This window comes from Rhineura floridana, chromosome 20, assembly GCF_030035675.1.
Source record: "Rhineura floridana isolate rRhiFlo1 chromosome 20, rRhiFlo1.hap2, whole genome shotgun sequence".
Classification (NCBI taxonomy): Eukaryota; Metazoa; Chordata; class Lepidosauria; order Squamata; family Rhineuridae; genus Rhineura; species Rhineura floridana.
The window spans coordinates 1,637,994-2,214,709 of NC_084499.1; the positions used below are offsets into that span (position 1 = coordinate 1,637,994).

Genomic DNA, 576,716 nt, shown 5'->3' on the forward strand with positions numbered 1-576,716 from the left:
TTTTATGTTGAGGAAAATGAATTAATGGAAACTTCATTTTTTAAACAGGGTGACCTGGCACTAGATGAGGGAAGGCTGTGGAGGTGGGGAAGAGAGGGACCCCCTCTGCAGCTTTCAGCTCTCCCTGGGCATGACCCTTCCCTGGCTTGATGCAGAGGCCACAGGGCTCCCCCCCCCCCAGATGGTGTCTTGAATCCTCATTGTTGCTCCAAAAGGTTCCTGCCAGAGCCAGCCCAGGGATGTCTGGGAGGAAGTCCCAGTGGTGCCCAGGCCCGTGTGGGTCGACTTGCAGCTGGAGAGTGTGTGGGGCAGGGTTTTTCTGTGACTGAGGCACCTTCTGCCCCACCCCCCTTTGGATCAACACTGAAGCCTCAGCTCTGTCCATTGCTGCACGACTGCAGCGGGCAGGTCCTGGGTTTCCTGTGGGGGCTCCCCAGCTCAGCGCTTGTGGCCCACCTGACTCCTGAGTGCTGTTCAGGTGGCTATAGAATACGGAGGCCTTCCTGAGGTAGCTAATTGGTATTTTAGCTGCTCATTTGGAAGGTCATTGGTAGGTTTTTCTTGCAGCATGGATCAAGTCTTTCATCTTGAAGCCCAAAGACACACATTAAAATGGGAGTCTAGGCTTTGAAGTACTTGTTCACCAGCTAGTCCCACCCAGTGCAGTCAGCTGATGGACCGAGACAGAATGCAAGGGGAAGGCCCCTCTCCTTGATAAATCTAGGGTGGCTACTCCGTGGCCCCAGCCAGGCTCGACTGCATGCACGGGATGGGAAAGTGGCTTGTTCAGAGACCCCAGCCGTCTGTCCGTCCATCCTCAGGACCTCCCCTTGGCTGGGTCCTTCTTTTCCAATAGATGCTGCTGCTCTGCCACTTCCTCTCCATGTGCTGCTGTTGCAGCCTGCTACTCTAGAGGAAGCCCCCACACTTCACTGTGATGAGTAAGTAGCCCCACTCCTCCAGCCCATGCTATAGCCCGCTCCCTCTTCAGTCCAAATGGAATGGATGCTGTGGCTCTCCACGAGCGGCTTGCAATGAGACAATTTAGTAGCAGGTGCTTAAGGAAGCTTTTTAAAAATTTATTGAACCCACACTGTGCTGCTCAGTGAGTATTGGTGCATTTCACAAAGAACCTCCCCAGGTGTGCTCTGGGGCAGGGTCATATTGTGCAAGGATCGGCTAGCTTTGTGCCTGTGGCCCCCACCTCCTGAGAGACAAATGTTTTTGAGGAGCTTGACCTGGAGAAGTGCACAGAGACGCCTCTGCTGCAAGAGGAAAAGGCGGCTGGGAGGCTGGCCTTGGCCTAGCCCTCCCACGACTTCCTGCCCTTTCCCAAGCTCTTCATTGCTTCTGGCTCTGCAAGGATTGTGGGGATACAAACATTGGTCTGACGACGTTGGCAGCATGTGGTGCAGCTGCAGAACAGCACGTGAACTATGAGGGGGAGAGGTACGCTGTGTGTGTCTGTTTGCCCTCTTTCTTTTAACAGCAGATGCCTTTAAAGTGGGGTGGGGGGCATTAACAAAGAGTAGGGGGCCTGGGCACCTTTGCTGGGCTGGGCTGAGGGCAGGGACAGGCCCAGCTGCAACCTTCCTCCACTCGCTTGGCTTCATCACATGCTAGAGCTCCTGTCGACGTCTTTCTCCTTGGCAGAGTGCCGTTCCAAGGCTCTTGGATGGATTGGGGGGGGGAGTGTTCCATCCCTGCCAAAGCATGGGACCAGCAACAGTATCTATAAATGGAGCAGGAATCGTAGAATCCAGTTTGGCTGTAAATAAAAATCAATCAACTGGAAGGGACTTCTAAGGCCATCAAGTCCAACCCCCTGCTCAATGCAGGAATCCAAGTTAAAGCATCCCTGACAGGTGGCTGTCCAGCTGCCTCTTGAATGCCTCCAGTGCTGGAGAGCCCACCACCTCCCTAGGTCATTGCTTCCATGGTGTACCACTATAACAGTTAGGAAAGTTTTCCTGATGTTCAGTCAAAATCTGGCTTCCTGTAGTTTGAGCCTATTATTCAGTGTCTTGCACTCTAGGACGATTGAGAAGAGATCCCCACCCTCCTCTGTGTGACAACCTTTCATGTACTTGAAGAGTGCTATCATATCTCCCCTCAGTCTTCTCCAGGCTAAACATGCCTAGTTCTTTCAGTCTCTCTTCTCAAGGCTTTGTTTCCAGTCCCCTGATCATCCTTGTTGCCCTCCTCTGAACCTGTTCCAGTTGGTCACTTGGTTTCTTTTTCCTAGGTGTACTACTTTTGCCCTTATCCCTGTTAAATTTCATTTTGTTGTTTTCAGTCCAATGCTCCAACCTATCAAGACCACTTTGAATTTTGTTTCTGTCTTCCAGGGTATTAGCTATCCCTCCCAACTGTGTATCATCTGCAAATTTGACAAGTGTTCCCTGCACCTCCTCAGCCAACTGACATTCCATTAGCAACACAAAAGAGGCGAGTGCAACTTAATCCAGTGGAACAGCTGCAAGCCAGGCTCAGCTGGCCTTCTTTGTGCAGTTAGAGGCTTGCCCTTTCTTCCCACTGCCACCAGTGAGCTCCTGTGACTTTACCAAGCACAAATTCAGGAAGGGAAGCTCTGGGTCAAGGAAAGCTTCCTTGGCTCAATTTCTGCTTGTTCCATGGCTGTTAAGTGCACAGGAGCTCTGCTAGAAAGAGTTGGCAGCCCCGACTGGTGGTGTGTAGCATTCTAGCCAGGAGGGAGATGGTCTCAGAGCCTCTTTAATAGCAAGAGGCCTCTGCTGCCCCCTGCAGGCAGAGGAAAGTGTCACCTGCACATTTATTTGAACAAAAAATGGAAATGGACTGCCTTCAAGTCGATCCCGACTTACGGTGACCCTATGAATGGGGTTTTCATGGTAAGCGGTATTCAGAGGGGGTTTACCATTGCCTCCCTCTGAGGCTAGTCCTCCCCAGCTGGCTAGGGCCTGCTTAGCTTGCCACAGCCGCACAAGCCAGCCCCGTCCTTGTCCGCAACTGCCAGCTGGGGGGCAACTGGGCTCCTTGGGACTACGCAGCTTGCCCACGGCTGCACAGGTGGCAGGGCATGTAACCCCTGAGCCACTCCCTGTGGGGGTGATCTTTAGCTGGCCCTTGACACCCAGGAGACACAAGCAGGGATTTGAACTCGCAGACTCTGGACTCCCAGCCAGGCTCTCCTCCCCACTGTGCTATACCAGCTGTTTGAACAAACCTGTATTAAAAACAATAAACCCTGTGGCAGGCAGTGATCACAACCTGGTTTGGGGTGGAGGACAGGACAGCTAAGGGAAGGCAGAGCCAAGGGGAACACACACAAAGTCTTGTACAAAGGGCTGTGATTTGCCTGCCATGACATTACCACTGGTTTCATAGCAGGCAAAGCTTGCAGACCCCGATACAAAATTGGGGAAAACAGGGTTAAGAGGGCAATCCCTTGTAACACCTTTACTCCAAGATTAGTGCATAAAGGATTTCAACCTTAGCATAAAGTACAGAAGAATATTCTGAAGAAAGAGGGTTGAACATTTGGATTAAATTTGAATTTCTAATCTTACAGTTGACATGTGAACTTGTGCTTCTAACCCACCCACCCCCCAAAAAAAACCCCCTCTCAAGCGTGTTCCAAATACTGGAATGTTTCCTAATATAAAGACCTTTGCAGCTAATTAATACATCGCTTTAAAAGCAGCATGCATAATATTGCCTACAGAGAAATGCTACCAGTATGTGAAAGCAAGCCATGTCAACCATATAACCAGGTGCATTGTATTAACCCTACCGGAAGCTCATCCAATGTACCTTCAAACTCTTTAAGCATGCAGACGCTTTGTGCAGTCTTCCCAAGTTCTTATGTGTTTTCATTGTCCGAAAGCTTGTAATCTAACCCTCACACTTAGCCATTTCCTTCTTTTATTAAAACATAATGCTACTACCAAGACAAGCAGAAATTGCTAAAAATTTGTAGTTTTGTAACCTGAAGTCCTGACAGGACAGTCTGTATTTAGAGTCACACTGAACATATTTAAAATGCCTGCCACTTGAGCTTGCTAAATGAAACGCGCTCTTACCCCAAACACTTAAAACTGAATACTTGACATTTTTGAGATACACAAACTTGTATTAGAATCTCCTTTCCACACCACGCATTAAATATCCTTTTCATATCTATCCAGCAGAAACGGGCATTATTCACAATTATTATGGCAGATTTCAGGTAGATTTTATCCTTACAAAACTTTTGGATGGATTTTTAAAAGCATAACATTTACCAACATGTATTTCATTACAGAAAAATATTTCCCCCTTTTTTAAAAAGGGAGATGGTCCAATATTATATTAGAGAGACTGATTTCTGTGTGTTCACCCCAAAAAGTGCCTGTGGCTTCAGCAGGATTTACCCTGAGGGAGGGTGATTTTTACATTTTTCAGATAAGAACCAGCCAACAGTTGTCATTTCTGTTCTTCCTTTATAGCTTCTCTTTCTATTCCACACACCCCTCCCAAGTTCCCCGTTTTCTAAAATCTACTTGAAACTGTTAAATTGCTCTCTGCTAATTAACTGCTTAGCAGCCCGGATGCTTACTGGAACTTCAGAAACGAAAGCACACATTTCCACAGACATTTGGAGGACAGGGCCCAGAAGGGTCAGTCTATACAGTTCTCAGCTCTGATGATGCATCCTGGGGAGTGTCTGTGGAAATCCTTTGTTTCCATAAAAACTTAACAAGCTTGAGCAGCTAGGAGGAGCCAGATATGCATTTTGAGATGTATTTTACTAGCAAGCAGGAAAAAATCTAAGCAACAAATTTCCTCCCCATATTGGCACTGTGCTTAGAAGGATACAAACGGTAGAAAGCCAGAAAACAACCCAATAAATAAATTACAAAGGAAATATTTAAAGAGACTCACTGATTACTCTGGGGCCAAGGGCTCCAATAACAAGGCCAGCAGCAAGCGCGCTCCCTTTCCCTCAAACACACGCACCATAATAACAACTCTCTCTCCCCGTCTTAGTGAGAAGGCCAAAGCGGAGGCGGTAGACTACATGGAGGGGGTGCTAAGAACAAAAGCAAGATCTCCTCTAACCTGGAGCTCAAAATGTGCTACTGCAACCAGAGGGAACCATCAATACGTGCAAGCACAGCAACAGCCAAATGCATGTTTTTGATTGGCCAACTGGGTGACCATAGCTCCTGCCCTATTCTCTGTTGAGTGTATGGCATTCCAGTATGCTAGTTCATGCATCCTGACTGGCTAAAACACAAACCTGCCACATCATAGGGTCTAGACTTCCAGGGAAAATTCTAATAAAAAAAAAAAAGTGGGAGGAACCTGGCCGTAGCAGTAGGCATCTGCAAGAGTCTCTGCCGGTGGAAATAGAAGGATATTGGTGTGTGTGTGACAGGAGAGTATGTGGCTTTATGATTTTTGGTAAAACTTGTAATATTTCCCCCCTTGCAATTCTCCTAGGGCTCTGCCCTACTTGCCCTAACAAAGAAGTCTCCTATGCAGCGAATCCTGTTAGAAGGAAGATGGAGGAGTCCCTGTTGCGTGGCCAGTGAGCCAACCCCTGAACGTGGTACAGTTCTCACCAATCGCGGCTGGGTCTGGCTACGTGGCAGTGAGTAGGTGGGGGCGAGCAAAACCACAAAAAAGGCTACAGCCGCTCACTAGCACTGCAATCTGAAATGACCTTGGAGGTCGAGGTGAACCAGCCAAGGTGCAAGACCTGCCTGGCTCACTTTCTCTGGTCTGGGGCCCAAGAGAATGGAGGCTTACGAGGCCTGACCTTCTCAATCTGAAGGAGCCTCAAGGCGCGGGGAGAGCGCCACACTTTGATGGTGCTGTCGTCGCTGGCTGTCACTAAGAGTTCCTGCTCCACAGGGCTGAAGACCACTGAGTTGACCACATCGTTATGCTGCAGTTTCGCCAAGCAGATGTTGTAGTGCCGGTCCCAGATGTACCCGTGACGATCCTCAGCTCCGCTGTGTGTGACATGAGAGAGAGAAACTGTAAAACCCGGGGGGGGGGGGAGAGTGGTGAATTTCCTTTCCTTGGAGCGGCTGTTGCAGGGACTGTTGCACTCAAGCAACTGTAGAACACATAAAGCTTTTAGCTCTCACTACAGGCAACACTTGCAAAGGGCCTTTCATTGCAAGGCAGGGAAACTTGGCTTGCAATAATCCTGAACTCCAGCAACTGGAATTATAGCTCCCTGGTATACACCACGCCTCCGGGGTCTGAGACAGGAGGTGAGACGACTAGAGCGCTGGTGGCGGAAATCTCGCTCTGAAGATGATCGGACACTGGTTAGAGCAGCAATAGCCGCCTACCAAGTGGCAACAAAGGCAACAAAGAAGGAATTCTTTGCTGCCTCTATTGCGTCCGCAGAGTGCTGACCCAGGAGGTTGTTCCAAGTGGTCCGGAATCTGGTCGGTCCAGTTGTTCAGGAACCCATGGAGCAGGCTACAGCCTCTGTGACATGTTTGCTAAGCACTTTGCCGATAAAATTGAACGCCTGAAAAGCTTGATTCCGTACGCTGTGGATACAGGAAGTGAGCCAGAGCCGGCCAGTTGCATTCCGGTCCGGTGGGATCGGTTTCAGCCTCTTCCCTCTGAGGAAGCGGACAAGGTGCTCTCTACTGTGAAGCCAACCACCTGTCTACTGGATCCTTGCCCCTTGTGGCTCATTATGAGATGCAAAGAGAGACTGGGTGAAGGGATCAAGGCAATAGTAAATGCATCCTTGGAAGAGGGTGCACTACCATTAGCCCTCAAGGAGGCAGTAATAAAGCCCATCTTGAAAAAGTCCTCCTTGGATCCCCAAGAGTTAAATAACTTTCTCCCAGTCTCTAATTTACCATTCTTGGGCAAGGTGATTGAGCGAGTGGTGGCCAAACAGTTACAGGCACACTTGGATGAAGCAGATTATCTAGATCCATTCCAATCGGGCTTCCGGACTGGACATGGAACTGAAACAGCCTTGGTCGCTCTGGTGGATGATATGAGGAGGGCGTTGGATAGGGGAGAATTCACCTTCCTCGTCATCCTGGATCTCTCAGCGGCTTTCGATACCATTAACCACGGTATCCTTTTAGATCGCCTGGAGGGATTGGGAATGGGGGGCACTGTTTTACGGTGGTTCCGTTCCTATCTCTCGGACAGGCAACAACGGGTGGTATTGGGGGATGAGGTATCAGACCCTTGGCCTCTCACTTGTGGAGTGCCACAGGGTTCTGTCCTCTCCCCCATGCTATTTAACATCTATGTGAAGCCGCTGGGGGCTATCATCAGGAGTTTTGGGCTGCAGTGTCACCAATATGCGGATGACACTCAGCTCTATCTCTCATTTAAGTCCTCACCAGAGTTGGCTGTGGAGACCGTGTCCAAGTGCCTGGAATCTGTAAGTAAGTGGATGGGAGGGAATAGGCTGAAACTAAACCCCGATAAGACCGAGGTGTTGCTCGTGGGAGATAAGAGAAAGCTGGGAGATATAGACCTGGTGTTAAATGGGGTAAGATTACCCCGAAGGAGCAGGTTCGCAGCCTTGGGGTCATTCTTGACTCCCAGCTGTCCATGGAGGCTCAGGTTTCAGCAGTGAGCCAGGCGGCTTGGTATCAATTACATCTGATACGAAGGCTGCAACCCTACCTTCCTGTCCATCTGCTCCCATGGGTGATACATGCCCTGGTCTCCTCTCGCTTAGACTACTGTAATGCGCTCTACGTGGGGTTACCGTGGGGTTACCCTTGAAAACGGCACGTTTGATTCAGAACAGCTGTCGCTGTGATCATATCACTCTGGTGTTAGTAGACCTACACTGGCTACCAGTTGTTTACCGGGCCCAATTCAAGGTGTTGGTGTTGACCTTTAAAGCCCTATACGGTTTCGGCCCAGTTTATCTGAAGGAGCGCCTCCAGCATCATCAATTATGCCGCCTGACGAGATCAGCCACACAGGACCTCCTCTCGATCCCACCGGCCAGAACTGCTAGACTGGCCCGGACCAGAGAGAGGGCTTTTTCGATCGTGGCTCCCACCCTCTGGAATTCCCTGCCTTTTGACCTTCGTCATGCCCCTTCCCTGACGGGGTTCCGCCGAGCCTTGAAGACCTGGCTATTCAGGCGGGCCTATAGTATCTCTAGATTGGATTAATTTTTATGTTTTTATTAATTGGAAGCTGGTTTTAGATGATTTATTGAATCGTGACCTTTTGGTCTATATATTGTAATTGCTTATATTAACGTACGTCGCCTAGAGTGGCCGTTCATTCGGCCAGATAGGCGACTCACAAATAAAATTTTATTATTATTATTATTAAATATTTATCCCAGATTGTAGGGAAGCTCCCACCTTTGCCCATCTATAAACATAAGCAAGAAAAAACACCACCCCTTTCAATTCTTCATCTTCAAATCTTGTGATGGTGAGGACCAGATTCATGATTTCTTTTCCCACTTTTTAAGGCATCCACACCAGCTTCCAAATTCAACTCTGCTCAGACAGAGGCTGTCCAGATTTACCTGCCTACAACATACAAACTGTACCTTTTGGAAAGGTGGAAGCTGCAGTCTGCCCTGAGAGAGAGACAAAGGTCAGTCTAAAGACCATACAGACACCTTGCGGTGCTTATGGTAAAGCTGACCGGCTGGGCTGGATCTCAGAAGGCACTTTCCCACTGGTGAGTGAGAACACTTGTTCCTTCTGTCAGCAAACTGCCACAGTCAGGAATGCTCTGGTTAAATGAACTGCAGCCAGTTGCTGGGGAAGGAAGGGAAGGAAGATAATGGCCCGGAATGGCTGGGCCCGGGCCTGGACACTGGCCAGCTCCTTACCTGGCCACAAAGTCTCTGCTGACATCCAGGAAAACGAAGAAGAAGTTGTTGTTGGGTGTATAGGCCCGGTGGCCTCGCAGGGCTCGCCTTGCCTCCTGCATTGTCTTGAGGTCCAGCACACGCAGGTCAATCTCCTCGGCGATGGGGGGCGGCTGCAAAGGGTTGGAGATGACGCAGTCCTGGGGCCAGGCCCGGCTGTTCACATACAAGTACCTGGAGGCAGGGGAGGGGAGGAGAATGCTGCTGGCTCATGTGCCGCCTGGCGTGCCTCGAGGGTGACCCAGGAAAGGCGGCTACAGGCCTGAGGGAGGAGCAAGCTGCACCAGTCCCTCGTCCTGGGTTAGCAAGCAGGAAGTGCTGCTGGTCAGAGCAGGCGCTCCTGGGCTAGAGGGACACCCAGGGGTAAGGGTGGAACTAGGGAGCCTTTCAGAGTTCCTCGTCTGAGGAGCTTTTGGGGAAGCTGTGCATGCCCAGGCGGCCTGCCTTTTCTGCTTGCGCTGCCCGCTCTGGCAAGAGGCTTCTCCAAAAGATTGTCCTCAATCATTAAGGCAATATTAACTATCGAGTTAAGAAACGAGGCACGTTTTCCCACCAGGCTGGACTCTCCTTTGTTCACCTAGCCCAGTATGGTCTATTCTGGCCTTCCCCAACCCGGTGCCCTCTTCACATGGCCAGACCACAACTCCCATCAGCCCCAGCCAGCATGGCTGATGGCTGGGCATTCTGGGAGTTGTGCCCTCCAGGCCTTTTGGACTACCAGGTTGAGGAAGACTGGCCTCAAGCAGAGAAGGTTCCTTCCCAGCCCCACCTGGAGATGCCGCAGGGGACTGAATTGGGACCTTCTCCATAAAAAGCCGGTGCTCTGGGTCCATCCCCATAATCTACGTGCATGCAGCAGCCTCGTACAGAGTCAGACCACTGGTCCATTTGGCCATTCAGTCTGGGCTGTCCAGGGTCTTGGGTGGAAAATGGTCTTTTTCACACCTGGTACCCAATTCTCCTCTGACAGGAGATGGCAGGGATAAAACTTGGGATTTTCTGCATGCAAAAGGGCCGTTGTCATCTTCTCGCAACATTCAGCAAAGGCCCACCCCTTCCTCCTGTTTCCATCTGGCTGGCAGTACCTGTGGTCGGGGGAGAGGCCCATGCCAATAATATGCCCGTGGAAATCGATGACGTGGTCCAACGAATCGAAGAACTTCTCCGAATGCCTCTCTTCTCCCAGGACGGGCCCTGCCGTTGTCATCTGGTGAGGCAGGATCTGCTTAATCCCTGCGAGAGAACAGAGTCGGAAGAGGGGCGGGGAAGAGCTGCAAGTGACCTATTGCCCAGGATGCGCTGCTGGGCTGCAGGCCGTCTCTGAGTGCCCCTAAGAACTGCCTCGTTGGGTCAGACCAAAAGGTCTGTGAGCAGCCCAGAGGCCTGGAGAAGGATCCCCCCTCTTGGTCCCTAGAATGTAATGCTCAGAGATAGACTGCCCCTGAATTGTGAGGTTCCACTTTAGCTTTCACAGCTAGCAGTCGTTTTCAGACTTGCCAAATCCCCTACCTAAGCCACCCTTACCAATCTGGTGTGGCGAAAAGGCCAGGCACCCGGTGGTGAAGATCAAGTATTTCTTGTTGCCCCCCTCCGTGGACAGCAGGTTGGGCTCGGGAGGCTTCATCCTGTTCTGCGCCAGCAGCTGGGCCACCTTTGTCTCCATCTGCAACTCTGTCATGACTGGCCGGACTCGTCCCTCGAGGATGTCAGTCAGGAAACGCCCCAGCCCATCCGCAGCAGCCCCTCCCTCACTCGCTGCTCCCAGGGAACTCTCCGGGGCTGCCGCTGCTTTCTGCTTGGCCTGCTCTTCCTCTTTCTGCTCCTCTTCCTCCTCCTCAATGACCTCGCAGGGGCCGCTGGTCCCGCCCTCCAAACATTCTCCTCGGTTCAGGAGGAGGCTGGGAGAATCGTAGCGGCTGCAGTCCGCCACAGTCACCATCCGGATTCTGCTGGCGTTCAGGTTCTGGATTTTGAAGAGCCTCTTCATGACATTCATGTTCTCAGACTCGACCCCCTGCAAGCCCAAAAGCGGGAGAGGTAAGGAAGCGGATTTCCCTCCCCAGAAACGATGACGTGGCCACCTGCGCCAGGGAAGCCCTCGCTTACCTGGAAGGCGTTGCTCAGCCACAGCACGGAGCAGGAGGTGAAGTTGCCAATGCGGTGCAAGTTCCCGGAGATCAGGTGGGTCTCATTCAGCCAGCAGCCAAACACATCGTAGGGCTTGTTGCGCACCCGGGACAGGAGGGTGAAGTCTTCTGGAAGGAGAAAAAAGGGGGGAGGCCTAAGAAGACTTCCCAGCGACCAGGTGCAGGACACCCACCCCCAGAATAAGCAACTAAGGTTTGCTGGGCACAAGATCTTGGCTGGGGTTGGTGAGCCAGAGGGCCAAGGTTTGCAGGAGCATGTCTAGTCCTGTTGCAGGAGGATCAAGGCAGAGGCCCTCCTAGCAGCTGACAAGCATCCCCAAGGACATCCCCCGGAACTGCCAGGGCCCAGCAGGAGGGGGTTGGGGGCCAGCCTGGTTTAGCCCGCTTTCTGGAGGCTTCAACAGCTGCCCTCACTCGGCTCCACTGCCACCCCTTAGCTGCCTGCCGGGGGGCCTTAAGGGGCGGCTGCCTCTTGGGGCTTCTATGAACAGCAGTGAGAGAAAGGAAGAGCAGAACCGCCGAACGACGCAAGGCATGGAACTAGTACCCCCTCCCCCCGCGACAGTCCTGGTTCTGCTTTTGAGAACCTGCGAAAAAGTCCCTAAGTGAGCCTCTGAACCTGTCTCTGTTTGGCACTTCTATAGGGCAGAGTGCCCCTGCTGTGTGTCGGGACAGCTGCCTTCCTCTGGCCAAGCTCAGCCTTACTTTTCCCTGGAGTTGAGACAGCTGTTCTCACTGCTAGAAAAAAGGACAAGTTGTAGTGCCTCCTGCCCCAAATCCTGCCCTGCAACACATGGGATAAAGGCAGGTGGGGATGCAGCTGCTTAGCCCACTGCCCTGATTGGCTCCTACGTCTTCCCCAGCAGCCCTTGCTAAAGGAACCAGGAAGCGGCTTCTCAGAGGCTCATTCTTAGAGCTTTAAGCTGTGCCTTGTGGGGCGATGTTTCTGCCCCCACCGCCCTCCTGCTGCGGTCTGAGAGAGGCATGGTGGCTCGGAGGGTCAGTTCTCTTTTTACCCAGGCTGATGACTGCGATCTCTCCTGACGAAGTGGTCCGGGGCCCCACGAAAACCCCGGAGACAAGGAGGAGCGAATTGTCCGCGTTGAACTGCGAGAATTGTGTGTACTTCCAGTTGTACTTCTTCATGCTGGCGCTGTGCAGCAGGGCAATTGGGAGGCTGTTGTTCCAGATCTGCCAGGGGAGAGGAGGGCCTGTCAAGATGCGCCGGCTGCAGAATGGCAGGTCTTGGGGACTAGCCCTGGTCACTGTGGAGACGTGCTGGCCAGTGGATGGGCAACGCCTGGGGGAACTTCTGAAGCCAGAGAGGAGGGGGTGGACAGCACGCCTCTCCTCAGAATTACGTTTCAGTGTGCTCAAAGGGGCTTACTCCCAGGTAAGTGGGTATAAGACTGCACCCTGATTAAGATTCTCAGTGGTGGGACCGAGGTGTTTGGCCCCTCCCATGACCAAAAAGGAAAATAATGCAGTATAGAAGAGATCATGAAAAGTTGCAGGATTTAGTATTTTGGTTGTAAAATTTAGGGTGTGTGTGTGTGTACAGAACACACAATCCTGCTCTAGAGGTTTTTTTAAACAAATATTCTCATACCCTGCCTTTCTTCCAGGAAGGTTTCGGCAGCATTCATGATGCTCCTGCCACTCCTTACGTTATCCTCACAAAAGCCCTGTGAGGTAGGTGAAGCAGAAATGAAGACTGGCCCCAAGTCACCCAGTTAGCTTTATGGCTGAGGCAGGGATTTGAACCTGGGTGTCTCTGCTCTCGATCCATCATTTTAACTACCACACTGGCTCTAAGTAAACCTCTCCATCTCTCTTCCCACTCATCCCTGCCCCCTGTATTATTATCCTCAGGGTTGCTGTAAGGATTACTGAGATGAAAACCTTTGGACACTTGAAATGCTACCAGTATTATGATTAGGGTTAGTCATTCCCCCCGGCCCCCCTTCACCTTAACGGTACAGTCCTTGGAGCAGGAGGCAAGCAGGTAGCCATTGTGGGAGAAGCTGAGGTGGAGGACCTGGTCGCTGTGCTCCTCCAAGGTCTGCACTTCAATGCAAGGGATGGTGTCGTACAGCCGCTGGAACTCACCGTACCAGGAAATGGCAGCTGGAGGAGAAAGAGGAGGAGGAACACAACCCCGGCTGCAGATCTGAAGGTAAGACAAGTAGCTCTGTGCTTAACAGCACTTATACCCTGTGTAATCCCACTTGACCGCTCTTCCTTTTGTTTCCGTTAATACTAATTTTCACCCAGAAAGTGTTTCAAGACTGAAAAATAAATTGAAGCAATAAATAGGGCTACAACACCCAGACAAAGACATAAAAAACAGCAGAAAGGCAAGTGAAAGTGTCTCAAATATTGTCAGAAGCCACTGAAGGCACAGGACAGAAAAGGCCTGTTGCCTGGAACCTAAAAGTTAGCAAGAAAGGTGCCAGGTGCACTTATTTAGGGAGTGCATTCTGCAATTTGGGGCCCACCATTGAGAAGGCCCTTCTCCAGCACCCTCCTGCGTAACCTCCAATGGTCGGGGCAGCACCTGGAGAAGACCTCCAAAGGCAATCTTAACCGATTGGGCAGGCTTGCGCAAGATTTTTTTCCCCAAGCATTATCCTGTGATTTCCTGAAGGCCAGAGGGCTGAACCTGCTCTTACAAGATGACCACCCCGTTGCTTGTAGTTTCAGTGGCAAGGGAAGCCCCTTGCCTTATTTGGAACCACCGCAGACCCCACGCTGAAGCCAGCAGCAGCAGCAGCTTCTACAAGATTTCTGCCCCTCTTAAATCCAGTGTGATGACAGCTGGGGTGTGTGTGTGAACCACAGCTAATCTTTTGTACCCAATGGCCCAATTTAATGCCTTTTGCTGGAGCAACTCTCCAGCACCCCAACAACCTAGAACATCTACCCATGTTGTTTCCCGCTTCCTCATTCTGCCTTGAATTCCAGACTTGCCCTCCAATCTGTTCCCAATTTTCCTCCAAGTGAGCTGAGTCCAGCACAGGGCGAGACCCTCTGGATTAAGCTAGCCCCACCACACCAGTTAGGGAGCGAGGGAGGACTTACCTGGGTGTCGCGGGATATCCCGAGCTACCCTGTAGTACTTGTAGAAAAGTTCCTTCCACAGGACCTCGTCCTGTGCCACTGCATGCCACTGCCGGCACGCCAGGCCTGCAGAAAGCACATCTGTGTAGTCCAAGTACAGGAAGATTCCAAAGAGGATGCTGTCGGGGAGAGAGGGGGGAACCCCAGCATCCATTGTGTCATTCTGTCCCTGCCAGGCTCTCTGGAAGACCAAAGGAAAGAGAAGGAAACAGGGTTGGGCAGTGGAAGAGGTTAAGACAAAAAGAACCAACTTTTCTAAAAAAAATTTTTTAAATTAAAAAATAGAGAAAATTCACAGGATTTCACTAGAAAAAACAATTTTCTATTATAGATACAGCAAATTTTAAATGAGTTTAGTAATAATAAACAAATTAGAAAAAAAGTTAACTGGATTGGGCCCAGGGATCATGTTCATTTGCTGTTTCCAGACTGATCTTAGCATGGAGCAGTATGCCTATGTCTAGATGGCTATGTCTAGTAGGAATGGGAGAGAATTTCGCTGGTTTCGAAGTCGGTACAGGATGTTCACACATTTGCTACCTGTCGGATTGACCTTTTATGCTGCGAGTTTCCACATCTGTTCCTGACACCAGATTAAAAACAACAACAAAACTCAGGGAATATAACATTAAGCTGCTTTGCTTTGTGTGTGTGTGTGCGCACAAGTGCGCTCAGTCAAAGGAGGAGGAAGAGGCGGCGGTTGGGAAGGCGGTACGCAGCCACTTTCCTTTTGGGGGTGGGGGGAATCCCAAACCGGGAACCAGCACAAGATTGCAATACACAAACAAATATAGAAAGAAACCAGCTGTCAGTTTCAACGGAATACAATCTAAATGAAAACAACACACAGATCCCAACCCTAATGTATAAACATGTAGAGTAGAAACAAAGACAAATGATTGTACATTGTTCTGAAATCTGTGGTTCCAGTAATTTACAAATAAAGATCATTTCTCAAACTTACTGTCTTGTGACTCTTGTATTAAGATTGCTTGGAGCTATCTCCCAAACTTTGCTTAACCATTCTGTGATACTTGGTACTTGATGTTTTCCAATATCATCTGATACTCAGTCTTGTTAATAATAAAATTAACCCGTTGCAGATCAACTTCTTCAAGTTTGGATTTTAAATAATATATGCCAAATCTTGAAGTGGTTTTTCTAAGATAACCTGTAATTGCTGTGTAATAATAATATATTGAGTCCAAAAGTTTGTAAAAGGGGGCATATCCAACAACCATGAATGGAATTCACTTTTATTGTAGCATAACCCTGAGACTGAATAGTAAATGTTCACTTTATGTGGAGGTGCCACCGACAAATGATTTTTTAAAAAACAATTAGGTTTGTATTTATTAATGCCAAACGGACATTATTAAACAACCAGTTTTTTCCCCATATAAATAAACTCCTTGGGTCTCTTCCCATTTTTTCTTAAACAACAGGATCTTAGCCAAACATAATTTATCAGACATTCAATCATACTCTCAAATTGATCAGTATAATCTATTAGGCTTGATAATCCAGTCCTTGAACGTTGTCTTTTCAAAAGAATGGTCATAAAACGGGTACCAATATGAAGGAAGAACAGTCTTGGAAACATTGGAAGCTGCCCACTAAGACCATTGTCAGCATCGTCCACACTCTTACTAGGAGGAGTCTAGGATTGAACCTGGGACCTTCTGCAAGCAAAGCAGGTGCTCCACCACTCAGCCATGGCCCCTCCTTGCCTGGCCACTTGGAGCCGTTTCTCAGTCACCAAAGGTGATCAGGTGACTGATAATACCAGGGGGAGCCTATGTGGTGCCCCCCACCCCCCACATTTTGAGCAACAATGCCGATCAGTCCCAGCCAGCAGGGCCAACGTCCTGGAATGATGAGAAATGTAATCCATAACATCTGGAGGGTACATTAGCAACCCCAGGACTGCGCGCCTGTATTTAACCCTGTGTCTTCCAAGGCAACAGGAAGGCAGCATCAGGCAGATTCCACCTGGCACCACTCAAAGCTCGCTCTCCTCACCAGTTGTGATAGCCTCTCTTGGAAGATGGCCTTTCTCCTTTTACAGTGGCATCTTATCTGACATATTTGCCCAGGCGGTGCCACATCTGCTGGGTGTCAGAGAAAATAACAGCTCACCGTCACTTCTTTGCCCTCTTTGCCATTTTTATCCTACTTTTCCATTAAAGAGGTCTGGGCAATGTACATGCACGGTCTGTTTTCAACCTTTAACCTCACAACCTACCTGCGAGGTAGATTTGGACTGGGAGATGGTGCCTGGCCCCAAAGTCTGTCTGTTTTGTGCCTGAGAGGAGATTTGGATTTGGGCTGAAGTCCAGCACCCAACTGTTATGCCTTGCCGGCTTCTTGCCTCCTTTTCCCTGTTTGACTTCCACCATACAGTAAGGTGGGCTTCAGGCTGCAGGTCTCTGTATTTGTGGTTTCCCTTAGAACTCCAAAGTCCACCAACAGGAGCAGAAACAAAACAAAGGGCTGCAATCCAGTGCCAGTCCTCAGTGGAGTAGGACCCATTGAAATTGACAGGCATGACTAATGCGGGCCTATTGATGCCGGTGGGTCTACTCTGAGTAAAACTTAGCTGGATACAACAAAAAAAACCCCACAATCTCCAGAGCTCAAGAGTTTGTTCTGGGAACCAGAACCGAGCTCCACTTACAGACCGTACAAACCTACCTCCTGGTTACTTCATTTCACAGGAATAATCTGTTGTTGCTTCTGCACCTGTTGAAGATCTTCCTCTTTCAACAAGTCTTTTAACCAGATGCCTTATCCCAGATGTCTGTGTCTGAGCTGCAATTGCTTGTTTTGAAAGTTTATTTGTTTTTAAGACGTTTCTCGTGCTTTTATCATATCTTCGTCGCCTTGGCTCCCTTTGGGAGGAAGGGGGGCTAGAAACTGTTATTATTATTGGCTCTGTGTGCAGGTGCCATTTCCTTGTTGCTGAATAACTTGGGGGCCCATCGACTTCAACCCAGTATAGCTTCCTTCTGCCTCCCATATACAAGCCCCCCTTCCCTCTCCTACCTGCCCCCCACTTCACAGCCCCCCTCTGATCAGCCCCCGCAGGCTTCCTCCCCCCATGGACCCCCCTTCCCCCGCCTGCATCCAAACAGACCCCCATTTTGGGGGGGCTCCCCGTCAGACGCTCCTTCCCAAGCAACCCTCCCCCTTTTTATTTGCGGCCGACGCCCCCTTCCCAAAATGTCAGACAACCCCTCTTCCCCTCCAACAGACCTCTCACCAGCTGCTCCGCATATTATTTCCGGGGCGGCCTCGCCCACTTCCGCTTCTGGCCCCTGGGGCCGATCTTTCGTGCCATGCTTTGTTTTGTCCGCTCTAGACATTCTCTCTACGGTTCCCACCCTTGCCTCTCCTCGCGCAGGCGCACCAGCCGCCCGCCGCCGCCCGTTCCTGGCTCAGACGGGAGAAGACGAGCCCAGAGCGAGATCGAGGAGAGGGGGAGTTCCCTTTTCCACCACAAGAGGACGCTCGGCTCCTCCTTCTCTTTTTATTTCTTTGCGAAGTTTTAATTTTCTTTCTGCAGCAGAATAGAAGTTGGGGCTGTTACTATATATACATATACATACATACATACACAGAGAGAGAGTTTTGAAAGCAACAAACAGAACTTCACCCAAGCATGCTCTGGATCCTTATAAGGTCCCGTTAATCGCCTAAAAATACATGCACGTAACTTATATGTGAGCAGCTGATGAAGACGGAAGCCGAAACATCTATCTGTCTGTCTGTCTTGTTTGGCCTTCCTCTTTTTCTATTCCCTTCTATTTCCCTCAGCATTATTGTCTTTTCTAGTGAATCATGTCTTCTCATGATGTGTCCAAAGTATGATAGCCTCAGTTTCATCATTTTAGCTTCTAGTGATAGTTCTGGTTTAATTTGTTCTAACACCCAATTATTTGTCTTTTTTACAGTCCATGGTATGCGCAAAGCTCTCCTCCAGCGCCACATTTCAAATGAGTGGATTTTTCTCGTATCCATTTTCCACTTAACTCATTTAAGATAAATGCTATTTATTTAAGTCATAGTGTTATTTATTTTTAAGATGTTTTAGAGCGTTTTTGTTTGCCGCTCTGGGCTCCTACTGGAACATTTTGTTTGGTGTTTATGGGATGCTTCCATAAAAAGACAACAGTCCTCTGGCACCTGCTGTTCTGATTTTTCAATGCCTGCTGAAAACGTCTCCATGTCACCAGGCTGATGCAGGCAATTGAGACATCTTTCTCGAGTGGCTTGTTAATTGATTCCTGATTTGAAATGTCTGTGTTGTTTTATTCTGTGTTTATATATGTAGCAAACTGCTTTGTTTTGTTTTGTTTTTGAAAAAAGAATAGTGGTATATAAATATTTAATTGTTTTAATTGTGGGAGGGTCTCCTCCAGCTTAAGCAAATTCATGCATGATGGGTCTCCATTAAGGCCTACCAGTTCTAATGTTATTTAGTTAACAGAGAAATGTAAACTGCTTTGTGAGGTCCTCCTGGAAAGCAGTACATAAATACCATAAATAAATAAATAAATAAATAAACAACACATTTAAATATAGGTGTGTAGTTTTTGGAGGAGGAGGGATTGTAAATAGTGAGGTCAGAAGGAAAGGAAAGGGATAAAGGTGCAGAGATCATCACGTTACTAAACCTGGCCATTTTCTCACACACATACACAGGCACAGGTGTTAATAGCATAGATATCCTGGTATTGGGAACCTAATTAACACTCATTGTGCTGTTTAAACAAAACACCATGATTCTGATTCAGTATTGATCCTGAATTGTTATTCAGCCGACTCGCATTGCAATCTCCCCTTTGAAATTCTTTTGTTCCATTATGGCCACATCAAGATCAATCACAAAAGTGTTCACGCAATAAATTATCTAGACGTTGGACAAAAAGAAAGAAAATAATAACTAAGAAATAATTATGAAAAGGATAAGCTAAATGGACCCTCCAATGGAGACCGGTGCCTGGGGGTCAAAAGTGGCCACCGCTATTGTGGATTCAATAATAATGGATTCCTTTCAATTTGTACAGCCCGAGGATGTGGACAAGATCCTTGGAGAGGCGAGAACCACCACATGTCTGCTGGATCCTTGCCCTTCCTGGCTCATTAAAAGTGCCAGAGGGGGACTGGCCGAGTGGGTGAGGAGAGTAGTTAATGCCTCTTTACAACAAGGCAGAATTCCATCGTGCCTAAAAGAGGCAGTTGTACAGCCTTTGTTGAAAAAGCCCTCCCTGGATCCCTCCATAATGGGAAATTATCGGCCAGTCTCCAACATTCCATTTTTGGGCAAGGTAATAGAACATGTGGTGGCCGCGCAGCTCCAGAGATTCTTGAATGAAATGGATTTTCATGAAATGGCTAGAAACGGCTAGATAGACTAAAGAAAAAAGGAGCCCAAGAAGCGTGGGAGTTCATGAAGAATGTATTACAAAAAGTGCAATCGCAAACAATTCCAAAGAGGAAGAAAAATGGAAGACATCGGAAAAAGCCAATGTGGCTACACGGAAGACTGGTGGAGGAGGTAAAAGTAAAAAAGAGCATGTATAAAGAATGGAAGGAAGGACGCATCACCAAGGAAGAGTACCGACGAGCGGCTCGGGCTTGCAGGAAAGCGTAAGGAAAGCTAAAACCCAGAATGAGCTGAGGCTGGCGAGGGAAGCGAGGAACAACAAAAAGGGGTTTTTCAGATATGTTCGAAGCAAGAGAAAGACCAAGGAAATGGTGGGACTGCTGCTCAATGAGGATGGCAAAATGTTGACAGATAACAAGGAAAAAGCAGAACTGCTCAATGCCTATTTTGCCTCCGTTTTCTCCCAAAAAGGGAACAGTGTGCAACCTTGCATCGGTAGCAATCTCAGGAAGGGGTCGGGATTGCAGTTCGAGATTGAGAAGGAGATAGTCAGGAAATACCTAGTTAACCTAAATGAGTTCAAATCTCCAGGGCCTGATGAACTGCATCCCAGAGTATTGAAGGAACTTCCTGATGTACTCTCGGAACCTCTTGCCATCATCTTTGAGAAATCCTGGAGAACGGGAGAGGTGCCGGAGGATTGGAGACGGGCAAACGTCGTCCCGCTCTTTAAAAAGGGTAAAAAAGAAGATCCGGGGAATTACAGGCCGGTCAGTCTGACTTCAATACCGGGAAAGAGATCGGGAAAGATATTAGAACAGATAATAAAAGAGTCCATTGGCAACTATCTAGATGACAATGCTGTGATTAGTAGGAGCCAGCATGGGTTTGTCAAGAAAAAATCCTGTCAAACTAAATCTCATCTCTTTTTTTGATCGGGTCACTAGCTTAGTAGATGGTGGAAATGCTGTAGATGTCATCTATCTAGATTTCAGCAAAGCGTTTGACAAAGTCCCCCACGACCTTTTGATTAGCAAACTGGTCAAATGCGGACTACATGGAAATACTGTCAGGTGGATTCACAACTGGTTGGAAAACCGTACTCAAAGAGTGGTCGTCGGTGGCTCTGCTTCGGACTGGAAGGAGGTTTCGAGTGGAGTGCCACAGGGTTCTGTCCTGGGGCCGATACTCTTCAACATTTTTATCAATGACTTAGATGATGGGGTGGAGGGAAGCCTTATGAAGTTTGCGGATGATACGAAACTGGGAGGGATAGCTAACACAATGGAAGACAGGAATAAAATCCAAAGGGACCTGGATAGACTAGAAAATTGGGCTGAAATTAATAAGATGACATTTAATAAAGACAAATGCAGGATTCTGCATTTAGGCCACAAAAACAAAATGCACGGGTACAGGATGGGAAATACCCGGCTTAGCAGTAGTGCGTGTGAGAAGGACCTTGGAATTGTAGTGGATCACAAGTTGAACATGACCTAGCAGTGTGATGCTGCGGCAAAAAAGGCAAACGAGGTTTTGGGCTGCATAAACAGAGCTATAGTTTCCAGGTCGAGGGAAGTAATAGTCCCACTATATTCTGCATTGGTCAGGCCTCATCTGGAATACTGTGTTCAGTTCTGGGCACCTCATTTTAAGAAAGATATAGACAAGTTAGAGCGGGTCCAGAAGAGGGTGACGAGGATGATAGCCGGTATGGAGAACAAGTTTTATGAGGAAAGGTTGAAGGAACTTGGCATGTTCAGTCTGGTGAAGAGAAGGCTGAGGGGTGACATGATTGCACTCTTTAAGTACCTGAAGGGCTGTCACATAGAGGAGGGTACAGATTTGTTCACTGCTGCCCCAGAGGGTAGGACTAGGTCTAATGGTTTTAAGTTGCAGGAGCGTAGATTCAGATTGGACATTAGAAGGAACTTCTTGACAGTAAGGGCAGTTCGGCAATGGAACCGACTGCCTAGGGAGGTGGTGGGATCCCCTTCGCTGGATGTCTTCAAGCAGAGGCTGGACAGCTATCTGCAGGAGATGCTCTAGCTCTGGATTTCCTGCTGTGAGCAGGGGGTTGGACTCGATGGCCTACAAGGCCCCTTCCAACTCTATGATTCTATGATTATCTGGATCCATTTCAGTCTGGTTTCAGGCCTGGTTACGGGACAGAGACAGCTTTGGTCGCCTTGGTGGATGACCTTCGCAGAGAGCTGGACAGGGGGAGTGTGTCCCTGTTAGTTCTACTGGACCTCTCAGCGGCTTTCGATACCATCGACCATGGTATCCTTCTGGACCGCCTTGCTGGGATGGGACTTGGGGGCACCGTGTTACGATGGCTCCATTCCTTTCTGGAGGGACGAACTCAGAAGGTGGTGCTGGGGGACTCCTGTTCGACTCCTTGGCCGTTGACCTATGGGGTCCCTCAGGGTTCAGTTTTGTCCCCCATGTTATTTAACATCTATATGAAACCGCTGGGAGAGGTTGTGTGGGGGTTTGGGGTTTGGTGCCATCAGTATGCGGACAACACCCAACTCTATTTCTGCTTTCCACCTAAAGCCAAGGAAGCTGTCCTGGTCCTGGACTGGATGAGGGCGAGCAAATTGAAACTAGATCCAGACAAGACAGAGGTGCTCCTGGTCAGTCGAAGGGCAGATCAGGGAATAGGGATTCAGCCTGTGCTGGATGGGGTTACACTCCCCCTGAAGACACAGGTTCGCAGTTTGGGTGTGCTCCTGGACTCAGCTCTGAACTTGGAGGCCCAGGTCTCGGCCGTGGCTGCGCCCGTTCCTGGAAATGCCTGATTTGACTATGGTGATGCATGCCTTAGTTACATCCCGTTTAGACTACTGTAACGTGCTCTACGTGGGGCTGCCTTTGAAGACTGTTCGGAAACTTAAACTGGTACAAAGAGCTGCAGCCAGAGTATTAACAGGGGCTGGTTACAGGGACCATACAACTCCCTTGTTACAACAGCTGCACTGGCTGCCAGTTTGTTTCCGGTCACAATTCAAAGTGCTGGTTTTGACCTTTAAAGCCCTATACGGCCCGGGCCCTGAGATCTTCAGGAGAGGCCCATCTCTCAGTCCCAACACCCTCGCAAGTGCGATTGGTGGGGACGCGAGACAGGGCCTTCTCGGTGGCTGCTCCTAGGTTCTGGAACTCCATTCCTAGGGAGGCATGAATGGCCCCCTCCTTGGCAAGTAAAGACTTTTTTATTCCGACAGGCTTTTGGGATAGAAGGTGTTTAGGATTGGGCTTTACAAGGCTTGTTTTATTGTTTTATATTATTATTTGTATTATTTTAAATTGTTTTTAGTTTTTTAAGTGCCTTTTACGGTTTTAAGGTTGTGCATAGTTTAATTGTATTTTAATTGTATGTTTTCTATGTTTTTAACTATTTGTAAGCCGCCCTGAGTTCCAGTTTGGAAAAAGGGCGGGGTAAAAATAAAGTTTCCATTCAATTCAAGTTTCAATTGTCTTCAAGGCAGCAGTGCCCCTCTGGCTGGCCATTGTGTGAAATGAAAAGTGGCATTAAATGAACCCATAATAGTCTCATCCAGTTAAGAACATAAGAAGAGCCTTCTGGATCAGCCCAGTGGCCCATCTAGTCCAGCATCCTGTTGTCTCAGTGGCCATTATGGGAAGATGCCCACAAGCAGGATGTGAGTGCAACAACACTGTCCTCGCTTTGGAGTCCTAGCAGCTGCTATTCAGAAGCCTACTGCCTCCGACTGATATTTAGCAACAGAAGCTCAGACTAACGGGCGCTGGAGGCATTAAACTGAGGAGAGCTGCTGCCATCACACCTTGCTTGTGGGCTTCCCATTTGAGTAGCCATTGCCAACCTGGTGCCCTCCATCCGTGCTGGTTGGGGCTGATGGGAGTTGTAGTCCAACTGGACGGCACCAGCTTGGTAGAGGCTGCATTGGGGCATCTGGCTTGACACGGTGGGAACGCAAGAGGCTGCATTAGATGGACCCAGCTGGGCCTGATGCCAGCAGCGCTGTTCTTAGCTTCTTATGAAAGGAGGTGAATCATCATCACACAATGCCTAATTGCATTTACGGAATTCACTGCCACTGGCAAGAGTAAGCGCTGTTAACAGAAGGCAGTGTGGAACCTCTATGTCCAGAGAGGGAATCTTGGGGTGAAGATCCTGGGACGTGTGTGTGTGTGTGTGCTAACCTTCATGATCTGTGCATACTTCACCGGTGTGTGTTATTTAAAGCAGATTCAGACAGATGCATGCCCCCCCTTTTCAAAAGCACGCTGTCTGCTGGTTTTATGGTCCCCCTTTTTTTTCCTGGTGATGCCACAAAACCCTCTCTAGCCTGGGATTTCAGGGAGCCTGAGGGTGCTCCTGGCTTTGCAGGCTGCAGCTTCAAAAGCTGTTGGGACTTTGCTCCCTTTGGGTCAGCCTTTGCCTCTGACTTCCGGTCTCTTCCGGGAAGGGCCATCGGCCTGATTAATGACTGACCAGCTATCGTGAGCCCACCCACCTGCCCGCAAGCGCTTCCTAGGCCACTGCAGCCTGGCCATGGCACCCACTGCCTTCCTCCTCCTCTCTGGCCTGCTGCTTGTTTCACTCTCCTGCGCCCAGCATCGGAAGAAGCCCCCAAGGCTGGAGAATCCCATTGACAAGATCAGTGTCCAGGCAAACTTTGACCCTGGCCAGGTGAGGGCTTGGGGGATGCACACTGTAGTTTGAAGGGGGAGGGAAACTGCCCCAGCCAGCGGGGCAGCAGATAGATAGCTTATTAGAGCTGTCAAAAATTGCTTGGTAACCACGTCCTCCCAATCGTTGGCTGAGATGTTGTGATGTCATGGAATGTCATCCCTCCAGAAGTTCTCATGGGTGTAGCAAATCCTGAGGCAAAGGTTGCTGTAACGTTTGAATGCCAGCCTTCCCCCATGCAGGTGCTTCCCAATAGAAGACTTTTCATTTGCACGCTGTTAACAAATCCTGACTTAGACCTGTCCCAGAGCATTGAAGATGTGCCTGCCTTCACATGCCCCAAGCAATCTGGGAGCTGGCCTGGGGCATGAACCTATAATGATGATCCTCTCACACTGTGGCATTTGTTCCAGCCTTGCCCTTTACTGTTCCTTATCTGTTCTATTCATTTGGCAGGAACCTCCCTGCCAAAACCACTGACAAAGGCACCTTCAAGTCTTCATTTCCCCCACCCTCTCTTAAAAAAAAGACTTGTGCATTGTACGATACTTAAGATTCCTTGGTTCTCAATCAAATTCTAAATTCTGTTCAATTTATTTTAAAAAACGAATACATCAAATTTTTGAACGTCGAATTTTCTACTCCCAGATGGATTGTTGTACTAGCCATGCAGCACAGCAAACATAGGCTGGGTGGGGTGGGGTAGGCCTGTTACGGTAAGTTTCTGCATACAATAGCAAAAGTCTGCCTTACGGGGTCACCAGACTTGTTGCTTTTGCTGGTTTTCTATGCTTTTCAGTAAGCTTTGAAGCAGCGACGGGCAATGGGATGCATTCAAGGTGGTACTGGACTCCAATTTCTGTCATCCTTTTGCTGTTGATGGCTGGAGGTATTGATGGAGTCCAGCCACATCGAGAGGGTGCCATGTGGGGCACCCCTGGTTTGGAGGAAGGGACACTCACTTCTGAATCTTCTTCTCTTAAACAGTTAAACAACATCACTGGCATTGTCTACAGACTCAAATTCAGTGGATTGTATATCCAGTTGTTTTGTTGTTATATGCCTTCAAGTCGATTACAACTTATGGCAACCCTATGAATCAGCGACCTCCATTCATAAACTACTATAAACCACTCTGTTCAGATCTTGTAAGTTCAGGTCTGTGGCTTCCTTTGTGGAATCAATCCATCTCTTGTTGGGCCTTCCTCTTTTTCTACTCTGAACAAATCTGTCAATTTCGGTTCTCTCAGTTTCTTGTTTTCCCAATCTTAAATTCAGTTCTCTATATTTTAGTTAAAATAATCCTCATGAAAATTCATCAGCATTTTAATGTGGATGTCTCCTAATGCACAATTTTCTGTGCAGTTTGGACTAATGTACACCTTTTTGCAAGCAAATTTCCCCTAATATAACACACTTTGTTATTTTTTACTATTCATTTATATGCATGCTTTAGACTAGTGTATGATTTTTTATACACTTTACTTGGCTGGTGAGCTGCACCGAAAAATTCTGCAAAATGCAAATTTCAAAGGCTGTGTTCAGGAAAGTGCAAATTTGATAGATTCAGCTTTTAATGTGAACTGAATCGAAATTCTTGCCCATCCCTAATATCCAGCTAAGTTCTATTCAGAGTAGATCCATTGAAGTTAACAGATCCAAGCTAATCATATAACCATTAAGTTCAATGGGTCTACTCTGAGTAAGCAAGCTGGATAGATCCCAATGCTTGTACATTGTAGTTTTTCTGTAGACGGTTATACCCAGCTAGAGGTATTTAGGAATCAGAACCATTTTTTTAAAGAAACAAGAACTAAGAAATGGTCCACTTCAGTTTCTGCTCTCCACTCTTGAGTGAACGGAGACACTCGCTCCTTCCTCTCGCTGGAGTTGCCAAGTCTTGATTCAAAAGGTGCAAGCGCATTGCGCAGGACCAAGAGGAGGGCCCTAGATGGAACTTGGCTGGAAAGGGGGGGGCTATGACAATTGGCTGGCCAAAGGTGGAGCCAGACCAGAAATGGGTGGGGCCGGTGAGAACCTGCACAGTTGTAGGCGGAGCCTGGCAGAATCTGGAATTGACTCACTCCATGCACCTGGATGCGGCTTCCCTGAAAAAACACAATTTTGCTGGTTGGCCATCTAATCCGCCGGTTCACTTTAACTTCTTGTTTAAATTCTCTCCGGGAAGAGACGTTGATGCAAGAGGTGCATGACACTACAGCAGTGCGTCCATCTCAGTGGCAGAACCCCCATTTTGCATGCAGTAGGTCCCAGGCTCATCTCCACTTTACAAGGGCCGGGTAGGAGGGGATGATGGAAAAGGCCTCTTCTCTGCCGGAACCCCTGGGGAACTGTTGCTGCCAGTCAAAGCACAGCAGCCTCCCGTGGTGTCTTCCTGCTCTCTGGAGCTGATGGGAGTTGTTGTCTTAAACAGCTGGAGCACCCCAGGTGACTGAAGAAGGCTAGTCCTGGGCCAGGTGGACCGTCTGACCGGACAGAATGCAGCTTCCTATAATGTTGTGCATGTTGTTCAGAGTCTCCTCTCTCTCTCATTCTCTCTCCTGCAGTTTGCCGGGAAATGGTTCCTTGTCGGGGTGGCCTCACGGTGCAGCTACCTGAGCGAGAACAGCCACCGGCTTGAGGCAACGAATGTGGTGATCTCTGCGACTGGTGCAAGTCCTCAAGGATCGTTATTGATTAGCACCTTCCGCCTGCTGTGAGTATCCCAGGAAGCCGGTGTGATCCACTGTGCCTAAAGCGGGGTGCAAAGGAGGAGGTCACTCCTCCTTGAGTTGTCCTGAACTCTAAGAACCTAGGGAGAGTCCTGCTGGATCACAGCAAAGGTTCACAGGATGTGGTTTCCCACTGTGGTCACTAGCCTCACAAGCAGGGCCTGAAGGCAGCTGCAGCAGTGCACGCTCTTCCTTTGTTGACAGGAGCTGGTATTTGGAGTTAGTATTTGGAGGTGGACTGCCACTAAACATGGAGTTTTCATTGTTATCTAGCCACCGTGCCGCCCTGGGCTCCTGCTGGGAGGAAGGGCGGGATAGAAATCAAATAATAAATAAATAAATAAATAAATAAATAAATAAATAGTGGGGCCCTTTTTCATTTCGCCCTTTTTAAAAAGACATCTAAACTAAGTAGTCCTTGCCACACCCTGTGCCAGCAAGTTCCATAAGTGAATTATGTGACAGGTGACAGACTTGCATTTTTTCTTTCCTGAACCTACTGCCCAAAGGAATGCTATTTCTCACATGTGTACACACACACATATGTACAACCAGTGCCATTTGTTTTTTTTGGGGGGGTAGGCAGAAATGTCTCTTTGTGAGGGTGGCTGTTCCTAGGCAGGGCAAATGGCTCAGGATCCAGCCTGATTTGGTCCTGCTGGTGGAATACTCTCCTGAATGTTTGATCCTCTCTGCAGGGACGGCATCTGCTGGAACATCAAGCAAATCTACTTCCCCACCAAGATTCCTGGCAGGTTCCTCTTGAAAGGTGCGCTTCAGGAAGGGTGAAGACTGGGGTGGTCTTCCTGATGAGAATTCTAGAGGAACCAAAATAGAAGGGGGGCTTCCCCCAACACTCCTCCCAATTCCTTTTAAAAAAGTAGGCAGATCAATGGCCAAAGCTTTCCCCATGACACTATCTTCAGTAATAATCCTCAGCATTTCTATCATGTGTTTCAAGGACTCAGCTAACATCTCTATGATCCACAGAACAACCCTGGAAGATAGGCCACAGCCATCATTGCCATCTTATAGTGGAAGAGTAGCTGGTCCAGGCCTGCCAAGTGGGTCTTTAGGATGAGCAGAAGGGTTCCCATCTTAACGCTCATATGTCCATGTCCACGCAGAATTAAGACCCACTGAGTTCTGTGGGACCATCTCCCATCCCATGTTAAGTGCCTATAGGACAGCAGCCCTACCCATGTGGACTTTAAAAAAAAATCTACCCAACTTTCAATTAGTGACCTGCTATTTCCTTGGCATCTTAGTACAGCTGTTTCTTGATATTTTCATCGTTGTTTATTGTTTTTAATGGCTGTCTTACTATGTCGAAAGAGCACGTATTGTGGCGAAAACCTTACTGCACATGAAAGAACCTAGAGGAGGTAGGGATTCTCATTAGAAACTCCCCCTGCCTGGCTGGGGTTTGGACGTGAGGGTCCTGGGTTTCTGAGTTTGGGAAGGCAGCAAAATGAAGTCACACCTTTTCATGCAGTCACCTTCTGTGGAACTCCCTGCCTCAGCTTTTATGGGTGTTCTTGGGTGGTTTTAATCCTCTGAGTGGAATGATTTTGACAAAGTATAGTTGCTCTTTTAAATGCCTTAAGTGCCAATGGGAGGAACTAACTAAATTTTGAATTGTGCTTTAATTGTTTTTAGGATGCTCTTTGTGTTGTTAACCTGTTTTGTTGATGTGTTGTTTGTGCCACCCTGGGCTTCTTTGGAAGGAAGGGTGGGATATAAATCCAATAAATAAATGTTGTTGTCTTGCTGCTCTGTTGATGTGGTGGGGAGTACCTGTGGCCCTCCCAAGAGTGCTGGACTCCATCAGTCCCAGCAGGAGCCAGCATGGCCAGTGGTCAGAGTCAGAGCTGATGGGCGTCCAGCCACGTCAGGAGGGCGGCAGGTGCTCAGTCCCCTGCGAGGCTGTGTTATCTTTTCATTGTAAGCTGTTTTTGTTTCATTAAAAAGTGGGTTATAAACATTAAATAAACCAAGCTAAGCTAAACTCTGCTGCACCAGGTCTTCATTACCTGATGGATTTCTGCCTCTTGCGCTGCTCTTTAAAAACACAGATGCAAAAGCCTATAAGCAAGGGCGAGGGGCAGCCGCTTTGCTCACAGCTGGGGACCGAACTGGGCTGGAAAAGAGCTGCTCCTCCATGCTCTGCTTCCCTTTGACTCTTTATGGTTCTTTTCCAGGCCGTGGCAGCCCTGTGGACGTGGCGGTAGGGGAAACAGATTACAGCAGCTACACCATCGTGTACTACCAGAAGGCCCGGAAGATCTCAGCAAAGCTTTATGGTGGGAACTCGGACAGCAAATTTCTTGATGCGCATGAACGCATGACTGGAAAAATCCCTGGAGGAGGGGAAGTCTATCTAAGCTTAGCCTTGATAGATAAAGAGAACCTCCAGGTTCAGAGGCAGTGTACCTCTGAGTATCAGTGGTGTAGCAACAGCGAGGAAAGGCTTGGGAGCCTCCTGGATCCATCTAGTTGGCCACTGTGGGGAGCAGAATGCTGGACCAGATGAACCAACAGATGCCAAAGTTATGTTTGGGACCCAGGTACCTGGCAGCCCCATCAGCCATCCAACAGAGTTTATTCCAAATTTCGTTTAAAGCATTTTTTTGTTCAAATTAATGATGTGTTGCTTTACGACAAGAGAAGGAAACTAGCTGAAGGGCTCCTGTGCGCATACAGAGTATATCCACTTCTCGCTGTGTCTCTGCAAAATACCTTGGAAGGAGGCCAGGAGAGACCAATTTTCCTTTGCTGGCTGGGTGGTGGTAGCGATTTAGTTTTGTCTCTTTGGGGTTGAGTCACTTTGATTCCTCCCAAATGCAGAGATGGATCAGGCTGCATTGCCTGACCTCTGAGGAGGTTGCCTTGTTGCCTCTCCGTGTGAGTTGCTACTCTGACATGCCTTATGTCTATCAGTGTGGGACAGGTGCGGTCTTACCTTTGCATGGTTGCAGTATTCAGCCACTCACCCTGCAAAGGTACAAGAGAACTGCACCCTTAGGTGAGGTTACCCATTACATCTCTGTTTGAGTCATTGTCCTGAGCTACTCTCCGCCCACCCAAGAGGTATTCCCAAAGCAATGACATATGAAAAGACACTGTGATGGGGCAGGACAGTCTTGCCTTGTACACTAAAAACATGAACCTTTTCACGGGGAAAAAGTGTGGTTTGGCTATTGACTGCTTAGGGAGCATGTATGGCACTAACATCTCACTTAAACTTCTGAAAGGACGAACCGCCCGAGTCAGTGATGCCATCATGGCTAAATTTGAGCAGCGTGTGGCTGGTGTAGGCCTGAATGAGGATCTTACCTACTTCTTCCCTGTCTATGGTGAGTTGAGGACCGCTCTCCATGCCCCATAATTCCACGTGATGGCTTTGAAGGTGGGGCCAAGGAGACCCCTGGTAGGGCACGCGGGAGGTCCCCAGCTCCTCCAGTTAGAAGAATCAGCTCAGCTGAAAGGTGGTGGGCAGGAGCATTCTCTGCCGAGATGGCCAGGGTGAGGTGGACTTAGAGATGTGAAGGCCAAGGGGGAAAAAACAGAAAAATTTAAATGAAAAAATCCATCCTCTTGCCTTTTAAAACAATTTTTTCTGTTTTTTTCCCTGGGCCTTTGCATCTGTCACATGAATCAGTGGTCTGAACTGGGATAAGTCCCCTTCATATGCTCTGTAAAACCTGTCTCCTGATTTGGTGTCCTGGCTGGTCTTTGCCCACCCGCCACCCAAAGGTCCCACAACAGTTTTAAAATGCTTCATTAAAAACCTAAAATTGCATCATAAACAATAAGGTGGGTCCTAAAAATATACGTCTCAGGTGTCGAAGGCCAGGTAAAGAGGTGCGCCTTCAGCATTTGCCGAAAACTGCACAGCAAAGTTGCCAGGTGCACCTCTGTGAGGAGGGAGCTCCACAACTCAGGGGCTGCCATAGAGAAGGCCCTCACCGGGGCTGCAACCAAGACAATGGCCAAGTTTATTTCATTTGATCTTTCTCTGCAGGGTTTTGTGACTCAGCTGACCAGTTCCACATCCTTGATGGTGAGTTGCAAATTTTGGAGTACCACCCTTTCTACCAACTCTCCTCCCCCACCCCCACCCCCACCCCCACCCCCAAGCAAGAGTGTGTGTGAATTTGGCATGATGTTTTTGGTATCAGGTCAGGTGCAGGTTTGATCATCCAGAGAATAATTCTCATTATCTTTTCTTAAATGAAATAAGAATTAAATAATTCTCTTAAACATACACGCATGTTGCCTAATGCCCTTGTAGCAGGGAGAATAGGTTTGAAAGCATATGGAGTTTGACTTCTGGGGGAGGTCTCTACAAAGGATTTGTTTGCAGTTGTTGGAGAGAGTGGGCGGTTATTGAATTTTTGTATGTACCCCATCCAGCTCCTTGCTCTATCACATGATTAGCAGAAGCAGACTTAACATTCTGCCAATTGCACAAATGCATGCAAATTAAGAATGTATATATACACACACATACATATCCATGCAACTTATGCAACCCCCCCCCCAAATTCAGCTTTGCTTGGTGTTGGGTCCAGGCTACCCTGCCTGGAGTCAAGTCGAGAGTGTGCAATTGACACGGCCTCAAAAACAGCCCTGTGTTGCTTTCCACCCCAACCTGAAAGGGGATTGGCTTTGTTCTGTCAATTTGAGGCTATAAAAAAACAACCACCACCAGACAGTGGGCAGAGCCATGGTGTGCAATTGGACAGAGGCATGGCAGGTTCAGCTGTTCAGGGTGGAGCCTAGTGAATTTTTTTTGTCAGATGAGAGGGTGTGGCCTAATGGGTTTTGACATGACAGAGCACAGAGAGATTAACCAATGTGTGTGTGTTTGTGTGTGTGGGTAATAGGGGGAAAAGATTAACCCAAATATTTTGAACCCAGGTTCAACAAGAGATGTAAACAACTAAACTGAAATAACTTATTGATTGGCCATCCTGGATGTAGAGCCTAGCTTTGTGCACCAGGTCCTGATGGGTTAGGAAACATACAGAGCAGGTTGAGCGGCCTCAAGGAGCTGGAGTTTCCCCCGTCCCAACCAAACCCTCCTTTTTGCTTTCCAGAGACCAAATATGTAAGGGGTCCCTGAAGTCCAATCAACTGAGCCTGCCTGCAGGGGCCCGAATGACCTCAGTCCCATATCCACGCGCCCAGCAACCTTTGTGAAAACTCCCAGGAGGGAGCCATAGAATCCTCCCCACGTTTCCGTGCCTTTGCCATTTTAATCCTTTGTTCCCAATGCCTTGACCTATTAATAAAGTGAATCCAAGAAAACCAAACTGTATATATTTGTTTGCTTTAAAAAAATTTTTTTAAAAGCCAATGGTTCATATTGCCACGCTTTAAGGAGGAACAGTCGATGCTGCTGCCCTGCTTTAAGGAGGAACAGTTGCTACCCACCCAGCTTGCAAATTCTGAGCTAAGGATTTCTCTGAAAAGTCTCCTTCCAAGACTTTAGGGCTCAGCTATCTGGGCACTCTGGATTTTAGCAGAATTTGGCTTTGTTTGCAAGCAGAGACTTTCTTTGACAAACCTCTTATTTGACCCAGAAGTTCACATCCTGCAGGGCTTCTTAAGGTCCAAGAAGCGAGCTTGAAACACTATTTATATTTTATTTACTGAAATATTTATATGCCACATTTTCATATAAAATATCACAAAGCGGTATGCAACCTAAAAAACACAGCAAAAATGACTATATGTAATTCTGGAGGATGTGAGTTCTCTCGCACAGGACCTTGCGTCTGCTGCAGATGGAATGCAAATAAGCATCCAAAGTGCTGGGCTTTTGATTTACAAACTGATTCACACAGCATATAATATTAAAAGTATGCTATTTAGGCTATGAAGGCAAAACTGAATGGAACAAGGAGGATGCCAAGAGGTGAAGAGGATCCCCTGCACAATTCCAACAGTGGTAAAACTGACTCACTGCCCCCACCCCAACAAGCAGGATGGGCTCCATGCCCATCCAATGGGTGCAGGATGCGCACTTCATAGAAGGAGTTCCTCCATATACTTCAGTTCCTTATTTGCCAGGACAGTCACTGTGTTTGGGTCACTTTTCCCTGGTAAATTGATGCCCCTATTTTCCCAGTAGAAAATGCTGCCAGGATTGCCACTCTATTGGGCGGCTTTTGCCAACACAGGGAGTTGTAGTCTGAAACACATGGAGGGCACCGGATTGGCAAAGGCTGCTTTAGGGTTTATCTTTGTCTGGGAGCTGAGTGGAGGGGGTGGGACATTGGTCTCTACCTTGGTCCTGAGCATTAAGGCACCAGGTGGCATGCGCAAACCAGGCAGTGCATGAATCTATCAATGCCTATCAGTCCATGATGGCGAAATGGAGCCTCAATGCTCAGTGGAAGTGTACCTCAGAAGTGAGCTTCACAACCTGTGTGAGCATTCTGGAGATATCCAGCTAGCCGCTGTGGGAAGCAAGATGATGGACTAGATGGACCTTTGGCCTGACCCAACACGACTCCTCTTACACTAGAGACATTGAGGATTATTTTTTTAATTGTTGACAATTTATGATAGGATAAATACATGTTTCCAATTATTTAAAAGCAGCGGAGGGTGTTTGTTATTTCAGTTAAAGATATATTCGGTCCTTATAACAAATGCCCTGCCTTGCTTTTAAATTTGTGCCTATATTGGTGCTCAGCGGGCTGGGCAGACCTGAACAGTGCAATTGTGCGCAGGGTTGGGATGAGGCAAGTAGTGTGTGTGTGTGTGTGTGTGTGTGTGCGGGAGGCTGGCACAGTGATCCTTCACGTGAGCATGGGGATGGAAGATCCATTTTGCCTTGTATTCATTGCAGGCATCACTGTTTCTGTGCCTCTGCAGATCATCTTCGGCCAAAAACTTGTCATTTGTCTCACTGTCCACTGTGGCAAAATTATGTAATTTACGCCATTCATTTTGTCATTTATGTTCCCATCAGGGTTATTCCACTCTATTCATTTCAATGCAAACTCAATGCAAATGGAGAAAAATATCAATTAGGTATTGTTTGTGGTCTGAAAGCAATAACCACGGTGAATTCTGATCACATTTGCTGGATTGATTTCACGGGATGAATAAGCGAGCGCTGGGAATTTCCACTCCCATGCCTGTTTTGTTGTTGTAATTCTCTGACTTCCCTGCACGAGTGTAATGGTGGAGACGGATCTTCATAACAGCTGTTTTCTATGTATTGATTGGAATTCAGGGAACTGTTAGTGATTCCCCATCTCGCCACCGCCAGACGACACACAACAGTCCCTCCGGGCAACTTGAAGTCTGTGTCCCAAACGCAAACCGCCCAGTTGAATGAAGTCTGCCCAGGCACCCTGGGTGCAAAGTGCAGGCTGTTGGCCTTTTCCCGCTGGACACAGCTGCCAAGGTTGTCCATGAGCTGTCTCTGGGCTGGCCTGTCTCTGCCCTGCATGCAAGCAAGCAAGCATTGTTTTGGTTTTGGAATCTCTACACAGGAAATGCTGTTTGTAAAATGTGGCCTCTGTTCCCACCACCTGTGTGGCTCTGCCGTCTGTTGCTCTGGGGCTGGAATGTGCTCAGAAGGCAGATTTGGAGCCGCAGATGGGCCTTCCCTATAGAGCATGTGAGCTAGCAAAGCCTGGAGGGGGGTTTATTGTTGTTGTTCCTGTTGCACGTGTTGTTTACCCATGGAATCATCACAGGCTCTTCCCGTACCTCCCATGGTTTGTTTTGTGCCTGTAATGTGCTGAGCCGAAATTTGTCCCCCTCTGCAAAATAGGAAGCCTGACTCTCCTGCCCTTTGCTCAGCCGCTCTTAGGACTCAAATTTGCATGCATAACCTTTTAAAAACGGTTACCATCCCTGCACTTCAACAACACCTGTTGAATTCCTCCCTGTCATGTTGCTCTTAACAAGGTTACACCACCATACAGCAGACTGATAGGAAAGAAATTACACAGGTTTTCCCAGCACAGGTATAAAGCGATTGGCAGAGACTTTTCCCTGTTTAATTTCTTCATATCACGTTGCTACTAAAGGCCACTGGCTCAGTAAAAAGGTGCACGGAAGGCAGGAATCTAACAGGTGCAGTCCCCCTCAGCAGTCAAGAGGGACACTGTTGCATTTCTGGACTCTCTCTTGCGTGTTTTAGAAACCAAGAGTCCCTGTTAGAGGAGAAGGCGGTGGCAACTCTGTTAAGAGTGCTGTGCTCAAGCTGGTCCTCTGATTTCTAGGAGAATTCTGTTTTTCTGCCTCATTTGCAGGAAGCTCTAAAAATTTGGGGGGGGGCAGGGTTGAGTTTACCTTATAATTGTACTGTGGATTGTGGGTAGGGATGGTTGAGAACTTCAAATCAGTTAGCATGTCAAGCCGAATCTATCAAATCCACACTTTTCGAAACAAATATGAGAACCGAATCGCAGCCGTCCTTTGAAATCGGCACTTCTTCGAATTACGCAATGCAGTTTGCCAACCAAACAATGTTTTTAAAAAGCATATATTAGGGGAAGTGTGCATAAAAATGAATATATGAGTGAAAATAACATACAAAAATACATTATATGATGAGAAATTGTTTGCAAAAATGTGTTCATTAGGAGAAATTCTCACGAAAGTGCTAGGAAATTTTCATGCGGATTTTTTTCTAAATAAATAAATAAATCACAAATTGCTGCAGAAACCCAGAGAACCGAATTTAAGACTGGAAAACTGAGAAATGGAGAGGACTGAACTTTCCATCCCTAGTTGTGGGGAAAAGCCTCAGGAGAAGAGTTGCCACCTGAGCTCTCCCTAGGCTTCCATTGAAGAGGGGGACCTTGGGTGAGGAGTCTGGCTGCTGAGTGCCTGAGCCTGGTGCACTGGCTAGCCTTGTTTTGAGGGAAGCCCTTCTGATTACCTTAAAAAAATAATCTACACCCCCACCACAAATACACACACACAAACATATATATGTATTATGATGACTAATAAGGACCACCTGCCAGGCCCTTGGAAGGCGATCTTGCTGGGTCCCTGCACTAGGGTTGCCAGATCGCTTGTTTTTTGCCCGGAGACTCCTGACTGAGTCTACAGGTGAGTCACTTCAATCTCCGGACTCTTAGATTTCATTTTTTAAAAAATTAAGTTTCTAGGTGGTCTGGTTCAAAAGATATAAACCAAAATGTCAGCTGCAGCCCCCCACAACTTCTGTTAGTACCGGCTGCTCCAATCCCTGCCCTTTCAGGTTTTTAGCCAATAAGTGAAGTCAGGGTTGTGATCGACAAGATATGTTGACAGCCCACCTCAGGCAATAGCTAAACCCCATTTCAAATTCTGAGAACAGTTTCCTTTTCCTGCTTGTCTCACATCAGGAATTCAGTAGCTATATAGCTTTTGGCAGCATAAAGAGTGTTTTCTCTGTATAGGATTGAGACTTGCTTCTGCGTAAACATGCATAGGATTGCACTACAACAGAAAATCACAGCAGGATCTTGGTAGGCATAAAAGTGTACAGGTAGGGTTTTTTAAATTGCTTGCAAAATGGCATATTATATATTTTATCTTTCAAATAATTTTTGAATAGAAGTTTTAGAAAGTCTACATGCTGCCGTGTTATACTTTTCTAATTAAGGAGTCAAACAAGTTTAAATGTTACTGGACTGTTAAAGAGGGCAGTTTATTTGTTGTATTTATAACCTGTTTTGAAAACCCTCCCAATATGAAGCTTTTCTGGGAGTAAAGCTGCAGTCCTAATTCCATATACCTGGGAGTTAACCCCATTGAGTTCAGTAGGACTTACTTTTGAGTAGATGTGGTTAGGATTGTGCTGAAAATCAATGGGACTTTTGAGTGAACATAGAAAAAGACTGTGTTGTAAATCTCTCTTCCCCCTCTAATCCTTTTATTTTTTAAGCAATTAGGCAGGACTTAGGTGTCACTGCTTTTATTTGGCAGGAAATGAATACCTATTTTTTTTAAAGAAATGTTCTGCAATGGCCAACTGGTTTTGACAATAAATTATTATATGGGGTGTATGTATTTTTACATCTCCAGTGTGTGTGTATATGGAATATTTCCAACAACCCTGTGAGGTAGGGTTGGAAACCAAGGCAGCTCAGAACAAGAAATAAAGCCATTTAAAATCCAATAACCATAAAACAAGTATAAAACAGTTGCAAAACAGCTTAACATGGCATGCTTCTGGATTTTGGAGTGAAGTTCCTTATCACTGAATTGCAGTCCTGTGCTTGCTTCCCTGTCTGAGTCAGCCCCATTGAATACATTGGGACTTGCTTCTGAGTAAATATGGATAGGATTACATTATAAACATCTTTGGAAATGGACTGCCTTCAAGTCGATCCCGAGAGCTATGCTAGTCGGGCGGTATATAAATTTAATAAATAATAAATAATTATGGCAATCATACGAATACGGTTTTCATGGTAAGTGGTATTCAGAGGTGATTTACCTTCCTCTGGGGCTGAGAGGCAGTGACTGGCCCAAGGTCACCCAGAGGGCTTCATGGCTCTGGGGGGATTCAAACTCATACTGTGTCTTGATATGTTGTTGTAAATTATTGTTTACAAATTATTAGTTCTTCTACATTTTAAGTGTGCCCTTCTTCCTTGGGGTGGTCATGGTTCCCCTGTGTTATTTTCACCCTGAGGGGCAGATTAGGCTAAAAGATGGTGTATAGCCCATGGTCACCCAGGAAAGGTTGTAGCTTATTTCCATTTTAAATTTTAATTAAAATTATTTATAGGCAGGCAAACTTTATGAAGTAATGCAGATCTACATAACACATTTAAAGCACATCCAACTCACATTTAAAGCACATGACTTCCCCAAAGAATCCTGGGAAGTGTAGGTTCCCCCTCACAGTTATAGCCCCCATCACCCTTAACAAACTACAGCTCCAAGGATTCTGTGGTGGGATTCATGTGCTTCAAATGTATGTTGAATATGCTTTAAATGCATGGTGTGGATCTGCCCTAGTATGCTGTGCATTCATTATTGAATTGAAAGGAATTTTCTTTTCAGTTCACTAATGAATGCACAGATATTCATGTGATACATCTTTAAATAGGGCTGTAGCTCAGTGGTAAGGCGCATGCTTTGCATGCAAAGATCCAAAATTCAATTTCTGGAAGAGACTATTGCCTGAAATAATGGAGAGCCAATGCTAGTCCATGTCATCAGTACTGAGCTAGATGGTACCAAATGGCCTGAGTCGGTATAAGGCAGATTCCTTTGTGAGGAAAGAGGCCCAAGGGCCACAGTGACTCCAACATTTATTTATGCATTTTATTTACAACATTTATATACTGCTTTATTGTAAAAAACCTCAAAGCAGTTTACAGAAGGAATTAAAACAATAACATTATTGGCGAAAACAAAGACAGGTATTTAGAAACATTCAGAATAATAAAACCAACAATGAGTTAAAAGCTGATAAAAAACACAATAGCTTCTACATGCCAGTGCAGACTTGCCTAAACAAAAATGTTTTTAACAGGTGCCAAAATGAGTACAATGAAGGCGTCTGCAAATCGGCAACCAGTGCAAATTTCAGAGCAGAGGTATTATGTGCTGATAGGGTCTCACTCATGTCAGCAATTGTGACGCAGCATTCTGCACTAACTGTAGCCCCGAGGTCAGGTTGTGGTCTGTGGGGATTTCTGTGACCTTGGCTGACTGGCTGCCAGGAATTTTTTAAGTTTTGGTTAGAAATCCTGACAGGTTGTGGGATGCTGAGTTTTCTGTGTTACTCTAGGAATCTTGTTGTGGTTGGTATGGTATTGCATTTAGGAAATCATCACTGCCTTTTGTTTTTCTGTTTCTATTTGCATTTCATTTACCTCTGACATTACTGAGGATGGCCATGGTTTTCCCCCCAAGAAGCACGGGGCTGGGGGGCTGAGACACCCCCAGAGAGCTGATTTCTAGAAATGAAAAAGATTAGCTTACCCAGCTCAAAAGTAAGGGAAGTACACCAAAAACCCCAAACCCTATCCTGATAATTTCACCAAAAATTTCTCTTTGCTTTGATAATTTTTGAATGCAATTTATTTTCTCATTAATTAATGAATATTTTTTTAAAAACAACAACACCACATACACAGAAGGGATTTTCAGCTCAGCACTAATTAACAGTGACCTAAAGGAGAAAAAAAAACCCTGCCCCTTTTGTGTGAGTAAAAATGCCAAATCTGTGTCTGTCTGACCCTTTCCTCTGAATCTGGGCATATGCTCTGCCCCTTAACAAGTGTGTGTGTGTGTGTGTGTGGATTTTTGGAGCGGCAGCTTCTCCCCCATGAGGGAATTTGCAGTGCTTGACAGATGACCTTTGATCCCGCTGCTCACTGCTCTGACTCTGAATTTCCTGCTGTTGCCATTCTCTCTCTCTCTCTCTCTCTCTGTGTGTGTGTGTGTGTGTGTTGTGTGATGGTAAAGCTGGGGCTGAAGAATGTGCCACCCACTTCACTCTGCAAATCAGCTACTGGAAGGAGTCATGGAAAGAAACAAAAATCCCTTCTGCAAACAGGAGGTCCTTACATAAAACTGCATTTGGGCAAGGCTGAGCAGGATGGAGTTTTAAGTGGGGGTGGGGATGGGATTATAGAATAGCTCCTGCCGGGAAGCAAACGCTTGCACAACCCCAGCTCAGCCACACCGGCACCACTCTCCAAATGTAAACTGGGCCACAAATGGAAAACTATGAACTTGTGACATTCATTGTTTCCATACCACCTTCCCCTGAATATGCCCTGGGACTTTTCTTATTACTAAAAAGAAACCTCATTTCAGTCTCATTAAATAGTTATCCTTTACTCTTTCAATTCATATTCACATTTGGTGTGCAAAGGAAGGAGTGAGTGGCTGAAGCGACAGGGCCCCCAAACACCGGTAGGATCCCAGTTCTTCAAATCTCTCTTCCCACTCCCTCACCCCTGTGCTCACCTTTTCAATGAGACATATGGCTCTTCCCTGTCACCTCTCCCTCCTGCTGTCGCCTTCTCCAGAGGTTTTGGGCTCTAGCTCCCATCGGCCTCAGGGTCATCTGGCTGTGCTGGCTGGGAGTGGAGGGAGCTTTAAGTCCAAAATAGCTGCAGGGCACCGGGCCGGGGAAAGCTGCCTTACTGTAACGGAAATAAACCTGTATTCTCTCCTGATTTTTACGTTGTAAGACTTCAAATCTTGGGAGTTTCTAAAGGGCCCTGCACAAATTGACGGCCCTTCGTAAAGAATTGTCATAGTTTCAGCCCTGGCTTGCAGGGGGGATGCATGTATTTCTTTTGTAATATTTTGTGGATTATTTGTTTTGTAGTAATGAATTTATTTTATGTTTGCTAAATCGTTTATTTTTGTCATTCGAATGTATTGCTATGTTTTGTACACTGACTTCTCTCCCCTCCCCCAGTGCTTTTATTTTGAGTGCTTGTTGCAAGCCACTTTGGGCACAGGTCACTGTGAAAAGGTGGCATATAAATAAACCCAATCAATCAATCAATCAATCAATCAATCAATCAATCAATCAATCAATGTATCCGTTGGCAAGACAGCAACATAACCTGGGACAGTTGCAAAGTGTGAATTCTCTGGCACTGACCCTCTTGACTGCTTGTGCAAGTGAGACAAATGGAACTGTGTGGGCACCCAGCAAAAGCCTAACCTCACCAGCCTCTGGAGGTCTGAGAACAGAGGTGCAGGTCCATATAAAATGCCCATTGAAACTTGGTAGTTTTCCAAAACCAAGTTTTAAAAAAGCAGCAGATCAACCTGTGTTGCTGAAGGCTCAAGGAGTCATAGATTTTTGCACCATCTGCCGGTCAGGTGATGCTGCCACCCCAGTCACCATCGCTGGAGAGAGAGGTTGGGCAGTTGTTCAGTCTTAAAGAAATCTTAGCTGATTGAGCATAGCAATGAATGAAATTAACTTCCCTTTCCCTGGTGAAAATAAAAAATATTGTTTTTGAATTCAGATTTATTGTTTTTGAATGCAAAGACAAGCTTACTTTGTTCTGAGGTGATGCACCCAGAAGACAACAATGCAGAAGGCATCCTCCTTTCTGCATATGAGAGAGGAGAAATATATTTTGTAAAATGGAAGCTGCTGCCCACCATCATTTTATTTAATCATTTATTTAATATATTCCACAAGGAGCCCAGAGTGGCAAACCGCAAGTGATAAAACAATAAAGGCTCTTTAAAACAGCTCCAGTACCGATGCAGACTGAATTAAAGGTCTCTGCTTAAAAGAGGAAAGTCTTCAGTAGGAGCCAAAAAGATGATGCCTAATATTTAAGGGGAGGGAATACCAAAAGAGTAAAGGGACCACAGCGCTTCCATGTAACTTTTTTTCAAAAGTGTAGCTCATTTCAAGGGGGCATGTTTAAAAATCTGTTACTTAATTAAACATGCTGTCTTGCAATGTTGGTGCCACCATCGACAAGGCTGAACAGCACCTGTGGGTGTGTCTTCTAGAGGGTCCCCCTCACCACCACCACAGAGGCCACTGCTTTGTGATGGGGAAAAGGGGCCCTTCTGCCCTGCCAGTAGTAAGTCTGTGTGAACACTTGCAGGCCTCCTGTGTGAATTCATCCCCACCACAGATGAAGGATGGGGAAATTCCTCAACTTTGGTTTGCTCATAGTTCCTGTTTTTTCAGTCTTAAGTTTTAAAAAAAGTCTGCACAAAAATCCACATACATTTCTACTATATATGTATACCCTTTTTGCAATCAGTTTTTGCTATTAAAACACATTTTTGAATGATATTTTTCAGTAATATGTGCATTTTTGTGTACGCTTCCCCCTAACAATGGTCCTTTTTTGTACACCTTTTGGTTGGTGACTGAAAAATTTGGAAAAGTCTGAGGATTGAAGGGCAGCTGTGATTCGGTTCATGGATTGGTTCCGGAGGAGTGAATGAGGCAAGCTTGCATTAAAATGTGAACCAAATCAATTTCGCTCCCTCTCCCCACGCCTCCCTACCACCGATGTGGCTGGATCTCAAGGTAGCAAATAGTCTGTGAGTTTTTAATGAAAAGAGTTGTTTGCTTCAAGGTTTAGTTCCAACTTCTCACAGGAAATTTTTGCTGCTGCTTCAGCACTCTCCTTGAGTCTTGCAAAACACAAGCAAATCTCGGGGCTTCTTACAAAGGAAAAGATTGATTGCATGGTGCAAGTTTTCAGAGGCTGAAGCCCACAGGGACACTGCCTCCATTGAACTTCTGCTTGCCACACCATGGGATTGGGAACCCTGCCCGAAAGAAAAGGTGAGCCGGATAACACAAGGAGGAGGGCGGATCCCTTCCTGCCTCTTTCTCCTAGCCTGACAAAGGTCATCTTTTTCCAAACAAGATCTTGAATGGCCTTTTATCTGGATTCAATTGTTTCCTTCAAAAGCTGCTTAAATCTCTAACTCTCAGTGGAGATCTCTGCCCTGGTCACCTAGTCTTGATCACAGGCTAGGCTGAAGTTGTTGTTGTTTTCTCCTGTCGTAGGTGAATTATTTTATCCCATGTTGTGCCTTATGCCCAGCAGCATAACAAAAATGCACCCATAAAACTGATCAGAAAGTGCAGCAGCACCTTCTATAATTAACCGGAACAGTTTTCTTTAAGGGCCTTGGGCTTAGATGGCTTTCAGAGGGATCTCCTCTTGTTCCATGGATTTGTCTCTCAGTGGCTATTACTCGCGATGGCTATATGAAACCTCCAAGTTGTAAGGCAGTCTACCTCTTGGGTACCAGGCGCGGGTGGGAGGGGGCGCTGTCAGGAGCGGGCTCTTGCCTTCATGTCCTGCTAGTGGGTTTCCCAATGCAGCATCTGCTTTGCCCGTGAAGGTGCCAGGATGCTGGATTAGATGGACCTTTGGTCCGATCCAGGTGCCAGGCTCTTCTCACATGCTCATGTCAACACCAAAGTACCATGAGTCCGATACTTCAGCGGAAAGGTGACTTCTAGCTGAACGTCTAGCAAATACCACCAGCAACAAAGCAGCTGTAAGCTCCCAGCAGAGGTGGGAGTGGGGAACCTGTGGGGGGCCCCCTTCCAGATGTTGTTGGCCTCCACCTCCCATCATCCCTGAGCGTTGGCCAAGCTGGCCTGGGGCTAATGGGAGTCGAAGACCAACAACTTTGGGAAGGTCACAGGTTACCTGCCTCCTTCCCCCTGCATGTTAAATGTTGGAAGTGGCAACAGTGATCTTTGCACATGGGGGAGGGTGCACACGCAGCTCTGCATGCAATTCTTTTGCAGCTGTGGGTGTTGCGTGCCCCCAAGCTCTTCCCCCTTTGCCCTCCAGGTTTGGCCCACGACTTCCTCCCTCACAGGGGGCTGGCTTTGGCTTGCAGGGTTTCAAAGCCTTTCCCCGCTCCAGGCAGCCATGGTAGGGCACAGTTCTTTGGGAGGGGAGGGCAGCAGGGGGGCATCTCAGTGGCTGTTGTCCTGTTTTTCCCTGTCTGGCTCTTGTTCTCTCTCTTTCTGTCTTGCATAATCCAGCTCAGCGGGGAGACCAGGGGCCGGCGCAGTCCCACCCTGCTCGGTTGCACAACCAGCCAATAAATAGCCGACTGGCCTGGGTTTCTGGCTCACGCTCGCAGTGCCTCTGTTTCTACCGGACAGCCGCAGAGAGAGGCCAGCATCAGCAGAGCATCAGACATGCAGGCCTGGCTTGTCAGCACTTTGGCTCTGGCCCTGGGCTGCCTGCTCCAGGCAGAGGCCGAGGTGCCGGTACAGCCCGACTTCCAGCAAGACCAGGTAACGGAGCAGGACCCCCACCCAGAGTTCAGGGGCCTGCCCTTGGGAAGGAGCTGAGCAGGGCTGCTGGCAAGGTGCTTTGCTGTGTGTTTTGGCCTCGCCAGCTCCGTCCCTGGGTACCTTGCAGAACCTCCTGGGTGGAAAAGCAGAGCTCTCTGCAGGCTGGCTCACATGCGCTTTGAGCTGCCGGACAGCTCTGGTCTTGCAAAGGGCCCTTTGCAGGAGAGACAGAGCTCGCAATGTGCAGAGCAGAATGAGAGCTCTGGCAGTAGCGTTCCAGGAGGGGAACTTTCCTAGCCCTATTTGGAAGTGCCGGGATTGCACCGGGGACCTTCTACTTGCAAAGTGGGGGCTCTGCCGCGGAGCTGCAGCTTTTCATGGCCCAGGTGCTCTGGGTGCTCTGAAAACCCTTTTGGTTGAAAAGGGTTCAGTTAGGGTAGGGACAGCACAGAGATGGGGGAGTATTAGGACTGCCATCATCATGTGGTTCATCATGTGGCTTCTCTGCTCTCACCAATTCCTTAACTCATCATGGCTGGAGGGCGGAGGGGTGGAACCTGCAGAGGGTGTTTCTACCTCCTTGGTGACACTGCTCCAAAGGAAGGCTCTGACATGCCTCCCTCCGGCATTTAATTCCAGGCTGAGGAAGGTTTCTGTGTGACGCTGAAGCTTGCACCTGGTTTTGAAGTGCTCGTGAGAGAGGGAGAGAGAGTGGCAGGCCAGAGATCAGGGAGGGTTTCAGAATCCAGGAACTGGGGGGATCGATCAGGCCAGAAGGCCTTGTGCGCCTCTGCGTGGCCTGGCCAGGCAGCCGGTTCCAGGCTGAAGGGATTGGACGTTCATGCTCAAAGGGTCTCTCTCTCCCTCTCTCTCTAGTTTACCGGGAGATGGTTCAGCATTGGCCTGGCCTCCAACTCCCGCTGGTTCAAGGACAAGAAGTCGGTGATGAAGATGTGCACCACAGTGGTCACGCCCACGGAAGATGGCAACCTGGATGTCACCTCCACCTATCCCAAGTAAGGAGGCACTGGTCATCCACAATGCGGTGACCGGCTTTGCCCCCTGATTGGCTGAATTAGTATCGCAGGAGGTTGCGAAGGCTGCTGGCAAAGAGGACTTCAAACTGAGGATGGGAGAAATTCATGGAGGGTGGGTCTTTGGGTGGCTGTCAGAACAGCAGGCTAGGAGCGGAGCCTGCATGTTCAGGTGCAGTGTACCAGATGTGATGGGAGACCGCTGCTGCCTTGCTAGTGAGCTTTCCTGGAATCAGACCCAGCGAGAGAAAACCTAAGAAGACCCATATGGGATCAGGCCAAAGATCCACCAAGCCCAGTATCTGGCTTCTGAAAGTGGCAAGTCCAGATGACGTTGGGAAGCCCACAAGCAAGGCATGAAGGCAATAGCTCTTGGGTGTCTTTTGCCCCCAGCAACTGGCGCTCAGAGGTACACTACTCTTGCACATGGAAGTTCTATAGGGCTGTCCTGACTAATCACTATTGATGGTGATTGAGCCTCCTCCTTGCATCCATGATTCATCCAGCTCCCGCCCCCTCTTTTAAAAAAAGCCTTATAAGTCAGTGGCCATCATCTTACACCAACGTGGCAGTGAGTTCCATGGGTTAACGATGCACTGTGTGAAGCTATGCTTCCCCCCCCCCCCGATGGCCCAGCAAGGGCAATGGAGGGATTCTATGGTATGGTTGAAATCCCTTTTTGCCCCCCCGACAGAGATAGACACAGGTAGGCAGACTGGCATCTCCCAGGACATCTCTGGTTGATTTGCAGGAGATCAGCGCAAGGGTGCAGGCTCCCAATATTTCAACAACAGCAAGAACATAATTATTTTCTACCATGGCTAGCCTCGTGCCGGTCGCTCATCTCTCAGCCTCTGTGTTCCTCACCTGTGAAATGGGGGTTTGAACTGGTTGCCTTTGGCCAGGACTGTGTGCAGTTCTGCGGGTTTGTGTTCAGACCCTTCAGCTACAGCAACTCAGATATTCAGCTGATCCGAGTGCACGGCCCTTGAGCTGCCTGGCTGTGTTTGGCTGGCCTCAGAGCCCTGACTCAAAAACCAAAAGTAGATCCCCCCCACTGCCCCACATAGGCCTGAAGTCTGCCTGCCTCAGGTGCGTGCCCGTCTCTTAGCTCCATGTCACCTGCCTGACGCCCTGTTCTCTGCTCCAGGCTTGACCAGTGTGAGACGAGGAACATCCTTTTCATCCAGACTGAGCAGCCCGGCCGATTCCACTACACCAGCCCACGTAAGTGAGAGCCGCGTCAGCGCTGCCCTTGGCAGCGGCCAGGCTGGCCGAGAAGAGCAGGGTTGTTGTTTGGGTGAGAGTGGGTGGTGGTGGCTTGGGCAACTGACAGGCACCTTTCTGCCCTCACCCCCCTTTGTTGTTTCCAAACGGGAGACAGAAGAGCCTGTCAGCTGGAGAGGGGTGGTTCTGGAAGCTGGCCATGCCAAGCCACGGCATCCTGCCGGGGGCCAGCGCAGTGGGGTCCGCGTACGGTTTAGCTGAGCCAGGGGGCATCCAGGGAGCACTGCCTGCCTGACCCAGCATAAGGCAGCTTCCTTTTCGCCAACTTGCCCAACATAATCCGCGCAGCTCTCTGGGTCCCCAGTAGAGGGATCCTTTTCCCACCCCACCCAAGATCCCTTTTCCTGGAGATGGCAGAGATCACTCGAACCCTGCTGGGACCTTCAGCGGGCAAAGAGCGGTGGCTGCTTTGCAAGTGGAGCTGTGTGGCGGCTGGCCCACTAGGCGCCCCTGCGGGTCACTCTGGAAGAGACCATCTGCGTTGCCTGCTGACAGGGCCAGGTTCCGTCCCCACCCTGTAGGGTGCCCCTCTGCCCCATTTTACAGAAGCAGTCCTCTGTTGCATGTGTTCTCTATTTGAAGGTGTGTCTGGTTTGAAAATAAAGAGCACCGAGAAGGGAGAGCACGGGCAGGATGGGGCGCAGTGGGCGACTGGGCAGCCAACTGTGCAGGCAGGCACAGGTCACCTGCTCATAGGGCCTTCCCCATTCTGGGGAATGCACTGGATTCTCCATGCACCGGATTTCTGTTTAAATTACAGCCATTATTTCTAAATATGCAGCTATACAAACAAATATGGAAATCTGTGCTTGCTTTTTCCTCTCCTTCACACCCCCCCCCCGTGATGCATCAGTGGCCAGGATACTGCCATGTCCAGTTAAAATAGCAGGGCTGGCTGGGCACAGGTCTTAAAGAGCCCATGCCAGTCAGAATGATTAGTATTTGCATTAGATTTATGATCTGCTCTTCACCAGAGGTCCCAGGGCAGGTCTCAACACTGTAAACACAGTTTAAAATATATTACAATTGCACCTAGAGCCGGTCCTAAAAGTCTCGGGTCTCAAATGACCAGTGCTGAGCCAGTGAGTCTAAGAGGCTGACTCTGGCTATGGGGGCTTCTTGGGTTCATGAGAAGGGGCCCTGCTGGGTGGGATGTAGCAGCCATGCAGCCCCATGTCCTGTTTCTAAGAGTGGCCCCCAGGAAGGCCATGCAGAGAGGACAGTGGCAGTCTCTCATATTCCAGAGGTATACTGTCTCTGGGCATGGAGGCTCTGTGCCATGCCCCAGGCCCTTGGCAGGCCAAGCTGCCCCTCCTTCACAAGCCCCTTCCCTCTTGTAAAGCCTTGTTCAGTTTCTCAGTCAGTCTGGCCATATGCAAATTGGTTTCTCGGTCTGATCCGTTTCGGTTAAAAGGCAGGTGACTGATCAGCTGGGCATTCTTTATAAAAGTATGGTGGGCAGGCCTGTTCCACCCTGTTCCAGAGGCAGAATGCCCGCCTGGTTGGGCAGATGCGATGTGCAAAGCAACTTCCTGGTGTGGGTGTGAGTCCTGCTGGCTCTGGTTCAATTCTGCCCTTCTCTGCCTCAACACCAGGCTCAGGAAGCCAACATGATGTCCGCGTAGTGGAGACCAACTACAGCGAGTACGCTTTGCTATGTGCCAAGATGAGGAAAGGCGCAGAGACGTTCACCATGGTGACGCTGTACGGTACGTATGCCCCTCACCATCACTAGGTGGCGGCCTTCCTCCCCTACTCTTCCACCCTGCCCAGCGGATAAGCTTCTCACCTTGGTGACTGAGGACTGGGGAGCCAGCCTGCAACACTGAGATTGGACAGAGGGAGAGGTGGAGGCTTCAGTGTTCCCAATAAGAGTGGTCTGGTTGCATTTGTGTTAAAACAAATAAATGCCCCTGCCCCAAGTCTCATGGCATGACTGTTGATAGGGGATACGGTGCCATCAGTAGCTCTGTGTGTGCGTGCATGTGTGGAAGGACAGCTCTGGAACTGCCCCCTGGTCACTTAAAGAATGTTTGTGGGCCTTCATTTCTGCTGAAATTAATTCCATGCTCTTCCTTACCAGATAGACTGTTCTTGTTCAGAGCTGTTTTTCAAAAACCGCTTTCCTGCGTCACGTGTCCACCCTGCCCCCCATGACTGAATGTGCTCGACTGTGTTAGGCTGCAGGTACAGGGCCAATGAGAATCTGCCACTTAGCTGCCCGCATGAATCCTCTGCACACACTCATATCTGACTTTTCTCTACCGCCCCGCAAAATCATGCTCAGTTGTTTTCCACACTGAAAAGGAGGAAAAAATAACAACATTAATTTTAACATTACCTGATGAACTGCCAAAATGTAACATGACCTGTTTTCCTTTTGTGCCCCTTGTCCAGATGGCATCAAGGGCTGAGAGGGCACCCCAATTGTGCCACCCTAGTTAAATGATTGGCCATCAAAAGGTAGTTTTCTGTCCCAGGCACCTGGAATGTGAATCACACACTTTTATTTATTTTATTTATTTTATTACATTTCTAGACCGCCCTATAGCAATAAGCTCCCAGGGCGGTGAACAGCATTTTTGTCAAGTTGGGGGGTCTATAAATTAGCCAGCTAAAAATTATTGAAAGAGCAGTTTTGAGGTTTGGCTAATACGCATTTTGCTAACAGCCAGGACTGATGTTGCGTTTGAGCTTCCATCCTGCCATCCCGTTTGCTTGCTTCTGCACCTCTGCAATGCGCGCTTGGCCTGTATATTTGTAAAAAGCCAGGTTCTTATAAGACCCCAAACTCCAATGAGTTCGCCGCAGTCCTGGAAAGGCTCCTCTGAATTTCCCATTCCTCGGGGAAAGCTGAGCGTGGGAAGCAGTCCAAAACGCAGCATAGATTTGCTTATAGCGGCAGATCAGCTGTCACCAATCTTATGTTTGGGACTCCAGCACCCACCAGCCCCAGCATCACACAGCTGACTGGGGATGAAGGGGTTTGGCATCCCAAACATCTGGAGGGTGCCAGGTTGGCAGAGGCTGTGGGAGACTGATGCTGCTAGCTTTAGTGGTCTGGAGTTTCTGCGGCGATTGGAGGCAGCTCAGGTGGACTCTCGTCACACCAAGAGTGTGCCTGGTTTTGGCTTGGCCGAGGCTCATCCCAGCCTCCCTGTTCCCTGTTCCGGTTGCGAGGTGCCTCCTCCCTCTTTCTCCTTCTCGCTCAGCAACGCTTTGGGTTTCTGCCTGCAGGGAGAAGCAAGGAACTGAGGTCTGACCTGCTGGAGAAGTTCACCCAGTTGGCCTTGGCACAGGGACTCAGCCAGGAGAACGTTCTCCTCCTGCCCAGGACTGGTGAGTGGGGGAACTGGGACCAGGGCAAGCACCCAGTTTCTTCCAGGGCTTGTAATGTGGGGCTGGCTCCCTGCTGGAACCACAGGGAGAAAGTTGGGGGGGGGATTGAAAGACTCCACAACAAACGCCATCCCCGACTCCTCCCAAATGAGCCTTTCATCCGAGAGAGAGCTGCAGATAAAACAGAGGGCCTTTTCAGCTGTTCCCCCCCCCCAATTTTGGAATGCTCTCCCTAGGGAGGCCCGCCTGGCACCGACTTCAGCCTCCCTTTGGCATCTGCCTTGTTTGCTTATTTGTTTTCCTCCAAGGAGCTCAAGGTGGCATACAAGCATGGTTCTCCCCCTCCGTATTTTACTCTCACAGCAACCCTGCAAGGTAGGTTAGGCTGAGAGGTTAGACTGAGAGTGACTGGCCCAAGGTCACCCAGTGAACTTCATGGCCGAGTGGGGATTTGAACCTGGGTCTCTCAGGTCCTAGTCTGACAGTTTAAACACTACTCCCAAGCATTTGATGGGTTGTGACAGGCCAGTTATATTATCTTTTGGCTACTATTTATAAATTGGCTTCTATGCTGCTGATACCTTTTAGGAAGTGGTATTTTAATTAATGAGAGCCAGTGTGGTATAGCGGTTAAGGTGTTGGACTATGACCTGGGAGACCAGGGTTCAAATCCCCACAAAGCCATGAAGCTCACTGAGTGACCTTGGGCCAGTCACTGCCTCTCATCCTCATGAAAACCCTATTCATAGGGTCGCCATATCGGAATCGACTTGAAGGCAGTACATTTACATTTAATTTTTTTTTTAATTAATCAATTAATTACTCTCCTTTTACATGTGTCTCAAGGCGATTTACAAACATACCATAAAAATAGTTCTATCAAGAGTACAGTCCCCTTCCCCTGGATGGGATGTTGTGTATTTTATTGTTTATTTTTTTTAACAGTTGTGGTTTAATTTCTTTTGTATCATTTGCACTTTTGTAAGTCGCCTTGGAACTATTTTTATGTAAGGCATCTGCCAAATTAATTAATGAATGGATTAAATAGCATTATAAAAACCAGTAGCCGATGAGGTAGCAGGCTGGGTCCAGGCCCCATCCTGCCTCTCTGTAATTTGAATGCTGCGCCCCTACTGAGACACAAAACATTCCTTCCTTCTTAAACTGTCCACAATGAACATAATCACAGATTATCCTTATTTATTCTTATCCCACCCTTCCTCCCAGAAGGAGCCCAGATGCAGCAGTAGGACCATCTGTGGCCACCAAAACCTACAATCTAAATGTCTTTGTTTTTCTTCCTTATTTAATACATGTGTCACCTGCTTTTTAAAAACAGAACTCTTCATGAAGCTTAATAACCATCCTCCAAATAATACATAATACAATCTTAACTTTAAAAATAAAAATAAAATATTTGTAGTAATCTTAAAGAGCTGGCACGAAAACAAGTGCCCCCCCCAAAAAAACTAAAACATGCAACAAGAAATCAAATAGCAAAACCATTTTTTTGAAGCCCTGATTTAATTCAGATTCTAAAGGTGACGGAGAAGAGATGAGTCTGCAGATAACTTCTGAAAATATCAAGGGGTGGAGGCTTGCCTGATCTCACAGGGAATTGCCTTCACAGATGCATGTGGGCCAGGACCACCACCTGCTTCCTAGACTCCCCAAAAAGCGTACAGTTCAAAAACCTCATCATCATTGCCATGCTGTAGCCCAAGAACATACCATATTGTTGCTTTTCAGCTGATGCTTCAGTGTCCACAATGCTTTGAACATTGCTCTGTCTGCTTATCTTATTTTTAAGTTTTTAAAGGTAAAGGTGTCCCCGCTCTTGTAGTGCGAGTCGTTTCCAACTCTTAGGGTGACGTCTTGTGACGTTTACTAGGCAGACCGTATATATGGGGTGGGATTGCCAGTTCCTTCCCCGGCCTTTCTTTACCCTCCAGCATATGCTGGGTACTCCTTTTACCGACCACGGATGGATGGAAGGCTGAGTGGACCTCGACCCCTTTTACCGGCGATTCGACTTCCTCCTTCCGTTGGAATCGAACTCCGGCCGTGAGCAGAGCTTTCGGCTGCGTTACCGCCGCTTACCACTCTGCGCCACAGAGGATCTTTTAAGTTTTTAGGGTGGTGTTTTTTTAAAAAAAAAGGAGATTGGAGTTAAAAACCCAGATAGAGAGGAGAAACAGGCATAAATGTGTGCCCTGTGTTTCAGGCTGGGATTAAAGGTTAATGATGTCTGGTCTAGTGTGTTGTACATCCTATAATCCCAGTCTGAGCAGCAAAGTGGCAGCGGTTTCCCTCTGTGCATAGATTAATTGAAGTTGAGCACCTTTTGATGTATTGTAGCTCCCATGGTCTGGAGTGCGTGATGGGAGGAGTAGGGAATGTGGGAGAGCAATGGACACGCCTAGCGTTGGGGGGTGGACTAGAGGACCTTTGGGTGATCTTGTTCCAGAGCTGTGATTTGAGGGTGTGCCCCAGGGAGCAGAGTCTCCTTTGCTGGCCAGCATTCAGCCTCCCTCAAATGCCTTTGGACCCCTTCCTGACACCTTTCCTTGCCTTCTCTCTCAACAGATCTTTGCATGACAGACTCTGTGTAGGTGAGTCATCTTTATATGTAGCTTTTGTGCAAGGCAGGTGGTTGGCAGTGCTACATACCTAGACATTTGAAAGGTGGGTCTGCCTAGGAAAGCCCCCACCTGCCATGGTGGAGGCCTTTCCCCATAATTCCTCATTCATTTGCTGGGGAAGGAACGTGGAGGGCCCTCTGCACCTGCTCGGGAGCACTTTTGTGTGTGAGAGTAATGGTCCCAGGACAAATAAAGCTTTCCTGTTCTAACTTTGCTCTGCACCTGCATGCAGGCTGCAGCATCTTACCTGCACTATGCATGGAAAGGCAACTCTGGGCCAGCCCAGTGAAGCCGATTGATGGGAGATTGGTTCATGACAGATGCAATGGGAAGCATAATGAGTTTCTGGAACACACCAACCTGCTTTAACAAACCACTTATTTAATAAGCCATGAGTTAATCAAACAAACCATGGCTTACATCTCCAAAGTTTGGTTTGTCTTCATCTGCTTTTGCCTTGTAGCTTGGTGAGTGTCTGGGGGTGGGTGGCAAAGCAAACCATGGTTAAGCATAGGTGCTGGGTTCACATGTAATGGCAAGTGATAATTAAAACAAACCAAGGTTTGTAAGCCAACAACAAGCCATGGCTGCAGGTCATGGCTTGTTGGCAGCACACAAACCACAGTTAAGTAGCTGGGCATGGTTTGGATGATCAAATCAACCATGGTATACATTAACCTGAATGTTATGTGCAAACACGGCTGCTCTCAACAAGGGCTGATGAAAGAGATAGACAGACAGATTGAAATAAAGGAGCAAGAGAGCTTCATCATTTGTGAGCCTTTGTGGGGCTGCAGGTTGGTGTCTGGCTGGCCAAAGGAACATTGGCCTGATGATCAACCAGGGAATTCTTGAGCATGCAAGAACTGCCCTGCTGCTGGTTTCAGACCAAGCCGGGCATGAAGGCGATAGCTGCACCCAGTTCCTTGTCCTCAGCATGGGCTGCTCAGAGGTAGGGTGCCTCTGTACATGAGTGTTCTCCTTAGCGAGTAGCTCTCGATAGACCTATGGATGTGTCTTGTCCCCTTTCTAAGCCATCTAGGCCAGGGGCCATCCCCCACGCCATCTGGTGGCAGTGAGTCCCACAGAAATGATGTGCTATGTGTTGTTTGCATCCTGAGGCAGGAGGGCTGGGCTGCTTGGACACCGGCGTGCACTGAATCTAGCGTGGGATGGTGGCTTGGATTATATCCAGGATGCAGAAACCTCTAGCCCCATTTCCCCACCCCGCAACTCTCTTTCCTTTTCAGACAACCAGGCTGAAAACCCAGCTTCTCTCTCGAGGAAGGAAGCCCCGTTTTCTGACTGATCTGCCAGCCCTGGACTTCTCCATGATCGAAGGTGCGCCTGTTTCCTGTTGCTCAGCCCAGGGCACCTTCCGTCTCCAACCCCTTCCCTGGAAAAGCTGTTCCTTCATTAAAAATAAAAAGTAAAAATTGTCTCCCAAAGCGGTGGTGTCCCTGCCTCGGTTTTATCCTTGCAGAATCCCCAGGACCACACTCTCCTTACCTGGAACCCTCAGGAACATTGTTTACTAATATTTGCTACTCCTGCTGTAATGATCATAACAACGGCATAACAACAAATATGGCTTTTCCATTTTTTTAAGTGCTCAAAGCGGCTGGCAGGGTTTGTCGAAAGCAATAGGACACTTCCTTATACCACACCAGACTATCGTCTGTTTAGCCCAACATTGTCTGGTCTGACTGGTAGCAGCTCCCCAGGGTCTCCGGTCAAGAAGGGGACTTTCCCATCACCTGTTCCCAGCCCCTTTTAACTGGAAGTGCCACAGGGATCGGCCGTGGGGACATTCTACATGCAAAACGGCTCACCCATCTATTGGGGCTTTATGCCTGTCAATACAATTTTTAAATTTTATTTTAAGAACATCAACTATCGGAATCCAATCATGCCCATTGGCAGAATTAATTGCCCCCCAGTAGTTGTAAAGCCAGAATGCTGATGCTGGGGGCATCCTTAAAGGGTGGGCACTTTAGACACAATTCAAAGGAGCATTTTTAAAAAGCCATTTCTTGTGTTCTGTCACTGGTGCCTTAGGAAATGTCGGCCTATGCTGCTGAAATTCCCTGTTTAATACTGCATAGTCTCCCATTATTTCAGTCTTGTTGCTGTCTCTCACCCGTCCCTCCGACTAGGGTAGCCAACTCCTTTCCTGAGCAAGGCTCCTCTGCTACTGCTGTCCTTGCTGTGGGCCTACAGCGATTAGGAACAGCTGTGCTCATTCAGGCTTTCTCTGTTGCATGTCTGTTTAAAGAAGCCAGTGACTGGGGCGACGGATTTATTTATTTATTTAATTTATTTACTATTTGATTTATATCCCGCCCTTCCTCCCAGCAGGAGCCCAGGGCTGCAATATATAAATGCATATATTGTGTGCATTTTCTCTTCAGGCTGGCCCAGCAGGAAGGCTTTTGCACAACAGGATTTAGAAAGCTTAAGGGAGGATTTAGATAAAGACAGCGTCAGTTTGCAGTCGCTTCCTCCCTTGAGTCCTGGATGGATGGACGGTTCCACCCACTGGCACGAGGATAGTGGCTCCTGTCCTGAGTCCTCCTGGCACAGTTTCCAGTTCCTCTCCATTGGCTGCCTTGCTCGTGGATCCGCAGCAGTCTTCCTTGCCACCAAAATGCAAAGATGCTTTTGGCCTAGGCCAATCTGCCAGTCCTTTGTGGAATCGGGCCTGGCCCAACCTAACAGACAGACAGAGGCTCCAGCCAATTGGGAAATCTCACAAGAGGAAAATACAGCCTCTTGGGTGACAGAGTTGATAATGGGACTATTTGTGACCATCATAAGAACATAAGAACGTAAGAAGAGCCTGCTGGATCAGGCCAGTGGCCCATCTAGTCCAGCATCCTGTTCTCACAGTGGCCAACCAGGTGCCTGGGGGAAGCCCGCAAGCAGGACCCGAGTGCAAGAACACTCTCCCCTCCTGAGGCTTCCGGCAACTGGTTTTCAGAAGCATGCTGCCTCGGACTAGGGTGGCACAGCACAGCCATCACGGCTAGTAGCCATTGATAGCCCTGTCCTCCATGAATTTGTCTAATCTTCTTTTAAAGCCGTCCAAGCTGGTGGCCATTACTGCATCTTGTGGGAGCAAATTCCATAGTTTAACTATGCGCTGAGTAAAGAAGTACTTCCTTTTGTCTGTCCTGAATCTTCCAACATTCAGCTTCTTTGAATGTCCACGAGTTCTAGTATTATGAGAGAGGGAGAAGAACTTTTCTCTATCCACTTTCTCAATGCCATGCATCATTTTATACACTTCTATCATGTCTCCTCTGACCTGCCTTTTCTCTGAACTAAAAAGCCCCAAATGCTGCAACCTTTCCTCGTAAGGGAGTCGCTCCATCCCCTTGATCATTCTGGTTGCCCTCCTCTGAACCTTCTCCAACTCTATAATACCCTTTTTGAGATGAGGCGACCAGAACTGTGCACAGTATTCCAAATGCGGCCGCACCATAGATTTATACAACGGCATTATGATATCTGCTGTTTTATTTTCAATACCTTTCCTAATTATCGCTAGCATGGAATTTGCCTTTTTCACAGCTGCCGCACACTGGGTCGACATTTTCATCGTGCTGTCCACTATAACCCCGAGGTCTCTCTCCTGGTCGGTCACCGCCAGTTCAGACCCCATGAGCGTATATGTGAAATTAAGATTTTTTGCTCCAATATGCATAATTTTACACTTGTTTGTACTGAATTGCATTTGCCATTTTTCCACCCATTCACTCAGTTTGGAGAGGTCTTTTTGGAGCTCTTCGCAATCCCTTTTTGTTTTAACAACCCTGAACAATTTAGTGTCGTCAGCAAACTTGGCCACTTCACTGCTCACTCCTAATTCTAGATCATTAATGAACAAGTTGAAAAGTACAGGTCCCAATACCGATCCTTGAGGGACTCCACTTTCCAAAGCCCTCCATTGGGAGAACTGTCCGTTTATTCCTACTCTCTGCTTTCTGCTTCTTAACCAATTCCTTATCCACAAGAGGACCTCTCCTCTTATTCCATGACTGCTAAGCTTCCTCAGAAGTCTTTGGTGAGGTACCTTGTCAAACGCTTTTTGAAAGTCTAAGTACACTATGTCCACTGGATCACCTCTCTCTATATGCTCTTTTCTTGTGGGGAGGAGGGCATTGTAGTTTGGGAAGGGGGCATAGCTCAGTGAGAGAGCATCTGCTCTGCATGCCAGTCCAATCCCCAACAGCTCCAGATAAGGCTGGCCGTGTCCCTTGTCTGAAACTGGAGGGAGCTGCTGCTGCCACTCAGCCCAGTGGGGAGGAGAGCCTGGCTGAGAGTTCAGAGGCTGTGAGTTCAAATCCCCACTCGTGTATAAAGGGCAGTAAGGTGTTGGACTACAACCTGGGAGACCAGGGTTCGAATCCCCACACAGCCATGAAGCTCCCTGGGTGACCTTGGGCCAGTCACTGCCCCTCAGCCTCATGAAAACCCTCTTCAGAGGGTCGCCATAAGTCGGGATCGACTTGAAGGCAGCACATTTACATTTATTTTCTGTTTATAATTGTGGTCCCATTTCCATCCATGAAAACAAATGGACCTAAAGTGCGCATTCACTTGTGTGGGGTCGGAAAAAGGAGTCTCAGGAACATCCTCAAGGGCAGGCTACAAAATGCAGAAGGTAGGGGCAGCTTCTTGGCTCGTAGTGAACAATTTCATCCAAGCTGTCGGCTGTCCTTTTGTTCATGCCCTTGGATCAGGCCAAGGGTCTGTCATCCAGTGGCAGCCCAGCAATTATCACTTCATTAGGTGTTACCCAACCCCACCCATCCAGATAGCAGATGCCCGCTCAGGCCAAAGTGTTACCTAAGAGGTAGGATGGGATGGGGCGGCGGGGTGAATGGGGAGGGATATTGCCAGCCACCCTGCCTGCTGTGACGCCCCTGTGGAGAGGTATAAAGTCAGGGTGCCTCCGAGGAGCCAGTACCTTCCTCTGCCCAGCTAGTTCTCTGCCGGTGGCGCACAAGGAGCAAGAATGGGGCCCATGATGCGGAGCTGTTTGATGGTCCTGCTTTGCGCATTCTGCATTCACGCTGATGTTGATGTGCAACCAGATTTTGATTTGGCGAAGGTACTGTGCTGCGGGGAAGAAGAGGGTGTGGTCCCTGTGGCATGGAAGTGACACCTCTGCTGTTGCTTCCAGAACTCACCAAGTGCTGTGACACCACAGCCTTCCACCGGCAGATGCCCTCCAGCTGTGGCTGGACTTACAATCAGTCCCAGCTAGCTTAGGAGCTGGAGTCCAAACAGCTGCAGGGCATCAAATACTGCCAAGTTTAGATTTGATTCAATGCTGATCATTCATTCTGCATCTCACAACTGTAAAATGTTATGATGCTTTAAGGATTTTATTATACGCTACCATGTTGTTTTTTTAAAATGAGTTGTTTGTTCAGTATTTATATAATGCCCTCTTACAAAACTGCACTGCAGTGTATAGCAACATTTAAAAACAACAACTTTAAAAGCAGTGCAGACCAATTATAAAATGACTGGCTCCTTAAGAAAATTTTAAACAGCTGCATTAGGGATGCTTTCTGAGAGTAAGATGACTCCAAGGCGAGCTATTTTAAACAAACTCTGTGAGATGGAGAACTCTGCCCCGATGAGGCTACAAATGCAATTCCAGCAGCAGGGGAGACGAGGAAAAGAGAGAGGAAATGGGGTGGGGAGGGGGTGGGATGCACGCTTGCCACTTTGGATTGTCTCCTGGAGAGGCATCTTGAAGGGTGGAGAGTTTGCCTTCTTTCTCATCACCCTAAAATTCAAGGTTGCCCAGTGAAGCAGATTGACACAGGAGACTCAAGGCGGACACAAGGAGAGAGGAGTCCTTCATGCAGTGCAGAATTAATCCAGGGAATTCACCAGTGGTGCCGCAGTGCTACATCTTGATGAGCACGAGCTCATCTTGACAGTCCCTGCCACCTTGCAGAGCCCCAAAATGCAGGCAGCTCTGTTGGTCCGTGATCTGTGTGTGTGTGTGTGTGTGTGTGTGTGTGAGAGAGAGAGAGAGAGAGAGAGAGTGCCATTGGTGTTACTTCTGACTGTATAGGTTCAACTTGTCAAACACCTTGGCCTCTGTTAAACGACCTTCAGCCAGCTGAAATGCACACTTATAGCTTTTGATGCAATGCAAGCAATCTTGCAATGAAATGTTGCTGTTTAAACTGCAAGCATGAAGCAGGAACCCCATCAAAGAAAAAGAAACCAGCATCCAAGCCTCTGCTGGCTGGTTTCCCTCCTTCTTTGACTCTTTCTCTGCCAGCCTTCCACAATTTGGTACCGTCTGGATGTTTTGGACTGCAACAGCCACACAGGCTGGGGCTGATAGCAGCTGTGGTCCAAAATGTCTGGCAGGTGTCAAGTGGGAAGGGTGGCCTATGTGAATCTGTCACAAACAACCTCAAAGGTCTTATCACCGCTTCATTCACTCACCAGAGCAAGGAAGCCACTTGTCCCACCAGATGGCATCATCACTCCTGCTCTGAAAAAAAAAGAAAAAATCCTGGTGCTGCACTCCCTGGATTTCCCCCATATCTACCACATCACTGGAATTCTCTGCCACAAAATGTGGTGCGGGGGCCACAAGACTAGATGACTTTTCAAAAGGCTCAGAGAAAATAATGGAGGATAAACCTGTAGGCTACAACAACTAACTGAAACCTCCACAGGCTCCGGAGGTATATCTCTCACTTCCTCCAGATGTTGAGGGGTGGGCAGGAAAGAGCAACAAGGCAGTCCTCCTTGCGGGCTTCCCAGAGGATGCTGGAACAGATGGTCCCTTTAATCTGATCTGGCAGAGACTCTCTGCAAAAAGTCCATGCACTGATGACCTTGAGGCTGGATTACTACAACATGCTCTGCGTGGGGCTGACCTTGGGCCCGGCCCAGAAGCACCAGCTGGTGCAGCATGCAGCAGCCAGACCCTAATGGGGATGCATGGCTGACAACCTGTGACACCATTGTTAAAACATCGTCAGCGGCCGATGTTTTAGGTTCAAGGTCCTTGTCTTAATTTTCAAAGCCCTGAACAACTTTGCTCCAGGGTGCCTGTATATCCCAACAGGATCGCTGAGATCATCTTCAGGAGCATCACTGATCTTCCTGAGTTGGCAAGGCTCATGACAGCAACAAAAAATCGAGCCTTCCGTGGCATCGGCCCAGTCCTGCGGGAATGGAGATTCAGCAGGCGTCTTCTGTTTTGACTTTTAAACGTCTGCTGAAAACATTTCTGCTCCAAGTTTATGCAGCAATTAAGACAACATATTTCTGTAATAGTTGATCTCTGATTTTAAATGTTTATGTGGTTTTAGTGTGTGCGTGTGTGTATGTATATGTGTGTGTATATGTGTGTGTATATGTATTTTATTTATTTATTTATTGCACTTGTATACCGCCCCATAGCTGAAGCTCTCTGGGCGGTTTACAGCAATCAAATACATTAAAACAAATATACAATTTAAAAACATATTTTAAAAACAATTTAAAACACAATTTTAAAATTCAAAACAATATAAAAACAATTTAAAAACACATGCTAAAATGCCTGGGAGAAGAGGAAAGTCTTGATCTGTCGCCGAAATGATAACAGTCTTGGCACCAGGCGCACCTTGTCAAAAACATAATTCCATAATTTGGGGGCCACCACTGAGAAGGCCCTCTCCCTTGTTGCCACCCTCTGAGCTTCCCTTGGTGTAGGCACCCGGAGGAGGGACTTTGATCTTGAACGTAGTGTATGGGTGGGTTCGTATCGGGAGAGACGTTCCATCAGGTATTGTGGTCCCAAGCCGTGTAAGGCTTTATAGGTCAAAACCAGCACCTTGAATCGAGCTCGGAAACATACAGGCAGCCAATGCAAGCGGTCCAGAATCGGTTTTATATGTTTGAATCGTCTGGTCCCTGTTACCAATCTGGCTGCTGCATTTTGCACAAGCTGCAGTCTCCAAAACGTCTTCAAAGGCAGCCCCACGCAGAGTGCATTGCAGTAATCTAATTTGGAGGTTACCAGAGCATGGACAGCTGAAGCCAGGTTATCCCTGTCCAGATAGGGACGTAGTTGGGCCACCAACCAAAGCTGGTAGAAGGCACTCCGTGCCACTGAGGCTACCTGAGCCTCAAGTGACAGAGATGGTTCTAGGAGAACCCCCAAGCTACGAACCTGCTCCTTCGGGAGGAGTGCAACTCCATCCAGGACAGGTTGGACATCCACCATCTGGTCAGAAGAACCACCCACTAGCAGCATCTCAGTCTTGTCTGGATTGAGCCTCAGTTGATTAGCCCTCATCCAGTCCATTGTCGCAGCCAGGCACTGGTTCAGCACATTGACAGCCTCACCTGAAGAAGATGAAAAGGAGAAATAGAGCTGCGTGTCATCAGCATACTGATGGTAACGCACTCCAAAGCTCCGGATGACTGCACCCAATGGTTTCATGTAGATGTTGAACAGCATGGGGGACAGAACTGACCCCTGCGGAACCCCATACTGGAGAGTCCAGGGTGCCGAGTAATGTTCCCCAAGCATCACCTTCTGGAGGCGACCTGCCAAGTAGGCAGTGTGGAACCACTGCAATGCAGTACCTCCCACTCCCAACTCAGCCAGTCTCCCCAGAAGGATACCATGGTCGATGGTATCGAAAGCCGCTGAGAGATCAAGGAGAATCAACAGAGTCACACTCCCCCTGTCTCTCTCCCGACAAAGGTCATCAAATAGGGTGACCAAGGCTGTTTCCGTGCCAAAACCAGGTCTGAAACCCGACTGAAATGGATCCAGATAATCGGTCTCATCCAAGAGTGTATGGAGCTGGCCCGCAACCACTCGTTCCAGGACTTTGCCCAAGAATGGAACATTTGCTACCAGCCTATAGTTATTAAGATTTTCTGGGTCCAGGGAGGGCCCCTTCAGGAGTGGTCTCACTACTGCCTCTTTCAGGCAGCCAGGGACCACCTCCTCTCGCAGAGAGGCATTAATCACTTCCCTGGCCCAGCCGGCTGTTCCATCCCTGCTAGCTTTTATTAGCCAAGAAGGGCAAGGATCCAGCACAGAAGTGGTTGCACGAACCTGTCCAAGCACCTTGTCAACGTCCTCAAGCTGCACCAACTGAAACTCATCCAAGAAATTGGGACAAGGCTGTGCTCTGGATACCTCGCTTGATTCACCTGCTATAACACTGGTGTCTAAGTCCTGGAGGATGCTAAAGATTTTATCCTGGAAGTGCCTAGCAAATAGCGGGCCTCAGATGGTTCTACCATGTTCCTGGGGCCAGAGTGTAATAGCCCCGGACAATTCTGAAGAGCTCCACTGGGCGGCAGAGTGATGATTTGATAGTGGCAGCAAAATATTGTTTTTTTGCTGCCCTCACTGCCCCTAAATACAGCTTACCCTAGGCACTTACCAGTATATAATTGCATCCACTAGGAGCTGGTCTCCATCTGCACTCAAGCTGTCTCCTATATTGTTTCATCGCTCTCAGCTCTGGAGTATACCATGGAGCCGTACGAGCTCTACACAGGAGAGGGTGCTCAGGAGCAATCATGTCAACCGCCCAGGTCATTTCTGTATGCCACAGTTCAACCAGGGTCTCGACAGGAGGGCCAGCCCTATCAGCCGGAAAACTCCCCAGAGCCCTTTGGAAACCATCCGGATCCATTAGTCTCTGGGGGGGACCAACTTAATAGGTCCCCCACCCTTGCAGAGGGGAAAAGCCTCTGTAAGTCTAAACTTCAGCAAGCAGTGATCTGTCCATGACAGAGGGACTGAGGTAAGGCCCCCCACATTCAGATCACCAACTCCATGTCCAGATGCAAAAACCAAATCTAGAGTATGCCCTGTTGGGCCAGTGGCATATTAGGATAGTCCCATGGTTGTCATGAAGACCATGAAATCCTGAGCCACCCCAGATAAAGTGGCCTCAGCATGGATGTTGACATCCCCCAGAGCCAACAGTCTGGGGGATCTCAACAGTACACCCGAGACCACCTCCGTCAGCTCAGCTAGGGAGTCTGTTGGGCAGCGGGGTGGGCGTTACACCAACAGAATCCCCAGTCTGTCCTGCTGACCCAACATAAGGTGCAAACACTCCAGACCAGTAGTCACATGGACAGGGTGCTTGCAGAGGGAGATGGAGCTCCTATAGACCACAGCAATCTCCCTCCCCGACCCTCAGGTCTACCCTGATGCTGGACCAGGTACCCTGGTGGACATAGCTGGGAGAGACTGACTCCTCCCTGCTCACCCACCCAGGTCTCGGTTTTACATGCCAGATCAGCTGCCTCATCCACAATTAAATCGTGAATGAGGGAGATCTTATTATGCACCGATCTGGCCTTTAGCAGCAGCATCCGGAGGCCTGAGAGCTGGCTGATAGGGCAACCAACAAACCTGCGGGTGTGGGGAGGACTGGAACAAGGCACAGCCATTAACTGCCTGGGCCGCGTTCCCCTTACCTGGCAAGTCCTCCTCACAACGCCATATCTCCCTCTACCCGTCACTACACTAATTGTATGTATGCGTATGGTTGTTCTAAACCATTTTGATATTTTTTATGAAAGAGCATTATACAAATATTTTTACAAATAAACTAAATAAGTTTATCAATGGTTTCTCGCCATAAGTTATTAGCTTAACTGATCTTCCATGTTCAGAGGCAGACTGTTTCTGAATACCAGCTACTGGGAATATGTGAGCTTCTCACTGGGGCATCTGGTTGGCCACTTTGAAAACAGGCCATTGGCCCTTTGGGCTGATCCAGGCTTTTCTTAGGGCTTTTCTTAGGTTCTTACATTTTTAGGATTGTTGCTTTTCATGCTTCTAGGCTTCCCAGTGGCACCTGCTTAGGTTGCTGGGTTAGACGGGTCTTCAGTCTGACTCTGTGGGCTCTTCTTGAGATATTTATGTCTGGCTGTATTTTCATTTTCCTTGGAGAGTTTTCTGTGCTCCACTCTGAGCCTCCACAATGGCATAAATAATGGAAATTAATTGAAATGCACATAGACATTTTTAAAAAGCCTGGTGCCAGAGGGCAGCCAAGTTGGGCCCTGGCTGAGGGTCCCGGCAGCCAGGAGGTGGGAGGGTGGTGCTCCCATTCTGTGATCGGCAGCAGCATCGGGTTCTGCAATCTCACCGTGCAACGGATTATGGAGAGGGAGCTCTCAGGCAGCCCCCCAATACAGACAGCGATGGCTTCAATAAGCCTTCACTCAGGCTCCACCTACCTCTCCTGTCAGTGTGAATGCCATGATCGCTGTCCATGCATTCCTGCCATCACCCAAGATGGCAGCGGGGTCTTCTCTAAGGAGCTAATGCCCCCCCATCTTGATTGATGGCAGGCATGCATGCTATGTGCACACATAATTCACGTGGCACAAGAGGTAGGTAGGGCACATGGGCAGGCTTATTAGCCCTGTGTCGTCTGTATGGGGGAGCTTTGGGGTATGGCACTGCAGGCCTGGGGCAGGCTGGTGACCAAGAGCCCAGTCATGCCTGGTGCCGGCCCTGCCCACTTCAGGATGGTGGAAGGGGACTTCCAGCATGTGCTGACATCTGGATTGATGGAAATGAACTCCAGTTTTCAGGGAAATGGCACGTCATGGCAGCTGTGTCCGACTGCGACTTGTTCCAGAAGATGAAGCCTATCATGACCACATCCGCTACCATTGTTAAACCCCTTCCAAATGGTGACACGGAACTAGTGACTGGCTTCCCTCTGTAAGTAACTGCTGATACTCCCTTTGCTGGCCTTGGGTGCCCCTTACATACTAGCACTGATCAGAATTGGGAGAAGGGCACGTTTTGTGAAAAAAGTCGCCCCCTCCCTGTTTTGGTGAAAATGTTGGTCCTCAATGAAAATATTCCTTTACCAGAGCAAGGGCAGGAAGCATTCCCCTCACTCTGGTTTGGCTTGTGATGCCATGTCTGATTGGTGACATCATCATGGTGGCTCTGTGATTCCTGATTGGCTGGATCATGTAGCCAGCAAGGAGAAGTAACCTCTTTAAAAACAAAAGTAGCCAAAAGCTAACCAAAATTTGCCATGTGGTTCGATAATTTTCCCTGTGAGGAAAGGCTAATGCTCTCCACCCCTGCTCATTTTAAAAATTAGCATTAATGTGTTATGGTGTTCTAACACTCAGTTAATCAAGATTTTCCTAACATTATAAGACTTCAAAAAACTATATTGGAAAAGTGTCCTAGTGCTAATTAAAACACTGATTAAAATTCATCAATGTGGTGGTAAAACGAAACCCATTGCAAATGTTATTATGCACCCTTCCCCAACCTGGTGCTCTCCGGGTATTTTGGAGAATAATTCCGATCATCCCTGACCATTGGCCATGGTGTAGCTGATGGGAGCTGTAGTCCAAAAGAGTCTGGAAGGTACCGGGTTGGCTGTTACGGTGAATATGTTTGGCGGCAGAGTCTTTCACAGGCCAATATGCTCCTGGCCAGGAGGAGAAGTCTGTGTCACTAAGGGCGCCTGCACCTGTGCTTGTTGTGCCCCCTTCCCCACTCTTCTCTCTGGGTAAATATGTGAGGAGCAGAAATGGCTAATGATGCTATGTGTCCCCCCTCCCCAAAAATATAAGTGAATGAGACAAAGCGGCTCCACCTGAAAAGTCTTGTGTGGAAGCAGCCTCCCTGTCTAAGGGTAGAAACGCACTCCCTGTTCTGCCAGTTCTGGTGCGTCTCCACCTCCCTCTTCTGAAAACGGGGGCTCAAGATGCTAGTCAACCCCTCCTTTTTATTGTAAAACATGGTGGGAGCAGCTTGAGGGGTTTTTTTGTTTTAATTCAGCTTCAAAGAGATCTTGCGGCTGATCGGTAGATCAACCCGTTCCCCATCCAGGTGTGGTCAATGGAAACGCTTTGCTGTAGGCAACTAGTGTGTTTACAGCTAAATCCAGAATGTTCTACCCCCTTTCCCTTTCTGTTTTCAGCCCTAAAGAATGCAAGAAGATGAAAATGCTCTTGAAGAAGACAGACCAGCCTGGGCACTTCACAAGTGATGGTACATATTTCATGTGGAGGGCAGGCTCATGTAGGGGGAGGAGCAAGGCTGGGCTTTAAGCCTTGCCACCCTGAAATGCACCCCTCCCACAATGAGTTGTTATCTGCAGGGGTGCTTTCCATAGAGGAGAGGTGATCAGTGGCAGCTGGTGGATGGATGCATATCAGTGGGGCAGCAGAATCCACTCTGGGTTTTAGTCCAAATTTTCACCCTTGAAAGTTCAGACTAAAACCCGGAGCAGATTCCACTGCCCCACTGACCTGTAGCCACCAGCTCCCACTGGAGGTGATGGCTCAAGCAAGGGGAGGTCAGTCGTTCCAGGCAGGATGCTGAGGCAAAGGTCCCCACCTTGAGAGGTATAGCGAAGGGTACAGAACCAGGGACGGTACCCTTGCAGCTCAGATCAAACATCCACATTGTCTCAGAAATGTCTTGGGGGCTGCTGGCTTCTATAGCAGGGCTAGGTAGGCATCAAGTGGAGACCCCTCCTGACCCTGAATGCTGCCTACGATCCAGTTAAAGGGCTGATGCCTTCTGCTGCAGGCTCCCTTGGGGCAATGGGCTGTGGGGGGTCTCTCTTCCGGGCTGTCGTGAACCCCCAAGGAGTGTCCACTCAGGGAAGGGGAGTGTCCAGGCCATGGCACAACCACATGTCGTGAGAAGGAAGTATAGCACATGTGAGCTCCTGCTTCTGCGTAGAGGTTCACACAGCTGAGTCACCTAAAGCTAACTCTACGTGAGTAACACACAAACAGGAATAGTTTTGCCTCATTTTTGTGCTTTAAAAGAAAATCCTGTGAGCCTCTCAGCCTGTGCAGAGTCCTCCCCCCTCCTTAACAGAAACAGGGTTTTTATGAAATAGCCAGGGTCAAAGTGATCCTGACCATGTACAGGTCTAAACACACAGTGTTGGGGATATATTTCCTTGCATGCTAAGGGTAAAAACACTGAACACATACTTTTCTAAAAAAAATAAAATCCTAGCAATGGCTGAAAGAATTCTGGTTTCTTGGCAGCCCAGCTTGTAGAGGAATTCACCATTTACTCTGGTATCCAATTTCCTCCTCCCCCATCTAGGAAAGTTGCCATAAAGTCTTACAGTGGAGACTCTACCAGATGGCAATAACAACTTGGCACTTGGGATACTGTGCTGACGACTGTCTGACTTCACAGCAGGCAAAAGGCAGACTGCAGTGGCAACTGGTGGCTCTGATGTCAGGGGCCAGTGGAATCCACTCCTGGTTTTAGTCTGAACTTTCAAGAAGCTCTCCAAAGTGCTGAACCTATTTTGTGTATAAGTTTCAGCACCTCGGACAGCTCTTTGAAAGTTTGAATTAAAACCTGGCGTGGATTCCATTGCCCTGCCATCTGCCACTGGCAGACTGTATTTGGGGTGGGGCAAGATAGGTCCTGGGATGGTGGGGGTGTCAATTATCAAGATGATACAGATCTGAAAGGATGGGGCAAGGGGGGGGAAGGTTGGGGGGACAGAGGAGCAGCTCACTCCAATGGCCTGCGTGTCTCTGGGACTGGAGCTAAATGGCGGCTCTGTTTGCTTCCTCAAGATGAGACTGGCAAGAAAGATGTGCGGGTGATGGCAACGGACTACGACAACTTTGCCTTCCTCTACATTTTCAAGGAGGCTGAAGGGGAGCCCAGTAGCACCAGTGTCCAGCTGTACAGTACGTGCAACAATGACCCCCCCCTTGTGCAAGAGAGTGATGGACAAGAGATTGCACACCCACTCAGGTTTCACCAGCCAAGCCAGGGCCCCCCTTGCCACCCCCTAACCCACACAACGAGGAGCACTCGCTAAAATGTAGAAGCCGCTTCTCTTCTCAGCCTCCTTTATGCCCCCTCTTCTGCCGGTTCCAGTGCGGCATCTCCACCTCTCTCTTCTGAAAGCGGGGGCACACGACGCTAGTCTAACCCTGCCCCTTTTTACTCCAAAACCTGGTGGGAGCAGCTTGTTTTTTTAAAATTCAGCTTCAAAGAGATTTTGCAGCTGATCAGCAGATCAACCCATTCCCCCTCCAGGTGTGGCGAATGGAAACCCTTTGCTCTGGTGACTCATGTGTTCACAGCCTAACTCTGCAATTGCCTGTCTTCCACTGATATGAAAATAATAATTAAAAAATAAGCACCATTTTTGGAGAAAAGGGTAATACATTTTTAAATAATGAAATAACTATCTGTAACCGTGTCTGTGTCTGGCCACCTGTCCCCTGATTATAGAATGTTTTTAGAAATAAGAAACAAACACAAGATGCTATGGTGATGAGAATTAGTCCCAGCAGGTCCCAACATGCCCGTGCTGGCCCAGGGGCTGAGGCCAGGCCTGTTTGCTGTGCCTCTGTTATGCTGCCCTCTGAGTTGATCGCCAATGAATGAATGGTCCTTTGGGGAACCCCAGGGCTACAAAGCCCTGGACTTTGGAGGTTGTTGAACGTACTGTCTACTGCCTCAAACGCTGGTGTGTGTGCATATGGCACCTCACTCTGATCTTCTTTGGATGCAGCCCGACTGCCTAAGATCACCAAAGAAGTGATGGAGATCTTCAAGCAGCTTTATCACAAGGTGGGACTCACAGATGACCTGATGGTAGAATTTCCCTGGTCTGGTGAGTATAACGTCTGTTATTTGTTTTCATGTTATTGTTAAATTGATTACCCGCCCTTCACCACCAGGTCTCTGGGCAGGTTACAGCAGTTTAACATTCGATGTTAAAAACAAATTCCAGTCACAGGAACAGCGTGGGTCCTGAAAACATAGATCTCAGGTGTCAAAGGCCAGCGTCAAGAGGTGCATCTTTAGCATTTGCCAAAAACTGTGCAGCAAAGGGGCTGTCACAGAGAAGGCCGGCTCTCAGGCCACCATCTCCCAAACTACCAAAAAGGCCCCCTCTGCTTATTGTAACACCGGAGAGGGTCTGTAGGGAAGGGGACAGTCTTCTTAGATATTTGGGGCCTGAGTTGTTTAGGGCTAGAAATGAACTGGCAGCCAATGCAACTGTTTTAACAGGGGTTATATGAGTTCAGAAAGCAACCCCAGCCAGTACGCTTGCAGACTCGGAGCAAACTACATCTGACACTGGAACTGGCACACAGCCATCATACTACCAACTGATATCCTTATCCTTGATGTTGAATCTCATTGTCTGTGCTAAACCTGAGAGTCAGGAAGGCTTGAGAGGCTGAAAGAACAAAGAAATTGGGTGATAAAAGTCCTGAGCAGCGATAGGTTTTCTTTCTTGGTACATCACTGCTGCCCATCCCAAAACCAGCTCCTGTAAAACGCCAGAAGAGCTGGGCTAAGGGTATCTTCACCTGTGTCGATCATGCTGGTCTCCCGTTCTGAAAAAAGTCAGACTTCTGCAATCTCAGAAAAGGCAGAAGAACCAGAGGGAGTAAATACAGGAGGGCAATGATTGGTTGATGGCCTCAAGCGGGTTCCCCATAAAAAGTGATGAGTGAAACCTGGCAATTCCAAATGAAACATCTAGTGTGGAAGCATTCTAAATGCTAAAAATACCATATTGAAAATACACACTGACCACTAATGGGGAGGAGTACTTAGAGAGTGTGTGACCCAAGTTCAAATCCTTGCTCAGCTGATGAGCTTGGACCAGTCACTCTCTTAACCTAAGCTACCTCATAGGGGTGTTGTGAGGATAATATTGATTCCCACTAGTCAATCCAGAGTCTAGGCTGTGAGTGAAGTGAAATCTGAGATATCTTGGGAAATGGCAGAGTAAAATGGGCTGGGAGAGATTTTCCAATATGGCTTATCCATTGGGTATAGATCCATTATCGCCAGACTTCCCAAAGACGCTTATATTGCCTAGTGCAGGGGTTCCCAAACTTTGGTCCGTGGACCACCAGTGGTCCATGGTCTTCATTCATGTGGTCCACGGAGTGTCAGTAAAAGTACAATTTAAAAAATCTTACAGCATCTAAGACAGTGCATTACAATTGCTACAGCAGGCTGAAAAATCATTAAGTGGTCCGCCAAGACCCTCAGCAATTTTCAAGTGGCCCATGGGGGAAAAAGTTGGGGAGCCACTGGCCTAGTGGGATCCAATGCTTGCCATTAAGGCCTCCCATGCTTGCTTGACAATGATGCTTCCTAAAGACACACCTCTGTGCTCTGGTCTTCATAAATTTCTTTCCTTTTTCCCATTGCAGATCTTTGCTCCAATCTCCTCAGGTAAGTGAGATGTTTGGCTAAACAGGTGGGAGGGCAGAGGGCTTCATATATCTGCAAAACAGGAGGTTGGAAGGTAGAGAGTTACTCCTTCTTATAGAGCAGCAACGGGCAGCTGGTGACCCAGATTGATCAGGTCCTTTGGGTGCAGAGACAGGTTGATGATTAGAAACCAGGTAGGGGGCTTTCTAACAGCCTATAGCCGGGAGAGGAAACATCAATGGCCCACCAGATGCTGTTCGACTATAACTCCCATCAGCCTCAGCAAACACAGTTTTGACAGCCAATGGTCAGGGATGGTGATGGGAGTTGAAGTCCAACCACAGCAGGATGCTCCCCACTCCTGGTCTGTAGTCAATTCTTTTCCTTGGACACTGGTTCATTGTAATGAGGGCTTGCTCTTTGGGTTTGCATATGCCTCCTAACACTTTTGGAGGAGTCAGCTTAACCCTCCTCAAACAGGGCTGGAAGCTTTGTTATGGGCAGTTCTGGGCTTTTCTCTTCCAAGGTGGAGAAGGGGATGGAGGTGAATGTTCAACACAATCCTGGGTGTGTATGTGCGGAAATCATAACGGCCCAAGCCCTACAAGAAAGGCATGCCAGCATCTGTCCCAAGGAAACAGTTTTGCAGGTGCCATTCTGGGGCTTTGCTGCTTGCACTGCCGCATAAGAGCTTTGCCTGCAGATTGTGTGGGTGGAGCTGCGCAGTTTGGTGAGTGGCAACCCTTGTAGAAGAAGAAGGAGTCTTGGTGAGGTTTTGATCCAGTCCCAGTTGCACATTTCAGTGCTTCCTCACACACCATCCCTCCTGTTGTTTTGCAGAGACTGAAGAGGACCCGATTAGCCAGCAGCAGCCAAGGCTTGATCTCAGCCCCACTGCAAATGCCTCCCCTGATCTGGAAATCCTTGCTGCTGATTGCATCTCGCACTCGCCTATTCCCGCCATGACCTTTCCCCCCTTTCTCCCTCTGCCTCATCCATATCCTCTCCCTGTCTGCTGAATAAACAGATTTACAAACGAAAAAAATTATTTAGCAATGTGTGTTTGTTTGTGAGGGATGGTGGAAGCCCCCAATCTTTCTAACAAGAGAACAGAACTGCAGTACTTGGAGAGATCCATGAGCAAGATCTAGTTGGCCAAAGGTCTAAAAAAATTAATTTGCTCCTGAAACCTTGTAAATAATGAATAAACATAAATAAATAATCCACAGCAAAACAGGATGAGAGGTTTCCATATGGGAATGTTAGATATATTGTAGCTAGCACATGATTTCCTTCTAAAGGCTTCTTCATATTGTTATGTGCTCACCCATTTCTCTTCATTGTTTTTGCTGCCTACAACAGACTTACAAAGGAGAGATACTTGCCAACTTTCCCAGGACTATCTATGGGGCCGTCTCCAGCCCTTTCGAGCCTCTCCTGCCAAGCCTTCAGTCTCATAACAATACATCACAATAGCATCTGCCTAATGATAGGGCTGGCCCTGCAAACAGGGACGGACAGATCTGTCAGTTTTGGTTCCTCTTAGCTTCTCCTTTCAGTTTGCAAATTAGTTTGCAAATTTCATTAGTTTGCAAATTTCATTTTGAAAACGTCCCCGCAGAAATCCATCACCATTTTTGTGCAAATTCCTTCGAATACACACAGCTTTGTATGCAATTTTTCCATATATATACATTTTTGCAAAACAATTTTTCTTAATATAATACACTTTTGCATGCTATTTTCACAAATATATGCATTTTAATGCACACTTTATCATATATGCATTTTTGTACACATTGCCTGGCTGAAGAACTGCATTTCTTTATATGTCCTCATCAGTAGATACCAAGGCTTGCCCCTCCCTAGAAGAGCTATCCACGCCCCAATGGCCCCCTGTAACGGCCACGCAAATTAAATCACTTATAACTACCCTTCGATCGGGCAAAGCTCCAGGTGAGGATATGTTACCCTCGGAAGTATTTAAAAACTTCCCGGATTGGTGGGCTCCTATTTTGGCCAAGCTGTTTACTCAAATTAACAGCTCTGGCATATTGCCGGAGGGCTGGAACCAGAGTATTGTTTTTCCAATCCTTAAAAAAGGGGAGAGGCAGGATCCTAATAACTACCGGCCAATCAGTCTCCTTGATATAGGCGGGAAACTTTACAGCAAATATCTCTTGCTTAAGATTGAAGACTGGGAAGCCGATAATCAAATCATTTTTCCTGAACAAGGCGGCTTCAGGAAAGGGCAAAGTACCATTGACCATTGTCTAACATTAGCTAGACAGAGTGTGCTTGGCCCCACGAAACATCTTTACGTAGCGTTTGCTAATTTGGCAGCTGCTTTTGATTCTATAGATAGGCCTATGTTGTGGGCCAAGCTGGCCAAAACTAATATGGATAGGTGGCTCTTGTTTCTTATAAGAACATTGTACTCTAATACTAGCGCAAGAGTAAGGGTAGGAATCTCTGGCTCATTAACAGACCCTATCGTAGTTAATAAGGGGGTAAAGCAGGGGTGCCTTTTAGCTCCTTTTCTTTTTAACCTATATCTAAATAATATAGTTACAGAATTATCGGGCCCAGAATTTTCACCCCCTTCTCTTGGAAGACGGAAAGTTTCGATGCTCCTTTATGCAGATGACATGATTTTATTATCCATCACTCGCAAAGGTCTAAGGAGACTACTTTCGAGCCTTGATGTCTACTGCACAAAGGAAAAACTGGCGATCAACTACTCGAAAACCAAGGTGATGGTGTTCGGCAAAAGGCACCTTAACCTCAAGTGGTCAATTGGTGGGCACCAAGTAGAGCAATGCAGAGTTTTTAAGTATTTGGGGATACACTTTGCAGACAATCTTTCTTGGAAAAAGCATATTGATTTCTCCAAAGTTGCCGCACTAAGATCATGTGGAGCCATACTCAAATTCTGTCATACTGCTGGTGGCAATCTTATTATCCCTGCTTTGAAAATTTTCCAAAGCAAAGTTCTTGCACAGATTCTGTACGGAGCAGCGGTTTGGGGCTGGGAGGAATCCTATCTGTCCGCCATAGAGGTTATTCAAAATAGCTTCTTGAAAAAACTTTTCTTACTACCTGCTGGTACCCCAGCCGTGCTACTTCGTGCAGAGTCAAGTTTACCCCCAATTAGAGCCCGAATTCATTGTGCCCTGATTAATTATTGGAGATCTATAAAGGACGCACCGACCAAGATATTAATGAAATCTTGTTTTGAAGTGGCTGCTGTGGATAAGTTTTAGTCTTCCGGATGAAATAGTTTCTATCATTTATATCATATCCCTCCACAGGAACAGTTAAATTCCTCCAACAGAATAAGGCTCCGAGAGGCAATTTTTGGGCACTGTGCCTGGATAGACAGACTGGCAATTAATAATTCCAAATTTTCCATATGGTACGGAGTCTTTAAGCATGACCATTGTAGAGCGAGATATTTGGCTCAGCCCTTTTTGATAAATCTTAGGCAGGCATTTACGGCGTTACGATTCCAAATGATGCCAAATGCGGTCCTGGACGGCCGTTACAATTGGGTTCCACGGTGCCAGCGACTGTGCATCTGTGGTGCTGAGGTAGTCGAAGACCTGCCCCATTATTTACTGGCATGCCCTTTGTATCTACATCCCCGAGCTAAATATTTGACTGGTCTGTTGCCCCGGTCGTGTTTGGCCCTGGAACATCATGTAATTCCCCTTCTTTTGTCTGATAAGGATCCCTCAGTCACTTATAGGGTTGCCCTTTTCGCCCTTGCGGTGCAAAAGCTTCAGGCGAAATATATTGCAGAGCAAATGACTAAGTGTCCGGGAGATACGCTTTAATAAAGTTGTGTTTTACAGCCCGCTGATTGGTAAGTGGTGAACTAGGTTTTTTAACCGAGGCTTTTTCAGTACGTCCATATTTTATAAATATTTTATGTATTCTATTTCGTATTTTAAAATTGAGCTGTGTTGTAGTGTGTGATATGCGATGGCTTATGGCTAGGCAATAAAGGTTTTACTACTACTAAATAATGCTGTAGGTTTTCATTGTGATACAAAAAAAAAACCCTCACAGAGAATCCACAGGTTAAAATGAAAAATAGGAGCAAAAAGTTTAAGAAGCCTGGTGGTCTTTCTTCTGGAGATGTTCTCATAATTTGCAGAAATTCATTTTAAAAAATCAGACATCTTCCTAGTATCTATGCACCTATCAGTGACCTTGCCCACACTCAGATTAATCTTCCAGAGTTTCAAAGTTTAAAAATGCTTTATTTTATATACATTTAAGTACATTAACACTGGAGACTATGACTAAGCACAGCATGTGCTGTAAAAAGCAACAGCCAGGATCCCAAAATCCAATGAACAGCTGTTAGAGTCAATGTAGTCCGTTTGCTAAGCAAGTCTTGCTTGTGTTTGCATTTGGATGGGTGACTAAGTGCTGCCTGTTGCAGAATATTTTATTGCCTCTTGTTATTTATCATTTTGTGCTATCATCTCCTCCTCCTTTCAAATTAATCAAGTGCTACAGTGAACGATCCTTCGCTTCCACAGTAATTTTTCTGTATTCAACATGTCACTTTCCCTCATTGTTTCTTAATATCCCTCACAGCTTCCATCGAAGATTATCACTTTCTTTGCTGCTACACTTTCACTCACCCGACTGAATTATTCACTGAAGCAGAACCTTCAGGTATCAGGCTAGAAAGGCCTTGATTAAGGCAGGAAGTGAACTGTCGAAACCTTTTTTCTTGAAAGGAAAAGTTATTTGTTTAACTGCAAGGCTTGAGCGTCCACTTTCAAAGATGAGGCGAAACTCCACTGACCACACCCCTAGACATCTCAGCAGCCGCACCAGCTCTAGTGGGCAGCAGCGGAGTGATGTTAGAGGCATGGAAAGTCCCTGCTCTAATTGCTGAGCAATGATCCCTCTCAATGGGTTTAAAAGGGGTCCTGGGAAGCAGCATCAGGAAGGCATCCCCTGCTTGTGTGCTTCCCAAAGGCACTTGCTTCTCTACTGGGAGAAAAAAGTGTATTCTGTTAGATACAGCTTTGTGCCGATTCAACAGGGCTCTGCTGATGTTCTGAATTGCCAGAGCAGGCTTGGTTCTTTGTCCTGGGTAACTAGGGGGGAGTTCCTTCCTGTGGCCCACCTGGCCTCTCAAGTAAGAGGCAGTGCCTTAACGTCATCCCTGCTGGTGTGGCAGTAACCCAGTCTCATGGTAGAGTAAGTGATGGTGAAAGCAGCTGATGTTATGTTTATTGTTTTGTTTTCTGAGGAACGCAGTGACCTTGTCTCCCCCTCTCCTAAACTCTTCTTCCCCTGCTTTAGATAAGAGGAGCGAGACCTTTGCTGGCTGATTCCAGGCCAAATGCCCACTGGGTCCTGGGCCAATGCAAATGGCAACCTGCAATGGCTCTTTGTGTTATATGAAGTTATCCAAAAAGTGACCTTGTGGGGCAACCCTCCTCATGCCAACAATAATCTTACATCTGCTGCTGGAAACGTGGCTTGTGGGCCAGGGAATCTGGAGATGTATCTGATGGAAGCCTTTAGGAGCTGGAAGGTCAGGCGAGAGGAGCACAGCAAGGCTCTATAAAAGCAGGGGACCCCAGAAAACGTGGGCCAGCCTTTTTCCAGTCTTCCAGAATATTCTCTTGCTAGGAACGGACAAGAAGCTGAAGATGAAGGTCTGGCTGATTGGGCTGGGTCTTGCCCTCTGCTGTGCTGCACATTCTGGGGTTTATGAATTTGAAAAGTGCAAACCGGGTCAGGTAAGTGCAGAGTGGAGAAAGGGCACAGCAATGGGCAGGTTTTCTCTGGGTTACTCTGGATTCAACCCCCCATCCCTGTTTCAATGGGTCTCCAAAGCACTGACATGCCAGTGACCAGGTTCAGAAATTGTTCTGGGTCATTAGGGTTCATTGGAGGGTATGTACTGGGATGTATATCCTGACCAAGGCCACTCTGGTGATCCTGCCTACCAGGGCGAGACCTTGGCATAGGCAAGGACTTCATATATTCCACAAATAAGCTCTCAGTTTTGGATAGAAACACTCTTGAACCAAATGGGCAGCCATGAATCATAACTGGCAACCCCAGAGTTTTCCTACCTCTTCTGAATGGGCCACCCTTGGCTGCTAACCTTTTTTGTCTTTATCAGCTTCTAGGGAACTGGTACTCAATTGCCTTTGCAACTAACTGCACGTGGCTTTCAAAGTATTTAGATGACACAGCAATGATGGTGGCCACCATAAGTAACACAGAGGATGGAGAGGTCAAATTCTCTTCCAGTGTGCCAACGTAAGCATGCCAATCATTTGCCAATTCTTCACTTGGCTATTGTTATCCCAAAATATCAGAGGGTGGCCTACACATCTGCGCTGTGGTTGCCTAGGTTGTTGTGGGTCTCCCATCTGGTAGAAATTTTGAATTTAAAAGGTTGAATTTGGAGAGATACTTAATAAAAATAGAATACATCTTTAGACATGTTGGTAACAATGACAAGGCAATAATGTCACATATCAGGTGACCGTATTCAATGCATTGTAGCCTGTTTGTTCTGAAACGTCCACATGCAACAGTACCCATACTTGGAGAATGTGGCAAAAATGCTTTAATTAGAAAAGTAGAGTTTTGAGAGGGGGGTTGCTATCAGATTGGAGCTAGCAGGGGTTTCCTTTTCCCCCAAATGCAAAGATGGTGTTTGTTCTATCACTGAAAGATACACCAGAAAAACACCACCATCAATAATATCTCCATGCTCTTAAGAGTGCACAGCAAACATCACCAGAGCATGACAGCCAACTCTGTGCGGAGAGAATCTAGCAAGATTTAAGGCCTCTCTGTAACTTGTGGGGCTCCTTCTCCTTCTGATGTGCCACCTGGCCAACTGTGCCATGGGAGCAGGATTTGGGGGCCGAAGGAGCCTGTAAATGCGGCAGGGCTGGATGGATTAACACATTTTGAAGTGAAACATGTGAACATCTAGAGAGGGGGTCCCTCCCGTGAGACTGCGGAGTCCAGAGCCTCAATGGCCTAAACTGTGCCATTGCTCCTCCTTGTGGCATAATAACGTTCCTCTTCATCTCATTTCCAGGCCTTACGGCTGCTTTAACATGGAAGTCGCCTTTCCGAAAGGCGAAGATGGATTGTATTCCTGCAATACCGGTCTGTATGAGTGAAATCTTGCTCAGTTTTAACCTGTTACACCCACGCGCCCCACTTCCCCGCGCAGTGTGAGAAGTTCCAGGGGCACAGCCAGGTTTGGCTCCCTTTGGAAGGAGAGAGGACTGGAAACGTAAGGCGTTGCTGTAATATTTGAGTTTATTTACGCATCTACAAGTTGAGTGTAGGTGGGGCGTGCAGCAGCTCAACTCTCCACTGCCCTCCCCCATGCAGGATCCCCAGAGAATAGAGTGGCCAGTTAGAACTGCCAAAAGGTAGGGCACGGATTTGCATGGACTAATTTAAATGTGTAGATGCAAATTTAGGAATGATTTCTCTATCTTAACTAGAAATACAAAACATCTCAGTAGAGCGAGGAGACCGTGGCCCCCATGCCTGTTTTGTCTGGTGGATAGGAGCTGCCACTGCTGGTGGGAAACCTTCAAGCCCCCTGCTGCTCTCCCCCCTCTCTTATTTTTCAGCCAGAGTTTGATCAAACAGCCCTTCAGACATAAGACTGCATCTGTGACATGGGACACATGTTCCCCTCCCCACCAGAGAGGCCCCTGGCAGCCCCCCAATTCCCGCTGGTCTTTAGAGGATAAGAAACAGCCTTGCAGCAGCTAGATCATGCCAGAGGGGGCCCATTTGCCCAGCATCCTGGTCTCACAGCGGCCAACCAGATGCCCCAGTGGGAAACCCAAAAGTAGGACCTGAGCACAATAGCCTCCCCCTGGTATAGAGCCATCATTACTATGGGGTAGCCACTGGTCGCCTCACTCTTTACGGTGAATCTGTCTGCTCCCCTTTGAAGCAGCACACGTTGGTGGCCATAGGAGCCATAATGGATTGCAGAGTTTAATTCTGCACTGTGCAAAGAAGTCCTTCCTTTCCTCTGTCTGGAGTCTCCCCACATTTACCTTCCTTGGATGACCTCATTGACTTCTGGTGTTATCATGATGAGATGGAGAAAAGCTCCTTTTTTCTCCACACCATGCATAATTTTATATATACTTTTTGCTAAATGAAAAAGCCACAGATACTGCAACCTTTCCTCACAGGGGAGTTACTCCATCCCCTTGATCATCTTGGTTGCCCTTTTCTGCTAGCCTTTTTGAGGTGAGGTGGCCAGAACTGCACACAGTATTCCAAATGCAGCTGCACCACAGATTTGTATAGTGACGGTTTTATTTTTAGTCTTTTTCCTAATGATCCTTGGTATGGGCTTTGCCTTTTTTGCAGCTGCAGCACCACAGCTGCTGGTAGTGAAGGACTACCAGGCACCCCTTACTCAGAAGCAGAGCTGTGACTCTGGGTCCGGAGATGCATACTGTGTTGTCGCTGTTCGGCCTGCACCCGAAATGTCTGGTGTTGGTGCTCTTGAGGATTGGGGGCAGGGGTGGCCCCACCTCTTCCTCCTACATTTCCAGTTCTACATCAGGCGTCAGCTTGGGGGCTCCTCCACATTGGACTCAGGGGCCCTGCTTGGTCCTCAAAGTCCTTGACCTGTGGGGTGTCTTTTTCATCCTCTGAGGACTCAGGGTGTGGCTCCAGGTCAGGGCTAGGCATGCATAACACACTATTTACCCCTCTGCCTCTATGCCGTCCCCTTATTTACGGTGCCAGATTATAGGCTGTGACGTTGCTATGGGCAGGGACCTTTTCTCTTATGCTCAGTAAAGTGTCTCACACACACAGATGCAGACATCCTCATAATCAGCCACCACACCTGTGCAAGGGCACCATTTAGCCAACATGCTACCATGATTAAGTTGCAGCCCATTCAGGGGATGGGCTGTAGCTCAGTGGTGGAGCATCTGCCATGGGTGCAGAAGGTCCCAGGTTCCATCCCTGATGCCATCTCGAGGTAGAGCTTGGAGACCCTTGTGTCTGAAACCTAGAGACCTGCTGCCAGTCATTGTTGACAGTAATGAGCTCGATGGGCCAGTGGTCTGACTCGGTATAAGAACTTCCTGTGTTGTTCCTTCTTGGCAAACTGGCTTCCCCCCGTCCTCCTGAGCTGCCACACCAAATGTCTACCACACCCTCCTTGTAATCACACAGAAGAGGTGCCCAAAGAGTGTCACAAGTGACTGGAGGTACACAGTGTCAGTTGTGTGAGTGTACAGGGAGGAGGCACTTTGAGTCCTACAATGTATTTACTGTTTTAGGAGCGTACAGAATATTTTGAGAGAGCCTGACTGGGTGGGTTTTCCCCCATGTCTTGCATGTAGCTTTAGAATTAGAGGCCAGCAGCCATCACTGACTCTGGTCCATCCAAATGCATGCAGCCACCTTCCAACCCCAGCTTCCCAATCAGTAACTGATGGTAAGATAGCTCTCCGCCCCCACCCTCTTAATCTCTTTCCAAAAAATTCACTGAACTGTGGAACTCCTATCCACTGGAAACCCCTCCAGGTCTGAGTATTCTCTTGCTGAAAATCGAGCTGGGGCAGTTAAGCATACAATTTAACATTTTGGGTGGTGGCCCCCGAATTGTGGAATAGTCTCCCCGATGAGGTACGCCTGGAATTTTAAAATGTATCTTAATAATTGTTTTTATCGTGTATTTTAAACAGTATCTTATTATTGTTATATTTTGATGTTGCTTGGTTGTTGTTGTTTGTTGTTTTGACTTTTGATTCTGTTATATTTACTGTATTTATATATTTTGCTTGTTTTATCTTTTATGTACACCGCCCAGAGAGCCTTTTTGGCTTAGGGCGGTATATAAATAAAATAAATAAATAAATAAATAAATAAATAAATAAATAAATAAACATTTACCCTCTTTCTCTTTTGTCTGGAGTTTGGAATTTGATGGGTGGGTGTATTTTCCCAGCTATTATACTTTTTCAGATCAGTCCCATGTTGATTAACTTTACATGATTTGTCACTGTATTCCCTCTCCCCCTTCCTGCCTGCACTGTAATCTGATTTAACAAGTGGTGTAAAACTACTTAACACAAACACACACACACACACACACACACACACACACACACACACACACATTTATGTAACAAGTATAAAAAATGTTAAAAAATTGATTTGATAATGCAATGTGCTTTTAACAGCCATCAGGGATACAGTGATATAAGTTTGTTTATTTTATTTTTTAAGGAAAACTTCCCCACTTGTGCCAACTTTTGCATTGGTAGCAAAGCAAGAGAGCACACCCACCATCCACTCGCATTAATTCTGGGCGCCCTCCTCTGTTCTTTTCTCTAGAATTGGGTAAGGGAACCTTAATAAGCATCAAGACAGACTGTGACACCTACAGCATTAACACTTTTAAGAAGGAAAGGGATGACATGATCTTCATATATGTCACGCTTTACGGTAGGTACCCACCCACTCACACCTTGAGAACATTTAGTGAGTTGCTACATTTATATATAGCAACATTCTGCCTATGCAATCAAGGTGGTTTCCAATTCAAACTAATGGTTTACAACAGCCTTTGTCAACTTGGTGCACTCCAGATGTTTCATACTACAACTCCCATCAGCCTTGGTCAATATGGCTGATGGGAGCCGTAGTCCAAAATGTCTAATAATAATAAAATAATAATAAATGTTTATTTATGAGTCGCCTATCTGGCTGAATTAACGGCCACTCTAGGCGACGTACATTAATACCATAAAATAAATACAGTCTAGAGGGCACCAGGTTGACGATGGCCTATATGGAGACATCCGGAGGGGAGGAGCTAAATGGCCAGTGAGAGGGGCTTTGAGTGTATTATATATTTTACTGTACGTCACCCAGAGTGGCAGGACAACCTGCCAGATGGGCATCTAATAAATCCAATAAATAAATAAATAAATAAATAAATATAGGTCCCCTCTCCCTTAGATGCCAACAGGTGACATGGACACTGCTAGAGACTCTTCTGGGCGGGGAAGAGGAACATGGCAGTTGGTGCAATGTGTAGTAGAAACATACCCACCACGTGTGAAAAATGGTGCAGCCCGCCCTCTAGGAGTGGTGGTGGAAGAGCTCCATGTGCTTTCACAGTGCACAGGCTCCATTGCACACTCATGTGCACCAAAGGCAGATGCCACCTGAGACACCTTCCTGCACAGGCCAGTGATGTGACGGCATGAGTGTGCAGACTGAAAGGAGAGTGGCTCTGTTGGAATTATATTCCTGGCTTTGCATCTGCCAGTTCTTGCAACTGGCCAGACCACTAAAGACCTGAATGAGTGGCTACCTTCCTTCCAAATTCTTTGCAGATCCACTCAACAGGCCCAGCGGGTCATAATTTAACACACCCATTTATCATGATTTTCTTTGGAACCACCAGAAACTGCGCCCTCAACACCACATTCTTTTTACGGAAGTGTTGGGCAAAGGTTTGATTTGCACTTTGTCCCCCCATCCCCATATTTTAAAATAGATTTTGCACAGAAAGCTGCCCTCTAGTGATGGGAATTATGAAAAGCTGTAGGACTCAGGTGTGTCTCTGTTGTATCTTTTCCAGCCAGGCAGAAAGTGGTATTGCCAGAGGTAACGCAGATATATATGAACGAGGTCAAGAAAATAGGTCTGAAGGAAAATCATATGGTGTTATTTAACGCAGATGAAGGTAAGACCCAAGAGAAGCTACTATTGTACGTCCACTAAGGCAGAGAACATCAAACTGTAATATATCAAGAAACAGATAGCCCAATGTGTTTAGAAGTTTGCAAAGCTTTTTTTTAGGGGGAACCTTAGTTTGGGCGACCAAGAAGACACTGAATTCAAGAACATATCTGTAGAAGTGGAGACTGGCATAAGTATGTGGGGTTTTGTGTGTGTATGTAGAATTTGTGTATTTTCTGCATCCTCGTGTTGCAACACACTCGCCACTTCACTCGCACTCACATAGTAGGAGTCCCAATTGGTGCCCTCCAGATGTTGCTGAACTTCAACTCCCATCAGCCTGGCCAGTGCTCAGGGATGATGATGGGAGTTGGGAGTTGGAGTCCAGCCACATCTGAAGGGCACCAGGTTGGGGAAGGCTGCCCCAGTAGTCACCCATGTCATCTCACATTCATGCACACCCCAACGGTTGACTAATACTTCAATAGTCTTGCCTCCCTCCCCTGCCTCCCCCGAATTTGGCACAGAAAGAGACAACAGAGGATGGGGGAAATGGAAGGTCGGGAGAAATTGGGGGAAGAATATTAATGTTGTTCTCGTTATCCAGACTTAGAGCCAGGGCATACACACCCTGTGCAGCAATGTGTGTTCAGTGCTTGATGCAAGCGCCTTTGCGGGAATTGCATCCCCATGTCATCCCTGTCCCACACTACTGATTGATCTAAAATGCACTCTGCTGGAATGGATATAATCAATTTTGTGCTGAGAATGCAGTTTTCAAGCGCGTGCTGCATACATGCTTACACAGACAGCACTTTTCCAGGTCGCCTCCTCTTGGGACAGACCTACCGACACTGCAGGGCTGTGCCACGCCCCCTCACCATGTTCAATTTGTCTAGGAATGTAATAGGCAAAATAGGAAGGATGACAGTCATTTAGCTGCCTCTGTACGCCAATATATATCGCTGTATATCCGGATATTAACATATCAGTTTCCAGCCCTTTCCTTGGAAAGATTGTGAAAATAAAGCAAAAAGGTTTGTGGAAAGACTAATGGAGGGGAAGGGAGTTTGAAAACACACTCACTTGTGTGTATGGACAACGTGGGTAGTAGCTGCAGCTTTAGATGTGCAAAAGTGTGTACAATTATAAACTGGAAAAGCGCACTGTGAAAATGCACCCTGTGCCTTTAAAAGGCGATCTGTATAGCAGGGATGCGATCCATTGGCTGGAGCTGGTTCAAAAGTATCCCATCAACCTAACAGGCTGGCATCTATTCGAGTTCATTCTTTATTGGCTACCTGCTGCTTTTATTGCTTTGCATTTTTTCGCTCAGAAAAATATCAATATTGAGATCAACATTTTTAAAGGAAATATTAATTTGTTTAAAATATTGACACTTTGAAGAAAATACCCATATTTTAAAAAGAAATATTGATAAATTATCGTTCCTAAAATCAATGTTTTAGAGGTGGATTTTGTTTTTAAAAAGTCCATTTTCAGAAATAGCTGTGGAAATCTGACCCTCAACAATTGAACATAAAAGAATTAATGGAAAATTGGGTACCAAATCCAAATTGGCCAGAATTCTGGTACATCCTTAGTGTGTACACAGCCTAAAGCCCAATCTGCACTATACATTTAAAGCAGCATATGCCACTTTAAACAGGCGTGGCTTCCCCCAAAGAAATTTGTTAAGGATGCTGAGAGATGTTAGGAGACCCCCTGTTCCCCTCATAGGACTACAATTCCCAGAGGTTCCTCAGAAGAGGAATTTCCTGTTGGACCACTCTGGGAACTGTAGCTCAGAGGGAAACAAGGGTCTCCTAACAACTCTCAGCACCCTTAATAATGTACAGGTCCCAGGATTCCCTGGGGGAAGCCAATGCTGCTTAAAATGGCACAGACTTCATAGAAAAGGTGGAAAGGATTTGGAGGAAGCCCAGTAGTGTCTTGTGGGTGTTTGGGGAGGAAAGGGCAGCCAGGGAAAAGGATGGGGTCTTTGGAGGGAGCAGGAGCCCATTAGATGGCTGGGGGTGCTGGAACACCAGGAGCTCAGGTGATGGGCATGAGGGAGGCAGCTGGACATAAGATCAGAGGGTGCAGAAAGACTGGAGGGCAGGCAGGGGATGCAAAGCCATGGAAGGCTTAGAAAACAAGGCTGAAGAGGATCTGGGAGCATGCAGGAAGGAGGGATGGAGAAGTAATCCTATTCAGCTTGCATTTAAAGCCCAGTTTCTCAAATCCACACTTTCCGAAACAAAATGTGAAACAAACCACAGCCATCCTTCAAAATTCGCATTTATCTGAATTTTGCAGTGCAATTGTCCAACCGACCAGCGTTTATAAAAATGCAAATATTCAAGGGAAATGTGCATGAAAACAGCATACAGAAATGCATTATATTAGGATAAACTGCTTGCAAAAATGTTTACATTAGTCAAAACTGCACACAAAAATGTGTTTTCTAGGAGAAATTCACACCAAAATTCTGAAGAACTTTTATTGGATTTTTTTAAAAAATTGCAAATTGGTGTAGAAATGTGGAGAACTGAATTTAAGATTAGAAAAAGAAGAAATCAAGAGAAGCAAAACTGAGAGAACATTCCATCCCTAGCAGGAAGCCACCTTCCCCACCAACAGACTGACAATGTTCAAAACTCTTCCAGCTGTTGGAATGTTCATAAACATCCCACCACATTTCAGCAGCTGAGCCAAGGGCTTGGGAGGCCAACTTCTGCGGAGGCTTTGAACCCTGCAGCCCACTTTTTAAACCACTTTCATAGTTTGTCTGATTTGATGGGGCATGTGCAGTTTGAAAATGAAGCATCATGCAAAGGCCTTTCCCCCGCTTTTTACCTTGGCATTAAATTGCCATTAATTTTTTTGTTTTGTTTTCACAGTGGAATGCACAGACGGAATGAAGTAGGTGAGTTTTTCTTAAGGTGTTGATTCAATTTAGGGCAAAGGCCTAAAGTAACATCTTTAAAGCACTGGGGATGGTTTGGGGACACCTCCCTAACTGAACCTTCTGGTGCCTTGTGCTGAACTCTGCAAGACTGCCCCCACAAAATTCAAATGTGATCATCTGTAGCAGCAGCCTATTGGCTTGTAGCTGTGACATCACCAAGATGTTCATAACCCATTGAGTGGAACACAGTTGGAATTTATTGTGATTTTTTGGGGAAGGAGGATGCATGATGAAGATTATAAAAATAAACAAATGTGCATGTGTTACTTTGATAAAACTCATCTTCTGCATCAGGAGCGGAGCCAGAATGAGGGTTGATCCAACCTGCTGCTGGGATTCATTTTATGAACGTTTGGGTTGTAAACGGCATTCCTCTGCCAGCAAAGCCAGCGGATGTGCTTTCTTTGACCAAGGCATGGCACTTTGACCAGAGCATGGCACTGATACCTTCCCGCTAGGTATGGCCATAGCTCAGTGGGAGAGCATACACTTTGCAATGCAAAAGATCCCGGGTTCAAGTCCCAGCATTTCCAGTTAAGCAACCTCAAGCAGACGGGCTGGCAATGGGCAGCTTCCTGTTGAGGGCAGACAGTACTGGGCTGGGTGGATCAGTGGTTTGGCTTGCAATAAAGTTACCCCATAAGTTGGATGGGGCCCACAACTCAGTGTACTTAAGGGGAATCTTTGGCCTTGCAGAGTGGTTGCCCCAGCTCCTGTAATTTTTGCCCACTGGCCGTACATGCAGGTTGTTGATGGAAGTTGGAGCCCAACAACACCTGATGGGCCACAGGTCTCCCATTCCTCATGTTACAGGCTTTCCCCATTGTTTTTATTATTTTACCACCACAAGACCTCTTTGGTAACATAAATATATATAGCATGTATCATGTAAACCATTAAAATGCAGTCTAGGGTTAATTCACCTAGAGAAGCCTTGGGCATTTGTCCTCTCTCTGTTCCTTGGCCTGAAGGTCGAGTTCTAGGCAGTCTGCCAAGCTTAAATATAAAATAGACAAGACTATTGGGAACAGCGCCAACCACAGCTGGGTGAAGCAAAACTAGTTTAGCTACACTAGTTAGTGAGTTGGTGTAGTTAGTTAGTTCTCTCCTGCCATCTCTCACAGAAGGCATCTGGGCTGATGACCCTCATAAGCCAGGTCAGGGGCACTGATAATAACTCCTATAAAAGTAGGGGAATTTGCACAGCAAGCTACAAGTGTGTCGAAGACACAGCTGCTGCTGCCAAGGACTGCCTTACATAGGGTGAGATAATTCTTCTGGATAATATATAGAAATGTATTGATACAGAAATGTACTAAGATAGGGATGTACCGAGATGCACTGATATAGGTGATGTCATATATCTACACACATTGTAACATACTTTGATTCTGACTGAACGGCTAAGGCCACTGTATGCATTATTGGTAAAGATGTTTAATGTTTAAAGAATAAATATTATCATAATGATAAAGACAATCCGCTGTTGAACTCCTAGTTATTCCCCTGATATCTCCAAATCTGAAGAATTCAAGGGGGAAGATCCCCAACCATTAGGCGGCCTGTTCAGATAACTGCTATTAGAAACCATGTCAGCTTAGGTGAGCACAATGTCTGACATATGATACATACACTATACATACAGCGTATAGCCAACAAGCAAAGGGGAGAACCTGAGAACCCTCGATTCTGTACATTCACACGAAAGAGGCTGTCTTGCTGGTTTCACTGACTTAGTTGAAGAGTATATGCAGGAGGCTCCACTGTTAGCCAAAAGGTGTTCAGGTGGTCATGCTGGAGAGAGAGAGAGAGAGAGAGACTGCCACCAGTCAGAGTAGAAGATGCTAGGTCTGATGAAGGCAACTTAATCTGCTTGTTTCACAACCTTCTTATCTTATAGGTGACAAATCCAATTCAGCAAAAGGTCAGATGATCCGATCCACCTCTGCTTCCTTTTTCCTAAGCTCCTCGGGTGGGAGCCCCCTCACACTCTTAATAAATAGACTGAGAAACTGCAGCTCCTGTTTTTGTCTATATGTGTCAGGAAAGAGAGGAGGGGACCTGGGTTACAAGCCCAATCCTGGTCCTACTTAGAGTAGTGGCTAACTTTGGTCCCTTAATTTCAATGGGTCTACTCTGAGTAGGACTAGCATTGGTGACAACCCATTGTTTGGCGTTTGGTTTGTGACACTTTATTACAGAGAAATTGGACATTCCAAAAATACAAAACGGTTGCCAAAACTGCAACTCCTAAAACTGAAAAATGTCCATCAGTTTGCAATCAGAACAGCAATGACAGGTTAGCACAGCCTTTCCCATCCAAGTGCCCTCCAGATGTTGTTGGCATTTAAAGCCAAAGCTATTAAATTCACACTTTCTGAAACAATTGAGAACCAAAACACAGCCATCCTTTGAAATTTGCACTTATATGAATTTTGTGATGCAGTTCTCCAACCAAGCAATGTTTAAAAAATGCATATATTAGGGGAAAGTGTGCATAAAATGAATATATTTGTGAAAATAACATACAAAAATGCATTGTATTAGGATAAATTGCTTGCAAAAATGTGCATTATTGGTCAAAACTAAATACAAAGTTTTTGATTGGGTTGAATGGCCCTACCTATTTGAAATCGTAAATGAGTTTAATGCAGGACCTAATTGGAATAGGAATTGGATTACACTAATACATTATCAATCTATAGCACAAGTATCAATGGTGAACTTTCAAGTCAATATAAATTACAGCAGGGAATGAAGCAAGGGTGCCTATTACTCCCACTTCTATTCACTCTTCCTATAGAACCACTAGTTATCTTAATTAGAGGAAACCCAGGAATCTGGGGAATGAAATACGGACGAAACCAGGTGAAAATCTTGTTATATACAGATGACATAGCTTTAATGTTAACAAATCTCCAAACAGCTTGCAGCAATCTAAAAAGGATACTGAGAGAATGTGGGCAAATATCAGGCTATAAGATCACAAATAAATCTGAATGGATAGGAATTGGTTTAGGCCAACAGGAGAAAGGAGATGTAGTCTTACAGATGGATATACCATGTCTAAGTTAAACATCTAGGAATTAAGATCACACAAGATTTATCACAGTTTGTTAAAATTAACTTTGATGGGCTACTCCGAGAAACTGAGACCGAGTCTTGGTCTCAATTGCCACTTTCATGGATGGGACGAATCATAGTTGCAGAGATGAACATCTACCAAAACTGCTGTTCCTACTTGTCAATATACCATTCCAAGTCCCAAGAAATATTTTAAAATTATGGAGTAAAAGTATATTGGATTTTGTGTGAAATAACCCATGTATATAGCAGCTGAGGTTCTGTACAAACCCACTGAATAAGGAGGAACGGAATTACTTAACACAATGGATTATTATTATGCAGCAAATATTGGCTATGATTAAAGAATGGGTGAGTCAAGATCTTTGTGCAGAGTGTGAAAGCCTGGCACAATTAAGACATTTAAAAGAAATGCTATGGTATCAAGAATAACATTGGGCTGAAATAATAGAGAAAATCCCGTCCATTTACACAGTGTTATCTATTTGCATCAACATAAAAAAACTTTCACCAGGGTTGTCACCATTTACATCCCCATTTCATAATGCATTAGTATCTCATACACAATTTATGCTTGCAGATTTAGCTCAATGACATTTTTCAAATTTGGACACAGTATAAGATCTATTATCAGAAACAGGAGTTATGTCTTATAACAAAATTGCAAATAGGCTAAACTATCAACCACAACTATTCTGATACTCCCAAGTCTGGGAAGCTTTTTTAAGTCTCTTAAGAAAATATGGTTCACTAAGGGAAACAATAAAATTTGAATATTTGATATTTATTGGTACAAATAAAAGTCTGATAGGTAAGATTTATAAATTGATTACAGAAACCAAAAAAGCTAAGAAAACTTTTATTAAAAAATGGAATAAAGATTTACAACAGGAGATGGAAATGGATAAATGGACATGTATATAGACAAAAAACCTTCAAAGGTTAATATCTACAGACCTAAGAGCAAAACCAATGTAAACTTCAATACCAATGGTATCTTATACCATACAGAATCTCTAAAATATATCAGACAGGCATTGATAAATGTTGGGGATGTAATCATAATAAAGCTGATTGTCTACACATATTTTGGAAATGCTGAAAAATGAAAAAGTACTGGGACAACGTGTTGAAATATATACATATAAAATAACAGGATGCAGATTACTGCATGAGCCACACGTCAGTCTCTTAAACTATCTAAAAGATATAGCGATAGACATGGATCTAGAAATGATAGCAGCTTTATTAACATTAGCAAAAACTGAAATTTCAAAACACTGGAAGCAGCCTAAGCCACTATTGGTTTTTGTTTAACAGAATGTGGGACACCATCAATCTGATAAAAGTAACATGCTATCTATGGGTGCAGTCCAACTTGTATTTACGCTGTGCTGGCGGAAGTTGGATGTGGCGGACCCCCAGCTAAGCCAGCAGGCTTTCAGTGCTGCCAGACTCAGATGGCTCAGCCAGAGATCCCCCAGGGATGGCCAGCCAGGTGGACAGAGAACCAGCGGAAGGCCCCCAAATGGGGTATTTGCAAGAGCCAGCTTTTACCTTCTGGGCGCCACGCTCAGTTCAGTTCAGTTTTATTACGGTCATAGACCCATATAGGTATTGGATAAAATACAAAGAGCAACATTGTACAAAGGTAAAATGAATAAAAATATAAAACAAGTAAAGATTGGTTAATTAATAAGCATGAAAGTAAAACATAGGGATGAGAGACTCTCATTATGTGTCAAACTTGTTTTGACGCTTATATTGAGCAACATAGAGAAATTTGGCCACCAACTCGGTTTGAGATCTGTTAGAACCACTCAGGAGGTAGATTATCAAACGTTCAGGGGGTAAATTGGGAAATTTCGTTATAAGTGGGGTGATATATTGGTATCGTTCCTGTTGATAAAAGGGACAGGCAAACAAGACATGGGCGAGGGTTTCCAGAGCATTCGTTTTACACGGGCAAAAACGTTGATCGTGTGGAATACCGTAGTATCTACCATCCATAAGTGCCGAGTCCAGACAATTAAATCTGGCTTTTGAGAAGGCGTGTCGGAATTTGGGTGTTGCTAGGTATTCAAGATATAAAGGATATTTTGACGGATTTAAAGGCAGTTTGTGATGTAGGGGAGAGCAAGTTTTGAGGGCTGCAGTAGTAGAAATTTGTCGGTCTAAATCTTTGAGTCTGGTACGAATGGAGAGACTGGCTGACTTAGAATCTAATAGGGTTAACTGTTCTAAGGAGAAGCCTAATCGGGGAAGTTTTTCGTGATAGGATTTCATCCATGAGGAGAAATAAGGATCATCCCAAAGGGAAGTTAAGTACCCAGGGGGACAGTTATAGGAGAGTTTAATCCAATAGTTAAAGGCAATTGTCCAAGCTTGGCATTCAATCGATGGTACACATGCTTCCAATCTAAGGGCTGCATTCGGAACAGATCTTGGCAACCCAAAGATTTGCCTGAGAAAAATTGATAGAACAGCCTCTATGTGGGGTTTGTAAGCCAAGATCCATAAAGGGGCACCAAACAGTAATTGAGGGATAATCTTGGATTGAAAGACTTGCATTGCTGCAGGGATGTAGTGCCCACCTTTGATGTAAAAATAACGTAAGATGTTCTTGGATGTGGTACGAGCAGTACACACCGCCCCATGAATATGTGGGGCCCAGGAGAGGGTAGAATGGAAGAGAATGCCTAAGTATTTATAGGAGGAGACTTGAGCAATTTCTTGCCCTTTAATTGTCCAATGAGAAAGTTTACGGCTCTTGGAAAAAGCTACAATTTTAGTTTTGTTATAATTGATAACTAAGTGATTTTCCAAACAGTAGGACATAAACACTTTCAGCAATCGTTTGAGGCCTACTTTGGAGTAGGATAGAAGGGCTGCGTCGTCCGCATAAAGCAGGACAGGGCATCTGTGCAGACCGATTCTGGGTGAGTGAAAATCTGGAGAAAGACAGTTGGATCTTAGATCATTCAGGAATAAGTTAAAGAGAAGGGGAGCCAGTACACAGCCTTGCCTAACCCCTTTCGTTGTGAAGATGGTATTGGTCAGTTCCCCGTTTCGGCCACAACGGACCCAAAGGGAAGTGTTCAGATGTAAGTTGTAAATAAGGAGCAATAGTCTTTTGTCTATTGTAGTATTTGCCATTTTTGACCATAGGAATTCCCTGGAGATGGAATCAAAGGCGGATTTTAGATCTACAAAGGCTGTGTATAATCCGCTTCCCACCTGATTCCTGTATTTTTCTGCTAGGTGATATAAAACAATGCAGTGATCTAAGACAGAGCGTCCGCGTCTAAATCCTGTTTGTTCCCATCCTAGAATGTTCTCATCCTCAATCCAGGATGAGAGTTTATTTTTTAAGTAGCTGGTGTATAATTTCCCTGTAACTGAAAGGAGACTAATTGGGCGGTAGTTATTAGGGTCGTCTCTGGGACCTTTTTTATGGATAGGAATGATTATGGCTTCCCTCCAAGCTTGGGGAATTAAGCCCGTGTTGTTGATAAGGGTAAATAGGTTGGCCAAAATAGGAGCCCACCAATCCTTGTGGTTCTTCAATAACTCAGGAGGTATATTGTCGATTCCTGGTGCTTTGGCAGATTTTAATTTAATAATTAAATCGGCTATTTCTTCCTGAGAAACAGGGGGCCATAATATTGTGTTTGAGAGGTCAAAGGTGAAAGGGTAATATGAAGAAGAATGCAAAGTATCATGTTGTATAATAGTATAATAATGTTCCCATATATGGGCAGGGATATTACATGGCGCAAAATAGGCAGGTCTCGTTATGCCTGAAATAATAGACCAGAAACCTTTAGAGTTTTTGGTTTTGGAGGCCAGCACTAGGGCTTTCCAGCCCTCCATTTGAGCTTGTCGTTTTTTGGTGGCTAGAATCGTCTTATATTTCTTTTTTGCTATGTAGTATTCCGGGGGGAGGTTGCTACTATTACGTTGTTGGTAGCATGTATATACCAGATTTAGTTCCTTTTTAGCGGTTCTGCACTCTTGATCAAACCAGATAGGCAAGCCAGCTCTGGGGTTTGCCCTGTTGTTATTCGAATTGGGAGCTAATATCAGATTTAGTGACTCTATCAAGGATTCATATGTGATTAGGGCTGTTGGGATATTTGAGGTATTTTTTAAGTGCTGCTGGATGAGTTTAGCAGGAGGTGAAGCGATAAATGCAGCTATCTTAGAAGCTATTAGTGGGGTCCAAGTTTGTCTTTTGTGTGTGAGTTGGGCTGTATTGGATCCCGGTTGATGTTTCATCGGTAATCTAGTTCTCTCATTTAGCTGGATTGAAAAAGTTAGCGGGAGGTGATCGCTGTCAAATCTCGTTCCCACGGAAAAGTTAACAATAGCATATAATAGATGGTGAGGGATGATAACATAATCTATGACACTGCCACCTCTGCTGGATAAGAAGGTATATTCAGCACATGCATCCCATGGTTTTAGACCGTTAAGAATGTTAAGACTACGGTTTCCTAATAGACGAGTTAAGCATATGCCCGGGTAGTTTACCTTGTGGTCTTTAGAAGCCCTGTCAGGTAAATGAGCATATTGATCGTTATCCTCCCCACCCCACAATTTCGAGGCCATAAGGGTGTCATTATTAGGGCCCATTCTAGCATTGAAATCACCCATTATGATTAGGAAGGCTTTAGGATGACTTGCCTCCAACTTTGTTATATAAGCCTCTAATTCGTCCCATTTTTTATCAACTTCAGCCCTTGAGGTTAATGGAGGCATATAAACGTTAATTAATAACAATTCTAAAGTAGGCAAGGACAACAGAAGAGACACAGCAATGTTCGTACAAGGGGAGATATTGTACAGGTGTGCAGTCAAGGCGGTAGATATTAAGATTGCCAATCCGCCTTTGGCTCTGCCTTTACTGTCCCCATCAGGGGGATTAGCTGGAAGATCAACCGTATAGTAGCCATCGATGAGTAAAGAGTGTGTGTACCATGTCTCCTGTAAAAATATTATGTCATAATGGTGTAAATAAACAAGTAGTTCAGAATTGTTAAGCTTGTTGTTCCACCCTGCTATATTCCATGATATAATTTGCAGAGGCAGCTGGGTTAATGAAGGATTTCGATTACAACCAGGAGGGGATGGTGAAGGAGCAGTTGTGGGACCGCAAAGTAGCGATATTTTGTGGGTAGGGTGTCACTGTATTTCTTCTATGCGGTTTAGAGAGCCAGAAGGGTCTGCAAAAATTGCTCCGGATTTCTTGATGGGGATAGAATTCGATTTCTTCGTATTGAAAGGATTGGCTTTAGAATGTTCCTTAGCTGTGCAGGGAGAATTTGGCCGGAGTTCCGGAGGGCTCTCTGTGTCGTTCATAACTTTCAGTCGGAGGATTAGATTATGAAGATTATTGATTATCTGCGTACGTTCTGAGTTTGGAAGTTGAAAGTATAGATCCTTGAGTTGTTGCTCCTCCGGATCCAGTTCATTCGTCAACATCGCTGGGGTGTGTGGCCGGGAAGAGGGGGCTTGTGTATTAACTTCCGATTGAGGGCTGCACTGTATAGAAGACACCGAGTTGTCATATGATGGAGTTGTCTGGATTTGCAAGATGGGCTCCTTGGAAGGTTGATGGAAGGATGTAACTAAAGGTATGGGGGGGCAGAATTAACATAATATCTTTGAATTGTTAAGCCTAGGTCCATAAAATCCTCCCTTCTGTGATAGATCTGGTTGGCAAGTATTGACGAGTGCAAAGTGACTATCAGACGAGTATATTTAGTATCTATAGATATATTGATCAAGGACTTAATGTAGCTTGTGTTGTATAAAGGATGAAGCAGGCAGGCAAAACATTTGTCAAGAAAAGGGATACTTGGAAATGGAGGACATCTATCCAAATACCTTTGGTTATATGACAATACTAATTTGTCTGTTTGCAGAGCAAGGTTCCAGGGATGTCTCTAGGTATTGATAGTAAGAGTCTTTGTATTCTTATGTGGTGACATTCTCAGTTTGCTGAAATGTATATCGCAATTTGAAGGGTCTGGAATATCATTGTTTCCCCCAGGTTTTGAGTGGGCATCATTCTTTTGTAGACTGTTTGTATTGGTGAATTTAGAGTTGATCTGATATTGTTTCTTAAGAGTTGAGTTAGTAGTCTGAGAGTCGAGGAGCTTAAATAATGGCTTGAAATTAAGTTTATTGCTTGGGGAAATTTTGGTGGCTTTGAGATTTTTTGATTTCTTAGATTTGGTCTTTTGTTTTTGTTTCTTGGCCGTTAAAGGTTTTTTAGTTGATTTGTTGTTGTTATTCTTCACTTCAGATGTATCGCTTAAGTTTGAGTCCTTTTGCACCTTAGCATCTAACAGGGTTACCGGGGCTCTTTGCTCTGCCGACTCCTGGGAGAGGTGAGTGCAAAATGATTTCACCAGGGTGGTGAGTAGGCTGTTTGTTTCTGCAAGGAATCCTTTCACCAAAGTCAATTCCTCAAGCAGTTCTACTGGCCAACCGGAGTTGGAAATCATAGGTACCGAAGGGGGAGTAAAGGTTTGGATGTAAGGTGTTGGAGACAGTTCTGATAACGTAAATGATTGTCTTGGTGAATCATGAACTGAGTCAATGGTTATCATTTCAGTGTATGCGCTCTCAAGGTCTGTGTTTGACATACAATTAAAACCAGCGTCTCTTAGTTCATCTGCCAGGGATTTTGCAGCTACGGTTGCAGCATAAGCTTTGACTGAAAAAGGGTGTTCTAAAGTCCATTCATACGTCTGTAGGGAAGGAGGGTTAAGTGCCGGGTTGTTGGAAGAGCCTGTTGAAGTGTGCAGTGAATCCTGTGCATAAGGGAAGTAGTTCGTAATTTTTGTTTGCATTTTGCTCTTTGGACTAGCTCCCTCCATTGCCCCACTCACTGCTTATGCTAGTAATCACTTGTGGGCAGAAGCCGAAGAGCTTAGAGTGATTTATAGAGTCGTTTACAGTAACTAGTTCAAAGAACTGTTGAGGGATTGATGGGAGTTAAATGTCAGTGATCAAATTACACAGCATTCACAGCTTCGGCATTTTTTATGTAGAGACTGCTTCATTAGAGCCTTCGGCTGACGTTCGTGAGTAATGGCGATTTCTCCTCCACTTTAAAGCTTTCTTATCTTATCAAACGGAATGGAATAAAACTCACAAAGAGTGTACGACAGTTATAGATATTTCCTTTAAATCAACATGTATGATGGATCTCCAGAGTCAAGATAGTTTGTAAATCCCTTTGGCAAAAAGCTAAGCGAGCAAGGAATAGTTCTTACCGGAAGAAGATCTCACCGGGAGCCCTACAATTCTGCAGTTCCCAGGATTATTCCTGGGCGCCACGCATGGTTCCCAACTGAGCTGACGCCCAGCCAGCCTGGTGGCTCCAGAACTGTGAGTGGATGCCACAAAGATTTCCGCTGGCACCACCTCCTCTGGTCCCCCTCTCCCTCCAGCTTCACCTGACTTGGATGGCTCTGCCTAAGAAAAAATGCTCAACCAAAGAAACCAAATTGGGCCATTTTTATTATAGTTTAGAATACACATCCTTACATATTATTTTCTCTGCTTTGATTTATTTCATGTATGTAAATATGTTTATACAGTTATGTATTTCTCTATTATTTTTGTTTTTATTTTATTTTTTATACAAATATGATGACCATGATGCATCTTTGCTTCATTGTAATCTTCTCATTTTTCAATAAAGATTATTTTAAAAAAGACTTCTTTAGTAAAGTACAAAAAATAGACTTCCTTGCCTTATTCTGCTACACGGTGTTAGGGTGGAGGTGGGCTGGCCAATTGCTCATTCCATTTTGCCAATTTTACTATGCTAGAGATAGAACCACAAAAGTGTTTTATCCCATAAACCCCAACAACATCTCCGCACGCCACACATTGCAGCAATCCAGTCTGGAGGTTACCAGTGCATGGGAGACAGGGCCAGGCTGCCCCAGAGCAGAAATGACCATAGTCAGAGCTTGGAAAGGTTACTTTTTTGAACTACAACCCCCATCAGCCCAATCCAGTGGCCATGCTGGCTGGGGCTGATGGGAGTTGTAGTTCAAAAAAGTAACTTTTCCAAACTCTGCCATAGATACCTTACCAGCTGAAGCTGGCAAAAGGCATTCCTAGCTCCTGAGGTTACCTGGGCCTCTAGCGACAGAGGTGGATCTAGGAGCACCCCCAGAATATGAACCTGCTCCTTCAGGGAGAGTATGACCCCATCCAAAGCAGGCGATTGACCAATTATCTGAACTCAGGAACAGTTCACCCGTAATGCCTCTGTCTTGTCAGGATTCAGACTCAGTTTGTTGGCCCTTATCCAGCCCACCACAGAATCCAGGAATCAGTCCAGGGCTTGCATGGCCTCTCCCAATCCAGATGTTACAGAGAAATAGAGCTGGGTATCACCAGCGTACTTTCGCTCTACATCTCCTTATGACCATTCCCAATGGAGTCATGTAGATTTTAAATATCATACTGGTGATGAGACACTTTCCTCCACTCCACCTGAGGGCAACAGTCTAGCTGAGGGGACTCTGAGCACATATAGCTCTATCTTCCTCCGCTTCAATTCCATTGTGCCCCCTCCCCCTCCAGCATCTGCCGCCTCTCTCCACCTGAGTACACAACATGCTTTTGCCCCCTGACAATCTCTCTGGCTGCATCCCAAATCCTCCCCCAAGTCTCCTGCGTCTTCCCCTGGACCAGAAAGGAACAGGTGACAGGAAGTGTATACACTACGGATGTGCTAGAATTCGCTTATTCTCAGTATCTGAGGACCGGATTTTAATGCAGTGAATTTCCGTGGCTATTTTTGAAAGTGGACTTTCAGAAAATAAATCTGCTTCTAACACATTGATTGTTAAGAATGATAATTTATCAATATTTTCTTTTAAAAGGGAGGCAGGGCTAGGAGAGCCCTACAGATTTGAGATGGGGTTCGCTGTCTAGTTCCGATCCACTTGTTTTCCCTTTTTTTGTTTGCCCTTGCTTTGGCACGTGGCGATCCGATCCGCTGGGGGGGTGGTTTGGTTGCTAAAGAAATTGTGTAGTTTTTAACATAAATGCTTATGTAAATTATCACGGTGTTCCACGTGGTTTATTTTTTCTTGTTTATCACACCTACACACTCTCAAGGATGCATCAACAGAGGAAATTATGAAGATAATTGCATGAGATTGGGGGGAAAATGAAAACAAAAATCCATGCTAATTACTGCTGCGGCCGGCCGCATGAAATCAGTGTCAGTCTGAAAAGATATCGGACTGTTGAATTCAGTCAGAATCCGGTGCTAAGTCTGATTTAGTGGATATTCTCCCCCATCTCTGCTACAGACTGGAGGTTCCCAGTCCTGAACAAGTAACGACCCGCTCACAAACAAAATTGGCTTGATCCTGATTTGTTTTCCATGATCCTCTTTGGAATAATCCTGTTATTGTTAACACCAATTTGTCCGTCGTGGCATTCATGTCTTAAGGGTTTGAACCCAAAGCAAAGTATTCCTGCTGAGGCCATGACAGAGGGCTCCACTGATGTTCTGAGTTGCCGGAGCAAGCTTGGTTCTTTGTCCTGGACAACTAGGGAGAAGTTCCTTCCTGTCGTCCACCTGTAAGAGGCAGTGCCTCGTTGTCATCCCTGCTGATGTGGCAGCATGCAACCCAGGCTCATAATTACGATTTGGGTGGAGAGTAAGTGATGGTGAAAGCAGCTGAGGTTATGTTTATTGTTTTGCTTTCCAAGGAATGCAGTGACCTTGTCTCCCCCTCTCCTAAACTCTTCTTCCCCTGCTTTAGATAAGAGGAGTGAGACCTTTGCTAACTGATTCCAGGCCAAATGCCCACTGGGTCCTGGGCCAACGCAAATGGCAACCTGCAATGGCTCTTTGTGTTGTATGAAGTTATCCAAAAAGTGACCTTGTGGGGCAACCCTCCTCATGCCAACAATAATCTTACATCTGCTGCTGGAAACGTGGCTTGTGGGCCAGGGAATCTGGAGATGTATCTGATGCAAGCCTTTAGGAGCTGGAAGGTCAGGCGAGAGGAGCACAGCAAGGCTCTATAAAAGCAGGAGACCCCAGAAAACGTGGGCCAGCCTTTTTCCAGTCTTCCAGAATATTCTCTTGCTGGGAACGGACAAGAAGCTGAAGATGAAGGTCTGGCTGATTGGGCTGGGTCTTGCCCTCTGCTGCGCTGCACATTCCGAGGTCTATGAATTTGAAAAGTGCAAACCGGGTCAGGTAAGTGCAGAGTGGAGAAAGGGCACAGCAATGGGCAGGTTTTCTCTGGGTTACTCTGGATTCAACCCCCCATCCCTGTTTCAGTGGGTCTCCAAAGCACTTGGCTTCCATTCTGAAGGGCTCCAGCTTTTGTAACCGTTATGCTTTTTAACCAGCGTTTGGAACATTTTGATGACTGCTGCAATCCTGTACACACTTCCCAGGCAGTAAGGCTCACTAAACTCAATAGGACTTACTTCTGAGTAGACATGTATGCAATTATAAGGCATTAGCTCTGGTCTTCCATTGAGCCCCAACCTGACACCATAGTGAAACAATCCCAGGGAAGGGAGACATTATTTTGGGAAGAATTTCTCAGTGTGGGGCTGTCCATCCCTTTAAGTGCAAGGAAGCCTTAATGGATGCTTGTATCTGTGCAAACTGAAACTGCGCATTAGGGGTGTGATGTGGAATCTACTGGTTACTCAGCCAAAAGTTTAGTCAGTGACTTAGTGGGCCTCAGTTTTAGCGGCTGAGAGTATTTAGAGTTTAGTTATTGAGGCTGATCATATGAACATGTTTTCCTTTAGTACAGAGGTCACTAACCTTTTTTGACTAGAGGGCACATTTCAGATTTGAACAGAGTGCTGGGGACACCAGTCACAAAATGACTGCTATTGGGAATGGCATAATGCAAAATGGCTGCCATGGAGGTGTGTGGCATAACAGAAAATTAGAGAGGAGTCATGGTGAATTTTTCCCCATAATTGTATTTCATACTAGCAAAGGCTTGATCAGTTGCATTTCTGCCTGCCAGACAGATGTTAAAGGCACAAGAACCCTGTTTTTCCCCAATGCCAACCCTAAACCAAAGCCTAGGCTGCCATCCTGCACCGGTCTACTTGAAAATAAGTCTCATTAAAACCAGGACTTACTTCTATGTATATGTATACCATTGTACTGTAAGTTATCTAATCAGTGCATGCTTAATGAGTCCCTGATCTTTAGCTCCTGCAAAGCAGCAGACATGCCTAAGCCTCTTTGTAGGGTTTTCACATTTGTCTTTTGCAAGGACAGGGATTCTTTACCCACATGAGTATTATGCAGCAGTATTTGCAGAAAATAATTTCTAGGCACTACCTGATTTCAGTACAGGAAAGATGCATCCTAGTTGCTAGGAAAGAAGAAAGGGCAAACTAGGGGGATTCCAAAGACTAGGAAAGAAGGCAGAAGCAGGTAAAGCACATTAAAAGGGAGGGGGAAAGACCCACTTTTTAGGACCCCTGGGGATTCTTTTTGCCAGGTGTCTAAGCAACTCCCTTACCAATCTCAGCTCTGACTTCACTCATTGGCTAATAACATTTGACAGGCAGGAGCAGTCAGGCTGGCTCATTTCACAGAAATCATTTAGAAGGGAGTCTGCACATTTTGCTTCGTAACTTTCTTTCTAGCAGGGCTAGAGATGTACTTCTTTGTTTAAAATAAAATCTCAAATTCTGGTCTACCTGCTGGAGGCGCCACTGAAAGGCCTTCCTGGGTGCCATGGCACCTGTGGGCGACAGGTTTAGGCAGGCAATGGCCAGCTTTAATGCAAGCTAGCCTTGGGTAGAGACACACTTACTGTTGTGCCAGTTCCAGTTCATCTCCTCCTCTCTTTTCTGAAAACAGGGGCACATGACGCTATCTGTTTACTCAAAAACCTGGTTGGATCAGCTCCATTGCATTTCCCCCCCTTCAAATCAGCTTCAGATTGCCGATTGGCTGGTTATGGTGTACAAAGCCCTATACAGCTTGGGACCGGTAGACCTGAAAGACTGTCTCATCCCAGATGAGGGCCTTCTGCAGATACCATCTTATCAGGAGGTCCATTCCGCACAACATAGGAAATGGACCTTTAGAGTGGCATCTACCCTTTGAAATTCCCTCCTGTTAAATATTAGGCAGGCACCATCTCTGTTATCTTTTTGGTGCCTACTGAAGACCTTCCTCTTTCGACAAGCCTTTTAAGTAGAGACCTTTTCCCAGTCTGCTTCTGTGTTGGAATTGCTTTTTAATGTTTTAAAATCTTTTTTTAAATGATGTTTTAAAAGATGTTTTGTTTTAATACATTTTAAAGTCTTTTGTTTTTAATATGTTTTAGAGTGCTTTTAGGGTTCTTGTTTGCCTCCCTGGGCTTCTTCTGGGAGGAAGGGTAGGATATAAATTTAATAAATAAATAATTATTTATTTATTAGATGCCCCCCTCATCTATGAGTGGATGTAGGAACTTAACCTTATTCTTTCTATATTATTCCTACTTCTGGTACCAAAGTTTCTGTTAAACGAGTCATGTCCAGGGACGCATCTACTTTTGTTAACTGAGATATTGTTGTTATGTGCCTTCAAGTAGATTAGGACTTATGGCGAGCCTATGAATCTTTTTTTAAAAAATATGTTCATAGGGTTTTCATGGTAAGAGGTATTCAGAGGTGGTTTACCATTGCCTTCTGGCTGAGGTATTACTGTACTGACAATAATATACACAGATGCATTATATTAGGGGAAAATACCTGCCAAAATGTGTGTATTCGGCTAAATTGCATACAAAAATGGATACCTTTGTGGAAATGCACATGAAAATGCAGAATAACTTTTGTGTGAGCAATTGTTTTAAATCCAAGAGTGATGCAGACATGGGGTGACCTTATGTTAAGACTGGAAAATGAGGAACTGCACAGAACCCCAGGATTCATCCACCCCTAGCATCTACCTCCTGTTGTGCTAGGGAACATGGGAAGGTTAAAGAAAGGCATTGCGAGCGCCTCAGGCCCACACTAACAAGGTACAGCAGGGACTGACATGCCAGTGACTAGGGGCAGAAATTGTTCTGGGTCAATAGGGGTCACTGGAGGGTGTGCTGTGGGATGTGTATTCTGACTGAGGCCACAAGGCCAGGGCCTTGGTATAGGGCAGAGACTTCACATGATCTGCAAATAAGCTCCCAGTTTTGGATAGAAACACTCTTGAACCAGATGGGCAGCCATGAATTTCAATCTGGAACCCCCAGAGTTTTCCTACCTCTTCTGAATGGGCCACCCTTGGCTGCTAACCTTTTTTGTCTTTATCAGCTCCTAGGGAACTGGTACACAATCGCCTTTGCAACTAACTGCACGTGGCTTTCAAACTATTTAGATGACATGCTAATGGTGATGGCCACCGTAAGTGCAACGGACGATGGAGGTATCAAAATCTCTTCCAGAGTGCCAACGTAAGTGTGCCAGACATTTGCCCATCCTTTGTTTGGCTATTATTATCCCAAAATATCAGAGGGAGGCCTACACATCTGCAATAAAATTTCACACACCGTCTGGTAGAAATTTTGAATTTAAAAGTTTGAATTTGAGAGAGATGCTTAACAAAAAATAGAATCTTTAGACGTGTTGGTAACAATGACAAGGCAATAATGTCACATATCAGGTGACCGTATCCAATGCATTGTAGCCTGTTTGTTCTGAAACGTCCACATGCAACAGTACCTATACTTGGAGAATGTGGCAAAAATGCTTTAATTAGAAAAGTAGAGTTTTGAGAGGGGGGTTGCTATCAGATTGGAGCTAGCAGGGGTTTCCTTTTCCCCCAAATGCAAAGATGGTGTTTGTTCTATCACTGAAAGATACACCAGAAAAACACCACCATCAATAATATCTCCATGCTCTTAAGAGTGCACAGCAAACATCACCAGAGCATGACAGCCAACTCTGTGCGGAGAGAATCTAGCAAGATTTTAGGCCTCTCTGTAACTTGTGGGGCTCCTTCTCCTTCTGATGTGCCACCTGGCCAACTGTGCCATGGGAGCAGGATTTGGGGGCCGAAGGAGCCTGTAAATGCGGCAGGGCTGGATGGATTAACACATTTTGAAGTGAAACATGTGAACATCTAGAGAGGGGGTCCCTCCCGTGAGACTGCGGAGTCCAGAGCCTCAATGGCCTAAACTGTGCCATTGCTCCTCCTTGTGGCATAATAACGTTCCTCTTCATCTCATTTCCAGGCCTTACGGCTGCTTTAACATGGAAGTCGCCTTTCCGAAAGGCGAAGATGGATTGTATTCCTGCAATACCGGTCTGTATGAGTGAAATCTTGCTCAGTTTTAACCTGTTACACCCACGCACCCCACTTCCCCGCGCAGTGTGAGAAGTTCCAGGGGCACAGCCAGGTTTGGCTCCCTTTGGAAGGAGAGAGGACTGGAAATGTAAGGCGTTGCTGTAATATTTGAGTTTATTTACGCATCTACAAGTTGAGTGTAGGTGGGGCGTGCAGCAGCTCAACTCTCCACTGCCCTCCCCCATGCAGGATCCCCAGAGAATAGAGTGGCCAGTTAGAACTGCCAAAAGGTAGGGCACGGATTTGCATGGACTAATTTAAATGTGTAGATGCAAATTTAGGAATGATTTCTCTATCTTAACTAGAAATACAAAATATCTCAGTAGAGCGAGGAGACCGTGGCCTCCATGCCTGTTTTGTCTGGTGGATAGGAGCTGCCACTGCTGGTGGGAAACCTTCAAGCCCCCTGCTGCTCTCCCCCCTCTCTTATTTTTCAGCCAGAGTTTGATCAAACAGCCCTTCAGACATAAGACTGCATCTGTGACATGGGACACATGTTCCCCTCCCCACCAGAGAGGCCCCTGGCAGCCCCCCAATTCCCGCTGGTCTTTAGAGCATAAGAAACAGCCTTGCAGCAGCTAGATCATGCCAGAGGGGGCCCATTTGCCCAGCATCCTGGTCTCACAGCGGCCAACCAGATGCCCCAGTGGGAAACCCAAAAGTAGGACCTGAGCACAATAGCCTCCCCCTGGTATAGAGCCATCATTACTATGGGGTAGCCACTGGTCGCCTCACTCTTTACGGTGAATCTGTCTGCTCCCCTTTGAAGCAGCACACGTTGGTGGCCATAGGAGCCATAATGGATTGCAGAGTTTAATTCTGCACTGTGGAAAGAAGTCCTTCCTTTCCTCTGTCTGGAGTCTCCCCACATTTACCTTCCTTGGATGACCTCATTGACTTCTGGTGTTATCATGATGAAATGGAGAAAAGCTCCTCATCCTCCAGGGCTGGAAAGTTCTCTCCATTTCTCACTTTTCCCATCTGAAATTCAGTTCTCCACATTTCTGTAGCAATTTGTGATTTTTAAAAGAAATTCTTTAACGTTTTAGTGCAAATTTCTCCCAATAAACACATTTTTGCAAGCAGCTTTGACTAATGTACATATTTTGCAAGCAATTTCTTGTCATATAATGCATTTTTATATGTTATTTTCACTCGTATATTCATTTTTATGCACACGTTCCTCTAATATATGCATTTTGGTAAGCATGGGTAGGTTGGCGAACTGCACTGTAGAATTCAGATGTGTGAATTTTGAAGGCTGGCTGTATTTCGGTTCTCATATTGTTCTGGAAAGTGCGAATTTGATCGATTCAGCTTCAAATTCAAAGCAGAAGACCATCTAGGGAGGCGATTGGACCCTTGGATGATAAGGGAGTCAAAGGTGTACTAAAGAACGATAAGGAGATTGCAGAGAAGCTAAATGAATTCTTTGCATCTGTCTTCACAGTGGAAGATATAGGGCAGATCCCTGAACCTGAACTAACATTTGCAGGAAGGGATCTGAGGAACTGAGACAAATAGTGGTAACGAGAGAGGAAGTTCTAAGCTTAATGGACAATATAAAAACTGACAAATCACTGGGCCCGGATGGCATCCACCCGAGAGTTCTCAAAGAACTCAAAGGTGAAATTGCTGATCTGGTAACTAAAATATGTAACTTGTCCCTCGGGTCCTCCTCCGTGCCTGAGGACTGGAAAGTGGCAAATGTAACGCCAATCTTCAAAAAGGGATCCAGAGGGGATCCTGGAAATTACAGGCCAGTTAGCTTAACTTCTGTCCCTGGAAAACTGGTAGAAAGTATGATTAAAGCTAGATTAACTAAGCACATAGAAGAACAAGCCTTGCTGAAGCAGAGCCAGCATGGCTTCTGCAAGGGAAAGTCCTGTCTCAGTAACCTATTAGAATTCTTTGAGAGTGTCAACAAGCATATAGATAGAGGTGATCCAGTGGACATAGTGTACTTAGACTTTCAAAAAGCGTTTGACAAGGTACCTCACCAAAGGCTTCTGAGGAAGCTTAGCAGTTATGGAATAAGAGGAGAGGTCCTCTTGTGGATAAGGAATTGGTTAAGAAGCAGAAAGCAGAGAGTAGGAATAAACGGACAGTTCTCCCAATGGAGGGCTGTAGAAAGTGGAGTCCCTCAAGGATCGGTATTGGGACCTGTATTTTTCAACTTGTTCATTAATGACCTAGAATTAGGAGTGAGCAGTGAAGTGGCCAAGTTTGCTGGCGACACTAAATTGTTCAGGTTTGTTAAAACAAAAAGGGATTGCGAAGAGCTCCAAAAAGACCTCTCCAAACTGAGTGAATGGGCGGAAAAATGGCAAATGCAATTCAATATAAACAAGTGTAAAATTATGCATATTGGAGCAAAAAATCTTAATTTCACATATACGCTCATGGGGTCTGAACTGGCGGTGACCGACCAGGAGAGAGACCTCGGGGTTGTAGTGGACAGCACGATGAAAATGTCGACCCAGTGTGCGGCAGCTGTGAAAAAGGCAAATTCCATGCTAGCAATAATTAGGAAAGGTATTGAAAATAAAACAGCCGATATCATAATGCCGTTGTATAAATCTATGGTGCGGCCGCATTTGGAATACTGTGTACAGTTCTGGTCACCTCATCTCAAAAAGGATATTCTAGAGTTGGAAAAGGTTCAGAAGAGGGCAACCAGAATGATCAAGGGGATGGAGCGACTCCCTTACGAGGAAAGGTTGCAGCATTTGGGGCTTTTTAGTTTAGAGAAAAGGCGGGTCAGAGGAGACATGATAGAAGTGTATAAAATTATGCATGGCATTGAGAAAGTGGATAGAGAAAAGTTCTTCTCCCTCTCTCATAATACTAGAACTCGTGGACATTCAAAGAAGCTGAATGTTGGAAGATTCAGGACAGACAAAAGGAAGTACTTCTTTACTCAGCGCATAGTTAAACTATGGAATTTGCTCCCACAAGATGCAGTAATGGCCACCAGCTTGGACGGCTTTAAAAGAAGATTAGACAAATTCATGGAGGACAGGGCTATCAATGGCTACTAGCCATGATGGCTGTGCTCTGCCACCCTAGTCAGAGGCAGCATGCTTCTGAAAATCAGTTGCCGGAAGCCTCAGGAGGGGAGAGTGTTCTTGCACTCGGGTCCTGCTTGCGGGCTTCCCCCAGGCACCTGGTTGGCCACTGTGAGAACAGGATGCTGGACTAGATGGGCCACTGGCCTGATCCAGCAGGCTCTTCTTATGTTCTTATGTTCTTAAATACAAACTGAATTGAATTTATTGACCATTCCTGTTGCTCTCTACTTTCTCTGGACCATGCATAGTTTTATACACCTTTTACTCACTTTTTTTTGTAAACTAAAAAGCCCCAGAGGCTGCAACCTTTCCTCACACGGGAGTTGCTCCATCCATTTTGGTCGCCCCTTGCCATCTGTACAATATCCTTTTTGAGGTGAGGCAACCAGAACTATACACAGTATTCCAAATGCAGCTGCACCATAGATTTGTATAGATCGGCAGTTTAATTTTCAGTCCCTTTCCGAACTATCCCTAGCATAGAATCCATTTTTCCCCAGCTGCCACATCCTGGGTCGATGTCTTCATCAAGCTGTCCATGACGACCTCAAGGTCTTGATGCTGATCAGTCACTACCACCTTGGACCTCATTTTTTGCTCCCCTTTACACTTTCACTGAATCACGTTTGCCATTTTATTGCCCATTCGCCCAGTTTGGAGAGATCGTTTTGGAGCTCTTCACAATCCCTTTTTGTTTTAAACATCCTGAACAAACGTGGCTACACCACACGTTCATGAGCCTCTCAGAGCTCAAACGTCCACCCTCTGCTTCTTTCTCACTCCCCAGAGTGGCCGTGTTTCCTTTTGTTGCTTTTCATAGCTGCACAGACACAGTGATATGTCTTCGTGGGGTGGGGAGTTAGTGACAGAGGAACAGCAGCTTTTGCCAAACCATTTCTCAACTGCCAGATACACTATCTCTGAGTAGAGATGGAAAGATCTGGCAGTTTTGGTTCTCTCAGTTACTCATTTTGCCAATCTTAAATTCAGTTCACCGCATTTCTGCAGCAATTTGCGAATTTGTTTTTTTTTAAATCCTCATGAAAATTAATGAGCATTTTAGTGCTCCTAATAAACACATTTTGTAGGAACTTTTGAACGCATGGACACATTTTTGCAAACAATTTCTTCTAATATAGAAATGTTTATATGCTATTACACTAATATAGTCATTTTTACCTAATGCACATTATTACCTAATAAATGCATTTTTGTAAACATCGGCTGGAGAACTGCATCGTAAAATATGGATACGTGCGAATTTTGGATCTATTTTGGTTCTCATATTGCTTGGAAAGTGTGAACTTTCCACCTTTACATTCAAGCTGAATCGAATTTCATCCTTGTCCCTGCGTAACCTGTTCAAATCATGCCTAGCCCTGGCAGTGAAGTAATATCAAGGAATCAGATTACTCACAAGTAGACTCCTTACTCATGAATAGGCCAAGGACTCTGGGTACATACATACTGTGCATTGTCAGTATTTGGCCTAGACCCGGTGCTTTTGAGGACTGGGGGGGCAGTGGCTCCTCCTCTGATTTTTCCAGGGGTTCTTCATCAGTTGTCAACCTGGAGGCCCCTCTAGAGAATCCTCAGCATTAGATTGAGGGGTCTCTGCCTGCTCTTCGAGGTCCCTGACCTGTGGGGTGTTTGATTCATCCCATGAGGACTCCATGTGTAATACCAGGTCAGGGATAGACTAGGCATGATGCACTCTTCCCCCGCCCCCGCCTCCTTATTTCCCTGTGCCTAATTTTAGGTTGTAAACTTCTTAGGGGATAGGGACTTTTTTCCTTTTACTTTGTAAAATGCCACACACACAGATGCATTTATTTATTTATTAAATTTATATCCCACCGTTCTTCTCAGTAGGAACCCAGGGTGGCAAACAAAAATGCTAAAGCCCTCTAAAACATCTTAAAAACAAAAGACTTTAAAACAAATTAAAACATCTTTAAAAACATATTAAAACAAAACATCTTTTTTTAAAAAGCTTTAAAAACATCTTAAAAAGCAATTCCAACACAGATGCAGACTGGGATAAGGTCTCTACTTAAAAGGCTTGTTGAAAGAGGAAGATCTTCAATAGGTGCCAAAAAGATAACAGAGATGGTGCCTGTCTGTTATTTACGGGGAGGGAATTCCAAAGAGTCGGTGCCACTACACTAAAGGTCTGCTTCCTATGTTGTGTGGAATGGACCTCCTGATGAGATGGTATCTGCAGGAGGCTTTCATCTGCAGAGCACAGTGACTGACAGGGTATATAAGGGGTAAGGCGATCTTTATTGGCCACCACACCTATGGAAGGTCAGCAATTGATGGCGTCACAGATCAGCGACATGTTACCATCATTCAGTTGGAGAAGCCCACTCCTTTTGGCAAACTGGCTCCCTACTCACCCACCCCACACAAACAACCACACAAAATATCTACCACATCCTGCTTGGAGTCCCAGAGAACTAGTGTTCAAAGTGTGTCACAACGAGTGACTGTGAGGGAGGTACACACTGTTGTGTACAGGGAGGAGGCACTTTGAATCCTACAATGTACTTACTGTTTTAGGAGCGTACAGAATATTTTGAGAGAGCCTGACTGGGTGGGTTTTCCCCCACATCTTGCATGTACCTTTAAAATTAGAGGCCAACAGCCATAACTGACTCTGGTCCATCCGAATGCATGCAGCCACCTTCCAACCTCAGCTTCCCAATAGCTCTCCACCCCCACCCTCTTAATCTCTTTCCAAAAAATTCACTGAACTGTGGAACTCCTATCCACTGGAAACTCTCCAGGTCTGAGTATTCTCTTGCTGAAAATCGAGCTGGGGGAGTTAAGCATACAATTTAACATTTACCCTCTTTCTCTTTTGTCTGGAGTTTGGAATTTGATGGGTGGGTGTATTTTCCCAGCTATTATACTTTTTCAAATCGGTCCCATGTTGATTAACTTTACATGATTTGTCACTGTATTCCCTTCCCCCCTGCACTGTAGTCCGATTTAACAAGTGGTGTAAAACTACTTAACACACACACACACACATTTATATAACAAGTACAGTCTGCGTCTGTGTTGGAATTGCTTTTAAAGATGTTTTTAAACCTTGTTTTTAAACAATATGTTTTTCAACTTTTTTTAAAAGATACCTTCAAAGCTTTTTAAAATATGTTTTTAAAGTTGTTTTGTTTTAATGTATTTTAAAGTCTGTTTTTATGATGTTTTAAAGTGTTTTTAGTGCTTTTGTTTGCTGCCCTGGGCTCCTGCTGGGAGGAAGGGTGGGATGTAAATCAATAAAGACAAATGCAGGATTCTGCATTTAGGCCACAAAAACAAAATGCACGGGTACAGGAAGGGAAATACCCGGCTTAGCAGTAGTGCGTGTGAGAAGGACCTTGGAATTGTAGTGGATCGCAAGTTGAACATGACCCAGCAGTGTGATGCTGCGGCAAAAAAGGCAAATGCGGTTTTGGGCTCCATAAACAGAGCTATAGTTTCCAGGTCGAGGGAAGTAATAGTCCCACTATATTCTGCATTAGTCAGGCCTCATCTGGAATACTGCGTTCAGTTCTGGCCGCCTCATTTTAAGAAAGATATAGACAAGTTGGAGCGGGTTCAGAAGAGGGCGACAAGGATGATAGCTGGTTTTCCTGCTGTGAGCAGGGGGTTGGACTCAATGGCCTACAAGGTCCCTTCCAACTCTATGATTCTATGATTCTATGAAATAACAATCAAATAAATAAATATAAACAATTGATTTGGTAATATAATGTGCTTTAACAGTTTAGAGCTATCAGGAAAGGAGTGAGTTCAATTTGTTTTTTTTTTGTTTTTTAAGGAAAACTTCCCCACTTCCGCTAGCTTTTGCATTGGTAGCAGAGCAGGAGACCCCCCCACCCCCCACTCCCATTAATTCTGGGCGCCCTCCTCTGTTCTTTTCTCTAGAATTGGGTATGGGAACCATAATAAGCATCAAGACAGACTGTGACACCTACAGCATTAACACTTTTAAGAAGGAAAGGGACGACATGATCTTCATATATGTCACGCTTTACGGTAGGTACCCACCCACTCACACCTTGAGAACGTTTAGTGAGTTGCTACATTTAAATATAGCAACATTCTGCCTATGCAATCAAGGTGGTTTCCAATCCAAACGAATGGTTTACAACAGCCTTTGTCAACTTGGTGCACTCCAGATGTTTCATACTACAACTCCCATCAGCCTTGGTCAATATGGCTGATGGGAGCCGTAGTCCAAAATGTCTAATAATAATAAATAATAATAAAATAATAATATTTTTTTATTTATGAGTCGCCTATCTGGCCGAATTAACGGCCACTCTAGGCGACGTACATTAATACCATAAAATAAATACAGTCTAGAGGGCACCAGGTTGACGATGGCCTATATGGAGACATCCGGAGGGGAGGAGCTAAATGACCAGTGGGAGGGGCTTTGCTAGGTCCCCTCTCCCTTAGATGCCAACAGGTGACATGGACACTGCTAGAGACTCTTCTGGGCAGGGAAGAGCAACATGGCAGTTGGTGCAATGTGTAGTAGAAACATACCCACCACGTGTGAAAAATGGTGCAGCCCGCCCTCTAGGAGTGATGGTGGAAGAGCTCCATGTGCTTTCACAGTGCACAGGCTCCATTGCACACTCATGTGCACCAAAGGCAGATGCCACCTGAGACACCTTCCTGCACAGGCCAGTGATGTGACGGCATGTGTGTGCAGACTGAAAGGAGAGTGGCTCTGTTGGAATTATATTCCTGGCTTTGCATCTGCCAGTTCTTGCAACTGGCCAGACCACTAAAGACCTGAATGAGTGGCTACCTTCCTTCCAAATTCTTTGCAGATCCACTCAACAGGCCCAACGGGTCATAATTTAACACACCCATTTATCATGATTTTCTTTGGAACCACCAGAAACTGCGCCCTCAACACCACATTCTTTTTACGGAAGTGTTGGGCAAAGGTTTGATTTGCACTTTGTCCCCCCCTCCCCATATTTTAAAATAGATTTTGCACAGAAAGCTGCCCTCTAGTGATGGGAATTATGAAAAGCTGTAGGACTCAGGTCTGTCTCTGTTGTATCTTTTCCAGCCAGGCAGAAAGTGGTATTGCCAGAGGTAACGCAGATATATATGAACGAGGTCAAGAAAATAGGTCTGAAGGAAAATGAGATCGCATTCTTGCCCCTGCATGATGGTAAGACCTAAGAGAAGCTGCTGTTGTATGTCCACTAAGGCAGAGAACATCAAACTTTAGTATTTTATTTATTTCTTTATTATTTCATTTATATCCCACCTTTCCTACCACCATACTACCCTGAACTCACCCAATCTCATCTGATCTCAGAAGCTAAGCAGGGTCAGGCCTGGTTACTACTTGGATGGGAGACCGCCTGGGAACACCGGGTGCCGTAGGCTTAGAGGAAGGCAATGGTAAACCACCTCCAAATACTTTTTACCATGAAAACCCCATGGATACATCCAAAAAAGATCCATAGGGTTGCCATAATTTGTAATTGTAATAACTTATTGGCCATAAGTTGTAATTAGAATTGTTGTAAATGAAGGCGTATAACAACAATCCCACCTTTCCTCCAAGATGCTGAAGGTGGCATGCAAACATGGTTCTCCCCCTTCCGATTGGTCCAAGGTCACCCAGCGAGCTTCATGGGGACTTGAATCTGGGTCTGTCAGGTCCTAGTCTGACACTCTAACCACTACACCACAAACTGACTCTATATTCTGTGTTAAGAAACAGATAATCCAATGCGTTTAGAGGTTTGCCAAGCTTTTTTTTTTTTTAGGGCCCATCAAGAAGACATTGAATTCAAGAATGTATCTGTAGAAGTGGAGACTGGCATAAATATGTGGGGTTTTGTGTTTGGATGGAATTCTTGTGTCTTTTTGCACATCCTCATGTTTCATCACACTCACCAATTTACTCACAATCACAAAGTAGGAGTCTAGTTTGGTGCCTTCCAGATGTTGCCTGGCCAGTGCTCAGGGATGATGATGATGACGGGAGTTGGAGTCCAGCCACATCTGGAGGGCACCAGGTTGGGGAAGGCTGCCCCAGTAGTCACCCATGCCACCTTCCCACATTCATGCACACCCCAACGGTTGACTAATACTTCAATAGTCTTGCCTCCCTCCCCTGCCTCCCCCGAATTTGGCACAGAAAGAGACAACAGAGGATGGGGGGAAATAGAGGGTCGGGATAAGCTGGGGAAAGAATATTAATGTTGTTCTCGTTATCCAGACTTAGAGCCAGGGCATACACACCCTGTGCAGCAATGTGTGTTCAGTGCTTGATGCAAGCACCTTTGCAGGCATTGCATCCCCATGTCGTCCCTGTCCCACACTGTTTGCCAATATAAAGCACTATCTGCTGTGGTTGATGGGGCCTGTAGTCCAAAACATCTGGAGGGCACCAGGTTGGGGAAAGCTGCTTTAAAGGACAGGAAATAGTTGTATATAAAGCTGGGCTATGATCTTGTTGGGAAAATGAGCGAACGTCTTGGTTAGCATCAGCCATCTAGCAGAAAAATAAGTAGTTGTGATTGTGACAATTGAGCTGTAGGGTCCAGATGAGCCCTGTAGCTCAGCATCCTGTGCAGACACAGTTTTGACCCTGACCAGGTCTGATCCTTCACCTAGTTTTCAGTGCCAAGGTCTGCAAGAGCTAACTGAAAATGGAGAAGCAAGCCCCTGGGCATAAGCAGAGTGCCTCTCTTTCACTGAAAACACATCCATCTGGGACTGGCTGGGGAGGCCATTCTGGAGCTGAGTGTATAAATTCTGCCTTCTGGGCAGGATTAAGCCTCGGATGCACCTGACATATTCAAAAATGAAGCAATATGCATAGGCCATTGCCTCCGCCCTTTGTACCTTGTGACTGAATTGCCAGCAGTTTGACAGACATAATAATCATGTTTTATTTTCACAGTGGCCTGCACAGATGAAATGGAGTAGGTGAGTTTTCAATTTGCCATTCAATTTAGGGCAAAGGCCTGAAGTAACAGCTTTAGAGCAGTGTGGCTGGTTTGGGAATACCTCCCTTGTTGCCTTCACTCCTACAGTGTACCTTCTGGTGTCTTGGGCTGAACTCGGCAAAACTGCTCCCGCAAAATGCAAATGTTGTCATCTGTAGTAGGAGCCTATTGGCTTGTAGCTGTGACATCACCAAGATGTTCGTAACCCATTGCATGCAGCACAGTTGGAATTTATTGTGATTTTGGGGGGAAGGAGGAAGCATGATCAAGATTATAAAAATAAACAAATGTGCATGTGTTACTTTGATAAAACTCATCTTCTGCATCAGGAGCGGAGCCAGAATGAGGGTTGATCCAACCTGCTGCTGGGATTCATTTTATGAACGTTTGGGTTGTAAACAGCATTCCTCTACCAGCAAAGCCAGCGGATGTGCTTTCTTTGACCAAGGCATGGCACTTTGACCAGAGCATGGCACTGATACCTTCCAGCTAGGCATGGCCATAGCTTAGTGGGAGAGCACACACTTTGCAATGCAAAAGATCCCGGGTTCAAGTCCCAGCATTTCCAGTTAAGCAACCTCAAGCAGACAGGCTGGCAACGACTCCTCTTTCCCTGGGCCTATGGGGAACAGCTGCCTGTCAAGGGTAGACAATGCTGGGCTGGGTGGATCAGTGGTTTGGCTTGCAATAAAGTTACCCCATAAGTTGGATGGGGCCCACAACTCAGTGTACCACGAGCTAGAGGCTGCTTCACGAGCGAGAGGGAGCCCCCAGCTGACGAAGCGTCAAGGCCCCAGCTGACAAAGCGTCAAGGTGAGTTAAGCAGCAGAGTGAGTTCGGCAGCAGGGCGAGGAGGCCAGGCCCCCCCACTTTGCCCGTCTGTTCTGTAACCTCAACTAAACCGCAGTCTCCAACCTATTGACGTAATAAACCTTAAACAAAACTATGCAGGTAAGAAGCCAGCAGGGGTGTGGGGGCTTTCCAGTGTTTTGCACCGCCTGCAGCATGTACGACTATCTGCCTGCTGGACAGCAGTCGTGGGTGTGCTCTCGGTGCAATGAGCTCCTGGCTCTCCAGGAACGACTTCATTTCCTTGAGACCAAGGTGGCTAACCTGGAAAAGCTGAGAGAGGCAGAGAGGTGTGTGGAGGAGGCCTTCAGGCACACTATAGCTGTGTCCCACTCCAAGGATGATAGCTCTCCTGCTATCATGGAGAACGATGGTCTCAGGGAAGCAGAGCATCCAGCTGAGGAAGGGGGAAATGATCCCTTAGAAGGGACCCATTCCTTGGGGGATGAGCAGCTATCCTCTCGTGCCGAGGATATATCTCCAGGGGGTGGAGGGATCCTTGTAGTGGGTGATTCGATCATTAGGAACATAGACAGTGGGGTGTGTGATGGGAGTGTAGACCGCAAGGTGTTTTGCCTGCCTGGTGCGAAGGTTGCGGATATCGCCCGTCGTTTAGATAGTTTGGTAGACAGTGCTGGGGAGGAGTCAGTGGTCGTGGTGCACGTTGGCACCAATGAGATGGGGAAATGCAGCCGTGAGGTCCTGGAAGCAAAATTTAGGTTGCTAGAGACCCAGTGCCTGCAGGAGGAAGGGGAACACCACCATCCCTTCCAGGGAAAGAGAGCCGTTTGCTGCTGCCTGCCTGCTTGCTGCTGCTGCTCGGCCACCACCACCACCACCACCACCACCACCACCTTTTCCCGGTTGGACTTCTGCTCTTCAGGGGCTACGCCTTGCAGGACCAGGCCCCGGTACTCAGCCAGCTGTGGCTGATTTTTTCCACCTGTCCCTTCTCTGGAGGGGATACATAAGCCGGCTGGCTGAGGTGGCTCCTGCTTCGTCTGCCTTTTTCTGGGTCTTCAGTTATGCGCCTGGGAGAGAGGACTCAGAGCCAAGTGGGGAGATTTGAGGGGGCCCCAATTAGCGTAGTGACGGGTAGAGGGAGATATGGCGTTGTGAGGAGGACTTGCCAGGTAAGGGGAACGCGGCCCAGGCAGTTAATGGCTGTGCCTTGTTCCGGTCCTCCCCACACCCGCAGGTTTGTTGGTTGCCCTATCAGCCAGCTCTCAGGCCTCCGGATGCTGCTGCTAAAGGCCAGATCGGTGCATAATAAGATCTCCCTCATTCACGATTTAATTGTGGATGAGGCAGCTGATCTGGCATGTATAACCGAGACCTGGGTGGGTGAGCAGGGAGGAGTCAGTCTCTCCCAGCTATGTCCACCAGGGTACCTGGTTCAGCATCAGGGTAGACCTGAGGGTCGGGGAGGGAGATTGCTGTGGTCTATAGGAGCTCCATCTCCCTCTGCAAGCACCCTGTCCATGTGACTACTGGTCTGGAGTGTTTGCACCTTATGTTGGGTCAGTGGGACAGACTGGGGATTCTGTTGGTGTAACGCCCACCCCGCTGCCCAACAGACTCCCTAGCTGAGCTGACGGAGGTGGTCTCGGGTGTACTGTTGAGATCCCCCAGACTGTTGGCTCTGGGGGATGTCAACATCCATGCTGAGGCCACTTTATCTGGGGTGGCTCAGGATTTCATGGTCTTCATGACAACCATGGGACTATCCTAATATGCCATTGGCCCAACAGGGCATACTCTAGATTTGGTTTTTGCATCTGGACATGGAGTTGGTGATCTGAATGTGGGGGGCCTTACCTCAGTCCCTCTGTCATGGACAGATCACTGCTTGCTGAAGTTTAGACTTACAGAGGCTTTTCCCCTCTGCAAGGGTGGGGGACCTATTAAGTTGGTCCGCCCCCAGAGACTAATGGATCCGGATGGTTTCCAAAGGGCTCTGAGGAGTTTTCCAGTTGATAGGGCTGGCCCTCCTGTCGAGACCCTGGTTGAACTGTGGCATACAGAAATGACCCGGGCGGTTGACATGATTGCTCCTGAGCACCCTCTCCTGTGTAGAGCTCATACGGCTCCATGGTATACGCCAGAGCTGAGAGCGATGAAACAATATAGGAGACGGCTTGAGTGCAGATGGAGACCAGCTCCTAGTGGATGCAATTATATACTGGTAAGTGCCTAGGGTAAGCTGTATTTAGGGGCAGTGAGGGCAGCAAAAAACAATATTTTGCTGCCACTATCAAATCATCACTCTGCCGCCCAGCGGAGCTCTTCAGAATTGTCTGGGGGCTATTACACTCTGGCCCCAGGAACATGGTAGAACCATCTGAGGCCCGCTATTTGCTAGGCACTTCCAGGATAAAATCTTTAGCATCCGCCAGGACTTAGACTCCAGTGTTACAACAGGTGAATCAAGCAAGGTATCCAGAGCACAGCCTTCTCCCGATTTCTTGGATGACTTTCAATTGGTGCAGCTTGAGGACGTTGACAAGGTGCTTGGACAGGTTCGTGCAACCACTTCTGTGCTGGATCCTTGCCCTTCTTGGCTAATAAAAGCTAGCAGGGATGGAACAGCCGGCTAGGCCAGGGAAGTGATTAATGCTTCTCTGCGAGAGGGGGTGGTCCCTGGCTGCCTGAAAGAGGCAGTAGTGAGACCACTCCTGAAGAGACCCTCTCTGGACCCAGAGAACCTTAATAACTATAGGCCGGTAGCAAATGTTCCATTCATGGACAAGGTCCTTGAACGAGTGGTTGTGGGCCAGCTCCAGACACTCTTGGATGAGACTGATTATCTGGATCCATTTCAGTCGGGTTTCAGGCCTGGTTTTGGCACAGAAATAGCCTTGGTCGCCCTGTATGATGACCTTTGTCGGGAGAGAGACAGGGGGAGTGTGACTCTGTTGATTCTCCTTGATCTCTCAGCAGCTTTTGATACCATCGACCATGGTATCCTTCTGGGGAGACTGGCTGCGTTGGGAGTGGGAGGTACTGCATTGCGGTGGTTCCACTCCTACTTGGCAGGTCGCCTCCAGAAGGTGATGCTTGGGGAACATTACTCGGCACCCTGGACTCTCCAGTATGGGGTTCCACAGGGGTCAGTTCTGTCCCCCATGCTGTTCAACATCTACATGAAACCATTGGGTGCAGTCATCCGGAGCTTTGGAGTGCATTGCCACCAGTATGCTGATGACACGCAGCTCTATTTCTCCTTTTCATCTTCTTCAGGTGAGGCTCTCAATGTGCTGAACCGGTCCCTGGCTGTAACGGTGGACTGGATGAGGGCTAATAAACAGGCTCAATCCAGACAAGACTGAGATGCTGCTAGTGGGTGGTTCTTCTGACCAGATGGTGGATGTCCAACCTGTCCTGGATGGGGTTGCACTCCCTCTTGTCAGGCCCAGGATGTGACTCAGGAACCAGACCAACGATTGTAGTTAATTCGTGTTTTATTAGGGTAATGTCCAAACAAAGACTGCGTTTTCTCATGAATCAATACAGGGATACAGGTCCGGCGGCATTGGGAGAAAGTTGACAGAGCAAGGGACTTCTTCCCGCCTGTTCTTTAAGAAGGGGCCAAATGGGCGCGCAATCTTTTGCTCCTCCTTAACTGCCCCTCAGGTACTGCCCGCCTTCCCCCCTTCTCTCCTGTCTTTTCAGCTGTCTGCGTGTGCGCGGTGAGGGGGGAAGCATCACCCCCTCCTCTTCTGAAGTTTCCGATTCCAGGATGGGGGATAGGGGAGGGGCTGATGGTAAACTGCCTCCCCGCTTTTTGGCTGTGAGCAGCCCTCCCTCTTCCCCCTCTTGCTCTGAGCCTGAAAGAGGGGGAGGCGTGAGAATGTCCAGGGAGGGCTCAGGCTCCCCGTTGCTAAGCGACCTTATCACTGGCAGTTCCTCTGTTTCGTCTTCGCTCCAAAGGGGGGAAGTTCCTCCCCCTTCCCTCTGCCATCCATCCGAATACTCTTCTCCCAACTCTCCGGGATCCAGCTCCCCGGGATTGGGACCCCAGCTCTGCCTTCCGACACCATCCCCCCTCCCAGGCTGTGCCCCCCTCCCCTTGTCTGGCTTGGGACGGTGGGGAAAACGTTGATGGAAAAGTTTTACCAATTCTGGAGCATGCACATCAGCTGCATCTTCCCATGATCTGTCAGCCACCCCATAGCCTTTCCAGTGAATCAAGTACTGCAGCTTGTGGCGTCTGATCCTGGAATCTAAGATCTCCTCAACTTCAAACTCAAGCTGCTTATTTACCAGGAGTGGAGCTCCGGGAGGTTCCTCCGGCCGTAACTCACTGGGAGGGGCGGCTTTCATTAAGAGGGATCGATGGAACACAGGATGTATTTTAAACGTGTCAGGCAGCTTCAGTCGGTACGCCACGGGATTGATTTGAGTTTCTATTTTGAAAGGACCCACCCTCTTGTCTTGTAATTTTCTACATTTGCCCGGCATCTGGAGGAAGCGGGTGGACAGCCATACCTGGTTTCCCGGTTGAAGGGGGGGGCCCTCCTTCCTGTGCAGGTCAGCAACTTGCTTGTACTCCGTTTTGGCTTCGTTTAACTGCTGTTTCAGTGTCTGTTGCGCCGCTTGCAATTCCTTAAGGAAGTTCTCAGCTGCCGGTACCAGCATTCCTTCTGAGCTGCTTGGAAAGACTTTAGGATGGAATCCATAATTAGCGAAGAACGGGGTTTGTTGAGTGCTGGAGTGCAGAGAATTGTTGTAGGCGAACTCTGCAAAATGCAAATATGATACCCAGTCAGTCTGTTGATAGGACACATAACTTCGTAAATATCTTTCCAAAACGGCGTTCAAGCGTTCTGTCTGCCCATCTGTCTGGGGGTGATGGGCGGAGGAGAGTTTTAATTCCGTCTGCAACTGTTTCCACATTGCTCTCCAAAATTTGGCTGTGAACTGAGTTCCTCGGTCTGAGACTACGCTGTTTGGCAATCCATGCAGCCGGTAGACTTCTTTTATGAATAACTTGGCCATTTCTTTAGCCTCTAAGGCCCCTGCACAAGGAAGAAAGTGTGCCATTTTGGTAAGTAGATCCACCACTACTAAGATGGCTGTCATTCCTTGGGACTTGGGTAGATCAGTTATAAAATCCATGGAGAGGTCCTTCCAGGGTTCGTGTGGGACAGGCAACGGTTGTAACAGTCCTGCTGGTGTCCCTGTTTGTGTTTTTGTCCGCAGACAGACAGAGCAGGACTTTACATAACTCTCAATATCCCGACGCATTTTAGGCCACCAGAAGTCCTTGGCCACGTTCTGAATGGTCTTGTAAATCCCAAAGTGTCCCACTGTGATGGAATCATGACACTGGCGTAGGATTCTGAGCCTTAATTCCCCTTCTGGCACATATCTGGCGGTTTTGAACCATAACAGTCCATTTCTCCAGTGAAAGGTTACTTCTGAGTCTTGACCTTGTCCCGTCTCCTGGTGATATTTTAGCATGTCTGCATCTTCTTGTTGTGCCTTTTTGAGTTCCTCTTCCCATGAAGGCTGGCATACTCCCAACGTTAATTTCTCTGGCGGGATTACGTACTGAGGCTGGTCCTCGGATTCACTTTCTTTGTATTGTGGCTGTCTGGATAAGGCATCCGCTCTCTGGTTTTTGGCTTGGGCATGGTAAGTAATCTGGAAGTTAAACCTAGTGAAGAACTGGGACCATCTTATCTGTCTCTGGTTCAGCTTTCTGGCTGTTTGGAGGCTTTCAAGATTCTTGTGGTCGGAGCGCAGTTCAACTCGATGAGAGGTCCCCTCTAGGTATTGTCTCCAGTTTTCAAAAGAGTCCTTGATGGCCAGCAGCTCCTTCTCCCAAACTGTGTAGTTCTTCTCTGCAGGCTTTAACTTCCGAGAGAAGTACGCACAGGGGTGCAGCTCCTTCCCTTCTTGGTCTAATTGTAGCAGGACCCCCCCGATGGCAAAATCTGAAGCATCTGCTTCCACTACGAAAGGGCGATTCGGATCAGCAAAGCGCAGAATGGGCTCAGTAGCAAACCTTCTCTTCAGCTCCTCAAAGGCCTCGGTGGCGTTCTCTGTCCATTGAAACTTCTTCTTCCCCCTTAAACAGTCAGTCAGAGGAGCTGTTAATTTGAAAAACCCTGGAATGAACTTTCTGTAATAATTGGCAAACCCCAAAAACCGTTGTACATCCTTTTTGGTGACAGGTTGGCCCCAGTCCAATATGCAGCTTACTTTCCCTGGGTCCATCTCCACGCCTTCCGCTGAGATTCGATATCCAAGGAAGTCTAGAGACTTGAGGTCAAATCCACATTTCTCTAATTTAGCATACAGGTGATTTTCTCTCAGTCTCTTCAACACCGTCTTCACATGCTGGTCGTGGTCTTCCTGGTTCTTTGAGAACACTAGGATATCATCTAAGTAACAGATTACATACGTGTCCAACAAGTCTCTAAACACGTTGTTCATGAAATTTTGAAAAATTCCTGGACTTCCACAAAGCCCGAACGGCATGACCAGGTATTCATACTGTCCGTAAGCGGTCAAGAATCCTGTTTTCCATTCATCTCCCTCCTTCATTCTGATCAGATTGTACGCTCCTCTCAAATCCAACTTCGTGAAGATTTTTGCAGAGCGCAGTCGGTCCAGCAACTCTGAGATCGGGGGCAGCGGGTAGCTGTTGGGGATGGTGATCTGGTTCAATGCGCGATAGTTGTTACAGGGTCTGAGTTCCCCCCCTTCTTTTTCACAAACAATAGTGGCACTCCAGCAGGGGATTGTGAGGGGCGTATGAATCCTCGCCTCAGGTTTTTATCCAGGAATTCCTCCAGGGCCTCCCTCTCATTCTCTGTGAGAGAGTAGATTCTCCCTGATGGGATGCTGGCTCCTGGCACTAGGTCAATCGCACAGTCGTAAGGGTGGTGGTGGGGTAAAGTCTCTGCCTCTTTTTCATCAAACACATCTTTGAATTCTTCATACTTTGGCGGCAGGGTCACTTGCTCGATCTCTTGCACTGCTCCCGCTAAGGTGTTCTTGATTCCTTCAGGTTGACAGTTCTCCTGGCAATACTGTGAGGTGAACCACACCACCGCCTCCTTCCAACTTATTTTGGGTTCATGCTTTGCTAGCCAGGGCATTCCCAGAATCACCTCAAAGTTTGAGAGATCTGACACGTATAGCGAAATGAACTCTTCGTGCCCAGGGATTTGAAGTTTCACTTCCTCCATGGATTGTGCCACCCCTCCTGACTTCAGGGGTCTCCCATCGATAGTCTCCACAGCTAGGGGAGTGTCCAGTTTCCACCGGGAAATTCCATGACGCTTGACTAACTTTGCATCAATAAAATTTGTGGAGGCTCCACTGTCAATTAAGGCAGTGGAATTAAACACCACTCCTCTGGAAGTTGTAATCCGAATAGGCAAGACTAACACCCCCTTTGAGGGAGGTTGGATCATTGGGGGGCCTTTATACAACGCTTCCCCCAGTCCACCGGCCTGCACGTGGACTGGGTGTTCTAGTTTCCCGACGGCTCGGCTTTCCCCCCTTTCAGTCCACAGTCTCTGGCCACATGGCCCGGCTTTGAACAATAAAAGCATAAACGTTCCCGGCGTCGTCTTTCCTTTTCTTCTTCTGACAGTCTTGGCCTAGCCCCTCCCTGTCCCTCAGTTGCATTACCTGCCATCCCTGTAGTGGGAAGGGTCTTGTTGCGGGATGCCGAGGCTGAGTATCTCAGGACCTCCTGCTTCCTTTCCAGGCGCCTTCCTTCCATCCGGTGATCTATCTGTAGGCATAGCCGGATGAGCCCTGGTAGGTCAGCGGGGGGGGAGGTCCTGGCCAACTCATCCAGGATTTCAGCATTTAATCCACTCCGGTACATAAACATCAGGGCGGCGTCATTGTAACCAGTTTCCTGGGACAGAATTTTAAAAACGTTAGTGTACTCGGAAACAGTCCCTTTAGCTTGCTTCAGAGCGCCTAGTTGCCGCGCTACTGTTTCAGCCCTTTGCGGGTCTTGAAACATCTCGGTCATCTCCTGTATAAATCCTCTGTACCTTCCTAAGACAGTATCCTTTCTCACGAGATACGGAGTCACCCATTTTGCAGCTTCTCCCTCCAGGAGGCTAATCACGAAAGCTACTTTAGCCCCATCGTCTGGAAATTCCGTGTGCCTGACATCCAGATATAACTCACATTGAGCCACGAAGGTTGCCAACTGATCACTTTGTCCTGCGTATTTTGGGGGCAATCCAATGGGAACCTTTACTACGGCAGCTGGAGGGGCTGTTCGCATCTGGTCTATCGTGGCCTTCAAGGTTTGATTATCCGTCTTCAGTGCCTTGACTGCTGCTAGCAGGGCTTGAACATCCGTCTGTAAATCAGCTACCTTAGTCCTCAGGAGTTCCACTTCTTCCGTCTCAGAAGTGGGGTTCGTCCCCCCCGCTGCTCCCTTTGACATCTTGTCCAGTCAAGTGAAGAGAGCGTTGAGGGTGATTTAGGTGGCTCTGTCAAGCTGTCAGGCCCAGGATGTGACTCAGGAACCAGACCAACGATTGTAGTTAATTCATGTTTTATTAGGGTAATGTCCAAACAAAGACTGCGTTTTCTCATGAATCAATACAGGGATACAGGTCCGGCGGCATTGGGAGAAAGTTGACAGAGCAAGGGACTTCTTCCCGCCTGTTCTTTAAGAAGGGGCAAACGGGCACGCAATCTTTCGCTCCTCCTTAACTGCCCCTCAGGTACTGCCCGCCTTCCCCCCTTCTCTCCTGTCTTTTCAGCTGTCTGCGTGTGCGCAGTGAGGGGGGAAGCATCACCCCCTCCTCTTCTGAAGTTTCCGATTCCAGGATGGGGGATAGAGGAGGGGCTGATGGTAAACTGCCTCCCCGCTTTTTGGCTGTGAGCAGCCCTCCCTCTTCCCCCTCTTGCTCTGAGCCTGAAAGAGGGGGAGGCGTGAGAATGTCCAGGGAGGGCTCAGGCTCCCCGTTGCTAAGCGACCTTATCACTGGCAGTTCCTCTGTTTCGTCTTCGCTCCAAAGGGGGGAAGTTCCTCCCCCTTCCCTCTGCCATCCATCCGAATACTCTTCTCCCAACTCTCCGGGATCCAGCTCCCCGGGATTGGGACCCCAGCTCTGCCTTCCGACACCTCTGAAGGAGCAGGTTCGTAGCTTGGGGGTTCTCCTAGAACCATCTCTGTCACTTGAGGCTCGGGTAGCCTCGGTGGCACGGAGTGCCTTCTACCAACTTTGGTTGGTGGCCCAACTACATCCCTAACTGGACAGGGATAACCTGGCTTCAGTTGTCCATGCTCTGGTAACCTCCAAATTAGATTACTGCAATGCACTCTGCGTGGGGCTGCCTTTGAAGATGGTTCGGAGACTGCAGCTTGTGCAAAATGCAGTGGCCAGATTGGTAACAGGGACCAGACGGTCCGAACATATAAAACCGATTCTGGCCCGCTTGCATTGGTTGCCTGTATGTTTCCGAGCTCGATTCAAGGTGCTGGTTTTGACCTATAAAGCCTTACACGGCTTGGGACCACAATACCTGATGGAACGCCTCTCCCGATATGAACCTACCCGTACACTACGTTCAAGATCAAAGTCCCTCCTCCGGGTGCCTACTCCAAGGGAAGCTCAGAGGGTGGCAACAAGGGAGAGGGCCTTCTCAGTGGTGGCCCCAAAATTTTGGAATGATGATTTTGATGAGGTGTGCCTGGCGCCAAGACTGTTATCTTTTCGGCGCCAGATCAAGACTTTCCTCTTCTCCCAGGCATTTTAGCATGTGTTTTAAATTGTTTTTATATTATTTTAAATTTTAAAATTGTGTTTTAAATTGTTTTTAAAATATGTTTTTAAATTGTATATTTGTTTTGATGTTTTTGATTGCTGTGAACCGCCCAGAGAGCTTCGGCTATGGGGCGGTATACAAGTGCAATAAATAAATAAATAAATAAATAGGTGGGATGCTGAAAGCCAGGACCTCCAAGGTGGCTTTTTCTGAAATGCTACCGGTTCCACGCGCAGGACCAGCCAGACAGGCACAGCTTTGTAGTCTCAATGCGTGCATGAGACAATGGTGTCGGGAGGAGGGGTTTGGATTTGTTAGGCACTGGGGAACATTTTGGGACAAGCCGGGCCTGTACAAAAGGGACGGGCTCCACTTGAACCAGAATGAAACCAGACTGCTGGCACTTAAAATTAAAAAGGTGGTAGAGCAGCTTTTAAACTGACTGAGGAGGGAAACTCGACATGAGCTGAGGAAGGTCCGGTTCGGAATAAACCTTCCCCCTGGGATAAAGACCAAAGAGATGATGAATTTTTAAAAGGGATGGGCCTAGAAGTAGGCATTGTGAGAGCAGGGGCACAGGATATAAATTCAGAAGGGCAAAATTAGCACAGGCCAAACAACAAGTGCCAAAGACACTTGAAGAGAGACACTGCTTACAAGTGCCTGTACGCTAATGCTAGGAGCCTCCAAACCAAGATGGGAGAACTGGAGTGCTTGGTCTTAGAGAAGAGCATTGATATAGTGAGCATAACTGAGACCTGGTGGAATGGAGAAAACCAGTGGGATACGGTTATCCCTGGATATAAACTATATCGGAAGGACAGGGAAGGACGTATTGGTGGCGGAGTCGCTCTATACGTGAAAGAAGGCATTGAATCCAGCAAGCTCGAAACCCCAAAAGAGGCGGACTCCTCCACAGAATCATTGTGGGTGGTGATACCATGCCCCAGGAGGGATTTAATACTGGGAACGATCTATCGTCCCCCTGATCAAAATGCTCAGGGAGACCTTGAGATGAGATATGAAATTGAGGAAGCATCCAAACTAGGAAATGTGGTAGTAATGGGTGACTTCAACTACCCGGACATAGACTGGCCGCATATGTGTTCCAGTCATGACAAAGAAGCAAAATTTCTAGATATTCTAAATGACTATTCCCTAGACCAGTTGGTCATGAAACCGACCAGAGGGACGGCAACCCTGGACTTAATCCTCAGTGGGGACCGGGACCTGGTGCGAGATGTAAGTGTTGTCGAACCAATTGGGAGCAGTGACCATAGTGCTATTAAATTAAACACACATGTAAATGGCCAATTGCCAAGAAAATCCAACACGGTCACATTTGACTTCAAAAGAGGAAACTTCACAAAAATGAGGGGACTGGTAAAAAGAAAGCTGAAAAACAAAGTCCAGAGGGTCACATCACTCGAAAATGCTTGGATGTTGTTTAAAAAAACCCACTATATTAGAAGCTCAACTGGAGTGCATGCCGCAGATCAGAAAAGGTACCGCCAGGGCCAAGAAGATGCCAGCATGGTTAACGAGCAAAGTCAAGGAAGCTCTTAGAGGCAAAAAGTCTTCCTTCAGAAAATGGAAGTCTTGTCCGAATGAGGAAAATAAAAAAGAACACAAACTCTGGCAAAAGAAATGCAAGAAGACAATAAGGGGTGCTAAAAAGAGTTTGAGGAGCACATTGCTAAGAACATAAAAACCAACAACAAAAAATTCTATAAATACATTCAAGCAGGAGACCATCTAGGGAGGCGATTGGACCCTTGGATGATAAAGTAAAAGTAAGTAAAGTAAAATTTAATTTTTGTGTCGCCTATCTGGCCGAAGCCACTCTAGGCGACGTACATATTAAAATTAATAAAATACAATATAAATACAGAATAAAATACAATGCAGTCAACCATAACCATTTTAAATAGCAGCAGTATAAAACAATGTAGGGCAATCAATAAACAATTTAAAACAATCCACCCTGGAGATCCCGAAGGCCTGTCCAAAGAGCCAAGTTTTTAAGGCTCGGTGAAATGTATCCAGGGAAGGGGCATGGCGGAGATCGAACAGGAGGGAGTTCCGGAGAGTGGGGGCCGCCACTGAGAATGCCCTCTCTCTAGTCCCCACCAACCTAGCTGTTTTCGTTGGTGGGACTGAGAGAAGGCCCTGTGTGGCTGATCTAGTCGGGCAGCTTAATTGGTGGTACTGGAGGTGCTCCTTCAGATAAGGGAGTCAAAGGTGTACTAAAGAATGATAAGGAGTTTGCAGAGAAGCTAAATGATTTTTTTGCATCTGTCTTCACAGTGGAAGATATAGGGCAGATCCCTGAACCTGAACTAACATTTGCAGGAAGGGATTCTGAGGAACTGAGACAAATAGTGGTAACAAGAGAGGAAGTTCTAGGCTTAATGGACAATATAAAAACTGACAGATCACCAGGCCCGGATGGCATCCACCCGAGAGTTCTCAAAGAACTCAAATGTGAAATTGCTAATCTGCTAACTAAAATATGTAACTTGTCCCTCGGGTCCTCCTCCGTGTCTGAGGACTGGAAAGTGGCAAATCTAACGCCAATATTCAAAAAGAGATCCGGGGGGATCCTGGAAATTACAGGCCAGTTAGCTTAACTTCTGTCCCTGGAAAACAGGTAGAAAGTATTATTAAAGCTAGATTAACTAAGCACATAGAAGAACAAGCCTTGCTGAAGCAGAGCCAGCATGGCTTCTGCAAGGGAAAGTCCTGTCTCAGTAACCTATTAGAATTCTTTGAGAGTGTCAACAAGCATATAGATAGAGGTGATCCAGTGGACATAGTGTACTTAGACTTTCAAAAAGCTTTTGACAAGGTACCTGACCAAAGACTTCTGAGGAAGCTTAGCAGTCATGGAATAAGAGGAGAGGTCCTCTTGTGGATAAGGAATTGGTTGAGAAGCAGAAAGCAGAGAGTAGGAATAAACGGACAGTTCTCCCAATGGAGGGCTGTAGAAAGTGGAGTCCCTCAAGGATCGGTATTGGGACCTGTACTTTTCAACTTGTTCATTAATGACCTAGAATTAGCAGTGAGCAGTGAAGTGGCCAAGTTTGCTGATGACACTAAATTGTTCAGGGTTGTTAAAACAAAAAGGGATTACGAAGAGCTCCAAAAAGACCTCTCCAAACTGAGTGAATGGGCGGAAAAATGGCAAATGCAATTCAATATAAACAAGTGTAAAATTATGCATATTGGAGCAAAAAATCTTAATTTCACATATACGCTCATGGGGTCTGAACTGGCGGTGACCGACCAGGAGAGAGACCTCGGGGTTGTAGTGGACAGCACGATGAAAATGTCGACCCAGTGTGCGGCAGCTGTGAAAAAGGCAAATTCCATGCTAGCGATAGTTAGGAAAGGAATTGAAAATAGAACAGCCGATATCATAATGCCGTTGTATAAATCTATTGTGCGGCCGCATTTGGAATACTGTGCACAGTTCTGGTCGCCTCATCTCAAAAAGGATATTATAGAGTTGGAAAAGGTTCAGAAGAGGGCAACCAGAATGATCAAGGGGATGGAGCGACTCCCTTATGAGGAAAGTTTGCAGCATTTGGGGCTTTTTAGTTTAGAGAAAAGGCGGGTCAGAGGAGACATGATAGAAGTGTATAAAATTATGCATGGCATTGAGAAAGTGGATAGAGAAAAGTTCTTCTCCCTCTCTCATAATACTAGAACTCGTGGACATTCAAAGAAGCTGAATGTTGGAAGATTCAGGACAGACAAAAGGAAGTACTTCTTTACTCTGCGCATAGTTAAACTATGGAATTTGCTCCCACAAGATGCAGTAATGGCCACCAGCTTGGATGGTTTTAAAAGAAGATTAGACAAATTCATGGAGGACAGGGCTATCAATGGCTACTAGCCGTGATGGCTGTGCTGTGCCACCCTAGTCAGAGGCAGCATGCTTCTGAAAACCAGTTGCCGGAAGCCTCAGGAGGGGAGAGTGTTCTTGCACTCGGGTCCTGCTTGCGGGCTTCCCCCAGGCACCTGGTTGGCCACTGTGAGAACAGGATGCTGGACTAGATGGGCCACTGGCCTGATCCAGCAGGCTTTTCTTATGTTCTTATATTCTTACTTATGGGGAATCTTATGGCCTTGCAGATGTGGTTGCCCCAGCTCCTGTAATTCTTGTCCACTGGCCGTACACGCTGGTTGTTGATGGGAGTTGGAGCCCAACAACACCTCGAGGGCCACAGGTTTCCCATTCCTGGCATAGCGGTAGAGCACATGCAGGAGTCTCCACTGTTAGCCAAAAGGTGTTCAGGTGGTCATGCTGGAGAGAGAGAGAGAGAGAGAAACTGCCACCAGTCAGAGTAGAAGATGCTAGGTCTGATGAAGGCAACTTAATCTGCTTGTTATCTTATAGGCTTGTTATCTTCTTATCTTATAGGTGACAAATCCAATTCAGCAAAAGGTCAGATGATCCGATCCACCTCTGCTTCCTTTTTCCTAAGCTCCTCGGGTGGGAGCCCCCTCACACTCTTAATAAATAGACTGAGAAACTGCAGCTCCTGTTTTTGTCTATATGTGTCAGGAAAGAGAGGAGGGGACCTGGGTTACAAGCCCAGGGTTGTATCCAATTCTGGTCCTATTCAGAGTAGACCCATTGAAATTAATGAATATGAATAATTTAGGTTTATTAATTTCAGTGGGTTTACTCTGAGTAGGATTAACATTGGAATATAACTCATGTTTTGGTGTACAAACCAGGTGTGACACTGAATTGCTGAGAAGTGAAACATTTGAAAAATACAAAATGGCTGCCAAAATAGCAACATCTCAATTAAATTGAAAAGTAGGAATCATTTTGCAATCAGAACAGCAATGAAAGCCTTCCCCAACCAGGTGCCCTCCAGAAGTTGTTGGACTGCAATTCCCATCAGCCCCAGCCACTATGGCCACATGATGCTGATGTGTATGGGGGTTCTAGTCCAAACTATCTGGTGGGCCCCAGGCCTGGGAAAGCTGGTTGAGAACCACAGAAATAGCACCTGACATTACCTTGAACTACTTATGAATCCCAGATGTCTTTATATCAGCTTTCTTTATCTGCTTGTAATGTTAACTATTTCTTTTGACAATGTAGCAGAAATGAAATAATAGAAGTTTTGATATAAACTAGATTGGCAATATGAAAATCCAGGGGAGGGTGGGTATGTTACAGGTGTGCAAAAAATGAAAACAGTACTTTGAGATGAAACCTTTGAACTGATGTATGTCAGCCATTTCTTAGCCAACTTTTACAACATTCAGTTATCTCGTAGCCCAGCATGGAAGGATTTGATCACTTTGATTCTCTTGCTTTCTAATTTTTCCAATTTTAAATTCAATTCTCCACATTTCTGTAGCAATTTTCAATTTTTTTAAAAAAAATCCCCATGAAAATTATTCAGAAACACATTTTTGTATTGCTTTTGACTAATGTATATATTTTGGCAAGCAGTTTCCCCTAATGCACTTCTGTTTGTTATTTTCTCTAATATATTCATTTTTACGCACATTTCCCCCAAATATATGTATTTTTGTGAACATTGTTTGGCTGGAGAACTGCATCACAAGATTTGGATAAGTGGGAATTTCATAATTCACCAATATCATCTGCTTGGAACTTCACTTCAGCAACCAAATGGAGTTTGGATTACTGTAAACTCTCTTTTCATGAAGGAGTGTAGTGTAAATGCAGTCAGTAGCCATTTTGCAATACTTTTCGAAGCCAGACATTTTTCTCTCTTAATTTGCAGCTGACAATAACATTTCATGTCCTATCATTCAGTATTTTTTCACATTTGCAATGGACTTGAGCAGTGGACCACTTTCCCAGCCAGTGAAACCTCTGCTAATGGACGTCTGGTGAGGATGACTTTCTGAGAGCCTTGCATCTTCTCACATTTTGTTTAGTACATATGACTGTGACGGAGCTCTTCTACTCTTTGTTTGTTGAAAGATGCTAGCTTGGCAATAAAGAAATCTTGGATATAAATGAAAAGGGGGGGCAGCTGCTCATAGTACCTTTCCAAAGTATTATTTGTTTGTTACACTCCTATCCAACCTTTCCTCTAAGGGCAGCGCATGTTGCCCTTCCTATTTTACCCTGTGAGGAAGGTTAGGCGGCCGCATAATAACTGGCTCACAATCACCCATGGAGGTTCATGGCTGAGTGGAGATTTGGAAGGGTTTTCCCCAATTCTCTGTCTACGGGCTACCCACCATGTTACAGTGCTCTTCAAAATCTCTCCCTTGAAGTAGCCCAAAGATGTAAAGTGTAGTGCCCTCCCTCATTTCAGTTCAAATGAATAGTCTTCACCATTTTAATATATTTATTTAATTCCATTCATAAACTGCTTCCTATGAAACATCTCCAAGTGATTTAACAATAAAAACATCATCAACAAAAACATATATAAGACACTGTCATATATAAAAACAATGTTAAATCTAATGCAGACAGACTAGGATGAAAATCTCCACTTAAAAGGCTCATTGGAAAAGGATGGCCTTCAACAGGTGCTGAAAAGACAATAAAGGTGCCTGTCTGAAGTAGATATGGGCTTTGCTATTTGGTTACATTTTAATTTTCAGTCTGCTGAATTGGCTGTTGGTTACTATTTGCCATATATTGTATTTCATTTGTTATTGCAATGGTTGATTTTTTCCCCTGAAAAATGACCTAATTTTTACGTTATTCCTTATGCCATTATTATTCTCTCTACTGATGTCTGTTTGGTTTTGATATTAAAATGTAAATTAGGGACATAATCACGCATTAAGCCTGGCTGTTGCCTGAGGCTTACTGCTTTCTGAAGATGGTCAATAAACCGCCCCCTCCTCCGAGGTTCCTAATACTATTCTTGTTGTTTAGAAATCTGAACAACTGCTGCTTAATTAAGCTATTTATCAAAAACAAACTTTCAGTTTAATTGGTTTCTTTAAAGGATAAATTATTTTTGCTTTAAAAATTTTCATTTGTTTATTATACCTTCAAATGTTTAATTATTTTTCTTTAATAAAAAGTTCTTAATTAAATACATTTTAAAATACATTTTCAACTTCTGTGTGCTTGTATGGTTTTTTTTGTGATAATTTTACATGCATTTCAAAATTATTTTTTCTCTTTTTTTGCTGAGGGAAAGTCAAGCCATAGAGCTTTGGTATTTTGCACCAATGAAGACACCTCTTAAGAGGTTATTTGACAAAGCAGGTTTTGAGGCAACATTCCCCCTTTTGTTAGTCTCTCAAAGTCTAGCAAATTCAGACTTAGACTGCAAATTCAGACTCTACATGGTAATAAACTGACAGATAAAAACAGCAGCTGCTAGCTTCATCCAAACAGCACTGATCTTCAGAACGTGCTTTCCTGTGTGCAGGGTCCAAAACTGTGCAGGGACTCATAACGTGAATGTACAATACAATAAATATATATTATTGCTCATAGCCATTGTCTATTGCACATAAAACATGTAAAATGTATAGCTTCATGTGTGAATACCATCACAGTCAGACCATCACTGGATTGTTAATCCTATTTCATGCCCACTCATGAGAAGGGGACAGGCCATGCTTCATTTGAAATTGTGGTAACACCAGAGCTTAGAGTTTTCCTTCTCCAACACAGTGCATTTTCCTTTTAGGTCATGTCAGATTGGATGTAATCCTGCCTGCGTGCTTACTACTCTGAAATAAATCCCCCTGACTGGACTGGGAATTAATCCAGGGTAAGCAGGAAATGGGAATAGCATCATACAGCCCCATATTGAAGTTGCCTATGGCTCAACAGAATGAGAGCCACACAGTTAGGGTGATTACCTTGGATGAGATTAGGCAAGGCATGCCATCCTAGGGGGCCAAATATCAGGAGAAAAGCATTTGGGCAAAGTTTATGTTGAGCATTAAAGTGAAATAAATGTTATTTCCTGAATGGGGGGGTCAGGTCAGGGGCAGGTTATGCTGATTTGTAGTGTCCTGCCCTGTCTGGCTGCTGTGCTCTGGTGATGACTATATTGGTTACTGTCTGCTGGTCATGGTCATTTTCACACAAAATCTCAGCATATCTCCATCCCCAGTCCCCATGGATTCTTTGTGAGTGTGTGAATGACTAAGTGTTACTGTCAAGCCGGGTGAGCATTATGTTAAATGATAATGCCTGAATTCAGGAGTGGGTGCTCAGGCCAGGGGCAAATAAACAACAGAAAAACACGATTGCCCCTTTTCCTTAATGTAATTTGAAGTTGGTAAATACATGCTATCTGCTGCCATGATTATGCTGGTAAATCATTGAGGAGATCCCTTTCTGCAATAGTCTGTTAATGCATTCTAATTTTTAATTTTTTTACATGGTTTTACTGTGTCTGTATATGTAAACCTTTTTGGACCCATTCTTATGAACAGTGGGATATAAATATATTTTTATAAAGATTTATTGATTATTTATTCATATTTGTACAGTTTTGGGCACTATTCTGGGCACACCTTTTACACAAAGCAGGTTTTTTTGAGGACCAAAAAAAGCCCTTTCCCCCTTAAGTCTCTGAAACTGTAGCATATTCAGAGGTAGACTGCTTCTGTTCCTGTGGGCTCTATATAGCAATAAACTTACAGATACCTTTCCTGCTTGAGGTTCAGAGGCCAGAGGCAGTCTAATTTGGAATAAGGTAAAGTAGACAAACATCAGAGAAGCCTGACTGAGTTACCTTTAGGAAAATAAATATCCCGGATTTTGCCATGCATGTGAATTAGGTGGGAACGTATTGTCTGTCAAGAGGGTGAGTTGAAACACACACATACACACACACACACACACAAAGAAAGGGAGCGCAATAGTAGCAGCACAGCCTTCAATCAAAAGGGGGGTGGGAAAGTACACCAGTCAAAATGGACACTTTTGCTTTGACGTTTATGTTTGGTGGAGGTAGGAACTGGGTCAGAGCCAGGAGAATTTCGTCTGATGAAAAGGTGTGCTTGCCATTGCCATATAACAATGGAAAGTGCTGCACGCACCATACACCACAAATCAGCCCCAACCTTCCCCCCTTGGAGATTTCTGCCATCTTTTTCTTTTATGTGCTCCCTGCAGCAATGCAATAAAGAAAGGAAACTGTTTCTTTCTTAGGTGTAGCTTGATTTTCACGTAATAAAATAAAGGATTCTTCTTAGCAGGAAGGTGTTCTGCATGCTTGCAAAATTAAAAGCATTTTCAGCTTCTCTGGGGAACTAGTAGCATTCATGGAAACAAGGGAAACTGCATTCAGGGGCATATTTATATAACTAAAAATAGCAAGCTAAACATTAACAGGGAAATTGGTGGGAGAAGGGAGGAGACCTAAGTCAAGCTGTTATGTTTGTTGACAGGAATAAATTGAATGCTTCCATTTAATAGAAAAGTTAAGCTTCCCAAACAGGGTGGGTTGGACTGCAATAAAATGCATTACTTGTGGGATAATAAATAGTCCATATTTTGTAATGATTGCAAACTGTTGATTAATGTATTAAAACAAAATCAACTCCTCAGCACAAAAAAGAATATAATTTAAAGAGCAGATGTAATAGAAAACAGGTTAAGACATAAATTAACATTAACGACAATGACCATTACAGTGAATTAACAAAACAAAGAACATGAAGGCAGGTTACTTGATGTTGACAGCACCTCACTGACAAACGAATACACACAGTATAGAGGAAAGCTGGTTACAAAGATAATTACATAATTCTTGGTGCAGGTTTTGTTTTAAAAGACAGTATCACTGACATCTGTGAACACACGCAGAGTCGCAGCCTTTTTGAAGACAAAGCAAGCTTGAGGATTCTCTCAAAATTTGATAATAAATCCCATTTTGCAAATATTCTACCCCATCTCTAGTCTGAGGGAGTCCCAAAGAGTAGGGGCCACTAAAGTCCCGATTCTGACATTGTATGGAACGGACGTTCTGATGAGATGAGCTGGAGGTAGTCTTCTGCAGAGAGAAGTGATCAACTGGGTATATAGGGAGGGATGAGACAATCTTTTATGCATTCTGGTCCCAAAATGTATAGGACTTTATACACCAGTGCCAGCACCTTGAACCTAGCCCAGTAGCTACTTGGCAGACAGTGCAATTCTTCCGTCAGTGGCATAACATGGCAGATAGTCTGCTGCAGTGAGCAGCTGAGTGACTGCATTTTGCATTAGATGCAGCTTCTTGGCCAACCTCAGGGGCAGCCCCGGATGGAGCACATTGTGGCCATCCAATCTGGAGGTTACCAGTGCATGGAAGACAGTGGTCAGGCTGTCCCGATGCAGAAGGTGGTAAGCAAAACACATTCCTAGCTCCTGCGGTCACCTGGGCCTCTAGGGACAGAGATGGAACCAAGAGCACCCTCAGGTTATGAACCTGCTCCTTCAGGGAGAGTATGACCCCATCCAAAGCAGGCAATTGACCAATCGTTCAAACTTGGGAACTGTTCTCCCATAGTGCCTCTGTCTTGTCAGGAATCAGACTCAGTTTGTTGGCCCTCATTCAGCCCACCTTTGAGTCCAGGCACCAGTCCAGGGCTTGCATGGCCTCTCCCAATCCAGATGTTACAGAGAAATAGAGCTGGTTATCACCAGCGTACTGATTACTCTCCTTATGACCACTCTCAATGGCTTCATGTAGATGCTACATAGCATTGGGGACAGGATATTACCTTGTGGTACCCCACAGGTGACCATGGCCAATTTAGTCTCATAACCAGGCCTGAATCCAGATTGAAATGGGTGGAGATAATCTGTTACATTCAAGAGTAGAGTGACCAAAGCAGTTTTTGTACCAAAACAAGGCCTAAATCCCAATTGAAATGGATCTAGAAAATCTGTCTCCCCCATGAGTACCTGGATCTGGAATCTTGTCCAGAAAGATGACAATGCCTGCTAGTCTAAAAATATTAAGATCTTCTGAGTCTAGGGAAATGCTTTTTCAGGAACTACCACCTCCTTCAGGCAGTCTGGGAGTTCTTATGCAACAAAATACAGTAAAGATTTCTTATGAAGCAGCTATGTAAGGCAAATTCCATTCTATGGATCATTAGGAAAGGAACTGAATTTTTTCCCTAATATTGTAATGCCATATCTGTGGTTGCAAGCACACTGAGAACTCTGTATACTGTTCCAGTTGCTGCATTGAAAAGAGGATATTGCAGACCTGGAAAGGTGCCGAAGAGGGCAACCAAAATGATTGAAGGGCTGAAGGAAAGATGAGAATTTGGGCACTAAGGGGGAGGATATAGCAGAGGGTGGAGAAAGTGGATAGAGAGAAGTTTTTCTCCCAGTCTCATAATACTGGAACCTAGTGGGATCACCCAGTGAAGCTGAACTTGGGTGGTTTTAAAAGAGTTTAGAGGATAAGACTATCAATGGCCTTCTTAAGAATGTTACAATCAAGTGCCTGGGAAGGGGGCTGGTCTGGGATTTCACTCCTCACAAATCTCCTAACACAGTGGAGAAAGACATAGTTCTAGCTTTTCTTCTTCTTCATCATCATCATCGTGATCATCATGGCTGCTGGTTATAATTATACACGCACGGCTCTGTGATGTGAAAAAACGGCATTCTACCATGTTAATTGACATTACCCCCCAGGCCCTTCTTGCGGTTCTGATAAGGAGAATTGAGAACGGAAAGTTTTCATGGTGATATGCAAAGAAAATTCACAGAGAAACCACAGGGTAAAGTAAAAAAAAAAACTGTTTAAAAACCCCGGAAGTGGTTTGGACTTTTTTTTTAGATGTTCTCATGATTTTTTACTCTCACATTTTAAAAAACAGACATAAGCTACACCATTTGTGGAAGTCTCATTTGATAGCCCCATTATGGGAGGAGGGCCTTTTAGTGTTTTTAAGTTAAGAATGCCACAGTAATTTTTAATAAATATTTAAAAATTAACATTAGAGTCAATGACTCTGCACCATATGAGCAGAGAGGACCTGTAGTCCTGCCCCATTGTAGCTGTGTTCTAAAAGCACAGACAAAATAGCCACCATTTCCAGGGTTTTGACTTGTGGATTCTCCATGAGTTTTTCGAATACCACCATGAAAACTGGCAGGCTTGTAAAGGAGCATTTCTGAGTCTAACACTAGAAGGTTTCTGCTAGGGCTGTGCACACACACCCTGATCAGACTTACGGCTCTGTTTTGTAAATACAGATCAGATCATGCCCAATTTGGTCTGGACAGATTCATACCTGATCTGACCTGTTTTGGATCCAAATCTGGATATTACAAATTTCCACAAATTTCATTGACTTACATTGCAAAACTGAATTGCTTTCTTGTTTTTTAAGCTAAAGTCATGAAATCTGGAGACATGGCCAGGGGATTAAACCTGTCAAGTTTCAGGAGGATCGCTCCAGGGGATTTCATGCAAGACACCTTTAATTTTTTTTTAAAAAAAAAGACAGTGAGTGCTCAGTCATGCCATACTCCTGTGTTTCTCCTGTTCCTTCCTTCAAGATTTTGAAAAAATCTGAGCATTTTTAAAAATTAGGTTTGCAATACTAGACATGTGTAGGTAGCATCAGGCAGCACGGGCTGGCAGCACCATGGAGATAATATGCACATAGGGACATGAAATGTGGGGACATGGTAGCCTCTATAGAAGGGATTAACTCTACCAAATTTCAGGTTAGTAGCTCCATGGGTTTTCATTTTTTTTCTTTTTCCAAGAAAGATTTTTTTTAAAAAGACCCTGTCATATTGGGGGCATATTGCGAACAGCAATAGTAAGGGAAAAATAAAAATACTATTTAATATTAATAATATTCACTGTAGTTACCAATTGGAAACAGTAACAATAATACCAACAACAATAATAATTCTTAATTCAGAATGCTGGCTAATATGCCCACAAAGTTTGGCTGACTTTAATAAATAATAATAATAATAGTAGTAATAAAAGTGTAACCACACAATCTGTGTGCTTCTTATTGTTTGTGGGTAGCAACTAGAAAACAACAACAACAACAATACTGAATTCAGAAAGCTGTGGCTAAATATGCCCACAAGATTTAATAATAATTCTTAGCAATCAGAATTGAACAAACTAAAAAACAGACAACAAACATTTGTTTTAAAAAACATGTAATTAAGGATGGGACTGGGATTGATTTGGAAAGAACAGAAAACATATACAAGGTGAACAAATGCCCCCCAACCCCCGCCAAACATTTCTAAGAGACAGAACTTACAAAACAATTCTGAATTTTAAGACTTTACCCCTTCCAGGCACTGTGATTGGAGAATATTGGGTGGGGTGATAGCATTCTAGCCTTTTCCCCTCTCTCCCCGCCCTGGTGTTCTCCTCATATGGTGTTGTAATTGCTCCATTTCAGAGGCCCTTTGTCTGGGTTCATTAGAGACTGTTTTGAGCTATAGATCTGTCCAAATCTCTACAAATCAGTTCAGGACTAGCCGATCCACTCTGCAGAGATTTGTAGTTGATTCAACCCAATTTGGACAGATTTATTATTTGTGATTTGTACAAACACAGTGCACAGCCCTAATTTCTATGTTTCCATTATAAATTGTGCTTATGTGAACCACCAGAATGGCATGGGCGGGGGATAATTGCAGTTTTAAACTGACTAGCAAGGAGGTGGGGAGGGAGGGATTAGAAAGAATGATAAACTCAGTGTCAGCCTGTTCACTTTGCTACAGAGGAGGTGGGGGGTTAGAATGCATTCCTAACTATGTATACTCAGAAGCAAATTCTATTGAATGTAATGTGGCTTACTCCCAGGTAATTGGGGTTAAGAAGTCTGATTGAATCCAGTGGGACCTTCTCCTGAGTAAGCAAATGGCACGTATTGGTGTGCATTGCATAAGTTTAATAATTTTTAGATACAACATTTTTGAGTGTATTTTCTTGATGCATTTTTCTTAAACGTTTGTAAGCTTTTTGTATTTTATGGAACTGTAAGTTGCTCTGTGTGTGTGTGTAAAGTGATAAAGAATAAGTGAAAGAAATAATAATACAAAATAATGTTATTATAGCATAGCTTTCTTAGCCTTGAAGTCCAGCTTTGTCAGATGCATAAAGCAGTCTGGAAGTTTGGTAGGCATTCGGGGTGGGGAGCAAGTGGGATAACAGCGAGGGAATATTAGGGTGACCAGATGCAAAAAGAGGACAGGGCTTCTGCACCTTTAATATTTTAGAAAAGAGAATACCAGCAAGTGCAGCTGGGCTCCTTTGGAGGAAGGGCGGGACATAAATGGAATAAATAAATAATATTACCCCATCTACACAATTGTTAAAGATGCAAAATCCTCTGCCCCCTTTTGGGGGCAGCATGCTTCTGAATACGTTGCTGGAAACCGCAGGAGGGGAGAGTTGCTGTTGCACTCAGGTCCTGCTTGTGGGCTTCCCATAATGGGCCTCTGGTTGGCCACCGTGAGAAGAACAGGATGCTGGACTAGGTGGGCCACTGGCCTGATCCAGCTGCGGGGTATCTTTTATGTTCTTATGTCTTCTTTTTGATCTGGCCACCTCTAGTTTATTTATTTATTTAGAATATTTCTATCCCGCCCTTCTACCCTACAATAGGGCACTCAGCGCGGCTACAATAAAAACGAATACATACATAATAAAACGCACAATTAAAACACAAAACATTACAGTAGATTAAAATGCATAAAATACTATTAAAATACATGAAATGCATTATGCACATACATACATAGAATGCAATTATGCATACGCATACAAACATGCACGTATGTATGTGCATGCACATATAAAAAAGTGAGACTAAAAGAACTTATGATTTAAAAATGAAGAATAAAAAGCTTAAAACAGTGTCAGGCTGACCCGTCAGTCCCAACCGAAGGCTCTCCGGAACAAAATAGTTTTGACAAGTTTCCAGAAGGCCATCAGGGAGGGAGCAAAACGGGTTTCTTTGGGATAATCTTTGTAATATTGTTTCCACTTGATTTTTTCATTAAAAAAATCAGGTTCAGTCGGGGCGGGGTGGGAGAATTTTATTTTGTTTAAATGCACAAATGTGACTGAGTTAATAAGTTTTTTTATAAGAAGAAAACCAGTGATACACAATGAGACAGAAAGTAGACTGTAGCAACCCAGCCAATCCAAATTGTGTTTGGCTTTGCACATCTACTGTGGTTGTCTTTATATTGTTGCGTCCTTTGTGCCATATGTAACCAGCACAACACATGGCTTGATTCTGTTATTTGGTCTGATTGCAGGTGTTGCCAGCACTCACCATATGCTCAGAGACATATGCTACCAAATTCTTCCAAGCTGCATAGGAAGTGCATTGGACTGTGAAAGACCAACCCAAATTGTGTTCGCGTTTTCACTAATTTTTAGGCCAGTACAATATCTCAGAGAGGAGGTCAGGTCTCCTGCATCCCTGGCAGATTCACTATAGCTGGTCAATTTGGACTTCCGGGAAGGGTTGCTTTGCCTGTGCTGCCTCTGAGTCGAGCTCTCGTCTCAGAAGAAGCTTTTTCAGCATTAAAATCAGTCAGAACATTCTTTTTGACTGGTAAAGATTTTCTCCCGGGCAGTGAGAAACGTAGAGATTAACCACAAAGCCTGTTTTTGTGGGGAGGACTGGATTTCATTTATTTATGAGAGAAAGTTCAACCTGCAATGCCGGACGGACTTTCATCAAGCTCTAGCTGATTACAGCTACACGTTTATCTTTTCTTCAAAGAAAAACGGAATTTAACAGGCAAGCATCCTTCTTTCTATTTTCTTTTTTCACTTGGTTTAAATAGTTGCAGCAAAAAGAGATTTGTCAATGAATCAGCTGTGAAGAACTTCTGGGTGAGTTATGGCTTTTCTCTTTTACTCACGAAATTAAGGAGGAAAGAAATCGAAAAAGCTTATATTTGTTTTTATTGCAAAAAGCTGTCCTGGAGGTGCATTCTAAAGATACCAATGGAAGAGGGATTTCTATTTCGAGGAGGGGAAAAAAATAAACAAATTTGATTTATGAACTTTGGAGTATTATATGTCCGGGACTATTTTTTTTTTTTTGGTCTATTTCATTTTGACGAATCTGCTTGTTCACGACGCCACTAATTGTTTTGATGTTGGGAACTAAGTTTGTTTTGTATTCCTGAACACATAGAGATAAGGCAGGCTGTACTGTCTACACTGATGTCAGCAAGCCTGGAATATTAACCCAATTGTGGCTGAAATAATTTTTGTTTTTGTGGTTTTAAGAATGGCAACCAGGAAAGTGACTGAGACCATGGAAGAAATTATGTTTCAGAAAATAATGGATGAGATTGAGATAACGAAACAAACCCTGAGACAGGGTAGACAGGAGATGAAAATTGAATTTAACAAAATGACGCAGGAGCTTAAAGAAATAGGGGATTCTGTGAGAGAGGAGTTTGATGGGATTAGAGATGAGAAAAGAAAAATTAAAGGGAAGCTACAAGCCCTGGAGATTGGAACAAATGTGAAATTGGAAAAAGATTTGGAGTTTATGGATGTTAGAAATAAAGTTTACTGTTTGGAATTCAACGTTGTCTCTGAAGAAACTAATGAAGATTTTGGTGGTAAAGTTATCAATGTCTTGGATAATTTTCTGGACTGGAATGATGTGATGGAGCTTGACATAGAAAAAATCTATGGAGTTGGCTACAGATATGTGACAGTGGAGAAACTCTTAAGAGATGAGCCAGTGCATTTTGTAAAAAAGAAGAACAGAGATATGACTTTGCAGCAATATTTCAGCAACATATTCAGAATTGATGGCAAGAAAATATTTGTGATAAAAGAAATTCCCATCAGACTCTTGTTATATGACTATGGCTAAGATAGCAAGATTATCATGGGATATTGATAATGGATGAATGGATACTGAAACTACTGGATTTAACAGGACTATTGAAGATGGAAGATGGAATTAATATTGATAATGGAAGAATGGCTATTGAAATTATTGGACCTAACAGATTTGATGAGATGGATTAAGCGGCATGTTTATTTGGACTATGGCTATGACAACCTGTTCCTTTAGGGGGAGTGTAACCCCGTCCAGGACAGGATATGTATCCACCATCTGATTGGAGAAACCATCCACGAACAGCATCTCAGTCTTATCAGGATTGAGTCTCAGTTTGTTAGTTCTCATCCAGTCCATTGTCGCGTCCAGGCAACGGTTCAGCACATTGACCGCCTCACCTGAAGAGGATGAAAAGGAGAAGTAGAGCTGTGTGTCATCAGCGTACTGGTGACAACGCACTCCAAAACTCCTGATGACCGCACCCAACGGCTTCATATAGATGTTAAAAAGCATGGGAGACAAAACCGAATCCTGCGGGACCCCACATTGGAGTGCCCACGGTGTCGAGCAATGTTCCCCAAGCACTATCTTCTGGAGACGGCCTGCCAAGTAGGAGTGGAACCACTGCCAAGCAGTGCCTCCAACTCCCAACTCCGCAAGCCTCTCCAGAAGGATACCATGGTCGATGGTATCAAAAGCCGCTGAGAGATCAAGGAGAATCAACAGTTACACTCCCTCTGTCTCTTTCCTGGCATAGGTCATCAAACAGGGCGACCAAGGCCATCTCAGTGCCAAAACCAGGCCTGAAACCCTATTGAAATGGATCTAGATAATCGGTTTCATCCAATAGCACCTGGAGCTGGTCAGCAAAATGCCTTTATTAGGAGAAAATGCACCCTAAAATGCTGAAGGTTTTTTAAATATCTAGGAGAAAGGAGGAATATGTAAATCTGGGCAGTCTCTGGGAGGGGAGGAGTCACATGGCTGTTGCTTCCAGGCTGGCCGATGGAGGGGGCCTCGCTGTCTCGCCTCTTCCTCTGAGGCAGCCAGCTGCAGGACCTATGAGAGAGGCAGCAAGGGGGGAGGAGCCAAACGGCCGATGGAGGGGGCCTCACTGTCTCGCCGCTCCCTCTGATGCGGCCGGTGGAACGGCCCCTGATAGAGGCAGTTCTAGGCAGGGTAGATAGGGAATAGAAAAATGGCAGCCAGGCCAATGTGCAGATTGTTCCAACATTACTCAGGGATTTGGTGGGCAGCACTCCTGGCTGTCCTGCTCTCCTGATTCTTCAAATTATTCCAAAGAAGCAGAGCTCATTCGCCCTCCGTTTGCATAGCCTGCTTTGGGTGGGAGCACCAACCCACAGATAAGGATGGAAGGATCTGTTCACTGTGGTTCTGTCAGGTTCACATTTTCCCAATCTTAAATTCATTTCTCCACAGTTCTGCAGGAACTTACTTAAAAAAAAACCTTCAGCATTTGAGGGTGCATTTTCTCCTAATAAAGGCATTTTTCTATGGAGTTTTGACTAATGTACACATTTTTGTAAGCATTTCCTCATAATGTATTTCTGGATGTCATTTTCACTAATATATCCATTTGCAATCACAATTTTCCTAATATGCATTTTTGTAAACATTCGTTGAAGAACTGCATTGCAATATATGGATAAGTGCAAATTTTGAAGGATGTCTGGGTTTTATTTATTTTATTTATTTATTTCATTCCATTTCTATACCGCCCCTAGCCAATGGCTCTCTGGGCGGTTCACAGCAAGGAATAGAATACAATACAATAAAATAGACATCAGATAAAATCCCTAAAAAAAGACAGCTTAAGCATTTAACAACTTGATATAAAATTAACTTAACATTAAGCAATTAAAATGCCTGGGAGAATAAAAAGGTTTTAACCTGGCGCCGAAAAGATAGAAGAGTAGGCGCCAGGCGCACCTCATCGGAGAGACTGTTCCATAATTCGGGGGCCACTACTGAAAAGGCCCTGGATCTAGTAACAGCCCTCCGAGCTTCCCTATGGGACGGGACTCGGAGGAGGGCCTTAGATGTCGAACGTAGTGAGCGGGTAGGTTCATAGCGGGAGAGGCGTTCCGCAAGGTATTGTGGTCCCACACCGTGTAAGGCTTTATAAGTCAAAACTAGCACTTTGAATCTGGCCTGGAAACAAATAGGTAGCCAGTGCAAACGCGCCAGAACAGGTGTTATATGTGCGGACCGCCTGGTCCTCGTCAGCAGTCTGGCTGCTGCGTTTTGCACTAGCTGTAGTTTCTGAATTGTCTTCAAAGGCAGCCCCACGTAGAGTGCATTGCAGTAGTCCAATCTCGAGGTTACCAGCGCATGGACGACTGAGGCGAGGTCATCATTATCCAGATAGGGGCGCAGCTGGGCTACCAACTGAAGATGGTAGAACGCATTCTGTGCCACCGAGGCCACTTGAGCCTCAAGAGACAGGAATGGATCGAAAAGAACCCCCAAGCTACGACCCTGTTCCTTCAAGGGGAGTGTAACCCCATCCAGAACAGGTTGAACATCCACCGTCTGGGCCGAGAAGGCACCCACCAACAGCGTCTCAGTCTTGTCAGGATTGAGCTTCAGTTTGTTAGCTCTCATCCAGTCCATTATCGCAACGGTTCAGCACGTTAACAGCCTCACCTGAAGAAGATGAAAAGGAGAAATAGAGTTGCGTGTCATCAGCATACTGGTGACAACGCACTCCAAAGCTCCTGATGACCGCTGCCAGCGGCTTCATATAGATGTTAAAGAGCATAGGGGACAGGACCGATCCCTGCGGAACTCCACAATGGAGAGTCCAGGGCATCGAGTAATGTTCCCCAAGCCCTACCTTCTGGAGACGATCCACCAAGTAGGAGCGGAGCCACCGCCAAGCGGTACCTCCAACTCCCAATTCCGTGAGTCTCTCCAGAAGGATACCATGGTCGATGGTATCAAAAGCAGCTGAGAGGTCAAGCAGAATCAACAGGGTTACACTTCCCCCGTCTCTCTCCCGTCATAGGTCATCATACAGGGCAACCAAGGCTGTTTCGGTGCCGAAACCGAGTCTAAAACCGGATTGAAATGGATCCAGATAATCGGTTTCATCCAAGAGTACCTGGAGCTGGTTGGCAACCACACGCTCTAGAACCTTGCCCAAAAATGGGATGTTCGCGACCGGTCTATAGTTGTTCAGATTATCTGGGTCCAGGGAAGACTTCTTCAGGAGTGGTCTCACCACCGCCTCTTTCAGACAGCAGGGGACCACTCCCTCTCTCAAGGAGGCGTTTATCACTTCCCTGGCCCAGCCGGCTGTTCCAACCCTGGCAGCTTTCACTAGCCAAGAGGGGCAAGGATCAAGTACAGAGATGGTTGCACGCACCAGTCCAAGTACCTTGTCAACGTTCTCAAGCTGTACCAACTGAAATTCATCCAATAAGTGAGGACAAGACCGTGCTCCGGATACCTCATTAGGTTCAACTGCCATAATATTGGAGTCTAAGTCCCGGCAGATGCATGAGATTTTATCTTGGAAGTGCCCAGCAAACTCATTGCAGCGGGTTTGAGATGGTTCTAAGATATCCGGAGGGCTAGAGTGAAGAAGCCCTCGGACAACTTTAAAGAGCTCCGCTGGGCGGTTGAGAGATGATTTAATAATGGCAGCAAAATATTGCTTTTTTGCTGCCCTCACTGCTTCTATATACCGTTTAGTGGAAGCACTTACCAAGGCATGATTGCATCCGTCGGGAGTCCGCCTCCATCTGCACTCGAGCCTCCTCCTCTCTTGCTTCATCACTCTCAGCTCCGGGGTATACCACGGAGCTGCATGAGCTCTGCAAGGGAGAGGGCACGCAGGAGCGATCGTGTCCACGGCCCGGGTCATTTCGGTGTTCCATAGTTCGACCAGGGCTTCGACAGGAGCACCAGTCTTATCAGCCGGAAAAACCCCCAGAGCCCTCTGGAAACCCTGTGGATCCATTAGTCTCCGGGGTCGGACCAACTTAATAGGTCCCCCACCCTTGGTTCTCATATTGTTTTGGAATGTGCAAATTTGATTGATTCAGCTTTAAATGTGAATAGAATCTAATCCCTTCCTGTCCCTTACCCACAGATGTGTTGAAATGGCTCACAGGAAGTGGGCAGATGGAGAGAGGCTTAGAGGCAGTTCTCAGCTGATTGGTTTGGCTGTGCCATAGCAAAGAGATCAAAGCGTGTGTGTGTACACTTTGTGAAATGGTGCTGCCTGGCCTCTAGGAATAGTGCCCCATGTGCTTTCACAGTGCACAGTCTCCATTGCACACTTACATGCACTAGATGCCTTTGTGCACAGGCCAGTGCTACAATAGCATGTGTGTGCAGGCTGACAAAGAGAGTGGCTCTGCTGGAGTTTTATTTCTGGCTTTGCAGCTGCTAGTTCTCACAAGAAATGAATATTCCGGATGCAGACCTCTTGCCATAGCCTGCATCCCAAACTCTTCATGGATCCCACTCAGCACATCAGTTTGGTTCTAATTGAGCATACTAATTTATCACACTTTCCTTTGCAACTACAAAAGCAGACATACTCCCAATGTGTGGTCTCTGTCATTCCCAGGAGATTAACCTCAGACCAGGGACCTAGTTGATGGGAAATGACCTGCCTCATTTACATTTGAATACAAAAACAAACAGACCATTGGTAGAAAAAATGTTAACAATAATGTTTTCCGGAGGAAAAAAAAATCAAAACAGTAAAAGCAAAAGATAATGGAAAACAAACAAACCGTAGCCACCTGCAAGTGAACTCCATCCCTACCTCAGTCACTGTCATGCACAGACCAGCGCTATGACAGCACGTGGGTACAGAGGGTGAATGAGAGTGGCTCTGCTGGGATTATGCTTCAGCTTTTGCACTCACAATTTCTCAAAAGAAATGAACATTCCTACTGGAGGATCTTCTTCATACCAATCACTTCATGGACCCAATCAGCACATCAATTTGCTTCTAATTTAACATGCTAATTTATCACACTTTCCTTTTGCAATTTTAAAACTAGACACGGTCCAAATATGTGCCCCTATCATCCCCTTTTGGAGGCTTGGTCAAAGGCTTTGGTTCACCTTTGTGATGCCCAAGTTTTGAACTGCCTTTTTCTTCTTGCACTGAATCCTGCCTTCTAGTGGTGGACTCAGGTCTGTACCTGTTGATTGTTTTTTCCAGGTAGGGATCGCTTTGTGGCACCAGAGAGTCAGCAGAAATTTATAGAGACTGCTAAGGAACAGGCCATAACTGTGGATAAAATAAGCCTGCCCAAAGAAGGTAAGACATAAGAGAAGCTACTGTTGCATGCCCAGGTTAAGGCAAAGAAAGTTAAGCTGAACTGATAATGGAGAAGCAAGCCCCTGGGCATAAGCAGAGTGCCTCTCCTTCACTGCAGACAGATCCATCTGGACTGGCTGGGGAGGTTCTTCTGGACCTGAGTGTACAAATTCTGCCTTCTTGACAGGATTAAGCCCTGGAAGCACATGGCATATTTGAAAATGAAGCCTCCCTTTTATATCTCATTACTGAATTGCCACTAATTTGACAGGTGCAATAATCATGTTTGTTTTGTTTTCACAGTGGCCTGCACAGACGAAACAGAGTAGGTGAGGTTTTTTTAAAGGCATCGATTCAATTTAGGGCGAAGGCCTGAAGTAACAGCTTCAGAAGCGTGGCTGGTTTGGGCACACCTCCTTCACTACCTTCTCTACAGCGTACCCTTTTCTCTCCTGGGCTGAATTCTGCAAAACTGGCCCCACAAAATTCAAATGTGGACATCTGTAGTGCTGGATGCCTATTGGCTTATAGCTGTGACATCACCAGGACATTTTCTCCCAGACCAATACCTGGAGCACTTTTGCAAGTCATTGCGATTTTTTGGGAGGGGGGCAAGGTAAAGGATGCACACAGAAACAAGTGTACTTACGGTACTTCGACAAAACACCACTGAAGGATGAGATGGTGAGATGGTGTGTGTATCGGGGGGAAGGGAGCATAGGGTTGGTGGGTGAGGGGAGCAAGCTGTAAATCAATTTCTGATTGTCCCAAATCCCTCTTGTACCTCAGAGAAGAAGGTGGATTGAGGGCTTTTATATTTCCCCTCTTTGCGTCCCCTCAGCTGCTGGGGCATGTTCTGGAGCTATAGTTTCTTAAGGGTGCTGGGAATTGTAGCTCTATGAGGGGTACATTACACTTCCCAGGATTCTTTGGGGGGGATGTCCTTTGAATGTGCTTTAAATCTATGGGGTGTGTGTGCAGTACCAGAGCTTTGCTGGTGGAAGTGGGGATTGAATCAGTTTGCCGGTGGAATGCATGTCTGGTGCAAACTCTTACAGCAAAGAAGTAGGAGGTGCTTTCTTTGACAAAGCCAGGGATCTAGAGCATGGCACTGCTGCCTCTCAGCTGGGCATGGCCATAGTTCAAAGGGAGATAGGGATAGGGGAGAAATGGAAGTCAGTTTGCATTTCAAGCTGAAGCTATCAAATTTGCCCTTTCCAAAACAAAACAGAAACGGAAACACAGGCATCGTTTGAAATTTGCACTTAATTCCAATTTTTCAGTGTAGTTCTCTAACCAATGTTTACAAAAAGTGTGTATAAAAGTGACTATTTCAGTGAAAATTACATGCAAACATGCATTATATTAGGGAAAATTGCTTGCAAAATGTGTACATTAGTAAAAACTGTATAAAATGTGTAAATTAGGAGCAAACTGCACTTAAATGCTGAAACATTTTCATGAGGTTTTTAAGAAAGTAGCAAATTGCTGTAGAAATGTAGTGAATTGAATTTAAGTTTGGAAAAAATGAGAAACCAAGAAAGCCACCATCAAGAGAATCTTCCATTCCTAGTGGTAGAGCACACACTTTGTGATGCCAAAGATCCTGGGTTTAAGTCCTGGTACCTTCCAGGTAAGAAACCTTAGGCATAAGGGCTGAGGAAGACTTCCCTCTGCCTGGGCCTATGGAGACCAGCTGCCTGTTGAGCGTAGACAGTACTGGGCTGGATGCATCAGTGGTTTGGCTTGTCATAAAATTGTGGGATGGGGCCCACAACCTAGTGTCACTTATGGAGAACCTGTGGCCCTTCAGATGTGGTTGCCCCAGCTCCCGTAATGCTTGCCCACTGGCCATGCTAGCAGGTTGTTGATGGGAGTTGGAGCCCAACAACACCAGCCAGGCCACAAATCTCCCATTCCTCACTTAGCGACACAGCACATGCAGGCAGCTCCAAATTCAGCCCCAAGGAGAGAGGGAGGGAGACTGCAGCCAGTCAGAGTAGATGATCCTAGGTCTGAGGAAGGCAACCAAATATGCTCTTCTCACAACCTTCTTTTCTTGTAGGTGACAAAAGCCAATTCAGGGGAAGATCAGACAGTGCCACTTGCCACTGCTTCCTTTTGCCCTCCCGCCCTGTGCCAAGCTTGTGGAGAGGAAGCCCTCTCACGCTCTTAATAAATAGATTGAGCAACTGCAGCTCCTGTTTTTGTCTATATTTTACGGGAGGGAGGGAAGGGCGCCTGAATTAAATGCCCAGGTTGTATCCACTGCTGCTGCTTCTCAGAGTAGACCCATTGAAATTAATGAATGGTCTTACTACCACCTCTACCATGAACTCCCAGAGTTCTTATGCAGCAGCTATATAAGGCAAATTCCATTCTATGGATCATTATGAAAGGAAAATAAATTTGCCAATATTGCAATGCCATATCTGTAGTTGCAGCTTTAAAAGAAATGGGGGTGCCACAGCATCTGATTGTCCTGATGCGCAACCTATACTCTGCACAAGAGGCTACTGTAAGGACAGAATATGGAGAACGACTGGTTCCCAATCAGAAAGGGTGTGAGACAGGGGTGTATTTTATCACCCTATTTGTTTAATCTGTACGCAGAACGTATCATATGGAAAGCGGGATTGGACCAAGATGAAAGAGGTGTAAAAATTGGAGGGAGAAATATCAATAATTTAAGATATGCAGATGATACCATACTACTAGCAGAAACCAGTAATGATTTAAAACGAATGCTGATGAAAGTTGAGAAAAGCACAAAAGCAGGACTACAACTGAAGAAGACTAAAGTAATGACAACAGAAGATTTATGTAACTTTAAAGTTGACAATGAGGATATTGAACTTGTCAAGGATTATCAATACCTCGGCACAGTCATTAACCAAAATGGAGACAATAGACAATAAATCAGAAGGCGGCTAGGTCTGGGGAGGACAGCTATGAGAGAACTAGAAAAGGTCCTCAAATGCAAACATGTATCACTGAACACTAAAGTCAGAATCATTCAGACCATGATATTCCCAATCTCTGTGTATGGATGTGAAAGTTGAATGGTGAAAAAATCGGATAAGGGAAAAATCAATTCATTTGAAATGTGATGTTGGAGGAGACTTCCGGGAAGGGTGACTTAGCCTGTGCCTGCTTTTGAGACGGGCTCCTGCCTCAAAAGAAGCTTATTCAGATATATCAGTCAGTTTTTTCTTTTTTTTTGACTGATTAAACTTCTCCCGGGTAGGGAGAAACGAAGAGATTAACCTCAAAGCCTATTTTTGTTGGGACGACCAGATCTCATTAATTTATGGGACGAGGTCCAGCCGACGAAGGTGGGACGGATTTTCAACAGCAAGCTCTATCTGATAAAGCGAACGTTCACCTTATCTTCTAAGAGAGAACGCACTAACAGGCAAGCACCCTTCTTTCTATATTTTTCTTTTACTTGACTTAAATTGTTGCTGTTTAAAAGAGATTTGCCAGATTGATCGGTTTTTGACATCTCACTGGGGAGCCATAACTTCTCTCTGCTACGCACTAATTAATAGCTTATCTCTGTTTTTGTTGCAAAAAGCTGTCCTGGATTTGCATTCTAAAGATACACACAGAAGAGGGATTTCTATTCCAGATTTTTATTTTGAAAAATATTATACTGTTTTGAGACTACTCTCTTTTTGGTCTATTTTATTTTGACGAATCTGTTTCTTGACGATTGCCATTAATTGTTTCGATCCTGGGAACTGCATTTTGTTTACTTAACTATTGGAGAGATAAGGCTGTCTGCTCTGTTTATACTGTGATGTCACCAAGTCTGGAGTATTAACCCAATTGTTGCTGAAATAAGAAGTGGTTTCCCTATATTTTTCTTTTAAAATGGCAATTAAGAAAGTGGCTGAGAATCTGGAAATAACTATGTTTCAGAAAATAATGGATGAGATTGAGATAACGAAAATTGAATTGAGTAAAATGAAGCAGGAGATTAAAGATATAAGGGTCCCTGTGAGAGAGGTGACCCTGGAAGGGGTCCCTGTGAGAGAGGAGACCCCGGAGATTGGAACAGGGGTCCCTGTGAGAGAGGAGACCCTGGAGACTGGAATAGGGGTCCCTGTGAGAGAGGAGATCCCGGAGATTGGAACAAACGTGGAACAGGAACAAGATTTGGAGTCTATGGACTTTAGAAATAAAATCTATTGTTTGGAACTCAATGTTATCTCTGAAGAAATTAATGAAGATTCTAGAGATAAAGTTATCAATGGCATGGATTATCTTTTGGACTGGAATGATGTGATGGAGCCCAATATAGAGAAAATCTATGGAATTAACTGCAGCCATGTGACAATGGAAAAACTTTTAAGAGATGACCCAGTGTATTTTGAAAAAAAGAACAGAGATATGATTTTACAGCAGTATTTCAGCAACCTATTCAGAATGGATGGCAAGAAAATATTTGGGATAGAGGTAATTCCCATCAGACTCTTACTATATGACTATGGCTTTGACAGCAAGATTATTATGGAATACTGATAATGGAAGATTGGATATTGAAATTACTGGACTTAACAAGACTACTGAAGATGGAAGATGGAAAATGGAACTAATAGAGATAATAGAACAATGGCTACTGAAATTACTGAACCTAACAGATTCTGATGTGATGGATTAATTGAAATGTTTATTTTGACTATGGTTATGACAATAAGATTATCATAATTAGTAATGAGATGGATTAATCGATATGCTTATCTGGAAAAAAAAAATTGATAGATATATTTCTTAAAGAATTGAAATCTCTCTTTGACTTTTTGTGGAAAGAATAAAGTAATGTTTATGAGATTTGATGATTAAGTAAGATAACTACTGGAGGAAAGTGATTTTATAATATGACTTAAGAGACAGGATTGCTATATATTATAGACTTATAACTGATTTGATCTTTGACAAATGGGAAGTCAATATTTTACTTTTTATTTTTTATTTTTGTTTTTTTTTTTTTTCTTTTTTTCTTTTTGTTTAACTATTTTTGATTTTGTTTTTTGTCTTTGAATGTTTTATGATTTTGTCTTGTATGTTTTATGAAAATTTGAATAAAAATTATTGAAAAAAAAAAAAAAAGAAATGTGATGTTGGAGGAGAGCTTTGCAGATTCCATGGACTGCAAAAAAGACAAATAATTGGGTGTTAGAACAAATTAAAAGAGGACTATCACTAGAAGCTAAAATGATGAAACTGAGGTCATCATACTTTGGACACATAATGAGAAGACTTATAGCTACAAGGAGGTTTTCACAGCATTCTGAGTGAATTGGTGGGAGTGGACAATGAAAGAAGCACAAATACTTCCGCTTGTGATTATACAAGTGAGGCTGAGGGGAGTGGCGTCCTTGACATGATGTCTGTGGGGCTGCCCTTGAAGACAATCTAGAGGCTGCAGAATACGCTGCTAGGATGGGGACAGCCTGATGAGGCCATGAGGCACCAGTCCCAAAAGCTCTGCACTGGCTGCTAGTGAGCTACTGAGCCCAATGTAAGGTGTTAGTACCAGCATATAGAAAAGACAACAATGTTGGGGAAAACAGAAGGGAGTAGAAAAAGAGGAAGGCCAAACAAGAGATGGATTGATTCCATCAAGGAAGCCACAGACCTGACGTTACAAGACCTGAACAGGGTGGTTCATGACAGATGCTCTTGGAGGTCGCTGATTCATAGGGTCGCCATAAGTCGTAATCGACTTGAAGGCACATAACAACAACAACAACTGCTTTAAAAATAGCATCATGGAATGTGCAATACTTGGGGATTGCAATTAAAAGGACAGCATGGAATACACTAAAGAAAACTAAGTTCAGTATTGCCTGTATACAAGAAACACACTGAAAGAAAAGCCAACGCTATCCTGCTATGAGCTCTAAAGGTGGGGCTTCGTATTTCAGAGTCCCGGGGATTCCCATATGGATTGGTGACAAGATAGGATTTAGAGTAAAAATGGAAATGGCCTGCCTTCAAGTTGATCCCTACTTATGGCGACCCTATGAATAGGGATTTCACGGTAAGTGGTATTCAGAGGGGGTTGACCATTGCCTCCCTCTGAGGCTAGTCCTCCCCAGCTGGCTAGGGCCTGCTCAGCTTGCCACAGCTAAACAAGCCAGCCCCTTCCTTGTCCGCAACTGACAGCTAGGGGGCAACTGGGCTCCTTGGGACTCTGCAGCTTGCCCATGGCTGCACAGGTGGCAGGGCACGAAACCCCTGAGCCACTCCCTGTGGGGGTGATCTTTAGCCGGCCCTTGACACCCAAGAACATTAGGAGATGAAAAATAAACTTTTAGAAACATATACACACCAAGTAACAATCAATTGGTCTTTTTAGAAGCTGTCTTGATGGAACTGAAGGTAATATTGTAGGGATGGGCAAGAAAGTCGATTCAGTTCGCATTTCAGGCAGAATCTATCAAATTTGCACTTTCCAAAACAATATGAGAACTGAAACACAGCCATCCTTTGACATTCAAACTTATTTGAGTTTTGCAGTGCAGTTTGTCAGCCAAACAATGCTTACAAAAATGCACATGGTAGGGGAAAGTGTGCATAAAATGATTATGTGTGCATATGAAGTGAAAATGAATATGTGTGCAAATGAATATGTGTGCATAAGAAAGAATAAGTCTTGAAAAGATATCTGCAAGTCAAAAGCGAGGATGCCTGCTGAACCTCTCCTGGAAGATGTTCCATAGCAGGGAACGGCAACACTGCATCCACTTTCTAATCCACTGCATCCACTTTCTAAAGACTACTCAAGTAGAAGTAATATTTGTATGAGGAAATCACATTTTAATCTCCAAACCATTAACTTCTAAACGAAACAGTTCTAATATTGGGATGTTCTTTGTATCTGACCACACACTTGTTACAGGTACTTTAGAATGAAGTCATAAGAACGTTAGCAGAGCCTGCTGGATCAGGCCAGTGGCCCATCTAGTCCAGCATGCTGTTCTCACAGTGGCCAACCAGGTGCCCATTATGGAAAGTGCACAAGCAGGACCTGAGTGCAAGAAGCACTCTCAATTCCTGTGGTTTCCAGCAACTGGTATTATTTGGAAGCATCCTGACTCTGACAGTGGAGGCAGAGCAGAGCCATTGTGGCTAGTAGCCACTGTAGCCTTATCCTCCATGAATTTGTCTAATCCTCTTTTAGTTCACTCCACCCAAACTCATTATTACTAGAAAAATCTGCAACTAGAGAAATTTCTTTGAAATCCATAGCTTAGAACATCATCACCCATCATTATTACGGGATACACTGAAGGCGGCAGAGCCTGGCATCAGCCGTTCATGCTCTGGTAACCTCCTCTCTGGACTACCGCAATGCACTGTGTGGAGAAATGCTGTCTAGATGTCTGCTTATGTTTGTGTTTTGACTTGGGTGATTGACAAAAGTCCGAGGCCTGGCTCTGTTACTCTGCTGCAAGCCTGTTTAGTGGAAGTGCCTTGAGGACGGATTCTGAGAAGGGAAAGAGAGAGAGAGAGAGAGAGAGAGAGAGAGGTACAACAATGGAACCAATGACCTACGGAGGTGGTGGGCTCTTCAACACTGAAGGCATACAGGAGGCAGCCAGCTGTTGGGGTTGCTTTAAGTTGGATGGCAGCACTGAGCAGGGGGTTGGACTTGATGGCCTTACAGACCCCTTCCACTAGTCTATGATTCTATGATTGCTTTGAGAATGTATTGGGCGGGGCCTGGATCAGGTAAATTCATTCTGATTGGTCTGGGTAACTGGCAGCAGACTCTGATTGGCTCTACAGACATTACCAAAAATATCCCAGAAAACAGACAGGGTTCCTAAACATATGCATCTGAGATGTCCAAGGCCAGGGTCACTTGGGAGTGAACTGTCAGTTCAAGACAGCCAGTAGAGATTTGACTTGAAGGGAGAAAGGAATTGATGAGGGTGGTGTGAGGAAAAAGACCAGAGAGACAAGCTGAGGGAAATGCATAGTGTGTTACTAATATTTGTCAGGTGAAGATCCGGAGGAGGAGCCAGTGGCTGAGTTAGGCTGCCCTGTGCAAAGGTCTTACCAGAGGAAGGCTACCAAAAGGGTTTTTTAAGTTGGCTAAACTGTGTCTAAGCAGCCAGAAGTGCAACTGGAGGAGTTTTGGGAGTCAGAGGTGGAATGTCCCCAGTAGTTGTATCAGGTTGTGGGTGTATTTGGCTGGGGTGGAGATACAGGAGATTTGCCCGGAGATGAAAGCCACTTCCAGTGTCTATTGGGACTTCAGAAACTGTCATCAAGCACCTTTAAGACCCCAATGTAAATATAGGTTCCTTTTAACAAACCCACAACCTTATTTAAAAGTTCATCCTCTCTAGGTGTCCATCTCGCTCCTAACCCTACTTATGTTTTAACGATTTTGTGCATCACCTAGAGTGGCCATTGGCCAGATAGGCGACACAGAAATTAAATTTATTATTAATTATTATACCAGCTACAAGGAGGTTTTCACAGCATTCTGAGTGAATTGGTGGGAGTGGACAATGAAAGAAGCACAAATACTTCCGCTTGTGATTATACAAGTGAGGCTGAGGGGAGTGGCGTCCTTGACATAATAATAATAATAATAATAATATTTAATTTGTTTGTCGCCTATCTGGCAATTAGCCACTCTAGGAGACGTACATTAAAAGAGATAAAATACAATAATAACAGATGTAATCACATTAATAACAATAGATAGAAATACTGGACAGTCATCAATACATATAAAAGCAATTATAATAACAACATACGATAAATGACAGAATCATGGCGATTTACCCAATGACCTCAAAGGCTTGCTGGAATAGCCACGTCTTCAGGGCCTTGAGGAATACATCTAGGGAAGGGGCATGTCGGAGATCACATGGGAGGGAGTTCCAGAGAGTGGGGGCCACCACAGAAAAGGCCTTCTCCCTAGTACCCACCAACCTAATTGTTTTGGTTGGAGGGATTGAGCGAAGGCCTTGTGTGGCTGATCTAGTTGGGCGGCATAGTTGGTGGCAGTGGAGACGCTCTTTCAGGTAAGCTGGGCCAAAACCATACAGGGTTTTAAAGGTTAAAACCAACACCTTGAATCGGGCCCGGAAAACAACCGGCAGCCAGTGTAGGTCAAACAACACTGGCGTGATGTGATCCCATCGGCGGCTGTTAGTAAGTAAGCGTGCCGCCGCATTCTGTATAAGCTGTAATTTCCGGGTCGTTTTCAAGGGTAACCCCACGTAGAGCGCATTACAGTAGTCCAATCGAGAGGTGACCAGGGCATGCACTACGAGCGGGAGCTGTTGAACAGGGAGGTAGGGTTGCAGCCTACGTATAAGGTGTAATTGATACCAAGCTGCCCGGCTCACAGCCGAAATCTGAGCCTCCATGGACAGCTTGGAATCAAGAACAACCCCAAGGCTGCGGACCTGGTCCTGTAGGGGCAACTTCACCCCACCAAACACCAGGTCAACATCTCCTAACCCTCCCTTGTCTCCCACAAGTAGTACCTCGGTCTTATCAGGGTTCAGCTTCAACCTGTTCCTGCCCATCCATCCACTCACGGATTCCAGGCACTTGGACATGGTCTCCACAGCCCTCTCTGGTGAAGATTTAAATGAGAGATAGAGCTGAGTGTCATCCGCATATTGGTGACACTGCAGCCCAAATCTCCTGATGATCTCTCCCAACGGCTTTACATAGATGTTAAATAGCATGGGAGAGAGGATAGAACCCTGTGGCATACCACAATTGAGAGGCCAAGGGTCTGAAACCTCGTCACCCAATGCTACCTGTTGGCGCCTATCAGAGAGAAAGGACTGGAACCACATGATGTGCGTGGGGCTGCCCTTGAAGACAATCTAGAGGCTGCAGAATACGCTGCTAGGATGGGAAGTGGGACAGCCTGATGAGGCCATGAGGCACCAGTCCCAAAAGCTCTGCACTGGCTGCTAGTGAGCTACTGAGCACAATGTAAGGTGTTAGTACCAGCATATAGAAAAGACAACAATGTTGGGGAAAACAGAAGGGAGTAGAAAAAGAGGAAGGCCAAAGAAGAGATGGATTGATTCCATAATGGAAGCTACAGACCTGAACGTACAAGATCTGAACAGGGTGGTTTGTAACAGATGCTCTTGGAGGTCGCTGATTCATGAGGTCGCCATAAGTTGCAATTGACTTGAAGACACATAACAACAAACCAACATATAAAGCTCTAAATGGCTTGTGACCCAAATACCTAAAAGAGAGCCTTCCCCAAAATCAACCACCTCAGTCCCTACGATGAGCCATGCTGGTGGTGCTGCCACTGTGGGCTGCCTAGTTGGTGCTGAACAATGACAGGGCAGTTCCCCATTTGTGGAATGCCCTCCCTGGTGAGGTGTGTTTGTCTCTGTTGGAAGTGAGGCAAGAGCAACTCCTGTTTGTTCTTTTGTTTATGTTCCAAAACAGCGGTGTCACTAGCCGGGTGCGGGGAGTGCGGACCACACCAGGGTGACACCATGAGAGGGGGGTGTCACCCAGAGTAGGGTTGCCATATTGCACGGTTAGCTGGGTTTTACTCGGATTCTTTGCATGCCACCCAGCGCCCGTTTAGCCCCTTAGCTGGCCCGGATTCTCAGCTTTCATTTTTTAAAAAATTAAGTTTCTAGGTGGTCCGGTTCTCGAGATATACATAAAAACGTCAGCCCCCCCCGTTAAATCTTTTTTTAAACTACTGTATAGCACTTCATAGCTTTAACCCCGCCCATTCAGGATTGCAGCCAATCAGTGAAGTGTTTGGTTGACCTGTGGCGGTGTCTAGTAAACCTCATTGCAAGGCCAGAAAATGGTGGTTTCCCCCCCTGTTTATCTGAAAATCTCATAAATTGGGTAAGTATATACATTTCAGTTTTCCCCCCTCTTGTGTGTAGGAGTCAGATCCTGGGCAGTGTTTTGAAAACCTTCCCAATACTTGCTTTTGTGGGGGTAAAAGCATTGCTAATCCCATATGTCCAGAGTAAATCCCATTGAATTCAATAGGAATTACTTTTGAGTAGACATGATTATGAATGTGCTGAAAATCAATGGGACTTTGGAGTGAATGTAAAAAAGAATTGTGTTTGTGTTCTCTTTCTGTCCCCCTCCCTCCAGTCCTATTTTAAAGCAAGTAGGCAGGGCTTACTTAGGTATTACAGTTTTTATTCTGTAGGAAACTAATACTGATTTTTCTGCAATGACCAACTGGTTTGACAATAAACTATTATATGGGCTGTATGTATTTATACATCTGCAGTGTGTGTGTGTGTGTGTGTGTAGTCTTTCCAACAACCCTGTGAGGTAGGGTTGGAAACCAAGGCAGCTCACAACAAGAAATAAAGCCATTTAAAATCCAATAACCATAAAAACAAGTATAAACAATTGCAAAACAGCATAAAGTGGCATGATTCAGAATTTTGGGTTGTGTGAATGAAGTTGCTTATCACTTGAGGTTGCAGTTCTGTCCCTGTTTGAGTAAGTTCCACTGAATACACTGGGACTTGCTTCTGAATAAATAAACTTAGGATTGCACTATAAATATCTTTACAGTTTGTGTAAATAATAAATATATTTGATAGTCATGCTTATATAAATATTTCTTCATTTATCATATTTTTGGTTTTTGGTTAGGAATCCTGACTGGTTGTGAGATGCTTAGTTTTCTGCCTTACTCATAGGAATCTTGTTGTGGTTGGTATGGTATTACATTTAGGAAAGTGTTACTGCCTTTTGTGTTTTTTTTTCCTATTTGCATTTCACTTATCTTTAACCTCACTCCGTTACAGCCATAGAAGCAACAGCAGCATATGCAAGATAATTAACTCCCATTAGTGATAAGAGCAAGACCTTATAATTATTATTTTAATTAAAACAAAAGGCTTATCAGTACTTTGAAGAGGACCAGATATTTATTTTCTTTCTGAGCCCAGCACTGGGTCTTTCATGATGCCTGGTGGGGGGGGGACAGGAGAGTAGTTGATAAGACAGACATCCTGGCATTGGTAATCTAATTAGCAAGGTATGTGTGGGGTTGTTGCACACTTCCAGGCCCAGTTTCATTTTGAGTAGGGAGGTGGAACCTGTGTAGATGTGGTTGATCAAAGGGAGAAGACATTTTGAGTTAAGCAAAGCTCTGCTTTTATAAAACCTAAGAAACATACAGATACTTTGAATGTCTGAGTGCCTGCACCAGTGGAATACTGGAGGAACTTGTAAAACTTGCTGCAACAGTATTTCGAACTGAGTATGTGGCGTGAAAGACTCCTTTTCCTAACATTTTGGCTTGTTTTTCTTACCCACCACGTCTCTGAAATATATCGTATATGTAATGGTTAACCGTACTGCTGCCCTGACTTACTTTATGTTTGTTGCTATTTTGTGTTTTTATTATGTTTTTATATTGATTGTGTATTTTTATTGTTTTTATTATATTTGTAAGCTGTGCTGAGCTCTGTTTTTAACAGCAGAAGGGTAGGATATAAATCCTCTTAATCAATCAATCAACATCCCATAGTGTTGGAAACTAGAGTCTAGGCATTTAAGGCTGAAAATGTTGTTTTTTTAAAAAAGATTTCTCACATCTTTCCCCAGTTTTTGGTGATAATTCCTAGGCACAAAAACAAAACAACTGGACAATCCAAATATTAATATGCAAATATTTGCATAATATGCAAATAATATGCAAATATGTTGCATAATATGCAAATTAGCCTGCCTGGATTTGTGGAACTGCAATATGGCAACCCTAACCCAGAGCAGCCCTGCCCCTAGGCACCCTAGGTCTGGTACGGGAGGAGGCCCATGGGGGGTGACACCATGAGTTACCGCACGGGGTGACACCAACCCTAGTGATGCCACTGTTCCAAAAGGGAGATAAAGTTAGGGTCCTCCAGATGGCTAGGCTTGAGTACCTTTACCTGTGATGTTCTGACTGACTTCCTTCTGTCGTTAGACTGATATGCTCAGGGAAGCTTATCTGCCCCTTCTCCTTCCGCCCTTTCCTTCTTCTCTTCTTTGACTGTCCAAGAGAAAGGAGACACCTTTGTCTCTGCTCTCTCTCTCTCTCCTGAGCCATGAAGGCAATTCCTAAACTTGGGCGTTATGCCTCCAACTTAGTTAGTTAGAACTATATATGCCTTTCCTATCTCCTATGTATTTCTATAAATAAAGTAGCTTTTCTTATTTTACTAAGTCTTAAGTCTCAGTGATCTCAATGCAGGGCAAAAGCCTGCTTTCTTAGGTAAACGCAAACACTGGCACACATGCATCTCAGACTGTTGACAGTCTCTGCTAATATGAATACAAATTTACATAAGAATTATGGAGTACCCTTCTAATGTCAGTCTTTGCCAGCTGCACAGTGGTGAATGATGGTGCAGTAAATCAATTAGCCAGCAGCTGGCCAGGCAGGGGTGGGTTGTAAATTGTCAGGGCTTGGGGATAATGAGGGAGAGGGGGAGAGGAGCTGGGGACTTTTTCTGAGCAACAATACAAGTTGGGTTTTAGGAAGTGAAGTCTGGCAAGGCAGTCCAGAGTCCAAAATACTCAACAGGGTCCAACTCACGGGCAAGGCTGGCGAAGGCCCAGCACCGGGGTCCGACACGGCATCCAGTGTGTGGGGGAAAAGGCCTCTCATGGCCTTTTGAACTCCACTCCCAAGTACAGGTGCTTGCAATCTTAAACGTCCAGAATGCCTGCGTTGCTGTGCTATTCACAGGTGTCTTCGCTCTGCAGGGGACAGAGGGGCCTCCTGTTCACTCTCTGAGTCTGACTGAGGGGCGCCAGCTGTGTCCTGAACATATTCCAGTGGCAGGAGGTCTGGAGCTACATCTTTGGGGAGTCTACTTGCTCCCTCTCTTGGGTCTGCTGTGGCACTCCTCCTGCAGGAACTCATCCGATGGAGGCATGGCATCTAACTGTAACTGTAAAATTAGGGTCTTCCCTCTCTTGTTAACCTCTTAAAAGGTGTTAGATAACCCTTTTCTCCCGCAGACTTAGCAGTATGGAAAGGATGGACAAAATGTTCCATATTCAATGTTTCCCCAAAGACTTCTTTTCTAAATCATCCTTCTTTATATATAATAAGGATAATTTTGCACAATTAAAAGATTAGGAGGAACAAGGACTTTATTCTTTAAATTATTTGTATTCTGGTCAATCCCATGTCTTACACTGAAATAAAGACAAACTGGCTACTGTTGGACATACATGACTGCAACTATATCAGGTTCAACATCTTATTTCTATGCCAATAATTATGCAATAAGCATGCTTTGAACGTTTTATTTCCCCCATATCATTTATAGATAAAGGCCTATTGTCTGAGCTTTTCAAAATTTTATTATCAGACATGATAGGATCCTTGGATGGTCTCAGACAAACCTGGGAAATACATCTGTTGACCCAATCAAATGGAACAATGTGAGACAATATGACATCATTCTATTCAGTTTTGGCTCGACTGAAGGAAAACTCCTTTATCTATTTATTTATTTTATTTATTATTTGATTTATATCCCACCCTTCCTCCCAGCAGGAGCCCAGGACAGCAAACAGAAATGCTAAAAACACTTTAAAACATCATAAAAAACCTTAAAATACATCAAAACAAAACAACATTAAAAACATTTTTTTAAAAAGCTTTAAAAACATATTTTTTTAAAAAAGGGTTAAACATCTTTTTTTTAAAAAAAGGGTTAAAAACATATTATTAAAGAAAATATATTAAAAGCAATTCTAACACAGACACAGACTGTGATAGGTCTCAACCTAAAAGGCTTGTTGAAAGAGGAAGGTCTTCAAAAGACGCTGAAAAGATAGCAGAGATGGCACCTGCCTAATATTTAAGGGGAGGGAATTCCACAGGGTAGGTGCCGCCACACTAAAGCTTCGTTTCCTACATTGTGCAGCATGAACCTCCTGATAAGATGGTATCTGCAGGAGGCCCTCATCTGCAGAGCGCAGTGAACAACTGGGTATATAAGGGGTAAGACGGTCTTTCAGGTATCCTGGTCCTGAGCTGTATAGGGCTTTGTACACCAAAACGAGAACCTTGAACTTCGCGCAGTAGCAAATGGGCAGCCAGTGCAGTTTTTTCAGCAGTGGGGTGACTGTTGGTGATACCCTGCCCCAGTGGGCAGTCTTGCCGCCGCATTTTGCACCAGCTGCAGCTTCCGGACCAGCCACAAGGGCAGCTCCACATAGAGCGCATTGCAGTAATCCAGCCTGGAGGTTACCAGTGCATGGACAACAGTGGTCAGGCTATCCCGGTCCAGATAGGCTATCTCTCCACTCCATTCTTCACCAATGCCATCCATTTTTTAAAACAATTGTTTTCTCCACTCCACCCTGTCTCACTCTCCACCTCCTCCCTCATTGCCTCCTACCCACCCACAGAGCACAAGGGAAGAGCGAGGCTGCACATAAACCCAGTTTGAAGCATGTGATTTTCATCCACAATTCAGAGGAGCAGAAGACTTTCCCAGCTTCTCCCCCCCCCAAGTAATGCCCCAAAGTAATGCTGGAAACATTACAATTACTCCACAAAAGTAATAATTACCCACTTGTTCCTCAAAAAAGTAATGAATTACAAGTAATTTGTTACTTGCAACGAATTACTTCCAAGCTCTGAGGCAGACGCATCTCTCTACCAAATGGTAGGACCAATCCTTGGATTAAAAAGGGATTAGACACATCCATGGGGAAGAATTTCATGGCTGCTGGTTAGAACAACAGCTCTACAGACTGCATGATGTCTTTTAATGCCAGTTACTGGGAAATCAAGAGCTGCAAAGAACGATAGCAACGCTCCCACGGCTGGGGCCAAAAGTGAGTGGGACCACAAATCTCAGTCTGTCTGTCTTTCTCTCTCTCACATACAATTATTCCCCCCCACCAGCAATGAGGCTTTTAAAAAAGCTCCCATTAGCATCAATGGAAGCTTTAAAAAATCTAATTGCTGCAAGGATGTTGGAGGTGATTCTTTTGGGTTGCAGTGCGTGGCGAGGGGAGAATTAATCCTTTCCTTCCCGGCTGTAGCCCTCTGAACATCATCCCACATAACAGCAATCAGGCTCCTAAAAAGCTCCCATGGGCACCAATGGGAGCTTTCAAAAAGTCTAGTTGCTGAGTGGGAGGCAGGGCTAGGAGAGAGCACCCTACAGATTTGAGGTTCCCAGCCCTGAACAAGTAACACCCCGCTCACAAACAAAATTAGCATGATCTTGATTTCTTTCCCATGATTCTCTTTGGAATAAAACCTGTTATTGTTAATACCAATCTGTCCCTCATGGTATTCATGTTTTAAGGGTTCGAACCCAAAGCAAAGTATTCCTGCTGAGGCCATGACAGAGGGCTCCTCTGATGTTCTGTGTTTCCGGAGCAGGCTTGGTTCTTTGTCCTGGGCAACTAGGGAGAAGTTCCTTCCTGTGGTCCACCTGGTCTCTCAGACCCTGTAAGAGGCTGTGCCTTGTCGTCATCCCTGCTGATGTGGCAGTAACCCAGTCTCAGTCTCATGACTCTGTCTTTGCGATTTTCTCTTGTGCCCCTTTGCAAATGGGTGGGGAGTAAATAATAGCGAAAGCAGCTGATGTTATCAGTATTGTTTTGCTTTCCAAGGAACACAGTGAGCTTGTCTCTTCCTCTCCCAAACTCTTCTTCCCCTGCTTTAGATAAGAGGAGCGAGACCTTTGCTGGCTGATTCCAGGCCAAATGCCCATTGGGTCCTGGGCCAATGCAAATGGCAACCTGCAATGGCTCTTTGTGCTATGTGAGGTCAACCATCAAATGGTCCTTTGAGGCAACCCTCCTCATGCCAATAATAATCTTGTTATCTCTGCAGCTGGAAACGTGGCTTGTGGGCCAGAGAGGCCTTTAGAAGCTGGAGGGTGGGGCAAAGGGGGTATGGCAAAGCTCTATAAAAGCAGGGCCCCCATGAAGCCCGAACCAACCTTCTTCCAGAGTCTCCAAATAGTCTCTTGTTGAGAAGGAAGAAAGCAAAACCTCAAGATGAAGGTCTGGCTGATTGGGCTGGGTCTTGCCCTCCTCTGTGCTGTCCATGCTTTATATGATAATGTGGACCATGAAAAGGTAAGAAATCTAGGCTGGATGTAGAAAGGGATTTGGTGCTCTTAATTTGCTACCTACCCCCCCATGCCAGTGGGTTTCCGAAATACTTGTCTTCTCTTCTGAAGGTTTCTCACTTTCCTTTCATTAAGTGCAATAGTGTTTCTGGTTGCTAATTTAATCTGAAATATCAACTCCATTCTTCTCTTGCTGCCCAATTTGGTGAGTAATGAGAGGCAATCTCTCATTTGGGGTCCGTTTCTTAATTGTGCAAGTCATCCAGTTTTGCTTTCATATTGTGATCACCTTTCTCTACAGAAACTAAAAATGCAATGCACCCACACCCACACCGAAGGGTATAAGGTGCTGGGGGCCCAATTCAAGGAGGTAACTTCAGCACGGAGAATTTAGGGCCCTGGTACTTGACAGAATGCCTCTCCTCCTCCTCCCGTATCTGCCAAGCCTCGAGTTCTGCAGGGGAGGACCTTCTTGCGATCCTGCAAAGAGGCAATGCCTCTTGTGTGGTGGCTCAGGGCCCTGGCTGTGGAAATCTCTCCATGGGGAGATGTGGATGTCTCCTTCACTGGTGGATTTTCTGACCTCAGCTAAGGACGCGTCTGTTCACACAGGTAATTAGAAAGGAAGGTGAATTGGGGCTGTAGAAAGTGGAGTCCCCCAAATGTCGATATTGGTACCTGTGCTTTTTAACTTGTTCATAAATGGTTTAGAGTTAGGGCTGTGCAATGAGGTGGCCAAGTTTGCTGTAGGTATTAAATTGTTCAGCGTTGTTAAAATAAAAAAAGAATTGTAAAGAGCTCCAAAAAGGACCTCTGCAAACTGTGTGAGTGGGTAGTAAAATGACAAATGCAATTCAATGTAAACAAGTGTAAAGTGCATGATGGAGCAAAAAACCCTTAATTTAACATATATGCTCATGTGTGCTGACCAGGAATGAGACATTGGGGTTGTAGTGGATATCTCAATGAAGATGTTTGACCCAGTATGCAGCAGCTGTGAAAAAAGGAAATTCCATGCTAGGGATCATTAGGAAAAGTGTCAAAAATAAAACCGCCAATACTATAATGCCATTATATAAATCTACGGTGTGGCTGCATTTGGGACACTGTGTACAGTTCTGGTCACTTCACCTCAAAAAGGATATTATAGAGTTGGAAAAGGTTCAGAAGAGGGCAACCAGAATGATCATGGGGATGGAGCGACTCCCTTATGAGGAAAGGTTGCAGCATTTGGGGCTTTTTAGTTTAGAGAAAAGGCGAGTCAGAGGAGACATGATAGAAGTGTATACAATTATGTATGGCATGAAAAAATGGATAGAGAAGTTTTTTTTACTCTCTCTCTCATAACACTAGCATTTGTGGACATCGGAGGCAGCTGAATGCTACTAGACAGATGAAAGAAAGGATTTCTTCATACAGCATATGGTTAAGCTATGGAACTCACTCTCACAAGAGGCAGTTATGGCCACCAGCTTGGATGGGTTTAAAAGAGGATTGGATTTATTCATGGAGGATAACTGTATCAAAGGCTACTAGCCATGATGGCCATGCTATGCCTCCATGGTTGCCTCTGAACGCCAGTTGCTGGAAACCACAGGAGGGGAGAGTGCTGCTCTTGCACTCAGGTCCTGCTTGTGGGTTTCCCATAATGGGCATCTGGTTGGCCCCTGTGAGAACAGGACACTGGGCTAGATGGGCCACTGGCCTGATCCAGCAGGCTTTTCTTATGTTCTTGTGGTATTTTACCACCTGCTGTTGAAGTGCTTTATTTTTTTGGTATTCCGTTTTAGCTGTGTTCTAAGTGTTGCTATGTTTTACTCATCCTGGGGTCCCATGGGAAGGAAGGGTGCTTGAGAAGTATAATAATGAATATTGTTGGGTGCACCTCAGTCACCGAGCGGTGAGAGACTTCCGGGGTTTCTACACTTACTCAGGGTTTGGTTTCCTTAGAATGAAGGTCAGCGGAGCCTGTGATGTCTTTAGTAGATATGGTTTATTTACACATATACACACCCTGAGCATAAGATGGAGGGGTTCTCAGTGTTAATAGTCCAACAGATCTTGGTTCCCCCAGAGACCAGGCAAGCCTCTTTGTGTTTTCCCCACTTCCTAGCTTTACCTCAGACTAACTCAAAATCTACCTTCTGCCCCAGCCAGGTGAGGGGGGAAAGATGCCCTAGTTACTATGGCAACACATTGCTCTCTTGGCCAAATCCTTTCACATGTTACAGACCTGGCTAGTCCCATCAGTTTATTAAAGGAACTGGTTCAACTAGTTTAGCAGATCTTTCCAACATAAACTGCCTGTATGTTTTACAGGGACAGGATTATCATTCATCCCATCCCCACAATCCTATAACAATATGTTTTTGAAACACGCAGATTATTAGGATCAGCTGGCTGTTTACTTATTTATTACATTTATACTCCACCTTTCCTCCAAGGAGCTCAAGGTGCCATGCAAACATGGTCCTCCCCTTTGAATTTTAACCTGACAACAGCCCTGTGAGGTAGATTAGGCAGAGAGACAGTGACTGGCCTAAGACTGGCCTAAGTGAGTTTCATGGCTGAGCAGGGCTTTGAACCCTGGCCTGCCAGGTCCCAGTCCAATACTCTAACCTCTACACCACACTGCCTATCACTGTATACTAGGGATGTAAGGATCTGTGAATTTCAGTTCTCTCTGCTTCTCATCTTTCCAATCTTAAATTTGGTTTTCCACAGTTTGTAATTTTTTTAAAAAGTCCTCATGAAAATTCTGCAGCATTTTAGTGAGAATTTCTCCTACTAAACACATTTTTGTATGCAGTTTTGACTAACATAAATATTTTTGCAAGCAATGTTTCCTGATGTCATTTCTTTTTGTGATATATTTATGAGTGAAAATAATATATAATATATTACTAATATATTTTATGCACACTTTCCCCTGACATACGCATTTTTGCAAATATTGCTTAGTTGGAGAACTGCATTATAAAATTTAGCTAAGTGCAAATTTTGAAGGATGACTGTGCTTTGGTTCTCAAGTTGTTTCAGATATGTGAATTTGATATATTTGGCTTTAAATGTAACTGAATTGAATGTTTTACTCATCCCTACTGTATACTGAGTTGGGAAAGGGTGGTGCAGTGGCTGGGTTTTGGACTCTATTTCTAAGTCACTGTGGCAAGCAATTAATTTAAAAAAAGAGGCTTGAGTGGCCCTGTCTCTTTGGAGAAATAAACAAATTTAATATAGCACCAAATTTCAAGCAGAGGATTCAACTGCTTTATGGTAAACATCAGCCCAAGTGTCTGTGAATGGCATACTTTCAAATAGATTTCAGCTGCAAAGGGAGAAAAGTCAAAGCTTTCAATTGTCGCCAATTTTATTTCCTCTTGCTATAGAACTTTTTGCCATTTCAGTGTTAATGTTATTATTTAAATCTATATCCCACCCTTTCTCCCAGAAGGAGTCCAGGACAGCAAACACAAACATTAAAAATGCCCGAAAACATCATAAAACAGATTTTAAAATATATTAAAACAAAATATCTTTAAAAACATCTTTTTTAAAAGCTTTAAAAACATCTTAAAAAGCAATTCCAACACAAACACAGACTTGGATAAAGTCTCAACTTAAAAGGCCTGTTGAAAGAGGAAGGTCTTCAATAGGCGCCGAAAAGATAACAGAGATGCCACCTGTCTAATATTTAAGGGGAGGGAGTTCCACAGGGTAGGTGCCACCACACTAAAGGTCTGCTTCCTATGTTGTGTGGAACGGACCTCCTGATAAGATGGTATCTGCAGGAGGCCCTCACCTGCAGAGAGCAGTAAACTGGGTATATAAGGGGTAAGATGGTCTTTCAGGTATCCTGGTCCCAGGCTGCACAGGGCTTCTTTGTACACCAAAAATCAGAACCTTGAACTTGGCCTGGTAAGGCAAAATCCAGGAATGAATGGAATTCAATATGGATTACATCAGTTAAAAATCTGCAGATGATGTGGCCTTGGTGTTAACAGACCTTTCTATATCTTGTAAAAACTTAAAAATAATATTAAGAGAATATAGTTGAATTTCTGGATACAAAATAAATATAAATCTCATAGGAGTAGATATAGAAGAGGGGCTTCCTATGAGCATCTTGTTGGCCACTGACTTGATCCAGCAGGATCTTCTTATGTTCTTAATGTTGTCAGGAGACTAAGTACCTGTACAAATTATTTTCACCAGTCTGATAACTGAATGACCAGTGACCCTGACGCAAGTCCCAGTGTTGGAACCCTCTTGTATCAGTTGGGACGTTGTGTTGGTGAATTTCAGCCTGGACCCCCAGTTTCTCCTGCCCTTCCCCCCAAAATGCTGGCCTCAGTCCCTAACACTTCATTTTTTCTTCAGGTCCTTGGAACCTGGCATGTTCATGGTATAGCAACTAACTGCCAGAGAATGTTGAAACATAAGGACAATATGAAGATTATGGTCGCCAATGTGAGTAAAACAGAAGCTGGAGATATCAAAATAGCTACCAGTTTTCCCACGTAAGTAGCCCAGTTTGTTCTGTCCATCCATTCATGGTTCACTTTGAAAGTGTGACCTTTGGATGCCCGAAGTGTGTCCTACGGGAGGCCTGGGGTGTGGTTGAAATTCTATGAAACTGTATGGAGAAGCTGGTAGAAATACTGAATCAAAACTTCCAAACGTGGAGTTTTTCCTATTTTAATTTTAGAGAGGCTTATGAAAAAGTAAAATCATTGGGTTGTATGTTCTTATGTTCTTATCCAATGCTGTTCCTACTCAGAGTAGACCTGTTGAAATTGACTAACTTGGGTCTATTAATTTCAATGAGTCTACTCTGAGTAGGAACAACATTGGAAGCAACCCTACATCTTCAGATCTGTTACATTAGGTTGTTTTATTCACAGTAGACTCATTTAAATAAATGAATCGAAGTTAGTCATGTCCATTAATTTCAATGGGTCTACTATTTGAGTAGGACTAAGACTGAATATAACCCAGGGCTCATCTACATGGGAGCATTTCTTCATAGCAAATACACTGCTTTTACCTTCGTTATTGATTTGCGCTATCCAAAGTTCCTGCTCAATGTTAGCTGCCAATTGTTTTTTCCCATTCACACAAATAGGTGTTCCTCTGGGAAGGATTAGTCTCACTGTTTCCTTGTGGCCCCACCCTCTAATTATACATTTCCATTCTCTCTGGTTGCTAGGTGACTGAGCATGCTCAGTCTTTTCTACCAGCTGCAGTAGGTTCCTTTAAAAAAACAAAACAGAAGTGCGAATATCTGTGTTTTCCCTGCCTATGGTTGGTAGGATAGATGAAATACAAATCTTTGTTCGAGCAGTGTTACACTTTTGTGCACAAGTTACGGGAAAAAAATAAAGGCACAAAAAATAAAAGCAACATAAAAAAGGCCAGAAGAATTGATGAGAGCAGCTGGAAGTTGCTTGTCAGCCCACAGGAAACAAAATGAAAGAAGGGAGGATGAGATAGTGAGTGTGGAGAGGTGAATGATTAACACACCCACCTAAAAACAGTGAAGCAAACCTCCTATATGGAGGAGGGAAGCAAAGCCGACAAGGATTCCCTCCCCCCCTTTTGTATTATCAGTGGATTGGGTTAATATGGATTTACAGGGGGGAAACTGCATGATAGCTTCTGTTTGCTGGTAACTTAATGTGAACCATACTAATTTAAAGGAGATGTGAGTAGCATCAAACACACAGTAAGCCACCGTGTAGACGAGCCCCCAGTGTCATGGCAATGCTGTTAATGTATCAACCAGCAAAGTTCAATGCATTGTACCACTTATTCTGAAATGCCTTAATCTAACAGCACCCATATTTGAGGAATGTTGCAAAATGTCTGAATTAGGGAAATAGAGATTTGATTACCCTCACCCCAATCAAATCTGAGCTAGCAGAATTTCCTTATCTCTAATCAATTTTAGGCAGACAAGTTTCATCTATAGCCAAGGCCTGACCGCCTACACAGTGAGGCAAAAATAGGCCCCCAAACATACCAACTTCCACTTTGAATGGATCTTCCAATTTTAAGGTTGCCCTCTAATTTTGCTAAATTAGGGGCCCAGTGTGCATACTTGTAGCGCCCCTTCCTCATCCCTTGGAATACCATCCTGACCTCCCACAATTGTGCATTGTGGAAATTTGTGCTCCATCAGTTTTTCACTGTATTCTTTCAACCTGCAGGAGTCCGTATTGCACTGACTCAAAAAGCAAAGAGGGCAATTGTTCTGCCAGTTAAAGATGTACCATAAAATACCTTCCAGAGAGGTACCAGCTGCATGAGTCCCTTTTGCAGCAAAACCCACAGAAAACCTTGTGGCTCCTTAAAGACAGACGTTTTTTATCAAGGCAAAAGCTTTTGTGGTCTACAGTTGATGTAGTCCATGAAAGCTTAATGCTAGCCCATGTGCTGGCGGGGGCTGATGGGAGCTATAGTTCAAAACATCTGGAGAGCCCTTGGCTGGGGAAGGCTGGCCTATACCATAATAAATTAGTTAGCCTGAAGGTGCCACAAGACTTCATTGGTTTTTTTTCAGAAAAGCCACATTGTCCTCATTCTCAACAGTTCAAAGGGAACCTCAATAGAATCTGGGGCTTGATGCCTCTCATCAGAGGAGTTAAGTGCACACTGTCAGGGCCTCATTTTACTTGAGATGCATCCTGGCCTGAAGCTGGCCTCCTTGTGACCTAGTGATGTTTGTCCTCCTCTCATTTGGCAGGCCCCACGGCTGCAAGAAGATGGAGCTGGTCTTTACAAAACAGGAAGATGGAAAATTCGCCCACAAATGTGGTCTGTATGAGTAGACCCCCTTTTTAACTGTTTGACCCTTCTGTCTGGCTGGACAAGCTGGCCCCCTGGTGCACAACAGTGTGTTGGGGGGCTTTGCTCAGTGGTTCAGCATCTGCTTTGCATGCAGAAGGCCCCATGTACAATCACCACTATAATCTCCAGTTCAAAAGGTACTCTAGGGATGGGAGCCTGTGAGGGCCATCCAGATGCTGTTGGGCTCCCAACTCCCATCATCCCTGGCAACTGGCCATGCTGACTGAGGCTCATGGGAGTTGGAGTCCAACAGTATGTGGAGGGCCACAGGTTCCCTCCCCCTGAGTGACACTAAAAAATCAGAAAGCCTTAAAAATTGTGATTTCATTGTCAATGTTCTGGCATCTGTCCATGAAAGACAAAGTTTGTCTGGAAAAGCTCCAATCTAGTTACAGGTTTTTCTTGCCTCTTCCTGGCTCACCATCTATTCCAAAAGCTTTCCCAGAAATTGATAAGGTATAATTTCATCGAGAGCCAGTGTGGTGTAGTGGTTAGAGTGTTGGACTATGACCTGGGAGACCAGAGTTCGAATCCTCTTGACAAAATGGCCACTACACCTACTATGAGGGCCTTCTTGGTGGTGGTGGAATTCCATCCCCTCTGAAATGTGGCACCACTGTCTGAGTCTGTTGTCATTATGTTTTACCCTGCTGGTTGTCAAATGAGAAATAGACATTGTACGTATATCTGTATCTATCTATTTATGCACCCTGCTCTGATATTGCTTGCAATGGAGACCATACATATTTTAAATAAGAAGAAATAAATGCAATCATCACGTAATGCTGTTCAATAAGTGTAACAAAGACTACACTGTCACTGTGTGGGTGCTGAGCACGGGTGCCTAACTACTGGGCTTCCTGATGCTGTTAAGAAGACTACCTCTCCCATCATCACCCTTGAGGCATTGGTGGGTGCTGGCGTCCAACAACTTCCGTAGCGCCACCATAGGCCAACCTCCCCTGGCATAGAGCAGGGCAGTTCCAGTGCCTTGAGCACTTAAAAAATATCCAGATGTCTTCAGAGTGAAGACTGTCCTCTGGTCCCCTTGAACACAAACCTCTCGCCGAGCTTCCCAGTGTGACTGGGCAATCTCTCCCTACCACCTTCCCCGAACATGTTTGGAAGGAAAAGCCTCCCCGCTTGTGCTACGATAGCCAGGTGGAAGAGAGGAGGGCCAACCAGCCGATGGAGGGGCCCTGCCTATCTCACCTCTCTCTCAGAGGGAGAACGGCCCCTGAGAGGGACAATTCTGCTTTGGTGCCAGTCTGCTCTGCAGTGACAAAAATATCCACAATTAATTCTGGTTGGCTTTCTTTGCTCTTTTCTCCAGAGTGGGGTGAGAAAGTTGTAGAGACGGTGGAAACGGATTCTGAAAACTATGCCATCGTCAACATCATAGTAAAAAAGAACGGAAAAGAAAAAGCCAAGGTGTTGACGATGTATGGTAGGTATCAACGAGGCCTTCCAGGAGGAAAGGGGGGGACAGGCTGGGGGGGGAGACAATGTTTGATTATTTGCTCCATTTATATATCACTTTTCAGCGAATGCACTTAAGGTCATTTATACAATCCAAAATGAGTGGCTTACCCAGTCTCATCAATGTGCCAGTCCCAGGTCCAAGGACACATAATGAAGCCTCTCAGTTGAAATGAATCAGGTTTGGGTCTGTTCAGTACCTGCATGGGAGACCACCTGGGGATTCCGAGTGCACTTCCCATGAAGGAAGAAAGGCAGGATATAAAGGCCCTAAATGTCTAAATAATATCTAGGAGAGAGGAGGAATATAAGTAAATCTGGGCAGTCTCTGGGAGGGGAGGAGTCACATGGCTGTTGCTTCCAGGCTGGCCGATGGAGGAGACCTCGCTATCTCGCCTCTCCCTCAGATGCAGACAGGTGGAACCGCCCCCATAGAGGCAGTTCCAGGCAGGCAAGATAGGGAATAGAAAAATGGCAGCCAGGCCAATGTGCAGATTGTTCCAACATTACTCAGGGATTTGGTGGGCAGCACTCCTGGCTGTCCTGCTCTCCTGATTCTTCAAATTATTCCAAAGAAGCAGAGCTCATTCACCCTCCGTTTGCGTAGCCTGCTTTGGGTGGGAGCACCAACCCACAGATAAGGATGGAAGGATCTGTTCATTGTGGTTCTCTCAGGTTCACATTTTCCCAATCTTAAATTCAGTTCTGCAGAAACGTCCTTTAAAAAAACAACACTTCAGCATTTTAGGGTGCATTTCTCCTAATAAAGACTCTATGGAGTTTTGACTAATGCACACATTTTTGCAAGCATTTTCTCCTAACACAATGCATTCTTGGATGTTATGTTCACTAATCTATTCATTTTTATGCATACAGTCACTGCCAGTCTCTCTCTCTCTCTGCCACCCTCCCAAAGTGAGGAGGGAGTGAAAGAGGCAGAAGGCAGACAAGAGGCATTGAACTCAGTGGGACTTACTTCTGAGTATGCATTGCTCAGGAGTTCATGGTGAGCCCTTGAAGGGAAGGAGCAAAGAGGCAGCAGTGCAAAGTGTGAAGCACCAAGTTCTCTCCCACTGCTTAATGATATTAATGTATGATGATTTGAGATACAAGAACACTACATGAAACTTGCATTATTCAGAATGACTTCAGTTTTCTTTATAAAGCTCCTAAGTTAGAACCAATACACTTTACTACCTCCCCACAATTTTGGGTCGGTTAACTTCAAACAGGCTAAATGTAAAGATAAGAACTCAGCAATTGGTTCAGTTTTCAAATTTCAAGATTACATCACATAGTTAAAAAAAATGATTTGCACAAGCCTTAATTACGGGGGGAGGGTGGGGCGATTAGCCTGTGACCAGGGACCTAGTTGATGGGAAATGACCTGCCTCGTTTACATTTGAATACAAAAACAAACAGACCATTGGTAGAAAAAATGTTAACAATAATGTTTTCCGGAGGAAAAAAAAATCAAAACAGTAAAAGCAAAAGATAATGGAAAACGAACAAACCGTAGCCACCTGCAAGTGAACTCCATCCCTACCTCAGTCACTGTCATGCACAGACCAGCGCTATGACAGCACGTGGGTACAGAGGGTGAATGAGAGTGGCTCTGCTGGGATTATGCTTCAGCCTTTGCACTCACAATTTCTCAAAAGAAATGAACATTCCTACTGGAGGATCTTCTTCATACCAATCACTTCATGGACCCAATCAGCACATCAATTTGCTTCTAATTTAACATGCTAATTTATCACACTTTCCTTTGCAATTTTAAAACTAGACATGTTCCAAATATGTGCCCCTATCATTCCCTTTCGGCAGAGCTTGGAAAAGTTACTTTTTTGAACTACAACTCCCATCAGCCCATCCAGTAGCCATGCTGGCTGGGGATGATGGGAGTTGTAGTTCAAAAAAGTAACTTTTCCAAGCTCTGCTTTTGAAGGCTTGGTCAAAAGCTTTGGTTCACATTTGTGATGCCCAAGTTTTGAACTTTTTCTTCTTGCACAAAATCCTGCCCTCTAGTGGTGGGAAGTATGAAAAGCACAAAGGACTCAGGTCCATACCTGTTAATTATTTTTTTACAGGCAGGGCTCGCTCTGTGGCACCAGAGACTGTGGAGAGATTTAACGCTGCTGTGAAGGAACAGGGATTGACGGAGGAGCAGACAATAATCCTGCCAAACGAAGGTAAGACATAAGAGAAGCTACTATTGCATGCCCAGGTTAAAGAAGGTTAAAGAAAGTTACACTGAAATATATTAAATAATAGACCTGCCTTCTCCAATTTGGCACCTTCCAGATGTTGCTGGACTGCAGCTCCTTTCGTCCTTGACCATTGGCCATGCTGCCTGGTCTGATGGGAGTTGTAGTCCCAAACGTTTGGAGGGCATCTGGTTGGCCAAGGCTCTAATAGCTCATCTAAGGTGTGTGTGGGGGAACCTCAAGCCCAAGGGCCAAACCCAGCCCTGCAGACTTGTCTGTCTGGCCCTCAGGACTCTTCCTCGGCTGCACCACTCCCACGTCCTCCTCTGCACCCCCCTCAAGTGGTTTTGTACTTGAATGGTGTTAATTCATCGTGCTTGCCTGGATGGCGCTTGGAGATCTGTGTGTGTGTGTTTGTGTGTGTGTACAAACCCCTGACTTATGCATGACTGGAATGTAGGCCTATGGTACACAAGTAAGGAGTCCCGCCCTCTGACCTGTCTACTTTTGCCTCTGGCCCTTCCCGCCACAGAAGGAACAGCATTACTCTTACCAAAACTAAAGTTTTGGCAGGCGATCTTCTGAGTTTTGACACAATTTTGACCCCACCCAGGTCTGATCCTTCACACAGTTTTCAGTGTCAAGCGCTGTGAGAGCTGAACTGATAATGGAGAAGCAAGTCCCTGGGGATAAGCAGAGTGCCTCTCCTTCACTGCAGACAGATCCATCTGGACTGGCTGGGCACCGCCAGCCTCTGGGCTTGAGATGCGTGAGATGCATATGTTGCAACCCGAAGAACTGGGAACCCCAAATAGCTCATGGAGGAAAGAAGTCACTTCTCCCTGCAAGCCAACTCATACATTTAGAGTCATTTCGAATGTTAGTGTACTTACCCCAGAAATCAATGTTATCACCCTATATTCTTGACTTCAGTTTAATTCACCAGTTAACTTACTGAGCTCCATTAACAATACTAGATGTGTAGAAGGATATAAAACTTTAAACATCCCTGGGGCGAACTCCTCCTTATGAATAATTTCCTGGAATATTGCAGGATGGAAGAGCAAGACAGCTGACAGCGCCCTATTACAGTTTCTACACTCATTTGATATCATCCTCTTACAAGAAACTTGGCTTACATCTGAGGACTCCTTTTCGTTCGAGGGTTATAAATCATGGCTAAAACCTGCCACTAAAACTGCTCTGAAAGGCCGAGGAAGAGGTGGTTTGGCCACATTAATAGATACCCAGCTTCCGGTCCAAATAATAGATTTAAAAGTGATGACTCCGGAGACATCTTTAGCCTTGGGAATGAGAATTCCTGGCTTGCCAAACTTTATCTGTGTCAATAACTACATTTTGCCATATAATGCAGTACCCCAGGATCCCCCTTGGCGGAACTTGGAACTATTTTTTGATGAACTTCTATCCAGATACCCATCATATGAACTCCTCTTAGGAGGGGACTTTAATGCTAGGATGGGAAAAAATAACTCACTGGTTGATGACTCAACCAATGAACTCCCAGGGCATCTACCATTATTGAATACATCTGTTCAGGACCCTGTAATCAACAAACATGGTATAGCATTTTTGCAACTAATTCAAAAATTTGATTTGATTTGTCTAAATGGTTCTCCTTTAGACACATCCAAAGGATCATTTACTTACCTAGCAAGTCAAGGGGCCAGTTTAGTTGATTACTTTTTAGGTACACATAACATAATAAATAGAGTAAAAGATCTTAATATACTATCGAGACCTGAAAGTGATCATCTCCCACTAAGCCTAACTCTAATACCTTACTCTAAAAATAGTGCTAACTTTAAAAAAACTGCAGCTATAGAATCTATGCATAGGTATAGACGACGTAAATGGACACAATCGGTTGGGAATAAGCCCCATTCCATACTACTAACATATCCATTTCCTTATTTACAACAGCTAGCCATAACAAATTCCCAGAATCCTATTAGAATTTATGATAAATTAATTGATGAACTTTGCCCCAGAATTACAGCCATAACTATGACATCGGATACATTTCAACCCAAATCGTGGTTTGATGATGAGTGCAGGAGGTCAAAGAAACAATTAATCAGGCAAATTAAAATCTTCAGAGCTAACAATCAATCTGATAATTTCCAACAGCTCACACTTCAGAGGAGAGCTTATAAATCCCTTCTAAAGGCCAAAAAACTCGCTTTTTATCAAGCAAATTGGAGGTCTTTGGATAAAGCTGCACGTTTGGGACACGAGAAAGAATTTTGGAGCCTTTTACAGGGGCAGTTCAAACCAAAGAACTATACAGCCTTGCCCCCAATTATGCAAGAGGAATGGATAGCACATTTTAGTTTAATTTTTGGTAGCTCCTTTTCCATACAAACTGTGGACATATCGAATGAGCTTGAAAACCTCACATTATGGCCTAAAATTACCACTGACGAGATCGAGAGGCTAGTGCATTCCATGAAAACTGGAAAAGCTCCTGGGGAGGATATGCCACCTCTTGATTTCCTGCTTCAGGATATCGCCTGGTGGGCTCCCCTCCTTGCGGCCCTCTTTACCAATATCAATAATACAGGATGCATCCCGAAGGGATGGCATACAAGCATAGTGGTTCTGATTTTTAAAAAAGGGGACCCCACTAACCCATCAAACTATCGTCCGATAAGTCTTCTAGACGTAACAGCAAAGATATACAGTCGCTTCCTCCTAAATAAATTAAATGATTGGGAGCAAGCAGACTCAATTATACATGAGGCCCAAGCAGGCTTCAGAACAAAACGGAACACAATTGACCAGGCCTTTATTTTGTATCATTTATTAAAAAAAACAAAGAAAAAAATCTGCCCATCTCTATACATAGCATTTGTCGATTTTTCTTTGGCATTTGATACAGTGGACAGAGGCCTTTTATGGCAAACATTAGCCCAATCGAATATTGACCGCAGATTGCTCTGGCTGATTAGGGCTTTATATCAATCAAATAACATTCAAGTACAACTTGGTTTCAATGGCGCCCTATCAAACAAAATTCCAGTATCCAGGGGAGTTAAACAAGGGTGCCTACTGGCCCCCTTTCTATTTAACTTCTTTATAAATGACCTTGCTGAGGCAGTATCTTCGACCTCCTTTTTTCCTCCCTCAGTAGGCAATAAAAAGGTTCCTATCCTTTTATATGCGGACGACGTGGCCATGTGCTCCTTGAATGAAATCGGTCTTAAACGAATGCTCAATAAATTAGATGAATATTGCCGAGTACAGAAATTAAAGATCAACCACACAAAATCTAAGATTATGGTTTGCGGCAAATTCTCTAAAGCTAAGAATATCTGGTTATTAAATGGGTCCCCAATTGAACAGGTCGCATCATTTAAATATCTTGGAATACACCTGTCCAACAACCTCTCCTGGGCAGCGCAAATTAAAGCCATGTCACTTGCTGGAACTCAAATCCTAGGCCTGACCAGAAGGTTTTCTGTTTCGCAGGGAGGCCAATTAGTTCTTCCTATGGTTAAAATACTCAAATCTAAAGTAATACCAAAGATCTTGTATGGTTCAGAACTGTGGGGCCTCTCAGCTAGTAGCCAACTAGAGTCAACTCAAAATGCATTTATGAGACTAGTATTAGCTTTACCAATGGGGACGCCAGCAGCTCATTTAAGAGCTGAAATGGGACTACCATCGATTGCAGCTCGTATTGACCTGGCCAATTTAAGATATTGGCAGAGAATCCTTAAAATGGAGGATTCAGCTCTGGTGAAACAATGCTGGTTGGAACAAATGCAAATCGAGGGTTTGGCCTCTGAATATCTAAAGTTACTGGCAAAATACGATCTCTCCCAGCCTGATGTACTGAATTTAAACAGATTAGCCCTTCGTAACTTAATTTTTGAGAATGATGCTAGCCAAGATCGAGCTTATATCATGACGGCCCCCTACTCTCGTTGGTACCCACGCTTTAAACTAAACCACTTTATGTCCAACTATCTTGATACTCTGGATAGAGTTAAAATCAGAAGAGCTTTTACAGCTCTCCGATTCCAAGCTATGCCCTCGGCCTTTCTAGATGGCAGGTATAAAGGCATCCCTCTGGCTTCACGTCAATGTTCATACGGCTGTACTGCTGTAGACGAAATTGATCATTATTTACTACACTGTCCTCTCTATGAACAACCTAGAAAAAAATTCTTAAAAACACTTTTAGAACCAATAGTATCTTACCCTGACGAGGTTAAGGTAATTATACTTCTATCGGACTACTCTAGATCAGTTTCCCTCGCGGTCGCTAATTTTGCGATTGCCGCACAAAAACTGAGGGAGCTTTTTATCCTTGGTTAACAGTTTTATAGGCGTATCCTGCCTTTTCTGTTTTAATATATTGCTGACATACTCTTAATATATTGTTTATATCTGTATATGTATTTGCATAAGGCTTATGGCTTGGATTGCAATAAAGTTTGTGTGACTGGCTGGGGAGGTTCTTCTGGACCTGAGTGTACAAATTCTGCCTTCTGGGCAGGATTAAGCTCTGGAAGCACCTGGCATATTTGAAAATGAAGCAATATGCAAAGGTCTTTTCACCGCTTTGTATCTCGTCATTGAATTGCCTGTAATTTGACAGGTGCAATAATCATGTTTGTTTTGTTTTCACAGTGGCCTGCATAGAGACAACGGAGTAGGTGAGTTTTTTTTAAGCACTGATTCAGTTTAGGGTAAAGGCCTAAAGTAACAGCTTCAGAAGCGGGACTGGTTTGGGAACACCTTTGTCACTGCATTCGCTAGTCCAATGTACCTTCTGCGGTCCTGGGCTGGGCTGGGGGAGACATTAGATTCAATTCACATTTAAAGCTGAATTTATCAAATTCATACTTTCAGAAATAACATGAGAACTGAAACACAGCCAGTCTTCAAAATCCGCAGTTATCTGAATTCTGTGATGCAGTCCAAGCAATGTTTACAAGAATGCATGTATTAGGGGAAAGTGTGCACAAAATGAGTATCTTGTGAAAATTTATTTATTATTTGTTTATTACATTTATACCCCGCCTTTCTTTCCATGCTAGAAACCCAAGGTGACTTACATATGGTTCCCAGGCGGTCTCCCATCCAGGCACTGGCCAGACCTGGAGCTGGCCTTATGTGCCTTCAGACCACAGCCTGGGACCGATAACATACAAAAAAGCATTATATTAGGATAAATTTCTTGCCAAAAATGTGTACATTTTCAGCTTTCACCAACCTCTGTTGCTCTTCAGATGCTTTGGACTATAGCTCCCACAACTCCTTATCGTTGGCCAATGCGGCTGAGGCTGATGGTAGTTGTAGCCCAAAAGGTCTGGAGAGCTCCAGGTTAGGATGAACACGTGATCTGATGAAGGCAACTTGATATGTTCATTTCAGAACCTGCTTGTCTCACAGGTGACCAAAGGAGATTCATCAGAAGAGCAAGTGATGGTTGACAGCATCTACCTTATCACTTTGGGCTTTGCTCAGTGCCCAAGGCTAGGAATCTTCTCATCCTCTTAATAAATAGATTCAGAAACTGCAGCTGATGCTTTTGTCTCTGTTTCTCAGGAGGGAGGGGAAGGAATCTTGGTTTAAAGTTCATAACAGGTGAACCTATTTATTTATTTATTACATTTATATACCGCCCCATAGCCGAAGCTCTCTGGGCAGTTTACAGCAATTAAAAACATTAAAAACAAATATATAAATTTAAAAACACATTTTTTTTTTTAAAAAAATTAAAACACAATTTAAAAAGCAATTTAAAAACACATGCTAAAATGCCTGAGAGAAGAGGCAAATCTTGACCTGGCGCTGAAAAGATAACAGTGTTGGTGCCAGGCACACCTCGTCAAGAAGATCATTCCATAATTTGGGGGCCACCACTGCTAGTAATTTTTAAACATTTTAAAATACTGTATATAAAAGGGGGGGCTTGGGGGAACAACAATATTTTGGCATCATGACGTTGCAGGAGGGGATCCATAGGCCCAGTCTATTTTTTTTTTAGGGACGGCTGCTCTTGGTGACCCCCACTGATTTCCCCCCCATACGATTCTCTCTGGGAGTGATGGAATATCATCCAGTCCTGCCGCTCTTGTGGGAAGCCTGCAAGACCCTTCTCTGCCTGAGTCCCAGGACAGCCTCTGTCAGCCAGAGTTGACAGCATAGGGTGGGCGGGTGAGTGGGGCAATGAGATGGCCTTATGATTAGGGTAGTCACCAAAAAAACAAGGCAGAAAAGGACACAGGTCTGCATTAAATGTGGAGGCAGATTTTTATCGTTTATAGCAAACGGTCATTACAATTTAACTCACAAAAAACAAGACAATAAAAAGAATGAGGTAAACATACACATTTTTAGAAAACACAAGTTGTCAAAACTTAAAACTGTCAAGTTCCCCAAATAATTTAGATTTAAAAAAAAAATCCTCTTGGCACTTGACATTGTGTTGGGTCAAATAAGCAGCCTATAAACTTTCTCGCTGCTGCGTGCAGAAGCCTACCCTCTAAGTCAGCATTCTTCAGCCTTGGGGCCCCAGATTTTTTTCTTACTACAAGTCCCATCATCCTCAGCCAGTTTAGCCAATATCAGGGGTGACAGGAGTTCTAGTCCATCAACATTGGGGACCCAAGGTTGAAGAAAGTTGCTGTAAGTAACCTACTTGCCTGCATTGGCCAGCAACCACCTAATTCTGAAATCGATTGATCTTCAAGGATATTCTGAAATGAATAGAGGAATCTATCCTCAGGTGAGTCGTATAAAAGGAGCCAGTGTGGTGTAGTGGTTAGAGTGTTGGACTATGACCTGGGAGACCAGGGTTTGAATCCCCACACAACCTTGAAGCGCACCCGGTGACCTTGGGCCAGTCACTGCCTCTCAGCCTCAGAGGAAGGCAATGGTAAACCACCTCTGAATACCACTTACCATGAAAACCCTATTCACAGGATCGCCATAAGTCAGGAAAGACTTGAAGGCGGTCCATTTCCATTTCAAGACAGAGCCTTTAATCTAGCTTGATCTGGATTCACAAAGGTGGTCATTCGTTGGCCAATGAAAGAGTTTCCAGTCAACTTTTCTGTAGCTATTTTCTGAAATCTAAGCTGAGTAAACACATGTCTAAGAGGAAGAAACAGTTCATTCCCACAGATAAATAGCCCCTTTATGGTTAGATGGTTAATATCAACCCAGAGTTCTTCATATTATAATCCTTGGGAGAGCAGCAGCCTGGGCCAGGTTCAGCATCTGGGATTATTTTTCTTTGGTTATGGTTTGAGCCCCAATCCCAGGAAACCTGGTACCGCAATTGTCTGGGTAGCAATCTTCACACATATATATAACTAAACAACAGTATTTATTCAAGTTTACAAACAATCGCAGCAACAAGAAGACACTGATCAACACAGACAAAACCACAGTTATCTTAAGGTGGTAGGAACATTGGAAGGTACCTTATACTGAATGTGACCATTGGTCCATCTATCTCAGTATTGTCTATGCTGGCTGGCAGTGCCTCTCCAGTGTTTGCCTGAGATCTTCTTCATGTAAAGCAGTTGCTGCGCCACTGATCTGTGGCCCTTCCTGCAAAACAGCCCACCACCTCCCAAGGCCTAGATGGGCCAATGGAAGACTTTAAATTCATTAAATTGGGATAAATTGCTTGCAAAATTGCCGCCCTGGGCTCCTTCTGGGAGGAAGGGCGGGATACAAATTAAATAAATAAATAAATAAAATGTGTACATTAGTCAAAACTGCACAAAAAGTGTTTATTAGGAGAGATTCAGACTAAACTGTTGTAGAATTCAATGAAGATTTTTTAAAAAAAGTGCTGTAGAAATGGGGAGAATTACATTTAAAGTTGGAAAAATTAGAAACTTAAAGAACCGAAATTAACAGATTTTTCAATCCGTACTCCTAAGATTAGGTTCTTTCCCCCACGCTAACTGAGTTCAGACTTCACATTAACCCCTTTTTTTAATTTTGCCAGGCATTCGGTGATCTGACAAAGTCTGAGGCAGCTTCTTCTGCAGAGAGGCCCAGACCCCGAGGCCTTGCTCTGCACACAAATGGTCCCAGGTTCAACATCCCTCCCAGCAGCATCTTTTGTTAAAGGAATCTGAGGCAGCTGGGATAGGGGAGAGCCAACCTGGGCCAAGGTTATTGGGCCAGAATAATGATGAGCGATCTGATGGAGGGGGAAGGGAAGGATCTGCATCCCCATTGTGATTTCACTCCTCAGCCCAGCCCTGATGAGGATGTCAGTCTCCCACTGCTCATCAGACAGCCAATCTGATGAGTGGGAGGAGGGGGAGAGTGTCAGAGCATCACCACATCGGTACTGGGCTGGGCAGAGAGGTTTCAAGCCATGGGGAGGGTAACTGCTCTGCCCCTCTGGGGCTCTGAGCACTCTTTTCCCTTCCTCTTGTGTGATGGTGCTGCCATTGCTGCTGAAAAACTTGGTTGTGGGATTGCCTGGCCAGGCCTATGAGGTGGCAGTTCCCCTCTCCTAGGCTAAAGGGCCTGAATGGGCTGATATCCTGGATAAGGTGAAGCATTTCATTCTGTACTAGGTTTTCCTCTTTTGATTGAGAGGTCTTTAAGCTCCGGGAGAATGTGGGAAGGGTGATGCCACTTAGTTGCTGCGGTCTCCGCCCCTGCCCAGGAAGGGAACATGCCAGTCTTGACTGCCCATTCCTTCAAAGGACAGGCAGGTATGTTCCCCTCCTCTGAAGCACAAGGGCATCTCCGCACTCTTTGATCAAGCAGCAAATGGCCAGTGGGGCTGGAAGCCAAGAAGAATCTCCACCCACCTCATTTTAGGGGGGAGGAATCTAACGAGACTATTCATTCATTCATTCATTGGCGATCATCATGGCTGAGTAAGATTGTCTTCCAAGATAAGGTCTTTAACAGTGGTAATGGGGAATTTTATATATCCACACATATATAATCATAGATATTAAGAAGGTATATGTTTTATAATCATAAGGAGTTAAGCATAGGCTTGTTGGCTTATTAAGACCTGAGATTCAGGCTCACAGAGAACCCTAAATTTCCATAAGCCTCAAACAGATCTGTGAGAAAGCAGGCAAAGTAAACTTAGTTTGAACTCTTGTGTTCTTGCCAAAGCGGCCGGTGCATGATTGACAGATATTAATTAGCCTATTGTTCAGAATTAGAAGAGCATTTAACCTGGGAAAGGCTGTGATTAATGAGAATAAATAGAAATCTGTTTGCTAGTCGGGCAGGATATAAGCTGAATAAAATAAATAAATAAATAAATAATAAATCGCTGATATTTGATTCTTGGGTAAAGCAATAATGCCATCTAGGGGAAAAATTTGTAACAAGTATTAGATGTTTTAATGAAGAGAAACAGTGAGATTTTACAATAATTTTAAAATAACCCAGTGTGTTATATTATATTTATAACTTTATAAGTGTGTTTTCATTAAGAAAAAGGTACTCTGGGGTGGCCTGACTCCTCTATATCTCTGAGGCTGAAAGATACTAGTTAGCCAGAGTCACCCAGTCTTTTCCTTAGTCTGTGTGGCTTCAAAATGAAGCTCAAGTGTTTTAAATATAATCCCCTGTCTTGAGCTATGTATTTTATGACTTCCCAGGAGGATCCCTCCGCCTGTGCAGCTCTGAGACGGGCCCCCGTCTTGGATGAAACTTTTTCAGTAATAAATCCAGTCAGAAGGTTTTTCTTTTGACTGGGGATAATTTCTTCCGGATAAGGAAGAAACGTGAGATTTCCCACACAGCTTTGTTGTGATTGTTGGAGACTGGAATTCATCAGAATTGTCTGTGAAAGAAGGTCTTCCAGCAGCTCGGACGGAGCTAGGATTTCTAGCTAGCTCAGCTGAAAAAGTGACCCTTTTTTTTTCTTTAAAAAACAACGGATTAACAGGCAAGAATTCTCCTGTCTATGCTTATCACTTTCTTATCTATACAGCTAAAGAGATTTGTCAAAGACTCAGCAATTAAGATAACCTGGGTGAGCCAAAACTTTCCTTCTTTTTTACTCACAGAATTAAGGGGGAGGAAAATAAAAATAGCCTATCTTTTTGTTATTGCAAAAAGCTGACATGGAAAAAAGCTTTATAAAGATTTCAACGGATGAGGGGTTTCTGATTGGAAGAGATTTTTGATTTATAAGACTTTGGTGTGATATATGTCTGGGACTACTTTTTGATCTACTTGGTTTTTTTTTTTGGTTTTTTTTTGACGAATCTGCTCATTCTTTCTGCTACTAGTTATTTGTACGCTGTGAACTAAAGCTGTTTTTGCACTTCTGGGCATATAAGAGATAAGAGCTGTCTAGAGTGTGATGTAAGTTGGTTTGAAAGATTAACTCCTTTGTAACTGGATAAAGAAATAAACTGCTTTTTGCTTGGGACATTGAAAATTGAAGGAGTTTTGTTCCTTTGGCTCTAAGAATGACAATTAAGAAGATTATGGATGTACAAGAAGGAACTTTATCTTTAGACATGTTTCAGAAAATAATGAATGGAATTAAGTCAATAAAACAAGAACTGAGAAATAATAGACAAGGGTTGAAAATTGAATTTGAAGAAATGAGACAGGAGCTGAAAGAAATTCAGGATTCTATGAAAAAGGAGAATAAAGATAGATCTGGAAAATCAAAAAAGGATGAAAGAGAAATTAAAGGCAAGGTTCAAACTATGGAGATTGGATTAAATATGGACATGGAAAAAGATTTGGATTTCCTGGCTGTGATGGATCCTGGAGACAAATATTATGGTTTGGAACTCAGCGCTGTGCCTGAAGGAATTGAAGAGATTGGAGATAAAGATATTATCGGTTCAAAAAAATTCCTGGACTGGAAGGATTTGATGGAACTTGAAATGGAGAAAGTTAACAGAATTAATCCCTGCTTTGTGTCAATGGAAAAATCTTCAAGAGATGTGCTAGTGTATCATGTAAAAAAGAGGAACAGAGATGTGGCTTTGCAACAATACTTCAGTAATACATTCGGAATTGATGGCAAGAAAATATCTATGATAAAGGAAATTCCTATCAGACTCTTATTATATGACTATGACAGCAAGATTATTGGGTGCGTAAAGTTGGAAGATGGAAGATGGAACTAATACGGATAATGGAAGAAGAGCGATTTGAAATTACTGGACTTAGTAGACTTGATGAGTTGGATTAATTGACATGTTTATCTAGAAAAAAAATTGATGGACATATATCTCAAGGATTGGAAACTTCTCTTTGACTTTTTGTGGAAGAATAAAATGATATGATGTTAATGAGATTTGAAACCAATTAAGATAACCGCTGGAGGAAGGTGATTTTATAATCTATTTAGAGTCAGGCTTGTTATATATTATAGATTTATAGCTGAACTACGACAAATCGGAAGTCAATATTTTTATATATTTTTTTCTTTTTTTATTGTGTTAGTTGTTGATTTGTGTTTTTCCTTTTTGTATTGTTTTGGTTTTTGAAATTTAATAAAAATTAATTGAAAAAAAAAGAGCTATGTATTTTATACGGAAATAGGATTTCTGAGAAAGTATGACATAAGAACCCCTATGGCAAAGGAATAGAACTGGGGGTGCTCATACATTCCCAAACACCCTAAGTTGAGGCAAACTTAACTCAAGGAATCTGTTCAATTATCTCCAGGTGTACCTGGGTCAGCGTGGCCGATCAGAACAATGAGAACAATGAAAGTACAGGGATGCATGAAAGAACATTCACAATAGCAGAATGTAAATGTATGGCAGAAACTGGTCTCACAAAGCCCCAAAATTCATTAATCTTGAAAAGACAGCAGAACAATGGTGACATTAATGAGATGGACAGAATCTTGGAATTAGCACTGCAGTTAGCTAATGCGTTCTAATTGGTTTGGAACGATTGTAGAGAGGAGGAACTGTGATGTTATGTGGGCAGAAACTCATGAGATTGTAATGGGGAATTTTATATATCCATACATATATGATCATAGCTATTAAGAGGGTATATGTTTTATAATCATAAGGAGTTAAGCATAGGCTTGTAGGCCTATAAAGACCTGAGATTCAGGCTCAGAGAGCACCCTAAATTTCCATAGGCCTCAATCAGATCTGTAAGCAAAATCTGTTGCAATGGCAGCTGTCACAGGGACCTTCTGTTTCTCTGCCAAGACCCGGCCAATGCTTGACTGACAGATAATTGATTACTCTATTGTTTGGAATCAAGGAGCGTTTACATTGTGAGAGAAGCTGTGGTTGATGTAATAAGTAGGAATTGCCAAAATTTGATTCTTATTTATTTATTCAATTCAATTTTTATTTATTTTATTCAATTTTTATACCGTCCAAAGCCAAAGGCTCTCTGGGCGGTGCACAACATAAAGAAATACAATACAATAAAATACAATAAAATGACAATAGAAACACTGAAAGCATACATTTTAAATATTTAACAGCCTGGTATATATTAACAACAATAAAATATATTAAAATGACTGGGAAAATAAAAAGGTCTTAACCTGGCGCTGAAAAGACAGAAGTGTAGGCACCAGGCGCACCTCGTCGTGGAGACTATTCCATAGTTCGGGGGCCACCACTGAAAAGGCCCTAGATCTTGTTACAACCCTCCGAGCTTCTCTGTGAGTCGGAACTCGGACGAGGGCCTTTGATGTTGAACGTAGTGAGCGGGTAGGTTCATATCGGGAGAGGCGTTCCGCCAGGTATTGTGGGGCCACACCATGTAAGACTTTATAAGTCAAAACTAGCACTTTGAATTTGGCCCGGAAACAAATAGGTAGCCAGTGTAAACGCGCCAGAACAGGTGTTATATGTGCGGACTGTCTGGTCCTTGTCAACAGTCTGGCTGCTGCGTTCTGCACTAGCTGCAGTTTCTGAACTGTTTTCAGAGGCAGCCCCACATAGAGTGCATTGCAGTAATCCAATCTTGAGGTTACCAGAGCATGCACAACTGAGGCGAGGTCGTCGCTGTCCAGATAGGGACGTAGCTGGGCTACCAACTGGAGGTGGTAGAACGCATTCCGTGCCACCGAGGCTACCTGAGCCTCAAGAGACAGGAATGGATCGAAAAGAACCCCCAAGCTACGACCCTGTTCCTTCAAGGGGAGTGTAACCCCATCCAGAACAGGTTGAACATCCACCGTCTGGGCCGAGAAGGCACCCACCAATAGCGTCTCAGTCTTGTCAGGATTGAGCCTCAGTTTATTAGCTCTCATCCAGTCCATTATCGTGGCCAGGCAACGGTTCAGCACATTAATAGCCTCACCTGAGGAGGATGAAAAGGAGAAATAGAGTTGCGTGTCATCAGCATACTGGTGACAACGCACTCCAAAACTCCTGATGACCGCTCCCAGCGGCTTCATGTAGATGTTAAAAAGCATGGGGGACAGAACCGATCCCTGCGGGACTCCACAATGGAGAGTCCAGGGTATCGAACAATGCTCCCCAAACCCTACCTTCTGGAGACGGTCCACCAAGTAGACCCGGAGCCACTGCCAAGCAGTACCTCCAACTCCCAACTCCGTGAGTCTCTCCAGAAGGATACCATGGTCGATGGTATCAAAAGCCACTGAGAGATCAAGGAGAATCAACAGGGTTACACTCACCCTGTCTCTCTCCCGACATAGGTCATCATACAGGGCAACCAAGGCCGTTTCAGTGCCGAAACCGGGCCTAAAACCGGATTGAAATGGATCAAGATAATCGGTTTCATCCAAGAGCACCTGGAGCTGGCTGGCAACCACCCGTTCCAAGACCTTGCCCAAGAATGGAACGTTCGCTACCAGTCTGTAGTTGTTCAAATTATCTGGGTCCAAGGAAGGTTTCTTCAGGAGTGGTCTCACTACCACCTCTTTCAAACAACTAGGGACCACTCCCTCTCTCAAGGAGGCATTTATCACTTCCCTGGCCCAGCTGGCTGTTTCAACCCTGGCAGCTTTCACTAGCCAAGAGGGGCAAGGATCAAGTACAGAGGTGGTTGCACGCACCAGTCCAAGTACCTTGTCAACTTCCTCAAGCTGTACCAACTGAAACTCATCCAATAAATGAGGACAAGACCGTGCTCCGGATACCTCATTAGGTTCAACTGCCATAATATTGGAGTCTAAGTCCCGGCGGATGCATGTGATTTTATCTTGAAAGTGCCCAGCGAACTCATTACAGCGGGTTACTGATGGTTCTCTGATATCCTGAGGGCTGGAATGTAAAAACAACAATGCTCGCCCAAGCAGCAACAGCAACAGCAGCCGCCCAGACAAACGGCGGCGGCACAGGGGCAGGATGCCCAGGTGGCGGCAACAGCAGCGCCCACGTCCCAGTCATGCAGCAACGGTCCGACCCGGCCCGCCACGCCACGGCAGCAGATCGCGGCAGCAGCCGTGCACAGATTGACAACAGCGGCGGCAGCCAAAATCCAAGACCGCGGCGCCACAGCGGCCAAAACCGCAAACGACGTAGCTGCATGACGTAGCTGCACCAGGCACCGGCAGCGGGAGCAACACCGGTCCAGCCCAGCCTGAACACGGTGACAACAGGCAGCAGCGACAGGCAGCAGCAACAAACCACGACGGCAGCACACAGAGTAAGTCATTGAAGGGCAGAGCATAGCAGAGCTCCGAACTAAGCGTGCTTCCCGGTCGCCATCTTGGCTTGAGTCTATATTGAATATAGCAATAATGCCATCTAACGAAAAAAAGCTTTACAGCATAATCAAAGGGTTTAATGAAGAGAAATAGTGAGATTTTATAATGATTTTACTTTATGTGTGTTTTCATTAAGAAAAAGGTGGTGTTTTCATTAAGAAAAAGGGGGTGGCCTGCCTCCTCTATATCCCTGAGGCTGAAAGATACTAGTTAACCAGAGGTACTCAGTCTTTTCCTTAGTCTGTGTGGCTTCAAAATTAAGCTCAAGTGTTTTAAATAATCCCCTCTCTTGAGCTATGTATTTTATGGGTAAGGAAATGGGATTTCTGAGAACGTATAAGGATATAAGAACCCCTATGGCAAAGGAATAGAACTGGGGGCGCTCATACATTCCCAAACACCCTGAGTTGAGGCAAACCTAACTCAGGGAACTTGTCCAAATATTTCCAGGTGTACCTGGGTCAGCCTGACTGATCAGGAACAATGCAACAATGGATATTCACAATACTAACTGTTCCAACTAGCCCCAAAATTCATTAGTCTTGAAGGACAGTAGGACAATGGAGATATTAACTAGATGGACAGAATTTTGGATTCCTAATGTTTCCTAATGCTTTCTGATTGGTTTGGAACGATTATAGTGAGTAGGAACTGGGTGGGCAGGAACTCATGAGATTGGTGAGATTGGTGAAATCATTGTCACATTCTGTAACTGTACTCTATAAAAGAGCTTGCACACAGTGCCTCAGTGCAGTCCCTCCTGGATGTTGCTGGGAGGCTGACCATGCATATGCTTGTAAGAATAAAGGCCTATCTTTTTGTTTAAGCCTGTGTCTTTAAATTACTTCAAGGACCCCCAGCAAAAGATCCCATGGAGAAAAATTCTCCATCAGGGGTCTGTAAGTGACTGTGGAGGCCAATTCTGGATCCACACAGCCTCCCACAGTGAGGACATAGGTTTCCAGATGGAAGATGGTCACAATGAGGATTTGTTTGATGTGCCTTCCGCTTAGCTCGTTTGTCCCATTCAGCCTGCATTTGTGCTTCTTCGAAGTTCACAGCACCTTTGATAATAGCCAACCTCCATTTGGGACGTTCATGGGCCAAGGCTTCCCAGTTGTTGATGTTCATGTTACATTTTTTAAGATTCGCTTTAAGAACATCTTTAAACCTCTTTTGCTGTCCACCGACATTCCATTTTCCATCCTTAAATTTATTTATTTATTTATTTATTTATTAAACTTGTATACCACCCCATAGCCGAAGCTCTCTGGGTGGTTTACAATAACTAAAAACAAATACAATTTAAAAGTTGGGAGTAAAGTAGCTGCTTTGGAAGATGGTGATTAGGCATTCGAACAGCATGGCCAGTCCAGCAAAGTTGATGTTGAAGGATCATTGTTTCAGCACTGGTAGTCTTTGCTTCTTCCAAAACACTAACATTAGTTCATCTGTCTTCCCAAGTAATTTGCAGAATTTTCCAGAGGCAGCATTGGTGGAATCTTTCAAGAAGTTGGGAGTGGAGTTTATAAATGGTCCATGTTTCACAGGCATACAGTAAGGTCGGTAGTACAATGGCTTTATAAATGAGCATTTTGGTATCCCTGCGAATATCCTGATCCTCAAACACACTACGTGTCATTCGGGAGAATGCAGCACTTACAGAGCTCAGACAATGTTGAATTTCAGCATTGATGTCAGCTTTTACAGAGAGATGGCTGCCGAGATAGGGGAAGTGATCAACGTTCTCCAATGTTACACCATTAAGCTGGATTGATGGTGCTACAGATGGACTAGTTTGCACCTGTTGATGGAGCACTTTGGTTTTTTTAATATTAAGTGAGAGGCCAAGCTTTCCATATGCTTCTGCGAAGGCATTTAGGATAGTTTGAAGATCTTTCTCTGAATGTGCAGAGACTACATTACCATTGGCATATTGAAGTTCTATGACAGAGGTTGACATTACCTTACTTGTTGCTTTCAGCCTACTGAGGTTAAAAAGCTTTCCATCTGTTCGGTATATGATTTCCACACCAGTGGGAAGTTTCTCCTCAAGAAGGTGTAGAATCATAGCAATGAAGATAGCAAATAAGGTAGGAGCAATGACACATCCCTGTTTTAAGCCTGATCCGACTCTGAATGGATCGCTCTGAAAGCCATTGTTGTCCAAAATTGTTGCTGTCATGTTGTCATGAAGGAGTCGCAAAATATTCACAAATTTATCAGGGCATCCAGTTTTCAGAAGGATGGTCCATACAGAGGTTTGATTCACAGTATCAAAGGCCTTAGTCAGATCAATAAATGCCATATATAAAGGTCGATTCTGCTCCCGGCATTTTTCTTGAAGCTGTCATGCACTGAAGACCATGTCCACTGTCCCCCTGGAAGGGCGGAAACCATTTTGAGATTCGGGGTGGACATCCTCTGAGATCAGCAGGAGGCGATTTGCGAGGATCCTTGCAAGGATTTTACCTGCGGTAGCAAGAAGAGATATACCTCGATAGTTCCCGCAATCTGTTCTATCACCCTTCTTTAAAAGGGTGATAATTATGGCATCCCTAAAGTCTTCTGGGATCTCCTCCCTCATCCAGATTTTTTCGATGAGCTTATGAAGTTGTTGTGTAAGTTCAGGCCAACCTTCTTTAAAGACTTCAGCAGGAATCCCATCAGGTCCACTAGCTTTGTTCTTCATTTGATTGATGGCTTTACTGACTTCATCCAAATTAGGGGATACTGCAAGCTCATCTCTAGTTTGTTGTATAGAGTTACGATTAAGGAGGTCTTGGTAATGCTCTTTCCAGCGCAGTGCAATAAACTCTTTATCCTTAAGAAGTTTGCTACCATCCATTGAATGTAAGGGATTTGTACTGTAATTTGTTGGTCCATAGATGGCCTTTGTGGCATTAAAAAAGCCCTGTGCATTGTGAGCATCTGCAAAGTGCTGGATTTCTTGAGCTTTCTTTATCTACCAGGTGTTCTTAAGTTCTCTAGTTCTTCTTTGGACCTCAGCCTTTGCACTGGCATAGATTTTTTTCTTAGCAGCACAGTTAATATCTTTCTGCCATATCTGGAAGGCTTTCCTTTTCTTGTTGATGATATGTTCAATCTCACTATCATTCTGATCAAACCAATCCTGATGTTTCTTAGTTTGGTTTCCAGTAGTTTGTTCACATGCTGCAATAATGGATGTCTTCAGTTTAATCCAGTGTTCCTTGACATTTTCAGGGAGTTCCATCGGTAGATGTTTCTTGAGAGTTGTTTGAAAGCAGGCTTGCTTAATAGGATCTTGAAGGACATGGATGTTCATTTTATGCCTTCATTTTCTTCCTTGGAGCCTACGTTGAGGAACAATATTAATGGCCATAGTGAATTGAATTAATCGGTGATCTGTCCAGCAGTCATCAGCACTAGTGAGGAGTACATCACAAAGATCTCTGGCACGAACAATTACGTAACCCAGGAGATGCCAGTGTTTTGACCGAGGGTGCTTCCATGATGTTTTAAATGTATTTTTCTGATGAAAGAGTGTGTTTGTATGCTCTGCACATTTAGTCAGAAGTAGAATGCCATTTAGGTTGCTATTGCCAACTCCTTTCCCCCCAGTGGTTTCTGGCCATAACTCAAAATCACAGATTATTATTCCCTTTGAAGGTTACCTCTTCCAGTTACATGGAAAAAACGGACTGTGGTGTACTTGGTTGCACATAGAGATGTGAAGGCCTGGAAAAAAAACACTCCTTGAAAGGTTGGAAAAAGGTTGGATTATTTTTAGTTGTACCCATCAGATAAGCTCATTCCCTCTAAAGATATCCCTGTTGCTGTCCATCTGTTCTTTTGCATTTGTTGATGGGTGGATTTGCTTGGAAGGTGTTTGGAGGCAGATATAAAACTGGGTTCTTGCAACCCTGCACCATTATTTCCCCCCAGCCATTCCTGGTTCACATTAGACACTCTTAATGGTTCACATTAAGAGTGTCTGAGAGAACCTCTGCCAGGATAATTGCTGCACTGCTGTTAGTGCTCGGACTGTCTCCTGACATCCCTGTGCAGTCAGACTTTGACCCCAAAAAGGTAAGAGATTTTCAAATAGCCTCTCAGCCAATTGGACAGGATGGGGAAGCCCAACTGAGACTTCTTTAGACCCCAAAAGCTTTGTAAGAGGCACTGTTGACACCCCCAGCTCTTTCTGCCAACTCCTCTTATGTTCAGCATCATCAGACAGGTTGAAACTCAAGAGCGTCATTGTCTTCTGGGGAAATTGGTGACACTTTCTCTCTCCCCCCTCCCGGCCTTCCTGTTCATGAGACTCTAGACTGCCTTCAACTTCTGGGTAGCCTTGCTTTTGAGTAAAGGCCCCATTGTGTCTGGGTTCCCCCTCTCTTCTCTCCCCCGCAGGTCCACCAACCTGGTGACCTCGAGATTTCTGCCTGCCTGACTTGGACCTTCATTCTCCGCCCTGGCAAGAGAAAACAGAGATGAGTTTGGCTGCTTTATGGAGTGGACAGTGCCAACTCTCTCTGCCCCACAGCATGCCAAACATAATCCTTCTTCTGTTTCAGGCTGCTGGACTCTGGCACCCCATCGCAATGGTTGCCAATACACCAGAGTTAATTACACATGAGAAGAGGGCAGGGATGGAATCCACAGTGACAGCTTTAGATGGTGGAGATTTGAAAGTCGCCATTAAATTTATGTTGTTAGTATCCTTCAGTTGATGCTGCTTCCCTTTTTAGGACTTACTCCCTCTTGTGGTGACTTCCTCTAGCACAGGGGAGGGGATTTTTTCCCAGCCAGCGGGCTGCACACAGACAGGAGACTCTCTCAGCCCTACATGGAGATGTCATTGTCACTGTAGAGAGTACGGAGCTAGACAGAGCAATGGTCTGGCTCAATGTTCCTACGGAAACATGCAACCGCACAACAGCCAAGAAAGGTAGGTTGAAGCAAGGGAATGGTGGGACTCAGAAGCTCTTGCTGTGTGATCCGTGGCAGCAGTCCTGCCGCAAATCGTGGAAGGGGAGCGCCGGGCCCCAGGGCAGGCTTGTGCCCAAGGGCCCCGGCATGTCTGGGGCCAGCCCTGACTATAAGAGCAGCTGTGCTGGATCAAGCCAAAGGTCCATCTAGTCCAGTGTTTTGCTTCCTACAATGGAAAGTAATGAAGCCAACAAGCCAGGTTCAAGGCCAATAACACATTTTTTTTTGTCTCCTTCAGCATATTCAAAAGTACACTGCCTCTGAACCTGTGGAAGGAAAGGTAATGCATTGCTATATGGAACCTCCAGGTTCAGAGGCAGTTACCTCTGAATATGCTGAAGTTGGGGAGACTGACAAAACAAAAGGGTGTTTGGCCTCAAAACCTCCTTTGGAATCGAACTCCGGCTGTGAGCAGAGCTTTGGCTGCGAGGTAGAAGCAGGGTGGGTTGTGCAGTTGGGAAGGCTTTCCATTTTGCAGTTCACCTACTAAACAATATTTATAAAAATGCATATGTTAGGGGAAAGTGTGCATAACAACAAATATATATATAGCCTGAATAATGAATATATATATAGCATGTGTTTTTAAATTGTTTTAAATTTTTTTAAATTGTGTTTTAAAATTTGTATATTTCTTTTTAATGTTTTTAATTGCTATAAACTGCCCAGAGAGCATGGCTATGGGGCGATATATAAATGTAATAAATAAATAAATAATTTTAAATTAATAAATAAATGAGTGAAAATTACTTGCAAAGAGGCATAATGTGATGGGGAAGGGCTTGCCAAAATGTGTACCTTCATCAAAATTGCCTACAAAAATCGCTGCTCTTTGCCAGACCTCCCCTTCATGGGACTAGCTTCGTTGATTGTATGTACTGGAGGTTGGGCTCTAAGGGCAGTTTAGGGATCCTGCTCGTGTACCGCCCGCCCCGCTGCACGGCAGACCCCCTGGCCGAGGTGCTCGAGGTGATCTCGGACGTGCGAGACCACTCTCATGGGAGCTCCTCGGGATTTCCTGGAAACCATGACTTCCTGGGAACTGCGCCTTAGTAACACTGAGCCCACCCATGTAGCCGGTCATACTCTTGACCTTGTATTTGTCCCAGGGGGGGAGGGTAGTGTGCTGAAGTTGGGGGCTAATTCTTTTACCCCTGTGTCATGCTCAGACCACTATCTGGTAAAGATGGATCTCTCGATGCCACACGCGCTCTGCAGGGGTAAAGGTCCTATTAGAATGGTCCGCCCCAGGCGCATGATGGATCCAGATGGTTTCCTGACGGCGCTTGGGGAATTGGAACCTGCTGAAGGTCGCCTGGTCCAAGCCATGGTGATGGAGTGGAACGAGAGGATCGCCGGGGCGTTAGACCGAGTGGCTCCGAAACGTCCTCTCCCCCTGAACAGAACTCAAGTAGCACCATGGTACACACCACGGTTGCGTACATTGAGACAGGAGGTGAGACGACTAGAGCGCCGGTGGCGGAAGTCGCGCTCCAAAGATGCCCGAACACAGGTTAGAGCATCAATAGCTGCCTACCAGGTGGCGGTAAGGGCAGCAAAGAGGGAATTCTTTGCTGCCTCTATTGCGTCAGCAGAGTGCTGTCCCAGGAGGTTGTTCCAAGTGGTCCGAAGCCTGGTCGGTCCAGTTACTCAGGAACCCCTGGAACAGTCCAAGGCCTCCTGTGACAATTTGGCAAAGCACTTCGCTGATAAAATCGAGCACCTGAGGAGCTCGATTCCATACGCTGTGGATACAGTGAGTGAACTAGAGTTGACCAGTTGCAAACCGGTCAAATGGGATCGATTTCGGCCTCTTTCTTCTGAGGATGTGGACAAGGTGCTCTCATCTGTAAAGCCTACCACTTGTCTAAATGACCCTTGCCCAGCATGGCTCCTTATGAGATGTAAAGAGAAATTGGGTGAGGGGATCAAGGCAGTGGTTAATGCATCCTTGCAAGAGGGTGTTATGCCACTAGCCTTCAAGGAGGCTATTATAAAACCCATCTTAAAGAAGTCCTCCTTGGATCCCCAGATCTTAAACAACTTCCGCCCAATTTCAAACTTACCATTCTTGGGCAAGGTCATTGAGAGAGTGGTGGCAAATCAGTTGCAGACACACTTGGATGAAACGGATTATCTTGATCCATACCAATCAGGTTTCAGGACTGGACATGGAACTGAAACAGCCTTGGTCGCTCTGGCTGATGATATGAGGAGGGCATTGGATAGGGGAGAATTCACCTTCCTTGTCCTCCTGGATCTCTCAGCGGCTTTTGATACCGTAGACCACGGTATCCTTTTAGATCGCCTGGAGAGTTTGGGATTGGGAGGCACGGTCTTACAGTGGTTCCACTCCTTTCTCTCTGACAGGCGCCAACAGGTAGCATTGGGTGAGGAGGTTTCAGACCCTTGGCCTCTCAATTGTGGTGTGCCACAGGGTTCTATCCTCTCTCCCATGCTATTTAACATCTATGTAAAGCCGTTGGGAGAGATCATCAGGAGATTTGGGCTGCAGTGTCACCAATATGCGGATGACACTCAGCTCTATCTCTCATTTAAATCTTCACCGGAGAGGGCTGTGGAGACCATGTCCAAGTGCCTGGAATCCGTGAGTGGATGGATGGGCAGGAACAGGTTGAAGTTGAACCCGGATAAGACCGAGGTACTACTTGTGGGAGACAAGGGAGGGTTAGGAGATGTTGACCTGGTGTTTGATGGGGTGAAATTGCCCCTACAGGGCCATTCAGCGATATAGTTTTGGACCTGGGAGGCGGTCAGTTTGCTGATCCTGTTGTTACACTACTGGGAGTCATAAGAACATAAGAAATCTTGCTGGATCAGGCCAGTGGCCCATCTAGTCCAGCATCGGTGCTCACAGCTTCCAACTGGATGCCCCAATGGGTAGCCTACAAGCAGGACCTGAGCCCAAGAGCATCCCCTCCTACCGTTTCAGACAACTGGGCTTCAGAAGCTCACCACCTCCGACTATGGAGGCACAGCATAGAAACTGGACAGCTTTCTGCTATCAGCTGGACTCAACCCCCATTTGTTGTTACCTTGTGGGCATCTACGGTTTTCTGAAAGTCGCTGTCGGCTGCAGCCTGAGGCAAGTATAAGCAGGTCAACACAAAACTCAAGAGGACTCCTTTCATCCTTGCAGTGGTCCCTTCTCTGCACAAGCTGGGAAAGTTCTGCAAGGCCTGTAGAGATCTTGGTTTATTTATTTTAGCGATGGCTCTTTATAACCATTTGTGTTCATCTAAGCGTATCCACCCCATCTCTATGCAGCTAATTCTGCACAAGAAAATGAGATAAGTGGGTTATTTTCAGAAGCAATTGTTTTATTGTCTGGCATATTCTGAAGCTCTAGAACACTATGCTCATCACATCTTGCTCCACTGGGAATCTGAAGAGTAACTATGTGACCAGATTCTTCCCGTCCGCAGGTGGATAGGGGCTCAAAAATGAGCATTAGCACTAGGACATGTTTGTATAGTAGGAAAAGCTGCTGAGCTCTTTGGATGTGGGAATCAAGGCGCCCCTCCCAAGATGTTCCGCAGGATCCAACACTTCAGTCCATCCTGGTTTCATGGACACATCCAGTGCTCCAAGCAGTAATGGACTGAAGGGCTGTAGCATAGCGGTTCCCAAACTGAGGTCTGTAGATCACCAGTGGCCCACAAGCTTCACTCAAGTGGCCCATGACATGTCTGCATTAAATATTCATATTTAATTGAATTGTATTACAATTCTAATTTTTAAATTTTCAGATTGTATTTAATGGTATTACAATTCTAATTTTTAAGGTAAAAAGGTAAAGGTGTCCCCGCACTTGTAGTGTGAGTCGTTTCCGACTCTTAGGGTGACGTCTTGCGACGTTTACTAGGCAGACCGTATATATGGGGTGGGATTGCCAGTTCCGTCCCCGGCCTTTCTTTACCCCCCAGCATATGCCGGGTACTCATTTTACCAACCACGGATGGATGGAGGGCTGAGTGGACCTCGACCCCTTTTACCGGCGATTCGACTTCCTCCTTTCGTTGGAATCGAACTCTGGCCGTGAGCAGAGCTTTGGCTGCGTTACCGCCGCTTACCACTCTGCGCCACGGAGGATCTTAATTTTTAAGGTACTTGGGCCCAAAGTACCTTAAGGACTGCCTGACTCCCTATGTCCCATCTCGATCACTGAGATCTTCTGATAGGGCACTTTTGGTAGTTTGCTACATGACCCCTGAGGTTTGGTTGGACTCCACCAAGGTCCAAGCCTTCAGTGTGGCAGGCCATGGCCTGTGGAACTCCCTGCCAATAGAGGTTCAGCAGGAACCATCCCTACTTTCTTTCAGGCATCTTTTGCAAACTGAACTTTTTAGACAGGCCTTTTAATATGATTTCCCCCTGCTCCCAGCCAATACAGTATTATTGATGCTTTTAATATTGTTTTTAATGATATTTTTGTTGGGGTTTTTTATGCCTTTATATGTTGTAGCCCGCCTTGGTGTACTTTTATGAGAAGTGAGGCTTATAAATAATTAATTAATAAATAAAAATACTGCATTTATTTTTTAAATGGTATGATTCTGTATTACACTTTGAATTCTATGGATTGCAAATTGTAGTACAATAAAATATAAGAAAAAAGCAATAAAATACAATTAAGAAAACATCTAGCACAGCTCACTACAATGGCTACAACAGGCAGAAAAATCATTCGGCGGTTCACCAAACTATCAGTAATTTTCACGTGGTCCATGGGGGAAAAGGTTTGCAGTATTTACTCACATGGATGGAGGAATATGTAAGTTTACACTTTTCTCAGCTTCTAATTTTTCCCAAACTAAAGGTCAAGCTTGCTACATTTCAGTATCAGTTTGCAATTTCAGAAAAAAGGTTTCATGGAAATTTCTCTGCATGTTGGTGCATGTTTCTCCTAATATACATATTTCCGAAAGCAATTTTCCTAAATAGAATGTATCTTTGTAACATTTTAATGGACACTTTCTTCTAGTACACATCGCCCGACTTTCAGTGTGTGTGGGGGGAAACACTCAGAGCTTTCAGGTGGCAGTGGGCTAACATTTAGAGATGAGGTGGCCAAGAGTTTGCTACCAGTGCAGAGGTGCCTAAGCTGTCCTCAGCAGCCTGGTGATGTTCCCTTCCAATCCGAGACAGAACGTTCCATTTTAATGATGCTTCAGAATGGCCAGCATGTTCTGCCTCACATGTTTGCCCAGTGTCCCCTCCCCTCATGGATCCTGAGGCAGAGACAGACAAACTCAGGGGCAGAGGTGCTCATCCCTCCAGCTAGACCATGGCAGGGGCCTCCAACAGCACCTTGTTGCTGCTGCTGTCTTCTGGTGCAGCTTGGCTTCCATGGGAGAAAGCATGTTTCCTTCCTTCCCTCCTCCCCCCCCCCCCCAGGAAAAGGGGGTGGCATTTTCCTGCACACAGGGAGGTTTGGGAGAGAAACACTCAATACATTGTGAATTTTTATTCATTTATTTATTTCATTTGTATCCCGCCCTTCCTCCCAGCAGGAGCCCAGGATGGCAAACAAAGTGCTAAGAACACTTTAAAACATCATAAAAACAGATCTTAAAATACATTAAGACAAAACAGCGTTAAAAACATTTTTTTAAAAACCAACTTTAAAAAAGGGTTAAAAACATTATTAAAAAACATATTAAGCAATTCTAACACAGACACAGACTGGGATAGGTCTCAACCTAAAAGGCTTGTTGTGAATGGGGGGGGCCCTTGCATTCTTCTCACTTTGAGAACAATATGGATGACCCTAGTTATCTAACTTGGGAAATTCCACCCCAAAGTCATACCCAGGGGAGAGCAAAAAAGAACACAAGTTTGGCACAAGAATTGGAAGTAATAAATAAGAGATGCAAAATATATTAACCTCACCCCAAATATTAAATCTGACTGATGCCCATCTATCCAAATCACTAGAAATCTCCATTATCAATCTATTGAAATTCATTTTAATCATTGGGGAGATATACCTCAAAATCAAAATGCCTAGATAAGTTATGACTGCTGGGCATCACCAAAGTCACCAATTAGTGCGCAAAGTGTAAGATTTGTAATTATTCACTGGCATTAATTCAAAGTTTAACCAGTTAATCATATACCCTGGAATATTACCAAAACTATTAGTTATCTTTATTAGTTCTGGTACAGAACCGGAACTTACAAGATCTGAACAGGGTGGTTCATGATAGATGCTCTCGGAGGTCACTGATTCATAGGGTCGCCATAAGTCGTAGTCGACTTGGAGGCACATAACAACAACAATGAATAAGAGTAAACCATGCATGCACAAAGCTAATCTGAATTCAGCTTGCTCGTGTACAAAACCAGAAATCTCCTTGTTGTATCTAATTGAACATCCCAATGGTTCCACACATTAATTAAATATCAGTGAAGAAAGAGGGCAGCCTTGACTTGTACTTCTCTTCAAGCCAAATGGATCTGAAAAGGATATCATTTGTCCTCACTTGCGACTTAGGAGTGAGGTATAATATTCTAAACCACTTTGTAGATTCTTGAAAAAATCCAGTTTTTTCCAAAGTAACAAACATAAATTGCCGATATATTTTGTCAAATGCTTTTTCAGTGTCCAGCAAAATAGGTGCAGTTGCATCGATTCTATTGCAATTTAAGGCCACCATATTGGTTACCAATTTTAAATGGTCCAGTCGCTATCTATGCCGAATGAAAGCCACTTGATCAGAGTATACACCTGTTGTTATGAATTCTATTTGCCAATATCACTGTTGGCATCTTAATGTCTGTGTTAAAGAAAATAGCCTATATTTGCACACTTGGTATGGTCTTTTATTTATTTTATTTATCCTACCCTTCCTCCAAAAGGGAGCCCAGGGTTTTGCCAAGCTTACAAACATCAAAGGCATACACGTCATACATTGAAGTTGACAGGGTGCCCAATTCAAAAGCCTTTCAATAAACACAGAGATGCTTGATCTTCTAACAAAAAAGCATAACTTGTCCTTAAGATTGGTTTCCATACCCAAGGACTGGAAACTAACCAATGTGACACCATTTTTTACAAAAGCGATCCAAGCAGAATCTTGGAAATTAGTCTACTTAGCTTTAAGTTTGGAAAAATGGGGAACAGTAATCAAAGTTTCCAAACTTATAGAAGAACAAGTCTTGCTAAAGAAGAACCAGCATGACTCCCACAAAAATAAGCTTTTAGAGTTCTTTGAGAGTTTAATGAGCATGTTCATAGGGATGATTTAATAGTACTTGGACTTTCAAGAAGCTTTTGACAAAGTCCCTCACCTAAGGCTCCTGAGTAAGCTTCGATGTCTCACAACAAGAGAACACATCCATGTATGGATCAGCAACTGGTTAAATAACAGGAAGCACATTGTAGGAATAATGGGAAAATGGAAGAAAGGATGCCTCCTCCCTGAGGATCTGTACGGCCAATGTGTTTTAAACTGTTCATAAATTATCTGGAGTTAGGGGTGAACAGTGAGTTTCCCTTCAGATACAGAGGACTCAACCACATCCTCTGAAGAAAGGAAAACTTCTGCATCCATGGCCATGATGCACATCACCTGATGGGGCTTTGAACTGGCAGTGACTGACCAGCAAAGAGATTTTGGGGTCAAAGTAGATAGCTCAATGAAGATGTTGACTTAGTGTGCGACAGCTGTGGAAAAGGCAAATTCCATGTTAAGGATCATTAGGGAAACGATTGAAATAAAACTGTCAATATCATAATACAGATCTATAGTATGGTCACACTTGGAGTACTGTGTACAGGTCTGGTCGCCCCATTTCAACAAGGATATTGTGGAGCTGGAAAAGGTTCAGAAAAGGGCAACCAGAATGATCGAGGGGATGGAGCAACTCCCCTCTGAGGAAAGGCTGCAACATTCAGAGCTTTTCAGTTTAGAAAAAAGATGAGTAAGGGGGGACATAATGGAAGAGTGTAAAATTATGTATAGCGCAGAGAAAGTGACTAGGGAGACGTTTTTCCTTCCCCCCTCATAATACTAGAACGCAGAACCATGCAATAAAGTTGAATGATGGAAGATTCAGGACAGACAAAAGGAAATATTTAACCTATGGAATGCGATGCCGCAAGGTGACAGCACCACCTTGGAGGACTTTAAAAGGGGTTTGGAAAAATTCATGGAGGATAAGGCTCTCAATGGCTTCCAGTATTCCACCTCAATGCCAAGAGGTGGCGTGCCTTTGAAGAGCATTCGCTGGGGGAGAGTCATGTTCTCATGCTCTATTTGTGGGCTTCCCATAGGTGTTGGGCTGGTCATGGTGAGAACCTGAAGCCAGATTAGTCGGGACTTTGGTCTGGTTCCGCAGGGCTCTTATGATCCCATGGCACAGCTGCAGGTGGGTGACAGGAGCGGGTGATGCTAGGTTCCCTGAGGGCCTCCTGTCTTCCTTTCTCTCACAGATTGGCATCTTCTGGGCATAGGGGTGTGTCCTCTTAGGCCATCAGGAGATCTGGGCAGTGCTTTGTTGAATGGGCTCCTGCAGAACAACAGCCTAGCCCAGAAGGCACAGGTGCAAAAGGACCTCTGTGGCATTGTGGGCAATCCGAGGGAGATTGTCATAGAATCATAGAGTTGGAAGGGGCCTATAAGGCCATCAAGTCCAACCCCCTGCTCAATGCAGGAATCCAAATTAAAGCATACCCAACAGGTGGCTGTCCGCTACCTCCCTAGGTCATTGGTGCCATTGTCATACCACTCATACAGTTAGGACTTTTTTCAGATTTTCAGTCGAAATCTGGCTTCCTGCAACTTGAGCCCATTATTCCGGGTCCTGCACTCTGGGATGATTGAGAAGAGATCCTGGCCCTCCTCTGTGTGACAACCTTTCAAGTACTTGAAGAGTGCTACCTGTCTTCTCCAGGCTAAACATGCCCAGTTCTTTCCGTCTCTCCTCACAGGGCTTTGTTTCCATCTTTAAAACATAAGAACATAAGAAGAGCCTGCTGGATCAGGCCAGTGGCCTATCTAGTCCAGCATCCTGTTCTCACAGTGGCCAACCAGGTGCCTGGGGGAAGCCCGCAAGCAGGACCCGAGTGCAAGAACACTCTCCCCTCCTGAGGCTTCCGGCAACTGGTTTTCAGAAGCATGCTGCCTCTGACTAGGGTGGCAGAGCACCCTAGTCAGATCTTTCCATGTGTCCCCATCTTTCATGGATCTAACATACCTTCCATCAGGGTGGGCCATGCTGGGCGCAGTGGCTTCTGTTGCACCCTAGGAGCCAACCCCTTGCAAGACGGGACAGTGTTGGCACAGGTGGCCATCCTGGCTTCAGTAGGTGGGGTGAGACCTTTGTCCTCCTGAGCCCCTTCTCATCCTGCTGCCTCCTTCGTTTTGTATGTATGATGTAGCTTTCATAATTTATATAATTACGTAAATCACAGCAGTTATGATGTCATTATGATATTCCACCCCATTCATTTCAGTGCAAAGGAAATGCAGTAGAAAGGGGGGGATGTAATGCATTACGTAATGCTTGCTGACTGAAAGCAGCAGCAGCAGCAACAATTCGCTGGATTGATTCCCAATCTGGACATGGGATAGATAAACACATTTTTTTTTAAGTTTGCAGAATTTAAAATAAACTTGGTGAGAAGCCTGGGGGGTGAATTTAAAGTCCATTATGAGGCAACAACAAGTCCGATAAGGGCACACCAAGATGAGGGTGGGGAAAATGTGTAAGGGGAGGGAAGCCATAACGACTTTTCTAAATTTAAAAGATTTAAATTTAATTCCAGTTTAAAAATTGAGAGACATAATATTATCAGACAGGGAAACTACCCAGTGACAGAGCAGAGGGTTCATCCAGTTTAGCGGGTTTATCAACAGGAGAGCAACATCTTCTGTGACGCCACCCTTCCAAAAAAAGGTGGGAACAGGGCTGAGGGAGATTGTGAGGGACTCCGAGTTCACTCCAGCAAACGGCACTAAAGGGACAGTTGAACCCATTAACAGCAGCAATAATAACAGTCCAAAGCAGGGAGAGATAAAGAAATCATAGCTAAATAACTAAAAGGATATCAACTCAGGTAAAAAAAGAAAGAATTGTATTTTAAGAACATAAAATCATAAGAAGAGCCTGCTGGATCAGGCCAGTGGCCCATCTAGTCCAGCATCCTGTTCTCACAGTGGCCAACCAGGTGCCTGGGGGAAGCCCGCAAGCAGGACCCGAGTGCAAGAACACTCTCCCCTCCTGAGGCTTCCGGCAACTGGTTTTCAGAAGCATGCTGCCTCTGACTAGGGTGGCAGAGCACAGCCATCATGGCTAGTAGCCATTGATTGCCCTGTCCTCCATGAATTTGTCTAATCTTCTTTTAAAGCCGTCCAAGCTGGTGGCCATTACTGCATCTTGTGGGAGCAAATTCCATTGTTTAACTATGCGCTGAGTAAAGAAGTACTTCCTTTTGTCTGTCCTGAATCTTCCAACATTCAGCTTCTTTGAATGTCCACGAGTTCTAGTATTATGAGAGAGGGAGAAGAACTTTTCTCTATCCACTTTCTCAATGCCATGCATAATTTTATACACTTCTATCATGTCTCCTCTGACCCGCCTTTTCTCTAAACTAAAAAGTCCCAAATGCTGCAACCTTTCCTCGTAAGGGAGTTGCTCCATCCCCTTGATCAATCTGGTTGCTCTCTTCTGAACCTTTTCCAACTCTATAATATCCTTTTTGAGATGAGGCGACCAGAACTTTACACAGTATTCCAAATGCGGCCACACCATAGATCTATACAACGGCATTATGATAGGTCCCAATACAGATCCTTGAGGAACTCCACTTTCTACAGCCCTCCATTGGGAGAACTGTGCATTTATTCCGACTCTCTGCTTTCTGCTTCTTAACCAATTCCTTATCCACAAGAGGACCTCTCCTCTTATTCCATGACTGCTAAGTTTCCTCAGAAGCCTTTGGTGAGGTACCTTGTCAAACGCTTTTTGAAAGTCTAAGTACACTATGTCCACTGGATCACCTCTATCTATATGTTTGTTGACACTCTCAAAGAATTCTAATAGGTTACTGAGACAGGACTTTCCCTTGCAGAAGCCATGCTGGCTCTGCTTCAGCAAGTCTTGTTCTTCTATGTGCTTAGTTAATCTAGCTTTAATAATACTTTCTACCAGTTTTCCAGGGACAGAAGTTAAGCTAACTGGCCTGTAATTTCTGGGATCCCCTCTGGATCCCTTTTTGAAGATTGGCGTTACATTTGCCACTTTCCAGTCCTCAGGCATGGAGGAGGACCCGAGGGACAAGTTACATATTTTAGTTAGCAGATCAGCAATTTCACATTTGAGTTCATTGAGAACTCTCGGGTGGATGCCATCCGGGCCCGGTGATTTGTCAGTTTTTATATTGTCCATTAAGCCTAGAACTTCCTCTCTCGTTACCACTATTTGTCTCTGTTCCTCAGAATCCCTTCCTGCAAATGTTAGTTCAGGTTCAGGGATCTGCCCTATATCTTCCACTGTGAAGACAGATGCAAAGAATTCATTTAGCTTCTCTGCAATCTCCTTATTGTTCTTTAGTACACCTTTGACTCCCTTATCATCCAAGGGTCCAATTGTCTCCCTAGATGGTCTCCTGCTTTGAATGTATTTATAGAATTTTTTGTTGTTGGTTTTTATGTTCTTAGCAATGTGCTCCTCAAATTCTTTTTTAGCATCCCTTATTGTCTTCTTGCATTTCTTTTGCCAGAGTTTGTGTTCTTTTTTATTTTCTTCATTTGGACAAGACTTCCATTTTCTGAAGGAAGACTTTTTGCCTCTAAGAGCTTCCTTGACTTTGCTCGTTAACCATGCTGGCATCTTCTTGGCCCTGGTGGTACCTTTTCTGATCTGCGGTATGCACTCCAGTTGAGCTTCTAATATAGTGTTTTTAAACAACTTCCAAGCATTTTCGAGTGACGTGACCCTCTGGACTTTGTTTTTCAGCTTTCTTTTGACCAATCCCCTCATTTTTGTGAAGTTTCCTCTTTTGAAGTCAAATGTGACCGTGTTGGATTTTCTTGGCAATTGGTCATTTACATCTATGTTTAATTTAATAGCACTGTGGTCACTGCTCCCAATTGGTTCAACAACACTTACATCTCGCACCAGGTCCAGGTCCCCACTGAGGATTAAGTCCAGGGTTGCCGTCCCTCTGGTCGGTTCCATGACCAACTGGTCTAGAGAATAGTCATTTAGAATATCTAGAAACTTTGCTTCTTTGTCATGACTGGAACACATATGCGACCAGTCTATGTCCGGGTAGTTGAAGTCACCCATTACTACCACATTTCCTAGTTTGGATGCTTTCTCAATTTCATATCTCATCTCCAGGTCTCCCTGAGCATTTTGATCAGGGGGATGATAGATTGTTCCCAGTATTAAGTCCCTCCTGGGGCATGGTATCACCACCCACAATGATTCTGTGGAGGAGTCTGCCTCTTTTGGGGTTTCCAGCTTGCTGGATTCAATGCCTTCTTTCACATATAGAGCGACTCCACCACCAATACGTCCTTCCCTGTCCTTTTGATATAGTTTATATCCAGAGCTTGGAAAAGTTACTATTTTGAACTACAACTCCCATCAGCCCCAGCCAGCATGGCCACTGGATTGGGCTGATGGGAGTTGTAGTTCAAAAAAGTAACTTTTCCAAGCTCTGTTTATATCCAGGGATAACCGTATCCCACTGGTTTTCTCCATTCCACCAGGTCCAAGCACTCCAGTTCTCCTATCTTGGTTCGGAGGCTCCTAGCATTAGCGTACAGGCACTTGTAAGCAGTGTCTCTCTTCAAGTGTCTTTGGCACTTGTGGTTTGGCCTGTGCTAATTTTGCCCTTCTGAATTTATATCCTGTGCCCCTGCTCTCACAATGCCTACTTCTAGGCCTACCCCTTTTAAAATTTCATCATTTTTTTGGTTATCCCAGGGGGGAGGTTTATTCCAAACCGGACCTTCCTCAGCTCCTGTCGGGTTCCCCCCCTCAGTCAGTTTAAAAGCTGCTCTGCTACCTTTTTAATGTTAAGTGCCAGCAGTCTGGTTCCATTCTGGTTCAAGTGGAGCCCGTCCCTTTTGTACAGGCCCGGCTTGTCCCAAAATGTTCCCCAGTGCCTGACAAATCTAAACCCTTCCACCCGACACCATCGTCTCATCCACGCATTGAGACTGCGAAGCTGGGCCTGTCTGGCTGGTCCTGCGCGTGGAACCGGTAGCATTTCAGAGAAAGCCACCTTGGAGGTCCTGGCTATCAGCATCCTACCTAGCAACCTAAATTTTGCTTCCAGGACCTCACGGCTGCATTTCCCCACGTCGTTGGTGCCAACGTGCACCACGACCACTGACTCCTCCCCAGCACTGTCTACCAAACTATCTAAACAACGGGCGATATCCACAACCTTCGCACCAGGCAGGCAAAACACCTTGCGGTCTACACGCCCATCACACATCCCACTGTCTATGTTCCTAATGATCGAATCACCCACTACAAGGATCCCTCCACCCCCTGGAGATATATCCTTGGCACGAGAGGATAGCTGCTCATCCCCCAAGGAATGGGTCCTTTCTAAGGGATCGTTTCCCTCTTCCTCAGCTGGATGCTCTCCTTCCCCGAGACCATTGTTCTCCATGATAGCAGGAGAGGTATTATCGTTGGAGTGGGACACAGCTATAACATCCCTGAAAGCCTCATCCACACACCTCTCTGCCTCTCTCAGCTTTTCCAGGTCTGCCACCTTGGCTTCAAGGAAATGAAGTCGTTTCCGGAGAGCCAGGAGCTCATTGCACCGAGAGCACACCCACGACCAACAGGCAGATAGTCGTACATGCTGCAGGCGGTGCAAAACACTGGAAAGCCCCCACACCCCTGCTGGCTTCTTACCTGCATAGTTTTGTTTAAGGTTTATTACGTCAATGGGTTGGAGACTGCGGTTTAGTTGAGGTTACAGAACAGACGGGCAGAGTGGGGGGCCCTTACCTCCTTGCCCTGCTGCCGAACTGCTGCTTAACTCGCCTTGACGCTTCGTCAGCTGGGGCCTTGACGCTTCATCAGCTGGGGCTCCCTCTAGCTCGTGGAGCCATTTTGAAAACGTGTACAAGGTGTCTTTTCATGTAACCCCCTCACCTTCCGAAAAGGCAGCAACACAAATAGCAATTAGCAAGTGCCAGTGATAAGGCAGAAGAGAGTTCAGTTTAAGTTCAGTTGCAAGAAAAGTGGGAAAGTAGGTGGAAAACCTCATCCATGTTTCTAGAAGAATGGGGCAGTGAATGCACTCTGGGTTTTAGTCTGAACTTTCGAGGAGCTGTGCATGCTGAGACCTTTGGGGGCTTGCACTGGCTTCCAATACGCTTCCGGGCCAAATTCAAAGTGTTGGTATTAACCTATAAAGCCTTATACGGCGCGGGACCACGATACTTGTCGGAACGCCTCTCCTGATACGAACCGGCCCGTACTCTACGTTCTACTACGAAGGCCCTCCTCCGGGTTCCGACTCACAGGGAAGCCCGGAGGGTGGTGACAAGATCTATGGCCTTCTCAGTGGTGGCCCCCGAACTGTGGAATAGTCTCCCCGAGGAGGTTTGCCTGGCGCCGACACTATCATCCTTTCAGCGCCAGGTTAAAACCTTTCTCTACTCCGAGGCATTTTAATTTTTTGTTAATGATTGTAATGTTTGTAATTTGATTTTAGCCTTTGCTGTTTTTAGATTGTGAAATTTGATTTTAGACTGATGTTTTGTATTATATTGTATTTTATTGTATCTATGTTCACCGCCCAGAGAGCTATTGCTAGTCGGGCGGTATATAAGTTTTAAAAATAAATAAATAAATAAATAAATAAATAAAGCTGGTCACTGCAGTGGCCTTCCATTGGCCCAGGAATTTGTTCTTAAGGCCAAATTTGAACTAAGGCAATCCTGTCAAAGAAAAATCCACTCATGGATTTCCTCCAAAGCTTTCCTCATATCAATAGCCAAATTTAGATGGGGCGGCGGGGAATCTAACCCCACTCATTATTGTCAAAAGAGTTGGGAGACAGAATCCTTGCTGACCTGCTGCAAATCACTTGGAGATCTAACACTGTCTCCCGATCCGACATCTACCCACCCCAATCTATGCAGAAGAAGTCAAGAAGCCAGGCAGGCTGCTTTGTGGTGAGGTAGCTGTGATGTTCCTGTAAGTTAGCATCTGTAAATATGGTAAGTGCGGGTCTATTGGGTGATGTATGGTAATTGACTGAGAGAGAAAGGGGGAGTACATGGCTGAGAAGCTGAAGTATGCTGGATGATGATTGGCTGAGTGGCTGGCTGGCTGAAGGTATAAATGGAGGTTTGTGAGTGATGAAGGGGGAAGAGAGAGTCAGAGAGAGAGAGTGTCAGTTAGAGAGGCGGTTGGAGAGAGGTTGTTGAGTTGGTTGGCAGAGTTCTGAGGGAAGTTTGGATTGGATTTGGCTGATATTGAAAGAGGATATATTTGAACAGAAACATAAAGAGTGACCATATATGAAACCATACGCTTGTGAAACATCCCTAAAGTAATCTTGTTATTTCCTGTTATTAGTAAATAATTACATTTTTGGTTTACCAAAGGCCTGATCCTTGGCTGGGGATATACATACCAGAAGGGAGGGCAAGGTAATTACCAAGGCTGAACAGAAACAGTATCTAATGGTGGCAGCGGTGAAGGGAGGAATAATAACAATTCAAGTATCCAGAGCAACCCAGAGTTGTATGCGTTCTCTATAAAGATACAAGGGGGTTCGGAACAGCATAAGCACGCAGTCACAAAAGTAACCAGCTAGAGAGAGACTCAGGCAAAGTCTCTGGGAGTATTGGTTATAGGACGTGACTGGTGGTGCTGCCTAGCAGGGGGATCTAGTGCGATCTGTGCTAGAGCGAAGTGAGAAACCATAAAAAGGACAGTCCGGACTGGTGGTATCCCTGGTGGTGCCTAGTGAAAGGCAGTAGCCACAAGCAGGTGGGAACCTGACAGGGAGAACCAGGGAAGGGCATCACATGTGGTGGAGCCACTATGATTTCCGGGGCAACCACTTCGCACTGGAGTTTCCTTGTGAAATGCTGCTGCTGGCATATCGAGGAAGATTTCAAACCTCCCTGTACTGTTTTGTGACCATTAAATGTCTGGTGTCTAATTTGTGTCTGTTTGTCTCATTTTGTCAGTGTAAAAAACAATAAAAGAACTGCAGATGAAATAATCAACACAGAAGTACAAAAACAGAGCAGCCCAGATAGCGAAATTTAGCCCCTCCCTAAAGAAAAAGTTTTCATATGTGGGCAAAATTTCTGATGTCTCACATTCACACCATCCTAGTCAAAGGGGATGGAAACAAATCCTCTCCCCCATCACAGAGCCAGCTCAAAATTGTCTGCTGACCTCAGCAAATTAAACCTCTCTCTCTCTCTCTCTCTCTCTCCCTCCCTCTCCCTCTCCCTCTCCCTCTCTCACACACACACACACACTCTCCCTCTCACACACACACACACTCTCCCTCACACTCTCCCTCTCTCACACACACACACTCTCCCTCACACTCTCCCTCTCTCACACACACACTCTCCCTCACACTCTCCCTCTCTCACACACACACACTCTCCCTCTCCCCCCCTCTCCCCCACTCCCCCTCTCCCCCTCTCCCCCTCTCCCCCTCTCCCCTTCTCCCCCCCCCACAGATCTTGATAATTTAAGCTGCTGTTTTTGACCTCCTCAGCCTTGTGCCTAACCATATATGCCAAGCTAAACAATGATAGAAACTTTATTTAGTCAGTATTGGTCAGGACACAGTTTATTAATTGTCAAGCTTAAGGCCAGTTATTTCACTATCGCAGTGCTGTAATGCAGATTAGTGGATCTGTCTGGGAATAAATACAACTCCTTAGATTATCTCTGTCAACAGACAGACACACTCCCCTCTCCAATAAAAACTTGAGACCAGGTTGTCTTACCCGTATTCTATATTTTAATCAGGAAATCTGTGAGCCATGCAAGGTGCCTGAAATTGTTTTAAGTATTTTTATTGATATGCAAAGAAAGAATGAAGCTTTTAAACAAAGATGACAGAAATAGTAAAATAGAACCAATTATCAGTAGTTTTGGGGTATAACTACAATAGTATATAAGTGTCTCTTTTGTCCTTGTTGCAGAGTTAATCATCATTTTCCGGTTCCATGTGGGCACTCTGTGGAGATAACCGTAAAAAGCAGAAGGTTGACATTAAGATTACAGGGATGGACCAAGACAGAAATCATTTTCACTAAATGATTTGTGTGATTTCTGTATTTTCAGAGATGCTGAGGATGGGGTATGCCACATGCCATTTTGATTTGCGTGTGAACTAAAAGTGTGCCATGTTGCGTAAAAGTCACTTGGTTTTCCCAGGCCCCTCATTAATTTTGCTTCATGTGTTTTCAGGAACTGCTATCTTCCAGGCGTTTGTGTATCACGCTGTTTAATTTTTCTGGAGATTTTCATTTGTGTTCTATGAATAATTGTGCTGCTTTGATGGGGGAAAAATGAGTGCCTCGACAGACTGCTCCACCATAGATGGTAATAGGCGCCTCATTGTCCACAGGTGCACCAGAAAACTACAAAAAACCTATTTGCAAGGTATGCTAATTGCACTGGAGTCTTGTACTGCTACCTATGTCATTATTTAAAAGGGGTTTTCCTTTTAAAATGCTGAAATTGACCACAGAGTTTGATTAGCCTGATAAATTTTCAGTCACATTCCTCTATGGCTTGTTCCACATCAATATTACCCATATTATCTTTCTACCACTCATAGAGCCTGTTGTGATTTTTACTAGTACTGTATATAGTTTTCATACCAGGACTTGTTCAGAGACATCAATAGATTGCACAACATTTTCAAGCTCTGTGAGTGGGCGATTTGCCTGTAGTTGGATGTCATCCTTAGGGCTATGGTTTAATTGATGTATTTGTAACCCAGTCCAGTTCAAGTTGTCCAATGTTTGTTCTTCAAGGGTGGCAGAGTGCTTTAATCCACTTTAACTGCATAAAAGTTAATTTTTGGTATGCACTTTAATCCCCTCCCCTCTTCAAAATACTCACAGTCTGGAGGTGGCCTTACCAGCTTTCTCATAGTATCTGATGCTGTTCTCAGGAAATCCCTGACTCACAACATGTTCCTTGAATTTCTGTTTGATGTCATCTCCAACTTCAACTCCCCTACCTTTAGACACAAGCAAAGGCTGAATTCTCAGAAAGGTTTAAATCTCTGAACACCCAGAACTCCCTTGTTCCTGTCACATTCACTGGATTACCCACTGGACGGTCAGGAACAGATCCCCAATAAATAGATCCCCAATAAAACCAGAGTATTGCTTTGCTGGAGAATCTACAAGATTTACAAGAATTGGAAACTTACAAAGACATTGGCTGTCCCCATTTACCAGTAACAGTCTCTGTTTTCTGATAACCTCCGTCTCTGGTAAATCACAGTTGTTATTCTGTCCTCCTATTCCAGCCTTTTGTTTTAGGGCTGCCTTGTTAAAATGTTGTTAATGTGGGCAGTTAAAGTGGCCATTCTTTAGGGTCCAGTTCCCTCCTAGGAGCAACATAAACTAATCCTGCACAGGGCCACTTACAGGGGGGTACAGGCAGTACTGACAGGGCCTGGACTCTTAGATTTCATTTTAAAGAAATATAAGTAAGTCAATCAGACACCTGTCTAAAGGAAGTTAGAAAGCAAAACATGGAGGTGACCTTCTAAGGCTTATTAGGCAACTACAAAGCAGCTGCTGTTGCTAAGGGTGCTTAATCACTTCATCACTGCTGCTAAGCAATCAGAGAGAGGAATGTGAGGCACCTCCTGTATCTTCCCTGCTGAAGAGATTCGCTCTCTTCCAACAAAAACATCTTGCAGTGAAATGCTCCTGATCAGGTAGAGGAACAGAGCGAATGATATGGAAATTAATGAGGCATGGGGGAGACGGGAGCAGTAATACTACTATTAAATGCATTAATGGAGGCTCATGATCACCAGCTGGCAGACCACCCTGACCCTGGAGGGGATCCTCCCAGAGCACTGGAAAAAACAGGAGAAGCTCATTGTTGCTGCTAGCTTGACACAGGATGTAGGGTAAGTCTATTTAAGCACTTTTCTCTGTGTCTCTACATTCACTCCCCAAGTATGCTGACTTTACAGTATAAATTAGAATTAGCTGCTATCTTTGCCACTATAAGTGCAAGTGGAATGCAGGAGGCCACATATAATGTACCAGGCCCAGAAAATCCTGTTGACATCCCTAATCCTCAATCCTAAACACACATAGTAGAGAGTCAGTCCCATTGGATTCAGTGGAGCTCGCTTCCAACTAGGGATGGAAGGATCTGTTGATTTCTGTTCTCTCGGTTTCCCATTTTTCCAATATTAAATTCAGTCCTCCAGCAGCAATTTACAATTTAAAAAAAATTCTGATAAAAATGCTTCAGCATTTTAGTGCTAACACATTCTTATGCAATTTTAACTAATGTACACATTTTTGCAAGCAGTTTCTCCTAATATGAAGTATTTTGTACGTTATTTTCATTAATATATCCATTTTATGCACGCTTTCCCCTAATATATGCATTTTTTAAAATATGATTTTGGTTGGAGAACTGCTTTGCAAAATTTGGATAAGTGCAAATTTGAAAGGGTGGGTAAGTATTGGTTCTCATAATGCTTTGGAAAGTGCACATTTGACTGATTCGGATTTAAATGTGAACTAAACTGAATTTCTCCCCCCCATCCCTACTTCCGAGGGATCCCACTGTAAGATGTGTGTGTGTGTGTGTGTGTGAGAGAGAGAGAGAGAGTGAGAGTGTGTGTGTGTGTGAGAGAGAGAGAGAGAGAGCTCTGCATGAATACTACAACAATTTTGTGGGTTGCTAACCCTGCTGTTCAGCAGATGCCCTTCCCTAATGAAGACAGCTGAACCAGTCAAGAAAGACCTGCTAAATGAAGGGTGGGGAACCACAGGCATCCCAAGAAGGATGGAAATGTGGCAGTGTCTTCTCCAGCCTTTACTGAAATCTCTAGAAAGGACTGATTGCTGCATGAATTGCTTTGTATCCTAGAAGATCATCTAAATAAATACTGTTTCCTTATTCATTCCAATACAAAGTTTATTACAGAAACTGTAGCTAGATTTCTGTGGACAGCAGTGAAGATACATGTACAATGTTTAGCCAAAGAATCAGGATCAAGTTTCCCTATCTGTTCCTAATGTTATTCAACAATGCCGTATCCTAGTTTTGTATGTTAGCTGGATCAATAAAATCATTTAGGACATCCTTCCCTAATCTGGAGCCCTCCAGATGCTTTGAGCCACAACATCCGTCAGCCCCAGCCAGCACTGCTGGGTGATGGCAGGCTCCTTCCTCCATCAACTGTCACCCAGAAACGGCCGTTCATCCCATCAGGCTGCAGTTGAGGAGGGAAGGAGACGGAAGGGATGGAGGTCCACTCCACTGGCACAGAGAAGAGGCAAGCAAGACTGGCTATGCCTCCTTCCCTTGAACTTTCTCTGCTCTGACTGGCCTTTGGGAAAGCTTGTAATGCAGAAGCTGAACCCGAGTGTCCTTATTTCCTCTTCCCTCCCAATCCATTCTCCTTTTGTGTGGTGTCTTTTTAGATTGTGAGCCTGACGACAGAGACAATCTTTTTAGTTGTTTGTAAGCTGCACTGGGAGCCTTTTTTGGCTAAAGAGTAGATTTAAAAGCAAACAAACCCTTAGTTTCAGTTTAGTTTTTATTACGGCCAAAGGCCAGAATACAAAGATAAAATAGAACATCAAAACTACAATTATTATTAGAATGATATCTTATTCAATTAAAATTAATTAAAATCAATTTCCAGACCGTATGGAATATTCATTAATAATTCACACCATTTTAGACCAATTATTATTATAATAATGCAGAATGCATTTTAAAATTGATTAAACTAATTAGACATTGGATAAACTCTAACCTGCTTTTAAGACCATATAAAATAAATCAATAAAATTCATTTTCCAGTGACTTTTACCTGATTTCTCCTGCAGAGAATAGCGGCTGTGCAAAATTTTGCAACTTTCTCTGTGATTAATTGCTGGTGATCTCCAAGTAAATGATCCAAAAGTTTTTCTTCGTTTCTACCAGGTACAAGATCAAGAATAGGTATAATTATTTGATTTCTAAGGTCTAGGTAGTAAGGACATCGTAAAAGGACATGAGCAATTGTTTCAATCTCATCCGCACTGCAAGGGCATTTCCTCTCGTAGTATGGAATTTTATTGAATCTACCCTCTAAAAGTTTAGAAGGTAAGGTATTCATTCTTGCAAGTGAAAAAGCCCTGTGGTAGTTAGGAATAGTAAGAAAGGATAAATAGGGCATTGGGGTTAAAATTTTTGGATTATATCTATGCTTCCTAACCTGTAATAAGTGATGTTGAAAGTCTATATCCTTAATTCTTTGTAGTATGCTCAACTTGGCTTTTAAGTAACCCATTTCCTGAATCACAGAAATAGAAAAGCCCAAGGACAGTAATTTATCCGTTATCAATTTAACCCAGGGAGATTGAAAATTATCTCTTAAGATGTTAGAAGAGAGCCCAGTAGCAATTTGTGCCAAGTAGAAATTCTCAAGGCCCAAATCTTAGATTCTATGGTGGGTAAACCAGCCTCAAGTCTAAGGATAAAACTAGGAATGCATTTGGGAACCGCAAAAATAGCTCTTAGAAAGGAAATTTGAATCGATTCCAAAACAGAAAAATTCTCAAAAGTGGTAACCTGGACCCCATAAAGTAGCTGAGAGACTACCTTTGCAGAAAAAACTCTGATTACTGGGACAATAAGCTGACCACCCTTATTGTAAAAATATGACAGAAGGGCTTTCAATGTTTTTTTTGCATTCCAGACCATTGTTTTAATCTGCATCTGCCATGATCCTGACGGGTAAACAGTGTGAAGATGTTTTTTTTTCCTACAGAATTAGGGCTTCTTTTTTCAGTACTGGAATAACAGAGTACAGGACTCGGCAAATCCATATATACTTTGATGGGGGAATTGTAAGTAATTAAGGAACATGAATTTTATACTAAATAAATAAATTGGCATAATGATTATTGCTATTTATACTTCTTTTACAAGATTGTGAAGGACTGTGGAAGTGGTGAACATATTTGATTACTGCTTGTAATTTTTTTGTATTTACGTTATTCGCTTGAGTGTATATTATAAATAATAAACAAATTGTCTATATTAAAAAGGGTTCCCTGCACCTGCTCTAATATATGCATGTTGTACACATTTCATCCAAATTTCCCTTTAAAATAGGCATATTTGTATGCTTTTCTATGCATTTCCTCCTAAAATATGCATTTTGTATGCATTTTTAAAGCTAACCTGCACAGCAAAATTCAGAGTGCACAATCCCATTGTTAGCTGCATTACGATCTGCATATTAGTCTGGGAACTGTGAATTAGAATAGGCCTGGCAACCAAGAGGTCTTCTGTATCTTTAAAAGTTGTGCAGAGGGAAGGGAGAATTCCAGCTTGTGGTTTTTCCCATTACAGTGTTGCAAGAACACCTGCACTTGGCTGACTTTCTCTTCTCCTAAAGATACAGGATCAGTCTCAGGCCCCGAACCTAGCAACCCTACTCCAAATGGAACCTAAGCCAAAGCTGGGTCCAAGCCTGGAGCCTCCTGATCTTCCTTTGATGAAGACTCTGCTGATGAGGACTTCCCCCGCTGGGACCTGACACTGGTCTGCAGGTGCAATGTTTCAGTGGCAGGAGTGTTGAACCAGCTCTGCCACTGCACCCTCCCTGCACTGAGCTCCCTGCACCCCTTCCTCTTTCCCTTTTGGTAAGTGGCAGCAACCCTTGACATCTGGGTGCCAGGTACACCCCCCCCCACATTCACTGCCTCCCCAACCACTACTGTGGTCCAGTATAAATCCACCAGCCATGCACTATTGTTGCATCAATGACGTGTTGCTGATTGCACCTGCAGTTATTTTATTATATATGTAAAAAGTTTCCATTCTGCCCTTAAGTTAACAAACACTTCTAGCTCCTTCGGTACTACTTTTTCACTAAGCTCTAGGAAAACATGGAGCGGAAGTGCATAATTTGACTCAGAATAACGGCTTAGTTTAGGGAGAAAAAACAGCCTTGCTTTCCTCCAATAACCTGTGCAACACGTGTACTTTTATATGCTGTCTTCTAAGTGGTTGACCTCATTGTGTCTTGCATAGTCCAGCAATCACTGCAATTAAAGCGCATTGCAGGATTCACCGGCGGTAGGTTTGTGGCTCAGTTCTAGGAGACACATTGGCATGAGGGGGGAAAAAGGAAATGGCTGCATTGAATGGGGTCCTGAAGATGCTGCAACTAGTCTGTCTTTTCCCAAGGCATAAGGTTTGATTCTTCAATTAACACCATGTTCTGAATGCACCCCGGTTCCTTGGCAAACTTAAGAAAAACTACATGTTTTATCAGGATATAAATATGAGGGCAGTGCATGCCCCTCCACCAATCTGATTGGGGCCTGATCCAGCACTTTGTCTGCCCCAACCTGACCAGGAAAATCCAGGGCTGAACCAACCCAGATCCTGGCCCCTAACTGATCCAAGAGCCAACCCTAATAGGCAGTGGAAGAAGAAGCGTGTTCAATCCTGCTGGGATTCACTAGTGTGATCCCTGCAGAGAGCAGGATTGAACCCTACACTCGCCAGCTGATAAGCAGAGAGTTCAGCCATGCTGAGTACTATCTCACCAGTGCATTTCCCAATGGGAAGTGTTGGCAAAGCAGCCCCTGAAAAGTCTGCCTATCTCTCCTTCTCCCACCCACCCTCACCACCTGATCGCCCCACTGTGAGACAGCTCCAGAATGCTCCAGGTGGACTTGAACCCCAGATCTTTCTGAGTTGAGGCAATTCAGTTCAGGATCCAGGCTTTGGCCAGATCCAGTGTGCAGTTTTAATATTCATGCATGCATGCATGCATTAACCAACCAACCCTCCACCTGGCTTTCCATCTGACATGTGCCAAGTTGCCCTTCACCACTGCAGAGGTGAAGGGCAGCATACTCTACCTTCTACCAGTTGCCAAGTGACCCAGGACCATTTGTAGCTGTACCTTCTGTCTTCAGGGAAAAACATCACGGAAAAGGGGAAGACCAGCGTGGCCCCGTCCATCGGCCAGAGAATGCACAGCAGAAGCAAGCAAGGGGAAAGGGCGCTCAGGTCACATCCACACTATACATTTAAAGCACAAGGATTTCCACCACCCAAGAATCCTGGGAACTGTAGTTTACCCCTCACAGAGTTACTCTTCCCAACATCCTTAACAAACGACAATACCCAGGATCTGGGGGGACGGGTTGCACCACGTGCTTTAAATATGTGTTATATGTGCTTTGAATGTATGGTGTGGATGTGACCTGTGGATCCCTCCATTGGCCCAATGAACAAGAGCCACCGGTCGCTATTCATGCAAGAAGGCAAGTGAGTAACATCAGCCTGGCCCGGCCTGGATAAAAATGCCCACTTATTGCACACCGCCTTGAAGAACTCTACAAAGCTTCAGACTCTTTAGCCTTTCCTCTTAGGGATGGTTATCTGAGCACAAGATGGGTTTGATTGCTGTTTCCTGCACAAAGCAGGTGGGGCTGCAACAGGCATGGGAAACCAAGGGTCACATTCTCACAGGGGAAACCTTGTGGCGTGGGTGTGGGGCAGTGGATGAGGCCAGAGGCAAAAGTAGGCAGAGCAACAGATGTGACTCTTGCAAATGTCAGAGGTTTCTACAAATATACATCTCCATCCAGACAGGCAAGAGGCATTATTACATTCAAGGACTCATTCTAGCCAGGCAAAAACACCCAACGAAGCTGGCGAGGGGTGTGGCCTAAGATGGCATGGCCTGAAGAGATTCTCAGGGGCCGGACAGAGAGATCTGGAGGCCCTCGTTCAGCTCGTGGGTCTATAACGATGTAATAAAAAGACTTTGCAAAAGAATTGACAGATTTATGCTGAAAGAGTGTGATTAAAACCATAAATTAGTCTGTGCTACCATAGTTGCAGCTGAACTCAAAAGGAACCGGTACAGAAAAAGAGAGCAATTTTGTCCTGAAGTGTTTGTTAGCGGCTGGATGTCTTCTGCTGCAGAGAGAAGGCTGGCGAAAACCACATAGTAGGCCTGCATTGCAATCAGCATCCATATTCGGCACAAGTTAATGAGCTCGGTGGGGGATGCTTTCATCTCCTTTGGTCTGAATCACAGGTGTGGTCTGTTTTGTGTTGACTCTATGTTAACACCATAAAAAAAAACATTCCAAAATCACTCTTTGCTGTCTAGCAAGTTCCCAGGAAGGAAAAAAGAGGAAAGCATAATGGCAATAAAAAGGAAATCCTTGCCCAGATGAAGTTGCAGTTTGGAGAGGGGTTGGGAAGGCAAGGCTAACAAGGGATGGATGTTAGCAAATGCAGGTCCATGTCACATGCTAGTGATGTGTGCCTGAGACTTGAGCCTCAGGGCTCAGAGTGCATACCTTAAATACAAGGTAAGCACAATGACCCCCAATTCTTTTCTTTTGGTTCAGATTTTCATCTGCATCAAAGAATCCCCATCCTATCCCTCGCAACCACTACACCAAGTCCAGTTATTCCCAGTTATACGGGTAGCAGGGCTAGCCAATATGGCACCCACAGGCACCAATCTGTCTGCCAGTATCTCCTATGGCACCCATGAAAGGTCCTGGTAAATATCCCCTCAAAAATCCACAATGTGTAAGAGAGTCTGCTCTTCCAGCTCACCTCCTGTTTGTGCCTGCTCAGCCTCTCCTACATTGAGCACGCCCGTTTAAACATGCCCACATTTCATTGGATGCTCAGATTAGACACTGACCCCCCTCCCATCCAATCTGAACAGATCTTCTCTCTGTGAGTGTGTGGTGGGAAAAGGAGAGTAAGGCAGCCCCTACAGGGGCCTGTTTCTCCAGTGCAATCTCCATAGGATTGAAGGCAGCATCTTCCTATTCCCCCCGTCCCCTCCTGAGTACATGTTTAATTAGGGTTTAAAACCCTGATTAAAGATTAGGGTTAGCCCCTGAAATCAAGTCCAGGCCCAGTGCTGGATCGCCCCCTGAATGGATCAGAGAGGGGGCATGCATAGCCCCACTGAACCCCACTGAGTGGGATGTAATTCCAAGTAGATATAGATAGAATTGTACTTCACACATTTGATATCAGATTTCTAGGAAATCTAGAACATCAAACTAGAGATATCGGGGGAAATGCATGCTTCTCATCTTTTTCCTGATCTACGCACAGTTATCTGTTTCCAATATGCAAATCAATAAATCTCACTAAACTATTTTTTCCCAGTCATAAAGCTTATCAGGCCACTGATTGGCTGTCATCTTAATTAGTGTTCCCTTCTCGCATTTCCACTTTAGCAATGCAATAAATACTTGTGTTTCTATCTTAGTAAGCCTTCATGCTGGTTCAAATCATCCTCTGAAAAATTATAATTTTACTTTGTTGCTTTTTATATATATATAAAAAATTGCTTCCATCAATGCAAAGATGATTCTTGACACTGAAGAATAAGTAATGGTTTGGTGCAATGTGGGTAGATATGCTGAGGGCAGTGCATTGTTTTCAGAGAGTTTCCATAAATATTTCAGGCTGCAAAAACCATAAGAGCCACCCTGCTCAGATCTTGCAAGTTTAGGTCGGTGGCTTCTTTTATGGAGTCAATCCATCTCTTGTTTGGCCTTCCTCTTTTTCTGCTCCCTGCTGTTTTTCCCAGCATTATTCTCTTTTCTAGTGAATCATGTCTTCTCATGATGTGTCCAAAGTATGATAACCTCAGTTTCATCATTTTAGCTTCTAGTGAGAGTTCTGGTTTAATTTGTTCTAACACCCAATTATTTGTCTTTTTTACAGTCCATGGTATGCGCAAAGCTCTCCTCCAGCACCACATTTCAAATGAGTTGATTTTTCTCTTATCCACCTTTTTCACTGTCCAACTTTCACATCCATACATAGAGATTGGGAATACCATGGTCTGAATGATCCTGACTTTGGTGTTCAGTGATACATGTTTGCATTTGAGGACCTTTTCTAGTTCTCTCACAGCTGCCTTCCCTAGTCCTAGCCTCCTTCTGATTTCTTGACTATTGTCTCCATTTTGGTTAATGACTGTGCCGAGGTATTGATAATCCTTGACAAGTTCAATGTCCTCATTGTCAACTGTAAAGTTACATAAATCTTCTGTTGTCATTACTTTAGTCTTCTTGATGTTCAGCTGTAGTCCTGCTTTTGTGATTTCCTCTTAGAGGCAAAAAGTCTTCCTTCAGAAAATGGAAGTCTTGTCCGAATGAAGAAAATAAAAAAGAACACAAACTCTGGCAAAAGAAATGCAAGAAGACAATAAGGGATGCTAAAAAAGAATTTGAGGAGCACATTGCTAAGAACATAAAAACCAACAACAAAAAATTCTATAAATACATTCAAAGCAGGAGGCCATCTAGGGAGACAATTGGACCCTTGGATAAGGGAGTCAAAGGTGTACTAAAGAACGATAAGGAGATTGCAGAGAAGCTAAATGAATTCTTTGCATCTGTCTTCACAGTGAAATAGGGCAGATCCCTGAACCTGAACTAACATTTGCAGGAAGGGATTCTGAGGAACTGAGACAAATAGTGGTAACGAGAGAGGAAGTTCTAAGCTTAATGGACAATATAAAAACTGACAAATCACCGGGCCCGGATGGCATCCACCCGAGAGTTCTCAATGAACTCAAATGTGAAATTGCTGATCTGCTAACTAAAATATGTAACTTGTCCCTCGGGTCCTCCTCCATGCCTGAGGACTGGAAAGTGGCAAATGTAACGCCAATCTTCAAAAAGGGATCCAGAGGGGATCCCGGAAATTACAGGCCAGTTAGCTTAACTTCTGTCCCTGGGAAACTGGTAGAAAGTATTATTAAAGCTAGATTAACTAAGCACATAGAAGAACAAGCCTTGCTGAAGCAGAGCCAGCATGGCTTCTGCAAGGGAAAGTCCTGTCTCAGTAACCTATTAGAATTCTTTGAGAGTGTCAACAAACATATAAATAGAGGTGATCCAGTGGACATAGTGTATTTAGACTTTCAAAAAGCGTTTGACAAGGTATATCACCAAAGGCTTCTGAGGAAGCTTAGCAGTCATGGAATAAGAGGAGAGGTCCTCTTGTGGATAAGGAATTGGTTAAGAAGCAGAAAGCAGAGAGTAGGAATAAATGGACAGTTCTCCCAATGGAGGGCTGTAGAAAGTGGAGTCCCTCAAGGATCGGTATTGGGACCTGTACTTTTCAACTTGTTCATTAATGACCTAGAATTAGGAGTGAGCAGTGAAGTGGCCAAGTTTGCTGACGACACTAAATTGTTCAGGGTTGTTAAAACAAAAAGGGATTGCGAAGAGCTCCAAAAAGACCTCTCCAAACTGAGTGAATGGGCGGAAAAATGGCAAATGCAATTCAATATAAACAAGTGTAAAATTATGCATATTGGAGCAAAAAATCTGAATTTCACATATACGCTCATGGGGTCTGAACTGGCGGTGACCGACCAGGAGAGAGACCTCGGGGTTGTAGTGGACAGCACGATGAAAATGTCGACCCAGTGTGCGGCAGCTGTGAAAAAGGCAAATTCCATGCTAGCGATAATTAGGAAAGGTATTGAAAATAAAACAGCCGATATCATAATGCCGTTGTATAAATCTATGGTGTGGCCGCATTTGGAATACTGTGTACAGTTCTGGTCGCCTCATCTCAAAAAGGATATTATAGAGTTGGAAAAGGTTCAAAAGAGGGCAACCAGATTGATCAAGGGGATGGAGCGACTCCCTTACGAGGAAAGGTTGCAGCATTTGGGGCTTTTTAGTTTAGAGAAAAGGCGGGTCAGAGGAGACATGATAGAAGTGTATAAAATGATGCATGGCATTGAGAAAGTGGATAGAGAAAAGTTCTTCTCCCTCTCTCATAATACTAGAACTCGTGGACATTCAAAGAAGCTGAATGTTGGAAGATTCAGGACAGACAAAAGGAAGTACTTCTTTACTCAGCGCATAGTTAAACTATGGAATTTGCTCCCACAAGACGCAGTAATGGCCACCAGCTTGGATGGTTTTAAAAGAAGATTAGACAAATTCATGGAGGACAGGGCTATCAATGGCTACTAGCCATGATGGCTGTGCTCTGCCACCCTAGTGAGAGGCAGCATGCTTCTGAAAACCAGTTGCTGGAAGCCTCAGGAGGGGAGAGTGTTCTTGCACTCGGGTCCTGCTTGTGGGCTTCCCCCAGGCACCTGGTTGGCCACTGTGAGAACAGGATGCTGGACTAGATGGGCGACTGGCCTGATCCAGCAGGCTCTTCTTATGTTCTTATGTTCTTATGTTCTTTAACTTTCATCAGCATTCGTTTCAAATCATTACTGGTTTCTGCTAAGAGTATGGTATCATCGCATATCTTAAATTATTGATGTTTCTCCCTCCAATTTTCACACCTCCATCTTGGTCCAATCCCACTTTCCGTATATGTTCTGCATATAGATTAAACAGATAGGGTGATAAAATACACCCCTGTCTCACACTCTTTCCGATGGGGAATCAATTGGTTTCTCCATATTCTGTCCTTACAGTAGCCTCTTGTGCAGAGTATAGGTTGCGCATCTGGACAATCAGATGTTGTGGCACCCCATTTCTTTTAAAGCATTCCATAGTTTTTCATGATCTACACAGTCAAAGGTTTGTTGTAGTCTATAAAGACAAGGTGATTTTCTGCTGAAATCCCTTGGTCCATTCCATTATCCAACGTATGTTTATGATATGATCTCTGGTGCCTCTTCCCTTTCTAAATCCAGTTTGGACGTCTGGCATTTCTCACTCCATATATGGTAAGAGCCTTTGTTGTAGAATCTTGAGCATTACTCTACTTGCATGGGATATTAAGGCAATAGTTCAGTAATTACTGCATTCTTTGGGATCCCCTTTCTTTGAAAGTGGGATATATATTGAACACTTCCAGTTTGTGTTTAGTTTTCCATATTTCTTGATGAATTTTTGTCAAATTTTGGAAAGATTCAGCCTCAGTAGCTTGTAGCATCTCTATTGGTATGCCATCTATTCCTGGTGATTTGTTTCTTCCAAGAATTTTAAGAGCAGCTCTCTGTTGAGAACATAATACACAATTACACCGACTGCACTAGCTTACAGATTAGTTTCTGGGCTCAGTTGGAAGTGCTGTTTTTTATCTATATGGCCTTATGTGGCACAGAACCCTAATACCTCAGGGAGTCTGACTCCAGCAGCCCTGGCCATCACAGCCAATGTGAAGGGATGATGGGAACTAGAGCCCAACAACATCTAGAGGGTACCACATTGTCAGCCTCTGGAGCACACAGTCATGGAGCAGATGGACCAATCGTCTGGCACACTGGGCAGTTTGATTTGCTCATATATGTTCATCCCTGTTCTGACATCACATGCTCAGATGGGTGGAACCACACAAAGAATTTATCTGTTTTTATTGTAGCAATAGCTGTTGACATACAGAAAGGCAGTTACAGGATACCGAGGGAGGTTTAAGACACTCCTCTGCTGCTATCTGAGTGTTAAATTCTGATGTCTAATTTGTTTCCATCTTTTTTTCATTTGGGTGATGTAAATGAGTGAAAGACATTCCTCCAGACTCTTCACAATCATCTGCATACTGTAAAAATTACTGATAGTTCTGATTATGCACCAGCTTTTGTTTTTAAAAAAATAGAATGCTAAAAAAATGCCATTTCTATGTATTCGAAATTAATCAGCTCACGGAGTGCATTGTTCTGTGGAAGAAAAGAGAGAAGTGCGTCAAGAAAATTGTTAAGGAGGAAGAGAATAGATCCATATCTTTCTTATTTATTAGGCAGATATATGGACGCTTGGAAAAAATCAGAAGATTTGGGGTGGGAAACTGGATTTCCCCCCATTTTTTCCTGTTATTTCCCCCCCATTATTTCATTCTTCTCTGTCTTGGACTCCCCACATTAGAGGTGCAATTGCTACCGCCAGAAATTCAGCCAATGGCATCCGAAGGTTTTTCTTTACTAAAGGAGGACAGTACATCCCGGCAGCCATCAAGGTTTTCAGATCCAAAACTATTTCCCAACTTCTTTACAGGGCTCCCTTATGGATTGGCGCCTTCAACCCTTCAATGGAGGCAGTTCTATCTTTATTTCTAAGACAAATTCTAGGTGTTCCCAGATGTGTACCTTTGGCTGCCCTCAGGTTGGAAACTGGTCTGGCCTCACTAAAGTCCCAAGCATGGATGACTGCCCTAAATTTTTGGGTTAAAATGTCTTATGAATACTCTTCTGGCTATCTCCCATTACTCTGGGAAGATCTTTTTATTTCAAAATGGGCCCAAACATTTATAAACTATCTTGCAAATATTGGCCTTTCAAATGAACATCTGATGACTCAGGATCCAAAGTCAGTTAAGCTTTCAATCCTGACTCGTATCAGTGATATGGACCTTCAACGTTCCATCACTGCAGCCACTTTGACTTGTTCCCCCACTCATTTTGGTTTGAGCTTTGCGCCATCATCTAGCGCCTCTTATCTGGAATACCTTACGATCCCCCAATACCGTCTAGCCTTCATGAAGGCTAGATTTAATTGTCTCTATTCCGCCTTATTAGAAGGGAGATTTCAGCGCATTCCTTACGCAAATCGTTTATGCCCATGTGGTGTCAGCGCCATAGAAACCCTATTCCACGTCGTCTTTGAGTGTTCCTTATATGCTGCATTTCGCTCTAAGTTTATAATTCCTATTATAAATAAATTCCCCAATAAACCGCTTGACCGCTTACGCTGCGACCTTCTGTCTGCGGCTAACAGGGATACTACCTTGCTTGTAGCCAAATATATTTCTGCGGCTCAATCAGTCCGGAGGGCACTTACCCCTTCAGATGTTTCCCTTTCCATATAACTGTTTTATTGTTTTTATACTTCTCTATGTTTTCTATATGATTGTATTGATGTATTTTTGTTATAAATGTACATAGCTTTATTTATATAAATGTTTTGGTCTATGACTGTAACAATAAAGAATTTGATTTGATTTTTTCCTGTTGTTTTCTGGGCCTTCATGTCTCATTTATTTATTTATTACATTTATACCCCGCCTTTCTGTCCATGCTAGAAACCCAAGGTGGCTCACATATGGTTCCCAGGCGGTCTCCCATCCAGGCACTGGCCAGACCTGACGCTGCTTGGCTTCAGCAGGGGGCTGGCCTCATGTGCCTTCAGACCTTAGCCTGGGACCTATTATTAGGATTATTTATATCTTGCCATTTCAGTTTAAGACTGAGCCACTCAGCATAGCTAATGAATTCAGAGATTTAGAAACAGCAGCACAAAAAGAAATAATTACACCCAGTGAAAGAATGGCAGGCAAAATAATCAACACAGAAGTGCACAAAATCAACCAGTGGAACCAGCCGAATTTATCGGCAGCAGCAAGAAGGTCTGAACTCCCTCCCTGAAGAAAAAGGTTGTCATATGCAGGCATGAAGGGGGATCTTTATCATGGTCTTGGGGGGATTTGAAGTTTCAAGTACCACAGCCCCCCAGGCTGGTTTTCCATCCCTAACTTTTGGATTCAGTTTCCCCATTTCTAGCCAAGTGGAAGCTGAACATAGGGCAAGTGACTTTGTTGTGCATGGGAAGGGGTGGGGATCTTTTGGCCCATGCATTAGACTTTGGCTTGCCATTTAACTTATTTACCCCACCCCACACCTGACATCATAAATGTAGATAAGGGTGGCGCTTCAAAGGAACAATTGGGAGCTTAAAGTGAGCCCCCAATTGTTCCACTGCTGGAGCAAGGGGCACTCCCACCCACTCATCACCTGATGGACAGTGGGCACTCGCCTTGCTCAAGGAAGAGGGAGTTGTTTCCATTCCATTCTCCCTCCTAGGGCTGCTCTTTAAGCCTCTGACTTTTGAAGGCTAGAGGAGTTGCATGGGATAAGAACGTAAGAACATAAGAAGAGCCTGCTGGATCAGGCCAGTGGCCCATCTAGTCCAGCATCCTGTTCTCACAGTGGCCAACCAGGTGCCTGGGGGAAGCCCGCAACCAGGACCCGAGTGCAAGGACACTCTCCCCTCCTGAGGCTTCCGGCAACTGGTTTTCAGAAGCATGCTACCTCTGACTAGGGTGGCAAAGCACAGCCATCATGGCTGGTAGCCATTGATAGCCCTGTCCTCCATGAATTTGTCTAATCTTCTTTTAAAGCCGTCCAAGCTGGTGGCCATTACTGCATCTTGTGGGAGCAAATTCCATAGTTTAACTATGCACTGAGTAAAGAAGTTTACGAAGGGGTATTTCAAACCCCTGTTCTGTGCTTTGAAGTCATGACTATTGGGGCTTCAAAGCGCAGCATCACCGGACGTCACTATGATGGCAGGTGATCACATTTGGCCCACTAGTGTTCAGGGAGATTACGATATGGCCCACCAGCCAGAAAAGGTTCCTTTCCCTCCCCCCCACATTCATTAGGATGACAGAGCGTTTTAATCCTCTTTTCTTGCACAATGCTAAATGTCTGGTATGTGCATGTATTACCCCCCTCCCTGCCCCTCGCAAAACACTCAGAGTCTGGAGGTGATCTTACCAATGCTTCTAAAGTATCTGATATGTTCCTCAGGAAGGTTTAGACTCAAAGCAAGTTCCCTGAATTTTTGTTTAATGTCATCTCCCACGTGACGGCCTCTACCTTTAGATACAAGCAAAAAAGCTGAGTAAGTCTTTGTTCCCTGCATGTAAGAACACCCAGAATTCTCTTGCTCCTGCTAACTTCCCTGGATTACCTATTGGGGGGCAGGAACAGATCCCCAATAAAATAAAAGAGTATTGCTTTGCTGGATGATGCCTGGCTCCTTCCTTCACTGTCACCTGGAAATGACCATGCATCCCACTCGGCTGCAGCTGAGGAGGGCAGGGGAGGGACAGAGGTCCACTTCATCAGCATAGCAGAGAGATGAGCTACCTTGGCTATCCCTCCTTCCCTTGAAATTTCCCGGCGCCCTCTGGCCATTAGAAGAAGTTGCATCACATACCAGACAGATACATTGCTATATGAGTTTCTATCTCTGCATGTACAATGATGTAGTCCTCATAATCAACAGCCATAACGCGAAGTTGGTTCCCGTCTGGACAGGAAACAAAAGCATAAGACAACAGCTGAAGGAGGACATTTCCCCACATGTGGCTGTGAGTTCCTGGGGCAGGGGAGGGAAGCAGGGAATTGTCACTCTTGGCCACCTTGCATATTCACTCTGTCCCCCTCATTTAATATAACATATATAATATATAGATCTCATAAAGTATAATGTAATGTTTCAAAGGGGCTGAAACTCCCGGCCTGAATGCGAGTCCCTCGCAGGTCCAAAATAATCTTCTCCCCTCTTCTCTCTCCCCCTGCCTTGGCTTACTTTCCCCCCCTATTCGCTGCTGAGTTAGCAGCAGTTGGTTCTGCCCCCCTCCCCTCTGCCTCAGTCTGAGAAAAAGGGGGCCAAGGGGGTCCCTTCTGCAGAAAGAGGCATTCTGGGTGAGTCTTGCCATGGTGATTACAAGTCCTTTTTAAACGTAGCTTTAAAAGGCAAAGTAGCTGTAATGTTTTAACAGAACGTCTAGTTCTCAGGCCGCTCATCTTGCTTCCCCCATCTGGACAGGAGTGTTTTTTAGGCAGCAGCAAAGCAAGGAAGTGGGGCAGGAGAGGGTCCAGAGGTGTGCCAATTCACCAGCCCCCTGCTGCTGCCACCTGAGACCACTGCCCCATTCTGCCTCATGTTTGGGTCGCCTCTGGCTGGAGCAGAGCTTTTTTCAGTTGGATCCCAATGGCTGTGGAGCGTCTTTCTAGAGAAGCAGAAGTAGTTGTGTTGGTCCATTCAAAAAAATATAAAAACCCTACACTTGGTCAACCTGTAGTGGCAAACTGTCAAGTTCTCTGGAAATCATCAGGCATGATGTCACTCAAAGGAATTTTTTTTAAAAAAATTGTTTTTGCTTTTAAAAAACAAAAAAGTACAGCTGTTGGGGCGGATGTTGTAGTCATGAGGGCAGCTTGTAGACTCCATTCCACAAGGGAGATTGCAAGCTGACTGAGTCCCTTCCAAGCGCTACCAGATCAGCTTATGCGCCTGAGATTCTGGGATAAGGAAGCGACCGCTGCTCCCCACCTCTGAGAACATAAAGCCCACCTCTTCCCCAGATCTTCCCCACACAGCCTTGAGAGAACATTCCAGTTCCTCCTGGTTAGGCAGAGGGGGCAAGTAATGAGAAAAGAGCAGTCTTGCATTCAGAAAAGCCCAAGATTAATTTTTGGTGGTACACAAGGTGAAAAGGGTCAGGCGAAGGAGACAAATCATATCCTCTTAAACAGGCTGGCTGGGTTGGGAACAGGAGGCAATCTTTTATTTATCAGTCAGGAGTCTAACAGCCTGCCCTTCTCAGGCGTAAAAAGCCTGCTTTGCTTGCAGAATGTCCCCAGTTCGATTCCCGACGTACCAGTTAAAAGGATTATGTAACTGGGAAGTGACGTCAAACTCCAGAGACCACTGTCAGAGTGGACAAAACCCAAAGAAGTGGACACAGAGTCTGGCCTGGTATAAGGCGGTCCGTATCACTCTGACAACTGTCTTCCCTTCCCCTGTGGACTTTTCTTTTGCCCTCAAATGAAAGCATGCAAATTGGAGCAAGGGGGGAAACCCATGTGCTTGACCACTTGCCCTGATTACAGCATCTGGATCTTCTGATCACACAATGTATGTTAGAGGCATTCATACTTACGCTGGCTGGTGAATACCCCGGGTTTCTCAGTGCGTCTCAACAAACGGTTATAAGGCCTGCAGTCACCAGCCCTGGGAAAGAAAGCAAAATAGAAAGCCTTCCCCACTGCACAACCCAGCCTGCTTCTACCTCGCAGCCGAAGCTCTGCTCACGGCTGGAGTTCAATTCCAACGGAAGGAGGAAGTTGCATCTCCGGTAAAAGGGGTCAAGGTCCACTCAGCCAGCCAGCCATCCGTGGTCGGTAAAATGAGTCCCCGACATATGCTGGGGGGTAAAGAAAGGCCAGGGACGGAACTGGCAATCCCACCCCATATATACGGTCTGCCTTGTAAATGTTGCAAGACGTCACCCTAAGAGTCGGAAACGACTCGCACTACAAGTGCGGGGACACCTTTACCTTTTTAGCAATAAGAGAGCCCAACAGCTGTGACTTATAATGGCGATGCATCCAGTAGGGATGGGAAGATCTGTCTGTTTCGGTTCTCTCAGTTTCTCATTTTTCCAATGTTAAATTCAGTTCACTACATTTTTACAGCAGTCTGCGGGTTTTTTTAAAAAAATCCTCATGAAAATTCTCCACCATTTTAGTGCGAATTTCTCCAAAAAAACACATTTTTTTAGGCAGTTTTGATGAAGGTACACATTTTGGCAAGCCCTTCCCCATCACATCATGCCTCTTTGCATGTAATTTTCACTCATTTATTTATTAATTTAAAATTATTTATTTATTTATTTATTACATTTCTATATTGCCCCATAGCCATGCTCTCTGGGCAGTTTACAGCAATTAAAAACATTAAAAAGAAATATACAAATTTTAAAACACAATTTAAAAAAATTTAAAACAATTTAAAAACACATGCTATATATATATTCATTATTCAGGCTATATATATATTCGTTGTTATGCACACTTTCCCCTAACATATGCATTTTTATAAATATTGTTTAGTAGGTGAACTACATCCCAAAATTCTAAAAAATGCGAATTTTGAAGGATGGCTGTCCTGTTTGGGTTCTCATTTTGTTTCAGAAAGTGCGGGTTTGATAAATTCTGCTTGAAATGCAAACTGAATCGAAATTCTCCCCGATCCCTAGCATCCAGTTCCACTCAATCTCTTACACTCCAACAAAGGGAAGCGTTGTGGAGGCCAGAAGCAGCTGCGCTCCTTTGAAAAATGACAGGCCATCTCTGAGTCCTCTGCATTATCAAAGGGCCCTTTCAACTCCTACAGGATGGGGATGAGGGAGAAATCTGATTCTGTTCAAGCCAAATCTATCACATATGCACGTCCTGAAACAATACGAGATACAAAACACTGCCATCTTTCAAAACTTGCACTCATCTCAATTTGGCAATGCAGTTCTCCAAAAAAACAAGGTTTACAAAACTGCATATATTAGGGGAAGGAGGAATTTTGCATAAAAATGAGTATATCTGTGAAAATAACATACAAAATGCATTATATTGGGAGAAATTGCTTGCAAAGATGTGCATTTCAGTCAAAACTACATGCAAAAATGTGTTTTTTTTTAAATTTTGAACTAAAATGATAAATAATTTTCATGAGGATTTAAAAAAAAACCCATCTCAGATTGCTGTAGAAATGTGGAGCACTGAATTTAAGACTGGGGAAATGAGGACCTGCATTGATAGATCCTCCATCCCTGCTGCAGGGCAACTCCATGTTTGCATTGGCTTCTCATTAATGTCTATCCCAACTTTCTAAGGATGCGCACTCCACTTGGCCTATTCTATCTTATGATATAACCAGTCAACAAAGCGTGATGAAGTAGATTCAAGCATACATGAGGGCTGGGGGACATGTGGCCCTGCATCGGAACAGAGATTCAGAGATTTGCTCCAACTAGCTCAGTATTGTCTGCACTGAGTGGCAGCAGCTCTCCACGGTTTGAGGCAGGGGCCTTTCCCAGCTGTCCCTGCAGATTCCTTGGACTGAGCCTGGGACCTTCTGTTTGCAAAGGAGATGCTCTACCACCAAGCTACAACCCTCCAAGGTGTTGTTGGACTCAAATTCCCACGATTCCTAACCATTAGGAAGCTGGCTGGAGTTCAACAACAGTGGATCCCTGCCCCTGCAGTAAACCAAGAGCAATAAAAAGTTCAGAAGTACTACTGCAATGTAATATGATGGCACCGCATTTCAGATTATGTCTGCCCACCCATGCAGATGGCAGTCCTCGCTCAACTGTCAATGAACTCTCCCCCATGGCTTGTGCAAGCCATCTCAAAATGATCCAACATTTCTGGGCAAATTCTTTTCTTTCTTTCTTTGTGTCCAGGAAGGGTTGTGGTTTCAGTTTTTGACTCACTGCTGGGAAGGTCACAACAGAGCCCACAAAGGAAACAGCATCAACTTACACCTTGATATAAGAGTTGAGTTTGAAATCTCCATCAGATACAGGTATCAACTTGGAGTCCGTCTGCACTCTCACCTCCTCTATCTCAGGTACCTGATCTATATCAGTAACCATTGCGATGGGGTGCCAGAGCCCTGCAGCCTATAACAGAAGGAGAATTCTGATTGGTATGTTAGGGGGCAGAAGGAGCTAGCACGGTTCATTGCATGAAGCATCCAAATCCATCTGTTTGTTTCCTGCAAGGAGTGAGAGCAAAGGTCCAAGTCAGGCAGGCAAAATCTGGTGGTCACCAGGCTGAAAGACCAGGGGTGAAACGGAAGAGATGGGGAACCCAAACTGTACTCAAGAGCAAGGCTGCCCAGACACCAAAGACAGTCAGAAGTCTCGTGACAGCAAGGCCAGAGGGGCAAGCAAAAGGCTCCCCGAAGTCTTCATTACCACAGCCTTATGAGAGGAGAAGCTGAGGCTCCTGGGTTTCAGCGTCTCTGCAGACTTTGGCTGTAAGAACTGGGAAGGCCCAGGACATCCCTTACCAAGAGGTCTTTGTGCTTCCCCGTCCTGTCAATTTGGCTGGAAAGCCCAAGTGGAAATCTCTTACCTTCCAGGGGTCAAAGTCTGACTGCACAGGGATGTGTCCAGCAACTGTGAACATGTAGGCAGAGGACAGTCCAAGCATCAACAGCAGCACGACAATCATCCTAGTGGTGGTTTTCTCATATGCTCTTAGCATGAATCTGGAAGGGGGGAAATGATGGTCCAGAGTTGTTCAGGTTCTTTCTGGCCCTTCACATCTCTATGTACAACAAAGTACAGCATAGCTGGGGATGGAATCTTCTCCTTTTTTACATTTCGTTTTTAAGTGTGGCCCCCTAGTGGTCATTAATGATCAGATTCCTTTTTCCTCCAATATCTTTTCATTTTTCCGATCTCCTCCAATTTTATTTTTTTGCTTTGCAGAGAATTATTGGTATTATAATAGCTATTTATTCAAGAGTCTCCCCTGGTATCAATCTTTACTCTGTAATTATTGCCTGTTAACATTCCTTTTCAAGTGCACTGCAAAGCAGATTAAGGCAGATAATCAAGTCACTGTCTTTCCCCCTGCTGCTTATAAACAATACCTCGTTCCCCCGCTCCTTTGTCTGTCAGTTACAATCAACACTTCATTGACATCAGGGAAAGGGAATATACATTTGAAGAGCTCACACAGAAAGTAGATCTATAAAAGTACCACTCACACTATCAATGATTTCAAAGCAAAATTTTAAAAATCACATCCGAAAGAAAGAAGAATGAATAAGAAACCCGGAGCAGAGAATTGCTACTTCAGAGTTCTCTCTGCAAAGATAGAGAATATCAGAAATAATAATTAATCCAATGACAAATTCTGTTATTGCAGAAACGGAGCCCATCACTAATCACAGCCCATTCTTCCCAAGTAACTAAGAGGGGCAACCTTCACGAAAAATAAATGATAATGATAGCAATCTCAGGATCTCTTTAGAATCTGCCCTCCTAACAATATGTGGGTAGAGATGCTTCATGGCCTCCAGCCCCATGGTGCATTGAGCATTTGATTAAGGGCTGTGTTTAAGAGGAAGGGAGAATATATCTTTGTCCTGTGAAGGAACTTGTTCGATGGGGAAAAAGATGGCCGCAGTGAGCAGTCTGTAGTAAGTCTACTCCTCTGATTATTTTGATTCTAGTCCTAATTTTACCCCTATTTTTAATATATATAAACTCCTTTGGCTGTTTATGTATATGAACAGAAGAAGAAGATCAATCTGAAGAAAATAAGGATTTTATCAATTTTTTCCTCTCTAACGTATCAAAATACTAAACGTTAAATAAGACTGCTGACTTTTGCTGATAGAGACTTCCATTGACCCCCATGGAGTCCTTAAAACTAAACCTGAGGAGATATAAGTGATAAAGCATAACCTTGAAAGAAAGAAACAGAAATAGAAAAGACACTTATACTTACACTAAGATATCTATTCTTGTGAAGCTCTACCGGTAACAGTTTACCACCTGATATTCATACAATTATCTACAATGATTTAAGGGCTGCAGAATCATGGTACTTACCAGAGAAAGCTATAAAAAGTTGGGCCTTACACCAGCGGATGTTTCGAATCTGGGCTCAGCTCCAGCAAAACAGCCAAAGCAGATGAAAATAACAAACTTTTGCTGCTTAAAGAAAGACGCTAATTCTGCAAATACTCCAAGGTCAGAGCCTTCAGCTGTACCTCCTGGCCATAATTGGCCAATTTCCCTCTCTCCTTGTGTATTATTAACAGAAGAAGAGGAAGCTTGTAATTTAGCCCAGGAATTAGCTCAAATTATTGGACAATCCTCTCATGATGAATTCATACTTGACAGAAATGTGCTAGATGACTCTATTCGGAACAGCTCGCTTTCAATGCCGTCCCTTGAATCCTCTCATTGTGAAAACTCAGTAAATTTAAATTGCTCAGAGGAATATATTTTCCACCAGGAGGCAGAATCCTCCCAGATACCAAAATGTAAGTCGGTTCTGCTGAATGAAAGCTGGACACATACAACCACCCTGATGTTAACTCAATCCTGATAAGACTGAGATGCTGTTGGTGGATGGTTTCTCTGGTCAGATGGTGGATACATACCCTGTCCTGGACGGGGTTACACTCCCCCTAAAGGAGCAGGTTCATAGTTTGGGAGTTGTTTTAGACTCTTCCCTATCACTTGAGGCCCATGTAGCCTCAGTGGCACGGAATGCGTTCTACCAACTTCGGTTGGTAGCCCAGCTACGTCCCTATCTGAGTAAGGAGGACCTTACATCAGTGGTTCATGCTCTGGTAACCTCACGTTTGGACTACTGCAATGCGCTCTACGTAGGGCTACCTCTGAAGACGGTTCGGAAGCTACAGCTAGTGCAAAATACTGCGGCCAGACTGCTAACAAGAACTAAGCGGTCTGAGCATATAACACCTGTTCTGGCCCACTTGCACTGGCTTCCAATATGCTACCAGGCCAGATTCAAAGTGTTGGTAGTAACCTATAATGCCTTATACGGCGCGGGACCACGATACCTGCAGGAACGCCTCTCCCGTTACGAACCGGCTCGTACACTATGGTCTACTACGAAGGCCCTCCTCCGGGTCCCGACCCATAGGGAGGCCCGGAGGGTAGTAACAAGATCTAGGGCGTTCTCAGTGGTGGCCCCCGAATTGTGGAATAGTCTCCCTGAGGAGGTACGCCTGGCGCCGACACTATTATCTTTTCGGCGCCAGGTTAAAACCTTTCTCTTCTCTGAGGCATTTTAATCTAAGTTATTTAAGTAAATGTTGTAATTTTTATTTTAGAATCGAATTTTATTTTAGCCGAATTGAACTCTTTACTTACTACTTTAACGAACCTTTTATTAAATAATTCTGTTAAAGCAATGAAAGATGACGTTGTAATAACTACAGCTACGAAAACAACGCAGACTATGGGAAAACAAGATGGTCAATCAATGACTTTAAATGGGAATTCTACAAGAGCCAAAAAGGCATCTAGGAGTAAACAAATTAGGAAAACAAAAAATCTGGTCATCTAAAAACCACCGCAAAAACACCATGAATTACAACAAGCTCTTTAAACTCCTGGATTCACCAAAGACTATGTCTAAAAAGCAAAAGAGGAAGTGAAACCGAAAGAAGAAATAATAAAAAAGAGATTTCTCTCCATCTATTGACACCACAAACAAATCAAACTGATCCCTCAATCAGGATTAACCCAATTGATATGAACTCAGAGGGCTCCCCTACATCTCGAAATGTAATGAAACATCAAAACATTCAATCTCCGAAAATGCAGATACCTCTTTCAGCTTCCAACGATATTAGATGGAACTTAGTTCGTAGTGGGAATATGATAGCTATAACAAACTACCCAAAACTGTGGGGCTTGCTGAATCTACAAGCGCGAAAACAGCATTTATGCGACATCTTGGATTATATAATCCCTGGGCTTTTAAATGTACATCAGATCATCTCAGTGGATTATCTTTTCAATAATTACATATCCGCTAGAGCCCTGATAACATTATGTGATGACAATATAACGAATTGTATCTACAAAAGAAGACAGCTTCTTTTAAAACATAACCTTCTACTATCAAGGGTATTTAAAAACTGCGCTCCACCTCAATGTCTGATTTTGGGCAAACAACCAAGATGTAGATCTCTCTTGTCAAATAGTATTGACATTGTAGAATGTTTAAATGCTCCACCCTGCAGCTATTCGGATTCGAATCATGACCAAAAAGCTACAAATCCCCTAGAAAATGAGAATTTTTTTCCAGAAGAGATCCTTTTACTTGACTCATTTCTCTCCTTATCGATAGATGCTAAAAGCGAGATAATCATCAAACTTCAAAAACTCCTACAGACTTTAAAAACCCAAACGGTAAATGTAACTCCTGGAGGGAGAAATATCGAAAATATCAAACGGAATGACATCGAACCAAATAAAGACCACCTTTCTGCATTGAATACTACCAATATTCAATCTTTACAAAGTGCTTCACCAGATTTATCCATGATATCGACTCTACCTAAACCCAACCCACACCTTCTACAGGGATTTTGACCAAGACCATTAAGTTCAAAGTGGTCCTTGTCTTTGATTTCGTGGAATATTGCGGGATGGACTAGTAAAATACAAATGCCATCTGTTAAAGATTTTCTTTCCACCTATGATATCATCTTAATACAGGAAACCTGGGCCAGAGATGTAATATATTTCGATGGATTTTCAGCCTTTTCGCTTGAAGCTCTGATGAGTAATAGGGGAGGAAGAGCTAAGGGAGGTGTATTCTAGTCACCACCAAAATCGAAGTTGAGACTTGTACTTTAACACCTTTGCCGGATTTAGCTGTTGCAGTATTGTTAAAATTTACAGCTTTTGTTTACATTATAGTAAATGTTTATATTCCCCCTAGCAAAAGACAAAATTTTACCAAAAAACAATTTAGGAAGTTAGAGTCTTATCTGTCAAACTTGACAGACTCTTTTCCTGAAGCCAATTTAATTCTAGCGGGGGATTTCAACGCCAGAATGGGCACATCAGATATTGACCTATATTCCAAATATCTCCTAGAACCTCCGTTGATAGATGATCCACCAAGTATCCCTTTAAGACAATCTAGGGACAGAGGTATGAATTATGCGGGTCTGTGTCTAATGCTTATGTCTGCAAAACTAAATCTATCCTTCCTAAATGGCCGTACAAGAGGTGACCTTGAGGGAGAGTTAACCTATTTAGGGGCCAGGGGAGTATCTGTTATAGATATGATCTTTGTTTCGCTGGAACTTTTTGCTCAAATTAAATGCTGCAGAGTCTTGGCACGTCCTGAAAGCGATCATTTTCCGATAACTTCTATTGTCCATGGTACAAATAAATCCCCTTTTTTAGAACAATGAACATTCGCTGGGACGGATGTTGAGGTACGTCCAGCGCGGATTAAATGGATCCCTAAACTTCAGGAAAAGATCGCTGAAGGTCTAAATTCCTTTGAATTACAGACCATTAAAAACCAAATTATAACAGCCACTTATAGTTCCGTAAATTACCATCACTTATATCATCTAATAAATAAAATCCAAGATTTGATAAGATGAGATCCAAGGGAGATAATGAGAAGGCCTACCCATAAGGTGAACCTTTGGTTCGATTCTGAATGTTATGAGGCAAGAATACAAGTCAAATCCTTACATCAAGCATTTAACTTGCATAGATCTCATGAACATCTAGAAAAATTTAGGGCAGCTAGGAAAATGTTTAAACAGTTAATCAAACGGAAGAAGATTATTGCTCTAAGACAAACGTGGCAAAATCTCCTCCAGGCTTCTAAACTAAAGGATTCGACTATGTTCTGGCACATAATAGCCCAACAGTGGCCTAAATCTAATCTCCAACTAGAATGTGCTATTGCACCAGCCATTTGGGAAAACTATTATACTACTCTATATCAGGGAAATTATATTATGGATGATCCCCTAGTAGACCCTTCTATAGAATTCCCTGTATGGTCACCTGTTACCTCTGCCGAAGTCTTAGATCTTATAGCCACCCTTAAATCAAACAAGGCACCAGGGCCAGACAATATCCCTCCAGAGGTCTTTAAAGCAAATGCAAAGTGGTACTCTTCCATGGTAATACCACAAGGATGGGGCGCTGCTATAATAATTCCAATATATAAGAAAGGATCTCGGTTGAACCCAGCAAACTATAGACCGATAAGTTTGCTTAATATAAAAAGTAAGTTATACACCACTTACCTCTATAGGAAATTATTAGACTGGGTCAACCAAACTGATTTGTTAGCACCTGAACAAGCTGGCTTCCGGGTAGGACGATCATCGTCTGACCATGTTCTGGTTCTTCAGCACCTTATTACCAAATATAGTAAAACCAACGGCCATGCTCTATATACGGCCTTTGTAGATCTAAGAGCGGCCTTTGATTCTATATCCAGATCAAGACTTTGGCTCAAAATGCAAAATTTGGGAATTGATAGGCATCTTTTAACCTTGATACAGGGCTTATATCATAACACTTCCCGCAGATTCGATGTAATAATCAAGGCCACTTAACAAAACGAATTTCTACTTTTAAGGGTGTCAAACAGGGGTGCATTCTTGCACCCCTATTATTCAACATCTATATAAATCCTTTAGTGGCCAAACTCACATCTATACCATCGCACCCTCCAATCTTATCATCTATCCCGAGATCCTGCCTGTTATATGCAGATGATATACTGCTCCTTTCACAGACACCCATTGGCCTTAAAAGATTGTTGGCAGCTCTGACATCCTTCTGTTCTGAAGAAGAACTAATAGTTAATCGACAAAAAACCAAAGTTCTTGTCTTTACTAAAAAAAAGACAAAACACATTTGGAGGATTGATAAACTGCCGATTGAGCAAGTGAAAACTATCAGATACCTTGGTATTGTATTACAAGCATCAGGTTCCTATCAGATGCATATTTCCTCCTCCCTGCTAACTGCCAGACGTACAACAAAGGCCTTATGATCTTTCTTTTATACCAAAGGGGGAAAAATTATCTCTCCAGCCATAAAAGTATTCGTTGCTAAAATTCTCCCACAACTCTTATATGGGGCCCAAACTAGTACATATACTAACTTTACCAAACTAGAAGCCATTCAAAACTCCTTTTTAAGATCAATATTAGGAGTTCCTACTTGTGTCCCAAATTACATATTGAGATTAGAATGTGGTCTTCAATCTATTGAGTCTTGTGTATGGAAATTGAGAATATTATTATGGCTGAAATTGATTTTTAGTCCCATAGGGCTGGCTCCGCATGTACTTTCAGATAAATTTTGTTCCCCTTGGGAAAAAATGATCCACGATAAACTATTAAACCTAAGTTTTTCTCTGCTTTATATTTTCCATCTGGGTTATGATTCTGCTCGTGTGATAATTAAACAACGACTTAGAGACATCAATTTCCAGCATCATTTACTCCTTGTAAGGAAACAAAGACATAACCCAAAGTTTTTCACCCTAATGTCATATCTCTCGACTCTGGAACTCCCCAACTATAGAAGGGCTTTTACCCTAATTAGATTAAACATACTCCCATCTGCTGTATTGTCTGGCAGATATAATAAACCCCCATATTCTGAGAGAATCTGCCCCTGTGCTGATGGAGAAATTGAATCGAATGAACATGTTCTTCTTCGTTGTATATTTTATCATGATATAAGATATGAATTAATTGCACCTATTTTGTCATCTTTTCCAGCTAAAATGGATTCTTTCTACCTAGACTATTTATTAGGTGATTATAAACCGGAGGTGACACTTGCTGTTGCCAAATTTAGTGCGGCTGCTATTAAACGTAGGAAAATAAAAGTGCAATTATTTAGTTTTAATGTTTTTATCTGTATGTTGTTTTTACCTGATTATATATTTTTCTGCTGTTAAATCAAAATGATCCCATTTATACCTGTTTATACTGTAATATTATTTTGTACTGAAGGGTCAATTTGACTGTAAATAAACTCAACTCAACTCAAGTCACTGTCTTTCCCCCTGCTGCTTATAATCAATACCTCGTTCCCCCGCTCCTTTGTCTGTCAGTTACAATCAACACTTCATTGACATCAGGGAAAGGGAATATACATTTGAAGAGCTCACACAGAAAGTAGATCTATAAAAGTACCACTCACACTATCAATGATTTCAAAGCAAATTTTTAAAAACCGCATCCGAAAGAAAGAAGAATGAATAAGAAACCCGGAGCAGAGAATTGCTACTTCAGAGTTCTCTCCGCAAAGATAGAGAATATCAGAAATAATAATTAATCCAATGACAAATTCTGTTATTGCAGAAACGGAGCCCATCACTAATCACAGCCCATTCTTCTCAAGTAACTAAGAGGGGCAACCTTCACGAAAAATAAATGATAATGATAGCAATCTCAGGATCTCTTTAGAATCTGCCCTCCTAACAATATGTGGGTAGACTGAGATGCTTCATGGCCTCCAGCCCCATGGTGCATTGAGCATTTGATTAAGGGCTGTGTTTAAGAGGAAGGGAGAATATATCTTTGTCCTGTGAAGGAACAGATGGCCCAGGCTGGCATATGCCCTTCATGGGCAGGGGTAAAGAACACAGGAGCTAAAAGGCAACACCCTACCCACATTCGCCAGGGGCTTAAAGACCTCTCAGTCAAAAGAGGAGGAAAACCTAGCAAAGAATGAAATGTTTCGCCTTATCCAGGATACCAGCCCACTCAGTCAGATCACTGAATGCCTGGCAAAATTTTAAAAGGGGGTTAATGTGAAGTCTAAACTCAATTAGCACAGAGGGAAGAATCTAATCTTAGTGAGAAGAGAAGAGCACACACAAAAATGTGTACATTCTGAGAAATGCATATGAATTTTTGTGCAGAACATTTTGAAACACTCTGAAGCAGATATTGAGCAAGTTCAACTTAAGTTTCAAAAAAGTAAGAAAAGCCAAAACTGACAGGTCTTTCCATCCCTAATGCTGATTCAGCGTGTTATAGTATTGGGGGGCAGATGTTTCTGAATCCCCTCCAAGCCTGCGATTCTGTATCTTTGGGGTTGGAATCTGTAACAGAAGAAACCCCTGAATTGGTCCAACCAGTCTCTGTGTTAAGATAATGGAACCAATGACCTAGAGAGGTAGTGGGCTCTCTGACACTGGAGGCATTCAAGAGGCAGCTGGACAGCCATCTGTCGGGAATGCTTTGATTTGGATTCCTGCATTGAGCAGGGGGTTGGACTTGATGGCCTTATAGGCCCCTTCCAATTCTATTCTATGATTCTATAACAGCCCTGGCCAAGTCTGCTAAGCATCCTATCTGCATGACTAAAGAGTTGGCCCTGTTGCCATAGGAACAGCTAGCTAATGGTGCTTCCAGAAGGAGGGGTAGGTTTCCTTCCTCCTCACCTGGCAAGAGGCCATGTCATCCTAGAGGTGGGAGAACAATAGGATGAGTAACGTGGGCTGGAGCTGGGAGCTGGAAAGAGGCGAGGCTGGACTTGCTCTCTGTGCTGAGCCCAAAGCAATAGCTTTGTGGGACCTCCCTGGAAACCTAATGGGGAAGCAAGATCTGTTGGTGTGCTAGTGCTGTGAGCCCCTTCCACCTTATGCTCAGGTTGTATATATGCTTACATAAAACCATCCATCCTACTACAGTGACCTTCATTCCATGGAAACCAAACCCTGGGTAAGTACTGGAACCCCTAAATGTTTCTCACTGCTCAGAGATTGGAGTGCATGCAACGATAGATACAGACACAGATTTAGAGTTAATTCTGATAATGCAAACAAAAATACAGCACATCTCCCCACAGAGGGGAAGATTGTGACCAGGTGACCTGTGTCAGGTGCTCCATATTGATGGGCAACCTTAAGGGGTCCCCTGCAGTCTCCCTTCTTCAGGTTCTTCTCCCCCTAACCTGGAAATGGACCAGACGGCCCTCCCAAAAAGGACTGTCCTCTATAAATAGGACAGATGGCCATCCAATTTCCACTGAGCGATGGCCCTTCCTAATGTTCCATTTCCCAATTGGGCCAGCCACCTTCAAGAAAATGGGTTGCTTTCTCCCCTTCCAGTTCCTGTCGGCCTGCCCTTGCACCTGGTTCCTGACCCCAAACCTGTTGACTGCAACATACCCTGCCTCTGCCCTGGGCCTCATGTCAGAGCAGCAACTCTGTGGAGGCCTCTCAAAAGCTTTACAGGAACATGAGGCTCTCCTACGCCCTCTTTTGCTACATCATGGGTTGTGTACACACAACATCTTAAACTAGTCATCAGTTTGGAGACTTCTGTTTTTGTTTGTCTGCCTAATCCACACAGTCTAGATGCATTGCCTACTTTTTGCCCCTGAAAAGCACTTTTTGACAAACTGGTTTCATGCCAAAATCTAAAGCTCAATGCAGATTGATTCTGCATTACCCCACATTGAAAACAGATGTAAGCAGTCCCAGCTATGAGGGGTGTATCCACACCTGCCCAATGGCAATGATGTTGTGGGTGGGTGCATATCAAGACCACAAGGGGAGAATTTTCAAAAATGCATAATCCAATAAAGAGGAGGGTTTTCAAACACATAACAAGAAAAGACACCTACCCATCTGGATGGCACGATCTACAATCAATCTAGATTACAAGCAGCATGTTGAAGATAAGTATGGAGGATTCCGTTTTGAGCAGTGGAACCTAGACATGGTGGGGTGCCTATGAGGTCACACATCCAGAACCTATGAGGTCACACTGCCAGAACTTACTGATTTCATACCCATAGGCCGTTCCCCCCTGTGATGCTTCCTTCCCTGGCTCTCCCTGTCAGGTTCCTACCTGCTTGTGGTTACTGCCTGTCTCTAGGCACCACCAGGGACTCCACCAGTCCGGACCGCACTCTCTTATGGTTTACCTATCCGCTCTAGCACAGATCTCAACAGATCCCCCTGCTAGGCAACCACCAGAAACGTCCCAATACTAGTATTCCCAGAGACTCTGAATACTGGTATTGTTATTCTCTTCACCGCTGCCACCATTTGTTACAGTTCCCCTTCAGCCTTGGTCATTACCTTACCCTCCCTTCTGGTCTGTGAAACCCCAGCCAAGGATCAGGCCTTTGGTAAACCAAATTAAGCATTTATTACAGATAACAAAGCTAACAAGATTAACAAGATTTCTTCTTAAGGCACATAAGCATATGGTTTTACTCAATACTAATCCGAACTCCACCTCCCTCCTGGTAAACAACTCTCTAAACCCCACCAAACAATCCACTCTTTCTCTTCTCCCCCCAGATTCCACAATTCACCACCTCACATTCCCCCAGATTTACCTGTCATCCTTTCATTTATACTGTCAGCCATTTTAAACATTCAGCCAATCATCAAGCATTCTATTGCCCATTCACTCCCCCTCCTCTTTCACTACTTACCATGTATACGCTAAACAACCAGCACTTACCATATATACACTAATATATAGGAACATCACCCCCCCCATACCTCAGGATCCCTGATGAAATTCAAGGGCAGCAGTAGATTAAGAGAAAATATTTCTTGCACACTGCACATCCTGCGGTACTATCCACTGATTTAGATGTCTTTTAAAGGGCAATTACACAAAGGAGGTTTTGAGGCCAAACACCCTTTTCTTTTGTCAGTCTCCCCAACTTCAGCATATTCAGAGGTAACTGCCTCTGAACCTGGAGGTTCCATATAGCAATGCATTACCTTTCCTTCCACAGGTTCAGAGGCAGTGTACTCTTGAATATGCTGAAGGAGACAAACAAAAAAAATGCGTTATTGGCCTCAAACCTGGGTTGTTGGCTTCACTACTTTCCATTGTAGGAAGCAAAACACTGGACTAGATGGACCTTTGGCTTGATCCAGCATAGCCGCTCTTATAGTCAAAGGGGTTCCAGGCCATCTTTTAAAGGGAAGATTGCTTCTTTCTGGTTTGTTGAGTCCAGTTTTGTTTTATTTTTGCTGACCTGTGAACAACACTCATTGCTTCAAGAACAATGAGAAACCTCACTGTCCTGAATCATGCAGATTTTTATTTTGCATACTACAATTGACAGAAAGGTAAAGCATTTTACCCCACTCTTCAGCCTCAGTTTTTTCCAGACCTGCTTAATAAGATTAGTAATAAACTAGACAGTCGTAATCAGTGACAAACTGTTACATGTCTTAAAAACAAGCATCTCTGTTCCACACACTTTGCAAAATTGTTGTCACTTTGCACAGAAATCAATGCAAACCTTAACATGCAACGAACACCTAACCCTGTTCAGATTATATTTAGCCAACTCTTAATTTTGTTCTCTCCATGCTCCCCCAGCCCCCCCTGTATAGAAAAAGGCCCTCAGGAAAGAGGCAAGAAGGAAGATGCTGCTTCCCCCATGCAAGAGAGCATCGCCTCTCTCCCATGCCCCCACCTTAGCCAAGAAGGATAAAATATGTTGTGCTGCTGTTGTGCAACTGGACAAACCAACATCTCCCTCACCCATGCCACCCAAGTATTACAATAAAAACAAAAGGCTATACAAGAAAGACTTGTAGTCAAAAATTAAATAAGTAAAATGGCTGCTGCCACAACAGGGTTTCTGGCTAGTTGCTGCTAGGGATGGGATCCGTGGCCACTGCCACGGTCAAAAGCATTCCGTTGGCCTAACAGGCTTGCATTGAGGTGAGTTCGTTCTGTATCCACTATCCACTGCTCTCACTGATCCGTGTTTTTTTACTCAGAAAAAATGTCAATATTAGTATTGATATTTTAAAGGAAAGATCAATATTTTGAAGGAATATTTCCTTTCAAAAGGATATTTTCTTTTAAAATATATCATTCTTGCCATCAATGTTTTAGAGGCAGGGGTTTAAAAAAGTTTCCCCCCCAAAAATAGTTGTGGAAATTCATCAGATTAAAATCTGATCCTTGGCTATTGACAATAAGCAAATAAATGGAAAATTCAGTACCAAATCTGAATTGGGCAGAACTCTAGCACATCTCTAGTCACTGCTGCAAGTGTTCTGAAAGGGAGGGAATGATCTGTGCAGACTTGGAAAGAGCAAGACCCACAGGAAGAATGCATGGTTCTAATTAGCTGGGGGGGGGCATTTGCCCGCCCTGTCCTCTGTTATTTGTGTCTGTGTGTGTCTTGATGTGAAAGTGTGTCTTGATTAGCTACTAAAATCCCTTAATTTTTAATTAATTTTTAATCCCGTAATCCCTTAATCTACTGGTCCCAGGCTATGGTCTGAAGGCACATAAGGCCAGCTCCTTGCTGAAGCTAAGCAGGGTCAGGTCTGATCAGTGCCTGGATGGGAGACCGCCTGGGAACCATATGTAAGCCGCCTTAGGTTTCAATCATGAAAAGCAAGGCAGGGTAGAAATGGAATAAATAAATAAATAAAAGAAGGGGGAGGGGAAATGGATGCCTGTTTTGTTCTCCTTCTAAGCCTTTTCTATATGAGAGAGTTGCTTGGTTTTTTAAAAACTGTTTCCCTCCCAGGCGACAGTGGTGGGAATCTGCTGGTAGCGATTATTATGACAGGCTAAAGAGAGAGGAGATGGTGTTTTGCCAAAGGTTTTTTCCCTTCCCTGAGACAAGAAAGTTTGAGATCTGAATGACCATGAAACACACTGATGAGGAAAGAAAACAGTGTGTTTATTGAAGCAAAGCTGTTGATTCTGACAAGCAGGCACTGATCACTTACAGCAGATGACAACAGCTTTGATCTTACATTCTCCTTTTCCCTTTGGGAAGCTCCCCAGTCAGCAACAGGAGGAGAGATCCCATATCCGGCCCTGTTTAGATTTACCTGTTTGGATTTACCGCTCTTCCCTGCAGGCTGGTATTGAGGCTAATCTGCCCAGACCGAGGGCCCTTTATTTATACCCAAAAGACCATCTGGGAGGGAGCATAGCTGTCACCTATACCTGTGAGATTTTTATCTTTCCCAGTGGTTAATGCCTTTAGATCTCTTCTGATGTTTGTTTATCTTACAGTGGCCTTGAAGTTGTGCTTGCAAGAGCTGAGAATGCAGCTGTGAAGACTTCCCCCGCCCTCTCAGAGTTTGTGAAAGCTTCTTTCTAATGAGCTCATCCTGGTTGTTTTGACTAATTAAACAGCCTTTCTCAGTCTCTGTTTTTAGGGCAAGTAAAAAGCTTCTTTCCTAGCTTTTTATCCTAAGTGTCAGAAAGCCTGCAATTTGAACTGTTCTGCTCTAAACAGAACTTTTCAGACTCCAGTACTATGCAAGGAGTTTGCAAAAGCAATAAGCACCCCATAAATCAGGGGTATGAGACAAGAATTATGGGATAGGGGGAATGGGGCATGCCACACTAAGCCTCCTCATTACATCTTGATGTTTTGCTGTCTTATTTGTCGCTATAGGGGGTAGAATCATCTAGGATGCCTCTCACTCCACAGAAAAATGTGGCCTCAGTGGTGTGGAGTGCCTTCCATCAGTTTAGAGCAACATCAAGTTAGAGCAGCAGACATTTTGGCTAAGCACTTCGCTGATAAAATCGAATGCTTACGGAGCTTGATCCCGTGCGCTGTGGATACGGTAAATGAACCAGAGTTGGCCAGTTGCACGCCGGTATGTTTGGATCATTTTCAGCCTCTCTCTTCTGAGGATGTGGACAAGGTGCTCTCAACTGTAAAGCCTACCACCTGTCTAACTGACCCTTGCTCATCGTGGCTCATCATGAGCTGCAGAGAGAAGTTGGGTGAGGGGATTAAGGCGGTGGTAAACGCATCCTTGAAAGAGGGTGTGATGCCATCAGCCCTCAAGGAGGCAATTGTAAAGCCCATCTTGAAGAAGCCCTCCTTGGATCCCCAAATTTTTAATAACTTTCGCCCAATTTCGAATTTACCATTCTTGGGCAAGGTCATTGAGCGAGTGGTGGCTAATCAGTTGTCGACACACTTGGATGAAACGGATTACTTAGATCCATACCAATCGGGCTTCAGGACTGGTCATGGAACTGAAACAGCCTTGGTCGCTCTGGTAGATGATATGAGGAGGGCATTAGATAGGGGAGAATTCACCTTTCTTGTCCTCCTTGACCTTTCAGCGGCTTTTGATACTGTTGACCACAGTATCCTTTTATATCGCCTGGAGGGATTGGGAATAGGAGGCACTGTATTACGGTGGTTCCGTTCCTTTCTCTCTGACAGGTACCAACAGGTGGCATTGGGGGAGGAGGTTTCAGACCCTTGGCCTCTCAATTGTGGTGTGCCACAGGGTTCTATCCTCTCTCCCATGCTATTTAACATCTATATGAAGCCGCTGGGGACAATCATCAGGAGATTTGGGTTGCAGTGTCACCAATATGCGGATGACACTCAGCTCTATCTCTCGTTTAAATCTTCACCAGAGTTGGCTGTCCAAGTGCCTGGAGTCCGTGAGTGGATGGATGGGAAGGAATAGGCTGAAACTGAACCCCGACAAGACCGAGGTACTACTCATGGGGGACAAGAGAAGGTTGGGAACTGTTGACCTGAAGTTCAATGGGGTGAGTCTACCCCTGAAGGACCAGGTCCGCAGCCTCGGGGTTGTACTTGATTCCAAGCTGTCCATGGAGGCTCAGATTTCGGCAGTGAGCCGGGCAGCTTGGTATCAACTACACCTTATACGTAGGCTGCAACCCTACACGCCCTGGTCACCTCCCAGTTAGATTACTGTAATGCGCTCTACGTGGGGTTACCCTTGAAAACGGTCCAGAAACTACAACTTATACAAAATGCGGCAGCTCGACTACTTACAAACAGTCATCGCCGGGACCACATCACGCCACTGTTGTTCGATCTACACTGGCTTCCAGTTGTTTTCTGGGCCCAATTCAAGGTGTTGGTATTAACCTTTAAATCCCTATACGGTCTCGGCCCAGTTTATCTAAAGGAGCGCCTACAACACCACCAATTATGCCGCCTGACAAGATCGGCCACACAAGGCCTTCTCTCAGTCCCGCCAACCAAATCAGCTAGATTGGCGGGAACTAGAGAGAGGGCCTTTTCAGTGGCGGCCCCCCACCCTCTGGAACTCCCTCCCACAAGATCTTCGGCACGCCTCTTCCCTGAATATGTTCTGCAAGGCCTTAAAGACCTGGCTTTTTCAACAGGCTTTTGGGACTTCTGGGGAGGCTTAATGTTCTTATGATCGAAATGCCTCCTACCCTGTATTGTTGTTATCATAATTTATATTGTTATATTGTATTTTATTGTATTGTATTTTGCTGTATTTTACTATATGTACGTCGCCTAGAGTGGCCACCGGCCAGATAGGCGACACATAAATTAAATATTATTATTATTATTATTATTATATGTGGGGCTACCTTTGAAGACTGTTCAGAAACCATAGTTAGTCTTGAAGATAGCACAAGGTTTATTTTGTGGTGCTTTATTTGATTTTCCTTTCTAGGGGAAGGGGGCTAACCAGCTGCAGGTTCTCTTGGATGAGACCAATTTTCTAGATCCACTTTAATCAGGGTTTAAACATGGTTTTGGCATAGATATGGACTTGGTCACCCTGTATGACGACTCTGTCAGGAGAGAGACAAGGGAATGTGTCTCTATTGATTCTCCTTGATCTCTCAGCGGTTTTCAGTACTGTCGGCCATGGTATCCTTCTGGAGTGGCTGTGTGAACTGGGACACCATGGCACCACTTTGCAGTGGTTCCAGTCCTATTTGGACAGCCATCACCAGAGAGAGGTGCTTCAGAAATGCTGCTCAGCCCCTTGGAGCCTTCAATGTGAAGTTCCATAGGAAACAATTTTATACCCTATACTGTTCAATGTCTGTATGAAACCACTGAGTGGGGTCATCTGGAGAGGTGGGGTGCATTACCACCACTATGCTGATGACATGCAGTTCTATATCACCTTTGCATCTGCAGGTAGGTCAGTGGATGTACTGAATTGGTGTTTAGCTTAAATAATGCACTGTGATTATAAGATTAGCCAATAAGAGCTAAGTGGAGATAAGACTGGGGCACTGTTAGTGGATGGTTCCCTATGCTAGAAGTGTGGGGTCAAGGTCCTGGGGACCCACTCTCATTCAGAGTAGACCATTCATTCATTGGTGATCACTTGTGGCCGAGTAAGATTGTCTTCCAAGATAAGGTCTTTAACAGTGGGTCCGTAAGTGACTGTGGAGGCCAATTCTGGATCCACACAGCCTCCCACAATGAGGACATAGGTTTCCAGATGGAAGATGGTTGAGATGAGGATTTGATTGATGTGCCTTCCGCTTGGCATGTTTGTCTCATTTGCCCTGTATTAGTGCTTCTTCAAAGTCCATAGCACCTTTGATAAGAGCTGACCTCCATTTGGGACGTTCATGGGCCAAGACTTCCCAGTTTTCCATGTTCATGTTACATTTTTTTAGATTCACTTTAAGAACATCTTTAAACCTCTTTTGCTGTCTACCGATGTTCTGTTTTCCATCCTTAAGTTGGGAGTAAAGTAGCTGCTTTGGAAGACAGTGATCAGGCATTTGAACAACATGACTAGTCCAGCGAAGTTGATGTTGAAGGATCATTGTTTCAACACTGGTAGAATTTGCTTCTTCCAATATGCTAACATTAGTCCGTCTGTCTTCCCAAGTAATTTGCAGAATTTTCCGGAGGCAGCGTTAGTGGAATCTTTCAAGAAGTTGGGAGTGGCATTTGTAGATGGTCCATTTTTCACAGGCGTACAGTAAGGTCGGTAGTACAATGGCTTTGTAAATAAGCATTTTGGTCTCTCTGCAAATATCCCGATCCTCGAACACACTATGTTTCATTCATTTGACCCCCACCCCACATTTGCCCTCCTTCTAGGAGGAAGGGTGGGATATACATCAAATAAATAAATAAGTAAATAAATAAACAAATCTTTATTAAATTTATTGAAATATACAGTCGAAACTTTACATGCAGGAAGTCCTCTGTACAACAAATTCATAAAGATAATTGCTGATAAACAAGTGAACCACCATTTAATCCTTTACTGCATTACTAATATTACATGAGCATAAGTTCTCCTGTGCTCTGTGCTTTCCCCAACTTTCTTTTCGAATGCTGCACGACCACTTTCCATTCATCTAATCTTTCTTTGCAGTTTGCATGCTTAACTTTGTGGCCATCTGATCCCATAGGCTCCTAATTAATTCTTCCGTATTTGGATTGCAGCTATTCTTCCAACTCTTTTCACAAGCTAGCATATATAGAACTTGCATATGAATCTTCTTTGATATCCTATGATCATTCACATTATTTAATAAGAGACAAAGCAGTGGATTATTGGTCAAATCTATCCCAAGTATGTCACCATCTTCCAATAATTCCTTCCTTCCACCAGATGTGTATAACACTCTTTTCTCTTGACAAAGCCCTTTTAAGAAGGCCAGGGCAACATCTCAGTGACAATAAGATATGGGGGGGCAGGGAGCAGCTGCTTCTTTCTGCAACTATTGAAGGTGTCTTGGAGATAGCATCTTATCAGGAGGTCCCAAGACCACCAATTAGGACTTTAGTGTGGCTGCCCCCTACCCTTTGGAACACACCCCTATTGCATATTAGGCAGGCATCTCCTCTATTGACTTTTCTGGCTTTGTAGTGGTAGATAATTAGTTCTTGAAGTCTTGAGACCTAAATATTGAGTTCAGTTACACAATTGAAAGTCTCTTATCCAGTTACCATTTTGAACCTTCGCATGTCCTTACATGTGGTGCCAATAATTCTCTTTTTGTTGTTGTTTTATTTAATTTTTGATCCTGCCCAGACACTGGTCCAGAGCCTGCAGGACCATTATCAGTTTAGATGTCACAGAGAAATCAGTATCTTGATGACACTTTCCCCCCAATTCCCCTAATGACTCCTCCCAATGGTTTCATGTAGATGTTAAATAGCAGGGTGGGGACAAAAGCGTATCTAGCGGCACTCCGTAACACAAATGTCTGAAGAGAATTCTCCCAAAGCTGCTCTCTTGAGCTGACACTGCAGATAGGACCAGAACCATCATACAACAATGCCCCAAAGCCCATCCTGTCCAGCAGGATAACACTGTCCATGGCATCAAAAGTCATGGAGAAACTGAGTAGAAAAAGCACGGCCCTTTGTCCCGATAAATGTCATCCATCAGGGCAACCAAGACAGATTCAGTCCCCAAACCAGGTCTGAACCCAGACTAGATAATTAGTTTCATCCAAGAATGCCTGCAGCTGCTCTGCCATGGCCCTCTCAATCACATTCCCAAGAAGAAGAGACATTAGCAACTGACTGATAACTATTGTAGTCTAGGAGGTTATATGGGGAAATCTGGAAGACATCTCGATGTAAGGGCCGAGGAGGTGTAGTGTGACATGCTCAGTTCCCCTGTCCCATACTCCTGCCTGCTTCCCAGCCAGGTGGGCTAGTTGCTTGCTTTCCCACCCTGTTTGCGTAGTACAGAAGTCTGAGAAGCTCTGTGTATGCAGGATAGCTTGTTAAGGAGAGTGTCTTCCCACATAGCTGAGGGCTGGGAAACACAGCCTTCAGGCAGGTGTTATGAATCATCCTGCTTCAAAGCTCAAGGACACTGACCAGCAGAATTAATAAAGACAGAAACATGAGAGCCTAATTAAAACAACATCCCCAAAGGTATAGCTAATTAAAGTCATAGATGCAAACCTGTGCCCACGTCCAGGTCTCTTTTGATCGGGGAGCCTCAACGCAGACTGAGACTAGGGGTGCACCGTGCTGTGTAAGAAATTGGCCTCTGGGATCTTGCCCCTTTTGAGGCTCCCAGCAACTGAAGCAAACGTAAGACGGGGTGTGCTCATTAGCTGCTTTTATCTCTGTTTTATTGTTTTAGTGCCTCGCCTGCAACTCAGTGCTAAACCGCTATCTCAAATAAAACAGTCAGCCTTCTTCCACTAGTGTGATCCATTGCCTTCTGAAATCCCAAATCTATCTTGCCTGCTGGCAACACAGAGGTCCAGGGTGGGCCTTTTGAGGGGTGGTGGCATCATTTCTCTTTCAAAGCAGCAGGCACCACCATCATGCACCCTGATCTGACCCAACCATGCCCTGCCAGCTAAAACGGAGGGGTGGGAACAAGAGAACGTGGAGTTGGATGCAAAGTTGCAAGCACCTTGTCCACATCCAAAGGCCACATCAACTGAAACTGATCCCATACAACCTGGCCAGAGGTGGCACTGGGCACCTCACCCGATTCTGCACCAAGGACAGCAGGGGTAGGGAATCTTTTCTGGGTGGTGGGCCAAATCTTAACTTCCCCAGTCCCTAGCTGGGCTGCCCACTTGCTCATGGTAAGCAGTATTCAGAGGTGTTTTTACCATTGCCTTCCTCTGAGGCTGAGAGGCAGTGACTGGCCCAAGGTCACCCAGGGAGCTTCCTGGCTGTGTGGGGATTTGAACCTTGGTCTCCTAGGTCATAGTCCAGCACTCTAACCACTACGCCACACTGGCTCCCCTTTAGCAGAGATTACTGGGCCAGAATCATTTCCTCCCCCGCCCATCGGGTGAGTGATCTGATGGGGGGGTGAAGAAGGGAAACGTGTGCGTCTCCATCATGACCTCTTCCCTTAGCCCAGCTCTGATGTGGATGGCAGTCTCCCCCTGCTCATCAGACAAGCAATTTGATGAGTGGGAGGAGGGGGAGAGTTGCTGAGTATTCCCACCGTGGTGCTCAGATGCGCAGAGATGTTTCAAGCCATGGTAAGGGTAACTGCTCTGCCCCTCTGGGCTTCCCCCCTCCTTTGGTATGATGGTGCTGCCACTGCTGCTGAAAAATTGGGTAGGGGGGCTGGCTGGCCGGCCAGGCCTATGTGGTGGCAGTTCCCCTCCCCTGGGCTGATATCCTGGATAAGGTGAAGCATTTCCTTCTGTGCTTGGTTTTCCTCCTCTTTTGATTGAGAGGTCTTTCAGTTCCTGCCAAACGTGGGAAGGGTGATGCCTCTTAGCTGCTGCGGTCTCCTCCCCTGCCCAGGAAGAGAATGTGTCAGTCTTGACCGTCCGTTCTTTCAAAGGACAGGCAGGTATGTTCCCTTCCTCTGAAGCACAAGGGCATCTCCGCACTCTTTGATCAAGGGGCAAATGGCCAGTGGGGCTGGAAGCCAAGAAGAATCTCCACCCACCTTGTTTAGGGGTAAGGAATCTAAAGAGATATTCAGATTGCTGTTGCTGCTGATGTCGTTATTCCTTTTGAGGGTTGCCCCTCTCAGTTGTTTGGGGAATGGGCTGTGATGTACTTTGTTGTACCTCTCAGATAAGCTAATTCCCTCTAAAAATAACCCCGTTGCTGTCAATCTACTCTCTGTTGCATGTTTTGGTGGGTGGATTCACTTGGAAGGTGTCTGGAGGCAGATATATAAACTGGGTTTCTGCAATGCTTGGCCATCATTTTGCCCCCCACCCCACAGGTTCCTGGTACACGCTAAGAGTGCATAAGAAAACCGTCCCCGTGATGATTGCTGCTCTGCTGGTGGTGCTCGGACTGTCTCCTGTCTCCATATTTCCAGTCGCTGCTGACATCCCTGTGCAGTCAGACTTTGATCCCACAAAAGTAAGAGATTTTCGCGTGGGTCTTTCAGCCAAGTTGACAAGGACCTCTTTGCCAGAGATGCCCTGGGTACTGCCAGCCCTTTTAGCCAATGTCATCAGCAGAGAATGTCATCAGGAATGTCAGCTTCTCCGCTCATGAGGGAGAATGAATGAATGAATGAATCTTTATTGTTCAGGACCATAGGCCACCACAATTAAACAGGCATAAAAAATACAAAATATTAAAACAGATCATATTACAATAAAACAGTTCTTTAGCATAAAATGGAAGAGCAGCGGTACAATTCAAATAAGGAGCATAAATGAGACATTGGTTCCCTTTTCCCTCTGGAGTTGCCATTTATGGAACTCATCTGGACAGCCTTGCTCTTGAGTAAAGGCGTCATTGCTTTGCTCTTCTCTTCTCCTCCTGCTCCGCTAGTCTGCGGACAACCAGATTTCTACTCAGCTGACATTGACCTATGAACACTGTCAACTCCCTCTGCCCCAAAACAGGCCAATCAAAGTCCTTCTTCTGTTTTAGGCTGTTGGGGTATGGCATGCCATCGTGGTGGTTTCTGATTCACAAGAGGTGACTAAAGTTCATGACGTGGACTCCACAGTGTTGGCAAGTAAAAAGTTCCTAAGAGTATTTTTCCATAAGAGAGTTACAAGGCCAAGTAGCTCACAAGGCTGGAGTGGTCGTGCACTCCTCAAGGACACGTTGCCAGGACAACCAGCTGTCTTATCCGTATATAGCTGGAAACTGAAACTGGCAGAGTGTGGGGGTCGAGGAGTTTGTACAGAGAGAGCTGTGATATATTGTCAGTAAAGTAACTCTTAAAACCTATTGCTTGTCCGGCTCATTGCTTCAACTGGCATCTAGCCTGTCACTATACTGTTCTGCATCCTGGGCATCTGCTTGCGCCAGATACAACATCCAACAAGTGGTAGCAGAGGATGGTTTCGATGCGCAGACGGATGTCTGAAGAAAAGACAAAAGAGAAGTAAAGAGGACAGGCATGTGAAGAGACGGCGAAACCGAAAGCTGAGCTGAAAGCTGTGAGAGAGCCGTGGGAATAACTGACTGAAGGACGGAGGTGAGAAGCTCTAATTACAAAGGCGGTGAACTGTGAAAAGTGAAAGTATGTCTGTTACGTTATCGGCCGGGATTCCCTTGGAAAGGCTGACAGGGAAAAATTATGGCAGTTGGAAACAGAGAATGCAGGCTTTTCTAGTGAAAGAAGGAGTTTGGAATGTAATCGCAGAAGACCCACCCGCCATAGTGCCAATTCCAGCAGATTGGAGAAGGCTGGATGAGAGGGCAAAGGCGTTAATTGTTCTTGCTATTGATGATTCTCAACTACTGCACGTGTGTGATGCAGTAACAGCAAAGGAAACCTGGAAAACTTTAAGAAATATTCATGTGAAAAAGACTGCTAGTAGTACAATTTATCTTGCCAGAAGATTATATCAGATGCGCTTATCTGGAGATACAACCATGTCAGAGCACTTATTGGAGATGAATAGACTATTTGCTGAGTTGACAGAACGTGACGTGGAACATTCTCAAATGCAAAAAGTCTATATCATGTTATCAAGTCTGGATTCAAGTTATGACGCTCTGGTGAGTTCGATGGAAGCGATGAATGACGCAAACCTGACCATGGATTATATTGAAGGAAAACTTTTACAAGAATTTCAAAGAAGGCAAGAAATGGCAAAGCAGGAAAAGACTGAGACTAAACACGTGGAAAAGCAGAACAACAAAGCAGCGGAGGAGAGACTCTCTCTCTCTCTCTCTCTCTCTCTCTCTCTCTCGTTCTTCTATGTGCTTAGTTAATCTAGCTTTAATAATACTTTCTACCAGTTTTCCAGGGACAGAAGTTAAGCTAACTGGCCTGTAATTTCCGGGATCCCCTCTGGATCCCTTTTTGAAGATTGGCGTTACATTTGCCACTTTCCAGTCCTCAGGCACGGAGGAGGACCCGAGGGACAAGTTACATATTTTAGTTAGCAGATCAGCAATTTCACATTTGAGTTCTTTGAGAACTCTCGGGTGGATGCCATCCAGGCCCGGTGATTTGTCAGTTTTTATATTGTCCATTAAGCTTAGAACTTCCTCTCTCGTTACCACTATTTGTCTCAGTTCCTCAGAATCCCTTCCTGCAAATGTTAGTTCAGGTTCAGGGATCTGCCCTATATCTTCCACTGTGAAGACAGATGCAAAGAATTCATTTAGCTTCTCTGCAATCTCCTTATCGTTCTTTAGTACACCTTTGACTCCCTTATCATCCAAGGGTCCAATTGTCTCCCTAGATGGTCTCCTGCTTTGAATGTATTTATAGAATTTTTTGTTGTTGGTTTTTATGTTCTTAGCAATGTGCTCCTCAAATTCTTTTTTAGCATCCCTTATTGTCTTCTTGCATTTCTTTTGCCAGAGTTTGTGTTCTTTTTTATTTTCTTCATTTGGACAAGACTTCCATTTTTTGAAGGAAGACTCTTTGCCTCTAAGAGCTTCCTTGACTTTGCTCGTTAACCATGCTGGCATCTTCTTGGCCCTGGCGGTACCTTTTCTGATCTGCGGTATGCACTCCAGTTGAGCTTCTAATATAGTGTTTTTAAACAACTTCCAAGCATTTTCGAGTGATGTGACCCTCTGGACTTTGTTTTTCAGCTTTCTTTTGACCAATCCCCTCATTTTTGTGACGTTTCCTCTTTTGAAGTCAAATGTGACCGTGTTGGATTTTCTTGGCAATTGGCCAGTTACATGTATGTTTAATTTAATAGCACTGTGGTCACTGCTCCCAATCGGTTCAACAACACTTACATCTTGCACCAGGTCCCGGTCCCCACTGAGGATTAAGTCCAGGGTTGCCGTCCCTCTGGTCGGTTCCATGACCAACTGGTCTAGGGAATAGTCATTTAGAATATCTAGAAACTTTGCTTCTTTGTCATGACTGGAACACATATGCAGCCAGTCTATGACCGGGTAGTTGAAGTCACCCATTACTACCACATTTCCTAGTTTGGATGCTTTCTCAATTTCATATCTTATCTCCAGGTCTCCCTGAGCATTTTGATCAGGGGGATGATAGATCGTTCCCAGTATTAAGTCCCTCCTGGGGCATGGTATCACCACCCACAACGATTCTGTGGAGGAGTCTGCCTCTTTTGGGGTTTTGAGCTTGCTGGATTCAATGCCCTCTTTCACGTATAGAGCGACTCCGCCACCAATACGTCCTTCCCTGTCCTTCCGATATAGTTTATATCCAGGGATAACCGTATCCCACTGTTTTTCTCCATTCCACCAGGTCTCCGTTATGCTCACTATATCAATGCTCTCCTCTAAGACCAAGCACTCCAGTTCTCCCATCTTGGTTCGCAGGCTCCTAGCATTAGCGTACAGGCACTTGTAAGCAGTGTCTCTCTTCAAGTGTCTTTGGCACTTGTGGTTAGGCCTGTGGTAATTTTGCTCTTCTGAATTTATATCCTGTGCCCCTGCTCTCACAATGCCTACTTCTAGGCCTACCCCTTTTAAAATTTCATCATTTCTTTGGTTTTTATCCCAGGGGGGAGGTTTATTCCGAACCGGACCTTTCTCAGCTCCTGTCGGGTTTCCCCCCTCAGTCAGTTTAAAAGCTGCTCTGCCACCTTTTTAATTTTAAGTGCCAGCAGTCTGGTTCCATTCTGGTTCAAGTGGAGCCCGTCCCTTTTGTACAGGCCTGGCTTGTCCCAAAATGTTCCCCAGTGCCTAACAAATCCAAACCCTTCCACCCAACACCATCGTCTCATCCACGCATTGAGACTGCAAAGCTGGTCCTGTCTGGCTGGTCCTGCGCGTGGAACCGGTAGCATTTCAGAGAAAGCCACCTTGGAGGTCCTGGCTTTCAGCATCCTACCTAGCAACCTAAATTTTGCTTCCAGGACCTCACGGCTGCATTTTCCCATGTCGTTGGTGCCAACGTGCACCACGACCACTGACTCCTTCCCAGCACTTAGGTGAGGGACTTTGTCAAAAGCTTCTTGAAAGTCCAAGTACTATTAAATCATCCCTATGAACATGCTCATTAAACTCTCAAAGAACTCTAAAAGCTTATTTTTGTGGGAGTCATGCTGGTTCTTCTTTAGCAAGACTTGTTCTTCTATAAGTTTGGAAATTTTGATTACTTTTCCCCATTTTCCCAAACTTAAAGCTAAGTAGACTAATTTCCAAGATTCCGCTTGGATCCCTTTTGTAAAAAATGGTGTCACATTGGTTAGTTTCCAGTCCTTGGGTATGGAAACCAATCTTTTTTTTTTTTCAATTAATTCTTATTCTAATTTTCAAAACCAAAATAATACAAAAAGAAAACAACACAAATCAATAACTAATACAATACAAAAAATACATATATATAAAAATATTGACTTCCGATTTGTTATAGTTCAGCTATAAATCTATAATATATAACAAACCTATCTCTTAATAGATTATAAAATCACCTTCCTCCAGCGGTTATCTTAGTTGGTTTCAAATCTCATTAACATCATATCATTTTAATCTTCCACAAAAAGTCAAAGAGAAGTTTCCAATCCTTGAGATATATGTCAATCAATTTTTTTTCTAAATAAACATGTCAATTAATCCAACTCATCAAATTTACTGAGTCCAGTAATTTCAAAACACTATAATTCAACTATAAATCTATAATATATAACAGACCTATCTCTTAATAGATTATAAAATCACCTTCCTCCAGCAGTTATCTTAGTTGGTTTCAAATCTCATTAACATCATATCATTTTAATCTTCCACAAAAAGTCAAAGAGAAGTTTCCAATCCTTGAGATATATGTCAATCAATTTTTTTTTCTAAATAAACATGTCAATTAATCCAACTCATCAAATCTACTGAGTCCAGTAGTTTCAAATCACTCTTCTGTCATTATCCATATTGGGTCCATCTTCCATCTTTACGCACCCAAAAATCTTGCTGTCATAGTCATATAATAAAAGTCTGATAGGAATTTCCTCCATCACAGATATTTTCTTACCATCAAATCCAAACGTAACACTGAAGTATTGTTTCAAAGCCGCATCTCTGCTCCTCTTTTCCACATGATAACTAGTACATTTCTTGAAGGTTTTTCCATTGACACAAAACAGGGATTAATTCTATTAACTTTCTCCATTTCAAGTTCCATCAAATCCTTCCAGTCCAGGAATTTTTTTGAACCGATAATATCTTTATCTCCAATCTCTTCAGTTCCTTCAGAGACAGCGCTGTATTCCAAACTGTAATATTTATCTCCAGGATCCGTCACAACCAGGAAATCCAAATCTTTTTTCATGTCCATATTTAAGCCAATCTCCATAGATTGAACCTTGCCTTTAATTTCTCTTTCATCCTTTTTTTGTATGGAAACCAATCTTAAGGACAAGTTATGCTTTTTTGTTAGAAGATCAAGCATCTCTGTGTTTATTGAAAGGCTTTTGAATTGGGCACCCTGTCAACTTCAATGTATGACATGTATGCCTTTGATGTTTGTAAGCTTGGCAAAACCCTGGGCTCCCTTTTGGAGGAAGGGTAGGATAAATAAAATAAATAAAAGACCATACCAAGTGTGCAAATATAGGCTATTTTCTTTAACACAGACGTTAAGATGCCAACAGTGATATTGGCAAATAGAATTCATAACAACAGGTGTATACTCTGATCAAGTGGCTTTCATTCGGCATAGATAGCGACTGGACCATTTAAAATTGGTAACCAATATGGTGGCCTTAAATTGCAATAGAATCGATGCAACTGCACCTATTTTGCTGGACACTGAAAAAGCATTTGACAAAATATATCGGCAATTTATGTTTGTTACTTTGGAAAAAACTGGATTTTTTCAAGAATCTACAAAGTGGTTTAGAATATTATACCTCACTCCTAAATCGCAAGTGAGGACAAATGATATCCTTTTCAGATCCATTTGGCTTGAAGAGAAGTACAAGTCAAGGCTGCCCTCTTTCTTCACTGATATTTAATTAATGTGTGGAACCATTGGGATGTTCAATTAGATACAACAAGGAGATTTCTGGTTTTGTACACGAGCAAGCTGAATTCAGATTAGCTTTGTACATGCATGGTTTACTCTTATTCATTGTTGTTGTTATGTGCCTCCAAGTCGACTACGACTTATGGCGACCCTATGAATCAGTGACCTCCAAGAGCATCTGTCATGAACCACCCTGTTCAGATCTTGTAAGTTCCGGTTCTGTACCAGAACTAATAAAGATAACTAATAGTTTTGGTAATATTCCAGGGTATATGATTAACTGGTTAAACTTTGAATTAATGCCAGTGAATAATTACAAATCTTACACTTTGCGCACTAATTGGTGACTTTGGTGATGCCCAGCAGTCATAACTTATCTAGGCATTTTGATTTTGAGGTATATCTCCCAATGATTAAAATGAATTTCAATAGATTGATAATGGAGGTTTCTAGTGATTTGGATAGATGGGCATCAGTCAGATTTAATATTTGGGGTAAGGTTAATATATTTTGCATCTCTTATTTATTACTTCCAATTCTTGTGCCAAACTTGTGTTCTTTTTTGCTCTCCCCTGGGTATGACTTTGGGGTGGAATTTCCCAAGTTAGATAACTAGGGTCATCCATATTGTTCTCAAAGTGGGGAGAATGCAAGCGCCCCTCCCCATTCACAACAAGCCTTTTAGGTTGAGACCTATCCCAGTCTGTGTCTGTGTTAGAATTGCTTAATATGTTTTTTAATAATGTTTTTAACCCTTTTTTAAAGTTGGTTTTTTTAAAAATGTTTTTACCGCTGTTTTGTCTTAATGTATTTTAAGATCTGTTTTTATGATATTTTAAAGTGTTCTTAGCGCTTTGTTTGCCATCCTGGGCTCCTGCTGGGAGGAAGGGCGGGATACAAATGAAATAATAAATAAATGAATAAAAATTCACAATGTATCGAGTGTTTCTCTTCCAAACCTCCCTGTGTGCAGGAAAATGCCACCCCCACTTTTCCTGGGGGGGGGAGGAGGGAAGGAAGGAAACATGCTTTCTCCCATGGAAGCCAAGATGCACCAGAAGACAGCAGCAGCAACAAGGTGCTGTTGGAGGCCCCTGCCATGGTCTAGCTGGAGGGATGAGCACCTTTGCCCCTGAGTTTGTCTGTCTCTGCCTCAGGATCCATGAGGGGAGGGGATGCTGGGCAAACATGTGAGGCAGAACATGCTGGCCATTCTGAAGCATCATTAAAAGGGAACGTTCTGTCTCGGATTGGAAGGGAACATCACCAGGCTGCTGAGGACAGCTTAGGCACCTCTGCACTGGTAGCAAACTCTTGGCCACCTCATCTCTAAATGTTAGCCCACTGCCACCTGATAGCTCTGAGTGTTTCCCCCACTGTGACGCGTCCTTCCCTGGCTCTCCCTGTCAGGTTCCTACCTGCTCGTGGTTACTGCCTGTCTCTAGGCACCACCAGGGACTCCACCAGTTCGGACCGCTCTCTCTTATGGTTTCTCTCCCTGCTCTAGCACAGATCTCAACAGATCCCCCTGCTAGGCAACCACCAGTCACATCCTAATACAAGTATTCCCAGAGACTCTGAATACTGGTATTGTTATTCTCTTCACCGCTGCCACCATTTGTTACAGTTCCCCTTCAGCCTTGGTCATTACCTTACCCTCCCTTCTGGTCTGTGAAACTCCAGCCAAGGATCAGGCCTTTGGTAAACCAAATTAAGCATTTATTACAGATAACAAAGCTAACAAGATTAACAAGATTTCTTCTTAAGGCACATAAGCATATGGTTTTACTCAATACTAATCCGAACTCCACCTCCCTCCTGGCAAACAACTCTCTAAACCCCACCAACCAACCCACTCAGTTCTCTTCTCCCCCCCGATTCCACTCTCACTCTTCCTTTTATATACTCAGCCATTTTAAACACTCAGCCAATCATCTCGCATTCTACTGCCCATTCACTCCCCCTCCTCTTTCACTCCACTTACCATGTATCTTCTAAAACAACAACACTTACCATATATACATTAATATAGGAACATCACACCCACACACACTAAAAGTCGGGCGATGTGTACTAGAAGAAAGTGTCCATTAAAATGTTACAAAGATACATTCTATTTAGGAAAATTGCTTTCGGAAATATGTATATTAGGAGAAACATGCACCAACATGCAGAGAAATTTCCATGAAACCTTTTTTCTGAAATTGCAAACTGATACTGAAATGTAGCAAGCTTGACCTTTAGTTTGGGAAAAATTAGAAGCTGAGAAAAGTGTAAACTTACATATTCCTCCATCCATGTGAGTAAATACTGCAAACCTTTTCCCCCATGGACCACATGAAAATTACTGATAGTTTGGTGAACCGCCGAATGATTTTTCTGCCTGTTGTAGCCATTGTAGTGAGCTGTGCTAGATGTTTTCTTAATTGTATTTTATTGCTTTTTTCTTATATTTTATTGTACTACAATTTGCAATCCATAGAATTCAAAGTGTAATACAGAATCATACCATTTAAAAAATAAATGCAGTATTTTTATTTATTAATTAATTATTTATAAGCCTCACTTCTCATAAAAGTACACCAAGGCGGGCTACAACATATAAAGGCATAAAAAACCCCAACAAAAATATCATTAAAAACAATATTAAAAGCATCAATAATACTGTATTGGCTGGGAGCAGGGGGAAATCATATTAAAAGGCCTGTCTAAAAAGTTCAGTTTGCAAAAGATGCCTGAAAGAAAGTAGGGATGGTTCCTGCTGAACCTCTATTGGCAGGGAGTTCCACAGGCCATGGCCTGCCACACTGAAGGCTTGGACCTTGGTGGAGTCCAACCAAACCTCAGGGGTCATGTAGCAAACTACCAAAAGTGCCCTATCAGAAGATCTCAGTGATCGAGATGGGACATAGGGAGTCAGGCAGTCCTTAAGGTACTTTGGGCCCAAGTACCTTAAAAATTAAGATCCTCCGTGGCGCAGAGTGGTAAGCGGCGGTAACGCAGCCAAAGCTCTGCTCACGGCCAGAGTTCGATTCCAACGAAAGGAGGAAGTCGAATCGCCGGTAAAAGGGGTCGAGGTCCACTCAGCCCTCCATCCATCCGTGGTTGGTAAAATGAGTACCCGGCATATGCTGGGGGGTAAAGAAAGGCCGGGGACGGAACTGGCAATCCCACCCCATATATACGGTCTGCCTAGTAAACGTCGCAAGACGTCACCCTAAGAGTCGGAAACGACTCACACTACAAGTGCGGGGACACCTTTACCTTTTTACCTTAAAAATTAGAATTGTAATACCATTAAATACAATCTGAAAATTTAAAAATTAGAATTGTAATACAATTCAATTAAATATGAATATTTAATGCAGACATGTCATGGGCCACTTGAGTGAAGCTTGTGGGCCACTGGTGATCTACAGACCTCAGTTTGGGAACCGCTATGCTACAGCCCTTCAGTCCATTACTGCTTGGAGCACTGGATGTGTCCATGAAACCAGGGTGGACTGAAGTGTTGGATCCTGCGGAACATCTTGGGAGGGCGCCTTGATTCCCACATCCAAAGAGCTCAGCAGCTTTTCCTACTATACAAACATGTCCTAGTGCTAATGCTCAATTTGAGCCCCTATCCACCTGCGGACGGGAAGAATCTGGTCACATAGTTACTCTTCAGATTCCCAGTGGAGCAAGATGTGATGAGCATAGTGTTCTAGAGCTTCAGAATATGCCAGCCAATAAAACAATTGCTTCTGAAAATAACCCACTTATCTCATTTTCTTGTGCAGAATTAGCTGCATAGAGATGGGGTGGATACGCTTAGATGAACACAAATGGTTATAAAGAGCCATCGTTAAAATAAATAAACCAAGATCTCTACAGGCCTTGCAGAACTTTCCCAGCTTGTGCAGAGAAGGGACCACTGCAAGGATGAAAGGAGTCCTCTTGAGTTTTGTGTTGACCTGCTTATACTTGCCTCAGGCTGCAGCCGACAGCGACTTTCAGAAAACCGTAGATGCCCACAAGGTAACAACAAATGGGGGTTGAGTCCAGCTGATAGCAGAAAGCTGTCCAGTTTCTATGCTGTGCCTCCATAGTCGGAGGTGGTGAGCTTCTGAAGCCCAGTTGTCTGAAACGGTAGGAGGGGATGCTCTTGGGCTCAGGTCCTGCTTGTAGGCTACCCATTGGGGCATCCAGTTGGAAGCTGTGAGCACCAATGCTGGACTAGATGGGCCACTGGCCTGATCCAGCAAGATTTCTTATGTTCTTATGACTCTCAGTAGTGTAACAACAGGATCAGCAAACTGACCGCCTCCCAGGTCCAAACCTATATTGCTGAAATGAAGAAAGGTTTGGCTAACAAGGAGTGGATTTTTGTGTGAAAGGACTATGAACTCCATTCATTCCCAGTACTCAGAATAAATTCCTGGATCCAGAACGTTTAATTCCAAGTTTAATTCCAAACAACACATGCATGGCACATACAAACATAACTAACAACTTTATTAGGGCTGAAGTTTTAATGGGCTCAAGCTCACTTGCTCTGTCAGATGCATGAACTCTAAGTTTGCAACTATGTTAGGGAGAAAATTATAAGGTGGGAGTTAAAGGACAATGAAATGGAAAAGAATGCCCTTAAATGTATGTTCAAGCCGATCCCGAATTATGGTGACCCTATAGGGTCTTCAAGGTAAGCAGTATTCAGAGGGGGTTTGCCATTGCCTTCCTCTGAGGCTGAGAGGCAGTGACTGACCCAAGGTCACACAGTGAGCTTCATGGCTGTGTGGGGATTCAAACCTTGGTCTCCCAGGTCCTAGTCCAACACCTTAACCACTATACCACACTATACCAATAGGCACCTCTTTTACAGTAGCCGCCTGGTAACATTGGTGAGGCCAAGAGGTAAGGCATGGCTGAGGTAATAAGGGAGGGGCCCAGGGGCCCAATGATATCCTGTGCCCAAGGCCCCCCCAAAACCTGAAGCCGGCCCTGTATATATTGGCCACATACAGTAGTTGCGTTTGGCCCTCAGAGGGTTGGCTGACAATTAATGTGGCCCTTGGGCCAAAAACCTTCTCTGCCTCTGGTTGGAGACCTGTAGAAATTCCATCTATTGCTAAAGCTGAAGAATAATCCTAAAATAATCCTAATATAGCCCCACTTCCAACTTAGTGACACTATTTTCACTTTGCACAGAGGTCCCCAGACGGCCAAAAGTTGTTTGTACGCTCGGACTCTTCCAAGCTGACATAACTTGCTCAAGGCAAGATGCCCCCCACCTCCCAAGTCATAGAGTAGGCATTGCTCTCTGGATTGAGGAGTGTGGAAAGAGGTTTGTTTCACTGCATGCATTTCTGAAAAACAAACTAAAGCAACTTCTCATTCTAGCTTGCTGGAAAATGGTACCTTGTTGCTCTGGTAATGGATCAAGGCCAACCAATACATTATAACAGACGTCTTGTTATGGTGGAGCCTCTAGAGAATGGAGACTTGCTCTACATAACACGGTATCCTCAGTAAGTTCTCCTGAATTACCTTGATTGCCACCTTTCTTTTTGCTGCAAGAGTCATCAATACATTTTTTCCAGTGGGTCAGCCACTAAAACTCCATAATCTGAAGAGCTGCATTCTATAAGTTTATAGGAACATGTTGAAAGCAGAGGTGAAATAAATGTGTTGATCTATCCCCCACCCCTCCACTAATCGTTTTCTGCATGGGATTCCCCTGCAGTGCAGTGGGTTGGGGCAAGCAGTTGGTATACACGCTGGATGCAGTTGCAGGCCCAAGCCAACCTCATGGGTAGCACAGGAAATTGCCTGGGGAATTGGTGTTGGTAAATAAAAAGTATGATGGCACCGTGAGCCCCACTGTAGGGTAGAAGGGCAGGATAGGAATATTTTAAATAATATATTAAATTTTAACATCACTCTCCTTGAATTATTAACTGTATTTTATGTATTTTTATCTCTGAGATTTAATAAATGCAGGTGCCACTGCCGTCCTTATCCATCCTGTCCTGAAATCAGTGCCTGCCGGCTGGTTGAAATATGCCTGGATTGGTAGGGGGAAAAACAGATTAAAGAGGCAAACCACCGCAAGATGCTAAAGGGAGTTTCTCTTCTTATGAGCTTACACCTTGGTGGGGGTGACATTCTGGAGGGTTATGGAGGTAACACTGAAAAGCTAGCCGGGGAGACTTGTGTGCCAGGCTGTCAGGCCCCAATCTGCAGTCTAGCTCAGAGGAGGCCTTCAAAGAAGCTGCTGCCATCACCCCCCATCCCAGACCCTCCAGGTCAGAGCAGAGGATGTGACCTTGCCAGACTAGTTTGGCTTAGAAAGTACTCTTCCTAGGCAGTCCTCACCTCGCCTGGGCCTGTAAGAGCATGCAGCTGCAGAAGGGGGCAATGACTCTCTAAACCACTGTCCTTCAACCTTGGGTCCACAGATGTTGGTGGACTACAACTCCCATCATCCCCAGACAGCATGGTCAATGGTCAGAGACTGGCCTGGTCCAGGCCGCTGGAATCTGACTCAGGCCCACTGGTGTCTCTCTAGTATGTTCAGTGAAAAGCTCCAGTTTAGTGCACTTCATGGGTTAGTTTACAGGCCATACAAGATTCTGCAACTCTACATGGCATAGCTACTCAAAGCTAAGAGGTTGTTGCAGCAATTAGACACCTCCCTTGCAACCCTTAAGTAGGTTCAGGCAGGCTCTTTCTACTTGTGTGAGGAAGGTGTCACAGAATGGGAGTGCATGTGCACACGATTGCTCCTACTAGGTGGGAAAATGGGGGCCAGCTGAGCCTGCCGGTGTAGTTGCCTGCTTGTCTGGGGCAATGGGGACAGTGGCATGTCATTGAGATCCTCCTCCTCTAGAGGAGGTGCACAAGACGGCAGCACCTTGGGAGGAGAGGTAGGGCAGAGAGAAGAAGGGACAGGCTGTTGATCAGCTGGCATCCCGTCTGTTGTAATTGGAGCTAAGGGGTTGGAGCTGTCATTGCCAAAAGTACTGGAGTCTACTGCCTTCAGCACTTTCTGATTGCAAGTTATTTGGACCCTCCTGCGGGTTCTACTCTGCATCTTCACCCTCTTCTTCATCATTCCAGGACCACTCCATGGGGCCCACGACAGGGATGATGGGAGTTGTAGTCCATCAACAATTTGGGGGCCCAAGGTTGAAGGACACTGCTCTAAACAACAGATGATACCCCCTGTTGCCGTTGCTCCTTTTCAAGGGTTGTCTGGCCAGTCAGCCTTTATGATGCCTCCATACTAGTTGCTGGAGTTATTGTGGGGCTTTCTTTGGAGTCTTCTCAGGTAGATCTCAAATGGTCTTCAGGAGGCCATCAGGCTGTAATGGTTAACAGGCTGTTCCTAGGAGGGATGGGGAATTGACCCTAGCTACTACAGGGCAGTTCACTGTTAAAGGGCAGGAGCTCCCAGATTCCTGGTGTATATATGGGTTGTCATTTTTCCCCCAGGTGAGATCTGATGTTCCTCCCTCCCCTTTTTTTTTTTTTTCCAATAATTTTTATTCAAATTTTCATAAAACATACAAGACGAAATCATAAAACATTCAAAGACAAAAAACAAAATCAAAAATAGTTAAACAAAAAAAAAAAAATAAAAATAAAAATAAAAATAAAAAATAAAGAGTAAAATATTGACTTCCCATTTGTCAAAGATCAGATCAGTTATAAGTCTATAATATATAACAATCCTGTCTCTTAAGTCATATTATAAAATCACTTTCCTCCAATAGTTATCTTACTTAATCATCAAATCTCATAAACATTACTTTATTCTTTCCACAAAAAGTCAAAGAGAGGTTTCAATTCTTTAAGAAATATATCTATCAATTTTTTTTTTCCAGATAAGCATATCGATTAATCCATCTCATTACTAATTATGATAATCTTATTGTCATAACCATAGTCAAAATAAACATTTCAATTAATCCATCACATCAGAATCTGTTAGGTTCAGTAATTTCAGTAGCCATTGTTCTATTATCCCTATTAGTTCCATTTTCCATCTTCCATCTTCAGTAGTCTTGTTAAGTCCAGTAATTTCAGTATCCAATCTTCCATTATCAGTATTCCATAATAATCTTGCTGTTGTAGCCATAGTCATATAGTAAGAGTCTGATAGGAATTACCTCTATCCCAAATATTTTCTTGCCATCCATTCTGAATAGGTTGCTGAAATACTGCTGTAAAATCATATCTCTGTTCTTTTTTTCAAAATACACTGGGTCATCTCTTGAAAGTTTTTCCATTGTCACATGGCTGCAGTTAATTCCATAGATTTTCTCTATATTGGGCTCCATCACATCATTCCAGTCCAGAAGATTATCCATGCCATTGATAACTTTATCTCTAGAATCTTCATTAATTTCTTCAGAGATAACATTGAGTTCCAAACAATAGATTTTATTTCTAAAGTCCATAGACTCCAAATCTTTTTCCTGTTCCACGTTTGTTCCAATCTCCGGGGTCTCCTCTCTCACAGGGACCCCTGTTCCAGTCTCCAGGGTCTCCTCTCTCACAGGGACCCCTGTTCCAGTCTCCAGGGTCTCCTCTCTCACAAGGACCCCTATGTCTTTAATCTCCTGTGTCTCCAAACAATAGATTTTATTTCTAAAGTCCATAGACTCCAAATCTTTTTCCTGTTCCACGTTTGTTCCAATCTCCGGGGTCTCCTCTCTCACAGGGACCCCTTCCAGGGTCACCTCTCTCACAGGGACCCCTATATCTTTAATCTCCTGCGTCATTTTACTCAATTCAATTTTCAGCTCCTTACAACCCTGTCGCAGGTTTTGTTTCGTTATCTCAATCTCATCCATTATTTTCTGAAACATAGTTATTTCCAGATTCTCAGCCACTTTCTTAATTGCCATTTTAAAAGAAAACTATAGGAAAACCACTTCTTATTTCAGCAACAATTGGGTTAATACTCCAAACTTGGTGACATCACAGTATAAACAGAGCAGACAGCCTTATCTCTCCATAGTTAAGTAAACAAAATGCAGTTCCCAGGATCGAAACAATTAATGGCAGTCGTCAGGAAACAGATTCGTCAAAATAAAATAGACCAAAAAGAGAGTAGTCTCAGACAATATAATATTCTTCAAAATAAAAATCTGGAATAGAAATCCCTCTTCTGTGTATATCTTTAGAATGCAAATCCAGGACAGCTTTTTGCAACAAAAACAGAGATAAGCTATTAATTAGTGCGTAGCAGAGAGAAGTTATGGCTCCCCAGTGAGATGTCAAAAACCGATCAATCTGGCAAATCTCTTTTAAACAGCAACAATTTAAGTCAAGTAAAAGAAAAATATAGAAAGAAGGGTGCTTGCCTGTTAGTGCGTTCTCTCTTAGAAGATAAGGTGAACGTTCGCTTTATCAGATAGAGCTTGCTGTTGAAAATCCGTCCCACCTTCGTCGGCTGGACCTCGTCCCATAAATTAATGAGATCTGGTCGTCCCAACAAAAATAGGCTTTGAGGTTAATCTCTTCGTTTCTCCCTACCCGGGAGAAGTTTAATCAGTCAAAAAAAAAAGAAAAAACTGACTGATATATCTGAATAAGCTTCTTTTGAGGCAGGAGCCCGTCTCAAAAGCAGGCACAGGCTAAGTCACCCTTCCCGGAAGTGATGTTCCTCCCTCCCCTTGAGTTGTTTTTGGTGTTGGGTTTATGGACATGTATCAGCTGTATGTTTGGGTCGTGCACATTGTGGGGAGCATGGAGGCTGACACACCTTTGATGAATGTGGTGGATCATGCTCTCTCATTGGCCCAGGCACAGGGAATGTCCTGTGGCTAAAAGATCTTGGAGTGTTCAAACCTTTTGGGCAAAACCAAGGATTTCTTATGGGGCAGCTGTTGAGCAATACTGGGAGTGAGGCTGCCACAGCTGCTATTTCTGCAGTTCCCCTTCCCCTACAGAGCAGGCCGCATTATTTGTGAAGAAATGGAGAGCTGATTCTGGTTGTTAAGAAGGAGCAGCTGGTTGCTATTATGGTCAAGGTTAGAAACTGTACAGCTTAGACAGAGAAAAAAGTCTGGGAAAATGACAACTATTCTGAAGGCATGAGAAAAGTATTTGGATGTGGGGGATTTGGGTATGGAGTGTGTTTGCAAAATTTTAGGGTCCTCAGAGATGTAACATGCTTTCCTTGAGATAAAGAGTTGGAGTGCACATAGTGTTAGGCCAGGAGTTGGGTTTCTTCATTTTTTAAAAAGACCTGGTTTGCAGGTGTTCCTTGATTTGGTTTGTGTAGAACAAGCTTGGCAATTGCAAGGCTTCTGCTGTTCTTTGGAACGACGGGGGAGCGGCTGAGGTTATAACTTGTGCAGCTCAGATGAAGGAAAATCTGGAACATGATGATTATTCTGAGGAGAATGGTGAAGTACTGGAATGAGAGTGATCTTCCCATGGAGTGAGTTTGTGAGGTTGTGGGGGCACTCAAAGCCATAATAGGCTTGGTCTTGTGGTCCTGAGTTGGAATGTAGTTTTGGGGATTCACTGAGATGTAGGGATGGGATGGAATTTATATATGTATTCAAAGACTTGAGTATTCAATTTGGGGAGCTGTCTTTTGTGACAAAGCCTTTTGGGGACCAACACTAGCGTTTTTATGCATGGTTTTGTGGGACATGAGGCTTTCTGACAAATTATAACTGAAGAGGGCTACCATTAATAGTCGGTAGGTGGCAGTCATAGGGCATCTCACATGGCCTTGCCACACTATTAAACTCTGAAAGGAAGAACAAGAAAGGGCCATCCTGCTGGGGCAAGCCTGGCCAAAAGGAGCTCTCCAGGGTTCTGACCAGCACTTTCTCACCTTGGACTGGACCTACTGACTCACCTTACTTGCTCCTGGACTCACCACTAGAAACATGAGAACGCAAGACTCTACCAGTGCCCCTGGGACCCCAGCCCAAGGGAAGCCAGGACACTCAGCAGCACTGCAGCTTCTGTGGAACTGTCCTAGATCTTCATTGTTAAGAAACACAATCCAAGTCCCCTAGGAGTTTCTTGGGAGAGGATAACTTCACCACCTGTTCTCCTAAGTAAGGCTAGCCTTTGCCAACCTGGTGCCTTCCAGATGTTTTGAATCAGAGTTGTAGTGCAAAACAGATTTTGGCTGAACATCAGGAAAAACTTCCTAACTCCTAGAGTGGTACAACAATGGAACCAATGACCTAGGGAGGTGGTGGGAAGGTGGTGGGCTCTTCACCACTGGAGGTGTTCAACAGGCAGCTGGACAGCCACCTATTGGGTATGCTTTAAGTTGGATTCCTGCATTGAGTAGGGGGTTGGCTTTATAGGCCCCTTCCAGCTCTATGATTCTATGATCTGGAGGGCACCAGGTTGGCAAAGACTAGCCTAGGTGGGCTTGCAGTTCTTCCAAACCAGGATTTAAGTTGGTTCAGGCACTGATGTGGGCATGGAGGGTGTTGACAGCTATGGAATCTTTCTGACCTTTTCTTTTCACTCCAGAAATGGCGAATGCACAGAGGTAAAGGCCCGCCTGGTGATGACTAACCAGCCTGGAACATACAAGAAATGTCAGTACAAGCAACTCCCTTCTCTGTTAGGCTGGTGGGAAATTATAGTATTCTCACCCCCATGGGAATTGAAGCCATTCTCAAACCACTTCTCCACTCTCTACCTGTAGCCCCCCCAAACTGTGTGCTTCCAGATGTTGCAAATAGGGCCTTGATATTCCTTAATGTTGCAAATGGGGCCTTGAGATGATTGCAAGTGGATTGTTGGAAACAGGATTTTTTAACACTGGATTTTACTTGGAAAGTGACAATTGGATTATTTTTTGGGGGGATATGGCTTGACATTTTGATGCCAACAACATCATCTGGATGGTGCAAAACCTTGTTTGCATGAGGTGCACCAATGTCACAGTAAACATCCACCTGGAAGCCCTCATAATCTGTCTGCAGCAGCCTTCAGCTGGATAAAAGCAGTGCTTCTCCAGCTTCTGATATCTAGGGAACTTACTGTTCCTGTAAATAATTCATTCTCTTCAACTCAGAGTAATAATAATATCCCCCCCCCAAAAGGTATAATATGGATTTCATTCAATGTTCTGAAAAAAATGCAGGCTGGGATTGGAGGAAGAGGATTCTGGCTGCACAGTGTAGAAAAGCGGGCTGTTTGGTGTGGAAGTTCATTATTTTTTGTGCCTTGATTTTAAGTTATTTTTTAATGCTGTGTTTTAAACTGTTGTAGCCCCCCCCTTGGGACCTCAGGCTGAAGGGCAGGAATAATAATAATAATAATAATAATAATAATAATGATGATGATGATGATGATGATGATGATGATGATGTATTACCTGCCCTTCACCCAAAGGTCCCAGGGCAGGTTACAACAATTTTAAAGCATATAATTAAAAACAGTTAAAAACAACCTAAACAACATCACAGAAAAAAGGGTGGGTCCTAAAAATATACATCTCACATGTCGAAGGCCAGGTAAAGAGGGGCACCTTCAGCATTCACTGAAAGTTGTACAGCGAAGTTGCCAGATGCAGCTTGGTGGGGAGGGAGTTCCACAGCTTAGGGGCCACCACAGAGAATGCCCTCTCCTGGACACCCCACCTAAACTTCCGAGGGTGGTGGAACTACCCAAAGGGACCTCTCTGCTGATCTCAACGCCCAAGAGGGTCTGTAGGGAAGGAGGCAGCTTTTCAGATAAGTAATGGATACTTCCTGAGAACATTGGGCTGACATCCTCCTGGCAAATGCATGATCTTCCTGTTCACAGCACCTCTTGCCCTCTTGGACGAGTAGGCAAAGGTGGTGGCGATGCCCCAGTGCCTTGGCAGGACTGGATGGATGATGCCTGATCTGAGTCTTTCACTAAAAGAAATGTCCAGCCTTGTGCTCTGAAGAGTGCTGAGAGCCAGGTCTAGCTGTCCTATCAACTTTCCATAATGCCCCTGGCATAGCATCACTCAGAGGTTTGTGGGGAATTAATATGGCACTTATTCTGCTTTTAGTCTGTCACCCTGACAGAGGCGGAGGCAGAGGACCTGCTGGTTTGGGTTCACTCAATCCTACTGTTGGCACTGAGTGATGCAGCTGGGATTCCCTCAACCATGCTAACCACGTTATTTATTTATACCCCACCTTTCCTTGCAAAGAAAGCCAGAGTGGCAAACACATTGATGATAAAGCAATACAATCTAAAATAAAAACAGTGTGGGATGAAGTGATTGCCCTCCTATTAGGGGAGAGAAGTGGATCAGTTCTGCTCAGGATCTTGCCATTCCCAGGGACACTGAGCAATGGAAGCATCCAGCACAGCTACATAATTTTTTAAAAAAGTGCACCTCTTGAGGTTCACACTTTGGGAACTGCAGCAATTACTGTTGATGCTGCTCAGAGGAAACCCACTGGAATTAATGAACACGGCCACCTTCGGTTCCTTCATTTAAATGGCTCTACTGTGAGTAAAACTTAGTTGATGGCAACCCAAAATTTAGAAACTGTAGGGGGAGATATGATGCATGTGGCCTTAAAGGATCCTCTTTTGTGGCTCTGTTTCAGATCTAGGGGAGAGCACCATTTACATCTTGGGGACAGATTACGACAGTTACCATGTTCTTTACAATGACACGCCTCTGACCAGAGTCCTGCATCTCTACAGTATGTATCATCGTGGATGGGTAAGGGTTCATTGGGGGGGTAGGCAGGGGCTGGTTGATGTGTCGGGTATACCTGCCAACTGAAAATATATGCATGCAGTGATTTTTTCTAAAAAACATCTGATCCTCCTAAAACCTTCTTCCAATCACCGAGGTTGGGATTTGATGAAGTTAGCTGTGTGTGCGTGGCCTGGGGAATATGGAAGCTTTCCCCTTTCTTCATCTCCATGCCAAATCACCTTCTCCAAAGCTGTATTTTAAAAAGTAGCAGCATCTGGATTTGCCACGTGCATTTGCATGTAACGTCGGTTCAAACCTAAGAAAATGGGGCACGCTTGAAGCCCTGGTCCTAATCCAACACTTGCGCTGGTGCTGCACGCTGGCCTTTATTAATCTGCACAACATTCTCCAGTGGACCTCTAGAAAGAAAGGGTCTGGAGAAAATAGCCAGAGTTTTGAGCAGATCCAGGGCTTAAGATGATGATCACCATCACCATCTGCCTCCTTGTAAGACATCAGGGTGAATAACAATGGCTCAAAATGCAAAACAGTCAATAAAACCTTAAAAGCAGAAAGCACAAATTAGTAAAAACTCCAGTCCATCTACCCACGTTACCATGAACATCTGGAAGGCCATTCAGCATCCCTATACTTGAACCGAGAAAGTTGAGGTGGTCTCCCCTTACCTATGGGACCGAGATCGTCTACCAAAACCTCAGAGAACTTAGCAAAAATGTCTCCTCACTTGTAATTGGTTTCCTTTTATTTTACACTGGGTTCTTTAGAACCCTTTCTCCCCCAGGAAGATGGGCAGGAACGCTTCTATGGGGGAGTTCTAACTGCTCCTGAAGCAAAATAACATGCACAGTTCAGAAGCCAGGGATGAGAAGAGAGGGAGGGGGGATCTAGCTAAAGCTTAGAAAAAGAGGAACAAACTCCTGTGGTCATCCAGAGGGATGCAGTGCAGGGCACCTCCATGTCAGTGGGGCAGTGGAATCTGCTCTGGGTTTTAGTCTGAACTTTTACGGAGCTGCTTCAGCACTTTGGAAGGCTCCTTGACAGTTCAGACTAAAACCCAGAGCTGATTTCACTGCCCCACTGACAGTGGCACAGTGTCTGAAAGAGAGAGAGAGAAAGCACCCTGGTGAGGTCCTCCCAAGCTGAACAAACTGGGCATGCCCTGAACTTTTTTTTTTTTTTTGCGCAAATGGCCCAGATTGGACCTGAGTGTCATTGCATTAAAAAACACACAGGTGGTGGCTTTTCTGGGTTAGCTGGAATCATAAGAAAACACACCAAAACGGGAAGCATCCAATGATAGATAAGCCAAAAGGAGAAATAATTCTCAAAGATGCCAAAAAACAAATTCTTAATTTTAACAAATTACCCAACGTGTTTTGGTCAAATGGCCTTTATCAAGCTGGAGTTGTGCCAGTTAGGCTAAAGCCAAACCATCAGGGTTCTGCCTCAAATCAAAGTTTATTAGGATATTATTTCCCTTGCTGAAAAGTGGGATGAGCTTGGCTCTCTCAGGAAATGCAAAGAGGACATTGAGTTTAATTAAAGCAGATGCTTGTCAGTTGCTTCTATTTACTCACAAGGGATTATTAGCAGCCAAATTATAGGCATTGCTTGCATTAAATGTTGCACTGGGCTCCAGAAGATCAATTAGGCAATCACAACATGCCACTTACAGCTGGCACATGATGAAATTGGCGCTGACTTGCATCTCAGGGACTCTCTCCGTTTACCACAATGATACTTTCAGAGCTCAGGAAAAAGCAAAATTGCCCACACAGCTTTGGGGCATGTGAAGAGTTCCAGCTGTACTGAGCTTCTGGTGACACTCTTAACACTGTGGCTCTACCTCTCAACCCATCAAACTTGTCAGGGAGAAACCATGCAGTCATGGGTTTCAGAAGTTGCTGTAAGATCAAGGGGAATTAACTGGGTCACTCTTCCCTTGTTCTTCTCCTCATGCAGGTTAACAATTTGGATTGGGCAGAGTCATTTCAGTGCCAGGCCTGAAGCCAGATTGAAATGGGTCTAGATACCAATTTCATCCAAGCACACCTGAAGTTGCCTAACTATCACACTCTTGAGTACCTTGCCCAAGAAGGGAATATTTGTGGCTGGATGGTAGCTGTCATATATTTCTGGATTCAGGGCAGCCTGTTGAGGAGGGGGCCCACTGCCACCTCCTTTAATGTGGCTGACACATACCCCTTCCTCAAAGTAGTATTTGCCAGTCCCTGGACTCACCCAATCATCCTCCTGGCTCCTTTGAGCCAAGAAGGGCAAGGATAGAGACTGCATCCGATTGACCGAACACCTGCAATTGTCTCCTTGGGCCCAAACAACTGAAAGGGTTCATAAATAACCAGAGCAGAAGTGCTCTAGGCACTTCACCTGACCTGCAATAACTGTGGCATCAAATTCAGTCCATTTGCGAGTGACTTTGCCCTCAAAGTGCGTTGCAAACTTATCACAGCAGGGCCTCTAATACTGGAGGTAATGTTGCCATCCTGACTTATCCTCCATGAATTTGTCTAATCCCCTTTTAAAGCCATCCAAGCTGGTGGCCATCACTTTTCAAGTTGAATGCTATATATAAACTCTGAGCTTCAAATCCAAAATATGTCTGTTCCTTCTCCCCTCTCTCCTTGCCATGATTCTGAACACGACACCTTTTGGGGTTCTAAAGCCAGGGAACCGGACGCCTCTGCTTATGTGAAAAGAATATTCACGAATCATGCTGTAGCCTTGCAAATATCAACAAGCCGGATTATCTATCTACATAGATCTGGTAAAAGCAATTGTCTATTATGACTTTCTATTTAATAATGCACTTTCTTCCATTCTAAAAGCAAACCACATTTTTGCAGCAGTGCTAATCAAAGTAGTTTAAATTGAAAACAAGCAGGATAAAACAACCTATGTAAAAACCAAACAAAAAGCTGATAAAATATTTTTTTAAAAACCAAAGTATCGGTCATTACCTGCTCAAGAGCAGTTACCCTTAATGAAACTGACGAGTCTCAACTGCCCTGATAAAAGCAACTGATGATGGAACCAGACAGATCTCTCCAGAAGAGACAAGGCCTGACTCATTGAACCAGCAGCCAGAGCGACGAGCGGCAACCATTGGTCTCAAGTGGGAGGTGTCAGCTGTTCAGATATCCTCTTCCCAAGTGTGGCGTTATGTTCTCTCAGCAATGTAAGCAGTGCTGGTTCTAGGGTGTTGGTTTTTCTGGGGGGTGGAGAGGTTTGGGCAAGATGCTCTCAGTGGGCTCTCCTCCCTGAATGGGCGTATCTCTTCCTCACCATTGGTTCAGCTGCCCATTCGGTTGGGTCTCCTCTGCACCCAATCAGCACCACCTCCCAGAATGAGCATGGAGAAGTTGGGTGGGGAGCTGGCCATTCTCCCCCTTGTTCCTCTCACTGCTCATTCACTTGGAGAAGGTGGACGAACAGGCAGCAGCTGCAGCAGGGACCGGTAGTGGGCCTTCTACTGGGGTGTGGGCCTCAGTACTTGCCCAGTGATGCCGACCCCTGGCATCAGCCCTACTTTTTGTATTAATATAATTACACGAACAAAAATGTTTCCCCTCTTACACTTCCAAAGTGCACATTCCAAAACTCAACAGAGTGCAAAGTTGGCTCTTTTAAGTGAACTTGCCTTGTACAGAAAGGGTTGCCAGGCTGTGGTCTATGGGCTTCATCCAGGTGGTCGACGGTGATGGCACGTCTGCATTAGATGCTCATATCGATTTTTAATTGTGTTTTTATTGCTCCTTTTATTTATTGTCTTGTATGTCATGGTATTGCGGTCTGAATCTTATGGGATACAAACTGTAATGCCATAAAACACAACGGAAGAAACAAAAGCAGCCATAAAAACACAGCTAAAAATCACACAGCACCTAGCACAGAGTATTGCAAATTGCTACGACAGGCAGAAAAATCACAACACAGTCCACCAAGACCAAGTCACCTGGAGACTTTTGGGTAACAAGCAACTAATAAATCTAATAAATAATAATAACAGTAATCAGCAACATTCAAGTGGTCTGTAGGGACAAATGTTTGGGAACCACAGAGCTAGGACAAGGCAAGACTACAGAGTCTGAAGGAATTGGCCTCCATGTCAGTGTTGAGTTGTCCAGGACACCTCTCAGTCTGATGCTCCCTGTTCACTAGGGGACACTCCATGTTTTCCGGTATCCTGCTAAAACATTGTCTCAGTGTTGTCCAGAGTTTGACCTTTTTTTTTTTTTTTGCAGAATGTTGGCTCTGCAGAAGCTAAATCTTTGGCTGTCTAAGTTAGCCACTTGCAATACAGCATACTGGGGAGGGTCGGGGAGGCTCATGCATCTTAAGTCTGGTACACATGCAAGTAAAAACCAATGCCCACAGACAAAAACAATGCCAGCCGATTGCTGCTTTGCCCAATCCCATGATCATACAGAGTGAATGTTGCCAGAGGAGCAAAATGGCTACACCCCCTTAATCAGGGGTAGGAGGAATGGATAAAAAGGTTCTTTAGCTCTTTCCCATAGCATCTTTCATATATCTTAAAGCTTCATGCTTGTAATGAACCGCCCAGAAAAACACTAGTAGCCTTGGCCTGCTTTTGTGTTTGTCTGCAGAGATTTTGGATGAGCCCTTTTGTGTCATGGAGAGGATGATCGCCTGCTAATAAGGTGCCACCCTAAGACATTTTGGTGCCTGAAGAAGCCCAAATGATGCCTCCCCCTCCCCACCCAGCCATCACTTTAAAATAACTTGCTGCACCATCCAGATATGAGTTTCATAGAATCATAGAGTTGGAAGGGGCCTTGTAGGCCATCGAGTCCAACCCCCTGCTCACAGCAGGAAATCCACAGCTAGAGCATCTCCCGCAGATAGCTCTCCAGCCTCTGCTTGAAGACATCCAGCGAAGGGGATCCCACCACCTCCCTAGGCAGTCGGTTCCATTGCCGAACTGCCCTTACTGTCATCTCTCTCTCTCCTGCCACACCCCATGGCCCATGGGGTCGTCTGAGGCAGATCTCCTGAATGGCCGGGCTGGGCCCCGTGCTAATGCCTGCAGACCAGGCTGTTGCTAAAGGGACAGAGATGTGGACAAATGCTGGCAGCATTCTGGGGTTCTGTTCTCTGGTCCCAATTCCACGACCTTGCTATGAGACTTTGTTTCCTTTCTCCCACAGCTCCATGCCCAGCGTAATGCACAAGCAAGAACCCTCAATATGGACGTGCATGCGGCGGGCCAGAGTGTCAGTGCCAATCAAAGTTTTAAACCATCCCATCTGGAAAGAAAATCAGCTGGATCAGACTCCAACTGATGTAACAAAAGGGTGCACTAATGCCACCAGTCAATTTAATTATCAAGAATACTAGCTGGAACTGAAATAAAATCATATAAGCATGTTCATTTTATTTAACAAATGTATATGCCATTTTTCCTAACAGTTCATGACACCTAGCCAAGTCACAATTGCAAAAATGCATGCAGTATGAAGAGCAAACCAGAAAACACCGTAAGATCAAGCAAGTTGCTGTTACAAAATGAAATCTTAAAGAAGTCATCAGCATCACGATGGTTTACTTGCATGCCGCCTTTCCATAGTAATCTATGCTCAAGGCGGCTCACAACATGGAAAAGGTTACATAAATTTACTGCTACAAGGCAAAATACAAATAATCAATCAATATGTTGAAGAAAACATCTTAAGAAATATATAACAAATTTAAATACCATTATAATGCCTAATAAAGTCCAACAATAAAATGCAACAACACAATCCCAATAACAACAAAAATGACTGATCAGCAGAATTAAATTTTGGCGCAAACAAAAGCTCTTAAGCAACACCCCTGGTCTGGTCTCTGGCATCTTCAGGCAATAATACCATTTATAGCTGCAGTCAGTCAGGGGCCTGCCCTCCTAGGCCAGGTGGAAAGAGGCCAGCAAGCAGGGAGAGGGTCTTGCAGGTGAGGTGGTCTCTTTTCAGTTCTTTTTTTGTGGCTTCTGTGCAGTCACACATCAAGAAAGCCATTTAAGTGGGGCTTAATATAAGGTATAGCACAGTCAGGAGGACAGCCTGGCTGGGAGTCCAGAGTCTGTGAGTTCAAATCCCTGCTCGTGTCTCCTGGGCGTCAAGGGCCAGCTAAAGATCACCCCACAGGGAGTGGCTCAGGGGTCATGTGCCCTGCCACCTGTGCAGCTGTGGGCAAGCTGCAGAGTCCCAAGGAGCCCAGTTGCCCCCCAGCTGGCAGTTGCGGACAAGGAAGGGGCTGGCTTGTGCAGCTGTGGCAAGCTGAGCAGGCCCTGGCCAGCTGGGGAGGACTAGCCTCAGAGGGAGGCAATGGTAAACCCCCTCTGAATGCCGCTTACCATGAAATCATACTGTCACCGTAAGTCGGGATCGACTTGACGGCAGTCCATTTCCATTTCTTTCAGCATTTTGCTAGGCACCACTGCCATTGGTGCACAGTCATATCAAGAGACATGATGCCTGCCGTCCCACTCACATCTTTTCTAAGGCAGAGGTGGGGAACCTTTTTTGGCCCTGGGCCACATGGCCTCATGGGCAACCTTCCAGAGGCCAACATGGGTGTGGTCAGAGGCAAAAGCTGACAGATCATCTTTGTACCAAAGGGCTGTGGCTCAGTGACAGAACACCTGCCTTGCATGCAGAAGGTCCCAGGTTCAACCCTTGTCATCTCCTGGAAAGCTGCTGCCAGTCAGTGTAGATAATGCTGAGCTAGATTGTAGATATCACGACACAGTGAGACACGGTGAGACCAGAGTTCAATTTCGGAGCCCCTCTCGTAATTCTCGTCTCCGCTTTTATTTTACCTCCGCTTGGAGGCGTGGATTATTTTCTCTCCATAAACAGCCTATGACCTTTAACTATTGTATAACATCACGTACATACATAGTACAACAGCATTATCTACGTGGCAATATGCAGGCAGTTATTTAACCACTACAGATGTCAGTATCGTTTACAGCCATAAAGTTAACCACATCCTGTTTTTCCACTGGTCAGATCGCAATGTCTTGAGAGATAGTGTACTGAGAACAGCAGCGTGGTTTGCCAACGTATGCTGTTCATTCAGTCCACCCCACATCTCCCCCTTTTTTATTTTTTAGCAAAAAGTAATTACTACGTAATGGTCGCGGAGCAACAGGTGTACACGTCTGGAAAAGGTATTGTAAAAAACAGCATAAGCCTATACTTAAAATGAGTAAAAGAATAGCATATCTAAGAATCTGACTTAGCCATCCAGTGGGCAGCCAACTCCAAAGCCACTGCCACCAAGTTGTAGGGGCGTCCTGCAAAATGTTATTAGCTAGATCCTTCAAGTTTTTTACCTGTGTTCTGATTTCAAAACTGTTGTCAGTTAAATTAAAACAGCACATATTCTTTATAGTTTCGCACCCCAACTGATGTTGTAATAGCAGGTAATCTATAGCTGCACGATTATCCAAGATAGCTTGTCTTAATATACCCTGCTCTTCATTTAACAAAGCAATGGCTCGAGAGGTGGCATTTATCATCTTAACATAATTACAGGCTAATTTATGTAATTGATTGCTGTTACTTACTGCCAATGCAGGAAGTCCAACAAGGGAGATGGCTAGTGATACACTTTCTGCTTTATTAAGCAATTCCACCTTGTCATTACAATCAGCCGGCATGGCAACAGCTTCTCTTTTCCTACGTTGGGCTAGCAACTCCCTTTTATGAAGGAAAATGGGAACCAGTCGACTCAGGCAACAGATGGTATCAGAAATATTAGCGGGAACATAATTAAAAGTGGTTTCTCCACATGTCCAAAACCATCCACCTGGTAAAGGAATGTGTCCGTACATACTGGATATGTTAATGTGCTGTGTACAATTCCATGTGGGTCTCCCAACCTTTAGACATCCCTTCTGCACCTTATGTCGACTACAATTAACCATCCGAGCACACGTATTATTAATGGAATTTGCAACATGTGATGTAAATAATTGAAAAGCATTAACAGGCAGCTGGAAGGTTGGAGTTCCCCAATTCGAAACAGTATGATATTTAATCTCTGAAGTATTCATGAACCGCCCAAGTCCTGTAATGTTCCCAATATCCCCAGGTGCTTTGCATACGGGTATTAAACATGTTCCCAACATACCCATTTCCTGTACATGTTCAGTCATGCAAAAGTCACTCACATTTGTCATTCTTGCTAACTGAACCCAGATATTGTGTTGAAACCGCATCCCCAACTCCTGCCCCAACCTGTCAGCCCCGGCGCTTCCTAAAATCCAACAAATGCAAAGTACAAAAATAGAATTTGTATTTAAAGACGCAATTAAAGCAAGAATGGTATTCTCAGTTGTCTTGTCCACCCCGGCTTGTTCCATTGCTTTTTCTGCTTGTGTTGCTAAGTTCTTTATTTGGCCCCAAGTCACGGGAGGTTGCGGAACATTCCGACCACGCTTCCTGGAAGACATCCCAGTATCCTGAAGTTGCAGAGAAAAATTAGGGATGGGATTCTTAAGATTATCGTGCCAGGACATCGTCTTTCCAGGGCCGGATACACCTAGCAGGTACCCACACAGGACCGTGAGGCGTAGACACAGCCGCGTAACCTCGACCCCACGTTATAAGCGGAACTGGGCCTTTCCACTCTGGATTTGGTAGTTGCCGAAACTGCACCCGCGGGGCAGGTAGAGACTCCGACTGCTGAAAATGCCGCTGCGCTCGAGTAGAAAAGGAAAAATGAGTATTGGGAGATTGAGACAAATTTAAATGATTAATGGTAAACAACACTTGTGCCAGCCACTCCTCTTTGGTGGCCAATCCCAGTGGTACTCCTCCTTTTGTTTTTGTTTAAGCAAATGCTCTTTAAGGGTACGATTGGTACGTTCGACGACAGCTTGACCTGTAGAATTATAAGGAATACCAAACAAATGTGTAATGGACCACTTAGTGCAAAACTGTGCAAATTGCTGTGAAACATATGCAGGACCATTATCAGTTTTTATCGTCTGAGGTTGGCCCATGATGGCAATAGAACGAATGACATGATTAATAACATTCTTAGTTTTTTCCCCTTTCTGAGGAGTTACCCATATGTATCCGGAATATGTATCTACTGTAACATGCAAATACTTCCATGGGGAGAAAGTAGGAAAATGTGTAACATCCATTTGCCACAACTGGTTAACTATGAGACCTCGTGGGTTCACTCCTGGTTCTGGGGATAGAGTTAACTGTGTGCATTGGGGACATTGTTGAATAATGGCAGAGGCTTCCTGGGCAGTAAGATGGAATTGCTTCTGGAGTGCTTTAGCATTTTGATGATGAAGGGCATGACTTTCTATGGGTGTGCAAAGGAGGGCACGAAGAGCCTGATCAGCATATTGATTACCTTCTGTTAACAATCCTGGGAAAGGTTGATGACTGCGAATATGAAATATAGCAAATCGACAAGACCGAGTATGTATGAGTTTTTGAAGTGTAAGCATAAGAGCAAGTAGATTAGTGTCCAGCATGGGAGAGACATAACTACCGGGTAATGCAAGTACAACATTCTTAACATAAAGACTATCGGTAATAATGTTAACCTCCTGATCTGCAAAAGTCAACAGCGCCATACTAACAGCGGCCAACTCAGATCTCTGAGCGGAAGTTTGGGGTAAGGTGAAAATTGTCTTCCAAACCCCCTGCTCGTGCCATGCAACAACCCCTCTAGTTGGACTGCCATCAGTATAGACCGTGACCGCAGGTAAGGGTTGTAAACTGATTACAGATTGAAACTGGATAGGAATTTTTTGTGTAATTTGAAGCCGTGGATCTGATGAGGAACGACATGAAATTGTGCCCAAATAAGAGACTAAAGCCCATTGAAGGTCATCAGAAAGTGCAACAGCATTTTCCCATGTGTAAAGTTTAAGAGGCAACGAAATTTCAACCGGATCGATACCTAATAATTGCCTTGATCGTAATCGTGCTTTTTGGATTATTTCTGCTGCTTGCATTGGCAAAGTTGTGATAGATGACTTTGGTGTATGGGCTAAGTAAAGCCACTCTATTATATGTGTAGCATTGGAGCCTGACTCCTGAGTGAGTGCAGCAAAAAGTTGGCTTCCATCAAATAAAACAAATAAAATCAGTGGTTTATTCAATATTTGTCGATCCACCCAAATAGCTTTTAACGTTGTAGAAACTAATTCTAGGGATTGCCTTGCCTGTTTCGTTAAAGTAATAATATCTGCAGGTTGACGTCCTTGTTTTAAACATTCAAATAAAGGCCCCATGTCTTGAGTGGTAAGTTTACAATATGGTCGAATCCAATTAATAGAACCCAAGAATTGTTGTAGTTCTACATAAGTTGGCTTCATTGACAAAGTAAGACAGGGCAATACAGGAGTGGAGTAGGATTGCATTAATTTATGTCCTAAATACAGAAATGGTTCTTTGAGTTGTACCTTTTCAGGGGCAATCTGCAACCCTGACTGTGACAAATGATCAGTAAGGTGTTGTTGCCACATAGATGGGAGGGTTCTCCCAGCCACCAAGATGTCATCCATATAATGGTAGACCAATAATGTAGGGTATTGAGCCCGAAAGGGTCGCAGGGCCATGTCTACAAACTGTTGACATAGGGTTGGACTATTTAACATGCCCTGAGGTAGCACTTTCCATTGATATCGTTGCGCAGGGCCAGAGTTATTATATACGGGAACAGTAAACGCAAATTTCGGTGCGTCTTGCGCTTGTAACGGTATTGTGAAAAAGCAATCTTTCAGGTCTATAATAGCTAAGGAATAGTCATATGGAATTAAATTTGGATTGGGCGTCCCACATTGTAGCGGACCCATGGGCACAATTAATTTATTTATTTCTCGTAAATCATGTAAGAGCCTCCACTTTCCAGATTTCTTTTTAATCACAAACACTGGGGTGTTATAAGGGCTATTACTTTCTGCTATATGATCAGCTTCCAGTTGCTCCTTTACCAGTTGGTGCAGAGCTTCTAATTTTTCTTTGGGTAAGGGCCATTGTTCTACCCAAATGGGTATGTCTGTCTTCCATTGTAAAGGAAGAGCTGCCTTTTGTTGGCTAATCATTAATAACAATGGTGGTCTGGAATTGCTCCAGTAAATCCCTTCCCCACAGATTTACTGAAATGTCCAAAATACAAGGGCGAATGTGGGCTATACGATCACCATCAAGAGCAACAACTTGTATCCAATCCTTACTCCGTTTTGAATCCTGAGCTCCGCCCACTCCCCACACAGAAGGGGCCACTTCTACTGGCCAAGAGGATGGCCAGTTATGTTCAGCAATTACTGTGACATCTGCCCCAGAATCTATAATACCTTCAAAAATAACATTGTTTAAACAATACTTACGAACCGGTTTCTCCCTGGTCACTTCTGCCAGTACTGCAGCTACCTGTGGATGGAAAGGATTACCTGAAATACTCACACTCGGCGATTTCGTCCTTGTAGATCCGAATCCACCAGTACGTTTTTGGGAGGAAGTGTTCGATGTGAAAAGACGATATGGCAATAACAATAGTTGCGCAAAAGAATCTCCCTTCTTCAACTGAAGGGGAAGGTGACTCCAATACTGAATATAAATAATTCCCTGATAATCAGAATCAATAACACCAGGTACCACCATTATATTATTCTTGGAAGCAGAGGATCGCGGTAGTACAAGGCCTACGGTGCCTTCTGGTAAAGGGCCAGTGAGTGTGGTAGGCATTAAAAGAACTGCTCCAGGCAAAGGAACATCTTTTGACTCTGCATGTATTAAATCAATTCCAGCGCTTCCTTGAGTAGCAGGGGTGGGTACACTTCCTTGAGATTCGGGGCTGGAAGCCTGCCCCAAGTTCAGTTTCCCTCAATAGGACGGGAAGACACATTGGTATTGGTAGTGGGAGCTGAACGACACTGATTAGCCCAATGATAACCCTTTTTACATTTCGGACAGATTTTCTTTGGCCGGTTTGTAACAGTGCCCCCACCTTTAAATGCTCCTCCGCCAGGAGCCCGACATTCCCTTCTGAAATGACCAGGCTTTTGACAATTAAAACAATTGCCTGTAGGTTTGTTACCCTGTCTTAATGCCCCAGCTAACAATGTCATGGCATGAACATGTGTACCTACCTCTGCACAAGCTTGAATCATGTCTCCCAATTCATATTGCGGTCTATGAATAATGTTTTTCAAAATCTTTTTACAGTCTGTGTTAGAATTCTCGTAAGCTAATTTTAACAATAATTCCCCTTGTGCCTGAGGGTTATCAACCTGCCGTGTCAGAGCCTCTTTCAAACGGTCAACAAACTGAAAATAGGGCTCTGTTGCTTGCTGCCGTACATTCGTAAAAGAACGTAAGGGTTCTTTCCCAGCAGGCACCTTTTTAAATGCTTTCTGTATACACTCAGCAGTTCGATGAAATGCGGCTTCAGGCAATACCCCTTGTTGTGCTATGGTAGCAAAATTACCTGACCCATAAATTTGCTCGGGAATGATATTAGCATCCCCAGCTGCTATAGCAGCATGTCTAAATTCTTGGTCCCAAACTACATATTGCGAAGGAGTCAAAATCATCCTAAAGAGATCCTTCCAATCTTGAGGGATCATGTTATATCCAGTAGCTACTCCTTCCAACATCCCTTGTACATAATTAGCCGTAATCCCATATTCTCTTACTGCCTTATTTATTTCTCTAATAACAGAAAACGGAAGAGCTGTCCAAGTTGCTATGCGATTATTAGCATTATTAGGATCTGGCTGATATGTAACGGGAAAAGCTGAAATTGTACCCTCCCAGTCTCCCATTTCTTCCATAGATAATAATCCTGAGGCTGCAGCCTGAGCTATGGCTGCTTTAACCTTCCCAGTAACTTGTTCTTGTTGAACTGGAGGGCTATATGGAGGAGCATTTACAAATTTCTCAATATCCTTTTCAGGTGTAGGTAAAGAAAGTTGGGGATAAAGAGGAGTTTTCTGGTCAGAATTGGCAAACAGCGATGTCTCTTTTATCCCTAAATGACTAATGGCCTCAGCACACTTTTGCCATAATAAGAGATGGTGAATAGGTGCTCTTGGTTCTTCATGTAATTTTCTCCCTATCTTTATCCAATCTGACTGACGTAGTGATCCTTGCTCTGGATACCATGGACATTGACATTGAATTGTTTTTAACAATGATTCAATGTGAGAACGACTTATAAAAGCTGAGGTATCCTGTTTTAAAATTTTTTGTAGCTCTTGTGCATGAACCTTCTGCTGAGCTGACAATTCCCCCCCCATACTCACGAATGGGAGCTGTACGCTGAGGTGCACCGTTGGCTGATCCTGCCAGTGGGTACGAGGGTGTTTGTTCTGAATCACGTCGGGGTCACCAGATGTAGATATCACGACACAGTGAGACACGGTGAGACCAGAGTTCAATTTCGGAGCCCCTCTCGTAATTCTCGTCTCCGCTTTTATTTTACCTCCGCTTGGAGGCGTGGATTATTTTCTCTCCATAAACAGCCTATGACCTTTAACTATTGTATAACATCACGTACATACATAGTACAACAGCATTATCTACGTGGCAATATGCAGGCAGTTATTTAACCACTACAGATGTCAGTATCGTTTACAGCCATAAAGTTAACCACATCCTGTTTTTCCACTGGTCAGATCGCAATGTCTTGAGAGATAGTGTACTGAGAACAGCAGCGTGGTTTGCCAACGTATGCTGTTCATTCAGTCCACCCCACACTAGATAGACACAATGGTCTGACTGAGTGCCAAGCACCTTCTGAGGCCACACTCCAGCCATGCAAAAGCCAGAGGTTTCTTTCTATACACACGCAAACAATATCTCTATCAAGCAGGAGGCATTATTCCAATTTAAGGACACGCTCCTGCCAAGCAAACGCACATGAGGAGGGTGTGGAATGGGGCCCGTGCGGGGTGTGGACTGGGAAGGGGGCGTTACATAGATCTGAGCTTGTCTGACAGTCTGGCTATCAATATATCACCAAAGGCAAAGTGATTTGCTGCCCCAAAACACAGTTTTAGTTTTGTTGTCATAACTGATGCATAACTTTTATGGACAGGGACTAGTTGCTGTCCTGTTCAGAGCGGGATTCACGAGGCTGAGATGCAGGGGCAATTAAATCTTGTTTTATTAAAGTAATGGATACATCAAAAGCAGTGCACTTCATAGAAACCTCTAAGCTATCTCACTAGAACTCCCTAACTGCACTCTAGACATGCTCTGCAACATGTGAAGAAAATTGACTCAGCAGCTCAACCCAGAGAGCTGCAGTCTTAAGTAGGGAAAGTTTTAGATCGTAATCTCAGGCTCCTTCGCAAGTCCTGCCTCTGTCCTGTCCACTTCTCGCGGCGTCGAGAGCAGGGTGACGGGGTGTGTGCTTCCAACGACTCATCTGAAAGAGCCATCCCCTTAGTAACCGGCTCAAGGTCAGGGGGCGGTGACACGCTTAAGGCATCCCGAGAGCCGCTTGGTAAAGGGGGAGTCAACGCCTCCTCCGAAACATCTTCCAACGGCTCCTCCGACCTGGCTGGGGGCGGTGCGCTCTCCTCTTCAGGGATCGGGCCATCCGTGGGCACTGGCCCAGAGTCAACCTCACTCCCCCTCCCAAGGTCTTGCTGAGACTCAACAACTCCTTGGTCTTCCGTGCCTTCTGACAGCTGGGAAACCTGAAACTCATGTCTCCCCCCTCTCTGGCCCTCGGGGGGGGGAGAGCGGAAGCTCAACATCTGCTTACTTGTATTTGTTGAGTGGGCATCTGTGGATTTGCACATATAGGAAAGGGTGTGTAGTGCAGACCTAAGTCTGTCCCCCCAGGTCCCAAAGGGGCAGACCCCCATGCCTGTCCATTCAGATCAAAGTCTGTTGTAGTGGTAGGGCTGCTATTTAGTTTTGTATTATAATTCTCACAGTGGTCTCTTTCTCTGAGGCCACACATCTTGTGGTGCGGTGGCCTTCCTTCAAGAAGAGTCAGGGTGCATGGGCCACAGAGAAAACACACACAGAGAAGTTTCCCAAAGCTGAAAACGGAAGCTTCAAGCTGACCACTGTGTAGGCTCACCCAGCCGTGTCATTGGCATGGGGGATGGAAAGGGCTGTCAATTTTGTTTCTCACAGATTCTCATTTTCCCAAACTTAAATTCAGTTCTCCACACTGCTGCAGCAATTTGGATTTTTGTTTTTTTAAAAAAATACTCATGAAAATCCTATTTATTTATTTATTTATTTATTTATTTATTTATTTATTTATTTATTTATTTATTTGATTTGTATCCCGCCCTTCCTCCCAGCAAGAGCCCAGGGCGGCAAAAAACACACTAAAACACTTTAAAACATCATAAAAACAGATCTTAAAATACATTAAGACAAAACAGCGTTAAAAACATTTTTTAAAAAACCAACTTTTAACAAGGGTTAAAAACATTATTAAAAAACATATTGAACGATTCTGACCCAGACCCAGACTGGGATAGGTCTCAACTTAAAAGGCTTGTTGGAAGAGGAAAGTTCAAAAGGCGCCGAAAAGATAGCAGAGATGGCGCCTCTAGCATTTTAATGTGCATTTTTCCTAATAAACACATTTTTGCAAGCAATTTTTGTCACTTAGTGCATTTTGTATGTTACTTTCACTCGTAAATTCAGTTTTATGCACAAGATTGCTTGGCTGGCGAGCTGCATTGCAAAATTCAGATCAGTGTGAATTTCAAAGGATGGCTGTGTTGCAGTTCCCATATTGTTCAGAAAGTGGGAGTTTGATAGACTCAGCTTGAAATGCGAACTGAATCAAATTTCTCGCCTATTCCTACTTGGCATAAAGCAAAAGTAACATTTTTGTACTGCCAATGGTGATGAGAAAAATTAATGACTGTCATAAATATAAACCGCCTTGGGTTTCTATCATGAAAATAAAGGCGGGGTATAAATGTAATAAAAATAAATAAATAAAACCTTGATTAAGAGTAGGGTAAGAATGGAGTGCCCAGCTTAGGGCCTTCAGCGGCAGGAGTACTGTCCAACAGTTAGGAATATTGGAGGAATCTGATGAAAATGGGCTATCAAGCAGATTTTCTTCCGCCCATTTGACCCCCATCATGGCAAGATCCTTGGTATGAATGCTTTTCTCCTTAGTTCTCTACAGTAAGTATTGTTTTGTTTTTGCATGCACACGTTTTTACATATTCATTGATGCATAATTGCTACTATCCTGACAGGGGGCTCATTGCTTTTCTTTTTCGGGAGAGAGTGTTGACTTTGTGTGTATATATAAGTTGTTTATTGCTAGAGGCAGCCTGTGGTATTCAGTGCTAGTCCTACTCAGAGTAAACCCACTGAAGTTAATGGACATGACTTACTTAGGTGTATTAATTTCCTGGGGTCCACTCTGTCTAGGACTTAACTAAAAACAGCCCTTAGGGTGCAAGCCTGTGGGTTCTATGTAACTTAGTCATACTCAGAGTAGACCAATAAAATGGCCATTAATTTTATTGGGTTTATTCAGAAGTAAATCCCATTGGATTTGATGGAGCTTATTCCCAGGTCAGTGGGGCTATGACTGCAGCCTTAATCCACTTCGTACTGTGAATTAAAAAAAAAAACTAATGGAATGCATCAGAGAAGTGATCTCTTTTGTTACCTGTTGACTTTATCTGTTCTCCTTAGTTAAAATCTGAGGATTTCAGGCTGTAAAATACAAAACTGGGTTTTCTGTGAATCCAGGACAGAAAGAACAAAATATCAACAGGGTTCTAAAATGGCCTTTGTTGATGCCTGAGTGAGAAAAATGAGACAGAAATAAATTTGTAATGTGAACTGAATAGAATTTCTTGCCCATTCCTAATAGTCAGGATACCACTTCATGCCAGTCACAAAGTGGCCTCTTTGACCCATAAAGGCCCTTTGTTAAACAACGAGATCTGTGACACCTTATATTCATTTTTATATCAATATTTTGGATATATTCTTCAAATGATTATTATCTTTAGGAAATTTATGTCCCTCCCTTCTCCAGGGGGCTCCTGGTGGCTTGCATCATTTGAACAACAAAATACCTTAATGGACATAACACTTAATAGATGGTGGGTGAGGGAATCAGGTGAGAGGAGCAGGGTGACGGAGACAGAGTGCTTTTATCATCATCATCGTCGTTATTATTATTATTATTATTATTATTATTATTATTATTATTATTATTATTATTATTATTATTTACCCACCCTTCAGCCAAAGGTCCCAGGGCAGGTTGCAACAATTTAAAAACATATAATTAAAAACAGTTAAACACAACCTAAACAACATCACAGAAAAAAGAGCGGGTCCTAAAAATATACATCTCAGGTGTTGAAGGCCAGGTAAAGAGGTGCGTCTTCAGCATTCACCAAAAATGAAGTTGCCAGATGTACCTCAGTGGGAAGGGAGCTCCACAGCTTAGGGGCTGTGACAGAGAAGGCCCTCTCCTGGGTCACCCTCCCCTAAAGCTTCCAAGGGTGGCATAACAACCAAAAGGGCCCCCTTCCCCTTCTCCTTCCCCTACTGCAAGCTTAAAAACTAATGTCAAATTTTTAATTAAAAGCTTAGCTTTTAAATTAGTAAGCAGGTACTTGGGGAAATAGGGCATCATTCTGAGGAAGAGGGAAAGACCAGTTTAGAAGGGACCAAATTTTTGGATGAAGAACTGATATTTTTCACATTGAGAATGTATTTCTGGAGGGTGGAGAGCTTTTGCTAGGGGAAGGATTCAATAACTAGGAGTACAGAGCGATGTGTGCTTGTGGTGGACTTCTTTTTATTTTTACAATAATTTTTATTCAAATTTTCATAAAACATACAAAACAAAATCATAAAACATCCAAAGACAAAAAACAAAACAAAACAAAAATGATTAAACAAAAAAATAAAATGTTGACTTCCCATTTGTCGCAGATCAAATCAGTTGTAGGTCTACAATATATAACAATCCTGTCTCTTAAATTATATTATAAAATCACTTTCCTCCAGTAGTTATCTTAATTAATCATCAAATCTCATAAACATTACTTTATTCTTTCCACAAAAAGTCAAAGAGAGGTTTCAATTCTTTAAGAAATATATCTATCAATTTTTCTCCAAATAAACATGTCGATTAATCCATCTCATTAATAATAATAATAATCTTATTGTCATAACCATAGTCCAAATAAACATATCGATTAATCCATCTCATCAAAATCTGTTAGGTCCAATAATTTCAATAGCCATTATTCCATTATCCATATTAATTCCATCTTCCATCTTCAATAGTCCTGTTAAGTCCAGTAATTTCAGTGTCCAATCTTCCATTATCAGTATTCCATAATAATCTTGCTGTCATAGCCATAGTCATATAATAAGAGTCTGATGGGAATTTCCTCTATCCCAAATATTTTCTTGCCATCAATTCTGAATAAGTTGCTGAAATATTGTTGTAAAGTCATATCTGTGTTCTTCTTTTTTACAAAATGCACTGGCTCATCTCTTGAGAGTTTTTCCATTGTCACATGGCTGCAGTTAATTCCATAGATTTTCTCTATATCAAGCTCCATCACGTCATTCCAGTCCAGAAGATTATCCAAGCCATTGATAACTTTATCTCTAATATCTTCATTAATTTCTTCAGAGATAACGTTAAATTCCAAACAGTAGATTTTATTTCTAATATCCATAAACTCCAGATCTTTTTCCACTTCCACATTTGTTCCAATCTCCAGGGCTTGTATCTTCCCTTTATTTTTTCTTTTCTCATCTCTGATCTCATTCTCCTCTCTCACAGGATCCCCTATTTCTTTAAGCTCCTGCGTCATTTTGCTCAGTTCAATTTTCAGCTCCTTACTGCCCTGTCGCAGGGTTTGTTTCATTATCTCAATCTCATCCATTATTTTCTGAAACATAGTTACTTCCAGATTCTCAGCCACTTTCTTGATTGCCGTTTTTAAAACCACGAAAACAAAACAAAACAAAAATAAAGAAGAACCACTTCTTATTTCAGCAACAATTGGGTTAATATTCCAGGCTTGATGACATCACAGTATAAACAGAGCAGCCTGCCTTATCTCTCTATGTTCAAGAACACAAAACAAATTTAGTTCCCAGCATCAAAACAGTTAGTGGCGTCGTGAAGAAGCAGATTCGTCAAAATAAAATAGACCAAAAAGAGAATAGTCCCAGACAATATAATGTTCCTCGGAATAGAAATCCCTCTTCTGTTTATATCTTTAGAATGCACTTCCAGGACAGCTTTTTGCAATAGAAACAGAGATAAGCTGTTAATTTCGTGAATAACAGAGAAGAGTTATAGCTCACCCAGAAGTTCTTTAAAGCTGATTCATTTGACAAATCTCTTTTTGCTGCAACAATTTAAACCAAGTAAAAAAAATAATAGAAAGAAGGGTGCTTGCCTGTTAGTCCGTTTTCTCTTTGAAGAAAAGATAAACGTATCGCATTAATCAGATAGAGCTTGTTCGGAAGTCCGTCCGGCATTGCTGGCTGGACCTTTTCTCATAAATTAATGAAATCCAGTCCTCCCAACAAAAACAGGCTTTTGAGGTTGATATCTACGTTTCTCCCTGCCCGGGATAAATTTCATCAGTCAAAAAAAAATGTTCTGACTGATTTATATCTGAATAAGCTTCTTTTGAGGCGGGAGCCCGTCTCAAAAGCAGGCACAAGCGAAGTCACCCTTCCCGGAAGTTTTGTGGTGGACTTCTTGACCACCTTGCGCCATGCTTGTCTGCTGTCAAAGGTGCCAACATTGCACCTCAGAATAGGTAGGTTGGTTGGTAGGTTTTGTTGGGGAGGAATCAGCGGTTGTGGTGTGTGGTGGTGACACCAACAGTCATGAGGTTCTGCAAGCCAAATCTAGGTTGCTAGGAAGGAGTCCAATAAACTAGAAAAGGGAAAGAAACACCTGCAGAGGATCACTGTGGATGGCAATTTAATACTTGGGACATGCTGTTTTCAGGAACCCTCTTTGAGGTTGTCCTGTAACTAGCACAGCCAAAGAGCTCTCATCAGCATTCAATCTTACTCCTCATATCCGATGAGGCTAAAGTTCATTGTGAACCAATACCCACGCTGTTTGAGGGATATCTGATGAAAGGTCTCTCTGGTGCAGACTGTTCTGGAGATTTCAGAACAGGCCCACCAGTGAAATAATGTCTTCTGAAAATAACCCAATTATCTTTAAAAAAAAGTAACTCACTCTCTGGACATGGGGTGGATTTACTTGAATGAACATTGAGGACATAAATAAAGGATTATAAAGGCAGGCATTGCTGGAAAAAAGGAAACTCTCATCGACCATTGCAGAACCTCTCCAGTGGGCACGAGGAAAACTGTTACAAAGATGAAAAGTGTGTCACTGAGTGTTGTTGCATTGGCCTGTTTATACTTGCTTCAAGTTGCAGCCGATATTCCTGTTCAGCCAGACTTTGACATCCAAAAGGTAATCACTGGAGGGTCTCCAAATGGGTATTTTTTAGTGCAAAAAGCAGTAGAGAGCTGCGGATTCTATAGGGAGAAGTGCAAGCTGCCCCAACACATTTTCTGATGGAGCCTCTAGTTAATTGTCTCCCATCAGCAATCTAGCAGGATGTTATCAGTGGCAGCATTATTCAACCTGCTGTGTTGGACTACAACTCCCTTTGGCCCCAGCCGGCACAACCATTGATAGAGGGTGGATGGGGGGGAGGGTCTGTGCTATTGGGCCTGGGATCGCCTATGCTTCCCCCCACATTTTTTTAAAAAACCATGTAGCTCAGAGGCCCAGATCTGAATCTCTATTTTCTCTCTTTTTATTTTTAATTCAATTTGCACCCCACTTTTCTTCCTGAAGGAGCCCAGTGTCTTTCAGCCATCGAATGTTTGGGTAAACAGGAACGTTTGTAAATTCCTCTTGAAAGTCAATACTGAGGAAGACAGATGCACAGAGAGGGCATTCCACAAAGGAGGAACTGCCACTGAAAAGGCTCTGTCATCATCAGCCAGTGCCAACCAGGCAGCCCCCAGTGGTGGCACCACCAAGGAGGCCACTCCAGCTGAATGGAGGGTCTGAGATGGTTGATACTGGGGAAGTTGCTATCTTAGGTATGTGGGGTCCCACACCATTTTGTGCAGATTTGTGTCATAGGTTTGTACTTGGAATCTTTTAAGTACTTTGTAACTTCCTCTTCTCTTCGCTTTTTGTATGTGTGCATGTGCACATGTGCACGCATATGTACACACGTACTCACACGCACACACGATTTCCTTTGTCTCTCATCCTGCACTGAAACAGGCGAGCAGGTGATAGGATTCTCTCTTCTATATGGACCTCTGAGAGCCAAAATAGACACAACGTTAATTGCATGAATGACATTAACATGGACTTTTGTTTTATCCACAGCAGCCCCAAGGATCCCTGGGCAGCTCCGGGGACCATAGGAAGTGGGGAGGGGACTTCTTTCCCTCCTTACCAAGGTCCCAATAAACAGGCAGTTTATCCAGCATTCATACTGATGTGCTTGCACAAAGCTCCATTTCTGTGTCCTGCCTCTTCCAAATTAAGGAATCTTTCTCAGGATTCCCTTAACTCCATGGTGGGGGAATCTGTGGCCTTCCAGAACAGATGTTCTTGGATTCCATTTCCCATCAATCCCAGGCAGTGTGGCCATTGGTCAGGGGTATGTTGATGGGAGTTGTAGGCCAGCAACATCTGCAGGGCCATAAATTCCCCAACCTTGTTTTAGCTGACCGCTTCCCTCATTCTAGAGAGGGCAATGCTGCCTAGACTGAAGGGATAAATACAGGGCCAGGGCCAGGCATGACTGGGCCCTTGGCACCAGTCTGCCCCGGGGGCCCTGTTCTCAACCCCACCCTACAGACCATGTGGGGCTGCTCCACCTACCTCTTCTCTCTTTCTTTGAATGCCCTGTGCACTGGGCGCACAGGTCTCTGCCATCAACCAAGATGGTGGTGGAGGCTTCTCTAAGGGGCTGATACCCATGCCACCATCTACGCTGTGTGTACACACATGTCTGCCATCAATCAAGATGGATGTAGGGGCATTAGCCCTTAGAGAAGCTTCTGCTGCCATCTTGGTTGATGGCAGCTGTGCACGCAGCATGCAGGGCATCACAAAAAGGGAGGAGAGATAGGTGGAGCAGGTGGGTGCCATGGGTCCACATGGTCTGAAGGGGTGGGGGCTGGGAGCTCCATCTCTGTGATATGCAGCAGGGTTGGGAGTTGACCCTGTTGAGGATCATGGAAGAGGAGCGCTACCCCCACAACCTAAGGAGGGGCCCTTCAGGGGCCCCTCTGGGCTGCAAGGGCCCTTTGATGCTGGCCCTGGATAAACACACTAGTTGCCAGATCAAAGCATTTCCATTAGCCACACCTGGGGGGGGGAATGGGTTGATTTGCCGATTAAATCTCTTTGAAGCTTTTTCTTTAAAAAAATGCACTTGAGTGGATCCTAGCAGGTTTTAGAGTAAAAAGGGGTGGGGCTTGACTAGCATTGTGTGCCCCCATTTCCAGAAGAGAAAGGTGGAGATACACTGGAGCTGGCAGAACAGGGAGTGTGTTTTTACCCTAAGACAAGTGGGAAAGAGGGTTTTTTTCTGACTGCATTTTACAGTACATGAATTGTCTTTCTGCCTAACAAACAAGACTCCTTTTTCTAGTTTGCCGGGGAATGGTATCCCAACGCAGTGGTAGGTCAAGAGAACGTGCAAGATTTTACAACCTATGTGATTACAGCTGAGCCTAGCATGAGTGGAAATCTGATATTCCGTATTGAGTTTCCATTTCTGTAAGTTTCCCAATCTGATGTTACCATCTGCTTCCTTACAATGCAAAGCCATTCACTATAGCAGGGGTCACCAACCTTTTTGGACCACAGGGCACATTTCAAATTTTGAGTGTGCTGGAGGCTCCAGTCACAAAATGGCTGCCATGGGGGCACGGCATAACTTAAAATTAGAGGGTAGTCATGGAGAAGCTTTCCCCATAATTGTATTTCCATACTACCTAAGGCTTGACCTGTTGAATTTCTGCCTGCCATGCAGCTGTTAAAGGCACAAGAACCCTGTTTTTCCCCAATGCCAACCCTAAACTAAAGCCTAAGCTGCCATCCTGCACCGACCTACTTGAAAGTAAGTCCCATTAAACACAAGGCCTTATTGTGAGTAGATGTGTATACCATTGTACTGTAAGTTTACTATACAGTGAATTCTTACTGAGTCCCTGGACTTTGGGTCCTGCAAAGTGAGAGACATGTCTAAGCCTCTCTGCAAAGTTTTCACATTTGCCTTTTGAGAGGAGAGGGATTCTTTAACATTCACCCACACTTACTGTGTAGTCATATCTGCAGAAAATAACTTCTATGCACTATCTCAGAAAAGAAGCAAGAAAAGTGCACTAAAAGGGAGGGCAAGACAGCAACGTTTTAGGACCCCTGGGATTCCTATTGCCTGGTGTACAAATAACTCCCTTATCAGTCTCAGCTCTGACTTCACTCATTGGCTGAAAACACTGACAGGCAGGGAGCAGCCAGGCTGGCTCATTTCACAGAAATCCCATAGAAGGGTACCTGCACATTTTGCTCCATAACTTTCTTTCTTACTTACTTTTTTTTTTAAGTTCAGAGTCTGGGCTACCTGCTAAGAGTGCCAATGAAGACCTTCACAGATGCCATTGTGCCTATGGGCGATGGGCTGGCAACCCCTGCACCATAGGATCTTTTGTGAATGGGCCATCTATGCCCTTGAAAATGTAGAAGTGCATTCTACAAGTTCAAGTGATCAGAAAATTAAGCATGTTGAATGAACATCTTCGAAGACACATGTTTACATTTGTTAACTTTGCAACTCCCTCTCTATTCACATCAGGCAGGTGCCTCACTGTATTATTTTCGGCACCTACTTAAACCAGTTCTGTTTAGGCAAGCCTATCCAGACACGAAGATGTTGATGCATTTTAATCTCTTTCTAGTTTACTGTAGATTTTAATTGTCTCTTAAATGTTTTAATTACGTTTTTACACTTCTATTGACAATTTTAATCTTTCTTGTAAACTGCTTAGAAGTTTTGTTACAAACAAGCAGTATAAAATTTTGTTAGATAAACAAATAAAGTAAATATTTTCTGGATTTGCAAATATTTAATTAGTATTTGTTTTTCAGTACTGGCAGTTTGTATTAATAGATTTTCCAGGTGTAGCCAATGTCTAGACAGTTGACATGCCTTTTGTTAAAAAGAAACTTTCAAATATTGATGTAAAAATTCACGTTTGAAATTTGAATATTTGGATATTTTTAATATTTGTAAAAAAATCGTTCAGCTTTACTAGAAGAAAGCAAAATTGAGCAAGCAGCTTTGAATATTTAGAGCGGCTTTATTGCAATACAGATGGACTGAGGAGTTGCTACAGGTTGAAAGAGTTCAAGCAGTTGCTGTGCAGTTACTGAGGCCTGGTCTACACATACAGCAGAAAGAGCAGGTAGAATGGACTGAATTGCTTTCTGCTGCATTTGTAGATCATTGCACCCATGATGGAACTGAAACCTGTCTCCAGGTGTTTATCTTATTTCAGCAGCCACCTGTGGAAATTGGTGGCTCCTGCATCAGTGGAGCAGCAAATCCGCTCTGGGTTGTAGCCTGAACTTTCAAGGAGCTGTCGAAGCTCTTTGAAAGTTTGGGCTAAACCCCAGAGCCGGCTCACTGCCCCATTGACAGCCACCCATGGCAAATGTCTCACCTCCAGCCTCAAGACCTTTGCCAATGGTGGTTGCTGGGAGAAGACACCTTCACAGCCAGCAGCTGCCCATCTTCTGAGATGGTCTCACAATCTCCCCTGATAGCATGCTGAATTTGGGCTGCGTACACCCCATACATTTAAGGAGTATTTCAAGCACATGACTTCCTACCTCCCAAGGATCCTGGGAACTGGAGTTTCTCTCTCCCAGAGCTACAGTTCCTAGCTCCCTTGACAAACAGCGGTTCCCAGGATTCCTTGGGGGGATGTCCTGGCCTTTCAGCAAGCCTTCAATGTGTGGTGCATAAAGGATGCAGTCTTGGTCAGAGCACTGGGGCCTGAGGGGGCAGCCTGCTATGGACGCTTGATGATGATGGCCCCTTTCATTCCAGCGTCAAAAAGTGCAGGAGGAAAAAGTTTCGCTTTGCTAAGACTGATCAGCTGGGTAAATATACAACAGAGAGTAAGTTTTTATTTTATTTCGTATGGACTTTTATTGCATTAATACACAACAACCTCTCCTTTCAGCCTGTGGGAAACGGCAGTTTCCCCCTTCCCAGGCACTTGAAAGCAGACCTGAAAGTGGGTTCACCACTGATGGTGTGAATTATTATGGAAATATGTATATATATATGAGATCCTCAGCGTCTGAGCTGCGTGTGTGCCAGTATGTGCATTTACCTAAGTAGCAGGCCTTTACCCTGCATTTAGATTACAGAGCGTTAAGACTTAGTAAAATAAGAAAAGCTACTTTATTTATAGAAATACATAGTAGATAGGAAAAACATATGATGAAATGGAGGTTATCATACTTTGAACACATCATGAGAAGACATGATTCACTAGAAAAGACAATAATGCTGGGAAAAACAGAAGGGAGTAGAAAAAGAGGAAGGCCAAACAAGATATGAATTGATTCCATATAGAAAGCCACAGACCTGAACTGACAAGATCTGAACAGGGTGGTTTATAATAGATGCTATGGGAGGTAGCTGATTTACAGGGTCACCATAAGTTGTAATAGACTTGAAGGCATATAACAACAACAAGGAAAAGCATTGGAGGCACAATGCCCAGACGTGGGTCTTGCCCTCATGACTCAGGAGAGAGAGCAAAGACAAAGATGTCTCTTCTCTCCTCTGACAGTCGAAGAAAAAAACAAAGGGAGGAGGGGCAGGTCAGCTTCCCGGAGCTGCATATCAGTTTACAAGGGAAGGAAGTTAGGTAGAGAAGAGCACAGGTAAAGGTAGGCAAGCCTAGCCAGCTGGAGGACCCTCACTCTGTCTTCCTTCTGGAATATACACAAAAGAACCCAAACAGGAGTTGCTCTTGCCCCACTTCCAACATAAATCCTCATCTCCTTTTCTCCTCTCACAAAGGGCAACCCACATGGTGCAAATATGATGGCCAAACAAAGGAAATAGATGTTTGTACACTGTGGGTGCCGAACCTCAGCCCCGGAGGCCTGGTTCAGCCTTTGGGGTCTCTATGTCTGGCCCTCAGAAATCTCACCTCTGGCCAGCCCAGCTTTACGTTTTCCTCACTTCCTTTTGCCGGGCCGGAAAGGGCCCTTCAACAGTGATAATGCCTCTTGCTTGCCAAAAGGGAAGGATGTATGCGGGGGAGGAGGGCCTAGAAATGGAAACCTCTGCCTTGTGTGGCTGGAATGTAGCCTAATATGCAAAGAGAAGAGCCACACCCATTGGCGCACCAATGTGCTGCCTCTGGCCCCGCCAGTCGCTGGCATGTGGTTCCAAAGGTTGCCCATGAAGGGTTGCACCCCTTGAGCGGGAAAAGGGTCCCTGTCCTTGATCCACGTCCTGGGAACTGGAACTGCTCACACCAGTTTGAACATGCTGAGTTCAATCCTGCTCCTACTCAGAGCAGACCCATTGAAATGAATGAAGGTGGCTAACCTAGGCCCACAATGGGTAAAATGGAACTGGCGATAACCCTCCCTAAATAATCCCTCTGTCTCTTGACTGCACTGTCTTCAGCAGCAGCTGCACAAAAGCAGCGCTTCCCCACCTAAGAAACAGTTAATCTGGAGGGTTGCCATTTGCCTCTTGCACTCAGAGGTGCATACATTTTCACAGCCACACACTTCCCACAAGAATGGGCAGACTCCGTCCTTGCCACAGCGGGATAACCCAGCTCCTCTTGGCCCAGGAGGAAATGGAAATGCTTCTGCATTGCCAGTTCCCTGTGACGACAGGGAATTCCATGCATGCTTGTTCTGATGCCACTGAGGATGGCACTACCATGTATTGGCAGAGAACGGGAAGAGTCAAGCCTGTTTGAGCTCCCCTCGTCCTAAGGGTCACGGAGCAGTAGATGCATCCCTGCAGTTTTCAGCCTGCACTTCAACTCCTCTTGCAAGCAGTACACAGGGTGGGGTTCATTTCATTGCATGGAAGTCTATATAAATTGCATGACGTGGCATTTAATGACCTTTAATGGATCTTTTGTGGTTCTGTCTGAAATGGAGAGCAGAGCATCATCCGCATAGTGGAGACGGATTACAGCACCTACCAGGCCCTTCACATTGAAGCCCAGAATGGGAAAGCTCTGCACCTCTACAGTAAGTGCCACGGGTGCTAATGGGTGCATTGTGGGTGGTGTGGGGGTTAGAGGGGATGCCAGGCTAGCCGACCAGCCCACATTGAAAATAATTGGGATGGATGAATACAAATGTTTATCCTTCTAACTGCTCAGGGGGGGATGAATGGGGTGGAGGGGTGTGGGATGGGGCTTACCCCTTTCTCTATCTGTTGCCTCTCTATAGAATATTTCTCCCCACTGACAGCACCCAAGAATTATTTTTCTATGTCTGCCCCAGATCCCCTATGCCAATAATCCTTTGTCTGTTTTGAAAAAATGGAAGATTGATAGGCGTCCTTCAGCTTCTTTTAAACAATTTGTTTAAATCTCCTGACATTTCTGCCTGCCTGGTTTGGACATATGGCCAGACATGGCAGGAAGGCATGTGATGTATATATGCTATGAGTGCACATAGAGATGCCTTTCAGGCACCAGCTTGGCTTGCATACCACCCTAAACCAAGCCATGCCTAAGTGTGATTGTGCAAGTGTAGGGGATTCACAGCAAAAGGGCTGCTGCTTCACTCCTCCCCTGGTCCTGATGGCACTATGCTATGCAGAGCAAAGCCATAGTTTGGCTAAGCATGTTTTCCCCCCTAGACAAACCACAAGGGTTAAGCCAAGAACAAACCTTGGTTACACCCAAGCAAGACAAACCATGTGCCTGGGTTCAGACTTAATGCTTAGCCAAAGTATGGCTTCATTCTGGGTAGCTTGGCAGGACAACCAGGAGAGGAATGTTTTATTTATTTATTACATTTTTATACCACCCCATAGCCGAAACTTTGGAAGTAAAGCACCAATACGTGTTACAAGTGACCCGAATCAGTAGGGGGTGGTGATAGACAGAAAGGCAATCTGTTCTTTCTTCTGTTGATTTCTCCTCTAAGGTGTTGGTATGTTTTGCAGGCTTTGCTCCTTCCCTTCCTCCCTTCTTTTCATGTCTTTTTTCTCAGTTAGGTAGTAATGGCTGTCTGAGTTCAGGCTGCTTGGCTGCTTCACATGTATGACTTTACCTCTTTGCAATAATGAACATTAAGTCCCTTTATTCTTTCAACCACCACTGTTAACAGACCAGTTGTTTCTGCACTCGGCTGATACATATATAGATGTATGAGAGCCAGTGTGGTGTAGTGGTTAAGGTGTTGGACTATGACCTGGGAGACCAGGGTTCAAATCCCCACATAGCCATGAAGCTCACTGGGTGACTTTGAGCCAGTCACTGCCTCTCAGCCTCATGAAAACCCTGTTCATAGGGTCACCATAAGTTGGAATCGACTTGAAGGCAGTACATTTACATTTGTATATATATATATATATATATATATATATATATATATATATATATATATGTAGCCAACATATATTTGTATCAAACTTGAAAAAGCAGGGAAATTGAGCAGCTATAGTGAATGCACCAGGGGAGCAGGAGACCTGAACTCCTCTCTGAGATATTGTACCGCCCTACAAATTTGTCAAAATGCAAACACAATTTGGGTTGGTCTTTCACAGTCCAATCCGCTTCCTGTGTAGCTTGGAAGAATTTGGTAACATGGCTGTATAATAAAACAGAGCGAGGTAGCCACAATTTTTGCTGTGAGTTTCTTGATGTATGTGTGTTCATGCTTAGCCATGGTTTGGCTTAGGATTGCACATGAACTGGACCACTGTCCGATATCCCTGGGATCTAGTGTTAATTCTGCTGTGAGTGCTTCTGTTCTGGGCCTTGTAAATCCTGTTAGCAGCTTTGGATCTTGCTTTCCCCAAGATCTCAATGTCCCTGATAATTATGGTGCTTGTCTGTCCTTCCTGTTGCCATACTTGATGCATAGGAAATGCCAGGACCAAACTACGGTACTCTGGGACTTCTGAGGACCTGCCTACACTTATTTTATTATTTAATAGATTTATATCTTTCCCTTTCTCCCAGCAGGAGCCCAGGGCGGCAAACAAAAGCACTAAAAACACTCTAAAACATCATAAAAACAGACTTTAAAATATATTAAAATAAAACAACCATTAAAAACATATTAAAACAAAATAGCTTTAAAAACTTTTTTTAAAGCTTTAACAACATCTTTTTAAAAAAAGAAAAGAAAAAGTTTAAAAATATATTAAAAAGCAATTCCAACACAGACGTGGACTCTGTCTCTTAAACCTCGCATCCCAGAATTTCCTGTACAACACACTCTGTCTCTGCCTGGGAGGACAGAAGCTCTCTGTTCAGAATAGTCCTTGATCTCTCCTGCTTCTTCCTGGCTCCAGGAAATTGCACATTTTCTAGTTTTTCCAATCTTAAATTCAGGTCACATTTCTGCAGCAGTTTGCAATTTTTTTTTAAAAAATCCTCATGAAAATTCTTCAACATTTTACTCTGGATTTCTCCTAACGAGCACATTTTTGTCTACTGTTTTGACTAATGTACACATTTGTACAAGCAATTCCCCCTAATATACTGCATTTTTACATGTTATTTTCAGTAATATATTTATTTTCACGCATGTTTCTCCCCAATATCTCTCTTTTTTTGTAAACACTGGTTGGTTCAAGGACATTTCAAAATTTGGATAAGAGTGGATTTGAAGGATGGCTGTGTTTCAGCTCTCATATGGTTTAAGAAAGTGCAAATTTGATCAGTCTACCTTTAAATGTGAGTGGGACTGGATTTCTCCCCAAACGTAGCTTCAAGGCTAGGCATGGATTGAAATCAGAGGGTCTTCCTGGTACTTGTGCAACACTGCACCAACTCCACCATACTGGCTCTTAGTGTTACCACATTCTTCAAAGGACAAATAGACAGAATGAGTCCAAGCCAAGCAGTCCTGTGACCATTTAGCAAAGATCTCTGTTCTGCTCATGCCCACCATCACTGGAAGGCAGATTTGGCAGAGCAGGCGCTGGGCAGTGCCCTCCATGAACTCTACTGCCCCCCCATTTCTCTTCCCGTTGCCAGCAGGCTGAGCAAGGGAGGCCAGAGCAATAATTCTGAGGCAATTTAGGCATTCAGATCCCAACTGTCTCTGTGCATCCGCCATGGCCATAGTCCTCACACAGCTTCCCCTTTGGATCTTAAGCCAGGCAACCAAAAGCGTCAGAGTCTGCAAAAGAAAAATTCAAGGATCTGGCAACATCCCTGGGATTCTCCGCAGACAAGATCATCCGCCCACAAGTAGCTGGTAATAACACGTGGCTCTGGGGTTTATCAACAGTGACTGTCAGGCAGGGTAAAGCAGTCTTTTGCTTAAGCACTACCCTGGCGTCCACAATGACGATCAAAGAGTGGCAGGGAAGAGAGGGAGGATGGCCGGCAGAGGATGGATGGATGGAGCTCCTTATCCCTCCTCTGCACCCATTTCAGAATCCAAGAGGGCTGTCAGTGGAGGGAAGCCTCTTCTTCCCCACCTAGCATTTCCAAGTAGACTACTAAGAAAAAGAAAGAAAATCATGCAAGTAACTTTTCTGGACTTGTGTCCAAGGTTGGTATCATAGTTCCTATTATTGCTATGAACAGGCAGCATGAGGATGAGCTGGGGCAAGAAAACACCCTTCCACAGAAAAGGGTGACGAAAATGAGCAAGGGGGATGGGGCACCTTCAAGAGGCCTTCAGAGGAGAGCCCTCTGTGTTTGGGGGGATTTGCCCAGAACACTGGACTCTCCCTGCTAAAAGAGTGGCTCTTACTTGTTATTTATTTGGATAGATATTTGCCTGTCACCCTTCTAATACCTGTGCAATACTTACAACAATTTACAGTGGACCCATCTTTGTCACTAGAGGCCCAGGAGACTTCAGTGGCGAGGAGTGCCTTTCACCAGCGTTGGCTGGTGAGACAGCTATTGCTCCTTTAGGGCCAGGATAGCCTACCCACTGTCGTCCATGTGCTGGTAATCTCTGGGTTGGATTCCTGCAATTGCTCTATGTGGGGCAGCCTTTGAGGTTGGTCTGTAAGTTGTAGCTAGTTCAAAATGCTGTGGCTGGGCTGCTCACTGGGGCAGGATATTTGGCCCTTGGGACCCTTCCCATACCAAGCATGATGTCCAACATGCCTCAGACCTCTCAGGTCCTTCAGCTATAGTAGTATAACTTAGGGCAGTTGGAGAAGAAATTTCAGCAATGTGATGTGATTCTTGTAGTCTGGATTGTCATTTATATGAATGCCCCCTATTTTCATCTGCAAAATCTTGGGGGGTCTGGCAGGGTATAAATTTGGAATTTGGGGGGTTGACACTTAAGAGTGTGCCGCCTAATGAGATCAGCCTCGCAAGACCTTCTCTCGGTCCCACCGGTGAAAACAGCTAGACTGGTGCGGACCAGAGAAAGGGCTTTTTCAATTGTGGCCCCCACCCTCTGGAACTCTCTCCCGCTTGATCTCCAACATGCTCCCTCCTTGTCAAGCTTTCGCCATGGCCTAAAGACCTGGCTTTTCAGGCAGGCATACAAGATTGGGATAGATTAATTTTACATTATATGAACTGAAGGATGGTTTTAGCTTAATTTGATTGTTTCTAGTGTATATATGTATTGTTTTCATTCTGTTGTATGTCGCCTAGAGTGTCCCTAACCCGGAAAGATAGGCGACTGAAAAATAAAATTTTATTATAAGACAGAGCCAGCTATGGTGTGTGCTGTCTTCAGAGCCCTTTTCAGTCCCACAAAGGAGTAGGGGGATGGGGCATGAGGTGCTGTGACAAGGTGCCTGGACTGATCAAGTCAGCTTATAAATAGTGAGAGACATCATTTGCAGCAGACTTGAATACTGTAGCTGCCCACAACCCTAGTCTTGCTCTGGCATAAATGGAGGCTTATTGTCTGGCTTGGACTATTGCTATCCTTAATGAGGGTCTTTCTAAGTGCCCCCATCATGTTCACCTGGACACTGCCTGGTGTCAGATGCCTATGAAGGAGTGTGGGGTCATGAGACCCATACACCTCAAAGCATGCCTGATGTAGCTTGAGCCAAAGGACAGCCAAGAGAGCAGAAAGGAAGAAAAACAAACTCTAGCCTTGCCTGCTCGTGTGCTTTTAACAGCAGCTTGACCTGCAGGCATCATTCAAGGAATGGAGATCAGATCAGATTTTTGCTAATTGCACAGGAGCAGAGACCAGTAAAAGATGTTGGCAACCTTATCAGGGGCTTCTCCCTGGGTCTAGTTCTGCAGCTTGCTGTGATAACAAGATCTCTTTTCTTTCATAGCTCCATGTTTAGAGCCGAAAATAACATAGGTGAAATCTCACAACCTGGAAGTGCAAAAATGGGCGGTGCACAGGGATGGAGAGATTATCCTAGAATCCACAACCTACACTGTAAATAATAAAGACTGCTGGAAACCAACCCACTTGGAAAGAAAACTAGAACCATCTGGATCACATATCCTTCAGAGATTTTTTTTTAAAACTGTATATTAATTACATCATTTGTGTTATTGTCTTGTCTGTTGGTCTCAAGAGAAATAAAGCCACTGAAAAAAAACCCTATACATGCATAATGCCCCCTGAATGCAATGGAGACTGGTGGCTCCAATGTCAGCGGTACATGAATTCACTCCAAGTTTTAGTTCAAATTTTCAAGGAGCTATACAAAGTGCTGAAAGAATGAGCAACTTGAACTGAGCCAACCAATGCAGCTTTCAGAATGGGGATTATATGAGTTCTAAAGGGAACCCCAGCCAGTCATCTGTATGCTGCATTTTGGACCAGTTGAAGTTTCTGAGTCATCTTCAAAGGCATCCCTACACAGAGCACATTGCAATAATCCCATTTGGAAATTACCAGAGCATGGAGTACTGTGGCAAAGTCATCTCTGTTCAAAAGGGGCCAAAGCTGGCAAACTAGCAGGAGATGAAAAGAGGCACTCCTAGACATCTGCTCCTTCCAATGTAGAGCAACCCCATCCAGAACAGGCCATCTCCCCACCTCCTGGACATGAGGACTCTGGACATGCAACACCTCTGTCTTTTAGAGGCCTCAAATTCTGCCTCAATTTATTGGTCCACATTCAGCCCATCACCACCTCCAAGCACCAGTCCAGCACCTCAACCACCTCTCCTGATTCAGATGGAACAGAGAGATAGAGCTGGGTGTCATCTGCATATTGGTGACACTTTACTCCAAAACCCCTGATGTGGCTTCCAGTGGCTTCAGATAGATGTTAAATAGCATGGGGGACAAGATGGAACCCTAAAGGACACAACAGGACTCTTTCCATGGTGCTGAAAAGTAGCCCCCCCATAACTACTTTTTGGAAATGGCTCTGGAGATAAGAGTGGAACCACTGAAACACAGTGCCCCTATAGGATGATCAGGGGTGAACAGTGAGGCATTTGGCTTTGTCAATGATGCCACCTTATTTAGGATGGTGAACTCCCAGGCAGAATAGCTGAGAACAGCTCCTAAAGCAGGGGTGCCTAGCCTACAGCCCATATAAGCCCCATACACAGGTTTGTATGAACCCACCATCTATCATTTTTCAAAGTTCTTTGTAATTTCATTAAGAAGGGAAAAAAGAAAGAAAAGAAAAAGAATAGAGAAAAATTCTGTCAGCTTGCGTGAACAAAACATTTAAACATCTATACTTCAGTTTTAGTTTATACATATAGATCAACATATTCTGTTCAAATGTTCAAATATGTATTCAGATAAAGTTGGTGTTTATAGAAAATATGCTCAAACATAGCAAGCTTTACATACTTTTGAATGTACAGATATTTAATTATAACTACACCTTGATTTGTGTTTATGCACCGCTAATCAGACAAAGTTTTATAAAACAATAAATAATTTAATAAAAAACCATGCACAAGGAGAAACTATACTTGGAGGTGACCTAAACGGAGTAATATCACCCACAATGGACAGATCTAAAAAAAAAAAAAGCATTTCAAGGAAAACTACCTAAAACATTTATAAAAATGATGAAGCAGAATAACTTAGCAGATGCCTGGAGGTTTTACTATCCTGATGATAAAGATTATACATATTTCATGTACATAGTTCTTACTTAAAAAAGATTACTTTTTGATAACTCCTTATTTGCTTACTCAAACAGAAGAAATAAAGATTCAGCCAATGACATATGCAGATCATGCCCCAATAAAGATAAAACTAAAACTACAACAATGTCAAAATAATAAATTATGGTGATTAGATAATACTATCTGACAGAATGAAGATATTAGAGAAACAATTAAACAACATTTGGAATTATATTTGAACAAAACATAACCCCAGATATAAATTGGTCAACAATATGGGATGCAGCCAAAACATATATCAGAGGGAACTTAATACAAAAAACAATCGAGCAAAGGAGAAAATTTAAGCAAAAGGAAGAAGAATTGATCTCGTCTATTGTTGAAAAAGAAACTGAACAGAAGCTGACTCAATCATTAGAAGTATTAGAACAACTAAACACACTGAGACAATTATATCAAAAGATGCAAATTGAAAAACTAGAAAAATATACTAATAGCATGAAGCAAAGATGGTTTGAATATGCTAATAAACCATCTAGAGTGTTATCTAAATTCTTAAAAGATAAACAAGAGCTCTAGTCCCATCTATCACATATAAAGATTAAAAAAAAACCTCAACAGATATAGCAGAATGCTTTCAAAAATTCTATCAACAATTGTATTCTTCACACAAACCATCAAGGGAACAAATGGACAAAATATTTCTAAATATCAACATGCCTAAAGTTACAGAACAAGACTTAAGAACTCTAGAGATAAATATATTAGAAGAAGAAATAAGAAGTACAATTAAGACATTGGGAGACAAAAAAGCTCCTGGTCCAGATGGATTAACAAGTGAATTTTATAAAACATTTGTAGCTATATTAACACCATACTATTTAACAATAATAAATGAATCCATACAACAAAGAAAATTACCAGCATCATGGTCAGAAGCTATAATTAAAGTAAATAAAGATCCCACTGTCCTTGCTGGAGTCATATAGGCCAATTTCATTACTAAACCAAGACGTAAACATTTGGGCTTCCATTATAGCAAAAAGGCTTAATAATATAATACCAAGTTATATTAAACAAGACGGGTTTACAATGGGAAAACAAACCAGTAAGATACCTAGGCATTTGGTTACATCCTAATCTTCAAATAATTAAAGATTACAATTATAAAAGATTGATTAAGCAGATCGAAGAAAATTTAAACAAATGGGAAATATTACAACTGTCATGGCTAGGAAAAATAGCAGCTATATCTATGATGATCCTCCCTAAGATATTATTTATTTTTATGACCTTACTGTTAGAAATAGAAAATCATGAACTCATTCAATTACAAAAAAAAATACTGAAATTTATTTGGTCAAACAAGCCAAGAAGAACAGCGAATGAGCATCTGTATAAAAAAAAACTACTAATGGAACACTGGGAGTACCTAATATTATTAGGTACTACCAAGCAGTCAAATTATCGTTTATTTTGGAATGGTTTGAAGATAGCGATAATATTTTATTAAAAGCGGAGCAAGAATTGTATAGTAGAAAACTACAGGAAATATTGTGGTTCAAGCCAAAAGCAATAATAATAACCAAACAATTTTTTCTCACATCCACAAACACGGTATTTAAAGTATGGATCAACTGCGTACAAAAGTTGGCCCTGGGATTTCCCCCTATGACTTCAATCTTCAGAAATAAATTTGTAAATATCAAGTACGACAAACTATCAATTACCATATATGGGGAAAATTGCTTAAGTATTGCGATTGGTTTAAACATGAAAATGGGGTTGCAATTTTGAATGAGAGACCTCCATTATTCCAGTTTTTCCAATTAAGACACATAGTAGAACAAATAAAAACAAAATACGGAATCCCACGTCTTCCTAATGCTTTTGAAAATTTTCTAATACAGTCAGAGAAAAAGAATGCTATTGCTAAAATATATCAAATTCTTTCTTCATTGAAAATGCTTGGGCTGCTGTGAATTCGGTGATTGCTGAAGAACAGGCGGGGTTTACAAAAGGAAAATCAACTGTTGACCAATGTTTTACATTGTCCCATCTTATTCAAAAATACACTGGAAAAAGGGAACTATTTGTTACATTCATTGACTTCACTTCAGCATTTGATCTCATCGACAGAGACCGTTTATGGTTTAAGCTATCTCAGACCAATATAGATAGAAGACTTCTCTGTTTGCTACGTATGTTGCATACAAATACTTACCTTAGGGTCAGAGTGGGTGCTAATGGTCTGCTATCGGAACTAATTCCAATGTCCAGAGGGGTGAGGCAGGGCTGTCTTTTGGCCCCGTTTCTTTTTAACTTCTATGTGAGTAATATTGTGCAAGGTCTCTGTGGCCTAGAGTTTTTTCCTCCCTCTATTCTGGATACTAACCTCTCTGTTTTATTATATGCCGACGATCTGGCCTTGGTTTCTGTGACCTTAGTTGGGATGAGGAGGTTACTCAGAAGCTTGGGCGGGTTTTGCCTAAATGAACATCTACTAATAAATTACACCAAAACTAATGTGGTGGCGTTTGGAACGAAAAGTCCATAGGTGGACACTTAATAATCAGCCTATTGGTCAACTTCATAGTGTTAGATATTTAGGTCTAACCTTTGCTTCCAACCAGACATGGAAGCATCATTTTGAGGCAGTGAAGTGGAAAGCACTACGTTCTGCCCATTCACTACTTGGTTTTTTAGATTTAAAGGGGGATGTTTGATCTCCCCTGTGGTTGAGGCTTTCCGTGGTAAAGTGATCCCCCAGCTCCTCTATGGGGCACAGATCTGGGGACATGCTAACTTCTCTGCCCTAGAGATTGTGCAGAATACCTTCTTGAGGGACATCCTTGCCCTCCCGAGGGGTACCCCCGCCCTCCTTTTAGGGATGGAAACGGGTCTCCATTCGATAGAGTCGCTTGTGCATGCGGCGCTTGCAAGGTACTGGTTGAAGCTCGTATGTATGAGCGACTCTCGGCTACCTAAGAAGTGTTTCATGGAACAGCTACAGAGGCCCTTTTATAACACCTGGGTTACGCATTCCAAAGCGATTTTATCCACATATGGGATCAACACCGAACTTCTTCCCTCCCACGTTTCCCCCCGCGTGAAGCTCCTTTATAAGGACAGAATTTTGCTTTACTCTAAAAGAAGGGACGTTTATGGTTCCACGCTTTCAGCCTTTTCGCTATGGTATCCACTTGTCAAAACAACTTTTGGTCTTGAACAGTACTTTCGCTTCCTGACCCCCCCTTCCCTAAGAAAGGCCTTTACGGCCCTACGATTTCAATCTATGCCCTCGGCCTTTCTGGAGGGGAGGTATGTAAATCTTCCTGTCTGCCAAAGGGTTTGCATCTGTAACTCTGGGAAGTGGAGGACATTGTGCATTATTTATTAAGATGCTCTCTGTATAATGAGCTTCGGCTGAAATTTCTAGCTCCCATTCTCCGCCCCTTGCTAAGCAGGCCCCTCTGGAGCAAATATGTGTTCTCCTAGCGGGCTCTGACCCTTTTGTAACTCTTCAGCTGGCGAAGTTTGCTTTGGCTGCTGGGAAAATGAGAGTCCGACACCTAACAACATGGGGTGCTCGCATGGGGTCTCCCTCTGTTTAGTTTTAGCCTTTAACCCATGCCAGTCTCGGGTTTGTAGTGTCATCACTGTGATATGCATTCCCTTCCGGTGGATGTTTTAGTTTCGTTCTTGGGTTTTACGATGGGGATTGCTATTTTACTTCTTCCCACTGGACTTATTTTATTTTATTTTGGATGAGTAGCGCAGTGGGTTTTATTTGGAATTTTATTAGATTGTACTTTTTTGTACTACATTGTAATGGCCTATGGCCGTAAACAATAAAGATTATTTCAGAGAAAATGCAACATTCACACTCAACATACAAAGAGAAAGAGAAATTTAATTTATCAATATCAGAAGAGGAGTGGACTTGGCTGTTTAAGAACATCCCAATCACATTATCAAATATTAATCTGAAAGAAAACTTCTTTAAAGCAATTTATCAATGGTATTTAACACCACACAGGTTAAGCAAAATATTTAATCAAAATATGTACTGTTGGAGATGTAGAAGAAATAAGGCAGATTTTATACATTTTTTTTTTGGAGTTGTGTTAAGATACAACCCTTTTGGAACAAAATTTTAGATGTAATACAGGTCAAATGATATAAAAAAATCCTAAAACAACTCTTCTGTGTTTATTTCGGGAAGAAGTTATTAATGTAGATTCTCAACTAGTAGCAACTCTGCTCACGGTGGCAAAAATATGTATTGCTCAAAAATGGAAGAATAACAAACTGCCAACACTGGTAGATTGGTTGAAAAAAACTTGGGAAACAGTATTAATGATAAAAATGACTTATAATAGAAATGCAGTGGAACATAACCACCAAAATATTTTTTTAGAGAAATGGGCTCTGTTTATACAATTTTGGAATGATAAGGTGACAGATGAAATAGCCCCATTTAACTTATTTACTTCAATATAGTAATTTATTATATCTTGTTAGTATGTTTAAAAATATAAATGTGTAAAGAGCTAATCTTAATGTTCTCTCATCTTATCCATTTTTTCATCTTTTCCTTTTTTCGTTCATCCCCTACCCTCTTTTAAAGCTTTCATGTAATCAAATTGGGATTGTATGTTGTATTTAGATTTTATTTATTTCCCAGAAAGTTTATAAAAAATTTTGAAAAATCATAGTAAGCTTGTTTAGGTCATCAAACCATTGCATAGTAGTTGGTGGGAATTTGTCCTTCCTGTCTCGAAGTAGAAGTCTTTTAGCAACCATTAGAGCAAGTAAAGTCCATTCTTGTTGCTCTGCCAATGTAACAGGAATATAATTTTAAAATTGCTGGCCACTCCGTGAGTCCCCTGCTGTGATTCTGTTGTGCCAAAAGTTTTTGTGACCCAACCAAATATGCCATTAAAAATTTGGCCACACCTACTTTTACACTTCAGCCATTCCCACTTTGACATATGGCCCCTGAGGTTGACCAAGGGTCAATGTGGCCCTCAGCCTGAAAAGATGGCAAATGAGATTCAGTGTAACTGGGGCAATTTCCCCCTCCCCAGTTTCATAGTTAAGAAAACATTAGGGTCTTTGTTGGATGTTCATGCTCAGGGAAGACTTCTCCATAACTCCAACATAAAAACAGAACAAAATGAAGATAAAATACAATAAGGAGCAGTGGTGACATCACCCATCAAAGAAGGTGGCTGATAACTAGGCACTCCTCCCTAAACCAAATTTTTGGGGATGAAAATGCTTGTCAAATCTAAGGCAAGTTAATAATTAGAATATGCAACTATCAGATCATATTCCAGGGCCTGCATGGTGCAAAAGAAAAAAAAAGTTTATTTTGGCACGGGGGAGTCTAATCGTACAAATCAGCACAAATGGTAAAAGATGAGCAATTGACCACAATATTAAAGCCATTCAGGCAAGACCTCTCAAAGAAATGGACCTCTGATGAAGGAAACCACAGGGGTGTCCATGTAAATAGTAGTCCATGTAAATCATCAAGAAGGCTCTGGAGGTTGGATTACAGAATGTCCACCACTAAGGGGCTCCCTAGGATGATCTCCACCTCCACCTGGAGGACACTGAGAACAGAAGGAGGCATTGGAACTTAAGGGGCTGTGGGGTGGCAGAAGTGGAAGAAGATAAGAACTTGACGGAACTGTTTGTAAAATCTTTTGATGAGCTGTTCTCAGACTTCCATATAACACAGCAGGATATGTATGGAGCATGTTTGTAGGGCATGATATTCAAAGCCATTCCCAGGAGGCAAACCTAAGGATATGATAACAAGGTTTTCTCATTATCCCCTAAAAGAAGGGTTCCCAGACAGAGGTCTGTAGCCCACCAGTGGTCCACAAACTTCATTCAATTGGTCCACAGCCAGACCTCATTAAATATTTCTTTTGATTTCTAAATGCATTGCTCCTTTTATTTCATATATTGCATTACAATTTGAATTCAGAATTCTATGGAAGACATCCTATTATTATTATTATTATTATTATTATTAAAGTAAAAGAAGCATCTGGCATAGTGCATTACAGTGGCTATAAAAGACAGAAAAATAATTAAGTGGTCCATCAAAACCATCAGCAATTTTCAAGTGGTCCGTGGGGAAAAAATGTTTGGAAACCCTTGCCTCATATGGGGTCCTAGGGAGAGATGGGATTGTTTTTGAAGATCTGAGTGCTGAGACTCTGCAGAAAAGGCAGGAGTTTAAGGGATGCACCGAGCAGCTTCATAATGCAGGACTGCTTTACCCCTGGGGATTCAGCAATGATGCTGGTAGTTTTACAATTTCTGCACATCAGCAGGAGACTCGGCAGTTGATGATACTGCTGGGTTTGAAGAACCTTGGTGAGACTCCAACAGATGCCAAGGGAGAGACTGAAGGAGAAGAGGATCTGTGCTATGATGGGGCTAGGGAGCGGGCCCTTTTCGTAGTTCCACCACCCACTGAAGCTCGAAGGGTGGTGGTCTGGGAGAGGGCTTTCTTTACGGCAGCCCCTAAGCTGTGGAAGCCGCTCCCCACAGAGGTGCATCTGGCAACTTTCCTGTACAGTTTTTGGCACATGCTGAAGATGCACTTCTTTACCCTGGTCTTTGACACCTGGAGCATGTGTTTTTAGGACCAACCCTATTTGGGATTTTAAGTTGTTTTAAAATTGTTGTAACCCACCCTGGGACCTTTGGGTGAAGGATGGGTAATACATCATCATCATCATCCACAACAACAGTGTGAGTGGGAAAGAAAAAAGAAAAAGCCAAAATTCAGTCAAAGAAAGCAGGTTTGAGGGCAACGCATCATATCAGGAACATTCACTGGGAAAAGATGTGCAAGATCATATGAGGGAAAGCAGCAGAGGTGTAGTTGATGTATATCCAAAAACGAAGAAGTAGAGAATATATAATAAGGTGTTGTAAATGTTGAAATGAAATATTGCTTGAACTATGTGGTGGGTAAATAGGTCATTTTACTGTGCAATATGCAGGCGTGTTAGATGGAAGGGGTGGTTAAAACAGTACAGAGGAGGAAAGGACCAAACTGTTGGGGACTCACTTGGTGGTTCTCCCCAGCAAGCCGTGTGCTAGGCGAGGCTTCCTGGCTGCAGGGCATCTGCACAGACCTGCTCCCTTAGAGGGAGGTCGTTGTTGGGGCTTTTTTTGCTATGGCTAATTCAGGGTTTCTTTCAGGGATGCTATCAGGGCAGGGAGGGGGACTAGTATGATACAAGCAGAGATAATGGATAATCTGGTCAGAGATGGAAAGGGGAAAAGAAATTGGTATGTTCGGCAGAGGTCAGGAACAGAAATCACACAATAGAATATGTGTGGTATTTGCTATTATTTTTAAGTCTTCAAATGCTATGTAAATAATTATGTTGCTTTCAGCATTGTTTTTGATGTTTCCCCTCCACTGAAATGCATTGAAATTGAACTGCTGCAACTAACAAATCGCTTTCAGCGTCTCTCGGCAGACAGCACCCCTGAAGAGCCTCAACAAAGTCACCTGCATCAAGAGACACTGACTGCAAGGGAAGACTCCACACCACAGAAGAAGGAAGCTGATGGAACCACTGCTCGTGGCAAAAAGAGGAGGGTGCTGGTGGTTGGAGACTCGTTGCTCAGGGGGGTAGAGGCACCGGTATGCCAGCCGGACAAAATGAATCGGGAAGTCTGTTGTCTCCCTGGGGCACACATCCGGGACGTTGCTGACAACTTGTCGAGGCTCACTGGGAAACAAGATAGGTACCCCTTTCTCCTCATCCATGTGGGCACAAACGACACAGCCAGAAACACCTTGGAACAGATCACCTCGGACTATGAGGCTCTGGGTAGGAAGGTCAAGCATTTGGGGGCGCAGGTGGTCTTCTCGTCAATTCTGCCCGTGAAGGATAGAGGACTACAAAGGGAAAGGAAGATACTGCAGGTCAACAACTGGTTACGCAGATGGTGTCGACGGGAGAGGTTTGGATTCTGGAACCATGGTCTAAGCTTCTTGGAGGGGAGACTGTTGGCAAGAGATGGGCTGCACCTCACAAGGACTGGGAAGAATCTCTTGGGCAGAAGTATGGCAAAACTCATCAAGAGGGCTTTAAACTAAAGCCTCTGGGGGATGGAGATGATAGCTTAAATACCGATCCAAAGACAGCGGGTTGTAAACGCAACGATTTGAAGGGTACAGGAGACACTGGGAGAGAGAAAGGGATACACGGCAAAGCTCACGGTATATTAACGGAGGAATCCAATCAGGACAAAAGAGACTTCTGCTGTCTATATACCAACGCGCGGAGCTTGGGAAACAAGCAAGGGGAGCTTGAAGTCTTAGTGCATCAAGGCAAATATGACTTCATAGGGATAACAGAGACTTGGTGGGATGACTCCCATGATTGGAATATAGCCATTCAAGGATATAAACTCTACAGAAAGAATAGAAGCAACAGAAAAGGAGGGGGAGTAGCGCTATACGTCAAAGACAAATACACCTCTATGGAAATCCAAGAGAGCGAACAAAGGGGTCCGGTAGAGACCATTTGGGTAAAAATAAATGGAGAAACAAATAAAACCGACATGGTGGTAGGTGTCTACTACAGACCCCCTGGCCAAGAAGAGGTGGTAGACGAGGCCTTTCTCAAACAAATCTCTGAAATCTCAAAGAGGCAAGAAGCAGTAGTGATGGGGGACTTCAACTACCCGGATATCTGCTGGGAGACAAACTCTGCGAAGCACAAAACCTCCAACAAATTCCTGATGGGCCTTGCTTGTAATTTCCTCTTTCAAAAAGTAGAAGGAACAAGGGGATCGGCAATCCTGGACCTGATCTTAACTAACAGGGACGAATTGGTCACGGGAATTAAAGCGGTCGGTACCTTGGAGGAAAGTGACCACGTAATGCTGGAATTCGTGATTCTGGGGAAAGTCAAAGAAGAATATAGTCAAACATGGACCTTGGATTTCAGGAAAGCCGATTTTAGCAAGCTCAGGGAAATGATAGGTAGGATCCCGTGGCTAGATAGACTAAAGAAAAAAGGAGCCCAAGAAGCGTGGGAGTTCATGAAGAACGTATTACAAAAAGCGCAATCGCAAACAATTCCAAAGAGGAAGAAAAACGGAAGACATCGGAAAAAGCCAATGTGGCTACACGGAAGACTGGTGGAGGAGGTAAAAGTAAAAAAGAGCATGTATAAAGAATGGAAGGAAGGACGCATCACCAAGGAAGAGTACCGACGAGTGGCTCGGGCTTGCAGGAATAGCATAAGGAAAGCTAAAACCCAGAATGAGCTGAGGCTGGCGAGGGAAGCGAGGAACAACAAAAAGGGGTTTTTCAGATATGTTCGAAGCAAGAGAAAGACCAAGGAAACGACGGGACTGCTGCTCAATGAGGATGGCAAAATGTTGACCGATAACAAGGAAAAGGCAGAACTGCTCAATGCCTATTTTGCCTCCGCTTTCTCCCAAAAAGGGAACAGTGTGCAACCTTGCATCGGTAGCAATCTCAGGAAGGGGTCGGGATTGCAGTTCGAGATTGATGAGATAGTCAGGAAATACCTAGTTAACCTAAATGAGTTCAAATCTCCAGGGCCTGATGAACTGCATCCCAGAGTATTGAAGGAACTTGCGGATGTACTCTCGGAACCTCTTGCCATCATCTTTGCGAAATCATGGAGAACGGGAGAGGTGCCGGAGGATTGGAGATGGGCAAACTTTGTCCCGCTCTTTAAAAAGGGTAAAAAAGAAGATCCGAGGAATTACAGGCCGGTCAGTCTGACTTCAATACCGGGAAAGATATTAGAACGGATGACAATGCTGTGATTAGAAGGAGCCAGCATGGGTTTGTCAAGAAAAAATCCTGTCAAACTAATCTCATCTCTTTTTTTGATCGGGTCACTAGCTTAGTAGATGGTGGAAATGCTGTAGATGTCATCTATCTAGATTTCAGCAAAGCGTTTGACAAAGTCCCCCACGACGTTTTGATTAGCAAACTGGTCAAATGCGGACTAGATGGAAATACTGTCAGGTGGATTCACAACTGATTGGAAAACCGTACTCAAAGAGTGGTCGTCGGTGGCTCTGCTTCAGACTGGAAGGAGGTTTCGAGTGGAGTGCCACAGGGTTCTGTCCTGGGGCTGATACTCTTCAACATTTTTATCAATGACTTAGATGATGGGGTGGAGGGAAGCCTGATGAAGTTTGCGGATGATACGAAACTGGGAGGGATAGCTAACACAATGGAAGACAGGAATAAAATCCAAAGGGACCTGGATAGACTAGGAAATTGGGCTGAAATTAATAAAATGAAATTCAATAAAGACAAATGCAAGATTCTGCATTTAGGCCACAAAAACAAAATGCACGGGTACAGGATGGGAAATACCTGGCTTAGCAGTAGTGCGTGTGAGAAGGACCTTGGAATTGTAGTGGATCGCAAGTTGAACATGACCCAGCAGTGTGATGCTGCGGCAAAAAAGGCAAATGCGGTTTTGGGATGCATAAACAGAGCTATAGTTTCCAGGTCGAGGGAAGTAATAGTCCCACTATATTCTGCATTAGTCAGGCCTCATCTGGAATACTGCGTTCAGTTCTGAGCGCCTCATTTTAAGAAAGATATAGACAAGTTAGAGCGGGTTCAAAAGAGGGCGACGAGGATGATAGCCGGTATGGAGAACAAGTCTTATGAGGAAAGGTTGAAGGAACTTGGCATGTTCAGTCTGGTGAAGAGAAGTCTGAGGGGTGACATGATTACACTCTTTAAGTACCTGAAGGGCTGTCACATAGAGGAGGGTACAGATTTGTTCTCTGCTGCCCCAGAGGGTAGGACTAGGTCTAATGGTTTTAAGTTGCAGGAGCGTAGATTCAGATTGGACATTAGAAGGAACTTCTTGACAGTAAGGGCGGTTCGGCAATGGAACCGACTGCCTAGGGAGGTGGTGGGATCCCCTTCGCTGGATGTCTTCAAGCAGAGGCTGGACAGCTATCTGCGGGAGATGCTCTAGCTGTGGATTTCCTGCTGTGAGCAGGGGGTTGGACTCGATGGCCTACAAGGCCCCTTCCAACTCTATGATTCTATGATCCTATGATTCTATGATATCATAGAATCGTAGAGTCGGAAGGGGCCTAGAAGGCCATAGAGTCCAACCCCCTGCTCAATGCAGACATCCAACTTCAAACATCCCTGACAGGTGACTGTCCAGCTGCCTGTTGAACCCCTCCAGTGTTGGAGAGCTCACCACCTTCCTAGGTCATTGCTTCCATTGTCGTGCAGCTCTACCAGTTAGGAAGTTTTTCCTGATGCTCAGCCAAAATCTGGCTTCCCGTAACTTGAGCCCATTATTCCATGTCCTGCACTCTGGGGTGATCGAGAAGAGATCCTGGCCCTTCTCCATGTGGCAACCTTTCAAGTATATGAATGCGATCATATCTCCCCTTAGTCTTCTTTTCTCAAGGCGAAACATGCTCAGTTCTTTCAATCTTTCCTCACAGGACTTTGTTTCCAGTTACCTGATCATCCTCGTTGCCCTCCCCAGAACCCGTTCCTTCTTAAAGTGCAGTGTCCAGAACTGGACGCAGTACTCAAGATGAGGCCTAATCAGTGCCTCGCTACTTTCAGCCACAGTGGACAGTGCAATGAACAATGTAGGTTTTAGCAGAAGCTGAACTGTAGTGGAACAGAAACAGTGCTGATTGTGATGAACACAGAACGAGATGGAAACTGCTGCCTTCTTCCACTCCTAGATGAAAACTCGGAAAGCTCAAAACCCAGAAGCCAAGAGCTACATTGTGATACATCTAGGAGAAAAACATACCTGATATACTATGGATGGATAGTATGTCTTTTTTTTTATTTAACAAAATGCAATGTGAGAGGCTCAAAGTGTGTAGGTCGGGGGAATGATGAAAAGAGGCAGCTTCATTCAAGAAAAGAAAGAAGGGGGAAAGTGCTTTGGGGAAAATGGTTTCTTCCCCCCTCAAAATTTTGAAATCACAAGGCATGGAAGCCTAGGGGGCAAACACTATTGGTTTTAAGGCTAAGGAGGTTGTTCATAATCAATGGGGAAATTCTGGGGGAATCCATAACCTAAATCTATGTCCCCAAATCAGGTCAAGTTGCAGCAAAGGAGCAGCAGAGGCAGGCGAGAGATGAAAGAAACAGGAGGGGCCCACAGATCATGCCTTTTCGATGGCCCACACTCCCCCACCCCAGATGCTCTTGCTGGGGAATGTGCTCTGGACGTGCAATCCTTATTCCAACATTCATCCAAAATGGCTCCCAGCAGCTTTTGATCACAGTTCCACCCTCCAGTGGCAGTAAAGCTCACTGTGAACCACCGCCCACTCCTAAGGCGGGACACAGCACAGTCCTTGCTGTTCCTTCAGGACAAGCAGTGATGGGCAGAGCGTTCTTGAGTTCTTAGGATACGCCCACCAGGGTTAGCAATTACTTCTGGAAATAACTGAGCCATCTGTCTGTGGTCACACCACCTCTTTTGATTGCATAGCTACTTTCCCAGAGGTGGGCTGGGCTGAGTCGGCGTAGATGAACTTGGGGGATATAACATGGTGCATCGTCCGACAATCCGAGCTCTCTGCAGCACTTGCAACCGCTCCTGAACTGCCACAAAGGGTTGCAAGGATGAAAGGTGTGCTGATGAGCATCGTCCTGGCTGCCTTATGTACAGTAGTCCTCACTGCTGAATACACCACTCCTGTGCCCATTCCTGTGTATCCAAACCTTCGCATATCACAGGTAACTGCAACATTTTTCTGCCTCTCTCACAATGCTAGGACTTGTGGACATCCAGTGACGCTGAATGTTGGAAGACTCAGGACAGACAAAACAAAGTACCTCTTCACACAGCGCATAGCTAAACTATGGGATTTGCTCCCACAAGAGGCAGTGATGGCCAACATCTTGGATGGCTTTAAAAGAGGATTAGGCAAGCATGGAGGATAAGGCTATCAGTGGCTACTAGCCCCGATGGCCATACTTTGACCCCATGGTTGGAGGCAGGATGCTTCCAAATTCCAGTTGCTGGAAATCGCAGGAGGGGAGAGTGCTGCTCTTGCGCTCAGGTCCTGCTTGTGGGCTTCCCATAATGGGCATCAGGTTGGGAGAACAGGATGCTGGACTAGATGGGCCACTGGCCTGATCCAGCAGGCTCTTCTGATCTTCTGAGGGATTTTCTTCTTCCACTTTACTGTTACTGCCTGCTTTGTGCCTCCTCTGAGCATGGAAGCAGGGATTAGAGTGTGGAGATAGAATGGTGAGGTGGAAGGAGATGTGGCAGCCCACTCAGGGCTCCTTGCCAAAACTTGGAGCTGGCACCGGTTTCGGCATTCCTTTTCCCTAAGCAGGAGGGAAGGGCACAGAATGAAGCAAACTGGAGATCTCTGACATCTGCTGCCTATGGGGTATGTTCTCTTATTGCAGGAATGAGGCCTTCAGGGGCTTCTTATCTGGCCCCCGGGGCCTCTCCTCCTTGACTTCCATGCTAGGCTTTTCTTCCTGCCGAGCCCCTCACAGAAAGGCCACAAATACCACATCCTGGGGGCCCAACCCAAATTGGGACCCTAGCATGAGGGATAGAGGAACATTAAGCCTTTCTCCACACAGCGCTCTCGATACAGATTGACCCCCAACACCTGCTACTTGCATTGAGGGGAACTCTCATTGTCCCCCCCCAGGCATCTGTTAATTGCATTAAAATGATTGCCCTGAAACAAACAGATCATTTTTTGGCAATGCAAATTGCAAGTGCATCGGTGACCCCCCAGTTCTTTTTGGGGGGATTATAATCTAAAACACTGGAGGGTGACCAAGCTATACAGCAAGGGTTGCCAACCTTTTTGGACCATTGAGGACATTTTGAATTTTGAGAGTCTTGTGGGCACCTGTCACAAAATGCCTGCCATTGGAATCATGCCAGAACACAAAATTAGACAGAGTACAGTCATGGTGAAGCTTTCCCCATAACTGTATTCCCATACTAGAAAAGGCTTAACCTGTTGAATTTCTGCCTGCCATGCAGCTGTTAAAGGCACAAGAACCCTGTGCGCACTTAGCTGGGAGTAAGTGCCATTAAACACAAGGAGATTTCCGAGTAGACAGTTTCCTATTTTACTGTAAGTCAATATATGGTGTGCATTTAATGAGTGCATAGCAGGAGACATGCCTAAGCCTCTTTGCAAACTTTTCACATTTGCCTTTTTGCTTTTTTAATATCCACCCACACTTGTTGGTATTTGCAGAAAATAACTTCCAGGTAGTCCCTGATCTCAAATGAACCCAGCACAGGACAGATGCATCCTGGTTGCTAGGGAGAAAGAAAGTACAAACTATGGAGATTCCTAGAAAAAGTGTTAGAAGCAGAAAGAATGCATTAAAGCAGAGGAGGGAACGGCCACTGTTTAGGGCCCCCAGGTATTCCTATTGCTTGGTGTTCAAGTGGCTCACTTGTCAATCACAGCTCTGACTCCACTCATTGGCTAAAAATGCTGACAGGAGCAGCCAGGCTGTTTCATTTCACAGACATTGCTTAGAAAGATACCTGCACATTTTGCTTCATAATATTGTTTCTAGAGAGGGCTAGAAAGTTACTGTTTTTTAAAAAAGCAAGCTCAGAGGCCCCTGCCCAGGCCACCAATGAAGGCCTTGGCAAGCACCATGGTGGTTGCGGGCCCCACATTGGGGACCCCTTGCTTTACAGAGGCAGCTCTTAGTCTACAATAAATATTGCATATTGTCTTTCTTGACAACACACTGACACCAAGCTGTTTTCTTCTAGCTTGCTGGTAAATGGCATCCTATTGCAATGGTAAGATACCGAATGGACCAAGAGGTTTATGGCTATACATTACAGCCCTTAAGGAATGGAGACTTGCTTTTCAAACTTGACATTCCTCGGTAAGTCTACTTCAGTTGCTGTGATCATGATCTCCCTTTGTGTTTTGAGGTCCACTCAATACAGTTTCTGACAACTTTTTTTTTTAAGAAGAAAGGATATTTGAGCTTCCCTCAAACCATCTTCTTCTCTTCGGGCAGTGAGGCTAGGACATAAACCAGAGGGCCAGCCCAAGCTGCAACTCTGTTCCCCAAAAGTCTACCCCTCTGGGCAGCTTCTTGCACTGCCTCTTCAGCTGGGCTGTCCCTGTAGCTGCCTGCAGACTCACTTGTACCAGCTGAGATTTCAAGCATTTATCAGGCACCTTCCCTTTGCCTTTTGATGCAACTGGGCATTGATCTTCACAAACCCCAAGCTGCGTTACTTCTCCACTTTTGATCTGGCCTGTTGATTGTGATGTTCTGGGGCACCCAGGTCGGGTGGGGAACCTTTGGTAGAGCTGCATCTATGTGGAAGCTTTCCTACAGACCTTCATGGTCCATTCTCCCCCCCCCCCCGAGATGCATGGATGCTCTTTGGGAGATGTCATCATTACTGCCACCAGCACAAGCCCTGCAAATCTGACTCTCAATCACTTCAGGGGCTGATGCGGTGGGGAGGGGCTGCTTGCTAGGGAAGCCGCTTTATGATTATTCCTTCCTTTCCAGAGATGGAACTTGCAGGCAGAAAAGAGTTCTTTTCAACACTATAAAGCCCGGTGTATTCGAGTGTGAAGGTAAACACAAGAGATTTGGCTTTGCAGCTGTGGGGCAGACCAGTTCCCTTTGTCACGGGGAGTCCCAACATCCTCTTTGCTCAGGAATTCCACCCCCTGCCTTACCCCACAAGCCTCTCAGTTGAAATTGCTGCCCATATAATTTTGGAAGTGTGTGTGTGGGTCCAGCTGCTCAGGTTTTACCTGGACGGCATCCAAAATGGTGCAGTCTCAGAATCGCGGTGCTAAACATAGGGAGTGCTTAGGGGTCAGTGCCTTCTGCACTTTTTAATGGAACTTTTGTGGCTCTTTTTCAATAGATGGCAAGTATACTTTACATATAGTGGACACTGATTATGTCAATTACCACATTATTCACCTCACAATGGAGGACAAGTGGACTTGTCTACACTTGTATGGTATGTATGGTGCATTGGGGCTAAGATGGGTGCTCTAGAATATGAGAAGAATACGTTCCAGTTTTGAAAATAAATATTTAGGAAAAGTGCACCCTTCCTGAAAGTTTGCCTAAAGATATGTGACACCATCACTACGTGGGCTAATGATCGGTCAGTCAGTCGGTCTGTCAACTTTATTGCTTGAGTCATAGGCCATTGCAAATACAGAACACAATGAAAGAATAAGATTTTCACCATAATGCTAATGATAAAATCCCAGAGACATTTTCCCCACGTTTGTTGGCAATTCTAATTTTTGTCCCCGTAACAACCCTGTGAGGTAAGGCAATCGAAGTGCAAATGTGTGTAATAGGCTTCTGAGGGCTGCTTCAGGGTGGGGCAATTTGTGGGGAAGATCCTGCTCCCTTCTGCTTTTGCATTCCAAGTCACCTCCTCTTGAAGACGTTTTTTAAAGAAGGTAATTTTAAAAAACAGCCAATCATCAGGATTTTGCCAGATAGGTTTGTGTGCAACATGAGTCGACCATAAATAAAGAGGAAGGAAGGGCCATAGCTCAGTGGCAGAGCACCTGCCGTGCATGTAGAAGGTCCCAAGATCAATCCCTGATGGCATCTCCAGGCAGGGCTGGGAGAGAGCCCTGCCTGGAGCCCCCAGGAGCCTCTGCCAGTCAGTGTAGACAGCATTGAGCAGAATGGACCCATGGCCTTGCTCGGTGTAAGGCCACTTCCTGTGTTCCTAAAGAGGAGCGTGTCCAAGTCTTCATGGCCAGGTGTGGATTTGAACCCAAAGTCCACTGGTCCTACTTCTACACTTTGGCTTTTACACCATGCTGGCCCTCACCGAGGTATCATTTCCCAGTGGGCAGTTAGAGGGAATGAGGGTTGGTCCCCACTGCCCTGTTCTTATGGAGCTGCCCACCATCAAAGGGTAGAAGAGTTGGTGGAGCACCTGGAAGCAGTGGCAGCTTGTGGCTCCGTGTCAGTGGGAAGGTGGAACCAGCTGAAGCTCTTTGGAAGTCTGAACTGAAACCCGGACTGGATTCCACTGCTCCTTTCAGACCAGAACCAGCAGCTGCCACTGCCTGGATGGTGCTTTTGCTGACCACATCAGCCATGACTCATTTGCAGGCCCTGTGTCGCATTCAAATCTGGAAAATGTACCTGTCCATCCACCTGCGTCTCTCATGATGCTGATTCTCACTGCCAACTCCTTGTTTGTGTCCTAAGCCAGGGGAACTGGTGTGTCAAGAAGCATGAACAGAAGATTTAGAACTTTTGTCCAAAATTTGGGGTTCGACCCGTGGCCGATTGTCTTTGTAGCCGAAAATGGTAAGGGCAGCTGCTGTGTAGGGTTTTCTTCTCCCTGGTTTGAAGGTACGATGATGATTTACAAAGTATAAGAGGACAGCTCTCTGTCCCGAGGGTCTTACATTCTATGATTTGGTACAGTGAGACAGCAGGGGAAGGGGAAGAGGGGGGCAATGGTGTTCAGTGCTGTCCCAGTTAAATTTTTGTTACAGCAGGGGCATGGGGTCTGGCAGGGTGGTTGTGCCAAAAGCTTCCCATAAAAGGTGGAGGAGGGTAGCCAACTGACCAGAAAGGAGAGCATGGCCTGTCCTTCTGCCTTATAGCAGCAGCTTGAACTCTAAAGATCATCACCAAGTAGGGATAATACTGACAAAAATGGAAATGGGAGGTGAAATTCCATCTGTTTGCTTATTCATCCCATATCTGGAATGGAAATCAGTCCAGCAACTATGATTGGAATTTACCGTTGTTTTCGGTCCATAAATGATACATACTTGATTACATTCCCCCTTTCCACGTGTTTCTTTTATATTGACATGAATGGAGTATGATACGTAATGACAACAAAATTTACACAATTAATCATGTAAATTATGTAACATGTAATTTATGTAAATTTGCCACAGTGGTGCATGAGACAAACAATGTACAGGGGAACAGAGACAGCGCTGTATGCGATGGCTGCAAGGCAGAACAGAAACCGATGCCTCCAACATCCTTATCATCTGATGAGGGTTTTCACAATATGCAGATAAGCGAGGCATAGCTGTTCTTTAAAAAACCCTAATATCTGCCAGCAAAGCTGCTGATAAAGGATAGGAAGATGGCCAATAAAGAACAAAGCCAAATCTAGGAGCCTTCCCTGGTTCTTCTCCTCGGCTTCAGTCTCACATTCTGCTCATATGCATCTCTTTTCACCCGCAGAACTCTGTGCATAAGAAGATACCAAAAAAAAAAAAAGAAGGGGAAAAAAAGGTAAAATCCCTGAACCTGAGAGAAATGCGTGGCATGAATCCACAACCTACTTTGTTAACAAAAAAAGTCACAAGTGGTAAACATTCCCACTTGGACAGAAAACTAGAACTCACTGCCTTGCATAGGCTTTACCACACAGGTCTGAAATGTGTTGTGTTTTTGGAACTGAAAAGATGAAATGTCAACTTCAAATTTGCAGTTTTGAAAGGTGCTCTTGAGGGGTCAGGGGAAACCTGTGGGTGCTGCTCCTATGAACATTCCCCCCAGAAATAAATCCCACCGTGTTTTATGAGATAAGTTATTATTTTGACATTTATATACTGCTTAATTACAGTAGTCTCAAAGTGGCGTACAAGAGACCCAGTACAGTGGCACTACAGGGAAGAGACCTGTTGGGCCTCAGCTGGAAAGGAGTTCCACAGAACTGGGCCCACAGTACTGAACACATGGCTCTTGGTGCATTCGAACCATGCATCTGAGGCATGGGGGGCACTAACAGTGACTCCCCTAATGAACTCAGTGATCAGGCTGGAATAAAAGGGTTTAGGGGGTCCCTTGCATTTAGTGTGCATGGCATTATGGATTGAATCACATGGTTCCCCCTATAAAGTCATGTTGAGACAGCTCAATAGGTTTTGCTTATGCATCACATGACCTCTCGTCTCAGCATCCTTGTTTGTACTTCCACAGGGGAATTTTAAGCTGTTCGGAGCTCCGGCCCACACATCTCTAGTGACATCGTGATGCAGGTGAAGATGGCCTTGGCTGCAACCACCCATCCTGTCTCATTGGCCCAAGCTTTGTAATCTCATCTCAATAAAAAGAGCCAAAGGGAATCCATTGGTGGTTGTGTATGTTTTAAGAATCCTACGAGATAGTAAATTGACATCTAAGCGTTCTTTCCTTTCCCTTTTCTTCAAAAAGGCAGGTGGGAAGAGTGGCTCTCCAGCTTTCCAACCTTCCCATTTTGAGCATAGTGTTGTTTTAAAGGTTAAAAATGCTACCAAATGAAAATGCTTGCAAGATCCCTGCAGAATGGGGCTAGAACAATCTGCCAATTTTGGTCCTCACCGTTTCTCATTTTCCCAGTCTTAGATTCAGTTCTCCACATTTCTGCAGCAATTTGCAATTTTTTTTAAAAAAAAATCCTCATGAAAATTCTCCAGCATTTTAGTGCGAATTTTTCCTAACAAACACATTTTTGTAGGCAGTTTTGACTAATGTGCACATTTATGCAAACCATTTCTCATCATATAATGCATTTTTGTATGTTATTTTCACTCACATCTTCATTTTTATGCACACTTTCCCCTAATATGTGCATTTTTGTAAACATCATTTGGCTTGCTAACTGCATCACAAAATTCAAATAATTGCAAATTTCAAAGGGTGGCTGTGTTTTGGTTCTCATAATGTTTCAGAAAGTGTGAATTTGGTAGATTTGGCTTGAAATGTGAACTGAATTGAAATTCTCGCCCATCCCTACTGTAGAAACACTTTGCAGGACAGCTCCTCTGCAACCTCGCTTTGTAAAACCAGACTGACAGACAGGGGAGCAGAAACATGTGTCCCTCCTCAAGATGTTGTTTGACTGCAGTTCCCATCATCCTCGACTATTGGTCATGCTGGCTGAGGCTGATGGGAGTCCAACATCTGGGGGGGCACAACTTAGCCACCCCAGCAATAGATAAAACCTTTGCATCAATAGATTTAGACTGCAATTCTATACCCACTTACCTGAAGTAAGCCCAACTGAACTGAACGGGACTGACTTCTGAGTAGACAAGTATAGCTCTGTTAAGCACACTTAACTCTGTTGGATTGAGGTTTGTATGTGTGCATGCACACATCGCTTGATTTTAAAAATAAATGTAGTATTAAAAGGTCCTAAATGGCGTTCAGCCACCCCAAGAAAGAAAGCTTTCCTCATTACTTTATCTCAGGAGCATCCCTAACTCATGCAAACATTCTGGAGCACAGGCAACTAGTCAGCAACTAGGGGACAGGTGTGTGTTGGCTCCTCGTTTGGGGCTTTTTGGAGAAAAGGAGAGTAAGGGGGAGTGTGATAGAGGCGTATACAATTATGCATGGTGCGGAGAAAGTGGACAGAAGGCCTGATAACAGTAGAACCAGGCAGCCAAAGTAGCTGAACAATGGAAGATTCAAAGATTCAAAGAAAAGGAAGGACTTCTTCACATAGCATATAGTCAAACTCTGGGTGTTAGCTAGGGATGTGTTAGAATTCCACCCAAATCAGTTTTGGTTCCAAATTTGCCAGTAATTTGTTTATTCTCAATTGCTGAGGATCGGATTTAATGTAGCGAAAAAAAATCCACCTCTAAAACATCAATTGTAAGAATGATTTGTTGATATTTCCTTGTAAATATTTCCTTCAAAGTACTGATATGTTTAAAAGAAATATCTATATTTCCTTTTAAAATATCGATACTAATGTCAATATGTTTTTCTGAGCAAAAAAAAATACGCATTGGTAAAAGCAGCAGCTAGCTGATACAGATTGAACTCGGACAGATGCCAGCCTGTGTGGTCGACAGAATGCTTTCAAACCGGCACCAGCTGACAGATCCCATTCCTAGTGTAAACAAGGAAAAATGGACAGTCAGGACTGGGTAAAAGAAAATCATATTGAAGACAGATGGGAGGTTTATTTAGATTACTTAATGTTAATGCCCCTCTAGGACTGATAACAACTGGTGATGTATGTGCTCTGAATGAAAATCAAGCTGAATTTTACAGCTTTTGTGAATGAGATCATAACAGCTGGAGACATGAATGCAGTATTACACAAATTTGGATAGATCTAAGACAAAGTCATAGAAATACAGTCATATTGCCTAAAATACAAGGTTGTATTTTTTATTCTATTTCCCATGGACCACAAACAAGGATGGACATGATTTGATCCACTCCTGCCATTGGGCAAAAAGTTAAATAACAACAAAAATGCAATGCAAACAGGTGTCTGTGCTGGTCATATAACCCAATGATATTGGAAATTCAGAAGAAAAGAAAAACATCGACATGTTGGAAGTTAGATGAAGCTTTATTGTTAAATCCAGAGACAATAACTGAGAGACTTTGCCAGTCCTGATAAGCTTTAATAAGGGGCCATTTAATATTACATTTCTATCCTGCCTTTCTTGCAAGGAGCTCAAGATGGTGTATGGTTCTCCTCCCTCTCCCCATTTTATGCTCACAATAACCCGGTGAGATAGGTTAGGCTGAGAAAAGTAGAATAGCCTGAGGCAGGTGTGGGGAACCTTTAGCCTTCCAGATGTTTTATTTACTTATTTATTATTTATTATTTATTATTTCCAACTTGTGTGTGAATTTTACCTCCCATGCTTGTTGCTATAGTTCTGGGGGAGCCCTGTAGATGTTGCTAGGCTGAAATTCAGGGAAGTTCAGGGATGATGGGTGTTGGAGTCCAGCAACGTCTGGAGGACACATGTTGGCTACCATTCCTTGCCATGGCTTATGAACAATGCTGTTTGTTGGGGAATTATCTGCTTGGATGCCCTTCCACTTCCAAGCTGCAGGGATTCACTAAGGGTGCCTTCTCCCCCCACCCCGGCCCTAATCTTGGAACAAGCACTACTGTCTAGATGGTGTATGAAGAGGGTCATTTTGCTGACTGCATTATATACTAAATTGTATTTCTGGATAACAAAGATGAAACTCCTTTTTCTAGCTTTCCGGGAAATGGTACCCCATTGCAGTGGCCCAAGGTGGCCCCCTGAAGGTGGTCTACGCCTATACAATAGAGCCTGTAAGTAATGGAGACATCGTTCTCATAATGGAAATTCCTGGGTAAGTTCCCAAGAGCTGCTGTGGACATCATTTTTATACATGGTGCAAGATCCTTTCTTGGAGGGGGGAGATCCTAGCAATACCCAATTGTTGTAAATGACAAGCTGAATAGCAACAGACTTTCTGCCATTCCAGGGCTGCGCTACACTTTTTCTGTGTGTACACCCCTCAAATTTACATTTAAAGTGCTTTGCTGAAGTGCTAATTATTTTCAAAGCTTGCAAAGAATGCTTTTAAAAGTTGGGAAGTGTGTTAAAGCAACTCCACAGAACTTGATTTATTCCACACACAGCCAGAAGGGCAGGAATCTTAGTATTAACCGACTGTCATAGAATACTGAGCTGGCAAAAGAGGAAGGGAGTGATGTGTGGTTGCTGACCAGCTCCAGGCACTATTGGATGAAACCGATTATCTAGATCCATTTCAATCGGGGTTCAGGCCTGGTTTTGGCACTGAGACTGCCTTGGTCGCCCTGTTTGATGACCTTTGTCGGGAGAGAGACAGAGGGAGTGTAACTCTGTTGATTCTCCTTGACCTCTCAGCGGCTTTTGATACCATTGACCATGGTATCCTTCTGGAGAGGCTTGCGGAGTTGGGAGTTGGAGGCACTGCTTGGCAGTGGTTCCGCTCCTACTTAGCAGGTCGTCTCCAGAAGATAGTGCTTGGGGAACATTGCTCGACACCGTGGGTTCTCCAATGTGGGGTCCCGCAGGGTTCGGTTCTGTCTCCCATGCTTTTTAACATTTATATGAAGCCGTTGGGGGCGGTCATCAGGAGTTTTGGAGTGCGTTGTCATCAGTATGCTGATGACACGCAGCTCTACTTCTCCTTTACATCTTCTTCAGGTGAGGCAGTCGACGTGCTGAACCGTTGCCTGGCTGCGACAATGGACTGGATGAGAACTAACAAACTGAGACTCAATCCTGACAAGACTGAGATGCTGTTGGTGGATGGTTTCTCTGATCGGATGGTGGATATATACCCTGTCCTGGATGGGGTTACACTCCCCCTAAAGGAACAGGTGCGTAGTCTGGGAGTCATCTTAGACTCTTTCCTCACACTTGAGGCTCATGTAGCCTCGGTGGCCCGGAATACATTCTACCAACTTCGGTTGGTAGCCCAGCTACGTCCCTATCTGAGTAAGGAGGACCTCACATCAGTGGTACATGCTATGGTAACCTCGCGTCTGGACTACTGCAATGCGCTTTACGTAGGGCTACCTTTGAAGACAATTCGGAAGCTACAGCTAGTGCAAAATGCGGCGGCCAGACGGCTAACAAGAACTAAGCGGTCTGAGCATATAACACCTGTGCTAGCCTGTTTGCACTGGCTTCCAATATGCTTCCGGGCCAGATTCAAAGCGTTGGTACTTACCTATAAAGCCTTATACGGCGCGGGACCACGATATCTGTCGGAACGCCTCTCCCGATATGAACCGGCCCGTACACTGCGGTCTCCTACGAAGGCCCTCCTCCGGGTTCCGACTCATAGGGAAGCCCGGAGAGTGGTGACAAGATCTAGGGCCTTCTCAGTGGTGGCCCCCGAACTATGGAATGGTCTGCCCAAGGAGGTGCGCCTGGCGCCGACACTATCATCTTTTCGGCGCCAGGTTAAAACCTTTCTCTTCTCTGAGGCATTTTAATTCCTGTTAATTCTAAATTATTATATTTTGATTTTAGACTGTACAGTTTTGTGTACAGTTTTGTATTGTGATATACTGTATTGTGTTATTTTTATTGTATTTTTAATGTTCACCGCCCAGAGAGCTGTTGCTAGTCGGGCGGTATATAAGCTTAATAAAATAAAATAAATAAATGTGGCATGTTGTACTTTGGCTGGGGAGACCTTGGTTCACAATCCCTGACCACCCTTTAGTTAGAAATGCAAGCAGTCCTGCGCTGAAATGTTACTATTTAAACTACTAGCACGTAGTAAAAACCCTCACAAAGAAAAGAAAAGAAGCACCTAAACTAGTTTTTCCTCACCCTCTGACTTCCGTATGCTAATATTGCGGAAGCAATAGTAAAACCGGAACACCTCATTATCACCTCATTCATTTGCCAGAGCAAGGAGGGTCTGTCAATTACCCTGGTGTTCTAGCAGACAATGTCATCACCCCTGATCTGGAGAAAGTCCTGGAGAAGAGCTCCCCTGTGTGCCCCCCTCCACCATGCCACTGGCTCTCTAGAACCCCCAAAGTGAGTCCTCCCTCCCTGTTGAGCCCCAGCTATCCCAAGCGCATCAGGGAGAGTGGGCAGAGGAGGACGAGACTTTTGAGAGCCTTGAGGGAGGGGGGAGCGCTAGCAGCCCTCCAGTCTCCCTGGACAATCCCCCAGGTGACCTCGACCCCGCTGCGCCTGAAGGCGCCTTACCACCTGCAAGCGCTCCACCAGAGCTGTTGGGGAGCAATCTCTCTTGCACACCAACTCCAACCCCCCAGGACTCCCCGCCTGGACCATCAGACATTTCCTCGCCAACTTGCTCCCCGCCTTGTGAAATCGAGCCTGCACCTAGCAAGCCTTTACTGTCCGATGAGCAGTCGGAGGCTCACCCCGGGTGAGATGGCATGAGAAGCAGGACAGTCAGAGGGTGAAACCATGCAGGAGTCGGAGATTATGGGCGAAGACCAACCCTACTTAAGGCAGCACCCCCCTGGTTGAGGTGCTGAGTCAGCTTACTCCACACGCCACAGAGAATGCTTAGTTAGCATAGTTGGCATCAGTAGTGAGCCAGCCTAGTTAGGTCTATGAAGCGCACTGCTTTTGATGTAACTGTGACTCTAATAAAGCAAGAATTATTGCCAGTCTCGCCTCCGTCTCCTGTGTGGGGCTCTGGGCAGCACACTCCTCCATGGCAGTCCCTGGGCTGATGACTGTGCCAGCCCAGCCCACCATCTGTTTCCAGCCTTCTTGTACCAGCAACCATTGGATCCCAAAGAAGAATCAAATACCATCAGACGCCTCCCTTTCCCAACCTGTCCTGACAGTGGCTGAAATCAGGCCCTGACCTGTGCAAAATGCCGAGACCAGCAGGGGAAGATGGCTTTCTTTAAGAGGCAAATTCCCAGGGAGTGAAAGGGGTTTCTCCAATTCTCACCTGACCAGGTGATGGTGACGTTCTAATCTAGAGAGCTGTGGGTGGCTGTGGGGGCCTAGTTAGGGAGCTTGTGGTGTGTGACACCTCATCTACACAACAGCCAATGTGGCATAGTGGTTAGAGTGTCCAACTAGGACCCGGGAGACCAGGGCTGAAATCTCCACTCAGCCATGAAGCTCTCTGGATGACCTTGGGCCATGGTCACTTAATGACAATTGCTTTCTTTCCAGGCAGAGAACTTGCACGGAAATATTGCACAAGTTGCATGCTATTGAGAAAGCTGTATTTGAGACTTCAGGTTGGTATGAGTACCCCTCCCCACAAACAACCTTTTAAACCTGGAGACAGAAGTCAGATCCTCCCCCTGACACTTGAAAAGAGATGTAAAAGTGAGCTCACTGCTTCTAGTGTGGACCCTGAACCTATTTCCTCCTCTTGTAAAGAAGCTTTCAAAAACCTGTATGACAAAATATGTTGGCCAAAATGAATGAATGAATAAGGTTTGGGCACTCTGGAACATGAAAATCATTCTCAGGACAATTTTAGCACCCTCAAAACCAGCTTTCCCCAACCTCAAGCAACTGGGGCTGATGGGAGTTGGATTCCAACAATAGCTGGAAGGAATGAGATTGGGAAGTTGGCTCTTAATATCTCCCCCTCCAGCATTTAGTTCAGGGCTGGGGAACATCTATGACTCTACCGTTGTTTCTGGACTCCAGGTCCCAAGAGCAGGGCCAATGGTCAGGGATGATGGCCCCCTGCAGGTATTCCCCACCCCTCCCCTCCTTTGGATGCACAAAATGCTTCCACAACTTCTGATACCTAAAAATCTATCCTGCACCAATCAGGAGCAATCAGACTCAGACCTACGGGTGTATCTTTCTCTAGTATGTTTAATGAAAAACTCCAGTTTAGTGCTCTTACAAGTTACAGAAGATTCTGCAGCTCTACGCGGCATAACTAGGCATGACTACCCAAAGCTAAGATGTTGTCACAGCAATTAGACACACCTCCTTACAACCCTTAAGTAGGTTTATGCGGGCTGTTATTACTTGCTTCACAGAATGGAAGTATGTGCATGCATGCGAGGACTCCTTTGAGATGGGAAAGTGGAGCCTGCTGAGACTGCTGTTGCAGTTATTTGCATGTCTGGGGCAATGGGGGCAGTAGCATGTCATTGAGATCCTCCTCCTCTAGAGGAGGTGTGCACGGCAGCAGCACCCTGGGAGGAGAGGAGGTTGGAAGCTAGGAGTATAGTTTCCAAATTGTATGAAGTATTGGTTCCCCTCGGTTCGGCACTGGCTAGGCCTCATCTGGAGTACTGTGTCCAGTTCTGGACACCACACTTTAAGAAGGATGCAGACAAACTGGAACGGGTTCAGAGGAGGGCAACGAGGATGACCAGGGGTCTGGAAACAAAGCCCTCTGAGGAGAGACTGAAAGAACTGGGCATGTTTAGCTTTGTGAAGAGAAGACTGAGGGGAGATAGGATTGCACTCTTCAAGTACAAGAAAGGTTGTCACATAGAGGAGGGCCGGGATCTCTTCTCGATTGTCCCTTAGTGCAGGACACGGAATAATGGGCTCAAGTTTCAGGAAGCTAGATTTCAACTGAACATCAGGAAAAACTTCCTGTTAGAGCGGTATGACAATAGAATGTTTACCTGGAAGCAAATCCCATTGAACCCAATGGAGCTTTCTTCTGAGTAGACATGCATTGGATTGCAGCCTAAGACAGGAAAAGGAGGAAACTGAAATTGACAGATTCATCCATCCCTGGGGATGGGAAGACATTTTGATTCAGTTCACGTTTAAAGGCAAAATTCCCTGATTTGCACTTTCTGAAACAATACGAGAACCAAAACAGCCATCCTTTGATATTTGCACTTCTCTGAATTTTGCAAGTAATCTGTACAAAAATGCACATATTAGCATTAAAGTGTGCATGAAATACATACATTAGTGAAAACAACATACAAAAATGCATTATTCCGGGGAATTGTACTGTGTCCTGCCCTCGGGATCATGAACTGCCTGCAGAACATACCCTCTGCTCCTTATTTGGATACAGTTGCCCTGATGCAGACAAGGAGGCTGGTGCCCATTGGGTCAGGTGCCCCGGAAGGAGGCAGATCCATTGGCTAGCGGAGCCAGAGCCTGTATTGGGCAGAGACGAGCCCACTAATTCTGCTTTAGTGCCTATTCTCCTGCCTGCTGAGTTCTACAAATGCAACACAGAATAAGGAGGAGGAGGTGGTTTATTTCCGGTGCCACCCACTGGACAGTGGCAGGCCATTGGGGGCTGGCTGCTGGCTGACTGAGCCTGGTGAGGCAGTGCCCCATTTATTTTAATGGACCAGCCTCCATTGCAGGGTAGCCCTGTCTTGAGTGAAGGTCCTGGCATACCATCTTCCAATCTTCCATCCATGTTTGGCTGGTGTCATACCCTGTGAGGAGGGTTCTTTCATTAGCTCTCCTCTGTGGCCACTTCAGAACGTATATGTGCCTTCAGGTTCATGTGGCTTGAGGATTGCCTGTGGACTGGGGGAGGCTGAGTGGGACACAATCCTGGCTCCAGTGCCTTAAACAGCAGCTTGACTTGTGGAGATCAGCTTGGAGATGATAAGCGTTATGGACCTTCCCCAAGAAGTCCCCATGCCAGGGTGTAGTGAGTGGCCAAACTCAATTTTCCTGGAAAGCCTTTGGGTTGCAGAATCTTTCTGGCCACTGCAGCCTTCGCTAATCTGGTGCCCTCCAGAGCGTTGGGGCTACTACTACCAACAGCCATATTGTCTACTACAGCATGGCCCTGCTGACTGATGGGAGCAGTAGACCAAGACATTTGGAGGGTGCCCGGTTTATTTTATTTTATTTATTTATTGTATTTATATACTGCCCCATAGCCGAAGCTCTCTGGGCGGTTTACAGTAACTAAAAACATTAAAAACAAATATACAAATTTAAAACACATCTTTTAAAAACAATTTAAAACACAATTTTAAAAAATTAAAACAATTGGTTGGTGAAAGTTGGGCACCAGTGTCAGGGGGTTTGCTGTTGTTGGGGGGGTGGGGGAAGAAGGATTAGAGTCCTTTTTGGGGGTCTTGTTTTGTTTTGTTTTTAAACCCTGTAATGCAGTGTTATGCAGGATATGAATATTTTAATAAAACAAACCAAGCTAGTATACTTTTCTTTTTACCTGCTAATGACTGCAAATCAAACTGCAAGTAGACGGACAAGAGCAGGCCATTAAAAAAAGTTGGCAGCCTTATGCAGTTCTGCTCCTAGGGCCCAATGTTGTCTCATGGTGTGATTACATGATCTCTTTTTTTTCCACAGAGCTATGTCAACAATCAGATGCACCATAGGTAAAATCCAAGGAACTGGGAGGTGTGTATTGGGTTGCATTAATGGTGGGTAGACAGATTTTAGAATTATCACCCAGTCCACCACAGTCACTTTTTCTTCACCCAACTGGATCACATGCCCTGTAGGGCTATAAAAAGAGTCATATAAACTAGAAATTTAAGAATCATGAGAATGTGACGTTTTGGTGTCTATACCATGTTCCTTTTTTTAAAAAAAAGATTTTTATTTGTTTATTTAAAGGCAAAAAAGCACTCAGAGTGACTGACAAAGATCAGTAATGTGACAATCCCTGCCCTCAGGTTTACAGTCTAAAAGACATGGCACACAAGGAAAAAAGGATAGAAAGCAATGAGGTAAAAAGCAAGTTCATGCAGCACTTTTTAAAGTTTATAGGGTTGTATTCAACTCAGTCCTACTCTGAGCAGATGCATTGAAACTAATGAACCTAAGTTAGTATCGCCTTTTGACTTCACTAGTACCAGCACTGAATACCACCCATAGATTTTATAAATATCAGCTGGGATGCAAACAGTTCAGGTACCCTGAAGGAACGGCTGTTGCTAGGAGACAGTGGAGGGCCACAGGCAGCTGTTCTCTGAGGACAGGCAGTGGACGTCATGTTAGTTAGTTATTCTTTATTAATATCCCGCCATCCTTCCAATAATAGAACTCGCATGTCACCCACCCACTATCTTGGTCATTCTTGCAAAGCACTGTGAAGGAGGTCAGCGCGGCCATTCCTAGTTTGGAGACGGGTTAATGAATGATAGTGGCAAAAATTCATGCCTGCAGTTGTCTGCACCGGGTGTTTTGGAGTACAGCTCCAGCCCCCAGCCCCAGCCAGCATGCTCCTGGGGCTTCCAAAATATCTATGGGCTGGCTGGCTCTGACAGGCTGCAGCTTGTCAAGGTCTGATGGGGAGGAGTCTCCATTTGCAGCACAGATCAGCTTTGCTGGAGATGATGGGGATTAACCCTGGGCCTTTTCGCATGCAAAGCCTCTTCTTCACCCCGAGGTGTGGGTCCTTTTCCCAGCGTGCTCAAGGGTGCTAAAGAAGTTTGATCCATGTGAAATGGCCTCGGGTGCAAGAGAGTCTGGGGCAAAAGGAGAAGGAAAGGGAGCTCTGTTGGTCCTCTGGTGATCAGGCCCTCTCCCATACAATCCTGTTTGTATTTCTGCAGGGGAATCGGACGCTCTTTGGAGCACCTGCCTGTACAGCACCAGCATCATGATGGTGCCAGCAGAGCAGGCAGCCCTTGCTGCAAAATGCCGTGCCTCTCCCAGCTTATCTTGCCTTGGTAGCCTGCGCTCTGAAATCCCACATGAAAAGGTCCAAAGGTCACCCGTCTGCATCATCATCATCATCATCTTCATCCATTGACTTTATATCCCACCTTTCCTCCTGAATATATATATATTCCTCCCAAATATATGAATATTTGTATACGTGTTTGAAGAACCTTGTCTGTCTGTCAGAAATTGTATTACTTGTGTGTGCCCCCCTCCCCAGATTTTGAAGAACCCTGCAAGATAACTACAGTCTCATGTACAAGAGCTTTCTTTCTTTCTTTCTTTCTTTCTTTCTTTCTTTCTTTCTTTCTTTCTTTCTTTCTTTCTTTCTTTCTTTAGCAAACATCCAACTTTCTAACCCCTTTCTATTTAACTGAGCAGCTTTAAATATTAGAAGTGCTACATGATGAAAGTGACACACACTTTGCCAGGCGGTGCCTCTGGACACTCGCTTTGCAGAACCAGACCAGATAAGTCAGAGGTTAGCTCAATGGGTTGTATCTAGTGGTGGGTGAGAAATTCTTTTGCTATCTTTGTGGACTGGTCCTGTTTGCTTTGACCTTCTGAGACTCTTCCTGATCGATCGATTGATCGATCAACCAATAGATATTCCGAATATAACACCATTGTTTTGATGGCATTTTGTGCAATGGGAAGAAGCTGCCGTATTGAATTCCTCACCTTTCAGTTCCAGCTTCAGATGCCATCTGCCTCTGAATATCTGGGGTGTGTGTGTGCTTCCCAGAGGCATCTGGCTGACCACTGCAGGATCATAGAATCATAGAATCATAGAGCTGGAAGGGGCCTTGTAGGCCATCGAGTCCAACCCCCTGCTCACAGCAGGAAATCCACAGCTAGAGCATCTCACGCAGACAGCCGTCCAGCCTCTGCTTGAAGACATCCAGCGAAGGGGATCCCACCACCTCCCTAGGCAGTCGGTTCCATTGCCGAACTGCCCTTACTGTCAAGAAGTTTCTTCTAATATCCAGTCTGAATCTACGCTCTTGCAACTTAATACCATTAGACCTAGTCCTACCCTCTGGGGCAGCAGAGAACAAATCTGTACCCTCCTCTATGTGACAGCCCTTCAGGTACTTAAAGAGTGCAATCATGTCACCCCTCAGCCTTCTCTTCACCAGACTGAACATGCCAAGTTCCTTCAACCTTTCCTCATAAGACTTGTTCTCCATACCGGCTATCATCCTCGTTGCCCTCTTCTGAACCCGCTCTAACTTGTTTATATCTTTCTTAAAATGAGGTGCCCAGAACTGAACGCAGTATTCCAGATGAGGCCTGACTAATGCAGAATATAGTGGGACTATTACTTCCCTCGACCTGGAAACTATAGCTCTGTTTATGCAGCCCAAAACCACGTTTGCCTTTTTTGCCGCAGCATCACACTGCTGGGTCATGTTCAACTTGCGATCCACTACAATTCCAAGGTCCTTCTCACACGCACTACTGCTAAGCCAGGTATTTCCCATCCTGTACCCGTGCATTTTGTTTTTGTGGCCTAAGTGCAGAATCTTGCATTTGTCTTTATTGAATGTCATTTTATTAATTTCAGCCCAATTTTCTAGTCTATCCAGGTCCCTTTGGATTTTATTCCTGTCTTCCATTGTGTTAGCTATCCCTCCCAGTTTTGTGTCATCCGCAAACTTCATAAGGATTCTCTCCACCCCATCATCTAAGTCATTGATAAAAATGTTGAAGAGTATCGGCCCCAGGACAGAACCCTGTGGCACTCCACTCGAAACCTCCTTCCAGTCCGAAGCAGAGCCACCGACGACCACTCTTTGAGTACAGTTTTCCAACCAGTTGTGAATCCACCTGACAGTATTTCCATGTAGTCCACATTTGACCAGTTTGCTGAGGACTTCCGGTAAGACGCAGCTTCCGGTAAGATGTATTTTTCCTCTCCTGGAATTTTATATTTTGTTTAGGGGCTTTTAAAAATCCAGAATTAACTCTCCAAATGGATAGAAAGCTTATCTCGAGCCACAATACAGCCTGGAAATCTTTTGGCTCTACGACGTGGGAGTTAAAGCTATAAAGCCATAAATCCTCCGGAAGGGCAACAGAACAAACACGGACTGATAAAATGCATGCAAGAGAATACTGGAGCTTAAAAACATCTTAAACTCCTGACCAAGTTTCTCAATGGAATGGAGTATAAACTAAAAAGGTTACAGACTGTTTGTTGTTGTAATTCTTCGTTAAATAAAATCTTAAACAACTCCCTGTGAGGGAAGATACCTATTCCATTCATTAGAACAGCATACATAAGATATATGACTACGACTAGAAGGGAACATCAGGAAATGGAAACAAAAAACGAAAGTGATGCAATATCAAACAGCTTCCAACCAAAAATTACACGTTTTTTTTCTAACTACCAGTGCTTCACAACACCAGTTACCTCACTTAAGAACAACTCGGAAAGCGTCCTTGTTCTCGGAGGCGATTTGTGAGGGTCCATTCGGGTGTGCTGATCCTGCTGGGGCTGATATGCCGAGCTCAACAGTCAAAAGTCTAGCAGAGGAACTGTTGGATGCTGGTTTTAATTCCTCTTTGAAGTCATTATATGAGGGTTTTCCATCGGAAGTATTAACAGTTGATTCTTATCAACTGTCTAAGGAACAATCATTGTCACCTGATGAAAAGAAACATGAGTCACCTAAATCACCTCCCGGGGTAATACCCTCAGGTGTTGTATATTTGAATGGGCTGAATCCATTATTAGAGGAAATAAAATTAGTGAAAGCTTATATTTTAGAAACCAATAATTTACTTACTACACTGGTGCAGGCGATTGGACCTCGACTATGTGAACAATCGGGAATATATAAGCCTGCCGAAGTAATTCCTTCTAGTCAACTTGGTAAGATGACTTGTGGTGCTCATAAAAACAACGATAAACCTTCAAAGAGAAATTTGCCACACAGTAAAGAATTTAGAAAAACAAAAAAATAAAAAAACATCAAGAATTTTAAATCTACTCGCCCAAAGAAATTAAACTTTAAACTGTTGTTTCAACTTTTGGATACTCGAACGAAGCGAAATTCCTTAAAGGAACGACGACATTACAATCCTGGCAAGTCCAACACTAGTAAAACGACACTAATGACAAATATAGAAAGTAATTCTTGTGAGAGCGACTTCTCTACTGAGGCGACAGAGGAATCCTTTAAGCTACAGACACCTCTTCCAGATACAAGTTCAGATATTTTTAAGACACATGCAACTTTTTGGAATTTGGCATTTCAATCGACAAAACTTGTAATCTCCTATAATCGGATATTTCGTGGGAACTGCCCAAACTACCCAAGTATTCCTTACCTGGATTTGTGTTTTGGTCGACTGCTGCACGCAGGTTTACGTTCTAATTACATCAAATCAATGTCCAACATATCAAGTAATAACAGCGAATGGCGATTGATAGTGACTTTTCATTCAAAATATATTGTAAACCAGATTTATTGCATAAGAGACATCTTAAAAAGAAAATGGGGCATAATGGCTCACAGATATTACATCAATACGGCCCCTTCGTGTCCACTGGTTGCTTTTTATACACCTGCTGGGTGTAGGAAAAACCTATCACCAGCAGAAACTTCAGCAGATGGTTCTTCTCGAAATGCTATACAAACACCTTTAGATGTGACATTGCAGCAATCTCTTATTGATGAACCAATACCGTTGTCACTATATCTTCAGGATTAGGAACCTGAGGAGGCACAGCTCACAGAGCTCTACTCTCAACTTCCTGAAGTTGAGCGGACAATACTCATTAATAAGCTATACCAATTGATCCAACGTTTAAAAAAAACCGCACACGAGGTGGATCAGGGAAAAAAGGCTTCTAAAATTATACATTCTGGAGAGGAGTCTATCTTAACAAATCTATCAGAGTGGAAGAGCTCCTCACCTTTAGCTACAAAAAAAGACAGAGGCAAGATATCTCATAAACCAATTCTGGTAGGGGACAAATGGGATAAAGCCAGATTCCTATATCCTCAAGAACTGGGCTCTCCAGCTCATACCCCAAACCAAACGATGGAGATAAATTGACATCTTACGCCTGAAAAATATTGTGGTCACGGTGTTATTATTATTATTATTATTTATTAAATTTATATACCGCCCGACTAGCAATAGCTCTCTGGGCGGTGAACATAAAATAGTATAAAAATACAATGAATAACAAAATAATATTAAAATACAATCAACAATACAATAAACATTATTAAAATTAGATCAATGTAACTTAAAATGCTTCAGAGAATAGGAAGGTTTTGACCTGGCGCCGGAAGGAAAGCAGAGTCGGCGCCAGGCGTACTTCCTCAGGGAGACTGTTCCATAGTTCGGGGGCCACCACTGAGAAGGCCCTAGATCTTGTCATCACCCTCCGGGCCTCCCTGTGAGTTGGAACCCGGAGGAGGGCCTTCGTAGCAGAACGTAGTGCACGGGCCGGTTCATATCGGAAGAGGCGTTCCGCAAGGTATCGTGGTCCCGCACCGTATAAGGCTTTATAGGTTAATACCAACACTTTGAATCTAGCCCGGAAACATATTGGCAACCAGTGCAAGCTGGCCAGAACAGGTGTTATATGCTCGGACCGCTTGGTCCTTGTCAGCAATCTGGCCGCCGCATTTTGCACTAGTTGTAGCTTCCGAACTGTCTTCAAAGGTAGCCCTACGTAAAGCGCATTACAGTAATCCAAACGTGAGGTTACCAGAGCATGTACCACTGATGTAAGGTCCTCTTTACTCAAATAGGGACGTAGCTGGGCTACCAACCGAAGTTGGTAAAACGCATTCCTAACCACCGAGGCTACTTGAGCCTCAAGTGAGAGGGAAGAGTCTAAAAAGACTCCCAGACTACGAACCCGGTCCTTTAGGGGGAGTGTAACCCCGTCCAGGACAGGGTATATATCCACCATCCGATCAGAGAACCCGTCCACCAACAGCATCTCAGTCTTGTCTGGATTGAGCTTCAGTTTGTTAACTCTCATCCAGTCCATTGTCGAGGCCAGGCAACGGTTCAGCAAATCGACAGCCTCACCTGAAGAAGATGAAAAGGAGAAGTAGAGCTGCGTGTCATCAGCATACTGATGACAACGCACTCCAAAACTCCTGATGACCTCTCCCAACGGCTTCATGTAGATATTAAAAAGCAGGGGGGACAAAACTGACCCCTGCGGGACCCCATATTGGAGAGCCCGCGGTGTCGAGCAATGTTCCCCAAGCACTACCTTCTGGAGACGACCCGCCAAGTAGGAGCGGAACCACTGCCAAGCAGTACCTCCAACTCCCAACTCCGCGAGCCTCTCCAGAAGGATACCATGGTCGATGGTATCAAAAGCCGCTGAGAGATCAAGGAGAATCAACAGAGTTACACTCCCTCTGTCTCTTTCCCGACATAGGTCATCGTACAGGGCGACCAAGGCTGTCTCAGTGCCAAAACCGGGCCTAAAACCCGATTGAAATGGATCTAGATAATCAGTTTCATCCAATAGCGCCTGGAGCTGGCCAGCAACCACCCGTTCCAAGACCTTGCCCAGGAATGGAACATTCGCCACTGGCCTGTAGCTGTTAAAATTGTCTGGGTCCAAGGAAGGCTTTTTCAGGAGTGGTCTCACCACTGCCTCTTTCAGACAGCCCGGGACCACTCCCTCTCGTAAAGAGGCATTTATCACTTCCTTGGCCCAGCTACCTGTTCCATTCCTGCTAGTTTTTATCAGCCAGGAGGGGCAAGGATCCAGTACCGAAGTGGTTGCACGTACCTGTCCAAGCACCTTGTCCACGTCCTCGAGTTGAACCAACTGAAGCTCATCCAACAAAACAGGACAAGACTGTGCTCCGGACATCTCACTAGGATCTACTGCTATAACTTGAGAGTCTAGGTCCCGGCGGATACATGAGATCTTATTCTGGAAGTGATCGGCAAACTGATTACAGCGGGCCTCCGATGATTCCACCCTGTCCGGAGGGTTTGAATGGAGAAGCCCCCGGACAACTCGAAAGAGCTCCGCTGGGCGGCAAAGAGATGATTTAATAGTGGCAGCAAAATGATGTTTTTTAGCTGCCTTCACTGCTCCTACATAGAGCTTAGTCGAAGCACTAACCAGCGCATAATTGTATCCGTCGGGAGTTCGTCTCCATTTCCGCTCAAGCCTCCTCCTATCTTGCTTCATCGCTCTCAGCTCCGGAGTATACCATGGAGCTGTATGAGCTCTACACAGGAGAGGGCGTGCAGGAGCGATCGTGTTTACAGCCCGGGTCATCTCCGTATTCCACAGAGCGACCAGGGCTTCAGCAGGAGCGCCAGTCCTATCAGCCGGAAAATCCCCCAGAGCCCTTTGAAAACCTTCAGGATCCATTAGTCTCCGGGGGCGGACCATTTTAATAAGTCCCCCACCCTTGCAGAGGGAAGAGGTTACTGAAAGTCTAAACTTCAGCAAGCAGTGGTCTGTCCATGACAAAGGGAGTGTTGTAAAACTCCCCACATCCAGATCACTTTCCCCATGCTCAGTAGCAAAAACAAGGTCTAGAGTGTGCCCCGATACATGTGTTGGACCACTAACATATTGAGACAGCCCCATGGCTGTCGTGGAAGCCATGAAGTCCTGAGCCGCGCCAGACAAAGTGGTCTCGGCATGAATGTTGAAATCCCCCAGTACTATTAGTCTGGGGGACCTCAACAATATATCCGAGACCACTTCCGCCAGCTCAGTTAGGGAAGCCATTGGGCAGCAAGGTGGGCGGTACACCAAAAGGATTCCCAGCCTGTCCCTCTGGCCCAACACAAGGTGTAAACACTCCAGGCCAGTAACTGAATGAACATGGTGCTTGGTGAGTGAGATGGAACTCTTATAGACGACAGCGACCCCACCTCCCCGACCCTCAGATCTACCATGATGCTGGACCAGGTACCCCGGTGGGCAGAGCTGAGAGAGACCAACTCCTCCCTGCTCACCCACCCAGGTCTCGGTTATACATGCCAGATCGGCTGCCTCATCCACAATCAAATCGTGGACGAGGGAGGTTTTATTATATACCGATCTGGCATTTAATAACAGCAACTGGAGATCTGAGAGTTGGCTGATAGGACTACCAACGACCTTGCGGGTGTGGGAAGGACCGGAACAAGGCACAGCCACAACATGTCTGGACCGCGTTCCCCTTACCTGGCACGTCCTTCTCACAGCGCCATACCTTCCTTTGCCCGTCACTACAGCAATTGGGGCCCCCTCAAGTCTCCCCGCCTGATGGATAAAACTCTCTCTGAAGCACATAATACAACTAAAATATACAACAATTAAACGTATAAAAACAGCTATATATACAGCCATATATACAGCATATAAACAAACATACATTCATATAATCAGGCACCCATTCATCTCAAATTGCATCAACACACCAACAAAAAGTAAAAAAAAAAAGAAAAAGAAAGGAGCAGCACAGCAGCAGCAGCAGCCTCTCCTTCCCTTGGGGCGATGCTTTCTTTCTCCTGCAGGGCCTGGGTCTCCCAGGCCACCTCAGCCAGCCGGCTTATGTATCCCTCCAAAGAGGGACAGGTGGTAAGAATCAGTCCTGGCTGGCTGGGTACCTGGGGCCTGGTCCTGCCAGGCAGAAGTCCCTCTGGGAAGGGTGGTGGAGGTGGTGGTCCCGCAGCAGCAGCAGCACAGCAGCAGCAGCCTCTCCTTCCCTTGGGGCGATGCTTTCTTTCTCCTGCAGGGCCTGGGTCCTCAGTTATCTTCCTCATACATGCAGATCTCTCCCCCAAAAAATGATGTAGTTCACTTTCTTTCATGGAAAATAGCTGGATGGAAATCAAAACAAAGTGATCCAGAACTGCTTGCCTATTTGACCAAATTTGATATAATCTCGTTTCAAGAGACTTGGCTTAGCACTCCCCCTATTTTGAATGAATATTCCTCCTACCACCTTCCAGCGATGCCCTCGGATAATAGGAGAGGTAGAGCGAAAGGAGGACTAACAATTATGATCTCCACTTCGTTGACGGTCCGACATAGAGAACTTCAACCTTTGGAAAGTACTGCTATGGCGGTGCTTTTGATGTTTAAAACACTGTCTTTTTTGATCATTAATGTTTATATTCCCCCTTCCAATTCAAGGAGATATACGGAGGCGATTTGGGATGAGCTTGATAATTATTTATCAGAACTTAAATATGCAACTCCCAAAGCGGAACTGGTTCTCACTGGTGACTTTAATGCAAGAACTGGATCTAACATCGATTCTCTTTTTACATCTAACCTGTGGTGAGGTGAAGATAATAAATTGTATGTCCCTTCTTTTGACAGAGCATCAAAAGACTCCAAGATTAATTATGGAGGAATATGTTTGGCACGATTAGTGGGTACCCACGACTTGCTAATATTAAATGGCTTAGATGACAGTGGGGAATTCACTTATATTTCCAACCGCGGAAGCAGTGTGATCGATTATGTTATAATATCTAAACATTTGTTAAAGTTAAAAACTGCTTTCGCGGTTGGAACTACCCTAAACAGTGATCATCTACCTCTTACCTTTTCATGTCATCTTTCTGAGCAGTTTCGTTTAAATCCTGAGCATATTCTATCTTTAAATGATAATTTTCGTATATACAAGAAGACGATATGGTCCGAAGCATTAGGTTTGAGAATTGCATGTAGTCTAAATACCCCGTGGGCTTGTAGTACCTGTGAGAAACTAATGAAGGATAACAACATATACTCTCTTCTTATTGAATATGATCAACTAATTGCATATCTCACTCCAATTTTGTCATTTACTACCTCTAGAACCAATTTAAAATCAAGAGTAGAATCTAGATGGTTTGATAGCGATTGTTTAGCTCTTAAAAGGCAACTAAGAAATGCCTATTTACAATATCGGCAACAAAACTCTAAATTTCTCCCTCCGGAATATTATACAATAAAAACAAGATATAAAACAGTTTTGGCTACGAAAAAGAGCCTGGCTATACAGGATGATTGGAAGTCTTTAATCAGTGCTGCTAGGACCAAAAACTCTAAAAAAATTTGGTCAATTATTGCCAACTCCCTGAGATCTACCCCCTATATACCATGCAACATTCCATCATATAAATGGGAACAATATTTTTCTGAGCTTTATGAGGATGTCATAATTTTGCTATTTTTAATCCTTCCCCAGACTTTTCTAATCTCCCACTGTGGCCTCCGGTCACACAGCAAGAAATAAAGGATTTGATATTAGGGTTGAAACCTGCAAAGGCCCTGGGTCCAGACAATATACCTCCGGAATTACTGAAAAATTTCCCTGATTGGTGGGCGCCGATATTAGCTAACATATTCACTAGAATTAACTATACTGGCTCCTTTCCACAGGTGTGGAGGGAAGCTATAGTTGTTCCTATCTACAAAAACGGAGACAGAGCGGACCCATCAAATTACAGGCCAATCAGTTTACTAAACTCTATGCGTCCTACTTAAAAAGCAAATTATACACATGGATGGAGGAAGAAAATATTTTGGGGAAGGAACAGGCTGGGTTCAGAAAAGGAAGCTCAGTTCTTGACCACTGTCTTCTGCTAAATTTTTTGGCAGAAAAATATATGAACCATAAGGGAAATGGCCTTTATGTTGCATTTGTCGATCTAAAATCTGCATTTGACTCTATCTCAAGGGAACATCTTTGGAGTAAATTAGCAAAATCCTCAATAGATAAAAGACTACTTTTTCTGATTTATAACTTACATCAACACACCTCACTGCGGAGGAGGTCTGACGAATTCAATCTTTACAAGAAAGGGGGTGAGACAGGGATGCACTTTAGCTCCCCTTTTATTTAACTTATATCTTAATGATCTAAACTTAAGCTGTACATCTAGGGATTATCATTCTCCCAAAATAGGCACACAACCGTGCCCCCTGCTTCTGTACGCAGACGACGCTGCCCTCCTTTCCCTTTCTAAGGTGGGGCTTAAGCGATTATTACGAGCCTTTATGTTTTATTGCACGCAGAACCATTTAAATATAAACTATGCTAAAACAAAAATTTTGGTTTTTTCCAGACGAAAAACATTAGGTACCTGACAATTAACGCTCAACAAACTGATTTGGTTTTACAGTACAAATATCTAGGTATTACCTTTCATTATACGCTGAATTGGGCCACCCATATACGGGCTGCTGTTCAGAAGCCACGTAATTCTACAAGGCATGTCCTCCGTTATTTTTTCTATAAAGGGGGGAGATATTCTCCCCGAGGAGGTCCGCTTGGCGCCGACATTGTTATCCTTTTGGCGCCAAGGTAAAACCTTCCTCTTTTCCGAGGCATTTTAATTTAAGTTAACTTAATTTTAAAATCTGCTGTGATTGATTTTAGATTATTTTATTTTTATATGTTTTTGTTGTATTATACTATGTGATTTTATTGTATTTCTCGTATTCACCGCCCAGAGAGCTATTGCTAGTCGGGCGGTATAAAAGTCTAATAAATAATAATAATAATAATAATAATAATAATAATATGTGCCCGCAGTTATTCAGGTTTCTCAATTAAAAATTATTCCACAGTTATTGTTTGGTGTGGCACTATGGATCCACACATTTAATTCTTCTGTAGAATCTGTTCTTTCCTTTTTCTTACGTCGTATATTGGGTGTTCCAAGATGCGCTCCGACGGCGGCTCTTAGATTAGAGTGTGGTCTTTCTTCTATTGAATGCCAAGCGTGGTTGAGGGCCACCAACTATTGGGCTAGATTGGCATATGAACATCCCCCGGGCTATTTAATATATCTTTGGAATGATATCTTTAAATTTAGTTGGAATGAAAAATTTAGGAGTAAATTTGCCTCGATAGGCTTCTCATTAGTGTACCTATCTGTACAAACTTCTAGTTCAGCTAAATCTGTTATTCGGACTCGTTTAAAGGATATAGATTTTCAATCTGATACTACTATGGCCACAAAAACATGCTCCCCTATCTATTTTAACCTAAATCCTATGCCCTCTAACCATGTTGCCTATTTGGATTTTCTTACGATCCCAAAACTTCGTCTAGCTTTTACTAAGGCTAGATTTAACTCCCTTTATTCTGCATTATTGTTTGGAAGGTATCAAGGAATTCCCTACGAACAACATGTATGTCCGTGTGGGGAGGGTAACATTGAAACACTCAATCATGTTATGTTTAACTGTCCCATATATAAATCTATACGTTGTAAATTTTTATCTGGTATAATGGAAAGTATTGCACAACTAGCCCCTGACAATATGTTGCGTTATTTAATAACAGGATCAAATAAAATAACTACTATGAGGGTCGCAAATTTTATATATGCTGCGCAATTGTTACGACTTGAAATTTTACATAGCTAACTGGTTTATTCTATGAAGTAATAATTGGAATCAAAAGGTCTTGCAATTTTATATTTTATCATTTATTCTTTTATTACAAATGTATTGTACTATATATTTGCATTGACGGGTCTTTGACCGTAAATAAATTATGTTATGTTATGACCAGTTTGCTAATCAAAAGGTCGTGGGGGACTTTGTCAAACACTTTGCTGAAATCTAGATAGATGACATCTACAGCATTTCCACCATCTATTAAGCTAGTGACCCGATCAAAAAAAGAGATGAGATTAGTTTGACAGAATTTTTTCTTGACAAACCCATGCTGGCTCCTTCTAATCACAGCATTGTCATCCGTTCTAATATCTTTCCCGGTATTGAAGTCAGACTGACTGGCCTGTAATTCCCCGGATCTTCTTTTTTACCCTTTTTAAAGAGCGGGACGACGTTTGCCCATCTCCAATCCTCCGGCACCTCTCCCGTTCTCCATGATTTCGCAAAGATGATGGCAAGAGGTTCCGAGAGTACATCCGCAAGTTCCTTCAATACTCTGGGATGCAGTTCATCAGGCCCTGGAGATTTGAACTCATTTAGGTTAACTAGGTATTTCCTGACTATCTCCTTCTCAATCTCGAACTGCAATCCCGACCCCTTCCTGAGATTGCTACCGATGCAAGGTTGCACACTGTTCCCTTTTTGGGAGAAAGCGGAGGCAAAATATGCGTTGAGCAGTTCTGCCTTTTCCTTGTTATCGGTCAACATTTTGCCATCCTCATTGAGCAGCAGTCCCGCCATTTCCTTGGTCTTTCTCTTGCTTCGAACATATCTGAAAACCCCCTTTTTGTTGTTCCTCGCTTCCCTCGCCAGCCTCAGCTCATTCTGGGTTTTAGCTTTCCTTACGCTATTCCTGCAAGCCCGAGCCGCTCGTCGGTACTCTTCCTTGGTGATGCGTCCTTCCTTCCATTCTTTATACATGCTCTTTTTTACTTTTACCTCCTCCACCAGTCTTCCGTGTGGCCACATTGGCTTTTTCCGATGTCTTCCGTTTTTCTTCCTCTTTGGAATTGTTTGCGATTGCGCTTTTTGTAATACGTTCTTCATGAACTCCCACGCTTCTTGGGCTCCTTTTTTCTTTAGTCTATCTAGCCACGGGATCCTACCCATCATTTCCCTGAGCTTGTTAAAATCGGCTTTCCTGAAATCCAAGGTCCATGTTTGACTATATTCTTCTTCTTTCCCCAGAATCACGAATTCCAGCATTACGTGGTCACTTTCCTCCAAGGTACCGACCGCTTTAATTCCCGTGACCAATTTGTCCCTGTTAGTTAAGATCAGGTCCAGGATTGCCGATCCCCTTGTTCCTTCTTCTACTTTTTGAAAGAGGAAATTATCAGCAAGGCCCATCAGGAATTTGTTGGAGGTTTTGTGCTTCGCAGAGTTTGTCTCCCAGCAGATATCCGGGTAGTTGAAGTCCCCCATCACTACTACTTCTTGCCTCCTTGAGATTTCAGAGATTTGTTTGAGAAAGGCCTTATCTATCACCTCTTCTTGGCCAGGGGGTCTGTAGTAGACACCTACCACCATGTCGCTTTTATTTGTTTCTCCATTTATTTTTACCCAAATGGTCTCTACCGGACCCCTTTGTTTGCTCTCTTGGATTTCCATAGAGGTGTATTTGTCTTTCACGTATAGCGCTACTCCCCCTCCTTTTCTGTTGCTTCTATTCTTTCTGTAGAGTTTATATCCTTGAATGGCTATATTCCAATCATGGGAGTCCTCCCACCAAGTCTCTGTTATCCCTATGAAGTCATATTTGCCTTGATGCACTAAGACTTCAAGCTCCCCTTGCTTGTTTCCCAAGCTCCGCGCATTGGTATATAGACAGCAGAAGTCTCTTTTGTCCTGATTGGATTCCTCCGTTAATATACCATGAGCTGTGCCGTGTATCCCTTTCTCTCTCCCAGTGTCTCCTGTACCCTTCAAATCGTTGCGTTTACAACCCGCTGTCTTTGGATCGGTATTTAAGCTATCATCTCCATCCCCCAGAGGCTTTAGTTTAAAGCCCTCTTGATGAGTTATGCCATACTTCTGCCCAAGAGATTCTTTCCAGTCCTCGTGAGGTGCAGCCCATCTCTTGCCAACAGTCCCCCCTCCAAGAAGCTTAGACCATGGTCCCAGAATCCAAACCTCTCCCGTCGACACCATCTGCGTAACCAGTTGTTGACCTGCAGTATCTTCCTTTCCCTTTGTAGTCCTCTATCCTTCACGGGCAGAATTGACGAGAAGACCACCTGCGCCCCCAAATGCTTGACCTTCCTACCCAGAGCCTCATAGTCCGAGGTGATCTGTTCCAAGGTGTTTCTGGCTGTGTCGTTTGTGCCCACATGGATGAGGAGAAAGGGGTACCTATCTTGTTTCCCAGTGAGCCTCGACAAGTTGTCAGCAACGTCCCGGATGTGTGCCCCAGGGAGACAACAGACTTCCCGATTCATTTTGTCCGGCTGGCATACCGGTGCCTCTACCCCCCTGAGCAACGAGTCTCCAACCACCAGCACCCTCCTCTTTTTGCCACGAGCAGTGGTTCCATCAGCTTCCTTCTTCTGTGGTGTGGAGTCTTCCCTTGCAGTCAGTGTCTCTTGATGCAGGTGACTTTGTTGAGGCTCTTCAGGGGTGCTGTCTGCCGAGAGACGCTGAAAGCGATTTGTTAGTTGCAGCAGTTCAATTTCAATGCATTTCAGTGGAGGGGAAACATCAAAAACAATGCTGAAAGCAACATAATTATTTACATAGCATTTGAAGACTTAAAAATAATAGCAAATACCACACATATTCTATTGTGTGATTTCTGTTCCTGACCTCTGCCGAACATACCAATTTCTTTTCCCCTTTCCATCTCTGACCAGATTATCCATTATCTCTGCTTGTATCATACTAGTCCCCCTCCCTGCCCTGATAGCATCCCTGAAAGAAACCCTGAATTAGCCATAGCAAAAAAAGCCCCAACAACGACCTCCCTCTAAGGGAGCAGGTCTGTGCAGATGCCCTGCAGCCAGGAAGCCTCGCCTAGCACACGGCTTGCTGGGGAGAACCACCAAGTGAGTCCCCAACAGTTTGGTCCTTTCCTCCTCTGTACTGTTTTAACCACCCCTTCCATCTAACACGCCTGCATATTGCACAGTAAAATGACCTATTTACCCACCACATAGTTCAAGCAATATTTCATTTCAACATTTACAACACCTTATTATATATTCTCTACTTCTTCGTTTTTGGATATACATCAACTACACCTCTGCTGCTTTCCCTCATATGATCTTGCACAACTTTTCCCAGTGAATGTTCCTGATATGATGCGTTGCCCTCAAACCTGCTTTCTTTGACTGAATTTTGGCTTTTTCTTTTTTCTTTCCCACTCACACTGTTGTTGTGGATGATGATGATGATGTATTACCCATCCTTCACCCAAAGGTCCCAGGGTGGGTTACAACAATTTTAAAACAACTTAAAATCCCAAATAGGGTTGGTCCTAAAAACACATGCTCCAGGTGTCAAAGACCAGGGTAAAGAAGTGCATCTTCAGCATGTGCCAAAAACTGTACAGGAAAGTTGCCAGATGCACCTCTGTGGGGAGCGGCTTCCACAGCTTAGGGGCTGCCGTAAAGAAAGCCCTCTCCCAGACCACCACCCTTCGAGCTTCAGTGGGTGGTGGAACTACGAAAAGGGCCCGCTCCCTAGCCCCATCATAGCACAGATCCTCTTCTCCTTCAGTCTCTCCCTTGGCATCTGTTGGAGTCTCACCAAGGTTCTTCAAACCCAGCAGTATCATCAACTGCCGAGTCTCCTGCTGATGTGCAGAAATTGTAAAACTACCAGCATCATTGCTGAATCCCCAGGGGTAAAGCAGTCCTGCATTATGAAGCTGCTCGGTGCATCCCTTAAACTCCTGCCTTTTCTGCAGAGTCTCAGCACTCAGATCTTCAAAAACAATCCCGTCTCTCCCTAGGACCCCATATGAGGCAAGGGTTTCCAAACATTTTTTCCCCACGGACCACTTGAAAATTGCTGATGGTTTTGATGGACCACTTAATTATTTTTCTGTCTTTTATAGCCACTGTAATGCACTATGCCAGATGCTTCTTTTACTTTAATAATAATAATAATAATAGGATGTCTTCCATAGAATTCTGAATTCAAATTGTAATGCAATATATGAAATAAAAGGAGCAATGCATTTAGAAATCAAAAGAAATATTTAATGAGGTCTGGCTGTGGACCAATTGAATGAAGTTTGTGGACCACTGGTGGGCCACAGACCTCTGTCTGGGAACCCTTCTTTTAGGGGATAATGAGAAAACCTTGTTATCATATCCTTAGGTTTGCCTCCTGGGAATGGCTTTGAATATCATGCCCTACAAACATGCTCCATACATATCCTGCTGTGTTATATGGAAGTCTGAGAACAGCTCATCAAAAGATTTTACAAACAGTTCCGTCAAGTTCTTATCTTCTTCCACTTCTGCCACCCCACAGCCCCTTAAGTTCCAATGCCTCCTTCTGTTCTCAGTGTCCTCCAGGTGGAGGTGGAGATCATCCTAGGGAGCCCCTTAGTGGTGGACATTCTGTAATCCAACCTCCAGAGCCTTCTTGATGATTTACATGGACTACTATTTACATGGACACCCCCGTGGTTTCCTTCATCAGAGGTCCATTTCTTTGAGAGGTCTTGCCTGAATGGCTTTAATATTGTGGTCAATTGCTCATCTTTTACCATTTGTGCTGATTTGTACGATTAGACTCCCCCGTGCCAAAATAAACTTTTTTTTTCTTTTGCACCATGCAGGCCCTGGAATATGATCTGATAGTTGCATATTCTAATTATTAACTTGCCTTAGATTTGACAAGCATTTTCATCCCCAAAAATTTGGTTTAGGGAGGAGTGCCTAGTTATCAGCCACCATCTTTGATGGGTGATGTCACCACTGCTCCTTATTGTATTTTATCTTCATTTTGTTCTGTTTTTATGTTGGAGTTATGGAGAAGTCTTCCCTGAGCATGAACATCCAACAAAGACCCTAATGTTTTCTTAACTATGAAGCTGGGGAGGGGGAAATTGCCCCAGTTACACTGAATCTCATTTGTCATCTTTTCAGGCTGAGGGCCACATTGACCCTTGGTCAACCTCGGGGGCCATATGTCAAAGTGGGAATGGCTGAAGTGTAAAAGTAGGTGTGGCCAAATTTTTAATGGCATATTTGGTTGGGTCACAAAAACTTTTGGCACAACAGAATCACAGCAGGGGACTCACGGAGTGGCCAGCAATTTTAAAATTATATTCCTGTTACATTGGCAGAGCAACAAGAATGGACTTTACTTGCTCTAATGGTTGCTAAAAGACTTCTACTTCGAGACAGGAAGGACAAATTCCCACCAACTACTATGCAATGGTTTGATGACCTAAACAAGCTTACTATGATTTTTCAAAATTTTTTATAAACTTTCTGGGAAATAAATAAAATCTAAATACAACATACAATCCCAATTTGATTACATGAAAGCTTTAAAAGAGGGTAGGGGATGAACGAAAAAAGGAAAAGATGAAAAAATGGATAAGATGAGAGAACATTAAGATTAGCTCTTTACACATTTATATTTTTAAACATACTAACAAGATATAATAAATTACTATATTGAAGTAAATAAGTTAAATGGGGCTATTTCATCTGTCACCTTATCATTCCAAAATTGTATAAACAGAGCCCATTTCTCTAAAAAAATATTTTGGTGGTTATGTTCCACTGCATTTCTATTATAAGTCATTTTTATCATTAATACTGTTTCCCAAGTTTTTTTCAACCAATCTACCAGTGTTGGCAGTTTGTTATTCTTCCATTTTTGAGCAATACATATTTTTGCCACCGTGAGCAGAGTTGCTACTAGTTGAGAATCTACATTAATAACTTCTTCCCGAAATAAACACAGAAGAGTTGTTTTAGGATTTTTTTATATCATTTGACCTGTATTACATCTAAAATTTTGTTCCAAAAGGGTTGTATCTTAACACAACTCCAAAAAAAAAATGTATAAAATCTGCCTTATTTCTTCTACATCTCCAACAGTACATATTTTGATTAAATATTTTGCTTAACCTGTGTGGTGTTAAATACCATTGATAAATTGCTTTAAAGAAGTTTTCTTTCAGATTAATATTTGATAATGTGATTGGGATGTTCTTAAACAGCCAAGTCCACTCCTCTTCTGATATTGATAAATTAAATTTCTCTTTCTCTTTGTATGTTGAGTGTGAATGTTGCATTTTCTCTGAAATAATCTTTATTGTTTACAGCCACAGGTCATTACAATGTAGTACAAAAAAGTACAATCTAATAAAATTCCAAATAAAACCCACTGCGCTACTCATCCAAAATAAAATAAAATAAGTCCAGTGGGAAGAAGTAAAATAGCAATCCCCATCGTAAAACCCAAGAACGAAACTAAAACATCCACCGGAAGGGAATGCATATCACAGTGATGACACTACAAACCCGAGAATGGCATGGGTTAAAGGCTAAAACTAAACAGAGGGAGACCCCATGCGAGCACCCAATGTTGTTAGGTGTCGGACTCTCATTTTCCCAGCAGCCAAAGCAAACTTCGCCAGCTGAAGAGTTACAAAAGGGTCAGAGCCCGCTAGGAGAACACATATTTGCTCCAGAGGGGCCTGCTTAGCAAGGGGCGGAGAATGGGAGCTAGAAATTTCAGCCGAAGCTCATTATACAGAGAGCATCTTAATAAATAATGCACAATGTCCTCCACTTCCCAGAGTTACAGATGCAAACCCTTTGGCAGACAGGAAGATTTACATACCTCCCCTCCAGAAAGGCCGAGGGCATAGATTGAAATCGTAGGGCCGTAAAGGCCTTTCTTAGGGAAGGGGGGGTCAGGAAGCGAAAGTACTGTTCAAGACCAAAAGTTGTTTTGACAAGTGGATACCATAGCGAAAAGGCTGAAAGCGTGGAACCATAAACGTCCCTTCTTTTAGAGTAAAGCAAAATTCTGTCCTTATAAAGGAGCTTCATGCGGGGGGAAACGTGGGAGGGAAGAAGTTCGGTGTTGATCCCATATGTGGATAAAATCACTTTGGAATGCGTAACCCAGGTGTTATAAAAGGGCCTCTGTAGCTGTTCCATGAAACACTTCTTAGGTAGCCGAGAGTCGCTCATACATACGAGCTTCAACCAGTACCTTGCAAGCGCCGCATGCACAAGCGACTCTATCGAATGGAGACCCGTTTCCATCCCTAAAAGGAGGGCGGGGGTACCCCTCGGGAGGGCAAGGATGTCCCTCAAGAAGGTATTCTGCACAATCTCTAGGGCAGAGAAGTTAGCATGTCCCCAGATCTGTGCCCCATAGAGGATACTGGGCTGGATTTGGCTTTCTTCCCCTCCAACCTCCCTGCAGTTGGCTTTCTGTTATTGGTCACTAGTGTAAGGTCCTTGGGCACTGGGTCCAAAATTTGCAGGTCCCCAATGGACTTAAATTAGAAACAAAGACTGCATGTGAAAGGAACAAGACCCCAAAGAACCAAGATTTGGGGGTGGGCAGAGGAGGGCATATTCAACTGGAAAAGGAGTGTTTTAAGTTGTTTTAAATTGTTTTACATTTTTACATTGTTTTTTAAATTGTTTTTAAAATATGTGTTTTAAACTGTATATTTGTTTTAACGTTTTTGGTTGCTGTAAACCGCCCAGAGAGCTTCAGCTATGGGGCGGTATACAAATGCAATAAATAAATAAATAAAGTTCAAAGAACACATTCTCAGTACCAGATAAAAATGGCACATGTTTGACTTTCTCTGGGAAGCATCTGGCTTACCTTTTCCATGCCACACAGCTTGACAGTTTTACAAAAAGATTGATCTACACCAGCCCTCGCCAACCTTGGACTGTGAAGCCTTTGCCAACCAGATGCCCTCAATGCTTTCACCACCAATTTTCACCAGTGCAAATCATCTGGAGGGCACCAAGTTGGCAAAGGCTGCTCTGTGTGCAAACAATCCATTGAGTAAGGATGTGTCAGTTCATTGCTTCACAACTGCTAAGTGGCTTAAACTAGAGCCGCCTTTCCAGTAAAACAGCCTGACTGAGAGGGCGTTGCATCAACACGGCGAGCCTTTTGAGTTGCAAATATGGCCAAATGATTTATTTAATTAGTAGGTTCAAAAGCAAAATCCTCATCTTCCCTGAGGCTGCGGTACCATCTCATTTAGGCTGGCACCTCTTCATCCACCTCAGACACGCCAAAGAGCCATCACCAGTGGAAGTAGCAAGACGGGGTGGGGGTGAGGGAGAGAGACAGCTAAAATTTACCGCTGCATCTTCTATAGATCTCGGTCAGCCTATTTGTTGACCTGCGAGGTAAGAGTGGCCGGCTACAGGGGGGGGGAAGCTGGTCAGGTGGGTTGGCCTGCAGGGACAATGTCAACTGTCTCAAATGATGGAGGGTGTAGGGTGAAGCCCCCTCCCTCAGTTACATGACAGGGACTGAAGACTTCCTGCAACGTTATGATGCCTCTGCTGCATTTTATCCATTTTAATGGTTTGAATCTGCTTGGGTTGTTGAGTCCAACATGCTTTGGGACTTACGTTGCTTTGGAAAGTCTGGTGGTGGGCGTTGTGGTAGCACCACTGTCCTCAGCGTGGTGCTCTCCAGAAGTGCCTGGGCTACAACCTGTTCCATCATCCCTGACCACTGGCCATGCTGGCTTCTGGGCTGATGGCAGATGGAGTCCAGCAACATCTGGGCAGCATCCCATTGGGGAAGGGTGAACCAGCCAATTGCATCTGGGGGGGGGTCAGGAGCATAAAGACTGTCCTCTCTTCTGGGCAGTCCCTCTGTCAGCCATGGGCTTCCAGGTTGCCATACTGACATCCATCAGGTCTTCATACGTTGAGTCTGAAAAGCCAGATTGCTCCACGGGGAGCCAGCGGGGCCATCTGAGATAAGAATGCCACCCTGGCTTGGTGTCCTGTCTTGGCCAAGTCCATCTATGTTCTCAGAATATCATCAACCGCAATGTTTGACTCTATGTTTACAGCAGTGGAGTCACTCAAGTGAACCTGAGGTAGCCAATGTGGTGCCCTCCAGGTCTTGATGGACTACAACTCCCACCATACCTTGCTTTCAGCATGGCCAATAGCCAGGGATGGTTACAATTGGAATTGAGCAGCATCTGGGGGCTACCCCCCACCTGTAATCTAACAGAGTTCCATCTCCCTGTTCAGCTGAGTCCCAGTTTCGAGTCTTCCTGCCTGGTGTTGGCTACACAGAACATATGAAAGGTTCTGTCCATGTGTTGCTCACTCCACTGCTGAATGGAAATACTTCCTGGATGCAGAGGCTCTCTCAGATCTAGTGTTGAGCATCCCCAGATGGAGGTTGGCCATGTTGAGACATTTTTGGATGAACCTGTTTATTGGGACCAGTAGGGGGGATATAGGGGAGCACAGTTCCAGGCCTTCCCCTCCCCCAATGCAGGAGCAGGACAGGTCCTCTTTGCTCTGGAAAGTGAAAAAAGTGATAACAAGGCTTTCAAGTTTTACTGTTGTCAACAACAGGTCAGCATAGAGGAAGCCAGAGAATCCACAAAGGTTGCATTTTTGGATTGTCCTTGGGTGATGTGGCTATGGGGACTGTCCCGATAAGCTGCTGCACTTCAAAATTTACCATTACACCACTAACCAGGACCTATTTCAGTCTGGCTTCTGACCCACTTTTGGAACAGAATGGAAACAGCCCTGGTCACCCTGTAGGAGGGCCTTCGCCAGGAGGAAGGCAGTGGGAGTGTGACCACTAACCACTGACCACTGACCACTGACTCTCCAAGATCACTTAGCAGCTTTCGATCACTTTTCTGTGTACTTTTCTGGTACTTTTGATTAATAGCTTTTTGAGACACTTCTGTCTAGGAGGGTTGTTGAGGCATCAAGGCCTGGTGGTTCGCTTCAAACCTGGCTCCATTGATTCCAGAGAATGAGACACCACAAATATGATCTCTGCTTGTGCTAAGAAGTCACAGGCTTGTTTTTAATCCCCAGTGCTATAAATTAACATCTGCATGAAACTGCCAGGGGAGGTCAGCCAGGGATTTAAAGTGATGTATCATCTCACCTGTATGCTTTGGCTATGGGGCGGTATACAAATGCAGTAAGTAAGTAAGTAAGCAGGTGTCTTTTCATTTAACCCAGGAAGGATTGTGGCTGCTCAGAACAGGTGTCAGTGCGCACTCAGTAATGGGCTGGATGGAGGCCAATAAACAGGCATGACCCAGTCCAGCCCTTGGCTTGCACTTTGTAGGACCATTCCAGCACTCCACCTGGATTGGGCTCCAGAGCAAAAGAGAGGCATAGCAAAGACTTTGCTAGTAACAGTAACAACAGCCATCCTCAGTGGCCTGTGCATCAAACCCATTCCTGCTGGGTGGTTGCCACTTGTTTAAGCCTGCACCCACAAAAGAAGCTGTTTCTTCTCAGCTGGCTTTAACAGGGATGAAGAACTGCAATATATAAATGTGTTCCCACACTCTCCGGAACAGGGACATTCAGAAACCCTGAAATAAGCACAGTATGGTTTTATTTGTTTTACCCACCTACAGAGGGATTTCTCTCTCTCTCTCTCTCTCTCTCTCTCTCTCTCTCTCTCTCTCTGTTTTACTCCTTCATAAATTGGGTGGATTCACTAGAAAGAATCTTGACAAGCAGCTATAAGAGCATGGGTTGTTGCAGGGTTGACTCATCCCTTCGGCTTCCTGGTTCCTGACGAGGAGTGCGGAGTGCGAGAGAGCCATCGTGAAGCCATGCAAGCCCTGCTGGGGATCCTCGGACTGGGACTTGTGGGCACTTTCCACCTTGCAGATGGGATCCCTGTGCAGCCACGCTTTGACTACCAGAGGGTAAGGTGTTTCCAGAGGCTTTTAGCAAAGATGGGAGGCTGGAGACCTGTGCAGCGCTGTGCATGAGGCAAACCCTGACAACTCCTCTCCGTGACTTGAGGCTTGTGTGCTTAACAGAAATGCTGGAGTGAGAAGTGACGCCCAGAGACAAACTTCTGGGGCTCAAAGAAATGGCCAGCATCACGAGCCCCAGACATTCTTTTCTGGGTTGGATCAAAATCTGAGCTGAAAAAGAATTATGGACTAACCTCCTTCTACTCACCCGGCCAGATGCCCCCCCCCGCAAATGACAGATTTGTGCAACTGGGAGAGCCTCGTAAGAAGTGGCTTTCCCCCATCGCTGCCAGCATTTTTCAGGATTGCAGCTGCTTTACCTCTGCCGTACATGTAGGGTTCAAAGGGAAGAGGCAAAGGTGTGGGGGTTGGGGGACGGAGTGGGGAGCCAGATGGGGCAGGGGGGCTTTGGAGAGCGTGGAGTGGATGTTAGCTTGGCTCATTTCCAAACTTCCTCAAATTTGCTGTTTTCCTTTATTTTTTGAGGGAAAGGGAAAAGTAGCTCTTCCAACTCTAATCTGAAACCTCATAGCTGCATGAGAAGGAGATCCTCAAGCATGGCAGGCTTCTCTATCATGAGGTAGGCATGGAAAGTTCTGTCCGCTGAACCCGGGACCTTCTGCTTGCAAAGCAAATGCTCTGCTCATAATGAAAATAATAACAAGAAGACTTCTGAGTCAGGGTGATCCGCTTTCTGCAACATGAAAAGCTGGTTGCCGCCACCTGGATGAGCCATGCAATTCATTTCTCTTCTTTTGCATAATTTATTCTGCATTTTTAACTGCATTGCATTGCTTACAGTCATGGGGAGAGGCTCCTCCAGGGCTGTGCAGAGCCTCTCATTGCTAGAAATCTGTCTCAAGGGCCAATTGGCACATTACACACAAACATGTCTTGAATCCGTGCCAGTTGCGCTTTCCAGTGGAAAAGCTGCTGGGAGATCAGCGTGACCCTGAGCTGGAAACTAGGAAGGGAGCCTTGCTGGCAGGAGCCTCCCCTCCCATGCTCCCATGAGGCTTTTCAACCAGTGAAGGAATTTATTTCTTGTGACAAGCTGGCAAGTTCTTTCCTGCCCTTTCCAACAGGGAAAGCCTGTCCTAGAATACATGGGGTTCTCGTGCTTCTTAGATGTAGGGTGACTGGAGGGTTGTTTGGGGGTATGCCGCTTCATCTGATGGCACCTGCTCACAGGATGAAGACAAAATGAGTTCATGAGAACGGGATGGGGTCAAGACGAAAGCACAGTGAATTAATTATTAGAATCATAGAATAGTAGGGTTGGAAGGGGCCTACAAGGCCATCGAGTCCAACCCCCTGCTCAATGCAGGAATCCAAGTTAAAGCATCCCCGACAAGTTGCTGCCCAGCTGCCTCTTGAAGGCCTCCAGTGTTGGAGAGCCCACCACTTCCCTAGGTCATTGGTTCCATTGTGGTACAGCTCCAACAGTCAGGATGTTTTTCCTGATGTCCAGTCGAAATCTGGCTTCCTGCAACTTGAGCCCATTATTCCGTGTCCTGCACTCTGGGATGATCAAGAAGAGATCCCGGCCCTCCGGGATGAAAGGACCTGTCAATTTTTTCCAATTAAGTTCTGTACATATCTGTAGCATTTTCAGTAAAGTTCTGTACATTGGGGAGTTTTTAAAAAATTCTTTTAAATCCTATGCAATGTCCTCTTTAAGCACAACCCTGCCTCATTTCCCTCTGCTGTGGCCTGCAGGCCTGCATTAAGAGCCTTGCCAGAGCGTTGTATATAATTCTGTTTTGTGACCAGTGCCTGCACAGGGCCTTAATTCAATAGTCAAAGGGTGAACAGAGAATGCCAAAACGAAGCAGAGGCTGTTTCTCAAAGGTAAGCTATGGCCAGTGCATTAAATGTCTGAGGCATGTGAGAATGAACCCAAAGTCCAGCTGAATCCCCTTCATGCATGGTTTGAAGGCACATGGCAATTAAGGAGTTCTATTTGCATTTCTTTGATGTGATCATTGGGATCCCTTCTTTCCTTTCAGATGGAAGGGATGTGGCACCACATTGCGATGGTAAACAAAGGAGCTGAGCCGGATGTGGTTGCAGGAGTCATCCGAATTCATCCTATGCCAAAAGGGGATCTCTCTGTGGAAAGGAATATTGTTGTGTAGGTACCCGGCAGGACTTAATTGTGGACTGTTTTAATTATGGACAGGAATTTATCTTTGCCCGTCACCAATAGGATGGCACTCGGTCAAGCCCCCAAACCCTCTTTGGGCCGACACAGAAGGAGATGAGTGTGTGGCATTGGCCCTTGCAACTGACAGCCAGGATGGAGCTTCTGGGTTGGCCTGGTTATAAGTCCAGGGAGCCTGGCCTCTGGCTTCTCACCTCCGCAACCTCTGGCAACTCACGTTTGTAATAAATGCCAATCAGATCTGTATTTCACATGAGAAGCCAGAAAAATTAAGTAAAGCATTAAGTTCATGTACCCCCCCTGTGTGTGTGTGTGTGTGTGTGTGTGAGAGAGAGAGAGAGAGAGAGAGTTTTAATATGAACTCCCCCCCCCAAAAAAAGGTATAATATGCATTTTATTCAATATTCTGAAAAAAATGCAGGCTGGGATTGTGGGAAGAGGAATCTGGCTGCACAGTGTAGAAAAGCGGGCTGTTTGGTGTGGAAGTTCATTATTTTTTGTGACTTGATTTTAAGGTTTTTTTTCACGCTGTATTTTAAACTGTTGTAGCCCCCCCCTTGGGACCTCAGGCTGAAGGGCAGGTATAATAATAATAATAATAATAATAATAATAATAATAATAATAATAATAATAATAAATTTCCATCCTTTATAGGAGACTTGCATGTAGGGCTGTCAACTTCCGTTTTAGACATGCCGATCCACCTGGTAAATTCACCGTTTTCAGTAAGTACCAGCCACTCTGGTCTCTCTTTGCAGAGAAGCATCTTTATGTTCTGCAATCAGAGTGGATGCTCAAAAGTCCATGTTTTCTATTTGCATCCTGTGTTTGGGGCTACAGCGCGGGGGGGAGACATCTGACAACTTCGCTCTGGGTGGGCATTCTTGTGACAGGGAGAGGTGTGAGAGCGCACAGGGCACTGAAGAAGTTGGGCTGTTCTAAATGTGCTGTGTGGTGCTGTTATGCTTTTCAGAAGCCTCTCTTGTCTTACTGCTTCCGTAAGGGCTTGAGTGTTACCCAAAGTAGCTCTGTGCCTTTTGGAAGGGGGAGGGATCTGTCTTAGTGGCAGAGCACCTGATTGGCATGCAGAAGGTCCTGGGTACAGTTCCTGGCATATCCAGGCAGGGTTGGGAAAGACCCTTGTCTAGAACTCAGGACAGCCACTGCCAGTCAGTGTAGACACTACTGAGCGAGATGGACCAATGGCCTGATTTGGGATAACTCAGCTTTCAATGTTCCTATGAATGGAAAAGGTCATAAAACTGGCTGCCCTTTTTCTTTCAAACACTGTAAAGCACCTCCCCTTCCCAGTGTGCTTTATGCTGTTCATAATACCTATTAATGTTGCAACATCAGATTGATCAATTTGTTATATTCTTTCAGAATGCAGCAGATATGTTTTCAAAGTGAGTTGTTTTTAAATCCATGCACATGAAAAATGCAGCCGACCACTTCCACTTAAGATAAGAAAGAGGCCAAGGGAAGGTAGCGTGGGGGCATTAAACCTCCGGGTTTTATTGCATTGGAAGATAATATACTGGAAGTTGGGGAGGGTTTGTTTATATCTCCTGGGCATCATAGGAAGCAGCTTGTGGTGATGCCATCTCCTTTAGCTCACCTCCTCTGGTTGCAGATGCAAAAGGAGACCAAAGCAATATCCATGTGGTTGACACAAATTATGACGGCTACCTTGTTCTCCACACTGAGATTGGCCAGGACACCGGGCTGCATCTTTTTGGTATGTGATTTGGCAATGGGGGTGGTGGGTCCAGGCAGGGGCACCACCTAATTTGTGGGTTGTTTGCCTGAGGTTCGCCCTTTGGTCCTTGGCTTCTCAAGTCCATCTGCCCTTGGAAGGCAGTCCTGGGAACGAGGAATGCCAAGGAAAGGGGAAAGAACCAGGCTAGATGCACCATTGTTTGAAGCCATGTTTCAGGTCCTTCCAGGCAACCTGGATTTTGTTTGCTGCTGCTGATGGCTATTTAATGAACATTCATTCCAGTTTATTTCGGGGGAACTTAGATGCATCAAAGCCACTGTTGTCTTGCACTTTCCGGCGCATTTTCCTTATGGCAAAAAGTCTAATCTTTTGGGAAAATGGGTTTGTTGCATAAGACCTCCCAACCAACTATAACTGTGCAACCTGAATTTGCCTGGATGTGACTGAATCCCACCTGAAAATAACAACAGTCCCTTGCTGTGGTGCAGGATTCATGGGGCTGGCAGGGAGGCTACTGATTCATCACCAAAAAAGGAAACACCGCTCTGAAAAAAGAGAGCAGAGGCTTGCATGTGCTAATTTACAGGTCTAGAAGCAAATTTGGCAAGGATTATAATTTCCACAGAAATGCAATGCATCTCGCCATAGTGGGAAACAAAACCGTAGCCAGAGGACCCTGTGCCTGCCTGCGCCATCCGCTGCCCACTGTGGACAGGCAACTCCAAGGTCCTCCCTCCTTTGGGCTCCTTATCTTTAAGCCACTCGTGGATTGGACTGCCCCTTCTAATATAGGATGCTGTCAAATAGATGACTGTCCTCTGTAAAGCAGGACACATGGCCACCCTGGCAGGGGCTGAGCCCAAATGCCAAACCCCATTTCACCATCCCATCTGTGGAGAGCAGAAGCAAGGAGGCGCAGTCTGACTGACTGGCGTGTGTGTGTGTGTCTGTAGCACCACCCAGCGCTGAGTCTCCTTTTGCAACCACTCCTTTTTCTACCCCAAATGAGGAGAAACACCCTAGGTAGCATCCAGCTAAGTGGTTAGAGCAGGGACGTAGGCCCTCCTGTCTTCATCCAGCTTTTTCCTTGTGCCTAAAGCTAGGGGGCTAGAAGTGTTGGACAACATCAAGGAAAAATTCAAGGGTCACGTAAAATCTCTGGGATTCTCTGAGAGTGACATCCAGTACCCAGGCAAAGATGGTAAGACCAGCTGGTACTTTAACTTCATTGATACTGGGCCTTTTTTTTTTAAGGGTGCGGTGGGGGAAGGGGGGAGAAAATAAAAATAATGCTCTATACGGTTCTCTGATGTCGTGTTGAAGTGTGTGTGTGTGTGTGTGCATGCGTGCTCTGTGGAGACTGGTAGCGCTGATGTCAGCGGGGCAGTGAGTCCACTCCGTGTTTTAGTCTGAACTTTCAAGGAGCACCTTGGACAGAAGCCCCCAATCTCCACTGTGTGTGTGTGTGTGTGTGTGTGTGTCAGGAAAGGATTATTTCCCCCAAAATAGCTGCCAGGGCATGGTGCTATTGGGGGAAAAACTCTCCCCCTGTTCTGATCAGGGTCTACAGGCCCAGATCCCTGGAGAACAAGATGTACAGGGCTGAATGTCAAGTGTTTGGTAGCTGACCGCTAGTAGGTTAGAGGTATAGAGGGGGTGAGAGGTAGGGCCTCTTCAGTTGTGGGGCCTATATTTTGGCACAGCTTCCCAAGAGAGTCCCCCTCTGCCCCCCTCTTTTGCCTGCTTTCAAGACTTTCATTGCTGGGGAAGGGGTTCAAGTGACTGAATGCATCTCCAAACATGTAGAAAGTGAGCATGTCAGGGACAAGGGGAGTTAGCTTCTCCTTCTCACTGAGATGCTTCTTTTCTGTGTGCAGGGAATTCTTTAGTCTGGAGGTGCATTCAGCCAAGTGCAGCTCCCGCCTGCTATCCAGTGGCTCAGCCTCAAGAAAAAAGATTTTAATCTTCTCGTCTGTGGGGTTGTGAGGACCACATCTCCTGTTCTATAGTCTCTCTCTCAGCTGGGGTAGTGAAATAACAATCCAAAAATCATGGAATCCCAGTAAAGGGCCCTAGTAACTGGGCTGTGAGTTTGACACCAACACTTTTTAAAAGTTTTGAAGCCATTTAGGACCAATGCTCTCACAACGTCTTGTGGCAGGGAGTTCCAAAAATTTAATTACAGATCACCTGAAGGCAGTGGCAGTGGCTGGTCCCCACTGAAACTGGTAGTGCGAAAGGCAGAAAGGCCAACAGTAGCAGAGCCGGAAGCAACCAACTCGCAGAGCCAACTATGTCTAGTTTTGCCCCCGCTCCTCCTCCCTGTTGAGTTCTGCAAGGGGTGCTACTGAGACTGAGGAGGAGGAGACGGAAGGAGACAGCCAAGGTCACCCCCCAGACTGGTTGTACGAAACTTTTTGATGCTTGCCACTGCAAGTAAGAGGGCCGGCAGGTGGGGGCTGGTGGAGGGCAGACAGAGGTTGTTGGAACAGTGCACCCCTTGCCCTAATGATGCCGATCTTCATGGGCATGCCCTTCTACCTACCCCACAGAATCCATGGGTTGTATTCAGCTAGCTAGCTGCCATTTGTTCTTTCTCATTATTATTCTATTATTTCGCTTGAAATTGTGTTTGCCGTTGTTTGACTTGTTGTCAGCTCTTTCATGTGCAGTGCGTTTTTGTTTCCCTTTTTGTACGTCGCTTTGAGTCCTATTTTTGGAAAAAAGCAACTAACAAATGCTATTTATAAATAAATAAATAAATAATTTTTTTCTCAGAGGAGACCCAGTGGGCTGTATTCAACTAAGCCCTACTCTGAGTAGACCCATTCACATTTATTATTGTTATTATTTTTGTTGATGTTCTTGTTAGGATTAGATTGCCCCCCCCATCCTTCACCCCCAAGTCCCGGAGCTGGTCACAACAATTTTAAACACATAATTGAAAACAGTTAAAAAAAACAACCTAGACAACATCACGGAAAATAGAGTGCGTCCTGAACATACACAGCTCAGGTGTCGAAGGCCAGGGTAAAGAGGTGCATCTTCAGCATTCGCCAAAAGTTGTGCAATGGAGTCACCAGACGCAAACTAAATTAGTCATGCCAATTAATTTCAATCCCTGAGTAGGACTGGGATTAAATAGCACCATTAATATTAGTAACCATGATTAAAGTAGGTCCATTAATTTCAGTGGGTCTGCTCTGAGTAAACGTTACTTGACTACAACCCCATACATCTGAAACACCCCCATAGTGCAGGCATCCTAATCTTTTCCCTTTAACGGCCCCCTCTTTCTTTTTGACCCATAGAGCAATGCTCAATGACGGATAAGTCTTGAAAAAGAAATGTATTCCTGCCTGACTCTGCTCTGCCAGCGGAAATGGACACTATGGATTCATTGCTCATCTTGGCATATTGGGACTTCACGGCAAAGAATTAATTACCGCCGAGCAACCAGAACAGCTCCCCACCACCACTGTTTGCAAACCTCAGAGTTAGATGTTTAACTAGCAAATAAACGCATTCTCCCCTGTGGCAGATGTTTCCACCAATTGTTTTTGGGACATTCCTGCAAGGGACATTTGTTTTTCTAAATTCCCTTTTCACGGTCATCTCCCACCATAGGATCACAGGTTCTCATAATGACCAGCTTAGGATCACAGGAATCTGCCTCATACCGAGTCATACCACCATCTAGCTTAGTATTGTCTACACTGACTGGCAGCAGCTCTCTAGGATTTCAGGCAGGAATCTCTGCCGGACCTCTTTGGAGATACCATTTGGGATTGCATCCTGGGACCTTATGCATGCAAGGCAGATGGTCTGCCACCAAGCTACGGCCCTTCCATTCTAAGGTCAAGCCTCTTCCTGGTTTTGGTGCTTCAGAGAGCTTGGGGTGGTGGTGGAGGAAACGTATGAATGGAATTGCTGGATGATTTTTTCCTCTGTACAGAAAATGTATCTGCATGTAGAAAAGTAGCATGTCAGGGATGAAAGATCTGGTGTAGCCTTGAAGCTGACCTGTTCAATTTCTTTGAGTATGCTTTAGAGGATGAAGGGATATTCAATTATGCAATTCTCACACCACCACCCCATCACCCATTTGAAAATGAAAAAGGGGATAGACTTTATGACTGGCTAGATTCTACAGAGTATCTAACACAGCTTATGAGTTTTTGGGATTTGTTTGCTTAAAACATTGGCCTGCCTTTACAAAAAAAACTCCAAACCCGATCACCATAGAAAGGCGGATGAAAGCATGTTGGTTTCTGTCCACTTTTTTTGCAGCAGCTGCAAGCATCTTTTAGACTTTCTTCAAGATTATACCCCTATCCTGCCCTCCCCATCTCTATAACAGGACTACGAAAGGAAAGGTATTCTAAACCTTTCTTACTTTGGGCTGGTTCACACGGAGCTTTAATGTGAGATGGGTGCCACCTGCACCTCCGTTTAATTTGCACAGTTTACATGACATTGCAGAGAAAGGGAATGTGTGTTGCTGCTTTTCCCTTTAAATCCAAATCAAAGCAATCTGCTGAAAATGCGCTAAGTGAAGGAAAAACCATCTTTGATTCGCTGAGCTTCTCCCATGTAGGCTCTTTCCTCCAATGTTTGTTGCTGAGGGGTGGATTGTCACTTCAGATACTCCCCTTTCTCCACCCACTAAACTCTCCACCAGTTTCATTTTGCTTCCGGAGGCTTAACAAGGCACTTCCGACTGCTCTGTCCTCCTGCATTTGCTATAGCCTTTCTTCCCCCTCCCCTTTCCCCCGTTAAGTTCCTTCCCTCCCCTCGCTCCTTGAAACCATGGAGAAGACACACACACATACAGAGCTCCTTTTTTTAAAAAAAGGGTTTCACTGATCAGATCACTTTCCTGTCAATTGCAGCCCCGCCCTCTCAGCCTTCTGCAGAGAGAGCCCTGCAATTGACAAGAAACAATGAAACTGACAAAAAAGACCTCTATTAGCAAGATTAATATTCCGAAGGGACTAAGCATGTAAAACAGGGGGTAGGGGCACGAAACAGCAATATGAATCCTTCCCAGAGGAACACCGACTAGTGTGAATAGAAAACAGTGGATGTGAAGCTGTAAGTGTGAACCTTGCAGATCTCTCTTGATGACAACAGCTGAATCTTTAATTTGAAGTTTAGCTCCCGTGTGAATGAGTCCTTTGACTGACTTTATAATCTTTGGCTGTGCTGTAGACCATGAGAATGAATAAATAACAATAAAAAGTATGGTGCATTCTCATGCCTTGCAAAAAGTACAGAGATGCCTACAGCATCTTAAAGACAGGCACCTTTCATCAGATGCAGCAGATGATTGAAGCGGCAAAGAGAGTTATTTATTTATTTATTAAAGGTATCTCTCAATTTCCTCTCAGAGGAACTCGGGGTGGTGAACGCACAAGTGATAAAACAATTAAAACATATTTTAGGGATCTAGGAGAAACACTACGATAGTGTGTTGCAGATCTGACTTGTACCGATATTACAAAGGCTGAAACACTTCTCATATGTACAGTGCCTGTAAGCATATGAATTTGCTAGAGTGACTTCCCTGTACATCAGATGTGGGGGACCTTTGGCCTTCCCGATGTAGCTGAACTACAACTCCCATCAGTCCCAGCAAGCATGCTTAATGACCAGGAATGATGGGAGTTGTAGTTCAGCAACATCTGGGGAAGCCAAAGCTGCAATACATTTTTCATCAATATTGTCACCCCTGCCCCCTCCAATCACTATTTGATTACGAAAAGAAAGATACTCAGACTGTTACTTGGACTTTTTCCAAACCTTTGGATGTTCAGACCCTTTGAAGCCTACAACAAAACAAACGTAAAAATAATTCATTGTCAGTTTTCAAACCTTAGAAAAACAACAGAGTCTTAAATATTGGGGATTTTATTGTGGCATATTTGTGGATGTGAGTTCACTTGATTGGATTTATTTTATTTTATTTATTTAATTTCATTTATAAACCGCCCTTAGCCAATGGCTCCCTGGGCGGTGTACAACATACAATAATAACAATAATCAACAAAAATCGCAAGATATAAAATACAGATACATAATAGGACTACCTAATGTTAAGGTAATTAAAACATTAAAATACATACAAATGAATTAAAATGCCTGGGAGAATAGGAAGGTTTTGGCCTGGCGCCAAAAGGATAACAGCGTAGGCGACAGGCGTACCTCCTCGGGGAGACTATTCCATAATTCGGGGGCCACCACCAAAAAGGCCCTAGATCTTGTCATTACCCTCCGAGCTTCTCGATGAGTCGGTACTCGGAGGAGGGCCTTAGATGTCGAACAAAGTGCATGGGTAGGTTCATAGCGGGAGAGGCGTTCCATCAGGTATTGCGGACCCACACCATGTAAGGCTTTATAGGTCAATACCAGCACCTTGAATCTGGCCCGGAAACAAATCGGCAACCAGTGCAAACGGGCCAGAACAGGTGTAATATGTGAGGACCGATTGGTCCTCGTCAACAGTCTGGCTGCTGCGTTTTGCACTAGTTGGAGTTTCCGAACCGTCTTCAAGGGCAGCCCCACGTAGAGTGCATTACAGTAATCCAATCTAGAGGTCACTAGAGCATGAACAACTGAGGCGAGGTCGTCACCGCAGAGATAGGGCGTAGTTGGGCTACCAATCGAAGATGGTAGAACGCATTCCGAGCCACCGAGGCTACCTGAGCCTCAAGTGACAAGGATCGAAAAGAACCCCCAAACTACGAACCTGTTTCTTCAGGGGGAGTGTAACCCCATCCAGAACAGGATGAACATCCTCCATCTGTGCAGAAAAGGCATTCACCAACAGCGTCGCATGAAGTGTTATCATTATCAACTGGCAGCCAGGAATACACACATACGCATCCACACAGACGTAGAGAAAAATGTTGTAGAGAAAAAAATAAACAGCAGGATCGAATGGTGATGAAATGCTAGGCCCAGATGTGTCACTCAGAGCTGAAATGTATGCAAAATCAGCCTCGTGACCATTCACAAGAGCAGCATCTGCTGAGAGAATGCATCATTCTGGCATTGCCATATGAATTGACACCTGGAGTGAGAGAGGAAACAGTTGTCCTTAGTGCCATCCATTCTGATTCTGCTATTTCACACTTGAAGGCTACTGCTGAAATTCCCCTGACCACTTCTAAGCCTACAACTGGTATACAGTGGGGAGGAGATCCTGGCTGGGAGTCCAGAGTCTGTGAATTCAAATCCCCACTCGTGTCTCCTGGGTGTCAAGGGCCAGCTAAAGATCACCCCACAGGGAGTGGCTTGTTGGAATGTATGAGGTTCAACTCCAACTTGGTGGGTTGAGGCTGCATGGGGTTAATAAGGGTAGCTAAAGAGCTAGACCTCTTGCTGGTTGAGGCTATACCTATCCCTTTGATCCTCTGCCGTCTCTCCCCTTCCTGCTAGGCTGATAAGCAAAGGAATGTTGATCCCAGTTCCTTCCCGCCTTTCTCAGTGTTCTTTTTCTCTCGAGAGGGGAGCAGACATCTTCTCTTTGTCTCTCCTCTCAACCAGGATGAGGGCGACTACTGGGACCAGTGCTCGCTTCTCCAACATAGCTAGTTAAGCTAGATATAGAACTCTTTCCTATCAAGCATGTACGTCCAGAATAAAGTAGTTGTTTCTTATTTTAAAGCTTAAAGTCTCTGTCTGACTAATTTGCAGGGAAGGTAGAATCTTAGCAAAGATTCACACACACACTAAGCTCACTCAATACTCTCCGTTCCGCAGCACTACGCAACTTTGCTACGCATCTCAATAGAGAGCAATTCCGTCATGGCTCAGGAGTTACGTGCCCTGCCACCTGTGCAGCCATGGGCAAGCTGCAGAGTCCCAAGGAGCCCAGTTGCCCCCCAGCTGGCAGTTGCAGACAAGGAAGGGGCTGGCTTGTGCAGCTGTGGCAAGCTGAGCAGGCCCTGGCCAGCTGGGGAGGACTAGCCTCAGAGGGAGGCAATGGTCAACCCCCTCTGAATACCGTTTACCATGAACACCCTATTCAGTGGGTCTCCATAAGTCGGGATCGACTTGAAGGCAGTCCATTTCCTTTTTTTTTACTTCTATGCATCTTGCATTTCTTGTCTGATTTTTGTGGATGACATCTGCTGTCTATTGGTCTTTATGCCGAAACTGCTACTAGGTTGGCATCCCATAGACAAGAGAGCAAGAACTGAATCTCTTAGATGTAAAAATGCTAAATGCAGAATTGGAAGGGGAAGGGGGGGGAAAGAACCAAACAGGTGCAATGGAGATGCACTTGACCCACCCAGCAGCCTGTTTCACTTTCAGGCAATTTGAGAGGAACAAAGCTCTCTCAAGGCATCCCTGTTGTCATTCAGAATGGCCAGCATTTTAATTGCTGTTTTCATTGACTGAGACCCACCCCATCAATGTAATCCATAACCACATTATAAGGGCCACCCTGGATCAGCCAAACTCCTATCTACTCCAGTATCCTATCTTAGACCATGGGCAAGATGCTGCTGGGGTGACCTTGGGAGACCCACAAGCAGACCAGGAGCACAGCAGCCCTGTGCCACATGTGGTCCTCAGCAACTGGCATTCAGAGGGATGCAGCGCCATGGGCATCATTCAGTTCTGGGAGGATGTAAACAGCTTAATGAGTAAAAACTGATTGTGTAAGCCGTGGGATATAGCAATTTTGCAAGAGATACAAAATTAAAATCATTATTATTAAATTAAAGCTTGATACTAACCAGCTGCATGCATTTCAAAGGATAAGGTACATAATTATTTATTTAGTTTGAGAGATCATGGAAACACCCGGTTTGCAAATTACAAGCAGGAACATACTTTGCTAGTTACTTATTTTGTTGTGTATGTTATTTTAAAGGCACACTGAAGAGCTCTGGCTTGCTTTTTTGTTAAAGCAAAGCAGTGGAAGATTTTTCTTTTAAAAAGTTAAAAGCTTCGTTTAGCTCTTCAGAACTCCACAGGCCACATTTTGTGGAGACTTCTGAACGGAAAGTCCGGTATGAAGCTGCAAAGCTTTTAAACATGTACAAGCAAAAATAAATACCACTTGGCCAATTTTAATTATTTTAAAAAGCAAGAGACAAACCATAATGGATTATGGAGAAAAGTGAATCTCTTTCACTTTACCCCCCAAAATTCCTGGACACATTTGTCTGAAATTTAGCAGGTTTTATCCACTCTGGATAGGCTCCTATGCCTGTAAAGTTCATCCACTTGGGCCAAAAGGGGAAAATGTTGTTGCCATTTTTAGATTTCTCCATTATAGTGAATGGGAACATCGAATGTTGTGTTCAGCTCAGAATGCACATTACAGATCAGAGTGGAGAGTGACTCAGAATTTTCTTTTTTTAATGCACTGCTTGGAATACAAGGCAAATGCGGGGGTCTTTGCACACCCCTAATAGATACAGCAGAGAGAGAAACAGCCATGACTCCAGAGTCTTCAGCAATGAGGACTCAAATGCTGCAGGGTCTTGATCTAAGGAGCCCGGCCGTGTTCAGGGCTCTGAACCAGCTGCTAGAAATCAGGAGACCAATGATCCTGAGGCTGACAGTCAGGAGCCCACAGAACACAACGGCCTGTAAAGCTAGAGCCGGGGCCCTCCTGGGCACCTTCCTCTGAGGAAGCAAATTCCTCCCGCAGGACCTCGTCGGTCCAGTGGTACAAGGAGGGCACGTGGTGGGAGGCCATGGACTGGAGGAGGGTGCCGCCCCATTTTCAGGGCAGAGAGTTGGCCCTTTATGAAGCTAAGTTCTGAGTTAGGGAGTCTGGAGCAGAGGCTGAAAAAAGGCTCAGTCTGCTCTAGGGATGGGTGAGAACTTCAATTCACTTCGCATTTCAAGCAATTCACCATTTCCAAAACAATATGAGAACCGAAGCACAGCCATCCTTCGAAATTTGCATTTATTAGAATTTTGGGATGCAATTCGCCAACTAAACAATATTTACAAAAGTGCATACATTAGGGGAAAGTGTGCATAAAAATGAACACATGAGTGAAAACAACATGCAAAAGGGCATGAAATGATGAGAAATGGCTTGCAAAAATGTGTCCCTTTGCCAAAACTGCTACAAAAATGTGTTTATTTGGAGAAATTTGTATTAAGATGGTGGAGAATTTCCTTGAGGATTTTTTAAAAAACAATTTGCAGATTCCTGTAGAAATGTAGAGAACTGAATTTAACCCTGGAAAATTGACAAACGGAGAGAACCGAAACAGGCAGACCTTTCCATCTCTAGTCTGCTGTCAAGATTTCTTGGAGCAAGCTGCTCTCTCTGGGCTATCCGTGATCCTGCAACTCGTGACCTGCCTTGCTCTGTGGGATCTGGAATCAGACCAGACCAGGACAACACCAAAAAACACACCCCAAAGTTAAAACACAGATTTAAAGCCAAGAGAACCAGGCTACAGAAGTTGGTTAACAGGCCTGTGTGGACAGAAGGGCCTTCCCCTGGTGCTGAGAAGAGCACAAAGACAGCGCCCTCAGGTGAACCTCCCTGGAAGGCTGTTTTGTCACGGGTGCCATGAAGCCATGCCCTGCCTTGTCAGAGCCAAAACAAGAGAGAGACAGCAAACGAGCCTTTTCATCAACTAAGTATGCCAGGCATGTTGAAAGTAAAATGAAGTGCGAAGCAGGCAGCCAGCCCCAAAGTCAGTTTGCCTACCACCTGCCACAAAAATAAATAAATAAAACAAAACAAGATTGTAAAGGGAGTGGAAGGGTGAAAGATTTTCACCCTGCTGCACTGGGGACATTCACTTCTGAACAGAACTGTCTTCATGGTAGGCCTGATTAGGCCTCTCCACACACAGATGTTGCACACCGAATTTCAGACAGCTCGAGCATTCTGCTAGCATGCAGGACGTAGAATGGCGGGAATGCTATTTGACCCGTCCACCTTCGGTGCACAAGCATTCCTGCGGCCTGTGTGCCAGACTTTGCTGATGGATGACTGCTGACTGGACCATAACCCTGCACCCTTAAAGCAGCCGTCTCCAACCTAGTGTCCTCCAGAAGGTTTGGACTACAACTCCCTACACAGCTGTGCTAGAGTAGTCAATATGGCTGTGCTGGCTGGGGCTGATGGGAGTTGTAGTCCAAAACTTCTGGAGGGCACTGGGCTGGGGAAAGCTGCCTTAAAGGAAGCCCCAGGCATCCCCAATCAACCCTCGGCTTCTAGATGAAAGCAGTCCTTGCCGGATGCAGATGAGAAAAGGCCACTCATTTTTTTCGGTAGCGTATCTCTACTCTCCACCTCCAGCAAGGGAGAGATTGATGCATGGCATGCTTGTTCTCCAAAGAAAGCCCTCGGTAGATTTACCTTTCCTCCTGCCCACAGAAGGACCTCCATGTCCTTGGAGTAAATCAGAAACAGCCACCGGGGGATAAAGCCCATTGGGCATTGCCACCCACACTTTGGCAAGAGATAATCTGCAATCTGAAGAACAGGTTGTGGTGTGCTCAGTATATCCGAGTTTCCAGGAGTTGCTCCCTCCTGCAATCTCACTGCAAAAAAAGTAAACCAATTCCCTCTCAAAATAATCCTGTTATCCCTTTGTGTGGAGTTCCTTCCTTCTTTCACATAGAAGAATCTTGACGACCGGCTACAAAGCTACGGGCTTTTGCAGGACTGAGTCATCCCTTTGGGTTCCTGGTTCCTGACAAGAGCGAGAGAGAGCCGTCACCCAACCATGGAAGCTTTGCTGGTCATCCTTGGACTGGGCCTTGTCGGCACCTCTGACATTCCACTGCGGTTCCCTCCAGGATCATACTCGATCCCTGAAAAGGTAAGAGATTTTCCAGGGAGGGTTTTTTGGGGGAAAACAGGGAAGATGACCTCCAGGGCAGTCATGAAAGACACACTGCAACTCCCTTCCGTGACTCAAGTACTGCATCCAGTTAAGAGCTACAAAGCAAGGCAGCTCCCAAGACCACCAATGTCAGTGTTATTTAGACAGCACTTTTTTTATGCAAGCCTGTCAAAATGTAATTATATACCTATATCAGCTGAGGAGGGGCTCATGTGCCAGTGTGTTTGTGTACACGTGTGTCTACTGTGTGTTTTTGCATGTGGCCCCTGGAGGGTTGCACGTGGCCCCTGGAGGGTTGGCCAAAGATGTCTGACTGCAGCCCTTGGGCCAAAAAAGACAAGGTTTTTCTTTAACTAAGTTCTGCTCAGAGTAGACCCATTAAAATCAATGTATGTAAGTTAGCCACACCCATTAATTTAAAATGGGTCTACTCTAAGTAGGACTAATTTTGGGTGCAGCCTTTAGCCACTCCTGATATTAGCAATGCAATGAATAATTCCTAAAATAATAATACATAAATATCAAGATTTTTTTTTAAAAAAATGGTTCACTAAACAATTCATCAAAATATAGTGACACTTCAGATCAAGAAAGCCAACTGCATGATAAATCAATTCAGAGTTACTAGCCCGGGATAATGTTTCAATCGGAAGAAGAAAAACTGAAATCAACCCAGGAGGAGGATACATTTAAAAATGCGTAAAAATAAGCAGAAACTTCTGGTTCTGTTGTTACTTAGCATACTTATTGCTGCTGTTATGTGTCCCCCACCCCCCGGACTGTTTAGTTTGTTAATTTGTATTTCTAATAGCCAGACCATTGATCCTTTTTAGATATGAGCAGCTCTGTTCTGGAGAGAGAAAGTAGGGTGTCTGCTTTTCAAAAAAAATAAATAAAAACAAGATAACTTCCCGTATGCAGGAGCCCAATGACGTATTGCCCACAAACATCTGCATTTGTAAATTATTTAATTACATTTGTCATGTCCTGCCTTTCTCCCAAAGCAGCCGCCATGAGTCTCCCCAGCCAGACCCAGAGATGGTGGCCTTATCTGCCTTTCCTAAAACACGTGGGGTTGTCGTGCTTCTTAGATGTAGGGTGACTGGAGGGTTGTTTGGGGGTACATTGCCTCGTCTGATGGCACCTGCTCACAGGATGAAGACAGCATGAGTTCATGAGAACGGGGGTGGGGTGGGATAAATGAAAGGCAACATCATAGTGTGGCAAAGTGGTTAGAGTGTTGGACTATGACCTGGCAGACCAGGGTTCAAATCCTCACTTGGCCATGAAGCTTACTGGGTGACCTTGGGCCAGTGACTGCCTCACAGCCTAGCCTACCTCACAGGGTTGTTGTGGGGATTAAATGGAGAGGGGGAGAATGATGTATGTTACCTTGAACTCCTTGGAGAAAAGGCGGGATATAAATGCAATATAAAATAAAATAAAATAAGCACAACCCTGCCTCATTTCCCTCGGCCTGTCAGAAACTCTGCTGTAGCCTGCAGGCTTGTGATAAGAGCCCTGCCAGGGAGCTGTATATAACCTTGTTACGTTACCAACACCTGTACAGAGCCTAAATTCAGTAGTCAAAGGATGAACAGAGAATGCAAAAATGAATAGGTTGTCAACTCTTGTCAATGTGCTAAATGTGCAATAGAGATGCAAGAATTTTATTTATTTTATTTATTTAATTAAGCTTATATACCGCCCGACTAGCAACAGCTCTCTGGGCGGTGAACATTAAAAATACAATAAAAATAACACAATACAGTATATCACAATACAAAACTGTACACAAAACTGTACAGTCTAAAATCAAAATATAATAATTTAGAATTAACAGGAATTAAAATGCCTCAGAGAAGAGAAAGGTTTTAACCTGGCGCCGAAAAGATGATAGTGTCGGCGCCAGGCGCACCTCCTTGGGCAGACCATTCCATAGTTCGGGGGCCACCACTGAGAAGGCCCTAGATCTTGTCACCACTCTCCGGGCTTCCCTATGAGTCGGAACCCGGAGGAGGGCCTTCGTAGGAGACCGTAGTGTACGGGCCGGTTCATATCGGGAGAGGCGTTCCGACAGATATCGTGGTCCCACGCCGTATAAGGCTTTATAGGTAAGTACCAACACTTTGAATCTGGCCCGGAAGCATATTGGAAGCCAGTGCAAATGGGCTAGCACAGGTGTTATATGCTCAGACCGCTTAGTTCTTGTTAGCAGTCTGGCCGCCGCATTTTGCACTAGCTGTAGCTTCCGAATCGTCTTCAAAGGTAGCCCTACGTAAAGCGCATTGCAGTAGTCCAGACGCGAGGTTACCATAGCATGTACCACTGATGTGAGGTCCTCCTTACTCAGATAGGGACGTAGCTGGGCTACCAACCGAAGTTGGTAGAACGCATTCCAGGCCACCGAGGCTACATGAGCCTCAAGTGTGAGGGAAGAGTCTAAGATGACTCCCAGACTACGCACCTGTTCCTTTAGGGGGAGTGTAACCCCATCCAGGACAGGGTATATATCCACCATCCGATCAGAGAAACCATCCACCAACAGCATCTCAGTCTTGTCAGGATTGAGTCTCAGTTTGTTAGTTCTCATCCAGTCCATTGTTGCAGCCAGGTAACGGTTCAGCACGTCGACTGCCTCACCTGAAGAAGATGTAAAGGAGAAGTAGAGCTGCGTGTCATCAGCATAAGAATGAACCCAAAGGCACCATAGCCAGCAAGCAGGGCAATGAACAAGATCGCTTTGTGTCTCATGGAGGGAATTTATTTAGTTGCATTTATTTAGTTGCATTTCTAAACCGCCCTATAGCTAGCAGCTCCCAGGGCGGTGTACAACATGATAAAACCACAATATTTAAAATACAGCAAGTGTGTATTGCGCAGACAATATAAACATTATATAAACAAAGTGAAAGAAAACTAAAAAAAATAAGATTAAAAGCTTAAATACTTTAAAATGCCTGGGTGAAGAGGTGGGTTTTTACCTGGCGCCGAAAAGATGACAGAGAAGGCGCCAGGCGTATCTCATCTGGGAGGGCATTCCATCTGGGAGGGCTGGAGACATCTGCATTTTGTCTGGGCCTGAAGGGAACCTCACCATCCAAAGGAGTGCCCAACTATAAGTGCCTCCCAGTTGAACCTCGTGAGTCACCGCTAGCTTGGTGTTCAGTCAAGCCCCCAATCTTCTGCAGGCAGAACTAGGTGGGGAGGGGTGTGTGACGTCAGCCCCTGCTACTGCAGCCAGTTTGGAGGCCTCTGTGTTGGCTAGGCATGGTTCCAGCAGCAGAGGCTGGTCCATGCAGGCAAAGGGGGCCCAGCCCTACCAACCTCAGCCTGGCCTCAGCCAGCCCCCACTTGCCTGTCTGTCTGCTTTCCTACAACCTGCCCAGAGGGGGTTCTGGGTGTCAGCTTTCTTGTCATAGTTTAACTGTGCACTATGTGAAATACTTCCTATTTTTTTCCTAACCTGAATCTTCCAAGTTTGCAGTCTGAGGATGCCCCTAGATCCTGCTTTGTCACTGGGGACCTGGGACCTTCTTCATGCAAAGCAGTGTCCTACCACTGAGCTGTGGCCTTACCCCGAATGTGGGGTCACATTCAGAAACCACAGTTAGTTCAAAATTCAGCTGTTTTGGACTCCTCAGTGGGGACGTATCTGGCCAGAACTGGAAGAGCTTCTTTGGCTTCTGGTCCGTTTCTGAGCATAAATCAAAGCACTGGTGATCATCTTTAAAGACCTATCTAAGGTGGGCTGCCACCAGTTATGGGACCTAATGTGCTCCCTTTGGCACTGTTGGAGGGCCATTTTAATAAGATTCCAGCTAGTGAACGGATATGCCTCTGCGGAGCTGGTGTAGTGGAGTCTGTAGAACATGTTCTTCTATCTTGAGAGTTATATAAAGAATACAGAAGGAGGTTAATTTCCCCTACGATAACTGCTTTGCCTAAAGGCAATCCCACTAATCTGGTGTCGATCTGTCCAAGTGATGTGTCATCTTATGTCACCGCTAATGTTGCAAAGTTTCTTCTCATTTCAATGCAAATTAGGAAAAAATGTTCTCAACCTGCTCTTTAAAGAATTGTCTATGGGCTTTTGGAACTATGGTAGCTTTGTATCCTAAATATTTAAATCCTCCATGCTGTATGTTTGCTTTTTTATGTCTCTCTTTTAATATGTGGTCTGCAACCATAATAAAATGATTCATTCATTCATTCAGTTATGGGACCCTCTTGATGCAACTCCCTGCGCTGGTGTGCAGGGAGGGGGTTGGTGCCTGGTGCCAAGATTGCTCTGCTTTGGACTCCAGACAAAGAGCACTGGCTCCTAGGATAGTTAAGGAGCTTTAATGTGATGTAACTTAGTATATATGATCTTCCTTTCTGTACTTTCCCTTGCCTTTGGAAAGTGCCCTGAAACAAAGGAAGATACAAACTGAATTCAGAGAGAGGAGGCCGGCTGCTCAGTATGGGAATGCCCTTATGAGGCCCAAGGAAGGGCAATTGGTCTCAAAAGCTCCTTTATCTTTCTCTCGTTTATAGAGGATCAATGCATATGGGCGTCAATTTCCAGTTAAAACCTACTGGCAATAATGCTGAATTCACCCTTTTGAGTAAGTACCAAGCACTCTGGTTTCCATGGGAGAGTTTAGAAACATTATGTCCTACCACTGGAGCAAATGAGCGATTATTTTTCCAAATGTCCAAGGGGACGTTTGGCTTCTGTTCTGTGAACAGCAGCCCCCCTTCCGCCCCCACTAATTGTGACACAGCAAACCACTCTGAAATTGAGACTCTGAAACTGAGAGGACTTATTAAAAGAAATCATTTGGGATGGGCCTTGCGATTCAGGGTGGGTGGATGGGAGTCAGTAAAAGCCCCACCAGTGGACATCACTCAAGTGTAATTGACCCCAATATCAAATTAGTCATGTGCCTTTTGCAGCATGAAAAAGGTATGGCCATTTCCTAGCATGAAGTGAAAGAGAGAAATAGCTTTATTGTGCTGGGAGCTAATAGAATCATAAGAGTTGGAAAGGGCCTATAAGGCCATCGATAGGGATGGGTGAGAATTTCGATCCAATTTGCATCTCAAGCAGAAGTTATCCAATTCGCAATTTCCGAAACACTATGAGAACCGAAACACAGCCATCCTTCAAGGTTCGCATTTATTAGAATCTTGGGATGCAATTCGCCAACTAAACAACATTTACAAAAATGTATATGTTAGGGGAAAGTGTGCATAAAAAGGAATATATGAGTGAAAATAACATGCAAAAAGGCACGAGGTGATGAAAAATGTACCTTTGTCAAAACTGCCTACAAAAATGTGTTTATTTGCAGAAATTTGTACTAAAATGGTGGAGAATTTTCATGGGGATTCTTTTTTAAAAAATTCAGATTGCTGCAGAAATGTAGAGAACTGAATGTAACATTAGAAGAGTGAGAAATGGAGAGAACAGAAAGTGACAGATCTTTCCGTCCCTAGCCATCCCCTGCTCAGTGCAGGAATCCATCCTCACTGGCAGGCTGGCTGGCTGGCTGGGAGTGTTTCCTTCACCAAGAGTTGTAGCAAAGAACTTGACTTCATCTCTTGTAGGTGCAGATACAGAAACCACCATCGATGTCATGGACACAGATTACAAACAGTACCTAATCCTTTTTGCTGAGACAGCAACGGACCAATCACTGTATCTCTATGGTATGAAGTTGGGAGATGGGGGGTGGACTCTGTGGAAACTGCAAGGAGAAATGAGATGGGTAGATAGATCAGCTGTTGCTTTAATTTATTTATGGCATTCATACCGCACCCTTTAGCCATAAAGGCTCCCAAAGCCACTTACTGAGGCAGTCCTCACCCTCAGGCTTCCAATCGACAAAGGCATGACACACAAGGAAAGGAGAACAGGAGGGAAGAGAGAAAAACAAGCTCATGCAGAAGTACATGAAAGGTTGTCACATAGAGGAGGGCTAGGATCTCTTCTCGATCATCCCAGAGTGCAGGACACGGAATAATGGGCTCAAGTTGCAGGAAGCCAGATTTCAACTGGACATCAGGAAAAACTTCCTAACTGTTAGAGCCATACGACAATAGAACCAATTACGTAGAGAGGCAGTGGGCTCTCCGACACTGGAGGCCTTCAAGAGGCAGCTGGACAGCCATCTGTCGGGAATGCTTTGATTTGGACTCCTGCATTGAGCGGGGGGGGTTGGACTGGATGGCCTTGTAGGCCCCTTCCAACTCTACTATTCTACTATTCTATGATTCTATGCTGAAAGTCACCATTTTTGTAGTGCAGGTAAGAGCAGCAGCTGCTCACCTGTGTCAGGGGCTCCCTTGACTGGAGGCAGCACAGGGGTCAAATGGGACATGATGATGGAGCACTGGGGGGGGGCGCTGGGCCAAAATGGCACCTCTGTTTCATCACCGCCCTATTTGTGATTCCTGGGGGTGGGGGCATTTGGAAGGAACGGGGAATGTGTTATGCAGCTCTCTCTGGTGGCCACCATATTTCTCTCCCCAAAGCCCTTGGGACTGATGCTGCAGAAAGTCTTCTGGGGAAAATATGGCAGCTCGACATCCACCCATCCGGGGGCTGTACCTGGCATGCTTGCCCTAGGCCCACCTTGAAAAGTTCTGATATGCTGGGGGACTCTGCCATCTTAATTTCCCACAATGCCTCTGGTGGAGGAACATGTTGTGGGCATTCTAGGAATTTAAAATGGCAGCCAGACTCTCCCTCTCTCTCCCTGGCTGATTTCACGGGTGAAATTTGGATTTGGGGGGCTCACAGCGCAGCTATGGAGCTCCTTTTGCTGAACACCATTTTTTTCTCCAGGGAGCCTCTGATTGCTACATGATGGCTTCTGTGGAAAAGATGGCACCCCCAAAGTTTGTGTATCTATGGGAAAATGGCAAGGATGGAAGGATTGGACCAGGTTCTCTTTAGAGCAGATGATTTAATCTTCCTGTAAGCAAAGCAAGCACCCCCTTTATTCAACCCCTTCCTTGCATTTAAAGGCAGCACAAAACAGGTGCCCAACAGTGTCAGGGAAAACTTCAATGACGACGCAAGGTATCTGAAATTCTCTCTGAGTGATAACAAGTTTCCAGAAAGAGATGGTAAGGGCAGCTAGACCTCCAGATTTGTTGCACCTCAGGATAAAGTGAGCAGTGTGTGCGTGTGTGTGGAGAACCAATTCAGTGCTCTGCAAGGTTCTTCTGTCTCATGCAGACATGTGAGTGTGTGAGGGCGTGTGTGTGGTTGCATAACTGCTGGGGGGAGGAGGGAGAGAATCCTCTCCTGTTTGGGTCAGGGAGTCCTGGCCCAGATCCATGGAGTCAAGACTTTCAAGGCTGAACAGGGCACTGCTAAGGGCTTTAAGATTTGGGGCTCATGGCACAGATTTGCTCCCAATTTGCGTATGCTAATTTATATGTACAGATGCCAATATTGCTCTCTGTGTAGATTCAGACAGCGGGTGAAAGGGTGGGTGGGGACTCTGACCCCTGCCCAGCAACCTTATAAGCAAAGTTTAACCAAGTAAGCATTGAGCCCAGCGTGAAAGGTCCCCTGCCCACATCCCTGGGGCTGAGTGACGGCTGACATGAAAGGACACCTGCCAGTGGACATGATTGCAGACAGCTGAGAAACAGGGTTGTGACTGTTTACATTCCAATCATGGTGAAGACCAGGGATGGGGCCTTTTCGGTTGTGGGCCCCATGTTATGGAACAGCACCCCGAGGGTACATCCAGATCTGACTGTGCTTTCAAGACTGTTTTATTTCCAAGGGTGTTTTTCTCTTTAGGGTCAATGTGTTTCCTGCATGTTATTTGCTGTTTTTTCTTAGATGTTTTACAATACTTTTTTATTGCTGGAATCTGTGTTCTTCTGTTTAGAGATGTATGTATAATTCTGTACATGACCTTGAGGACATAACTAACTAGCTAGCTAGCTAAATGTTCTCACAAACAGCTGGTGAGTCTGTAAACCAGCCTCTGCCAACCTGGTGCCCTGCAGATGTTTTGGACTACAACTCCCATCAGCCCCAGCCAGCACAGCCCTATTATTTACTGCAGCACGGCAGGACGATGCAGGGGCTGATGGGAGTTTTAGTGCAAAACATCTGCAGGGCACCACGCTGGCAAAGGCCAAGGTAAACTCACAGCCGGACAGTACGAATCTAGACAGCTGGGGAAGAGCCTCAAATGATTGATTGCCCTTCCAAATTCCCTACACATAGAAAATTAACATGTCAGGGCCTGCGGAGTCTAGCCTGCCCTTCTCACTGACATGCTCCTTTTATATATGCTAGGAATCTGGCAGTGGCCAGATTGGTAACAGGGACCAGACGGTCCGAACATATAAAACCGATTCTGGCCCACTTGCATTGGCTGCCTGTATGTTTCCGAGCTCGATTCAAGGTGCTGGTTTTAACCTATAAAGCCTTACATGGCTTGGGACCACAATACCTGATGGAACGCCTCTCCTGACACGAACCCACCCATACACTACGCTCAACATCCAAGGCCCTCCGCCGGGTGCCTACTCCGAGGAAGCTCAGAGTCTGGCAACAAGGGAGAGGGCCTTCTCAGTGGTGGCCCCCATATTATGGAAGGATCTCTCTGACGAGGTGCGCCTGGTGCCAACACTGTTATCTTTTCGGCACCAGGTCAAGACTTTCCTCTTCTCCCAGGCACTTTAGCATGAACTTTAAACTGTTTTAAATTTTTAAATTGTTTTTAAAAGATCTGTTTTAAATTTGTATATTTGTTTTTAATGTTTTTAGTAACTGTAAACCGCCCAGAGAGCTTCGGCTATGAGGCAGTATATAAATACAATAAATAAATAAATCTGGAGGTGCATTCAGTCATCTGCAGCTCCTACCTGCTACTGTCAGCCTAAAGAAACAGGTTTTGATCTCTTTACCTAGAGGTCCAATCCAACCCCAAAACCACAGCATTTTGGCTCAGGGTCCTAGTAATTATGGTAAGATTTTGGAAATCCTTGAACCTTTTTGTAGATTTTAAAGCCATTTAGGAGCACTGCCCTCACCATATTTTTGTGGCAGGAATTTCCATAAGTGAAAATAAACAATGCATGAAGGATAGAATTGTAATATGGATGTGTTCCGTGCTAGTCTACTCAGAGTAGACCCATTCAAATTAATCCACAGGACTAACTTCATTTCATTCATTTCAATGGGCCTACTCTGAATAGGACTTAGTCGAATGCAACCCATGCAACCCCCTCCCATCAGCCCCACAGAATCCATTCAGCTCAATAGCAAATGCTACTTATGCTCCCTATGATGACCCCCTCTCTTTTTTTCTGGCCACAGAGCAATGCCCAGTGCTTGAGTGATGCATAAAAAAGATATAAAGTGTAGACAACGTGTGGGATCTTCTTCCATCCACAAGTAGCTGGCAAACACGGTCGCCTCTGCATGATGGGGAAGAACACCGGGGGGCAGGAGGGAGGGCATGGTACCCCAGAACCTACAAGGTTACGGCTGAGAAGAGGACATCACGCCGATAGACATTGTATGAAAGAAGACTTAGATCACAATCAAATGTACAGCGACAAAGTCCCAAAATACATTCAATGTAAACACTTGCCCAGCGCCTCACTGGAGTTGGGGAGGGGGTTTACAGGAGACAAAAAGCGATGGGAGGTGAAGAGTTAAACACACCCACCCGCCCTGCAGCAATCTCTCCTTCCTGAGGCTGCTTTTGCTCAGCAGAAATGACTCATGGGGCTTTCATACAAGGATTCTGTTTGTGCCTCAGTTGCAAAAAGTAAGTGTTCAACAACCAAGACAGTCATCCTCATTGCCCAAACCACACATTTATATGTGCAACTAATGGATGAGGGTATTCTGCTTGGTGGCAAGAGATTTCCTCCCAGGCTTCTCCTAGCTGCGTTGGGAAAGGTTCCTATCCTATCTCCTATCCTGGAGAGCTTCTGCCAGTCTGTAGATACCACATGAGTGGGCAGTGCAGGGGAGGTACAGTTAAATGTCACCTTTCTGCCTAACAGCAGTCCTCCGAGGCAAAATTTCATACATCATAAAGCTAATATTATTTTAAAAGGTTATAATGACCACTGAAGGCTCTGGGGCTGGGCTGGGGAGACGATGATGGAAAATGCCCACTCTCTGGGACATTTCCCCTGGACAGATCTCAATGGGCCTTGCTGGCTGAGCTATGGAAGAGGATGATTCATGACAGAATTAAAAAACAGAGGTTTACCTGCCAAATTTTCTACCCCATATTTATGTATTTCTTTATTAAATTTATATCCTGCCCTTCCTCCCAGAAGGAGCCCAGGGCGGCAAGCAAAAAACACTAAAAGCACTTTAAAACATCCTAAAAACAAAAGTCTTTAAAACATATTAACACTAAAGATCTTTAAAACATATTAAAACAAAACATCTTAAAATATCTTTTAAAAAAACTTTGAAAACATCTTGAAAAGCAGTTCCAGCAGAGATGCAGACTGGGATAAGGTCTCTACTTAAAAGGCTTGTTGAAAGAGGAAGGTCTTCAGTAGGCACTGAAAAGAAAACAAAGATGGCTCCTGTCTAAAATTTAGGGGGAAGGAATTCCAAAGGGTAGGTGCCATCACACTAAAGATCCACTTCTTATGTTGTTCGGAACGGATCTCTTCTTAAGATGGCATCTGCGGGAGGCCCTCACCTGCAGAGCGCAGGGATCAGCTGAGTACATAAGGGGTAAGGCAGTTTTTCAGGTACCTCATCTCAAGCTGTATAGGGCTTTGTACACCAAAACCAGACCCTTGAACTTGGCCCGGTAACTAATGGGCAGCCAGTGCAATTCTTTCAGCAGCAGGGTGATGTTGGAGATGTCCTGCCCCAGTAAGTAGTCGCCCCACTGCATTTTGCACCAGCTGCAGCTTCTAGACTAACCTCAAGGGCAACCCATATAGAGCACATTACAGTAATCCAGCCTGGAAGTTACCAGTGTATGGACAACAGTGGCCAGGCTATCCTGGTCCAGAAATGGCCACAGATGTCTTACTACCTGAAGCTGGTAAAAGACACTCCTAGCCACGGCGGTCACCTGGGCCTCTAGAGACAAAGATGGATCCAGGTGCACCCCAGACTACAGACCTGCTCTTCCAGAGGGAGTATGACCCCATCCAAAGCAGGCAACCACCAATCCACAGCATCTCTGTCTTGCTAGGATTCAGATTCAGTTTATTGGCCCTCATCCAGTCCACCACCGAGCCCAGGCAGCGGTGCAGGGCTTACATGGCCTCTCCCGATTCAGATGTTACAGAGAAATAGAGCTGGGCATCGTCAGTGTACTGCTGACACCTTGCCCCAAATCTCCTGATGACCGCTCCCAAGGGCTTCATATAGGTGTTTAACAGCATGTGGGACAAGATGGTACCCTGCAGCACCCCAAAGCACAACTGCCAGGGGCCTGAAAGACAACCACCCAGTGCTATTCTCTAAAAATGACCCTGCAGATAGGATTGGAACCAGTGTAAAATGGTGCCCCTGATACCCATCTCACCAAGTTGGCCCAGAAGGATACCATGATCAATAGTATTAAATGCTGCCGAGAGATCAAGTAAGAATAACAGGGTCACACTCCCCCTGACCTTCTCCCGGTAAAGGTCATCCATCAGGGTGACCAAGGCTGATTCAGCCCCATAATCAGGCCTGGACCCAGACTGGAATGGGTCAAGATAATCTGTTTCATCCAACAGTACTTGTAATCGCTGTGCCAAAACCCTCTCAATCACCTTCCCTAAGAAGGGAATAGTAGTGACTGGGCAGTAGTTGTCACAAACCAGTGGGTCCAGGGTAGGCTTTTTCAGGAGCGATTAGATCATCACCTCTTTCAAGGTAGCTGGAATCACTCCCTCCTGCAATGATACGTTGACCACACCCTGGATCCACTCGGTCAAACCCCCTCAGCAAGCTTTAATAAGCCAAGAAGGGCAAGGGACAAGAAGGCACATTGCTGGCCACATTGTCGCAAGCACCTTGTCCATGTCATCAGGCCGCATCACCTGAAACCAATCCCAAGAAGTTGCAGCAGACATTGCACTGGACACTTCACGTCGATGTGGAGGGGGCATCAAGGATGCTACGGAGGCGAGTAACTTTACCCTCAAAGTGCCTTGCAGACAATTCACATTGGCCTTCAAAAGGGTGTAAAACTCCCTGGAGTTGATGTCAACAGACCCCCTGACCAGAAATACTGGTCCTCAGCTACAAGCTGCTTGATCCTACCGTATCTAGTGACCAACATGATGTGAAGCTGGCACTTAATAATGCATAACGTGTTGGTCTTCCATTCAAACAAAACCAAAAGGAGGATTCAGATAATTGTCTATTTGTCTAAGTCCAGCTGAAGATAATTGACTGACTGACTGATGTGTGAAGGGAGGCTGTGAAGATGAATGGTCTACCAGCGAAGATGAAGGGACCACTCTTTCCCCACCCTACTAAGGAATCTGAAAGACACATTCAAAAATAAAGGTCAATCACTACACACACAAAATCAGAACAATATAGCAAGCAGAACTCAAGAAAAGCAGTACAAGAAATGGATAATTCTCAAAATGGTATACAAAATTCAAGTCAAATACAGTACAGCGTATTAGCCTACAGTTGGGAGGTATCTTATGAGCCTTGTCAATCATTTAATAAACCAAGCAGATAGAAATAATTAGATGAAGGGACATCCTCATGGATACTCTCATTGTTCTTTTTAACTGGACTTGAAAACCTGGCCAGCAAATGAAGACGTCAGGAGACAATGATCCCCTAAAAGGGCTATCGGGTCTCTGTTTGTCTCATCCAGTCCATTTAAGGCATGATCTGCAACATCGGCCTTTTTAAAGTCAAAAAGAGAGGACCCATCTTTTTGTATATCAATCAATATGTTTATTGCTTTAGTCCAAAGACCATTGCAGAACAGAACTGTATACAAAACATTAAGACATTAAAAGACTTTCATACAATGTCAAAAATCACAATGAAAATGGATAAAATATGTAACTGTCGGAAGGCAGAGCTGGGGTCCCAATCCCGGGGAGCTGGATCCCGGAGAGTTGGGAGAAGAGTATTCGGATGGATGGCAGAGGGAAGGGGGAGGAACTTCCCCCCTTTGGAGCGAAGACGAAACAGAGGAACTGCCAGTGATAAGGTCGCTTAGCAACGGGGAGCCTGAGCCCTCCCTGGACATTCTCACGCCTCCCCCTCTTTCAGGCTCAGAGCAAGAGGGGAAAGAGGGAGGGCTGCTCACAGCCGAAAAGCGGGGAGGCAGTTTATCATCAGCCCCTCCCCTATCCCCCATCCTGGAATCGGAAACTTCAGAAGAGGAGGGGGTGATGCTTCCCCCCTCACCGCGCACACGCAGACAGCTGAAAAGACAGGAGAGAAGGGGGGGAAGGCGGGCAGTACCTGAGGGGCAGTTAAGGAGGAGCGAAAGATTGCGCGCCCGTTTGGCCCCTTCTTAAAGAACAGGCGGGAAGAAGTCCCTTGCTCTGTCAACTTTCTCCCAATGCCGCCAGACCTGTATCCCTGTATTGCTTCATGAGAAAATGCAGTCTTTGTTTGGACATTACCCTAATAAAACACGAATTAACTACAGCCGTTGGTCTGGTTCCTGAGTCACATCCTGGGCCTGACACCTTGACAGAGCCACCTAAATCACCCTCAACGCTCTCTTCACTTGACTGGACAAGATGTCAAAGGGAGCAGCGGGGGGGACGAACCCCACTTCTGAGATGGAAGAAGTGGAACTCTTGAGGACTAAGGTAGCTGATTTGCAGACGGATGTTCAAGCCCTGCTAGCAGCAGTCAAGGCGCTGAAGACGGATAATCAAAACTTGAAGGCCACGATAGACCAGATGCAAACAGCCCCTCCAGCTGCCATAGTAAAGGTTCCCATTGGATTGCCCCCAAAATACGCAGGACAAAGTGATCAGTTGGCAACCTTCATGGCTCAATGTGAGTTATATCTGGATGTCAGGCACACGGAATTTCCAGACGATGGGGCTAAAGTAGCTTTCGTGATTAGCCTCCTGGAGGGAGAAGCTGCAAAATGGGTGACTCCGTATCTCGTGAGAAAGGATACTGTCTTAGGAAGGTACAGAGGATTTATACAGGAGATGACCGAGATGTTTCAAGACCCGCAAAGGGCTGAAACAGTAGCGCGGCAACTAGGCGCTCTGAAGCAAGCTAAAGGGACTGTTTCTGAGTACACTAACGCTTTTAAAATTCTGTCCCAGGAAACTGGTTACAATGACGCCGCCCTGATGTTTATGTACCGGAGTGGATTAAATGCTGAAATCCTGGATGAGTTGGCCAGGACCTCCCCCCCCCGCTGACCTACCAGGGCTCATCCGGCTATGCCTACAGATAGATCACCAGATGGAAGGAAGGCGCCTGGAAAGGAAGCAGGAGGTCCTGAGATACTCAGCCTCGGCATCCCGCAACAAGACCCTTCCCACTGCAGGGATGGCAGGTAATGCAACTGAGGGACAGGGAGGGGCTAGGCCAAGACTGTCGGAAGAAGAAAAGGAAAGACGAAGCCGGGAACGTTTATGCTTTTATTGTTCAAAGCTGGGCCATGTGGCCAGAGACTGTGGACTGAAAGGGGGGAAAGCCGAGCCGTCAGGAAACTAGAACACCCAGTCCACGTGCAGGCCGGTGGACTGGGGGAAGTGTTGTATAAAGGCCCCCCAACGATCCAACCTTCCTCAAAGGGGGTGTTGGTGTTGCCTATTCGGATTACAACTTCCAGAGGAGTGGTGTTTAATTCCACTGCCTTAATTGACAGTGGAGCCTCCACAAATTTTATTGATGCAAAGTTAGTCAAGCGTCATGGAATTTCCCGGTGGAAACTGGACGCTCCCCTAGCTGTGGAGACTATCGATGGGAGTCCCCTGAAGTCAGGAGGGGTGACACAAGCCACGGAGTAAGTGAAACTTCAAATCCCTGGGCACAAAGAGTTCATTTCGCTATACGTGTCAGATCTCTCGAACTTTGAGGTGATTCTGGGAATGCCCTGGCTAGCAAAGCATGAACCCAAAATAAGTTGGAAGGAGGCAGTGGTGTGGTTCACCTCACAGTATTGCCAGGAGAACTGTCAACCTGAAGGAATCAAGAACACCTTAGCGGGGGCAGTGCAAGAGATCGAGCAAGTGACCCTGCCGCCAAAGTATGAAGAATTCAAAGATGTGTTTGATGAAAAAGAGGCAGAGACTTTACCCCCCCACCGCCCTTACGACTGTGCGATTGACCTAGTGCCAGGAGCCAGCATCCCATCAGGGAGAATCTACTCTCTCACAGAGAAAGAGAGGGAGGCCCTGAAGGAATTCCTGGATAAAAACCTGAGGCGAGGATTCATACACCCCTCACAATCCCCTGCTGGAGCGCCACTATTGTTTGTGAAAAAGAAGGGGGGGGAACTCAGACCCTGTAACGACTATCGCGCATTGAACCAGATCACCATCCCCAACAGCTACCCGCTGCCCCTGATCTCAGAGTTGCTGGACCGACTGCGCTCTGCAAAAATCTTCACGAAGTTGGATTTGAGAGGAGCGTACAATCTGATCAGAATGAAGGAGGGAGATGAATGGAAAACAGGATTCTTGACCGCTTACGGACAGTATGAATACCTGGTCATGCCGTTCGGGCTTCGTGGAAGTCCAGGAATTTTTCAAAAATTCTTGAATGACGTGTTTAGAGACTTGTTGGACACGTATGTAATCTGTTACTTAGATGATATCCTGGTGTTCTCAAAGAACCAGGAAGACCACGACCAGCATGTGAAGACGGTGTTGAAGAGACTGAGAGAAAATCACCTGTATGCTAAATTAGAGAAATGTGGATTTGACCTCAAGTCTCTAGACTTCCTTGGATATCGAATCTCAGCGGAAGGCGTGGAGATGGACCCAGGGAAAGTAAGCTGCATATTGGACTGGGGCCAACCTGTCACCAAAAAGGATGTACAACGGTTTTTGGGGTTTGCCAATTATTACAGAAAGTTCATTCCAGGGTTTTCCAAATTAACAGCTCCTCTGACTGACTGTTTAAGGGGGAAGAAGAAGTTTCAATGGACAGAGAACGCCACCGAGGCCTTTGAGGAACTGAAGAGAAGGTTTGCTACTGAGCCCATTCTGCGCTTTGCTGATCCGAACCGCCCTTTTGTAGTGGAAGCAGATGCTTCAGATTTTGCCATCGGGGGGGTCCTGCTACAATTAGACCAAGAAGGGAAGGAGCTGCACCCCTGTGCATACTTCTCTCAGAAGTTAAAGCCTGCAGAGAAGAACTACACAGTTTGGGAGAAGGAGCTGCTGGCCATCAAGGACTCTTTTGAAAACTGGAGACAATACCTAGAGGGGACCTCTCATCGAATTGAAGTGCGCTCCAACCACAAGAATCTTGAAAGCCTCCAAACAGCCAGAAAGCTGAACCAGAGACAGATAAGATGGTCCCAGTTCTTCACTAGGTTTAACTTCCAGATTACTTACCATGCCCAAGCCAAAAACCAGAGAGCGGATGCCTTATCCAGACAGCCACAATACAAAGAAAGTGAATCCGAGGACCAGCCTCAGTACGTAATCCCGCCAGAGAAATTAATGTTGGGAGTATGCCAGCCTTCATGGGAAGAGGAACTCAAAAAGGCACAACAAGAAGATGCAGACATGCTAAAATATCACCAGGAGACGGGACAAGGTCAAGACTCAGAAGTAACCTTTCACTGGAGAAATGGACTGTTATGGTTCAAAACCGCCAGATATGTGCCAGAAGGGGAATTAAGGCTCAGAATCCTACGCCAGTGTCATGATTCCATCACAGCGGGACACTTTGGGATTTACAAGACCATTCAGAACGTGGCCAAGGACTTCTGGTGGCCTAAAATGCGTCGGGATATTGAGAGTTATGTAAAGTCCTGCTCTGTCTGTCTGCGGACAAAAACACAAACAGGGACACCAGCAGGACTGTTACAACCATTGCCTGTCCCACACGAACCCTGGAAGGACCTCTCCATGGATTTTATAACTGATCTACCCAAGTCCCAAGGAATGACAGCCATCTTAGTAGTGGTGGATCTACTTACCAAAATGGCACACTTTCTTCCTTGTGCAGGGGCCTTAGAGGCTAAAGAAATGGCCAAGTTATTCATAAAAGAAGTCTACCGGCTGCATGGATTGCCAAACAGCGTAGTCTCAGACCGAGGAACTCAGTTCACAGCCAAATTTTGGAGAGCAATGTGGAAACAGTTGCAGACGGAATTAAAACTCTCCTCCGCCCATCACCCCCAGACAGATGGGCAGACGGAACGCTTGAACGCCGTTTTGGAAAGATATTTACGAAGTTATGTGTCCTATCAACAGACTGACTGGGTATCATATTTGCATTTTGCAGAGTTCACCTACAACAATTCTCTGCACTCCAGCACTCAACAAACCCCGTTCTTCGCTAATTATGGATTCCATCCTAAAGTCTTTCCAAGCAGCTCAGAAGGAATGCTGGTACCGGCAGCTGAGAACTTCCTTAAGGAATTGCAAGCGGCGCAACAGACACTGAAACAGCAGTTAAACGAAGCCAAAACGGAGTACAAGCGAGTTGTTGACCTGCACAGGAAGGAGCCCCCCCCCTTCAACCGGGAGACCAGGTATGGCTGTCCACCCGCTTCCTCCAGATGCTGGGCAAATGTAGAAAATTACAAGACAAGAGGGTGGGTCCTTTCAAAATAGAAACTCAAATCAATCCCGTGGCGTACCGACTGAAGCTGCCTGACATGTTTAAAATACATCCTGTGTTCCATCGATCCCTCTTAACGAAAGCCGCCCCTCCCAGTGAGTTACGGCCGGAGGAACCTCCCGGAGCTCCACTCCTGGTAAATGAGCAGCTTGAGTTTGAAGTTGAGGAGATCTTAGATTCTAGGATCAGACGCCACAAGCTGCAGTACTTGATTCACTGGAAAGGCTATGGGGTGGCTGACAGATCATGGGAAGATGCAGCTGATGTGCATGCTCCAGAATTGGTAAAACTTTTCCATCAACGTTTTCCCCACCGTCCCAAGCCAGACAAGGGGAGGGGGGCACAGCCTGGGAGGGGGGATGGTGTCGGAAGGCAGAGCTGGGGTCCCAATCCCGGGGAGCTGGATCCCGGAGAGTTGGGAGAAGAGTATTCGGATGGATGGCAGAGGGAAGGGGGAGGAACTTCCCCCCTTTGGAGCGAAGACGAAACAGAGGAACTGCCAGTGATAAGGTCGCTTAGCAACGGGGAGCCTGAGCCCTCCCTGGACATTCTCACGCCTCCCCCTCTTTCAGGCTCAGAGCAAGAGGGGAAAGAGGGAGGGCTGCTCACAGCTGAAAAGCGGGGAGGCAGTTTACCATCAGCCCCTCCCCTATCCCCCATCCTGGAATCGGAAACTTCAGAAGAGGAGGGGGTGATGCTTCCCCCCTCACCGCGCACACGCAGACAACTCAAAAGACAGGAGAGAAGGGGGGAAGGCGGGCAGTACCTGAGGGGCAGTTAAGGAGGAGCAAAAGATTGCGCGCCCGTTTGGCCCCTTCTTAAAGAACAGGCGGGAAGAAGTCCCTTGCTCTGTCAACTTTCTCCCAATGCCGCCGGACCTGTATCCCTGTATTGATTCATGAGAAAATGCAGTCTTTGTTTGGACATTACCCTAATAAAACACGAATTAACTACAGCCGTTGGTCTGGTTCCTGAGTCACATCCTGGGCCTGACAATAACTGTTTGGAGAAAATATAGATAACATACATGATAAAATCAAATGGAACTTTACTTGCAAAACAGGTCAACGCTGCTATAACACGAAGTAAAATAACATTTAATATGACAGAGAGCATTTTGTGTGCTCTTTTCTCCAAATCTCTATGACATTTGACACAGATAGAATCCAAGGACTTTTCCTTGTATCTAGCAGCCTCCACCACAAAAGCAGCAACCTTCTGGATCACATACAGTAGGGCCCCACTTTACAGCGCTTCGCTTTATGGTGCCTCTCTAATGTGGTGGTCTCAATTAGACGCAATTAGACTAAAGCCCCACTCATACAGCGCTTGTTCCGCTTTTACAGCAGTTTTTGGGCATCCTGCGCCATTCTATCCAGTGAGTTCTGCTTTTCAGCGGTCTTCGCTTTTCAGCGGGGGTCCGGAACATAACCTGCGGTATGAGTGGGGCCCTACTGTACTGATTTGTTGTTTGTCATAGAAAGCCCAGTTTCTCTTTTACACCCCAATATTTCATTTTCTTTAAGTAACTTTCTCTAACGTCAGGATATAACCAACACTCGAGCAGGTAGTGAGCCAAGTCCTCCAGAATGGGCCTCCACAAACACCCAACCTATCTTGTCTTGGTATACCACAAAATCTTCCCCATTTCATCATTGTACCCAGTAGTTCAAAGCGTAGGTATGTAAAAGAGTTCCGAAATTCCATTGTCATGGGGAATGACAGGTATTTTTCATATTGGTGTTCACGTTTTACATTGACTAACCATTTCACTGTTCCTGAGGATGTGAGGGCAGTGATGTCAGTTTGTGCTCTTATATCAAACACTCTTAGTTTAAAAATATTACTGGTAATATTCAACTTTGGATTCAATATCTGAACAGAGGCTCCAAAATTTGGGAGTAGTTTTAAAAGGTTCTGCAACCAAAGGTTTCCTGAGCAAGTGTCCTCTGTTCCTCCAGGCAAACGCTAGGCAGCCTTTCTTCCATTAAATTATTTATTCTACACCAATAATTTACCATCCTGACATATATTAACCCAGAGATCTTTTCCATGCACAGCTCAGGTCTAGTCAGATAAGCTGGGGTATATTTCGAAACCACTATAATCGTACACTAGAAAAGATAATAATGCTGGGGAAAACAGAAGGGAGTAGGGGGGGGAAAGAGGAAGGCCAAACAAGAGATGGATTGATTCCATCAAGATCTGAACAGGGCGGTTCACAACAGATGCTGTTGGAGGTCACTGATTCATAGGGTTGCCATAAGTCATAATCGACTTGAAGGCACATAACAACAACAAATTGTACCCAGAAAGTGGCTTTGAATGCTTTCAATTTTAGAAAGATCTGCAAACCCCCAAATTTCCACACCAAAGATTAGCACTGGTATCACCTTTGCTTGAAAGATGTTTAAAACTGGACAGTGGGCCCGGATATCTGCAATTTAGCAGTCTGTTTAAGGACTGTAAACAGGCAGCTGATCTCACTTTATTTTTCTTTATTTGTATTTATTTGTGGCGGGGTAGAGAGTGCTGGCAAGGCCTCCCCCAAAACAGTCCCTTTGTAGGCAGGAGGGGTAGACTCCTTCCCTTCAACACAGGTGTAGGCTTCCAGAGTCACTTTGGAGTTAAAGGCAAGCGTCCACTAGGGATGGGGGAGCATTTCGATTCAGTTCGCATTCCAAGCAGAATTTATCAATTGTGCAATTTCCGAAACAATATGAGAACCGAAACACAGCCATCCTTCGAAATTTGCATTTATTGAAATTTTGGAATGCAGTTCGCCAACTAAACAATATTTATAAAAATGCATATATTAGGGGAAAGTGTGTATAGAAATGAATATATGAGTGAAAATAACATGCAAAAAGGCATGAAACGATGAGAAATGGCTTGCAGAAATGTGCACCTTTGTCAAAACTGCCTACAAAAATGTATTTATTTGGAGAAATTCGCACTAAAATGGTTTGAGAATTTTCATGAGGATTTAAAAAAATCGCAGACTGCTGCAGAAATGTAGAGTGCTGAATTTAACATTGGAAAAATGAGAAACTGAGAGAACTGAAATAGACAGATCTTCCCATCCCTAGAGTCCACCCAGGGTGGCACAGGCAAGGTCTCCGTGGGGAGGATTGCAGGACCTGCTCTCCCCAATGATTAGGGGAAAGTTTCCATATTCCTGATGTTTGGATATTTTCTCTAACATCATGGCAGGTAGGAAATTGTGCCACCTAGACGTTCAGAAAGACCTTTCTTTGTCCCTGGGGTCAGACAGAGAAGCCAGCTGTGAGGTTAAGGATTCATAGCCGTGGAAGGGATAAAATCCACAGACACCTATATGAAAGGGGAAGCTGTGACAGGCAACAAGAAAAAGAGGGTGAAAGGAAGATTCAATTCAAAAGCCACGGGGCACTATCCACCGTTGTTAGTCACAGCAAAGTCCCAGTAACACCAGCAGGACTTAGCTTTGCCCATGACTAAGACCTATACCATGACTTTTAATGGGACATAGTCTTAGCTAACTTTTGCTGGAGGTGTTCATTGCACTTTATAGAATAAGCAAAAAAACAAAAACAGAAAAACAAACCAAGTCTGGTCCCAGGGCGCTTACAATCCAGGGAGCAACAACACAGAATATTCCTTTAAGGACCACAGGGGGGACATCTGCACAAGTTATCCACATTGATCCAGACCCAAAATCAATTTTGTGAGTTTGTGCTCTCCAGCGTGGGAAGAGTAGGGGCTTTCTTTATTGCTGTTGTAATATTTAATGATATAATGATATAAAATGATATAAAATAGCTGGATTTACAAGGTGTTAAGGTTTAACAGGTGCCTGGGACTGAACTAGGTATTCAAAGCAGCCCAGTCACAACTGGGAGCCACTTACAGTCAGCAGCGCCATCGGACATGAACCCATCCACTCAGCCTTTCTCCAGGAGGAGATGGGCATCTACCATCGTAGAACCTTCGCTCCCATTCCTTTGGCACACATGAATCCCAATGTCCAGACGAGAAGCGCTAGCCCTGCCCCATCACATGCAAGCAACAAGGTGGCTTTGGGGCTCAAGCAGGTGGAACCCCAAGCCACTGTGTAGGCAGTGCCGAACTATAAGGTATCCCAAGCCAATCTATAGCCCAGGAAGAGAGAAACGCCTGCACCCACAATGCTGGGCTGAATGGTGAGTGTTGACACTCACCATGGCCTTCCAAGTATGGCTTCCTGGCTGGAGGTTGACTGATGCCACAGCCTCATCTAGCTCTTCCAACAGATTTGTTAAAAATCCACACATAATTAACATGGATCTAGATCCACACGTCAATGAATTTGATCCCCTTATTTAATATTGAGATGTCATTAGTGGCTAATCATGGGAGTCTTAGGCGTGCTAGGGCTTTGACTCCCAGCCAAGCACAATAGACATTTTGTCCTCGAATAGTCATTGCTACTCTTTTTCCTCCTTTCAGTGGGGGAATATCAGCCACCATATGCTCCAAGGCCCAAAGACTTGAAGAAAACCAAGAGGCCAAAATGTGGCACTTGATGGCAAGGCAGGCAAGAGGAGCGTGTGGACCCAGAGTCCCAACCTTTACGGAAAATCTCAACCATCACTCTGGAGCTAGGACTGACTAAAAAGGGGGCTAAAATAATCCAGACCGCCCCAGTACCTGTCATTAAGGGGAAATGAAGAACTGTTTTCATTGAGGCAGAACCTCAGCAAACATTGTCCAAGACTATTCTGGGGATAAAGAGAGCCAGCATTATGAAATCAAAGGAAAGTCATCTGCTGAAGACCATGCATAAGCCAGTCTCTACCAAGGCTGGTGCACCCATCCCTGCCAAAGCCAGTGCACCTATCCTTGCCAAAGTCGGTGCCCCTCTCCCTGCCAAAGCCAGCACCTCCCTCCTAGCCAAGGCTGGTGCACCTATCCCTGCCAAGGCCATCATCACCCTCTCTGCCAAGGGTGGTACACCCATTCCTGCCAAAGCCAGCACACCCCTCCATGCCAAAGCCAGCACCCCCGCTCTCTACCAAGGCTGGTGTACCCATCCCTGCCAAAGACAGCAACCCCCCCACCAAGGCTGGTGCACCCATCCCTGCCAAAGCCAGTGCACCTATCCTTGCCAAAGCCGGTGCCCCTCTCCCTGCCAAAGCCAGCTCCACTCTTCCAGCCAAGGCTGGTGTACCTATCCATGCCAAGGCCAAGGTCACCCTCCCTGTCAAGGCTGGTACATCCATCCTTGCCAAAGCCAGCACCCCCCTCCCAGCCAAGACTGGCGCCACCCTCCCTAACACATAAAAAGCTGTCAGCCTATGTGGAGAACCCTCCATCAAGATCATTGGCAAAGCAGTCAGCATCTCATCCCCATGAAGGAGACACACCCACCTCTCAGCCCCTTTGTACCAGCAGACGGAGACCACCACCCAGTGTTGCTAGGGAAATGCCTGCTCCACCTGCCTGGCCAGCAGTCCCAGCTCAAGAACCCAGGGGCCTGAGCAACGTTCCATCACCAGCAGTGGCAAGAGCTCGGCCTGTGCAAGTGAAGCCACCTTCATCTGTGAAGCATGCTGTGATCCCCTGGAGGACACCTCTGGCTTATAACTGATTGGGAAATGACTGATCCAGGAGATGAGGAAGAGGCTAGCTTATAGGGAGGAGAAGGGCTCAGAAACTGTGCATTCTCCTTCTGCCCAAGGAAGGCCTTTTGGACATGGGTGAAGAGGAGGCATGCCATCTAGGACTGGGGACACCTAAAGAAGAAATACAGAAAACCCAGATTTTTAGAAGGTGCTGGATCCAGGCCAAGTGGAAATGCATGTGAGCAACTCATCATTCCACTATGCCAAATATACAGATGGATTGTGTCCTGCATGTGATTTCACCTGGGCTGTCCTCTGAGACACACTCAGGTGATTTATCATACTCTGGTGAAGTGTGATTTATTGAAGCCATGGAAAGCAGTGCTCCAACCCTCTAAGATATGGACTGGAAGCACCCAGAATTCCAGCTTCTATCAGCTTCTACGAGAGGGCTCATGGCGCACTAGATCCAAGCAAATACACTTCTTTGGGATATGATTACTTGACTTTACAGATTAGCAGGGCAATTAAAACAGGTCAGGCAAGATTTATTGAAGGACCGGACTGCAATCCTGTGACTCTCTGAGATGAGACTGGAAGATCTTGTACTGAACCTGATGGAGGTCGCGTCAACAGCGAATGGAGCTATGGTCTAGGTGTCAAGCACAGCGAAGCAAGCTGCAAGACAGAGCCTCAACACTCCATCACTCCTGTATCGACTGTGTCTAAGTCACATAGCACCTTCTGCCTGGAGCTGTGGAGCCCATAAGTGGAGAACTGAGTCAGATCGTGCTCCAGTTAGGCACAGCAGGGCTTTCATCTATTTTCAATTGGTTCATTTCAAAGTAATCCCTGATGCTCTTCTGAAGCCCCTCTATGGTTTCTGTTTTGGAATTTAGGGGATCAAGCTTCATACGGGTGTGCTGTGACAGGCTCCTCCATGCTTAAGCCTGCTGAGACTGGAGGTAGGGACGGAGGAACATTTTAGAGGCCACTCTATTCGGACCTCTCTCCTTGTCTGAAACCACCCCTTTCCCCCACAGTGTCCCCCCCTTCTTGGTCCCATGCCACAGCCTCTGTTGTTGTGCAACCTGCCTGCCTTTGTGCTCTTTTACCTATTCCATGCCGCCACCCTGGCTCCATGCAAAGCCAGCATTGTGATGCGGCACTACACATCTTCCAATGGGGGCTGTGCTCTGGCTTCATGCAAATCCAGGATTGTGATGCGGCACTGAAGATCCTTCCATGGGGGCAGCATGCTGACCCTCTTACAGTTTCATTATATATAAGATTTAAACTGTCACCACCTGTGGAAGCGAACAGGCTCTCTGCTCCTGCCCTTGTAAACATCCCCTTGGCCCCTGCTAAGTTAGGAGAAGAGTCCACTCTTTACACAGAAACAATCTGCTCCTCCAATTCTAGGGACTTCAGAGAAAAGGTAGGAAGACCCTCTGAACTGACCTCCCCTTCCTCCACCCAGATAGCTACCCTCCCCTTTGAAGACCTGAAGTATTGCCGTCAAACAAGCCAGATGGACCAACATCTGATGTAAGAACATAAGCAGTGTGTGGCTGCTGGATCAGGCCAAACAGCATCCTTTTCTCACAGTGGCTGAGCAGATGCCTATGACAAGCCCACCAGCAGGTCCTGAGGGCAACAACACCGCCACCCCTGTTAGGTAGGACACGAGCCCTCTCCCCACTTGCGGAACTCAGCCCAAGGCGACTTCCTAGGTCCCGCTTTCAAAAAGACCTAACAAGGAGTGGCATCCCTTCTGCCAGCTGGAAGGGCAGCTGCTTGTGGAAGGAAGGGCCTTCTGATATGGTTGCCAACATCTGTCTCAGCCCCAGGGCAACAGGGCCCCTCCTGACTTACACAGAGGGATGAGAGGCAGCTGGAAAGAGGGGAGGGAGCCTGGCAGTTGGCACCCCTCTCCATTTTGTTCTTTCCTCAGGGCTAGGGGCCTCAGTGATGCCATCTGGCTCTGGCCACGCTCCAACCCTGCTGAAGTGGGAAGGAAAGAGTTGTTGCAGAGGAGGAGGGGCTCAGAGCTGCCCTTCTTCACCATTTCTGTGTCCAACTAGGTTTGGTCAGAGTAGGCCCCTTGAAATGAATGGAACTGACTTGGGCTGCAAACAAATACATGTCTACTCAGACGGAAGCTCCATTGGGTTCAATGGGACTTACTCCCAGGATTGCAGCCTGGGTCATGACCTATTCTCAACAGGTCTACTCTGAGCAGGGCCAGCACTGGATCCAAAGAACTCTTTTGTGTTGACCTGACAAACTGAGCCTCAGGGAAGTTGTGAAGGAGTCTTCTCTGTCCAGCTCTGATCCTGCCCCACCTGAGGGGAGGAGGGAGCAGCTTTCCCTGCAGAAAAGGGAGCTGGGGATGGCCCTTTCTATATCTCCAAAACAGCCATGGCATTTCAGAGCTGTTCTCGAAGAAGACACATGCTGGCTTCTTAGGTATACAGCCAGCTACTCAAGATCAGAGCCTCAACCTGTGACATCCTGATCCTATTGTCAGAGCTGCAGCAAGGAATCTCAGAAATTAAAAAGAGTGCTGCTCAAATGTAATAATAATAATAATAATAATGATAATAATAATAATAATTTGAAGTCTGGACCATTACACTACACCATTTATCATATGGGGACCCTCTAACTCCCTGCAACACATAAACTAAAACATACCAGAAACACTGGTACAAAAGGGTGGAGATGCCCACTTTGTGTCAAAGGTCAGACCACAAACACAAGGCCAGAGAAAGGCCTCAGCAGTCAATCTCTCAGCCTCCCGGTGGTGAGTGTCAGCTCTGCCTCAGGAGGAGGCCCTCTACCAAGGCTGGTGCACCCCTCTGTGCCAAAGACAGCAACCCCCCCACCAAGGCTGGTGCACCCATCCCTGCCAAAGCCAGTGCACCTATCCTTGCCAAAGTCGGTGCCCCTCTCCCTGCCAAAGCCAGCACCCCCCTCCCAGCCAAGGCTGGTGCACCTATCCCTGCCAAGGCCATCATCACCCTCTTTGCCAAGGGTGGTACACCCATTCCTGCCAAAGCCAGCACACCCCTCCATGCCAAAGCCAGCACCCCCGCTCTCTACCAAGGCTGGTGCACCCCTCTGTGCCAAAGACAGCAACCCCCCCACCAAGGCTGGTGCACCCATCCCTGCCAAAGCCAGTGCACCTATCCTTGCCAAAGTCGGTGCCCCTCTCCCTGCCAAAGCCAGCTCCACTCTTCCAGCCAAGGCTGGTGCACCTATCCATGCCAAGGCCACCCTCCCTGTCAAGGCTGGTACATCCATCCTTGCCAAAGCCAGCACCCCCCTCCCAGCCAAGACTGGCGCCACCCTCCCTAACATCTAAAAAGCTGTCAGCCTATGTGGAGAACCCTCCATCAAGATCATTGGCAAAGCAGTCAGCATCTCATCCCCATGAAGGAGACACACCCACCTCTCAGCCCCTTTGTACCAGCAGACGGAGACCACCACCCAGTGTTGCTAGGGAAATGCCTGCTCCACCTGCCTGGCCAGCAGTCCCAGCTCAAGAACCCAGGGGCCTGAGCAACGTTCCATCACCAGCAGTGGCAAGAGCTCGGCCTGTGCAAGTGAAGCCACCTTCATCTGTGAAGCATGCTGTGATCCCCTGGAGGACACCTCTGGCTTATAACTGATTGGGAAATGACTGATCCAGGAGATGAGGAAGAGGCTAGCTTATAGGGAGGAGAAGGGCTCAGAAACTGCGCATTCTCCTTCTGCCCAAGGAAGGCCTTTTGGACATGGGTGAAGAGGAGGCATGCCATCTAGGACTGGGGACACCTAAAGAAGAAATACAGAAAACCCAGATTTTTAGAAGGTGCTGGATCCAGGCCAAGTGGAAATGCATGTGAGCAACTCATCATTCCACTATGCCAAATATACAGATGGATTGTGTCCTGCATGTGATTTCACCTGGGCTGTCCTCTGAGACACACTCAGGTGATTTATCATACTCTGGTGAAGTGTGATTTATTGAAGCCATGGAAAGCAGTGCTCCAACCCTCTAAGATATGGACTGGAAGCACCCAGAATTCCAGCTTCTATCAGCTTCTACGAGAGGGCTCATGGCGCACTAGATCCAAGCAAATACACTTCTTTGGGATATGATTACTTGACTTTACAGATTAGCAGGGCAATTAAAACAGGTCAGGCAAGATTTATTGAAGGACCGGACTGCAATCCTGTGACTCTCTGAGATGAGACTGGAAGATCTTGTACTGAACCTGATGGAGGTCGCGTCAACAGCGAATGGAGCTATGGTCTAGGTGTCAAGCACAGCGAAGCAAGCTGCAAGACAGAGCCTCAACACTCCATCACTCCTGTATCGACTGTGTCTAAGTCACATAGCACCTTCTGCCTGGAGCTGTGGAGCCCATAAGTTGAGAACTGAGTCAGATCGTGCTCCAGTTAGGCACAGCAGGGCTTTCATCTATTTTCAATTGGTTCATTTCAAAGTAATCCCTGATGCTCTTCTGAAGCCCCTCTATGGTTTCTGTTTTGGAATTTAGGAGATCAAGCTTCATATGGGTGTGCTGTGACAGGCTCCTCCATGCTTAAGCCTGCTGAGACTGGAGGTAGGGATGGAGGAACATTTTAGAAGCCACTCTATTCGGACCTCTCTCCTTGTTTGAAACCACCCCTTTCCCCCACAGTGTCCCCCCCTTCTTGGTCCCATGCCTTTTACCTACTCCTTGCAGCATCTTGGGAACATCCACGCCATGTCTGAACTCAGCTTGGCTGCAGACTCCAATCCCAGCTTTCTCCATCTAGCCAAACCCAAGGAGTACCACCACCTATAGCAACCTGCCTCCAGAAACATCTCTCCTGCAGGGAGTAGTTGCGATTGGCTGTACACCGTGGCAGTGTCTTTCCCTTCGGCCCGCGGATGGGGAACAAGAGGCCCTCTCCCCAGTCTTTTCTGCGGATCGCTAGCGACTCAATATAGTAACCTCCCCACTGCCAGCCCCATGAAGCAGCAATATGGCCACTCTCAGCTCCAGCTAATGCAGATGCCGGGGCAAGGATACGTCCAGCCATCTTCTCTGCAGGATGGGATGAGTGTTCGGCTGTACAGCCATGCAGCCTTGGCCCTCGTACCTTTGGTAGAGAGGAATCCCAGTGTTCAGGCGAGCAGGGCTATCTCTGTGCTTCCAGCTCCAAAAAAATGAAGTGCTTTTAGTCCTTGGAGAAGTGGAACCTCACAGCATCCTGACACTTGCCCCACCCAATGGACATTATCCAGTCCAGTCAAATGGCTTGGGCTTGTCTCAGTTGTCACACGACAGGGACGGCTCTGGGTAGGGCCCCTGCCAAATACTTAGTCCTCCTCTGCCCTCATTCTTCAGTGCCAGGTACCTTTGTCTCGAACTAACCGCATGACGCCAGGGATTACCACCTTTGTGGGGTTCCTGCACAGCCGAGAAGTGGGCACAATCAAACCAGCAGCCATCAGTCAATGGGCATGTTCTGCAGGCTTATTTGGCTCCAAGAGTGACTGAGCCACCAAGACAGCCCCCCGAGGTGAGCACTGAACAGACTAGGCATCAGGCATTGTCTGCAGCCCGCAGAGCTCACTGACCTGAAACCGCTTAAGCATCCCTCGGGTTTCAGCCTCCCACCAGCTCCTGCAAAGAGGAAGGGGCTACTGGTGGCTAGTCAAGAGCTCCTGCAGAGACCCTCTTGGTTGGGCTTCAATCCATTCACCCATTCTTCAGTTGCTTCGGTCTCTCGGCACATCCTTGACTCTGCCGGCAAAGGTGGCCTGCGGCCTCTGGGATGGGTGGAAAGCAGGGAGCCCAACAGTAGGAGGAGCCAGACCCAATGCCAGGCAGAGCCAACAAGGGGCTGGCTGGTGATGAGCCCCCCAGTCTTATAGGCTTTTGGCTCCGAGAAGTGTAAGATCCACCAAGGAGAGGACTTTGCCCTGTTGGGCATCAGCAGGATCAGCCAGTACAGCCAGATGCCGATGGGGGGGGGATGCCCCACGACCCCCGAAATAGTCAATGTGTACATGGAATCATTTGAAAAAGACATCACTGTGTCATCAAATTCCTTTTCTGAACAGCTCGTGTGTTGGTGGAGATTTATAGACAATGTGTTTCTGATTTGGAGGGAATCAGTTGAACATCTACAAAAAAAAAATTGATTGGGTTAAACAGCAGGAGTGCCAATATCCAATTTGATTTCCACCATAATATGGAGGAAGTCATTTTTTTGGATTTATTAATTAGGAAACAAGGAGATCATTTGTGGACCACAATATACAGGAAGGTCACAGACAGGAACACTTATCTAAGATTTGATAGCTCCCATCCAAAACCCTTAAGGCAGAACCTACCATACAGACAATTTCTAAGGATCAAACGTAATTGCTCCTCTGGAAAAGATTTTTTACAGCAATCCCTTATTTTGAAAAACCATTTATACAAGAGGGGTTATCCTAGAAACATTGTTGAGGAAAATTTCAAGAAAGTTTCCTACAGAGAACACACTGATCTTTTACAGCAAACGATACAGAAAGCTCCTGATCGTTTAAACTGCAATTTGACTTTTGAACATGTTACCAACATATTACAAAACAGCATTAAAAGGCACTGGCATATTGTACATCATATTCCTGGTTGTCACAAACAACCTATGGTTTCCTTTATATATCTATCTATCTATCTATCTATCTATCTATCTATCTATCTATCTATCTATCTATCTATCTATCTATCTATCTATCATCTATCTATCTATCTATCTATCTATCTATCTATCTATCTATCTATCTATCTATCTATCTATCTATCTATCTATCTATCTATCTATCTATCTATTTTAAAGCATTTCTAAACGGCTTAATATTTTTTAAATCTCTAGGGGGTGTACAATACAAAAACGATACCATGTAAAGAAAAATACAACTTTATTTTGTGCTTAACAAATAAAACTAATTTTATTTTACATTTAAATTGTATGGCCTCCTCTGGGTGCCTACTCCAAGGGAAGCTGGGAGTCTGGCAACAAGGGAGAGGGCCTTCTCAGTGGTGGCCCCCAAATTATGGAATGATCTGGTTGACGAGGTGCACCTGGCGCCAACACTGTTATCTTTTCGGCGCCAGGTCAAGACTTTCCACTTCTCCCAGGCATTTTAGGATGTGTTTTAAATTGTTTTTATATATTGTTTGTGTTTTAAATTGTTTTTAAAATATGTGTTTTAAATTGTGTATTTGTTTTAATGTTTTTGATTGCTGTAAACCGCCCAGAGAGCTTCGGCTATGGGGCGGTATACAAGTGCAATAAATAAATAAATAAATAAATAAATTTGAGAGACATTTTGATCAAAAGTGAATTTAGGGACAACATCCATCCCATTACAAACATCCTGCCAGGCACCAATACACATAGGGATCATTATTTATTATTTATTTATTTTATTTATTGCACTTGTATACCGCCCCATAGCCGAAGTGCTCTGGGTGGTTTACAGCAACCAAAAACATTAAAACAAATATACAATTTAAAACACATATTTTAAAAACAATTTAAAACACAATTTAAAAATTTAAAACAATATAAAAACAATTTAAAACACATGTGAATATGCCTGGGATCATCACCCCTGTGGGCACTGTGCCTACTGTAAATTCACATGTAAGATGACAGAGTTTGTCAGTCTCATCAACCATAGAAAGTACACTCTGAGACATTTCTCTATGTGTAATACTGCCAATGTTGTTTACATAATTCAGTGTGGATGCAAAATTTTTTCTATTGGACAAACGTCTAGAATTGTAAAAAGACACATAGGGGAACACCTCAGCAATATTAGAAATAAGAGATGTGGGGGCCCTTTAGTGGATCATTTTATTAGTTGTCACCATTCTACTGCCAATTTTAAGTTTTGGGTTTTAGAAAAAGTAAATGGGGAGAGTAATCATGTCTTACTAAGGAGAGAGGTGTCATGGATTCTGGATTTAAAAACAATCACCCCTAGTGAGGAGCTAGAATTTCTTCCTCTCTTATAAAGTTTAGAAGATATCCAGGATCCCTTGCAGGTTCTCTTCATTCAGGTGTTTGTCATCATATCATTTTTGAGTGGTTTTACCGGCATCACGATCTCTGGTTATATATATGTACAGTCCTAACGAACTCCTTTCTGAGGCGTTTGTATTGGTGAAAGCAGTTGTGCTCATTGGACGATATTGTACATCAGCCTTTACTGTAAGTGAAAAGATGTTTTATAGATAGATTTTATATGTATGTTGTGCTTTTAGATGTTCACTGAGTGAAATTTGTCCCTGCCTTTTTACCTACAGCCCCTGATGAAAGCCTAAATATACAAGGCTGAAACGGGTTGGGTTTGGATCACGAATAAAACATATTTTTCTAGCATCTTGGTCCCCCCCCTCACATTTCCGGTTTTAGATGCTAGCTACTGTCCTTTGTGGCCCACAGGGGCCAGAGGCAGTTCTGTGATCCTGCTTAGTCAGTCATTTAGGAGTATTTACACCTCAGCCACCAACTCAAGTTCTTGAGGCCGCTTGCAAGTTCTTTAAGCCACCATAAAAGAGGCAGTGGTGAGAGAGCGAGCAGAGCAGGGCAAAGGCGTGCCAGTAGACCTCCCCCTGCCACTCCTCTCAGGGCCCAACTGCCACTCCTGGGCCGGAACTGACAGTTGACGGATTTGGCCCTTGGAGGGGAAATCGGTCCCCCTGAAGCCCCACGGAAACGAAGGGGAGGTTTGTGCATCAGCATGGTGGCGTGTTGGATCCGCACTGCTGAACAGGACAAAGTTTGCCCCCGTCCGTCCCAACGGGTTGAACAGTTATTCATTTCATTATTTCAATTTGTATGCTGCTTTTCCACATAAACGTTCCTGAAGCAGCTCACAACACGACAGTTATATATATATGTACATAAAATGCAAATCAACACATCATTATTATAACTGCCTGTGAAGAAGACTCCAATAACAACAGTAATCCACATAGAGAAACTATAAATGGAAAATGGCGTCTTCAATACAACCCGAACAAACTTGCGCTACTGAACCTTCCCTTTTACAGATTTAAAGAAAAAGCTGCCATTAGAAAGCAAAGAATTTGCTCTGCTCTCCAGTCGCTAGGCCTGATGGATTTATGGCCTGACAACATTCTGAAGGTTGAACAGCTTTATAACACCTCATTAAATACATCTGTTCTACTTACCTTCAAGATGCCTGCAACAACTGTTTGGTTAATTGCCAATAAATCCTTCCTTAGCAGACAAGGTATATTGGTCCAGAGGCATTTCACAAACCAGGCAAAACCTACTCCCTTGCTTACCATGACAGCTTTACAAACGAAACCTAATCCTTCATCTTTAAAAGGGAAGCCTTCCCTGAACAGAAGAAACAAGACACCAAATTCTGGAGGCCTGGTGCTATCTCTGGACAGAACTCCCTTTACCAGCCTCCTAAATTCGATTCCTTCTTCACCACCAACTAGTCAAACCACTCTGGTAAACAATTTAACTTCCCTTTCTTTAGAAATAGAAAACTCGGTAACTTTAAACGCAACCCTTTCTGACCTTGTTACGGTAGACGAGTTAAGCCCTTCCCCGCTCCCAGCCTCCTCCCTAGCACAGATGCGAGCACCCCCTTCCCCGGTAAATTCTATGATGAATCAAGAAGCTTTGTTTGATTTTGCATGTGAAGGAGAGGAGGAACTACTCATAAGCTTCCACACATTTTCAGACTGCGAACAAAGTGAGGTTATTAACAAACTCCAACATTTGTTAAATAACCTCAGGGCCAAAAGGACCGGCTCTAGACATCTAGAGGATTTTGAATTAGGTTCTTCTTCTAATATCCAAATATCCCCTATAAAAACTTCAACTGTTGTATTGCCTCCTTTTATCTCAAACGTCTCTAGGCCTAGCACATCCTGTGACGTAATAATTCACGAGGTTCCTGATAATATCTGACAACCTCGGATACTATCTAAATATTTGAGTCCAACTCGAGAACCATCTGAGGAAATAGCAGATTTTTTCTCCAGATATTTTAACGGTGAACCCCCAGTGAACTGTGATTCTTCGTGTGGAAGTGTAGTCCCAAATCTAACTCAGTTTAAAATTATTTCTTGGAATGTTGCCGGCTGGGCCTCAAAATTTAACTGCCCAGGGTGTGTAGAATTTCTAAGAGCCTTTGAAGTGATATGCTTGCAAGAAACCTGGTCTACAAACAATATAGCCCTTCATGGCTTTGTAACCATTGAACTATCTGCCAAACAGGTGGCAAGTAGAGGTAGACCCAGGGCTGGTATAGCAATCCTAATATCCAATTCATTAGACGCAAAAATTGAGAAACCTGACCCATGTGAAAACACTGCAATTGCGGCTCTCCTAAGATTAAAACACTGTCCCATCTTAATAATCAATGTGTATATTCCTCCGTGTACCCTCAAGGACAACACAATATTAATTTGGCAACATTTGGAAACTTACATAGTAACATTAGAACAAAAATACCCAAAAGCTCAAGTTATAATCACTGGGGATCTAAACACTAGATTGGGCCCTGATAATGTCGCTCTGGCTTCATCCCCATTATGGGGTGAAATAAACACAAAACATTTAATTCCAAGTTATACAAGAAGGTCCAAAGATGATAAGATTAATTTTGCCGGTACATGCCTGATCCAACTAGTGTCTCGGCTAAATCTAATAATTGTCAATGGGCACGAAGCAATTGATTCGACCGCAGAGTTCACTTTTATTTCGGGACGAGGAAGCAGTGCGATCGATTATGTGCTGATCTCCCCTTTTTTATTCTCACTTATTACCAATTTTACAATTGGTGATAGGTTGGAAAGTGATCACCTACCCCTATTACTCAATCTGTCTCTATCTAGGGAAGGTATTAATCTTAAAAAACCACCAAGTAATAATTCAAGACCTGTAATTTATACCAAAAGACCACAGTGGACTGCTCATACCATCTCCAAGCTGAATAACTTTTTAACCTCCCAAAAGGCCCTAACCATTAGAAATTGGATAATAACATCAAATAGAACTTCAGAGTCCCTGGCAGATTACTCATTATTAATTCTTGCTCTAGTGAAAGCCCTGGGTTTGCCAAAACGTCCCCATCACCTAGATAATTCGAATTACCCCAGATGGTTCAACAAGGAATGCAAGGACACTAAACAGTCGCTAAGAAGAATATATCACACTTATAGGGAATCAAAGGCAAAAACCCTTCCACCATAATATTTTGTGGTAAAAAAGAATTATAAAGATTTAATAGTTCGCAAAAAAAGACAGGCTCAACAGGAAAGCTGGAAGTCTTTAATAAATGCTTCCCTAAATAATAACACAAAGCTTTTCTGGGCCCTAGTTACAAATGCCCTAGGATCCAATGCCCCCTCGCAATGTACTATTCCACCTGAAATCTGGGAGCGCTACTTTTCACTGCAATTTTCAAAATACGAAGATAAGCCAAGATGGAATTTATCTAGCCCAAGTCCAAATACCCTACCAGATTGGCCCCCGATAGAGCAGGAAGAGGTAGTTATACTGATTAAAAATCTGAAAAATGGAAAAGCCCCAGGCATTGATGTGATTCTTCCTGAAATGCTAAAAAGTAACATCCAATGGTGGGCCCCACTACTTGCCTCTCTATTCACCCAGATAAATCTGACCGGGATAATCCCCTCATCTTGGCTTGAGGCGGTGATTATCCCCATATATAAGAAAGGAGATAGAGGGGACCCTGCAAACTATAGGCCCATCAGCCTCCTCTCAGTAGTGGGTAAGATATACGCGAGTCTCTTAAACGCTAGACTCCAATACTGGTTAGAGGAGGAAAATATACTGGGCAATGAACAAGCAGGTTTTCGTAAGAATAGATCCACCATTGAGCATTGTTTAGTACTAAGATACTTGGCTGAAAAATATATGAGTGGAACAAATAGAGGCCTATTTGTAGCTTTCATAGACCTCAAAACAGCATTTGACTCAGTCCCAAGAGATCTATTGTGGGCAAAATTATATAAGACCTCAATTGATAAGAGGTTGCTATTTTTGATCAGCCAACTTTACAAATGTACGTCGTTAAGAGTGAGATATGGGCCAGACGGAAATTTAACTAGACCTATCGTCGCAAATGTTGGTGTACGTCAAGGCTGTGTTCTGGCTCCAGCCCTGTTTAATCTTTTTCTTAATGACCTAAACACCAAATGTTACAATGAAAATTTGCACTCCCCTAACATTGCAGGAATGAGCTGCCCTCTGCTATTATATGCAGATGACACGGTCCTAATGTCTTTTTCCGAAGTCGGCCTCAAATGCCTTCTTCAAATTTTCATAATCTACTGCGAACAAAATTATCTCACCATTAATTACACAAAATAAAAAATAATGGCTTTTTCTTAAAAAAAGGGCACTACAGCAGTGGAAAATAAAAGGAAAATTGTTTGATCAGGTCCACGAATTCAAATACCTAGGGATTATATTTACCTCTACACTCTCTTGGACTACCCATATTAAGGCTGCGATCCAAGTAGCACAAAACATCTCTAAAGCCCTAATTAGATTTTTCTATACCAAAGGAGGCTGCTTTATCCCAGCAGTCTCCAAAGTCTTTAAATCTAAAATTATTTCACAACTCCTTTATGGCATCCCAATACAGGTTACACACTTCAACAAAAGAATTGAAGCAGTCCTCTCAGATTTTCTTTTAAACATCTTTGGCTCCCCAAACTGTGCCTCCTCAGCTGGCCTCCGACTAGAGGCGGGATTCAATTCAATAGAGTGCACAGCCTGGTTGCAAGCCTTTAAATTTTGGCTCAAGGTAGCCTATTCTGGGCCCTCTTTTGGGCTCCCACATCTATTATGGGATGATCCGTTTGAAAGCCCCTGGTTTAAAACATTTAACGCAAAGTTAAATCTTCTAGGCCTATCCAAAGAACTATTGTCATCTTGGAGCTTTAAACTGGCCACATCTGTTATTAGCCAACGTATAAAGGACCTTGATAGACAATATCTATTTTCTAAGGCAAAAACATCTTGCTCTCCGATTTATTTCGACCTGAATTTTCGTTTTCCAATGTATGCATCATATTTAGAAACACTAACCTTCCCTCAATATAGATTCCTTTTCTCCAGAGCGAGATTCAATTGCCTACCCTCCGCTCTTTTAACGGGACGGTTTCAAGGTACCCCACAAGACAATTGTTTCTGCATTTGTAATTCAAACTCAGCTGAAACGCTTGAACACATATTTCTTAATTGCGAGCTATACCAAGACTAAGAACTAAAATTATCTTACCACTTATTTCAGGGTAACAGGAACAACCCCCAAATTGGTTTGTTCACTACCTTTTATCTGATAATGATAACTCTATAACTAAACAAGTAGCTAAATTTCTTTATATAGCGCAATTTATACGGAAAAGACAAGTTAGACTCCTTCAGTGCTGATGTTATTAATTTTATTCTTACTTCCATTTTTACTTCCATGACAAACTATTTTTAGTTTTTAATTATATATGCTGTATATTGCTATTCTATCATTTTATGTATGCCAGACAGGCTTTGTATTTTGTATTTTCTGTTCTGTTCAGGTCTATGACCGTAATAAACAAATTGAATTGAATTGAATTATAACTGCCTGAATGCTAATTCATTTCAAAATGTAATACAATGATTCAAATAAATAATTAATTCTAATACTATGGCCATTAAAACATTTTAAATTCATTATAAAATAAAGCAAAGAGCCAGTGTGGTGCTAGACTATGACCTGGGAGACCAGGGTTCAAATCCCCACACTTTTCATAAGTCTAAAGGTTTTTCTTTTCCTGAGAAAACATTTTCTGTTGTCTCAGGTTTTGCTTTTCACCTTGTTGCATTGGCAAAAAAACAAAAGCAAAAGACACTGGTGGTTGGCACTCCTGGTCTCCAGGATGGGGTTCAAGTCCCTACAGTGTCCTTGCTTGCTTGCTTCCAATGCAACTGCTGTGCTTTCAATCTCTTCCTAAAGTGCTCAGGCAACAATCTGGCCCCCTTTTCTTAAGACAAAGGATTAGCTGGGGTGGATTTTCTTTTTGGTGGTGATTTAGTGAACAGAGAGCCACTGTGGTGTAGTGGTTAGAGTGTTGGACTAGGACCGGGAGACCAGGGTTCGAATCCTCACACAGCCATGAAGCTCACTGGGTGACCTTGGGCCAGTCACTGCCTCTCAGCCTCAGAGGGAGGCAATGGTAAACCCCCTCTGAATACTTCTTACCATGAAAACCCTATTCATAGGGTCGCCATAAGTCGGAATCAACTTGTAGGCAGGCCATTTCCATTTTTTTTCATAAAATAAAGTATTGGTCATTAAAAAAAACCCAACTGATAATCATACACACGAAAAGTGAAATGCTACATATACTTTTAATGTTTATGATTTAAGCTGGTACTTTAATCCAAAGTTAGCAACCCCATATCTGCCTCCTCACCCCCACCCCAACCCTGGGTTCATTGCTTTGAATCATGCTGACACGTGAGATTCAGCCCATTCCCTTTTCATAGACAGACCTGAAACTAGGGAGTTACTAGATTGAATATGATCCCATGAGTCTGACTTGATGTGCCAAAACTTTCTGCTGCCTTTGTTCCCTTTTGGTTTGCATATTTGGTTCAACAAGTGCGAATCAGGGAATTTCTTATTCAAATGCATGGAAAATTGAACTTCTCCCCCATGCAAATGCCTCACTTGGATGTGTCTGGAGTTTGGGAAGCTCACTCTCCTCCAAATGGACACCCCATCCCAGAACTGAAGACTTAAATCTCTCTCTCCATTTGGCCCCTGTAGGTTAAAGTGGCTTCATGCTAAAATGGCAGTCAAAATGGCACTACATGAAGGCCATCCAAGAGCCATTGTTGGGTTGGGGCAAGGGAGGCTGAGATTAGGCAGAGAGGAGAAATTAGATTTCATTCACATTTCAAGGTGAACCTAGGAAATTAGTCCTTTCTGAAACCATATGCAAAAGACAGCCATCTTTTTAAACTTGCACCTATCCAAATTTTTAATGCAGTTCTTCAGCCAAGTCGTGTACAAAAATGCATGTATTGGTAAAAATCTACAAAAATGCATTAGGGGCAATTGCTTTACCAAATTTGTATCACAAGACTGCATACAAAAATGTGCTTATTAGGAGTCATTTGCACTAAAAAGATGACTTTTCATGAGGATCTTTTTTTTAAAAAATTGCACACTGATGTGAAAATGTGAGGAATTGAACTTAAGGTTGGAAAAATGAGAAAATAAGAAAAACCAAAATAGACAGATTCATCCATCCTGAGTTGAAACCTGTTATGTTTCACAACTTTTGCGTCTATCCCCATTTAAGATTCAGCTTTATGCTGTGAATCTGTCTTTGCCAACTTGGTACCCTCAAAGTAATACATTTAAAATATCAAGTTGCAAAACACTCAAAAACATATTTAAAACAAATTTTAAAAGATATCAAAGCATCTTATGATGAGGAAAGTTCTATGAGGAAGATGCTACATACACCTCTGAGGGGAGGAGGGAGTTCCACATCGCAGCTGAAGCAGGTAACTATCAAAACTCTTGAAATTTATCTGTGACAGCAACAGATTCCGAACATACTGGCATGCCCTATCGTAAATCTAATAACTGTCCACGGTTGTAAGCATTCTGACCAGAGGACATCTGGGTGAATATCTCCTGCTTGGCTAGGGAGCAAATTTCAGTTGTGTTCGGTCTCCAGCTCTTTGTGCTAAGATCAGGTCACTGTGAGCAAGCAGTCAGAAGCAGAAGCTTTATGGAGCAAATTCTCTTCATAACTCTTCAGGTTTTTCTTTTCCCGAGGAAACAATCTGTGTTGTCTCAGGTTTTGCAAATTTCACTTGTGTTCCTTCTGCAGCTCTTTGTGCCAAGATTCTTTTGCTCTAAGACTCTTTTAGATCCCTGTGAGTGAGTAGTCAGAACTGGAAGCTTTATGGAGCAGATTCTCTTCCTAACTCTTCAGGTCCTTCTGACCGAAAGGCATCTTGGTAAGCTTGGCTAAGGAGCAAATCTCAGCTGTGTTCCACCTGCGGCTCTTTGTGCTAATACTCTTTCAGGTCCCAGTGAGTGAGTAGGCAGAAGCAGAAGCTTTATAGAGCAGGTTTTTTCATAAGTCTAAAGGTTTTTGTTTTCCTGAGAAAACATTTTCTGTTGTCTCAGGTTTTGCTTTTCACCTTGTTGCATTGGCAAAAAAACAAAAGCAAAAGACACTGGTGGTTGGCACTCCTGGTCTCCAGGATGGGGTTCAAGTCCCTACAGTGTCCTTGCTTGCTTGCTTCCAATGCAACTGCTGTGCTTTCAATCTCTTCCTAAAGTGCTCAGGCAACAATCTGGCCCCCTTTTCTTAAGACAAAGGATTAGCTGGGGTGGATTTTCTTTTTGGTGGTGATTTAGTGAACAGAGAGCCACTGTGGTGTAGTGGTTAGAGTGTTCGACCAGGACCTGGGAGACCAGGGTTCGAATCCCCACACAGCCATGAAGCTCACTGGGTGACATTTGGCCAGTCACTGCCTCTCAGCCTCAGAGGAAGGCAATGGTAAACCCTCTCTGAACCCTCTCTTACCATGAAAACCCTATTCACAGGGATCAACTTGAAGGCAGCCCATTTCCATTTTTAGTGAACAAGCTTGGTCAGTGATAACTTGGTTCTGAACTCTGCCGTTGCATCCCTAAGGAAGAGTTCATGCGGTACCCCTTGCAGTGTGCCTGTTTCTGCAAAGATGCTCCCCTGATGCAACCCCAGAGTGTATCTTGGAGCCTCACCAGGTGTCCCTTCAATCGAACATTCATGAGAATTGGTCCTCATGATGGTATCAGGGTGGTTATATATGTAATCCTTGAGGGCCTTTGGCCAAAAGGCGGGGTATAAATAAAATTTAATAATAATAATAATAATAATAATAATAATAATAATAATACCACTTTCAATACCGTTTGCACCTGCAACAGTTTCAGGGTGTGACATCTGTGTATCTCCTGTAGCCTCCTGTTGAAATCATGTAACTTTTCATATGAGAACTATTCTTTTTTTAAAAAAAAAACACCAGCCTTCTTTTATTCCACCACAGTGCAAGAGTCCCCCTCCAGTCGATAACTTTGGGGGAAGCATCGCAGGACAACGAATAAAGCAGAATGACATGCATTATTATTGTGTCAATGTCATGTTGCAGAATAAACCAGCAAAGAGGCCCCACTAGTCTGAAGCCAACCTTCCCTTGTTACCTGGTTCAGCCACATTTCTAGGTGGACATGGGGGGGAGGTGCATAGCACCAGCAAGTTCCACACACACACACACACACTGGTGGAGAGGATGCAAGGGCCAGGCCAGGGGAAGGGAAAGGCAGTGACCTTTCCCCTCACTCTCCCTCCATCTAGAGAGTTTGTTAACTTACATGAATGAAGTTTAATCTGTTGTGTTGCCTCACCCTTTTTTGAGAGATCCCCAGGACTCAAAAGGTTGACTTTGCCTATAACTACAGTCACTTTCACCCGTGGTCTGTCCCTGTGTTCTGATTCTTCATAAACTGAACTATTTTGGTAGTGACAGTGGGCTCCTGAGCTTGGCTTTGATGCTGCATCTCAGTTTTATGTTTCCCTCAAAAAACAAATTTATCCATACTAGAAGTTTAGGGAAGAGCAGAGAGAATATAAATACTATAGATGGATGTGTTTGTTAACACCTCCTTGAGAGTCCCTCCAAGTCTTGTTCATGACTTTTAGATATTCCTTCCTGTTAGACAGTTAAGGGAAAACTGTTTAACTGGCTGCTATACAAAGGACTAACTAAGCAATTGGAAACTAATTGTGGAAAGCAGTTGGTTTTTTTACTGGTTGCTGGGTTGCCTTTTCTGTCTAGAAACCCTGAAAAGGCCTCATGCTGAGCTGCACATATTGGGAAAATCAGAAATTAGACCTGAGTTACAGCCTAGGTGGCCAGCCAGCCAGCCAGGCATCTAATTGTAGTTTTAAACAGCAATATTTCTATTCCTCAAGGGCTGTTTTAATCCTTTGCCATAAAGAAAAAGAAGAAAAAATAGCCACTATGATTGTGAGTATAGTGTGTGCTTTAAAAGACTAAAGGGTAACTTGGAGATCTTTTTTAGATCACTTTAAGTTATCTCTTTATTTCACCCTTTAGCAATAAGCACCCAATTTTGCTTTACATCATAATAACTGCAGAATAAACAAACTCTTGCTTCTTAGTGCAGGCAAAGAAACATGCTTCTTTATCGCTGGCTGGGTAGAGAACACAATTGAAACTGAAACTGAAAAGCACAGCAAGGGAAAGTCCAAGGGGTGGAGTCTAACTCTAGCCCATATTACAAAGTTCTAATACTTAACTCTTCAGGGTCATGTTACTATACAGGCTGGTTTTTCCCCCAGAATCACTTAAGTAATTATAGGGCAATTGTGATAATGAAAAATCCAAGGGAAAGTATTGAGTGAGCAGACTTTTAGGGCTTTTCCAGATGACTTTTGTTGTGTACTCACCCTGCCTCATTCACTGATTTTTTTTTAGAGGAACCTATTCTTAAATTGCTCCTGTTCTTAAAGTAAGCTGTCATTCTTTAAATGGAGGTTGTCATTGTCTGTCACATCACAAATTAAAAAGAAGACAATCCCCCCCCAAAAAAAGCCTTGGGGGAAGCACAGCTCTGGGGGGCAGTGCCCCTAATTGCTCCCCCACCCGGCTACAAGGCTGTACCACAGTGTGGTGAACTATATCTTAGAGACTGTGCATGTAGGTTTATTTGGGTTTGTTTATAAAACTGATTCACATTTGCATCCTGTTCATATATAAAATGGGGATCTGTGTGTGTGTGTGTGTGTGTGAGAGAGAGAGAGAGAGAGAGAGAGAGAGAGAGAGAGACTTTTAACAGGAAGACAGTAACTCAAGCCCAACCCCATATCTAACCTTTCCAAGGAAGGAACCCTTTTCTCTCTGAGTCTCTGTTTGCACCTTAAAGACAGAGTGGATAAAAGGAAGGTGAGAAATTTCCCCTTAGCTTGAAATAATTTCTTTTTTTGGGGGGGATGCTTTCATCTCTTGGAATGCATATGCTGGAGAAATAAAATGTTGCTAAATTCATACAAATCACAGGCTCTGGTCCCCCCTGAGGTCAATGACTGAACCTCGCACAAAACTGAACAGTTTTTATCAAGGCGTTTCCATGGTCCTCCTCATAGCCTGCAGTCCCTCGCACAAATTTAGTATAACCTGCAAGGAGATTGAGCTGACAAATCCCTGTGTAACTAAGGAAGAAAGATTAGAATTGAAAGGGGGGTGCATTGTGGACTCATAAACCATCCTCACTTCTCAAGGAGCAGTTGGTGAGGCTGGCCCTTCTCAAAGCCAGCTCTGTGTAGACCATAGACCCAGGTAATTCATGCATAATATTTCTTAATCTGCCTTTCGAGCACACTGCCCTTGGCCTGGAGCTTGCAAAGAGTCTAGGTCTCGTTGGGAAGATGGCGATATAGGAGGACGACAGGTCGGAAGCTCTGTAGCTTATCTCCTCAAAGTGCTGAAACAACATGCAGCATTCAACATTTTAACATTTCTCTACATCCTACATCAACTTCAACATTAATCGCCTCTGAAAGTGGCTATCTTGGTCGTCCTTGACTGACTGGAAGTTTGCTTTGCTTAAAACAGCGTCTTAACTCCCTTCCTCCCTCCGTCCTGACCTGAGTCGTTTGCAGAGCTTTATCAAGTAAGCAAACTTTATAAGTTATAATTAGCTGAAATAGCTTTCTTCATTTCCAGCAGCATTGAGGAGCTGGCAGAGCACCCAGCTTGGATATATAAGGAAGTATTTGCTTAAATTTTGCTGTTTTACAACTCCGGCCGATAACAGCTGTAACAGTAACTTACTACGCCCCCTTAAAGCGAAAGCTCTGAATTATGGTTCACACCAGAAAGGATTACAGAAATTTGGGAATTGTCCCCTCTTTTGAGCCTATTCCCCATAATAAACAACCAAAACAAAGAAAAATTACTCATTTTTATTCCCCTAAGGAGGGAACGGAGCAAACAGAGAATGATAAGAGAGCCACGGAGAATCATGGCAACAGAGTCATGGAGGGAGGAGAGGAATCCACACACCATCCAAATGTAGCCATGGATTGGTCGTTAGATATCAACGGGGCTCTTCAAACTGATACCTATGACCCCTCCTCCATCAACCTTGCACTGGAGATAGCTTTGGCGGAGAAACTGGCCCCGCAAGAGACATCTAATCTACCGGAGGACAGTCATTTAAATGAGCAAAACAATCTGAGCTCAAAACAACCTACAGAACTAACCTGCAATGATCTAAAAGCTAATAAGAAGCCTAATTGCCATTCTGACTCGATAAACAAGGCGAATTTATCAACCAAGGGTGACCCCCTCCCAATCGAGTGCTGGCTCTATATGATAGCAAGAGACATAGACCATATAAAAGCTTTCTTATCTGAATCCAATCAGCTCTTTACCATATTTCAACAGCTAAAGACCAGTAGCGAATGTTCCATTCCTGGGCAAGATCTTGGAACGAGTGGTTGCTGGCCAACTCCAGGCGCTATTGGATGAAACTGATTATCTGGATCCATTTCAATCGGGTTTCAGGCCCGGTTTCGGCACTGAGACAGCCTTGGTCGCCCTGTATGATGACCTATGTCGGGAGAGGGACAGAGGGAGTGTGACTCTGTTGATTCTCCTTGATCTCTCAGCAGCTTTTGATACCATCGACCATGGTATCCTTCTGGAGAGGCTTGCGGAGTTGGGAGTTGGAGGCACTGCTTGCCAGTGGTTCCGCTCCTACTTGGCGGGTCGTCTCCAGAAGGTAGTACTTGGGGAACATTGCTCGACACCGTGGGTTCTCCAATGTGGAGTCCCGCAGGGGTCGGTTCTGTCCCCCATGCTTTTCAACATCTACATGAAGCCGTTGGGTGCGGTCATCAGGAGCTTTGGAGTGCGTTGTCATCAGTACGCTGATGACACGCAACTCTACTTCTCCTTTTCATCTTCTTCAGGTGAGGCTGTCAATGTGCTGAACCGCTGCCTGGCCACAATAATGGACTGGATGGGAGCTAACAAACTGAGGCTCAATCCAGACAAGACTGAGATGCTGCTCGTGGATGGTTTCTCCGACCAGGTGGTGGATGTTTAGCCTGTCCTGGATGGGGTCACGCTCCCCCTAAAGGAGCAGGTTCGTAGTCTGGGAGTTCTTTTAGACCCTTCCTTGTCACTTGAGGCTCAAGTGGCCTCGGTGGCTCGGAACGCGTTCTACCAACTTCGGTTGGTAGCCCAGCTACGTTCCTACCTGAGCGGAGAGGACCTTACATCAGTTGTACATGCTCTGGTAATCTCACGATTAGACTACTGCAATGCGCTCTACGTTGGGCTGCCTTTGAAGACAGTTCGGAAGCTACAGCTTGTCCAAAATGCGGCGGCCAAATTAATAACGGGGACCAGGCAGTCGGAACACATAACACCTGTTCTGGCTCGCTTACATTGGCTGCCAATATGCTTCCGGGCCAGATTCAAAGTGTTGGTTTTAACCTATAAAGCCCTACACGGCGCGGGACCACAATACCTGTTGGAACGCCTCTCCCGATATGAACCTGCCCGGACACTGCGCTCTACATCGAAGGCCCTCCTCCGAGTCCCGACTCATAGAGAGGCTCGGAGGGTGGTGACAAGGACTAGGGCCTTCTCAGTGGTGGCCCCCAAACTCTGGAACAGTCTCCCCGTTGAGGTGCGTATGGCGCCGACGCTGCTGTCTTTTCGGCGCCAGCTTAAGACCTGCCTCTTTTCTATGGCATTTTAATTTAATTTTTTTTTTAAATTATGTAATCTGATTTCTGCACTTTATACATTTTTGTAATATTTATTATGCAATTTTAAGAGATGTATTTTGTATTTTCTGTTGTACACCGCCCAGAGAGCTATGCTAGTGGGACGGTATATAAATCTAATAAATAATAATAATAATAATAATAATAATATTGGTGGAAGCCTACAGAAAGCTTGGCCTACAAAATGAAGGTGAGAGCTTGGGAACTCGACCTTGTATTAGCCCCACGCAAACATTGCAGACAAACAAGCTAAAACCGAGTGGTACCCAGGAACTCAAGAGACCCCTCAGGAAAAGATGGAGTAACATCGCAAAGAAGAGCAAGGACATCAAACATCCAAAGATTCATCACTATAAAAAAATGAACTTTGATAAACTTTTTAAACTACTAGACACCACCCCTAACTTAAGGAGGAAACAGGGGGCCAAAGTGGCAATGCAATCCGACTGCAGCAAGGATGACAACATCGACCCCCCCTGTGTAATAGCATCTTCCCTCCCTATGTTGCCTAAAATTGATAGTCCACTTCAGAACCAGGCCTATGATCAGCAAGACCCATGGTCATTTGTATGCTCGGAAGCTAAATCATCCCAGACACCGGTAGTAGATGCGAAATGGCATCTAGTCTTCAATCATCAAAAGCTGGTCTTAATCTAATTACCCGAAACGTACAGGCCTTCTTACTCAACATGAACGTAAATTCCACCTCCTGAAAATCTTGGAAGGTATTACCCCAGGTCTCCTCAGTACTGAAGATATAATCAGCGTAGAATATCTGCATTATAATTACGTCACTGCTCGAACTGTGGTGACTTTTAGTGCTCCCGACAAGGCTAGACTGGTTTTTGAAAGCAAGGATGCATTCCATTCCAATGGCGTAATAACATCAAGAATCTTTGAGAACCTAACACCCCCTCAGGCTTTAACTATTCACCCCTGCCTACCCAGTAACGGGGTTCTGGCAAAGACAGACGACGGGACAGAAAAAAACCTAATCGAGTTTGGATCCAAGGCAGGCCCACCACCTTCCAAAGTCCCAGGTTTGCAGGTTTACAAGATGCCAAATGAGCCAGAGGACCATGAGCACAGCTTAAGGAGCAACGGCGTGATGGATTCGTTTTATGAAGAGAAGAAGAGGCTACTCGACTCCTTCGGTGCTCTCCCACCAGCAGCCCAAGTTGATATCATCTCAAGACTGTAGACCCTGAAAACCCATTTACTAAATAGGCTCACGAAACCCATGAGTGATGCTCTCTATGAGAAAGAACATCGAAGGTTAGAGGATCTTGCCAGAACACAAGAAGCCAACCCCAAAGAACGTACGGGAGTAATCCAGGGGCCCCCTGTAATCAAGAAACGTGCCCCTTTATCTCAGACTGTAGTAGAAATCAATTTAACAGCTTTCAATGCAGAACAAGATCACACCAGGAAAGATCTAGTACCTATTCCATCCAATGCAAAAGCTGCAGCATGCTCAATCCCTTCTTGGACAGACATGAGAAGACTGGATGAAAATGAAGAAGGATCTCCGCAGAAGGCATCTGCCTACACGGGCTTTCCTTTTAACTCTCTACAGATGGTAGTGTCAAACGTCAGCAGGCTAGACCCAATCCTAGAGGTAATAGATCCCGAATCAAACCCTCTGGTCAGGGCTCCCAATTCGCAGAATGCATCAGTTATCCAACTAAATACCGGGAGGCAACCTGCTACAGCCTGACATAAAACAAACCACCCCATGTCCCAGCTGCTAATTCTTTCTTGGAACATCTCAGGATGGAAGAACAAAGATGCAGATCCATCCTTCTTGGACTATGTGAAAAAGCACGACATTATTCTCCTTCAGGAGACCTGGGCAAGAGGGGAACTCGAACTGAACGGCTTTATGGCCCACTCGCTGGAAGCAACGCTAAGTGACATGGGGGGCTGGTCTAAAGGAGGCCTGAGCATGCTGGTCTCTACAAATCTTCGAACCCCTATTATTAGACTGGACTCTCTGACTGGGCTAGCCACTTCGTTAGTGATCAAGTTTAACTGGGCCTGGTTACTACTTATAAATGTCTACTCTCCCCTGCATCGCCAAAATAAACTTGGTGAATGACACTAGACTAAAGTTAGATATTGTTATCAGATATTGTTATTAGATATTGTTAAGCTGACAACTTCATATCCAGAAGCCGTGGTGTTGGTAGTGGGCGATTTTAATGCTAGAATAAGACCAAACAACGAGGCTTTGTACACCCACTTCCACGAAACTCCACCTGTTTCAGATGAGGCTTCCAATTTACCGGTTCAACAATCCAAAGATCTAGGATATTTTTATTTATTTATTTATTTATTTATTTATTTATTAAATTTATATACCGCCCGACTAGCAATAGCTCTCTGGGCGGTGAACATAGAAATACAAAGCATAAAAAATACAATAAATAACACAATATGATACAAAATAACAATCTAAATCAATGCAGTAACATTTTAAATTTAAATCAATTTAGATTAAAATGCTTCGGAGAATAAAAAGGTTTTAACCTGGCGCCGAAAGGAAAGCAGAGTCGGCGCCAGGCACACTTCCTCGGGGAGACCGTTCCACAGGTCGGGGGCCACCACCGAGAAGGCCCTAGATCTTGTCATCACCCTCCCGGCATCCCTATGGGTTGGAACCCGGAGGAGGGCCTTCATAGCTGAACGTAGTGTACGGGCGGGTTCATATCGGAAGAGGCGTTCCGCAAGGTAACGTGGTCCCGCACCGTATAAGGCTTTATAGTTTAATACCAACACTTTGAATCTAGCCCGGAAACATATTGGCAGCCAGTGCAGGCGGGCCAGGACAGGTGTTATATGCTCGGACCGCTTTGTTCTTGTTAGCAGTCTGGCTGCCGCGTTTTGCACTAGCTGTAGTTTCTGAACTGTCTTCAGAGGTAGCCCTACATAGAGCGCATTGCAGTAATCCAAACGCGAGGTTACCAGAGCATGTACCACTGATGTAAGGTCCTCTTTACTCAAATAGGGTCGTAGCTGGGCTACCAACCGAAGTTGGTAGAACGCATTCCTTGCCACCGAGGCTACTTGAGCCTCAAGTGAAAGGGAAGAGTCTAGGAGGACTCCCAGACTACGAACCCGGTCCTTTAGGGGGAGTGTAACCCCATCCAGAACAGGGCATATATCCACCATCCGATCAAAGAACCCGTCCACCAACAGCATCTCAGTCTTATCTGGATTGAGCTTCAGTTTGTTAACTCTCATCCAGTCCATTATCACGGCCAGGCAGCGGTTCAGCACATCGACAGCCTCACCTGAAGAAGATGAAAAGGAGAAGTAGAGCTGCGTGTCATCAGCATACTGATGACAATGCACTCCAAAGCTCCTGATGACCTCACCCAACAGCTTCATGTAGATATTCAAAAGCAAGGGGGACAGAACTGACCCCTGAGGGACCCCATATTGGAGAACCCACGGTGTCGAGCAATGTTCCCCGAGCACTACCTTCTGGAGATGGCTCGCCAATTAGGAGCGGAACCACTGCCAAGCAGTACCTACAACTCCCAACTCCCCGAGCCTCTCCAGAAGGATACCATGGTCGATGGTATCAAAAGCCGCTGAGAGAGCTTCTGCCTTGTTCAAATGTTGCATAGATTGAATTTAATATTGGTAAACAGGTCTGTGGATGAAGATAGAATCGGCGAATTCACCTACCTATCTGGATCTGGAGCATCTACCATCGATTTCTTCATAGTCTCTGCAGACGCTGTATCCACCTGCGTAGTAGATAATCGGACTGAAAGTGATCACCTTCCCTTGGTCTTATCTCTGTGCTGTGGCAATCATACCATTCATGCCGACCAGGAACCAACCTTGGAAGAAAAATACAAAGGGCAGCACGCGTTAGATGGTCGACCAAGCTAGAGATGGACTTAAAAGGGATATTATACTTAGCTAGATGCCTTCGCCAGCGTGAGACTCTGTTAACAGCGGGCTCTGGGAAAATTTTGCTTGACACTTATCAGGAACTGACCCTGGATTTAAAAAAATTGTCTAATGACCAAGCCTTCGGCAAGGCCTCATAATTCACCATCCAAGTCAAAACCTTGGTTCGATCAGGAATGCATAGCCCTGAAAAAATTAGTAATCGAGAAATATAGAGCATACAGAGAGAAGAATCTCTCGATACTCCCCTCAGACTGCCTAGAATTGAAGAAAAGTTATAAACTTCTAATTAAGAGGGGGGAAAGATTGGCGCAGAGTGAGAATTGGCAGTCCCTAATTAAAGCCTCAAGGGCTAAGGACTTGGCCACCTTTTGGAGGCTGGTGGCCAGGGGATGGCCCAAAACCTCCGTCAATTTAGGGCTCATCCAGACGACTGTATAATGTGTGACATGACCGCTTTGTGTTCTCATTATTTTTCGGTCGTCCTGATGACGCCGAGTGAAAAAGCGCATTTTCACGTGGTTAAATCCGCTTTCGCACAACCGCGGAAAATGCGATAAACTATTTAAAAGCGTGAACCTTCGGCCGCTCGGACGCAATACCGCGGATTTAAGAGATGACGTTGTTGTATGGGCAGTACTGGGGCGGTTCCCAATTCCCCCTCCTCTTTTCCAGCCAATCCCGTCCTTTGCATGTTTGCGCTTGTGTGGAAACGTCTCCTGGAAAAGCCCGGGAACACGTGTCCTATCAGTGCTGTTGGATATACTGCGCAGGTGCGGAAATGCAGGTTTGCACAGAAGCAGGAAGTCAAGCATTTGCCCGCCATCGCGCATTTGTTTACTTTCGAAGGCACCGCTCTGGCCATCGATCATCCTGATGCCGCCTGCTTTGTGGATGGTGTTGTGTTGTGCAGCTCTCAGGTAAGAAGAGTACCTTGGATATTGCGTTGTGTGCCCCTCCTTCACGCTGAACCACCACCACCCTTTCCTGGGTCAATGGCTGGCCCGCCCCCTGCATCCCTCCATTGTTGGTGGCTGCTGTTCATTGCTGTTGATTTGCCCCTGTACCCTTGTAAAGTTAGCTCACTGCACAGTAAATAGCTGCAAACCCATCCCGCTTAGAGGTAGCCATGCGGTCTCGCCAGCAGCTTTTCCCCTCTCCGCTCATCCGCTGTGAAGCGGGTGTGCGTGACTCTTTTAGGCGGGAGGTTCGAATGCCCTGCCGTGGCTTCCTTGTGCTGCCTGCCGCCCGCTCATCAGCTGTGCAGCACGTTTACAGGCAGCGCTTGCAGGCTTATTCTGGGCGGGAGGATTGAAAGCGACGTAGAATGTGGGGGGGACACAACTCTGCATTTCCCCCATGGCCCCGTGCGGCGGCCAAGGGAAGGCCTGCCCGTTGGATGTTCCCCTTTGATCCTGCCCTAGAATTCCAAAGTTTTTGGGGGGGGAATGTGCTAGGGGCAGCGATTGGTGCTGGTGGTCTCCAGGTTTCGTAACCGGAGGGTGATGCAGCAGTTTTTAACACCGCTGCACACGTGGACGAACCCCTTGCAAATGCTTTCATGGTCACTGTCAATGTTAACCACAGACAGTGCTCGTTGACTGCCCGTGCTGTTTGTAATGCCGCCGCAGACGTGGGCCATGGACTTGCAAGTATTTTCATGGTCAATTTTCTGCCCATGCTTTGTGCCTCTCCCATGGTTAATGCACCTTTGCCATCTGCTGTGGTTTGGAAGCAGACTCTTCTCAACAGCTAATATGGCCGCTTAGATACGGTTGGCATGAAGAGGAGGTTGCTCCCTGGAATACACACACAAACTGCTGCCCCTGCAAGTAATGGCAGATAGACGTGCTAGGGGCGTGTTTAAAAACTACTCCAATGCTGTACAGGTTGTGTATATGTTACTCCTGTACATGTATATGTATAGGGGTCGACATCCATTTATCGATTGATAGGTACATAGACACACGGATAGGTAGATGGTCGGGGAGAGAGAGAGAGAGAGAGAGAGAGAGAGAGGGAGGGAGGGAGGGAGAGAGAGGGAGAGAGAGAGAGAGAGGGAGGGAGAGAGAGAGAGAGAGGGAGGGAGGGAGAGAGAGGGAGGGAGAGAGAGAGAGAGAGGGAGGGAGAGAGAGAGAGAGAGAGAGGGGGAGAGAGAGAGAGAGAGAGAGGGGGAGAGAGAGAGAGAGAGAGAGAGAGAGAGAGGACACAGACGTATTTATGTGTTTATTTTCCAGCCTTGAACATTTCCTGCATACTTCTGCGCTTGGCCTACGCAGCACTTCCTGCAGGGCCAGCAGTGTCACCCCAGAAGCCCCTGCACAGGCAAAGGAACAGAAGAGAAAGGATGGAACCGCCAGGAGAACGCTCCCATCAGGTTGAGGCCCATGAACGTGCCAGTGGGGCCAGAGGTCCCAGCTGATGTGCCTGCGAGGTCATGGGCTTTCTGGACATGTGGGGCGAATCGAAGGTGCAAGGACTGTTGAGGAGCAGCCCCCGCAACGTGGATACCTTTGAAGGCGTTGCGCAACAGATGGTGAGCAGAGGCCACAGCCGAACGGCCACGGAGTGCAGAAACAAGACCAAGGTGATGAGAGCGGAGTACAGAAGGGTAGTAGCGCACAACTCAAAATCCGGCAACAGCAGGACCACATGCCCACACTTTGAGCAACTGCACAACATTCTGCGAGGGATGCCAGCGTGACTCCGCTACGAGTGGCAAGAAGTCTGCATGTGCGCAACAGCAATGACGCTGCCCAGACTCCACCCTCTAGCAAGACCTGCACGGAAACCACACCTTTGCCACCAGCAGTCCACGTGGGATCGTCGAGGCAAAGTGAATCGACCACCATAAACAGAAGTGACCTGGAGGAATGTGGACTGTTGGGTGAGTCATCAGCAGCTTCTCCTGAGGCAAACACTGGTGACAGCAAGGATGAGTGGAGGCAACGCTGTATTGAAAACCACAAATGCTGTACACTGAGGTTGCTCGGTGGATGCTCTTACTTTCATACTGAAGACTTTTCTTCGCGGGTTTCTTGTCTGTATTCAAGGCTTGCTGGCTGACTTATCTATGTTACAGTGGCTGATACAGCTGCTGCTGAAGACCCAGAAGAGGTGCATGAAGCTGAAGGCCCATGTGGACAACAACAAGGCAAGCTTCCTTGTATCCCATATTTGGGAATTTATTATATTCCCCGGGGCCAATAGCCGCACCGAATGAGCCGTTCCATGTCATAGGAACTGCGAACAGCATTAGCGCTGCAACTTGTCTATCCGTCCCTGTTTCTCTGGCTCAATATTTACGGTGCTTTTTTTTGGTCTAGGTTTGGAAGCCGTAGCCGAAACAGAAGATGTGGATGCGCAAGACCTTCGTTCACAGTGTGGTATGTAGCTTTTTTGCAGGTGTTCCATGTGTGTGTGCATGTCAGCTGTACTTAGTTATTCATTCTTTCACTCATTTAAGGCAACACTGCTAACTTTTGGCGGTGCTCCATTCACAGACCCAGCTGTACACAACCCCACTGCGACCATGTCCCCCGCTGTTCGTCTGGCGGAGATTCGGAGGAGGAGGCCAAAAGGAAGCTGAACGGAGGCCCTCCTTCTTGCGATACTGGACAAAGCGAAAGAGGACAGTCGTAGGAGGGACAGAGCGGCAGCAAGGGAACATGCAGAGTTCATGGCAATTCTGAGGGAGAACAATGCAAGGGCAGAGCAGAGCAGGCTTGACAGAAACCGGTACATGGACAGAATGGACGGAATTGTTTCTACAGTAAGTGGCATAGCTTCCAGCCTGGAAACATTGACACGAACATTCCAGGAACACAGCACCGGAAGCGTCAACAATGTCTGTAACAGTACGCTGACAACAGTGGGCCAAGTTCCAAGCGTGCCATTGGGTCGGCTCACGAGGGCACCCGCAAGCGTTAAAGCAAATGCTTGTGCCAAGGGCAGAAAGCCTGGAAAGGCAACAGGGAAGGAAAACCGGCATGACAGCATCAGTTCCAAACTGCCACATTGTAGCCCTTCCGCCAGCTCACTCCATGCAACAGGTCCCTGCCCCCCCTTGCAATCTTTTCCAGAGACTTGCACAGCATCCAGTTCGGGCTCCGATGATGACACCATCATCGACGCACCACAATCGACATCATTGTGTGGTCCCATGTGCCCCCCAAGTCGAGTTGGTGACTCTGCAAACCCAAATTGCACCGACCCCTGTTCCTCCCTATGGCAGCCTGCATCACTGCAGCCTCTGACGTCCACTCCTGTACTCGCTCGCAGAGCTAGACGTGTTCGGAAGCCCCAGCCATATAGCCCTTAGTCTTTGTGATTTGTGGCTATATGTGGTGACACTGGCCAATAACAGTACAGCGCAACATACACCGGAAGTCTGAGGTATCTCTTCCGTGGTGTCATTTCCTGAAGCAAGGGCACTAATGGCAGTTTGCAACTGTCGGTCAGTGGGCCACCCTTCCCTTATTCCCATGGGGATGTCATGCACTATGGACACAAGCAACATTTCCAGGCCAAACATACATGCCATGACTGCGGGACAAGCTTGGGTATGATAGTCACGCTGAGCCACCCGCGCATTGTTCCTGCAGTCCGAACGTTTGGAAGTAATGCTCCCTTGCCTGCTAGTCTTGTTTCCCACCACAGCTGTTTAAATGTTTACAAAGTTCTGTTGACATGTTATAATGTAGTTGGCACAGCGCAACAAGGCACTTTTTTGTACGTTGGTTCTTGTATGGATGCCTTCATATGGTTTCCCGCTCTGCACAATGTGGGGCATACCTACAATCTCCTTCCAACGCAGAAGAAGCGAAGGATGGTTTCAGTTAGAGTGCACTTTCAGAATAAACTTTGTTCTAACAAAGAAGAACTTGTGCTCTTCTCGTTGAATGCATAGCATTCCAACACCCGAATGAGAGGGAAAGGAGGGGGGGAATGTTGGCAACTGGCCCTCTGCACTAACACAAACGTTTGACCACGTAATGGTGGCCGAGGGAGGGGTGCTCGGCAATGACACAACAGTTAGGCAATGGAATGGTGCCACAAATGATTTGAAACCAGGCCTTGGCGATAAGGCAGCACTCCTGCTCAGAGCTTGGAAAAGTTACTTTTTTACACTGCAACTCCCAGCAGCCCCGGCCAGCATAGCCACTGGATCGGGCCGGTGGGACCTGTAGTTCAAAAGAGTAACTGTTCAGGGCTCTGGTTATGCCATTGAGTGGGTGCCGAGGGAGAGGTCCCAAATGAGTTGTGAACGTTACTATGCAACAACACAACAGTTAGGCTATGGAATGGGGACTGAGGGGGGCCCCACAGACTTGTTTTAACTGTTTATCAGCAGTATGACAGCTGTTAGACAATGGAGTTGGGACTGAGAGAGGGTTCCAGAAAGCGATGCTGGGCTGCAGGGCCCACTGAACGCATGCCAGTTTGGGGGCATAGCACATGGGCCCTTAGCTACTGGGCGCATAGCAAGCTCACAAAGCCCTATTTTTTCGTCAGCAGCCTCCATGTGGCATCAACAGCTGTAAGTACATTGTAAGTTTTTGCACTGTCCTGCATGTGTCTGGGCGCTAACCATTATTCTTCCTGAGCTACCTTCCGGGTTTTCATCCAGCACCTCTTCCTGCAGAGGATAGTGGGTCCGCTGTTGTGGGATGCACTGTGGGTAGAGAAGGTAATTGTGAAATCACAGCCAAATGCTCATTGGCATGACCGGACAAGCAGTGCATTGTGCACCACCTTGTTTTCAGGAAGCCGGCAGGCAACACATTCATTACTGGCAATAGTGGGTCAATTCTCACATTCCCCTTGCCCACACATGAGGTGAAGTCGGAGGCATGCACTGTGGCCCCACACAGGGCAGTGTGCACGAGTGCAAAGTGGAGCACAAACAGTACACATTCCCTGCAAAAACAATTAATGTTGCTATAACACCTTGGATCCGTGTGCTTGCCATCAGGCCACCGATCCTCCCATGAAGGACGCCCCCCTCCTTCCACAAGCCGTACAGTTCCTTGAAATACTGCGGTCTCTTGTGGGGGGGGGCGTCCTCTTGATGCCTCCCTGGCATTAAAAAAGTCGGCCTTCAGCCGCTTCAACCGGGAACGGAATAAGGAAGTGTGATGGGCTTGTTTAACCATTTTGGATTAGCACAATAACGCTATTTCATGAAAGCACAGTGTGAAGGGCTGTTTAACCATTTCGGATTAGCACAATAATGCTATTCCATGAAAGCACAGTTGAGGAACAAAGTGGAACCAAGGATGCAGTTGTAGGGGAAACATTTAATTCGCGGCAGGCTATAACAAACCGACATCCTAGGGACATTAGAACCGACTGGTAGACCTGCTGGGCTAATATGGTGCTGTAGTGGCGGATACTGTTGATGTATGTGAGTATTTGTTTTACAAGGGAACTCTGTCCGTGAAGAGTTAATGACCACAGGAGCTAAGATAAGCATCAGGTGTGATTAATTAAGGGTGGGAACGCGCCTAGTCATCCTGAGTGCTGGAGCAATAAAAGAAGGAAAGCAACACAGTGCTAATGGGTGCAGATGCTCTCCGTATCTCTCCACACACCCGCGGACTGCTCACTGTCTGAGTTAAACGCTGCAAGTCTGATGAGGACTGGTCGTGCTGCTGGGAAAGCGAAAGGATGCAGAACCTCTGGCTGTGCTACTGTATATAGACTGTTTGACTGTGTGTATCAAGCGTTTGCTGTTATCTTCTGTTTACTTTGTGCAACGTCTGAGTAAAAGACTGCTTATAGCACAGACACGTGTATCCTGACTCTGTGTGAAAGAGGACTCCAGAATAACTCCAACAAAGGTTATGGGCCCAGGCGGCCCAGGCTGCCCAGGATCCATAGTGCTAGCAGTGAAGACTAGTGGTTGTGTTGCACAAAGACAAGAAAGAAAATACAATGGCAATATCCTTAAGTGCAGGTATGCCATTAGAGCGGTTGACGGAGAGAAATTATGCAAGTTGGAGAGTGAAGATGGAAATGCTGCTTCGAAGGGAAGATTTATGGCATGTTGTAGATAAGGAACCGCCAGATGATCCCTCCCCTGCATGGATTTGAAAAGAAGAGAGAGCCAAGGCCACTATCATTCTTGGTTTGGAGGACAGCCAATTGCCAATGATAAGAGGGCTGACAACTGCGAAAGCTGTTTGGACTGCTTTGAAAGATGTTTATGTTAGAAAAACAGCTGGGAGCAAAGTTTATTTAGCAAGGCGTCTATATCAGACACGTTTAAGTAAAGGAGGCTCCTTGCCGGTCCATTTAAAGACACTGAAAAGTTTATTTGCGGATTTACAGGAAAGAGAAATGACCTGCACTCCTCTGCATCAAGTGTATATTATACTTTCGTCCCTTGACGAGTCCTGGGACACTCTTATCTGCACCATGGAAGCAATGGCAGAAACAGATTTAACCCTGGAATTTGTCATTGGGAAACTGTTGCAGGAATGGGAAAGGAGGCAGGAACACAGTAAGATAATCGAGTCAAAACAAAGGTGCGGAGCTGCTACAACAGAGGAAAGTCAAGGTAACAACATGACAAGAATATATGGAGTGCGTCGCTGTTATGAATGTGGGTCAGAACAACACATCAAAAAAGATTGCCCAAAGGCTAAATTTATTTATTTATTTATTTTATTCAGCTTATATCCCGCCCGACTAGCAAACAGCTCTCTGGGTGGCAAACATAGAAACATATACAATAATAAAATACCAGATCAATATAACAAATATAAAAATACATCATCTAATATAAAAATTACAACATTTACATAAATAACTTAGATTAAAATGCCTCAGAGAAGAGAAAGGTTTTAACCTGGCGCCGAAAAGATAATAGTGTCGGCGCCAGGCGTACCTCCTTGGGGAGACTATTCCACAATTCGGGGGCCACCACTGAGAAGGTCCTAGATCTTGTTACTACCCTCCGGGCCTCCCTATGGGTCGGGACCCGGAGGAGGGCCTTCGTAGTAGACCGTAGTGTACGAGCCGGTTCATAAACAGAGTGCTGACGTCGCAGGAAAAGGAAAACGCTGGAAAAAGTTTGCTTCTGTACACCTTGTGAAGACACAAGAGCAAAGTACAGATGTGGCTGCTACCACACAATGGGTGGTAGATTCTGGATCTACTCATTTTCTATCCAAAGACAGAGCACTGTTTCAATCCCTGGTTTCCACAAGTGAGTACGTTATCTTAGCAGATGGCACACGAAGAAAAGTGGAAGGAAGAGGGAATATTTATGTTAATTGTATAAGAACCTTTGTAACTGATGTTTTGTTTGTTCCTCAGTTAGAAAACAATTTGATATCTGTATCCAAGTTAGACTCTATGGGTTACACAGTAACATTTAATGCTAAAACATGTAAGATCCTAAAAGGGACACAGTTGTGTGCAGTAGGAAAGCTAGAAGAAGCATTGTATACAGTGGAGGATAACAGTATAAAAACTCACAACAATGTAATGGCAAATGAAATAACCAACAAACCACCACATGATAACTGTGTACATCTTTATCACAGGAGGTTTGGGCATGCAAACTTTAGAACCATAACTAGAATGCCACAATTGAGTGCAGACATGAAATTAAAGCCATGTAACTCTTTTATGGAATGTGAGATATGTAATGGGCAAAAAGCAACAGCATCCCCCATTCCAAAAACGTGTGATAGAAGCACCAAAAGAATGTTTGAGTTGTTACACATGGATCTAGCAGGCCCGTTTCCAAAAACAATAGGGGGAGCTAGATACTATATGCAGAGCTTGGAAAAGTTACTTTTTTGAACTACAACTCCCATCAGCCCCAGCCAGCTTGGCCACTGGATTGGGCTGATGGGAGTTGTAGTTCAAAAAAGTAACTTTTCCAAGCTCTGACTATATGGTAATTGTTGATGACTTCTCACGCTTTGGTTTTGTTTACTTGTTAAAAAGAAAAGGGGATGCTGAACGAACATTCAGAAATTTTGTGAAATGGATTGAAGCAAAATACAATAAGAAAATAGCTGGTTTATTGACAGATAGAGGAGGAGAATTTACTGCAGACACATTTGAACAATTCTTACCTGAATAAGGGATAAGACATGCATTAACAGCGCCTAATTCCCCATCTCAGAATGGGATTTCGGAAAGGAGAAATAGGTACTTGCAGGATATGGTGAGGGCAATGATCAATGACTCACCACTTCCTATAACATTCTGGGGTGAATGCATTACATATGCTAATTATATTCAGAATAGACTATATGCCAGTGCTATAGATACCACACCATTTGAGGTATTTCATGGCAATAAACCAAAATTGAATCACTTAAAAGCATTTGGTTCTGAGTGTTGGATACATATTCCAAAAAGAAAAGGAAAAGGAAAAATAGCACCAAGAGCAAAAAAGGGAATTCTTGTAGGATTTGAAAATGCTTATTATAGAGTATGGTTACCATCTGAAAAAAGACTGATAGTCAGTAGAAGTGTAAAGGCTTATGAACAGAATTGGAAGGAAGTAGGGAAATTTACAGAAGTAAATTTACAAATGGAAAAGCCTAGCCAAACTGACAGGCAAGAACTCAAGATAAAGCAGGAAGAAATAAGTGAGGCAGAAGAATCTGATGAAGTGCAGGATGAGGAGGGGGAAGAAGCCGAAATACACCCAGTAACAAGCCCTTCCCCAATAGCCCTTAGGAGATCAGAGAGATCAAATTTTGGGAAACCTCCTGACAGGTTTGTGATAAGTACTGCCAAGTCAGAATATATCACAAGAGAACCTGATACATTTCAGGATATAGAAAAACTACCCCCTGCATTAGCCCAGAACTGGCAAACAGCCATGGCAGATGAGATCAATGCCATGACACAGAATTCTACTTGGACATTAACTCCATTACCCCCAGGTAGAAAGGCAATAGGATGCAAATGGATCTATAAAATAAAAAGAAATGCAGATGGCAACATTGAAAGATATAGAGCACATTTGGTTGCAAAAGGATATAGTCAAAAGTATGGGGATGACTATGATACCGTTTTTGCACCAGTGATAAAACATGAGACAATAAGACTTCTATTGAAATTAGCAGCCATAAAGCAATTGCAAGTTTTTCATTTTGATGTTAAGACAGCTTTTCTTTATGGAGAATTAGAAGAAACGTTATACATGGAACAACCCCCTGGTTTCATTAAAGATCCAACGTTAGTATGTAAGTTAAACAAATCCATTTATGGATTAAAACAGAGCGCTAGATGTTGGAACACTAAGATAGACCAACTGTTAAAAGCAATGGATTTCAAGCAAAGTATTGCTGATCCCTGTCTATATGTAAAACAGGATGGACAGAATGTTAATTATTGCTTATTATTTGTGGATGATATTCTCCTGATATACCAATCAGAGCAGGACAAGAAGAAATTCGAGACTCAGTTGTCAAAGGATGTTGAGCTAAAAAGCCTTGGACATGTAAAACACTATCTAGGCATAGAACTCGAAAGAGAAACTGATGGAAGCTTTGTTCTCCATCAAATAAATAAAATAGAACAGCTCTTGCTACAGTGTAACATGCATGACTGCAGACCAGTAAAAACACCAATGACGGTAACATTTCAAAAGGAAAAGGAAGAAACACCATTTGATAACCCCAAGTTATATAGAAGTATTATTGGAACATTACTCTATATTGCAAACGTTACAAGACCTGATATAAGCAACGCTGTAGGAATTTTAAGTAGAAGAGTGGAAGAACCAGCCCAAAAGGACTGGAATAGTGTTAAAAGACTGCTCAGGTATTTAAAGGGAACTCTGCATAAATGTATGTATTTATCAGCCAATGGAAAAAATGATGTAATTTGTTATGTTGATGCTGATCACGCAGCAGATGAAAGAAACAGGAAGTCAACTTCGGGTATTGTGATACTATATCGTGACTCCTTAATCGATTGGCACAGCTTAAAACAAGGAGTGGTTGCAATATCCAGTACTGAAGCTGAATATGCCAGCCTATCAGCTGCATGCAATACTCTTCTTTGGTTTAAACAATTGTTATCTGATGTAAAAATAAGTGTGAAAACACCATTTACTGTATTTGAAGACAACCAGGCATGTATAAAGTTGGCAGATACAAACACAGGGAATAATAGGACTAAGCACGTCCATATACGTTATCATCATGTAAGGGACTGTGTTCAACAAGGCTTAGTGACCTTATGTTACTGCCCCACTAATATGATGCTTGCTGACATGTTTACAAAACCCCTTTCCACAGAAAAGCATGAAGAGTTTATGAAGCAGTTAGGTATGATTAACAAAGGGAAAATGTGACTTGGCACCTCCGTTCCATTGTAAAAAGGAGGGGTATGTTGATGTATGTGAGTATTTGTTTTACAAGGGAACTCTGTCCGTGAAGAGTTAATGACCACAGGAGCTAAGATAAGCATCAGGTGTGATTAATTAAGGGTGGGGACACGCCTCGTCATCCTGAGTGCTGGAGCAATAAAAGAAGGAAAGCAACCCAGTGCTAATGGGTGCAGATGCTCTCCGTATCTCTCCACACACCCGCGGACTGCTCACTGTCTGAGTTAAACGCAGCAAGTCTGATGAGGACTGGTCGTGCTGCTGGGAAAGCGAAAGGACACAGAACCTCTGGCTGTGCTACTGTAGATAGACTGTTTGACTGTGTGTATCAAGCGTTTGCTGTTATCTTCTGTTTACTTTGTGCAACGTCTGAGTAAAAGACTGCTTATAGTACAGACACGTGTATCCAGCCTCTTTGTGTGAAAGAGGACTCCAGAATAACTCCAACAGATACCAGTTAGCGCAGGTGTTATTTGTGTGCGACGAGAAGCCTGGCTGCAGCAGGTTTGTTTCCCACCAAAGCCATGCATCCCCGCTCGTCGGTGACCAGTTCTGGGGAACTTCCCGCTCCCTGGCTGCCTCCTGCCGAAGGTTTCCCCCTCCCCGTTCACTAGTGGTCAAGAGGAGTGTGCTTCAGCCTTTTTGGCGGGCGCTTTGAATGCCACGCATGATTGCTTTCCTTGTGCTGCCTGCCGCCCGTTCACCAGCTGCGACAGACAGCACTTGCCAGCGTATTGAGGGCGGCGGCGTAGAAATAGCGAAAGAATGCGTGGGCCACTAACGATGCTTTTGCCGCGGGTGCCGCACGGGCCACGTGCGGGCCAGCCCCCCCCCACTTCCCAAACCACAGATAATAAATCAGACGTGTGTGTGCATATCGGTGACGTATAATTGGGAAGTACTGGAATCAACACAGCTAAAGGTTGCTCTCTATTATATACCGAGCAATGGCAGCTCTAACAGCATTCCCCCGAGATACATTTGAGTTGTCACTTCGCCGGAACTGCTCCTCATATGCAGGTAGTTCCAATTGGTCAGACACATCAATTTCCTCGTGGAGAATGTGTCCGCAGCTCTCGCAGATGTTGTGCAGCACAACGCAGGAAGTGACAACACTAACATAATTTTCTTCAGCCACAGGGAGCCGAGCGGTGAGACATCTCCATCTTGACTTTAAATGCCCCAAACTTCTTTCCACCACATTTCTGCAGCGGTTGAACACCCGGTTGAAACCCATCTGGAAATTGTCTAGATGGCCCCCATAGGGCTTCATGAGCCAACGGTGCATTGGGTAGGCGGCGGCAGCATCAGCAAGGATGAGGGGAGGAACCCGGACACCCTGGATAGTTATGCTGGGATTGCCAGGAACGAACAGTCCGGCATCCATCACTTGGAAGATGGCAGAATTGCAGAAAATGAAAGAATCGTGATTCTGGCCACTCTAACCCACCTCGATGTTAATGAAACGACCTGTATGGTCACAAGTCCCTTGCAGTAAAATGGAGTAAAAACCCTTGCGGGTTGATATATTCCTCTCCCTGTCCCGCTGGAGCCATTATCGGAATGTGACATCCATCGACCACCCCAATCACCTGCGGGAAACCCATTTTCAGGAAGCCGTTCATAATCTGGAAGAAAAAGGGGTGCAAGCTTCAGTGCGTTGCCGCTTTTCTGATTTCGCACTACTCCAATCACCATAAAAGTGATACAGAAACACTCCAAGCCAAAAGTAATTGCAGGCAAACTTACCTCCTGAGGATTTCCAATATTGACAGTTCTGGACAGAAGAACATGCTCTATTGCCAGGCAAACCTCCACAACAATCTCCCCAACGGTAGACTTTCCCAGTCCGAAGTTCACCGCCACCTCCTGGTAACACTCCATTGTTGCCAGCCACCACACAGCAACAGTCAGCCTCTTCTCTACCGGGATGGCGCTACGCATATTGGTTCCTTGTCTTTCCAGATGGGGACGAAGGAGATCAGCCATTTCGTACAAGGTAGCCCGAGTTATACGGAAGTTGGCCAGCCAAAGGTCGTCGTCCCAGTGTTGCAAGACTTCGGTCTCCCACCATGATCTTGCACGATTGCGAACCCAAACCCTTCGAGGGATATTTCCACCCAAGGCGTGTTGGGCCATGGCCGCCAAATTTTTCAAAGTCGATCTCCCACGTTTATTGCGGTCCTGAAGCTGCTTGCGGCTTTTCTTCCATATCTTATGAAGCAGCTGGAAATCCTCCGTCTCCCTTTCTTGCTCTACCGAGCGGAACTCAAGGAAAGCATCCCTCAGCTGAACAAGGCACAAACTTAAATGTCGTAGGTGGAGCTGGACTAGAGCAAAAAACACTGTGACCTCCATGCCGCGTTTCTGCGTTCAACCAATGAAGTGCATGCGCACAACTGATAGATTTGCAAGGGACAGAGGCGATCGCAACCGGAAATCGGCGGTTTACTTCACTTCCGGCCAAGCGCACTTGCGCCATTGTCCTGTGTGCAACATGTGTTCACGGAGTTCGGTCCCTCGCTTTACATTGCTGTGGTTCACCCGGCGGTGAGTTCCGTTTTGCATACCCGGACGTTTTGCATACCCCTCGGCGCAGCCAACCTTCGCTCCAAGAAGCACATCTGGGGTTCCTTGCCGGGAGCACCGCCTCGAGGCAGGCCATCGCATCGCGCCCAACCGCTTTGCGCGTGTCCCATCCTTCTGCATGCCTTTTTTGTGGACCTCCCGGGTATAGTGGATCAGGACCGTTAGCAATCCTTCTGGTTTCTGAATATATAAGCTTAACGCACAGTCGCAGAAACTTAAGGAAAGGATAGTCAAGAGGTGATGGTGGCCGTTCCCAAGTACTTGCAGCAAATAACATTGCACTCCGTTTGTGATTGTACCCAGAGCGTGTACGATTAGTTTTTAAACGTTATAAGTTACAGCAACAGTATTAATTACCATTACAATTACAATTGCTCTGAAAGTAATTGGTTAGTTTAATAGCCTACAATAACTTTAAAAATAAAGAAACACATACATCAGTAGTCCAATACTGATTATTACTCAGAAGATGGCAATGGTGGTCTCTCTGCTGGTAAGGGTGGTGTGAAGGGAGGATGACACCACTACTTGGGTCTTTGCAAGTAAATCCAAGTGCACCCCCCCACTCAGCCAGGAAGCGTAATCGGCCTCACTCGACCACCTCCCAGACGCTGCCCTGCCACCAATCAAGGGACACCCGTTCAAGCAAACATGTTACCCCAAGTAGCAAAATAGCTAAAATACTGCAAATGCAGCACAGCAGCCACAGATGGGGTGTAGGCCACACACACACACACTTGTCGTATTTCACCTCCACAGTTCTCCATTCTGCTGCCTCCTTCTGCTCCTTTATCCATGTTCTTGACCATGATTTTCATCCACATATCAGAGGAGCAGAAGACTTTCCCTGCCCCCCCCAAGTAATGCCCCGAAGTAACTCTGGAAATGTCACAATTACTCCATCTACTTTTGTTTGCATGCCATGTGCCATGTTTAGGTGAAGGCGAACGTATAGTAGGGAAGGCTGCCACCCCCGCTTCCATCTGCAACCAAGCCCAGTCTAGAGGCAGGACACGTTGCCGCCAGTGGACACAGAAATAACACTGCAAAACAGCAGGATGCAACAGCCAGGCCGCTTCTCGCCACATGCTGCGGTCGAGGAACATGTGGGTGTCACTGTGCAGCAACATGAGGAGGAAGAAGAGGCACGCCAAAGCATTGGTAAGTGATCGGGGGGGCTAGGTTCATTTGAGTATGTACTACAATGGCAGGACCATCTTCTGGGCGGCATCGCATCCTGCAGTGCTTGCAATTGCTTCGGACACTACCGCTAACCTGGCATGTCACTCGATTCACAGATCCCGCCGTGCACCGGGTGAAAGTGCTGCACTCATTGGCAGTACGTCGTGCACGCCGAAGGAGAAAGACGCGAAAAACATCACGTTCTGCACTGATTCTCCAGTCCATACTGGAGCAGCACAAAGAGGCATCTCGGCAGCGGGAGAGAGCGGAAGCAGCCCGACACGAGGACCTCATGATGCTCATGAGGGAAAACAATGACCTTGTACGCCAGCGCATGTATGACATGGACATTCGAGCGGCCGAGGGGAGGCATGGCATAAACCTAGTTTTTGAGAAGGTGGATGTCATCTTCTCCTCTGTGGCGGGGATAGCGTCTAATTTGAATGCACTGTTGAACGCCCAGCGGTAAGTTACCAGTGGTAACTCACTGTTGCATCAGTGTAACTAACAACCGGTTCACCTCGTCTTTCCGCCAAGTTAGGATGTTTTGCTTTTGGGTTGTTCAAGGGAAGTATGTATGGGAAGTTCCCATGATGTGATGCTGTGTGTCAAGTTCATTGCACTGGTTATGTTATTGTTATGCACTTAAAAATAAAACTTTGCATATTTTACCACCGGCTTTACTTTAAATGTCTGAAACCGCTACTCAATAGGGATAGGTATGGTAGACTCAGGGCTGTTGTGGTTCCCTTACATGGCATACACACACCCAGCTAAGCAGCCCTGTAACTGTCTAGACTGTTAAGCAGCATTAACAGTGCAATACGCTGTTATGGTTACCATTAAAAAGTCCACACTGGTGGTTGTTCTTTTAAGAATTTTAATGCAAACCTTAAACATAACTAAATAACACTTTTATTAAGAGGGCGGGCAAAGCGGAGAGACTGATGGGGAGCACCCTGCTCCTCACTGCTCCAACATTCCAGGTGGTGGCACGTCAGCTGGACGAGGCTGGGTTCCCCCACACCCACTTTCTTCCAAAATGAAACAAAATGATGACCCTTGAGTGGTGTTGTGCCTGTAAGAGAAAAAAAACCAAATATCCACATAAGGAAGGTGCTGGAGCAAGTGGACTCGGCCCTATATGTCAGCCTGCCAGTTTGCCTTAAATAGGCTGCATTTCCCCAACACAGACATTTCAATTCACACTGGCACTTAGCATGCAACTGAAACGCTTAAATCACAGAACAAATGCATAATCAGTCTGGATGAAAATGCAGGCAAATTCACATTCTTTTCTTTATATGACATAAGAAACACCAGCGGCATGTTCAGCACACCTGTAAATGACTGCTTGATCAGCACAGCGATAGGTGTGGATCAGAAAAGATGAAGGGCAAGCAAAAGATTTTCACAAAAGCAACAAACAAGGTACATAAGATCCAATTGGGGACTACACATGCAACATTTAAAATGATATCTTGATCCCCTGTTCCATCTCCCCCCCATTTAGGGAAGACACCCTTTCAAGAAAGACAGAAATTACATTTCGAGTCATTCCAGTTAACCAGCAGTAACCCTAAACCCAACACGAATCGCACAACCAGTGTCACCGCAAAAGGGGAACGGTGGAAGGGGTGCAAAACTTGCAAAGACAGATTGGGCTACTTACAAATCACACGCTAGCGCTGGTCCGAAGCCTGGCCTGACAACTTTGCGGCACCCTGTCCTGCCTCCACAGCACGCAATCGGTGGTGCAGACCAGGAATCCACAAGGTCTCCATCTTTCGGATGGTGTCCTGTGTGGACTTCCTGTGCTCCTCAAACTGCCGACCTATAAATGCAGAGGAACAATTGGCATTGTTTGTTGTAGCCACGTGCACATTGCATGTTGTTCACATTACAAGGCAGAGCATGTTTGCACACATTAGACAATGACCAAAAAACGCAATGATTTGGGCCAAACACATGCATGTCATCATAACAACATATGAACATAAGAACATAAGAAGAGCCTGCTGGATCAGGCCAGTGGCCCATCTAGTCCAGCATCCTGTTCTCACAGTGGCCAACCAGGTGCCTGGGGGAAGCCTGCAAGCAGGACCCGAGTGCAAGAACACCTCACCTTGGGTGTTGACTTTGCCGTCCATGATTTCCATCCTGGCCATTAAATCCTCCAGACTGGTTGTCTGGGTAGACTGGGGCAGCATAGTGGTCTGCGTGGCGACGTGCGCGACACGGACTGGTTCGTCTTCCATGGGTCTGGGTGGTTCTGCCTGGGAGGACCCGGCTGTTATGAAGAAAACGGAGAAAGCATCATTGGTTGACATTTCCCACCACCAACTGCCATGCTGCCCATGCCATGACTTGACATCATCCCTGGTGCGTTGTTGGATACCCTTCAGAAAAGTGTGAGGGATGGGATGGTGAGACGCATTAGCCGCCAAGCATTCGCAAGTCTGGGTGCGTAGCAACTGTAAGTCACCTAACCCATAACCATCGTAGGGACCGTTTTAGAACTGTCCTGCATGTGGCTGGCCATGAACCAGTGTGATTGGTGACCTACCTTCTGGCTCTTCCTCCACCACATTGTCCTCTTCTGAGGAAAGGGGGTCATTTGTTGGACGCGCTGTGGGTGGAGAAGGGAATTGTTAAATCACAGAAGAATTATCATTGACCTAACATGACATTCATTGAATTCCCAACCACCTTGTTTGGAGGAAGACAACAGGAAACACACACACTGCTAACTGGCAACATTTATTGTATTTTCTGTTATGTATAGAATGTATTATCTGCCCATCTGGCCAGATGTCCAGCCACTCTGGGCGACATACACAATAGGAATAAATCTAAAATTAAAAATCTAAAAAACAATGAGGATAACATCTAGCCCACCCCAAAAGCCTGCCTGAAGAGCAAGGTAGGAAACTCATAGGGCACTGCTGCCATCCCAGTTGTCCACACATGTGGAGAGGTCAGAGGCATGCACTGTGGCTCCCCACATCTGATCCACTCAGCAAGCGGACATACCTGGACAGTGGGCATAACAACAAAGCGGCACCCAAACTGTACACAGTCCCATCAAACTCAATAAACATAACACCTTCCCCACAGGAATGTTTGAGACCATAACTTACCAGCAGGCCGGCGATCCTCCCATGAGGGACGCCCCCCCTCCTTCCACAAGCCGTATAGCTCCTTAAAATACGGTGGCCGCTTATGGGGGGGACCCCTTGGGATGCCTCCATGGCATTGAAGAAATCAGCCTTTAGCCACTTGAAGCGGGAGCGCACCTGCGCCGTGGTGCGGGGGAACCCAGCCTCGTCCAGCTGATGTGCCACCACCTGGAATGTTGGAGCAGTGAGGAGCGGGGTGCTCCCCATCAGTCTCTCCGCTTTGCCCGCCCTCTTAATAAAAGTTAGGAGCATTCTCAGCTCCTCTCCACGCCAATAGCGCCCTTTCGTAGGTCTCCCCGCTGCCATTGCCAGTGAGGATCCCGCTGCAGTAGGCCACAAACACGCTGTCACGCAAAAGCGAAAGCACTCCACATGCGTGTTCGATGCAAGCGTTTGGCCTACAACAATAGAGGCCGGCACTCTGACCTCCTAGAGAGCCCGGCGCACACTGTTTGTGTGAAGGGAACCGCTGCTGCATTGCTTTCCAAAGTATATGGAAATTGAGACGTTCGTGTATATAAAAAGGAGTGTAACAGGGCTGTTTAACCGTTTTGGATTAACGTGATTGCAGAAATGCAAGAAAGCATATTTGTGAAAGCAGCAGAAGGAAGGGGGAACTGGAAGGGGAAACACAAATCACTTTTGCGCCCCATTTATGATGTACTTGCTGGGGCCTATAAATGACTGCAATAGGGAGTGTTTGGCAAGCCGAAAAGGGAAATATCCAAGAAGCCGCTTGCTAAATGGAATAAGTTTTCTGCTTTACCACGAATGCGCATTTCTGCAAGACTTGCCAAGCAGATATTCTGCAATAGGTGCTCTGTCACAGAGCTATAGCCTTTTCCCCATAGCAACAGAATTAGCTGCGATCCTGACTTATGGCTAACTTTAACCAGAGGGAGTGTTTGGCAAGCCGAAAAGGGAAATATCCAAGAAGCCGCTTGCTAAATGGAATAAGTTTTCTGCTTTATCACGAATGCGCATTTCTGCAAGACTTGCCAAGCAGATATGCTGCTATATGGAAGTGTGAATCCCCTGCCTGAGTGAGTTCTTTGTGCTGCCCGCCGCCCTTTCATCAGCCACCTATGATTTTGCCCAGGGCCCCACAGGCTACGGGAGGACTCATGGCCCCCTCCTCCAAATTCGGTTTGGGCCATGACCGCCAGCTTATGCAAACGGGAGCCCCTACGTTTGTTGCGGCCATGCGGTTCCTTGCGGCTTTTCTTCCATATAATCGGAAGCAACTCATCCTCCTTCACCTCCCTTTCTTGCTCCACCAGCATGAACAGAAGGGAAACATCCCTCACCTCCGCTAACTCCATTGCACCCACAGGAAATTCAAACTTTCGCGCTTCCGTGTTCAAGCACGCATGCGCAGAACTGATAGCAGTGGAAGGGGAGAGAGGAGCAGACGTCATCTTTTCCCAACGAATCGGATGTGTCGTGGGCATGGATAGGAAAAAAGCGAGAAGATGCCGCATGTTCGGGCTGCGTGTGCGGCCGGTAAAAAAGCGTGTTTTTAATATCAGCAAAAAGTGGGAAAGGAGCGGGAAAAGGGGCAAGTGAGGACTCTCAGCTGACAGAGCGGGTATGGAAAACCTGGATTATCCTGCTCCATCTGGATGAGCCCTTAGACTATCACATCCCTGTGAACTCTTGGGAATGGCATTTCTATAATATATATGCAAGGGGACAGAAACGACTTCAGTCAGCTGAGAATTGTATAAATGATCTTCCTGACTGGCCTCCTGTTTCTGATAAGGAAGTCACCAACCTAATTGCCAATCTGAAGCTGGGCAAAGCTCCAGGGCCAGACAACATCCCCCCTGAAATATTCAAAACCAATATAGAGTGGTGGGCCCCAGTGCTGGCAGCACTCTTCACAAGCATTGACCATACTGCTTGCATTCCAGAGGACTGGGGCCTTGCCATCATCATCTCAATTTATAAAAAAGGCAAACAATCTGATCCTGCCAATTATAGACCCATCAGTCTGTTGAACATCGTTAGTAAGTTATACACCAGTGTCATGGCCCCGTCAGAGGACTCCTCAGATGAGGACGACTCGGGAGTAACAGCAGCAGACCCAGGAGCAGCAGGAGACACGGAGGAGCCTCCTGAGAATCCAGCTCCTTCTGCCCCTCAGCTGCAGAGCACCCCAGGGACAGCAGAGGCCCTGTAGCCAGACACAGACAGTGAACAGGATACTCCCCCCTCACCTGCAGAACGTAGACAGCAGAAGGTCAGGCAGAAGAGGGGCAGGCCTGTCTCCTTAAGGCCCAAACGCTGAGGGCTCACACCTGCTGTCCATCCTGATCTTTATAAGGCACACCTTGGCTGCAGCTTGTTGCTGACTGCAACGTCAGGCGTGGCTTTGTGTAGACCTAGTTTCCCTGCAGCATCTCTTTGACTGACCTCCTTGGCAATTGATCCCGGACCTCCACTGACCTCGCTTCTGGACTTCTGACTCGGCAAGTATGCTTCGGATAGGCCTGGCAGATTTACAACCCTACTGCTGGCTAAGGACTTTCCTTCCCTGCCAAAGACCCAGGAATTTCCAGCCCCCCCTGACACTGCTGATGCAGTGTAGAGCTGACATCAGTCAGCCCAAACAAAGCAGGCAACAAAGGAGTGGGGGAAGTGCTGACCATGGAGCAACTCCAGCAGGAAAACTTGCTCCTGCGCTCACAAGCAGACCAGCTGCTGTTGGCAGTCCAAGGTTTGCAAACCCAGCTAGCAGCAGCCCCACCCCCTCTCCCTATAGGGAGAGCCAAGTGCCCTGTGACTCTCCCAGAGAAATTTACTGGGGCTTCCGACCAGCTCTCAGCCTTCTTGGCCCAGGCCCAGCTCTTCATGGAGTTACGCCCAGAGGTCTTCCCAGATGATAAGACCCGGGTGGGATTCTTGATTAACCTCTGCACCGGGGCGCCAGCTAGATGGGCCACGCCCCTACTCCTCGAGCGGAGCCCCGTGCTCAACGACCTAGCCGCCTTCACCAGAGAACTGAAGGCTATGTTCGAGGACCCAGTCCAATCTGCCACAGCCAACCGCCGGATACGCAGGCTGCGGCAAGGCCAACGCCCCTTGGGGGAATATGTAACAGACTTTCGTCTATTGCAACAAACCCTGGGCTGGAACGAAGCCGCTCTCATAGACCAGTTTCAGGAGGGGCTGTCGGATGAGCTCCTGGATGAGCTAGCTAGGGTGGAGCGCCCTGGAACCCTGCAAGCCCTCATATGCCTGTGTCTCCAGATTGACGGGAGGCTGGAAAGCAGGCGTGCTACCAACCGACCCTGGCCAGTCTACAGAGCATCAGCCCCAGTGGCTGGGCCCTTGGAGCCTGTTGGCAAGGACCCTACACCCCCGGCAGAACCGATGGAGCTGGGAGGGGCTCGGCCACGTCTCTCTGCGGCCGAAACGCTGCTGACGCCGGCAACAGGGCCTCTGCCTGTATTGCGGGGCCCCGGGACATTTTGCAGCCCAGTGTTCTGCGAAACGACCCACAGCCCCTGCCTCGGGAAACGCCCATGCCCCGGCCTTCACAGGCCCCTGAGCCGGGGCAACCTCATGGTTCAAGGGGCCCGCCACCTCAGTTCCCCACCGCCCAAGCATCTGACCGTGTTGATCGCACTGACAGTCCCCGGAAGGGGGACCCTACAAGTACCCGCCATGCTGGACTCAGGATCCACCAGCAATTTTATGGACGTGTCCTTTGCCAAGCTCCACTGGGTTCCTAGTCAACCCATTCGCCGACCCCTCCTGGTGGAGACTATTGATGGCCGGCTTCTCGCCTCGGGCCCTGTAGTACAGGAGACAGTGCCGCTCGACATGGCCCTGGGGGAGCACGAGGAAAGCCTCCAGTTCTACCTGGCTGCCACTCCCCACTTCCCGGTCATGCTGGGCCTGGCATGGCTCCAGCGGCATGACCCCATCATCCAGTGGTCCACGGGCCGACTGACCCTCGGATGCCCCCATTGCCAAGCCAACTGCTGGAGGCCAAAGGAGCGCATCCTGATGACCCAGGAGGCAAGCTCCGTGCCCGAGGCCTTACCGGAACAGTACCGGGAGTTCACGGATGTGTTTGGGAAGCAAGAGGCAGACCAGTTGCCGCCCCATCGTCCTTACGACTGTCCCATTGATCTGCTCCCCGGAGCCAAGATTCCCGTGGGCCGGCTTTATTCCCTGTCAGAACCCGAACTGGCAGCCCTCAGAGAGTTCCTCGACAAGAACCTGCGCCGAGGGTTCATTCGCCCTTCCACGTCCCCTGCACCCGCCCCTGTCCTCTTTGTCAAAAAGAAATGTGGGGAACTCCGGTTGTGCAATGACTACCGTGCCCTCAACCAGATTACAGTTTGGAATCGCTACCCTCTGCCCCTGATCCAAGAACTGTTAGAGCGGCTGTGGGGCGCTCGCATTTTCACCAAACTAGACCTGAGAGGGGCCTACAACCTGGTGCGTATGCGGGAGGGCGATGAGTGGAAGACGGCCTTCCGCACCCGTTATGGGCACTTTGAGTACACCGTGATGCCGTTTGGCTTGTGCAACGCCCCTGCCGTCTTCCAGCACTTCATGAACGACATCTTCCGGGACCTCCTAGACCGCTTCCTGGTGATCTACTTGGATGACATCCTGATCTACTCGCGGAACCCCTCGGAACATAAGGAGCACGTTTGAGCGGTGCTGCAGCGCCTGCGGGAGCACCGCCTCTTCGCCAAGCTCGAAAAATGCGCCTTTGACCTCACGACCGTGGATTTCCTAGGCCATCGGATCTCGCCCTCGGGTATCCAGATGGACCCCGCCAAAATTGAGACCATCCTCCACTGGGCCGCTCCGCGAAGCCCCAAAGATGCGCAGCGCTTCTTGGGCTTCGCCAACTATTACCGCCGGTTCATCTCCCACTTCTCCGAACTCACCACGCCCATCTCAGACCTGCTTCAAGGCAAAGAGAAGTTTGTTTGGACCGAGGCCGCTCAACAGGCCTTCTGGCGCCTCCAACACGCCTTTACATCTGAACCCATCCTCCAGCAACCCGACCCTACCCGACCTTACATAGTGGAGGCCGATGCATCGGATAAGACAGTGGCAGCGGTCCTACTTCAGCCGGTGGGGAGCAAGCAGTCCCTGCTCCCCTGTGCGTTCCACTCCCGGAAACTCAACGCTTCGGAACAGAACTACACCATTTGGGAGAAGGAGTTAGTGGCCATCAAAGTAGCCTTCGAGACCTGGTGTCATCTCCTGGAAGGGGCACGCCATCCGGTCCAGGTACGAACAGACCACCGAAACCTGGAGCACCTGCAAAGCGCCCGATGGCTGAACCAACGCCAGATCCGGTGGTCCCTGTTTTTCTCCCGGTTCCAGTTCACAGTCACCTACCTCCCTGGCCGCCGAAACACCCTAGCAGACGCGCTCTCTCGCAAGCCAGAATACCGAGCCGAGCAGGTCGATCGCCCCCTTCGCCCAATTCTTCTCCCAGAGAACTTCGCCGCTACCCACCAGCCGCAACCCCTCTTGGACCGGGTGCAGGAACAGCAGCAAAAGGACCCCTACGCCCTGGCCCAGCAGCGAGAGCTCCAGTCAGGGATGCCCGCCCGGGACAGCCCCTTTTCCTTGCAGCAGGGCCTCTTGTATCACCGGAACCGGTTGTACGTTCCCCCGGGAGCTCTGCGGGGAGAGGTGCTCCACCTCTGCCATGACAGCCAGCCGGCAGGGCATTTTGGAACGTATAAAACCCTCCACCTGGTCCTACGGGATTTCTGGTGGCCCCAGGTCCAAGCGGACGTCAAGGACGTGATACCTGCCAGCGAGCCAAGAGCCACCCCAGCAAGCCCCCGGGGCTCCTGCTCCCACTGCCTACCCCCCCCGGGCCCTGGCGCTCAGTCTCCCTGGATTTTATCACGGACTTACCGGCCTCCCGGGGAATGACCACCATCCTCGTAGTCGTAGACCTGTTCACCAAGATGGCCCATTTCCTCCCCTGTGCCGGCCTACCCTCTGCCCCAGAAACTGCGCAACTGTTCTTGACCCAGGTTTTCCGGTTACACGGCCTCCCCGACCACCTGATCTCTGACCAAGGAGCCCAGTTCACCGCCCGGTTCTGGCAGGCCCTGTTTTGGGCCCTGAACGTCCAGATCCACTTGTCCTCCGCCCACCACCCTCAATCAGATGGACAAACATAACGTACCAACGCCACCGTTGAACAATACCTGCCGTGTTACACCTGCTTCCAACAGGACAATTGGGTGGATCTGTTACCGCTGGTGGAGTTCGCGTATAATAACTCCGTGCATGCCTCCACGCGCCAGACCCCGTTCTTTGCCTCTTACGGCTACCACCCCCGATTCTTCCCCTCAGTGCGACCCCCGTCGCCGGTCCCCGCTGCGGATGTCATGCTGCAGGAGTTGCAAGCCCTGCAGGCAGTCCTGAAGGAGCAGCTGGAGCAGGCCAAGGACACGTATAAGCGCTTTGCTGACTGCCACCGCCAACCAGGCCCGCCGCTGAAGGTAGGGGACCGGGTATGGCTCTCAACCAAATTCCTGTGTTCGCGACGGCCGTCTCACAAGCTGGAGGCTCGGAATGCAGGTCCCTTCCGGATCACCCAGCAAATTAACCCGGTGGCGTTCCGGCTCCAACTCCCTGCCTCCTTCTGCATTCACCCTGTCTTCCATAGATCACTGCTGACTCCCGCTCTCCCGCCTCACCCCTTGGGTAGTCAACCACGGCCCCCACCACCGATACAAGTCAATGGGGAAGAGGAATTCAAAGTGGCGCAGATCCTGGACTCCCGGAGGCATCGGGGCCGCCTCCAGTACCTCATAGACTGGCAGGGGTACGGCCCCGAGGAACGCTCGTGGGAAGATGCGGCGCAGGTGCATGCCCCTTGTCTGGTCCGGCGCTTCCACCAGCGCTACCCGGATAAGCCGGGCCCCGGCAGGAGGTGGAGGGTTGGTCGTGGGGTGGGAGATAGTGTCATGGCCCCGTCAGAGGACTCCTCAGATGAGGACGACTCAGGAGTAACAGCAGCAGACCCAGGAGCAGCAGGAGACACGGAGGAGCCTCCTGAGAATCCAGCTCCTTCTGCCCCTCAGCTGCAGAGCACCCCAGGGACAGCAGAGGCCCTGCAGCCAGACACAGACAGTGAACAGGATACTCCCCCCTCACCTGCAGAACGTAGACAGCAGAAGGTCAGGCAGAAGAGAGGCAGGCCTGTCTCCTTAAGGCCCAAATGCTGAGGGCTCACACCTGTTGTCCATCCTGCTTTTTATAAGGCACACCTTGGCTGCAGCTTGTTGCTGACTGCAATGTCAGGCGTGGCTTTGTGTAGACCTAGTTTCCCTGCAGCATCTCTTTGACTGACCTCCTTGGCAATTGATCCCGGACCTCCACTGACCTCGCTTCTGGACTTCTGACTCGGCAAGTACGCTTCGGATAGGCCTGGCAGATTTACAACCCTACTGTGGGCTACGGACTTTCCTTCCCTGCCAAAGACCCAGGAATTTCCAGCCCCCCCTGACACTGCTGATGCAGTGTAGAGCTGACAACCAGCCACTTACATGAGAAATTACAAAATTGGCTGGAGCAGGAAACATTTTGGCAGATGAGCAAGCTGGATTCAGAGCACGGCGCTCTACTATGGATCATGGGCTTGTTCTTCAGCACTTGGTGGAAAAATATACAATCAAACCGGGGGGGAGCCCTCTACGTAGCCTTCATTGATTTCAAGTCGGCCTTTGACCTGATACCAAGAGACAGATTCTGGGAAAAACTTGCAGCCACTAACTTTGATAGATGCCTGCTAGCACTTATACAATGTTTATATGAAAATACCCAACTACATATAAGGTGCAATAGCGCTAGCCACCTGTCTAGGCCCATTCCTACTTTCAAGAGTGTTGAACAGGGATGCATTCTAGCCCCTATTTTGTTTAACTTCTATATAAACTTCCTGGTCAAAAGTCTGGCGTTGGTTCCCTCCCACCAACCCACACTGTCAAACAGGACTCTGTCTATCCTTCTCTACGCTGATGATGCAGTTCTCCTATCCTTGACAAGTATTGGTCTGAGACGCTTGTTGAGTGCTCTTGCCAGTTATTGTAACAAAGAACTATTGGTAATTAACCATGATAAATCGAAGGTTGTGGTGTTCACCAAGAAGAGGATGAAGCACCGTTGGCAATTAAATGGTCTCCCGATAGAACAAGTAACATCTTACAGGTACTTAGGGGTAACATTACACTCATCTGGGACATGGCATCTGCAAGTAAAAAATGCCATTGCCAACACACAGAGGAGCACGAAGGCTCTCCTTTCTTTTTTCTATACTAAAGGAGGGCAGCATGTTCCATCTGCCATACAGGTATTCGTCTCTAAAGTTATTGCCCAATTGTTATATGGCTCCCAGATAAGTGTCTATGACAAATATGCCCCCTTCGAAACTGTCCAAACCAAATTCTTGAGGTCCATATTGGGCACCACATGCTGTGTCCCCAATACCATCCTGTGCCTCGAAGCTGGGCTCCTCTCGATAATGGATGAACAAGATTAATTATTGGTTGAAAATGATGTTTTTACCAGTGGGATTGGCCCCTCTGTTATTGACTGATGTCTTTCAGTCGAAATGGAAAAAAACCTTAAACACGAAACTTTTAAGTTTAGGATTATCCCTTTCTATTCTTCCGCTAGGCCTCTCTAAAGCTAAAACGGTAATTCTCCAGAGAATCTCTGACATTGATTTTCAAAGTCATCTCTCCCTAGCTGCTGCTTATCCTGGTTTTAGATTTAAAATAGGTGCTTTCGCACCTGCACATTATTTGGCCACCCTGCCTACCCCTAGACTTAGAAAAGTGTTTATGTTGGCTAAGTTTAATGTTTTACCATCGGCACTTTTGGATGGCAGGTACCAAAAAATTCAGTTTGCTGAGCGTGTATGCCCTTGTGATGTGGGAGTAGTAGAGTCTGTGGGCCATGTTTTACTCTATTGTGTTTTTTATTATGACCTTCGACTCATGCTAATTACCCCAATTTTACAAAAAATCCCAGGCAGGGACGAGGCATTTTATGTCAAATACCTTTTATCTGATCAAATTCCCCAAGTCTCAGCTAAGGTTGCCAGATTTGTGCTGCAGCCTTTACATGCAGAGCCCTGTTAACCCAACAGCTCATACAAGCATGAGAATAGCTTTTAAATAGAGCTTGTTTTAGAATGGTTAATGTGTTGTATTGATATTTTGATGTTCTGATGATTTGTATTTGTATGCTGGTCTTTGACTGTAATAAATGTTATTCATTCATTCATTCATTCAAAGAGTCTAAAACACAGGCAAATGCAATTACAAAACAAAGAAACAAACTTTAATGCAATCATCCATGTGTTCTCTAGGTTAGTATAATATGCAGCATATAACATATATGAGTCTGAAAAATAAAAAAATGAGGAATCTTAATATGAGGGCAATGTAGACAGCTGTCTCTTCCAAAGTACAATTTCCAATGGGGGGGGGAAGTGCATGTATAAATATGGAGATCATGAATTGGGGCAGCTTCCCTCAAACTGGTGCCCTCTAATGTTTTGGACTGGAACACTCATCGGTATCCATCCTCTGTGCTGGCTGTGCAGGCAGGGGCTGATGGGGAAAGCTGAATAAGGGAGAGGAATGTTGATCTTCCTGACTTGGCGAGGCATGCCATCTTGTTTCAGAATGCAAGGGAAGGTTTAAAGTTTTAGTGCCATTTCAACAAAATCTGCATTTGCAGGAAGGGGGCAAAGCAGAAAAAATTATCCCAGGCTATGGTCTGAAGGCACATGAGGGCACCCTCTTGCCAAACCTAAGTAGGTATGGGTCTGGTCAGTGCCTGGATGGGTGACTGCTGGGAACCACATGTATACCACCCTAGGTTCCTTGATGAAAGAAAGGCAGGGTATAAATGTAAGAAATAAATAAGAATATTTTTTTAAAAAAAATGGATCGATATGCCTTAGCTATCTTTGGCATTAATGTTTCCACTGCATTACTGAAGCTGACTGGCTGTGGGTCTCAAACATGTTTCAAGCAGGGGACGTTCCCAACCCTGTTTGGAGATGCCATTAGGGACTGAATATGGGACCTTCTTCATGCACAGATGGGAGGTCACTAGTATTAGTATGAAACAAACACAAAACAAATCACAAAATCAAAAACAGCAGCATCAGAAGTAGCACCAGCAGCTCTCCTTTGGGAAGGGCTGCATTTCGGGGGCAGAGCAGGTGCTTTGCAGGTGCAAGGTCCCAGGCTCAATCCCAAGCATCTACAAGCTGCAAAGGGAAAGGCTCCTACCTGAAACCCTGGAGAGTTGCTGCCCAGTCTGTAGATACCACATGAGCAGGTAAATAAAAAAGTTAAATGCCACCTTTCTGCCCAACAACTGTCCTCCAAGGTGATGAGTTAAAATTCATACTTAATAAATCTATTTAAAGGCCATGGTCATTATTAAAGACTCTGGGGGTGGAGTGGGAAGACAAAGATGGAAAATGTCGCCTCTCCTGGTCAGTCTTGTGCACGCTAGTCCCTCCAGATATTTTCCACTATAGCTCCTATTATTTTATTTTATTACCTGCACTTCACCATAAGGTCCCAGGGCAGCTTACAGCGGCTTTGAAATACAATATTAAAAACAGCCATGAAGCTCCCTGGGTGACCTTGGGCCAGTCACTGCCTCTCAGCCTCAGAGGGAGGCAATGGTAAGCCACCTCTGAATACCGCTTGCCATAAAAACCCTATTTGTAGGGTCGCCATAAGTCGGAATGGACTTGAAGGCAGTCCATTTCCATTTTCAAAAGAAATTACAGTCAGAAGAATAGGGCTGGAGATGGCAATTATATTCCAAGTCATCTGGAGGGCACCTGGTTGTGGGAAGGCTACCTCAAGCTTTAGATCATGGGGTAGATAACCTGTGGGAACCAAAGGCCTGGTACATTCAACTGGGGGTTCTCTGGGGATCATGGCCTTCTAGGCCACTAATGTTTTACCTTGTAGAGGAAGTACTTCATTTTACAGCGAGGGTCTCACTGGCACTGTGCTTTTACAAAGCACTCAGCTACCCAGTAAGCAATGGGAAATCGTTTTTTAAAAACATTTTAAAAGGGAAGGGGTAGGAGATCTGGAGTCCAATGCAAAGACCCAGAACATGGTGTGGTGCCTGCCAGGGAAAACGTTAATGAGCACCAGAGCCTTTGTCGGACCAGGACTGGGGCAAGGTGAGGAATGGCAAATCAGGACCCTGGACTCTCACTGGGCCCTGCTGGCTGAGCTACGGAAAGTCTTGTCTCCTAATGGAAGACTTGAGCAGAGCTTCCCAAACCTTTCTACCCCCAGGGCCCACATGGGAAGGCTGAAAATTACTGAGGCCCACACATCACAAAATGGTGGTGCAGAGGCAGAGCCACTTTCACAGTGATGGAAAGCGGAGGGAGAGTTTGGCACAATCTGCTGACATTTACTGACATCTAATCCAATATCCATTCCATTTTTGAAAATTGTGAAATTCCTTGCCACAGTGTTTCCTTGGGGCAAGGAGTTCCATAGCTCACCGATGAATGGATTGCACCCACTGGACCGGTATCTGGACTGCTTCTGGTAACAGAGACATCGAAGTTATGGAGTCAATAGAAAGCAGCTCCATTGGAGATATGGTTTTGCAGTTAATCCACTTCAGGGAAATTGTGAGTATGGAGGAACTCGAAAATGCCAGAGGTCCTCCATGGATTGTTTTTCTCTTTTTCTCAGTATCTACAGAAATGAATACACAATTGAAGATCTCTCTAGATGAACAAATGGAACAGTATAAAAAAGAAAATACCATAGATATGGATAAAAAACTCTCTTCTCTGGATAAGAAACTAAAAGATTTTTACAAAGACTTGAAAGCCTTTAAATATGAAAAGTTCCTTAGAGATGAGAATGATTACAATGCAAATAAAATCTATCCCTGGCTTTTTAAAAAGACTAAAAAAGTCACTTTTTCCAACCATGATATTTCTATAGGTTCACATACTGACTGGGAATCTACCACAGCTGACAGCAGTGAGACAGACACCTCTATGTTTTTTCCTCCTACTTTTTTGAACGAAGGAAACAAACTAAAAAGAACCAACAATTACAGAGGAAACCTGAAACAACGCAGAGAACAATCATCTCCACCGTACAGACTCAGGCAGAGACGTTAGTCATTAACCTCTCCAATAGACCCCTCTCGGAAACAGTGACACACATATTGGATAAAGGACTTTCTTTTGTCCCCACTCCACGACATGACCCAGTGCAAACCAGATTAGACTTGTTTCATTTTTTTAGGAACCTCAGATTATGATCTTTCTTTGGAGAAACTCCTTCTCAGTTCACTGACTCGAAAAGGAAGTTTAAGACACCTTCCAAATATATGCCACCTGCTCCTACTGAACACTCTATAATGACATTTGAGACACTAGTACATCGGGACCTTGACAAATTGGAAAAATCCTCTCAGCCCTTTTGGAGAAATCTCAATAAGACAGAACAACGTACTTTACAAGAACTATCTCAAGACAACTCTATTGTTATAAAACCGGCTGATAAAGGAGGGGCAATAGTGATACAAGACTTACAACAATATAAAGATGAGATATACAGACAACTGACAGATTTGACTGCTTATAAGACTTGTCCATACGATCCTACAGACAAGATTACCCAAGAGATAAAAAATGTATTAGAAGAAGGGGTGTGTTTAGGATACATTACAAAAGAAGAAGAAAAAATTTTATGTAAAGAAAATCCTAGAACTCCAGTATTTTATGTCCTGCCAAAAATACACAAAGAAATAAGACCCCCTCCAGGACGTCCTATTGTATCTGGATGTGGGTCAGTCCTAGAACCTTTATCCCAGTTTGTTGATTTTTTTCTTAAGCCCTTTATACCACTCATTCCATCCTATATTAGAGATTCCACTGATTTTATTAATAAGATACAACATGTCCATATAGATGACTTGGACCTTTTAGTTACTATGGACGTTAGGTCGTTATATACTAACATCCCCCAAAATGAAGCCCTAGATATCATTCGTACAACGTTGGACTTAAGAACAGACATCTATCCTCCTACCCATTTTCTCTATGATTTAGCGGAAATAGCTATGCGTAACAACTATTTAAAATTTGATAATCATTACTATTGGCAAATCAAAGGAGTAGCAATGGGTTGTCCTATGGCTCCAGAAATAGCAAATCTATATATGGAAAATTTTGAAAAAGATATTAACAAGGGACCTCATTTTGAACAACTAATAGGGTTGGTGGAGATATATTGACGATGTTTTCTTGATCTGGAGAGGTACTTCAGAATCCCTCAATAATTTTGTAAGATGGGTCAATAATAAGGACAGCAATATTCAATTTGATTATCAGTGCAATTTGGGTCTTATTAATTTTTTGGATTTAGACATTAAGAAAATGAATAATAAATTACACACTAGGATTTATAAAAAACCTACAGATAAAAATACTTACTTAAAATATGACAGTTCACATCCAAAAACATTAAGAGATAATTTACCCCATGCACAATTCCTTAGAATAAAACGCAATTGCACCACAGAAGAAGATTTCTTGACATAATCTTCATCCTTAAAAAAACAACTATGGGATAGAGGATACCCATCTCCTATTATCGAGAATAATTTCAAAAAAGCAACTAAAAAGAAACGGGAGGAACTCCTAAAAAAATCATCACAAAAAGATTCCACTCGTTTAAACTGTGTATTAACATTTGACCATATCACCAACAAGCTACAGAATAGTATAAGGAAACATTGGCATATAGTAGAACATCTCAAGGGCTGTCAGGACCCTCCACAAATTTCTTATAAAAGAACTAAGAATCTCAAGGACATCCTGATACATAGTGACTTAAAAGACGTCATCCAATCTAGACAAAGTTTTCTTCCAGGTATAACTTCTCCCCTGGGTCATCATCCTTGTGGCCATTGCATTTTTTGTAAAAATACCAGCAAAATGACAGATTTTGTTAATCCAATTAATCAGAAGAAATATCATTTGAGGCACTTTTCCACTTGTAGTACAGATAGAGTTATCTACATTATACAATGTGGATGTAAAAAAATGTATATAGGACAGACCACAAGAATGGTAAAAATAAGAATAGGGGAGCATTGGAGTAATTTAAGGAATAATAGAAGAGGGGCACCGCTTGTAGAACATCACAATCAGTGCCCTTACCCTATAACAGAATATAAATTTTGGGTTTTGGAAAAGGTTTATGGTAAAAATATAGATAATTTACTGCGTAGAGAACTACATTGGATTTTAGAATTGGATACCATGATTCCTAATGGGTTAAATGAGGAATTCAACCTCCTGCCTTTACTTTGATTTAAAGAAAGAATAGTCAACTCAAATCAGGTGTGATGAACTAATTATCAAGCTGGTTCAATTTATTGTATGTTTCTGAGCTTTATATTTCTGGGTTTGGTTTTGGTTCTTTACATGCTAACAGCTATAAGGGAAACAACAGTGAAAGTTGGTCTCTATATGTTGTTGAAGAGTGAATTTCTGTAAGTATATTTTGAGATTATTTTAAGTTAAAAGCAATATTGTTGTAGAAGCATCTCTGTAACTGTTTTTCTTATGCTAAAAAAATCATTTAAATAAGATGTACATATAATTTTGACTGTATAATTATGATTTTGACTGTGTGTTTAAAATGTCTGAATATTTTTAAAGCAAGTTCAAAAACTCTTTTATGTATTTTAGCCCCTGATGAAGGCTTGAATCCACAAGCTGAAACGCGTTGGGCTCTTGCATTTCCAAAAGGAACTTTTTTATAAAGGAATTTTTTTACTACAGTGCCTTGGTGCACAGAATAAAGTTTCATCCCTTGAGCATTCTGGTTTTTTGACCTCTTACTTTTCTCTCTCCAGTGAATGCTTCACACTTTTGTTTTGCCAGACTAAAGGTGTGCAATAACTTCGGGGAATTCACTGCCACAAGATGCAATGGTAAATGGATTTAATATTTGTTTATTTTATTGAACCCATTTATAGACCACTTAATATCAATAGATCTTGAAGTGATTTGCCTAAGCAGAGAAACTGTTAAGATTGTGTTTATTGTACATTTAAGACAAAAGAAAATCCCAAACAGCATAGTATCCATGAATGTAACAATAAACACATCAATATAAATTTCTTTTTTTAACAAGTGCAAATATCACTTACTAAATATAAAACAAGTTCTCAAAAGCATTCTCCTCACACAGCCACCGTCACAGCCTGTCACTTTCATCAGTTACACCCCCCCCAGCACAATACCTTTATCAAGGTTTATTTATTTATTGTATACTTGTATACTGCCCCATAGCCGAAGCTCTCTGGGCGGTTTACAGTAACTAAAAACATTTCTTTTCCATTCCTTTTAGATGATGTGGACAACCCTTGGAGATACCCAACTAGATCCAAAGACATGGGGAGGGAAACATTTACAGGGGAAGCTACAATCCATAGCCCACAGAAGACGAAGCTGCCCCCCGAAAGGTTACTGGGAACAGTCCATCAAACCGGCAAAATCAGTGTGTGGATAAACTAAATGGCAAATGATGGTCATGCTCAATTTATGGTCTTGCAGGCTCAGTGGTTTGCAAGCACTGTAGTGGAAGTTTCTGCACAAATATGTCAGCAGTTCTTAGCGATGAGGTGGTGGAATAAACAGTACCAGCGCACACATTCATTCCTCTAAATTGATTCAATTTCAGTTGAATTGTTTCTTAGCAAGCTCTTTTGAGATTATATTGTCTTTTGGTGGACATGTTAAGGACTGCACTGTTATTTGACATGGCCAGTATCCCCCAGTTGAACGTACCAGGCCTTTGGTTCCCGCAGGTTATCTACCCCATGATCTAAAGCTTGAGGTAGCCTTCCCACAACCAGGTGCCCTCCACACATCTTGGAATATAATTCCCATCTCCAGCCCTATTCTTCTGACTGTAATTTCTTTTGAAAATGGAAATGGACTGCCTTCAAGTCGATCCCAACTTATGGCGCCCCTATGAATAGGGTTTTCATGGTAAGCGGTATTCAGAGGGGGCTTACCATTGCCTTCCTCTGAGGCTGAGAGGCAGTGACTGGCCCATGGTCACCCAGTGAGCTTCATGGCTGTCCACTAACACCAAGGGCAGTTTTTTGCTTTCGCCTGTTACCCTGCAATTTGCCACATTTCCACATCACTTTCTGATTTTTTTTTTACATCCTCATGAAGATTTGCCAGCATTTTAGGACACTTTTCTTTTAATGTGCACATTTTTGTAGGCAATCTTACCTAATACACAGTTTTGCAAGCAGTTCCCCCTCATATAGTGCAGTTTGCATGTCATTTTCATGAAAATATGAAATTTATGCATACTTTCACCAAATACAAGTATTTTTGTACCCATTTTTGTACACAGCTGTGTTTCAATTCACATATTGTTTAAGGATGTGCAAATTTACATTCAAACATGAACTGAACCAAATTTCTCTCACATCCCTATCTTCTAATTATGGTAAGTTGCATCTCTGCCACAAGGCATTTAAGGCAATAAACAATATTGTTGTGCACGCCCCAGTCACTGAGTGGTGAGAGGCTCCAGGTGTTCCTGTGCTTACACAGAGTTTGGTTTCCTTGGAATGAAGGTAAGTGGAGACTGTGGTGTCTTGAGGACATATGGTTTCATTTACACATATATGCAACCTGAGCATAACATGGAAGAGCTCACAGCATGAACAGTCCAACAAATCCTGCTTCCCGTCTGCGGCGACACTGTAATTTCTTTAAAAAAAATTGGCCAAGAATTATGTAATTATTGAACGTAATTATTTTGTAATCAACTGCTGCTGTATACATGATATCAATTATACAGCAGCATAAAGATTAATGGGGGGAAATTACAAAATTTTTCAGGAAAAATAATGAGGAAAAGGGAGAACCGGGAATCACGATAACTAGCAGAACACAAATTATGGCAAATCGTAACTGGTAGCCCATTTGACAAATTAAAAAATGAAATGTAATCAGATAGCAAACCCCATCCCTTGTGTGTATGTGCTTGGAGATGGATTAATGGATGCATCTGTTCAGGGCCTGCTTAAGTGTTCTCCACTCTTGGGGCCTGCACACGTCTCTGTGGCAGGACAGCTCCAGGGGGCTCCTCTAATTTTGCCCCTCTTATTTCCAAGCATCGCTGAGTGCCAGATTAGTGCTTTGGTGTCTGTCCAAATGTATGTTGCCCCATTCCACAACGTCCCAGCTGCTAATGGGAATTATCACTGTTTTTAGCAATGTACCTCTCCCCTCCACCTCCAGCGAGGGACTGACTGAGGCATGGCATACATGCGGTCCAAAAAAAGCCCCAAGTAGATTTATCTTTCCTCCTGCCCTCAAAAGTATCTCCATGTTCTTGGAGTAAATCATAAACAGCCACCAGAGATAAAGCCCACTGGGCATTGCCACCCACATTTTGCCAAGAGATAATCTGAAGTTTTCAGGAGATATTCTCTCCCACTCCCTATATCTCCTTGAAAACAAACTGGAATGACCAGCTATAAAGTCATGGCCTGTTGCAGGGTTGAGTCATCCCTTTGGGTCCCCAGTTACTGGCAAGGAGTGAGAAAGCCACTGCCCAGCCATGCAATCCCTGCTGTTCATCCTCGGACTGGGCCTTGTCAGCACATTTGAGTTTCCACCCCTGATCCCCTTGGATCCCTACTTTAAATATGACAAGGTAAGAGATATTCATAGGAGGAGCTTTTAGGGAAAACAGGGAAGATGGGCTCCAGGGAGAGACATAAAAGATGTACTATCAACCATGGGAAAGGCCTTCCACGACTCAAGGACTGTGTTAGGCTAAGAGCTCCAGAGCAAGGAAGCTCCCAGGACCATCAATATCAGTTTTATTTAGATAGCACTTTCATTACACCTGAAAGTGTTTCATTTTTCCATAAAAAACACAATTCTAATATAAACAAGAAAAACTCATCAGCAAAATCTCAATACATCTATCTGCTGTCTATCCAGCTTTCGTTCTCGCTCTCTCACTCTCTAGATGCATGCATATACACCAGGTGTGGCTAACCCCTAATTCAGGGGCTTATTCCAGGCCCCATAAGCAATTTCTTCCCATGGCACCAGAGGTGGCAAATTTGTTTATGGGAGATTATGAATGGGAAATAACTAATTCTAGTCCTTTTAAGTCTAACATAAAATGCTGGCTTAGATACATAGATGATGTATTTCTTATTTGGACAGGAAAGAAACAACAGCTATCAGACTTTTTGATATGGGTAAATAATAGACATCCCAGTATAAAATTTGATTCAACATATAGTGAAACTAATGTACATTTTTTAGATCTGAAGGTGACTAAATGTGGCCAACAACTTTCCACAACATTATACAAAAAGTCTACTGACAGAAATACATATCTGCACTATGAGAGTTCACATCCTAAAACTATAAAGAATAATTTGCCTTATGGACAATTTCTTAGAATTAGACGAAATTGCAGTTCCAATAAAGAATTTATAGATCATTCACAGTCCTTAAAATGACAACTAATAGATAGAGGATACCCATTACCAAAAGTAGAAGAGAGCTTCAGATCAGCTTTACAACAAAACCGTACTACCCTTTTAACATCTAAGCCTAAAAAAGTTTCTAAACAGATACATTGTAGTCTAACATTTAATCACATCACAAATAGACTACAAAACAGTATTAAAAGATACTGGTATATTTTGAAACATATTCCAGGGTGTGCAGAAAAACCAATTATCTCATTTAAGAGAACAAAAAACATTAAAGAATATATAGTTAAAAGTACATATAGAGAGCAACAGAATATACAGAAAACAATAATGGAAACTACTAAACCAATAGGTCATCACCCATGTGGACACTGCACATATTGTAAATACACTAATAAGAAGGTGTCCTTTAAAAATCATCAAAATCAACAAGAATTTCCTTTATGATGTTACACCACGTGTACAACTACACATGTTATTTATGCTATAGAATGCAGCTGTTCGAAATTATACATAGGACAAACGACAAGACCCTTAAAAATAAGAATAGGGGAACACCTTAGCAACATAAGATGTGGTAGAAAGGGTTCACCATTAGTAGATCATTTTCTTGAATGTAAACATACTATAAAAGATTTTCGATTTTGGGGTGTAGAAAAAGTGTGGGGACAAGATAACAACAGACTCCTAAAAAGAGAAATATGGTGGATTTTGGCTTTAAATACTCTATCACCTTTAGGTTTAAATGAAGAACTAGATTTTCTTCCTCTTTTATAAAGAAACAGAGTTTTTAGAGGATCCCTTACAGGCAGTTTCTGAATCGATAATGAAATACACATTACAGCTGAGTATCACTCTACATATAAAAGCACACTTTCTTGGGCTAATAAGCTCACAACTTTCAAAATATAAAAAAAGAAGGTGAAAGAAATGCTATAAGCAGTTAGAGAAATAAGTAGACTAAGAAAAGTGTAAGTAAACAATTTTTATAATTATGTGTTTTCTTACTGTTTATTTTAGAAATTTGAGTAAAATGTAAACAAAATATAAATCATATAAATGTATATATGTGTTTGTATTATAGCCCCTGACGAAGGCTGATATACAATAGAGCCGAAACGCGTTGGGCATTTTAAAGAAGACAAAATAAATCATTTTGCAATATTTGGTCATTTGGGGTTTTGAACCCCCCTGTTTTTTGTAATCAATATTGACCGCCACTATTTCTTTTTTATCGAACTTGGGTGTATGAAGCCAGTGCCCTGCTGAGAATGCATTTTGCCGGCCGTCAGATCAATCATTTGAGGAGTGGAGATGGGGTGATCATGCAGCCTCCTCCTCAGCTGATCTTCATCACTGTTCCTTGGAGTGTTAATGGGGATCCTTTCCTGCTTTGCAGATTGGGAACACCTGGTACCGCCTTGCCATGGTAGTCACCGGAGCAGAGCAGGAAGTCCTTGCTGGAGACATCCGCCTCTCCCCCCGGTCAAAAGGGGACCTTGCACTCCAACGGAACATCCAAAGGTAAGTGTATGGATTGTAACCTCGTGAGTCGTCTCCACTAGGGTATTGCTTGGTCAGTCCCCCAAATCCTCTTCAGGCTAGCATAGAAGGAGAGGGGTATGTGATGTCAGTCGGTCCCTGCAGCTGACAGCCAGTATGGAGCCCTGGGGTTGACCAGGCCTAAATTTACCTGCTTGCCTCTGGCTCCTTGCCTCTCCATCCTATGACTCTGTTGTTCAGCCTGATCTTCTGGATGGGGTTTCAGTCCTCTTAAAGGATCAAGTGTACAGTCTTGAGGATGCCCCTAGGTCCAGCTTTGTCGCTGGAGGCCTAGGAAACTTCTGTGGCAAGGAGTAATTCAGGCTGATGTCCCAGCTGTGGCTTCTCCATGACTGAGATATCCTGGCGACATGTATCCATGCTGTAATAACATCTAGGATTGATCACTGCAATGTGTGGAATGTGGAGCAGCCCTCAAAGACTGTTCAGAAACCACCATTTGTTCAAAATTCAGCTGCCAGGACCTTTGGACTGGTCAGTGGGAACATGTCTGGCCAGTATTGAAGGCGCTTCTTTGGCTTCTGCTCTGCTTCTGAGCACAAATCAAAGTGCTGGTGATGAAGACCTATGAGGCTTTAAGGCCCAGGCATGTGAAGGGCACCTGCTTTCATACCAACCTTCATGCTGGGACAGATCCCCCCCTTCAATTTTTTGACATAAGGCAGGTTGTGACCAGTTATCAGACCCTGTTGCTGGAATTCCCTCTGTGGCGTGTGTGTGTCTGCCTGGCACCAAGATTGTTCTGCTTACCTGCTGGGCTAGTTAATATTCTTTAACATGCTGTAACTTGGTATATATAATCTTCCTTCCTGTATTGCACCTGCCTTTGGAAATTGCCATGGAAGCTTTGCTGAAGAGTGGTATACATAAGAGCGTTGGACCGGAAATTTCTCTTCTGACCATTCTCCATCAATGAAGGAGAAAAGAAATTGCATGCAAAAATTGTAAAAGGGGACAAAAATGAGTGGGGTGCAGGCAGTGGGGTGCTGGTAAATATTTAACAACCGGCTCTCCGGGAAAAAAAAATCCAAGTTGGATTTAGAAAGGGAAGAGGCACCAGAGATCACATTGCAAGCATATGCTGGATAATGGAATGGACCAAGGTATTTCAGAAGAAAATCACCCTGTGCTTTACAGATTACAGCAAAGGCTTTGATTGTGTAGATCATGAAAAACTATGGAACAGTTTTAAAAGAAATGGGGGGTGCCACAGCATCTGATTGTCCTGATGTGCAACCTATACTCTGGACAAGAGGCTACTGTAAGGACAGAATATGGAGAAATCAAATCGTTCCCCATCAGAAAGGGTGTGAGACAGGGGTATATTTTATCATCCTATTTGTTTAATCTATATGCAGAACACATCATATGGAAAGCGAGATTGGCCCAAGATGAGGAGGTGTGAAAATTGAGGGAGAAATATCAGTAATTTAAGATATGCAGATGATACAATACTATTAGCAGAAACCAGTAATGATCTGAAACGAATGCTGATGAAAGTTAAAGAGGAAAGCACAAAAGCAGGACTACAGCTGAACGTCAAGAAGACTAAAGTAATGACAACAGAAGATTTATGTAACTTCAAAGTTGATAATGAGGACATTGAACTTGTCAAGGATTATCAATACCTCGGCACAGTCATTAACCAAAATGGAGACAATAGTCAAAAAACAGAAGAAGGCTAGGACTGGGGAGGGCAGTTATGAGAGAACTAGAAAAGGTCCTCAAATGCAAAGATGTATCACTGAACACCAAAGTCAGGATCATTCAGACCATGGTATTCCCAATCTCTATGTGTGGATGTGAAAGTTGGACAGTGAAAAAAGCAGATAAGAGAAAAATCAACTCCTTTGAAATGTGGTGTTCGAGGAGTGCTTTGCGCATACCATGGACTGCGACAAAGACAAATAATTGGGTGTTAGAACAAATTAAACCAGAACTCTCACTAGAAGCTAAAATGATGAAACTGAGGTTGTCATACTTTGGACACATAATGAGAAGACATGATTCACTAGAAAAGACAATAATGCTGGGCAAAACAGAAGGGAGTAGAAAAAGAGGAAGGCCAAACAAGAGATGGATTGATTCCATAAAGGAAGCCACAGACCTGAACTTACAAGATCTGAACAGGGTGGTGCATGACAGATGCTCTTGGAGGTCACTGATTCATAGGGTCGCCATAAGTCATCATCGACTTGAAGGCACATAACAACAACAACTTCTTCCAAGTACGGATAAGCCTCTTGTTGTAATTAAAATAATAAGTATAAATTCTTGCTCTTATCACTAATGGGAGTTAATTATCTTGCATATGCCCATAGTAAATTTTCAGATACTTTCAGACCCTCAGCCATTTTCAAGTGGTCTATGTAGTTTGGGAACCCTGGTCTAAGACATCTGCTTATGTCCCTATGCCTCTCTCACCCCTCATTGAGATGCCTGGGATGCATGCGTGTGGACATACCTGCTTGCAATTATGGAAAGTGATTCTTAATAATAAGTCTCCAGACATAAAGTTACATAGGTATCTATCAGTTGTTTAGTAAAAAATTCAGAAGAGCAGAGTCCCTTCATGATAGTTGCAGTCACGTACACCCTTTTTTTGCTCCTGGATTAAGAATGAGATCTTTGTTAATGCATTCTCTCACAACAACAAACATCTCTAGGAGCCAATCAGCATGTAAGTGGAGAGCATTAGCAACTGAGAAGACTCTTCTCAGTGACTAACACACTCCCTTTTCATGCTGACTAGGATGCTTGGAGACATAGGGACCCTGCTCCCAAAAAAGCAGAGGGACTAAGACCCCTTGGGCGATTACCCTCCTGGTGCTTATGGACATGACCATAAAATATCTTGTGACGTGCAAATTCAATATTATTTATTAAGTGTGTTTAGGATTACACTGATGGCATTCCCAAATATGTACTTTCACACAGACTTTGGTTTTCCATAACACAATGTTCGTCCACACTTGGGGGGCACTACTTGCACACCCCTTCCTCTTCCATAAGCACATCAAAGTTGGATACACACCTGAACCAACACCCAGACAACAGGGCACTCAAAACAAAAAGTAATTACAGTGGCTGAGTAGATCTTGTACAGTGGTTATACTGACTGGGCAGCCACTGTCCTTCAAATTTTACAAAATACTTTTTCCTATACAAAGATTAAATTTCTGTGTATGAAAAAGTAATATATGAAGTGGTCTCAATAGTGAGAAAAGTGAATGGTGATCCAAATGTTTTTCATTCTCACGTTATGAAGCTAGCTGCCAGATGATGTATCACCTTCCCTACGCATGCAGCGTAGACTGAAAAAAACAGCACCCAAGCCACCATTCAATATGTGCACGTGTTCTTTCCAACATGAATCTACAGGTCTCAAAAAGTAATGTGTGACAAAGTCCTCAAACACCTTATAACATGCCTCAAACATGGTCTCTTGTTCTACCAGCATGCCTTCACACCATCACTTTGCCAAAACATGATAGGTAAATTGCTTTTAGGGAGGTTCACAATTATGATTTCCTATTTATTTAATCTAAAAATATTTAAAATACATAAAAACAGCCAGGGGAAGATATTGGACAAATATAAAATAAATACAAATAAAAAAGGGAGGTGAGGTGAAGAGACCTTAAATGTGCTACTCACCATCTCTCAGCCTATCCTCCCCTCAGGATGAAAACAATGGAGAACCATGACCACCCCCAGGAAGAAGGGCACACTTAAAATGTAGAGGAAAAAATCATCTACAGCCATAGTGTGAAATCAAATACTTATTGGGACACAGTATGAAGAAATATTTATATAAACATGACTATCAAATATGTTTATGAATTACACAATCTGTAAATATATTTATAGTGCAATCCGATGTTTGTTTACTCATAAGCAAGTTCCAATGTATTCAATGGGGCTTACTCAAACTGGGAAGTGTGCAGAGAACTACAGCCTCAAGTGATAAGGAACTTGTTCTTTCAACTTGTTCTTTTAAGTTGAGACCTTATCCCAGTCTGAGTCTGTGTTGGAATTGCTTTTTAATATGTTTTTAAGCCTTTTTTTTTTTTTTTTTAAAAAGATGTTTTTTAAAGCTTTTAAACCTATTTTCAAAAATGTTTTAATATATTTTAAAGTCTGTTTTTATGATGTTTTAAAGTGCTTTTAGTGCTTTTGTTTGCTGCCCTGGGCTCCTACTGGGAGGAAGGGCGGGATATAAATCAAATAATAAATAAACTTCATTCACGCAACCCAAAATTCAGAATCATGCCACTTTAGGCTGTTTTCCAACAGTTTATTCTTGCTTTATGGTTATTGGATTTTAAAGGGATTTATTTCTTATTGTGAATTGCCTTGGTTTCTGAACCCTACCTCACAGGGTTGTTGGAAAGACTCCATACACATACACACACACACACACACACACACACACACACACACACACACACACACACTGCAGATGTATAAATACATACAGCCCATATAATAGTTTATTGTCAAACCAGTTGGTCATTGCAGAAAAATCAGTATTAGTTTTAAAAAAAATCAGTATTAGTTTCCTACAGAATAAAAACTGTAATACCTGCCTACTTGCTTTAAAATAGGACTGGAGAGGGACAGAAAGAGACTGGAGGGGGACAGAAAGAGTTAGAACACAAACACAATTCTTTTTTATATTCACTCAAAAGTCCCATTAATTTACAGCACATTCATAACCATGTCTACTCAAAAGTAAGTCCTATTGAATTCAATGGGATTTACTCTGGGCATATGGGATTAGCATGCTTTTACCCCCACAAAAGCAAGTATTGGGAAGGTTTTGAAAACACTACCCAGGATCTGACTCCTGCACACAAAAGGAAAAAAAAAACTGAAATGTATATACTTACCCAATTTATGAGATTTTCAGATAAATGGGGGGAGGAAACCACCATTTTCTGGCATTGCAATGAGGATTTCTAGCAACTGCCCAGGTCAACCAAACTGGCTTCACACTGATTGGCTGCAATCCTGAACGGGCAGGGTTAGACTGAGCTACGAAGTGCTATAAAGGACAGATTTGTTTTAAAAAAAGATTTAACAGTCAGGGGGTGGCTGACGTTTTTATGTATATCGCGAGAACCGGACCACCTAGAAACTTAATTCTTTTTTAAAATTAAAGCTGAGAATCCAGGCCACCTAAGGGGATAAATGGGTGCCGGGTGGCATGCAAAGGATCCAGGTAAAACCCGGCTAACAGGGCAATATGGCAACCCTAACTACAACTCCCATCAGCCCCAGCCAGCATGGCTACTGGATTGGGCTGATGGGAGTTGCAGTTCAAACAAGTAACTTTTCTAAGCTCGGCCCAGAAGCCCATGCTTCTGACACATGTCTTTCGTCCACCAATCAGAGGAGCAGAATACTTCCCCTGCTCCCTCTGTTAACAAACGGCTCACAAAATTCTCGAAACTTTAACAATCGGCTCTCGCGAGCCTGTACGAGTCGGCTCCAGCACACCACTGGGTGCAGGCAGGGTCTGTGTCACTGTCCTGTTATAGCACCTGAGAGATGCGGCAGTGGAGCAGGATCCCTTCAGTGGGCCATAGCTAGTCAGTCTTGTGGAGGCAGCTTGGGGAGTCCCTTATTCCGTTTGGAAGGAGGTCTTGGACTCTTTTCATCACAAGGCTCCTGAGAGGCTTAACTATACAGTATTAAATCACTGCTCAAAGCTCTATAGCCACTTTCTCTCCCCCCCCCGGTATCTCCTGTGCCCAAGACTGTGTAGCTATTCCATTCACAGGCCTGTGTTTGAGTTGCTCCCTCCCCCCCACAACCTTATGCCTGCCTCTTCCCTGCTTTCCTTACTGCCTCTGAGGTTGTGGGAAGGTTCACCCCAAATCTCCAGTTTGTTGCTGCTGTTTCTTACTCTGCCCCCCCTCCGCCTTCCCATTGCCTTATTATGTAGGTGGGGGCTGAGTCAGCCTCTTTAGGATGCCACGTCACTCCCCCTGGCCATGTATACATCTGGCTGAGTTGGATCGAGCAGGGGAGAGTAGCAGTCCTTGGCTACCTCCTGTCACCCTTGCCTTACTTTTGAAGGGGTGTTTGTGAGGTCATTGCATTCTATAAATCATCCACATAGCCTTTGTAGGTCCCCATGCTTCAAGGAAGGCCCAAGGGAAGACATCAGGGGGTAACTGCTCCCATGGGACATTTTCAGATTGGAAGACATGAGCAGCCGGGGAGGCCACAGAGTGCTGCAGACATGTTTCTTGGAATGGAAAATGCATGCACACACCCCACCCTTGGCCACCTTCCAACAAGAACCTATATTTCCCCTGAAATTTCTGGAGAAATTATAATGAGAGTGAGGGAATGGAATGGAAGCCTCTTTCGCAGGGGGAAGAAAATTTGGAGAAATTCGAGATTTTGGCACAGCACTAGTACACAAATCTTCCAAATCAAAAATCAAGAGCCAGAGAAATTAAGGAAGGATTTAAGCTTGATGGTGGCTGGTTGCCCATCTGTCAGAGAGGAGGGAGGTTTGAATCTGAGCCCCCAAAGTTGGCTTAATTTGGATTTTAGTTTGTTTTTCTTTTTTTAAAAAGAATTGCCAGATCAAATTGGAAGAGAGAAGGCAGGCTGCTCAATGTGGAAATGCCCTTGTGAGGCCCTGAGGCCAGGGATTTCATCTCAAAAGTTTCTTTCTCTTATTTATAGAGGATCAATGTGTCTGGATGTCAATTTCCAATTAAAACATACTGGAACACCTGGTAAATTCACCCTTTTTAGTAAGTATCAACCGCTCTGGTATCCATGGTAGAGCCTAGAAATGTTTTACCATCTGTGGCAGCCACAGCCAGCCACTCTGGGTCCCTGGGGGAAGGGAGATCTGGGCACAACAGAGTGTACCCTTCTTTTCATTTGAGGTTCTCTCTACCAACAGATAACCAATTGGGTAATTTAAGAAGGCCGCCCCTTGTCAAACAGCCTCCAAATTTTCCTGGGGTCTCCCTAAAGCCTCTTTGAGATAGCACAGTATTATGGCTTCAGGCGTGGGTGGTGAAAATAAAGAGACCATGCCAGGTTTAGAAAAGAAATAAAGCAGTTTACTAATACCGAAGGAAAAACTTGAGACTTGGGGAAAGATATGCAATCCGGAAATAATTACAGGAAAACAGTATATTCCCTTTTGGAGCAAATTAACAAAATAAAATGGATTAAAACTCCATCCTCTGTTCCTAGTCTAAAACAATCCCTCAACTCACCAGGCTCTCAGGAGAATCGTACTCTCGAGTAGCAGCCTTTCCTCTTGGCTGTTGCCTATCTCCCAGGCTTACCAGTGCCTTTTCTTATCACCCTGAGATCCACCTTAGTCTAAAGGCTTGAGCTAAAAACCTCCAGGATGGTTGCTTCTTGGTGATCATACGCCCCACCCTAGCAGGTCAGGATGGGATGTGACTTCCCACACAGAGACAATGTTGGCTACACTGCCTTAATAGTTGTGTCCCCAGGCCAGGTCATGTGATCAGCCAGACCAGCTGATTTGGGCAGTTTAACCCTATAACCCCATAACCAAACAGAAAAGTAAAAGCATGCATTCCCTTATTATGCACAGCATTCTTTAAAAAGGCATACTCCATATTAACAGTCCAGGACAGCAAAATCTAATTCCTTTACACCACTGGAGCAAATGAGTGACTATTTTTCTATATGTCCAATGTGACATTGGGTGTCTCTACTGTGAACAGCAGCCCCCCTCTGCCCCCACTAATTGTGACGCAGCAAACCAAAATTGAGAGCATTTATAAAAGGCATTTGGGAAGGGCCTTGCAATTCAGGGTGGGAGTCAGTAAAATGCCCCACCAGTGGGCATCGCTCAGATGTAGTTGGCCCCAATATCAAATTAGTCATGTGCTTTTTGCAAGCATGGAAAAGGTACAGCTATTTCCTAACATTAATTTAAAAGAGAGAGACCAGGGGAGCCTAAATCTCATAGCTTTATTGTGCTGGGAACACACTCAAGCGGCGGGGGGGGGAGTGCTTACGCCCCATAGCATCATAGCAAAGAGCTTGTGGTGATGCCGCCGCCTCGAATTCACCCCTTGCAGGTGCAGATGCAGAAACCAACATCTACGTCGTGGGTACAGATCATAAATGCTACCTAATTCTGTTGATTGTGACACCAGCTGACCAAGCACTGTATCTCTTCGGTATGTGTTCTGGTTAGGGGTGTGTGGCATGGACACTGTGGAAACTGCGAGGAGAAATGAGATGGGTAGATAGATCGGCTGTTCCTTTAATTTATTTATGGCATTCATACCGCACCCTTTAGCCATAAAGGCTCCCAAAGCCACTTACAAGAATCATTACTGAGAGCAGTCCTCATCCTCAGGCTTCCAATGGACAAAGGCATGACACACAAGGAAAAGGGAACGGGAGAGAGGAGGGACAAACAAGCTCAAGCAGAGTTACAGCATTTATTTATTTATTTATTTATTTATTAAATGTATACCCCACTCTTCCTCCTAGAAGGAGCCTAGGGCAGTTAACGCAGTTAAGAGCTGCAGTTCATCACCGATGTGAGAGGCTCCATCAGCTGGATGCAGCACAGGAGGCCAATGGGCTGTGATGATGAGGGGCTGGGCCAAATTACCCACTCCCATTCAGGGGCATATATTTGTGGGTGTGGGTGGGTGTGTTTTGTTATGGGTTTGGGGGTTGAGTTAGATGATTTCTGTGAGTCCCCTTCCAGCCTCTGATTTGGAAACCTGCTCTGCTGGACAGATGAGCCTCCTTTGTTAACCTAATAGAGTGGCCAGGTGGGCTACTGGGTCTGTCAAGTGCCCATTAACTGGCCAACAGGCCAGGGAGATCCTATAGTTAGTGAAACTCTTCAGGAGAGCCCCCCCTTCCTGGGGCCAAAGAGAGGCTTGTGGTTTTAGTCTGGTCTGAGGAAAGGCTGGAGACTGGAGAGACAGAGAGGCTGGCTCCCTTCGCCATGGCTTTTGGGTGCCTCCTGTAAGTATGATGGAAAAGCAATTCTATTTGGACTGCAGATGCTTTGAACCCTTCCATCTTATGCTCGGGATGTGAATATGTGTAAGTAGACTATATTTCATAAAGACACCATAGAATCCGCTGACCTTCTTTCCAAGGAAACCAAACTCTGGGTAAGCACAGGGACCCCTGGAGATCTCTCACTGCTCGGAGATTGGGGTGGCATGCAACAATACACACACACACACTTTGGCTGATTTCAGGGCAAAATTTGGATTTGGGAAACTCGAAACCCAGTTCTGAAGCTTCTTTTGGTGACCACCATTTTTAGCCTTTGAGAGCTACATGACGGCTTCTGGAGAAAAGATGCCCCCGCCAGTCTATATATCCAGGGGAGAATGGCAGTAGCAAAGGGAGGGGTGGAAGGGTTGGGGCAGATTTTATTTAGAGCAGAGGATTTAACCTTCCAAAAGCAAAGCAAGCACCTCGTTTATTCAACTCAATGCTTCTGTTTAAAGGCCGTGAAGAACAGGTGCCCAACAGAGTCTGGACAGAGTTCAATGATCATGCAGTGCATCTCAAATTCTCTCTAGATGATATCAAGCTTCCAGAAAGAGATGGTAAGGGAAGCTAAACCTCCAGATTTGTTGCACCTCAGGATATAGTGAGTGGTGTGTGTGTGTGTGTGGAGAACCAATTCAGTGCTCTGCAAGGTTCTTCTGTCTCATGCAGACATGTGAGTGTGTGAGGGCGTGTGTGTGGTTGCATAACTGCTGGGGGGAGGAGGGAGAGAATCCTCTCCTGTTTGGTCAGGGAGTCCTGGCCCAGATCCATGGAGTCAAGACTTTCAAGGCTGAACAGGGCACTGCTAAAGGCTTTAAGATTCGGGGCTCATGGCATAGATTTGCTCCCAATTTGCATATGCTAATTTATATGTACAGATGCCAATATCGCTCTCTGTGTAGATTCAGATAGCGGGTGAGAGGGTGGGTGGGGACTCTGACCCTGCCCAGAACCCTGTAAGCAATGTTTAACCAAGTAAGCATTGAGCCCAGCGTGAAGGGTTCCCTGCCAACTCCCCTGGGGCTTAGTGACGGCTGACACAAGAGGACACCTGCCAGTGAGTGTCTTTTGCAGACAGCTGTGTCTGGTACATTCATGTCATAATGCAGACCAGGCACAGGGACTTTACAATGATTGTCTTTCCAAATTTCCTGCACATAGAAAATTAGCATGTCAGGGCCAGGGCACTCTAGCTTGTCTTCTCACTGACATGTTCCTTTATTATGTGCAGGGAATTCTTTTGTCTAGAGGTGCATTCAGTCACTTGTAGCTCCCACCTGCTGTCTCAAGTGCTTCAGCCTCAAGAAATAGGTTTTGATCTCTTTATCCAGAGGTCCAGTTCAGTCCAAAAGCTGTGGAATTTTGGTGCAGGGTCCAGGGGTGGTGTCGTCTGTGTGTCAGGGGGGCTCTTATTTTTTGGGAGCAGGATCCCAGCAGGATCCCTACATATCCAGCGTCCTACAAGCCAATCAGCATGAAAGGGGAGTGTGTTAGCCACTGAGAAGAATCTTCTAACATGCTTCCTTGTCCTTTCCTGCTAATTGGAGCTAATCAGAATGAAATGAGGTGAGTAAGCCACTGAGGAGACGCTTTGCAGTAGCTAACAAACTCTTTCATGCTGATTGCCTCCTATGGATGTCTGCTGTTGTGGGAGAAGGTGCGCATGGGAAGGACTCAGGAGTATGAAGATGATGACTGAGAGCAAGGCGGTGAGGGGGAGTGGTATGACTATCATGAAGGGACCCTGCATTTCTGAATTTGCCACTACACTATTGGCAGGGTCTCAGCAATTATGGGTGAGATTGTAGACATCCTTGAACCTTTTTTTAGAATTTAAACTCATTTAGGAATAAACCCTCACTCGGTTTTTGTGTCATGGAGATCCGTAAGTATAGTTAAACGGTGCATGAAGGATAACAATGCGATATGGCGGGGTATTCAGTGCTAGTCCTACTCAGAGTAGACCCACTGAAATTAAAAGACATGACTAACCATTTCATTAATTTCAATGGGTCTATTCTGACTAGAACTTAGTTGAATGCAACCCATGGAACCTGCTCCCATCGGCCCCATGGAATCCATACAGCTCAGTAGCAAATGCTTCTTTTTATGCTCCCTGTAATGACCCCTCTCTTTCTTCTGCCCACAGAACAATGCCCAGTGGTTCTAAAAAAGAAAAAAAGGCATTCAGTCTTGCAGCCAGAAGACAACCACAGTTGTGTCTCCGAAATGAGAAAAGCATCAGGAAAATAACACTTTGATGACCTCGTCTTTAACATTCGGGGCAGGGGGTTATGCCAGAGAGAACGGGAAGCCCTCTGCAGCCCTCTTAGTAACAGAGAACACTTGTCCATTTAATTCAATATTTAGAATCTGCCAGATTGTTAGCTGTGTAGAGGATGCCTTGATCTGACTTTATCACCCCAGCATAAGCCACTGAAGTACAATTGGTTGGTGAACACAGGATGGATAGGAGTCTACTCTGAAAAGCGTAATTGCCTCCAGCACCACTGGTGTAACTGCCATATAGTCCATGAAACTGCCACCCCTGTGGTTTATAGGAATATATTCCTCTGTTAGGTCTTCTGACAAGGAACCATTTAGGAGAGCCATGACGTGAATGAATGTCTTCCCCTGGATGTTAATCCTGTGATCCTTAGATTGTCTTTTACTCATCAGTGTAGGGGCTTGCAGAGGGAAGTAAATCATTTCTGCAATGCGATCTACATGGGGCTGCCTTTGAAGACGGTTCAGAAACTGCAGCTTGTGCAAAATGCAGCGGCCAGATTGGTAACAGGGACCAGATGGTCCGAACATATAAAACCAATTCTGGCCTGCTTGCATTGGCTGCCTGTATGTTTCTGCGCTTGATTCAAGGTGCTGGTTTTAACCTATAAAGCCTTACACGGCTTGGGACCACAATACCTGATAGAATGCCTCTCCTGATATGAACCCACCTGTCCACTACGCTCAACATCCAAGACCCTCTTCCAGGTGCCTACTCCGAGGGAAGCTCAGACACTGGCAACAAGGGAGAGGGCCTTCTCAGTGGTGGCCCCCATATTATGGAAGGATCTCTCTGACGAGGTGCACCTGGCGCCATCACTGTTATCTTTTCGGTACCAAGTCAAGACTTTCCTCTTCTCCCAGGCATTTTAGCATGTGTTTTTAATTGTTTTAATTTTTTTTAAATTGTGTTTTAAATTGTTTTTAAAAGATGTGTTTTAAATTTGTATATTTGTTTTTAATGTTTTTAGTTACTGTAAACTGCCCAGAGAGCTTCAGCTATGGGGCGAGATACAAATACAATAAATAAATAAATAAAATTTCCTCCAATAAATCCCAGTTGGGGCCTATACAGGCATTAACATCACCCATTACAATGAAATAGGCATCAGGATGTTGGATCACCAGTGCAAGGACGTATTCTTCTAAACGCTCCTAACTATTTTCAGAGTAGTAATTTGGTTTCCATGATAGGATATAGACATTTGCCATAACAAAAACAATCAATTCTAAATTTTAAAAAATTGCCATAGTCCAAGAGCCCAGGTGGCCTATCAGATGGGTTTCTGCTTTCCGCATAGTGGCTACTAGAGACAGGGTTTGGGCTCCTAAACGTCTGAATTCTGACAGTCCAGCTTTCAGTACCAATCTGCCATTTTATTTTTATTTTTTGTATAAACTTTATTTATTTTCTTTACAAGCATCTTTATATAACATAGAGCTCTTCCTTCATTTCAAACAGATACCAGTATAACAGAACACAGATACCACTGAGCAACATCAAAAGAAAACAAAAAACAATGGAAATAGAAATAAAGTCTCTCATGGCACTAGATTTATTACCAAACTGATGCATAGCCTAATTGCTTAGGAACTAATTTCTGCTTTTTCTCTGTAGGTCAAATACGACAATTATAAATGTTTCCATATCTGCCAGGCCTCCGCAGATGGATGATGTAGAAAGATATCTTCCAAACTGTGTCCAATAAAGGAGTGCCAAACTAAGTAGAAAGAGTCTGGTGTCTCTTTTCCTTGTTGTAATTTCAGTTCATGAATGAGCTTTTCCTTTATGGCGATATTCCAGAGAGAGTTATGACAAATGACCAGCAATTCTGAAGAATTAAAAGAGGCATTCTTTAATTGTTATAACCTGCTTTATAGTTCTCAAAATCCTCGAAGAGAAGTATTACGATTTCTAGAAACCTTTCAAATACCAAAAATATCCCAAGCTCATAATGATGAGCTAAATAGACTAATTACAACATGGAAATTATAGAATCTATTCAAGGGGCAAAGAAAAATAAAGTTTCCAGTCTGGATGGGTTTGGGATTGAGATATATCAAACTTACAGGAACATCCTGATACTTAAATTAAAACATCTGTTTAATTACTGTCTGGAAAGGGGTACAATTCCAGACTCATGGAATAAAATGAGGGTAGTTTTGATTCTGAAAGAAGGTGAAAATAAAACTATAATGGAAGCATACAGGCCTATATCTCTTCTCGGTGCAGATTATAAAATACAGGCAGGGATAGTGGCAAAAAGGATTAATGTCATTATTGATTATATATATCCAGACCAGATGGAGTTTATTATGGAAGGAATTTGTACACTAACATTAGGAGGGCGATTAATGTTTTAAACAAGGTTAAAAATCATGTGATTATGCACTTTTTTGAAAGCTACAAAAGCCTTTGATAGAGTTGAATGGCCTTGTTTATTTCTCTCAAAGTTAAAACATGGATAAAAACTATATATCAAGGCTGAACAGCAAAACATCAGATTAATAGATATGAAGAACTCAGACTCATACACAGCGGTAGCTGTAGTTATTTCTTTTATTGAAGTAAGAGAAAGTTTCCATTCAGTGCACTTTATGAATCTACCTACAACTTACTCAGAACTCAGCAACCCTCTCTAGCTAACTAGGCACAACTTGGAGGCAATAAGATGTTGACTCAGCAACTAACCCTCTCCCCTCCCCCAGCTTAAGTAAGGCTAGGCGGCCTCCCTGCTTGCATGTACTCCGAATCACTGTTGGGTGTATGTGTGTAAGTGCTGTCCAGTCCTATCCCTCCGCAAGGGGCGGGCTGACTGGTGGTGGCATAGGCACTGGGAGAGGAGCCTCAGCAGGCAGAGGAGTGTCCAGCGGGTCTGGTGGTCTCTCCAAGGTGTGCCTGGAACTGCTGGAGATGACCCATCAATGTCCAGAGTGGAGGCTTCTTCAGCATCCCTCCCCTTGCTCAGTCCTTCCCTGACTGGAATGTCCCAGTCCAAGTCCTCCTCATCTGCCTCCTCTACGTCAGTCTACCCTCTGCTAGCATGGCTCACAACAGATACTGAGGTGTGGTACTAGACAGGTTTGCCCATTATTCCCACTCATATTGGCTTCAGCAATTGAACCACTGAGTATAGCAATTCAAGCTGACCCTTTTGTATTTATTTATTTTATTTATTTATTATTTAATTTGTATCCTGTCCTTTCTCCCAGCAGGAGCCCAGGGCAGCAAACAAAGTGCTAAAAACACTTTAAAACATAAAAACAGATCTTAAAATACATTAAAACAAAACAGCATTAAAAACATTTAAAAAAAAAACTTTTTAAAAGGGTTAAAATCATTGTTAAAAATGTATTACACAATTCTAAAACAGACACAGACTGGGATAGGTCTCAACCTAAAAGGCTTGTTGAAAGAGGAAAGTATATATTTGGTATAGATGTTGGTGTACGTCAATTGTTTTCCTTAGAAAACCCACTTCTGCCATTGCCTAAATATTTTGGTAACATAGACCCCTTTGAAAATATATCCAGATATCATATCAATAAACAAACACTGAAATTATACCATTGAGAAGATGAATATCACTCGATAGCATGGAATTAAGATTGTGGGGAAGCCAGTCCAATATTTAGGAATGAGCTTATTGGAGGACAATAATAAGATATCTGAAGTAAATTATGAAACTCTGATAATACAGGTGAAACAAGATTTACACAGATGGCAAAGGATAAAACTTCTCTCACTGGCTAGAATCAATGCAGTCAAAATTGTGATTTTGCCCATGTTTTTGTTTCTTTTCATATTGTTGCCCTTGATGATTGATGCAAGGGAGACAAAGAGCTGGCAAAAGCTCCTGATTATTTTCCCATGTGGTTGGATAGAAGACCTAGGATATATATTTTTTACTATGAAGGCTACCCAAAGGAATGGAGGATTGGCTTTTCCAAATTTGTTATGAGATGACCCAATTGCTATAGCTTATGGATTGATCAAAAGGATCTTGAGGACCTATATGCACTGGGACAACTCTATATAGCTTATTCATTAGCAAATATGTTATGGTCAACTAAAAATTAGAAAGAACTGTCTTTGTCCCTTCATATAATTCCCCTTTAACTTGCATAAAACATGGAATGAATATAAATTAAGCCCAGATATCTCTAAATGTCCATACGTCACAAAGCATAGAACTTTTCAGAGGACTATGCAATTGGTTGACTATATCAACTGGGAGAGGGAAGGAATATGTAAATTTAGTCAACTGATTTAGAATAGTCAAATGATCTCTTATGAGGAAATTTTGACTTGCTAATGGGTGTTGACTTCTGTGGTATCAGTTGTTCCAGATTAGGTATTTTCTGTTAGGTCTGAGACTTCAGACACAACAAGAGACCCCATGGGGAAAATATAATCCTTTTGAAAAGTAAAGGCTTGTTATCTGGTAATTACAAATTATTGCTAGAGATAAAATCTATTAATCTAAATCTAAAGAATGCTGAAAAAGAGGCATCTCAATAGTTCTGGTGTAGAGCTTGGTTGGGCATCAATAAAACAGCTCTGAGCCTATCAAAGAATCTCAGAATAAGGTGTCTTTGAGATGGTATCTCATACCAGCAAGACTGAACAAAAGCACTGGACGTGTAAAGACCCGAATGCTGATCTGTTACACGTGTGGCGGAACTGCTCTTTTCCTAAAGCATTTTTGGAGTCAGGTTTTTTCATTGTATATCTGAGATGACTGGAGTTGTATTTGGCCAAATCCAACATTAGCTCTGTTAAATATTATAAACTGGGATATAAATGGTAATATGAAGTTATTATTTTGTAACCTTCTTTTTGCTGCAAAGATTGTATGGGCCAGAAAGTGGAAACATCAGAATGGGTCTCCCATATATGAGTGGAAATTGAAGTGCTTAGATATAGTTGCAAATGATAAATTAACTGGTTCAGAGAAGATGAGGAGAAAGAAAAAATAATAACCTATTAGTCGAGGAATGGTTTCCATTTCTTAACTATTGGAATATTTACCATCAAAATATGAGACTAGACCATTATCTGCTTATTTTTTTAAAATTAAACTTATTGTACAGATATATATTGACAGATATCGTTTTGTTTATATTTTTGTTGCAATAAAAAGGATGTGTATACAATAGTTACAATTTTAAAAATCTAATAAAATAAATTTAAAAACAACAGTATGTTCTTTCCACACCAAGCATGAAATCAGACTTTTTCTCTCTGAATGGCAAAATGCTACAAAGAGACGGAGGAGTCTGTCCATTTCAGTTCTTTCCCTTTCTCATTCTCCATTAACCCTCAAAATAATACATTTAAAACACCAAGTTCCAAATCGCAGCCAGCAGGAAGCTTTTCCTGCCTGTAACTTCTCATTTAGAAGCTAATCTCACAATAATGGGAGCAAGGTCGCTATCAAAACTTGCTTACAACATTTCACTTTGAAGATGACATCACAAATGAAGAAGGTAACTTAACATTTTACTTACTTTTAAGATTTCCTACCCACCAGAAGGTCCCAAGGCAGGTTACAGCAATATAATTTAGAGTTTTAAAAACAGATAAAGCAGTTACAATAAAAAAACCCAAGTAAACTACTTTGAACTAGAGAAGGCCAGTATAAATTCAGCAAAGTGGTGGGTCCCACAAAACAAAATATCTTAACTGTCAAAGAGGTATGTCTTCAGCATACATGGAGACCTATAAGATGAAGATGCATCTTGTAACTATCAATACTCCTGAAATTATCAGAGACAGCTACAAGCAAAAGGCCAAAGAAGTAAAATCTAAATGCCACTTCATAAATCTAGTGGTAACAGTCAACAGTTGTCTGCATTCAGACCGGAGAGCATCCAGTGAATATCTCCTGGGTGGCTAGGGAGCAACTTGCACTTGTGTTTGTTCTGCAAGTCTTTGTGCTAAGACTCCTTCAGGTCACTGTGAGCAAGTACTCAGAACCAGAAGCTTTATGGAGCACATTTTCTTCATAGCTCTTGAGGTTTTCCTTTCCTGAGAAAACTGAGTTGTCTCGGGTTTTGCTTTCTACCTTGCTGTATTGCTCCCAAAACTGAAGTCACTGGTAGGGATGGGTGAGAATTTTGATTCAGTTTGTATTTCAAGCAGAATTTATCAAATTCGCCCTTTCTGAAACAATATGAGAACTGAAACACAGCCATCCTTCGAAATTCACATTTATTGAAATTTTGGAATGCAGTTCGCCAACTAAACAATATTTATAAAAATGCATATATTAGGGGAATGTGTGCATAAAAATGAATACATGAGTGAAAATAACATGCAAATAGGCATGAAATAGGGTTGCCAGGTCTCCGGTTTTCTGCCGGAGTCTCCAGCAAAAGGGGGCCGTCTTCGGCCTCCGGCCATAGTTTGTTTGAAGCCGTTGATCTCCAGCTTTTCAGTGTCTCCCTCAGGCATGCATGCGTGATTGACACGCATGCGTGATTGACTGGCCACCTTCCCACCCTTTGTCATTGAGGGAGGGACTACTAGAGAGACAGGAAGTGAGCAAAGTGTAGCCGCCACCCCTGGAGCAAGAAGGCCTCGTTGGAGGAGGCCGGCCCAGCTTGTTGGTAGCTAGGCCTCTGCTTGGGAGTCGTCGCGCCGGGGAAACAGGCTGGGTAGGCCCGAGAGAGAGAGAGAGGGGGGGGCAGGCAACTGAGCTGTGGAGTGAGCAGATTCAGCCCCACTACACCTTCTGCTATTGCAGACAAATACCCCCTGGGTCATTGCTCCCACTCTTTATGGACTCTATAACTGAAAGTAAACTGAGCTGCTAGAGCCATGGGGAGGGGGAATTGGCAGGTGAGAGGTAAGTTTAAAGATTCATCTCTTCTTTCCAACATTTGCATTGTTAACCAGCCTGGGATGGGGTGAAACAGAAATATTCCAGATAAAGTAAAATAACATGCCAGTTCTCCCCTGCTTTCACTCTACATTATTTTGGCTACCACAGGTTTGGGAACCTGCATTTGCTAAAATAATATGTAGTCCCTTCTGTCCTTAGGCTGAAATTCTGTGCACACACAAGCTTAATTACTATTAAACTCAGCACTTACTTCCAAGTAAATGTATGTGGGACTGGGCTGCAAGAGGCACAGAACAGAACATGAAGATATAATAACTCTGAACTGAGTCTGACTGCTCGTTTCTTGAAACCACATTTTTAAACTTGTGCATAAAATAAGCTAGCTGGTTACAAAGTGATTGCTTGCCAGAAATCTAAGGATGTGTAAACACAAGCTGAAGAGTTGTTGGAAATTATCAGGGATGAAGTGTATGTATAGTATTACTCAAACCTGTAGAGCGACAGAGTATTGAACTGATGTTTCCTTTAGCTTGTAAATAAACTGCTTGAAAATTACTGCACAATATAGAAGGTTCAACTGTAATTATTTTATCTCAAAGTGCCTGTTGAACATAGATGTTGACATAGTTTCAGCTATTTTACAGTTTATGACTGCAGCTTACAAACTGTTGGGAACTTTGTAATGTTAGTTTAGTGAAGATATAGTCATGTTAAGGGCTGTCATGTCAGCTTGTTGTTTCTAATGGTTACAGATGATCCATTGTGTCCCAGCTCAGTCACAATGCAACATAATCTGAATCATGTTGTCTTCTGGCTAATCAATAAATGACTCTAGTTAGTTAAAAGCAGCTGTGGGGAACCTGTGGCCCTTTAGTTGTTGTTGCTGATGACACGCAGCTCTATTTCTCCTTTTCATCTTCTTCAGGTGAGTCTGTTGATGTGCTGAACCGTTGCCTGACCGCGATAATGGACTGGATGAGAGCTAATAAACTGAGACTCAATCCAGACAAGACCGAGACACTGCTGGTGAACGCCTTCCCTGCTCAGATGGTGGATGTTCACCCTGTTCTGGATGGGGTTACACTCCCCCTGAAAGAACAGGTACGTAGTTTGGGGGTTATTTTCGATTCTTCCTTGTCTCTCGAGGCCCAAGTGGCCTCGGTGGCACGGAATGCATTTTACCATCTTCGTCTGGTAGCCCAACTACGCCCCTATCTGGACAGGGACGACCTCGCCTCCGTTGTTCACGCTCTGGTAACTTCAAGATTGGATTACTGTAATGCGCTCTACGTAGGGCTGCCCTTGAAGACAGTTCGGAAGCTTCAGCTGGTGCAGAACGCGGCTGCCAGACTATTGACGAGGACCAGTCGGTCTTCGCATATAACACCTATTCTGGCGCGTCTGCACTGGCTCCCTATTTGCTTCCGGGCGAGATTCAAGGTGCTGGTTTTGACCTATAAAGCCTTACACAGCGTGGGACCTCAATACCTTGTGGAACGCCTCTCTCGCTATGAACCTACCCGTTCACTTCGTTCAGAATCTAAGGCCCTCCTCCGGATACCAACCCATCGGGAAGCCCGGAGGGTGGTTACGAGATCTAGGGCCTTTTCTGTGGTGGCCCCTGAGTTGTGGAACAGCCTCCCCGAAGAGGTACGCCTGGCGCCTACACTTCTATCTCTCCGGCGCCAGGTAAAGACCTTTTTATGCTCCCAGGCATTTTAATCTTTTAATTTTCTTAATCTTTCTACTTTTAACATGTATCCTTCTTAATTTGTGTTGTATTTCGTTTTTGTTGTGCTTTCTGTTGTTTGTTTGTACATGTTTTTGTGATTTTTTACTATGATATATTGTATTTTATCTTGTTTGTTCACCGCCCTGAGAGCTATTCTGCTAAGGGCGGTATATAAATGGAAATAATAAATAAATAAATAAACTCCCATAATCCCTACCTAGCTATTAACAATGCTTGCTGGGGATGATGGGAGTTGTAGTTCAGCAACATCTGGTGGGCCAAAGGTTCCACACACCTGATTAAAATTGTCAGCTGATACATGACGGGAGCTGTGGGTGGAAACTCCCATTGGGTCAATAAACTGATTATCAGAGGGCTCTGATCCTGCAAATATCCAGTTGCCACATACACTACAGTTCAAGATCCACCAGCCACTACAGCAGGTCTGGGGAAACCATGGCCCTCCAGATGTTGTTAGACTCTAACTCAGCCTTTCCCAACCAGTGTGCCTCCAGATGTTGTTGGACCACAATCCCCACCTTTCCTGACCATTGGCAATGCTGTCTGAGGCTGATGGGAGTTGTGGTCCAACAACATCTGGAGGCACACTGGTTGGGAAAGGCTGCTCTAACTCCTGTCAGTCCCAGCAAGCATAGCCAATGGTCAGGAATGAATGGAGTTGTAGTCCAACATCTGGGTGCCATAGGTTTCCCCACCCTGCATTATAACACTGCCAGATTTTAAAAAGCAAATTCCTGAAGGAAGGGCTCAGTGGTATACCACATGCTTTGAACAGGAAACGTTCTGGGTGCAAGCCCTGGCATCTCCAAGTCAGGCTGGGAAAGACCCTAGTCTGAAATCCTGCAAAACAATACTCAGCTAGTTGGACCAATGGCCTGGCTTAATGCAAAGCAACTTCCTATATGCCTTTTAATTAACAGTAGTTTACAATTTCTGGAAGGTTGTAATGTTGTGAGAAACTATGTCTGCTGGAATTTGCCCTTCTGGGCAATTTTGAAAGTCCCTGTGGTATTTAATATGGCATCTGTAACAGCCAGTACATCTGCCCTTAAACTAGCTTTGCTTTCTTTTTTATGAAATTAACAGTTTGATTCCATGTATGTTTACCCGGAAGTCTAACCCACTAACAATATTTATTCCCAGTCCTAAATATGCATAGGACAGCAACCTAAATTATCACTGATTTCACTGAATGTGGTCGCACCATGAGTGCAACCCAGCTCCTCGCTGATTGCAGCAGAATTAATTCTGTATGTACTGCCTTATTAAGACACAGCAACAGATTTATTCAATATCTAAAAGACTCTGGAATGATTGCATGACTAACCAGAAATCTGTAAGCTATATGCAAAGCAAAACTTCATTATGAAATGTTAATGTCTAGAATAGTTTATGCAATGAAAAGCTCAAAGTAAAAAGGCTGATTGAGGTTTAAAAGGTTAACAAAAATAGCTGTAACTTCAATACTTAACAGCACAATCCTATGAATGTTTACTCATAAGTCCCACTGTTTCCATAGGGCGGGGCATATCCAACCTACTATATGTATTTAGGATTAAAGCCTGTTGTTGTTGTTATGTGCCTCCAAGTCGACTATGACTTATGGCAACCCTATGAATCAGTGACCTCCAGTAGCATCTCTCATGAACCACCCTGTTCAGATCTTGTAAGTTCAGGTCTGTGGCTTCCTTGATGGAATCAATCCATCTCTTGTTTGGCCTTCCTCTTTTTCTACTCCCTTCTGTTTTTCCCAGCATTATTGTCTTTTCTAGGGAATCATGTCTTCTCATTATGTGTCCAAAGTATGATAACCTCAGTTTCATCATTTTAGCTTCTAGTGATAGTTCTGGTTTAATTTGTTTAACATGGCTGCAACCATATCTACTCAGAAGTAAGTCCTATTGAGTTCTATGGGGCTTAGTTCCTTAATAAGCATGTTTACAGTTGCTGCCTTCAGGGGCATCCATCTGTGCTCCCATCTAACATCTCTGCAACACTAAGCTCCTTTCTTCCAATAATGGCCTGGCCTGAGGGCACGTAAACCCTTCTTGCCAGAAGCAAGTAAGCTAGATTAAATGTTCCCTAAAGGCGTTGAACTGTGACCTGGCAGACCAGGGTTTGAATCCCCACACAGCCATGAAGCTCATTGGGTGACCTTGGGCCAGTCACTGCCTGTCAGACTCAGAGGAAGGCAATAGTAAACCACCTCTGTCTGAATACTGCTTACCATGAAGACCCTATCTGGGATCAACTTGAAGGCAGTCCATTTCCATTTTGCATCACCCTAAGCTTGTGAGAAAGAATGACCTTGTCACTTCAGATGGACCTAGGAACACCCTATTTTAGGTAAGATTTCTATTTTAATCTCCAGAGAATTTTTTTTTGAATGGTATGCTCCAAGCAACTGTGGCTGATACAATGTATCATGTTTAATGATGTCACTAGGGCCCGCCCTGTGATGTCACTAGGGCCCGCCCTGTGATGTCACTAGGGCCCGCCCTGTGATGTCACTAGGTCCCGCCCCATGACATCACTAGGGCCCGCCCCATGACATCACTAGGGCCCGCCCCCATTTTCTCAGGTTTTTGGATGGTTCCGACCTGGCAACCCTAGCATGAAATGATGAGAAAAGGCTTGCAGAAATGTGTACCTTTGTCAAAACTGCCTACAAAAATGTATTCCTTTGGAGAAATTCGCACTGTGTATCAGTTCACATTGTTTCCAGACATGCAAATTTCACATTCAGACATGAACTGAACTGAAATTCTTCCCCGTCCCTATTTTTGATCATGGTGAGTTGCATCTCTGTCTCAAGGCAGATGAGGCAATGTTAAAATGATAATACAATGCTACCACAAATTTTTGAAAGTTCAGGAAGGACAAAGAGTCTCTTGAACGTCCTCAGCAAACCCAGTAAGTAAAATCTATGCATTAATGGTGAGACCATAAGATTTTCTTTCAAGAGAAATGGTAGAAATATTTGAGAAATTTGGATTTGACTCCACAAGCACATTTCCCAAACAAATTGGTGACCACTTGAAATATAAGAACTTTAGGACAATTTTCCAGGGGCATCTTATACCATATAGACTACATAGAATGCATCCTAAGATCATTAGTAACTCTTGGAGACACCAACAGAGGGAAATCAACCCCAGCAGTCTTTATATATTGTGATTAACCAAACAGAGGTTTTGATTAACGGAATCCTTATAGGGATCACAAAATTCTGGGATAAATGTAGACAAAACTGAATAAAAGATGGGATATTATACCCACATGACCCAAAGTAAATTCCTTTAGGATATTTACAGTGCAATCCAATGCATGTCTACTCAGTGTGTAAGTGAATATAAGGACTGTAGCTTTCATGGGAGGGGCAGAAACAGATGATTTTGAACTGTTGTCTAATCTGATACAGATGACTGACTGTGTTTAAAAATCCTCAGTCTCCCCTGTCTACGTCAAGCTGAAAATAATTGACTGAGTGACAGATGTGTACAGGGAGGCTGTGAAGATGAGTGGTCTACTAGGTGGGGTGAACTGATCACTCCTGTTCCAACTTAGTTCACCTCTAGGCAATAGCCCCTGGCCTCCTCTTCCACCTTCCATGATGACATTGTTACGCAAAAAGGCTCTTTTCATCTGGAGGAAGCTCCAAATAATCACACCAGATGGGAAACCAGAGATATATAAAACCACACCTTTGATTAATTACCTACATCTTTTGCAAAAGAGAGACAAAGCATTCGACTAACGCCAGAATCCTAGTCTGAAAAGCATAGCTGCACAGATAGATTGATATGTGGCTCTCACGTCCTCCACATACACAGCCCCTCCCATCTTGTTAGCAACACTTTCTCAGTGAACTTCATTGTCTTTGCATTTAGAGCGTTCTAATCTTGAGCGCTCCCTGTGCTGTTCCTACCTCCCCCAGGCACAGCATATTCTTCGCTCAGTCCCTATCTTCTTGGAAGGTGTCCCATTACATTGGTAAGCCAGCATTTTGAGCATCAAACAGCAACTAAGCATTTTGGCCTTCTCAGGCACTTTTAGTATCCACAGAGGAATTTTGCTTTTCTGCTTCTAAGTTAATTCAGGTTAATCCATTTTCTGCTGTGTCATATTAACACTACACATACTATAGTTCCCAAACTATATATCTCATTTATCACAACATCATCTTTCATCATCAGATTCTGATTCTAATATTCTCCTAGCCCCGCCCTCACAACTTGCAGGGTTACCACAGATATGACAATGAACAATTTTGCATCATCGCCATTCCATTGCCCACTGCTTACTGGACGCTCATGCAGTGAGGATCATTGGATTTGGTTTCTGCAGTGATTGGTGAACTAGCTTCACACTTGTGTTACTTGTCATTCTGTATCATCATGGAGGTAGGAAACTGTGCCATCTAGGTGTTCAGAAGGACCTTTAATTGTCCCTGGGGGTAGACAGAGAAGCTAGCTGTGGGATTAAGGATTCATAGCTGGGGAAGGGATAAAATCCATGGACAACTTAGAGGTCATATACATGGGAGGGGAAGCTGTGATAGGCAACAAGTTGGGGGGGAAAGGGAGGAAGGAGGATTTGGTTCAAAAGAGGGCACCATCCACCGTAATTAGTCACAGCGAAGTCCCAGTAATACCAACAGGGCTTGGGTTAGCCATGACTAAGGCCTATACCATGGCTTTCAATGTGACATAGTATTGACTAACCTTTGCTAGAAGTATACATTTCACTTTATAGAATAAGCCAAAACAAAACAGGTCTGGTACCAAGGAGTTTACAATCTAAGTGTTTCCAGGGAGCAACAACACAGAATGTTATGTCAAGGGCTACAAGGGAGGACACCTGCACAAGTTATCCAAATTGATGTGGAGGCCACCTACAATCAGGGGAGAGTACAGAAGGGCTTCTTATGACATAAACTTGTCATGACTTCAGTTACTCTAAAGCTCCCCTAATGGACTTTCAACTCAGGCCAACTGCTCATCACCTTGCACTGCCTTTCACATCATAACATTCTCTGGCCAGTTAGAATCTTGGGGGTTACTGTGGGAACGGCAGTAAACATAGGATCCCATTTCCACAAGTTCCCCTCTAGTGGATGCTGACATGAATTGATCCCTCCCATGGGTTTCTCTATGGAGCACCAAAAACCTTTTACTCTTTACACTTTTAAAAAAGGCATCTGTTCTGGCAACAGCAAGGAGGGCAATTAGAAGTGCTGAAGAGGCTGACATCACAATATGAGCATCCTAGCCCAGAGTGACATAGAAGTCCCTAGCTCAATTCTCAGCTGAGCATAAGATCAGTCTTGTGTTTCCTCAGTCTCAACTCACCTTCCCAGCTGCTCAGTCGAAATATTGACCTATTTTACAGAAGTGTTGTAAGGAACATTTGGATCATGTATGTGAAATCAGGCTAAGTATATTCACTTGGGTTTGAATTAAGGACTGACTCTTACTAAAGCAGATCAGAAGGTGCAGGATCTTCACCCCATGCTTCCTGTGTGTTACAGGTCAGACCCAAAAGAGGGAACTGTAAGGATGCAACAATGAACCTTCCAACATCCCTGTCGCAATGCATCTCCCAAAAATCAACACCAAGACAGAACTCACCTGGACCACTGCAGCTGCAAGGATCAGCTCTGCCATTCCAGCCAAACCAAGGTAGCACCACCACCTACACATATCTGCAAGCTGAAAGAGCTCTCCTAAAGGGAGAACAGGGCGATGCACAACAAATTTTCACCCAAGAAACTCTCCATCCTCATCTCCATGAGAGGACAATGACTGCACATCTCTCAGGGCCTTTCTATGGGGTACAGAGGTACTGTGAAACCAGATGCACTAATGGACATGAACCCATCCACTCAGCCTATTTCCAGTTGCTGCACTAGATGGGCCTTTTGCCTTGTGCAACAGGCCTCTTTCTAGTCTTACATTGTTAATCCCCAGCATGGTTGGCCAGCATGCCATGTAAACATACAATGCACCATACAACAACACCCAGAATCCTCTGGGGCAATGTGTCCATGGTGCTTAATACCATTCAGCTTGCTTCCTCTCATTTTACCACTGGACACTGAAACTGGATATTTAAAATATATATTTTTGAACATTTTCAGCAAATGTGCCCATTTTATATAATTTAAAACACTTGGTACCCAGTGGTGCAACTAGGGTCATTTTAGACCCTGGACTTAACACTCTTACAGATGGCCATGTGCATTATTGTGGTTAAGTACAGAATTAACATCCTCTGAAGTCTTTGGCTGCTGGGCCTCCCTATAAAGAGGACAAGGACTTTGCCTCCCTTCTTCTGGACAGAGGAAAAAATAAATGAAGGAATGGAAAGTCTTCCTTGGTTGTAGAATCACTGACTCCTCCTTATTAATGTCTTTCCCTGGTACAAGTTCCATAAGGATCTCAGGGGACAGCAGTAGGCAGTGCCCAATGATCAGGTGTCCCAAGCCAATCTATAGCCCAGGAAGAGAGAAACGCTTGCACCCACAATGCTGGGCTGAATGGTGAGTGTTGACACTCACCATGGACCTTCCAAGTATGGCTTCCTGTCAACTGATGCCACAACCTCATCCAGCTCTTTGAACAGTTTTGTTAAAAATCCACACATCATTAACATGGATCTAGATGCACACGCCAATGAATTTGATCCCCTTATTTAATAATGAGATGTCATTAGTGGCTAATCATGGGAGTCTTAGACTTGTTTGGGGCTTTGCCCCAGCCAAGCAGAATAGATTCTTTGTCCTCAAATAGTTATTGCTACTTTCTTTTTCTTTCATTCAGTGATAGACCATCAGCCACCATATGTTCCAAGGCCCAAAGACTTGAAGAAAACCAAGAAGCCAACTGTAAAACCAAAGGTGAAAGTGAGAGGAAGGGGACACTTGATGGCAAGGCAGGCAAGAGGAAGAGTGTGGACACAGAGTCCCAACCGTTAAGGAGAATCTCACTCTGGAGCTAGGATTGACTAAAAAGGGGACTAAAATAATCCAGACCCCCCCATTACCTGTCATTAAGGGGAAATGAAGAACTGTTTTCATTGAGGCAGAACCTCAGCAAACATTGTCCAAGACTATTCTGGGGATAGAGGGAGCCAGCATTATGAAATCAAAGAAGAGTCATCTGCTGAAGACAGTGCAAAGGCCAGTGCCCCCACTCTGCCACAGCTGATGTACCTCTCTGTGTCAAAGACAGCGCTGCCCTCCCGGCCAAGGCTGGTGCACCCATCCTTGCCAAAGCCAATGCCACCCTTCCTGCCAAGGCTGGTACACCCATCCTTGCCAAAACTAGCACCCTTCTTCCTGCCAAAGCCAGTACCACTCTCCCAGCCAAGGCTGGTGCACCTACCCCTGCCAAGGCCATCATCACCCTCTCTGCCAAGGGTGGTACACCCATTCCTGCCAAAGCCAGCACCCCCGCTCTCTACCAAGGCTGGTGTACCCATCCCTGCCAAAGACAGCAACCCCCCCACCAAGGCTGGTGCACCCATCCCTGCCAAAGCCAGTGCACCTATCCTTGCCAAAGCCGGTGCCCCTCTCCCTGCCAAAGCCAGCTCCACTCTCCCAGCCAAGGCTGGTGCACCTATCCATGCCAAGGCCAAGGCCACCCTCCCTGTCAAGGCTGGTACATCCATCCTTGCCAAAGCCAGCACCCCCCTCCCAGCCAAGACTGGCGCCACCCTCCCTAACATCTAAAAAGCTGTCAGCCTATGTGGAGAACCCACCATCAAGACCATTGGCAAAGCCGTCAGCCTCTCATCCCCATGAAGGAGAGCCACCCAAACGGAGACCACCACCCACTGTTGCTAGGGAAATGCCTGCTCCACCTGCAGTCCCAGCTCAAGAACCCAGGGACCTGAGCAACGTTCCATCACCAGCAGTGGCAAGAGCTCGGCCTGTGCAAGTGAAGCCACCTTCATCTGCATCCTACAGAGAGCATGCTGTGATCCCCTGGACATCTTGGGAGTCAATGTTTATTGGGAAATGATTATTGATTGGGAAATGACTGATCCAGGAGATGAGGAAGAGGCTAGCTTGTAGGGAGGAGAAGGGCTCAGAAACTGCTCATTCTCCTTCGTCCCAAGGAAGGCCTTTTGGTCATGGGTGAAGAGGTGGAAGGTGATCCCCTGCATGCCATCTAGGACTGGGGACACCTAAAGAAGAAAAACAGAAAACATTGCTGACAACATTTCTACTACTGTTGGCATTCTTTCTACCAATGGTCTCTTTATTTTTCTATTTAAATTAGGCAAATAATTGCTTATTGGTTCTGTCTCTTGCCTCAGGCTTATGCTGTGCTGACCAAAGACTGTCAACCAACAACCCGCCCATTAAATAATACTTGTTATTTTGAAGTTATTTGCAGTACTTTTGCTTTCACATTTGGAAACTGAACCAATGCTGAGTTTAACTGAGTTTATAGAAAAGAGGCCATCATTATCAAAAAGTTACACTGTACACTACGTGTAAACAATATTTTGTGTTGTTCATTTTTCTATTCAATTATGAACTGAAAAATCCTTATATTACCAATCTTGTCTTTTTTTTTACCAAACATTCTAATAAAAAATTGCTTCAGTATTTATATATATTATTCAAAATGTGAGTATAACTTGGTGGGCTGATTTTTTTAGGAGAAAGTATTATTCCCACTGGTCTGTTAATTTCATTGTATTCAAATAAAAATTTATTTTATCTTCAGCCTCTACATGGCATGCTTGTGTGACTTCTTTTTACAGCGGTTGTCATGCATTGTTGCAAAAAGTTCATTTCCCCCCCATTTTGCTGAGGAGTAGTTAAGTCAGTGGACTTTAGAAAGACTTTTTGCAGTTGTGCATGTTTCCTTCTCGGTGTACAGTGTACTCTGCGAGACTTACTTTTGTGTAGGCATTCTTAGAATTTCAACCAATTTGGCATGACAAAATCATAAAGGACTGTTATAATAATACACAATAAAATGTAAGCAAATAGCCTTTGTTGTGTTGCTGGCTGGGTGGTGTGAGGGTAAGGGCTGATTATGCATTGATTGCCTCTCCCTAGTTTAATAGTTATTTATTATTTATTTATTATTTCAATTTATATACCGCCCTTAGCAGAATAGCTCTCAGGGCGGTGAACAAACAAGATAAAATACAATATATCATAATAAAAATCATAAAAACATATACAAACAAACAACAAAAAACACTACAAAAACACAATACGACAAAAATTAAAAATACGGATTAAAAGATTAAAATGGTTAAGAAAATTAAAATGCCTGGGAGCATAAAAAGGTCTTTACCTGGCGCCGAAAAGATAAAAGTGTAGGCGCCAGGCGTACCTCTTCGGGGAGGCTGTTCCACAACTCAGGGGCCACCACAGAAAAGGCCCTAGATCTAGTAACCACCCTCTGGGCTTCCCGATGGGTTGGTACCCGGAGGAGGGCCTTAGATTCTGAACGAAGTGAACGGGTAGGTTCGTATCGAGAGAGGCGTTCCACAAGGTATTGAGGTCCCACGCTGTGTAAGGCTTTATAGGTAAGAACCAGCACCTTGAATCTCGCCCGGAAGCAAAGAGGAAGCCAGTGCAGGCGCGCCAAGACAGGTGTTATATGCGAAGACCGACTGGTCCTCGTCAGTAGTCTGGCAGCTGCGTTCTGCACCAGCTGAAGCTTCCGAATTGTCTTCAGGGGCAGCCCTACGTAGAGCGCATTACAGTAATCCAATCTTGAAGTTACCAGAGCGTGAACAACAGAGGCGAGGTCATCCCTGTCCAGATAGGGGCGTAGTTGGGCTACCAGACGAAGATGGTAAAACGCATTCCGTGCCACCGAGGCCACTTGGGCCTCGAGAGACAGGGAAGAGTCGAGAAGAACCCCCAAACTACGTACCTGTTCCTTCAGGGGGAGTGTAACCCCATCCAGAACAGGGTTAACATCCACCATCTGAGCAGGGAAGGCATTCACCAACAATGTCTCGGTCTTGTCTGGATTGAGTCTCAGTTTATTAGCTCTCATCCAGTCCATTATCGCGGTCAGGCAACGGTTCAGCACATCAACAGACTCACCTGAAGAAGATGAAAAGGAGAAATAGAGCTGCGTGTCATCAGCATACTGATGGCAACGCACTCCAAAACTCCTGATGACTGCACCCAGCGGCTGCATGTAGATGTTGAAAAGCATGGGGAACAAAACCGACCCCTGAGGGACTCCGCAATGGAGAGTCCATGGTGTCGAGTGATGTTCCCCAAGCACTACCTTCTGGTGACGATCCGCGAAGAAGAGCGGAACCACTGCCAAGCAGTGCCCCCGACACCCAACTCCGCGAGTCTCCTTAGAAGGATACCATGGTCGATGGTATCAAACGTCGCTGAGAGATCAAGGAGAATCAACAGAGTCACACTCCCCCTGTCCCTCTCCCGACACAGGTCATCATACAGGGCGAACAAGGCTGTTTCGGTGCCAAAACCGGGCCTGAAACCGGATTGAAACGGATCTAGATAATCAGTTTCATCCAAGAGCGCCTGGAGTTGGCTGGCAACCACCCGCTCCAAAACCTTGCCCAGAAAAGGGACATTCGCCACCGGTCTATAGTTGTTTAAATTATCTGGGTCCAAGGAGGGTTTCTTTAAAAGAGGTCTCACTACTGCCTCCTTGAGGCTACCAGGGACCACTCCCTCCCTCAAGGAGGCATTAACCACCTCCTTGGCCCAACCAGTGGTTCCAGCCCTGCCAGCTTTCACTAGCCAAGATGGGCAAGGATCCAGAACAGACGTGGTCGCCCGAACCATTCCAAGCACCTTGTCCACTTCCTCGAGCTGCACCAACTGAAACTCATCCAATAAAGAAAGACAAGGCCGTGCTCCGGACACTTCAATGGATTCATCTGTCACAACATCAGAGTCAAGGTCCCTGCGGATACATGCAATCTTATCTTGAAAGTGTCCAGCAATTTCATTACAGCGGGTCTCAGATGTTTCCATAGTATCGTGGGGGCCAGAGTGTAAGAGCCCTCGCACGACTTTAAAAAGCTCTGCTGGGCGGCTTGAAGATGATCTGAGGCAGCAAAATAGAGCTTCTTTGCTGTCCTTACCGCTTTTGTATACAACTTATTGGTGGCACTTACCAAGGCATGATTGTATCCACTGGGAGTTTTCCTCCATCTGCACTCCAGCCTCCTCCTCTCATATTTCATCGCTCTCAGCTCCGGGGTATACCACGGAGCTGTATGAGCTCTACAGCGAAGGGGGCGCGCGGGAGCGATCGTGTCAATAGCCCGGGTCATTTCTGTATTCCACAGTGCGACCAGGGCCTTGACAGGAGCACCAGTCCTATCAGCCAGAAAATCTCCCAGAGCCCTCTGAAAACCTACAGGATCCATCCGGCTCCGGGAGCGGATCAACTTAATAGATCCTCCACCTTTGCAGAGGGAAAGAGCCGCTGTAAGTCTAAATCTCAGCAAGCGGTGATCTGTCCATGACAATGGGGTAGATGAAAAACACCCCACCATCAGATCACCATCTCCATGTCCAGTGGCCAAGATCAAATCGAGAGTATGTCCCGACACATGTGTTGGGCCAGTAGAAAATTGTATTTTAATTGTATGTTTTTCTATGTTTTTAACTACATGTAGTTTTATTTGTAAGCCGCCCTGAGTTCCAGTTTGGAAAAAGGGCAGGGTAAAAATAAAGTTTCAATTCAATTCAATTCTCTTACTGGTGTTAAGAGAGCCAAAGAGCATAACAACATTAAATCCATACCTGAAGGAAGTTAGCAAGACCATGGCTAAGTAAAAAAACAAAACAAACCTTCATACTTAGGAGTCTCACAGTCATGGTCTGCACTCTGCGGCTATTTCTGCCCCCAAAGTCTGCCTATGTGCCACCGTTGCTCTGTGGGGCTGTGATCCTATCCCCGCTTACCTGACTGTAACTCCCATTCAATTCAGTGTGAATTACTTCAGAGAGTAGGCATGGCTATGATTTCAGCCCATGTAACTGGCATGACAACGACAATCCAGTAGGGTTGCCTCTAGGAATGGGTGAGAATTTCGATCCAATTTGCATCTCAAGCAGAAGTTATCAAATTCGCAATTTCCGAAACACTATGAGAACTGAAACACAGCCATCCTTCAAGGTTCGCATTTATTAGAATCTTGGGATGCAATTCGCCAACTAAACAACATTTACAAAAATGTATATGTTAGGGGAAAGTGTGCATAAAAAGGAATATATGAGTGAAAATAACATGCAAAAAGGCACGAGGTGATGAAAAATGGCTTGCAAAAATTCCTTTGTCAAAACTGCCTACAAAAATGTGTTAATTTGGAGAAATTCACACTAAAGTGGTGGAGAATTTTCATGAGGATTTTTTTTAAAATTGCAGATTGATGCAGAAATGTAGAGAACTAAATTTAACATTGGAAAAATGAGAAACTGAGGGAACCGAAACTGACAGACTTTCCTATGCCTAGTTGCCTCAGGCTGACGAGTTCACAGCTAAACACACAGAAAGGGGGGGCTCACTCCCGCTTTTAATGTTAAAACACCCTTGTGTAGGTGTAGTAGTAGGCTTAGCTAAATAAGTTCCACGGCTTATTCCCCCCCCCTTGAACACCGGACCTCACTCAGTAAGGCAGGCTGGAGGAGCCTAGAATATTTGGAGAGGCTGCTGCAATCTACCCTGGAGTGTTGCAGTCTTTTTACAAGTCTAACGTAGGCACAGTAGTGGAAGATGAATGCTTTTAAAAAAAGAAAACACGGACAATATAACATTTTGTTAGTTTTATTCTCCTAACCATGCTGCCTGCTGGTGGTGGCTGCTGCTGTCACTCATATTTATACCATCATCATAGAACAGTAGAGTTGTAAGGGGCCTGTAAGGCCATCTAGTCTAACCTCCTGCTCAATGCAGGAATCCAAATTAAAGCATACCCGAAGGTGGCTGTCCAGCTGCCTCTTGAATGCCTCCACTATTGGAGACCTCTCTCTCTCTCTCTCTCTCTCTCTTTTATTCATATGTTACCATCATTCAGGCACTCAAATGTAGACATTTGGCTAGGGGGAGGGTGTAATTCTTTTACCTTACTAAAATAGTGTCAGACTGTCATGTGTTTTATTCTTTTATTGCTATTACTTACCCTGGGTTCTTTTGAGGAAATGTATGATGTGATGTGGAGATTAAGAGATTTTTTGTTTTGTTTTGTTTTGAAGCACAAACTCTCGTGGAAGTATAGAGAACTTAAGTCTGGAGAAATGAGAAATGAAGAGAACCCGAAATGAACAGACAGATTCGGCCATCTTTAGTAACTACACTTCATTTCAAACAGCCATTTTAGGCACCTGCAGAAGAGGCTGGTGCTTCTCCTTTTCACACTCCTCTCTGTGGCAAAGGGCCTCCCCACAAACACGAACCTACACCTCACCAACACTGCTCTTTTCACCTTCTGTAAAGTTGCTAGGTCCCAGTACTGCTATGAGGCCATTTCCAAACTCCAAAGTGAAGGTGGCAGGGAAAGGCCGAGAGCAGCCATCTTTCTCCCATATGCCCCCTCTGCCTCACTGAGGGGAAAAGGCAGGCCAGAGCAGCCACATTAGTAACTTTTCTGAGGCAGGAAAATGCAGAAAAGGCCCCAGGGGACTTTTTTGGCTGGCAGCTGAGCATTGCCTCTTACCACTTGTGGGCTCTAGGTGCTGCTGGGTGCCATTTGATGGTTGCCATGAGGTCCTGCTGGAACACACTATGCTATGCGGCATTGCCAGGCCCTACCAGGGACAGCAGGTCATTCCCTATATTAAGGAATATGATCAGGGAACCAGCCTGAGAGGGAAAGGCAGGCCAGCGCAACCACTCTTGTCAATACAGTACTAGCAACATTCCTGAGGTAAAAATGGCAGGAAACACAGGAGGCCCCAGGGGACACTCTTGGCTGACTATAGACAGCCCTGACACTGCCCTCTTGGCTCTAGTAGTTCGTGGATGCCATTTTGTGGCAGAACGCCATGAGGCTTTGCCGAGGCATTGCCAAGCCATGCCAGGGACAGTGAGTCACAGCAGCTGAGCATTATATTCAGAAATACCATTAGAGAACTAGCCTGAGTGGGAAAAGCAGGCCAGAGCAACACACACACCCCGCCAACACTAGTAACATTTCTGAGGTAACAATGGTGGGAAAACACAGGGGAGGCCCCAGGGGACTCTTTTGGCTGACTATGGACAGCCCTTAAACTGCCCTCTTGGCATCCGTGGCCTCTAGGCACTGCTGGGTGCCGTTTGATGGTTGTCAAGAGGTGCTGCCGTGTTGGGGACAGCGGGTCCTCGCAGTGGAGAGAAGATGCATCACATTTAGGAACACCATTAGGGAACCAGCCTGTATTGTTGCAGTGCCAGCTCAGGAGTGTGGGATGCAAGAGAAGCCACCCAGAGCGGGCAAGTGTGCCATGAAGATAGGAGAGGGCGGGCATTGCTCTCCTCCTCTCGTGCCCCTGAGGTCCCAGTTTTTGCCTTCCCTTGAGGCTGGCATAAGATATGTTCATGTGGTGGCACCTATTGGCCAAAAGGCAAAAGTGTTTCCTTTAGAAAAGTTCTAGGCCTGGGCCTTCAGGGTGGCTTCCAAGATGGATGCCAGCAGACTGAGAACTATGTCAAAGAAACTAAGAAATAAAAATCAGTTATGATTCTCAACTTACCCTCCTGAGCCTGGCATCTTGATGAAGTGTGGGGAAGAAAACAAGGGAATGAAATATATCTGTTGTTTCCCTTTCTTCTTGGACTGTGCCACGGCAGCAGTGCAAAGACTCCCACACTTCTTCATTGCTCTGCTGGGGATGATCTCAGCCTTTCTGCAGAACAATAATGAACCATCTGCCAGGCCAGTCACCTCGGTAAGATGTCTTTCTCAGCCTAGCTACCCTTTTCATTTCAAGTCCCAGGATGGACTTAGGAGGCGGTTATATTGTTGTAAGTGGTCTGCTCATTTGAACTTCTTGTTAGCCTGCACTCCCCTGATGAAGGCCTAAAAACCAATAGGCTGAAATGTGTCAGGTTTGAATACACAATAAATTCCTATTTTTTCTAGCATCTTGGTTTCCCCCCCCCTTTTTCCCCCCAGGATGGAACCAGGGGTGTTATGTATGCCAAACATTTGCTCTACCACTGAGCTGTGGCTTGTCTCAAAACACTAATCTGAGGTCCTCTCCATCTCACCCCTGGTTCCCAGCGTCTTAGAATGACTTCTCCTGGTAATGCTGGCCTTGTCTTGGTTGTAGGAAGGCCCTGAACCTCCTGCATCTCCTCTTGGGAGTTGTCAGACTCCAGGAGGGGATGCCAGAGTGCTGCTTGAACCACCTCTACAAGGTGAACACCTTCCCACATCCAGCTTAGTAAGGTAAATGAAAGAATGCCACTTCCCCAACCAAGAATAGCCAGTGAGCGGAACTTGAGGCAGAGTGTGTGTGTGCGCGCCTTTGTGTGGCTATGCTGCCTGTTGCGCCTATTGCTTCAACCACAAAGTCCTATTTTGTATTTCAGGGAACTCATCAACGACCCTCAATTCTGGGTACACCCCATAATGAAGCACCTCCAAGGCACCTTTGAGGGTGGAGGTGCTCAGCCTCCAGAGGGCTTTGAAATAGCTGTGGCTATTTATATTGAGCTAAGTTGAATGAAACTGTGGGGAATCCATTGAGAGACAGGTAGAGCAAGAAGCTCTAAGTCTGGCTTTGGGGAAACATGATATTTAGAGGTTCCCCATCTTTCCCAGACATCAGTAAAGTATTTCCAGGAACATAACTTGAAAGTAACAATCCTTCCTCCTTAGTGGGTCTTCTCCATCCCTTGGATTGGAGGCAGTCAAAATCTGTTCAACTTCAGAGCCCTCCATGACCAGAAGGCAGAAAACATCCCTGCTGGATGAAGGAGCTCACCCGGTCTGAGGCAGCTTCATTCCCTCTCTTCCCCTTGTGAGGAGGAAGGATTGTGAGACCCTCAACCGCAACAAGAAAGTGGCAGTAACCTCTCACAGCCAGCAAAGAGTCTGTGGGAAGAGACAGACCATTGGGCCAAGGACAGATTTGAAAGGAGCCCTTTTTTTGTAGGTCAAGATGGACCCCTGGGGTGTGCAGGAGGCTCTCCAAGATGCCCTTGGCTTGACTAAGCCAGATGTTCTGCTTGCTGTGATGGACGTCCTTGCAAAGGATAGTGCTGCCTATATGACATCTGTGGCTGAGACATTCCGCACCCTGATTGACCATGTGAGTATTTCCTTTTTGTGTGCTGGAGGACGGAATGTGTCTTCTGAATTCACACTCTAAATCACTTCATTTCAACATTCTGACCCCACTGTTTGGCTATACAGCCCCTTGCCTCTGCAATCCTCCAGCAGGTCATCCATTGTTCTTGCATTGCCAAGCCTGGGGTGGGGAGGAGGCTTCCAAAAAACAAAATTCCAAATCCTGACAAAGCTTCCTCTTTTGCCATTAGAACAGAGTATGCTAAGGGATACTTTTAATAAAAACAACAAAGAGTCTTGTGGCACCTTAAAGACTAACAAATATAGGAAGGCCTAAGATTTCATGGGTGAGAATCCATGAAATGCTATTCAAAACTGGTTATTCAATGCATATGCATAGTTGGAGGCTTCTTCTTGTGTACAGCAACACCCACAGGGAGAAGGACCAGATCCACAACAGTTATATATTAAATAAATAAATGCTTGTTATACTGGACTGTGTAAAAGAGTGTCTCGGGATCGCGCCCAGCCTCAGTGGATCATGTGCTTCATGTCCAGGTTCTTTTTGCTTAGAAAGTTGAATGATATAGATTAGAGACAGCATCTCTTTTCCACACAGCCAGCTCCTAATGATCTTCCTCCCTCATGTTCTTAATAGTTGTAAACCGCCCAGAGAGCTTGGACTATGGGGCGGTATATAAATGCAATAAATAAATAAATAAAATTCCCCATTTGCAGAAGGAAGTAGGAGTTCATGCAGCAGCCCTGAAACATGTGGGGCTGCTTCGGGGCACATCTAGGTTAAAATTGTCACCATCTACACAGGTGGAAAAGCTTTTCAAGATTCTAGATATCCTCTGACACCCTGGGATGCCCACCCCTGCAATTTCCATCAGGCTCTCGGAGCCTGGTGCTGAAAACGTCTGAAACTTAAGGAAGAATAAGCCAAACATTCTTCACAAAGGTGCAAGTTAGCCATCTTCTGCACATTCTCTTGGGAACAGTCCTGCTGAACTCAGTGGGGCTTACTTCAAGGTAGAGTGAACATGCCTACATGAGGGTGCATAAGCAGGAAGGGATGTATCAAGGCCACCTTCATCTTTTAGTTGCTTTTGGAGAGGGGCATCTGACAAAGAGCTCATCCTTTAGTTCTCCTATGAGTCTTTCTTTGGAGCCTCTAACTGTTCTCTCGCAGACAGCAAACGCCACCTTAAAACATCTCACCAGGAAGGTGGCCCCAGGAAAGTACAACCTTGGCCTGGTGCTCCACCAGGCTGCCACATTCTTGATATGTTCCTTCTGCTTGCAAACCATAACCTGGGGTTGCTATTGCTCATATTCATTACATTCTAAGCTTGAATCAGGATACAGAACTGGAGCAAACCCTGCATTTTTCAGGATTCAACAAGGAACTGACTAGGTATGTCTCAGGAAGTCAGTACAGAAACATTTATAATTGATTTTATTGTGATTTGAAGAAAAATAATCCAGATGCGATTTATCTACAAGAAGTACATGCAAAAAAGGTAACAAACATTCTATCCTGCCAACTGGTTATGATAAGTGGTTTACAAGGCCAGGTGATTCGAATTCTAGAGGGGTGGTGGTCTGGATTGCACAAAGATTAGGTTTTGAATTTAATAATATTCTATGAAATGTTAATGGTGGATTTCTTTTTCTAACAGGTTTAATGAATGTGAAACTGTATAATTTGGGCTCGGCATGTGCTCCTAATTCTTATCAACTATAATTTTTGCATAATACCTTTTATGAAACATCTGTATTTGCTGATTGAAAAACAGTTATAGGAGGAGATTTAAATATGAAAATGGCATCTCAGTTAGATAAGAGAAAAAGAAATGACAGTTCTAGGTCTAATTTGATTGTTAATTTAGGTGTTTTACACTTATTGCAAAAAAAATGATTGATTGACTCTTGGAGAATTGATCACCGATGAATTGGATTTCACATTTTATTCTGTACTTCATCAAATTTATTCAAGAAATGATTATATTTATTAAATGATGAATTACTTCCTGCCATCCAGTCTATTTCAATTGATGGAATCGCAATGTCTGACCATGCCACAGTTTTATTAAATTAAACTTTTAAGTGAACATTAGAGGCCTATTTACGTGGAAATTGAATTCCATTCTACTATTCAATATTTTGGAAACTGAAAAAAATTAAAACAGAAATAACTGAAGTTTATTATGCAATGATACTGAGGCAGTTATATGGGAAATGTTAAAGGTTGTGACAAGAGGACACTTTATATGTGAATATTGTAATCTTAAGAAACAAAGGGAACATACTTGTTCTCAATTTTTCTAAGTGTTTTTATTTGGTGCTCTGGGCTCCTACTGGGAGGAAGGGTGGGATATAAATTCAATAAATAAATAAATAAATAAATAAATAGTTGTGATGGATATTGCATGTATAGAGACTATTCTCAAAACTGCAGGATATAAAAATATATACATGCAACTACTTAAAAAAAAGAATGGAATTAAACTCTCAAGACACTATGTGAATATCAGCCCAATTACAATATTTAAATCAAACCTATGTTACTGAGTGCACAGCAAAACCCTATTTTGGTTCAAGTGGAATCAAGGAGGTGCAAGGCCCTGGAGCAGAATTCCCACCCTACACCCCCTTGTTTTGCTGGTTATGCATTCCTGAGGTACTGTGAAGGGGACAGCACAAAGCCATCCTGTGAGCAACAAAAATAACCAAGAGAAACTGAAATAAATGTTATCTTCTTCCTTGGTAGACTTCCCTCACGCCCAGTAGAACTATCCCATTATTCAAGCAAGCATTAGAAAATAGCCTGAATTTCTCAGGGTCAGCAAGAAACATATATATACAGAGAGAGAGAGAGAGAGAGGAAATCACCTCATACCCAGACCCCTCCTTTTGAGGGGAGTTGGAAGAGAAAAGGTGTCTTTAAAAAAGCAAGGCTTGAGTTCTAGAGGGGGGTAATGGTGACCTGAGCTCCAACACGTGTAACTACACTCTCAAAGTACTCTCAAAGTACTCAAGTATGGTGTTGTGAGGAGAACGTGCCAGATAAGGGGAACTCGTCCCAGACAAGTTGTGCCTGTGCCTTGTTCCGGTTCTCCTCACATCCGCAGGACTGTTGGTTGTCCTATCAGCCAGCTCTCGGATCTCCAAGTGTTGCTCTTAAATGCCAGGTCGGTACATAATAAAATCTCCCTCGTCCACGACTTAATTGTTGATGAGTGCACCGACCTGGCATGTATAACCGAGACCTGGGTGGGTGATCAGGGAGGAGTTACTCTCTCCCAGCTTTGCCCACCTGGGTATGAGGTTCAACACTGTGGTAGATCCGAGGGTCGGGGAGGCGGGGTAGCTGTGGTCTATAGGAGTTCTCTCTCGCTCATCAAGCACCCTGTCCAGGTGACAACTGGCTTGGAGTGCCTCCACCTTGTGCTGGGTCAAGGAGACAGACTGGGAATTCTGTTGGTGTACTGCCCACCCTGCTGCCCAACAGCTTCCCTAACTGAGCTGACAGAGGTAGTCTCGGAGGTATTGCTGAAGTCCCCCAGACTATTGATACTGGGAGACTTCAACATCCATGCCGAGGCTGCTTTATCTGGGACGGCTCAGGACTTCATGGCCTCCATGGCAACCATGGGGCTGTCTCAATTTGTTACTGGCCCAATGCATGTGTCGGGGCATACTCTTGACTTGATCTTCGCCACTGCACATGGAGATGGTGATCTGGAGGTGGGGAGTTTTTCATCGACTCCATTGTCATGGACAGATCACTGCTTGCTGAAGTTTAGGCTTACAGTGACCCTTTTCCTCCGCAAGGGTGGGGGACCTATTAAATTGGTCCGACCTCGGAGACTAATGAATCCTCTGGGTTTTCAAAGGGCTCTGGGGGATTTTCTGGCTGATAAGACTGGCGCTCCTGTTGAAGCCCTGGTCGAACTGTGGAACACGGAAATGACCCGGGCTGTCGACACGATCGCTCCTGCGCGCCCTCTCCCATGTTGAGCTCATGCAGCTCCATGGTATACCCCGGAGCTGAGAGTGATGAAACAAGAGAGGAGGAGGCTTGAGTGCAGATGGAGGCGTACTCCTGATGGATGCAATCATGCCTTGGTAAGTGCCTCTATGAAACTATATACAGAAGCGGTGAGGGCAGCGAAAAAGTGATATTTCGCTGCCACTATTAAATCATCCCTCAACCGTCCTGCGGAGCTCTTTAGAACTGTCTGAGGGCTTTTACATCACAGCCCTCAGGATATCAGAGAATCATCGGTAACCCGCTGTAATGAGTTCGTTGGGCACTTCCAAGATAAAATCTTATGCATCCGCCAGGACTTAGACTCCAATTTTATGGCAGTTGAACCTAGTGAGGTATCCGGAGCACGGTCTTGTCCTCATTTGTTGGATGAGTTTCAGTTGGTACAGCTTGAGGAAGTTGACAAGGTACTTGGACTGGTGCGTGCAACCACCTCTGTACTAGATCCTTGCCCCTCTTGGTTAGTGAAAGCTGCCAGGGTTGAAACAGCCGGCTGGGCCAGGGAAGTGATAAATGCCTCCTTGAGAGAGGGAGTGGTCCCTAGCCGTTTGAAAGAAGCGGTGGTGAGACCACTCCTGAAGAAACCTTCCTTGGATCCAGATAATTTGAACAACTTCAGACCAGTAGCGAACATTCCATTCTTGGGCAAGGTCTTGGAACGGGTGGTTGCCAGCCAGCTCCAGGTGCTCTTGGATGAAACCGATTATCTAGATCCATTTCAATCCGGTTTTAGGACCGGTTTCGGCACTGAAACGGCCTTGGTCGCCCTGTATGATGACCTATGTCGGGAGAGAGACAGGGGGAGTGTAACCCTGTTGATTCTCCTTGATCTCTCAGCGGCTTTTGATACCATCGACCATGGTATCCTTCTGGGGAGACTCACGGAGTTGGGAGTTGGAGGTACTGCTTGGCAGTGGCTCCGCTCCTACTTGGTGGGCCGCCTCCAGAAGATAAGGCTTGGGGAGCACTGCTCGATACACTGGACTTTCCATTGTGGAGTCCCACAGGGATCGGTTCTGTCCCCCATGCTTTTTAACATCTACATGAAGCCTCTGGGCACGGTCATCAGGAGTTTTGGAGTGCGTTGTCATCAGTATGCGGATGACACGCAACTCTATTTCTCCTTTTCATCTTCCTCAGGTGAGGCTGTTGATGTGCTGAACCATTGCCTGGCCGCGATAATGGACTGGATGAGAGCTAACAAACTGAGGCTCAATCCTGACAAGACTGAGACGCTGTTGGTGAGTGCCTTCTCGGCCCAGATGGTGGATGTTCAACCTGTTCTGGATGGGGTTACACTCCCCTTGAAGGAACAGGTTCGTAGTCTTGGGGGTTTTGTTTGATCCATTCCTGTCTCTTGAGGCTCAGGTAGCCTCGGTGGCACGGAATGCGTTCTACCACCTTCGGTTGGTAGCCCAGCTACGTCCCTATCTGGACAGCGATGGCCTCGCCTGAGTTGTGCATGCTCTGGTAACCTCTAGATTGGACTACTGCAATGCACTCTACGTGGGGCTGCCTTTGAAAACAGTTCGGAAACTACAGCTAGTGCAAAACGCAGCAGCCAGACTGTTGATGAGGACCAGACGGTCCGCACATATAACACCTGTTCTGGCGCGTTTGCACTGGTTACCTATTGGTTTCCGGGCCAAATTCAAAGTGCTAGTTTTGACTTATAAAGCCTTACACGGTGCGGGACCACAATACCTAGCGGAACGCCTCTCCCGATATGAACCTACCAGTTCACTACGTTCAACATCAAAGGCCCTCCTCCGAAGGTCCTCAAAGGTACACAGCTCTCCCAAGTCGGCACCAACAAGAGCCAAACAAACAAAAAAATCCAAAAACATCAAGAACTACAAATTCAATCCAGGGAAGAAAATGAATTTCAAGCCTCTTTTCAAACTCCTAGACCCCCCCTCAAAACCTTCTGAGACAACTCATAGCCATCTTGGCATAGCCTCACAGAAAATCCCCACACGCAAGGCCCCTTCTAGGGCTAACTGCTCCTCTGATCATCAACCCACAAGACTCAGGGATTTCTCCGGAGGGAAAGGTCCATCTTCGTTGGTCAGCCCTGCAAGGCAAACCTCCAAGCCCGATCCGGCCGGACTGAGCATCCTTCATCCCACAAAGAACCATCTGCCCTCCCAACATGCCATTATCAGGCAGGAGGAAACCATATACACTTCCAGGACAAGGATGAAATGCATCCCTACCATACCACCTTGTGCATTTCCTGGCCCCTCCTCTTGGAACTTAGTACTACAACCACGGAAGCTTGTTGTCATTTACCATCAAAAGGATTCTGACCCTAGGCCTTTCTTTCCAAGCATCCCTTTCTTACACTCTAGTTTCAGCCGTGCCCTCATAGCCACACATAGGCAAAGTCTTATTAACCACATGACTAACCTTTCCTCTAACCCACGAACTTGGAGACTCATTGTCACTTTCCATTCTGAGTATGTGACAAATAGGCTATACGACGTAAGAGAGATTTTACAAAAGCAAGGTTTCCTGCTTCACCGCTATTTTTTAAATACCTCCCCCCCTAGGCCGTTAATACTCCCCCACCCCTCTACCACAGGATCCCTCAGAAATGCAGTCGCTAGCAATAAGACAATTCCTTCCCCTCAGGACCATCTTAGCCTAGATCCGGGGCAAGATGGAAGAGACAGCAATCAGTTATTCTTTACAGATAAGGAAATGTCAGGTTCCCAGTTCTCACTCGGTCTCTCCTCACCTTACCAAAAACAACAATGCCACACGGACAGATCCTCATACTCCCTACCCTCTACAGATATCTTTGAGGGTTTCCCCAATGGAGAAGAGGCCACGGCGTCCCGTTCCTTTGCTACGTTGGCCCCTCAGGATCAACTCGATGTTCTGTTAAGACTAGAACGCTTCAAGGAGTATCTATTGAACATTTTCAAAGAAGGGAACCCATCAGAAGAAAGACGGACTTCCAAGACCGACCCTACCTCCATCCACTCTTCACTACCTGGAAAGGTAGTTCCGGCTTCGATTGCCCAGCCCATCTACCATCTCTTATCTGTTCCTCTTAACACTAAACAGACTTTAGGGGCTTCCTTATCCACACCCACCTCTCCTAACCTAGATGACCCGGGTAACTCGAAGCACTTACCCCCACATGACTTTTTTGATCCTTCCGATTTAATACCTATCTCTCCCAATTCAGAGCTGCCACAGTGACAACATAAACCAGGCTCCCCTAACGTTACTTTTCCCCGCCCCTATCCTCCCACTCCAAACATGGCACGCCAAACGCTTCACTCAATTTCCTCTCATGGAACATAGCTGGATGGTCAGCCAAATGCAAATCTCCAGATCTGAGATCTTATCTATCCAATTTCGATCTGATTTTCCTTCAAGAAACCTGGGCAGTTGACACAATTACCCTTGAAGATTTTTCCACCATCGTTCTTCCAGCAGCCATACCCAAGGGTAAAGGCAGACCCAAGGCAGGGCTGGCTATCCTATACGCAACCTCCTTGGCTGCTACCATTTCCCAACTCCCCCCCTGTGGATCCATGGCCATGGCCGCTTTACTAAAATTCAATGACTTATCTTTCCTATTAATCAACATCTATATCCCTCCCTTTTCAACTAAGAGACACGTCTCTGAAGCTTGGGAGTCCCTAGAGGCATACATCCTGGATAATGAATTGCGTTATCCTCACATTCCTCTCATCTTAATGGGAGACTTCAACGCCAGGATAGGACCAAACAGTTCCTCCCTTTTTTCCTCCAATCTCTGGGAAGCCACAGATCTTATTGATATATGGTCTTCCTATGAATGGTCTTCTAAAGACCAAAAGGCAAACTATGGAGGTACCCGCCTACTTCTCATGGCAGGCTGTTTTAACTTATCAATTTTGAACGGTCATAGCAAGCATGATGGCTGTGCTGAATTTACCTACATATCGGGCCGGGGCAGTAGCCTGGTTGATTATGTTTTGGTCTCTTCCTCTATATCTAAAAATATTGCCCATTTTACAGTTGGCACCAGACTGGACAGCGACCATCTCCCACTAATGTTATCATTCATAACCACCGACCCAGTCCACATAAAACCCATTCCCACATATCATAATAACTCTATCCAGCCTAGGCATAGAACGGTCAAATGGTCACAGGTCATATCAGATAGACTTGCTGCCTTCCTGTCATCTCCACCTGCTCAGGAGCTTAAAGAAAGTGTAGTGAGGATTACTGACCCGCAACTCAAACTTGCAGCTTATTCTGACCTGACCCTTGCCTTGGACCCTTTTCTAAAACGTAGCCCTCCTCTCCCTAAGTCCCACGGCTCTTTCCGCACCAGTTGTTGGTTTGACAACGAATGCGTTGAAGCCAAGAAAACTCTGAGGAGGATCTACGCCTTTTATAGAATTAGCAACTCAAACCATCTCCCGCCGGAATACTACGCCACCAAGCGTAACTACAAATACCTCCTGCGCCTCAAAAAGAGGCAAGCCATCCGTGTAGGGTGGAAGACATTAATAAATGCCGCCAAACTAAATGACTCCAGGATGTTTTGGGCCATGGTTTCAGATTCTCTTTCTTCCCATAACCCAATAGCCTGCCACATCCCCCCTTACGCATGGGAAAAACATTTCTCAGACCTGTTCAAGGAACCCACAGCAACACTCTCTTCCAAATTAAACTGCCCGGCTCTCTCAGACCTTCCCCCTTGGACTCCCGTCTCACAGGATGAGATTATTCTACTCATCAATGGACTGAAATCCGGTAAAGCTCCTGGCCCCGATTCTATCCCCCCCGATCTATTGAAGACCCAATCTTCATGGTGGGCCCCCCTCCTCTCCAATCTTTTTACATGGATAAATTCTTCCGGCCTTATTCCATCCTCATGGCTTGAAGCCATCGTGATCCCAATATATAAAAAGGGTCCCAAGGACAATCCCAAGAACTACAGGCCCATCAGTCTACTATCCACGGTAGGGAAACTGTATGCCAGATACCTCAATGATAGATTGACCTCATGGATTGAGGAGGAATCCATTCTTGGCCCCGAACAGGCAGGTTTTAGAAAAGCCAGATCCACCCTTGACCACTGTATACTCCTAAGACACCTTGCTGAAAAGTACACCAGCCCCCTAGGTAATGGTCTCTACGTGGCCTTTATTGATCTCCAAACGGCCTTTGATTCAATTTCTAGAGACAGGCTCTGGACAAAACTGCTAAAAACATCCATTGAAAAAAGACTTCTATTCCTCATTTTCCAACTTTACCAGCCTTCTTCTTTCCGGGTCCGATGAAGATCGGATGGATCCTTGACTAACCCCATTCTTGTTAACAGGGGAGTAAGACAAGGATGCATACTGGCACCCACACTTTTTAATCTTCACCTTAATGATCTCAGTTCTCACTGCCAATCTACCAATTTTCACCCTCCTAAAGTAGCCAACCAGGCCTGTCCCCTACTACTCTACGCCGACGATACGGCCTTACTATCTTTATCTAAAATAGGCCTTAGAAGGCTCTTTTGTACCTACATGGCCTATTGTGCTTCTAACCTCCTGACCATCAATTTCTCCAAAACGAAGATTCTGGTCTTCTCCCCGCGGCTAGCCACACCTGTCTGGAGAATTAATGGCCAGAGGATTTCCCAGGTTCGGGAATATAAATACTTGGGGATTACGTTCCACTCTTCACTATCCTGGACCCCCCACATTCGATCCGCTGTTGCCGTGGCCAGGACCACGGCCAAAGCGATATTATGCTTTTATTATTCAAAAGGCGGCCAATTCGTCCCTGCAGCCACCAAAGTTTTTGCCGCCAAGACTATCTCCCAACTTTTGTATGGAAGTCCAGTTTGGATTCGCATCCCCTGTCCCAAAATAGAGGCGATTCAATCTAATTTCCTTCGTTCCATCCTAGGTGTCCCCCGCTGCATTCCTAATGCAGTCCTAAGATTGGAGACTGGGATGTCTTCTTTAGAATCCCTCACCTGGTCCCGAACTCTGTGTTTCTGGGCCAAGCTGGCCTCTCCCAACCAGGCCCAGGGCTACCTCTTTGCCATCCAGCTGGACTCCTTTATCACCTCCTGGGCTAAATCGGTCCTGCACAAATTCTCTTCTCTTGGCCTCTCATGGGAGTCATTATCTTCCCAAGATCCAATCTCCATCAAAGCCACCATCAATAGGAGACTAAGGGATACAGATCTCCAGCGGGATATAGCCAACGCCACCAAAACCTGTTCCCCTATATACTCGGGGTTGAGGTTTTCCACCCCTCTCCCAGCCCCTTACTTAGAATTCATTGACCTTCTGTGCTACAGATTAGCCCTCACTAGGGCCAGGTTCAACTGTCTATCGTCAGCCCTACTTGAAGGCCGCTACCGGGGCACTTCGAATGCCCAACGTCTTTGTCCGTGTCCCCTTAATGAAATTGAATCCCTTTCACACGTCCTCTTTACCTGCCCCTTTTATTCTATCCCCCGTGACAAGCTTTTAAAACCCCTGATTGCAAATCTATAACAATACAGAACAATCTCCGATCAATTACAATTTCTCCTCAGCGGCACTGACAAATTCATATCGCTTGGGGTCGCCAAGTTTTTCCATCTGGCTCAATCACTACGTTGTGAAAACATCAAAATATCCTTATGATGACAGTTTTTTCCTCCTACATACCTTCTTACTCCATGTTTATATGCCTGTATTTTTAATTTTTAGTCTTTTAATTCTATGTATAACGGGTCTGTGACCGTACAATAAACATTGATTGATTGAAAGGCCCTCCTCCGAGTTCCGACTCACAGAGAGGCTCGGAGGGTTGTAACGAGATCTAGGGCCTTTTCAGTGGTGGCCCCCGAACTATGGAATAGTCTCCCCGACGAGGTTCGCCTGGCGCCTACACTTTTATCTTTTTGGCGCCAAGTTAAAACCTTTTTATTTTCCCAGGCTTTTTAAAAAATTTACATTTTATTGTTGTTATACAGACCAGGCTGTTAATTGTTTAAAATATATGCTCAGTGTTACTATTGTCATTTTAATGTATTTTTATTGTATTGTATTTATTGTGCACCGCCCAGAGAGCCTCTGGCTTCGGGCAGTATAAAAATTGAACAAAATAAATAAATAAAATAATGTGCAAATGCAGGGATAGAACAGGCAGGGATTCTGTGTCTCGGCACAAGCCTTGAGGCAAACAGATTCCTTCCTGATTTTGGGCCAGAACTCTTCCACATCACTTCAGCTGCATTCCACTGCCCACTCCTGGGCCTAGGATAGGTAATCTCTTCTACCTGTCACTCCTTATAGTAATAGGGTCCTTTGATCTCTTTAGGATGGGTTGGAATATTAATGATTAATGGGGTGACTTCCGGTTAGCTCTTCTTCCGGTAAGACGCATTTCTCTCCCTGTGTTATTTACTCTCTTTAAAAAACACTCAGGAGCTTTAAAATAAGAACCTAACTCTCACTAAATCAGCAGACTGACTAAGGCGAGCTGCAGACAGCCTTGGGAAATTCTTTCTAACAAGAATCCTTGGTTTACGACGTGGGAGTTAATGATACAAACTTTCAAAGCCGTAAATCCCGCATTCCCTGACCAAATGAGATAATATACAAAGTAAAATGGTCCTTACACGGAGGAAACAACAGGAGCAGGGAACAATTATGGAAACAGATATACAATCAGCTAGCGTTCAACCCAAAATTACAAGCTTTTTTCCTACTACATGTAATCTACCACGGCAGCAGTCCCAACCACAAAAAAATCAGAGAGCACCCTCAGTCTTGGAAATGATTCATGAATGGTCACTTGAACATGAGATCATTACAAAACAAAGCTCCACGGACCCAGCAGCCAAAAGCCTCGCGGAGTAATTAATGGATGCCAGCTTTAATTCATCTATGAACTCAATATATGAGGGACTCCCTTCGGAAGTACTAACTATTGACTCCTACCAAATATCGAAGGAGCAACATATGCCCCCTTGTGATGGGAATTTAATGCCAACTAAAGCACCCTCGGAAGATCTCCATCTGAAAAGGCACATATCACTATTAGAGGAAATAATATTAGTCAAAAACTATATTTTAGAAACTAACAACTTACTTACCATCCTGGTCCAGGCAATTGGGCCCCTGTTAAGTAAAAACCAGGGTGTGCACAAGTCTGCGGAGGCTACCAATGATGTCTGTAAGAGTAATGAAAAACCCACAAAGAGAATCCCTATATCTTGCACAGATGCCAAGCCAGCTAAAAAATCTAAAAATATTAAGAATACCAAATCCACTCAATCTAAGAAATTCAGCTTTAAACCGTTGTTCAAACTTCTGGACACGCAAACACGACCAAACGATGCAAAACTCCATTGAAAAGGTAACTTTGGTAATCATACCACTAAGAAATTTGAATCGCCTTCTGATATAAAAAGCATTTCCAGAGATACTGATCTCTCTACTGACGACGTCAAAGAAATACCCTCACTACAGATATCGCCTGTAGTTACCAAACCGGATATATGTTCAGACTTCTTTAATACACCTTCCTTCCTTTGGAAACTAGTATTTCAACCGAGAAAGCTGGTGATCTCTTACAAACGGACAACCCGTGGGAACATCTCTAACCATCCAAGTATTCCCTTTCTGGATAGATGTTTCGGAAATTCATTACAAACAGGCGCACGTATGAACTATATCAAATCGATGGCAAATATTTCTACCAACAATCACGAGTGGCGCTTGATAGTGACTCTCCATTCGCTCCATATTGCCAACCAAATCTACCAAGCGAGAGATGCCCTCAAAAAGAAAAATGGTATGATACAAAGATATTATGTCAATATGGCCCCACCAGGACCGCTGGATGCCATTTATGTACCTGTTACATGTGGGAAAACCCCAGCAACAGAAGAATTGGCATTAGACGCTTCCCACCAAAACTTTATTCAAACACCCTCAGACACAATTTCACAGTATTCTGATACCGATGATGATCCCAAACTGCTATCGCATTATATGAAGGAACTGGAACCTGAGGAGATACAACTTGCAGAACTGTACGCCCAACTTCCATCTATGGAGCAGTCAATCCTCATCAACAAGCTGTACCAGCTGATTCAGCACTTCAAATCAACTGCATTTGAGGTGGATCAAACAAAGAAGGTGCCTGATTCCAGAACTTTTGGAGAGGAGCTCTTGAGAACAACTCCTCTAGAACTGAGGAGCTCTTCCCCTGACTGTATTAACAAGTCAAAAACCAAAACACTCTATAAGTCGATTCTGGTGGGAGATGAATGGGATAAAGCAAGATTTTTATACCCGGAAGAACTAGGCTCTCCTTCTCGGCAAAGCGACATAGCTCAGAGGAACAAAAACCACGAACGGACTACCAACAATGGAGAAACATCTGAGGATGTGGCAGGTCCTATGGAGGAAGTAAATTGACATCATATGCCCTGTATAAATCTTGGCCAAGGAACCGGGCCCATACATCTGACACCACTGCCATCGCATACCAAAATCTACCCACCAAAAATTGAGGCTTTTCGCCTTCTTTCATGGAATATCTCCGGATGGAAATCAAAACAAAGTGATCCAGAATCCATTGCTTATATCAGCAAACATGATATAATCACCTTACAAGACACCTGGTCAAACTTCACCCCAATCTTGAATGGATATTCTACTTACCACCTTCCAGCGCTGCCCCCAGATAATAGAAAAGGAAGAGCAAAAGGGGGTTTGGCAATTTTTATCTCTAGCTCGATGACCGTCCAGCACAGGGAATTACAACCCTTGGAAAATATAGCTATGGCAACCCTCCTGTCATTCAAAACAGCGACCATTTTGATTATCAACGTTTATATTTCCCCCACAAATCTGAGGAGACAAACGGATCAAATATGGGGAGCCTTCGATAAATATATAACAGATTTCGAATATACCTTTCCAATTGCGAAACTGATCCTCACAGGCGATTTTAACGCCAGAACCGGATCCACTGTCGACTCCCTTTTGGTTTCAAAGCTGTGGGGTGGGGAAGATTCTGATCACTATGCCCCTTCCTTTGAAAGGATTGTAAGATTAACTATGGGGGAATCTGTCTAGCACGGTTAGTGGGTAGCCATGATATGCAGAGACTAAATGGCCTTAATCATCTAGCAGACAGAGGGGAATTTACTTTCATTTCCAATCACGGAAGTAGTGTAATCGACTATGTTATAATATCAAAACAATTACTGAGGTCAACAATTAATTTTGAAGTGGGAACCAAACAAAACAGCAACCATCTTCCCCTTATTTTTCTATGTCATATTTCCAAAAAATTCCGTTTAACTTCCGAATACAATCCGACTCTAAATAACACATATTTTGTACACAAAAAAAGATCTGGACTGCTCATTTAGGTTTGAGGATTGCAACTTTTCTTAATTCCTCACGGGCCTTGAATATCCGTGAACAGATTATGAACGATAACTTACACACTTGCCTTACCGACTACGCCCGATTACTTTCTTACCTAAACCCTATCCTGACACTTAAAACATCTAGAGATAGACATAAACTAAGCACAAATCCCAGATGGTTCGATAGTGAGTGTTTAGAGCTTAAGAACGCCTACTTACAATACCGACATGCAAACTCTGAATTTCTCCCCCCGGAATATTATGCCATAAAAAGAAAATATAAGATGACCTTGGGCAATAAGAAAAGATTGGCCATACAGGAGGATTGGAAATCCCTAATTAGCGCTGCCAGGACCAAAAACACAAAGAAATTCTGGTCAATCATTTCTACTTCTTGGAGATCCATATCTTACACTCCATGTAATATCCCTCCTCAAAAATGGGAGCGATATTTTTTGGAACTTTATGAGGATAGCCAACTCAATTCCCCAAACTTTATAAACCCTCTAGATCTCTCCAACCTCCCTCAGTGGCCTCCCGCCACGCGGAGGGAAATAACTGCCTTGATTGCGGGGTTAAAACCAGCTAAGGCCCCTGGCCCAGACAACATTCCGCCAGAATTATTGAAAAATTTTCCCGACTGGTGGGTGCCGATACTAGCCAATATTTTTACTAAAATAAATAACACCGGCTACCTCCCAGAGGTTTGGCGAGAAGCAATAGTCGTACCAATTTACAAAAAGGGAGACAGAGAGGATCCTTCGAATTACAGGCCTATCAGCTTGCTATCTGTAATTGGCAAACTGTATGCGTCCTATCTAAAAGTAAAATTAAATAACTGGATGGAGGAAGAAAACATACTAGAAGGCGAACAGGCCGGATTTAGAAAAGGAAGTTCTGTCCTTGATCACTGCCTACAGTTAAACTTCCTTGCAGAAAAATATATGAAATCTAGGGGCAATGTTCTTTACGTAGCATTTGTGGATTTAAAATCCGCTTTTGATTCTATCCCAAGAGATCACCTTTGGAGTAAGCTGGCAAATTCCTCAATACATAAAAGATTACTCTTCCTAATTTATAACCTACATCAACATACCTCCCTGCGGGTTCGCTGTGGACGCGAAGGAGGCCTAACAAACTCAATCCCCACTAGCAGGGGGGTAAGACAAGGCTGTACGTTAGCTCCCCTCCTGTTTAATCTATTTTTGAATGATCTTAATTCCAACTGTTTATCTAGTGATTACCATATGCCCAAAATTGGGAGTCAACCCTGTCCCCTTCTTTTGTATGCTGACGACGCTGCTCTACTTTCCCTCTCAAAGGTCGGATTCAAACGGCTATTAGGAGCTTTCATGTCCTACTGTACGCAGAACCATTTAACTATAAACTATCAAAAAACAAAAATTCTAGTGTTCTCAAGGCGCAGAACCGTAGGTACCTGGACAGTTAATGGACAGCAAATTGCTTTGGTTTCGCAATATAAATATCTAGGTATCACCTTCCATTCGTCGCTGAATTGGGCCACACATATAAAAGCCGCAGTTGCACTTGCACGCATAAATGCCAAAAAAATTCTCCGTTTCTTTTTTTACAAAGGAGGAAGGTATCTACCTGCAGCAATCCAGGTCTTTCAAATAAAAATTATTCCACAACTACTGTTCGGAACGCAAATTTGGATCCACGCATTCAATTCCTCAGTAGAATCAGTCCTGTCCTCCTTTTTACGTCAATTATCGGGCATACCAAGATGCGCTCCAGCAGCCGCCCTTAGACTAGAAGCTGGCCTTCTTTCCGTTGAATGCCAAGCGTGGCAGTTAGTCTCCAACTACTGGGCCAGAGTATCGTACGAACAACTCCCGGGATACTTATCCCTTCTTTGGAGCGACCCCTATATATCAAGCTGGAACAATAATATTAGGACTAAACTTTCCTCGATAGGCCTTTCAGCTGAATATCTATCAACTCAAACCTTAACTTCGGCCAAATTTGCTATTCGAACCCGTCTTAAAGACATAGATTTTCAAACTGCCATTACAGCGGCGACAAAAATCTGCTCGCCTATACATTTTAATCTGAAGTTTGAGCCTTTCAACTATGCTCCGTATTTAGACTTTCTTGTAGTCCCAAATTTGCGTCTAGCTTTCACTAGGGCCAGATTTAACTCCCTCCATTCCGCATTATTGTCAGGGAGATATCAGGGAATTCCCTACGACCAACGTCTGTGCCCCTGTGGGAAAGGCAATATTGAAACACTTTCGCATGTAATGCTGAACTGTCCTATTTATGATTATATACGTTGCAAATTTTTAGTCAACATAATGGAAAGTATTTCTTCGATGGCCCCAGATAACATGATTAGTTACCTTGTATCAGGATTCAATAAAGAAACCACATTGAGAGTTGCTAAATTTATATATGCTGCACAACGACTACGCTCTGAAGTTCCCTCAGGTTAGCCTGTCTTTCTTGTATATTATATTATATTATTTAATGTTGTAATTTTAGGTTATTTTATCTTTGTTTTAAAGTTTAACTGATTGTATCTTTTATGCCTAAAATAGGACGGGTCTTTGACCACAAATAAAGATTTGATTTGATTAATGATTAATGCTGCCATGCACCCAGTAATTTTGTAATGCTATTCTTCTCTCAATAAAAGAAAACTTTGCTTTAGTCTGGTTTGGACCTGCATTTCTTGGGTTATACATGCACCATTTAGGCGCATTTCAGGGCAAAGCTCTTGTTTTATCCCTAGCAAAAGATCCCCCTCCTCTCAAGGAGGTGTGTTTCATGAGACATGTGGGTGGCAGGTTCACACTCAGGTTCCCAAGAATACTTGTCTTAACAGATTGGTGGAGAATGCGGGCAGCAAGGTGTGAACACTTCTGCAATCCAGGGAAACAGGTAGCCGAATTCTGAATGTGTCTGGAATGTGTGTGATTTCCTTTTCCTTTGTTACTATGTTTTGCTGTCTCTTGGTTTAAAGTAAGTGGGGAAATGTCCTTTAAATGCTGTGGTACAATTTAGAGGTTAAGGTATAGAGATTCCTTGGCACTTTGTTATCTCCCTCCCCTTCTGTCCCTGGCAACAAAGCTTCAGCAAATGTTGGTGGCAATTGTGGCACAGTGTTTGGCCAAAGTTGATATTGGACAGAGAAGGTTAACCCACTAGTGGTCAAAAGGTACTAAGGGGGTTTCCTAAACTGGGTCCCATCCATTTTGAAAGCCCTTGATAACACTTCTGTCTCCCTTCCTTTCCGCAAAATCCTGGGGAACGAAGCCTTGCAAGTAGCTTGAGCTGCTGGTGCTAGGCACTTGCGGAAGGTGGAAACAGGATTTGCACTGGGAAGGTGCAGTGCTCCGGCTGGCAGAGACTCCTAGCTGGTTCCTGTCCCTTTAGATACCCCCCTCTTGTTTTTCCTTTTGAGAGTCAATCTGGCAGAAGAAGCTCCTGACAACAGCTTTCCTCATGAGTGACTTGATCTGGGAATGTGGCATTTGAAGGTGGCTCATCCCTGAACTTGGTTTGAGAGTAGGTTTGGTTGTCTGTGTGTGCACTGTTTTACTCTTTGCATTTGGCTTTTGGTGTTAGAGATTTCTAAACTTATGGCAAAAGTGGCAGCCATGGAGGGAACAAAATGCTTTATGTGTCTGGTAGAGCACCTATCGAAAATAGAGAAATTGTTGATTGATAAGGGAAGGTGCGTGTGGGGTGATCATTGTTTTAAAACAGATGACCCTGTACAGACAATGAATGATGCCTATGATGGATACTGTAAAGAGTACAAGCCTTCCAAATCAAAGCAAGGTGCTGCAGCTGCTTAGGGACTTTGTACAACATGCAGAGACTTGTCAGACCTGTTAAAGAGCGTAAGAAAAATCAGGAGTCAAGGAATAAGTTGGCCCAGTCAGAGGAAGTATTTGAAAAGGAGGGTTTGGAGTTAAAAGAAAAGTGGGAAAATGACTGTGAGAGTTTGAATGAGAAATTTGAAAGAGAGCGTATCAGTTTGACTGAGGCATTTGATCAGGAATGAGAGGCTTTTACAAGAGAGTGCGCCAGGTTGAATGAGACATTGGAAAAGGAACGAGAGGCTTTTGCCAGAGAGAGAAGTAGTTTGATTGAGGCATTCCAAAAGGAATGTGTGGACTTGAATGAAGGGTGGGGAAATGATTGTGACAATTTTGCCCATGAACAAATGAATGTGGTAGCAGAAAAAATTAGGTGGGCTTCTTTTTTAAGACAAATGGAGAGGGTAATGGTGATCTGAGCTCCAACACGTGTAACTATGCTGTCAAAGAACTCAACGCAGGACTGCAGGGACAGAACAGGCAGGGATTCTGTGTCTCGGCACAAGCCTTGAGGCAAACAGATTCCTTCCTGCTTTTGGGCCAGAGCTCTTCCACATCACTTCAGCTGCACTCCACTGCCTACTCCTGGGCCTAAGATAGGTAACCTCTTCTATCTGTCACTCCTTATAGTAATAGGGTCCTTTGATCTCTTTAGAATGGGTTGGAATATTAATTATTACTGCTGCCATGCACCCAGTAATTTTGTAATGCTCTTCTCTCAATAAAAGAAAGCTTTGCTTTAGTCTGGTTTGGACCTGCATTTCTTGGGTTATACATGCACCATTTAGGCACATTTCAGGGCAAAGCTCTTGTTTTATCCCTAGCAAAAGATCCCCCTCCTCTCAAGGACGTGTGTTTCATGGGACATGTGGTATCATATCCCTAGCCAGCTGGGGAGGACTAGCCTCAGATGGAGGCAATGGTAAACCCCCTCTGAATGCCATTTACCATGAAAACCCTATTCATAGGGTAGCCACAAGTCGGGATCAACTTGAAGGCAGTCCATTTCCATTTTTTCATTGCTATTTAAATGCAGTGAAGTGGAAAAGGGCCGGTGGTGGGCTTTGAAGCTCATCATGTATCAGGGAAGAGAAAATTCAGTTATGTTTTCTTAAGGAAAGCAGTGTTCTCAAGAGTGGTGCCAATGGTACAGTTCTGCAGAGGCCCTTGGCCATTTCAGGGACAGGGTAGAAGTTTGCTGAGAAAAGGTTCCCCTCCATGCCCATATATGCCTGATGCTAGTTCTCCTTCTCCCCAAGAGGATGGCCTATTGGAAGGAAGATCTTAGAAATGCTGCTATAAACTGCCTGCTCCAGCCTCCTACCAAACAGCAATAGGAATTTCCAAAGTGGATATGCCTCTCATTGGTAACACAACTCCCTTTCCTTAGCGACAGACCTCATCACCTTCCCCCTCTCCTCCCCAAACCACATATTCCTTGCTTAGACACACTCCTGGATAGCGCTGGCAAGAAACAATGGTATCCTTTGAATATCTGTGACCCTGACCACCCATGCCAGAACTCAGAACCAGGAGAAAGCAAAGGGCCTTGGCTTTGAGAGTGAAAGAAGGCTTCGTACTATTTTACACTCCCCTGGAAGGTAGCAAGCTTTGGTGGCAAGTAGCCTAAAGGACCCTTTCATTGTGGGGAAGAGTAGTAGACACCCCAGTACAATCCTGTGCAAATCAGAAGCAAATCTCAAATAGGGTTGCAGCCTTAGAATGTTTTTGCATGCAAATTGTCCCCAAATTCCTTTCTCTGCCCCAAAGTTCTCATATCTGATGGGCAGACTGCTGCTTGCAGAATTCAAGCTTGTGGGGCAGCCTGATGACTGCATTCTTGCTACCTGGCCTTAGGCTCCACACTGGGGGTGTGGGAGGGAGTGCCTTTCAGTTTGGTCTCCAGAAAGAGGTCTCCTGCCTCTTGTCAGCCCTGCCCTCTGCAGAACCTCTCCCCTAGCACAATACTACTTCCCCCTGGTGCTTGAGAAGTTTCCCAAGTGTGACATTCCTGCTTCTTCCACTTTCTCTCTAGGACTTCAGACACACCTGGAAGCACAAATCATCAAGCAGGACATGGACTGCTTATGCTGATTGTAAATAAGGGGTGCATTCCCCCACCATCCTCAGTGTAATTTACACACACACACACCCCTTGCTGGGCAGAAAAAAAGCAACCAGCAAGGCTATCTACTCCTCCTTGTAAATAAACTAAGGCAGAGGTTCCACCCAAAATGTTAAAAACAGTTCTTTCAGGCAGCTGAAGGAACACAAAATTAAAAACAATGCATTTCAATTTGAATGCAACTGTTGTGAAACACAGTAAGCACAACTTTTAAATTGGCTTGAATGTTACACATTGGAGTTGCAAACCAGCTCTCTTCTTTCCACCTACACTACAAGAAAGGAGAGGGAAGAGAGTCTGTATTATGCAGGAAGGTGAAGAAGTAGCATTGGGAGAGAAAGGATTTTTCGGGTCGAAGGAGGCCTTGGAAAAAATGTCCAGGGCAGGAAACATCCTCCAGTCAGGGCTGTTGAGAAGAGATAGTGGCGGTACAGAAGTCAGCAGGGCCCCCAGACTGTCAGCTTTCATTTTAAAACAAAAAGTAAGTCTCTAATCCTCCAGGAAAGAAAGTTATGAAGCAAAATGTGAACTCCCTCCTGCCCTCCGTTTTCTTTGAGATGAGCCAGCCTGGTTGCTCCCACCTTTCAGCGTCTTTAGCCAATGAGTCTTCTTCACTCATTGGCTAAAATCACTGAAGGGTGGGAGCAGTCAGGTTGGCTCATCTCACAGCTGTGATTGATGAGCGAGTTTTCTGGACAGGAGGGATCCGTGGGGTCCTAAGACCTACAACTTTTTTCCCCTCTCCCATGCTCTTTTCTTTCTGCCTAGTGACTTCCTTCTGTCGCCTTGTAATCTCTGTTTGAGATCAGGTGCTCCTTATGAATTATTTTCTGCAGATTCTAGTACCTAATAAATGTGGCTGGGTGTTTGAAAAATCCCATAGTTTACACATCTACTCAGAAGTACACGTCTTTATGTTTAATGGAGTTTACTCCCAGGTAAGTGTATAGGATTTTGTGAGGAAGGGGCAGAGAAGAGTCCAGGGTGAGAGGATTACTTGCTTGAAATAAGCCTACATGGTAAGGTCACTTGAATGCAACTGGAATTTATGCATCTAAACACACAATAATCATGCCCTGGGGGTGGGGGGTGGGGGGTGGGGAGAAAAAAATGACCCTTTACAAAGATACATCACTTTGTTAAAGGATGCAAAATTTGATGCCAGTGATGATACAAGCACTAAGTCCCCTTCCGAAGGCATTTTATACCCCCTTCTGTGTTTCCCAATCGCCATGTGAGGTTGGTTCAGATAAGAGGTAACTGGCCCAAGGAAGGAACTGAGCAAACCAATGATGAGCTAAGTGAGTTTAGAGTGTGAAATTGTGCAAGTTCAGAGTAATAAATATAGGGAACTAGTTTTGGTTTTGGTTTTGCTGTAAAATATCAGGGGTGGAATGTAGCAATCAAGGCATGGAGGATGGGGGGGATGCCTGTTTTCCCAGCTTTTTGTGTGTTTTTATTTCTAGTGTCTCATCGCTTCTTTTTTTGCCAGTGCTGTATTACAAATTATGCCGTTACAGATGTTAATTTTTAATATATATCACATTGCCCAAACATTTTGTTGCTGATGTTTTTATAGCATAGGCAGTGCAATGGTGGAGTGGCATGCAATGTTCACGGTGTGCTTCTTAACTGGAGGGTTGTTATCCAGTCTCTTGTTATCCAGTCTCTTTTCTAGGGAAATACAGCAGTGGATTGCGGGGAGGGGTTGGTCAAGTTGATTGTAGCAGCAATATGCTGGGAAGGGTGATGAGTTCTTTTCTGCCCTTGGGGGGCATTTGGGGGTTCTTGGGGGGTGGAGTGCTGCTGCTGGGTATAAATGCTTAAATGTTTTTATTATTATTATTTGGAGAGAGAGAGGTGTACATGGCTTTTCTCCTTTCCACTTTCTCCTTACAAGAAGCCTGTGAGGTAGGCTAGGCTGAGAGATAGTGAGTAGCCCATGGGCACCAAGTGAGCTTCATGGTTGAAAGGGGATTTCAAATCCTTTTGTTCAAAAAAGAAAAAGATGTAATTATTATGAAGTATTAATAAATGACCACAACAAATAAATATAATGCTTGGTTTTAAACTATTTAAATCTTGAATTTATCCCAGCATGATATTCAGAATTTATCTGAACAGAACTGCTGTAAATCTTCAATCCCTTTTGACCCTCTCCATCTGAAATACTACCCCTGGTCTTGCACTGAATGTAGTATTGCTAGTCTAAGATCATCAGGTGAAAGATCTATAGTAACATAATTCATGTACAACTCATGACTTTGCCATTTATGGTTGGCACTGAAGGAAAGCAGGACTCTCATTCTTTAACAGCTATGGGGCAGGCAAATATTAAACAGAGTAAGCCTATTGTAGTATGGAACCACAATTTTGGAGAAAGCTTTATCTGGTAATATTCTAGCTGTTGGATATCTTATTACTTGTGTGTGGCCCCTGCTTTATTTTTGGTGCTCCACCACCACCAGAAAGAGATGGCATACATTTGCATGTGATGTAATATGTATGCAAACTTTGTGCAAATTTGTGCCTTCTTTGGCGTGCACAGCTGGTATAGCACAGTGGGGAGGAGAGCCTGGCTGGGAGTCCAGAGTCTGTGAGTTCAATCCCTGCTTGTGTCTCCTGGGCGTCAAGGGCCAGCTAAAGATCACCCACACAGGGAGTGGCTCAGGGGTTACGTGCCCTGCCCCCTGTGCAGCCGTGGGCAAGCTGCATAGTCCCAGGGAGCCCAGTTGCCCCCTAGCTGTCAGTTGCAGACAAGGAAGGGGCTGGCTTGTTTAGCTGTGGCAAGCTGAGCAGGCCCTAGTCAGCTGGGGAGGACTAGCCTCAGAGGGAGGCAATGGTCAACCCCCTCTGAATACCGCTTACCATGACAACCCTATTCATAGGGTAGCCATAAGTCGGGATCGACTTGAAGGCAGTTCATTTCATTTCTTTGGCAAGTGTAGTAGAGGACTCAATCTAAATAAAGTATACTGGGCCCAGAAAATCCTGTTCCCACCCCTGCCTCCAATTCCAGCAACTGCACTGGCTTCCAGCCTCTTTCCAGGCAGAATTAATCATTCTGAAATTATTTAGGACTCTGGTGAGCGCTACATAATGACTACTGACAACTAATGAACTACTAGGATGGCTGCTAACTGCGGCTGGACTCTGCTGGTTGATTATTTGTGACTGGTGAATGCAGATGAACGGTGGTAATTGCTATTGCATTGATGCCACCAGCTGATGAGCTCTGGAGAATGCTGCAAGATCTCTGCTGCCTCCTCATGAATTGCTGGTGACCTCTGCTGGTGACTGCTTAATGCATGCTGAGAACAGTGATGTTTACTATTGGAGAGCTACTGACTCCTGAACTGTGGTGACTGTGAATGAACAGCAGTGATTGCAACTGAATGGCTGCTGATTGTGGATGGATTGTGCTGGTTGCCATAAATACAGGGACTTGTATTTCCCAAGAAATCTCTTGGCGATCACTCGTGACCAAGTAAGATTGTCTTCCAAAGTATAGTCTTTAACAATGGATCCGTCTGAATCTGTATCCACCGCCGATGTACCAGACCATGACTAGGGGCTTTTGGATTTCACAGTCCTGCCCCGTCGCCATTTGCCAATCAACGTGGGACTTTTGTTATGGAAGATGCCTGTGCGTGAATTTGTTTTATGTGGGGAGATTGGTGCACCATGATCAACACACAATCTTGACAGAAAAAGACTTTGATCCAATGGCATGGGTACCATGACGATTGGAAGTCCTTTATCTGCTGCAGCCTTCATCCGCCTTCACAGCCGTTGTAACATACACATTGTTATCCTCTGCCTGTTCTGCCGTTGAGGACTTTCTTGGATCGTTCTTTGTCTGGTTCCTCTCCCTTGACCTTACCGCCATGGGTGACCCAGCTGGGAGTACACGACTCCCGACGGCATCGCTCACAGGGTTTATTGGAACACGCAAGCCCACTCACCACTACAAGGTGACGATCCAGCGAGGGGTCCCAAGAAATACAAGTAGGGAATTTGCTAGTATTGCACAGTTTTTCTGAATGAATTGCTAAACTTCTCTTCTACTTGTCACTGTCCTGTATACCATATCTAACATCTCTAGTTCTGGTGTGTGTGTTTTTCCTAACAGGAGTTTAAAATTTCTTCTTCCTCCAGCATCAAGAGATTTTCTGTTCTCCTGAAGCTCTTTACAGGCCACATTCTCTTTATGGGCTGCATTCTGAAGTTCTTAATTTGGGCTTACTTCGCTAATAAGAATCCCGCATACTACAGCCTTCATCACATCTCACACAGTTGTTGATGCCGCTTCTTGGCTGCAATTTTCCTCAATAAAATGTTAGGCCAGGGTCTCTTTTTCTTTTTAAATAAACATGGAGAAAGAAACTGGCTGAGACTCATGGATTTGAAAGGCTGCTGTCACTATGGCATGATCAGACACTGCAGATGAGCCAATGTCAGGTTTTATTATAGAGTTAACCCCAGGTCTAGATATTAAGATATGAACAATCAATATATGGTCACATCTGTAGAATAATGGGTGTAATCCTTACTCACTGAATTATTCTGTTGCCACTCACCAGCCACATCTCAATATGTACTTTTCTCATTTGTGCACCTCATTTGTGAAAGGACTTCCTTTGTGAATGCCTCTGTTTAGATCTATCCAACTTAGAGTCATTGACCCAATTAAACTGAACCCCCAATATTTGCTCACCTTCCCTAAACTGGAATCATTTGTCCAGAATCAGTTCCAAAAGGAAAACTGAGCTGTAGTGGGGCTTGACAATGAAGGTGCATCACTGCACTCCTTTAAAGTCTCCCTTGATGAAAATAAATCTCCCTTTTGGATCTCTTATGGTTTCCTGACATAGGAAGTCAAATCTATCTGGATGACCCTGGAGTAGGAAGATGATCTCCAAACCATAGGCTTCTCCAAATAGTCTGTTACCAGCTTTTTATGGCGAGTTTCTTGCTTTTGGATTCTCAGGAACTCTTCATCAGGCTAGATCAGCGGTGGGGGACCTCCCCAACCCTCCATGGCCAGCTTTGACAACCCTCCATGGCCACCCACCAGTCAATCAGCCGATGTCATTATGACATCAGGCGACAGCTTCAAAGATGCTTTCTCTCAGTGCCAATCAAATCACTGGGAGCCTGTGCTCTTGGGAAGAACCATTCTGTAACTTGGATTATTAGAGTGGGTTATTAGAGCAACAGCAGACATCAGTAAAAGAATCCCTTCACAGATGATTTTATTTATTTATTTATTTAATTTAATTTATATACCGCCCTAAGCCTGAAGGCTCTCTGGGCAGTGTACAAAAAGATAAAAAACAAGCAATGTATAAATACAATAAATACAATAAATCAAGAAAACAAAACTAACAAACAATAAAAGAACCAAACAACATCCAAAATACAAATAATGATGAAAATACTATTAAAACACACTTTAAAATGCCTGGGAGTATAAAAAGGTTTTCACCTGGCGCCGAAAAGATAGTAGCGTCGGCGCCAGGCGCACCTCATCGAGGTTGCTGTTCCACAGTTCGGGGGCCACCACGGAAAAGGCCCTGGTTCTAGTCACCACCCTCCGAGCTTCTCGATGGGATGGCACTCGGAGGAGGGCCTTAGATGTTGAGCGCAGTGTCCGGGTAGGTTCATATTGGGAGAGGCGGTCCACCAGGTATTGCGGTCCCATGCCATGTAGGGCTTTATAGGTCAAAACAAGCACTTTGAATCTAGCCCGGAAACAAACAGGAAGACAGTGCAGACGGGCCAGAACAGGTGTTATATGAGCGGACCTGCTGGTCCGCGTCAGCAATCTGGCCGCTGCATTCTGGACTAGTTGTACTTTCCGAACAGTCTTCAAGGGCAGCCCAACGTAGAGCGCATTGCAGTAGTACAGTCTAGAAGTTACCAGAGCATGAACAACTGAGGCGAGGTCGTCACTGTCCAGATAGGGACGTAGCTGGGCTACCAGGCGAAGATGGTAGAAAGCATTCCGTGCCACTGAGGCCACCTGGGCCTCAAGTGACAAGGAAGGATCAAAAAGAACCCCCAAGCTATGCACCTGTTCCTTCAAGGGGAGTGTAACCCCATCAAGAACAGGATGAACATCCTCCATCTGGGCAGAGAAGGCACTCACCAACAGCGTCTCGGTCTTGTCTGGATTGAGCTTCAGTCTGTTAGTTCCCATCCAGTCCGTTATCGCGGCCAGGCAGCGGTTTAGCACGTTAACAGCCTCACCTGAAGTGGATGAAAAGGAGAAATAGAGCTGCGTGTCATCAGCGTACTGATGGCAACGCACCCCAAAACTCCTGATGACCACACCCAGCGGCTTCATGTAGATGTTGAAAAGCATGGGGGACAGTACTGATCCCTGCGGGACTCCACAATGGAGAGTCCAGGGCATCGAGCAATGTTCCCCAAGCACTACCTTCTGGTGGCGACCCACCAAGTAGGAGCGGAGCCACTGCCAAGCAGTACCCCCAACTCCCAACTCCGTGAGTCTTCCCAGAAGGATACCATGGTCGATGGTATCAAAAGCAGCTGAGAGATCAAGGAGAATCAACAGAGTCACACTCCCCCTGTCCCTCTCCCGACAAAGGTCATCATACAGGGCGACCAAGGCTGTTTCGGTGCCAAAACCGGGCCTGAAACCGGATTGAAATGGATCAAGATAATCAGTGTCATCCAAGAGCCCCTGGAGCTGGCCGGCAACCACCCGTTCTAGCACCTTGCCCAGGAACGGAACATTCGCCACAGGTCTATAGTTGTTCAGGTTATCTGGGTCCAAAGAGGGTTTCTTCAGGAGCGGTCTCACAACTGCCTCTTTTAGGCAGTCAGGGACCACTCCCTCTCTCAGAGAGGCGTTTATTATCTCCTTGGCCCAGCCAGCGGTTCCGGTCCTGCCAGCTTTCACCAGCCAAGAGGGGCAAGGGTCCAGCACAGATGTGGTCGCCCGCACCAGTCCAAGGATCTTGTCAACATCCTCAAGCTGTACAGACTGAAACTCATCCAATAAACAAGGACAAGACCGTGTTCTGGATGCTATTGCCTCCTTCATATTGCCTATTGATATTGCTGCTCTTGCCTCCTTGTTAGTCAAACTGTGACTGAATGGGGATCTAATTTTTGCTTCATCTTTCACTGTAGAGGCAATGTGCAAAATGAATGAAGATGGAGGCTACTGAGTTCTCTTGCCATCGGTGGCTTGTGCAAAAATAGAAGGGGCTCTGGGGCTGAGCCCTCTGCAAGTTAAGCTGAGCTATTCCTTCACCTTCGGTGCAAATGGAGTTCTGTGTGTGCAAACCATGACAGGCCATACCTAGCGCTGATGATGACAGCTTTACCAGTGGGAATGGGGCCTCTTGGCATGGTGGTTTAGGCTTGCTAGGGCTATGACTGGCCAAGTAAAAGGGGTGCATCTTGGATGATTTACACACAGGAGGATTAGTTAGTGATTAAGGCACTAGCGTATATCTGTTGGAAAGGCTGTCATGTTGTAAACCAAAGGAAGACAGCTATAACAAAAGACAGCTTTTAGCTGGCACGATTTTCTAGAATCCAAAGTACAGGAATATATTTAAAATCTCAAGAAGGTTGAGCTCCTCAGTAATATTATGGAGTAAGCAAAAGAGGTGATTTAACAACTACATTCAGAATTGACTGAAGAGGGGGCAGAGTAGAGAATGTCTAGATAAGAGTCTTCCAGTACTGTAGGAGGAGAAATGCTGGATTTAGGGAAAAAGCAATTTTGTATGTCAAGGAAAAAGGAAAGGAAATGGACTGCCTTCAAGTTGATTCCGACTTATGGTGACCCTATGAATAGGGCTTTCATGAGGCTGAGAGGCAATGACTGGCCCAAGGTCACCCAGTGAGCTTCATGGCTGTGTGGAGATTCAAACCCTGGTCTCCCAGGTCATAGTCCAACACTCTAACCACTACGCCACACTGGCTCTCATGTCAAGAAAAGGAGTACAGTAATACATCAGTTAAGGAATCCTCCAGCAACAAAGCTGCTTTTAAGAAAGCTTCTTTTAAGGTGAAACTGACCAGCTTTGCTTTGGTGTGAATAAACATTCATGCCTGTACCTTTGCTTTAAGGTAAAACTGACCAGCCTCTTTGCTATCAATAAATTGATATGCCTGTGCCTTTGCTTTGCTAGAGTGAAACTGACATGCCTGTGTGTTTGTTTTACATTAAAGCGCTCTCTTGATTTCTCCCAGGGCTGGGGAGGGAAGGATCCAGTATGACTCAGAGGAGGAGGAGAAGGAGGGGAGGGGAGGGGGAGTAAGTAATGCTGGCTGTGATATCTTCTTTACAAAATTTAAATTTTATTGGACATGAAACCCCTTGTGGAAGTATAATTCCAGACCACAACACCTTGTCCCACCTGGGCCAGCCTACTTTTATGATGTCAACGCTTAGGTGTAAATCATCGCACACTCCTGGAACTTCACCTCTTGGTTTTTGTTGCGGTCCAAATCCACTGTCTGTCTCTGGATCTCCATATCGTTCATTTTCTGTCCAATGATCAAGCCATTCGGGATCAGTTCCTTCAGCTCCCTACTTAAGAGTGTCCTTATTGCTTCCTTGCCCTAATATTTGTGGAAGATGGCAACCAGGAGCCCAATGGCTTGGTCAAGGGGAATGTGCTATTGTGAGAGGTCCAACTGGAAGCTGATCAAATCAACAAGGGCTGGTTGATGGTGGGTGCCAGGAGATGAAGTGGAAGTTAAATCTTACTTCAAAACTATGGTGAAACAAAATCCTCTGTTGCACCTGAGACCAGAAGATGCAGGTCAGGTCTGTGGGGTGACCACACACAGCCCTATCCTCCCAAAACCTCACCGCCATTCTCTCCCCCACACACACACACAACACCTGCAGCTGCCACCTGAAGAAGCTGTCTCACTCTGCCAAATGACAGGGCTGGCCCTTTAGAGGCTAAGGTGCAAGAAGGTGGAACCTGGATGATTGATGACCCTTCAGCATTTTTTCCCCTATGCGTCTCTGATCCACACCAGGAGAGCCAGAACAGTTTCAGTGATTACAAAAGGCCCTTATGTAACAGGAAGTGAGCCGGCTGGCTTGTACTCAGCCTTGGGCTGGCTACAGGCAGAACACGCGCACTGTGGGTCACTCTTCTTTCTCTTCCAAAGGGTGGAACGAGAGAACGGTGTGGCATACATCCAGTTTCCGTTGTGGCCAGTGAGCTTTCGAGCAAAGAGCAAAGCATCTGAGTGCCTCACTTCAGGAGCTCCCTGCTTTTTCTGCCATACTTTCTCAGCGTGGACCTGGGTCAAAGTTTTTTCAGGCTTTAACAGGCAAAGAATTGAGGTGTGAGGAGAGGTGAAGGGATTTCTCTCTTGGTTCCCTTGCAACATTTCTGGGGTCAAATTGCACAAGTCACCATGAATCAAAGCATTGGAAGTGTGTGTGTATCCATATATGTATAGGTAATGCTTGTTAGAGTGTTGGACTACGGCCTGGAAGACCAGGGTTCGAATCCCCACACAGCCACAAAGCTCACTGGGTGACCTTGGGCCAGTCACTGCCTCTCAGCCTCAGAGGAAGGCAATGGTAACCCCCCTTACCATGAAAACCCTCTTCGTAGGGTCACCATAAGTAGGGATCAACTTGAAGGCAGTCCATTTCCATTTTCAATGCTTGTCAGTGCTGCTGTCAGTAGCAAGCAAGAGCAGGTCATTCCTGGCTGTCACAGCAAATCCCCTTCTCCACAGGCAAGGCTGGTGGTGAAAATGTGAGAAGGGGGAACTCCCCTATCCATCCATTCTATTGCATGCATGGTTGGGCTTGATCACACTTTTAATGTTGGCCATTTCCCCACACACACGCTTTGCACCCTAAGTTTTTGTCCTTTGAGGAGCATAATGCTCAAAAGCTATTTCCTTCATTACCCTTGCAAAGTTTCTGATTCTTTCAGCGGATAGTTCTAGGTCATCTCCCCACCCCACCCTGAGTTTTCTACCAGTGTCCTCGAAACAAACATTGCAGAACCAATCCTTCCCCCTTCATGAGTTACAGAATACTTTTGAATCTATTCTCAGTGCTACCTGGATATTTCACTCACTTATCCGTTTCTATCATTTGGTGTAGATGGCTGCACAGGCTTTTGGGTTACACAGAATTCTTCATCTGTGCTGTTGCCACAGCAGGAGTCAGGGAGTTTCTCTGGTAGCTGCAGAAACAGGGCGTTGAGAGGAGAGGAGGAATGTTGCTGGTGAAGCTTTGTGAAGGGTGTGTCTAATTTATAAAACAGATCAGAACGGAGTGTTGGAGATCTGCCTGTTTTTCTACCGGAACGTGAACAAGATGGCTGAGAGCTCCAAACTCCAGCTGTTTGTCAAGGTGAGATGGGGAGGCAATGGTGGGGGTGGGGGGGAAAGAGGCTGTTGTTTCGGGGTGCAGAGGTGCCAAAAGTAGTCTTGAGCCATCCGTGCACTGGCAGTTCCAATCCAATGGCAAAGAGCCTGGTGTTTGCATTCACAGTGGGCTCTTGCATGAAAGAATGCAAATGCAGTCTCATCCATCTAATCCTGCATCCTGTCTCCAAGGACCCCATGAGCTGGTAAGGGGCTATTCCTGTTATCTTGTCCCAGTAGCTGGTAAACTGCCCCTGGACATGGAGGTTCCTTTTAAGCTATTGCTCCCAGCAGTGGTTTTATTTTATGTTTTTGTAAACTGCATTGAGCTTTACTGCAATCAAGTGGCGGTATATATTTTTGTTAAATACAGTTTAATTGAATAAATTAAGCAAACAGCAATGGAGCTGGAATGAAAACACCCAGTCAGCCAAATGCCCAAGTAGAAAGGTGCATCTTCTTGACCAATTGTCAAAAAGCACACAGTGATGGAACATTACGGCCTCAGTTCCCTCTTTCCTGCTAGAGGAGGGCGGCGGGGGGGGGGAGTATTTCTTCCAAACCTCACCTTCCTGTGTCTTCCAGCCCCAGAACCTGTTTTCAGTACTTCATCTCAACCTTGGAGTTTGGGATATAGGAATGAAAAGCCCTCTGAGCATGTGCTCATTATGTACCACTATATAGCCAATGCCAGTATTTGGGATTATATTACAGTGTAGGAATTCAAGAGTGAGAGAAGAGACAGTAGATCTTACCATCAACAAATCATCCCCTGATTTATTATTTTATTTATTTATTTTTATTTGTTTCATTTTTAAACCGCCCATAGCGAGTAGCTCTCTGGGCGGTGTACAAAAGATTAAAAATACAGAAATACAAAATATCACAATAAATAAACAGTAAACAAAGAAATTTAAATTATAACATAAACGCTTAAAATGCCTGGGAGCATAGCCAGGTCTTAACCTGGCGCCGAAAAGATAGAAGCGTCGGCGCCAGGCGTACCTCTTCGGGGAGGCTGTTCCACAGTTCGGGGGCCACTACAGAAAAGGCCCTAGATCGAGTAACTGTCCTCCGGGCTTCCCGATGGGTTGGTACCCGGAGGAGGGCCTTAGATGCTGAGCGAAGTGACCGGGTCGGTTCATAGCGGGAGAGGCGTTCCACAAGATACTGCGGTCCCATGCCGTGTAAGGCTTTATAGGTCAAAACCAGCACCTTGAATCTGGCTCGGAAGCAAATGGGTAGCCAGTGCAAAGGGGCCAGAACAGGTGTTATATGCACTGACCGGCTGGTCCTTGTCAGCAGTCTGGCTGCTGCGTTTTGCACTAGCTGAAGCTTCCGAACTGTCTTCAAGGGCAGCCCTACGTAGAGCACATTACAGTAATCCAACCTAGAAGTTACCAGAGCATGAACAACTGAGGCGAGGTCGTCCCTGTCCAGATAGGGGCGTAGCTGGGCTACCAACCGAATGTGGTAGAACGCATTCCTTGCCACCGTGGCCACTTGCGCCTCCAGAGACAAGGAAGGATTGAAAAGAACCCCAAGACTACGAACCTGTTCCTTCAAGGGGAGTGTAACCCCATCTAGAACAGGATAAACATCCACCATCTGGGCAGGGAAGGCACTCACCAACAGTGTCTCAGTCTTGTCTGGATTGAGTCTCAGTTTATTAGCTCTCATCCAGTCCATTATCACGGTCAGGCAGTGATTCAGCACATCCACAGACTCACCTGTAGAAGATGAAAAGGAGAAATAGAGCTGCGTGTCATCAGCGTACTGGTGGCAACGCACTCCAAAACTCCTGATGACAGCACCCAGAGGCTGCATGTAGATGTTAAAAAGCATGGGGGACAAAACCGACCCCTGAGGGACTCCACAATGGAGAGTCCAAGGTGTCGAGCAATGTTCCCCAAGTACTACCTTCTGGCGACGATCCGCCAAGTAGGAGCGGAACCACTGCCAAGCAGTGCCTCCAACTCCCAACTCCGCGAGTCTCCCCAGAAGGATACCATGGTCGATGATATCAAACGCCGCTGAGAGATCAAGGAGAATCAACAGAGTCACACTCCCTCTGTCCCGCTCCCGACATAGGTCATCATACAGGGCGACCAAGGCTGTTTCAGTGCCAAAACCAGGCCTAAAACCGGATTGAAACGGATCCAGATAATCGGTCTCATCCAAGAGCACCTGGAGTTGACCGGCGACCACCCGCTCCAGAACCTTGCCCAAAAAGGGGACATTCGCCACCGGTCTATAATTGTTCAAGTTATCTGGGTCTAAGGAAGGTTTCTTTAAAAGAGGTCTTACTACTGCCTCCTTGAGACTACTAGGGACTACTCCCTCACTCAAGGAGGCATTTATCACTTCCTTGGCCCAGCCGGTGGTAGTAGTCCTGCTAGCCTTCACTAGCCAAGATGGACAAGGATCTAGAGTAGATGTGGTTGCCCGCACCAATCCAAGCACCTTGTCCACTTCCTCAAGCTGCACCAACTGAAACTCATCCAATAATGAAAGACAAGGCCGTGTTCTGGACACTTCAATGGATTCGACTGTCATAACATCGGAGTCTAGGTCCCTACGGATGCATGCGATTTTATTTTGGAAGTGCCCTGCGATGTCGTTACAGCAAGCTTCAGATGTTTCAATAGTATCTCGAGGACCAGAATGTAAGAGTCCTCGTACAACCCTAAAAAGCTCTGCTAATAGAGGCAGCGAAGTGGAACTTCATCGCCGCCCTTACCGCTTTTATATACGACTTAGTAGAGGCACTTACCAAAGCATAACTGCATCCGTCTGGAGTTCGTCTCCATCTGCACTCCAGCCTCCTTCTCTCTTGCTTCATCACTCTCAGCTCCGGGGTATACCACGGAGCTGTATGAGCTCTGCATCGAAGAGGGCACGCGGGAGCAATTGTGTCGATAGCCTGGGCCATCTCCGTATTCCACAGTTCGACCAAGGCCTCGACAGGAGCGCCAGTACTATCAGCTGGAAAAACTCCCAGAGCCGTCTGAAAACCAATAGGATCCATAAGCCTCCGAGAGCGGACCAACTTAATAGGTCCCCCATCCTTGCAGAGGGAAAGAGTCGTCGTAAGTCTAAAACTCAGCAGGCGGTGATCTGTCCATGACAATGGAGTAGATGAAAAACACCCTACCTCCAGATCACCATTTCCATGACCAGTGGCGAAGATCAAATCAAGAGTGTGACCCGACACATGCGTTGGGCCAGTAACAAATTGAGACAGCCCCATGGTTGTCATGGAGGCCATGAAGTCCTGAGCCACCCCAGATAAAACAGTCTCAGCATGAATGTTGATGTCCCCCAACACCACAAGTTTGGGGGACCTCAGCAATACCTCCGAGACTATCTCTGTCAGCTCAGCTAGGGAAGCTGTTGGGCAGCAAGGTGGGCGGCACACCAACAGGATCCCCAGTCTGTCTCCTTGCCCCAGCACAAGGTGGAGGCACTCTAGACCAGTCGTCATCTGGACAGGATGCCTGGTGAGAGAGAAAGTACTCCTATAGACCACAGCGACCCTGCCTCCCCAACCCTCAGGTCTACCATAGTGCTGCCCCGTATACCCAGGTGGACAAAGCTGAGAAAGAGCAACTCCTCCCTGCTCACCCACCCAGGTCTCGGTTATACATGCCAGGTCGGCACCCTCATCCACAATTAAATCGTGGACAAGGGAGGTTTTATTATATACCGACCTGGCATTCAAAAGCAGCACCAGGAGATCTAAGGGCTGGCTGATAGAACAACCAGCAGTTCTGTGGCCTTGAGGAGAACCGGAACAAGGCACAGACACAACTTGTCTGGGGCGAGTTCCCCTTACCTGGCACGTTCTCCTCCTAGCGCCATACCTCCCATAACCCGTCACTACGCTAATTGGGGCCCCCGAAAGCCCCCCCTGATGAAGGCTTGGACATTATTTTTGCTCTAATTAATTCAATAGAAACTAGCATACTGTAGCTGCGAGCTGCAAAATCCCATGTTCACATCTCACCATCAGCAGCTTGAACTAATTAGGGGTTCTTGATCACTTCTTCAGTCACCAGTTTGGAATGTGGGGATCAAAATACAGGCCTGCCTTGAAGGGCTGCTGTAAAGTTGATGAAGACAAAGTATGCAAAGCACTTCCACCATAAAACATACTGTATAATTGGCACATATGATTGCAAAGCATGCAAACCGCATTGAATATATATTTCAGAGGGAAACAAAAGATGCTGAGAACTGACAGCAAGGAGCCTGAAGACATCTTAAAGGCAAAACAAACGTATCATTTGTGGCATCAGCTTTTGTGGCCAGAGAGCCAGTATAAATCTGTTAGTCTTAATGGTGCCACAAAACATTGTGTGGGTTTTGAAGCATATGGCAACTCTCTGGAATTTGAGAAGACACCATAGATCTCCCTTTAAAAAGGGAAAACGAAATGTCTGGATGATTTAAAAAAAAAGTTTTGGATGAATGAAGAAAGATGGAGGTCAATAGGAGAGAACATATCTATTTATATGGTAAATATAAATCTGTCTGGAGCATGGAGTGGCTTTCAGCAGGAATGTAATAAATTATCATGCAACTGTAAAACATCTTTAAAACCAACAGATCAGAATAAAAGACAATAAGTAGCAGCAATAATAGGCCACACCCCAGAAATAATCCCATGCTGGCTTTGAAACAGAATCCCCAAATAGTGCCTGGTTTTGGAGGCCGCCACAGTAAAATTCTGATGGGGTGAGGTTTTGAATAGAACAAGGCCCTTTGCATACCACACCACTGAGTGTCTTGGTGGTTTTCTCTCTCTCTCTGTCACTCTCCCCGTGTGTATGTGTGTCATTGTCTACAATACTTCTTTGTCTGACAACATGCCCCACCCAGACCATGTTCTACCTGTGCTGTCATCACTGGTAAATGGAAATGGACTGCCTTCAAGTTGATTCCAACTTATGGCACCCCTATGCATAGAGTTTTCATGGTAAGCGGTATTCAGAGCGGGTTTCCCATTGCCTTCCTCTGAGGCTGAGAGGCAGTGACTGGCCCAAGGTCACCCAGTGAGCTTCATGGCTGTGTGGGGATTCAAACCCTGGTCTCCCAGGTCGTAGTCCAACACCTTAAACACTACACCCCACTGGCTCTTGATTTCTAATATAAAGAGACACTGAGCCTGAAAAATCCTGACTTGGAATGCTGTAAAGGCACTCTGCATGTGCTCAGAAGCACCTTCCATTCAATTCTGCAGCAGATGCGAGCTTTCTCATTCTTGATTATTTATGTGCACCAGTACAGTATATAACCTGCAGCGCAGTGAGTGAAACAGCATTGTTATCATCAGAGGCAGCATCAGGCAACGTGAAAGTTGGGTCTGCAGCCCTTGATTTGCAATGGCTCACTGCAGCCCTTGAGCAGCCCTGAATGATGACTCTTTCACCTGTCCAGCCCAGGCTCCACTTTGACCTCCTTTTGGGCACCCCCCACTTAACTTTCTGTCCCCTAAGTGTTTCTCTGCCTTTACTTGTGTATGTGTACTGCCTTCAAGTCGATTCCGACTTATGGCAACCCTATGAATAGGGTTTTCATGAGGCTGAAAGGCAGTGACTGGCCCAAGGTCATCCAGTGAGCTCATGGCTATGTGGGGATTCAAACCCTGGTCTCCATAACTGCCACTCCCTTTGGTTTCCAACTTTGGTTGTACCCCTTGAGAAAGGCATTTGTGTGTGTCTAATTCTCTTTTGCATATTCTAAACTCTCTTTCCACATGTCCCTGTGTCTCTTTCCACCACATCCGCTGCCCCGTCTTGCATCTAGTCTAGGGATGGGTGAGAAACTTGATTCAGTTCACATTTCAAGCCAAATATATGAAATCCACACTTTCCAAAACTGTATGAGAACTGAAACACAGCCATCCTTCATAATCAGCGCTTGTGCAAATTTTGCAGTGTAGTTCTCCAACCAATGTTTACAAAATGTGTACGTTAGGGGAAAGTGTACATAGAAATGAACATATGAGTAAAAATAGCATGCAAAAATGCATTGACAAGAAATTGCTTGCAAAAATGTGTACATTAGTCAAAACTGTCTACAAAAATGTGTTGATTAAGAGAACTTTGCACTAAAATGCTGGAGAATTTTCATGAGGATTAAAAAAATAGAAAATAGCTGCAGAAATGTGGAGAACTGAATCTGAGATTGGAAAAATCTCTTCCAACAAGCCTTTTAAGTTGAGACCTATCCCAGTCTGCGTCTGTGTTAGAATTGCTTTTAATATGTTTTCTTTAATAATATATTTTAACCCTTTTTTGTTTTTAAAGATGTTTTTAAAGCTTTTTAAAAATGTTTTTGTTTTGTTTTAATGTATTTCAAGGTCTTTTTATGATGTTTTGAAGTGTTTTTAGCGTTTCTGTTTGCCGCCCTGGGCTCCTGCTGGGAGGAAGGGAGGGATATAAATCAAATAATAAATAAATAAATAAAAATGAGAAACTGAGGACCAAAATTGGCAGATCTTTCCACCTCTAAGGTGGTCTGATTTTGACTACAAGTTGTCAGGCTGGTCCTTAGCTGATTTTGTTTTAATTTACTGTGAAGTGCGGAGTAAATTTTAAGCACTCCCTCTACAAATGAATAACAGTAATTATAATAATTTCCCTCACTTGAAGCAGAAACAATCTCTCTCTTTCTCTCTTTTCCACGGGCCTCCTCTTTTTGATCTGGAGAGAGATTTGAGATCAGCCAAGGCCTCAGGCAAGTTTCCACCAAGAAGATACTGAGCGCCTTAGCACATGCTATCCTGTGCACAGTGCTCCTCCTCTGCCTGCTTCTTCCTCCCCGCCACCACCACCACCTGCACTCAGAGTAATGCCTCACCCAAACCGGTTTTCTCCAATTGAAGCCCCACTGGGCCTCCAACCTTGAGCAACCTCTCTGGTAGAACAAGTATCTCTCATCCCAATACTGAACATGAGGCGCAGTGTTCAAATGTCGCTTCTTCAGCTTTGCAAAAATAGAACAGCAACCCTGTTGATGCAAGCCCCGAGGGTGCCAATGTGTGGCAGGTGACTGTAATGCTCAGGCAGAAAACCTGCAGCCGAGGTGAAGATGAGGCACATGGCATGCGTGCTGGATGGCTTAAAAGGCAAAGATTGAACACATAATTGAAAAACAGAGGTGGGGAGGAGAGGGATACGAAAGTACAGCAAAACATTCTGCTCACAGGAGCCCATGCCACACCCAAAGGAAATACGCAGTCAACGCACATACCAGGCGTGAGAAGAGTCAGCGCTGAAATTTGACCTGAGACAAAATCCAAAGCTGAAAGACTTTTGATAAGATTGCAGAACATCTGCACTGCAATTGCATTCTGGTTTCATATCGGTTTAACTCTCATGGCTTCCCCTCCCCTACAAAGAATTTTGGGAAATTTGGAGAAGACGCTTGGATTACAGTATAGTTCTATGAAAGGGGGGCATGGGAGCTTGAACAGAGTCTCTGTGCCTTCCTGCTATAGTACCCAGAGTTCCCTGGGAATGACTCTTTTGGAACCAGTTTGAACCTGTACTCTAAATCGGCTGCTTATATCTCATATTTCAGGATAACTAAAAGTGAGCAGGTTCTGTTTGCTTCTCTTCACTCTCTCTTTAGGCAAGCGATGATGGCGAGACCATTGGCCATTGCCCCTTCTGCCAACGCCTCTTCATGATTCTGCTCCTGAAAGGGGTACCTTTTACTCTCACTACAGTGGATACGAAGAGGTGAGAAATCCCCTAACCCCACCCTGTGGCATCCCCATGTGCATATTGAAGTCGTTTCTGGAAACTGCAGGAGGGGTAGGAGCTCTTAGGTCATGTCCTCCAGGTGGACTTCCCACTGGGACGTCAATGCAAAGAAAACCCAATGCAAACAGATGGTGGGGGACTGTAATCAATTGTGTATCATTTGCAGACTAAAAGCAACAACAATGAATACGGATTGTATTTGCTGGATTGCTTTCTGTTCCAGACATAGGACAAATAAGCAAACATCGGCAGTTTCCACTCCTGTTTCTGAATTCAACAACGGCATAGGTTCCCCTTCGCTGGTGTATACAGATAAAGCAATAGCAACCCCCTTCCCCTCCCCAAAAAGCACTCTTGCTGCGGCCTTTGTATCTGCATCAAGGGGTGTGTGTGCACATGCGTGCCCACTTACAGTGCTTTGAAGTGGAACCCGTGTGCATACCTGGAAAGCACTCCACGAAAAGAGTCTGTGGCCCAAAGTTCCACCACTGCATCAAGATTGCTGCTCTTTTCTTTTCAGCAGTGTTTTATCCATGTGCATCCCCATGTTGGTGATGTGGATTTTGGAGAGGAAAAGATGCAAATGGCCAAAAGCTGTGGCAAATTCTGCACATGCTGCAGTTCCAAAACGGCTGAAATTCTCCTAGGTTTTTAAAGTGAAATTCAGGAAGTGCATATTGCAGGGCAGACCAAAAACACGGAATAACAAAGGAGTGAGATGAGGATTGGAAGGGGATCCGCCAGCCCCTCGCCCTGCCGTACTCAACCTGGTGCCCTCCAGATGTTTTGGACTACAACTCCCATCAGCCCCAGCCAGCACGACCATATTGCCTACTCCAGCACATCAATGCCGACTGGGTCTGATGGGAGTTCTCCCCTAAAATATCTGGAGGGCAGCAGACTGGGGAAGAATGTCCAAGGGAATGGTAGCCAGTGATTACCTCCTGCCCCTCCCCACCACTCCCAAATAGCTCTGGAAGCCACCATTTGACTTGACCCCCTGCATCTTCATCCAGTGTGTGGGGATTGACTAACATTACTCATTGACAGGCATTCTGTATATCCTCAGAGGCACCCTTTTCTTGGCTATTGCTTCATATATCCAAGGATTGGGACTTGGTATCAAGAGGTTTGGGGCTACGCTGAAGCCTCACTGGGAACCCCAGACTTGGCACTCCCCTTTTTCTGGAGCTGAGCACTCGGGATCTGCAGTCATGGACCTGTTAAAGAATCAGGAACAATCTCTTCCTCACCCTCACCCCCCCCAATTTCAGGTCCCTGGATGTGCTGAAGGATTTTGCCCCAGGAGCACAGCTTCCTGTCCTGTTGTATGATGGGGAGCCCAAAACAGACACACTCAAGATTGAAGAGTTTCTGGAGGAGACCCTCGGACCTCCAACGTAAGTGTCCCAGCCAGCCAAGAGGGCTGGAGGTTGGTCATCGCCCATTATCTGAAAGGATGTTGCTGGATCCAGACCCATCATGTTGGGGAAATTAAGGGGGCATCAGCAGAAGACACAGGGAAGATAACTCCAGTATGTCTTCTTTATATGTTTTTAACTGTATTTGTTTTAATTTTTGTAAGCTGCTTTGAGTCCCAGTTCTGGGGAAAAGGTGGGATATAAACTATTATCATCATCATCATCAACGACCACCTAGAAGAGCAGTTGTTCTTCTAGGTTTGGGGGTTCAGAGTTTATATATATATATATGAACATAATTGTGATTAACAAAACAGGTTTTTATTGTATTAACTATTATAGAGCTTTGAGGATGGCATGCTCAGAGGGGCTTCATTTGCAGAAGCTAAGTGGCGGTGGCATTCCATCCTGAAAGCTCTATAACTGCCACCTTGGTAACAGCATTTGTATGTTAACCGCTGATGAAGGCGGAAGCTGAAACGTTTTGTTAATACAGTAAAAACCTCTGTTTTGTTAATCACGATTACGTTCATATATTTTAGGTGATTAACGGAATCTTTATAGGGATCCAGAGCAAGCTTGAGTGAAGTTCTGTTTGTTGCTTTCAAAACTCTCTCTCTCTCTCTCTCTCTCTCTCTATATATATATATAAACTCTGAACCCCTATATATGGGGGGGGTTAGTCATGCAAAGCATTTCACATGCATTGTGGTAATCCTTACTATGACAACCATGTAAAGTATATCAGTATTATTAAGCCCTATCTGCAGATGGGAAGTCTGAGGCCAAGAGAGTGCCATGCCCAACTAAGGTCATGGAGTGAGCTCATGGCAGAGGTGAGGGCTTTCTGATGCACACCGCAGTCCCTGAGCTGCTGTGCTGCAGTCTCTCTCTCTCTCTCCAGTTTCCCAAGCCTGGTGCCCAGGTACAAAGAGTCTAGCGTAGCTGGAAATGACGTCTTCCACCGTTTCTCTGCCTACATCAAGAATCCAGTGCCTGCTCAGGATGAAGGTAAGGCGGTGGGTGGACATGTGCGTAGATCACAGCAGGGGTGGTTGGGAGAAATTTCACATTACATAGAACCAGACAGTGTGAAATTTCTGGAGACTTTTTTCTCCCTCATAATACTAGAACCCAACAGGGCCATCCAATGAAGCTGAAGGGTGCAAGAGTCAGGACAGACACTTAAGAAAGAACTTCCTCACACAGCAGCACCTTGTGAAAACTACGGAATTTGCTGCCACAAAATGTAGTGATGCTGATGGCCACCAACATGGATGCCTTTAGAAGAGGATTAGACAAATTTATGGAGGAGGAGGCTAACAATGCTACCTTCACTGCTGGAGTTAGCATGCCTATGTTACATCTATAATATAGAGTTAATGGCAGCATCTCTTGCAGATGGCTGTCCATCCTCTGCCTAAAGAACTCCAGTGAAAGAGAGCCCATCATGTCCGGAGGCAGATTGTTCCAGCGTTGAACAGCTTCTCCTGTGAGGCTCTTTTTGATAATGTTTAGCCAAAATATGCTTTCCTGCAAGTTCCGTCCACTGCGTCTAGTCCTGCTGCCTGGAGCAAGAGGCCAAACCTGTTCTCCCTTCCCTATGAGAGGCCTTCTGATATTTGAAGAGCACAATCATAGTTCCACTTAACCCAAAGTATGGTCTGAAATGGGAGGACAACCTGTGGCCCTCCAGAAGTCTCTTTCATCACCTCCAGGTAGCATGGCCAATGGTCAGGGATGCTGAAACTGGGAGTTGTAATCTAGAAACATCTGGAGAGACACAGGTGCCCCCGCCCTGGACTCTAAAAGCCCCTGAGGTCACCACTTTGCTTGAAGCTAAGCAGGTCTGGATCTGGGCAGTGCCTAGATAGGTGACTGGCCACCCGGGAACAGCATGTAAGCCACTTTGAGTTTCATGATGGAAGAAAGGTGGGATATAAATGTAAGAACATAAAAATAAGCCCTCTCTTCTCCAGACTGAACAACCTAGCTTTCCCAAACGTTCCTCAAAGGACTTGGACATTTGCTGGACGAATGTGGGGGGAGGTGGTGTTCCTTGACTTTCTTGTGGGCTTTCCAGGGGCCCTTTTGGATGCTGAGCTAAGTAGCACCACCCTCCCCATGCTCTGATCTGGCAGGGTTCTGAGGTTCAGTGGCAGGCCGGTGCCTTCTCTCTGAGCATCCAACCTGGGCTCCTTGGCTGCGGAGTGACTTCTTCCATGCATTTTTCTTCCAGTCCTGCAAAAGAACCTCCTCAAAGCTCTCCTTAAGCTGGACAGGTACTTGAACACCCCCCTGGAACACGAGTTGGTGAAGGACCCCCAGCTCGCTGTCTCCCAGAGGCGGTTCCTGGACGGTGACCAGCTGACCCTTGCTGACTGCGGTCTCTTACCCAAGCTCAACATTGTTAATGTGAGTGCCGCATCACAAATTGAGGGCAGCGAGCTGATGATAATTGTTCTGTGCCTCCCTGTCCCCCAAGGATAGGGATGCTGCCCTGGGCTCCTGCGAGGGGAAGGGTGGGATATAAATCTAATAATAATAATACTCTTTTCCTGCACACTTTAGTAGGGCATACTCTCCCATTCTTCATCACTACCCATACAAAGCCTGGATGCATCTTTGGCCCTCTCTTGACCCTTGGTTTCCTCCTTCTCCCCCTGCAGGTCGTGTGCCAGCACTATCGGCAGACAGGCATCCCCAAGGAGCTGTGTGGCGTGTGGCGCTACCTCAACAGTGCTGCAGATGTGAAGGAGTTCAAGTACACCTGCCCCAACAGCAAGGAGATCATCCAGGCCTACCGCACCGTGGTCAGGCCGCTCAAGTAGAGAGTGGTGTTGCTCCTTGGGCTGGCTGGAGGAAATGGCCAGTACACCGCCCGCCCCCCCACTTGGCTGACTGGCTCTGCCCTCTTTCTTCACCATCGGAGCTACCACACTTAAGGGACTCTCACTGGCCAAGATGGGAAGAAACTCTGATTTCACTCTGCCATGCAGGCGCCCTCCAAAGCCCAGTTGCCATTTAGCATCTTGTCCTTAAGCTGAAACAACCCTCCTGGCAGTAGCCTCTGGCAGTCCCAAACTCAGGTTGCTTCAGAATCAATGACTATTGACTGCTGAGGTCATGCTGTCCTTGGCAATGCAGCCTGGCTGCTGGCTTTCGTCACCACAGGCCTTCAGGTCTTGCTCACAGAGGACTTTATCTTATCCAGGCAGAGCATCGTACCTCCTCCCTCAGCCAACACTTTCGGCTTCAGCCACAAGGACTGACCAAGAGGGGACCCTTGACATAGTGGAGACCTTAGCCCTTTCCTCTGCCTTACTGCAATTCCACCGAGTTTGAGGCCACCTTAACAGCATTATCAGCTCGACTTCATGTTGAACAGCAAGGTCACACACGATCCGCATGCTCTCTCACAGAATACCGTTCCAGGAGGCTTGCTACAGCCCTAGCCTGTGTTGACATTGGAAGCAATCTCAAGCTTTTCTGAACTGGCAGCTTTTCAGTAGGTGGAGTAAATTTTAAAGGTGGGCTTGTATTTTTAAAACTTTCATGGTAGTTGTGTCCCCTTTCTTTTTGGTATTTTTAAATAACATAGTTACTCAACTGGAGCTATCAGGGTGTAACAGACATTGCGAATTTTCCTCTGTCAGAGAGGCATGGCAGTTAAACTGATGCAAAAGCAGACTTAAGATTGCCACCTCTCTGGGGAAAAATACTCTATGCTGATGAGCATTCACAACATAAATGCATCTCTGCCAGATGTTAACCCAGCAGGTAGAACTTATTCCCAGCATGCTAAACTGCAGACAACATCTGTATTCCACCAACCCCCCCCCCAAATAAATGGCTGGTTGTAGCTAATTATGTCCCCAACTGCAATTTAAGCTGATGTCTCAAGAAATCCTGTGAATGTAGAAGCCACTGTTTAAAAGCAGATTTTTTGGACTACACTTCCCATCAGTCCCAGCCACCCAGCATGTAGTCCAAAACATCTGATGGCCACCATGTCGGCTAAGGGTGGGTTAAAGCCTCACCTCAACCACAAACTCACCAATAAAGTGACCTTCAATAAAGGCTTTATTTTTTTTCAGTTGCTGTCCCCTCCTCTGCAGTCCTTTGTGTGTGTTGTTATCTACCTCTGTTGTCCTGGCTTAGGGAAAAGATTACTGTGATAAAAAGGTAAACCTAAAAAAAAAAGCATTATAGAAATGCCAAGGCTTCTTCCTTTTCTTTCTTTTAACCAAGCATCAATTCTGCCTTCACAACTAGGCTCACCGTGCCTTAAGGCCAAGTGCTACTCCCTTTGGCAAAGGGGTGGAAATCGGTTCAGGATTGAGGCAACTGTGGATGCTCTTCACCAACAGGAACTCAGAGAAGGAGGAGGACAAGACTTCACCACAGGCTGTGAGGGAGAAAAGGAAAATAGCCTGGGGAGGCATAGTTCCAGTAGGGACAGGAGAAAATATTTGCTAAATTGGATTTATTACCATATTTTGTCATAATCCGAGAATCCACATTGTTTTCGGACCGGCATTGATTTCTTACAGCGGGTCGCGGCTGTCACTGGCACACTTTTTTAAAAAAAAAAATCCGCTCCAAATTTTATATTACTGTCTTTGTAATCATCTTTCCGATGATTGCATTCTTAACTCAGTGGAACAAGTCCCTACTGAATAAGCATTTCTATTAGCAATTACATTATTTTTTCCGCTAGAAAAAAATTGATTGGCAATTGCACATACAATCGGGAACAAAAACAACAGTGGATCACTACTGAAAGCCAGACTGTCAGAATAGAAATGGACAGGAACCAGCTACCAAACCCCATCCCTAAACCCCATCCCTAATTCACACAAACAATTACTTCTCCCTTGTTGTAGGGCCACTCTACACTGTCATTTTATTGCGGGTCTGTTTTTGATATAATAACTGCACATTAGTGGTGGATTTACTGTGTTTTATTAGGCATTCTGCAACTGCTATCACATTATTGCTCTTGGGGGAGGTTATACAGCAGGACAAACGAACAAACAACCCAAAGCAGAACATTTATGGTATGAAAAGTTATGGGATTTCATAAGGACATTACAGGACATGCACCAGTGAAGCAATATGACCGCCCCCAAACCTTTGCAGGTACAAACAGGACTGAAAACAGGATAAGCATCAAGAGCACGAATCATAGAATCATAGAGTTGGAAGGGGCCTATAAGGCCATCGAGTCCCATCCCTCTGCTCAATGCAGGAATCCAAGTTAAAGCATCCCCAACAGATGCCTCTTGAACGCTTCATGAATGTACAACAAAAGGAACAGCTGGAGGGGCTTGTGTCAGAAATGCCTTTGGTTTGATCTCTGGTTCCCCTGCCATAAAATTAAGCGCTGGGGCATTTAAAGTATCACTATAGAAAATCCCTACCTTAACATTCCACCCAGGACGGAGGAGGGCAGGGCAGGGTCTTGCCAAGAAAGTGAACAGATGAAAAGGCAGGGGAAGGAAGCTGCTTTAATTCAAGGGAAAGCAAAAGCACACCTTCCCTAAAAGGGGTGGGTATAGCTGCTCCTCCCCAACCAGGGAGCCTTGAGACCACCCTCCCATTAATCCTGACCATTTGCCATGCCCATGGTCTGGGCGGACGGGAGATGGAGCCCAAGAACATCTGGAGGGCACCAGGCTATCCTTCCCTGTCCTGGAAGCTCCTGCCCAGACTCAGCTGCATCCAAAAGAGCCTAGGAGAGGCATGGAGACGAGAGTCTCCTCTGGAAGGCGCAAGGGGAGGGCCACCCTCTGCTCACCCACCTTCTTTGTGCCGGGGCGTGGATGGAGGCCTCTATGGCCATTTTGAACAAAAGACAGGCCACACCTTGGGGTCGTCGTCGGTTTTAAAAGATTATGTATAAAAACACATATACAGCTGAAAACAGCTCCTGGCTCTCCGGAATTTTGGTTTGTAAAACTTCAGGATGTATTCAGAGATCTTCAAAATCTACCCCTGTTGGAGTCTTCTTACTAGAGCAAAGCCAGGAAAACACTGTTAGCACCGTCGGTACAGCCCACTTTACATGTTCAGAGCACCTCACGTAAGGCATTGCAGGAAGCCCATGCTAACCGAGGCGGTGCCCTCCAGCTGTTGTGGGCTACAATTCCGATCATCCCTGACCATAGCCGTGCTGGCCAGGGCGGACAGAAGTTGTCCAGAGGGCATTATGTTGGCTACCCCTTCAGTAAGCCTTACAAGCCTGTTAAGGTAGGTCAATATTGTCATTCACAGAATGCGATAGACATACAAGGATTCCAGAATCTGAGAAGGAGAGTGGAAGGTGAGAGATTGTCCATAACACCTCCTTCATCCATGGATCAAAAAACCACCTCCTCTATCCACGGGCTCCCATCATGGTTATTCCACAGCCATAAGCTCAGAAATTGATAGCGAGAGTCACAGCTGAGGATCTAGGCTCCCTTTCTATTCTTTTTAAGTTTCTAGTCCTTAAGTCTGTGATAACAGGCTTAAACTTGTTTAGGGAATGGAGGTGCCTCAGCTGTCAGGTCAAGGGCGACTTGCAGTGGTCAGCGGGTAGGCTTCCAGCAAAAGATTGATACAGATCATTATCCCTTGTTACGCTGAGCAAAGTCAATTTTTATGAAAGTAAGATGTATGTTCAGCTCTTTCTGGTGCAGAATTTCCATCTTTTCCTCTCTCCCCGCCCTCCAATGCATACTGCAGTCTAGCATACCCAAACTTAAACAACTTCAGTGAAACGGACCCCATGGATATTGGCTGGAATGAATTACCTTTTGAACCCAGGGTTAATGAGCGATTCTCCAGGTAGTCGTCTCTTGCTTGCTCCTTGTCCGGCGCTGCCTGCACCTCTGCTCTTTGTGGGACTCACTTCTGTCAGATGGAGAAAAGTCCAGGAGACAAAGGGTGAAGGAGACCACTGCAGCTACTGTTGGTTACTACAGCTCAGCCTCATGCATCCCTTATGCCAAACAGAGCGGGACGAGTGTGTGTTTGTGTTCTGGGAAGGGGCTGCAGGGAAGTCGCTTGCCGCTCTCATCAGAAAGGGAGGGAGAGGGATACATAGCTGCTCCTTGAAAATTGGGACACTTGGAGAGCGGAGTTTTCCTTGGAATACGGCTCTGGAAGAAGCGCCTGTCTCAGCTGGAACAGGACAACTAGGCCAGTAAAGGTAATATCTGTATTTATATACTGCTTAACACGTAATCTGTAAATGGTGTACGGTGATGTTGCAAAATATATAATAAAGAAATCAGTTAAAATTAATCATAAAATCGGAAAACTTCCATAAAATGATGGGCATCACTGGCTGGAGATGGTAGTTTCTGCAGGCTACACGAACTATCCAGTAAAGACTCACTCAGCACTACCACCATAAGATGTCATAGCACCACACAGCTAAGCAGACACCGCCAAGCCAAATCGGAGAGAGGGCAACACTTCTCGCCTTCATGTCAGCCTCACGACAGGGATAACATTCCCACTTTGTTTTGCAGGCCCTTCCCATTCTCACTGAGCTTTTGCAAGAGTTTCCACCCACCAGCACAAAACACCCCCTCTCTGCCTTTAGGGCTATGTATAGAATCTAACCTGATTTCAGAATCTAGTTTTTTCTTGATAAAGAACCTGGATATTTTGAAAGGGTGGAATTTTCTCTCTGTTTTCTCACACGAGTGAGTGAGTGAGTGAGTGAGTGTGAGTGAGTGTGAGTGAGTGTGAGTGAGTGTGAGTGAGTGTGAGTGAGTGTGAGTGAGTGTGAGTGAGCACTTATCCAACAGTGATTCCCTTTCACATAATGGGAGGGATTGCAATTTCACTCTAGTGCCAGCAAGGGAGCTTCCACTGACTGGAGGCCAAAGTATGCTATCCTGGCCAGGTGCCTCCTCTTACCTGGAGCAAAGAGACTTTGGCCCCACAAGGTGCTCTTCTCGGGGCTACTGAGTGGCAACAGAGCAGCAGGAGCAACAGCGCCATCTGCAGGGAGGGGGGGAAATACACACATAATCCCATTTCTGGAAAAAAGTGGGATGTAAATTCTAAAATATATTAAATAAAACATTGGGGTCAGTGAGAGAGATGAAATTGACAAGGAAGGTAGTCAGCAACTACTTTTGTAGTCCCAGTTGTTTAACCCTTGCTTGTAAGTGTGTAAGAAATTATTTCATTTTTATTTATTTCATACATTTATACCCCGTTTTTCATAGAGAAACCCAAGGCAGCATACATGTGGTTTCCAGGCGGTCTCCCATCCAGCCACTGACCAGACCCAAACCTGCTTAGCTTCAGTAAGGTGGTAACCTCATGTGCCTTCAGGTCATAGCCTGGGAATTTATATATGTTTTTAAATAGCATTGTATTCTATACAATCGATGAGCAGATCAACTAGCTTCCTTATTTTTCTCTGGAGGGAGGCTAGCATTCAGGGTGGAATTATGGATTCTCATTTATAATTTCCTCCATTTCCACAGTTCAAATGAGAGTAGGTCTTTCTGTATGCACACACAAACTTACACAGGAGGCAGCCACAGGACTGGGGGAGCCCCAAAGTTTACAGAAGTAAAAAAAACACTTTAGGGGAAAAAACCACAGTGGAAACCCCCACAACAGCCCAATCAAGACTGGGTGTGCTCAGTGGCCGTGGAATTGGGGGGGGCGAGAAAAAGAAATGGAAATTCAGCAGGTAGAGGAAGGGGCCGCAAGCTCCGCAGTAGAGCCTCTACTTTGCATACAGAAGCTCCCAGATTTAATCCCCAACAGCATCTCCGGGTGGGCCTGGGAGAGACTCCCTACCTGAAAGCCCTGGAGAACTGCTGCCGGTCAGTGTGGACAATACTGAGCTAGATGGGCCAATGGTCTGACTCATTATAAGGCAGCTTCCACTGTTAATGGAATGGGGCAGATGTGGGGAACCACTGGCCCTCCAGATCTTGCCAAACTAAAACTCCCATTATCCCTGACTATTGGCCATGCCTGCTAGGGCTGATGAGAGTTGTAGTTCAGCAACATCCGGAGGGCCAAAGGTTCCCCCACTCCTGGAATAGGGCATTTATGAAGGAGGTCCATGCCTGGCAGCTGGCTGGGACCGTGCACAGGAACATCCCACGCTGCGATATTCTGCTCCAAATCTCACTTATATTTTCATCCTTCCTTTCTTTCTTGGTGGAATTTACAATGGCGTACGTGGGATTTTCAAGTAGTCTCCCATCCAAGCACTGGCCAGGCCTGAACTTGCTTAGGGTCAGCAGAGACCCCTGAGGCCCAGGTCCACCAAAGGGGCTCTGCGTGCCACTACCAAAAGCTGGCAGGCTGGCCGAGCTGAAAGGAGTCTCAAAGTTCACTGGGCCCGCTGCGGCTGGCTTGGTGGCCAGCTGCTGACCATTGAGAACAGCCAGATCCAAAGTCAGTCGGCTACCGTTGCCTGGGTAGGGAGGAGGAAGAGGCTTTGAAGCAACGGCAAAGCCACCGCTGAAGGCAGAGGGGCAGGGCCCAAATGCATCCTACACCTTCAAACCAGGCCCTGGAAGGTATACAGCTAGTGCACTGTTTGTAGTTTTGCCTCTGAAATTGACAAGATCATCAATTTCAAACTGATATTAACCAGAGTCTCATTGGAAGCTGCCTTAGGTTAAGTCAGACCATTCATCTGCATAGCTCAGTATTGCCTTTGCTGATTAGCAGTGGCTGTCCAGGGTCAAGCAGAGGCCTGCTCTGGAGAGGCTGGGGACTTTCTGCGTGCAGAACAGGTGCTCTGCCACTGACCTACGGCCCTTCCCTTAAAAATAAAGTAAGATTCCAGTTCTTATGCTTGTGAATGATTCAGATAGGAAGCCTGCTTCACATTGAATCAGACTATTGGGGTCCATCTAGTGCAGTATTTCCTACAATGACTGCCAGTGGCTCTCCAGGGTCTAGCTGAGGAACCTCCCACCCGTCTCAGACAGAGATGGAACACCAACAGGCTGTTCCATTTTTAAATATTTTGCAGGCATTTTTCTTCCCAAGGAGCTGAGTGACTCTAGAAATGGGTGCCTTGGCTTTTTAAGTAGCCACCCACCCATTTGCTTATTATCAGATCTCGGAAGCTAAGCAGGATCAGGCCTGGTTAGTACTTGGATGGGAGACCGCCTGGGAATACCGGGTGCCGTAGGCTTAGAGGAAGGCAATGGTAAACCACCTCTGAATACCTCTTACCATGAAAACCCTATGAATACATCCAAAAAAGATTCATAGGGTCACCATAAGTTGTAATTCACTTGAAGGCATATAACAACAACAATTAATTAATTAATTAATTTCCCGCCCTTCCTCCCAGAAGGAGCCCAGGGCGGCAACTTGGCCTCATGGTAATCACTGGCAGAAAAATATTGCAAGTTACAATGAAATTCTTTCTACGCTTTCCTAGGAGAAAGTCCCACTGAACTCAAGGAGACTAACGTTTGTGTAAACATGGATAGGATCAGATCATTCTTTTTCGCCACAAGTAAGACCTTGTGGCCTAGCAGCTTTTGTGTACTTATTAGCAAAGGTGGGAAGATGATGCATTAACCATCCTAGTATTGAGCTGATTTCTGTAAAGAGAGAGTATTCTACCCAAGGTACTAAAATTCTGCAGAGAGCTACAATGACAAACTGCTCTTACCAAGGAAGAACATTCAGCTGAGTTTGAGAGCGGAAAACACTGAAGTTGAGCCCACACACAAATCTGCACAGAATCTAACCTTCAAGACGTTTCTCCAGCTGGTGCACCTGATCCACCAAGCTGAACATGAGATCCTGGACTTGCTTCCTTGCTTCAGAGAGGGGTGCCTTGTGGAGGTCAAAGGTCAAGCTTTCTCTGCCATCTTGGAACTGAAGGATCGCCTTGCTGTCTCGGAAACTTAAAGTGGGAGCCTGGCACTCAAAGGTGTCTCTATAGGGAACAGAACAAGTGTTAAAGGCATTTTGAGACCAAACAGACATTGTGAACATAACTTGCAGCAAATGTTTGAGAGCTAGGACTTCATCCTTTAATTCAGCCTTCTGCAAATGGGTGCTGTCCAGATGTTTTGGACGACAACTTCCATCAGTCTCAGCCAGCACAGCTGTATGATGGGTTGCTGGGAGTTGTAGTCCACACAGGCTGGGGAATCGGTATTCAAATCTTTGGTTGAATCTTTGTAAAAATCTGCAAGGGCCAATTTTAACCATTTAGTTACTGTAAACCACCCAGAGAGCTTTGGCTATGGGGAGGTATATAAGCACAATAAATAAATTGTGGGCAAGATTTGAGAACATGTTTGGGGGGTTATTTTGGATCTGGAGAGTTAATGGTAGCAGAAAACGAAAAAATATTAAAGGCAAACTGTCTTCCAGCAAGGCATGGTAGCTTTCATTTATTAAGTCATGTTCTCTCACGTTCCTTCAGTATCTCAATTAACCAGTAAATCACAGGATTTCAGAGACCTCACTTCAGATACTCACTGGAGTGTTTTTGACTCCACTATGAAAATGGGCAAGAAGAATGTGCTGGTGTATGAACTTCAAACAGAGAATTACACCCTGACTGTGTGTACCGGATTTCATATCAGTATCTCAATATTCAAGGAAGAAATTGTATTAGGCACAGGGAATGCCAAACTGGTGGGTTAAATCCAAGAACTAGCTGTACATGCTAAGCATTCTTTTTAATAGAATGGCATCCTGGACGGGAAGCCCTTGGAATAAAGAACAGTGCATAAATAGTGACAGCATGAAACATCCACCTGAGTTTAGAAATCCAGTCATCATAAGAAGCCAGCCCATTCTGAGACAACTGTAAAAGAAAGGCACAAGCTTAGTCAGAGAGCAGAGCAAGTAGCAAAATAATCAAAGGCATGAAAACGGACATGCAAGACAAAAGGACAGGTGTGGCCAAGTCTAATGGCTTGTGAGCTTCCCAGAGGCTGGCTGCTGCAGGAATGCAATGTGGTCCTAGATGGACCTGTGGTCTGATCCAGCACAGCTGCTCTTAATCTCCATTAGGAAAACATATTTCTTCCTGACCCATGAAAACAGGTGAACGGACAGAGCTGGAATTCACTCTTGATTTGTGCACTTATATCCTAAACATGAGTACCAAACTTTACTCCAATATTATCTTAATAGTCAAGGCAGGTATCATTATACAAACACATCCACAAACACAAAGAGAGAATGTCAAACAGGTAAGTGAAAACTGACCCCCCTCCCTTTAACTCCATCAACATTTCCACAACTGGGGTCAGTAAAATGGGTCAACTTTCAGAGCACACCCAAATCCATACGCTTCAGTACTTACATGCCCATCCTGCTTGTCTGAAGTGACATCGCTGCTCCAAAGCTCGGAAGCGTTTGTGATACTGAGAGAAGAGAAGATGAGAGTGTTAAAGGCACCTGCCTCACTCGTTTGCATGTCAAGGTTGACTGGGAGAGGGTCAATGCTCTGCAGCACCTAGGGGTGCCTTTAGCTTTCCGATTCACAGATCCAGCTGAGATCAATTTTCTTTTCTTTTTTCAGAGAAAAACAGGATTTTCTGTAATTTCCGCATTTTTCTTCAGGGGCCTTCACATCTCCTCTCCCCCCTCCCTTTGTTTAAGCTTGCTGGACACATTTCCTGTGCAAAGCGTAGGGTGCAACTGGGTTGAACCTTTTTGTTTATTTAGGGAGCTTCAACTCTGCAAGCAGCCTTTTCTCTATTCATTCGTTTATTCATTTATTTATTTAAAGGGTCCGGGATCTGCAAGACAAGCGCCCCCAACTCTAATAAAAAGTGGCTCCCCCAGAATTGCTGCTGCAGTGAAGTTATTTCGCTTTCAGGACGTGTTTCAAAAAAGAAAAAAGAGATTTTAGCTGTTGTGGAAGGCTTTCTGTGCTGAAAAGCGGGGGCGTAAAAACAATGCTAGACTGACAGAGCAGTACTCTGCGCGCGCCCAGAGACTGTCTTTGGCGAGGGGCCAGCACGGCGCCTTGCCGTTGGAAACGGGTTCCGGGGCTCACGCAGAGTGTCTGGAAGCGAAGCGCAGGGAGGAATGGGCGAGAAAAGGCCAGGCTGGTGGCAGCTCTGGAGCTGCAAAGGAGTGCCCAGGATCGGGGCGCCGGGGGGGGGGCTTTTCCACTCACTGGAGCCGGAGGGAGCTGCCCTCGCCGCTGCAAAAGCACAGGAACCGCTGCCCTTCGTGGCGCACGACGCGGATGCGACCGGCCGCCTCTGCCATCTGCCCCCGATGGGGCGACCGAGGGCGGCTCTCGAACCGGCGGCCTGGGCAGCCCCGGCTGGGTCCTGCTGCCTTCTTCCTTGGTTAGAAAAGCCTCTGTATTTGAGGCGCTTTGGAAGGAAGGCGTGCTTTTAGTCCGTTTTAAAATCCGTCCAGTAAATGGAAAGGTCAGGCCATCCGAGGCATGTTTCCAACGGGAGCCCTCCAGCCTTAGCGCCTCCTCGGCTGCGAATGACGGCGCTCCCCTCCCCCGTACGCATTTACTCGGAAGTCAGCCCCACCCCCCGGTCTGGACGGGAGGCATGCCCGTGGCTGCAGCGCCACCTCCCCTCGTTCCTGTGAATTGGCACAGTGGCCTGCCTTTGGCTATGGGGGCGGGGGAGCTCACAGGTGGCGCGTCCGTGTGGATGCTCGGCTGGACGATTGGCTCCTGGGGATACCTGTTGTTGTGGGAGAAGCATTCACAAGGATCTCATCCTCAACCTCGCAGCAAAAAGGGGGGGCGTGGCTCTGACAAACATGAAGGGTCCCTGCACTTCTGAATTTGACACTCTACTACCGCATGCCAGACAAGAAAGAAGCAAAGCCCAGAGCGTGGAGCGCAAGGCGGTTGCTGCAGGGGCCACACCAGGCAAAAAAGCCACGAAGTGGTCGCCAAGACCCTCAGCAATGTTCAAGTGATCCTTAGTGTGGGGGGGGGAGGACCCGTAGCGGGGGAGGGGGTCCTGCCCCACTTAAAAAAATCTGCCCCACTATTTTCTTTTTTTGTACAAAAAATAAACAATTAAATTTATTGCGGATTTTTTCTGCCCTGCCCCACTATTTTGTATCTCCCCCCCGAACTTTTAGGCTGGCTACGAGCCGGGGGGGGGGGCGGGAAGGCTCGGAAACAAGCCCGTCCTGTAGCAGAAAAGCCAATAAGAAACGCGCGTCGCCTTCCCGGAAAGCAAGCCCTACCGCAGACCAGCGCATCGCCCTCGCGGCTCAGCGGGAAGAGAGGCTAGGAAACCACCAACGGGAGGGAGGCGCCGGAAGCGCTTTCTTTGGCCCTGCCTGGCCCTGCGTAGCGCCACCGCCGCCGGCCCTGCAGATGGAGCTGCAGCAGGCAGGCGGCGGCGAAGGGGCAGCCAGAGGCGGAGCGCGGCGCTTGGAGAGGTCCCGGCGCTCCGCCTTCCTCTTCCTCCTTTCCCCCCTCCGCCTGGATGGTGAACGTGGGGCTGTCGCGCGTGGACGATGCGGTGGCGGCCAAGCACCCGGTGGGTCCCCGGCCCGCCGAGCCCCGGAGATCCGGCCCCTGTCAGTCTGTCGCCGGCCTCCCTCTGCGGAAGAGGAGCCCAGGCGGGAGCGCGCGCGCGCTTGGAGACCGGCGGCCACCCATCCCTAGTGTCTGGTTCCCTAGAGGGGAGGGAGGGGGGCTCAGATAGGGGGACGGCGCTAAATAAGAGGGGCGCCAGCCTTTGATTTTTCACAAATACTTTAGAGTCGTGCTTATTCTACGCTTTTTTCCTTACTGCACAAGCAACCAGCGCGCCGTCCGCCCCCGAACTAGTCAAGTAATTAATCCCATAATATCCTATTAAGAGAGCATTTTTTGTGCGTGACAGTACAGTACTGGCCACTAAGGAGAACCTGCTCCTCTTTTTTGGCTGCCCATGCCAGCCATTTTGTGCTGGCACCAGGGCCGGATTTAAACTTGTTGTGGCCCCCAGTTATAACATGAGGGAGGCCCTTCCCTCTTCAACAAATAATAAAAATTTTAAATGCAAAATTAAACGGAATTTGATAGTTGTGTAATATAGGTATTAAAAATGCAAGCTACATGTGTGCACATTATTTAAGAGTTTGTCAAACACATAACAATTAAACAATATAATACTAAGTTATAATACATAATTTAGGTATAGTTTATATATACAAGCAGGCTGTTTTCTGCAAGAATCCAAAAGGCTGCATGTGTACGACATTCTAGAGAATTGTTTACTGTTTATGGCAAGCAAGCAGCAACAATGATATCAATACCTACCAAAAATTATCTTCATTTGGTATGATGTTTATGGTTTTCTGGTGGCAATGCTGTAAACGTTTTCTTTCTTTCTTTCTTTCTTTCTTTCTTTCTTTCTTTCTTTCTTTCTTTCTAACGTGAGGCCCCTCATAATGTGAGACCTTAAGCTGTAGCTTGTTTAGCTTGTACGTAAATCTGGCCCTGGCTGGCACCCACAGTACTTTTAGCAAGATATGAGCTCAGGGGGCCCAGAGCAGACCCGTAACCTAGGGGGGCCTGCCCCAAAACATTTTCTTCCCTCCTAATTTTTTTTTGCAAAAAAAAAAAATTAAATTTATTTAAATAAACGTTAGGCTGGCTATGGGCACAGGCTCAGAGTATGAATGAAGCCAGAAAGGAGCTCTTTTGCCTGAAGGGCAACCCAGGACACACTATTGCTGCCATCAAATCTGGTTGTATATCAGATGGCTGGAATATGATGCACCAGTGAACAGAGTGAACAACACTCCCCTAATCCAGAAGGTTGGGGCTGGACTCTTGATGGGGACAGCCAGCACTTATCACCTCCAAGGCCTGCAGCGAACTAGTCAAATGTAGCTGCAAGAGTCGAAGTGGTTGTGGCTCTAGGTGCGCATGCAGAAAGGCTGGTTGGAAGCACACAGAACTCTGCTGTTGTCACTGTGAGAAGTAAGACAAGCATCAACTGCATGGGGCAATGTACCGTAACATTTACAGTTCATATAGTTACGGCAGCATTTTCAGTGGTTATGTTACATTAACGGTATTCCATCTTGTTTCGTTCTTGCAACTTTCGGGTAGTTTAATTTATGTGTTTAATAAAAAAAACCCTCCTGCTGCTTTTCTAAATGGTACAGTTGCATTCCTTGACCCAGAAAATGTATATTTAGACACCAGGATTGTGATCCAAAGTGGCTCAGAAGCCGAGTTATTGGCAGATAAAGGTTTTTACAGGAATTTGCAAGATGGCTGCCATCATGTGTCTAAAGGAAGGTGGTTCCTATCAAAAATGGAAAGCTATGGCAATGGGTTGCATGCAGGAAAAAACTGGCACTTTTATCTGGAAAGTTCACATCCATCTCAAATCAGGTCTTAAACTTAAACTGCCTGACTGTTTATCAGGGTTGGCAAACTGTTTCTTGTTTGTTTTTTGCTCTAAGGGACCAGGAATGTAGAAACAGTTGTTACCGCTGTGGGTTCCTTCTAGGAGGAAGGGCAGGATATAAATTTAATAAATAAATAAGCACAGAAAGGGAGGGGCCCACGTAAAACCCTTGAGTTGTAGCCAACACATTTTTATTCATAGTAGATGTATTGAAATTAATGGACAGCCTGTTCATTCATTTTAATGGGTCTCCTCTGAGTAGGACTAGAATTAGATATATGAAACCCATAGATAAGTTTTTGGGGGAGAGGTGTATTAGCCATAATAGCTGCATGGGCCCTGCATGTTCAGATGCAGTCTATCTGAATACCTATGAGATACTGGGGGCATGCAATGGGAGGAATGAAGCTTACATCAGCAATGGAGATAGAGGCCATGAATCCAAATGTTGATTGGGAGAATCTTGTTCATAGGTGTGCTCTCTTTTAAAATAGTAATAATTATACCTCTGCTTTCAGGGGCTGCAGGAATATGCCACCTGCCAGTCTTATGCATTCATGAAGGGCATTGGCACATTTATTACAGGTAAGCCCCCTCCTCAGTCTCCCAGAGGGTCAGTGGCTTGTGTGATTTTAAACATCCTTTGTTTTAATATGTTTTTAAGGATTTGTTATAATATATTTTAAAGTCTGTTTTTAGGATCTTGAGAGTGTTTTTGGAGCTTTTGTTTGCCGCCCTCCTTGGTGGTAATAATAATAATAATAATGATAATAATGATAATAATAATGATAATAATTTTGGAACTTAAGAAGCTGCTTTGTACTGGGTCAGTCCACTGACCCATCCACACTGACCGGCAGTGGCTCTCTGGGGTTCTAGGCACAGAACATTCCCAGCTCTCTCTGGAGATTCTGGGGTTGAACCTGGAACCTTCAGGCAAAGCTGGTGCTGTTTAAACATACATGGTTTCACGTCTCCCTAGCTAACACTTCCAAACCAAAAGCATTCTCTGCATTTCTGGACCGCTCTGCACTGCTGATGGGGGCTTGTATTATGGATACTCTTCCATAACAAACCAAACCAACAAAACGAAGGTCACTGAACATAGAAAGCTAGTATGTTACTGTGGTTTTAACAGCTCTGATAATGTTTCTTGTGATTGGTTCCAAGCATTCCACTGTTTTTCTCTAATAGGCTTCCAGCTTATTAAATTAATAATAGCTCATTGTTTTTCTTAATAACCACCATATTTTGTACATATTGCAGAACTCTCTATTTATGTGCAAAGGCTAATCCTGCAGTTTGTGCCCCATCCACATCTGTTGTAGTCCCCAGTGAGATGTCCAGTGCAACATCTGCTGTAACTTGGGAACGGTTTCAGTTGATGCGTCCTGATGACGTGGACAAGGTGCTTGCAATGATGTGGCTAGCAATGTGTCCTCTTGGCCCTTGCCCTTCTTGGCTTATTAAAGCTTGCCAAGGGGGTTTGACTGAGTAGATCCAGGGTGTAGTCAACACACTATTGCAGGAGGGAGCAGTTCCAGCTGCTCTGAAAAAGGTGGTGATCTGAGCACTCCTGAAAAAGCCCATCCTGGACCCATTGGTTTGCAACAACTACCACCCCGTTGCAAATAACTCCCTTTTTAGGGAAGGTGATTGAGAGGGTTTTGGCACAGCAATTGCAAGTACTCTTGGATTAAACAGATTATCCTGACCCATTCCAATCTGGGTTCAGGCTTGGTTATGGGACTGAATCGGCCTTGGTCGCCCTGATGGATGACCTTTATCGGGAGAAGGTCAGGGGGAGTGTGACCCTGTCATTCTTACTTGATGTCTCAGCAGCTTTTGATACCATTGACTTTGGTATCCTTCTGGGCCAACTTGGTGAGATGGGTATTGGAGGCACTGTTTTAAAGTGGTTCTGATCCTATCTCCAAGGTTGTTTTGAGAGAATAGCATTGGGTGATTGTCTTTCGACCCCTTGGCAGTTGTGCTGTGGGGTGCTGCAGGGTACCATCTTGTCCCCCATGCTGTTTAACATCTATATGAAGCCCTTGGGAGAGGTCATCAGGAGATCTGGGGTGAGGTGTCAGCAGTACGCTGATGATACCCAGCTCTATTTCTCTGTAACATCTGAATCAGGAGAGGCCGTGCAAGCCCTAGACCAGTGCCTGGACTTGGTGGTGGGCTGGATGAGGGCCAATAAATTGAGTCTGAATCCTAGCAAGATAGAGATGCTGTAGGTTGGTGGTTCCCAAGTTCAGATAATTGGTCAGTTGCCTGCTTTGATGGGGTCATACTCCCTCTGAAAGAGCAGGTCCATAGTCTGGGGGTGCTCCTGGATCCATCTTTGTCGCTAGAGGCCCAGGTGACCTCAGTAACTAGGAGTGCCTTTTACCAGCTTCAGGTGGTAAGACAGCTGTGGCCGTTTCTGGACCAGGATACCCTGACCACTGTTGTCCATGCACCGATACCCTCCAGGCTGCATTACTGTAATGCACTCTATGTGGGGCTGCCCTTGAGGTTGATCCGGAAGCTGCAGCTGGTGAAAAATGCAATGGTGTGACTGCTCACTGGGGCAGGGTATAGACAACATCTCACCCCACTGCTGAAAGAATTGCACTGGTTACCATTAGCTACTGGGCCAAGTTCAAGGTCGGGGTTTTGGTATACAAAGCCCTATACAGCTTGGGACCAGGAAACCTGAAAGACAGTCTTATCCCTTATACACCCAGTTGATCCCTGCGCTCTGCAGGTGAGGGCCTCCTGCAGATACCATCTTATCAGGAGGTCCATTCCGCACAACATAGGAAGTGGACCTTTAGCGCTGTGGCACCAACTCTTTGGAATTCCCTCCCCTTAAATATGAGACAGGCACCATCTCTGTTGTCTTTTCAGTGCCTACTGAAGACCTTCCTCTTTCAACAAGCCTTTTAAGCAGAGACTGCTTCTGTGTTGGAAGTGCTTGTTAATATATTTTTAAAGCTTTCTTTAAGATGTTTTGTTTTAACATGTTTTAATATATTTCAAAGTCTGTTTTTCAGATGTTTTAGAGTGTTTTTAGTGTTTTGTTCACTGCCCTGGGCTCCTTGTAGGGGAAAAGGCAGGATATAAATGTAATAAATAATTTTATTTATTTATTTATTTATAATTAAGTGCAACACACATTCTTGCATGTATTCAAGGAACTGATCTGCCAAGTTGCCAAAAGCTCTTCTGCCCCTACATCTCTCTCACACACACAGGTCACCCAGTCATCCTTCTGGACTGGCTGTTTCCACTTTGTGCCAGGGACATTGTGTGGGTTTGGCAAAGATGGTGGCTGAGGTGCAGGTGTTAATCTGAGGCTCTGTGTCTGGACAGGTTCTGGAGTGGCCTTCGCAGTTCAAAAACTCAACCGGAAAATGCCCTACCCGCTCCAGTGGAACATTCTCCTCTCCTTTGGTTGGTATTTGAAGAAATTCAGAACTGGAGGGCTTCCCATCCTAAGACATCCCCCCTTGCTTTATTGTGAAGGGCATGACTCGCTCATACTCCTAAGTTCAAGTCAAGTCAATCTTTATTTTCAGTCAACCGACCACAATTACAAACATAGTATTAAGTATTAAAAATAAGACTACTTGGTAACAGAAGTTAAGCTTGGTAACATACTCCTAAGTTATCAGTGTTTGAGCTCACACAAAACTAGGGAGAGGAGAATATTTAGATCAGATACAAAATTTGTCCAGTGTCAACATTCAGTTCATTTGGTCCCAGTGAATGGTTTGGGATCATCCTTGATGCTGAAGGTAAGCAGTGCCTTAGGTAAGAGATGGCAGGGATCCCCTTGAGGCCGCAAAATATAATCAATACAACTTTAATGTACTTTTCTTTTTTAAAGCTCTGAAGCCGCATCCCAATTTTCTGCCTAAGTTTCAGGTAGTATGCATTTTTCATGGTAGCCTGTTTTTCTCTGCTTTCTTTAGACAGACGACAGGTAAGAAATTAGGCCTGTAGATATATTAAAGTTAAAGTATTAAGGAAGAGAGGGGAAGGTAAAGTCATATGAGTGGGAAAGAGTTTTCTAACGCTATACTATTAATTTTAATAAAAAAGTGTTCATGTCTCTGTGAATCATTCTGGTTGTTGATTATTTAATATTCCTCTCTGGAAAGTCAGTATAATAATTAGGGTAATTTCCCATATTATTTGTAACCTCTTTATTGTTGGAAGTTTTACTTTACTTTTTCAAATGGATGAATTTTCACATCCCTGCCCCCAATTCTGGCTCTGTTTACCATGCTTTTTATAGAGGGTATTCTTTGCATTTGTAAATCTGATTTGTTGTATGATATACCTTTGAGTTGTTTGAATCTTTGCAAAGGCCCTTGGCCGTAAGTAGTGAAGGTTTGACACAGGCCAAATTTCAGGGTTTGGATTTTGATGTTGTTTGATGTAAACATTTCAGTGTTCAAACTGTTTGCATCAATAACTGACTCCAAATTTCTCCTGTTTTGGTGAAGACTGAGATCTTTCCCTGCCCCTCCCCCTCCCGCTCAAATTTGGGAACAGGCCATATACCGAATTCAGTGACATTTATTTCTGAGCAAGCAAATTTTTAAATCTGCTCCTTGAAATTTTTCCATATCTATGAACATTCCTCTTGGTATTTCCAGTTGTAGGTTCAGTTGCCAGCTACGCAGTGACTCGGCGGGAGACGCAGAAGTGTTCTGACTTATGGATCTTTCTGGAGAGTGAACAACACGGCCCCCCAGATGTAGCCAAAGGTGAGCAAGGTGGAGGGGCTGAAAGAGATGGAGAAGGATGACTAAAAACAATCCAGGCACAACCCAGTGCCCCCCAATCACCCCAGCATCATACTGCTATGCTGACTAGGGCTGATGGGAGTTATGGGGACACTAGATTGGTTTGGAAAGTGTAAAGAGGTTGGGACCGGGGAGGAGGCAATTAAGAGCAGGGAGACCTGACAGAAGAAGGTGCAAAATGATTTTGCACAATTCTGTTCCTGCTCATTGTAGAGTGGGGCAAAGAGTTCCATGCACTTTCAGACCCATCTATGCAATCTTCAGAGCTAGAAACTTGCTTTTACTGTGGAGTGCTTTGGTTCAGCCATGCCTTCTTTGAGAATATCCCATGCCATTCTCTCCTTTTCTTCCTGATTTTATATAGATATGTTGGCAGTTGATGAAGGCGGAAGCTGAAACGTTTTGTTAATATAATAAAAACCTCTGTTTGGTTAATCACAATTACGTTTACATATATATATATATACACAGAGAGAGAGAGAGAGAGAGACTAGTGATGGGCTCCGTTTCTACAATAATTGGATTTGTCATCAGATTAATTATTATTTCTGATATTCTCTATCTTTGTGGAGAGAATTTTAACGTAGCAACTCTCCGTGCCTGGTTTCCAATTCATTTTTCTTCTTGTTGTCTGATTCATTTTTTTTATTTGCTTTGAAATCATCAATAGTGTGAGTGATACTTTTACTTACTTTCTTTGTGAGCGCTTCAAATGTGTATTCCCTTTCACTGATATATATATATATATAAATAATTTCCTGCAAGAGATGCTTATTAGTCCTGCATAGGCCTGCTGCTTTGGTGTCACATTTGCGGGATTCCCAGAGGCTGGGTGTTTGGAGACGACGGACCTGCTGCTCTTCATGTTCTTTCCTTTATGGAGATCCTCTTCACTGGCTGATTTTGGTTGCAGAATTGTTCATCGGGAGGCCTCTTTCGCTGTTTCCTTAGTTTTGCAGCCCTTGGAGTTTTGCTGGCAGTCCCACTTCCATTTCTCTTCCCTCTGCAGAAAAAGCACCCAGTTTGGATCCCCAAAAGAAGGCAGAGGGGGGAGTGAAAAGGAACAAGTACGGAGATGTCGTGGAGTAGCCAGAAGATCCCCCAGCAGAAACTTTCTAGTGGGAGGCTCACGGAGTCAATGCATCAAACTCAAGGCTTGGGGAGGATGCAGGGAGGTGAAGCAAACTAATCATGGCTGAAGCAGGCTTTGTGGGCTTTCCATAGCCTGGGAAAACATCTGGGGATCCTAAGAGATCTGTAGGCTGTGGGAGTGGGGAGATTCTTCCATACTGCATTGAGCTGTTTATTTACCCCAGCTCAGGGATGGACTGGAGGTCATCTTCAAATTGCATCCAATTCCCCTTCCTTTGGCTGCAGTATCCACTTATGGCAGCACAAGATGTGAGGTCACTGTATCCTACATTTCCCCGCCTACCTCTGGCTATAGCCAATCCTTTGGAACCGGAGGGAGGGCAGTTGAATATCCCGCCCCACATTTCCCTAGCTAAATGTTAAGAGGGAGAACTAGAGTTTTGGTGGTCGACCTCCAACCCTTTCTCCGATGGGAGGTAACACCTTGTTTGACTTTTAAACATGTCTCTCCAAGTGCCAGTCTCGATATGCTGAACCCATTTATGCAGACGGCCTCTCTGCCTGCAAGGAAGCAGAATAAAATGTCCAAGAGAGTCTAAGCCTGTGGCTGTGTTGGTGGATTTTTTTACTTTAGAGGATCAGGAGTAGGGATGGAGTTCGCTGTCTGTGTTTCGTGTTTCAATTTGTCAAATTCCTTATGTTGCTGTATAATTCATATAATGTAGACAGCACCAGCTGATTACAAACATAATTACATAAACAATTATGTAATTCTTGGCACAGATTTTTTTTTAAAAAATACAGTTTCGCTGACAACCACAAATGCACACAAAGAGTGGGAGCCTATTCAATGGCAACACTAACATGCAGATTATTCCAGAATTTCGATACCAAAGACTGATTTTGCAGATATTCTACACCATCTCTAGTCAGGAGCAGTCGCGTGCTGTCAGGGGACAGTGGTTCTCGATGGAGAGCCTGGCTTGCATGCGGTCTGAAGTGGCAATGCCTAGATGTGGCTGGACTTCATGATGGGAGGTGAGAAGGGGAGATGATATTTGGGGGGGAGTCTGTTAAGCAGCTGCTGTGTGCAATTGTTGCCCAAACTGAATCCCCATTTCTCAGAGGTGACGAAGTTTGCCAGTTACCTCTGGAAGGAAGAAGATCATTGTCTCAGCATTTTCCTCTTTTACAGACAGTGGGCATTTCTCTGTGGGCAATAAAGACAGAGAGAGAGAGAGAGAGAGATCCACAGGGAGCATAAAAAGAGGCTACTGAGCTGTATGGATTCTGTGGGGCTGTTGGGAGGAGATGTCCAAGGGTTGCATTCAACTAAGCCCTACTCAAAGTAGACTTGTTGAAATTAATGAAACGAAGTTAGTCCTGTCTATTAACTTCAATGAATCTATTTTGAGTAGAACCAGCATTGAATGTCTATGTCATCCTTCATGCTGTGTTTAGTTACACTAATGGAACTCCCTGCCACAAGAAATGGTGAGGGTGTTACTCCTAAATGGCTTTTACATCATTAAAGGGTTCAAGGATTTCTACAGTCTTTCCACAAGTACTGGGACCCTGCACCAAAATTCCAAGGCTTTTGGGTTGGATTTTACTTCTAAATAAAAAGATCAAAACCTGTTTCTGTAGGCTGACAGCAGCAGGTAGAAGCTGCAGGTGACTGAATGCACCTCCAGATAAAAGTATTCCCAGCATATATAAAAGGAGCATGTCAGTGAGAAGGGCAGGCTAGACTCCCCAGGCTCTGACATGCTAATTTTCTGCGTGCAGGGAATTTGGAAGGGCAATCAATCATTTGAAGCTCTTCCTCAGCCGTCTAGATTGGTACTGTCCCATTGTGAATGTGCCTCGGCCTTTGCCAGCGTGGTGCCCTGCAGATGTTTTGCGCTAAAACTCCCATCAGCCCCTGCATTGTCCTGCCATGCTGCAGTAAATAAGAGGGCTCTGCTGGCTGGGGCTGATGTAGTCCAAAACATCTGCAGGGCACCAGGTTGGCAGAGGCTGGTTTACAGACTCACCAGCTGTTTGTGAGAACATTTAGCTAATAGCTGTATCCTCAAGGCCGTGGACAGAGTTATGCATACATCTCTAAACAAGCTAAAATACACTTCCCACAGAAGAATACCAAGATTCCAGCAGTAAAGCACATCAGAAAAAGCGGGAAACACATTGACCCCAATGAGAAAAGCACACTTGGAAGTAAAGCAGTCCTGAATGCACGATCAAAAGTGGGTACCAGATGTGGGTGCACCCTTGGGGGTGCTGTCCCATGAAGTAGGACCCATGATGGGAAAGGCCTCTTCTCTGGTCCTCACCGTGATTGGAATGTAAACAGCCACAGCCTGTTTCGCAGCGGTCTGCGACTGACGCCCGCTGGCAGGTGTCCTTTCATGTCAGCCGTCACTCAGCCCCAGGACGTGGGCAGGGGACCTTTCACGCTGGGCTCAATGCTTACTTGGTCAGATTGCTGGGCAGGCTGCAGAGTCCCCACCCACCCTCTCACCCGCTGTCTGAATCTACACAGAGCAATATTTGCATCTGTACATATAAATTAGCATATGTAAATGTGGGGCAAATCTGTGCCATTAGTCCTGGACCTTAAAGTCCTTACAATGCCCCTGTTCAGCCCTGAAAGTCTTGACTCCATGAATCTGGGCCAGGACTCCCTGGCCTAAACAGGAGAGGATTCCTTCCCCCACCAGTGATGCACCCACACACACATGCTCACACACAGGGGTGTAGTCATCCAGGCTGTCGGGGTCTTAGACCCTTTTGGGGGAGCACGGTCCCTATATCTTTAGCATCCTAGGAGACAGCATGAAAGGGGAGACAGGGAAGAGTCTTCTAACATGCTTTATTGTCCTTTCCTGCTGATTGGAGCCAGTCAGAGTGAAAGGAGGTGAGTTAGTCATTGAGAAGACCCTTCTCAGTAGCTAACAAGCTCCCCTTTCATGCTTATTGGCTCCTAGGGATATCTATTGTGAGAAAAGGCATTAGCAAGGATCTCATTCTCAACCCAGCAGCAAAAAAGGGTGTGTGGCTGGGACTACCCTAAAGGGACCCTGCACTTCTGAATTTGCCAGTATACTACTGCTCACACATCTGCATGAGACATAAGAACCTTGCAGGGTGCTGACTTGGTTCTCCCCACAGCCCCTCTGCCCCTCTCCCTTAAGCCACAGGGAGGGAGGGGAACATTGGTCACTTTTGGTTTCTGAAGCAATTGCATGAAAATTCTTCAGCATTTTAGTGCAAATTACTCGCAGTTTTGAGATGTGCACATTTTTGCAAGCAATGTCTCCTAATTTAGTGCATTTTTGCATGTTATTTTCGCTGATTTTTATGCACATTTTCCCCCAATGCATGTTTGTAAACACTGATTGATTGGAGAACTGTGTTGCAAAATTCTGAGAAGACACCCACTAAATTGCCGTGTGGATGAGCCCTGAGTTTCAAAGGGCTGTGTGCTGGTTCTCATGTTTTTTGGAAGGTGCAAATCTGCCCTTACCATCTCTGCCTGGAAACGTGATGTCAGTCAGAGAGAATCTCAGATACTCTACGTCCTCCTTGAAGTATTCCCTGATGCTGTTGGGCACCTGTTCTTCGCTGCCTTTAAACACAAGCAAGGAGTTGAATGAAGGAGGTGTTTGCTTTGCCTACAGGAAAGTGAAATCCTCTGCTCTAAATAAAATCTGGTCCCTCCCTTTGCTACTGCCATTCTCTCCTGGATACGTGGACTTGTTGGGGGGGGCACCTTTTTCTTAGAAGCTGTTGTGTAGCTCTCAGAAGCTCTCTGGAGATAAAATGGTGGTCACCAAAAGGAGCTCCGGAGCTGGGTTGTGAGTTCCCCGTTCCCTCCAAATGCCCCCACCCCAAGGAATCAACCAAAATGTACCCCCACTCTCCATGAATAGGGTGCTGATGAAACAGGGTGCCATTTTGGCCCAGACCACCTCAATCATGATTTCTGTATGCAGTTTGGGGAACCTTTTTGGCTGAACGGCAGAGTCTAAATGCTAAAATTAAATAAATGAAATTGCCCACCCATCTACCCATCTCGTTTCTCTTCACAGTTTCCATGGGGTCCAACCCTCCCCCTTCCATCTCCAAACCACGTACCAAAAAGATACAGGGCTCTGTCAGCTGGTGTCACAATATACAGAATTAGGTACTGTTCATAATCTGTGTCCACGACGTAGATGGTGGTTTCTGTATCTGCACCTACAAGAGATGAATTCAAGCTCTTTGCTACAACACTTGGGGGAGGGGGTGTAAACACTCCCAGCTAGCCAGCTAGCCTGCAGTTTATTATTGGGTTCCTGCACTGAGCAGGGGTTTGACTCGATGGCCTTATAGGCCCCTTCTAACTCTTATGATTCTATTAGCTCCCAGCACAATAAAGCTATTTCTCTCTTTCACTTAATGCTAGGAAATGGCCATACCTTTTTCATGCTGCAAAAGGCACATGACTAATTTGATATTGGGGTCAATTACACTTGAGTGATGTCCACTGGTGGGGCTTTTACTGTCTCCCATCCACCCACCCTAAATTGCAAGGCCTGTCCCAAATGATTTTTTTAATGTCATCTCAGTTTCAGAGTGGTATGCTGCGTCAATTTGTGGGGTAGGGGGGCAAAACAGAAGCAAAATGCACCCCCTGCACATTTATTTATTAAATTTACATCCCACTTTTTCTCTCAGAAGGAGCCTAGTTCAGCAAGCAAGCAACAAAACACTAAAACATCTATAAAAACAAAACTTCTTTAAAACATCTTTTTGAAAAATCTTTTAAAACATCTTAAAAACAATTCCAACACAGATGCAGACTAGGATAAGGTCTCTACTTAAGGCTTGTTCAAAGGGGTGCTGGAAATCTCTGAAGCTTAAGGAAATAGGCCAAAGGTTTGTTTGTTTGATATTAAATTTATATCCCACCCTTCCTCCCACAAGGTGCCCGGGGCAGCAAACAAAAACACTAAAAACACTCTGAAATGTATTAAAACAAGACATCTTTAAAAACATCTGTTTTAAAAAAGCTTTAAAAACATCTTTAAAAGCAATTCCAACACAGAGGCAGACTGGGATAAGGTCTCTACTTAAAAGGCTTGTTGGAAGAGGAAGGTCTTCAGTAGGTGCTGAAAAGATAACAGAGATGGCACCTGTCTAATATGTAAGGGGAGGGAATTCCACAGGGTAGGTGCCACCACACTAAAGCTCTGCTTGCTGGGTATATAAAGGGAAAGACAATCTTTCAGGTATCCTAGTCCCAAGCTGTATAGGGCTTTGTACACCAAAACCAGAACCTTGAATTTGGCCCGATAGCTAATGCGCAGCCAGTGCAATACTGTCAGCAGTGGGGTGAGATGTTGGCAATACCCTGCCCTGGTGAGCAGCCATGCCATCACATTTTGCACAAGTTGCAGCTTCTGGACCAACTTCAAGGACAGCCCCACATAGAGTACATTACAGTAATCCAGCCTGGAGGTTACCAGTGCATGGAGAACAGTGGTTAGGCTATCCCGGTCCAGAAACTGCCACAACCAGCTGAAGCTGGTAAAAGGCACTCCTAGCCACTGAGGTCATCTGGGACTCTAAGCGACAAAGATGGGTCCAGGTGCACCATAGACTACGGACCTGCTCTTTAAGAGGGAGTATGACCCCATCCAAAGCAGGCAACTGACCAATTATCCAAACTCGGGAACCACCAACCCACAGCGTCTCTGTCTTGCTAGGATTCAGATTCAGTTTATTGGCCCTCATCCAGCCCACTACCGAATCCGGGCAGCTGTCCAAGGCTTGCACAAACTCTCTCGATTCAGATGTTACAGAGAAATAGAGCTGGATATCACTGACACCTCACCCCAGATCTCCTGATGACAGCTCCCAAGGGCTTCATATAGATGTTAAACAGCATGGGGGACAAGATGGTACCCTGCGGCACCCCACAGCAAAACTGCCAGGGGGCAGAAAGACAACCTCTCAGTGCTATTCTCTGAAAACAACCCTGGAGATAGGACCAGAATCACTGTAAAACAGTGCCTCTGATAATAATCTCTCCAAGTTAGCCCAGAAGGATACTATGGTCAATGATTTCAAAAGAAAAAGAGTTGCTAATTTGTCCCTATGGTAGGACTTTAATCATTTCTAGACTCTACCATAGAAACCAGAATGGTTGGTACTTACGGGAAAAGGTGAATTTACCTTTTTCACCAGCATGTTTCAACTGGAAATTGATATCTGTACACGTTGATCCTCTACAAATGAGAGAAAGATAAAGGAACTTTTGAGATCAAGCACCCAGTCTCAAGGCCTGAAAAGAAAATTTCTACACTGAGCAGTCTACCTCATCTCTCTCAATTCAATTTGTGCTTTTCTTAAGAAGTTTGAATAACATCCAAATTAGGGCATATCTGGGGGCTCAGATTCAAAACGCCCTCCTCTCTGACAGATGGGCAACCAGCCACTTAAATCCTTACTTAATTTTCTGGCTTTCAGATGCTATCCAACTAATGGCAGAAATACCTGCCTTTTGCTTATTCATATGGAAGATTTCTCTACTAGTGCTGTGCCAAAATCTGCCCCCGAATTTCTCCAAAATTTTCTTCCCCTGCGAAAGAGGCTTCCATCCCATTCCCTCACTCTCGTTATAATTTCTGCAGAAATTCAGGGGGGTTGGAGCTTAGCTTCTTATCGGAAGGTGGCCAAGGGTGGGGTGTGTGCATGCGTTTTCCATTCCAAGAATCATGTCTCCAGCACTCTGTGGCCTCCCCGGCTGCTCATGTCTTCCGATCTGAAAATGTCCCATGGGAGCAGTTACCCCCTGATTTATTTATTTTATTTATTTATTAAATTTATTAGTTGCCCATCTGGCTGGTTGTCCAGCCACTCTGGGCGACGTACAAGATAAAAAAACAATACATTAAAACGTTAAAATTTAAAACCATAACAGTAAAAACCTAACCCACCCCAAAAGCCTGCCTGAAGAGCCAGGTCTTCAAGGCCCGGCGGAAGCTCATCATAGAAGGGGCATGATGGAGGTCATTTGGGAGAGAGTTCCATAGGGTGGGGGCCACTATTGAGAAAGGCCTCTCTCTAGTCCTCACCAGTCTAGCTGTTTTAACCGGTGGGATCAAGAGAAGGTCTTCTGAGGCTGATCTTGTTGAGTGGCATCCCTGATGATGCTGGAGGCGCTCCTTCAGATAGACTGGGCTAAAACCATGTAGGGTTTTAAAGGTCAAAACCAACACCTTGAATTGGGCCCGGTAAACAACCGGTAGCCAGTGCAACTCCTTCAGCACTGGAGTGATGTGATCTTGCCGGCGGCTGCCTTTAATCAGACAAGCCGCCGCATTCTGTACCAGTTGCAGCTTCCGGACCGTTTTCAAGGGTAACCCCACATAGAGCGCATTACAGTACTCTAGGCGAGAGGTGACAAGGGCATGTACCACCGGTCTTCCCTTGGGCCTTCCTTGAAGCATGGGGACCTACAAAGGCTATGTGGATGATTTATAGAATGCAATGACCTCACAAACACCCCTTCAAAAGTAAGGCAAGGGTGACAGGAGGTAGCCAAGGACTGCTACTCACCCCCCCTTGCTCGATCCAACTGAGCCAGATGTATACATGGCCAGGGGGAGGGGGAATGATGTGGCACCCTAAAGAGGCTGACTCAGCCCCCACCTACATAATAAGGCAATGGGAAGGCGGAGGGGGGGGGCAGAGTAAGAAACAGCAGCAACAAACTGGAGATTTGGGGTGAACCTTCCCACAACCTCAGAGGCAGTAAGGAAAGCAGGGAAGAGGCAGGCATAAGGTTGTGGGGGGGAGGGAGCAACTCAAACACAGGCCTGTGAATGGAACAGCTACACAGTCTTGGGCACAGGAGATACCGGGGGGGGAGAAAGTGGCTATAGAGCTTTGAGCAGTGATTTAATACTGTATAGTTAAGCCTCTCAGGAGCCTTGTGATGAAAAGAGTCCAAGACCTCCTTCCAAACAGAATAAGGGACTCCCCAAGCTGCCTCCACAAGACTGACTAGCTATGGCCCACTGAAGGGATCCTGTTCCACTGCCGCATCTCTCAGGTGCTATAACAGGACAGTGACACAGACCCTGCCTGCACCCCACTCATTTTTGTCCCCTTTTACAATTTTTGCATGCAATTTCTTTTCTCCTTCATTGATGGAGAATGGTCAGAAGATAAATATCTGGTCCAACTCTCTTAGGTATACCACTCTTCAGCAAAGCTTCCATGGCAATTTCCAAAGGCAGGTGCAATACAGGAAGGAAGATTATATATACCAAGTTACAGCATGTTAAAACACATTAACTAGCCCAGGAGGTAAGCAGAACAATCTTGGTGCCAGGCAGACACACACACACACGCCACAGAGGGAATTCCAGCAACAGGGTCCGATAACTGGTCACAACCCGCCTTATGTCAAAAAATCAGGGAGGAGGGGAGGATCTGTCCCAGCATGAAGGTTGGTTTGAAAGCAGGTGCCCTTCACATGCCTGGGCCTTAAAGCCTTAAAAGTCTTCATCACCAGCACTTTGATTTGTGCTCAGAAGCAGAGCAAAAGCCAAAGAAGCGCCTTCAATACTGGCCAGACATGTTCCCACTGACCAGTCCAAAGGTCCTGGCAGCTGAATTTTGAACAAATGGTGGTTTCTGAACAGTCTTTGAGGGCCGCCCCACATTTCACACATTGCAGTGATCAATCCTAGAAGTTATTACAGCATGGATACATGTCGCCAGGATATCTCAGTCATGGAGAAGCCACAGCTGGGACATCAGCCTGAATTACTCCTTCCACAGAAGTTTCCTAGGCCTCCAGCGACAAAGCTGGACCTAGGGGCATCCTCAGACTTGTCCTTTGTGTGGACTTCAACCCCATCCAGAAGAAAGCCTGAGCACTAGCGTCATAAGATGGAGAGGAGAGAAGCTAGAAACAAGTAAGTAAATGTGCCTGAAGAGGATTTGGGGGACTGACTCAGCACTACGCTAGTGGTGACTCACGAGGTTAAACTCCATGCACTTACTTTTGGATGTTCCTTTGGAGTGCGAGATTCCCTTGCTGCCGGGGCGAAATGTGGATGTCTCCAGCAAGGACCTTCTGCTCTGTTCCACTGACTACCATTGCAATGCGGTACCAGGTCCCCTCAATCTGCAAGGCAGGAAGGGGTCCTCATTACCCATCTAAGGGTTGCTGTGGTTTATGATGCATCTTTCATGACTCTGCCCTAACTTTAAACCTAACCCTAGGAGCCCATCTTCCCTGTTTTCCCTAAATGTCCTCTTAAAATCTCTTACCCTTTCAGACTTAAAGTATGGTTCCAAGGGGATCAAGGGTGGAATGTCAGAGGTGCCAACAAGGCCCAGTCCAAGGATGACCAGCAAAGCTTCCATGGTTGGGTGACAGCTCTCTCTTGCTCCTTGCCAGGAACCGGGAACCCAAAGGGATGACTCAGTCCCGCAAAAGCCCGTAGCTTTGTAGCCGGTCGTCAAGATTATTCTATGTGAAAGAAGGAAGGAACTCCACACAAAGGGATAACAGGATTATTTTGAGAGGGAATTGGTTTACTTTTTTTGCAGTGAGATTGCAGGAGGGAGCAACTCCTGACAGCTCGGATATATCGAGCACACCACAACCTGTTCTTCAGATTGCAGATTATCTCTTGCCAAAGTGTGGGTGGCAATGCCCAATGGGCTTTATCCCCCGGTGGCTGTTTCTGATTTACTCCAAGGACATGGAGGTCCTTCTGTGGGCAGGAGGAAAGGTAAATCTACCGAGGGCTTTCTTTGGAGAACAAGCATGCCACGCGTCAATCTCTCCCTTGCTGGAGGTGGAGAGGAGAGATATGCTGCCGAAAAAAATGAGTAGCCTTTTATCATCTGCATCTGGCAAGGACTGTGTTGAGGTTTTAATCAGACCTGAAGTCCACTGCTCACCTCAACGCACCCGGATAGAAGTGCGAGCTGAGATAGGGTCCTGATTAAGAGAGTCACCCAGATATCAAGTAAGACACAGACAACTTCTTGATCAAAAAGGGCTTTCACACTCACACGGGCACAACAGCCTGGCAAGGATGAGAGCAGCTCTTTATTGTTCAGCATGACAATATATAGCATCCTGAAACGTACTATCAATAAACAAAATGTAACTAAAACAAGAGAAAAGTAACAGGCCTAAGCTACATATCACTTGTTACATATCAAAGTCAGGAAGTTTCTCTTTGAAAATCAGATCCCATGTCCGTCTCATCCTGAGATAAGGAATGGTATGTTAGGGTGAAGTAACACTTTGGGGCACCATAAACGAAAGACACATATACAAAGAGATACATATGGCCCTGAGAACTATCTCCAAGGAATATTCTATTACACACATCTGAAGGGATATTGACACATTGGGGGAGACTGGAGTCATTTATTACAAAGGATAACAACATGGCATGAAGGGAGTTGAGAATACACAGAGTACAGGAAAATAAAACAGTCAAGGACAGCTGAATGATTATCTCGTCCGGAACATAGTTGCAGCCTGGCAGGTACCATTTCAGGCGCTTTCCCACAGTCAAGAAATGAAACTTAAAGAACACTTTCCTGTCCGTTGGGCCCATAGTGCTTTGCAACTTTGGTTCTGCTGTGCTATTGTGATTTTAGATCAACTTAACTGAGGCCTTACCCTGATTTGTCCTAACAACTGCTTTCATCTAGAAGCTGAGGGTTGATTGCGGATGCCTGGGGCTTCCTTTAAGGCAGCTTTCCCCAGCCCAGTGCCCTACAGAAGTTTTGGACTACAACTCCCATCAGCCCCAGCCAGCACAGCCATATTGACTACTCTAGCACAGCTGTGTAGGGAGTTGTAGTCCAAAGCTTCTGGAAGACACTAGGTTGGAGATGGCTGCTTTAAGGGTGCAGGGTTATGGTCCAGTCAGCAGTCATCCATCAGCAAAGTCTGGCACACAGGCCGCAGGAATGCTTGTGCACCGAAGGTGGACGGGTCAAATAGCATTCCCGCCATTCTACGTCCTGCATGCTAGCAGAATGCTCAAGCTGTCTGAAATTCGGTGTGCAACATCTGTGTGTGGAGAGGCCTAATCAGGCCTACCATGAAGACAGTTCTGTTCAGAAGTGAATGTCCCCAGTGCAGCAGAGGGCATGGAGGGGGGGATTGGAATGGCTGCCAGCAAAATTGCTTTGGCAGCGACCATCAGCCAGGAAATTATTACTATGAGGAAACTCAAGAACAAGGATTTTAAAAGGAAATGGAGTTTAATCAGATCAGCCACTCCCAAACCTTAAATGAGTGCTTTTGCTGCTGATGTGAAAATGTGCAGAACTGAATTTAAGATTGGAAAAATGAGAAACTGAGGGGAATGTAAATTAACAGATTCGCCCATCCTTATTTGTCACAGGTGCTTGAGGGTATACATGCTTTGACTTCCATGTGGAAGCTGTATTGATAAGCAACATTGGAGCTGCTGATCCATACCATGGCCTTGACAAATGGACATTCCCAAAGTTGTAGACTATGGGGGGACACAAAAGGTTTTGGGAGCAGCAGCTGTCATTTTGAGTCCCCATTTTCATTTTGAGCTGCTTATCTCCTGCCTGCCTGCTTGAACATTAGATGCTGGAAATTTTAACACAGAAGAGAAATAATTTCATGAATTAGTTTTGTATGGACTGTTGACTTTTGACTCATCCTTACTTTTGACTACTAGGGATCAGAGCTTGGAAAAGTTACTTTTTTTGAACTATAACTCCCATCAGCCCAATCCAGTGGCCATGCTGGCTGGGGCTGATGGGAGTTGTAGTTCAAAAAAGTAACTTTTCCAAGCTCTGCTAGGGGTGTGTGAGAAAATCGATTCAGTTCTCACTCTCATTCACTTCTCCCTCACTAGCGATTCCCACCTTTCCTCCTCAAGCTTGATGATGCTTTCTTTGCACATCCATTGCCATGGCACCTTTGTGCTTCCAACATTCTTTCCTCTTGGGTATTATAGATGAGCTGGCCCCTCAAATGCTGCCAGCACACAAGCAAAACGATGCAGTGTTCCTGTTAAACCAGCAGGCCAGTGTGAAATGACAGAGTTGGAAGGCATTCCAGAGGTCATCCATCCCAACCGCCTGCCAGTGCTGGGAATCAATTGCTACCGGATCTGTGACAGGTGGCACTACAGCCTCTGCTTTGACTCCTCTTAGGATCCGCCTTGTAAAGGCAGTCAGCTCTGCTATTGAAGAACTCATCAGGTCTTCCTAATGTTTAGCTCCTTGAGACACAGCACAAAATGATGCTCGCACACTCGTGCTTGGAGAGACCCTGCGTGGAGTCATGACGAGGATGAGTTCCTGGGAGAGGCTGAGGTTGGACTTCTACCACCACCACCACTTCCTCCTCCTCTTGCTGCTGCTGCTGCTGGCTGCCCAACTAGCCGGTGAAGACGGAGACACCGGCGAGGAAGATTTGGAGGGGGCCCCGTCGGAGGCAGGTCCTCCTGGCCACGGGACCAGTCACTGGAACTACACAGACGAGGCCGAATGGGGCTCTGATTTTCCCTATTGTGGGGGTCACATGCAGTCCCCCATCAACATCAACACGACAGCCACCCTCTTTAACCCCCAGCTGAAGCCCGTCCTGCTCTCTGATCACAACCTGTCTCCCGGAAAGATGCTCCACCTTCAGAACAATGGACGCTCAGGCCCACTGAGGCTTGAGTCCTGGATCTTCGCAGCCGGCGGGCGCTCCCACCCGCCCCCCTGGGAGGAAGGAGCGGCAAGAGAGACGGCAGCAAGCCGCACCAGGGGAGCGATAACCTTTTACCTGCTTGTCGCCCTCCTCCACGGTCAACATAATTTCAGTTTTCTGACACTCTCATAGAGCGGGAAGGGCGGCTTACAGGCTTCCCTTGGTGAATTCTGACTTTTGTACTGTGTTTATGTACGTGTTTATGGATATGGATATTGTTATGTAAATTAAGTTGATATCTTTTTATTGTGCCTTTTGTATTGTAAACTGCTTTGAGATATTTTAGATAGTAAGCGGTCTATAAAGGGAAATAATAATAATAATAATAATAATAATAATAATTTAAAGCTGAATATATCAAAAGCGTGCTTTCTGAAACAATATGAGAACCAAAACACAGCCATCCTTTGAAATTTGCACTTATCTAAATTTTGTGATATAGTTGGTCCAACTAAACAATGTTAACACAAATGCATACATTTAGAGAAAAATGAATATATTAATAAAGTAACATACAAAAATGCATTGTATTAGCAGAAATTCCTTGCAAAAACTATGCACATTAGTCAAGACTCCATGCAAAAATGTGTGTGTTAGGAGAGATTTACACCAAATCAGAGGATGGCAACAAGGGAGAGGGCCTTCTCAGTGGTGGCTCCCAAATTATGGAATGATCTCCCTGACAAGGTGTGCCTGGCGCAAACACTGTTATCTTTCTGGCGCCAGGTCAAGACTTTCCTCTTCTCCCAGGCGCCGCGTATTAGCATGTGTTTTATACTGTTTAAATTTTTAAATTGTGTTTTAAATTGTTTTTATAAGGTCTGTTTTAAATTGTATTTGTTTTATTTATTTATTTATTTAATTTATTTATTTATTTCATTTTTAAACCGCCCATAGTGAATAGCTCTCTGGGCGGTGAACAAAACAAGATTAAAATACAATATTACAATAAAATTACAATAAAATCAGCAACAAGTTAAACAAAAAAAAATTAAATGAAACACATTGAACATTAAAACGCCTGGGAGTATAGCCAGGTCTTAACCTGGCGCCTAAAAGAAAGTACCGAAGGCGCCAGGCGTATCTCCACAGGCAGGCTGTTCCACAGTTTGGGGGCCACCACAGAAAAGGCCCTAGATCTAATAACAATCCTCCGGGCATCCTGATGGGTTGGTACCCGGAGGAGGGCCTTGGATATTGAACGAAGTGAACGGGTAGGTTCATAGCGGGAGAGGCGTTCCACAAGGTATTGTGGTCCCACACCATGTAAGGCTTTATAGGTCAAAACCAGCACCTTGAATCTGGCTCGGAAACAAATAGGCAGCCAGTGCAGGTGGGCCAGGACAGGTGTTATATGCGCAGACCAACGGGTCCTCATTAACAACCTGGCTGCCGCATTTTGCACTAGCTGAAGTTTCCGAACGGTCTTCAAGGGCAGCCCTACGTAGAGCGCATTACAGTAGTCCAGTCTAGAGGTTACCAGAGCGTGAACAACTGAGGCGAGATCGTCACTGTCCAGATAGGGGCGTAGTTGGGCTACTAAGCGAAGATGGTAAAACGCATTCCGTGCCACCGAGGCCACTTGAGCCTCAAGCGACAAGGAAGGGTCAAAAAGGACCCCCAAGCTACGAACCTGTTCCTTCAAGGGGAGTGTAACCCCATCTAGAACAGGATGAACATCCACCATCTGGGCAGGTAAAGAGCTCACCAACAGTGTCTCAGTCTTGTCTGGATTAAGTTTCAGTTTATTAGCTCTCATCCAGTCCATTATCGCGGTCAGGCAACGGTTCAGCACATCAACAGCCTCACCTGAAGAAGGTGAAAAGGAGAAGTAGAGTTGCGTGTCATCAGCGTACTGATAGCAACGCACTCCAAAACTCCTGATGACCGCACCCAGAGGCTGCATGTAGATGTTAAAGAGCATGGGGGACAAGACCGACCCCTGAGGGACTCCACAATGGAGAGTCCAGGGTGTCGAGCAATGTTCCCCAAGCACTACCTTCTGGCAACGATCCGCTAAGTAGGAGCAGAGCCACTGCCAAGCAGTGCCCCCAACTCCCAACTCCGCGAGCCTCCCCAGAAGGATACCATGGTCGATGGTATCAAACGCCGCTGAGAGATCAAGGAGAATCAACAGAGTCACACTCCCCCTGTCCCTCTCCCGACAAAGGTCATCATACAGGGCGACCAAGGCTGTTTCAGTGCCAAATCCAGGCCTAAAACCGGATTGAAACGGATCCAGATAATCGGTTTCATCCAAGAGCGCCTGGAGCTGGCTGGCGACCACCCGCTCCAGGACCTTGCCCAAAAAAGGGACATTCGCCACCGGTCTATAGTTGTTCAAAATATCTGGGTCCAAAGAAGGTTTCTTTAGAAGAGGTCTCACTACTGCCTCCTTGAGACTACCAGGGACTACTCCCTCTCTCAAGGAGGCGTTTATCACCTCTTTGGCCCAGCCGGTGGTTACAGCCCTGCTGGCCTTCACCAGCCAAGATGGGCAAGGATCAAGGGCAGACGTGGTCGCCCGCACCATTCCAAGCACCTTGTCCACTTCCTCGAGCTGCACCAACTGAAACTCATCCAACAATGAAGGACAAGACCGCGCTCTGGACACTTCAATGGAGTCATCTGTCATAACATCAGAGTCTAAGTCCCGACGGATGCAAGCAATCTTATCCTGGAAGTGCTCCGCAAATTCGTTGCAGCGAGCTTCCGATGTTTCCTTAGTATCAGGAGGGCCAGAATGTAAAAGCCCTCGTACCACCCTAAAAAGCTCCGCTGGATGGCAAAGAGATGATCTAATGGTGGCAGCAAAATATGACTTTTTTGCCGCCCTAACCGCTTTTACATACAACTTAGTGGAAGCACTCACCAAAGAATGACTACATCCGTCAGGAGTTCGCCTCCACCTGCACTCTAGCCTCCTTCTCTCTTGCTTCATCACTCTCAGTTCCGGGGTATACCACGGTGCTGTTTGAGTTCTGCACCAAAGGGGGCGCGCGGGAGCGATCATGTCAATGGCCCGAGTCATCTCCGCATTCCACAGATCGACCATGGCCTCGACAGGAGCGCCAGTGCTATCAGCCGGAAAAACTCCCAGAGCGCTCTGGAAAGCAACAGGTTCCATAAGCCTCCGGGAGTGGACCAACTTAATAGGTCCCCCACCTCTGCAGAGGGAAAGGGTTGCCGTGAGTCTAAAGCTCAGCAAGCGGTGATCTGTCCATGACAATGGAGTAGATGAAAAATACCCCACCCTCAGATCACCATCTCCATGACCAGTGGTGAAGATCAAATCAAGAGTATGTCCTGATACATGCGTCGGGCCAGTAGCAACTTGAGACAGCCCCATGGTTGTCATGGAGGCCATGAAGTCCTGAGCTGCCCCGAACAAGACAGCCTCGGCATGAATGTTGACATCCCCCAGTACCACAAGTCTGGGGGATCTCAACAATACCTCCGAGACTATCTCCGTCAGCTCAGCTAGGGAAGCCATTGGGCAGCAAGGTGGGCGGTACACCAATAGTATTCCCAATCTGTCTCCTTGGCCCAGCACAAGATGAAGACACTCCAAACCAGTCGCCGTCTGGACAGGGTGCTTAGTGAGAGAGAAAGAACTCCGATAGACCACAGCAACCCCGCCTCCCCGGCCCTCAGATCTACCACAGTGCTGCACCGAATACCCAGGTGGGCAAAGCTGGGAAAGAGCAACTCCTTCCTGTTCACCCACCCAGGTTTCGGTAATATGCACAAGGTCGGCACCCTTCTCCACAATCAAATCGTGGATAAGGGGGTTTTTATTAATGACCGACCTAGCATTTAAAAGCAGCACCTGGAGATCCGAGAGCTGGCTGACAGTACAACCAACAGTCCTGTGGATAGGAGGAGAACCGGAACAAGGCACAGACACAACTTGTCTGGGAGGAGTTCCCCTTACCTGGCACGTTTTCCTCCCAACGCCATACCTCCCATTACCCGTCACAACGTTAATTGGGGCCCCCGAAAATCTCCCTGCGAGGCCCAATGTTTTTAGTTATTGTAAACCGCCCAGAGAGCTTCGGCTATGGGGCGGTATACAAGTTTAATAAAACAAACAAACAAATAAATAAAAATGCTCAAGAATGTTAATGAGGATTTTTTTAAAAAAAAAACCAGAAATGTGGAGAACTGAATTTAAGACTGGAAAAATGAGAAACTCAGAGAACTAAAACTGACAGATTCTTTCCTCCCTCCTGTTGAGCCATCCTTATTTTTGACTTTTGAGTCATCCTTGTTTTTTAATATACAAGAAAATATATATTTCATAAAAATGGCTAAAATAAGAAGAATCATCCCTGTTTGTAAATGTTCTTGACTGGTAATGCTCTGCATAGAGCCAGCCCATCAGTGAAGATGGCTTTGAAATGGAAATGGC

General features: G+C 45.0%; 12 protein-coding genes, 4 long non-coding RNA genes and 1 pseudogene across 27 annotated transcripts; 11 read left to right on the forward strand and 6 right to left on the reverse strand.

The window, feature by feature from the left end:
* Positions 1-4,747: 4,747 nt before the first annotated feature.
* On the reverse strand, positions 4,748-17,483 carry FBXW5 (F-box and WD repeat domain containing 5). 4 transcript variants are annotated; one of them, XM_061604297.1, is made up of 10 exons: positions 17,389-17,482; positions 16,828-17,024; positions 14,095-14,314; positions 12,983-13,140; positions 12,030-12,204; positions 10,973-11,118; positions 10,391-10,880; positions 9,952-10,099; positions 8,828-9,040; positions 4,748-5,978 (listed from the first exon to the last, which is right to left on the reverse strand). In XM_061604297.1, the coding sequence occupies exons 3-10, from the start codon at positions 14,285-14,287 to the stop codon at positions 5,732-5,734; spliced, it is 1,770 nt and encodes a 589-aa protein (XP_061460281.1). In that variant the 5' UTR covers positions 14,288-14,314; positions 16,828-17,024; positions 17,389-17,482; the 3' UTR covers positions 4,748-5,731. The 4 variants fall into 4 exon arrangements, with proteins under 4 accessions (XP_061460281.1, XP_061460278.1, XP_061460279.1 ...); XM_061604294.1 differs by having other exon boundaries at positions 10,973-11,121; XM_061604295.1 differs by having other exon boundaries at positions 10,973-11,121; positions 17,396-17,460.
* A 6,531-nt stretch (positions 17,484-24,014) lies between these two features.
* On the forward strand, positions 24,015-32,250 carry C8G (complement C8 gamma chain). Its single transcript, XM_061604053.1, has 7 exons — positions 24,015-24,200; positions 26,768-26,916; positions 27,631-27,701; positions 29,134-29,235; positions 30,187-30,288; positions 30,957-30,995; positions 32,035-32,250. Exons 1-7 carry the CDS (start codon positions 24,063-24,065, stop codon positions 32,058-32,060), a joined length of 627 nt encoding a protein of 208 aa, XP_061460037.1. The 5' UTR covers positions 24,015-24,062; the 3' UTR covers positions 32,061-32,250.
* Positions 32,251-43,500: 11,250 nt separating this feature from the next.
* Positions 43,501-433,732, forward strand: LOC133373811 (lipocalin-like). Of its 2 annotated transcripts, none has more exons than XM_061604055.1 (7): positions 43,501-43,691; positions 44,568-44,707; positions 45,876-45,952; positions 47,608-47,721; positions 49,250-49,351; positions 51,938-51,963; positions 433,721-433,732. In XM_061604055.1, the coding sequence occupies exons 1-6, from the start codon at positions 43,593-43,595 to the stop codon at positions 51,961-51,963; spliced, it is 558 nt and encodes a 185-aa protein (XP_061460039.1). In that variant the 5' UTR covers positions 43,501-43,592; the 3' UTR covers positions 433,721-433,732. The 2 variants fall into 2 exon arrangements, with proteins under 2 accessions (XP_061460039.1, XP_061460038.1); XM_061604054.1 differs by lacking the exon at positions 433,721-433,732 and adding an exon at positions 53,244-53,441 and having other exon boundaries at positions 43,502-43,691.
* On the forward strand, positions 56,984-70,271 carry LOC133373916 (lipocalin-15-like). The gene is made up of 7 exons (XM_061604305.1): positions 56,984-57,109; positions 63,603-63,742; positions 64,971-65,041; positions 66,607-66,723; positions 67,560-67,661; positions 69,226-69,247; positions 70,067-70,271. Exons 1-7 carry the CDS (start codon positions 57,014-57,016, stop codon positions 70,071-70,073), a joined length of 555 nt encoding a protein of 184 aa, XP_061460289.1. The 5' UTR covers positions 56,984-57,013; the 3' UTR covers positions 70,074-70,271.
* On the forward strand, positions 109,783-109,901 carry LOC133374079 (5S ribosomal RNA; annotated as a pseudogene).
* On the forward strand, positions 144,138-146,344 carry LOC133373908 (uncharacterized). Its single transcript, XR_009759770.1, has 3 exons — positions 144,138-144,194; positions 144,498-144,878; positions 146,260-146,344. It is a non-coding gene; the product is annotated as an uncharacterized LOC133373908 (long non-coding RNA).
* On the forward strand, positions 161,245-177,354 carry LOC133373907 (lipocalin-like). Its single transcript, XM_061604286.1, has 7 exons — positions 161,245-161,309; positions 165,683-165,822; positions 168,048-168,118; positions 169,485-169,598; positions 171,721-171,822; positions 176,497-176,522; positions 177,262-177,354. The coding sequence occupies exons 2-6, from the start codon at positions 165,731-165,733 to the stop codon at positions 176,520-176,522; spliced, it is 405 nt and encodes a 134-aa protein (XP_061460270.1). The 5' UTR covers positions 161,245-161,309; positions 165,683-165,730; the 3' UTR covers positions 177,262-177,354.
* LOC133373934 (uncharacterized) lies at positions 208,525-210,226 on the reverse strand. The gene is made up of 3 exons (XR_009759779.1): positions 209,907-210,226; positions 209,610-209,711; positions 208,525-208,697 (listed from the first exon to the last, which is right to left on the reverse strand). It is a non-coding gene; the product is annotated as an uncharacterized LOC133373934 (long non-coding RNA).
* LOC133373917 (uncharacterized) lies at positions 210,312-213,723 on the forward strand. Its single transcript, XR_009759773.1, has 3 exons — positions 210,312-210,422; positions 210,525-210,620; positions 213,423-213,723. It is a non-coding gene; the product is annotated as an uncharacterized LOC133373917 (long non-coding RNA).
* LOC133373814 (epididymal secretory protein 4-like) lies at positions 222,064-232,187 on the reverse strand. 3 transcript variants are annotated; one of them, XM_061604061.1, is made up of 7 exons: positions 231,863-232,078; positions 230,373-230,508; positions 229,776-229,915; positions 227,393-227,463; positions 225,661-225,753; positions 225,216-225,317; positions 222,064-222,383 (listed from the first exon to the last, which is right to left on the reverse strand). In XM_061604061.1, exons 2-7 carry the CDS (start codon positions 230,502-230,504, stop codon positions 222,367-222,369), a joined length of 555 nt encoding a protein of 184 aa, XP_061460045.1. In that variant the 5' UTR covers positions 230,505-230,508; positions 231,863-232,078; the 3' UTR covers positions 222,064-222,366. The 3 variants fall into 3 exon arrangements, with proteins under 3 accessions (XP_061460045.1, XP_061460046.1, XP_061460047.1); XM_061604062.1 differs by lacking the exon at positions 231,863-232,078 and adding an exon at positions 231,759-231,846; XM_061604063.1 differs by lacking the exon at positions 225,216-225,317 and having other exon boundaries at positions 231,863-232,187.
* LOC133373928 (epididymal secretory protein 4-like) lies at positions 357,474-365,125 on the forward strand. The gene is made up of 6 exons (XM_061604352.1): positions 357,474-357,649; positions 359,713-359,837; positions 360,523-360,593; positions 361,502-361,606; positions 362,688-362,789; positions 364,900-365,125. The coding sequence occupies exons 1-6, from the start codon at positions 357,554-357,556 to the stop codon at positions 364,926-364,928; spliced, it is 528 nt and encodes a 175-aa protein (XP_061460336.1). The 5' UTR covers positions 357,474-357,553; the 3' UTR covers positions 364,929-365,125.
* Positions 433,733-438,672: 4,940 nt separating the features above from the next.
* On the reverse strand, positions 438,673-442,351 carry LOC133373968 (uncharacterized). The gene is made up of 6 exons (XM_061604466.1): positions 442,123-442,351; positions 440,895-440,999; positions 440,321-440,383; positions 439,880-440,044; positions 439,427-439,588; positions 438,673-438,832 (listed from the first exon to the last, which is right to left on the reverse strand). The coding sequence occupies exons 1-5, from the start codon at positions 442,349-442,351 to the stop codon at positions 439,437-439,439; spliced, it is 714 nt and encodes a 237-aa protein (XP_061460450.1). The 3' UTR covers positions 438,673-438,832; positions 439,427-439,436.
* A 36,741-nt stretch (positions 442,352-479,092) lies between these two features.
* LOC133373820 (uncharacterized) lies at positions 479,093-488,436 on the forward strand. The gene is made up of 3 exons (XR_009759760.1): positions 479,093-479,266; positions 486,547-486,697; positions 487,838-488,436. It is a non-coding gene; the product is annotated as an uncharacterized LOC133373820 (long non-coding RNA).
* Positions 488,437-518,379: 29,943 nt separating this feature from the next.
* Positions 518,380-541,371, forward strand: CLIC3 (chloride intracellular channel 3). 5 transcript variants are annotated; one of them, XM_061604442.1, is made up of 7 exons: positions 518,382-518,625; positions 527,980-528,068; positions 535,721-535,830; positions 537,129-537,254; positions 538,180-538,286; positions 539,515-539,690; positions 539,945-541,371. In XM_061604442.1, the coding sequence occupies exons 2-7, from the start codon at positions 528,033-528,035 to the stop codon at positions 540,104-540,106; spliced, it is 717 nt and encodes a 238-aa protein (XP_061460426.1). In that variant the 5' UTR covers positions 518,382-518,625; positions 527,980-528,032; the 3' UTR covers positions 540,107-541,371. The 5 variants fall into 5 exon arrangements, with proteins under 5 accessions (XP_061460424.1, XP_061460426.1, XP_061460427.1 ...); XM_061604443.1 differs by lacking the exon at positions 518,382-518,625 and adding an exon at positions 518,660-518,706; XM_061604440.1 differs by lacking the exon at positions 527,980-528,068 and having other exon boundaries at positions 518,380-518,625.
* Positions 541,372-541,377: 6 nt separating this feature from the next.
* PAXX (PAXX non-homologous end joining factor) lies at positions 541,378-551,459 on the reverse strand. 2 transcript variants are annotated; one of them, XM_061604447.1, is made up of 7 exons: positions 550,417-551,459; positions 549,595-549,655; positions 549,041-549,090; positions 548,018-548,208; positions 545,190-545,273; positions 544,073-544,172; positions 541,378-541,683 (listed from the first exon to the last, which is right to left on the reverse strand). In XM_061604447.1, exons 1-7 carry the CDS (start codon positions 550,509-550,511, stop codon positions 541,674-541,676), a joined length of 591 nt encoding a protein of 196 aa, XP_061460431.1. In that variant the 5' UTR covers positions 550,512-551,459; the 3' UTR covers positions 541,378-541,673. The 2 variants fall into 2 exon arrangements, with proteins under 2 accessions (XP_061460431.1, XP_061460430.1); XM_061604446.1 differs by lacking the exon at positions 541,378-541,683 and adding an exon at positions 542,225-543,289 and having other exon boundaries at positions 550,417-551,456.
* A 98-nt stretch (positions 551,460-551,557) lies between these two features.
* TMEM141 (transmembrane protein 141) lies at positions 551,558-560,132 on the forward strand. Its single transcript, XM_061604448.1, has 5 exons — positions 551,558-551,767; positions 554,155-554,221; positions 557,000-557,080; positions 558,292-558,402; positions 559,451-560,132. The coding sequence occupies exons 1-5, from the start codon at positions 551,714-551,716 to the stop codon at positions 559,528-559,530; spliced, it is 393 nt and encodes a 130-aa protein (XP_061460432.1). The 5' UTR covers positions 551,558-551,713; the 3' UTR covers positions 559,531-560,132.
* On the reverse strand, positions 560,074-568,959 carry LOC133373969 (epididymal secretory protein 4-like). Its single transcript, XM_061604467.1, has 7 exons — positions 568,864-568,959; positions 568,593-568,717; positions 565,753-565,805; positions 563,671-563,772; positions 563,060-563,161; positions 560,682-560,743; positions 560,074-560,094 (listed from the first exon to the last, which is right to left on the reverse strand). Exons 1-7 carry the CDS (start codon positions 568,957-568,959, stop codon positions 560,074-560,076), a joined length of 561 nt encoding a protein of 186 aa, XP_061460451.1.
* Positions 568,960-576,716: the final 7,757 nt, after the last annotated feature.

What these genes read in the sequence shown, in the direction of transcription:
- LOC133373907 (XM_061604286.1), top strand. Translation starts at nt 165,731, where the DNA reads ATGTTGAAACATAAGGACAATATGAAGATTATGGTCGCCAATGTGAGT. An exon ending in ATAGCTACCAGTTTTCCCAC is followed by an intron (nt 165,823 to 168,047) that starts GTAAGTAGCCCA and finishes CTCATTTGGCAG; the next exon opens with GCCCCACGGCTGCAAGAAGA. An exon ending in CAAGGTGTTGACGATGTATG is followed by an intron (nt 169,599 to 171,720) that starts GTAGGTATCAAC and finishes ATTTTTTTACAG; the next exon opens with GCAGGGCTCGCTCTGTGGCA.
- FBXW5 (XM_061604296.1), bottom strand. Translation starts at nt 14,287, where the DNA reads ATGGATGCTGGGGTTCCCCCCTCTCTCCCCGACAGCATCCTCTTTGGA. An exon ending in CCAAGGACTGTACCGTTAAG is followed by an intron (nt 12,205 to 12,982) that starts GTGAAGGGGGGC and finishes CTCCCCTGGCAG; the next exon opens with ATCTGGAACAACAGCCTCCC. An exon ending in GATCGCAGTCATCAGCCTGG is followed by an intron (nt 11,122 to 12,029) that starts GTAAAAAGAGAA and finishes TTCTCCTTCCAG; the next exon opens with AAGACTTCACCCTCCTGTCC.
- PAXX (XM_061604446.1), bottom strand. Translation starts at nt 550,511, where the DNA reads ATGGCAGAGGCGGCCGGTCGCATCCGCGTCGTGCGCCACGAAGGGCAG. An exon ending in GGCAGCTCCCTCCGGCTCCA is followed by an intron (nt 549,656 to 550,416) that starts GTGAGTGGAAAA and finishes CTCTTCTCTCAG; the next exon opens with TATCACAAACGCTTCCGAGC. An exon ending in CAGACAAGCAGGATGGGCAT is followed by an intron (nt 549,091 to 549,594) that starts GTAAGTACTGAA and finishes TTTCTTTTACAG; the next exon opens with TTGTCTCAGAATGGGCTGGC.
- C8G (XM_061604053.1), top strand. Translation starts at nt 24,063, where the DNA reads ATGGCACCCACTGCCTTCCTCCTCCTCTCTGGCCTGCTGCTTGTTTCA. An exon ending in CAAACTTTGACCCTGGCCAG is followed by an intron (nt 24,201 to 26,767) that starts GTGAGGGCTTGG and finishes TCTCTCCTGCAG; the next exon opens with TTTGCCGGGAAATGGTTCCT. An exon ending in CTACTTCTTCCCTGTCTATG is followed by an intron (nt 30,289 to 30,956) that starts GTGAGTTGAGGA and finishes CTTTCTCTGCAG; the next exon opens with GGTTTTGTGACTCAGCTGAC.
- LOC133373928 (XM_061604352.1), top strand. Translation starts at nt 357,554, where the DNA reads ATGCAAGCCCTGCTGGGGATCCTCGGACTGGGACTTGTGGGCACTTTC. An exon ending in CACCGGGCTGCATCTTTTTG is followed by an intron (nt 361,607 to 362,687) that starts GTATGTGATTTG and finishes TTGTGCCTAAAG; the next exon opens with CTAGGGGGCTAGAAGTGTTG. An exon ending in CCAGTACCCAGGCAAAGATG is followed by an intron (nt 362,790 to 364,899) that starts GTAAGACCAGCT and finishes TTTGACCCATAG; the next exon opens with AGCAATGCTCAATGACGGAT.
- LOC133373968 (XM_061604466.1), bottom strand. Translation starts at nt 442,351, where the DNA reads ATGACGTCTGCTCCTCTCTCCCCTTCCACTGCTATCAGTTCTGCGCAT. An exon ending in GGTGGAGGAAGAGCCAGAAG is followed by an intron (nt 440,045 to 440,320) that starts GTAGGTCACCAA and finishes TCTTCATAACAG; the next exon opens with CCGGGTCCTCCCAGGCAGAA. An exon ending in CGGCAAAGTCAACACCCAAG is followed by an intron (nt 439,589 to 439,879) that starts GTGAGGTGTTCT and finishes CTGCATTTATAG; the next exon opens with GTCGGCAGTTTGAGGAGCAC.
- CLIC3 (XM_061604440.1), top strand. Translation starts at nt 518,506, where the DNA reads ATGAATTATTTTCTGCAGATTCTAGTACCTAATAAATGTGGCTGGGTG. An exon ending in TTAATGGAGTTTACTCCCAG is followed by an intron (nt 518,626 to 535,720) that starts GTAAGTGTATAG and finishes CTCTCTCTTTAG; the next exon opens with GCAAGCGATGATGGCGAGAC. An exon ending in CCAAGCTCAACATTGTTAAT is followed by an intron (nt 539,691 to 539,944) that starts GTGAGTGCCGCA and finishes CTCCCCCTGCAG; the next exon opens with GTCGTGTGCCAGCACTATCG.
- LOC133373811 (XM_061604055.1), top strand. Translation starts at nt 43,593, where the DNA reads ATGCAGGCCTGGCTTGTCAGCACTTTGGCTCTGGCCCTGGGCTGCCTG. An exon ending in CACCATGGTGACGCTGTACG is followed by an intron (nt 47,722 to 49,249) that starts GTACGTATGCCC and finishes TTCTGCCTGCAG; the next exon opens with GGAGAAGCAAGGAACTGAGG. An exon ending in TCTCCTCCTGCCCAGGACTG is followed by an intron (nt 49,352 to 51,937) that starts GTGAGTGGGGGA and finishes CTCTCTCAACAG; the next exon opens with ATCTTTGCATGACAGACTCT.
- LOC133373814 (XM_061604061.1), bottom strand. Translation starts at nt 230,504, where the DNA reads ATGCTAAGAGCATATGAGAAAACCACCACTAGGATGATTGTCGTGCTG. An exon ending in CTCAACTCTTATATCAAGGT is followed by an intron (nt 227,464 to 229,775) that starts GTAAGTTGATGC and finishes TTTCTTTCCCAG; the next exon opens with GGCTGGTGACTGCAGGCCTT. An exon ending in TATAGCAATGTATCTGTCTG is followed by an intron (nt 225,318 to 225,660) that starts GTATGTGATGCA and finishes TTGTATCTAAAG; the next exon opens with GTAGAGGCCGTCACGTGGGA.
- LOC133373969 (XM_061604467.1), bottom strand. Translation starts at nt 568,959, where the DNA reads ATGGAAGCTTTGCTGGTCATCCTTGGACTGGGCCTTGTTGGCACCTCT. An exon ending in CTCCAAAGGAACATCCAAAA is followed by an intron (nt 565,806 to 568,592) that starts GTAAGTGCATGG and finishes TCTCATTTGTAG; the next exon opens with AGGATCAACGTGTACAGATA. An exon ending in CAGAGCCCTGTATCTTTTTG is followed by an intron (nt 563,162 to 563,670) that starts GTACGTGGTTTG and finishes TTGTGTTTAAAG; the next exon opens with GCAGCGAAGAACAGGTGCCC.
- LOC133373916 (XM_061604305.1), top strand. Translation starts at nt 57,014, where the DNA reads ATGGGGCCCATGATGCGGAGCTGTTTGATGGTCCTGCTTTGCGCATTC. An exon ending in CACCAGTGTCCAGCTGTACA is followed by an intron (nt 66,724 to 67,559) that starts GTACGTGCAACA and finishes CTTTGGATGCAG; the next exon opens with CCCGACTGCCTAAGATCACC. An exon ending in GGTAGAATTTCCCTGGTCTG is followed by an intron (nt 67,662 to 69,225) that starts GTGAGTATAACG and finishes TTCCCATTGCAG; the next exon opens with ATCTTTGCTCCAATCTCCTC.
- TMEM141 (XM_061604448.1), top strand. Translation starts at nt 551,714, where the DNA reads ATGGTGAACGTGGGGCTGTCGCGCGTGGACGATGCGGTGGCGGCCAAG. An exon ending in CATTGGCACATTTATTACAG is followed by an intron (nt 554,222 to 556,999) that starts GTAAGCCCCCTC and finishes GTGTCTGGACAG; the next exon opens with GTTCTGGAGTGGCCTTCGCA. An exon ending in CCCCCCAGATGTAGCCAAAG is followed by an intron (nt 558,403 to 559,450) that starts GTGAGCAAGGTG and finishes TTCCCTCTGCAG; the next exon opens with AAAAAGCACCCAGTTTGGAT.